This window comes from Manis javanica, chromosome 2, assembly GCF_040802235.1.
Source record: "Manis javanica isolate MJ-LG chromosome 2, MJ_LKY, whole genome shotgun sequence".
NCBI lineage: Eukaryota > Metazoa > Chordata > Mammalia > Pholidota > Manidae > Manis > Manis javanica.
This window is the reverse complement of record NC_133157.1, coordinates 111,886,808-112,421,868: the sequence shown is the minus strand read 5'-3', so window position 1 is coordinate 112,421,868 and position 535,061 is coordinate 111,886,808. Positions and strand designations below refer to the sequence as shown.

The window sequence follows — 535,061 nt, the reverse complement described above, 5'->3', positions numbered from 1 at the left end:
AATGAAAGTTTGCTCATGCATGAAGTCCTAGGATTAGCTATTAAGACTTTTTTTTTTACCTTATAGTAGACTTTCTGGGCTTACTGGTCTTTGAGTAAATATAGTGATATTTTAACAACTTTGTCTAAAGTACCCAATGCTGATGGCTTCCCAGAATGGTAGCCTTCGAATTGGTATTTACCCAATTTGCTCTTGAAAGTATCATGAAATTGTGTATGAGCAGCACCAGAGTAGCTCTAGTCACAGTGGAATGGGTAGTTTTCTAGTAATAAACATCTCTGAAAAGAATGTTTCCTTCTATTTTGCATCACTAAGGCAAAAGTTTGCTGAAAGCTTATTCTGAATAATAATATGTCCAGACAGTCCTAGTTTATCCTGTTTCATTCCCAGAAGTGTCCAGTGTGAACGATAATGTTTGGTTACCCAGCTTCTTTGAAAAAACAGGATTCAGTGAGGATGTACCATCTAACTTAGCCAAAAGTTTAATGTTCAAGCTTTTAAAACTCTTAGCCAGAAATATAATATTTCCACCTCACTGAGATTCAAGAGGATTATGGTATCATCGAAGTGTGAAGTTCATGAGAATTAATTGGATTTCAAATACTTCTTGTTTCCACAGTGAATGGATTTTGTTTTCTGAGTGTGCAGCTCTCTGGAAAAGGCACATAATTAAAAGGCTGTGTGGGCAGGTCTAGTACTCCCTTAGTCAGTTGTAAAACCAGCTTTCTTTTGGGGCTCTGGATATGTTTCATCTCCTCCTTTTCCTATGCTAAGAAATGTGGATAGAGGTACCTGCCCCACAGAATATCTTCACAGATTAATATGTTCAGCGTTTTAAAGGCGGAAGCAACCTATTATCTTCACTGTGTTATTTAACTATTGTCAGCTTGTCAAAATATTTCTAAGTAGAATTAAATTAATACATTGAAGTTGTTAGAGTAATTATAGTTCTCATGAGAATCAGAAAAATAATCCAGTGTGAAAAACAATTACAATTCTGGTATCCACTTACCCAAGAGGAGATGTTGATGCTTAGTTTTTTCTGTTGGTAAAATATTTCTTCCATCACCATGACATAGTGATAATGGTAAATGGCTTGTCTATAAATGCCAAGCACAGTTATTAACATTTTGACCCCATCTAGGAAGGCTTAAGGAAATATTTATTGGCTTTTGTCTGTCTTTTTGGTTTAAGAAAGTGCTAATAATTCCACAGTTTCAAATTTTAAACTCTGATAAATTCCAAATCCATTCAGTTTCATGTGAGAAATACCTTTTGATGTACAGCTGACCCTTGACTAACACTGGGGTTAGAGGTACCCACCCCATCCCACAAGTAGTCAAAAATCCACATACAACTTTTGACTGCCCACAACTTAACTACTAATAGCCTGCTGACCAGAAACCTTTCTGATAACATAAAGTCAATTAATACTTATTTTGTATGTTATATGTGTTATATACTGTATTCTTTCAATAAAGTAAGCTTGAGAAAAGAAAATGTTTTTTCAAATTGTTGCAAATTTTCAAAAATTTTTCCAGTATATTTTAAAAAATCCCATATGAGTGGGTCTGCAGAGTTCAAAGTGGTATTGTACAAGGGCCAACTAGATAGTTGTTCTACAGTTAAACAGAACACTTCTGTAGTAGCCTGCTTTACTATATTTGCATTTATAAAAATTGAGTATCACTGAGCACTGATGGTCATTTAGTAATACAATATAAGCGTATTTTATTATGATGATAGCAGCTATCATGTAGATACTAAGCTACCTGTAACTGGCTAAAACCAAAATGTATAATCAAGCACAAGTAGAAAATAATTTTTTAAGATTTGTGTTAAACCAGTACTAACTTTTTTTGAGTTACTGATTATCCATGTAATTCTCTGTTGTTGTCACCACTTTTATTCCCATTTTATAGATGAGAACATGGAGGTTTCAAAACAGCAAGTTACTGAAACTAAATTATACACCAGAGAAGTGGGAGACTGGAGAAACTGCAGGCTTTGTGTAAACTTTTTATTTTTAAATATTTCAAATTTAAAGAAAATTAAGAATAGTGTTTTAAGTACCTCACATACACCTACATGTGGAATCAACTACTGATTTAAGGGTAAAGTGAAGATATCATGATCCTTTACCCTAATCGGCATGTTTTTTCTGAAAACAAGGTCATTCTCTTACATATTTATGATGGATATATTACATTGACATAATTAATAATGGATTTCAGGAAATAAGTTTCCTTCTTCACCAATACACTAAATTGTCTCCCCGGTCTAGATGAAGAACAAGACTGCTACTTATGTAGATAACCCCCCAAGTGAGTGCACTGATTTTGTTGCTGAGAATAGTTTTCTTGTTTTTGCTGTGCTTTGGCATTTTCGTAGTCAACCAGCAAGTGCTCTTTCGAGTTTTTGGTAAATGCAGCCTGAAAACTGTTCCCAAATTCTTCACATTATAACTCATCTTGAGACAGCTTTCTAACAGCCTATAGCCTCTGGACACAAATTAGGAAACTGAGTAAGAGTTGGGGTTCAACAGGTTTCTTCTTCCACAATATCATTCAGTGAAGTTACTGCAGTGCATCACACCAAACAGAATCCTTGGGCCTTCAAAAGTCTCTGGCTTCTGTATGCATTAACATTAAAGTAGTTCATTTTAATCACAGGCTTTCCTGAGGTTTATGACTAAAGACCAGAGGTTTTATGCCGCCCCCCCCCATCTTAAGACAGAATGGTGAGTTTATTTAAAATATTTCCTTCATGAGGGAATTCTAAAGGCTCCTATGGCATGTACTCTAAGGCGGTTTTCTTTAACTCTCTACAGTGTGTTGGAACCAATGAATTCTGACCTTCATGAGCTCACAGCTCCTGAAGGAGCCACATGCCTAGTAGCATTTGTGGTCTCTCAACATTGGCACCATTGCAAGGCAAGGCAGAAAATAAAACCAAACCCCTGTGTGATTCCATCACAAGTGACACATGGGACTTCTAATTCAAGTTCCTCAGGAGATACAGGGTAAAAGTGTATGTATAATATTAGACTCTTGGAGCTATGACTTGGTGCTGTTGTCTTTCTCTGAGACATGGGATGACAAATCACCTCTACTTAATAAAGAACAGTGTGAAATGGCATCTGCCACTAAACAACATATATTGCCTCAGACACATCATGTAAGGGAGATTCCTTAGGAGACAGTAATATTCTAATTTTATTTTTCATATATCTAAGGTCTCAAAGCTTGGTGTTGTCATAGTCTTTAAGTTTCCAATGTTTCCACTCTGTGTCAGATCCACTGGATATTTAGGTGTGACCCCCTTTCCCTGCTTAACAATCAGGCAGGTCTCCAACGAGGTTGTAGGGATGCATGCTCTTGAAAGTTTATTGTCCTCATCTCTCAAGTTCTTTACTTTATTCCAAAAAATCGACAGACCAGTGGAGACTATTTTGTTCAAGATAAGAACAAACAAACATCAAAAGGATATTTTAGAAACAAAAGAGCACTTGAAGTAATTTTAGTATAGCTAGTTGTTTCTTCTTCAAGTCACCTTTAAAACTTGTGCAAGTAGTTGGCTCTGAAATGTAAATAAATTTTTTCCTTCAATGTTAAATAAGATAAGAGCTCAGCTTAGCCCCACCTTGAGGAAATGAACAACTGTAATAAGAGAACACATTGTAATATCTTGGTATAGTAATGCAATAACTACACTGTTGCGGCAGGCATCTAGTAGTGTATTTAAGCAAGTTACTATATGCTGTATGTCTGAAACCAATATAATACTGTATATCAACTTTATACCAATAAAAAGTGAATAGAAAAGCAGAGCAGTTTTTTCCTGTTAAATTTTTTTTAATGTGATATGGTTTTTTTTGGCAACTACACATAGTTCAATTCCTGGGATTTCATGATAAGGAAATTCTCTTAGAAAGCTGCCTTTGATTGTCAAATAACATTTTCCTCCACTTCCTTGCAGTTTGATTTCTGAAATGCGTTGAGGTTTTGGTTCTCAAATACAAGATAGAAAACCAGTTTTAAGATCTAGCCTTCAGTTTTATATGAAAACTAATGCCATTTTTTACCTCCAAAAAGGAATAGAATATTTATTATGTGCTAGTTTCTAGGGGTTAAAAATATGGGACTGTTTGCCCTTAAGGAACTCAGATGGCAGCGAGAGGCTGAGCATGTTAAAAAATTACAGTGCAATGCAGCAATGTTATCGAAGAAATGCCTGTGAGCTGTAGGGATGCATAAGAGGCGCCCTGACTATGCCTGGTTGCTGATTGGTAGATGGAGATTAAGGTTTTCCATCCATTTAAAGACAGATGCTCAGGAATATGCTTGGCTTATAGACTTTTGCTAAGCTGAATTTAATTTCTTTAATACTTACTAGCAGCATTGGTGCTACTGGTCTTTTCATAATAATTTAATTTTAATCCTACTCCTCAAGAGAGCCGCTGGTATAGGTTTTGCTTTCTTTAACGTTTTTTGTCTCTTCTCTCTTTATGACCCTCCGTTTTCCCATTTCTAAGGTGAGAATAATAAAAATCAGGACTGCCATGTATGGTTTTGGAGGCTGTGCACTGCACATCTCCATAGACACCATTTACATAGACCCGTATGAGTGGCACCCCCTGAGTTTCACAGCTGTTATGCGCAGTTCCTCCCTGTAGGGCTGTGAGGAGTGAATTATTCATGTAAAGTGGTAAGTTCAGTGGTAAGTACCTAAGAATTCAATACACACAGCCATTGCTGTTACGATTAGAATTACGATAATTATCTCCATTTCTTTTTGTATCTTTTAAAAATGTGGATCAGAGATGTGTCAGGGAGAAAACTCTGAAAGCTACTGATATGCAAATGTAATTTCTAAGGAAATAAAGTCAACATTATGTATTTAAAGAGACTTCTCTGCAATTATACTTACATTATGATTAAGACAACACTGTGAAATGTCTTATACTTTTTTCTTTTGTGGTATGTAAATGATTCTCTTCTTTTTTATTTCCAAGCAGAGGAACTTGGTAGTACCCTGTGTTTCTCCTACATTATTTTTGTTACAGTGTAGTAGACTCTGTAATAGCAGCTTCACATAGGTTTTAGAAATCTATACTTGAATTAAGTTATTTTTCAAAATAAATGAATAACTGGCTTCAATGAATATTAGAATGGTTGGGCTTTTTAAATGTTACTGTTTGAAAGAGGCAAAATAATGCATTAGTGCTTGCTTTTGAAGTATAAATCTAGTATCATAAAGACATTTCAGTAACTATGCTTTGTGCTAAAATTTCTGAAGAGGCTATAAAGATACATTTATTTTACTATCATTTCCTTAGAACCCTTTACCTATTATTGATATTTTAGCATTTATGTTTCATAATAATAAAGATGTACTGAACTTATTCTTATGTTTTTTCATTGATGTAAATTCTAAAGCAGAGCTTTTGTCTAATTTCAGGCATTTAGTTTCATAGACTCTTGCTAGGTAGGATATACTTATTCTCTTGCCATTTGCATTTCAGGAAATTGCTGAAATGCAGCAAGATCATGTTTATCAGAAAATTGTATAAAAAAGTTAAATGAATTGGAAATAGCAAATGAGTGACTTAGGGCGAGTCTAACAAACAACTAACAAACAAGCCTCAAGCTGTGTAATGAGTCAGACACTATTGATGTGCATTTCTAATTTTTGTGTGTCAGTAATAGGTGTTCCTGACTAGTAGACAGCTTACCTCCAAGCAGTCATGCTAAGAGTCTGACTGCATTTTGTTCTTCAGTCTCCCACATGTGACTTCTGAACTTGTCCCTCCTCATCTACCCAACGGAAGGAGAATAAACATGAAGGGGCACGTATTTGACTGCTTTTTTGGACCAGATCTGAATATGGGGCCCAGCATTCCTTCTTCTCATGTCTCTGGCAGCACCACATGGCCAAAGCTGCTGCCCATAAAGGTAAGCAGTGTCATCTCTGTGTACAGGGAGGAAGGGAAACAGGTTTGGGTGAGCAGCTGGGAATCTCTAGAAATCTCTGCACACTTGTCCACATACAGAACTTTCTCCCCTTTTGAGAGGACAACCCCAAATCGCATCCAGTTACCGAACAGACTTAGAGATCAGAGTCTCTGGGTGATAAGCAATCTTCTCCATAAGGCCCAGATAAGGCTATTGCCATTTTGAGGATTTAGGAATTAAAGGGCAAGTTATCTGTACCCCCTGCTCTCAGGGTCAGGAGAACTGTGATAAAATCTATGGAAGAAAAGAAAAGAATGGGACACACAAAGCAGTCACTGTCCCACAGTGATGGTGAGATCCTACTGGGATTGGGTAGAGTATGGTTCTCTTCTTTAAAAGACCTAAGTTTTTCCTCATCTAATTTTCTACCACAATAATATAAATAGATAAAACAAATATATACAATATTATATACATAGTATTGAGGAATCCCTCTGTGGGGAATATATTGTGTGTATAGTCCACTTCCTACTGGTGTAAATCTGGTAGTCTGAGGAATGTTTTAAGGAGTGAGTAAGTGTTCTTTTATTCCGGCCTCGAAACTTCTCGGGCAGTGTGATTCCTTCAGAAATGTAAGACGCCTCTGATTTTTTACTTCCAGTTATTTCTTTGTGTTGGTGACCAAGCCCAAGTTCTTTCCTAGATATAGTCATCAAGATAGTTTTTTTGTCTTCCTCTGCTGCCTTTTCCTCTCAGCTTATTTTTGGTTATCTTGAGGCTATGTGAAGCAGACAGCAGGCTGTCCGGCTGGAAAGGCTCGTTAGGCTGAACCAAACATTTGCAACGTGGACGCTCAAGCGGCTTGGAAAGCGGACTCAGTGCCTACTGACACTCTGGCTCTAAGGCAAGAATTTGGGAGGGTGTGGTAGTTATCACTTATAGTTAGCAAAGTATTACAAGGGAGAGAGAAGCTCAGGCAAGAACTGGCTGATTTGAGACAAGACGGAAGGGAACAGAGTGAGGCCGTAAGTTTGGTGACTTGAATGGGAAAGCCCCTGCTTTTGCACCCTATGCAGTAAGAGATAAGACCAAAAAAAATCCATATTTTTCTAAGACTGCCACTGGCCAAACATCATGATTTGGAAGTTTTCAATACTGCTGCTATTTAGTTTTAGTTGAAACTTTTAGCATTTGTAAATACAACATGTAATTCCCAGTTTATTTAGTGATTGTATAAATAGAATAGGCATATAATGACATCCAGTGTAATCTTCATTAATTGATACTCAACTGCCCTTATTACTATAATAATCTGAATACAGTAAGTGATGAAAATTGTATTAATAACTGGTGAAGTGTATTACCTTCATCTACAACATGCACATATGTGTAGAGCATGTGCAAATCCACAGTCCCTACACACACACGCATACACACATACACACACACACATGCGTACACACATGTACACCCAAATGAGAACTGGATGGCCCATTAGCAGTGCCACTGAGAAAGACAAGAGTACAGAAGACTTCCTATCTGGATTACTAGGAAGGTCTGTTAATATAAATTAGAGCAATTATGTTTTCTTCCAATTTACTGTTTTCCTCTGTTAACATACTTGAAAATCTTTCTCTAATGTTTGTCTTGACTACAAATGTACGCTCATTTTACTCATAGGAGAAGTGACACAGTAACAATAGAATAGCTACCATTTATTGAATGTAGTTGAGCTAGCTATTTTACTGGAATCATTTAACATTCTCAATTGCCCTGATATATAAGTATTATTATTTCTATAGTGGGATGGTTATTTTTATTTCTACTTGCAGGAAATTCACTTTAAAGTAAAACAGAAAAAGGAAATTAACTAAAATTGACTGTCTCACTTGAGAGCAATTTGGCTTCGTGTGTGAATTAAGCCGAGGAATGGAAAGCCATCAGAGACCAAGACAGCCACTTCCTCAATCATTTCTCCCTGTTTCTGAACCACACTGACTTTTATTTCCACATTCAGCTCCTGCTTGCCTTTGTCTTTGCTGCCTTTCTCCGCTTCCCCTGTCACATGCTGCCCCACCACTGTCCGGTCCAGCCACAGCAGAGAGGCAGGACTGCCACCCCATCTCTGTGATAACTTGTGGAGGTCCTGGTTTGGGCCCAGCATCCACCCTAGGCAACAGCCTAAAGCGTGGCCACCAGTGCAGAAAGAGGACTGCTCAGGGATAGGGTGCTGTCGTGCCCTCAAGCAGACACCCTAACAGACATGTACTACAGCTGCCATTCCAAAAATGAGGAACAGGCATTGAGAGGGTAAATAATTTATCCAAAGCTGCTATTAAGAGGAGAAGCTAGCAGATTTCAGATTGGGTCTGTGCAAATGCAAAGCCCATATTGTCAACTTTTGCTATTCAGCTTGCTCTGCAGAGGATTCATCAGCCATTCTTCAAATGAGCATCTTCGGCTTTTACTCTCTGGGTTCGAGTGTGTATAAATCTTAAATGAATAGGTAACCCATTCTTGTCATAACTATTGTTATTAGAGATTTTAATTTTCAGTGAACTGGATTTCTCCTTTAGGATTTCTCCAACACTAAAACACACTAGAGAAATAAGATTTAAAGGACTTTCTATTAACGTATCTTCCCACTAAGTCCATTTGGATTTCCCAGAAATTAAACTAAAAAAAAATGTTTCAGACATCGACAGAAATGTGAGACCCATTGAGTAGACCATAGGGTTTCCCATGAGATGACACCTTAATTCTGGAGACCAGTTATTGGGTGGTGGTGGAGCCCTGCAATTCTGCTTTAAAGCCACAATGGAAGAACGTGCTTTGAACCAGCTGGTTTCCTAGTTATACTTCTTTTCTACAAGGAGAACTGAAGGTTGAATGGAAAGTGAAATGTTTGCTGTCATCAGAAAACAAAGATTTTATGATTCTGGGAAAGCAAAAGTAACAAGGGGAATACCAGATGAAAGATTCTGTTAAAAAATGGCTCCACTTTTAATCTCACAAGGAGGAGAGAAGTGATTCCCTTCTGTGGTGCTTGAACCTGTCTAAATGGAAACAGGCTGTCCCATAAAATAAACACGGATTCACACATGCAGTGGCTTTTTGACATGAATTTGCTCTCCCTCAGGGCCCTCCAGGAACTGCACCATGGTCCCCAAAGCTCATTTCAATCAGACCCGAGAACCAGAGGTGAAATGATAACGTTTCAGGCCAACGCAGGGCTTCAGTTCAATTTTGCCCGCAAGAAATTTTCCTCAGTATGTTATTTGGCTTCATTCACTAGGTGCAGAATAAATATTTGAGAGATGAACCCAGGGAGCACAGTCCTGTTTTCTTAAAGGATTACTGTGTTTTAGCTGAGAGCAGCTCTCGGGACAGAAGGGCCATAATCACTATTATCTCCTAATAACTTGCACTGTGGCTAAATCAGGTTTGCTCTTCTACTGAAATGAAGGATTAGTGGGATTGCAGGTGCTGAAGTGGCAGTTGGATGTAAGCTGCTATCTTGGGCAGTGTAGGAAGGGTGAGAGGAGGTGGTACTCTCAGGAACACAGAGGTGTCCCCGAGAATGCAGAATGCAGAAAGCCAGGTGGAAATGGACCTGCTCTTATAGACGATTCTTTTTTGTACACAGAATGCTACTGACATTTATAAACTCTGCATAGTCTGAAGACTGGCACCGCTGCTGCTTAGATCGCCATAATGAATCTCAGTAGGAATTAAACCAGACTCTCCAGATTGCTAAATGGTGACCTGGGGTCATAGGAATCTGCTGATTCTGACTTCGAAAGGCTTCTGAGGTTACTTTGTATTGCTGGGGCTCAATTCTCCTTTTTTTGTTTCATAGAAAAATGAAATTGTCACCTCCTCAATGTGGGGACAGTTTTATACCCTTTATGCATCCTTAAGTGCAGTTAAGGAGATTCTTTGCTCTGGCTTTGGCTCGTAAGCCTCCAATGTTGATAAATCTCAGCTCATGGGATCTTTATTGTAGCCACTTAAAAAAATTTGAGCCTAGATCCCTTTGATGTACTGGGTATTCTGCCTTATAAATGATTTAGTGAGAGCTAAAAAATATTTATTGATTCATGATTTCATAACATGGTGCATGTAACTGGGGAGAACAAAAGAATAAGTGTTTCTTTTTAAAGAAAACAGCTCTAAGTAAAAGTCCTCCTTCTCTCCTCTCAGCCTAGACATTAATCCGGTGATGCTCCAGTCATTCTGAACTAGAGTAGTTCAAAGGAGCTATTTCTCTCTTTCTATGCACATATGTATGTTTGAATGTCTGTCTGTAAGCCACCTTCTGTGTGTTTACTGATTCTGATAATGGCAAAACAGTAATAGGAGCACTACAAGAGCCATTTGACCAGAGTAGGTAACATTGACACCAGATTATGAAAAATAATTATGACTTCTGACCTTTCATTTTTTTCCTTGAAGTGTTTGGGTTGGCAGCTCCTAATCAGTAGTTAAAGGAACAATGTTTAATTTTGATTTAAAAGGAAAAAACTAAACATACATTCCAACCATACTGACCCAGTATTTTTCTTAAAAAAGGGTTGTTGAGATGGAAGAACACTTGGACTTGTCCTAGTGTGCATAGTGGTAGTCTATTTCTGCCTGTTTGCATTATTCACCTTCTGCGTAAGAAGGAAAAACTGAATTTTGTTTATTCAAACTAGAAATATTTTGTCAAGTGCCTCCTATAGGCTATGCCAGCTGTACATCTAACTTGAGCCCTTACCAGGGGCATGGTAAGATTTTGGTGAATGTCAGTGTTAGACATGCATCATGTCAGTTCACGTGTTGCACTGAGTGGGCTGGAAAATGTGGTGCAGATGAACTACACACTGCTACACGATTTGGGACCAATTTAACTTCATGCCAAGGTCAAAGGAGGAAGAATATTTGGGAAGCAGGTGAAAACTTTTAACTCGCCGGTAAATAATGAAGTGCTGTCAGGACAGTAACCGCTATACCAAATGGTACAAGGGCAGCCAACTCAGTAAGTACAGTAGCTGAGGGGATGCTGACTTCACACCAGGGGGCATCATGTGTTAAGAGAAATGATTGTCACTGCAGAAATAATTACTGATGATTTGTTATGAGTCTCTAGGCCCTTGGCAAGTATGTTGAGGCTTTTTGTATATTTCCAAGAAAAAGTCAGATATGGATCTTATGTTCAAAAGCCTAACAAGCTCTTTAGGGAAGACACATATAACATAATTCTAACAAAGACTGGAAGTGAGACACAGCATGTGCGACAGAAAATGTGCACGATGGTCGCGCAGGACTTTCCTTCTGGAAGGCACCTGTGGTGGGGGAGTGGAGTTAGCCACCAGGCTCTAGCTGCCACACCTTCAGGACCTCTGCGGCCGTCCTCCCTGGCCTGAGACCGCCCACAGGGGGAGGGACTGGAGCCCAGCCACTCCTGCCCAATCCGGATGCTAACAATCTCTGCTCCAGGGCCCCCAGCAGCTTGGCCACTTTCTCAGAGCTAAACAGGAAGATCAGGTTCTCTGCTCAACCTTCCTTCCCCTCCACACCCTCCCGTGCTTGCACAGACACCAGAAGCACATCAAGGTCTCAAGTCTCTGCTGCCACCTCTGTACCTTTCACAGGTGACACTCGTAATGAGGCAGGGGTGGTGGATGTAGTCAAGAGTAGGGTGAGGGACTCCAGAGGGGGCAGGGCGGGATATTTGCAGTCAGAGCAAAGTAACCACATGCAAGGAAAACCCCTACTAAAACTCTATGTTAAACATTAAGCTCTAGAATCATTCTACAGTGAGTTCAGTTAATGTTCTCCAGATAAAGAAGAGTAGCATGTTTTATTATGCCAATCATTTGTAACCATGTGTAAGATTCACTTTAGCATACTAAAAGGCCAAGGCTATGTGCTGTCTTTCCTCCTTCAGATCTGACGAGGTGATTTTGCAAACTGAGCAACTAACTTAACATGCAGACCCAGCTGTATACGACATGGTAAAAGGCAGGAAGAATTCCATCTTAAAATATTGCATTTTAACACCCAGGAACTTCAAGAGGCAGGATTCTTTAGCAAATAGACAATACCTCAGCCCACCTTGGGGGCTGGGCAGGCAGCCTTTTGATGTGCTCCTGGACCAAGGCGCCCGTGTCCCAGAAAGGAGAAAAGGCAGAAAATTCTTTATGTTAGGTTAATTTTTAATATTCAGGGATGTCAGTCTGGGGAAAGGAAATCTGGGGCAAAATACTTCTAAAAAACTAAAATCAGTCAAAGGGAGAAATAAAGTTTAAAACCTGTTTATTTCTCACAAACTGCAGTCCCAGTCCATCTTCCTTCTCTGTTTCCGCAGCAACCACACAGGCCCTCCCCCTCACCTCTCAGGTACAGATAAGCCCTCTGTTGTCCAGGTAATCACCCATTGATATGGAGATGAATTTCTCCACCCCTGAGGAAAGAGGCAAATGCACTAAAGCCATACTTCTTTCCACCTCTGAACACCTATTGATATGCAGATGTACTAAAGCCAGGCGTGAAATTCTGGAAATGCTACAATTTTACCCACAAACCACCCTTCCAGAAATCTCGCCTTACAATCTACTCGATTCCCCTCTTGCTACCAATCTAGTAACATACAATAACAGCAATAAAATCTTGATAATCCTCAAACCAGAGGATTCAGCCTATGCAGATTAAGTAAATGTACTTAACAGCACAATCTCTAAGCACAAAATATGTTTCTACACTTGTTTATTCATTCCTAACAATCATGCTAGATTGCTCACAAAACTTTTACCAAACATTAGACAAAGTCAAGCCTCTCTTTAAACATTATTTTCTTAACAACAGCAACACAATCATAATTCTCAAGCCAGAGGATTCAGCTAGGTTCAAAGTCCCATGCAGATTAAGTCCAAAATTCATCCATTCCAGCTATCACGTGGCAGCTGCAGCCAGGGGGCACATCCAGGCACAAAGACCGTAGAAGCAAATAACCGTGAATATACAGAAGGCCAGTTTCCAGGCCTTTTCTCCAAGGTGCCAGAAGAGCCAGCCATCATTGGTCCATGTGTTGAAATGTCCAGGGCCACATCCATTTTACTCCCAATTGCTGCACCTATCCTTGCAACACATGTCCAATAAAATGGGTACCTTGATCACTCTCAGTAACTGGCGACCGACCATAGGCTGCAGAGAGACGCTCTAGGCCCCCCTTGGTGGTTTGCTGATCTGCACAATGTGCAGGGCACTCCTTCCGGGCTCGGCTGACTTCTTCAAAGGTGAAAGGCAAGCCCCACCGATGGGCTCGCATTGTCTTTTGCCCCATGTGCAATAAACACTGATGTAGCCATTGGGCCACATCAGAGTCAGGCTTTCCTTCTATCCAGCGCATCTGGACCAATGTGTCTGCTTCATCATTCCCTGGGGATGCCAAAGGCAAGTGGCCAGTCACATAATATACTGTAGGTGTCTGTGCCACACCACTCCATGGCCTTTGGGTCCAGTCTCGCCCCCACCCCACGATGGGATAGGTGGTTATTACCTTGGTCGGAGCTGTTCCGGCGATGGGCTCTGTAGCCAGCAAGGCGTGGTACACAGCAGCCAGTTGCCTCTCAAGGTGACCCGGACCTCTGCTCCTTTCCATGGTTGTGGCCAGGCTCTGGCCGGCAGCAAAAGCAGCAGCAGTGGCAGAAGCAGTAGCCTTAGGCTCAGGCCACAGGCCGGGGTCAGCGTGGCCAGCAGCGGTGGTGGCGACTCCACAACCACACGAGTGTAGACACATGTCCCTCGGCACAAGCGCCGCTTCTCCCCATCATTTCTAGGAGCGGCCCTCCCAAAGGTCGCACGCACCCATTATGACAGATTTTGGGTTCGCGGGAATCCTGCCAATACTACGCCAATTCTAAGTCTGGGGAAAGGAAATCCCAGGGCAAAATACCTCTAAAAACCAAAATCAGTCAAAGGGAAAAATAAAGTTTAAAAACCTGTTTATTTCTCACAAACTGCAGTCCCACTCCATTTTTCTTCTCTGCTCCAGCAGCAACCACACCGGCCCTCCCTCACCTCCCAGGTACAGATAAGCCCTCTGTTGCCCAGGTAAATATGGAGATGAACTCCTCCACCCCTGAGGAAAGATGCAAATGCACTAAAGCTTCTTTCCACCTGAACGCCTATTGATATGCAGATGTACTAAAGCCAGGCGAGATATTCCCGAAATGCTACAATTTTACCCACAGTGAACAAGAACTCCAGCATCACTAATAAATCTCTTACATTTCTAATTTTGTCCTGACAGCCTTTCCTGGAAGGCCTGAACTGATATTGAAAGTACTTTGAAGATTCAAAAAGAGATCAATCCCTGCATTTGTAGGGATTAGGAAAAACTACAGAGATAAATAAATGACTGGACCTGTGATGGCTGAGATGAATTCCAGAATTGGGATTGCTAAAACAAATTATATATACACAGATTGTATATATGCACAAATTTTATGTATATATATGTGTGTGTGTAAATTTTAATGGATATTATCAGGTTGCTTTCAAAAGATCGTAACAATTCACATTGTTCCTTACCAAGTATAAGAACCTTTTATACTTGGTGTCTATTATTCCTCCTTATAATTGCCAGTATGATTGACTATATTGATTTCTGTTCTTTTAATGTGCATTTTGCTGTCTACCAAGGTAAGGGACCATATTTTTGTGTTCAGTCTTTGCAGCAGATAATATTAGTGTCCTGCCTCTCTCCTGACTCTTAACCTTTTCTGAGAATGCCAGCTGGACTTCCAGCTGCCAGCAGCTGCATTTGTTTGTGAGAGGGCTCTCTCTGGCCGCTCGATGCGCTCTGCCCATTCACATGACTGGCCAAAATGCTGGGGAATGAAGACTTACTGGGTGCAGTCCTCCACCAATGATTGAGGGGCCGGCGCTGCCATCCCTTGAGTGAGATAACTGAAGCACAGGCCTGCAGTGCTCCCAGAGCTCCCCGCAACATGAAGCTCTGGTTCCTAATAATGGTGATTTATCCAATTATGCACTTTTTAATGACTCCTTCCCTGTCTTCCTTTCCCACTCTCAAATAAATCTTTTGCACTTGAATCCTTGTCTCAGAGACTGTGTCTTGGGGAACCTAGCCTAAAAGGTAGTCATTTGTATTGCCTGCTAGGAACTGTCTATTGATATATTTTCAACATCAAAGCTTGATTCCTCAGAAGTCTTGTCATGGAGGAGCCGAAACTATCATAAAGGTGAAAAGACAAAGTTGCTGCCAGGGCTGCGAGCTGAGGCCCAGAAATACCTTGTCTTTTCCTATCCTGATATCCAGATATCCTCCATAGCCTGCTGCTGCCTGGAACCCAGCCAGACCACTTGTGAAGGGAGACAGGGAAATGCAGCCTGTAGGGCTCAGCCACTGATATTCAGAGCACAGTAGCAAAGGGACCAGGAATGAATCTGAAACCAAACAGACCCAGAACTGACACATGGCCAAAATTGTAGATACCCAGGTATGTCAGCACCATTTATTAAATCAATCATTTTTTCTCTCCAGTGAATTGAGTGTTATATTAAACTCTCATATATGCTACTTAAAAAAAAATATATACCTAGAGAATCTATTCTGTTTCACTAATACATTTGTCTAATTAAATGCAAGTAACATACTATTTGATTACAGTGATTAAAATACCTGGTAAGTCAAGTTTCCTTCCACTCTTCTTTTCTATAATCTCTTGTCTCAAACACTTGTTCTTTCATATAAACTTAAACTAATATAGAAAAAACTATATTCACATGACAATTGCAATTATAAATTGTTGGAAAAGTTACATTTTTATATCTTCCAATAATGCATCTTCAGTTCTGTTTTAGCTTTATGCTGTTCAGCAGAACTTTATAGTTTTTATTATAGGTCCTTTGTCAGGATAAGTTTATTCTGTGTATTTTCAATTTTTGATACAGTTGTGAACATAATTTTCCCTACCTCCATTTCTAGCTGTTACTATGCTATTGAGACAATTACTGCTATAGAAATTTTTGTGCATTTTCTTATGTCTGTACACCTCTCTGGTTGACAACACTTTGCATGTATTGCCACACATCATTGCTGGCAGAATTAAGTATATCTTTGTGACTCTACTGGGAGAGGATACCTGAAAGCTTGCACCTGGTTTCTCCTGGACTACATCGATTCACCTTTTCCTTTTGCTGATTTTAATCTTTTCCTGCAGTAAACCATAATTGTGAGTATAATAGCCTTTGTAAGTCCTGTGAGTCCTTCTAGTGAACCATCAAGCCTGAGGGTGGTCTTGGGGACCCCTGGCACATCATGCAAGGTTACAATCTTCCACTGAGTATGGTTTTCACTGTATTCCAGAGATTTTTAGAATATAGTAGCCTTCCTTTCATTGCTTTTTCTGTGTAGTTGATTATTTCATTTTGATTATTCTCTTCAGCCAAGATATATTCAGAAATAAATTTATTTTCTGAGTAATAGAGGTGTATTTTTTATCCAGTTTTATTGGATTATCAGAACATCGACTTTAAAAATCTAAGCTTTTAAAAATTTGCTTGCTTTTTTCATTTTGAACAAGTACATTGATAGTCAAACATCATTTCTTTACTATTTTGTGAAAATAAGATACTATTCTTTTATACTTCAGATACTCTCTCCACTGCTTTCCTCCATGCAGTCCGAAAGAAAATTAATTTAAAATACTTGTAATTTTACTTTTAACCTTCTCCTATTCCCTCAGCTCCTAGGTTCTGCTGAATCTATAACTTTTTGTGCAAGAATATCATTAGCATTTCACTCACAGCATGGGGAAAAACTTTGTGTTGTATATGGATCAGATCAGAGGCAGCTTGAATTACTTCTATAGCTGTTGGTTAAAAAAAGAAAAAGCTTTCTGAAAAACAGAACACACAGTTAGGTGGATTCATTATCACAAGGCCAGGAAGTTCATATCCTGAATGGTAGGTCATTTATCACAGGTCTGATGAGTTAATTTACAGCTGAAGTGAACAAAATCAATTTCGTATAACTGTTTTCAAGCTTTGTGATTAAACTTATATTTGCAAGTCTGATTGTCAAATACTGAGATTTCTCAAGAAATCTTGTGTGTGTGTGTTTCTCATAACTGTTAGTAAATTTAAGGGCAGCATCACTGAGTTAGTTTAATCTCAAAGAGCATGGACCCTTCTGGGTGGTTTCCAGCACTGCTTTTTTATTTGTTTTTGTTTAACTTAGTGATCTCCAGGATGTAAATATTTTTCATTGTTCTTTTTCTTGTCTTGCCAAGAAAAGCAATATCAGCACAACCCTTGGAGGTTTATGTCATCAAGCCTTGTTTCCTCTCAAGGTTTCCCATCAATTAAAATTGCAAATTCTACTTATATAACTAAGGTCAATGAAATCTTTGATTTCTCATATTCATATTCTACCTTTCTTCATTTATACTTAATGGTTTATAAATTTCAAGGTTCATTACTGATTTCTATTTTCATCTTTATCTTCTGATCTGTTTTTAATATTTTGTTGTTTGGCTTAAAGTTTTTTCTTAAATATTGTCCTTGGATGAGGTTCATGGAATATGTTGTTGAAATCCTTGCACATTCGTAAAGACTTTTATCTTTGTTTTCCTCACTGGGTGAATGACATCCTAGATGGATACGTTTTCTTGGCTTTCAGGGATATTATTTCTCCCAATAGTCTGCAGATGTCCATCATGCCTGTGTTCATTCTACAGATAAACTTAATGCCAGTCTGATGTGTGTGTGTGTGTGTGTGTGTGTGTGTGTGTGCATGAGATTGTGTGTGAATTACCTTATTTTCTGTCTAAAATCTTGTAAAAATTTATTTTTCATTTTAGAATTCAGGGATTTGGACAAGATATATATAGGGATGCTTCCAGAACTCTCCATTGTTGAATTCTATACTCAGTTCACGTGGTAAACAGAATAATGGCCCCTCAAAGATGTCTTAATCATCAGAAATTGTGAATATGTTACGTTATATCACAAGGGGGAAGTAAGGTTGTGCATGGAATTAAGGTTACTAATCAGCTGACCTGGAGATGGAGAGATTATCCTGGGTAGGCCTAGTATAATCACAAGGGTTCTCATATGTGAATCAGAGAGACAAGAAGGTCCGAGTCAAATAAAGACTGACAGTGCTACTGTGATGTCTTGAAGGTACAGGAAGGGGCCATGAGCCAAGAAAGGCTGGTGGTCTCTAGAAGCACAGAAATGCACAGTAACAGATTCTCCCCAAAGGCCACCCAAAGGAATTCAGCCCTCCAACCCCTGATGGTAGCCCAGGGAGACCTATTTTGGACTTCTGACTTCCAAACCTGTAAGATAATAAATTCATGCTGCTACTAAATGTGTGATAGTTCATTACAGCAGAAACAGGATACTGAGTTTATGGTAACTGGTATAGCAGCAATTGGAAGTTAGTACAGTTTGATCTGGCCTCAAAAAGAAAAAGTCCTGCTTAAGCCTCCTCCTACTGGCCTGTTTAGAGGCTTTGCTCACATCCCCAAGGTTTGAGCATGGCTCACAGGTGCCAGGCTGTGGAGAAAGAGCTGGAAACTAGAGTCAAGAGGGGAGGGTAGCAAGAAAGCCCTCAAGGTGCTATCTTGCTAAAATCCTCACCACTTACCTTTTCCACCTTGTACCTGCCATTCTGTAGCACAACACCTTCACCTGGCCTCTGGGCTTTATCTCTCTAAAAAAACTGGAGGACTTTTTATTCTTTTGTGGCACTTTTGAATTTTAATGTTCTATTAGGTTAGAAATGTTGAGGTTGCAGACAAAAGAGAGAGGGAAAACACGAACTCAACAAACAAAGCTATAGTCGGGTATTGCTTTTGTTTTCTGGGAGGTAAAACTAGTAGAACTATGAGTCAGAGAGATGTTGACATTCCCTGAAGCCTAGAGGTTAAGAGATCCTCTACCTGAGATAAACAAATTTGTGGGAATAATTAACATGACCTAGAGTACAACCAAGATTAGGCCAACAGATGGGGATAAAGCTAAGCTTGAGACTCCCAGTGGGGGGATTAAAAAGCAACACATCTAATTAAGTAGTGCAGCATACCATTTAGAATTTGGAATTTGCTTGTTAATTGGAAGCCTTGCTTTATTTGGCAATAATTACCACTGGGTGTGAAATTTATAAATGTGGTGAAACTTTTTTTAATGGAGGAAATGCACTTCACTTAATGAAGGAAATGCACTTTTCTATCAAAACCATGTATTACTGTTGTCAGGCAGCTGCATCTGGGGAGGTCCCTCCCGCACACTAGGTGAAACCTCAACGTGCGTGGGGGAGGATTCTGGACTCTGATAGAGAAAGAATTCTCAATCACATCTGACAAGTGTAGGTAAGGAAGGAATTCATTAAAGCGAGAGTAGTATTGAATGGCAGCAGCCACGCAGGCTGCAGAGAGCCAGGAAGAGCAGAGGGAGGTGGAAAGAGAAGCTCACTAAACTCCTGCTTGGTGTAAGGCAAATCCCTTGCCAGTTCCTAAAGCCAGGTCACCTGGCATCCAGTGTCCATTTGAATCTGCACAGCAAGGGAGCTAAGTCCCCACCACCCCAGGATTTGGGGGAGCCACAGAGCACTAGGTAGAGTGAGATTAAGTTCTGAGAACTTCCACTTTCCTAATGGTCTGAAAATAAAACAAGGAGAGAGAAAAGGATTTTGTTAAGACTAGGAAGCTGAATGAAATAGCAAAGTGACAGACATTTACTACCAGCGGTGGAGGTTGGAGAGTTCTTGGCTTTATCATGGAGAAGAGTTCAGAGACAAGTGCAATTGTTGGTTTAAGCAACAATAAAGTTTATTTGCTTTAAGACAGTATATACAGACAGGAGTACAGGCGACCTCAGAGAGGAGGTGTGCTTAAGGGTATAGAGTTTGGGGTTTTATAGGGCCTTTTGGGTAGGGGTCAGCGTAAGGCATGATGTATACAGGTGATTCATAATTCCTTTTAAGTTTTTTCTTAAAAGTAGGGTTATTTAGGTGTCTGTTGGTCTGCATCTCGGCATTCTTCATCCACATAGGTTCATTTACACTTGAAAGGTCTGTCTCCCCTCCTGGTTCACAAAACTACTTAGTGGATTAAGGGGCTGCAAGAGGAAGAACAGCATATAGATTAAGTTAAAGAATAAGCTGGGCCTTTTTTGCAGGCTAAGTAGATTTCACAGTAACATGACCCTGGTCCCATGTCCCTGCCCCACCTCATCACCACAGGCAGAAGCATATATCTCATATTATCAGCTATTTAGGAAATGTAAGTAAACTTACATCAAATGTTCAGGAAAGAGTAAACTGTGTGCTAGGGAGATTTGGTTTACAGGGGAGGGTGTAGTGTGTTGACAAAAGGAGAAAAGGCCCCCAGAAAAGGGGCTACTACTAGCAGAGCCAGCAAGGGGTCCTGTCTGAATCTGAGGAAAGGGGCAAGAACCCATTGGAACAGGGTCAGCACACACTATGGTCTGAGGGTTCAGTCTGTCTGTTCGTCCTGGTAAACAAAGTCTTGCTTGAACAGAACAGGCGCACTCATTTAGGTGTCATCTATGGGTGCTTTTTGTGGAAGAGTTGGACAATTGCCAGAAAGACCATATGGCCCAAAAAGGTGGCAGTATTTATTATCTGGTTCTTCACAGAAGTTTGCTGACCCTTCGGTTAGAGGAGGGTCTCTGGTTGTACATCTCAATGGAAATATCCAGATTAGCCATGAGGTACATTATAAGTTGAAATTAATAACAGTTAAGTTGCCCAAGTTCTCATATGATTGACTTAAAAAAAAGATAAAATAGAGTTGATTCAGAGTTATTCCCATGAACAGCTCTGGTGTGCTTTCTTTGGGGAGGAAAGAGATAGTTACAGCCAACAATCAGAACTTCACGTTTCCTGGGTCACCCTGACAATGAGTTGTGTGATGGACGGGCCTTGCATCTGTCACAAATATCAGCTGAAAAGGAAAAATTGAAAACTATTTACCTAGAGGAGCCCATTTAAGGGTTTGGGGAATTGTTTTGGATAATGTTTTAAAGGTGTCAGGGCTGAAGAGACCAGAACGTCTTTTAGCAACACCAGCTGGCTTTCAGGTCTCCTGGGGGACATCCGGAGATTGCCTGTCTGACTCTCGTTTCCCCTGATGGTCCATCAAAACTTCAACATCAGGTTTTCCTTTAGACCACTTGAAAAAGCCTAATGAGATTTCAGTAGTCCCCTGGATCCTCCAAATTTTCTACCTTTTTTTTGAAAGTTTGTTTGGGGAGGGTAGAAGAGAACTGAGGGGTGGGGAAGACCCAGGAGAAGAGATTTAAAAAAATGCAATGTTGAAATTGAGCAAACATTTAAGAGTAAATTGCTTTTAGTCAGAGACTCCACCTGACTTTATGCTGGAACCTTCCCAACCTGTGTAGTAGAGAGGGAACAAAAAGGACAGTGGCATAGTGGGTGTCTGGCAAGTAGAACACCAGGAGTTTTCCCAAGGTTGAAATGGGGAGGGACCGAGGGCCAGAGGGCATCCATGGGGGAGTTTTGGAGCCAATTTTATGAAGTACTGACCTGTTTATCTTCAGTTGGATGAGGACAAACAGAAGCTGCAAGTGAAAATGTCATTCATCTATAGTGAGTTAGTTGTAGTTAATCACAGGAGCCTTATCAATGATCGTTTAACCAGAGTAAGTAATGGTGGTCCAGGTGGTTAACAGAGAGAGAAAAGATTTCATTCCTGGAGAGAGGGAAGGTTAGTACTTCATTTATGAGAACTGGAATATTTTTTGATGTCCAACTCCATAACCCTACTGTCCCAAGTTTTCCCTTAAACTTATAAGCTAAGAAAGGGAAAAGTAAGTATTTAATTTTTAATTTGTTTAGTTCATGTAGCAATATTTTAAGTGGCGATAGACGGCAGTGCCATTGTTTTGTTCACTGTGTGTCCCTGGCACACAGTAGGGACTAGTTTTTAAGTTTTATTCATGGATTTTTTTCTTGTGATTTTCTTGGTATAGCTTTAGTATTTTGAGTCAAATACTTTGAATTTTGAATGTCTTCCTGAAACTACAGAGAACTCCTTGCTGGATTTTAATATGTACATCAACTTTCAGGTGCTAATAAAACAAGAATGGAGAAATAAACTCTCTCTATGATTTCTCAATAAAGCTTTCATTTACTTCCCTTGCTTTAGTATGTTTCATCTTATTTTATTCATTTTGCTTTATCCATTGAAAGATATCATTTCCAGTGCTTATTCTCACAGGAGAGCCCATGTGGTTTGGGTAGCTATTATTGCTTATTTACAGAAACAAATGGCAACAACAATCTAAAAGATATTCTTTAATTTACAGAGCAGGGATCCAGTATGAGGAGAGAGTATGCGATATAACCAGGCGAGTTGATGTAAGTCTTGGTGATGAGGTCCTACAAAGTAATTTCCTTAGGCTTCCAGAGAATCTTCACTATGCCTTTTCTTTTTCTCTAACAGAAAATAAATGTATAAAAGTGGAATCTATAATGAGGTTAGTATTTTAGAAGCCTTGTAATCCTGTCTGGTAAGAGAGAAATAGGACAACCTTTCATATTTTTGAAGTTCTTTTGAAGAGATTTGAAGTAAGTGCACGAATGTAAGTGGACTCCACAACTTTGATCTATGACAGTAATCGCTATTTTGGGGTTTTAGGAGGAAGGATGTGTACCATGGCTGAGCATGCAGAAGCAAAATTTTTTCACAATCATATGCAGGGTTAGTTTACCTCCATATTTGAGATAACCATCAACCTGAGATTTTTATGTATTTATAGTTCAAGATAGCTGGAAGGAAAAAGAATCAACAAAAGATGGAAATAAGTATGGGATGATTTTTAGATCAATGAGCGGGTATGACCTCAAGTTTGAAAGTAAACAAAAATAAGAATGATATGGCTTTACCATTAAATTGGAGACCTTGGGATAAATTTTAAAGAACAGAATAAAAATTTTCATTTCCTTTAAGAAAAAAGTTTACAAAGTGTTTATATTTCTAAGTAGAAAAGGTTGCTTTGTTATCTTACTTTGAGTTTCTCCGATCCTCTCCAACACAGCTCTTGTTGGAGTATCAAAATAAAGTGGGAATTTGAGTCCTATCAAGATACTGGACTTCCTCCACCTGGAAAATGAAGGGTTCAAAGGAATTGTAAAGACCATCTGGCTCAAACTTTGAAATTCATTTCATGGAAACTTTAAATTAAAAAATCACTGTAAATCAAATGGAGCTCAAGGTTATGGAAGCAATTAGGGGGTTTGGAGGAAAGGCAGGAAATAGCTATTTTGACTGAGATTGTTTCTTGCTGAATAATGCTGTAATTTGGATTTAATCTTCTGGCAACATGCTTATTATGCAGTATGCTGTAAGGCTTTCTCAAAATATTGAATATTTTAGTGGAGTTCTTGGTATGCTAACTGTAGATTATATTGGTAACTGTTTTTATTTCTCAGATTAAAATGAAATATTTTATTCTTGAAGAAAGGAAAAAATCCATCATATTGATCATTCTTTACTGTGCACCATCACAGTAAAACATGCTTCATTTTTTTATGTTAGGAGTCTTTTGATATAAAATGCCTTTCAATTATCCAGCTAATAGAGCAGCAGTGTGTTTTGATTGGGAATGAGGCTGCCCAGGTTTGTCATGTGCATTTGATAGGAAATAATTGCCGTCCCTGCACGTCACCTCAGCTAAATGGATTTTATCTCATTTCTGGGGTGCTTTATGTACCATGGTCACATGGAACTTGAAAGGGACATTAAAGTTCACCTGCATTGGCAAACCTCTCCATCCTTGATCATTTAAACCTCTATTTCTGATTAGATCACTCTTTAGTGGATCATAAATCAGAGACTATTCGTTCCAATGTATTAGTCACCAGTAATAATGAGACATTGTTAGGTGGGTGCAACATTGTTGTGTTCATAAGTGATTTTGCACATATCACCCATTGGGGTGCTCTTCTTTATTTTGATGAGGGGAAGCTTTGTCTTGGTGAGGTTCAGTGATACATGTAAAATCTGTTTCATTCGACATGTTGAGTTTTTAAGATATCCACTTCACAATGCCAGCAACAGTAATCTATGTTGGTCACTGTAGATGTTGGACTGAAGCTTCAACCTCCTAGAAGCATTTCTTCTTCCGAGGTCTCTGTTTCATCCTTCCATGTAATCCAGGAACTAGAGGTCTGCACACTAGAGATTCTCCAGAAGATCATCAATTCCTTAAGTAGCAGAAAAGCTCTCCTGAGGAGAGCCAGTGAGTCACCTGAGAGAGGAATTTGATGTAGAAGAATACAGGTGCAATCTGCTCACTTTTGAACCACCAGCTAGCGAGGTGGGCGTGAAGTTCATGATGCCTGCAGCACCGTGGTGTGTCCCTGGGACTGGAGCCCTCCATTCTTCTCTTGTGTCCATTCTTCTGCCTCAGGAGTCTGCATTTCTCCCAGGGCAGAGTTGGACCATTTCTTCTCTGGAAATGTGGCCAGCTAGTGAGGTGCCTTTTGTGCTTGATAGTTCCATGAAAGGGACTCCTTGTCTCCTGCCACTGACCTCTTATCTTAATACCTTGATTATTGTGACACATGCACTCCTTGCCTTTGTTGAACTGTGCATTTTTCAAAAAGATGTATCACCACTGTAAAATTCCCCACCCTGCCTAGTTGTTCTTCACATGTCTTATGTGTAATAAATACTGTCTGACTAGTGATTAATCTAAGACTGCAGATTCTGTGGCAAGCACCAATTCAAAAAAAGTTTCAGAGGCTTAGAAGGATGACTCAGAAATCAACTCTGCAGCCTGCAAAAGTGAGGTCAAGAGAAGCTAGTTCAAATTGCTTTCTTCTTCCAGAAGTATTATTCGTTTACCTTACCCATGAATGTTCTCACTAAGCATGTGTCCATTGGAGATGACTCCCATTTATATTTTTAACTTCTGAAAGCACGTCTAAGAATTAATGTCTTGCTATTGATTTCTAGGAAATACTAGTTCTGAAGCTGATAACACTCCAAATTCCACAGAACAAAAGAAAAACAAAAATAAAGGAGGCAATGGATGAAAGAGTTTCTTGAAATAATCCATGTCATAAACCATCATACAAAGAACCAACTAAACTTCTTTGAGGCCTGAAAGCTCTGAAGGTAACCTCTTGCTAGTTATTTATTTATGTTCCCTAGAGTCCTAAATTAAAGCAGAAAGGATAGAGAAGAAATCAATTGAAGAACACTTTTCTAGTTTGCCAGAAATAGAAAACCATTATTTTTTATCTTTTTATACTTTCTGAAGATCTTGAGCAGAATTTTTGCTCAGAATGATCATTCCCTCTGACAAAACCCATTTCCAGGAACCACAGTATAAGATATATCAAGTCCATAGAAAGATGAGTTTTTTTTTAACCCCCAGGTTAGTCATAGAATCTACTATGCCTGTTAAGTGGAAGGAGAGGGGTAAGGAATCCCGTCTAGTAAGCCCTCACTTGAGGCTGGCCCTGTGCTCAATGCCTTCATACACATTTGTCTTTCCAGTGAAGAAGGAGGCTTAAAGGGGGGAGAACAAGGGAAGATGGCTTGGGATACTCAGAGTGCAAAATGCCTGCTTGCATTTACAGCTTTATTGCAAGGGAAAGGATATAATCTTAAACTAGAGAGCAGTCCTTCATATTCTTCCTGTCTCTAAAATACAGTTTTTATTTAGACAACTAACAGTCCTTAAAATGCCTCTTCAAGGAAGCTGCAGAACATTTTTTTTAATGTAGAGTTGTTCTTCCTTCCTTTTTTCCAGGTAATAAACCCTTGACATTTAGGAAATGCAGTTCTAAATTTACAAAGCACACAGATCTTTTCAACTGTGCTCATGAAATGGTAAGATGCCAGTCATGTACATAATATATCTTATGGAACAGATTTTCATCTGTTAGTGTGGTGGTACATTTTTAGAAAGGGCCATTAATGCCTGATTCACAGAAAGCGAAGTGACATATGAATTAAAATTTTTAAAGGTGGATAATGACGTTTTAATTCCTTCCCTTGCCTCCTTTAGAGCCTCGTGGGCATTGCACACTATGAACTGTGGTTTGAATTGTGTTCACTCAGCTCATCACAAGAATGTTGGTGGTAGTTTAGCAAAGAAAAAAGTATAAAGGGAATGCTAGTCTCTCAAGCAGTTGGTCCTGGTCTTGGTGGCAAGTAACAGAACCCAACTCTGCCTAAGAAAACATAAAGAGAATTCATTGGAATGAGAGGGGAGCTTGAGGAGCAGGCTTGGGAACCAGCCAAGAAGCACATCAGTGTGGTAAACCAGACAGTAGGAACTGCACAAGAGGCCACACTGTAGTCTAGTCTGCTGTCATCAAAGATGAGGCCATGGCTGTGGACTGTGGCCATCCCTCTACTCTGCCATCACTCACAGAGGACCTGAAGTCCAAGGAGAGGCTTGGTTCCCTGATTGCTTTGTACTAGAGTGAGGAAAGATCTGGTAGAAAGATTTGCATAGTCTATAAAGTTCCTAATCCCTTGAAGAGACAATCCCTTGATGGTCTATGTCCCCAACATTCAAGGACAAGCTTTTCTAAAATGTAGAATATATGTGTACATTTCATCTTGCCACTTTTCCTCTGGTTATGACTACCACCAATTAAAAAGAAAAGAAAAACATTCAATATTATCTAGTTCAAAGTCTTCCTTTCACAGTTAAAGTGAGGCTCTGAGAGAGTGTGGCTCTACCAGCAGTGCCCAGGGAAGGTAGTGGTGCCAGACGTTAACCCGCGAACAGGACCTTTATCAGTGGGCCCTGCCAACACTCAACAATCATCCACAGCTTTTGGGTGCAATTTTAGGGGTGAAAACATGGAGCATTTTCATTAGCTCACTTAAATAGGACCTTCTGCTCCACAGGTCTCTATTATATTCTCCGAGAGAGTAAGGACAGCTGAGTTTTTTTTTCCAACTCCTTGTTCTTAAACAAATTATTTGTTTCTGTAGCTCTGGGCAGAGGGGTTCCCAGCCCCAGGGAAATTCACTATAGATTTGGTGAGACTGAATAACAGTGGACGTTGGGGATAAAAAGGGGCTTACATCAAGCTTTATTCTCACTGTGGTCACCCAGCTGTCTACAAACAGCAAGCCTGTCTCTGTCTCTGTCCCCGGCTCAAGTGCTGCCTCTGCTCAAGGCTCCTCAGTGTCTGCTCTCTTCTCTAGGCCCCACTCTCCTGCTTCCCTCTGCCCCTAGACCCAAGCAGAACTCTTCTGATCAATACTGGCAAGAATCGTTTATTGCCAATGGGTATACAAATATGAGTCTGTGCATTAGGCTAAGTATTATCTCATTGCATGCATACAGTGTGCGAGATTAGGATCAGGTGAGAATCCAGCCTATGGAATTTCCGTTTTCCCCACACTCCACCCCTCCAGAATTCTTGCTTCACAACTTATGTGCCCTCAGTCTTCTGCAATGGTCCCTGTGCAAGAAAGCTGGAATTGTAACCAGGTCCTACAACAACAAAGGCTATGAAAACATACAAATAACAATAGAAATATACAGATAACAACAAAAGTATGATAATAGTCATCCTCAAGCCTAAGGAGATCAATTGCCATCAAGTGGTCAGTGGTCATTCCTGCCATATTCAAACCAGTCCTACTCAGTTGAATTCATGATTGCACCTTCTGTGGGAAGCCAGTAGCAGAACCGGTAAGGAGCTCCATGCACACCCAGCAGGCAGCAGGTTTTGCTGGGTGTGCGTGGAGCTCCTTACCGGTTCTGCTACTGCCTACCCACAGAAGGTGCAATCATGGAGCTCCAATCCATGAAGACTTTAGAAAAGATTAACATTCAAGGCAATAAGACAAGGGTTTTAATGACACAAACATAGGCAAATCTTGTCCATCAGGTAGACTGATGTAAGAAAGTGGTCCTCTGAAAGGACTGTGGCAGGAAGGGAGTCCTGTTTGTGTCTAGACACAATACCTTTACCCCTCTCCCTGTGGGGGTTACCGAGGGTGTCTGTGTATAGTGCTACTGGAGGTACATGCAAAACTCCAGTAAGATGGTCTTACCTTCCAGCCATTTAGGGTATACTACTGTGATCTTTGGGGGCCACTCTGCCATTACTCCAGGAATACACAGGAGGCAAGCCTCCAGGCCTTGTCCCCAAGGTGACAGAAGGACCAGCCATCACTGGCTTATGTGTCAAAACATCCAAGGCTGTATCCACTGAACAGAGTCTCCAGGGTTTATTTCAGTCAGTGCTGCCAGCAAGATATTCTGGTAGCTAAACCCTGTCTTAAACAATTCCTCCTTGGTCTGTACTTGCAGTTGTATAAGGGAGGCAACAATGTGTGGTAGCATGTTTGTGGGGCTCAATTCCTCCTTCCAGGGTTTCTCATTCAAACTCTGAAGCACTGTCCATAAGTGTATTAACCATCCCCATAGACTTGGTGTCTGACTTCAGGCCAGATTTTAACAAACCGTTATACCTGTCTATCATGCTTGCCTTGGTAGGATTATATGGTACACGAAACATCCATTTTCTCTCTAATTGTTGCACCCATTCTGGTAGTGTATGTCCAGTAAAGTGGCTGCCTTGATCACTCTCAATCACTGGTGGTTGGCCATAGGTGGCAAAGAGATGCTCTAGGCCTCTTTTGTTCTTTGCTGGTCTGCACAACATGCAAGAAAAGCAACCAGAAGGCCAGCAGCTGTGTTCACACCAGTCATGACATATTGAGATACCCTTCTGACATGGGCAGAGGCCCAATATAGTCTATCTACCACCTGACAAAGGATATTAGACCCTGAGCTATCATCCCAGGTTGCTGCGGAACTTGGTGAAAGTCCCCTTTGGAGCACACAGTGCACTCCTGCCAGGCTCTGTTGACTTCTTCAGAGGTTAAAGGCAGGTCCCGCTGATGGGCTACAGCCCACATTGTCTTCTGCCCTACATACAACAAAGGTTGATGTAACCATTAGGCCACTTCAGAGGCAAGTTTTCCTTCTAGCCAACATACCTAGGCCAATGTGTCTGCTTCATCATTTCCTGGGGATGCCAAAGGCCAATGGCCTGTCACATGATATACAGTAACTGTTTTAGATGACCAGAGGCCCATGAGTCTTGGCACAATTCTTGCCCCCAAAGGGGTCAGTGACCAGCCAGCCAGTTGGCATGGTACCATGTCAGAAGCCTCAGAGTGAAGCCCTGATTGATGGCCCAGCTGTCAGTGCAGACAGCTATTCTGGAGGGCTCCTGGGTGATCACTAGCCATATTGCCTGAAACTCTGCCCTTTGCTCATCCCCTCACCATCTTCCATACATATTGGGTCAGTCTTAGGATGGAAAACTACAACCCTCCACTTTGGGGGCTGCCCCTGGCTGGCACCATCTGTGTACCATGCGTCTCTGGGTATAGGGGCTCTTCCCTCCCAATAAGGGCTGTCTGCTACTAAGGGCTCTAAAGCAAATTCTTCCCGCCTTTCACTGGTATAGGACACTGGCCCCCAAAAGCACTGAAGTTCTCCACTCAAGGGGCCAGCAGAGGGCGCTGCACTGCAGTTGGTGTGTGCCCCATTTGGCCAGTGTAGGCATCTGTGCCACACCACTCCTTGGCCTTTGGGTCCAGTCTCATGCCCACCCCATGATGGGATAGGTACTTACTACCTTTGTCAAGGCTGTTACAATGATGGGCTTTGTAGCCAGCAAGGGGTAGTACACAGCAGCCAATTGTTTCTCAAGTGTACCGGACCTTTGCTCCTTTCCAGATTTGCAGCCAGAATCCAATAGGTTGGTGAGTTCCAGCCATAACCATCTTTGGTTATATGAGCATCCAGCTCAAGGACCTTGATGGGTCTATCATACTCAAGATCTACATGACCTTGACTACCTGCTTTGCAGCAGCAAAGGCAATTGCACATATCTCATCCCAGTCCCACCTGATGCCCTTTCATACCAAATGGTATAAGGACTTCAGAATTGTACCAAATGCAGGATAAACACTCTCCAGTAGCCTAAAAGACCCCAAAACTTGTAATAATGCCACAGTTGTAGGGGTAAGGAAGGTCTGGACCTTATCTATGATTGCCTCTTGGATAACTTTAGTCTAACCCGACCAGAAAACTCCCAGGAACTTGACTGAAAAACTGAACCTTGATGCTATTTACAACCCATCCTGTAAATGTTGTAATAGTCTACACCTTTCAGATCTGGAAGAGAATCAGACATGAGCATGATATTGTTGGGTCCGTGTAATCGACCTCCAAATAACCGGGAGACATGTGGATGCAAAAGCAAGAGCATTTATTGGGTAGCCAGCATGCTGGGGTCTCGCATGCGCAGGTGGAGACCCCAAAGTACAAGTTTATTCTTTTTTTATACTAGAGCAGGCTGTGTGCAGAGCGAGCTGTGTGCAAAGCGGGCCGTGCGCAGACATGGGCCGTGCACAGAGCGGGCCATGCGCAGAGTGGGCCGTGCACAGAGCGTGCATGACCTGTTTCTCACAAAACAAAGTCATTAAAAAAAATGGGGTAGCTTATGCCCAGGTTCTTTAGTCAAGACTCTTCAGATATCAGTAGAATGGTATAGCTGCACTGGTGGTGGTTTCTCCCATGGTGCTAGGTCCTGGACTACAAGTCCTTGACAGATGTTGGGACTGTAGAGGCATCTCTGTAGAAGGACAGTGAGAGGCCATTGCCATCCTTCCCATGTGAAGGCAAACTGTTCCTGACTTGTGCTGTGTCAGTGAAAAAGAAGGCATTAGCAAGATCCACAACATAATGATATGTCCCTCGTTCATGACAGGGTATCCAGAAGGGTTGCTATAGAAGGTGAAAGGAAAGGAGCGACACGTAGCAGCAATTCACCGGAGAGTTCCGCTTTATTAGGGAAAGGTGCTGGGTTATATAGGAAGGGGCATGAATTGATTGAGGTGTCACTTCTATGGGGCTGTTGGCTGTTGGCTAGGTGCTGGGATTGGGAGGGGGGCGAGAGGTGATTGGGCTTCAGGTGGCGCCGGCGGGAACTGAGGACCCCGAAGAGAAGCCGGAAGTTTGCCATCTTACTGGTGGGGACCCTTCATTCCCCCCTTTCTCCTCTATGGGTTTGTGGACGTTGCTTTCTCTCTGGCTGCTTCCTGCTGAACAGGGGCGGAGAAGGGAGTGAGGGCTTGGGGATTGGGAGGAAAGGGTTGATAGGACTCCCCGCAGTAAGGATGAGTAGATGTGGACTTCTTCAGGTTTGGGAATCAATGAAGGTTCCCTGTAACCATAGGTTGAGGACCTGTTGATTCCAATGGTGCCAAGAGGATATGGGTGTCAGGAGCCAGGCGTCTGCGGCCATTGTTTCCAAGAACAGTTTCCAGTGGAGAGAGGGGTCCATCTCAGCGTGTGGTGAGGAGGTCACCTGAGGGTGAGGGATCTTCTGTGGCCAGAGCTGGTAGTTCCTGAGTAAAAGCTGGTTGAAAGCTTGATTAGAGATTTTTCTGACTTGGGATTTGATGAACTTTATTATACAGGGTAAGAAGAGACAGGCGAGAAGAATGATTATTATGGGGCCTGCAATGGGCCAGAGGTAGGTGAGGAGGGGGTTTGTTAGTATTGAAGAGAATGGGTTGGAATTGGAAGCAGAGTGGAGGCTGGAGGCAATGTCGGTGAGTTTGGTAATGTTAGTTTCTACAATGCCGGAATAGCAGCACTCTTCCCGGAGGAAGACGCAGGTGCCGCCTTCTCAGCTGTAAGCAGATCTAGGGCCCGCCGGTTTTGAAGGGTGACTTTAGCTAGCGAAGTGACCTGTCTTTGGAGAGAGGCTAGGGAATCGGCAGTGGATGTCAGGGCTCCTTCAAGTTTCGCATTGAGATCTCTAACTGCCTATAGAGAGTGACCCAAGGCTTCTCCCGAAAACCCTGCCCCAATGACTGAGGTGATCAAAGAGCTACTGACCATGATGGGAAGGAAAGCAGCTCTTTTTGTGCGTGAGGGCAAGGGAGGTTGGAGCTCAAGAAATTCTGCCATGCTGTAAAGTGTTAACTGTGGGATTAGGGTGACGAGAATGCAGGGTGTATCGGAGTTGAGAGGCAGTGAGTTGAAAAGACTGCCATTACACCAAAAGAAGTGTCCCAGTTGCATAAAAGTCTTAGAGCCGGAGGTAGGGGTATAGATAGAGAGGCAGTGAAGTGCACTGGAGGGGGGTGGAGTTGGGCCTACACAGTGGTGGATGGTGAGAGTATCTGCGTATTCTGGTTCCCATAGGGGTATGCCTGCCAGAGGGCAGAGGGGTTGTCTTTCTGCATGGAAGGAGTATTGGAAATATTAAGGGGCACGGCAGCCAGCAGTGGGCACTGTAGTGATGCACACAAGAAACAATTGGCAGTGTTAAGGGTGTGGTTGAGAAAGATGGTGGTGTCCTGAATGAGCTGTAATGAAGAGTAGGAGAAATGAGAAGAGGGGCGGGGAGAAGAAGATGAAGAGGCGCCGTCAAGAGTTTGGATAATGACTTTTTCGGAATGTCTGCTATCTTATGCAACTTGAGAGATCTGGGAATGAGAGGGAACATACTTTTGAGAGATATGAAGGGTACCGTGGGGGGTTGAGGACCCCCCATAGTAAACTGAGGCTGTGACTCTGGCGGCCCATCGAGAGTCCCAGGGATCTGGGATTGATAAGGAGAATGAGCTGTTGGGATATTTCATGAAACGGTTGGAGGAGTAATACTGTGGGTACTGGAAGTTACTCATGTAGTGAATGGCGCAAGACCAGTAGGGACATCTCCTGTAGGTGTCTGGCTATCACCCGCAATAGGCTTGTTTTTGGTCATAGAGGAAGCAGAGGTAGGGAGAATAAGGGTAGCTGCTAGTGAACATTTCAGTGGAGGGAGGAAAGTGGAGGTATAAAAAGGCTCAGAGCAGCTTTTCAGAGGGCAGTCTGGTGTGGCAATGAGGGCAGTAACTTTTGTTTGATGCTGTGTGTAAGTCTGTCTGACTTTGAATCGCCATACAAAGGAGGCTGGGGTGGCGGGGAAGACAATAGGAATGAGGAAAAAAGCAAGAGAGCAGTAAAGGAGGAAAAAGTCATGATTCGGGTATGGATGGCAAAGGGGGTGAACGGGATTTTGGAGGAAAGAGGACAGTAAGGTCAGGAGTCTGGAGGGAGGGAGAGTTTGTAAACTTTTGTAGGTTAAGAGATCTTTTAGGTGATGTGGGGACAGAATGGTAAGGGGCGCCCTGAATGTCAGTTTATGAGCTGCCTTCTGCAAGAGCTGTCTAGCGGCTAATGCTCGTAGGAAGGGGGCCTATCCCCGAACTGTGGGGTCTAATTGCTTGGAGAGAGAAGCTACTGGGGCAAAGGATGGGCCATAATATTGGCCTAGGACTCCTAGAGCTTGACTGGATCTCTCATGAATGTATAATGAGAAGGGCTTGAACAAATCAGGAAGATGGAGAGCTGGGGCTTCTACAAGGGCTTGACAGAGCTTAATGAAGGAGTGTCGGGGTGAGGAGGATAATGGTTTTTTAGGGGGGGGGGCTCTTGCTGAGGTCGTATAGGGGTCTTGCCAACAGGGAGCAGGGAGAGGTTAGGGATCTACGTTCTAAAATATCTAGCTAGGCTTAGAAAGGAAAGGATTTCTGTTTTGGTTTTGGGAATGGGCAGGTCAGAGAGGAGCTATTTTGTCTAAGGTAATGGACTTTCTTTGTTGAGATAGAAGGAATCTGAGGTAAGTAACAGAAGGGGAAGAGATTTGGGCTTTGACGGGGGATACTCGGTAACTTCTGGAAGCTAGAAGGTTAAGTAGGGAGGCAGTGTCAAGTTGAGACTGTTCCCAGGAGAGACTGCAGAGTAGAAGATTGTCTATGTATTATAAGGTGGACTTGGAGTGATCATGATGAAACTGTTTGAGGTCCTGAGCTAGGACCTGTCTAAAAATATGGGGACTATCTCGGAAGCTTTGTGGCAAAACTGTCCAAGTGAGTTGTTTAGAATGTCTTGTGTATGGGTCCGTCCAGGTGAAGATGAAAAAATCATGGGAGCAGGGGTCTAGAGGGATAGAAAAATGGGTCTTTGAGATCTAGGACTGAGAAGTGGGATGCTGAGGCAGGGATCTGCGATAAAAGGCTGTATGGATTTGGAACTAAGGGATGGATAGGGACAACGGCCATGTTGATGAGGTGAAGGTATTGGACAAGGCGGAAAGATCCGTTGGTTTTTTTAACAGCTAATATGGGGGTATTAAATGGGGAGTGAGTGGGTCTGAGGTAATTTATGTTTAAGAGATCTTGAATGATGGGTTGGAGGCCTATGAGGGCTGAAGTGGTTAGGGGGTATTGGGCCTGACAGATATACTGAGAGGGGTCACGTAATTTGATAGAGGCAGGGGGACATAGGGCCACGGAGGGGCTTGTAATGTCCCAAACTTTGGGATTTACAGGGTGTATGAGGGTGGAACCGGAGCTTTCATTGGGTAGAGGGGGGTTGTCAGCTATGAGGGCCATCAGAAAGGGAGTACTGGGGGCTGTGGGAGTGGATATAGTTATGGAAACGTGGAGGAGGGAAAGGTTGTCTCGTCCTAGTAAAGGGATGGGACACTGGGGCATAACTAGGAAGGAGTGGGAGAAAGGTATGGGACTGTCTAGGATTGTGCATAAAAGGGGTGGGGGTTTAATGGGAAAATCTGTTTACCTCTTACCCTGACTATAGGAGTAATGGCAGGCATGGTAGGGCTCCGGTATTCTCGCAAGACTGCGAAGGTGGCTCCTGTATCTAGGAGGAAGGAGATGGGGCGACTGTCTACTGTTAAAGTAACCCTGGGATCCTGTTTGGTGATGGAAATGGTCGGGCGAGAAGCCCCCGGGCCCCATCAATCTTCTTCTGCCAGCCCTACTACGGCGGGCTTAGGATGGGGGTTGTTTGTCCAGCCTCCCCTTCGGGTGGTTGGGCAATCAGACCCCCAATGGCCCTTTTTGTGGCATCTGGGGCATGGGGTGGTAGGAGATCTGGGGGAGGGGCATGCCCTTGACCAATGTCCCTCTTTTCCGCACTTGAAACAAGCTCTTGGGGGGGCTTGTTTGTAGAGGGGCGCCCAGGTTGTGGTTTTATCAGCTGGGCCAACATCTGGAAATTGGCCTGATCAGCCTTTTGTTTACGGCGTTCTTTCTCCTCCTCCCGGTTATGGAAGACTTTAAAGGCCACTGTTAGGATCTCAATCTGTGGGGTAGTGGGGCCCTGTTCTAACTTTTTGAGTTTAGCTTTAATGTCGGGGTAGCTTTGAGCTAGGAAGTATGTCATAAGGACATGTCTTCCTTCAGGTGTTTCTGGGTCTAGGCTGGTATACTGTAATAGGGCTTGAGTGAGTCTGTCTAAGACCTCAGAGGGCGTTTCATCTCTCTTTTGAATTATGTCTTGGAGCCTTTGAAAATTCACTACTTTACGAGCTGCCTTTTTCAGACCTGCTATTAAGCAGGAGGCAAAAATATCTCGAGAGCGGAGACCTACGGCGGTGTTATAATTCCAGTGTGGGTCTTGTTCGGGGACAGCAGTGGGGCCAGGGGGATAGGTGGGGTCAGTCCTGTGGGTTTCGGTAGCATGCATTTGGGCGAAGTCCCAAACTCATCTACGCTCTTCAGGGAGGAGAGTATTGGCCAGGAGCATGAAAATGTCATTATGTGTGAGGCTGTAAGACCGGAGGGTCCATTGAAACTCCCTGATATATGTCGTGGGATCAGTGGAAAAGGAACTTAGGCATTCTTCTAGTTGGGCTAAATCTCCTAAATGCCTTTGGATCCTGCTACCTCCAGGAGGGGGGTGATAATTTTGGCAGGCTCTCGGGACCAAGTCTGAGGGGGACTGAAGGGTTCTGGCTCAGTCTGTGGGGGAGTGACATGGTCTAGCTGCGCCTATTCAATCAGGTCCTGAAGTGCGAAAGGGGGGCAAAGAAAATAAAGAAAGATAGAATCAGACCCACGTGTAACTTCCAAGGACTGCACTGGTTGTTCTCTAGCTTGTGCTTTCCCATGCTGCGTTCAGACATGGGGGAAGGTGCTTTCCCATTCTCCCTACAAACATGTGAGAAGACAAAGGCGGTCCCTAACAGGGGAGAAATAGGTGATGAGGGCAAAGATGGAGGAGGCCCCCGGGACCTAGTTAAAGGGGGGGTTGAAAGGCTCAGGCTTAATCTGCGGGGGACAAAGGCAGAGGAGGTGAGATGGGGGAGGAGATGGTGGGGAAGGAAGGGAGAAGGGCTGTTGTAGGAGAAGGGGAAGGGAGTGAACGGGAGGCTTCTGCGGGGTCGGCGGCTTGCAGGCTAGGAGAACTTGGGAGGGGGCGGGGAGAGGAGGAGGTGGAAAGCTTCCATACAGGGAATCTCCCATTTTTCAGGCGCTGGCAGTAGTTAAAAAGATCGCGAGTGATGTTAGGATCAAGAGTTCCCCCTGCGGGCCATTGGTTGTTATTGTCTAGGGGGTATGTTGGCCAATCTTGGGAGCAATATTTACGGAGAAGTTTTGGTTTTATATCAGGCGTCAGGGAGAGGGTAGCCAGATGCTTAAGCAGGCATTCAAGAGGTGAACTTTCAGGGAGGGATGAGGAGGCTCCCATGGCTAAAGGACAGAGAAGGAGACAAACAGGGGAAGACGAACAGAGATCCTCGGACTGGAAGCAGACCGCAAGGAGACAAAGGGCATCCCTGATGATCCTTGGTGGTCTGCGGAAACTCGTATATGAGTTGGAATTTCTTAGGAAGTGTGGGTCGTCACCCAGACTTCCCTAAGAAGGCAGAGTGCCGGAGTCACGAGGTACCTAGCGCTAGGTGTTTTCGGCGGACGGAGCAGAAGGAGGAGGGGGGGTAAAGGGAGCGTTCCCATCCACAAAGGAGTCACCTCGTTTATGGCTGTTGGAGGGGGGTGCCTGAGAGTCGGCCGCAGCCGTGAAGGCCTGAGGCGGGGAATTATGACTGTCGGAGGAGGGGCCTGAGGGTCCGCTGCAGCCGTGAAGGCCTGAGGCCAGGAGCGTTCCCTCCTCATCCCCGAGTGTCAGGGCCTTGCCGGATGATCACGGTCAATGGCACTGCGATAGCTCGGAGAAGAGTGGCCCACTCCTGGGGGAAAACTTACCTAAAGGCCAGAGAGGAGTGGTGAGTGTGATGAGCCAGCGCCGGAAAAAGAGGACGAGGGCAAGCTGCTGCTGGTGTCAGGGGGAAGACGGGGCCCAGTTGGGGTGTCCCGTCTCCCGGGTTTCGGCACCAATGAAAGGAAAGGAGCGACACATAGCAGCAATTCACCGGAGAGTTCCGCTTTATTAGGGAAAGGTGCTGGGTTATATAGGAAGGGGCATGAATTGATTGAGGTGTCACTTCTACGGGGCTGGTGGCTGTTGGCTAGGTGCTGGGATTGGGAGGGGGGCGAGAGGTGATTGGGCTTCAGGTGGCGCCGGCGGGAACTGAGGACCCCGAAGAGAAGCCGGAAGTTTGCCATCTTACTGGTGGGGACCCTTCAGAAGGGACAGCAGCATGCAGTGGGGTATGACTTAATTCAGTCCTCTGTAATCCATAGCCATATGTCAGCAGCCATCCAGCTTTTTTACTGGCTGCACAGGGAGAATGAAAGTGCTGTGAGTGGGCTTTATAATAGCCACCTTCTCCAGTTCCTGAAGGGTTTCTCCAGTTTATTTATGCTTTCCAGGCAATTTGTATTTCTTGGTATTTGCTACCCAGTGAGACACAGGCAAAGCTACAGGTGGGTGCTTAGCAAGTCCTCCCAGAACTGTCTTCACCACACATTTACTCAGTCTAAACTCTTCTGCAGTGGTCTGTAGCCATATAGGTCCTGCAGGATATCCTATGGGATATTTGGGGATGGGAGAGATATACACAGTATACTCCTTTGAGAGTAGATGCCCTATTCCCAGTGGGATTCAGGCTTGTTTCACTCTAATATTCATCTATAACAGCAGTGGGGGATGGGGTCCTGGGAAACCATTCAAGGTTGCCATAAATAAGCATTCAGCTCCTGTGTCTACCAGAGCCAGAGCACATTATAATCTCACTGGGGAGCAATGAATTGATATTTCAACATGTGGCCTCCAGTCCCCTCCTGGTCCCTCGGGGCAGGTACCTCAGCCTTCCCCTTAGTCAAACTGTATCACCTAATCATCTTCCTGTGAGCTTACTCTCCAGCAGGAAGTCCTACAGGCACCTGGGCCAGTTGCCGCAACTCCAGTAAGATTCTATTTGACTTTCCATCCAATTTCTCTTTATCTGCTTTTAACTCTGGGGGAAATCCCAGGGCAAAAAACCGTTGAAACTGAAATCAGTCAGAGAAACTGGGAGAAACCCATTCATTGCTTACAAGCAGTCCACTTATGCTCTCCTGTGTTGCTTGCCACCAGGCTGCAGAAAAAAGGGTTCCACCCAACTCTCTGGTTCAGATACCCTCACTTGCCCTTGTAATTACGTATTGATATGGAGATGGCTACCTCTCTCCACCCCTAGGAAACACCTGTTGATATGGAGATGTAGTAGGGCAGGCAAGAGATTCTGGAAATACTACAATTTTATCCACAGGCCACCCCTCCAGAAATCTTGCCTCACAATCTCTTGTCCCCCATCTTCTGCAATGGTCCCTGTGTGAGAAAATGATCATTATAACCAGACTAATAACATACAATAACAACAGCAATAAAATCATGATATTCCTCAAACCAGAGGGTTCAGCTAGGTTCAAAGTCCTATGCAGATTAAGTCCATAGCTCACCCATTCCACGGGCAGGCAGTAGCTAAAGAGGTAGGGAGTTCAGAGCAACCATCACACAGCAGCTGCAGCTGGTGGGTGGGTCCAGGCCACAGGGACTAGAAGAAAATAACCTTAAAGGTGATCAGATACATGTTTTAATGACACCAGCATAGGCGAATTTTGTCCATCAGGTAGGATGCATAGTGGTCCTGTGATGGGACAGTGGCAGGAATGGGATCTCATCCTGGTCTAGAATAGCAGACTTTCACCCCACTCCCAGTGGGAGTTACAGACGGTTCAGTATATAGGGCTATGGGAGGAACATGCACTGGCCATAAAGATAAAATAAAACTTCCCTGTAAGATTCTCTTACCTCCCGGATGTTTTGGGTACACTACTGTGATCTTTGGGGGCCATTCTGCTGTTACTCCAGGTGCACAAGAGGCCAGCTTCCAGGCCTTTTCCCTAAGGTGCCAGAAGAGCCAGCCACCACTGGTCCATGTGTTGAAATGTCCAGGACTATGTCCACTCAACAGAGTGCTTTCCCTGCACATCATGCAAATCAACAAACCACCAAAAGGGGCCTGGAGCATCTCTTTGCAGCCTATGGCCAGCTGCAGGTGATTGAGAGCAATCAAGGCACCCACTTTACTGGACATGTGTTACAAGGATGGGTGCAGCAATTAGGAATAGAGTGGAAGTTTCATGTACCATATAACCCTACATGGGGCAGGCATGATAGAGAGGTACAATGGTTTCTTGAAATCTGACCTTAAGTCAGACACCGATAGTCTATAGCACTGGTCAGTTCCCTTATGAACAGTGCTATGGCTTTTGAATGAGAAACTCTGAAAAGGAGCCTTAAGCCCTGTGTATATGCTAATACACATTGCCTCCTCTTCTATACAACTGTATGTGCAAACCAAAGAGGAGTTACTGAAGCCAGGATATGGCCAGCAGAGCAACATCCTGCTGCCAGCCCCAACTGCATTAAACCCTGGACTCTGTGGTTAGTCACATGATATACAGTAACTGTCTTAGTCTGACCAGAGGCCCAAAGGTCCTGCCATAACTCTTGCCTCCAAAGGGGCCAGTGACAAACCATCCAGTTGGCATGGTACTGTGTTGGTAGCCACAGGGTCAAGACCCCATAGACAGCCCAGCTGTCAGTGCAAACAACTACAGGGGAGGGCTCCTGGGTGATCACAAACCACACTGCCTGCAACTCAGCCTACTGGCTGCTTTTCCCCTCTCCAACCTGCATCCATATTGTCTCAGTCTGAAGATGGAAAGCCACAGCCCTCCACTTCAGGAGCTGCCCATGACTGGAGCTGTCTGTATACCAAGCATCTTCAGGTATAGAGGGTTTTCCTTCCTGATGAGGACTTTCTCAGACCAGTGACTCAAAAGCAAGTTATTTCTGCTTTCTACTGGTATATGTCACTGGCCCCACTAAGTGTTGGAGTTTTCCACTTAAGGAGCTAGTAGAGAGGGCACTTTGCTGCTGTAAATATGCTGTAAATATATATTTGGCCAATGTAGGCATCTGTGCCACACCACTCCATGGCCTTTGGATCCAATCTTGCACCCACCCTGTGATGGGATAGGTGGTTATTACTTTGGTTGGAGCTGTTCCAGTGATTGGCTCTGTAGCCAGCAAGGCGTGGTACACAGCAGTCAGTTGCTTCTCTTGAGCATGGAGTGCTCCACAACCTGGGGAGGGGGTGGCTCCCCCTTGCTGAGGAGCCCGCAATTGTTGCATTTTTATTTTTTTAATTACAACTGGGCAGGCCTTTAATATGGGAGAGGCAGGTGCCTCTGGCAGTGGTCTCGGCCACAGATCAGCCCTTGACCACACCCCCTCATCCTCTCCCAACATCTCCGCTACCATCTCTGGGTCTAAAGGCACTGCTCTTTCCTCCCTCTCCCACGGCCTCCTGCAGCATGGATTCTCCTGCTGCCTCTTCCCTCACTGCTAACATATCTTCCCGGAGCATGACCCATCTTCTCAATAACTGTCTCTTTTTTAAGGGCATCCCATAGGTCTTTCATTGCCCAGCTCCTCCAAACGATGATGAAGTGTGTCTCTCTCCTGCTGAAGTCTCTCTCTCTCCTTGATAACCCATTCTCCTCAATAACACTCAAGAAAAAGACATGCCACAATCCTAGCTGCTATATAGCCACTCAGGGCCTCTAAGCAGTCTTCTATCTCACGGAAAGCTAATTCCACAGCTTCTGGTGTCTCCACCCTTCCCTAGTTCTGGGGAAGGCCCCACCCATCTAGGAGGTGCTTTACCCTAGACCAATTCCCCACTTGGAAGCCCCACAGATAGAGGGCTCCTGAGTGAAGCTCTGCTCTCTACCACTGCAGCCACTGGGGCCTCACCACCATCCACAGGGGGGTTACGGGCATCTCCCCACCATCTCTAGGGGCAGCCCGCCTAAGGGTCACACCCATATAGACAGATTTCGGGTTCGGAGATCCTGCCAACTACCAGCCAGATGTAACTCTGGGGGAAAATCCTGGGGCAAAATACCTTTGAAACTGAAATCAGTCAAAGGGAGAAATAAAGTGGGAGAAATCCATTTATTTCTTACAAGCAATTGTCAACTTCTCTCCCATGTCTCTTGCGAGCTGGCTGCAGAAAAAAGGGCCCCACCCAACCTCTCCAGTCCAGATATGCCCTTGCTTGCCCTTGTAATTACCTATTGATATGGAGATGTATGAAGGCCAGGCAAGAAATTCTGGAAATATTGCAATTTTATCGATGCTGCTCTTGCCTTTATAAAATCTGCCCCCATCTGGGTCCTTATGATCCTCATGGGGCCCTTTAAGCTCTTCCTCTTGAGTAGTGGACCTCACACCCTTCTACATTGCCTCTGTCTTTCCCAAATCTTCTGTAGTACGGGTAACTTTATTTATGGGTGAGGGGCAAAAATGGCCTCTAGGGACCCAAAGAGGGATGTGGGATTCATTTAAAGCACTATATCCTTCATCGCCATTGTAAACAACCCCTCATCATCGGGGTTATAAACATTTTCATGCTCCACTCCCATACTGTTGGAGCTCAGCATACGTCTGCCATCTGGTGGGGAAATATGGTAAAGCACCCTGAGTGCCACAGCGCAAAGTGCATCCACTAACCAACCAATTGAGAAGCAAGCGGCTCCTTGGGGTCTGTTAGGCATTTTGTAATCACTGCTAAAGGGCAGAATAAGTCATCTGGGAATGAATGATTTATAAGGGAAGCCAACTTTCCCATTTCTTACCTGGACAGAATATTCCCATCACCTCCTACATCTCAAAGACATAGGAGCCAGGTTGCCATGAACTACCAAAACCAGGAACCCAAATCCACCATCTCTGCCTGAGTAGAGGGGTGGAGCATAGAGTGTTCCATGACCTTGAGACAGGGCTGCACCTCTTCCTGAGGAACCTGCAGTTATTGCATCTTTTTTTTCTTAACTACAACCAGGTGGGATTTCAGTAGAGGAGGGGTTGGTGCCTCTAGCACCACCCCCACTCTCTTGTCCTCGTCTGACCTATCTTCTACCATTTCTGGAGCCGATGGCACCACTACATCCTTCACCTCCCACATAGCACCTCACAGTCTGCGTTCTTGTGCTTCTTCTTCATGTTATTATAACATCCTTCACCTTCTCTACAGTGGCTCTCAATGATGCTATCTGTTTTTAACAACTTTCTTTCCTCCCCTGCAGCATCCCACAGATCATGTTCTCATGCTGCTACCTCCCGTGCCTCTCACAAAAGCACATCCCTCTCATTGGTAGCCTCTTTAAATACTGTGAGAAACATCCAACCCACAGTTCCCACTGCATCACAGGAACTCTGTTCCTTTAAGGAATTCCCTATTTTGCAGAGGGCCTCCTCTACTGCCTCAGGCATCACTTCCACCTTCCCCTAGTCCTGAGGAGGGGCCCACTCTAGGAGGCAAGAATCCTCAGACCATATGCCCATTAGGGGATACCTGGGTGTCTCCCCATCCATAGGGGCAGCTCACTGAAGTACCCCTCCCATGAGGGCAGCTTTGTTCTGGTTGGTTTGTTTTTTGGTCTCAGTGAATCCTGCCGACTATGCCAAAATGTAGCTTCAGACAGGAGTTCCCAGCTCCAGGCAAGTTCACTATAGATTCAATAAGACTGAATAACAACAGTGGAACTTTGGGGGTAAAAAGGGGCTCATACCAAGCTTTATTTTCACAGAAGTCACCTAGCAAGCCCATCTGTTTCTGCCCCCAGCTCCAGCCTTTGCTTGGGCACTGCCTCTGCTCCAGGCTCCCCAGTCTCTGCTCTCTTTTCTAGGCTCCACTCTCCTGCTTCCCTCTGATCTTAGCACTGGGCAGAACTATTCTTATATCAATACTAATAGCGATGGCTTATTGCCAATGGGTATATAAATATGCACCTGTGCAGTAGACTAACTATTACCTCATCACACATATACAATGGGTGAGTTGAGAATCAGGTGAGAATCCTGGCCATGATATTTCCATTTTCCCTCATCTCTTTGAACTCTGCTCTATTAGCTGTAAAAAATGCAAATATACCCATTCTTCCTACCTTAAGACATTTTTTTCCCACAGAAGAGCTTTTATTATCTGAAAGAGAAAATGGCGGCCCCCAGAGAGAGGGAGCAGCAGCTCATGAGTGAGGAAGCATGTTTTAAGGAGTAGGGGTAGAGTGTGTTCTGCATTAGTGATTGGATCTTAAGGGGTGGGCAACCATCTGGTCAGTGGTGATTGGATCTTAAGGGGTGGGGGTCTTAGTGCACCAGAATTTGCCTTCATTCCCATCTTTTTCTTTTCTTAATTGGGTGTCTGGGGAACTGGGCATAGAATCTCATTCTCTAGCTACTTCCTGCTGGAAGGGGATGTAGATTCTAGGGTTAGCAAGGCCATTGCTATAGAGTTGGGGAAGGGCGGGCATCCTGAGATGATTCGTGATGTCATCTATCTGGTTTCATTATTCTTCGTGAGAAGGCCTTGATGGCCCTGGGGGAGTAACTGTTGACAGTATGGTTAGAAATTTTCATAATCAGATTTTGAATGAATTTTTGGAATAGGTTAATGAAGCAGGGAAGGAAAAGGAGAATAATAATAAAGGTAATAGGGGCTAGGAGGGGCAGGAGCCAATTGAAGGGGTGAGGGAATGGATTGTTAGGGGAATTTTCTAGGAGTTTGGAGGCTTGTTCACAGAGGTGTTTTGTGCCATCCCGGACAAGACTGGATTTGTTGGTGTAGAAGCAGCATTGTTCTTGGAGTAGGGCACATATGCCATCTTATGCAGCTGTAAGGAGGTCCTGTTTCAGTTGTAGAGTAGATGACTGGAGGATTTGTAGTCTGTGGAGTTGAAGGTGTAAGTGGTCCCATTGGGATGGAGGAGAATCATGAAGAATGCATTTTTTAGGTCAAGGACAGACAAGTAAGTAGCAGAGGTGGGGATAGTGGATAATAAAGTATAGGGGTTAGGGACTACTGGATGGATTGGAATAACAGCTGCACTGATAATTCTTAAATCTTGAACTAACCTGTAAGAGCCATTAGATTTTTTGATAGCCAGTATCAGGGTGTTGTGAGGGGAACTGGCTGGTTATAGTAGCCGTTTGTATAAAAATTCCTGGATAATTGGCTGCAGGCCCAGTAAACTCTTGAGGGGCAGCGGGTACTGAGGTTGAGAGGGAAAAGAGGCAGAGCCTTTAAGTCTGATAATTACTGGGGGGCAGGTGGTGATAGAGGGGGTGAAGGTGTCCCAGACTACAGGGTTGACCAGATGGGGTGGCAGAGGAAAAGGAGAGGGTGGTGGGTTTGCAGTGGGTTGGAGGGCAAGTAAAAGTGGGATTGAAGGCGAGTTGGGGTTGAGGCGCGGTCCAGGAGTGAAAGTAATGGAAGCTCCAACCTTGTGTAATAGGTCTCTTCCCATAAGGGGGATGGGACACTGGGGAATCACCAAAAAGGAGTGAGAGAGGGCAATGCCTCTAAAGATGCAGTGAAGCATGGGAGTTTGTAAAGGTGGATGAGGTGTGCCCTCTACCCCCACTATAGAGGACTGTGAGAGGGAGGTAGGTCCCCAAAACTCCTTCAGGACCGAGTAGGTGGTTCCAGTGTCCAAAAGGAAAGAGATGGGCCTCCCCACTACCACAATGGTTACCCTGGGCGCCTGTACAGTGATGGTAGTGGTCGGGTGGAGGAGTCCCGGGCCCCCTCAATCATCAGTTGCCAGACCCAGAAGGTCTATGTGTGGAGTGTTAGAGCTGGATGGCCTGGCACCTCTTGATGTGTGAGGACAGCCAACAGCCCAGTGTCCCTCCTGATGGCACTTAGGGCATGGATTGGGGGGGGGGGCTTCCGGGGATTTGGCCAGGCTCTAGCCCTATGACCCATTTGATCACATTTGAAGCATGGACCAGGAGGTCCTCCTGGTGCTTCTTAGGAAGTGAGGATACCCGAGCACCAGTGGTTGGGGTAGGTTGAAAGGCCTTAGCCAGCATTTGATAATTTTGTTTATGGGGCCTTTTCATCTCTTCCATTATATACTTTGAAGGCCACTGCCAGGACTTTTGCCTGAGGAGTTAAGGGTCCCTTCTCCAGATGTTTAAGTTTAGCCTTAATGTCGGGGGAAACTCTGAATGAAGAAGTAGGTCATTAATAATTGCTCCCATCTGGGGTCTCAGGGTCTAGGTTTGTATATTGTGAAAGAGCTTTGGTGAGGCGGTCTAGGAACACAGAGGGATTCTCATTTTTATCCTGAATAACCTCTTGGGTTTTTTCCTAGTTAATGGCTTTATTGGCTGACTTCCTGAAACCCGCCATGAGGCAGGTGATGAATTAATCTCAACTGGTGACTCCCCCTGCCGTATTATAGTCCCAGTTAGGGTCTCGGTCAGGAAATGCCTCAGCACCAATTGGATGAGCTGGAGTAGTTTGGTGAACGTCATTGGCATGAGTTCTAGCCTGTTCTGAGACTCACCTACGCTCCTTGCGCAAAAGTATGTTGGATAGGATTATGTGAATATCATGAAAGGTAAGATCATATGACTGAGTTAGGTACTGGAACTCTTTTATGTAAGTAGCTGGGTTGGAGGTGAAAGAGCCTAATCTTTTCTCAATTTGAGATAGGTCGGAGAGAGAGAAAGTGACATGCACCCGGACGATGCCCACTCTACCACTACTTCCTGTAGTGGGGCTAGGGTCTGGGTTCGAGAGCAAGTGACTGGAGGGCTTGGTATGGGACTGGGTGGGGAAGGGGAACTGGTTGTGGAGGAGGAGGAGGTGCTGCGGCTCCTGCAATGGCACTAGGGGAGCTGGGAGGGTTGGGATTTTGATCTTGCAGAGAAGGAGGTTGGGGTGGGAGAGGAACTGGTGGTTGAGGGGGAGCTGTAGGGGTTTGAGATCGGTAGGGAGGAGGTTCATCAGCAGGGTCAAAGTCAGAGGATGTGGTGGGAATTGGTGGGTGGTGGGATAAAGTTTTTTAGAGCGAGGAGCAGATGTTTAGGATTGCAAGGGAGACAGAGAGTGGGCTTGGTTTGGAGGTAGGAGAAAGCCTGGATATATGGGATCTCTTTCCCTGTGCCCACATGCTCACAGAAGTTGTATAAGTCATGGAGAATTTTAGAATCTAAAGAGCCATTGGGAGGCCATTTAGACTGATTGTCCAAGGAATATTGTGGCCAGATCTCATTACAGTAACGAATAAGCTTAAAAGGTTTGAGGTCTGGAGTGAGGTGGAGGGGCTTTAGATTATTGAGTAAGCACCCTAGCGGTTAATCTGTGGGAACGGAGGGGCCAGATCCCATGGTGAGAATGAGACCGTTCACAAGTTGCTGAGACGTCCCTGAGAGATTGAGAAGGTTGCGGAGAAGACCAGACACAGTTAGGGGGTCGTCACCACCTCTAATGGAGTGGTCAAGGCGAAATGCTGAGGAGCCTCGGTACCTGGTACCAGGAGTTTACGAGTAGATATAGGGAGACCGCACCTCAGTGAATGAGGATTCTCACCATGGGGAGGCAGAGAAGGGTTGACTATGGGGATCAACCGTGACTCTGAAAGTCGTGGTTGGGGGTGCTCCCGGAGGAGCCCTTGGGGGTGCCGGACACTCAACAGTCACTTCCCAGGTTCCAAAAAGACATTTAAGTCGACCATGACGGGGAGACTTACCAAATTGAAGGCGTGTGTTGGGCGAGAAGACGAGCGACTGGGGAAGTGGACGATGAGCCCGTGGAGGAGGATCGGGCGGGCAGTGAGGGTTCCCAGAGCAGCTCAGGTTCCTGGAGGAAGAGCAAAGTCAATGGGAGAGCCTCATCCAAATTCACGGCACCAATGAAAGGGTATCTCGCCCCAACCCTCCTTACCCAGAACGATTCAGGAGACACGGGCCCATGGAAGAGATTTTATTATCTGAAAGAGAAAATGGTTACCTCCAGAGAGAGGGAGCAGCCCCTTAATACATTTTTGTACAAAATAATTGTTACAATATATAAGGAAAACGATCAGTATACTTTAAAAAAGTGAACATGAGCAAAAATACTTTGCAATACAATTTAACTGGTTTCATTGATTAACTGGTTATAGTAACAATTGTTTAAGACCTGATTCATGTACCTACCCTATGATCAATATGTAAGGCCACAGTTCCTATCTCTTTGTGGTTTGCTAGTCTAAGGATATTAACTGATTAACCTGAAATGTTGTGTATCTACAGATTTTCCTTGACTTTTGATGGGGTTATAAGCCTATCATTAACTGAAATATCATAAGTTGAAAATGCATTCAGTACTCCTGACTTACCAAACATCATAGCTTAGCTTAGCTTAGCCTAGCCTGCCTTAAATGTGCTCAGAACACTTACATTAGCCTACGTGTGGGCAAAATCATCTAACACAAAGCCTATTTGATAACAAGTGTTGAATATCTCATGTAATTTATTGACTACTGCACTGAAAGTGAATAACAATGATTGTGAGGGTCCAGCATGGCTGTAGTATATAGGGTGTTGACGCTTATGATGGCACAGCTGCCTGGTAACTGTGTTCACTGCCCAACCCAGTATCAGGAGAGAGGATCAACCTCATATCTTTATCCCAGGAAAAGATCCAAATTCATAATTTGAAATGAGGTTTCTACAGAGGGTCATTTTTACCCCATTGTAAAGGCAAAAAATTGTTAAGTCAGGGACCATCCTAGAGAGGTCAGAGGAATAAAGAACTCTGGTACCCAACTCTCTGATTCAGAATAATGTTTTCCTTGTTGATGTTAATACAGCAAATGATTTTAAGGGCTTATGTATCCACTCAACTAGCATTTCTAATCCTAACACCATGGAAGTAAGTTATAATTTCTCTGTTGGTCCCAGAGGTACAGAGATATTATATCTTTGCCTAAAGTTATCTTGACTGGTGGTTGACCTGGGATTTAAACCTGCATCTTACTTCCTCCAAAACCTCCTTTGATGTCCTACTGCCTGATCTAACATACTCCTCCCCAGAGGGGCAACACTGTATTTTAAAAATGGTGGAAATGACAGGTGTGTCATTTTGCCTTGAAAATAATTTCTTTGATCAGGATATGTGCTAAGGCCTTATCTGTATTATCTTGTTTGACTTTCATAATATGCTCTGAGAAATCTGAGGCCCAGACAAGTTAAGGAACTGCTGAGATCTTGAAATTGGCAGGTTGTGCAAAGCCAGTAGGCAAACTTGCTTGTGACTCCAAAGCCCACAATCTTGACTGCTCACTATTGCAGAGTCTGCTTAAAGCCTAGAACTATACAGAGCAAATTAAGTGTTGGGCTGTAATTCACCAATACCCTCTGTCTTGCCTGAGGTTTTCAGCAAGAATACAACAGAATGTTGGGGGTAAAAAGAGGCTCATACCAAGCTTTATTCTCACAGTGACAAGTCAGGCACTAGAATCACATCCACCTCTGCATGCAGAAGGTCATCTCTGTCTCTGCCTCAGCTCCAGCCTCTGCCCCAGGCACTGCCTCCATTCCAGGCTCTGCCTGCTCCCAGTCTCTGCTCTCTTCTCTAGGCTCTACTCTTAGCACTGGGGGAGCTCTTTTATAGCAATACTGGCAGTAATGACTTATTTCCAATAGGTATGCAAGCATGTGCCTGCACAGTTGGGTAAGTATTACATCGTCGCAAGTACACAATAGGTATCAGGTGAGGATCCTGGCCATGGAACTTCCATTTTCCCTACACCCTCCTAGGGGGGTAATTTTGATTCAGAACCCGAACACCTTGTCTCTTTTATGAGACGTGTAATCCATAAATTGGAAAGGCATGAGGATATTTTCAATTTTTCTACATCAGTCATATTCATCTTTACCCAAAGGTTTCTTATGCACTCCCCATCTATGTATTGGAATGACTGAAGTTTTCAGAGCTATTTGCCCTCATTTCAAAATTTTTCTCAGAGAGTAAGGTAATCAATAGAGGCCATCTCTTACTCCTCACCACCAGAAGGCATCAGATCTCTTAGATCCCTATTCAGTAGTCCAGACCTGGAGACTAGAACTACCTGGAGACTGCTAGAAACTGGGTATCTCAAGCCCCACCCCAGACTGACTGAATCAGAATCTTCATTTTCACAAGATTCCCTGGTATTTCCTGTGCAAATTAAAGTCTGAGAGCATCCTTCTAAGTCATAGCTTGATCAGTCAAGATCCAAAGGGTCCCAGAATGTTTCCTGTCCTTTAATAAAATATGATAATTTCATTGTTGAGTACCTAATGTGAGCAAGGCTTTTGTGTTAATTGCCTCTAATTGTCATTCAAGACAGGTATTCTTAATCCTTTTGTTTTCATCTGACAGGACCAGAGAAATTAAGTAATTTGGTAGAAATGACAAAACCCAAAGGCGGTTTCTGAATTTGAGCACAGGTATGTCTTCTGGTTTAAGTAATCCTACTTTCCATTGGTGTTGCTGCTTTTTGAATCGGCATGTTTTGGGATCATAGAAAGTTGGAAGGGAATTTGGTTCATTTTACTCTTACCTAGATGGCTTCTCAGCAGCCAAATGTTTCTGTTGTAGAGATTTAGTCAATGATTATCTATCTGGTAGATGAAAGGACTATAATAGAATAATAGAAAAATTCAGAAGTAGCCTTTATGGTCATAATAAACTCATTTGTTATTTAGAATAGTTCTGAGTTGTGTCCATTGGATTTTAATCCTTTCAATTCCATACACCTAAATGTGGCCCTTGGAAAAGTCCTGGGACTTTCTAGATCTACCAATAGATGTCACTGTTACTCTGGACATTACAGTGGCCCCTATGGCTTTTGCCTTACCACTCTGTCATGCCATCAATTGTCTTTGAAGAATGGACATTTTCTACATTTTCATTTGGTTGGAGCAATCTTTTTGGATATCTTTAAAGGTGTTAATGACCCTCAAGCAATTTTTCTCTCTCTCTTTCACACACACACACACACACTCATTTTTATTGGGAAGATTCAAATAAAGGATTTTCTCCCAAGGAGATACTTCTGCGCAAAGGATGGGAAAGAAACATCGGAGGATACTAATGTGAGATTTTGTCAAGCCCTCTGGCTGGTAAATCAAGCTGACCCCACTCTCCAGGAACTAAGCAGGCACCTGCTAACTACCAATCTAAAGAGAATTGCCTTGAAGAAGTGACTCAGAAATCCCAGGACAGCTGACTTTGAGTACTTTCGTCAGTTAGCTTGAGTGAGACCATAGCCTCCTACCAAGACTTTATTTATTTCTCATCATATTTTACATGCAAATTTCTCCTGGGACCTATTTAAGAGCTTTATTAAATGTGTAAGAAGGCTGAATAATTTAAGTTGATGTGCGTTGGTTTTAGATGCTTTTGTTTGATTTGTGTGGCTTTTTCATGCTCCTGCCAGCCTTGGATGTGCTAATAACAATTAGACTCTCCCCAGCTGAGTGCTTTTTCTTGTGTGCTTTCCAGAATGATTCTGCTGCCTTTTTTTTTAACTGTTACTTTAGATTAACCACATAAAATCACTTGACAGGTATCTGAACAAACTAACTCTCCTGACAGGGGAAGTTATTAGTAGCTTTTAGGTGAAGAAAAATCCTGACAGGGTTTAAGTAAGAGGAATGCTTTCTGAGTCATTAGGTGCTAGACAGGTTAAAATACCAGAAAAATACTCTGTAGTGTTCAATTTGGCACTAGGTAATGACTTAATGGTTCTCTAGATTTCTGACGGAACATTTAGGTCCTTCTCTGGCCTGGTTAGCAGTTTTACTTCACTTTGCAAAAGAGAAAGTAATCCTTTGTTGGCTGGAAAATTTAGAAATACTTTCGGGTTATTCACAGTGCCTGGTTTGTAATTGAGCAGGTATGAAGACTGATGGTGAGAAGTTCAGAAATGGAGCTGGCATAGTGTTTCTCAGAACTCATCTACTTACAAGCTTGGTTTTTGGGTTTTATTGTTGTTATTGTTGCTGGTAATACTCTATTGTGGTTGAGAGCATATGCTGTGGACTTGGGTTCAAATCCCACCTTTATAATTTACTAGCTGGACGGCTCTGTGAATATGACTTAACTGTAAACCTCAGTTTACTCATCTGCAAAATGCGTATGATGATGCTTGGTTTATGGGATTATGGTGAAGTACCCATAGCCTAACTGGAAAATCATCTTTTCTCAAGTCCATTCTTGCCCAGGGACTGGCTTTTTATATGGATGGGGGAGAGTGACCTGCCTAAGATCTGAGGCACTCAGTCCGTAATCATTACTAAGCACGTAATGTATGTCAGGCATGTGTGTGTGGAATAGTGAGGGTATGGCAGTGAATAAGACAAAGGCGGTCCCCCTGTCACAGAATTTATATTCTAATGGGAGACACAGAAAAATGATCAAGTAAATAAATACACAAATATATAATAACATTATAGACACTAATAAGTGTATTGGAGAAAAATAAGGTAGAATAAAGGAAAAGAAGGTGAAGAAATAAGTTAAAGAAATTCTCTTTGAGGAGGTGATATTAAAGGAAAATGTTCATTTTGAAACTTTAGCAGGGCCTTCATGTAGCTAAAGAGAGGTCTTCAAGAGATAGACGGGTAAGTAATAGACTTCTTTTCTCAAATCCAGAACCAGAACATAGTCTATAAAACAAGAGAAAGCAAACAGTGCAGACACTGCTCTGAACAATAATGCAGTATTTATCCTACTTGGAGGGTCAGAGGAATCTTTGTAGATTATGCTGCAACTAAGGAAACATTCTTTTTTAACAAGAATTGCTGTGTGGTCCTTCAAGAGAACCTGCTATGGAACGCAGCCGAGCGACACTCTCAAACTGTCACACCTTGGGACCCACTTGTGTTTCATTCTCAACCAATGCTACCACTAGGCTATTCTCAGTCTAATCCTGTCTAGCTTCTAACTCTTGGAAGACCTGAATAGACACAGCTGGGAGCAGGCATGGCCAGAAAAAACAGGTGGTAAGATGAAGTCTGCAGGCAGGGGTGGTGTTCAGTGAGAGACACAGAGCTTGTTTTTTTTTTTTACCAGGCCTCAGGGTGGAGCCATGTGGCATCCCTTAGCCTTCAGAAGCCAAGGAACCACAACTACCATATGAATGACAAGGATGGAAGGGCAGAAAAGGGGCTTGACCCACAGGAGGTGGTGGAGATGGTTAATAGACCCTGGCTTTCTGCCAGGCAAAACAGTCAGCCACCAAGAGTACTTCTTAATTTTTACACCCCAAGGAAGGCAGGAGTGGAGGAATGAAGGGCTGATGGCAATCAGCCAATAAGGAGTTTTGATCCCTTGCTCAGTTCTCAAACTTGAACCAATGTTTCAAGAACATTGGCTCTAGAGGCCAAGATCAACAGCATGACTAGCTGGTCAAGGGCCTGGGAAGGGAAGGTCTAGGCTGTTAGACACGAGGAAGACTGGAGTAGAGGTATGGGTGGGCACGTGGGAGATGCACAAAATGTGAAGACTTCTGTATCACATATTCATGCCTACAGAAAGCATCCCACCATGAAGAGAAACTGAACAACCAAGTGGACAAAATGATTCAGTGAATCAATATTAGCTGGCCATCGTTGTTAACTACCCAAGACCTGGAACAATGGCATATGAATGGAGTGGCCATAGTGGCAGGTGTAGAGGCTACACATGGGTCCAATGGTATGAACACCTTTCCCAATGGCAGTCTAGCTACAGCTGACTCTGGAACATTCAAGAAACCCTGTGCACCACAGGGTCATGGTGTAGCTTTGAGAGTCCTCTGCCCTTCAAATGCATGTGTCTCTCCTCTGGGCAGCTGGTTGAATGCTATACTTCATCTTCTCAAGCCTGGGTGTAAAGAATAGGACTCCATCCTTGGCAGGAACATGTTTTTAGAGCACATAGAAAAAACAGTATTTGAAGTTCAATTTGTTTCTTTCTGGTGGGTTCAAATTTTATGAAGTCAAACTTTATCTACAGAGATTGATTATAAAGAAGGTACATTAGCCAAATTCTGTGAATACAGAGTTGCTTTGAAATAGCCACCTTGTAGTTTTTGATCCACCATTTTAGACGGTTGTTCCCGTGACAAAATCTCTTGTTGATTTTAGCGGAAACCATAAAATCTCATCAACACAGTATTGTCAAGGCGACTTTATGGTCAAGCCAAAAAATGCATTACCCTGTGGTACCAAGAGCCAGGCTTCAGTCTGAGTATATCAAATTCTTGCATAGGGCAGGCTAGAGCTTCAGAGCAGAGCTTTAGCTTCTGCCACTTTGAAGCAAAAGAGCTCAAATTGTAGCTTGTGGGCTTGAAAGGTGACTTCTCAGAACAGCCAGAATGATTTTCTGAAGCACATGGCAATTAAAACAAAAATTGCCTGTTGTTGTCAAACCCCATCAGGCGAAACACTTTGAAGTGTATTCTGCCTGGAGCTGGTTGCATTGTTTCATGGACAGTTCATCAAACCAACCACCTGGAGATTGCTTCAACCAACCCACTTTTTCTTCCTACAATACACCAATTTATGATCAGTGAATCACAGAGGGGAAGAGAGTTTATCTGGAGGTGGTGAAAACATTCAGTTACCTAACTATACCCAGAAGCCAGCACATATTCAATTATATAAGGCAGTTTATATCATTCACATTTAATTGGAACTGAAAGCTGGGGTTTGTTGTCATGGGGCAATGAAATAGGCAATGACTAGAAGAGAAAGGCTCTTGAGATTCTCCAACATAATGTAGGCTTCCTAGAGTTAACTTTAGACTGTATGTTTATATAAAATTAATTTTGATCATACATGGTGAATATTGAGGGATGAAATTTGTACATTATCAAATAAACCTTTAGCAAGACATAAAGGAACATTAAAGCTATCAAGTTGTAAGTCCGGGGAAAGGAAATCCCAGGGCAAAATACCTCTAAAAACTGAAATCAGTTAAAGGGAGAAAATAAAGTTTAAAACCCGTTTATTGCTTACAAACTGCATTCTGAGCCGTCTCTCTTTCCTGCTCCAGCAGCAGCAACACCAGCCCTCCGCTCACCTCTCAGGTACAGATAAGCCTTCCTTGCCCAGGTAATTTACCCACTGATATGGAGATGAACTTCTCTCCACCCCTGAGGAATGATGCAAATGCTCTAAAGCCATACTTCTTTCCACCTCTGAACGCCTATTGATATGCAGATGTACTAAAGCCAGGCGAGATATTCTGGAAATGTCAGTTTTACCCACAGCAGTCATCATCACTTTTCCTCAGAGAGGCATGCATGTCTTCAAGTTCAGCAAGACAGGGGGCAGAGAGAGAATATTCCGTGTCATAAAAAGCCTTCAGAAAAGCTTTGGCTATACTGTGGTGGCATCCCATCTTTGTTGGTTTGCAACCTCCTTGAGACCTTCCTGGTTGAAATGTGAAGCTGGCCCCCCCACAGTTGTCTTGGGTGGCCACAAAATGAGATCTCTACAAATACGCCCCATCCTCCCCCCACCCCCATCATGGAAACCCCCCCCCCCCAAATCTTAGAAGTTTATATAGAGACCTTAATTAGGTTCGGTCACATTACTGTCCAGATGGTCTCCACACCACATCACTATCTCTAGGCTATGTGCTTGGGGAAGCTCCTGGAAGTGGGCAGCCTAGTGGGCCCACAGGGAGAGGGAGGTGAGGAGGCTCTGAGCATCAGGATCCAGCTCACAGTTCCACTGGCGGTCACATCTTCTTGAAGACCTTCCCCAACACCTTAAAGGGTCTTTCTCAAAATTTCCAGTTCATACATCTTAGAACAATGCTAAGCCTATCATAAAACAGATTCTGTGTATTTGGTGTTATGGACTGAATGTCTGAGTCTCCTCAAAATTAACATGTTGAAAACTCTCAACCCAATGTAATGGTGTTGGGAGAGGCCTTTGGAGGTAAATAGGGTTAAAGGAGCTCATGAGGGTAAAATCCATATAATGGGATTAGTGCCTTTACAAGGAGAGACCAGAGAGCTATCTTGCTTGCTCTCTCTGCCACGGGAGGAGGACGCAGTAAGAAGGTGGCCCTCCAGAAACCAGGAAGCAGACTCTCAGCATACACCAAACCTGCCAGCTCCTTACTCTTGGACCTCCAGCCTCCAGAAGGGTGAGAGATGTTTGTTGTTTAAGCCCGCCGTTTATGGTCCTTTATTATAGCAGCCCAGCCTGACTAAGATGCAATGCATGGGTTTATTTCTGGGTACTGTATGATATTCTCTTAGTGTCAATCTCTGCACCAGTTGCACACTATTCTGCTTTATAATGACACTGTTTGGTATTTTCCTATCTCCCTACTGTGATACTCACCTTACCTCACGTCATCTCATCTAACAGAGCATCTTGTCTCTTCTTGGGTCTTTGCTTTTATTTGTACTTAATTTATCTGTACACAGTTCTGGGTTTTCCTAATAAGCAACAATGTCATCTGCAATAAAGTGTCAAGGCAAAGTCTTATGCCTTTTCATTATTTTATCTTGTAGTACAATATTGGGTAGGAGTGGGGATAGTAGGTATCCTTGTTCTTGATTTTAAAGTGAATTGTTACATAATCTCATCATTGTTTTTTATGTTTACTCTTGTTTTCTTACAGCAACTCATCAATTTTTTAAAAGTCCTTTATATTCCTATTTTTCTAAAATGCTTCTTAATGATTAGATGTTGAATTTTACAGGTTTTTTTCTATTTAGCTGATCATATAGTTTTCTCCTTTAATATGTTAAATTATGTTAGTTTTTAATTTTTAAATAAACTTGCATTCCTGAGCTATAACCAACATTTATTATTTTTGGTATGTTTACAATACATATATATATATTTTTAATATATTGCTAGATTTGCACAGTACAAGGCAAATGCATCACTTACATCTCCTGTTTTGAGCAGCATACTTGGCTGATAGACCCGTTGCCACTCCTGTGGATTTACCACCACATTTGAGTCAAGGACACACTTGCCTGGGCTGCTCCCAAACCAGTGACTGAAGATGATGAAGATAATAGTGTGACTCATTCCTGTGGGACATGGGGCTCCTCTGACCAATGACTGACTTGAGGACCCACCCAGGGGCTTTGCCAAATGTTTCTTGAATCTGCAGTGCAGTCTGAGACTGCTCCTGTTATCCCGCCCTTCCCCTGCTCTTTCGCTGCTGTCAGACCTGACGGCTCACCTGTCAACTCCTGTCTTCCATTTACCCTTCACAATGAGTCTCTTGTACATCAAATTCTCTTTGCCTTTTCAAAGAATCTTAGCCAACACAAATTAAAGGAAAATACCTTTAAATAAATATAACAAAATAATAATGTAATTACAATTAATAGGATCAAGAAAATAAAGAAGATAGGAAAATTCTGGGGATGGGCTCACACTGAGTTATGACCTAGAACCCACAGTCTGAGCTCCAAGCACCAACCTTGGCACTTGTCCACATTGCTCGGGCTGAGGAATGAATTGAATGGAAGTGACCTCTACAGCTGCTTTGCAGTATTTGTGAAATACAGTGCATCCAACTCCCTCTTAGCTTTAGTGCAGGCGGTATAACAATACTATATCTTGGGTGATTTAAACAACAGAAGTTTGTTTCACACAGTTTTGGAGGGTGGGAAGTCCAAGATAAGGCGCCAGCAGATCTGGTGTCTGGTGAGGCTCCACTTCCCGGCTCATAGATGGCTATCTTCTTGTGTCTCTTCACATAGCAGAAAGCAGGGCAGAGGGAAAGCAAGGTCTCTTGTGTCATTGTAGAAGGGCACTAAAACCATTCATGAGGGCTCCAACTCATGAATTACCTCCCCAAATTAACTAATCACCTCCCAAAGGCCCCACCCCCTAATACCACCATATTGGGGCTTAGGATTTCATATATGAATCTGGGGGGACACCAACATCTATTCCATAACATGTTTCTTCCCTACTTGACTTTGATTATGAACTCAGTAAAGTTGCTCACTTTGTAGTTTTGTTACCGAGCTGAGTTTATTTTCCTCGTCATGAAGAGCTGAAAGGCAGAGACACAAGAGCATAGCAAAGCGAAAGTTGTAGTTGAATACACTCCCAAGGGAGGAGCAGGCCAGAATCAAGGTAGACAAAGGCCCCAATTCCTTAGGCAGGAGGCCTTTATATTACATTCTGTCTGGGAGGGGAGACACCTCTTTTACTGACAAGGTGCAGTCATTTGATTGGCAGGTGCACCCATACAGCCACCCCTCTCGGCGAACGTGTCCTTACCCACGATGAGGTGTGGTTTGGGCAGTCCTTAGTTTTGTTCAATTGCACCCACCTTGGGACCAGGCTGGGACTGGTTTGGCTTGGTCCTGATAGGTAAGGAGGTTATCTCCCTGCAAAGCCTTTGTCTCTTCACATGGGACCCCCTACCTGGGTGGAATTTGGGCAGTTTTTCTGGAACCTTGTCTTCCCCTTTCCTGGCTGCTCATGTCTATCCACTTACCTAACATTCCTAACAGTTGTACAGCCAGCACTCAGCGCAGTGCCTGATACATAGAGAAAACTTTAACTTCCTAAGAGAGTGTGTAGCTTGGTACTGGCCTTGGCCTGTGGAAAATCATCATCCGAAGGCAGCTTGTTCAGTTCTGTCGACTCTTCCAGGGCCTTTGGCACTGATCGCCCACTATAGTTCCCAGGAGAAGCATTTGCCTTCCATAGTAGCTGTTGAAAGGAAGTCTCCACAGGATTTACCTCCAGCTGCTTTCATCCTAGAGAGGGGGTTTTAAAAGAGAGGTTGGATGGTCACAGATGGCCACAAATCTTCAAATGGCGTGTGTCAGTGACTTTGCAAACTTATGGCCTTTTGAAAAACTCCACCACAGACCTATTTCAATTACAGACAAAGGAGGGTGTAATTGAATATCTCCAAATGTTTAACTGTGACCCTGTTATGGGCTGAGTGATGCCCCCTCCCTCATTGGCCCACAGTACTGTGTGGAAGCCCTGACCCCCAGTACCTAGACTGTGACAGCACTCAGAGGTAGTCTTTAGAGAGGTCATTCCGGTACACTGAGGTCACACGGGTGACTTGTGTGACTTGTTTCCTTGTAAGAGATCCACTAAGAGAGGCCTTAGAAGAAATCAGCCCTGCCAACACCTTGACCTCCAGAACTGTGAGAAAACACATTTCTGTTGTTCAAGCCCCCAGTCTGATATTGTGTTATGGCAACCCTAGCAGATCAGTACAGGCCTTGGGTTTAGCTTAAGTGTGACGGTTGGAGAGAAAAGCTTCTAGCAGACATAGTGTCTGCTTCATCCTTGCTTTCTGCGGGAAAACAGGAGTGAGAGCTGGTGTGCCCCCGCCCCAGCCCCCTGCCCCATCCCTGCACAAACGGGCACTCTGTGCTCGCCCAGTCTCCCAGCCTGGCAAGAGGGATTTCGTTTCCTTCGTTCCTTTGTCAGGCGTTAGTCATGGGAAGGTGGGTCCTCTGTGAGGCATGCTGCCGCTAAATCACCCGTTCGTTTCACTCACTGGATGTGTTACGACTATGAGGAAACCTAGCAGTACTTAATTTTCACATGATTTCTGTGGAGTTTGCTGTGCCCCTGGTAACTTTTTTCAGACTCAGTCTGTCATCGTTTCCTTCTCCCTATCCCCTACTTTTTGAAAAATTTTCTTTAATATTGGATTAATGTTAAATATAAAAGAATCAAGCATTAGTCTGCTTCACCATAGGTGGTGAGAACATAGTTTCTTTTTATTAGCTTTTCAAAGTGGGAGATAAGTAAAATGCTAACGGTGTGATTAAACATAAAAATAAAAAAAGACTTGTGTAGATTTGAATTCCTATGAGCTGGATCCCCATGAGGCTTTTCCTTAAGGGCTAATTTCTGACAGTCACAGATAAGGAAGGTTAGCTCATCTTTTCCATTTCAGGGACTGTTATGAAAGAGTATAAAACCTAAATGTGATTTATTCCCACTAGGATGTTTAAACATTTTAACAGTAAGGTATTAACAAAGGGCCACATGGTGGAAGCTGCGCAGGCTGAGAGTGGGGGTGGGGGAATTGATAAGGGCCTGGCTATACCTGTTTGAGTTTTTTTTTAACCTACCAATAAGAATAAGACAAATGTAAAGGAAAGATATAACGGGCTTAGGCGACGTCTGGGGAAGACTGTGAACCCTCTAGTACTCAGCCAATGAGGAACCAGGTGAGGGACTCGCGCACTAGGAGATAAATTATTGGCGCCAAACTCCTCAGGTGTGCCTGCCCACCAGACACCCGATCTTGCAAGACCGTCATTAAAGCCTCGCTCCGCTGTTCTCTTTGTCTCCGTGTCCACTTACTGAATTTGGACCAGTGAGTGTGTTTCTCACAAGGGAGGTGATTTTAGAAAGCGCTCTAAGGGATTTCTCTGTCTCCAAGTATGTGGACAGAACTCCTTGTCATCCCAGTTGCTTTCATCTTGGGAAAAAAACTATAGCTTGATTTTTTTTTTAAATAACAAAGGGTCATATGCTTGAAGAAAACCAACGTGGGGCTGGTGTCTTCCCTGCATGATCCTCCTAAGCCAGTGTGGAGTAGAAATGGAAAAGAAGATGGGAAAACGGGGAGAGGAGGCTGAGGAAACATAGTAGGGATGCTAAAAGCAGAAACCAAAACCAAATGGAAGAGAAAGTTTAAGGGCCCAAGAGACCCGGATGTTTACTCTGGTAACGCTGAGCATGTCATTTATTCAAATATGGTGGGTGGGCAGCAGGCACACTCAGGGAATCTCAGGCTGAATACCCTTTCCTGTAAGATTGTACTAAGGGAGGACCACTAGACATAACCTATTGTCCACATGGGTACAGCTATGAGTTGAAAGAGGGCACTTTAATAAGTAAGCAGAAACCAAGACTGTCCCAGGCAACACAGGACATAGAGCTAGGTCACTTCACAGCAATACTTTCTCTGCTCAGGCAGCATCCTTAACAAAAACAGTGAAAATCGCAGCTGTTACTTAACATATCACCAGCGCTAAGGAGGGCTTTGTATGAACTTACTTTTTCCTTCATCAACTGTAGAAAGGTGGTTGTATACACCTGAAAATTACAAATGCTTGCCACATCATTCCTGGAGAAGAGGGGGCAATATAAGAAAGTGAGACTTATATAGGCAATACAGGAATTTACTGGAGTGTCCCTCCCACACACACTACCAATCTTGGAACTCTGCTGCCTCCAGGCCACACCACCTTCCATTTACCTAAGCTCGTCCTCCAAAGGCCTGCTCACACCACAGCACCTTCACTCTCATAGCTCCAGGTTTTAAAAGCTTTTAAAACAGCATCACTTCATCATATGATTCACTTGTATTAATCTCCCAAAGAAAAAAAGATATTTGTGTCTAGTATCATTCCTTGAACACAAAGGTCTTTAAAAGTGTTTGTGGAATCTTGCAAGCACGCATACACAGAAATGCATGACAGGTCCCTATGTTGGAACTTAACTTGTCCCCTTTGATAATGAAAAATGCAGCCCCAATAACCTGGCCAGTGCCCTGTGCTTTCATTCTGAGTTGAGCTTGTGCTCTTCATAGGCTGCACACTCAAAAAGTTTTCATTTAGCCAGTATTTCATTTTAAGCAGTCTATTTGTTAGAATTGAAATCACACTGGATAGACTGGGTGAGTTCATTTTATGAAAAAGACCATTGTTGGACATGTTTTTATTACATATCTATATGTAAATTTAAAAAATAACAAAAGTGAAATCTACCTAAAAAGACCAAATTAAGAACTATAGCTCAACCATAAGTAAGTCAAATTTATCAAGTTAGCCTAAACTCAATTTCTGTGGCCCAAAACATTTAACTACACTCATCTTCACCCCAAATTTATAGTGTTCAGGTATCAAGTAAGTGACACACCAAGAGTTTTCAAAGATTTATTGAAGCAGAAACAAGTTGGTCAGATACTTGTTGGAAAAAAGCAGTTTTAATGGTATTCAAAAATACTTTTAAAAAAGTATTCTAGCACAAGACTTCTTCGTAAACTAGATTATGTTGTAAACTTCTTTCTAAATCTTTTAGAAGTATTGATACTTAACAACTAGAGCTTATTCCTATTCCAAATCTATCTTGCGCTCCTGAAAAACTGCAGAAAGGCACTTGAAAGCTGTTTCTGTAGATACGGATTTTTTTTTTGTTCTTGCTGGTAATATACTGTTGCACCATGTGTGTGCAATTTTCACTCAAGATCATCATGGTGCTGAGATGTTTCATTTATAACCTGTTAAAAAAACAAAATACAAGTCAAATACACTACTACATGCTAAATGTTAAATTATCCCATTAAGCATGACAAAAAAAAATCTTACTAATTATATGTAATTTATTGTGAAAGCTGGAAAGTTATGTTGGTTCTGCATGTCAATGATTTTGGCTAGAAGGATGGATACATACATAAGATGCCCTTCAACTATAGGCAAAGGAAGTATCCTATCCATTGGACTACATGATTTAAAAGTTTTTTTTTTAAAAACTGTGTTTATGATGGTTGCTGTAATAACCCTCTGCAGCAAAATTTAAAAGCCATGAAGACATATTAACAGGTAAGGAAAGTACATTTTAAGTTTATGTGCAAAGGAAGATTACATGAAGATTATAATAAATTTCGATCATTTCTTTCCTGGCATAGAGAGGTAATGAGCCACTAACTGATCGTATGGCATGACCCTGTAGAAGTTTAGTCGATGGTCAGCAGGGAAGGCCACATGTCCAGGATCAAACCGATCCTAATAGTAGTTTAATGCAGTGGTTCATGAAGCTAGTCTAGGAAGTAACCTTAAGGAAGCTGTACTCCCATTTTAAATTAAGGACCATAGAAAATCACTTATTTAGAAAATTGCTATCCCACCTTTACATCTAGGAGCCAAATAATTAATTGGCTATGCGTAGTGCTGGAAGAAAAAGCCTATTCTCTTTTTAGTCATTATGAGTGAAACTGAAACCTCGTAAATTAGCTAAGTGTATGAGATACAGATGTACTTATTTAAAAGGATTATCAGTGCCTGCCTGGGATTACTCCAGTTTTGATGTAATGATACCAACCTGTCCATCTCTAGTTTCAACCGTCTTAATCAGAAGTGTCCTTTTAGAGTGAGTGTCAACCAGAGGGAGTGAATCCAGATTGGTTTCTGAATAAACAGAGGCCCAAAATGAGTAAAAATGAAATTTTAAAGAGACAACTATTTTGTCCAAAGAATTATGTTTTTTTTCACAACTTTTTTAAAGTTCTACTACAAAATAATCCTACAGACTGTTACCTGTTTTGAAACCCAGTGCCCAACATCACTGCAGCATCAGGTAAAATGGACTATTTTGTGTTTACTCCAAAGGAAGCAGTCAAATGGAATTTAAGTTTACTGGGAGCATAGGCTGCAAAATAATACTTGGGCCTGAAAATTATGGATGTTTTACAGATTTTTCTCCCATGTGACATCTTTCAAGTCTCATTTCAAAAATCAGCACTTTATCATAAATAAAACAGTTACAAGCTGATGCAATTTTTCATGAATGGCATTAAAGTGCTTACCCCTCAGGTTCAGGGAAGAAAAATTTGGAAGAGGCAGAGAAATCCTAGAAAAGAATGAAGAAAAACAGTAAAACTTTTGGAAAACAAACAAGTAATGGTTTATTCACCTGTTTACATCAACTAAGAAAATTTACTCTTGTAATTCATAAGTGACGGGTTTGCTTCAGAAGCATTTACCTATGATCTGTCATACTAGTACATTTAAAATATTTTACTTCAAGCATTTCTCCACAAGGGTGTGAACTGGAAGCCTTAGGGAGTGGGAAGAAGGTTGGTTTTCAGAAGGTTGTGGGTTCAAATTTCAGATCTGCTACTGATGAACTCTGATTAAGGCAAGTTAGGACATCTCTCTGAACCTAGTGTTCCTAGTTTATAAAAAGCTGCATGTAGCCACCTTGAAGAAATGTCCTAAAGATGAAATGAAATAATGTATGTAAACTGAGTGGCATCAGACCCTAGCAAATGGCAGCTATTAATTCACAGACAGAAGCCTTTGCTCCACACCTGCTCTCCTCGCCTTCTAGCAGCTTCCTGTAGGTGGCAATCTCGATGTCAAGAGCCATTTTAACATTCAGCAGGTCCTGGTATTCCCGAAGGTGACGAGCCATTTCTTCCTTCATGTTCTGAATCTCATCCTGCAGGCGGCCAATAGTGTCTTGGTAGTTAGCAGCTTCGACAGCAAAGTTCTCTTCCATTTCACGCATCTGGCGTTCCAGAGACTCATTCTGCAAGATAAGAAAAGAAAGGCTTCCGCTGTGATTTCCCAGAAAAACCCAGCTAGTCCCACAACAGACCATTTGCAATCTTTTCCTTCAGTGACAAGTATCAACACTCCAATTTCAGGTGGAAAATATAAGTACCAAGGCCCTTCTTATCAGAAGCAGTAACTTATGAAAGCTAAAACCTCCAGGTCTCAACATCCATTGGGAATCTGTCTGGACAACTCCTTTCTTTGGATTAATTTAAAACAATGTTTCTTCATCTGAAGTTTTGTTCAGGTATCACCATCAGTGTGGCCAGCTGCAGGGATCCACACTAGCTCTTTCCCCTTTGGCTACGGCCTCATACTCACAGTTCCTTTCAGCGCGTCCACCTCACAGGTCAGAGATTGCACCTGTCTCCGGTACTCATTTGACTCCTGCTTCGCCTGGCGCAGGGCGTCGTTGTTGCGGTTAGCAGCCTCAGAGAGGTCAGCAAACTGTCAGGAGATCAGAAAGGCAGGTCACCCAAAATTCCCCTAAGATTCTACCTGACCTGGACAGATGAGAAAGCTTAAAGATAAGGGCAAACAAATGAACAAATAAATAGGGCATGATGCAAACCAACTTTATGTTTTAAGTTCAAATCTCAATGTCTTTCAGAATGTCTCAATTTCTGTTTCGAAAACCAGAGAAAGAACAGTGGAATTCTGACAACTGATATCTGCAAGGGGAAACTGGCTCTGTTAGAAAGGGGAGAGGTCTTCAAGGGCATGGTGCTACAATTTATTTGGAAGCAGCGTGAAGTATGGTGGAAAAGGAGCCTGCTATTGTAAAGGATGGGTGTGAGTAATGGGGGTCTGTACGTTGGAACACACAGAAATTAGACAAGAAGTCGAAGCCAGCTCTTAGCCTGGAGCGAAAGGCTATTTAGGAATAACCCACATAAAATGCTTTTCTTTTGTTTAAGCCCCACAGACTTGTTTCATACCTTGGACTTGTACCATTCCTCAGCCTCCTGAAGGTTCTTGGCAGCCACACTTTCGTATTGCTGACGGACGTCACGCAGGGCGGCCGTGAGGTCAGGCTTGGAAACATCCACATCGATTTGGACATGCTGTTCCTGAATCTGGGCCTGAAGCTCCTGAATTTCCTAAACAAAGAACAGACAGAAGGTCAGCCACGCTAAGCAGGGAATAGTTTCACTTACATTCATGAAAAGGCACTCCGTTTACCTCCTCATGTAGTTTCTTCAAAAAGGCAATCTCTTCTTGCAAGGATTCCACTTTACGCTCAAGGTCAAGACGTGCCAAAGAAGCATTGTCAACATCCTGTTTTGAAAAGAGAAAAGACTGGACATGGAGAGGATGCTGAAGTCTGTGGCTTCTCTCATTTATTCCTTTTAAACGAACCATATGAGAGTCATTTCTTTACTATAAAAAGGGTGTTGACAATTTTAGGACCTTTGATTAAGCTTGTAATCTCCCCAGTGCTACATATACCATGCTGCTCCTCTTTGTTAAAAAACTTGAATTGTGACCCACTGTATTATATACTCCAGGGGGCTGATATGATTGAAAAATAAATAAGTGTACACAAATACAGCAAACTGGACTCAATTACTACTGAATCTACATTATACCAGTGTAATTATTGTTTTTAAGTCTTGAAAACCAATGTCACAGCATTTTCTGGATTTTTTTTGATGATGTCATAGAAAAACATGATGATAGGATTTGACCAGGTTTCGTAACTTCATGTACACAGAAGTCCATGTGCGACAAAAATTCATGCTTCAAAAGCTGCAGTATGTACCTAAACTCTTTTTTTCTCTACTCAAATCTTTGGGAACTTACCCTTAGGATCCAAAGCAAGTATGTTATCATCTAGCATTCAGGATTCTAAGGCTAGATTTATACTGCAGTTCAGCATGTGCACTGTCCACTATGCAGTTCAGGCAAATAAGGAAAAAAAGTTAACTTTGAACTGTATTTGCTTTTCTTCCTCTGGTAGGTTTTTCTTCTGAAACCCCCTCATCTCATCCTGTAAGGTTGTGTCTATCCTTTTCACTTAGCACTGTCAATTTAGTTACTTAGCTTATTTCAAAAATGACTGGTAAAAACATACAATGAAACTCTGTGTAGGGTTCTTGTTGCTCTGGCTGTCCTGTGTTTCTACCATCTGTCACCTGCTACATCCCGAAGACATTATTTCCCCTCAAGGAAATGTCATGAAGATTTCTATACCTCTCATCTTGTAAACAATTTGGAGTATTTGGAGTATAGTTTATAGCATTTACAATCTTAAAATGTTGCACACACTTCTATCGCCTTCCTGGAAAAGTAAATGAGTAAATGGGGAAAGGGTGATAATAAAAAGATCAGGCTTGAGAAAGAATTCACTTTTAATTACTGTTAAGCCCTAAAAAAGACATGAAAGATAATTTCCTGACCTCTATAAAAAAAGTTAAATGTGACATTCTAGTTCAATATAAAGAATATGAGGGATTTTACCTAATCCCCACACAGTTAACTCACTACTGCACACAAAACATTATAGATATGATGATCATAAATGCTCAGCCACTAAAATGAACCATACATTGCTGTGTTTAATTTGGTAAATGTACTTCTGCTTTTAAGTGTTATTCTAGATTATTCATTCCTCTCAAAGTCCTTTTATAGCCAACCCCAGGAAGTATTCAGGAGAATAAAACTCAGAATGTCTCCTGCTTATCAATTCCAATTTCAAGTTAAAAATCCTTTAAGTCCATCTAACTTCGGAGCAAAATGCCCTTTACTAAAACTCCATCCTTCACCTTTAAGGTTTATTTTTTATTTGTGGAGAGAGTGCCGAAGAATATAAAAACCCAATAAAGGAGGCCTTGCAAAATATGAGGTATGACTGTAGCATTAAGAACTCTTCATATCACATACTTAACAAGTCTGGGCCAGATATTAGATAACGGATGGTAGCAAATACTTGGGTCCATTTAGAACTGTACTTACATCATTACATATTCAATAAGAACGTGGCCTGTTGCAAAGTTTCTCTGGGAACACAAAGACTCCTATTATTTCTGCCCAGAGCCACCACATTTGCCAGAATGTCTTATCTACATTCCATAGTGAAGCCCATAGAAACCATTAATACCCTTCAGCCGACGGGACAGATGGCTCCTTTTCAATTTTATTAGATCATAAAATAGCTTTGCATAGTGATAGTTCCATTAACTTAACGCCACAATAGTTTGCAGAGAAGACAAGAAACTTGCTGGCTTAAGGCCAATTAAACGAAGTTTCTTATCCAACAGGATTTACATTTTAAACTTCAGGGCATAACTGCTTTTTGTGGTCTTGTACAAGTTAGCGAACTTGATTTGAGCAAGCTATAATCTACATCACACTGTAACTGCTCGGGATCAGAATGTCAGTGTGTTGCAAAAAAACTGAAAAAAAAATTCCTTTGGAAAAGACCTTGAAACAAAGTAAAAAAAGACTTTCTTGTCCTACCCTGAGAAGCTGCAGTCTGTAGTCTTACTGCCACTAGGGGGCTTTGCGTGCAGACGTGAAGTTTTGCGCGCTTTTGACTTGAGTTTAAGTAACTTTTAGAATTGCTGGTGGGTTGATTGGGTGGGGTCCGGTGGCTGCGAGTGGGTCCATATCTACAAACCTGTCTGAAAGACTGCAGGGTGCTTTCGGCTTCCTCTCTCTGAAGCATCTCCTCCTGCAACCTGAAAGAGCAGCGCATTAGCCGAAAGGGAACTGGGAAACCGCCAGGGGCGGGGCGGCCACACCCAAACCACCACGTAGCTACGCCGCGAGGCAGAGGTTGCTGCGCCACTGCGGGCAGCCAGCGCCTGTGGCTTTTAGAATTGCGCCCCTTGGCAAGTTTTCGCGGGACCCTGGTGCAGCGTGGGGAAGCAATCACGGTCTCCACCCTAACCTGCAAGGCGAACGCTGTCGCCCACCGCTGAGGAGACTGCAATCCCTTTGTCTCCTCTGCTCCATTCTTTCCTCCCTCCTCCCGCTCCAAGGCTGGGAGCTCACCAGAAAGGGTCAGCAAACTTTCTTAAAAGTTTGGGGGAAAGCGCGCTCTAAAAAGTTTAGTTTCAAGAGGCTTTCGACTGCAAAGTGGTGGTTACAAGAATCTGTAACTTGAAACTAAGCGTTCTTGGGCAATGAGTGAGGTAGAGGGGAAATGTTAACTGCTAGGTCTGCGCTCAGGGCGGGGCTGCGTCACCGCAGCCACCGTCCCGCTCCCCCGCTGTCCGCCGGGCAGCCGCAACCCTGGCCACATTTCCTAGGGCGTGGCAGCTCTGCGTGGGGCCCATTCCCCTCCCCACCTCGCGCAGCCCCTCGTGGGCGCCGCCTTACTTCTCCCGGAGACGCATTATGTCCTCGGCCAGGTTGTCGCGCTCCACCTCGACGCGGGCCTTGTCGTTGGTGAGCTGGTCCACCTGCCGGCGAAGCTCCCGCATCTCCTCCTCGTAGAGGTCCCCCAGGCGCGACTTGCCCTGGCCCTTGAGCTGCTCAAGCTCGGCCAGCAGAATCTTGTTCTGCTGCTCCAGGAAGCGCACCTTGTCGATGTAGTTGGCGAAGCGGTCGTTCAGCTCCTGCAGCTCCACCTTCTCATTGGTGCGGGTGTTCTTGAACTCGGTGTTGATGGCGTCGGCCAGCGAGAAGTCCACCGAGTCCTGTAGCAGCCGCACGCCAGGCACACTGCTCCGCAGGCGCACAGCCGAAGAGCGCGTGGCGTACATGCCGCCTGGGGACGAAGCGTAGACGCTGCGGCTGGTGCTGGGGCGCAGCGCGCTGCCCAGGCTGTAGGTGCGGGTGGACGTGGTCACGTAGCTCCGGCTGGAGCTCGGCCGGCTTGCTGTGCCGGGGCCGCCGAACATCCTGCGGTAGGAGGACGAGGACACGGACCTGGTGGACATGGCTGCAGAAGGTGGCGGTGGGCTAGGTGGCTGCGGCGGCGCGGACTGGCTCGGGGAGGACGGGCGAGCGAGGGCACGGTGGGTGTGGGCTGTGTGAGCTCTGCTGCGTCTCTAACACGGGGACCCCGGAGCAAGAGTGGCAGAGGACGGGACCCTGCCGAGGGCGCAGTTTTTATAACCCAGTTAGGAAAGAGGGTCCCCTCCCACTGCTATCCCAGCCGCAAAGCGCGCCAGCCAATGGGGACCCGGCGAGGATCGGGAAGAGTGGGCGGGGGTTGGGGCGGAGGCGCCCTCGAACCTTCCTCCTCCCAGCTCCTCGACTGCCCGGGGCTGCGCACCGTCTCGTTACTTCTGTGCTGGGCTGGGACTTTCGGGGTTTCTTGATGATGGCCTGAGCTCTGCTCACCCCTGGGTGCTGAAAAGGCTGTTTGCGCGGTGGTAGTGGAGCCTGCCTAGTACCGGCCCGGAGGGGTCCCGGGCGCGGAGCCAAAGGGCAGGGAGGAGACGCACGGGGGGAGGGGCGCGCTGCGGCGGGGCTGCAGGAGCCGGCGGGTGGGTGGGGAGACCCGCGGGTGGAGGAGCAGGAAGGGGGGGGAGGAAGGGATCCAGTCGAGCGGAGGGCCCAGAAAGGAACAAAGAGCGCCTGAGATTCGAGCGCGAAGTGGGGGCGGGCACAGCCCAGGACGCAGAGCTCAGGCCCCGAGCAGGTTCGCACACAGCCCTCTTCGAAAGGGGGACCGCTCCGGCCCGCGGCTCTTTTCGTCTTGTCTTGGGGGATCCTGCTCAGGGACCTAATGGGCTCCGTCCGACTTTGGACGGCGCGAGCTTCAAGGCGCGGCCGAAGAAAGCCCAGGGGAGTGGGGAGGGGTCGCTGAGTCACTGGCAGTGAGTCACTGCGCCCTGCTGCCCGCCGAAGTTGAGGGCTCCTAGCGGTTCATGGAAACCGTTAGACGAGATTGACTCGAGGCTGCCGGGGCCCGGCGCTCACTGTTATAAGTTTTACCCAACTTTGAGCCGCGCCTCTTCTTTCTCGTGTGTGGCTCGGCTGTCGGGAGACTGGAGCGCCCCTAAGTTCTTAAGAAGTCACCAAAGCCTGATTTTGCTCCAGAAGGCGAACTGCGAGTTAGCTAGAACTTCTGCAGATCCTCGATAGCCGCCCAACCCGGGTCTCCGGCGTCGCGAACACACTAGGGAAGGTTTTTCTTGCAAAATTCCCTCCCTCGCGTCTCCTCTTAGCCTCTCCCTCCCCCCATGAAACCACACCCGTCTTTGAATTCGATCTGAAAGTTCTGGGTGAAAGAGGAAACTCAAGCGTCTGTAGTTTCAAAATCAAATGAGTGATCACTGGGTTTTATGCTATAGTGGAAGTCATTAAAGGATATTATCTGCGCCAATTAGAGTATCAATTAGGTGTTGCTTAAAAACCCCAATTTGATTAATGAAAGGCAATTATATAATGCAATTGACGGAATGTTTGGAGGGAAATAGATTTCCGTGGTCGTTTCAGTTAAGTGATGCACACTGCAGGATTCTTGTCCAGGAATGTCACAGGCCCTGTTGGCCTGTTTTCCAGAAGAATTCATGCACTAGTTTTGGAGTGGGAAAGATAAAATTGTCCACAGAGCAAACAGCAAAAAAACTTACGGACCAGGGCACTTACGGGTGTGTTCGGATTTCACCACCGAAACTTTTTTTAGGTAAAACCACTCAAGGGCTATTGTTACAGTCTTAATAAATGCAGGACAGAGTGGTTACGCTCTAAAGGGAGATGGAGGGGGAAGAAAGGCAAGTTAGTCTGCTTGTGATTAAGTAGCACTTTAAAAATCGCAGGGTTTGTTTGGTTTTATTTTGTTCTTTAGTATTTAGAAGTCTTATGGAGTACTGAAAGGATTAACTTCAAAATCACTAAAAATAGAAGCATCTGCATTCTATAGTGAAGAGGTAAGGGGAAACGTTAAAATCCTTCCCTCTGTTTTTTTTTCTGGGGGGAGCTACTGAAGGTTACCTGGCATTTAAGAAAAATAGTTTAGAACCAAATGAAGGATTTATCCTAGCTTCTTTGTACAAGCCTCGTTTAGGTAATGTTTTGTTTATCTGATTTCAGATAGTTTTGGCAAATGGCACTGCCAAGGTCCAGCCTGGGGACCTTTTGCTGTGCAGCTCCCCGACTGTGGGTTTCCTTTATTCTCCTGCCCTGGGAGGCTGCTGGTCACTCCCAGGGAGCATTCCTGGGGCTCGGTGCCCTGGCAGACTAGCTCCACGTTGCCATCTTGCACTCTGAGAGCCCTTTATTCAAGCCACTGCTCAGCAAATGTCACCATTGTAAGTCTGCCTGGGACTCTGGGATAAGTAAAAGCCATCTCCCTGTTGGGAGAAGGGAGGGTGGACCCTCCTCCTGACTAAAATGTTGATCGCAGGGCAATGCAGTGTTCTCTCAGGGGCATCTTGCTGACTGACTCACGGTGGAAAATGAAGGCAAGGCTGTGGTGTGGGGTGGCAGTGTGCCCTGCTGGTGAGCACAGCAGATTCCTCCTGGCCATTGTGACTTCCTCCGGTATGGGCTCTGGCTTGCCCCATCCTCCCAGGGGTGTCCCTGCTCCTTTCTGATCTGTCCCCAATCTGTTTCCTTAGAGCTGTGATATGCTCATTTGTCTTTGTCAGCTTGGGGTGCTGTAACAGAACACCATAGTCCAGGGGCTTAAACTACAAACACTAATTTCAGACACTTCTGGAGGCAGGAGATCTAAGATCAAGGTGCTGGCAGATTCAGTGCCTGATGAGAGCCTGCTTCCTGGTTGGCAGGCATCCACCTTCTTGCTGTGCCCTCACATGGTGGGAGAGCAGTCTGGCCTCTTCCTTTTCTATATGGACACTAATCCCATAATCGGGACTCCACCATCAACACCTCATCTACACCTAATTACCTCCCAAGGTCTCCGCCCTAAATATTACCGTCGCAGTGGAGATTAGGGCTCACACATATGAGTTTGGAGTTGGGGGAGCACAGGCATTCAGTCCGTAGCACTTGCCATACGGCACATGGGTATGCAACCGTGCACATACACACAGATAGAAAGATATACGGTATCTGGTGTATCCTTCCTATTAGAAATTGCCACAGCTTAAGGTGAGCTGTAGAGTATAGAAAAGTGAGGGATACAAAAACTCTTTGACTTATTCGTGTGGAATGCATGAGACCTTAGAAAGAAGTAGTTCTGTTCTAGATAACTTGTACAGTGCCTGCCTAGCACAGTGCCTCAGCCGGTGGCTGATAGTCATCACTGAAGGAAATCAGTATCTCTGAACTGGCTCCTAATCCTGCTGTAAGCGCCCCATGTTCTTAGCTACCATTTTGGAAGTAAGCAATATGTAGACACAGCTTTCTCAGTTTTCATATTTGTTTTTTGATTGCTGTATTTTTAAATGCTGGCCTATGAAGTGAATTCAACACTGCATGATGAAACTTGTTTATAAATAAGGACACAGTAGTACAATCTGTAGGCCAGACATAAACATTACCAAATCTGAAGTACTAGCAGTGGTTTGAATTTTGCAAGCTGTGGTGATGTCTGTGGAACTGGGCAATTGGAGTTGACAGGCCAGCCGTGCAGAGAAGAGCTTAGTGGCCAGTGGGGGCTTTAGGGAAGCTAGCCGGCAGGAGGCCATGCCAGGATGATAGCTTCTAGCAGGATGCCTGGATGGAATGCTGGAAATGTGGAGAAAGTGAGATGGCAAAAAACATGGTGAAACCTGAAAGGTCTGGTAATAAAGGTAGTAGTAATCAATAACACAGTAAATGCTTTAATTTTTGTGCCTACTGGATGGCAGGAACTTCGTATGCATTTAATTAAACTTAATGCTCCCATAGCAACCTGCTAGATGGATTTGATCATGCATTTTACACATAAGTCTAAGACACAGGTTACCAATTTGCTCAGGGTCTTATAATTCATAGAGGAGGGAGGAAGGAGCAAGAATTTGAATTGAGGTCTTTCTGACTCCAAATGCACGTTTCTTTTCTATTTGCCTTGATGATGAGATTTTGATTACTCATTTGATTACTCATGAGATTTTGATCAACCAATTCAATTAATTCAGTTCACAACTGTTATTTATGGCCTTGCTGTGTTCCAGGAGCTGAGGAGACAGGGTACTTATCAGATTATGTTGTGAAGAAGCAGACTTTCAGTGGAATGTGACAGATATTTAGAATATCATGTTTTGTTATTCAGATAATGTAATAATCATTTGTAGTAGGCAAGAAGGGAATTTGGTTTTCACTGTACTCTAAATCTTACATTTTCACCTAGATCCAATCTGTCTCTTCAGAGGCATCTTATTCAAAATTGCCGGGAGCTCATCTCACACCCTAAAATTCACCACCCACAGCAACTTCCCCTCCTAACTTCCCTGTCTACACAGGGCAACACAGCAAACTGACAAGATTGGAGACTTTCATGATCCTTGCCACCTCCTTAGTCTTGGATCACACAGATCCAGTGGGTGTCCTGTGCCACTGCGTCCTGTATCCGCAGCTCTGCTGTGTTGCTGTCACTTGCCCAAACCATTTTATATCTCATACCTCAGTACCGGAATTGGCTTCCATTCCTCCAGGCTCTCCATACTCCCACCAGTGTGTCTTGCTTCCAGCCACAGCCCCTTTTCCTTACTAACTGCATTCTTAAGGCTCCCTGAAGCTTCCCTGTGACTCGCTCCCTCCCTCTGTAGGAGGTCAGCTCCATGAGGGTAGGAAGTTGCCTCTCTCTTCTTCACCATCCTATCTCTAGGGCTTGGAGAGAAGCCTGGCCCATGTGCTGTTTGTATGAATTAATGGGTAAGCAGTTCATAGATGGAAGAACAGAAGGAAGAACAGGACGCAAGCTAATAGTTACTAGTGCTTATATATCCAAGCATTGTACTAGTCACTTTACACAGGACTGACTGAATTTCATCTTTACAGGGTATTATGATCCACAATTTCATTTCCTTACTCAGAACATGTTCATTGATATTTGTCATGTGGCAGGCACTTTGCTAGACAGAGGAAAAATGATGAAGACCGGTCTAACACATGCACTCTTGGAGTGTAGAGTTGAGTCCGCATGTGTGAATGTGTGATACAGTGACAATATTCAACTATGAAGTAATTACAATTTGTAATAAAGATGGATAAAGAAACAGAATTTTTGCTGCAGAGAAGATTGTGCCTCGCAGCACACCTGTGGCCTTTAAAAGCCACACTGCTTATGCCCACCCACCCTTCATTCCCTGCTCCCCTCCAGTGCGGCCCTGAGCTTCTCCCTCTTCCATGAACACCCCACATTCTTCCCTTGCCCAAATCTTTCCTCATCTTCCCTTCAACACAGAGGTGTGCCTGTTTTCTGACTGCCTACAGTGCTTCTTAGTCTATTCAGGTAAATAAGAAACTTTTCGTGCCTCTAGGGAGCTCCTAGTCTTGTCAAAGGATTAGGAACCACATGAAGAGCTGTAATACACTGTGGAATGTGGTGAGTGGGGCCTTGGATGGAGATAGGAATGGAATACTAAAGGGTTTAAGTGGAGAAATGATCATAGCCATTGGGGGAGATTGGAAGATTTGTTTAGGCAAGGTGGTATTTGAGGAATGGGTGTCATTCTTAAAGCTTATCATAGAGAAACGATGCTCAAGGCTGATGAAAAACTGTAAGCAGAAATTTTGTAGATGACAGTCCTGAGCCATTTAGGGAATAGCAAGAATCTCAGCGTGGTTGAATTGTGGAGCAGGGGTAGCGGAGAAAGAGAATTGAAAGCTAATATGGACCCATTAGTTAGAGAAGGACATGTCAGGGAGAGGAGTTTACAGTGTATGTGGTGGGCAGTGGGAACTCACTGCGGTTTGTGATTTGATTTGGGGAAAGACAAGCTTGTAGCTAGGCTTCAGGGAGATTATTCAGGCACGTTGTGGAGAGTAAAGTTGGCTGAGTGAGGCTGCCATAAGAAAACAAGTAGATATTTTTGCTCATAATGTTTTTTTTTTTAAAGTTTTCCATTCTGCTTTTTTATTTAACACTGAAGATAAGATATTTTTTTGGTATCATTAATCTACAATTACATGAGGAACATTATGTTTACTATGCTCCCCCCTTCACCAAGTCCTCCCCACAAACCCATTACAGTCACTGTCCATCAGCATAGTAAGATGCTGTAGAATCACTACTTGTCTTCTCTGTGTTGCACAGCCCTCCCCATTCCTCCCTCCCACATTATACATGCTAATTGTAAGGCCCCCTTTCTTTCCCCGCCTTATCCCTCCCTTCCCACCCATCCTTCCCAGTCCCTTTCCCTTTGTTAGTCCATTCTTGGGTTCTGTGATTCTGCTCCTGTTTTGTTCCTTCAGTTTTTTCTTTGTTCTTATACTCCACATATAAGTGAAATCATTTGGTACTTGTCTTTCTCCACCTGGCTTATTTCACTGAGCATAATACCCTCTAGCTCCATCCATGTTGTTGCAAATGGCAGCATATGTTTTTTTCTTAAGGCTGAATAATATTCCATTGTGTATATGTACCACATCTTCTTTATCCATTCATCTACTGATGGACACTTAGGTTGCTTCCATTTCTTGGCTATTGTAAATAGTGCTCTATAAACATAGGGGTGCATCTGTCTTTTTCAAACTGGGCTGCTGTATTCTTAGGGTAAATTCCTAGAAGTAGAATTCCTGGGTCAAATGGCATTTCTATTTTGAGCTTTTTGAGGAACCTTCATATTGCTTTCCACAATGGTTGAACTAATTTACATTCCCACCAGCAGTGCAGGAGGGTTCCCCTTTCTCCATAACCTCACCAACATTTGTTGTTGTTTGTCTTTTGGATGGTAGCGATCCTTACTGGTGTGAGGTAATATCTCATTGTGGTTTTAATTTGCATTTCTCTGATGACTAGTGATGTGGAGCATCTTTTCATATGACTGTTGGCCATGTGAATTTCTTCCTTGGAGAACTGTTCAGCTCCTCTGCTCATTTTATAATTGGATTATTTGCTTTTTGTTTGTTGAGGTGCATGAGCTCTTTATGTATTTTGGATGTCAACCCTTTTTCAGATCTGTCATTTATGAATATATTCTCCAATACTGTAGGGTGCCTTTTTGTTCTATTGATGGTGTCCTTTGCTGTACAGAAGCTTTTCAGCTTTATATAGTCCCATTTGTTCATTTTTGCTTTTGTTTCCCTTCTCTGGGGAGATATGTTGATGAAGAAGTCGCTCATGTTTATGTCCAAGAGATTTTGGCCCATGTTTTTTTCTAAGAGTTTTATGGTTTCATCACTTACATTCAGGTTTTTAATCCATTTCGAGTTTACTTTTGTGTATGGGGTTAGACAATGATCCAGTTTCATTCTCTTACATGTAGCTGTCCAGTTTTGCCAACACCAACTGTTGAAGAGGCTGTCATTTCCCCATTGTATGTCCATCACTCCTTCATCATATATTATTTGACCATTCATGTTTGGGTTAATGTCTGGAGTCTCTATTCTGTTCCACTGGTCTGTGGGTCTGTTCTTGTGTCAGTGCCAAATTGTCTTGATTACTGTGGCTTTGTAGTAGAGTTTGAAGTTGGGGAGTGAGATCCCCCCTCACTTTATTCTTCCTCCTCAGGATTGCTTTGGCTATTCGGGATCTTTTGTGGTTCCATATGAATTTTAGAAGTATTTGTTCCAGTTTGTTGAAGAATGCTTTTGGTAATTTGGTAGGGATTGCATCGAATCTGTATATTGCTTTGGGCAGGATGGCCATTTTGACAATATTAATTCTTCCTAGCCAAGAGCATGGCATGAGTTCCATTTGTTAGTGTCCTCTTTAATTTCTCTTAAGAGTATCTTGTAGTTTTCAGGGTATAGGTCTTTCACTTCCTTGGTTAGGTTTATTCCTAGGTATTTTATTCTTTTTGATGCAATTGTGAATGGAATTGTTTTCCTGCTTTCTCTTTCTATTAGTTCATTGTTAGCATATAGGAAAGCCACAGATTTCTGTTTATTAATTTTGTATCCTGCAACTTTGCTGAAATACATCGTAATGTTTTACCATTTTTCAGGATAGGGAAGTTCACGCTACTGCCAGATAACACTTTGGCATCCTGGGAATTTACTGTGTCTACTTTGGAAGGAGTCCTCTAGTTCCCAAGTAGGGAATGTTTTTTCAAGGAGATATTTACGTAATAGGCCAAATGATAACTGTTTAACAGCGCAATTTTCTTTTAAAAACTGAAGAAATTGAAAAAAATAATTTCTGATTTGTCTTTGTGGTAACCTGAGAAGTTAGAAAGGAAAACTTGATAATCTGTGTAGCCATAATCTTTCCCCTATATATTTGGGAGAAATAAAGGATTTCTATCACACTTTTCTCAAAACTGATTAATGAGTTGGCCAATCTTTCAGAAAATTTGGAGGTGTTTTAGTTTTGGTGTATTGCATTCATTTAGCCAGTGAAATGATTTCCTTCAGAATCTTGAATATTAAATTTACTTTTGAATATATATATCTGATAAACTCAGAGTTTAAAATATACCTCATCTGGAGAATATATTTGTAAATGACATATCCGACAAGGGGTTAACCTCCAAAATATATGAAGAACTTACACTCCTCAACACCGAAAAAGCAAATAACCTGATTAACAAATGGGCAGAGGATATGAAGAGACAGTTCTCCAAAGAAGAAATTCAGATGGCCAACAGACACATGAAAAGATGCTCCACATCACTAATCATCAGGGAAATGCAAATTAAAACCACAATGAGATATCATCTCACACCAGTAAGGATGGCCAGCATCGAAAAAACTAAGAACAACAAATGCTGGTGAGGATGCAGAGAAATGGGAACCCTCCTGCACTGCTGGTGGGAATGCAAACTAGTTCAACCATTGTGGAAAGCAATAGGGAGCTTCCTCAAAAAACTAAAAATAGAAATACCATTTGACCCTGGAATCCCACTCCTTGGAATTTACCCAAAGAATACAACTTCTCAGATTGAAAAAGACATATGCACCCCTATGTTTATCACAGCACTTTTTACAATAGTCAAGATATGAAAGGAACCTAAGTGTCCATCAGTAGATGAATGGATAAAGAAGAGGTGGTACATATACACAATGAAATACTAAGCGGCCATAAGAAAGAAACAAATCCCACCATTTGTAACATCGATGGAGCTGGAGGACATTATGCTCAGTGAAATAAGCCAGGTGGAGAAAGACAAATGCCAAATGATTTCCCTAATTTGTGGAGTATAACTATGAAGCAAAACTGAAGGAACAAAATGGCAGCAGACCTAGAGACTCCAAGAAGGGACTAGTGGTTACCAAAGGGGAGGGGTGTGGGAAGGTGGGTAGGGAGGGGTGTGGGAAGGTGGGTAGGGAGGGAGGGAGAAGAGGATTGAGGGTATTATGTTTAATACACATGGTATGGGGGATCACGGGGAAAACAGTGTACCACCGAGAAGGCACATAGTGAATCTGTGGCATGTTGCTGCACTGATGGACAGTGACTGCATTGGGGTATGGGTGGGGACTTGATAATACGGGTGAATGTAGTAACCATATAGTTTTTTCATGTGAAACCTTCATAAGAGTGTATATCAATCATACCGTAACAAATAATAAAAAATAAATAAAATAAAATATACCTCATCAAACTTTGGTCTCTATGGTGCTGACAAAGATTATGATGAATTGTGGAGGTTAGGAGTGAAAATCAGAAGAAAAGCATTTGAAATACTATAAACACATAAAGTGACCCTTCGTGAAGTCACAAGGCAAAATGGAAGTGACTATGAGATGGTGTAATGATAAAGCTAGGCAAGGCAAAAGATTAAGAAAATGCATTAAAGTTACAAGAAATAAAGAAAGAAAACCCATCCCGAGTTAACTGTAGCAGAATAAACAGCTTGGCAGCTCTCTCCATAATTCTACTGTAGGGGTTTCTAAAATATTGAGTAAGGTTTTGCATTTCTAATTAGCTAAGTGCTAGAAATATGCCTTCTAATGTAACTCTTCTGGGTATGTGGAATAACTACAAAAATATTATGTATTATGGAACTTGAGCTTAATATACATTGAATACATTTTCTTCATATCACAAATTATGACACATTGCCCTGATACAATATCCTAATTTATTGTCTGTCATCTGTAGAACTTTAGGAGGTTAGATGTGTGAACAGATTACAGTGCAGAGATAATTGCATGTCTAGGTCAGGGTTTTTGTTTTGCTGACCCTGAGTTTTCAGAGCCCTTACAGTAACCAGTGGTCATGATAACCAGGTATACTGATACTATTCCTAGAACTGGAATCTGGCCCAGATAGGAAAGCTAATGGTATTCCTAGTGATAGCTTGCATATACTGAGTGCCTGCATGCCAGGTGTTAACTTATTTGCCATGTGCTGACTTATTTAATCCTCACCACAGACATATTTGACATATAAAGAAACTGAGGCACAGAGAAGGTAGGTAAGTTACTCAAGCTTACACAGCCATTAAGTGGCAGACCTGGGATTTGAACCCAGGGCTTGCAGGCTCTAGGCTCCATACTCTAAGCTTCACTGTACTATGGCATTTCACATGCTGTGGCACTTTTGCGCTGCTGTCAGTGACATCTCCATCTCTTTGGCATTCTTATCATGATATCCACTGATCTCTTTGGATTTTTTTTCCCTCCTGTTCTGATGCAGCAACAGGATCCATTTTGACTCAGAGAATATGGTGCCTTTAATGAATCATCAGGGCATCTTTGGACATTTTTAGGGGTTTTCTGCAGAGATCTCATTTCTTAATTCTGACTCAAACCACTGGAATGATTTGGTAGTTATGACATATGACTTCTGCATAAATGAATAAAAATCCTTAACCACATTTCCTAGTGGAAAAGAAACTGACTGCATTTTTGGAGTACATCATTACTTCTACAAGTAAGAACAACTTCTACTCACTCTCTGTTAGTCTCAATTTTAGAGATATTTATTAACATTTAGAGTACTAACTTTGCACAGTCCAGAAGTAATGGGAGAGTTACATGAAATGCGAGGAGATTCAGTGAATTCCATGACAATCAAAAATTCTCAAGGCCAAATGAAACAACATTACTGGTAATACGCATGATCTTCCACCCAGTGTAAAAAGTTTCTCATGCAATACTAATCTCATTGCTTTTGCATATCAGATTTTTCCAAGTAGTGCTCAACACCTTTATTTGAAATAGAGCATCCTTAAAGTACCTCACATGTGTACATGTGCATGTATAGGACAAGAGCCATAGTATCACAGTCCCACTGTAGATTTAGGGGGAAAAGAAGGCATGAAAGGGTCAGAAAGTCTCGTGGAATCATAGTGGCACAGTATAGATAGGATTATTCATGAGGGTGCCAGTGACCCTCTTCAATGAATTTGGAGTCTTGTTGGGTGCCAGGCTCTGTGCTGTGTGCTGGGGACAGAGAAATGAAGAAAGTACCTTCCCTGCATGCAGAGGGCACTTCATCTACTTCTCTCTTCTCTGTTAAATCATTTTATCTCTATGTCTTGCATAATCATACAGCCCTGCTAAAGTTCAAGTACCCTGGTGGAAAATCGACTTTAACTCTAAAATCCATGGAAATGTGAAGCTTAATGTTTTACTTTCCTTGATAAAATATAGCTTAACAGCTGGTTGCTGGGTTACTACCTAAAACACAGGCCCCAAACTACAGTCGGGAAGAGCAGTTAGCAATTAAGTAACGGAAATGGCTTTGAAACTCAACACACTGCCCATGTACTTAGCATAGCAAGGCATCTACGTTGCTTAGGCAACATTTATCACTAAGGAAGTAGTTTTGGTGATTCATGCTCATACAGAATGACTTCTTTCAAAATCTGTATATTCAGTAACCATACCATTATGCTTCTGTTTTCCTTTTTCTTTGGACTGGGACAGAAAAACTGCATTTGGGTGGGATGTTATTCACTGGCTTGTCCATATTTTGAAAGGTAATGGACTCATGGTGATTTAAGGTTGGTAGTTTCTGCAATATATTGCTATATTTAAGGTAGAACTAAAAGCTTATTTTGGTAGACTAATAGCTTATTTTTTAAGCAGAAATGTATCTTATAATAACATTTCTTCTCAGTTATTTGTATCTAATGTAACAGTGCTATTTTAAATACTAATCACACTTTTAATAAATAAGCTAGAATACTGAAGTACTTTATACCGTAATGTGAAATGCCTTAGTTCTTCCCAAAGAGGTGAAAAAGTGGAATCAAGATCTCCACTGAGAGTTGTCTAGAGATGATCATTGCAAAAATAAAGGAGCTGGAAGGAAACTAACTCCCTTGCCAGCCAGTTTCTCTCTTCAGATTTTCTGTCTAACTGCTTGATAACCCAACAATATTTGTTTATTGACAATTGATATGTTTTTTTTTTCTGTGTCAAAAAATAGAGAACCTGCAGAAGAAGTTAATTCGAAGACTTCTAGGTCAATAATGTGTTTGGAGAGCTATATGGAAGAACTTGCTATTGAAAAGAATACTGGAGCTCCAGGGCTTGCTGGTGGCCTTGGTGGGGGGTCTGCTTTTCGTGTGTAGCAGAGAGCTCACCTGAATCATTACAGTATCTTTTGTTCTCACTCTAGAAATCGTGCCCTAAGTCTCAAACTTTAAACAGTGTTACTTTAGCTGATTTCATTTTGTTTTCTGTTTAGTCCTTTTCTTTTTTTTATTTTGTGGCTAGAAAAACTTGAAACAACTAGTCATGCCAACCATTTCTTTTTCCTCAAGACAGAAGCCTTCAATGTCAGTCCGAAGCACTAAGCACCATTTATGAGATTCATGAGCCTTAGCAGCTGACTGCTTTTCTATGGAAAAAATACTAGGCCAGTGGTTTGCAAAGTGTGGTACCCAGACCAGCATATAAGCATCACCTGCGAGTTTGTTAGGAATGCTACCAGTCCCCATCCCAGATCCACTGAATCAGAAAATCTGGGCGTGGGCCCCAGCAATCTGTTTCTTAATAAAACTTCCAGATGATTCTGATGAATGCTAAACTCTGAGAACCACTGTGCTAGTGAATTGTTAGTATTTGTGGCCATGGAAAATATGAAAAATATAGTGGTTGGGGAGTGTGAACGTTTATGAGCCTTTGCTTATGAGGGAATGAAGAACAGAGAGAAAAGAATGTTTTAACTTTTGGAATGCAAAAAAAAATAAAGATCATAGAATTTAATTAGCAGGACTAGTTGCTTGCATGAACCTTTGCTTTCTCAGAGAAGGGTGATTCAGATGACTAGGTTACTGTGAAATATATTGGCATTGTTTTGTAATTCTAGAATAATCTCTCCAGTGAGAAAAGGCAGGCTTTTCCATATTAGGACATAAATCCAACTCAGATTTGAAAGTCCTATAAGATTCATGCATTCCATTGACTTGGCCAATTCGTTTGTCTTTTGAGGCCCTATTTCTGCATCTGAAAACCATATGCATTGTTTCTTGCCATGAATTATCTCATTGGAATGACGTGAGGGATTCACTATATAAAAGAGCATTTGTGAGGGATTTTGATTACTGAAAAATAAGGATCAAAAATAATTAAACATGGTAAAGAGGGGTTTAGAAGTTGATACAAAAATGGGTTGTTATCTCAACTTCCTTTTAATATATGCCCCCTTTAGGTCTGGCTCTGTCATGTGTCATTTTTGGTGCTAAATAAATCGTAATTTTTAAAAGCTTTTAATCTTCATTTTCTCATCAAAAGCATAGTATTAATGACATACACAGAGGATTGTTATGGGAATGAAAATTTAGCTATTTTAAGACTCAACATTACAAATTTGAGATACTGTTGTGATTTTTTTTGTCATCTTACATCTGGATTGAAGGAGGTTTGTGATTGTTGACATAATGACATCATTTTGGATGTTTGGAATAAGTGTGTACGTCAGCAGATTTTATGATTACAAAAAACAGCTATGTTTACTTTCTACTAATTCTCCTTCAGTGGAATGTTTCCATTTTCTCATGAAATGTGGGAGATCCACGTATGTTTTATTAAAGAAAGCAAGCCTGGTATTTTTTTATCCTTTGAATGAGAAACTACACTTCACTCATTCTTTTGGGGAAAAAAATGACAGACTGTGGCAGGCTATCTAGGTAAGTTCCCAGATCCTGTGCTTACAATTGGTGCAACCATGGTTCAGCCTCAGTTTCCTCATATGTAAAATAGGGGCGATAATGATACAGAGTTGTATGAAAACAAAATGAGACATTCATATAACATACATTGCAGAGCACCTGGCACAGGGTAAGTACTCAGTAATGTGGGTTGTTGTTATTGTGATTAAACTAGACTATGAAGAGGAGGTAAAAGCAGGTGTCTGAGAGTCAAGGGCAGGAGAGAATAAGAAGACAAGGGGGCAGCTTATAAAATGGTCTGATCTTTTGCAAATGAAAATTCAAGCAGTTCCCATGACTTTTTTGGTCACTGTTGTTAAACAATTATCTGGTTGCTTCTAACTGAGAAAATTAATCATGATGACTTATAATCTGCATGTGCATATCATAATCCAAATTTTGATCTTGCTTTAAAGTGATCTGTCTTCCTTCTCCCAGCTGCAGTGTGCTAGAGGCTAGGGGTGGTAGGAAATGAGAGGGCTGGATTTCTCTCTCTGAGTGATTTTCCTCCTCTTCTCCAGGGTTAGAGCTCATAGAGAAGAGGTGAGGGAGATAAGAAAGTTCTTTCTTGCCAGGTACTGTTGATGGCCTAGGTTTATACCTCTCCATGGGGCATGTGTTAAAAACTGGCCCTTTTGCTAGCAAGTGCTCCTTTGGGGACTTCTTGTCATTGGAACCTATCTCCTGAAGTTCCCTGGACATGCAGATGAGCATTTGCATGTGGATGACCACAGCCCCTAGTCATTCAGAAGTACATCTCTTCTTTCTTGTTGCTATGGTGGCTTTTTCTGGCTGGTGAGCCTTGAGCAGGTCTGAGACAGCTAGCTCTCATTTGCATGGCTCAGGTATGGTCCGAGGGAAATACTTCACCCTCTGAAACTCAGAGGGAAATGAGTATACAGTGTTAAACTCCTGGGGTATCCTTTGAAGCTCTTTTGCCTTAGGCTTGAGCTGAGCCCCATAGATCTTCTGGGGAGAAAGGTCAGTCAGTCCACATAGCATGCTGGCAACTTTCTCCCAAAACCTTTATCTTCAGTAATCTCCAACTCTATAACTCTGTTATGCCATCAATATCAATGAATGGTTCTAAGTTATCTACCTCCTTCTGGAACACTTCCTCTGAAAACTTCACAGTATATTTTTGTATTTCAGTTGGGAATGTGGTTTCCAGTGTTTGGTATTTTAGTCAAAATTTGCAATTTAACTCCTATTAAAGGTAAAAGGGGAGAGGATCGTTTTGAGATCATCACCCCAAAGCTCAAGCGCTGACAAGGAAAAGATGGTTTATATGTGCAGGTGTAATTGTGACTCTCAGGAATGCCTATCCTAATCACAACGTCAACCTTGAAATGTGAGTAAGAGGTTTTTCAGATGTTCACATTAAATCTTTTCCTTATAGGCAGCCTTTTTTTTTTTTAAGGCAACTGACATATTATTCCTGATTTATCAGTCTTTGGACTTCTGTTATTGTTTTGGGAGCTAAAGTGTATATAAAAATATTATGTGTTGTGGGGAAGGCTGTACAGCACAGAGAAGACAAGTAGAGACTCTGTGGCATCTTCCCACACTGATGGACAGTGACTGCAATGGGGTGTAGGGAGGACTTGATAATATGGGTGAATGTAGTAACTGTAATGTTGCTCATGTGAAATCTTCATAAGATTGTATATCAATAATACCTTAATAATAATTAAAAAAATTTTACGTGTTGTGTTCTGGGTTTATGTATTGTGTTTAAATTACAGTTTTGCATCTAAGGAATAAATTTTTTCTTAATGTGAAAACTCTTTGAGTTCAGGCCAAAAATGTCTGTGACATTTTGTAGTTTTCGAGGTGGATATCTAAGTATAATCCAAGTATTTACTTGTTATGTCAAGTCAGCCTTCTTTTTTTGGTGTGTTTTTTACAGTTTCAGGTACTATTGTGAAAATTATATAGACCTACCAAAACTTGCTGGGAATTTGACACTTTGGTACATTAGGTACATCACTCTAATAATTCTTGTTATCAATTTGGTTATTTTTTCAAATATGCTTGATTGGCATAGCAGAATTAAGCTAAAACCCTGAGATAATGAATAAATGTCTATCTGTGCACCCATCCACACAAGGGGCTTCTGAAATACTAGAATTTGGTATGAAAATTGACCATAATAAAAAATAAGTAATAATGGTAAAATATTGGAGCTCATTTGAATTAGTAAATAAAGCTAGGTCTGTATTTTGGTTCCTAAACATGAAAAATGAGAGAAAGATTATATTTTTAAATCTTAAAATACTTTGTATTTTGTTACTTTTTAAAAATATGTACAGGGGGACAATATTAATGAACTTGATACCTTTATGCTCTTTTATTCCTCTCCTCTCATTTTGTCTTCCTACCTTTCCTCTCCTCTTTCCTTTTCTTTCCAGATAGCTGGTGATGTGTCTCAGCAGAGATGAGAGTACCTGGAAAGATTATCTGGGTCTGTCAACTTGGGGCCAATTTGAGATTATTTGGGAAAAAGCCAAAAAGGACCCCAAATATGGACTCTTCTAAATTTTGTGCAACACTAAACAGGAATTAGTGTGGGAACACATTGCATGGTGTGTCCAGGTTGGTGAAGAGATGGTGGGCCAGTAAGTCTGAAAAGATGAGAAATGTGAAATAAGTATAATATTAGGTAAAGCCAGGCTTAGCAAAGATTTTATTAAATTGGAAGCATCAAAGTGTACTCAGTCTTTAAAAAGCTCCCCTCTAGAGCTGAGACACAGTCCCTGGTATCTCAGTCCCCAGAGCTACAAGTTTGTAGGAAAATCTGATGTGTTCCCCTGGTACCTGGGTTCAGAGCTCTTCAACTTTCCTCCACCAAAAGGGACATGGAGGGTAGGTGGTGCCAATCTTGGGAAAATATCAAAATGAGCTGAGAGCTGGGAGGTAGCCAAGAAACGTTTGCAAAAGAGGGATTGTGGGGCTTCATACTAGGTGTGAAAATGTGTTATCAAGTTTCAGTAATTCCAAGTGTGGTTTGCCAGTGGAAACAGCAGACATACTCAAACAATGGACAGCCCCCACGTAGATCATACTAAATTAGAATGCAGTGTGTCAAAAAGAAAACACAACAAACCAATGTGGAAGGGAAACCATTTTATTATTTATTTGATATTTATTCAAAAGTTGGATTAAAAACCTCACCTTGCATAGTATATAAACATAAATTTAAAAAATGAAACATAAGGAAGAAAAGAACAAACAGGTGGATTTAGCTTATTTTTTCTACATAAAAGACCTATGTTTAAGAAGGCAGGATAAGTCACAAAGGAAAAACGTGTAAATGTGACTATATAAAATGAAACACTTCTCTGTCATAAAATATTATTAACCAAATTAAATGGAGAATGATAAACTGGGAAGTGTTTTTATAACACAATAGCAGGTAGCTTTAAAACAAACAGCAATGATAAAATTGTTTTAACTCAGTAATACAAACATGTTATCCCAATGGAAAAGGACACATATCACAAATATTTTACAAAAGAAAAATTTACAGATGAGTAACAAACATGATAATTTATCCTCGATGTTAATTAAAAAAAAAGAGAAAATAAAAATGACACTACAGAAGAAGGAAGGAAAGATACTCAGTGAACTGTTAAAAGTGGCTGTTTGTAGGCATAAGGCTGGAATCGAGTCTTTTCAGAAAAATATATTCTTTTTTTTTTACTTTTATAATTTGCTATACCTTTCTAAAATTCAGAACAAATAAAAATAACATTCAAAAAATTGTATATTTCTTTGATACATTTAATGAAATGCAGAACTAGTAATGATAAAATGTTGGGTGAAAAAAATCAGGGTATAAAATATACATGCAATAAGATTATGATTTTTGAATTAGAAAACATAATTGGTGCAAAAACTAGAGAGCAAAATATCAAAATGCTAGCTATAGTTATCTCTTGTGGCTTTCTAAATTTTTTTAAATGTATTTCCATATTTTCCAGATTATGTACAGTGGGTATTTTTATTAGTAGTAAAAAGAGAAAGAAAGGTCAGAAGAGAAGCTCTGACAGGTGGGGCTTTCATTACTCTGGGCATTTCTGATGTATGTTTTTTTGGTCTCTTTCATTTTGGGTGATCATCAGAAATTTGTTTTCCAAATAATAATGCCTCATCCCTATAGGGAACCAGTCATAGGATGAAACTGCAATCTGAAACTTGCAGATTTTCAAACTCTGACTCTACAAGTATACATAAGTATTGCTCTTTGTTGCATTCTTTCCCCTCTATTCTAGGATTTAGTCCTTAAAGGAAAGGAGTAAAAAAAAATACAAGGCAGATTCCTTACGTTCTTTGCTAACTGCAATGATTTTTAACTCCTAATGTGATGGTTTTCCTCAAAATATATACTAACTTTCTTTTTTCATTTATTGTTTGATGCCTTCCAGAGTTTTTGTTTGTTTTTTAAACTGGTGCTATGTTCTAGTTTCTCTTTTTTTTAAAAATGTGATTTGTAAATAAGTCTGTTAACCTGGAGAGTATTGATTTATCAGACATTGAGCAAATCCCATGGAGTTTTCTGCTTTTTATTCTTTGTAAAAAATTGAATATTAACAAAGAAAAGCCAATAGGTCTAAAATGGATTAATAAGTGTTTTAAACATTCATGAAGTTCTTTGAAATTTAAAGGCCTATGTTATCATTTATTATTGATATTATCCTATTATTAAAACATGCTTTTGCCATCTACTGAAATAGAGTCTATTTTAGTCATTCCATGTTCTCTGAATGACCAAACATAGAACAAATCCCTTTGGGACTTGTACTATATTTTAGCTTAGCAGTGATTACCTTAGATGGAAATGAAACACCCAAAAGTCTTGATCTGCAGAAATAAGTTTAACTCTGTAATATAAGGGTTAATGGCCTCGGGTACATTCCAAGTGTAAAGAGGAAGTGTGGAGGATAAGTTGTGCTTGTGTTGTATAATGTTTGCATAAATGAGTTTGAAAGCTGATGAGGCAATTTTAACAATTTTAAATAAATAAAAAATTGTATTTTGCTATATAGTGAATAGATATAGTAGTAACGTTACTGCATTTCAGTTATGTTTCTTCCTACTGGATCACATGAGAATGATCTTAAGTGATAGTGTTGTGTATCTAAACTATACCTAATTAGCAAAGGGAAAGAAAAAACTCCTTGTATTATATGATTTTTCTCTGGATTTTAGTTTGTCAGTCCTGACAACCATAGCAAAAAAAAAAAAAAAGGCTATGAAGAAGACTAAGGGCTTATATGGGGCATGTGTGTGGGGTGTGTGTGTGTGTTTCCTTTTCCTGGACTTGCTGGATCTGGTTTGTAGGATGTGGTTTCCTCACAGTTCTGAATGGTTTTGTGAATTACTAAGAAAAAGCAGCAAAGTAGTAACAGTTCTCAAAGGCGGCACATTTTTATCTCCTCTATTCCCATGGTGGGTCTAGTTTTCCACTTTAAAAGAATGAAGTCATTAGGAGCAAACAATAAGGAAAGACATCTTGTTAGATAATATGCAAATTAGTCTCTTGGTAGTACACCCTGTTTGAAAACATACTAGGAAAGTAATTCCCTGTAACTCTTAGAAAAGAATGGACTATATCTTACATTATGACAAAGTTGTTCACAAAGTGGAGAGAAACCAGCATTTACTGTTCTAGGCACATTACTGAGTCTGTATCTCTCTGTCTCTCTGTCTCTTTCTTTCTATATATAAAATAGCAATCAGTAATTAACTGAATGCAAACAGTTACTTTGCTAGCAAATATTACCTCTTTCATAGATGAAGAAAGTATCAAAGGCAAGAGTCACATTACCCCATTTCTCCTAAGGGCCATGTGCCTCATCAACATGTATCAAGGTGTCTTTGCAGAAGTGCTGGGCAGAGAATCTATTCTAAATGTTGGTAATGAGAGTCTTTGAGATTGTCCCTCTCTTGTGAAGCGAATTAACCTTTTTGTCTGACCTTGACAACGTGCATTTGCCATATCAGTTCCCGTTGCTTTCATTGATCCCCAAAGTTGCCTTCATTCCTCAGGCCAACCTGTTTTCGGGAAGCGTTGTATCCTGGCGACAAGGCTGCTTTAGTTCCACCCTTGGCTTTACTTCTGGTGTAGAGGCTGGGCAGGCAGGGGCAGCTGAGCCTACTAAGTATCTTTTGTACTAAGTTACAGTGTAGCCAGCCCCAGAAAGACCTGTGGAGGGAAATGAGTTGTAACCCCCGGTTCCCCACCTGCTGTGGGCCTGGGCAAGTTACCGCAACGTTCTGGATTTTGATGTCTTCATCTCTGAAATTGAGGGTGAATGAAATCAGTGGTTTACCATCTATGTCCTATGGAGTCACTGAGAGGCAGCTATAGGAGCCAAGGGGGAACAGAGAAGGTGATCCGGTGGTCTGGGCCCTACTATCCATGCTTCAACACAGAACCACTGTGTGTGTGTGCATGTGTGATACCTCTCCCTCTCCCTCTGCTCCAGATTCTAGATGAGATTTTGTTTGAATAAAACCGTACTATATCTAAAGATAGTTGGAAAAACACTGGGAATATTTCCTTAAGGTTGCTTTCAGCTCTAACTTCCCATGAGCATATCAGAGCACTGGTAAAGATAAGAGAGACTCACTATCTTTAAGTAAAATTTGATCTTTAACATTTACTGCCATTTTTAAATTAGAAATTTCAGAAATAACCACAAAAAGAAAAATCAGTGTCAAAATCTATGACGACTTTGAAATGGCAAGCTATGGCAAATGGCATGGATTCTGTGCTTTTCAGCAGAAAGTCTACAAATTTTCTTGTGATTCCAATTTTAAAAAGACACTACTTCTTCTTAGGTAAGTGTAAGATAGTGTTCATAATTAGAAGTCACTAGAACCTACTTCACAACATGAAAGTACCATTCCTTCAAGATACCATGGAGTTCTCATTTTCTACCTGTTCTTTTTCTCCTGGATGTTTACCATGTCATTGATAGAACATATCTGCTGTCTCGGGCTGCTTTTCCTTTGTGACGGCCTATGAATAAAGTGAGAAAAAAGATGAATGTTTGGCTACACAATTTGCTTTTATTTGAGGTCCTTTGAGTCCATATTTTGGGGGCACTTATTTTAGATCAGTATGCAGTAATTAAGCAATTGCTGCACATTTCAACATTATTCATTTATTGGTAGGCTACCCATAAAGGTTGTAACTTTGAGAGACTGTCACTCTCGAGCAGCTCTGTCCAGTAGAACTTTCTGTGATGATGGAAATGCTGCCTATCTGCTGAGCAATACTGTAGCCACCAGCCACATGTGGCTACTGAACACTTGAAATGTGCCTAGTGTCACTGATGAACTAAATTTTTAATGTTAATTAAGCTAATTTAAACTTAACTCACCAGATGTGGCTACTGCCTACCTTATTGGACAGTGCAGCTCTAGAAAATCAGTGAAACTGCCAAAATAGCCCTATGCTTAGGAAATAGAAGGTATTAAATTGTTTTTTTGTGATTGGCACTTTTATGGCCAGAAATAGATTATAGATTTTTATACTTTAAAAACAAATTAAATATTTCTTCAGTGGCACATAAAAGAATCATTAAGTGATTGGATGGTGTTCATAGATTTCCACTTACCTCCAGCCCAGGTCTCATCAATGCATGCATCTTGGATAAGGTCAACTGAAAAATTCTCCATATGATTGTCAGACCTATAGACTCACATAGATATGTGGTCTTTGTGGGAGTTAAGAGCTGGGGGTGTCTCTCATACTATGTGTGCTGCTGTCTGTCTGCTGACCTCCTCTGCTTCTAAGGCTCAGTCAGCATCCCTTCCATCATGCTTATGGTTCACAGACTTCTAGCCTTTCCTTGGTACTGCACCAAGCCCAGGCTACGCCTGGATACCTCCCATAAGCTCTCCAGGGTCCTTGGATATCTATAGCCATCTGGGCCACTATGTTGTGTACTGATCTGACCATGTTTAGGGCCCACTGTTTAGTTGTGGCTCCTAATGGCACCAAGCTGGAACACAATTGATGTCATAATCATGACATTTGATGCAGTTGAAGGGACTGTGGATGCATCGCTTAGAGAATATCATTTATAATAGACACTTTATTAAGCATACACTCAGATTGTGCTAGGTGCTGGACCAAGTGCTTTAAATGCTCATTGAATCCTCAGAGCAACCATATGTCCTGTTTTTGCACATTTTAGACATGCAGTTAGGCTCAGAGAGGGTAAGTACTTTTCCCAAAGTCACATGGCTAGGAAGTGGCAGATCTGTGACTCCTAATTATACTCTTTGGCTCTCAAGCTTGCAGTTTTAACCACAATGATATTCATTATTGAAAAGGAAGAGTTCTTCAAAATCAGTGCAAAGGGCAGATCCAGAAGGAACTAGATAAAGAAGGGCTTTTTGCTAATTCAAGCTCTCACCATCAAACACCTCACTTTGGAAAGTATGCTGTGCCCCTCACGAGTGGCTCACAAGCCAAGGCCTAATAGTGAGGATCAGGAACATCATGAAAGGCATCCTTGGGTAAGTGGGAGCTCACGAGTGGTAGGTAAACTTTCTGGGCCTTTCTAATTCAAGTTTATTTTGAATATAATTTTGTCTTGAGGACATTCATTGCCATTTTATTCCCTATGACTATTTTATTTTCCATGCAATTTGTAAAGACCATTGTTTTTCGGTGTAAAACCAGAACAAGCAGGGTGTTCTCTCCCTGTAGGTAAGCCTGTCCAGGAATCCATATCAAGTTTCACTGGGGAATAAGGAATGGCCTGGTTTGTGGCAACTCAAAGATGGTTGACAAATGTATTTTAAGCATTTGGCAGTCTGTTTAATTTTGTTAGATGTTAAGGATCACTGAAATGACAGGCAGGAAAGGAAGAAAAAAATATTAGAATTCATGTCACATAATGAGCCCTCAAATAATTGAGAGTATGCTGTTATTATTTTAATATACCCCTGATATTGTGCCCCTAAATTATTTCTGATATGCTTCATATATGCCATGTGTTAACCAGCGTTTTGGGTTTTTTTACAAGTGTGTTTTCTCCATTTTGAGGGAAAATGCAATGATATCCTGAAGTTCAAGTTTCATTATTTGTATTTTTAAAAAGTGTATTGAGTTTCTCTCACTAGAATATAAGCTCTATTGGACATACCATTGATGATAACTTTATGGAAAACTATAGGAGTAGAAAGCTTTTTTTTTGTCCTGTAAGAACACTGGGGATTTGCTTTGGGAAAGAGTAATCAATATAGATTTTTTTTTCCTTATCTGCCTATCTTCCATTTCTTCCTCAAACAGGCCTAATTGTGGCACCCCAACTCACACAGCTTGTGCCAGGGTTTGGAAGAGAATGCTTACACAGTCCTAGGGGGCTTAACATCTACCAATGCTTTCAGGTAGATTATGGAGATTATGATTATGAAGTTTTCATTATTGAAATGATTGTCACACGTGGTGCCTGAAGAGAGGAAATACTAGGTAAAGAGAAGATGTGGTGTCTAAGGGGAAAAGTCGGCTAGTAGGAACAGAAAAGACTTAGTGATAGGAACAGGTGGGCTCTGTATGTCAGTGACCGGAAGTGGGGGAATTGAAACAATCCAGGATTTTTAGCCTGGGAGTCTAGAAGGAAGGTTCCACTTGAAGTATGTGTCTTGAAGAAGGCTAGGATTTCTAGGCACGATAAAGAACATAAGCAAGAAACATTAGCAGGGAAACAGAAGTAAAGGATGTTTGGTGAATGCTGACTGCTCCAGTTTGCAGCAGATTCACTAAGGGGAGAGAGCAAAGTGCCTGAAGAAAACTTAGTCTGGAGCTATATTGTGAAGACCCTTATGTTTCAGAGTGGACACCTCTCTTAAGGTTGATTTTTCATGAACCCTTCATGAATTTATGTCATCTCTCTCCTTCATTAAATGCTAAACAGATTCTAGATTTCTTTAATATATTGGTTGTTGACTGTATATAATTCACTGCAACTATATAGTTCCCTTTATTTGTTCCAATATATATATTTGTGGTACTAAAAATATATTAATAAAAGTAATAAATACTAGAGAAGCTTGTTTCATGCATTATATACATGTTAGTGTGTATATGATTTTTATAAGTTGAGTTGGTTTAGGAGTACATCAGCTTAAAGCAGATTCTAAAAACATTGTCTTTCTGGATAAAATTTCAGTAGATAGTTAATATGTGGCCGCATCAGGACTCGTTCCAACATTCACTGAGCCACAGAAGCTGATTGCTGCATGGCCCTCAGCAATCCATTCCCTGCCTGCCTTCTGCTTTATTTTACACAGGAGGAAACCAAGCTCGGCCAGACACATGCCAGAGGTAACACAGTTCTCTCATCTTTCTGCCACACCACCTTCCTATTGGAAATAAGTCCCCAATAGAAACAAAACCTTTAAAGACCAATATACCTTTAACATTTTTAAATTTGATGGGAAACATCAAAATGGATCAGTTACTTCCGTAATTCAGGTAACATAATTCAGTAATCACACTTTTGTTAATAGCATTACATTACCATACGTGCAGTTTCTAACAAATCAATTACCTTACTACAAGTGGAACTCCCTAGATTTTCTTAACAAAAGTTAATGTGTGGTAGTAATTGGAACAATAAAAGGACGCTTCACCGTAAGAACATTTTTTTCCTCTCATACATCTAACCTGCTTTGTAATCCAGCTTCTAACAGTTTGATCCCTGGACCATCTTGGAGAAGGCAGAGACCATAGCACTTGAAGGGCCACAAATTATCTACATTATATTAACAGCAGATCCTATGTTGCTGTACTTTCCAACCTAAAATGTAATTAATTTTACTAACAACTACAGCAAGCACCCCCTGTATTAGCATGCACCCAGTGCTGCCGCACCTGCGCTGGTTCCTATATTTGTTAGTCTGGAGGGAATAGGCTGATTTATCTCCAAAGACCCAGGCACAGACCCAAGCACTTGGTACGTGCTCAAGGTTACTGGAGGGAAGATCTGGACACATCAGGCTTCCAAGGGAGGGAAAAGCGGCACTCCTAAAAAACGTTCCTCTGGAATCTAGCCTGTGTCAATTCGCTGTGAGGGGAAAGCAGATTTTGCCCCTCTACTTATCTCTTAAGTCTTATTCCCTCCTAGGCCCCTTAATATACTTTGGAAGATGGCGCATAAATCAGGCCCAAGGGCGGCTCCTATTTACTTGGGAGGCCTTATTGCTTTCTGACCTTTGGCCCCTGACGACCCCTGCTAGCGCTGCTCTGTGAGGCCCGAGCGAGAGGGCGGGAGAGGGCAGAACTGAAAAGCCGCGGAACGGAGGCAAAGGAGCAGCGCGGGCGGAGGGAGGAGGATAAGGAGGGACCGGCAGGCCTAGCTCCGAGGCGACGGCGGCGGCGTGGGGATGGAGACCCTGCGGGTCCTGGAGCTGTACAGCGGCATTGGGGGAATGCACCAGGCGCTGAGAGGTAGGAGGTCTCCCAGGGCCTCTTTCTTCGCGCGTACGCGCGGGCCGGAGCTCGGAAGCCGGAGAGGGCGGAACGGCGCGACGCTAGGGGCGGAGACGAAAGAGGGGCGCTCGGTTGTCCTGGAAACTGCCCGGGCGCACCGCCCCGCGCGCCGCTCAGGCGGAGCCTGCGTTCCTCACGCCTCCAGCCGCGTGCGGAGGGCGAATGGGGCCCTTTCAGGGACTCGGTTTTTGAGTCCGGACTGCAAAAGCTGGGCTCTAAAGTCTCAGTAAAAAGTACAGACGGAGGGGGCGGGGCGAGCCCCTGCCAGCGCCAATCCGCAATTCTAAGTGTGGCTGCCACCTAGAGGCGTGGACACTCGGTCCTTTGCAGTCAAGGAAGTAACCGCGGGAAGGAGGTCGCTGGGCAGGGCTTAGCCCGTTAGGGATGCATCTTCAGGGGGATAACTACAGTTCAAGGTAGAAGTTAGTGAATCCTAAGTAAACTGTAGGGGAAGCATGGGGCAAAAACCTACTCAATTCTGATCTTTGAAACATGTCTTTTACACGCTTGAAGAACTGAGTTTAAACTTGGTTGTAGTTTAACCTTGGGCTAGTTCTTTAACATTTTTAAGCTTGTTCCTGGTTTTAAAACGTAAAGAGTAATTCAGAGAAGGATTTTTATGAAGATTAAAGATAAGGAGTATACAGTGTTTAATAGTGCCTGGTACATTGTAGCCACTCAGGATATTAAACACCTTTAATTACTATTACTTTTAAGTAGTACCTTTTCCATTTTGAGGTTTTACATTTCTTTGGTGATAAGTTGGAATGGAAAGGTTTATTTTCGGTGATACTCAAAAATATTTATTGAGCTCCTGTTCTGTGCAACCTACTATGCCAGGCACTGGAGAATTAAGAGTAACAGACAGACTTTGTGCATGTTTATGCTGAAATTACTAAGGCAACCACAAAACTGAAACTTCCCTGCTTCCTTTTTTACTACCAAGGACAATGAAAAAGTAATACTGTAAGAAACAGACCATATGTAACGCGTTAATCATAAAATTTTTCTGAGCATACCTGTTGACTTTTGATTCTGGACGAGGTTAGTATTAACTTTTTCTTACCAATTATTTGCTGGCTCTCTGTGTTCAGTTCTATCATAAAAACAAAATAAAACGAGCACTATTTGGTCTCTTAATTTTGTACAGTTGATAATGTCAGCATTTTCCCTTGTAGCTTGAAACCTCTTAACAAACATGATTTTAAAGGTTGCTTAGTACTTTATCATAAGTTATGATTCAGCCATTCCTTGTGTTGAGCTGTGGATGAAGAGAAGGTTCCTGTGGCCAGGATTCTCACCTGGCCCTGGCTGGCTACCTCACTACACAACTGTGGGCACTATGTCGTTAATGACTCTATATAAAGAGCCCTGCCCAGTGCTCGGCGCTACATGGTGGCATGGCTGCAAGGCTGCAGGAGAGCAGAGATGAGTCTGGAGTGGTGGTAGCGCTGAGGACCGAGACTGAGATGGATGGGTGGGCAGAAAGGCTCAGAGGCAGAGACCAGCTTGCTGCATGCAGACTCACTCTGAGTGGATGGGATTCTAGTGATTGACCTGCCACCGTGTAAATAAAGTTGGGTATAACCCTTTCACCCCAAGAACGTTCTACTGTCATTTCTTTGGTCACATTGAATCCTTAGTGAACTTGCCTGGAACTGAAACCCACTGGCAAGACATGAGCATTAGATTATTCCTCAATGTTTTCCAAGTTTAAATGTGCTATAATTTTATACATCCTTGAGTATAAATCCTGATTTTCTTTTTAAACATGTTTTCTAAAAAGTCACAATTCATTCAGCAATAAAACACTAATTATGTGCTAGTTGCTAAGTCAAAAATTATTAGAAATTTTTAAGGTTTGATAGATACTATATCAGATTGCTTTGCAGAGGTTTATGAGTGTCTCCCAACTACATATTCATCAGGATTTGAATTATCCATTTTTAACCTTTGCTAATTTGATAGGGGAAATTGTATAAATTTAGTTTGTGTTTTTTGGGTTACTGAAACAGTTAAATATTTTCTCTCCTATTAGCCAATGCAACCTGAATTTGTACACATATTTCTATTACCACTGCTCCCATCCTGAATCTAAACTATATATAGCATCTCTTACTTAAATTATTAATATAGTTTTCCAACTGCCCCCTGCTTCCACTCTGCTTTCTTGCTACATCCTTTCTCTACATAGCAAGCAGAATAATTTTTGCTGAGTAAACTGGATCATGTCACTTCTCTGCTCAAACGGCTTTCCTTTGAAGTTCGAATCACAGTCCCATCTTACTGGGCCTGTGAGATCTGGCTACTGTCTGCTCTTCTCCCTATCTGCCACTCTCCCCTGGTTCTCTTTGCCAGGCCCATATTTTTCTTTTTCTATGTTCTTCCAACCTACCATGTCCCTGCTACATTCTGGCCTTTGCTTGCTATTGTCCCCACCCAGAGTGCCCTAACGCTGGACTTTTCCACTGCAGCTGCATTTCATCTCTTACGTCCTAATTCATTTATTGTCTCTTCAGAGTAGCCATCCTTGGCTGACCCTGTGACCTCAAGTAGCTCTTCTGCTGCCTACCTTCATGCTATTTCATCTTTTGGATTTAGGTCTATGTATTAGGGATATTGACTCTTAATCATATCTGATGCAGATATTTCTCCCACACCTTTGTGTTTCAGTGGTCACTTATTTGATGTATCAAAGTTTTACAATTTTCTGTAATAAAATGCATTGCTATTTTCTATGTGGTTTTTATATAATAATAATAAAGAATAATAATAATGGCAGCTAACTGCAGCATTTATTAAGGACTTTTTACATGTTAAGCTCTTTTTAAAATATGTAAAATGCTAGTTAATGGTAAAGTTAGTATTGTAACCTGGGTCTCTCCTCCTGACTTCTTAACTATTCTATGATGCCATTTTTCTGGTTAGATCTACTACCTGAATCTACACTTTAAATAATTGTTAGCAGCACAACAGGAATAATATTAAACTTAAATTTTGACAGATTTCTAGGTTTATGATTCATATTTTTTTAATTGTGGTGAAAGATCCATAACTTAAAATGTTTCATTTTAAACCTGTTTAAGTGCATGATTCTGTGGTATCAAGTTCATTCACAGTGTGTGCAGACACCACCACTGTCCTATCCATTTCCAGTACTTTTTCATCACATCAAACAGAAACTCTGTACCCATGACACAGTAACTCCCATCTCTCCTTCCTCTAGCTATTATTCTACTTTGTCTCTACTAATTTGCCTATTCTAGGTATCCCATATAAGTGGAATTATAAAATATTTGTCCTATTGTGTCTGGGTTATTTCTTAGCATAATATTTTCAAGGTTCATCCATATTGTAGCATGTGTCAGTCCTCCATTCTGTTTTATGGCTGAATAATATTCCATGATATGCATATATCACATTTTATTTAACCATTCATCTGTTTATGGACTTGAGTTACTTCCACCTGTTGGCTATTGTGACTACTGCTGTGAATATCAGAATATACGAATCTATTTGAGTCCCTGATTTCAGTTCTTTTGACTGTATACCTAGGAGTGGAATTGCTGGATCAGATGGTAATTCTGTTTAACTTTCTGAGGGACCACCGCACTGTTACACAGTGGCTGAACCATTTTACATTCCCACCAGCAATGTGTGAGGACCCCATTTTCTCCATCTCTACATCCTTGTCTTGTTATTACTTTTTTTGAGTAATAATTATCTTACTGGGTGTGAAATATTCAATCATGGTTTGGATTTGTATTCCCCCAATAATGAGAAATCAAGCATCTTTCCTTGTGTGTATCTCCTTTGGAGAAATGTCTGTTTAAGTACTTTTCGTATTTTGGAATTGAGTTTTTTTTAAATTGTTCTGTTGTTGGAGTTCTTTGTATATTCTAGATAGTAGTTCCTTATGAGTCATATGATTTGCAAATATTTTCTTCCCCATAACTGAATTTTAATAGTTATAAAATATAAATTTAATTTCATAAGCAGCATGATAGATTTGCCCCAAAACCAATGGACGTTTTAACACCTCAATACAATTTTTCACCTGTAGCAGTATATGCAATATGCTATTGTATAATTGAAATCACTACATAGATGCTTCTATATCTTCTAAGTTTCATTTGACTTTATTTTCATCTGCATGTTCATGTATTTGCATAGTTCACATCCTGTGGTATTCCCTTTTGTTACTGTACAATCTCTAGCACAGTATCACACTGGTAACAGATTGTCGGTAGATGACTGTGGAGTTTATTATTGAGTCAGTATCATTCTACCATTATGTTGAGAAAACCATAGCTTGCTTAGACAAAATGTTTGTATGATACAAAATTCTTAGTTACAAACCACAGAGTCTACTCTCTAGCTAACGTAAGCAGACAAAAACATATCAAAGGACATTTGGAAGCTCACCAAATCTGTAACACACCCCACAGCAGGTTAGGTAAACAGGAGCACTGCTCAGACCACACTCTGGGCACCGCTCTTGCAGAGCTTCATGCTGACATTACAGCTTTCACTAATTATGCTGGGGCCACGGGTGAGAAGTACCATTACAGTTTTCCCCTGAAAGTTGGATGCTCCCACCACCTTTCTCACCAAAAACATGAAATTCCTTATTTGCTTCCACATATTGCTTATTTTTAAGTTGAAGTTGTGTAATGTGAAGTGCATATGGATGCAATTGATTAGTGAATATTAGGTCCCACTGCTGGACTAAGAAAGCTGGGAGAGTGAGTTCTGGCTTTTGATTTAGGAAGAAAGGACTCATAATGTGGCAAAATTTTCAAACATAGGAAACATAGGCAAAGATTCTAGATGGCCATAAGCATAACAGATGTCTGTTACATTATTTAATACATGTTATTCTTATACAGGCACCGCCTATGAATGCTTTGATTTATTTATGCCTCCGTAGTCTATGAAGTTTTGGCTAATGAGAGTCTTCCAAGTGAAAAGATCTCCTTTCAGAAAGCCCTGGAAAATGTAGTGTCATGAGTTATGTATTGGTGGAGTCTGCCAGGCAGGGCACATACAAACAGAAATGTTTAGCAAATAAGATTCTGTTTTTCTCATAAAATACTGGGGAAAGAATAAAATGTGGGTTAAGGTGGTGAATTAAGAAAAGCTCTAGCTGATTACTACTGTATATATAGTTAACTATTGAGACAGCCTTAAAAGCAAAAAGGCTTGTCCTATGAAATAATTTCTAAAGGTCATTCAAGGTGTTGGTTTAGAGTTTTACCCACATAATACTTAATCATATTCAGTAAGAGTTACTCAGTCTTAATGTATTTTTTGTTAAAAAAATTAAGCTTCTCATTTGTCACTCACTAGTTATTCATTTTTTGAATCTTTTTGTCTTTATTTTTCCATGACTTATGTGCTAACTTAAGACCCTACTAAAACACTTTGTAATTAGGTGTGCTTATAACTGAACCAGGCATGTATATTATAATGAAATGTAGATATGAAGGTCACCAAAAGATATTTTTAGAATATCAATTGTAAGGGCCTAGAATTTGACCTGTGTCCTTTTTTTCTTTTGTTATTTGTCTTTGGGATTGTAAAAATGTCCTCTGTCTGCTTATTTTCCCATAGTTATATGACTTGTTGCCAGATTTAAAGTGAAGGTAATAATTTGTCCCATTGGAAAATATGTATCATTTGTGCCATGTTATCTGTGGAAGTTATTAGATAATTTTTTCCAAACTTGAAATCCAAAGAAGAAATACATAGAAAGAATTCTGTGTTTCAATAAAGCAGAAAATCCTAACTTTCCATTGGATTGTAGAATTACCCTTCATGTGATGAAAAATGGGTTTTTACTTCACTGCAGAGTATTCTTTATACTCTACAGATCAAATTAGTTTCCCTGTGCTAATGAATAGGTGACCAGTTTAATGTGTGTTTGGACCTGTCTTTTAGGGCTTTTAGGGGGCTCAATAAACAAAACTGAACTGGTTCTCCTTACCTCTCCAAAACTGCCTGCTGTTCAGCTCTCCTCATCCCAGTCACAGGTGTCTCTGTTCCAGGGCCCATTCATCTTTGTTTCTCCTCCTTCACTCATATCAGCAAATTCCATGGGCTCTACCTTTAAATTATATGTATGATTCTGTCATTTCTCCCCATCTTCACTTTTATCACCTTGTCTATGATCTCTCTCCTGTTTAATCAAACTTAGTTCACATGCTACCCAGATTCACTTGGCCCCGTCTGCCTCCTGGGCCCTGAGCTTATTGTCCATGTAGCCTCCCGACTCTGCTGCTCTTGCCTCAGCCCGTAATACTGCCAGGGGGTGGGGCCTTAGCTCCAGTCCTCAGACATCAGCCTACCCTGGTGTCTGGACTCAGATGACGCTCCAGGCTATGGGCATGGGATGTAGCTGCTCCGGCAGCTCTCTGGAGGGGTTGGATAGCATAACCCTAGGCGGAGTGCTGGGGGAAAGCCATGCCTGTGAAATAATAGAAAATGTGTATTTTGTCTCTACCCCTAATTCCTGGTGAACAGCTTCTAAAACCCTTGCAATTTACTAAGTGGTAAGAGCAGTAAGAGCATATTTTGTGCTTATATTTGATCTTTGACCCTGGTTCCTTACACTGAGGTCCTAAATCCCTTGTAATTTCCTTGGTGATAGGAGAGTCTTGTTCAGAGGTGACTCTGGGTGGGCTCCTGGATGGCCTCAGGATGGGGGCTGGTCAGCAGAAAGACCAAGTCAGAATTAGAAGGTTGGAACTTTTTGCCCTACCCCCATCCTCTGGGAGGGGGAGAGGGGCTGGAGAGTGAAGTTAATGATTGGTCATGCCTAGTGTTCACCTGTAACCTTTATAATATCCTTTCTTGTATAATAAACTGGTACATGTCTGTGTTTTCACAGTTCTGTGAGCTGTTCTAGCCAATGATAAAAACTAAGGAAGAGGTTGTGGGAACCTCCAATTTGTGGGCAGGTTGGAGAGAAATTATAGGTAAACTGGGATGTACTACTTGAAGTTGACATCTGAAGTGGGGGCAGTCTTGTGGGTCTGAGCCTTTAACCTGTGAGGTCTGCTAACTCTTGTTAGTGTCAGAACTGAATTGAATTGTGGGCATCCAGCTGATGTGTCAGAGAATTGCTTAGCATGGGGAAAACCCCTTCCCGCTTTGGTCAGACGTGTTGTGAGTATTGTAGTAGTGTGTGAGTAAAGGAGAACCTGGGACTATTTTTCCGGTACATGCCCCCTGGGGTAACTTTTGACCAGTAAGAGCCAGGATGAGGGAGGAGTTACGGTTACCCCCTCCCCCCTGCGGCCACACACACACACACATACACACACACCAGTGTTCCTTGTTCAAATACATATGCGAACATGGGAAGCTTTAGATCAAGTAGTGTCATTTCTGCAGGGCTTCTGTCACCTTCAATATATCCCTGCCCCTGACAGTGGGGAGGAGTGGTGGTCCCATATCCTCTACCTTTCTGAGACCTTCATGACAGAGCAATTGGGTAGCTTTCCTGTGAAGCTGGGACCAGTTTAGTAATGTCCTGCCTTTGGTTTGCTTCCCTCCTTCCCAGTCTCACTGCATTCACTCTTGCTGCTTTGGGGTTTTACCTCCCAGAAAAAGCATTTGTAGCTAAGCTTTGCTTGGGTTCTTTTTTAGGACAGAGGATTAGTGTAATCACCTTTTTAGTGGTTTCCTTGCTTCTGCTCTGTCACCTCAGGTTTTTTTCAGCACAGTGGTCAACATGATCCTTTAGAAATATGTCAGGCAAATCACTCCTCTGATTAAAGCTAATGAGAAGTTTTGATATCAATCAATAAAAACCAGAGTCCTCAACAAGACCCATGGGCTTACTTAGTCCAGAGTCTCTCTGACAACATCTCCCTTGCTTACTCCATTCCAAGCTTGCTGCTGTCATGGTCAGTTTGAGCTTCTGTAGCAGTACTATAGACTGGGTGGCTTATAAACAACAGACATTTATATCTCACAGTTCTGGAGCTGGGAAGCTTGAGGTCAGGGTGGCAGCACGGTTAGGTTCAGATGAGAGCCTTCTTGCACACTGCAGTGTTGCCTTGCTGTAGAGCAGAGAGAGGAAGTTAGCTCCCTCCTGACTCTTATATAAGGGTACTAATCCTATTCATGAGGGCTCTACCCTCAGTGAGCTCTTCTGATCCTCAGCTTGATCACCTCCCAAAGGTCCTGTTTCCTAATACCATCACATTGAGAGGTAGAGTTTCAACATAGGAATTTGGGGGGACACAAACATCAATCCATAATAGCAGTGTCCTTGCTGTTCCTGCTACAGAACATGCATGCTCCTATCTTTGGGCCTTTGCAGTATCTCTTCCCTCTGTTCTAAAAAGTTCTGCCAGGCTTGTTCCTTCATTTCCTTCATTAGGTTTTTGCTAATGAGGCATTTTCTAACTAACCTATATAAAAATTCAGCCAGGCAGTCCCTTCTACCACACTGTCTGGTATCTCTGCTTTGTTTTGTTCCCATAGTGCTTTTTATTGGTAGGTATATTATATACTTATTTATTGTTTGTTCACCACCCCACCCCCACTACACAACTAGACAGTAAGTTCTATAATAAGATAGGTTTTGTCTAGAGCATTGCTTTACATATTTGTTAAATGAATGAGCAAATGAGTAAGTGAACTCTCATCATGATTGTTATGAAATATATATAATATACTTCAAGTATAAGTTGAAGTAGATACCAATAAACTGTGATAAGTTTAGATTTAGATATTAAGTCTGAATCATGAGGTTCATTCTTTTCTCCTTTTTTGGATGAGCTAAGTCAGCATTTCTCAAAGTGTGGTCCTTGAGGGTTGTTAATAGGTGTTGTGCAGAAAGACAAAACAGTGTGTGCGTGTGTGTGTGTGTATTGGAGAGTGGCCAAATAAGTAAAATCATGGAGGGATTTTGTATGCATGGTTATATGTGAAATTTTTTTATTATTCATTTTGTTATCATTAATCTACAATTACATGAAGAACATTATGTTTACTAGACTCCCCCCTTCACCAAGTCCCCCCCACAAACCCCATTATAGTCACTGTCCATCAGCATAGTAAGATGCTGTAGAATCACTACTTGTCTTTTCTGTGTTGCACAGCCCTCCCCGTGCCTCCCCCACATTATACATGCTAATTGTAAGGTCTGCTTTCTTTTTCCCCACCCTTATCCCTCCCTTCCCACCCATCCTCCCCAGTCCCTTTCCCTTTGGTAACTGTTAGTCCATTCTTGGGTTCTGTGAGTCTGCTGCTGGTTTGATATGTGAAATTTTAATAGACATTTTTCTCTGTACCACATGATGAAAGACTTGAATATTTCTCAAAGTAATCAAGTCTATGGAAAATAAGTTGGTTTTAATTCAATGTAGAATTTTAATTGTTATGTTAATAATAAGCTACTGTGAAAATAATGAGGTTCAAATGTTTTTTATTCTTTTATTCCTGTCAAGAAATGTTATCCCTTTGTGTGTCATGTTGAAAAGAAGAGGTTGATAATAAGAGCAAATCTGTAAATAAAAAGTAGAATTATTATCATGAGGATATATGAGATTAAGTTTATAGGTTGAGTTTGGTATTAGTATCTACAGGCTTCTTAGAATTTCTGTTAGCCTTTTGCTTTGTCCATGGAAGATTACCAGGGATAGTCCTAAAAAGTGCTCTTTGGAAAGAGTGTCAGTCAGCCCTCATATTGCCTGAAAGCAAATAATTGCATCTCATTTTTGGTAAATAGGTAAAATGTATTTTGGGACTTCAAAAAAATAATATAAATACCATTACTTTACCTGGACCAGCAGTTGCTTTTAATTTTATCCAGTAATTCTTTTCATTCTGGAAGTTTAAATCACCACAAACCTAGCAAAAAGTAAAACACTCCATTAAAGAGTTAATCATAATAAGTCTTCAACATCCACTCATGATTTTTGTTCAAATTCAGTAGTGCATTAAATAACCCCTTAGTACTTATGTCACGTTTAAGAAACACATGCCAGAGCCTTTTAGAACATATACAATCCTCATAGGTTTTGGCAAGATCCTTAAATATAGGTGAATTTTGGTCCAAAAAGAACCCATAATTGGAAGAATTTATAGTGTACAATTCTATCAAGAATTACCTTAAACTTAAAAGATGAGAGATATTAAATAAGTAGTTTTGCTTTGCTTAAATTTTTTTCTAAAACCCTGAGATTTAAATGATAAAAAAGTACCAGAATAATTTCTCTGCTTCTTCAGAAGGCATTTTATTTTTGTGGCCTCAGTTTACTTTTGTGATTATAGTTTGCTGAGTCAGTTGTTTAAATTATATTGTTTAACTATTTAAACTTAATGTCAGTCTTTATTGATTTTGACTTAATACTGATCATTTATCTCTATCTTGCTCTCCATCTAGTGAAATTTCTTCCAGCTGATTTTGAAATGTCAGAATGTTGGTGATCATGACTTCAGGGAAAATATGTATATTTATCATTTTTCTGGATTGTTTTATGGGTTGGCATTTCAGCATTTGGCAGGGGAAACATACTTAAAATCCATGGGTCTGTTTCTATGAAGAGATTGTCTTTTGCCTTTCTCCTGCAGTTGTAAAAATCAAAGGGCTTGTGATTCCATTTAGAACAAAAACAAAAACAGAACCCAAGTATGCATAGACATGCCTTTACAGACATATCATCATAAGTTTTTCAATACTATATACTCATTTACCTCCCCAAAATTATACTTCAAAAAGAGGGTATGGCCTGATATTTTAGTCCTCATGAAGGATCTTCATAATTCCATAATTACTGTACTTTGAACAGCAAAGTAAATTGTTGGTTGGGTAAGTTATATTAGCTTGAAAAAAAGTAATACCAGTGTTGATATAGATTGAGATCACTTGATGGAATTGATGAAAAATCATATAGGTGAATTTAAAGATAGATAATTTTTAGGGAGATGACCTTATAGTTACAGGTGTTAGATACCTTGTAAACCTACTAGAAATTACTTTACAAAGCAATACAGCAGGGGGTTACTTTGTGGAGATCACAAATAGCTAATGGATGTTTGTGGTTGGCATACAATTTTCAGTGACAACATTATGTGTGAATTTAAAATGTGCTAGATCTCAAGTAACTTTGACTGAAGGGAAGTTGATACGCTCTTGAATACTCTTAGATGACTTAAAATGTGACTTGATTATGAAGATCCTGATTTCAAAGATGTAGATGAGAAAGTAGAATAAAATTGTTTCATAAAATTTGAGTGGAAAATAACTATTACTAGATGAACATAATCTGAGTGTTATTTAAAATATGTTTGTATAGCTAAATTAATAGATTACATAACAAGAAGTCATTTGAATATTTCAGCTATATCCTTTCATTATCTATCTAATGAAAATGGCCACAGTTGTAACACTGGATATTCTCATGCAGAAAATGGGGATTCACTTTTATTCTGGTTGTCTTGTATTTGGGCACATACACACACCATGTGTATAATGTATGACGTTTGGACATAGAAAAAGGTCAGAACAGATGCATATTGTCCTGTTAGCAATTTAGCTTCTGGGAGTGGCATAGGGTTACTGCTTTCTTTACTATCCTTAAACACACCAAGAACATTCCTGCTTCAGGGCCATTGCATTTGCTGTTTCCTCTGGCTAGAATGCAGTCCCCCAGTTAGCCACATGACTGGTCCTTTGCCTGGACTCTAATGTCATCTTTTCAGGGCCTCCCTGGCCACTATCAAAAATTGCATCCTCTGTTCTGTTTCCCTATTCCCCTTTCTGTTTTGTTTTTTGTTGTAGCACTTATTACTGCCCATCATACCTAAATTTCACTTGTTTTTATTTTTAATTGACTGACTCCCCTTCTAAAATGTAAGCTTGATGAGAGTGGGGATTTTAAAAAAAGTTTTATTCTATTTTATTCATTGTTGTATTATCCTTGGCATCCAGACTAGTGCTTGTTGCATGGCAGATGCTCAATAATTATTTGTTGAATAAGTGAATAAGTTATAGAGCATGAATATTTTAAAGACTGATGATATTGTCAAGTTACTCTTTAAAAAGGATATGCCAGTTTATACCCAATAGTGTTTGCGGGACCATAAATATGCCAATATAATATTTAAAACTATTTAATTTACTTGGTGAAATTGTTATTTTAATTTTTTACTACTAGTGATGTTGATTATTTTAAAGTATCATTTTTACATTTATTGCTCTTTATATTTCTAACTACATAATGTATTTGTTTAAGAATTAAGAAATATTGAAAACATATTTATTCACCCAGGCATAATTTTTGAGTGGTTTCTGTGTCAGTCTTTATGCGGTGTGCTGGAAATGCATTAACAAGAAACAGCCATATTCTTTTCCTTAAGAGATTATGGTTTATTGGAAAATACTGATGCTACACAAATGAAGAAGAAAATTAAAAAATAAAAATCCTACATGATGCTCATGCAGGGATAAATGCAGTTGAGGATTTAGATTTTATCTTTTCAATCTGTATTCTACATGTGTTCACAAACATTGAAATATAGCTTACTTTTTTTCAGTTAGAATATCTCAATTTTTTCCTTACTATTAAGTATATTTGTAAACTTGGTTTTTAATGGTTGCTGATGTATTCCATTTCATGGAAGTTGTACTTGTCCAAAGCAATTACCTATTTTTGGATGTTTAGGTTGCTTATAATTTTTAACTATTATAAATAAAAGGGCATTTATCCTTTATATAAATCTTTTCTCCACATCTCTATTATTGCTTTAGTATTAGTTTCCTGATGCTGCTGAAATAAATTACCACAAACTTAATGGCTTAAAATAATACAAAGTGATTATCTTATAGTTCTGGAGGTCAGAAGTCTTAAAACCAGTGTTGCCAGGACTGGGTTCCTTGTGGAGCCTCTAGGAGGTATTTGTTTCCTTGACTTTTCTAGCTTCTGGAGGTCACCTTGCTCATGACCCCTTCCTTCATTTTCAAAGCCCGAAGTGCAGCATCTTTGATTCATTCTGTCTGACCTCTGCCTCCCTCCTAACATCTTTTCTGACTCTAACCCTCCTCCATCGTTCTTGCTTTTACACTGGGTCTGTCTGCATAATCCAGGATAATCTCTTCTTTTTAAGACCCCCTAATCATATCTACCAAATCCTTATTTCCATGTATGGTAACATTTTCACAGGTTTCAGGAAATAGGATGGGGACATCTTTAGGGAGGGGTTTATTATTCTGCATTAGGATATGTACTTAAATAAAAAATTGGTAAATCCAAAACATTTTTACAGCTTTAGATATGCACTGCCAAACTACTCTCTAAAACATTGATTCTTTAATTGATGCTCACATCTGCTGTGAGTTTCTGTAACACCTGGTCCTTTCTATCATTTGATATTCTTATTTTAAAAGTAAAAACAGCATTGAGTGTTTACTATATGGCTAGCAAAAATGTAATCACTTTATAGGTATTAGCTAATTTAATCCTCAAAAACCCTATGATGTAGGTACCTTATATAATCTCCATTTTCTCTGTTTTACAGATAAACACACTGAGGCATAATGAGGTCAAGTAACTTGCTTAAGTCTCACTGTTGGAAATGGTTGAACTAAAATTCAAACACATGTGGAGAAAGAGCTAGATAGCTAGATATCCATATCCTAAATTTCTGAGGACCTATGAATACACACACACACACACATACTCTGAATAAAAGATCTCTATAGGGTGTGGATATGTCAGCCTTGATTAAAAAAATGATAGCTAATATCTGTTGAATACCATGTGGCTTAATGGTAAAAGCTTTGTAGAAAAATATATAGTCAGAAGGAGAAGTTCAAGAAGAAAATGAGGAAGGAAGTAACTGAGGTACATTTTCCTCTGAGGTCTTATACTTTCTGGCTCAGTACAAAATTGTAAAAGCTTAATTCTTCTTTTAAAGGCATCTAGTAGGAACTTAGGATAGGGTTGAAAACATATAAAGTTAATAATGATGAAAAGCATAAGCTTTTAAGGAGAGTTTACTATAAAGCAAAGAGGAGCTCAGAGTGGCAGGACAAATTTAGAGAGGAGTGTTTAAATTTAATCTGTGAGATCTTTATGATTGGTCACAGAATTACATTTTTATTACAAATCGTTTTTCATTCATAGTTAACTAGATATAAAATGCTAATGCTTATATTACTTCTTCACTGACTTCCATAAATATATCAGAAATTATCTTTAAAATTATGAGAAAACATCAATAAAGAACATTTTATGGCGAGGAAACATTCATGGATGTTTATTTATTCAACAGATTTACTTAAAAGTTGTTTAAACTTGTAATAAGCTGGATCATATGTGTTTATGTTGCTTATTAACTATTTAAATGTGTTTTTAAACATAGTAGTGCCTTTAGGAGCTTAAGAGAACATCTTAAAATTCATGAGGAAAATTGAGACGACAGATTTATATACTTTGAATTCTATAAGTATGGACATAGATTGCTTTCAACTCATTACATTGTTGGCCATTTGCTAGTTACTTGTTGATCTTTAAAAAAACATGTTAACATAGTTTAATTCTTACTGTTTTTTATTCACTTTGCTGTTTTGAGTTTATAGAACAAAATAATAGATTGAGTTAACAATAGTTTACTGGTGTGTGTGTGTTTATGATGTCAGAGTCCAATGGGCATGTTTTGAGAATGTATCCAAAACTTCTTGTCTGTCCTTGATTCTTACTTCCTTTTGTGATTTCTCAGGGTCACAACATAAGAGAAGTATTGAATTCTTTTGTTCCAAGATTACACTAGTTTTGTTTGTGCTTTACTGTTTATAAAAGCACCACATTCTTATTGTTAAAAAAAAAAAAGGAAGACCAAATAATCCAAAAAAGTTTAAAGGAAGAAGTATTACCCCCAAATTCCACCTTTACCACCAACAGATAGCCCTGTTGGCTTTTGCTGTTGTTGTTTTTTCTCTTAATGTGTATACATATACATATACATACACTTTACAAAAACTTGGATCATTACTCATGGGATATTTAGTGCCTTGCTCTTTTACTTAAAAATATGTATATATAATATTTTTATGATATACAGTCAGTATATATGGGTGTCAGTTTTAACATGGCTATTCTCATACGTGTATGTAGTCTTACACTTATGTCTTCACTTACTTGTCCAAATATTTCCTTAGCATAAATTGCCAGCAGTGGAATGGCTAGATCTAGTAATAGAAGGGTTGAATCAGTGTATACTACAGCCAACATGATGAAGGGCACAATTTCTCAAATACCTGCTAGCAATAGACAGTCTTCATCTTACACAATCTTTGCCAGTCTGATACATAAAACTGATTAATGTGGATTTCTGTCTTTATTGGTGAGGTTCAGCATCCTTTTACATGTTAACTGATCATTTAGAAGTATTTTTGAATTGCTTGTAATTGATATTTCTATTCTAACTTTTAGAACTTGAATTTTGTAAGAATTGATGAGACTGCTCAACTGAAAATATTATTTGGTCCTTAAAAGACATTGGAGATGTAATTTACAAGTGGTTCTTTCTATATTTATTGTACTTAGAATACATATATAGTGTTAGATAATTGGGGACCCCATAATGAAGTCTGTGCTTCCAAAATTGCCTCAATTTAGGATGCTTGGGGATTGTTTGCTCAGAAGAAATGTTTCTATTTTGTAGATATGTAATTATTTAATTACTCATTCACAAGGCTTTTTGACATGCACGTTGCTTTGACCAGGCTTGGTTTAGGGTAAAGCTTGAAGAAGAGGCTCAAATCATGTCCCCAGGAACCAGTTTCTTCCTCTGTGTATCTTAGCGTTATTCCTTCCAGTAGCTTCATTTTTATATACACTCTCCCCTGACTGTATCAAGATGGTTGTAATAGCCTCTGAACTTGTATCTTTCCATGGTTAAACTCAGTGAGAAAGAAAAAATGTCTCTTCCTAATTACTCTAGAAAAAACCAGATGTTCCCTCTTACTGGCTTATTTTGAGTTGTGTGCCCATCCTGAGACCACTCTGGCCAGTCTTATTGGCTCAGGCATTTGATACATTTTCACAGAAACTAGGGGTGGGATGTTTGAGGCCATCTGAACCACTTTGACAGAGAGTGAGTGAGGGAAGATCCACAAAAGAAAATCTGGGACTTTTACCAGAAAAAGGGAACTTGATGCTGGCAAAGCAGAACACAAATATCCCCTAATCTTGTATTCTCAGTACCTTGCAGAGTACCCAGTACTTGACAGGTACTCTAATAAATATTTACAAACTACCTGACAGGAGCACTTTTGGCACTATATTTAAGATATTTGTAAGGTAAGCATAATTTTGTAGCCATTCTGGGACTTTATTGTGTTTCCAAGGTAAAAATTTGACCTAAATATCAATCTACTTAAAAATGATCTTTGAGATAGAAATTGGTAAACACCTAAGTACAGGATTATTAAGGACTGCTCAAGCTAGTCCTGTTCTTAGAAAGAAGACAGTGAAGAGGGTGGTCAAAAATAATGAGTTGGTCTTGGGAATCAAATAATTCATTCTGATGCATCTACTCAGTCAAGAGACATTTACTGAGGGCCTGTTGGGTCCCAGTTACGGTAGTGTCTGGATGCTGCAAGTATCCTGATGTACAAGACATGGCCCAGGCTCTGTCGACCATGTGGTCTAATTAGAGAGAGATGTTGTCCTGGGATAGATGTGATGATAATGTGACCCACTGAGTGCAATGAGAGTATGAGGGACTGGCCCTTGTTTCAGATCAGCAGGCTTACTGAAAGCCTTCTGGAATCATGCCTGAGCTGGGTGAGTCCTGAGGGCCCAAAAAGAATAATCTAGGACAAGAGAGATGGTGTCAGAGGTTGGGCAGGGTGGACAGGTCTTTTAACTGTGTACACTGGTACTAGGATTGAAAAATTATGGCCCATTTGGGGCATGATAAATAGTTTGGTGATACCTGAGTTAAGAGCATGGGTATGAGTATGGTGAGTGTGAGTGAGCAGAGAGACTTGGTGTTGAGAGGAGGCTGGACAGGTACCCAGGGTCCAGATCATGCTCAGAAATCTGGATTTTATCAGGAAGATGGCGGTGGATTACCTGAAGACTTGTAAGCAATAGAATGATTTTGATTTCATTAGAACTAGGAAGAACTCTGGGGGCCCCATAAACGAAAATTTACTGATGTGAGCTCAGGAAAAAAACATTAGATGCTATCATTTAAACTAAAATTGACATTAAGTGCTATGTATGTATATTGATATGTGTAGTATAAATAAACATGTCCATTGAACACTGACCATTTCTCTTCATGAGGTTTCTAAAATACAGGTTTTAAAAGAAAATGAAGGTTTATTTTTTCCTTTAAACAAAATATAATTTAAAAATAACAGTCTAATGTCCTTTTCAAATCTTAAGTTATCAAAACTCTACAAAAGGAGGAATTTCTTAATTTTAGGACAATAAATTATTTTAAAACAACAAACACCTTTTGTAAAAAGGGCTTGTGAACACTTAGTAATCATTAGAAGACTCGTTGAATGAAAGTCTGAGAAATTAAAGAAATGAAGGTTTATATTCTTTCTTTAGTAATCACCAATATTTGTAGTTTGACCTTTGTTTTATGTCAAGGACCATAGAGGCTATTGGTAACAAAGAAGCCATCATTCCAAAGCGAAAACAGAGGTTCCTTAGTGATAGCTGTTGTGTCTCTAATAATCAATATTGGGATAAATCATCTGAGGAAGTCTTGCCATGCAAAACTATTTAGCAAGAGATTATTGATCTTAGAAAATATGTGAGGCTGATTATTACTGTGACAGTTTCAGCAGTTTTTCTCTTGAGATTTTGAATACAGCATTATACTGTTTTTGATATGGGTATTGTTAATACTGTTCATGTAGACCTTGAGTTGTTTATTTAATATAAGATTTTGGTGAGTTTTCTAAATTCCTTATATTTTCTTAAGTCAAGGTTGAAAGTTTTTCTCTCAGGAGAACACAGATGCAGCTTTTCAAAAATAATGAAGAAAAGTATTTGCTTGGTAGAAATTCACTTCATAAGGAAAATTTGAGAGGAAATTGACTTTTATATTAAGGGAAGTATTCTTGTTCTTCAGGGGAAAAGAATGCTGTTTTAATTTAAAAATTCCCCTGACCTCCGTGAATAGAAACTTCATATATCTATCCCTGTAGGGTTTAGTAAAATGTTTTTGCACGTGATAGTCAATAAATGTTGAATAAAATTGATCTGGTCTAGATAGGAAATGAACCGGAAAGCCTCCTCCCATTACCTGTGCTCTCCCTTGTGCTCTCTCTGACACTCACACCCACACACCCACACACAATCTAAACAACGGAGGTATCTTTTAGGATTAGCTTTGACTACCAGTCATAATCCAAAATAATACTGACTAAAAGAGGGTAGAGGTTTGTTTCTTTCTCACATACAATAAGTCTAGATGTGGTAATGCAGGGCTGCTATGGTAATTATGAAATCCTTTCAGTTCTTTGCTTTGCCAGCCTTATAAAGTGAGTCTTCTCTTCATGGACTAACATGGTGATTAGAGCTCAGCCATTACATATTATTTTCCAGACCAGTAGTGGAAAGGCCAGAAAGCACAAACAACTGTCACCCTCTTTTTCGGAGACTTCCTGAGTGTGATAATACTTCTACTTACATCGCATTGGTCAAAACTTATCCCCATGACCACAGCTAGCTGCAGAGGGAGAGGGATATAGTCCTTTTATATAGATCCATTGCCACAGTGAACAAATTTGTTTGGTTATTGAAGAGAAGGGGAAAATAAATGTTGGGATAGGCCAATAATTTCTGCAGGGATTGTATGACTAGAAATCACATTTTTGACTCATTAATATTAGTAGTAAAATTTACTTCAGAGAGGCTGGGGATTAATGAGAAATTGAGAAGTTCTTTAAATTCTGTAATATAATATAAAGAAGGGGATGTTTACTACTTCCATAGTTTTTTCAGGTACTCATTTGTTTAGTGTTGAGTATGGCTAATTGGTGAGTATTTTTTAGGTAGTTTAAGGTAGGAAGAAGGACAAGGAAATTGAAGATTGATACCATCAAAAAAGGTGCACCATTCTTTTCATTGAAGGTCTAGCTTTATCTGAAATGATATCAGTTTCTTTCCTAATAATTAGAATTAGAAGAAAAAAATCATTTATTCAGTATTGCAATTTGATACCTACAAGTCACTTTTTCTCTGCATCATCATTGAATATGGAAACAAACATTATATTGTTTGTTATAATGTAATTATAGATGTAGTATTTCTTTTTGTCTGTTTTTATTTTGGAATCATTAATCTACAATTACATGAGGAACGTTATGTTTACTAGGTTCCCCCCTTCAGCAAGTCCCCGCCACTTCACAGAAGTCCAACCCCCATTGCAGTCATGTCCATCAGCGTTATAAGATGCTGTAGAATCATTACTTGTCTTCTCTCTGTTGCACAGCCCTCCCGGTGCCTCCCCCCATATTATACATGCTAATCATAAGGCCCCCTTTCTTTTTCCTCCCCCTTATCAATCCCTTCCCACCATCCTTCCCAGTCTCTTTCCCTTTGGTAACTGTTAGTCCATTCTTGGGATCTGTGAGTCTGCTGCTGTTTCGTTCCTTCGGTTTTTCTTTGTTCTCATACTCCACAGATGAGTGAAATCATTTGGTACTTGTCTTTCTCCGCCTGGCTTATTTCACTGAGCATAATACCCTCAGCTCCATCCATGTTGTTGCAAATGATAGGATTTGTTTTCTTCTTATGGCTGAATAATATTCCATTGTGTACATGTACCACATCTTTATCCATTCATCTACTGATGGACACTTAGGTTGCTTCCATTTCTTGGCTATTGTAAATAGCGCTGCGATAAACATAGGGGTGCACCTGTCTTTTTCAAACTGGAATGCTGTATTCTTAGGGTAAATTCCTAGAAGTGGAATTCCTGGGTCAAATGGTATTTCTATTTTGAGCTTTTTGAGGAACCTCTATACTGCTTTCCACAATGGTTGAACTGATTTACATTCCCCCCAGCAGTGTGGGAGGGTTCTCCTTTCTCCACAACCTCGCCAACATTTGTTGTTTGTCTTTTGGATGGTGGCGATCCTTACTGGTGTGAGGTGATATCTCATTGTGGTTTTAATTTGCATTTCTCTGATGACTAGCAATGTGGAGCATCTTTTCATGTGTCTGTTGGCCATCTGAATTTCTTTGGAGAACTGTCTGTTCAGCTCCTCTGCCCATTTTTTAATTGGATTATTTGCTTTTTGTTTGTTGAGGTGCATGAGCTCTTTATATATTTTGGATGTCAATCCTTTATCGGATTTGTCATTTATGAATATATTCTCCCATACTGTAGGATGCCTTTTTGTTCTATTGATGGTGTCCTTTGCTGTACAGAAGCTTTCAGCTTCATATAGTCCCACTTGTTCATTTTTGCTTTTGTTTCCCTTGCCTGGGGAGATATGTTCATGAAGAAGTTGCTGATGTTTATGTCCAAGAGATTTTTGCCTATGTTCTTTTCTAAGAGATTTATGGTTTCATGACTTACATTCAGATCTTTGATTCATTTTGAGTTTACTTTTGTGTATGGGGTTAGACAATGATCCAGTTTCATTCTCTTAAATGTAGCTGTCAAGTTTTGCCAACACCATCTGTTGAAGAGGCTGTCATTTCCCCATTGTATGTCCATGGCTCCTTTATCATATATTAATTGACCATATATGTTTGGGTTAATGTCTGGAATCTCTATTCTGTTACACTGGTCTATGGGTCTGTTCTTGTGCCAGTGCCAAATTGTCTTGATTACTGTGGCTTTGTAGTAGAGTTTGAAGTTGGGGAGCGAGATCCCTCCCACTTTATTCTTCCTTCTCAGGATTGCTTTGGCTATTTGGGGTCTTGTTCTATATGAATTTTAGAAGTATTTGTTCCTGTTTGTTGAAGAATGCTGTTGGTAATTTGATAGGGATTGCATTGAATCTGCGGATTGCTTTGGGCAGGATGGCCATTTTGACGATATTAATTCTTCCTAGCTAAGAGCATGGGATGAGTTTCCATTTGTTAGTGTCCTGTTTAATTTGTGTTAAGAGTGTCTTGTAGTTTTTAGGGCATAGGTCTTTCACTTCCTTGGTTAGGTTTATTCCTAGGTATTTTATTCTTTTTGATGCAATTGTGAAAGGAATTGTTTTCCTGCTTTCTTTATCTATTAGTTCATTGTTAGTGTATAGGAAAGCCACAGATTTCTGTGTATTAATTTTGTATCCTGCAAGTTTGCTAAATTCCAATATTAGAGCTAGTAGTTTTGGAGTGGAGTCTTTAGGGATTTTTATGTACAATATCATGTCATCTGCAAATAGTGACAGTTTGACTTCTTCTTTACCAATCTGAATTCCTTGTATTTCTTTGTTTTGTCTAATTGCCATGGCTAGGACCTCCAGTACTATGTTGAATAACAGTGGGGAGAGTGGGCATCCCTGTCTTGTTCCTGATCTTAGAGGAAAAACTTTCAGCTTCTCGCTGTTCAGTATGATGTTGGCTGTGGGCTTATCATATATGGCCTTTATTATGTTGAGGTACTTGCCCTCTATACCCATTTTGTTGAGAGTTTTTATCATGTATGGATGTTGAATTTTGTTGAATGCTTTTTCAGCATCATTGTAAATGATCATGTGATTTTTGTCCTCTTTGTTGATGTGGTGGATGATGTTGATGGATTTTGAAATGTTGTACCATCCTTACATCCCTGAGATGAATCCCACTTGGTCATGGTGTATGATCCTCTGGATGTATTTTTTAATTCGGTTTGGTAACATTTTGTTGAGTATTTTTGCATCTATGTTCATCAGAGATATTGGTCTGTAATTTTCTTTTTTTGTGGGGTCTTTTCCTGGTTTTGGTATTAGGGTGATCATGGCTTCATAGAATGAGTTTGGGAGTATTCCCTCCTCTTCTATTTTTTGGAAAACTTTAAGGAGAATGGGTATTATATATTCTCTGTATGTCTGATGAAATTCCACAGAAAATCCATCTGACCTGGGGGCTTTGGTCTTGGGTAGTTTTTTGATTACCGCTTCAATTTCGTTGCTGGTAATTGGTCTGTTTAGATTTTCTGTTTCTTCCTTGGTCAGTCTTGGAAGGTTATATTTTTCTAGGAAGTTGTCCATTCCTCCTAGGTTTTCCAGCTTGTTAGCATATAAGTTTTCATAGTGTTCTCTAATAATTATTTGTATTTCTGTGGGGTCCGTCATGATTTTTCCTTTCTTGTTTCTGATTCTCTTGATGTATGTTGATTCTCTTTTTCTCTTAGTAAGTCTGGCTAGAGGCTTATCTATTTTGTTTATTTTTTCAAGGAAACACCTCTTGGTTTCATTGATTTTTTTCTATTGTTTTATTCTTCTCAATTTTACTTATTTCTTCTCTGATCTTTTTTATGTCCCTCTTTCTGCTGACTTTAGGCCTCATTTCTTCTTCTTTTTTCCAATTTTGATAATTCTGACTTTAGACTATTCATTTGGGATTGTCCTTCCTTCTTTAAATATGCCCGGATTGCTATATACTTTCCTTTTAGAACTGCTTTTGCTGCATCCCACAGAAGTTGGGGCTTTGTGTTGTTGTTGTCATTTGTTTCCATGTATTGCTTGATCTCTATTTTAATTTGGTCATTCATCCATTGATTATTTAGGATCAGGTTATTAAGGCTCCATGTGTTTGTGAGCCTTTTTGCTTTCTTTGTGCAATTTATTTCTAGTTTTATACCTTTGTGGTCTGAGAAGTTGGTTGGTAGAATTTCAATCATTTTGAATTTACTGAGGCTCTTTTTGTGGCCTAGTATGGTCTATTCTGGAGAATGTTCCATGTGCACTTGAGAAGAATGTGTATCCTGCTGCTTTTGGGTGTAGAGTTCTATAGATGTCTATTAGGTCCATCTGTTTCAGTGTGTCATTCAGTGCCTCTGTGTCCTTACTTATTTTCCGTCTGGTGGATCTGTCCTTTGGAGTGAGTGGTGTGTTGAAGTCTCCTAAAATGAATGCATTGCATTCTATTTCCTCCTTTAATTCAGTTAGTATTTGTTTCACACATGTTGGTGCTCCTGTATTGGGTGCATATATATTTATAATGGTTATATCCTCTTGTTGGACTGACCCCTTTATCATTATGTAATGTCCTTCTTTATCTCTTTTTACTTTCTTTGTTTTGAAGTCTATTTTGTCTGGTACTAGTACTGCAACACCTGCTTTTTTCTCCTGGTTGTTTGCATGAAATATCTTTTTTCATCCCTTGACTTTTCGTCTGTGCATGTCTTTGGGTTTGGGGTGAGTCTCTTGTAAGCAGCATACAGATGGGTCTTGCTTTTTTATCCATTCTATTGCTCTTTGTCTTGTGATTGGTGAGTTCAGTCCATTTACATTTAGGGTGATTATTGAAAGATATGTACTTATTGCCATTGTAGGCTTTAGATTAGTGGTTACCAAAGGTTGAAGGGTAGCTTCTTTACTATGTAAGTGTCTAACTTAACTTACTAATTGAGCTATTATAAACACAGTCTGCTGATTCTTTATTTCTCTCCCTTCGTATTCTTCCTCCTCCATTCTTTATATGTTAGGTGTTTTATTCTGTACTCTTTTCTGTTTTCTTTGACTGCTTTTGTGCGTAGTTGATTTTATTTTTTGCCTTCAGTTAGTACTTGGTTGGTCTGCTTTCTTTGCTGTGATTTTATTTTCTATGGTGACATCTATTTAGCCTTAGGAGTGCTTCCATCTAGAGCAGTCCCTCTGAAATACCCTGTGGAGGCGGTTTGTGGGAGGCAAATTCCCTCAACTTTTTGCTTGTCTTGGAATTGTTTTTTTTTTTTTTTGAAGAGGGCATCTCTCATATTTATTGGTCAAATGGTTGTTAACAACAATAAAATTCTGCATAGGGGAGTCAATGCACAATCATTAATCAACCCCAAGCCTAATTCTCAACAGTCTCCAATCTTCTGGAGCATAATGAACAAGTTCTTACATGGTGAACAAATTCTTACATAGTGAATAAGTTCTTACATGGTGAACAGTACAAGGGCAGTCATCACAGAAACTTTCGGTTTTGATCACGCATTATGAACTATAAACAATCAGGTCAAATATGAATATTTGTTTGATTTTTATACTTGATTTATATGTGGATCCCACATTTCTCCCTTTGTTATTATTATTTTTATTTTTAATAAAATGCTGAAGTGGTAGGTAGATGCAAGATAAAGGTAGAAAACATAGTTTAGTGTTGTAAGAGAGCAAATGTAGATGTTCAAGTGTGTGCCTGTAGACTATGTGTTAATCCAAGCTAGACAAGGGCATTAAAACATCCACGGATGCAGAAGATTTCTCTCAAAACATGGGGGGTGAGGTTCTAAGCTTCATCACTGTTGATCCCCAATTTCTCACCTGATGGCCCCCCTGCGACTGTGCCTGTCTTAGGTTGTTCCTCCCTTGAGGAATCTTACCCGTCTCTGGCTAACCAGTCATCTTCTGGGGCCATACAGGGAGATGTAAAGTTGGTAAGTGAGAGAGAAGCCATATTGTTTGAAAAGGTTAGCTTTTTACTTCTTTGCAGATTTATGCCCTGTGGCTTCTATGCCCAGCATTTGTCTTGAGGTATCTTTACCACTTGTAAGAATTATGATACTTGGTAATTTCGATATGAGGAACGAATTCTACTTACGGGTTGTAATTGGGAAGGAAGAAGAAAAGCTATAGAAGTAGCTGATGGAAGAAAACATGGGAAGATTGATTATTTCTTTGACATATCTTCTTGTAGAGTAACATAAGAATGTATAGGTTTTAAACTACTAATTAAATTGCATACACACATTATCATAATAGGAATACAGCTACGTAACCAAAGCATTGTCTTGGAATTGTTTAATCCTTCCTTCATATTTAAATTATAATTGTGCTGAATACAGCATTCTTGGTTCAAGGCCCTTCTGTTTCATTTCATCAAATATGTCATGCCATTCTCTTCTGTCCTGTAAGGTTTCTGTTGAGAAGTCTGATGATAGCCTGATGGGTTTTCCTTTGTAGGTGACCTTTTTTCTCTCTCTGGTTGCCTTTAATATTCTGTCCTTGTCCTTGATCTTTTCCATTTTAATTATTATGTGTCTTGGTGTTGTCCTCCTTGGGTCCCTTCTGTTGGGAGTTCTGTGGGCTTCCATGGTCTGATCGACTATTTTCTCCCCCTGTTTGGGGAAGTTTTGAGCAATTATTTCTTCAAAGACACTCTCTATCCCTTTTTCTCTTCTTCTTCTGGTACCACTATAATGTGGATATTGTTCTGTTTGGATTGGTCACACAGTTCTCTTAATATTCTTTCATTCCTGAAGATTCTTTCTTTTATCTCTCTCTGTGTCAGCTTCTCTGCGTTCCTGTTCTCTGATTTCCATTCCATTAATGGCCTCTTGCATCTCATCCATTCTGCTTTTAATTCCTTCCAGATATTGTTTTATTTCTGTATTCTCCCTTTCAACTTTATCTGTTAGCTCTTGCATTTTTCTCTGTAGCTCCATCAGCATTGTTATGACCTTTACTTTGAATTCTTTTTCAGGAAGATTGGTTAAGTCTATCTCCCCAGGCTCCTTCTCAGGGGTTGTCTCTGTGATTTTGGTCTGAATCAAATTCTTCTGCCTTTTCATGTTGACAGAGGTAGTCGTGGGCAGTTGGCACGTGTATCAGCTGGGAGAACAAAGTCCGTTCCTGCTTGCAGGTTGCCTTCTTTGCCTGTGAGAATGGCAACCCCTAACTGCTTGTTCTGGGCAGCTGCACACTGATGGGGTCTCTGAGTCTGGCCCAGCCTGCTGCAGAGAAGGCTCTGTGCAACTGCTGTGGGCGTGGCCAGTCTCAGGCTGCTCCTCCGCTATGGCGAGGCCACATCGGAGGGGGAATGGGTGGGAGGCTGTTTATTGACATGAGGACCCTCACAGCTGCACTCCCATTCAGGGGGTTAGGGTGCCCGGAGATCCCCAGGATTCACAGCTGCTGGGCTGTGTGTGCTGGGATGCTTCTGTCCAGCTTTGATGCCTCTGTCTCTTTAAGACTTTCAAAAAGCACTCGCTTTTCTTTTGTCCCAGGGGTGCCAGCTGTGGGAACCCGCTCCCAGGTTTTACTCTTCCATTTCCCTAGTATCCACACCATGCAGTGTGTGTCTGTGCTCTCGGTGCGGATGACTAGGGCTGGGTGTTTAGCAGTCCTGGGCTCCCACTCCCTCCCCACTCTTACTCCTCTCCCCCGGTTGGGGAGCTGGGCTACCGCTTGTATCTTACCCCCTTCATGAGGTGCTGGGTTCTTGCAGGTGTAGATGTATTCTGGCTGTTGTACTGTATCTTCCAGTCTCTCTTTTAGGAATAGTTGTATTTGTTGTATTTTCAAAAATATATATGGTTTTGGGAGGTGATTTCTGCTGCCCTACTCATGCCATCATCTTGGCTCCTAGATGTAGTGTTTTTATCTCTTAAAAATTTTATAAATACAGTTGCTGAAAAAGGTAAATCAGTAGATAGACTTAACCATAGAAGAGCATTTCTCTGGTGCCATTTCTCTGGTTTCTAATCAGTTCATTAGGAAGAAAAGACGATGACCAATGTCAAATAATGGTAAGTAGTGAAAGACAGGCTGAAGACATATTCTTTTCCTGTGTACTCATAGAGTATTAAGGATAGAAAGGATCTTTAGAAGTTGATTTAGTCAGATTGTCTTCCTCCATATTAGAGAAAACAAGAAATAAACATCATGGAGAGAAAAGATTCTACCAATTTGAAAAATGTTTCCCTCCATTACCTATTTCTATCTCTCAAGCTAGGGTTTGATAGCAAGGTGAGAAAGGTTTTATCATTGCTAATCTCTTGGAATTTACTTTTGTCCATTTTCTCTTAATTTTTTCATAGTAGAGATGGGTATTATCTAGTTATTCTAATTTGTGAAGCTCCCTTCTTATGTCACTCTAAAATCTTTTGAAAATAATACTATAATTTGTCTCCTAGATAAACATTTACACCTCTTAAACTTTTCTCACTGGTACAATTTCCTAACAATATAATAATAATTTCTAGCTTTAATAATAACAAAATGATCATCATCATCATCATTTTGCTATTTAATCTATAATACTCCAGATAGATGTCAGGCAAAGAATAGGAATTTTAATAATGATTGAATATATATATATATATATACCAGGTGTTTTATAAACTGTTTCATTACTTTTTATAGCATCCCTTTATGTAAACTAGTATTGTGTCCATTTCATTTATTAGAAAATTGAGGCTTAGAGAGATAGTAAGTTTTCCAAGGCTACATAACTAATAAGCATTAGAATCAAGAACTGAGCATGAATTTTTCTGATTCCAGTCTGTGCTTTTTGCAGTGTACATACTGCTTCCCATCCAGGACTTCTGCTGATGGCAATCCCAGTGATTGTAGAGCTGTGCTGCACAGTTTGGTAGCACTAGCCAGATGTAGCTATTTAAATTTATTAAAATTAAAATCCAGTTCCTCAGTTGCAATAGCCACATTTTAAGCACTTGATAACCATATGTGGCTAGTGATTACCATATTGGACAGCATGAATAGAGAACAGTTCCATCATCACAGAAAGTTCTGTTGAACTATGCTGTTTTAGAGTTTCAAGTTACCTCTAATTTTAAGTACCTACGTTTAGACATAAACTTTCTCTTTACAGATCAGCTGATGTCCCTGGAAATTGAGGTACCCTGCGTCCAAGGGCTATAAGGGTAATGCAAGGCTGTACAGGGTTCTGTGGCCTCTGCCGAAAGTCGCTAGTTGAATTGCTTTCTCTCTTGCTTTTCTTCTGCTGAGGAAAACTTCAGGTATGGAGAGGGAGGGGAAGGGTAGGAGAAGAAGAGGAAGAGTGAAGTTCAGTGGGGGATGGGGAAGAGAAAGGTGGAGTGAAAGGTTGAGAGATAAAACGTAGCTGTATTAGCTACCTCATCATGTCAACACCACTTTAAAGTGACTTTATAGTCCTAGAGACTTTTTGGAAAGATTTCTTTCATTTTCTTTAATTTCCTTTTTCAGTCTTCCTCAAAATTTGTTTCCTCCTTTCTTCCAAGTTGCACTTACTATCTGACAAAGCATCTTTATTTTCCTTTCATGTAAACTCAGTGTTTAGATATTAATTTGGCACCTTCTTTCCTATCCTTTTACACCTCTAGACTGTACACAGCTCTGAAGCAGTTCCTATCCACTTTCTGGTTGATGGACTCTTGTATTTGTTCAGATGTTGGTAACGATGACCTAGAGTATGTCGACCTAAAGTAAAAAAATTTTAGTTGACTATTAGCTAAACTTCTAAGGAGTTATTCTAAAGAAATTGAATGGATTTAAAAAATATTTTCAACTTATTTTTAACTTTATTTAATTCATAGAAATAATTTATTCATGATTTTGTAATTTTGAAATGTATGAATCTTTAAAAAGAAACAAGAATCTCAGTGAAATAAGCCAGGCAGAGAAAGATAAGTACCAAATGATTTTACTCATCTCTGGAATATAAGAACAAAAGAAAAACTGAAGGAACAAAACAGCAGCAGACTCACAGAACCCAAGAATGGACTAACAGTTACCAAAGGGAAAGGGACTGGGGAGGATGGATGGGAAGGGAGGGAGAAGTGGGGGGGAAGAAGAAAGGGGGCCTTACGATTAGCATGTATAATGTGGGGAGGCACGGGGAGGGCTGTGCAACACAGAGAAGACAAGTAGTGATTTTACAGCATCTTACTACACTGATGGACAGTGACTAATGGGGTATGTGGGGGGGACTTGGTGAACGGGGGAGTCTAAACATAATGTTCCTCATGTAATTGTAGATTAATGATACCAAAAAAAAAAAAAAAGAAACAAGAAGTATACTTTGCTAATAGTAATAAAACATTTGGCCATCATTTAAAATTCAGAATCCTTGCACGTCTGTTTTTACTTAGTACTTATATTCTTAGCTACCACTTTGAATGAAAAGAAATAGACATTGGGTCTATTCAACTGACATTTCATTTCACAACTAGATGTCAGTGTTAACATACCTGATTAGATGTCTCAGGTGTGATTATAATGAGTCATTCAACTAGTCAGCTCTATGAGGTAAGATCAGAAAATAGATAGTAAACATGGAAAAGAAGAAAGAAAAACAAATTATTTTCCTTATTTCAAGGTGGACTAGTTGATTTTACATTTACACTTTTAAATATTGATTTTTCCCCCACCTTAGTAACTACGCATGAAGAATTAAACTTTTTGACTATCTGGTTAGGAATGTCAGGTAGAGTGATGAACTTGAACCTTTTCACTGCTGTGAACCAGTTCTTCCAAGAACTTTTTCATAAAACAAAGGAAAATCATTGCTATCCGAATGGGTGGTGTGTGTGTGTGTGTGTGTATGTGATTTTTGCCTACTTAAATAAGAGACATATTTAAGAGCAGGAATTATGAACATATTGTCAGTGACATTTCTAACATCTCACCTAGAAGTCTCTCTTGATATAACTAAATCTGCCTTTATCAATTTCAGTCTCCTTAACCTTTCCTTGTAGATACAATCTGACCAAGTTTTATCATCATTTATATTGCATTTCTCTAACTAGAGTGTCATTTTTTATACCCATACTTCCTGTTGATAAATATGCAATGCAGAGTAATAACTGAGATATCATGAATAAAATCCAGGTAGACCAATAGATCAAAGTACTGAAAACCCATCTCTTCTTCTACTTCCATGCAAAGATCCTTATGGGTCTCCATTTCCAGTTCTCTTTCCTCTTTGAGAATTACTACTTCTGTATAATTTAAGTGATAGAGCTCCCTTAGGCAAAATTATGTTGAATTATTTACTTTGATATTTTTAGTTAAACATTTTCAAAGTGTGTTATGCAGTTTAACAAAGATTTTTGGAGGCTATAGGTTTAAAGTATACAGTAGAAAATATGAAAACTTGTCTTTGGAGCTCAATTTAAGATTTTTGACAGATTTGACAGGTTTGCTTTTTAAAATTGTTATTTATAAGTTTAACTTTTTCCTTAGAAACGCATCTATACCCCCCAAAAATTCTGTTTTGAAAAGGCAAGTCAAATTGATATAATATCTTAGAATGATGAACTGACTTTTTAGGTCAGTGGACCCTAATTTTATAATAATTTAAAATAATATGCAAACAGTGCATTTGTTTATTGACTTAACTGTTTCCTGAGAATTTTGGTTCCTCAGTTCTTGGATAGCCACAGGAAACATTGTTTTGGCAGTTGGCTTTTGTATGTCTTTCACACACATAGTACAAGATATAAAATTAATTATTGATCATGGTACAGATTTGACATATCACTGTGGATTTTCAATTAGACTGAAAAAAGGGTAGAGTCATATAAACCAACTGCAGTCAATTCCAATTTGCTGCATATACAGTGGAATTGCAAGCAGTCTACATTATACTAAGTATAAGATATCTTATTTAGCAAAACAATAAAATAGTTCAGTGAAGTTTATTTCATTCTGAGTTCTTTTACAATGATTAGTAGTAACTTAGTTCTTCATCTGAATTAAAACAGGTTTGTGATTTTGCAAATTGTTCCTTACTAGTTTTTTTTATTAAAGTATTATTAATGTACACTCTTATGAAGGTTTCACATGAAAAACAATGTGGTTACTATATTCACCCATATTATGGAGATCCCCCCAATACCCCATTGCAGTCACTGTCCATCAGCTTACACACTAATTTTTTTGTTTGCCTTCTTGATATATGTTTCAATAGCATTCTGATGCCTTTGACAAAGATATAACTTATAACTTTATTTTATACTAAGGCAAGTAGCTAGTTACTGAACTTAAACTTTGTTGCAGGCAGCTATCTATGATATTACTAATTAGACCAAGTTCTCAGTGACCTATGTACAAAGCAGCAGGGTGCCTAGGAGATTGTTGGTTCTACCAGAGTGTCCTGAGCCTAGTAGACACTTAGTAAATATTTACTTAGAGATATTTATGCTCTTGTTTTCTGTCTGGCGTCATTTCTACTTAAGACTCAGTATGTGTTTGTGATTGTCTTCTGAGTGCTTGTGAGCCTTCTTCGTAACCCCATCTTCTGTGATTCGGGTTTTACTTCCAGGTGCCTGTTGCATGAGTTCTAGCTCCTCACATCCAATTTTTTTTTCTTTCAATTTTTGATATGTGGGCTACTTAAGCAAACTATTAACAGCAAATGATTGTTAAAGAAATAGCTAATTGGAGCTACTATGTAATTTTGTAATATTTTCTCTGATGGTTTTCCTAATAAGTCTCTACTTTTATTTGTAAAACATCACATTTTCTCCTGCTTTGGAACAGGGAATATACATAATTGGCTTTGTATGTGTTTTGGGGAAGAAGTGCAAAAAGGGTGGTAATTGCAAAATATAGCAGCAACTGTGCTTCCACAGTTCAGATTTTGCTGCCATTTAAAGACTATGGCAAATTTCTCTGAATCTGCAACCATTTTGAAAATGCTTTTCTTTAGCAACAAACCAGAAGGGCAGTAAAGCAAGGCCTTGTAATCATTTCCCTTACTCTTCACATTCTCTCCTGATCTGTCAAGATTTATAATTTTTGGTCTGTGAGAGTTTTACATTTGGACACCAAATGTTCATGTCATTTGAAAATTTATCTAAAATCTTATATGGGTACATTTTATGGCATGTGAGTTATGTCTCAAGAAAGCTGTTTTTAAAAAATCTAAAAACTTACCTAAAACCATTTTTATTGGTACTGGGAAGCTTTATATTAATGTTAGAAGGTGAGGAACAAATAGTAGTTAATTTATTTATATGAAATTCTAAGGGATGTGACTTTTAAGAATATACTTCACTTTCCTATTTTTGGTTTGTTTTAACTTAATAAAAACTTTCCATTTAACTCATGTGTATATCTTAATGGAAGGAGGAAAGTAAATAGATAATAACTAAAACATTTAAATCTTACTTATAGTCTCAGAGTTCTATTTAGAGATGAACCAGAAGTAAGTAAATATTCCACTTCATGCGTAATGCCCCGTTCTGGCTGTCCATTGGCAATCTGAGATCTGGCTGTGTAATTGAGGAATTAAGGAAATGTACTACAAAATTCTTTTGTTTTGACTTCTCCATATAATGAACAAGTTCATGTTAAGGACTTCACATTTAAAAATATTCCATTTATCATTACAGAAAGCTGTATATCTGCACAAGTGGTGGCTGCCATTGATGTAAACACTGTCGCTAATGAAGTGTACAAGTATAATTTTCCTCACACGCAGTTACTGGCCAAGACAATTGAAGTGAGTATTGATTATTACTGTTTTAATAAGTATATAGCAAGGAAAATGTGATTGAAGAACACTGCAAGATACTGGTTTCCAGTGTCTTAATTGGAGGATAAATTATATATAAATGAAAAAGTTTAGGGGAAGGGAATTAACATGGTATATTCTATCAGAAGATGGTATGGTATTTTTTGTCTTTATTTATTGATTTATTTTTAAATTTCCAGCTTTATAAAGAGAGCTAGATCAACATTTTGGCCTCTGAGAGAAAGGATTGAAATGTAACAATATGCTTAACTTCTAAATGCTTGGTTCTGTAAATTAAACTTTGTTTAATTCTTTACTTTCAGGCAATGTACAGTATGTATATAGCAGGAGTGAAAATAAAAGAGGCAGTCATTAGCTATTACTTACCGAATGCTTCTTAGTTTAGCAAGCCTGTTAAAGTTAAAGGTACTGTTTCACGAGTAAACTCAGCAGAAGTACTTAATACTTATGTTCATTAAGTTATTTTAAAAATAATATGAAATTGTGCTTTTTCTCCCAATTTCTTGTCTTGAAGAATTTTACATGCAAATTTCTCATGAAGCCTTAAGTTACATATACTAAACTACTCTAAGCTTAAGGGAGTTTTGACTAATGTATACAACTATGTAACCACTGCCACCACAATCAAGACTTAGAATACCCACTCCTCTAAAGTGTTCCTTAGTGTGCCGTTTTAATCAGTGTCAGACCCGGTCCTAGGCAACCACTAATCTGCTTTCTGTCATTACAGATAAAATTGTCCACTTCTAGTATATCATAAATAAAATCATGAGTGTAAATTTTTTTGCATGTAACTCCTTTTGTTTAGCATAATATTTTTTAAATTCACCCATATCATTGTCTGTCTTTTTTATTATTGATGAGTAATATTCTATATACTGTAATATATATATTCATTCACATAATGTTAGACATTTAGGTTGTTTCCAGATTTTGACTATTACAAAAAGTTGTTATGAACATTCATATACATGTTTTTGTGTGGACCCTTGTTTTCATTTCTTGTGGATAAATAACTAGGAGTGAAGTTGCTGGGTCATATGGTAAGTTTCTTCAGTTTCATAAGAAAATACTGTTTTCCATAGTGTATGTACTATTTTACATTCTCCCAGTCAATATTTAAGTGTTTCAGTTGTTTCACATCTTATCAATACTTGCTCCTGTCAGTCCTTTAAACTGTAGCCATGCTAATGAGAATATAGTGATATTGTTATTTTTTGTGTAGTATTTTGATTTTAATGTGCATTTTCCTGATAACTGATAATGTTGGTATCTTTTCATGTGCTTATTGGTCATTTCTCCTTTTAAATTTTTATTTATTTTTAAAATTGAAATATAGGTGATATAAAATATTACATTGGTTTCAGGTGTATAACATAATGATTTGACAATTATATACATTGCCAATACTCACCACAGTAAGTCTAGTTACCATCTGTCACCATATAAAAATATTGCAATACTATTGACTATATTCCATATGCTGTACTTTCCTCCCTGTGACTAATTTACTTTATAGGTGGAATTTCTTCCTCTTTTTCCCTTCCCTTTATCCCCTATCCCCCTTAATTTCACACATCCCTGACCCCACTCCCCTATGGCAACCACAGTCTATTCTCTTGTGTTCATGAGTCTGGTTCTGTTCTGTTTATTCATTTGTTTTTTAGATTCTATACATAACTGAAATTATATAGTATTTATCATCTCTGTCTGACTTATTTCACTTAGTATAATACCCTCTGTGTTCATCTGTGTTGTCACAAATGGCAAGATTTCATTCTTTTTTATGGCTAAGTAATATTCCATCGTATATATGTGCCACATCTTTATCCATTCATCTATCAGTGAACATTTAGGTTGCTATAAATAATGCTACAATAAACATAGGAATACTTATATTTTTGAATTAGTGACTTTGTTTTCTTTGGGTAAATTCCCAGAGGTAGAATTACTGGGTCATATGATATTTCTATTTTTAGTGTTTTGAGAAACCTTTATTCGCGTTTCATAGTGGCTGCACCAATTTACATTCCCACCAGCAGTGTATGAGGGTTCTCTCTTTTCCACATCCACCAATACTTGTCATTTCTTGTCTTTTGGATAGTAGTCAATTCTGAGCATTTGAGGTGATATCTCATTGTGGTTTTGATTGCATATTCTTCATGATTAGTGATGTTGAACATCTTTTCATGTGTCTTTTGGCCATCTGTATATCTTTGGAAAAATGTCTATTCAATTCCTTTGCCCATTTTTTAAATTGGATTTTGTGTGTGTGTGTATGTTGAGTTGTATGAGTTCTTTAAATATTTTGGATATTAACCCCTTATCAGATATGTGATTTGCAAATATGTTCACCCATTCAGTAGGTTGTCATTTTATTTTGTTGATGGTTTCCTTTGCTGTGTGTACATTATTTAATGTTATTGTAAGGAGCTCGGCTGAGCTGTCAGGGGTCAGAGTAGCTGATTAAAGCAACAAGGCAAACATGAAAGAGTGAAGCCTTAATCTCTGACTGTTGTGTTTTAAGCAAGTCTCGAAAAAGAAGAGGAAATGCTGATGCCCTCTGTTCCATTTCCCCATGGGATGGTACACTGGTGTGGGGGTTCAGGGGGTCAGCCCAGATGTGGGGTCAGCTCCCTTTTGAGGGCACCCTCATGTTGGAGGAATAGTGAGTGGGAGAAAGCCAGGAATGGGGTGTGCTAGATAGTAGTAGGAGTCGGGAGCACTATCTTCAAGGTTTCCCCCTCCTCTTCCTGTAAGGAGGCCTTGGCAGAGGTGCTAAAGAGGAACCTCTGCCCAAGGCCTCAGATAAAGAGACCTAGGAGTGCAAATATGTGAAGAATGTGACTGAACAGGGGGCCTGAGACCTTGACTGCAACTGCCCTCAGAGAACTGCCATACACTGGCTCTGGCACCAAGTCTGGAGTCGGGTGGGCAGCTTCCTCCATGAGGCCTGTCCAGTAAAGCCTTTGTATTTGTCTAGAGTCAGGCCTGAACAACCACAGAGATGTTTTTAACTAAGACTAGGACTCCTCATTTGTAAAAAGAACTAGTAATAAAACTAAAATCTTGGTAGAGAATGGGAAATTACTAGTCACTGCTACATAAACTTCATGTGGGCAGAAACTGTCTGGTTTGTTCTTTGATGTAATCCCAGACCTAGCACAATGCCTGCCACAGAGTAGATATTCTGAAATATTGGTATATTAATTTATGAATATTATTTAATCAACAGTTTATTATTCCTAAAAAATGGACATATAGCAGGGAAGTAGTAACAAAGGATAACAGAGGTTTCAGAATTAATGTTAGATAAGATGGATTTTAAGACAAAAAGCATTTAAGAGTCATAGAAAGTTACTTTACAGTGATGATTAATACAATCCTCAAGAAAGATCTGATTTGTCATGAGTATTCATGTACAAAATAACATCAGAGTTCATAGGGCAAGAAATGGTAGGAAATAACCACTAAGTAAGGTTTTTTTTTTGAATATCTGCTATATACCACAGAACAGGAAAATCTTTTTCTGTGAATATAAACTCAGTAATTCTAAGTAAAATATGACCAAATAGATCTGAAGTACACTAAAAGAATAATGTAGCATAACCAAAATGGATTGTCTTTTGGGAATGCAGAAGTAGTTTAGTATTTAAGAATTCTATTAATGTTATTCAACATGTTAATAATTAGAAAGATAAAAAGTGTATGTTAGAAAGCATTTGACAAAATGTTACGTCTTCTGATTGTTTTTAATATTTCGTAATAAAATTAAGTCAAATGAATAGCTCCACAAAATAGATATGTTACTTACTGACTAAATGTGCGTGTATGTGTTTATATTTTATATTAAAATATATTAATTATTCTTATAATTCTTTAATATATTAAATATATTTATATTAAACATATACATCCATATATACATATTTCCAAATCTACTAACATGCTAATGGTAAAACTTTAAAAGCATTGTCATTAAAATAATGAATAGGACAAGGGTGTCCACCATAGGCACCATTATTTAATATTGTTTTGGATATTAGCTAATATACTCACGTAAGAGAAATAGTATATAAATATTAAAGAGGATTCTAAAGAATAATTAGATAGCTTGGAAAACATAAAACATTGTGCTAAAAATAGTATGAGGAAAAATTAGTGCATTTAATAAGGAGGTTGGTTAAAAAAACATGATAACCAGTAGTTTACAATATATAAACAAAAACATTTTAGGAAATAAAATAGAAAGTTTCTATTTGTAGTAACAACACAAAAATTATAAACACCCAGAAATCAATTTAACAAGAAATTTGTGTGACCCACATGGGAGTAAAAGAGTTTTGAAAATGTGAAATATATTTTGGTATTAGAAAGGATGACTGAATATTGTACAAATTTTAGTTCCCTTTAAATTAACTATAAGTTCACTAAAGTAGTCAAAAGTTGTTGTTTTCTAATCTACCAAATTGTTCCTAAAGTTTAATTGAGAATTAAGTATAACTGGGAAACTTTCTGAAACGGAATAAGGCAAGTAGGCGGACAGATAACACTGCTCATCGACATGTGATAAACAGTATTACCACACTGAGTTGGTGTAATGTTCTCTGATAGCAGAGATGTTTTTATTAACTTGTGTGGCTAGGTTATGGAAAAAGAATAGATTTCCATTATCTTTAAAATATCAAATTATTAACGATAATTTGCTTACTTGAATCACAACACATTCATTGACCTAGAATGCCAGGTTAAATCAAGTTGTGAATGGATTGAGTGATTATTTTTTGTATAACTGAGCTTTCATTTGGACTGTGCTGTAAAAAAAGTCACTGTTTTCAAGAGTCCTTTAAAATTGTAATTTTTAATGTCTAGCTGTATTGGAGGAAGTAATTGTTTACTTCCTTTAGCTTCTAGACATAGGATGATCATGATGTAAAACATTTTAGTTTAGTTTTAGGAATTTAGCTTTAAATCCACTTTTAGTTATGAAACCAGTAGGTTGCCTATCACAATGGCCCTGTGTTGATGGGGCTTTTAGCTTGAGCATGATGTGCTGTCTGATTGGGCTGCTCTGCCCCATGCTTTCTGACAGACTGTTCAGTGTATGATTTCCAAATCGTTTTCTTTAACCCGGGTTCCAGAGGTGCTGTAAGAACTTCTCAGCATTTAATTTTGATTTCATTTTACATGTATACATGAAACTATTTAACAGCCTGTGATTTAAAAATGATAGACACATTCATTCAAACTTGTAGTACGAGACGACTGATGTGTTCTCCAGGTTAACTCATTCTCAACTGAACTCAAAGTAAAGCTTTTCTTGTGTTATTTGTATACTGGAACTTCTTAGAAGTGTGTTATAATTAGGAAGATTGTGATTCTGAGCTTGTGGCTTAGTATTTTCAGCTAAGAATGTACAGTAAGAGTGCTTGATGAAAATTGGCAAACCCATGACTTGTGTTTCTCTATACAGTACAATTCTTCCCTTATCTGCTGGGGATGTGTGTCAGAACCCCCTATGGATGCCTGAAACCATGGACAATACCAAATCCTAAATATGCTATGTTTTTCTTAGACATTAATTCATAGCATTGGGATACTATTGACCTTCTGACCATAAATCAGAAGGAGGAGCATCTGCTTCCCTTGAGGTTGACTGCTGGTAACTGAAACTGTGCGAAGTGAAGCCATGGATAAGGGGTGAGGGGCTACTGTATTCCTCTTCTGATACATAAAATAGGATCAAAATAGCACATTTTTCAACTATTTAGCCCATAGGAGCTATTTTATCTACAATCTTTTGAAGTTTTTTGACTACATGTAACTGTAAAACAATATGATAAATGTGGATATATGAAATCATGACCTTTTTCCATTTAGTGTTATATTAACAGAGTCATACATGAAAGGAATGGTAACTAGTCAGTACCTCACATTTCCAAAATGAAAAATATAACTGATAGAGAGGTATTAAAAAATTTCCTAGAAATCATGAATTCTAAAACAAAGTTCTCTCTGTTTGACTCTAGAAAACACAGCAGTGTTGAGCTTGAGGTATCACAGAAGCACAAATACTTAAGATTCAGGAAACTAACATTCCAACTCTGCCCTGGCTGACTGTGGGACTCAGGGGTAGTCACTTAATTTTTCATAACTTTGGTTTACTGCTCCATGCCCTTAGATTGCCTTAGAAGGTTACTTTAACTTCAGTTGATTTGAAAAGTATTAGTGTTATATAAACTTTAAGTGTTATAAATAGAAGTAGAAACTATTGTTTTAATTTCTGATTATTGTTATAATTAGTTAGCATTTTTCCTTCTTTCCCATGTTTTGATATTCTTCCTTTTCCCCAAATGTTCATTCCATAGGGCATTACGCTAGAAGAGTTTGACAGATTATCTTTCAATATGATTTTAATGAGCCCTCCATGTCAGCCATTCACAAGGTATGTATAATGATTTCTCTCTGTTGAGGAAGATTACTTTTGAAGGACTCACTAAAATGCCAGTTTCGAGCATGGACACTTTGAAGTCCAGCAGCTGCATTTTCATTTTCATTGAAATTTTTCATCAATAATTCCTTTTACCTTCTCATATTTATAATTCAGCATTAATCATAAAGGAAATAGCAAATTACTGCCAAAGTAATTTGGTCAGTAGTAGATATGCTGAGACTATATGGGGCTTCTTTTATACCTACTGAAGAGACAATATTTCTGATCCAAATTACCTTAAATTATTTAAACTAATAAGCATTCAAGGAATATCTTTGTAACACTGATTAGTCAAAGTAAATTCTCATAATAAATATTCAAGTCTAAATTACTTAACTGTAAAATCTAAAAGCTAGTCAAGAATATTTTTGTGAACTTTACATTTCTCAAAATTTATGTGTGATTTTAATAATTCTGACTTTTTGTAGCTGCGTTGCAAGTCATTTTCTTATTATATAATGTTTATTTGGCTGTGTTTCAGGAATTATGTTTTAGTTGAAATCAAGACTAATCCATTTTCATTTAGATATCTTTAAGTATTTTAAATGATAATTTAATAATAATTCTCTAAGTGTCTTACATAGAGTATGTCATTTAATTTAACAAGTGTATGGTATAGCCATTACTATTATCATTTTTCAGGTGAGAAACTGAGGCTTAGGGAAATTAAGGCCATACAATTAGAAAATGTCAGAGCCAGATTGATCAATTATTTTATATATTCTTATTTAAGTATATATTATGATTTTAAGTGGGATATCATGTGTAATAAATATACTAATTTAAGTGAATATTCTAATGTTTAGTTTCCATCTATGTTTTGATTTATTTAAACAGCTCTCTGGGAAATTCCTCAAGGATTTATTGCACACCTATATGGCAGGCATTACTTTTGATGCTGTAGTTCCCACCCTTAAGGAGCTCATAGTTTAAGGGGAATGACTGACAAAGAATTACCTTATAAAGTGATATAAGCTGTACAATAAGTGAATACTGGAAGTGTCATGAGACTACAGAGGAGAAAATGACTTACTGCATACCAGGAGAGGATCATTCTTTTAGGGGTAATACCTGAACTGTGTCTGAAAATAGATTGGAGATTTATCAGAAAAGGCAGAGGATATTTCATGTAAAGATGGCTTCAAGCATATGCAACCCTGTGGACTGTTGACTACAGGAAGTAGAAGGTACAGAACAGAATGTAGTCCCAGCCCTGTGAAGCCTCATATATTACTGCAAACAGGCCCTCTTTATCTTCCCTACTGCTATTCCCAATGTATATTTGCTCAGTTCCAGCTGCTCTTGGCAGAGGCAACTGATTTTGTAGTACCATCTTCATTTGAAAGGCTGAGAGGAAAGGGACAGTGTAGGAAGAGCCCAAGATTTCTAATGAATCTGTTATAGTTGCTCTAATGTTCCATCTGAGCTTAAGATCCATGATTTTGACCTTCTTGTCAGGTATGAGAAAACTGACAAGTGAGGTGTCTTTCCTGAGGATTTCAGCCTCAGACAATTCACTTAATGAATTCCATGAGACGGAAAAAATGACAAGCTTTATTCTCATGGTGGCAGGTAAAGCACTAGAATCATGTCTGCCTCTGCCCCAGCAAGCCCATCTCAGTCTCTGCTCCCTAGTCTCTGCTCTCTTCTCTAGGCTCTGCTCTCCTGCTTCCTAAGCCCTTAACACCTGGCAGAGCTCTTATAGCAGTACAGGCAATAATCACTTATTGCCAGTGGGTATGCAAACATGCGCCTGCGCAGTGGGCTAAGTTAACCTCATCTCTTGTACACAATGAGTATCAGCTGAGGATCCTGGCCATGGAACTTCCATTTTCTCTGCATGAGATCAAGTAATTTATTTGACCAGGAAGCTATTAAGTAGGTCTAAATCATGGTCCTCTGTTTCTACTAATCAGGCCCAATCCACATCTTCCTTTCTGCTTAATTCTTGATCATATTGAATCTTACTTGTAAGATAATTGCTACTCCAAATACTGTTTGTTGACATGACCTGTTTTGACCTAGTTTAACCAAGTTGCAACTTACGCTTGTAGAATCAACTCTTCAGCTTAAGTCTCTCCTATTTACATTGAACAAGATTGTCTTAGTCTTACCTACTACTTTGTTCTGCTCAGATGGTGATTAGTTATCAGAGCCATGGACTGTATGGTGCCACCCTCCCTGACCAGCTTGTATTTGAACTTTTTTTGTCTTATCTGGGCAGAACAAAGTGTGTTATCAACAAGTGTGTGTGTGTGTGTGTGTGTGTGTGTGTGTGTGTGTGTGTGTATGAGTCATTCTTAAAGTGATTTTAAGAAGGTAATTGATTTTATTCTTTCTTGACTTCTTGTTCTTCTTTGCTTCATGTAAGTTATTTGGCATATTGTTTTGTAATAAGTGTATTTATTAGGCAAGGATTTTTTTTCTTTTTAATTGCATAAATGCACTTTGTTCTCTGTAGCAACAAGGATAGTTATATTTTTTTGTGAGAACCAACTAATTTTAATTCTTTCAGATATGACTTTTTAAAGGTGATTTGATATCTTTATGTAAGATTCCTGATGAATTTTATTTGTACTTTCTTTATCCCTTTAGAATTGGCCTGCAAGGTGATGTGTCTGATCCAAGGACCAATAGTTTCTTATATATTCTAGACATTCTCCCAAGGTAAAAACTTAGATTCCAGTGCAAGCTTACCTTAAATTTAAAACTTTGTATTTGGAACAATATGATGTTTGTCATTTTAGAGATTTAGAGATTATACATGCTGCCTTCAGATACTTGTGCATGTCATGTATCTTCTGTGATGGCTGATAAGGAGACTGTACATGTTTGCCAATTCTGTGGTTGCTACTGCAGTGAGTGACAGGGAATTATAGCTTAATAGCCATGTTCTTTGCCTCTGCTCACAGAATTAATACAAAAGATTCTAATGTTAGTGAGTGGTGTTACTAATGGCCTAGAATCTTGTGCTAACCCAAGAAACTTCCTTTCTGTGTAAATGGCAGCCCTTTGAATTTTGCAGTTCAGAGGCTTTGTGTGAACCAATGTTGTGAGATAAACTTCAGTGGAAATCAAGATTTCAAATGTTAAATTTTTCAGGTGTGCCATGTTTATGGGGAAAAATGAATAAAATATGAGTTGTCTCCATCCCTTATAAAATTCTTTTATAAAAAGAGTTCAGAACATTACTTACCTCATATTTCCCACAAACAAGGATTTTCCTTACTTCTTACTTTTTAGTAATGAGCTGTTTGACATTCCATTTGTTTTTGTTTCTTTTTAGATTACAAAAATTACCAAAGTATATTCTTTTAGAAAATGTTAAAGGTTTTGAAGTATCTTCTGCAAGGTAAAAACTGTATTTGTCTTGTGTTTATCTTAGGGCATATATAATAGCAGGAGTTGTTGTGAAATAAAGATCTTAAAAATAAGCACATTTATTTTGACATTTAAATATGTTATATATTTTATTCACTAATATTAAGTTTGACTAATTAATAATGTACATATCACAGAATTAGGTTCAGCTGATTCTCTTCCATTTTGATATGTTTGAATTTTTCCAGAATAAGTGCTCATTTTAATGAGGATGATGTCTCAATTTTAGCTGCTTATATTGGTACCTATTTCTTCAGAAGTAGGAATATTTTCAATAAGAATTGGTCCTGTTGATAGGCATTTTCTGTCCTACGTTTAGATGGAAGAAGCAAGTCCTGTGTCAGGGCCCTGTCAGATGGTAGCCCAGCTGGGGAGAACACATCCAAGCCCTTGACTCGCTGCTGCTGTAACAGTGCTCTCCCATCTGATTTTCTACAGATATAGCTCCATTCATTCCCACAGCAAATTTATCATCAGTAGATTAGTGGTTCTAACTCCCACCAGTTTGGATAAATAATCTGGCAGCTTTCTTTACTTGTAATAGAAATAATCTCCATCTTTTTTTGAGAAATGTATTCTCAAGAATTGGACTTAATAAAGATATAGGATCATTCACTTTCTAAGTAACTTGAGTGGAGGTACAGTTTTCACTTAAAATGAAGTTTTATGTGTAGTATTTTATACAAGAATCCTATTTCTAACTATAGAGTGAAAACTTCTCTTTTTTCTTTCCTTATTGTTTTTTCAGAGAGCTGTTAATACAAACAATAGAAAATTGCGGTTTTCAGTATCAAGAATTTCTATTATCTCCAACCTCTGTAGGTACCATAATTTCAAACTCTTACATAGATTTTCCCAAAGGGGCTTTGATTCAGTAAAAACAGTGGATCTATTTTGGCTATTATTAAGGTAAATCTTGAAATTCAGACATGGGTCTTACTTTCTAAAGAATATCATATATGGGCATATAGATTCATTTATACATATTTTATGAGAAATATATATTATATAGCTTGAAACTCATAGGAAATATATATTTTTTATGCACAGAAAATAAAGGGCAGTGTGTTTTGAAAATATGTTACATTTGCTATTTTCAAACTAAATGTACTGCAGTTTAATAATGTTTCATAATAACCCAAAATAAAACCAAAATGAACATGTGATAATTTTCTAATTACTTTTCTGGGACATACCATTAAAAAGCAACATTGCTTCTATTTCATGGTCAGAAATTGAAGTAATTGGTTCTAATAAGATATTTGGTAGATCTTTGATATTACATATATCACTGTCTATTATATCTTTTGTCATTGTGTTTGCTAGTGTGTCGTCTTTAGATTATTATATAGTTCTTTGCCCTGAAATTAAAAGCAAACCCACTTAAAAAATTAAAGGTGCATGTGCTGTGGAAGTTGGCAGTATGTCTGATCTCTTCAAGATAAACTTCATAACTTTGTATTTACTGCCTTTTAATTTTTACAATTTAGTGAATTCTCCCTTTTTAATAAAAGGAGGTAATAAGTAGCCAAGAATAGCTATACTTGAATTTTATGTTTTTATGAGTACTGTATTATCAATAATGAATGTAAAAATGTCTGTATAACTTCTTACCTGGAAAATATAAAATGAAAGTGATTTATATGATTCATCAGATTCAGTCTTTATTTTATTCAAATGAAACTACAGCAGTTGAAAAGGATTAAGAATTTGCTACAAAGAAGTCTTCCAGAAATCAGTAATAAAATTTGTTTTGGCAGAAGCTAAATGTATACCTATATGAGTCTTTTTACTAGGTGCTAACTGTATATACCGCTTGTAACTTCCTGTAGTAAGGAACTGCTCTGCTTTACTTGCAGTTTGGCATTCCAAATTCAAGGCTACGGTATTTCCTTATTGCAAAGCTTCAGTCAGAGCCATTACCTTTTCAAGCTCCTGGTCAGGTATTATTATCATTGTTATAGTTATTTATCTATTGTGAATATATCTGTCTGATGATTTATTTCCATAGCTGCTTTGTTGAGGTATGTGTGTGTCCTATTGAGCCTGTGATATAGACCATGCCCCAGGTCTTTCTCCTTGGCCTTTTTCCTCTCCTGATGCCACTTATATTGTTTCACTAAACAGAAACTAGTAACTTGCATTATTAGAAAAAATACAAGTTAAACATTAAAAAAAATACCATTAGTGCTGTTATCCTCCTTTTCTCCTTATAATTTCCCTTTGTTTATTATTTTGCATCTATCATTTTTTCCCCTCAATGGAAGCCATTGACTGCTTTAGATAAAATTCACTTATGCTGCTTTAAAAATAGCTTAAGAGTATGTTAACATATTGGTTGCATTTTATTTGAAGTCAATGTTATTTAACCTTAATTGATTAAAATATAGTAATGATTAGTACATACAGTGATTAGTACAAGCTAGTGCTTAATTCCTATATATAGGACTCTAATTATGGAAGTAATTATACATGCTTCTGTCAAAAATTAGTGTGGATATAGAGTTTCAGTGGTTCAGTGAATCTCTCCTAAACCACCACAGATAAGAACTCAAAAGTCATGTCCTACTAATAGGAGGTCACTAGAGTCATATGATTCCCCTGTACTACAATACCAATACATCTCCCTTTCCATAGTGGACAATTCCAAAAACAATGTATAAAGTATATTAACAAAGACTTCATCATTAAAAATTCTGGAACTATTTTTCTTTTACAAAATAGGGCTTTGTACATGGTAACATGGCTTTCAGGGACAGGATTTTTTTTTAATGGGGCCCAGGAATAGAAATGACCTTTCAGGGTAAAAAGTGCTTTCTATTTTTAATTACTAATTTTCTTTTGGATCATGGGTATGTCCCAGTTTTTCTTTTTTAATGAAGGGATATGACAAACTGATACAAAGGACATATTCTGGAAATACTAATGTTCCTTTCTAACTTCTTTTCTAAATACAATGCTGTATCTGTTTTTATTATACTTCCTATTGCTTTGTTGAATGCTTTTGTTAATAAATACAGAAAGCAATAACTCCATGAAATATATCACCTGTAGCCTGATGACACTATAGCTATATTGATGAAAAACTTGTAATAATTTGTATAAATGTAAGTAAACCACACTTTCTTTTTAATGTTAACTCTATAAAAGGTAAAGAGATTTCTTACATAATGCTGACTCGATGTTATTAATTTGTCTTTTATTTTTAATAAAGCTTTTCACAGGTTGGGTATTTTTACTTAATGCCAGGTACTAATGGAGTTCCCTCAAATTGAATCTGAACATCCGCAGAAACATGCAATAGATGTGGATAATAAAATCGAAAGGAAGAAAATTGAACCAAATATTTACTTTGATAGCAGCAGACAGTGTTCTGGAAAAGGGGCCATTCTTTTTAAGCTTGAAACTGCAGAAGAAATTGACCGGAAACATCAACAGGACAGTGATTTATCTGTGCAAATGCTAAAAGATTTTCTTGAAGATGACATTGACATGAACCAGTACTTCTTACCACCAAAGTCACTGCTGCGATATGCTCTGGTGTTAGACATTGTTAAGCCCACTTGCAGAAGATCCATGTGCTTTACAAAAGGGTAGGTTTTAAAGAGACTCTTTTCATGCTATATCCAAAATAACCAGGTTTTTATTACTGTTGTTTCTTTTAGTTCTTTGCAAAACAAGGAGCATTTTATAAAATGTTTCTGCTAGAATAATTTTTTTTTTGTCCTTGATTGCCTGCTTTCATGTTCCAATAGAATGCATGAGTGAAAATTCTTTCTGGCAGAACATTATGTGCACAACCCACAAAAGTGCTCATGAAAGACAATGCCATTTGTTGGGTGACCTTCACAGGAACTTAATTACCCATGGTGGAAACATGGTTTCTATAGATGGTGAATTACTAACTTTTTAGAATCTTTCTTTTTATGGTACATCAGACCTCAAAAATGTATGTGTACTCTTATGATGAATGTATAAGAAGAAATTAAATTTTAATATCAAATAGTTGAGTCATCTAGTGCATGTTAGAGCATATTTAAATTTTATTTTGAGTTTTAAAATTAAGTAATATATTCTCATCTTTCAAAATTCAAAAGGTTCACTAAGAATATGAGACTCCCTCTCACTTCTGTTTCTTGGCCATCTAGCATCCCTCCCTTCATGCAACCAATGATTTCAGTTTACTATCTAATCTTCCAGAGGTATTATGTGTGAAGGTATATTTAAACATATGTGTATATTCTTTACCCTTCTTGTAAGTAAATAGTAGCATACTCTATCCATATTTTCCCTTTCTTTTCATTGCACAGATAAATTGTGTATTAGTCCATACAAATTTTTCTATTCTCATGATATAGGTATATTTCTTTTATGGCTTACCTTTGAGTTATTTCTTGAATAGTAACATATTTTTCATCAATTTTTTAAAACCTAGAAAGGGGAAAACTAAGCCTTTCCAGAAAATTTTGTAAAAGATCCTTATCTCTGTTTTGTTAATGCCACTTAGCCTCATTTGATAAGTAGTTGTATGATTTGAAACTTCAAGCCTTCCCTTTTTACCTACTAGATAGCTGTCTTGCATGAGACACTATGTCCCTGATTCAGTCATACCAGACTCATTTTCATTTTATCATACTCTGTCCTTGTACTTCCAGGGGAATGGGTTTATTGTTTTCTATTACCTTAAAATACTTTGCTCAGCTGTTGTCTCTTTCCAAGTCCAATAGATTCTGTTCAGGACTCTCATAAAACAAGACTTATCAATTTTGTGATAAGGCTTATCAAAAAATAACCTTGAAATTCTTTTGTAAGTAGAAATGTGATGTAAAAGAAACCTTACTACAAAAGTCTAGTATACATAATATAAACATACGTGTGTGTGTGTGTGTGTGTGTGTGTATGTGTGTCTGTGTGTGATAGATAAAACAGTTGGCAAAAACTTTTTCTGGTTTGACTTTCTTTAATTTATATTTTTAATTGATCTATAGGAAAAAAGATGATGATAGTAATGCTGAGTAATGAGCTTGGCAATAATCACAGGGGAAGAAATACTACTAAGACCTTGCATTTCTGTAGTGTTTTATACTTTCAATACAATTTTTTATACAGTGGTCTCCTATAAAAAAGAATAAAAACCTACTGCACTACAGTAAGAGGCAGACTCACATTCAGTGGGCCCACGTTTGTCATGGTTCTGGAGGGTAGGGCTGTCAGTTTATGAGGAGAAATGATGGTTCTGGCATTATAAAAAATAGCAATTTATTTTCACTTACATAGCAGTTTAATGTGGCAGGAATGCCAATATTAAATAGCATTTGGATACAAAGTCATAAAAATGTATACTTTCTAGTGATGAACATTAAAAAATGATAATTAATACAAAGAAATGACAGTAATACATAGTTCAAAATGTATTTACACAACTCAAAAAATGATGTCAAGTTTAGTGTTGGAGAAGCTGAAACAGATCTTTCTATGTCTTTTACCCAGTAATTTTTCAATTAAAAAACATATTTATATGATATCACTCAGAATGTTTCAGAAGTATGTAACTATATAATTTATTCCAGAAATACTTAAGAAATTTATTGTTAACAAATATATTAGATGTTGCTTAATATTTGTGTTAATTTTCAGTTATGGAAGCTACATAGAAGGTACAGGATCCGTGTTACAGACTACAGAGGATGTGCAGGTAAAATACATATTTTAGAACTAAAGTATTTGAAAACTATTTTTAGTAAAATTATGTTTGTTATTTAAAATTTGAGAATGTTAAAATAACATGTTCAACTGGGAATGAGTACATATATTACTCATTCATACATATATTTTTATATGTAATACTTCATTATAAATTATAGAATAAATATTTTCTTTTTCTTGTTGCTAGATAGGTGTTTATATTCAAAATATGTTTTATATATTTGCTTTCTTATTCTAAGCTTTTGTATTTCTTTTTATTCTGTGGTAATGCACTGGAAATTGAAATGTAGCATACAGTAGTTAATGTTCTCTAAAATTATGCACAAATATTTTAATATTGGAGTCTTTCTTTGGATCACATACCAAAAAATTGCCTTTTAGGGAAAACAGTCTACACCTAGTAAGGTTCTTTATTAATAGTTAAGTTGGAAACTCGTGGTTAAGTACAAGCTTGATATATTTCAAGTTTTATTCCTTTAAATAATTTTGAAATGAAACCACATTATCTTCTTTTATACTGATTTAAACCATTACTGTAAGTAAAATTTACCATGGTAAAAATCCTATCAGAGGCAAATGAATGTCTGGATTTGAGAAATCATATTTACTAAATATATTTTATCATTTTAAGGAAACAGTTTAATATGACAAATTGATTATAAACAGAAAACATTTTAATGATCTGCTTTTTAGCAACATTAAGTTGACTTCATTGGCTGATCAAGTTTCTTTTTTGTATCTTTCACTGTATTTCTTTTATGTTATATTGTCCTTTATTGTTTATATTCTTATGATTTATTTTTAAGGGATCAAAAATGACACATACAATGAAAGTATCCTTACCTGTTTAACATTAAGTCTTTCATTTTAAAACATTTCATTTTCAAAGTTTATATTGCTGTTGATGAGCCAATTCTGTAGTTTACTGTAAAGACATTTTACCCTGTGCCTTTAGACTATATGTCCATTGTTTTAAACTGTCTCACAATAGATAATCTTCTCTTAGTAAATCTCATTGCATTCTTCTTTATCTGTTGTATTGAATTTTTTCTTACAGATGGAGAATATCTATAAATCCCTTACTAATTTGTCACAAGAAGAAAAAATAACAAAATTGTTAATGCTTAAACTTCGATATTTTACTCCTAAGGAAATAGCAAATCTCCTTGGATTTCCCCCAGAGTTTGGTATGTGGCATCCATGAGATCCCAGCTTTCATTTACTAAAATCCCCAAAATTCATTAGGGACCCGTGTGACTCATATATGCTTCTCATATGAAGAAACACTTGCCCGGGCAGATAGATGTAAGCAACATTCCTTTCCTGATCATACCATTTTTGACTTTCCCTTCCCTCTTCTTTCCACTTTGGTTCATAATAACCTGTTTCAGTCCATTGCCTTCAGACTCAATTCTCCCTCTCCCCTTACTGCAGTAATGGTCCTGAGTGGTTTTCAGGGACAGAGGGGCCGAATCAGCAATTCCTGCAATTCCTCACCTCTCCCACGGATGGTGGTTAATGGCATCTCTTTCTTCAGCTTATTTTCTTGCTTCCAGAGAGCCTGTTCTAATAACTCCACACTAGATCTTGTGGAAGAATGCCTAGGATTGTCATTTTTTTTAAAGAAGTTAAAAGGCAGTTGAGGAATTTTTTTCTTTTGTTGGTGGGGGATGTATTTGTATTTATTCTCTTCAAACATACATTCTTGTCTATTGTGTTCCTTTGTCCTTCCCTTCAAGGTTTAAGTGGGGAGAAGAGAAGGTAGAGAGTGTTCTAGGAGGGAGCTTTCCTAGTGGAAGGAAAAGGGGACTCAGGAGCATTTATGCCAGAACTGACAAAAGATTAGGGGATCTGAAGTTGGGAATCTCAAGAACAAAAATGAAGATTCAGTTGTAGAGTGAGAGGGACAAAGTATGAATTCCTTTTGCAGCCCAAGAAATCCAGGGATTGTTTGTATTAAGAGATTGGACACACTGTCTTTGCTTCTTTAGCCCCAGGCCCTCCCTGATCCCACTGTCTTGGCGCCAGTGCTTTCCGCTATACGGGGCCATGAGTTTGTTAGGCTGGGGCATGTGTGTTCGCAGTACCTGGCTCATAGGAAGAGGGGAGGACAGATCTCCCTAACATGTTCCCAGGACTATACAAGGAGGGAATGTGTTTTTGATAACTGTGGGTGTTTGAATGCAGAAAGGCCAAACTGCTAAATTTAATGTTGTTGTTATATTAATACAGTACTAATCTTGAAACACACAGTGGATTAAATAGATCATGTTTTAAATTTTAAATAATGGATTTACAGGTGAGGTTTTGGAGTACATGCTTTTGTACACTGGGGACAAACTGACAATATGATTTTACTACCCTCTTGGTAATTGATTTTCTGAGCGGAATCAGAGCAACCAGGTTTATTTTGTACTCTGCCTTTTTCTTGGTGATCTCATTCAGTCACAAATATCATGGGGTGTGTTATTTTAAGAAAAACACAGACTTTCTTTGTCTTATGTTTCTGTCACAAAGTGAGTGAGAACATCACAAAACAAATAAATAGCTGAGGATTGGACTCAAGAATTTAATTCTCAGTCTGCTTTCCTGGTTACTATTTTTTTTCTTTTTTGGGATGAGCAGTCAAAGGCACTCTTTGGTACTTTCCATAGTACCAAAGAGAGAAAAGAGATATACTGTCTAATAACAACTAATTCGTAAGTTTTATTTGAGTGCTTGTTTTTTCAAGTAGTAGTACTGAATACTGCAACTTAGCATGGACCCCAGAGTCAGACTGATTAAGTTTAAATCCCAAATCCACCTTAAGCACTCTCTGCTTTAGTTTACACATCTGTAAAATGGGGATGATTGCAGCACCAACTTCATAGGGGTGTTGTGATATTTAAGTGAGTTAACATATGTCAAATGTTTACACCATATCTGTCCCAAAATATAAAAATATTTAAGTGTCAGCTTTTTTTCAGTGATAAGCATTTATTTGCTTTTATAGCCTTTACTTCATAAATAATTTTTCTCATTTTAAAGATTTAGATGGGCAAAATAGGAGTTTTCAAAGCTCTTTGAAAATATATGTGTAATATATACAAGAAAGCTTTTTAAATTGTTTTATATTTAAAATGTGTGGTATTTATAATCAGGATTGCCCTGATGTCTCCATTGAGCAGCACTGTGACAGAACTGTTCTTCACATGTGCTTGTAACATTATTGATACTGGGTCCAAAATGGGCATTGTTTGAGCTGGGTGTCCCCTGGCAATGATGGATTTGCATCGATTCTTCTGCCCATTGTGTCCTGGCACTCTTTGTGACTAGTGGCCATGCATTTGTGGGATGGCAGGCTTTGGAAGAGAGGGACACTAATCTATACTTACTGAATGAAAGGTGCTATTTTGACCTCATTAGTTCTATGTTTCTTTGTTTTTGAAGATGATCATTATTTTTAAATTAAGTTTTTTAAATACTCACCTCTAACTTAAAATATTATATAATATTTTCCCATAAGCTAGTTAGGTTTTTATATCTATATCTTTATATAAGATACACATACACACATACATAGTTTTTGCAAATCTGACTTGTTTCTTTTCAAACCTTTCTTTCCCTCTGATGTAATCTTCATGTTACCAAACGCCAACCCTGGCTTATTCTAAAAATCTGTTTGTAGATTTATTTGTACCTTTGGTTACTTAGAACTAAATAATTTTTGAGATGACTAATGTGCTTGCCTAAGACTATTATCTTTATAATAGCAATTTTATGATCATGCTCAATTGCAAATACAGTTTTATTATGATAATCACTATTATTTTATTGCAGTAAATGTCAAGTGTTGATGAAGCAACTTTATCATAATCAACACTACCTTCTAGTCCTCACAAGTATATGAAATTTTGCTATTCCTCATGCTCTTTATTTCCTTCATTTTTTATCTAATTTGTTTTTCCTTTATTTAATTGCTATGCCAAAGATTACTGAATATAAAATTCTGGCATTGTAACTAACATTATCCTGTAAGCTTCTTTTGCATAGACAATCTTTTATGTTGATATTTGCAAGGTTTTGTTCTAGCAAATGTAGTATCTGTAGGCCATTTTCTTTTGAAAAAGAATGTAGCAAATAGAAGTCTTAACACAAGAAAGTCAATTCATGGAAGTAGAATATGAAAAAACAACTGTAGGGGGCTTGTATCTGGGATTTATAAAGGACTCTTCCAACTCAGCAATTAAAAGAAAAATAATCTAATTTAGAAATGGGCAAAGGATTTGAAGATATTTTTCTGAAGAAGATGGACAGGTGGCCAAAAAGCACATGAAAAGATATTATGTCCACCATTGTTAGTTATTAAGAAGCTGTAAATCAAAACCACAATAAGATACCACATTACAAAAAGACAAACAACAGTGTAGACAAAGATGTGGAGGAATCGAATCCCTTATATACTGCTGGTAGGAGCATAAAATTGTGTGCATGCTTTGGTAAACAGTCTTACAGTTCCTCAAGCATTAGACATAGAGTTACTGTGTATCAATACAATAATTTATACATAATGTTCTTATCAGGATTATTCATTCATAATAATAATAATAAAATAGAAATAACCCAATGTCTATCAATGGATGAAAGGTTAAATAAAATGTGGTATACCCATAAAATAGAATATTACTTGGCCATAAGAGGAATGAAGTATTGGTATATGCTGTAACATGAATGAACCTTGAAAACATTACACTAAGTGAAAGAATGCAGAAAAAGGACAGCATATTATGTAGTTATATTTATATGCAAAGTTCAGAATAGGTAAATCTGTAGAAACAGAAAGTAGATTAGTGGTTGACAGGCAGGGAGGGGAGTGACTGCTAATGGGTACTGGCTTTGCTTTTTTTATTTTTAACTGATGTATAATTACTATAACATTGTATTAATTTCAGGTATACAGCATAATGATTCAATATTTGTGTATGTTGTGAAATTATCACCATAATAATAAGCCTAGTTAATGTCCACCACCATACATAGTTACAAAATGTTTTTCTTTTTTTCTTTGTGGTGAGGACTTTTTAATCTCTTTTCTTGGAAACTTTCAAATATTCAATAGAGTAATTCAGTATTAACTGAATATCATAGTCACCATGCTGTACATTATATCCCCATGACTTATTTATTATATAGCTGGAAGCTTGTGCCTTTGAATGCCTTTACCCATTTTGCCCCCAACCCCTTGCTCTGCAACCACCAATCTGTTCTCTGTATGTATGACCTTGTTTTGTTTGTTTTTAAAATTTGTTCATTGGCTTTGTTTTTTAGATTCTACATATGAGAGAGATCACATGGTATTTGTCTTTTTTGCTGTCTGACTTACTTCACTTAGCATAGTGCCCTCAGGGTCTATCCATGTTGTCCCAAATGGCAGGATTTCATTTTTTTCTTGGCTGAATAGTATTCCATTGTGTGTGTGTGTGTGTGTGTGTGTGTGTGTGTGTGTGTGTGTATACATATATACATACCATATCTTCTTTTTCTATTCACCTATCAGTTGACACTTAGGTTGTGTCCACATCTTGATCATCATAAAATAATGCTGCAATGAACATGGAGTACAAATATGTTTTCAGATTAGTGTTTTTTTTCATCAAACACCTAGAAGCAGAATTGCTAGATTATGTGATAGTCCTATTTTTAATTTTTGGAGGAACCTCCGTACTGTTTCCATAGTACCTGCTCTAATATTCATTTCCACCAACAATGCACAAGAGTTTCCTTTTCACCACATCTTTGCCAACACTTGCTATTTCTTATTTTTTGATAATAGTCATTCTAACAGGTATGAGATGATGTCTTTGGCAGCTTTGATTTGCATTTTATAGGTGATTAGTGATGTTGAACTTCTTTTCATATGCCTGTTGGCCTTCTGTATGTCTCTTTTGGAAAAACGTCTGCTCAGGTCCTCTGCCCACTTTTTGTGTTATTGAGTTATGTATTAGTTCTTTATATAATTTGGATACTAACTCCTTATCACGTATGTAATTTGAAAATATTTTCTCCCATTCAGTAGGCTGCCTTTTATTTTGTAATGATTTCCTCTGCTTTGGTGTGCAGAAGCTTTTTAGTTTGATGTAGTCCCACTTGTTGATTTTTGCTTTTTTCACATTTTTTTTGGAGTTACATCCAAAAAATGTTAAGGAGCCTACTGCGTGTGTTTTCTTCTAGGAGTTTTATGGTATCAGGTCTTATGTTCAAATATCTAATCCATTTTGAGTTAATTGTTGTATATGGGATAAGATGGTAGACAAGTTTCATTCATTTGCTTATGTATGTTCAGTTTTCCTACCACCATTACTGAAGAAATTATCCTTTACTCCCTGTGTATTTTTGGCTCCTTTATCATAAATTAGTTGACCATATATGCATAGGTTTATTTCTGGGCTCTCTATTCTATTCCATTGATATTTGAGTCTGTTTTTATGCCAGTGCTATGCTGTTTTGATTACTATAGTTTCATAATATAGTTTGAAAGCAGGGATTCTGATGCCTTCACCTTTGTTTTTTTTCTCAAGTTTGTGTGGCTATTCAGGGTCTTGTGGTTCCATGAAAATTTTAGGAATGTACATTTTATTTCTGTGAAAAATGCCTTTGAAATTTTGATAGGGATTGCATTAAATCTGTACATTGCTTTGGGTAGTATGGACATTTTAGCAATATTAATTCTTCCAGTCCCTGAGCATGGACTGTATTTCCTCGCATGGACTGTATTTCCATTTATTTGTGTCTTTAATTTATTTCATCAATGTCTTAACGTTCAGTGTAAGTGTAAGTCTCTTACCTCCTTCTTTAAATGTATCCTTGGTATTTTATTCTTTTTGATGCAGTTGTAGAGGGGATTTCTTTCTTAATTTTTCTTTTTGATAGTTTGTTGTAAATGTATAGCAATAGCAGATTTTTGTATATTGATTTTGTATCCTACAACTTCACTGAATTTATTTGTTGTAACAGCTTTTTGGTGGAGCCATCAGGGCTTTCTGTACATAATATCATGTCAACTGTAAATAGTGATAGTTTTATTTCTTCCTTTCCAGTTTGGATGCCTTCTATTTCTTTTTCTTGCCTGATTGCTCTGACTGGGACTTTCAATGCTATATTGAATAAGGGTGGCAAGAGTGGGCATCCTTTTCTTGTTTCTGATCTAAGAGGAAAATTTACAGCTTTTCACTGTTAAGTATGATGTAGATTGGCTTTCTTTTTGAGATGATGAAAGTTCTGGAATTAAGTAATGGAGATGTATGCAAAACTCTGTGACTGTACTAAAAACCACTGAACTGTACCCTTTTAAAGGGAGAATTTTATAGAATATGAATTGTATCTCCATAAAGCATATTAAATAAAACTGAAATATGGTATCCTCTGCTTTTCTGAAAATGCATGAATATACAGATTTCTGAGTGCTGTGAATGTTATGCATGTACATATGTGTATGCTGAGCATAATATGATAGGTACTGTGTTATGACAGTATCATATTGTATAGTTGATATAATGTCAAATATTTTTGACTCCAAATTCTCATTTGTTAATTGAATTCATAGAGATTTTAGAGACTTACTTACATAAATGACCACTGTGCTCTTACTAAGGATACATCCTTTTATCTCTGAAAGTTAGTATTACAAATGATTATATTAAAAATTGTTCTGTCTCTTTTCTAGGATTTCCTGAGAAGATAACAGTGAAGCAACGTTATCGTCTACTTGGAAATAGTCTCAATGTTCATGTAGTAGCTAAACTAATCAAAGTACTGTTTGAATAATTTAAAAATTATTCTGAAAGATCACAATATTCTCTCATATTCAGATATGGATGATATGGATTCTGAAATTCGTTTTTGAACTGATACAATTCAACTAGATTATCTTAATCTTGCTTTAATAAAAAATTTGGATTTACCACAGAAACACCAATTTGTTTCCTTAAATCTATATTACTGGGTTTTGTAAAGTGCAGATTATTATTATGCTTTAAGAGAATATATTTTCATCTAAAATTGTAAAATATGAATGTAAAATATTTTCTTTCTAATATGGTATAGATAAATTTAAGAACATTAGAATTTTAATGTCTACATGAATATTTTATAAAATGCCATAACATGCATATTATAATGAACTGAGAAATTTTGTTTTGTATGTTAAAGAAATTGCTTGTGAATCCTTTTTATTTTTATTAGATCATTATTCCTGATTCTAAAATGATGATTCTAATAGTAGCTAGTTTCAAATATTGAATATTTTACTTAATTCCAATGCTTTAAACATTCTTTTATTTTATCTAAACAAATGCATATAATATTTTAAACCAAATTATCATCACTCACCTTATACAGCAGTGAAAAAAAATGTCAGAAAAAATAATCCTAAATTCTATTCCCTTTGGATCAGAAAGCCACAGAAAACATAGATGGACATTCTCTAACTGTATTTAATTCTCCACTGGAGACGTAAAACTCATTCTCTTCATTTTTACTACATCCCTTTGGTTTGCTTCTATCAGAGCTTTTCCTTCTCAGCTTCTTGTAAGTTGAATTTGCCATTCTAAGTAATATAGCATAGCCTTAAGATTTAGGGAGGAATGTCTGTCCTCTGAAACCTTTCCATATGACTATTCTCTACAGTAACTTTCATAACTTTTAACTTGTCTCTCCCTCTCAGGTAGACTTCTAGAAATGAGAATTTCTAATCAGACTAAGTATTGCATCATAAATTCTGTGGTTTTGACTTCAGTGATAAAAGCAAGTGACAGAAAATAAATGAAAAGAAGTAAGACCAGAAATTATATCACAAAATTTTAATTCATATTTTTATTCTTAAAAATCAATTATTCTGATGTGGAGAAATTGGAAAGTTATGCATTGCTGGTAGGAATATAAAGTGTTGCAGCCACTGTAGAAAGTAGATGATGATTCCTTTTAAAAAGTTAAAATTACCATGTGATCCAGCAATTCCACTTTAGGTATATACCCAAAAGATTTGAAAGTAGGGATTCAAATAGTTAATTGTGCACCAGTGTTCATAGCAGCATTTGGGAATAGCCAAAAAGTGGAAACAAACAAAGTGTCCATCGGTAGATGAATAAACAAAATATGGTGTATTTATGCAGTGCAATATTATTCAGCCATAAAAAGGAAGGAAATTCTGACACATCCTATAATGTGGATGAGCCCTGAAGATACTATGCTCAGTGAAATAAGCCAGATGCAAGAGGACACATTTTTTGTAATTCCACTTGAGTGAGGTATGTAAAAGAATCAAGTTCATAGAGACAAAGCAGACGAAGTTATCGGGGTTTAGGGGGCCTGGGGAATGGGAGTTTAATGGGAGTTTTGTAGTGGTAACAAAGTTCTGGGGATGGAGGGATGGTAGTGATGGTTGCACAACAATGTGAATGTACTTAGTGCCACTGAGCTGTATACTTAAAAATGTTCAAAGTGGCAAATATTATGTACATTTTACCACAATTAAGAAAGGCGCATTCCTCACTGTTTTTTCAGAAGAATTATAAATATGGACATAGGAAGCTGTAGGCGAATGCATATATTTATCAACCATCACTACCTACATTTTTGTACATATGTTTAAGACAAACCTCATTTCAAGTCTCATAAATTTTAGTATATGGCAATCTAAAATTACTTTGGCATACTTTCACTAGGTTCTCCCCACTGCTGAAAGATTCTTACCAGTGAAAAGGTTCCAAGTTTTACTGTGATTATGCTGTAATTTTAGTGTCCTATGCCCCACTGAGCAGTATTACACAAAGTAAGTGTTGAGTTACAGTGCATCAACTATAAACACAAGGAAGCTGATAGAGACACTTGGTTCCTAACTGAAGGACAAACTGTTGCTTTGTAAAATTTTTTAGTACTGAAATGTATTCATGGGCAGATAGGGATTCTTGCTGTTATTTCATAACTGAAAATATACAGTAGCAAGCATAAAACTCACACCTTAATGGAGATATATTTTCTAGAGTATCATATAATTAACATGTATATACATGCATAATTAATTTAGAAAATGTCATTTTATTGAACGCCCACCATATGTTATTGGTAATAAATAAGCATAAAATTTGCCCTGGAAATTCTGTTTTTTGATATCTGGACTTACTGTAAATTTATTTAATACTTTGCAGAGTATAGCCTTTCCTTTAAAAAAGAACTATATGCAATGTAGTCTCTGCCATATCTAATGGTAAACTAGTTTTTCATTCTTTTTGTGTTACTTGTGCTCTTTTAAGTGGTTTGCCAAATGTTTATTACCCTACCTCATATTTTTAGCACATTTTCTGGACCCAAAAATGATAAGAGATAATCAAGTGAATAAATGCAAACAAAGTGGATCATATTGGAAAATGATTTTGAAGAGGATATGGGTAGTTATTAGAGGAGAAGGAACCAGAGTTTGATAATCAATCCTTAGTGGCAGGCAACAGAGCCAAATGACAGAAGGTGGGGTGTGAGTCACCCCATTACTGAGGGAATGGCTGACCCTTTTTAGAGGACCCTGATCATTGTGTTCTGGCTATTAAATCAGACCTTCAGAGTGGGCACTACCCTGTGCCTTAAAAAGTGAGAAAATACCTCTGACTACCAGCCAACATGCTTCTCCTTACAAGACAGAGCCTTTTGAGAAGACAAAACAGTGGTTAAAATTGTGAAAGTTGAGAAACTACCCAGCACTGTTTAAAAAAACTTGAGGGTAGAGGGTAAAAGTCATTAACAAAAATCACAGTCTGTCCTTTGCTCAAATCTCAACTCAGCCTAGTTAGGGTCATAAGTTATTAAATTGGAGGCTTTTGAGGATAGTAAAATGAAGCTAAAGACAAATGAAATTGGTTTTTAATTCTAGCCATAACAGTACCGAGTAAAGCAGCAGCTGTTGGGGCAGCCAAGCTCCAGCACATACCACAGTATGCATGCTGCAGGCCTGCTGTTGTGTCCACATCCAAACCAAAGTAGCTCTGGTTGCTCTTTTTGTTTTGATAACTGTACAATTTAAAATAAAAAGTTAGAATCAGGTGGTTCCAAAATTAGCCAAAGTCAAGTTTATTTTCCCGAGTTGATTATGATACTGAAAAAAAGGTTTACTTTTCATAATTTGGTCTGTAACTTGGAACTCTTGACTGTTAACAGCACACTAGTTATAAACTGACTTACTATTAGTAAGCTTTGGACTTTGAAACTGAGTAAGGGTCATATGATCTCAGCACTCTCTCATAGCCTGTGATCAAACTCATTGTATAATTTTTAGTGACAGCCTTTGTACCTCTCTGTACTTGAACTCCCTTCCTTTCAAATTCTACTGTCAAAATGCCCTGCATATAGCTGTCATATCAACTTCTTAACATGAACCTTTCCAGATCCACCACCAATCCAGCCTCTTCTTTGACAATTCATCATATTCACCAAGATGTCTAGTTATGCCTAACATATTTCATTTGGGGATGTCCCTTTGCATATTTTGTTAAAAGGCATCCTATACATGTGCCTCAACCTCAGTTTATACCAGTCAACCTGCAACACCATTTTTCCTCTCCTGTCACTCCTTCACTTTGCTACTAAAATTTTTAAAAGTCAGTTTAAAAAAATCCATTTTATAGCTTTTCTGTCTTCATTTCTTTCTTTAGGACTTCCAAGAACATTTTACACTTAGATACTGAAGTTCTTCAAAATCTTATGCAAGCATGACCCAAACTACATTACTATTTTTATCTTAATATGTAAGTTTTTCCTTTTAAATTGATTTTTTCAGTAAGTATGAGCATGTGCAAGAACTTTTTTGGCTTTATTCCCCAAGTTCTCAAATAGACATGTTATAATTACCATAGGTTCTGAATCTTATTTTCAGCTACATCCAACACTTACAATTCTCCATCAAGTATACCATACTTGATTCCTAAAGCTTCCAAAATCTTTTTTTTCTGACCAATATGCATTTCAATGAAAAATTTCAAAAATACTAGAAGATAGGAAGTTAATTTTCTCATAGAACCTTTAAGTACTAGGATGTTCTCATTTCTTGTACATACTATGAGCTCATTGTTTAAGGATTTGCACTGTATTTTATTTTATTTACATCTTTATGTCTATGCACATCAGGGCAGATTTAAATTATAAGAGTTTAAATAGGCAACATGTTTATTTAGCCAAGCTGGCTGCATAATCAGATGAAATCACCTAAAGAGTACAAAGAGACAGACAGAAGAGCCGAGGTTTGGAGCTGAATTCTTATCTGTTCTGAAGATTCAAGCCTTAGGTTTCCCTGCCCCTCACTGTCCAAGTCGTTTTTCTCAGAGATCTCACCTTTTCCTACAACTTCTTCTTTTTTGCCCATGACAGCCAGATATCTCCATATCTGATATTTTCCTAAGTCCTGTTCTAGAATTCCATGCTGGACATTTTTAACCTGAATTATCTTCCTGTCACATCAAACTTGGTATATTTGAAAACTAATTAACCATCCTCCATTCTAAAATCAGTCCCACTCGTGACTAATTTCAATGCTTCTCTTTATGGTACTGCTTGTCTCCCAGTCTCCCAAGTTCAAACTCCATCAGCCAAAATCATCTTTCCCTCTTTTTTACTCTATTTCAATTGATCAACTTCTGTCAATAAAGTAGGCTTCTCAAGAATGCTTTCCCTGAGCCTTCATTTTAGGAAAACTGAGAAAAACACATGCATATTTGTAGCCATATTTGTATGCTTGGCTGAACATGAGGACATCTAATAGATTTTAGCTTTCTGAGTTTAATGTAGAATGAATATATTTTTACTAAAATAGTTGTTATTTTGTCCACTTAGCTAGTTCCTTATGCAAGTACACACAAAGGATTGAGAATACCTAATAGAATATGATACTTCTTATGTGGCAGATATAAGTCAAGTTTGCTATTTGACAGTTCATCCTGTGGATGAATAGACAATAAGCTGGATATTTGCTATGGTTTGAATTGGTTTTAAATGAAAAAATATTCCATGTTTTAGAGAATGGAAACTTTCAGGAGGGCTTGTTACTTTTCCAGGGTTTTTAATTTCTTTTTTCACTGCTACCTTCACAGCAAGCAAAACTACCTGGCACATAGTAAGCAGTTAATAAATATTTGTTAAATGAGTGAATATTGGATTGATATAGAAGCTGCATAAAGGTTGTCATACCATGGAGTTTAAACATTGTCTTTAAGTCATTCTCCTGAGAACTGTTTAATTTGTGTTACTGCCACTTCCTCCATACATAGAGGAATGGCCAAATTTACTCAAATTTGGAACATGTGATTTAAAAAATAATTATAGTATAGGGTTATTTGAGCTTTTGGCTCTTGAGAAAGTTGTGCAAATGTAAATTTTAAAAAATACTGTATTCTGACTTCTTGCCTGGATAAGAGAGTAGACTCATTTTTCCTTGCTCTTCCTCGATAAGTACAGTGATCAATTTTGGATAAGTATAATTATAAAATAATGTAAAAGTAATGTGAAAAATAACTCTGAAAGGTGAAAAGAAGAAAACAAACTTAGGTTCTCCCAAGATTGGAGTTGCAGGACATCTTTAAACCTCTCACCCAATAGAAGATGACTCAGACTTGGGTTTCCTGACCTCCAACCTAGCAACATCAGGGAGTCTGGGATGACTCATTCCTAAATCAGATGGAACTGGAGTTCTGCTGACACCACCAGGCATGTCTAATACTACCAGATAGGGCAATAAATAGGGACCCTCACTGATAAGTATCCAGAGAAATCATCTACTTTCCTGCCATGTCTGAGACTCCTCTTGCTGAAAGATACTGGGCAGCCAAAGAGCACCAGCAAGCGGGGATCCCAAAACACAGTACCTGACCCAGGAAGCCTTTTCATCACCATGGGCAAGAAATCCCCTCGCCCCAACCTGTAGGCACCCAACTTGACCTAGCCTGGGGAAAACTTCTTTCCCTTCAAGTAGCACCATCAAAGACCTTTGGAAACTTATGCACCAGATAAGCCAAGCAGACTAAAATAACTGCAAAGTCTCTGAAAATTACCTGTCAGTGGAAACACAGACCAAAAGGTAGACCAGGACTTGCATGCTAAACATAAACATAATGCCTCTGAAACTAAAAGGTTAAAATAGGACTCAGAGTCTCCTAACATAACTGACAAAATATCCAGGATACAATCTAAAATCACCTATCATACCGAGAACCAAGAAAAATTAGAACTTAAATAAAAAAGAGAGTCAACTCATGATACCACCAAGCTAAATCAAATGTTGGAATTATCTGACAAGGATTCTAAAGCAGCCAGCACAAAAATGCTTCCAAAAGTAATTACAAATTCTCTTGAAACAAAAAAAGGGTCATCAAAGAGTTAACAAAAAGAGGGTTTTTTTAAAAGTTAAAGAAAGAACCACAATGGTACATGTATTATATCCCAATTTCTTAAAAAAAAAGAAATAATGGCAATTATATAACTGAAAAACAGAACAAGCAAAATAAAAAACTCATTAGATGGGTCCAGTAGTAGAGTGGAAATGACAGAAGATAGAATCAGTGAAATTGAAAATAGGTTTATGCAATCTGAATAACAGAAGAAAGAGAGATAAAAAGAAACCTTAGTGACCTGTGGGATAGTAACTAAGGACTCAAAATTCATGTATTTGCAGTCCTAGAAGTAGAGGAGAAAAAGTAGCTGAAAGAATGGGCAAAGAAATAATGGGTGAAAACATCTTAAGTTTAGCAAAGGATATAAATGTGCAGGTTCAAGAAGCTGAATCCTGAACAGGATAGACTGAAAGCAATCTATGCTAAGATATATCCTCATGTGAAAACTAAAAACAAACAAAAAAATACAGCCAGAGAGAAGTGACACATTACTATAGGGAGAATGCAATTTGAATGACAGCATGTTTTTCATCAGGAACTATGGGGGCCAGAAGGATGTGGCACAACATTTTTTCAAGTGCTGAAAGAAAAGAATTGTTAGCTTCAGAAGTGAAGGGGAACTAATGATATTCTCAAATTAAACAAAACTAAAAGTATTTGTTGCTAGCAAACTTAACCATGAAGAATGGCTAATGGATGTTCTTAAAACCAAAATGAAACAATAATAGAGGACATCTTGGAGTATCAGAAGGGAAGATAGAAGAATGGGAAGCAGAAATATGGATACATACAGTAAGCTATGCTTCTCATGAACTTTATAAATCACATTTGATGATTATAATGCCACTTGATGCTCAAGTCGATGATATTTAGAAATGGGGAAGGTTAAGGGATTCAAATGGACATGAAGCTTCATTTCACTTACAGGAGTAAAATGCTGATAATAGTTGGCTGTGGTAAGTCATGTATGTATACTGTAATACCCAGAGCAACCACTGCAAAAACTATACAAAGAAATGTACTCAAAACCACTATAAATAAATCAAGATGGAAATCATAAAAAATGTTCAGTCAATCTATGAGAATGCAAGAAGAAGAAAGCTGAGGAATAAAAAGCAGAGGAAACGAAATAAATAATTAAATGGAATACAAGCTCTATCTTCAAAAATTATCTTTTATATAGTTGGTCAAAATACACTAATTGAAATACAGGGATCGGCAGAGTGCATAAAAATGATTTAATTATATGCTATTTACAAGAAACTTCAAATTAAACGACCTAGGTAGGTTGAAAGTAAAACGATGGTAAAAACAAGACCTGCAAAAGGAATCTTCCTTAATGATATAATTCAAGAAACAAAAGTTTATAAAAAATGAGATATTAAACATAGCAAAACTAGAAGCAGATTAAATGTCCTACAACAAGACAATGGTACAATAAGTAATTGTGAAACCAACCAATAAAACATTATGCAATGATGCAGCCACTTTGAAACAGTTTAGCAGTTCCTTAAAAAGTTGAGTTACCATATGACCCAACAGTTCTATCCCTAGGTATATACGGAAGAGAAATGAAACAATATATCCACACAAAAAGTCATACACGAATGTTCATAGCATCATTATTCACAATGGCCAAAAAGTAGAAACAAATACTATGTTTATCAATTGATGAATGGGTAAGTGAAATGTGTATATCCATTCACTAGATTCAGCCATAAAAAGGAATGAAATACTGATACATGCTACAACATGGATGGATCTTAGAAACATTATGGTAAGTGAAAGAAACCAGATACAAAGGGGCACATATTACATAATTTCATTTTATATGAAATGCCCAGAATAGACAAGGTAGATTAGTAATTTCCAAAGGAAGGGGAAAGAATGGAATTGAGAGGTACAGGATTTCTTTCAGGGTGATGAAAATGTTCTGGAATTATACACTGGTGATGGTGGTAGAACTTTGTCAATAGGCTAAAATCTATTGTTCACTTAGGATGAACATGTGTGAATTGTATGTCTGTTTCTGTATGTCTCTGTGTGTCTCTTTCCTTATATAGAAAACTTTATGTAGTTTTTTTACAGTTATGGTTGTGACTGTGTAAGTGGTAAGTGACACTGAATTAGACTCCTGTGTCTAAAGCAAAAAGGAAGAGACACAATTTTATACATGTATATCCTTTGATAATAGCTATGTGAAATTATTCATCTGAAGTAGATTGGAATAAAATAATGAATGTTAAAGTAATTGAATTCTAATTTTTCTTGTTTATACTTAGCAAATGGAAGGTAGTATAGTAGTAGTTATATTATTATAATTAAAAATATCCTCTCATTTAAAACTAATACAATATTCCAAGTTCCCACCATAGAATCTTATTATTGTAAACTAGCTTGCAACTCACTACTTTATTTGCATTCAGATGGCATGTAATACAGTCTCCTTCCCAGGGTTTTTCCTCCAGGACAGAGATTGTATTTTACCCTATATTATCTCCTCAGTACTTTTTTAGATGCAGATAATAGAGGGTACCTAATAAAAATTGTCCAATTAACCTGACTTGAATATGAGATGCTGAATGTTGTAGCAGAATCATTATGGTTTTTCTTGACTTCGGGAATTTTGGGGATAATTCCGTCAGTCAATGCAAACAGGCAGAGCACATTAGATATTACAGAAAAAGTATTTAATGCCAGAATTGCATATAAGTCCAAGAAGATTGGTTATGCTCTCAACATAACCTAGAAATTGTTTACAAATCCTGATTTACCAGTACTTTTGTTATAAATATAGCCCAGGCCACTATTAAAAAATGCATGGACAACGCTTTGGTTTTTACAGATTTTAGAAAATGGCACTGAAAAAGGCTGAGAGTTGAGGTCATCTCATCCTTCTTTCTGCTGTCAATGGCAGCACCTTATATCTTCCCATAAAGATCTGTGTAACACTTCAATGAATGAATCCCCTGGGAATGATGGCTCTTTGTAAGGCATCTGCCTTGTTAAAATATTACTCCCATCATAAATCACATCAATGAAGCAAAGCCTCCCATTACCAGATAGATTTCTCTGTGTACTGCTTCTATTTGTCTCTTTCCAATTAAAAGTAAAAGAGGCAGAGTTCTGCATGTCAAGTATCCAAAAATTCTTTCCCCTACTCAGTGGTGACATGCTCACCTCACTTGCTCTCTTCCTCTCATCAAACACAAAATATTACACAAATGCATCCCCCCCTTTTGAAAAGATAGGATCCAATACAAGTTACAACTGTTTACACCTACATTTCCATAGTCACTCATACTGAAGTGGTGTTGCAGTCTGGCCTTTTGATGGTGTCTAAACCTTTCACTTCATTGTTTTTTCAGGGAATTTTAGGAGTCACCACGTACAAAACATTTTGTTCTTTTTAGGTTACCTTGGAAAGGGATGTCAGGAAGGTTTACTGATGGTCATCAAAGTTATCCTCCACTTCACTGCTTCACACCTTCATGGAGATCAAGCTTGGATTAATCCAACAGGTGTCAAGAGCTGCTGGAGGTAGAGAAAGATGTGTTGTGTTTCCTCATTGACTTTTGGAGCCATTAATCCTAGCAATTTATGTTTCCTCTGCCATGTGTCCTTTCCTTAACTAGTCCTGTCTCACAGCGACACAAGATCCCCCACTACATATTTTGTTTTCAAGCATGGGACGTTAGCTTGGGTGATCATGTGTGTGTGTACAAGTGCCATTAGAACCCCTATGCTCATCTAAAGCCCTATTCCTCTGTTACTTTCTACCTCTAGAAATGAATTTTTTTGATTATATTCTCTTGTTTTAAGTTTCTGATTATATTCTCTTTGTAGGGAATATTATACTTTAAAACAAATCTGAACCCTTCTCACCCCAGCAAAAAAACAAAACAAAAACAGAAAAGTCTTTCAAACTCCCAATAATGTCTAACTACCTTCTCAGAAGAAATCTCTGCCAAACCTGAATTATTCAAATAGTAATGATTAACTCATGATCTTTTTCATTCTACTCAAGGGTAATTGCAGTCATGTAGTAATGAGTTTGGAAAACAAATGCCTGGATTATGTTCCTGAGTCAAAACTACACTGCATTCAAAAAGATTAGCTCTCTGCTGTAGTGGTTTGGTAATTTTCTAGGAGGTAATGCACTTCACATGAAATGAGCAAATGAATAGTTTTAAACTTACATCAATTTCTATAATTATCTTATGTAATCCTTCATGGAAAATGAATGGATAATTGGAGCAATATTGTGTTGCCCATAAATTTGGTAGGAAATCACAAAACTAGCATATGTAAATGTACCTTTAAGCAATGTTCTGTCACTGAAAAAGAGAATGAGTTGAATGTCATAAAGGTTAAAATAGATCATTATAGTCAAAGATGTTTCCATTAATGACTAAAAACAGATTAATTCTGCAGGGTTCTCTTTTAAACTGATATGAAAATGAAAAGGGACTGAAGAAAGCATCAAAGCCAGACTGGATTATAAAATGAGATGGGCGCTTGAATACAGGGCATGAGAGTCATGCCATTCTTCCTCCAAAGCACCTCTCCTTTTCGATCCTCTTTCCTCATTCTCATGACTCCCACACTGATTCAGCCTCCAGAAAAGTTCAGCTGGTCTACCAGAAATATCACAGAAGGATTATTTCACTCAAGATGCAAGAGCAGCTCTCTATTCAGTCAAAAAGCTTAAATGAAGATTCTTCAACCTGCCACTTAACCTTAATGAGAGCCTCACCTTTATCCAACCACCTTTCTCCAAAATGACCCTTCTGGACATACAGAGGTACTCTGTGTAAAGTCTTCCCAGAATAAGTTTGGGACTCAGTTGGTTTGGTACATGCTGTTTTCCTAATAGCATATTGGTATATATTTGTCCATGTACCCAAGATTTTAAAGTCAACTATGGATTCTATAATTTCTTGCTTTTAGTCATCCAAACCCAAGTGGTAGAAGGAGAGATATTATTTTATTTATTTATGTGATAATAACAGTGTATATTTAGTGAACACTTCTTATGTACCAGAGACCAAATGTGCTAAACATTTTATACACCTTCAGTGCTGTTATTATTATCTTTCTGCTGATAAAGAAGCAGGGTCACATGGTCAGGAAGTAATGGAGCTGGATTTTGAACCCATATGAATAAGCTTCAGAGCCCACATTCTTAACCCTTCAACTATATGGTCTTCTTTAGACGTGACGTTGAAGAAAAATCTGCAATGTATTCTACTTTGTATTCTTACCATTTTGTAGTATGGCTAATACAGGATGTATACAGAATATTTGTGGAATGCATTCTGGATTAGAGAGGAAATAAAAGCTTTGCTGGTCAATTGAAGACAAGATTTCAGGTCTGTAGAATGTTTACCTTGGAGGAGGCAAGAGGGAAGGTTATTCACCTTCTGAGTCTGAAGGACATAGATTCTAAAACTATTTTAATTCGTCTTTGTTGAAGAGATTTTGAACAAGAAAAGCAAAGAGAATGAGTGATGATGCTTCCACTGAGTCATCATATACAGTCTGACTAGTCTAATGGTCCCAGCTAGAAGTGAGTAGGTGAGCTGGATGTAAAATTCCCTAACTCATCATCAAGAATTGGTCAGAACTTGGAAGAATATTTCTTTCTTTGCTTTCTAATAGGAAGGACAATTAGGAATTGCATGCTTAGATTGGGAATAGAGAAATTATCTTTAATTTGTTTAATAATAAATACATTAATGAAACAGGAAAATCCTGTAAAGAGTAAGTTCTTACTAAGGTCATACTGGAGACCTTCTCTATTGCACTAAAAGATTTGCAGAGTACTGTGATTGTTAGGAAAATATAATCATGAAATAGTTATGTTCAAAGCTCAGAGAGGTAGAATTGTCCTTTGTGTTGGAAGGTTCTAACCCACCCTATTTTATCCTGTTCTGACATTGACAAGCATTTAACAGTGTCAAACTTTTCCTCCACCCACACCCCAAGTTGTTAATCTTTTAACCCTTGGACTAATGTAACTTTAAAAAAAAAGGGTTTTAACTGGAAATATCATTTATTGTCTTTATACAACAAACAATATATATTGTATTAACATATCATCATTATGTAGTAATATATATAGGATATATATTGAAATAGGTATTGTAATTTATGTTTTGTTATCATTAATCTACAATTACATGAGCAACATTATGGTTACTAGACTCCTCCCATCACCAAGTCCCCCCCACATACCCCATTACAGTCACTGTCCATCAGTGTAGTAAGATGCTGTAGAATCACTACTTGTCTTCTCTGTGTTGTACAGCCCTCCCCATGCTCCCCCCTACATTATGTCTGCTAATTGTAATGCCCCTTTCCCCCCTTCTCCCTCCCTTCCAACCCGTCCTCCTCAGTCCCTTTCCCTTTGGTAAGTGTTAGTCCATTCTTGGGTTCTGTGAGTCTGCTGCTGTTTTGTTCATTCAGTGTTTTTCTTTGTTCTTATACTCCACAGATGAGTGAAATCATTTGATACTTGTCTTTTTCCGCCTGGCTTATTTCACTGAGCATAATACCCTCTAGCTCCATCCATGTTGTTGCAAATGGTAGGATTTGTTTTCTTCTTATGGCTGAATAACATTCCACTGTGTATATGTACCACATCTTCTTTATCCATTCATCTACTGCTGGACACTTAGGTTGCTTCCATTTCTTGGCTATTGTAAGTAGTGCTGTGATAAACATAGGGGTGCATATGTCTTTTTCAAAACTGGGCTCCTGCATTCTTAGGGTAAATTCCTAGAAGTGGAATTCCTGGGTCAAATGGTATTTCTGTTTTTAGTTTTTTGAGGAACCTCCATACTGCTTTCCACAATGGTTGAATTAATTTACATTCCCCCTAGCAGTGTAGGAGTGTTTCCATTTCTCCACATCCTTGCCAACATTTGTTGTTGTTTAGCTTTTGGATGTGGCCATCCTGACTGGTGTGAGGTGATATCTCATTGTGGTTTTAATTTGCATTTCTCTGATAATTAGTGATGTGGAGCATCTTTTCATGTGCCTGTTGGCCATCTGAATTTCTTCTTTGGAGAACTGTCTGTTCAGATACTATGCCCATTTTTAAATTGGATTATTTGCTTTTTGTTTGTTGAAGTGCATGAGTTCTTTATATATTTTGAATGTCAACCCTTTATCGGATCTGTCATTTATAAATATATTCTCCCATACTGTAGGATGTCTGTTTGTTCTATTGATGGTATCCTTTGCTGTAAAGAAGCTTTTCAGCTTGATGTAGTACCACTTGTTAATTTTTGCTTTTGTTTCCCTTGCCCGGGGAGATATGTTCATGAAGAAGTTTCTCATGTTTATGTCCAAGAGATTTTTGCCTATGTTTTTTTCTAAGAGTTTTATGGTTTCATGACTTACATTCAGGTCTTTGATCCATTTTGAATTTACTGTTGTGTATGGGGTTAGACAGTGATCCAGTTTCATTCTCTTACATGTAGCTGTCCAGTTTTGCCAACACCAACTGTTGAAGAGGCTGTTATTTCCCCATTATATATCCATGGCTCCTTTATCATATATTAATTGACCATATATGTTTGGGTTAATATATGGACTCTCTATTCTGTTCCACTGGTCTATGGGTCTGTTCTTATGCCAGTACCAAACTGTACTGATTACGGTGGCTTTGTAGTGGAGCTTGAAGTTGGGAAACTAGATTGCCCCCCACTTTATTCTTCCTTCTGAAGATTGCTTTGGCTATTCGGGATCTTTTGTGGTTCCATATGAATTTTAGAAGTATTTGTTCCTGTTTGTTGAAGAATACTGTTGGTATTTTGATAGGGATTGCATTGAATCTGTAGATTGCTTTAGGCAGGATGGCCATTTTGACAATATTAATTCTTCCTATCCATGAGCATGGGGTGTATTTCCATTTATTGGTGTCTTCTTTAATTTCTCTCATGAGTGTCTTGTAGTTTTCAGGGTATAGGTCTTTCACCTCCTTGGTTAGGATTATTCCTAGGTATTTTGTTCTTTTTGATACAATTGTGAATGCAATTGTTTCCATGATTTCTCTTTATGCTAGTTCATCGTTAGTGCATAGGAAAGCAACAGATTTCTGTGTATTAATTTTGTATCTTACAACTTTGCTGAATTCAGATATTAGTTCTAGTAGTTTTGGAGTAGAGACTTTAGGGTTTTTTATGTACAATATAATGTCATCTGCAAATAGTGACCATTTGACTTCTTCTTTACCAAAATGTATGCCCTGTATTTCTTTGTTTGTCTAATTGCCATGGCTAGGACCTCCAGTACTATGTTGAGTAACAGTGGAGAGAGTGGGCATCCCTGTCTTGTTCCTGATCTTAGGTGAAAAGCTTTCAGCTTCTCACTGTTAAGTATGATGTTGGCTGTGGGTTTGTGATATATAGCCTTTATTATGTTGACGTACTTGCCCTCTATATGCATTTCATTGAGAGTTTTCATCATGAAAGGATGTTGAATTTTGTCAAATGCTTTTTCAACATCTATGGAGATGATCATGTGGTTTTTGTCCTTCTTTCTGTTTATGTGGTAGATGATTTTGATGGATTTTCGAATGTTGTACCATCCTTGCATCCCTGAGGTGAATCCCACTTGGTCATGGTGTATGATCCTCTTGATGTATTTTTGAATTGAGTTTGCTAATATTTTGTTGAGTATTTTTGCATCTATGTTCATCAAGGATATTGGTCTGTAATTTCCTTTTTTGGTGGTATCTTTGCCTGGTTTTGGTATTAGAGTGATGCTGGCTTCATAGAGTGAGTTTGGAAGTATTCCCTCCTCTTTTATTTTTTGGAAAAGTTTAAGGAGAATGGGTATTACATCTTCTCTAAATGTCTGATAAAATTCAGCAATGAATCCATCTTGCCTGGGGGTTTTGTTCTTGGGTATTTTTTTGATTACTGATTCAATTTCCTTACTGGTAATTGGTCTGTTTAGACTTTCTGTTGCTTCCTTGGTCAGCCTTGGAAGGTTGTATTTTTCTAGGAAGTTGTCCATTTCTTCTAGGTTTTCCAACTTGTTAGCATATAGGTTTTCATAGTATTCTCTAATAATAATTTGTATTTCTATGGGGTCCTTCATGATTTTTCCTTTCTCATTTCTGATTCTGTTTATGTGTGTAGATTCTCGTTTTCTCTTAACAAGTCTGGCTAGGGGTTTATCTATTTTGTTTATCTTTTTCTTAGTTTCATCGATTTTTTCTATTGTTTTATTCTTCTCAATTTTATTTATTTCTTCTCTCTTTTCCTCTTAATAAGTCTGGCTAGAGGCTTATCTATTTTGTTTATTTTCTCAAAGAACCAGCTCTTGGCTTCATTGAATTTTGCTATTGTTTTATTCTTCTCAATTTTGTTTATTTCTTCTCTGATCTTTATTATGTCCCTTCTTCTGCTGACTTTGGGCCTCATTTGTTCTTCTTTTTCCAGTTTCAATAATTGTGACTTTAGACTATTCATTTGGGATTGTTCTTCCTTCTTTAAAATAGGCCTGTATTGCTGTATACTTTCCTCTTAGAATGGCCTTTACTGTGTCCCACAGAAGTTGGGGCATTATGCTGTTGTTGTAATTTTTCTCCATATATTGCTTGATCTCTGTTTTAATTTGGTCATTGATCCATTGATTATTTAGGGGCATGTTGTTAAGTATGCATATGTTTGTGAGCCTTTTTGTTTTCTTTGTACAGTTTATTTCTAGTTTTATACCTTTGTTATCTGAGAAGTTGGTTTGTACAATTTCAATCTTTTTGAATTTACTGAGGTTCTTCTTGTGCCCTAGTATGTGGTCTATTCTGGAAATTGTTCCATGTGCACTTGAGAAGAATGTGTATTCTGCTGCTTTTGGGTGTAGAGTTCTGTAGATGTGTGTTAGGTCCGTCTGTTCTAGTATGTTGTTCAGTGCCTCTGTGTCCTTACTTATTTTTTGTTCAATTGATCAGTCCTTTGGAGTGAGTGGTGTGTTGAGGTTTCCTAAAATGAATGTATAGCATTCTATTTCCTCCTTTAATTCTGTTAGTATTTGTTTCACATTTGTCGGTGCTCCTGTGTTGGGTGCATATATATTTAGAATGGTTATATCCTCTTGTTGGACTGAGCCCTTTATTATTATGAAATGCCCTTCTTTATCTCTTGTTATTTTCTTTGTTTTGGAGTCTATTTTTTCTGATATAAGTACTGCAACACCTGCTTTTTTCTCCTTATTGTTTGCATGGAATATCTTTTTCCATCACTTCACTTTTAGTCTGTGTATATCTTTGGGTTTGAGGTGAGTCTCTTGTAAGCAGCATATAGACAGGTCTTGCTTTTTTATTCATTCTGTTACTCTGTGTCTTTTGATTGGTACATTCAGTCCATTTACATTTAGGGTGATTGTACTTATTGCCATTGCAGACTTCAGATTTGTGGTTACCAAAGGTTCAAGGGTAGCTTCTTTACTATCTAACCATCTAGCTTAGCTCTCTTATTAAGCTATTATAAACACAGTCTGATAATTCTTTATTTCTTTCCCTTCTTATTATTCCTCCTCCATTCTTTATGTTTGGTGTTTTATTCTGTACTCTTTTGGGTTTCCTTTAACTGCTTTTGTGGATAGTTGATTTTATTTTTTGCCTTTAGTTAGTATTTGGTTTGTCTGCTTTCTTTGCTGTGATTTTATTTTCACTGGTGGTATCTATTTAGCCTTCGGAGTGCTTCCATCTAGAGCAGTCCCTTTTAAATACCCTTTAGAGGTGGTTTTTGGGAGGCAAATTCCTTCAACTTTTGCTCTTCTGGAAATTGTTTAATCCCTCCTTCAAATTTAAATGATAATCATGCTGGATACAGTATTCTTGATTCAAGGCCCTTTTGTTTCATTGCATTAAATATATCATGCCATTCTCTTCTGGCCTGTAAGGTTTCTGTTGAGAAGTCTGATGATAGCCTGACGGATTTTCCTTTTTGGGTGATCTTTTTTTTCTCTCTGGGTACCTTTAATACTCTGTCCTTGTCTTTGATCTTAGTCATTTTAACTATTATGGTGTTTTTGTCCTTGGGTCCCTTGTGTTGGGGAGTCTGTGAGCTTCCATGGCCTGATAGACTATTTCCTTCCCCACTTTGGGGAAGTTTTCCGCAATTATTTCTTCAAAGACACTTTCTATTCCTTTTTCTCTGTCTTCTTCTTCTGGTACTCCTATAATGTGAATATTGTTCCATTTGGATTGATGACACAGTTCTCTTAATATTGCTTCATTTTTAGAGATCCTTTTATCTCTCTCTGCCTTGCTTCTCTGTATTCCTGTTCTCTGACTTGTATTCCATTAACAGTCATTTGCCCCTCGTTCAGTCTGCTCTTAAGACCTTCTGTTGATTGTTTTATTTCTGTTATCTCCCTCTGGATTTCATCCCTTAGCTCTTGCATATTTCTCTGCAGGTTCACCAGCATGGTTAGGACTTTCATTTTGAATTCTTTTTCAGGACGATTGGTTATATCTATCTCCCCAGGCCCTCTCTCTCTGGGGTTGTCTGAGTGATTTTTGACTGGACCAGATTCTCCTGCCTTTTCATGGTGACAGAAGCGGACACAGGCAGGTGGCGTGTGTGTCACTTGGGAGAACAAAGTCCCTTCCTGCTTGCTGGTTGCCTTGCCCTTCTCCACTGCCTGTGCCATCTACCTGCATACTGGGAATAGTCTGTGGGCTAATCTACTGAGCTGCTGTGGGTGGGTTGGTCCTTGGGCTAGCCAGAGTAGTGTGTTGGGGGTCACAGCTGTGCCCAGTGTGTTCTCCTGTGAGAATGGTGCCCCTTCGTGCCTTCCGGACCTTGGTCTGGCTTCCTCAGTCTGTTCTGGTTGGCTGTGTGCTGGGAGGAGACTCTGGTGGTTGCTGTGGGTGGCGCTGTTCTCTTGCTGCTCCGCAGCTGTGGCCAGTCAGCCAGTCTGCTTGCAGTGCTGGCTGGGGGGAAGGAATGTCAGCTTGCTTATTGCCGTGAGGGGCTTCAGGACTGCTTTACCTCCAGGGGGTAAGGGGGCCTGAAGATCCTCAAGATTCTCAGCCTGCTGGGCCGAGTGTGCCAGGATGATTTTGTTCACCTGTTAAACCCTTGTCTCTTTAAGACTTTTAAAGAACCTGCTTTTCTTTTGTCCCAGGGCAGCTATCTGTGGGGACCTGTTTGCAGTTTTAGTCTGGGATTTTACTTTTCCATTTCTCTTATATCCAGTACACCACACAATGTGTGTCTGTGCTCCTGCTGCAGATTATTAGGGCTGGTTATTTAGCAGTCCTGTGCTTCCACTCCCTCCTCACTCTGGTTGTTTTCCTCCTGCCAGTGAGCTGGTGTGGGGGAAATTCTCGGGTCCCTCCTGGTCATGGATTTGTATCTTACCCTTTTTGTGAGATGCTGAGTTCTCGCAGATGTAGATGTAGTCTGGCTGTTGTACTGTATCTTCTGGTCTCTCTGTTAGGAATAGTTGTACTTGTTGTATTTTTCTAAAATATATATGGTTTTGGGGAGATTTCTACTGCCCTACTCACGCTGCCATCGTGAGACCCCTCCTTGTAATTTTTGAAACCATTGAGTCTATATGCAAAAGCATCCTTTTATTTCTCAAGATGGTTTCTATAGTAATCAATTCCCATCCCATCTTCCTAACTCTGATTTCAAATTTTTTAAATTGAAAAGTATACATAACATAAAACTTACCATTTTAATCATTTTTAAGTTCAGTGGCATTGCATACATTCTTCACATTGCTGTGCAGTCATTACCACTATCCATCTCCAGAACTTTTTTCATTTTTTCCCAAGTGAAATGCTGTACCCATTAAACATTAAGTCCCCATTCTCCCTTCCCCCAGCACTGGAAACCCCAGGTCTATGTCCTGCTACTATGAATTTGACTGCTTCAGGTTCTTCATATAAGTGGAATTATACAGTATTTGTCCTTTGCTGTCTAGCTTATTTATTTAGCATGATGTCTTTGAGGTTCATCCATGTGGCATGTGGCAGAATTTCTTCCCTTTTTAAGGCTGAATTATATTCCACTGTGTATGTGTGTGTGTGATGCATTTTGTTTATCCATTCATATTTGTCAGATACTTGGGTTGCTTCCACCTCTTGGCTGTTGTGAATATGCTGTTGTGAACGTGGTTGTACAAGTATCTCTTTGAGGCCCTGTTTTCAGTTATATTGGGTGTATACCCTAGAAGTAGAATTGCTGGATATGAAAATCCTATGTAACCATAAAACTCTTAGAAGACAACATAGGCAAACATCTCCTAAATATAAGCATGAGCACCTTCTTCCTGAACCCATCTTCTCGAGAAAGGGAAACAAAAGCAAAAGTGAACTCATGGGACTACATCAAACTAAAAAGTTTTTGCATGGTAAAGGACATCATCAACAAAACAAAAAGGCATCCTACAGTATGGGAGAATATATTTGTAAATGACATATCTGACAAGGGATTAACATCCAAAATATATAAAGAACTTACACACCTCAACACCCAAAAAGCAAATAACATGATTAACAAATGGGCAGAGGATATGAACAGACAGTTCTTCAAAGAAGAAATTCAGATGACCAACAGACACATGCTCATCATCACTAATCTTCAGGGAAATGCAAATTAAAACCACAATGAGATATCATCTCACACCAGTAAGGATGGCCAGCATCGAAAAGACTAAGAACAACAAATGCTGGCAAGGATGCGGAGAAAGGGGAACCCTCCTACACTGCTGGTGGGAATGTAGCTAGTTCAACCATTGTGGAAAGCAATAGGGAGCTTCCTCAAAAAACTAAAAATAGAAACACCATTAGACCCCAGAATCCCACTCCTTGGAATATACCCAAAAAGTACAACTTCTCAGATTCAAAAAGACATATGCACCCCTATGTTTATCACAGCACTTTTTACAATAGCCAAGATATGGAAGCAATGTAAGTGTCCATCAGTAGAAGATTGGATAAAGAAGATGTGGTACATATATACAATGGAATACTATTCAGCCATAAAAAGAAAGAAATCCTACCATTTGCAACAACATGGATGGAGCTGGAGGATATTATGCTCAGTGAAATAAGCCAGGTGGAGAAAGACAAATGCCAAATGATTTCCCTTATTTGTGGAGTATAACGATGAAGCAAAACTGAAGGAACAAAATAGCAGCAGACTCAGAGACTCCAAGAATGAACTAGTAGTCATCAAAGGGGAGGGGTGTGGCAGGGTAGGTGGGGAGGTGAGGGAGGGAGAATGGGATTGAGGGGTATTATGTTTAGTATACATGGTGTGGGGGATCACAGGGAGAACAGTGTATCACAGAGAAGGGACATAGTGGATCTCTGGCAACTTGCTGCACTGATGGACAGTGACTGCATTGGGGTATGGGTGGGGACTTGATAATATGGGTAAATGTATTAACCACATTGTTTCTTCATGTGATACCTTCAAAGGAGTGTATATCAATCATACTTTAATAAAAAAAAAAGAAAATCCTATCTTTAAGTTTTTGAGGAACCACATACTCTTTTATAGTGTCTGCACCATTTTGTAGTCTCACCAATAGTGCACAAGAGTCTGCTTTCTCACATCTTCACCAACACTTGTTATTTTCTGGTTTTTATTTGTTTTTTTGATAATAGCCATCCTAATGCGTGTGAAGTGGTGCCTCACTGTCGTTTTGATTTGCATTTCCTTAATGGTTAGTGATGCTGAGCATCTTTTCATATGTATTCTTTTCTTTTTGCCATTTGTACATCTTTGTTGAAATATTTGTTTCTTTTGCCAATTTCTTATTTCAGTCATTTATATTTTGTTGTTGAGTTGTGGGAGTTCTTTATATATTCTGAATATTAACCTCTTATATGTATGATTTGCACATTTTTCCCCATTCCATAAGTTGCATTTTTAGTCTGTTGATAGTGTCTTTTGTTACACAAACATTTTTCTTTTTGAAATAGTCAATGTATCTATTTTTTTCTTTTGTTGCTTGTGCTTTGGTTGTCATATCCAAGAAATTATCTACAAATCCAATGTCATGAAGCTTTCCCCTGTTTTCTTGTAAGAGTGTCATAGTTTTAGCTCTTATACTTAGGTACTTGATTCATGTTGAGGTAATTTTTGTATATGGTATAAAGTGCAGATCCAACTTCATTCTTTTGCATCTGGATATTCAGTTTTTCCAGTAGCATTTGTTGAGGGGTGGCTAGTTCTTAAGCAAGGATTGTTTCAGTGGATGTTTCCGAAACAGTTTGTTACTATTCCAAAGGTCAAACAGATAATGATTAAGTTGTGTACTACTTAGAGGTAGATTTTGACCTCTCACAAGTTGAAGAGTACTGAAGATCTGAGATCATTTACATCCCAAAGGAAGAAAAAAATAACATAGCCTTCTCAGGCAAAGAAGAAAGAACTGAAAAGGTACGGGATATTTCACAGGTCAAGGTACATCTGCCTGGTTTGCTTTCTCCAAACACCCACACTTGGTTGGAGAGGCCTCCCTCTTACCTGACTATCTAATAGGGTTGGTGAGGAACATGTCCTCACCTTTTCTTTGGAGTTTGGTTGTTTTGTTAACATTTTCTGAATCTGATGGTGAAGCTGGAGAACTTGAACTGCAGAGACAAAAAAGAAATGCTGACCTCCAACAGTAAGTAGACACATAATTATTTCTGCTGATGGGCTAGGGCAGTTCCTCAGTCTGTTTTCACCAACAGCCAGATAAGCAGGTGTGATTTTTCTTGAAAAAAACAATGTTAAAAATCAGTAGGGGACAATGTTTGGACTGATGTATGGAATTATCTTTCTATACACAAATTATTCACTTATCATTTTGAAAATAAGGCAGGCATGCAATTATTAGGAGATATCTCTAGGGAATTTTCAAAGAAAAGAAAAGCAGCCAAACAGGAAGAATTTGATGTGTTGACCACAAAGTGAAGATATATGCAGTCTGTAGTTTTTCAGTGAGAAACTTTATTCTTCAGATTTAAATATGATGTGTGCTAATTACTGATGCATTCTCTGGTTTGATTTATACAGGCCTCGAATTACTACAGAAAGGGGAAATTTAGTGTTTCTTACCGTGTCTGCTCGAAACATTGAATTTAGAACTGGATCCCTGGGAAAAATTAAATTAAACGATGAAGACCTTGGTGAATGTTTACGTCAGGTATACATTGAAGTAATTTTGTATATTCATAAGTGGTCACTTAATTAAACAGATCTATATTAATCTGGATCTAGAATCTTTAGCACAGGGAGGCAAGTCCTTGGTGGTGAGGCAAGTCCTTGTAAAGAGCAATGCCCTAGGGTTAATGATGCATAAGGGTATAATGCTAGCAAAAAATGGCTTATGGTGTAGGCTTATGTTCTTTAGTCCAGGGAAGATACAGAGAGTGGTTTGGGGACTCCTCCATAAAGGGAACAGGAAGGAAAGGACATTAGAAATGTATAGATGTGATTAGTTTACTTGTGTTGCAAAGAAGTGGCCAATTATGCTTCTGCCCTATTGAGCATTTTTGGTGCTCCTCATGACTATGTCACCCTTGTAGATCAGTGATAATTTTCAAAGCCAGCATTATTCCCAGCTTACTATGGGGTGTCCACTGTGCCTAGACTTTATATGTATTGTTTCGTCTAACCCTCACAGCTACCCACTGAGCTTGGTTTTATTATTACCCATTTGTGAGGGAGATACATGGAAGCCTACAGCCTGAGGGCACACAATAAATGGCTGAGCCAAGATTTAAAACCCAGTCTGACTCCAAGCCAGACCTCTCAACAAGCACTCTAAACTGTTATTATGAGAAAAAATACAAATGAAAAATATCTTCATATGTTGTTAGTAAAAAAGGTAAATGGAATTATGTGTGGCTATTTTATTCTAATGTTTGTTTTACATGGAATTGTTTTGGTTTTTATAATAATGGAAAAGATTTTAGTGCTTACAATAGAATACTACTCAATGTTTAAAATTTTATTCCTGTAACATATACATTAGTTTTTTCACTAGCATTTCCTTTCTCCTCCTCCTTTTTCTTTTTAAAATTAGATCCAGAAAAATAAAGACGATATTACTGATCTAAAAAAGACTACAACTGATCTACCTCAAAGTATTGCTAGTCAAATTCATCAGCTTAATTCCAAGGTAATTCTCACATCCACATCTCTAGAGCAAATGGGTTTTCCTTGATTCAACTTGGTGTGGCCTCTTTAGAAGTATAGCACTGAAGTATGGCTTTTAGTTAAATGGTGCAGGTCTGGTAGAGGGTGTAGGTGGTGGTGGGCAGGAAGCTAGAAGCACCGTGGCATGAGCTTTTGCATAAGCAGGCCTTGTTCATGTTCTATAGCAACCTTCTTCTTGGCAAAGTGGATGGATCACTGTCATTTATGAAAAGTCCCCAAGTTACTGTGTATAGAAAAGCAATGAATCAGCTTATCAATGGGTTTTACTTAAAAAAAAAAAATCTACTCTGTGGAAAAGGGCAGGATGGAAGCTTGGAAGGGAGAAAAATGAGGATAGAAAAGGCAGGAAAAAAGGAACAGGTAAAGTGAGCCCTTAGCAGGGGTATTAGGGAAATATGTCAATGGATGGCATCATATGTGAAATGCCTTTGAGCCAACTAACTGGTGCCTTTTCCTCCCCACTGCTAGCTGGCCGATCTTGAGAGAAAATTTGAAAGCTTACAGCAGGTAAGTCCCGTCATTATTAGATATCTAACATCTTTCGCTGAAAATAGACAAAAATACTAATACAAGGATGATAGGTATTCTCATATTAAGATGAGTATATGATCAATATCAAGGACTTTGCTCTTTTCCTAAGTAAATTCTCATCAGATGAAGAATGTGTCTCAGACATAAGTGACCAGCCCCTGATGAGTGGGCATGTGAGGCATGTGGGCACGTGCATTCTTCTGACTTGGAATTCAGACATCTGAGTGCCTTCCTCTTACACTGTCACTCTTTGACTATGTGATGGTAGGCTATGTGTGCTAAACTTGTCAGCTAGTGGCCACCCAACTTGCTGATTCTGGCATCAAGGACTGAGTTTTGAAAGGTCAACCATTCCCTCTAACATTAAACTCAGAAGTCTGGGGTGGGGTGTATCATAAAACAATCTAAATTTCCTTAAAAGTACATTTGCTAATAATTTAATTGGAGCAATTTCTTAGAGCAAACTTCCATAACTTTACATGCTTGGCAAACTAGTCCTTACAATTTTTGACTTCTTACCCAATTTATAGATAAGCTGGTGTTTTTAACACTTTCATGAAAACCATCACCTTCTATTCAGAGAAATTCATAGAATGTCCCCATATTTAAAATTTTGAATAAAAATAAGAGGATTCCTGGTTAAGAATCCCTGCTCTGTTATTCTTGATATGTTTTGATTATGCTTCAAGTGTCCTCTACTTTGGTGTTTTAAATTTGGTGAACATGTTCATGTATTCCTTTTCCCGACTTTGATAATAAATTGCCCCCTCAGCCTTTATCTTATTAGGAAGTAGCTGATGAATGAAAATGAGCAGGAAGCATACCTGTGGAGCAAGATACAGTGCTAGAGTTTCCAGGCTCCTGGAGGGCTTCACCATTCCTATCAAAGGCCAGGAAAGGGAGGCCACGTCAGATTTGCCCAGACTGTCCTCCCAGTTCCCATCCCCCAGGAAGAGGTTTTAATGAATGTGAATGTGAGTGCCTTTATGCCTTTGCACAGGGCAAGTGCTTTTGGGCACTGCAGTCCCCATCATTCTCCGTTTTCTTCCTTCTACTGCTTACTGATTCCATTTCCTGCTGACGCCCATAGGCCTTTGAGGTTTTAATCCCCAGACAGTGTTGCTTTTGTATGCCACAAAAATGTCTAATGAATTTGTGGTTAACTTTCTTAATGATGTCCTTTGGTGGATAGGGCCAATTGTGGTACTGGGTCAGAGATAGAATAATGGAAGAAAAGAGTCTAGAAAGACACTTCCACATGTATGACCACCTGACTTAAGGCAAAGGTGGAGAGAATGGCCTTTGTTTGCAGTAAGTGTGCTGAGTCAGGTGGCTATGTATTGGCCCTGCTTCATCTGTAAAATTAAGGGAACAGACTTGATTTTCTCTGTCACTGAATATAAAAAATGTAATGAATAATTTACCTTTATTTTAATTTTTAAAATAGAGCATGAGACTATGATTAGGCAAAATTAATAGAATAGCTTTCCTTTCTTAATCTGTCCACTCTAAAGAAAATTTCTCTGCCTGTCAGATGGTAAGTTTTCCCAGGTTGGGTAGAAAAGGCAGGTCTGTTGTGACTGGACTGAAAGTAGTCATGTGAGCACAAGAGTGGAAGGTGTATTTAAGCCAGCCGCTTTTCAAACACAGGGACTTGGAATGAAAGGAGTTCAGTCATTTTAACCCATTGGATAAGGGATGGCAGCAGTAGATGATCAAATTTCAGATGCTTATCTGGTGGAGGTGCCAAAGATAAGAATAACAGCAAGAGAACCGGAATTTCCATTTTATTGTCTTCATTAAGTAGGAATGTCCACTATTATTCCCACACCTGGAATCTTTACTTTTGTCCACCAATGTGTATTTCTCAGGTAAACCATGCTTTTCCAAAGAATAGACTGAAAATCTTCTTCCCTCATGCTTCATCCCATCCATGGTCAAATGCATGAAAATGATGAAGGAGTATGAATAGGACTGATAATTTGAAACACTTTTTGTTTTTTTGCAAGAGAGTAGATTTGAAGAAGAACTTAAGTGATGGATTTAAAGTCTGGAGGAAGACTTGATTAACTAGTTGTAAAGTACAGTTTTATGTACAGACATACCCTGAATTTGCCTCCATTGCTGCTACGGAAAGTGTGCTTCTCTTGCTGACAGTCCTGTCTCTGTTTCAGACAGTTGGCAAGAAGGTCTGTGGCAGCAATCCCTGCCAGAATGGTGGAACCTGCCTCAATCTTCACGATTCCTTTTTTTGTGTCTGTCCTTCACAATGGAAGGTGAGTCACTTGGTCTTTGGTTAAAACTGATGGTGAATCAGCATCAGTGGTTTCCTTGGAATCATTCAGACATATTTCATTCTCCATCCAAAGTTTCTAGGAGTCTGTGGTCTCCCGAATCAGAAAGAATTATACCACATATTCCAAAATCCAAACAATGGCGAGCATGATAAACAGCCTACAAATACTAAGCCATCTTAAGGAAGGGTCCACTCGATTGGCTAACTACTAGGAAGGGCATGGTATTTCAGCAAGCTTTAGTTTAAGCTGTCCAGCACTGAAAGCACTAAATGGACCTTGACAGAACCCTGTGAAATTTCTTGCATTTTCTATTAATGGTGGAAATGTTCCTGGCATTCCCCTTAAAAACCTTTTTAAGTGACTATTCCTAGGTATAGCTTCGTTGTGAAATGAGGATTAGTTTGTATAAGGATTCTTCTCATGTGACTGCTGTGATCTTACAAAGAGCTCTTTGGCTCTATTAGGCCAAATCCTACTTCCAGAGGAAGGATAACCAGAAATTACTATGAGTAGTAGAGTAGTGGTATTGTATTTAGCTTGGCTGAGAATTTCTTAATTGTCTCTGTATAAATACTTAAGCATATGTGAATATTGGCCCCAGGGGCCTCTGTGACTGGTGGCACCTGACTTTGTTCTGTACATGACTGCAGGGTCCTCTGTGCTCAGTTGATGTTAATGAATGTGAGATTTACTCAGGAACACCCTTGGGCTGCCAGAATGGAGCCACGTGTATAAATACAGCTGGGAGTTACAGGTAACTTTCTTCTCTTCTTTTCTTTTTCAAACAACAAACATTTATTTTTCATACTCCTGGGTGTTCAGATTGGCCACTGTGGCTCTTCCTCAGTTTAGGTTTTGTCTGCAGTGTCTCATTCCTAGGCCTGGGCTGGAGGAGCAGCAGCCACTTGAAGAAAGTCTGTTTCATGGCTGAGCTCAAAGGCCCCACAGGGTTGAGCAGAAACGTGTAATGTTGCTTTTAAAGCTTTGGCTCAAAACTGACTGTCACTTTTGACTATTAAAAATACTTATATATTAGGGTATGTTTTTGAAGGACTAACACATCTAAAGTTAGGAACATCCAAGATTAACTATATATTACAGCAAAATTAGGTACTTCAGAGGAAAAACATGTGGCTCTTGTGTGGTGACACAAAGCTTATTCACTTAGGTGAAGAAAAGCATGTGTGTCCCTTACTCTCACTCCGTGAAGGAATTGTTTCTCTACAGTCCCTGAGAAACTGGAGGAAGGCCTCTGTGGCCGGCATAGAGTAAGGACAGCGTGGTGCAAGGTGAGGAGGAATAGTTAGCAAAAGTCAGAGCCTTGCGGGGGCAGCCACTGAGAGCAGTGGGTAAAGAGGGCCCCCCCCGCCACCCACTGCCCTAGCAGCCTGCAGCTGTTCTCATTCCACAGACTAGTGGGCAAAGGTTTAGTAAGGACAGCTTCCTTCAGTGCTCTGTGAAACATTGACCATACAAGATCAGAGATTGAACTGTGGTTTTCTTCGAATAGTGAACTCTCCATTGCCTTCCTTCAGTTACAAGCATAGGTCTCTTACCACAGTCACCATGCAACTCCTATCCTCTCTTTTGATGTACTGTCAGATGGCTCGTCCACAGCACTCCTGCTCAGCTCAGGCATTGCCTCTCAATGAAAACTTCCCTTCCCTTACTAAGCTGTGCTGGGCATCAAAATGCCTCCATGTTCCCACCAACCTCTACAAATACTAATCATTCAAGCTCTTCTGGCTGAAACATCTTTTTAAGTAATCAAATCCAAAAATTTGTGGCAGATCTTTTGTATAGTCAATCTTTTGTATAGTTCCTTACAGACACTTAAAAAAAAGTCTCTGACATCATCTTTCCACATGTTTTGGTTGGTCTGTATTGTGTGCTCATTAAAAGATACAGAAATAGCATGAGCAAATTCTTTCAATACTCTAGGTTGTAATCTCACTGGAGTAAAAAACAATTATTTGCTCTCTGACTAGCATCTCTGCTATTGTGTTCTTCAGTTGCCTTTTTATAACCATTCTGTCCTTTCCAGCAAAAATCAGTGCAGCGATTTTGATTTTTCCTTGTCATCTAATACATTGTTTTCTCAAAAAAGCCATAATCCTTTCCTTTTTCATTTAAGTGATGTTCTTTTGTTCTTTTGATCTGATCTTAATCATTTTTTGCTGATTCTAAGTTGAAAACTTAACTCACTCAAACTTCTGGTAGATGTGTCTGTGAGTTTAATCATTGTGCAAAACCAAAATTAACCACCTCTGACTAAAGTACAGCTGACCCTTGACAAATGCAGGGCTTGGGGTGCTGACTCATGCACAGTCAGGAATCCATGTATAATTTTGGATACCCTAAACTACTAATAGCCTACTGTTGACCGGAAGACTTACAGGTAACATAAACAGTCAAATACATATTTTGTATGTTATATGTATTATATACTATATTCTTACAATAAAGCTAGAGAAAAAATGTTTTTTCAAATGTCACAGATCTCCAAAAAAATTGTCAGTATATTTATTGGGAAAAAATACACATATAAGTGGACCTGTGCTGTTCAAAACTGTGTTATTCAAGGTTATTCATAACTGTATTATGTTATTAAAGAGCCTTTTGCTTTCAATACTTTGTTTCTCATTTAAATGAACCCCCTGACCCCTGCGGTTATAAACATTCAGGTTTGGGTTAGATCCAGAACACAGGTTTAATCTTTCATTTCCTTGAAAGCATTGTCTGCTGATTTCTGTTTATGAGCATTTATCAATGAGAATTGCTGTTTGGTGATATCAGTGGCAAATGATTCCTAGCATTAATACTTTCCCACCTTCCTGATCTCGAGGAGTGTTACGGAGATTAGATACCACTCCCGGTCTTTCTTCATCATCACTGTCTTCCGGCGTCTTGCAAGCCCAGGAATAATAGACATGTGGTGGGTGGGTGAGACCTATAGGCCAAGCCAAAACTGGGTTTCCTCTGCAGCATGTTATATTTACCCCTCAAAGTAGAAAAGAAAAAAAATTAATACAACTATTTGCTGGATGTCAGGGGTTAGAGTTCTTTGTCCAGATACAAACATGTTTGTGAGTGTGTTGAAGAGAGAGAAATTAAGAAAAAGCAAAAGAGCTATTTTATTTGTTGAGAATTGCCTAAATGGCAGATTCAGCTTTATGAGAGCAATACTGAATTCTCTCTTGCACCTTTCCTGGAAAAGGAAGCCTAAGGGACTCACTGTGCTGACCCTGGAAATAGTTTCAGTTTCTAGTCTCTGCCCTTCATAGATGTGCTGGAAGACATCACAGAGCAGACCATTAAAATCTGGTTTCTTCCTCCTGATATGGGATTGTTTATGAAGCCTCATGAATTCCAGTTGATTATCTATAACCTAAATATGTGATTCAGGCATATGATGGAGACATTTTGAAAGCATAAAAGAAATAGAAACATTTTCATGAGGGTTAAGGATTAAATGCTTGCTTTGTGGAATCTGTGTGTAATGAAATAAAGAACACTTAGATACTTTCTTGAGTTCTATTAATTATATGAGGTTAAATTTTTGTTAATCAGTAGCTTTCTTGAGGCTATAAGTCCCTTTGGGAAACTTTGACATGCATTTGCAAACCAGCACTTGAGCTACTGTTGAATAATCCAGCCTGAGGAAATGTGGTTGAGGCAGAATTCACCCTGGATTGGGGTCTCCTTCAGTCTCTAACTCTTGGAGCCCATTTACTTGGGGAGAAAAGGACTCTTAATTCAAAGAGGTTAATAATTCCTAATTGTAAAGGCCTTGAGAGATAAAGCACTATGCAAGTACTAACTCATTGGAAGCCCTATTTCTTAGGAAAATTTCTGATGAAAATTCTTTCTAGAGTAATGAAAATGGAGTCAGGAAACCCGTTGTCTGTTTCCACTGACTCTTGTATTCCTGTGCTCAAGGTCTTGCCTCAACTACCTCAGAGAACCAACAGATGACATTTGTCACTTCTCAATGCTGTTATCACCTCTTTGTTCAGAAGAACTGATTCTTCTTGTTTCTCCTGCTTAGTTGAGATTTAAGACAGCCCTTGGAATGCAGATTTGCTGTACACAGATGGTATATGTGATATACTTCAGGTTCAGATCTAGAAGCCTTTCTAGAAAAAAAGAAAGTTGAGTTTGTTATTTGTTTTTTTCTCTAGGAATACACATTGTTTGGCTTATATGCACATACATATATTTCCATTCTTATTACTGGTGGGTTTTAAAACATGCAGAGTTTAAACAATGAGGATAATCTAGTTTTAGCTCCAATGGGAGTTAGGTATTAAACTTATTACCTCTTTCAGTTATATTCATATTGAACCATGGACTCCAATGCAAGTTAAACTAAGACTATGAAAGTTGCCTAATGTGCTTGCAGTGTTTTTTAAGACAGAAAAGCCCAGTTTTGTTCTGCTGGAATCAAATCAGCAATAGGTCATTACAAAAGTGACTTCTGCATGGAGGGGTATAGTTCATTACTCTTTTTCTTTAAGGGGCATATCCAGACACTTTGAAAATACATTTTGCCTGACAACACTGTTATGTTAAAAAGACATAAAAATGAAAAGTCTGCATAACTAAACTACTTTTAAGAACATGGGAATGTGGCATGGAAAAATAATGGTACAGGCATAACAAAGACATATGTTTTAATTAATCTTCTGCCAGTTACTAATTCTGTGGCCTTGGGCAGTGTGAGCCTGGCCAGTAAAATGGGAATAATAATACGTGACTTTGAGGATCCTAGCAAGGAGACTGATAGTGTACTTCCTCCCTCCTTCCTTCTTCTCACATTATCTAAGTATACTTTGCATACTTTGTAAACTCTGTAGAGAAGAGTGTGGGATTAAAATTTACTCATTTTCTGAAAGACAAGAACAAGGGAGAAGGACTAGAGGTAAAGAGAGGGGCTTTAACTGCAGGTCCTCTAACTAGAGTCTCCTCTCAAATCTTAAGTCACTTACCAATAGTAAAGCATTAGTGATGCGATACACACAATTTTCTGAGCACTTCCTATAGGAAAATGTCTTTAGACCCCAAGGTGAAAATAGTGCTTGTAGATTGGCACTATTATTTTATAAGAAACTGGAGACAGAAGGAATTATTTCATTGTCTAAGGTTAACAGTTAATAGGTGTAGTCAGGGTCTAATCTTGGGCAGTTCCATCCAATAGGGTCCTTAATCTGGACCTCTTGTACAATATAGACTCAGAAAGTTAATAAGAGTTGTCTAAAAGGTTTTTAAAAAATTTGCAGATGGACGTGGTAGTAAAATAAACTTACCTGGATCAAATGCTCAAACATGTATACAAAATCTCCAATAGTCTAATTACATTCTCTGAAAGAATATTCTGGGAAAGGACGGGAGAGAGAAAAGGAAAGGGAAGGGGATGTGAGAGGCAGAGTACGGGAAGGAAGAGATGAGAGGAAGGTAAATAGCTTGGGTAGGGAGTGAATAATTGAGTTTCTCTGTAACTATTTATTGCCATTAATCTATGACCTTGTCTTAATGAGAAAGGCCACCTTGGAATGCTCAGAATCATGATTTTTAATGGAACAGATTTTTCACAATTATATATTGATGTGTGAATCACATGGAGTATACTTATATCCAAAAACTATTTACTTATCTGAAATTCATAACTGGGCATCCTTTGTGTTTATTTGCTAGATCTGTGAACCCAACATGTGAGTCCCTGAACTGTACCATATTCTTTCTCTCTGACTCTGGCCATATTCACTAATCTTTTCTTCCTTAGAACCCACTCAAAGATCCCACCCTAGCCCTAGCATTGTTCCTGAGGCCCTACATGGGTACCAAGCTCTATGCCCAGAGTGTGGTTCTAGATGCTTCTGAAACAGCTAGATTCTCATTTCTCACTCTGTCAGTCACACATTTGTTTTAATCTTTGGACATCAGCTGAGCAGCTTGTGCCTCAACATTTATTGTTAAAATAGTTTCTTTACCTTGTAGAATGTCCCGTTTTCCAGAACACTCAGAAACTAGTTCGTAGTTCTTGGCCATGCAGGTCCTTCACATTCCTTGTCTCTGACCCTTGGCTTTTGTGGTCCCTTTCCTCCATGAGGACCAACGTTGCTCAGGTTAGACAAGTGGTGACCTGTGGGCCTGGCTCTGTGCTCCATCAGATGTGCTCAGATGTGTAAATAAGCCTGGGCTCTGTCACCCCTCTACCCGAGCTTCTTCCAGCTGCCATTCTCATACCTTCCATATTCCCTCTGAAGCTGCACTTCAGATACCAAGTGAGTTAGATACCACGCTAACTCAGAAATGTTGAGAATTATAACAGTTTAAAGCACCTTTGCTTATTTGATCATTATTGGACTGAAATCTTCACATAGCAAAACATCCACCACTAGGTATTATCTAATAATTATTTTTTTGTGAGTTAAAATGTGACTATGAAAAGAAATGTTACTATGTTAATTACATCTCTTATGGATAGAAGAAGTAGTACTCTTTGTAATATAAATAGACTCTGGATGTATTATTGCCTTATACAATCCCAGGGAACATTTGAGAATATAACAGTCAATCAAGGTCACCTGTGCTTACTGGTGGGTCTACCTGGATGGATGATGTATGAACCTGCTGCTCCCTCCCTTTACCATCCTGAAGGAACTCCATCCCCATGGTTTATAGATTTCTGACCTTTGAATGTGCTGTTTGATAACCTGATACCAGAAGAATTTATAGCAGTAGTGTTGCTCTGATAGTAAGTCCTGGCCCTTCTCTCACTGTATTTGAGAAGATAACACATTTACTCAGTCCACCACTTGAAAAAGAGCAGGGTGATTTTTGTCCAAGACACCAGGCAGTAAATCTGGTTTGCTGGTTTATGATTCCATATAAACATCACTAACCTGCAATTGGAATTTTTTTTTAAATTGATGCTAAGAAACACATGCCCTGAAGCACAAGCTCTGACATTGTGCTCTTATGTGACAGTTGTCTCTGCTCACCTGAGACACATGGCCCTCAGTGTGCATCCAGATATAATGACTGCGACGGGGGCTCCAAGGCTCGCTGCGTCCATGGCATCTGTGAGGACCTAGTCCGAGAGCGGGCTGGAGAGGTGGGTGCCTGCCCGAAGGTGGCTCCCTGGAGGGAGTCATGGCTGCTAGTCCCTCGTCCTCCATGACTGTATGAGCATTCCCCTGGAGGACTGGGGAGGAAGCCACTTTCTGCCTTTAAGCTGAGCACAGGCAAGGAAGGAGATGAGGGTTGTTTATAACTAAGCAGAAGTTGATTTCATTATGTAAATTACTAACATTTTTATTATTTCTTTATGAATCTCTCTGTGAGACATGATTTTCTCTTGGCCCTGTGAGTTTTACCAGTGACAAGATATAGAGACACCGAAGGCCCACTTCTCCTTGTTGGCAGCATGCACTTCTAAGGAGTCTGGATTTTTTCTGGCCCCTGAGCCCCTAAGCATGCTGCAGTCTCTGTGAACCCACCTCCCTGAGTGGCCCCTGTGCTCTGGGTCCTGAAAACCTTGACTTCTGACCCTTGACATACTGCCCAGCCCCACTCTGCTTGTCCTTGCAAGAGACCTTCAGGTCTTTATTTTTAGTTCTGTTTCTTTTTTCTACCCACGTGATGGAAAACGGTTCCCTTCCAATAATGGTAGGAGGGTGGGGTGTGGGTGGGAGGGGAAGGAGAGACTTTCAAAAAGGAAAAAAACAGAATTGATTTTCCATTGTCTGTGCCTAAATGGGTGTTTTTCCCCTCTAAAAACATAGAAGGCTGAGTGGATTGACTTTAATTATATTGACTTACAGTTCTTGATTGTTGTTGCTCTTTCCCTGGCATCTTTGGGGCAAATTACAGGTTTCCTTTACTCTGACATAAAGATGTTTTTCTTTTTGCATGGTCTGGTCTAAATGCTTAATCATAGGGAAATAAAAAGAGAAGCCACTCAATTGGCCTTATGGTAATGAATGTTAGAGGATAAACAGTTGGGAGCTTGGTGACATTTTCAAAGCCTTTTCTTGTTCATTTTCTTGATTGTCTTTATTCCTGCCCTTGTCATCCTGCCAGCCCAAGTACAGCTGCATCTGTGATGCTGGGTGGACGTCCCCACCGAACAGCCCGGCCTGCACGCTGGACAGGGATGAGTGCAGCCTCCTGCCAGCACCTTGCTCAGCGCTTGCGGAGTGTTTCAACACTCTGGGCTCTTTCTATTGTGGGGCTTGCCCGACAGGTACGCAGGCATGTCTGTGCCCAGCCCAAGGCGGCTCAGCTTTGACGTCAGCCAGCCAAGGTGCCAGAACCAATTGGATTCTGCTGCAGGATAAGACCATGGTTAGAGGTGTCCCAACCCACCTGCGTGTCCTTTTTCACTAACTCCAGACTATCTTCCTGCTGTAAGAACTCAGCAACAGAGATGGGAGGGTTAGAGTCAAACACTGGGGGCAGGGCTAGCCGTGGAGGTGGTGAGGCCAAACATTTTATTGGCTGACTAGACTTGAGACCAAAAAGGCACAGGCTCTTGTCCCACCTTTCATACTGGCCAGATGTTTGTAACCTTGGGCAGATTATTTGACCTCTTAGTGTCTCAACCAGGGTCCAGTAGTCCTCACCTGGGTGTGTCAGGAGAACACCCTGTGGCTTTGCTGTAAATAGGGCTGTCCAGCTCTATTACAGACCCACAGAGAATTCATTGCCAGGGAAGGTCACAGGGAAGGTAGTCTCTGACTGCCTGGGTTTGAGTCCAAGCTCCATTTCTTACTGTATGAGATCATCATCATCCTTTCAATATCCATTTGTAAAGCACCTAGTACAAGTAAAGCACTGTGCTGAGTGCACTGATAGGCAATTAATCAGACCTCAAAGAGTTTACAAGGTCGCCTGCATTCCCTGGGGGTTCTTAGAAGGTAGAGTACAAAGAGCATAGTAATAGCAGCTGTTCTTTTATGAAAACATAATTAAGGCACTGTGCTAGGCAATTTTTAATTCTTGCAGCTACAACCCAAACAAGAAATTCCTAATAGTATTATTTCCATTTTAAAATATAAGAACTTGAGACTTAGAGAAGGTAAATAAATGATTTACCTGAGATCACATATGCAGCAGGATTCAAACCCAGGTCTGCTGACTCTGGATCTGAGCTGAGCTGCTGAATACTCCATTATTCTGTCTCACCAAGGAACCCTGCACATCTATTGCTTCATTTAGTAGCTTTTTTCATGTTATGCATTTACATCTGTACAACTAGAAAGAAATTGAAAAAAACATGTAGATGCTTCCCTCTTAGTTCTCACATATAAATAATCACATTCTGAAGGCAGTTTTCCAGAAACAGTTTTTAAAAACTAGAAATCAGAAATACAAATTATTTAAATTAATAGGATAAGCAATGTGTTCTTACATTTTTTTTATTGTTGGAAAAAAAAAAGAAAAACAGAAGCTTTTTGTTTTCCTGTTAATCATCTTGTTTTTCCTGAATGTCAAAGAAATACATGCTGCTTATAAAATATAAAGAACTATAAAAATATTTAAAACAAAACAAAACAAAACAGTGTCCACAACCTTCTCACTCAGACAGACCACCATTGACATTTGGTCATGTTTCCTTCCCATTTTCTTTGCACACTCAATTCTTCACCTACAAATATGATCATTTTCTTAGGTAGATTTTTAGAAGAGGACTCTACTTAGATAAAAGAGAATAAATATTTTAAAGGACTTAACATTTAAAAAATATTGTTAAAATCTTAATCATTTGAATTATAAGAGTAATAAAATTCACTGTAACTATTGAATAAGACAAAACCATCTAAAGCAAAATGGTATACTCTTTCTTCACCTTCAATCTCATTCTCCTCTAAGACCACTGGTAGCAATTTGTTTTCTGCCCTCTTTTACCTTTTCTTTCACTTGTACAAATACATAGACACATATGCAGGGTTTTAAAAAATTATTTCTCTAAATTGGGATCATAATCTGCCCATTATCCTAAAATTTGGTATTTCCAATTAAAAGTGATATGGGAAGATTCTTTCAAAATATGTGTGGGCATGTTATTAAAAATAACTTTTAGTATTCAGTGGTATAGATTTATCAAATTATATTCAGCTATGCCTCTATGGACCACGTAGAGGTTTTTTTCCCCATTAAACACCGTTGTAAGACATTTGCTTACCAACAACTGTATGTATACTAGCAGTTTTAAGACTGTAGAGTGAGTTTAAGGAGTGGAATTATTAGGCAAAATTTATGTATTTAAAAATTTTTAATGAATTCTGTAGATCTCTTTCCAAATAGATTTACCTTTTTTATTTAACTTTCTGAACAACAGCATATAGGAGTAACCCCACTTGCCCACTTTGCCAGAATTTGATTCTAAGAATTTAAAACAGTTTTTTGCCAGTCTGATAAGCAGAGTATATCTCGTCTTAACTTATAGTTCTGTACAGTTAAGCAGGTTTTTATATGCTTTTGATTATTTGCATTCCTCTTTGTTAACAGTTGCATATAGAGCTAACTTCCAAATTTTATTTTTCTAGGCTGGAAAGGAAATGGATACAATTGCCAGGATATCAACGAATGTGAGATAAATAATGGTGGTTGTTCTGTGGCTCCACATGTTGAATGTGTGAATACACTTGGATCTTACCATTGTCAGTCCTGTCCACCAGGTGCTATGCCACATTTCCTGATACAATTACCGGGAAAGCATACATTTGAAAACAGACTCTTGTGCTCCATTTTTAATATGATTGCTATCTAAGGGCATGTAGCGAATTGTGCAGAAAATTTTACTTAACTTATGGATTCAGGGTATATTAATACAGCTATATGATAAGAAAGAAATAAACAGTATTTTGAATATCAATGGAAAACAAGCCTTTATGAACTATGAAATAACCTATTGAGATAATGTAGAATTTGAAAAATTTTCTCTGTGGATCACAGACCTACAGCTCCATTGTTTCCATAAACAATTATTAATATAACACATTCATGAGATGTTTTACATATAAAATTTACTAAATAACAGGCGTAATAGTTGGCATATAGTACCTGATAGTTTTCCTTCTCTTCATTATTGCTATTCTCTAAATTGAGTTACTACCCAAGAAAGTCAGGGAGTTATAAGGGATAAACTGAAGCCCTACATTTTATTAACATGAAAGAACTGTTCTTTGGACTTCTACAGTAATTTAGCTCTAAGATCATCAAAGTCATTGTAATTACAAAACTTTCAACTTCCTCAGTGTTAGCACTTTCTAAGTCTACCAGTAATTTGGTACATCTTTTTGTTTTTAGTTTTAATATTGCAATTAGAAACAACCCTGAATGTTGTTTCTGAAATGAGATTTCTAACTCTTGTTGTCCTTTATAATTATGGAATTTTGTTTATGACAGTTTGTTTTTTGTTTTGTTGATAGAGGATGTTTGGTTGGTCTGGTTCATGGTAATTGATTCTCCAGTTGGTATTTTTTCCTGCATATTCTTAACATTGTCGTGTCCCTGCTTTTGCTGTGATCAGGGTACCAGGGTGATGGAAGAGTGTGCACACTCATAAACATCTGCTCAGTCAGTAACGGAGGCTGCCACCCGCACGCGTCGTGCTCCTCAGTTCTAGGTAATGACTCATCTTTCTCGGGTTTAGGGTATTTTAGTATGACTTTCTAAAACAAATCAACTTTAAAACCAAATCTTTTTTTTATCTTTAAACCGAAAAAAAGCCATGTTATAAAACTATACATTTGGATTTTTTAAATGCAATAAACTATGGTATTTTATGATCTGCTCTTACTTAGCAATTATTTCCCAAGATAATTAAGGAGACCAATTAATTTATGACTGTACTGCAGCAAGCAGGAAGGAGAAAGAAAGGAAGAGGATGTGTCAGTTTTCTTTAAGGACTTCCATTTCCATGTCATTGACCAGGACTGAGCCTTGGGGCTACCCTGCCTGCCAAGGAGACTAGAAAATGTAGTCTTTATTTAAGGCTGCCATGTCCCCAGTTAAAATAAAGAGTTCAGTACTAAGGAAGGGAAAAATGAATGTAGGATTATAACTGACAATCCACAATGCTGCATAAAAATAATTCTCTCTTATAACTTTAAAAATAAATATTGCCAAATTTTCTCCCAGAAATGTATCTATTTATATACTCACCAACAGTATATGAAAATATGCATTTACCCCATCCTTGACAATAATGGATACTACCATTATTTTTCATTTTGGTCAATTTTGTAGCTCAAAATTACCATCCCATTATTTTAATTTTGACTAATTCAAAATTAGCTTTTTGATTACTAACTAATAATTGATACTTTTTACATATTTACTGGCCATTTTTTTCAAATTTTTATGTCCTTCTTTCATTTGCTTTCTCATTGATGTGTGAAATTTCTTTATGAACTAAAGATATTATCTCATTATCTGCCTTATGTTTTACATGTATTTTTCCTGGAATGTTGTTTTTATTTTAATTTTGTGCTGGTATTTTCTATTTAGAAGTTTAAAATTTTTAGGTAGTCAAAAATATAAATCTTTTAGTATTTCTCCCCTTAGAAATAGGCCTTCTCTATTGAACTCTAAAAATAGTCAAGTACATGTTCTTTTATACTTTCATTTATTTTTAACATTAAGATCTTTCATCTTTTTAGGATTTCTTTTTATATGTAGCATCTAATAGAGGTCTAGCTTGATATTTTTGTACAAATGGGGGACCTCCACTCCATTTATTGAACAATATATCAAATGCTATTTTGAAATACCACTTTCATTTTTACTAACTTGTCATATATATGCACATATATAAAAGAACATGTATGTGTGTATGCATGTGTGTGTGTGTGTGTGTAAATATATATGTACTTGTGCTATTTAAATGCTTACTAAATGATTAACAGCATAGTGAAATGGTTAGGCATATGGGTTCTAGAAAAGATGGCTTGGATTTTGATTTTTTCCCCTTGGCTCCACTATACTTGAGCTCTGTATCCTTGGTCAAGGCATTTAATCTCTCTGTGCTTTGTCTTCATCTATATATTAGGATTATAATAGTACTATTTCTAGGGCTCTTGAGAGGATTAAGTTAGTCAGTATATGTACAGTGCTTGCAACAGACAGCATCATCACAAGGATACCCTTGTCTGCTGTTGACCTCTCCATGATGAGAAACTTGACTTTCCCTTAGCATACCTCACATTTGTACATGACTCAGGACCATGACATATGGACTGACAGCACCAGTGTCAATCTGCATATAAAGTATTGGAAACATGTAATACCTTTCTTATTTTTAAGATAAAAGAATAGAGAAAAGATTCTAATATTTTCTCCTCATGCCTTGTATTGTCTGCCCCTAAGGATATGCAGACTTCATTTTGGTGATTTCTGATGTAGACAGCATAGCATGAGGTTCATTACTGGGTCAGAATAGAGGAATCCTGTCTTTACAATTTCATTTTTATTTCTGAACAGGTTCCTTACCTCTCTGCACTTGTCTCCCAGGATATACTGGAAATGGTTATGGGCCAAATGGATGTGTTCAACTCAGTAATGTTTGCCTGAGTCACCCCTGTTTAAATGGACAATGCATCGTGAGTGCTTTGTTCTTCCTGTAAACATAGAATACTTAACAAGTAGTTTAGTTTCACTTCTATGAAATATGTTTTCTTTGATTCATGAATGTTAAGGTTAATGACTAAAGCTTAAGATAAAGAACTGTCAGTACCTTTCAGATAAAAGGCTAGGTAGTAACTTTAGTTCCCAGTAAAAGCCAATAAGTTAGATTTTTTCTCCCAATAATTTACAAAGTAGTAAAGCAAAGCCTACACTTTGATCGAAATAAATCTAACTTCTTACACTTAGCCATCACCATTTAAATGAATTAACTAATACAAGTTAGGCTACTGGAAGGTGTTTGTGGCTTAACATCCTGTGCATTCATCACATAACACTGCTTTTCTTTTTTATTATTTGGGTTGATCAAGTTTATTGTCGGTTTGTTTTATGGCATTATGTTTTTTCTTGTCTTAGGATACAGTCTCTGGTTATCTTTGTAAGTGTGAATCAGGTTGGGCTGGTATCAACTGCACAGAAAACATCAATGAGTGTCTAAGTAACCCCTGTTTGAATGGGGGGACTTGTGTTGATGGCATTAGTGCTTTCAGTTGTGAATGCACACGCTTCTGGACTGGATTTCTCTGTCAGATTCCCCAGCAAGGTATGCTCAACATTTCTTATAGCACAGATGCACAGTTTAGAACTATTTTTAATGAGTCCTGCTATACTCTTCTGTTGAACCCATTTCTCATCCAGTTGCCCAAATGCTTAGAATGCTTTCCTTGAAGAAATGGTATAAAATTCACAAGGTAAATATATTTCTCAATTTCAGCTGGAAGAAACTTTTTCACAAAGGAAAATGAGATTAGTATGTACCATTTTCATGATATCCATTCTGAGAACAAAATATGCTGAGTTATTGTGATTTTCTGAGGGACAGTTTTCTCTATAGAAGCCATTTAATATCCCTAGAATATTATACTTAATTGTGTCATTCTCCTGGTATAGAATATATAGTGGCTCCCCATTACCTCTTAAATAAAGATTTGGACTGTTTTTCAATTATCCTCTATAACCAGACCTCACCCTGTCCATCTCGACTTATTTGTCATTAGGTGCCTAAAAAATACTCCCTTTCAAGCCAGACATCTTTCTTTATCACTTGAACCTATGTGCCACCATGAATATTTCTGCTGTATTCCTTTATTTGGGATATTTCTCCTCCTCAACCTCTCTAAATTCCTTCTTTGCTTCCTATCCAAATGTATTTGTTCCTCAGGAGTACTTTACATTCAGTCTCCCTCATAACAACTCCACCCTCATTTATTCCTTCCGATTCTGAATCAGAGCATTACTGCATCGTTACTTTATATCTAGGACTACAGTAGACTCTGTGGAGACATAAAGAAGCATGAATTATCATCTCTACATATTGACTGCTTATCTTCCAATTGTGGAGATAAGACTAATACAGAATGATAGAGAGGAAACAAGAACTGAAGAACTAAATTGTGTGGGGCCAAGCCAAGTATTGCAGGTAGAAGGAATGGGAGAGGAATGGGAGAAGGAATTCATGGCAGAGATCAGCAGACATCAACTGGACTTTGAATAGGGGGTGGGCTATGGGTGGTGTCAAAGGAGAAAGAGGACAGGGAGAAGAGAGGATGGCAGGGTTCTTGCCTCCTACGTGGTTACTCAGGCTTCTCCAGGTGCTGCAGTGGCAGGGCTAGAGCTGCAAAGCCTCCTGCTCTTTGGAACTTCTGAAGAGAATGCTCATCACCCTTTCCTTGGCAGTCTGTGGAGGGTCCCTCTCAGGGGTGAATGGAAGCTTCAACTATAGGAGCCCTGATGTTGGTCCTGTGCGTGACGTTACCTGCTTCTGGGTCATCCGGACTGAGGAGGGAAAGGTAAATGTGGGCTCTTCTGTCCAAATCTACATTAATCTAAATGAACATGTAATTTGTGTAGGTATGACACAAAATACATATAATGGTAATTCAGCTATCATATTGAGATATTACAAAGTCTCAAGCTTTGGGATAGATATTTTATGTGCGTTTCTCTAACCTTACACTAACGCTTTGAAATAAATAATAGTGTCCTCATTTTATAATGAGAAAATGGAAACTAAGTCAAGTGATTTTTTTTAACACTTCTTAGCTAGTAATTGGACTGGCTTGGTTTCAGCACTGGCCGACTACAAGCCAGTAATTTGTAAAGTCATGTTGTTACTGAGACAGTAGAGTTTGAAGATGACCACTCAGCATTTTGTTGATTATTAGGTGAAAATGGGGACTGCCACTGAGATGGTTTTCTTATCAATGCCTTCTTATCAATGCAATTGCATGTACCACTGTGCTGTGCTAATTGCTTCACTTACATTATTCCATTGTGTTTTAACTCTCATAACCCTGAAAGAGAATTTTTATCCTCGTTTTACATATGAGGAAATGGAGACCACAGCAACTGAGAAATTTGTCCAGGTGCGCATGATTTGAAGTCGCATGTGGTGACTTGAACCCAGCCCTTTTGACTCCAGGGACTCTGAGCACTGCATGAACATTCTTCAGATTAAGATCTGAGCCTGAGAGTTTTAGTGCTTTCACCACCAACACTAATTACTCAGACTTAACCAAATATTTATTTCTGAGTCAATTCCTGGGCTCATTAAAATAAAGTTATATATCTGAATAAATAAGGTTTTCCCTTGAAATCCTGTTAAATTTTTCCAGCAAACTAAAGTTACAGAGGTCATTGTCTAAGGGTTAGAAAACACTTTTTCTTTCCCTTCAGGAGGGAGGGCTCTTTGGGGCCTGGTAACCCCACAATAGAATGAACTCCAAAATCAGTTTTCCAGTGGGTATGTTATGTGAATTTCCTTCCTTCCATTTAGTTTTCATGAATTCTATTTCCTGACATTGAAAACATTTTTCTTTCAAGAAAAAGTCATTTTGTAAAAAAATTTTAATAGTTTTATTATCAAATTGTAAAAAAAGTCATGTTGTTTTTCTTGATCATTGTGATTTTTATATCTTCTTATCCCCATCACAATTTATGTAATATAGTAGAAATTATATAGAGATCAAGGTAGTTCAATTCATGAACATTGACTTGATTTTTACTGAAATTGTTTCAAGGACAAAAATGATGTAATATTGGGTAACAGGTCCTAAAAATACTCCAGCATAGAATTTCAAAAATATCCTGATATCCTTTTTCATTAGCTGAATGCTGTTGTAGTTTTAGGTCATAATGAAAATTAAATTCAACAGCCTCCTTTTGGTAGTTTGACTATTTTAAATGAGGCTATTGGTACAAAATCTCTTATATTTTATTAATTATATTACTATATTTAATTCTGCACATTCTAACAGTTTAACTTGGAGATGCATTTTTGTGTTTGTTTTTCTACTTGTATGCTCAGAACTCTTCATATTACCTTTCCCCTGTTCTCTGCTCTTGGTATAACTGATCTCTAAATCATATCCAACCACCGAAGACTTGCAGGCCTCACACCTGCCTACACCTTGCCTCCTTAGTCTCCATCTAGGTTGTCAGTCTGGGCTGAGCATCAGTATCTTGTTGAGAGTTGGAGACCCTGAGGAATCAGCATCTTTAGGGGTCAGTGATGCTACAGGTTATTCAGGTTATCAGGGCATAAATTCTGGTGAAGGGTAATATTAGTCAGTTAAATTTAATTCAAGGTAGATTTCTTAAATGCCCTAAGTATATTTTACTGCTTTGAAAGCATTGTCAGCTATACATTGAGGAGCCTTTGTTTGATGGACTTGACAGTTTAATGACATCTAGGTAAATCTATTTCATTAACCCCTGAATAACAACTCAATGGATATAAAGTTTCAGTTATGTTAGATGAGTAAGCTCTAGAGATCTGCTGTGCAGCATAGTGCCTGTAGTTAATAATACCATATTTTACACTTCAATATTTGTTAAGAGGGTAATCTCATGATTTGTTCTTACTACACACACACACACACACACACACATATACACAAAGACAGACACACACAGGAAACTCTGAAGGTGTTGGGTATATCTATTACATTGATTGTGGCAATGATCTCACAGATGTTTGAAATGTCCAAACACATCAAACTGTACACATGAAATATGTGTAGTTCTTTGTATATCAATCACACCTTATTAAAGCTGCTAAAAACTACTTGATTAACATTGATTTTTGATAGATTTTAATGTTAGCTGAAGTTAGTTCTAAGCACTTTTTTTTTTTTGAAAGGGCATCTCTCATTTTTATTGATCAAATGGTTGTTGACAACAATAAAATTCTGTATAGGGGATGCTCAATGCTCAATGCACAATCATTAATCCATCTCAAGCCTAATTCTCGTCAGTCTCCAATCTTCTGGAGCATAACGAACAAGTTCTTACATGGTGAACAAATTCTTACATAGTGAATAAGTTCTTACATGGTGAACAGTACAAGGGCAGTCATCACAGAAACTTTCGGTTTTGATCACGCATTATGAACTATAAACAATCAGGTCAAATATGAATATTCGTTTGATTTTTATACTTGATTTATATGTGGATCCCACATTTCTCCCTTTGTTATTATTATTTTTATTTTTAATAAAATGCTGAAGTGGTAGGTAGATGCAAGATAAAGGTAGAAAACATAGTTTAGTGTTGTAAGAGAGCAAATGTAGATGTTCAGGTGTGTGCCTGTAGACTATGTGTTAATCCAAGCTAGACAAGGGCATTAAAACATCCACGGATGCAGAAGATTTCTCTCAAAACATGGGGGGTGAGGTTCTAAGCCTCATCACTGTTGATCCCCAATTTCTCACCTGATGGCCCCCCTGCGACTGTGCCTGTCTTAGGTTGTTCCTCCCTTGAGGAATCTTACCCGTCTCTGGCTAACCAGTCATCTTCTGGGGCCATACAGGGAGATGTAAAGTTGGTAAGTGAGAGAGAAGCCATATTGTTTGAAAAGGTTAGCTTTTTACTTCTTTGCAGATTTATGCCCTGTGGCTTCTATGCCCAGCATTTGTCTTGAGGTATCTTTACCACTTGGAGGAATTATGATACACGGTAAATTCGATATGAAGCACGAGTTCTATTTAAGGGTTGTAATTAGGGAGGAAGAAGAAAAACTATAGAGGTAGCAGATGGAAGAAAACATGGGAGGATTGATTATTTCTTTGACATATCTTCTTGTAGAGTAAATTAAGCATGTATAGGTTTTAAACTACTAATTAAATGGTGCACACACATTAACATAATAGGAATACAGTTACATAACCAAAGCAGATCTATAATTACCAGCCATCTCCAGTGAAGCCAAGAAAACCAGTTAGGCACCCTAGGCATTTGTGAAAATTTGTCTATGATTGATGGATATTGTCCAACTGTACTTGAACAGTCTGAGAGAAATCAGACAAATTAAAACAACACATTCCTGGGAACTGTTCACATCCCATATGATCTTTTAACAGTAGATAGTCTGTAGTTGTAAGATTTTGGAGTGCTACAACTTGCACTTCTCCTAATTCTTGGTTGAGTTCCAACAGTATAGATCCAGTCAACTTTGTTGTTTTACTGAAAGCACAGGCCTGCTTAGATATCTCCTTCTTCATTCCAATGGCAAGTCCAGGAACTGGTGGGATGGATGCAGCTACAACTGCAGCATCTCCTGGATCTTTGTTGAGGTTTTTTGATGATCATCTTCTGGTATGACTCTTCCAGAGAGTGCTGATGTTGGAAGTTCTTCTTCATGTCGTATCTTAGTTAATTTTCTGGGTAGCCAAATTAGGCTTTGATCCTCTGTATAAACACAAATAGACCATTTGCCCACACTTTGATGTGCCCTTTATACCATTGTGTAGAACTCATTGGAGGTCACCACACAGGAACTGCTGTTAGTCCATTTTTGGGTTCTGTAATTCTGCTGCTGTTTTGTTCCTTCAGTTTTTCCTTTGTTCTTATACTCCACAGATGAGTGAAATCATTTGGTATTTGTCTTTCTCCACTTGGCTTATTTCACTGAGCATAATACCCTCCAGCTCCATCCATGTTTCTGCAAATGGTAGGATTTGCCCTCTTCTTATGGCTGAGTAGTATTCCATTGTGTATATGTACCACATCTTCTTTATCCATTCATCTACCGATGGACATTTAGGTTGCTTCCAATTCTTGGCTATTGTAAATAGTGCTGTGATAAACATAGGGGTGCATCTGTCTTTCTCAAACTTGATTGCTGCGTTCTTAAGGTAAATTCCTAGGAGTGGAATTCCTGGGTCAAATGGTAGGTCTGTTTTGAGCATTTTGATGAACCTCCATACTGCTTTCCAATTTCTAAGCACTTTTTAACACCAATCATTTATATGTTGAATTATCATACATATTTGTAGATAATTAGGAAATTATAGATATATCATTAGAAGTAGACTCAGTGTGAATGCTTCCTAATTAGTAGGAAAAATATTTTAGAACTAACATGGAAGTAAAAAATAATACATTGTGACCTTTATGTTTTTAGGTACTGCGTATCACTTTTACTTTTTTCCAATTAGAATCAGTGAATAATTGTCCACATGAGTTTCTTCAGATTCATGATGGAGATTCCTCTGCAGCATTTCAACTTGGAAGATTCTGTGGTTCTAGACTCCCTCATGAACTCCTTAGTAGTGATAATGCTCTCTATTTTCACTTCTATTCTGAATATCTAAGAAATGAAAGAGGCTTTACAATAAGATGGGAAACACAGCAACCAGGTAAGTATAAACATGGAGGAAAATAAAGCAGAATCTTTGAAGTTATGTAGTTTTCTTGATCAGTATTAGACCTTTGGATACATTAGATATTTTGAGATCCAGTGCTATATAATATTTTATGATTATTTTAAAAATTGTTTTTAAAAATTGCTTAAAAATTTTATTTTTATTATTCAGAAATAATAAAATATGGGTGAAATGGAAGGATTAAAAAACATGAGTCTTAATGGGTCCCTTACTGAACAGCGTGTTTATAAGCCCTATTAGTAAATTACTATAGGGATTTTGTTGAGGTCGTTGTCCACTCATTCACTTAGTGTTCCTTATCTTAATGACCCACTACTTCATTATTTATTTATTCTTTTACTTTTGGTGCCCCATTTTTTCCTAACTTTTTACAATGAAAATTTTAAACTTCGAAAAAAGTAGAGAGTACAATATACCAAACCTCCAGTTCATTCATCAGTAAATCTGAATCTATTTCTGGAGTTTCTCCTTTTTTCTATTGGTCTGTTTGTTTATTCTTGTGCCACATTGGCTTAACTACTAAAGCCTGAAGTCTGGTCACATAAGTCCTTTAACTTTGTTCTCTTAAAATATACTAGATCCTTTATATTTCCATATAAATTTTAGAATTACCTTGTAGATTTCCCCTAACAATCTTTTGGGATTTTGTTGTCATCGTGTTGAATGTATAATCAACTTGGGAAGAAATGACTTCTTAAAAATCTTGACTTTGCTGAGCCATGAACATGGACTATTTCTGTATTTATTTAACTCCCTCTTAATTTATTTTAGCAAAATTTATAGGTTTATGTACCAATGTACCTTTGAGAAAGATTTCTAAAAGTCAAAAAGCAAATACCTATGTTTTTGCTGGATATTTCTATAGTCTCTTCTGTAAAAGTTATACATTGCATCCTCTTCAGCAATGTATGGGGGTGTCTATTTCCCCAAAGCCCCACCAATAATTTGTTTTCAAAATTCTGGATTTTTATCATTCTCAGAGGCAAGAAATAGTATGTCGGTGAAGTTTCTATTTGCATCTCCCTATTGAGTGAGGTTGAACAGCAAAGGACATTTGAATTTTTTTCAGTTAACTCTTTGTATCTCCATTCTTTTTTTCTAACCCTAATATCTTTATTCTTTTTAGAAGCTCTTCATATATTAGAGATAATAACTTTGTATTATATATTGCATTTTTCCCCAGGTTGTCATTAGCATTTTACTTTGTTTCTGGCGTTTTGAGTTTTTACCTATAAAATAATTTTTTAAATACTAAATTTTAGAAAACTTATCTTCCTCTGAGCAACTGAGATATTTTCCAGTTAGAACAGTGAGAATCATGTAACTAATTTCTTTTATGTTTTGCCTTGACAGCAAAACTTTTTCCTGACTAACCTGCATAACTACATAAATCTCTTTCCTTGCAAATCTGAAATGTCACCTTGTTTTATCTTATTTTTCTATTTATACTTATTTAGGTCTATATTCTTGTTTAGTATTTCAGTTTTTCAACTTTATGGCAGCATTTCCTATAAGCCATGACAGATTATTTGTTAAATAAATGTGGGTGTCACTAAAGAAAAGATTCTTCCAGTCACTTGTATGCAACTTTAGGGGGCTGGTGGGAGTATAATGGAGGTGGTAGTGGAATGAATAGGTATCTGAAAGCCTGGCGCCATCCTTCCTTTGCCCCATTCCTGGGTAAGTGGCTCAGACACCCATAAACATTTGAATTTCTTCATTTATAAAATGAATGGTTTAACTATGTCACAGTGTTAAGAAACTTTCTCAAGTGAAAATTATGTACTGCTTAACTATCCTAATATATAAGATGATCTGGTTTGTTGTAAAATACAGGAGCTGTCATAAGTTCCAGAACTTTATAAGAGTCAATATACAGAAATTAATCTCCTTCAAAGTGAATAAAAAGAAATCTATCATCCCATTATTCATCCCTCAGACAGATGAGGACTGTATTTTAAATCCTATCATTGTATGATGGCTAATAAGTGCAGAGCTAAAACCATGGATGATTCACTTATGTATCAGTTGGTGCTTCCAGATTTATAACTTTATCAAACTGGAAAAACAAAACTCTTGTTCAATTTATGAGGGTCTTCCAAAACTGCACATAGTTATTTAAGCAAAGTTTATCTTACAATAAAGGCTATGACAATTCATTGTGAGGTACAGCATATATACAAATGTAAAGTTATTTTTCCCTCTAATTTTAGAGTGTGGAGGTACACTGACTGGTACTTACGGTTCAATTAAGTCTCCAGGATACCCTGGAAATTACCCCCCAGGAAGAGATTGTGTTTGGAGCATTATAACCAATCCTGGCCTCCTGATAACATTTACTTTTGGGACCTTGCGTCTGGAGCACCATGATGATTGCAGCAAAGATTATCTTGAGGTAAGCAATTGTATTTAGATAGAACTTATGATATGATTAGACTTCAGAGACGTATGGTTTTGGTGATGCCCCTGGATGACCAAAATTTATTAGCACTAGTTGGATCTATTCCACAGTAGGTAGCCAATGTCTAATTCTTGCTAACTCCCTATTCTTAATTGTGACAGCTTGTTGCCTCTTCTGGGTTCCATTTAAATCTGGGAAACACGTTGCCTTGTCTTCCATGATTTCCTGGAAGCCCAGTCTCCTAACATGAGAATAGCAGAACTCAGTAATGGCTATCTTCTCCAATGCAGATACAAATCTCAGTTGTCTGTGGTAAACTGACAAGTGTTTCACAAGTTGACTATAGTGTTCTATGAAGAAAACTAACTTAATAGCTATTGTGTTGAAATGGATTGCTAAAGGGTGAGCCTTACTGGAAAGTATTGATAACTGTTATTGGACAGACAGAAGTCAACTAGTGCTCTTCCTGCTTAAATTAAATCAAATTATGGAAGAGGATAAAAGCTGTTAACATGAAAATGTCATAAGCAGATAGGTATATGAAAAATGTTACTCTCTATTTGTAGTAAGATCATTGAGAAGATTGAATTATGTTGTTCCTTTCTTGTTTACACCATAAATTTCAGTGACTCTTGTACTAGTGATCAAAGACAATATGCTTTTCCAAGTCCATTAGAGAAGAATGGAGTGCTGTGGAATTATTCATACAGGATAGAAAGGTGTGGCTGTCATGTTGATCTTCACAAGTTAAAGTCATTAGTAATATAGCAGTTGTAATGGATTTGAAATCTTTGGGAATAACTGGAAGATCTACCTCTCCCTGGAAAATTTCAGCAAAATAATCCTTCAAATGTTAACATTAAAGTGAATTTTCTTGAAATTAATTTCAATAAATCTGATCAAATTGAAATTCTAATTTTTTCATTCCTATATATTAATTCCTGAATTTCCATATACCATAGAATGTATCAATTCTGATAATACTGAAAGCCTTTAATTTCTCAACAATATTTCAAAGAACTAGTTAAATATAGGAATAAAGTAATGCTGGCCTATAACTTGGCTGCCAATAGAAAAAGCAATTTGAGTGGACAAAATTGGCCATAATATTATGTTATTTTGTTTATTGATGCCTTGGTATTTTATGTGGTACAGGATTTACAGTTATAACAGAATCATAGAGAGGTTGACATGATTAAGAAATTAAAAACCAACTATTAAAAAGGGTGCCTAACGTCATAACATCCATACTGCAGTACTTAATTCCTGTTAAAGTTGCACTTTTTACATTTGTTAAACTGTCTTTATGTTGCATCTAATCTGACTTCACTTGCTTCTCCACCTCATCCTCCTGAATAGCTTGATCAAGTTGTGATTCAGTTGACTTTGCTGTCTTTACTTTTTCTGTTTTTCTTTGCACATATTCATTTTCTTTCTTCTAGATCACTAGGAATTTATCATTTCAAAACAAACACCTTGGGGGGAGAATGTAGGAAGGAAAACATGGAGAAAAATTCATGAGAAAAAAGAAAGAGAAATATCTAGTCTTGGAATTAAAATTTAGACAGCAGATGAGGCATTGGAGATGAGGGGAGAATAAGACTGGCCCTCATGGACTGAGCCACGTGTTAGTATACATGTGGTTACACTAACTTCAGGTTAGTCTGGCTCCTAAGCCATTACTTTCAAATGACCGTTAATGTACAAAATGACTGGGTTTGTTATTGAGCTTACTGATTCATTCTTTTGTTTTAGATTCGAGATGGTCCTTTGCATCAGGACCCTGTTCTTGGGAAATTCTGTACCACTCTTTCTGTCCCACCACTCCCGACTACAGGCCCCTTTGCCAGAGTTCATTTCCATTCTGACAATCAGATTAACGACCAAGGTTTCTATATCACCTACTTAACTTCACCTTGTAAGTAACCTGATAATTGGGAGCTTAATATGAATGTGAAGGACAGTGCTACGTATAGCTGTTTTATATTTAAGTGTGAGGCTGCACATTAACTGTAATGGCTGACTTACTTTGACTAATAACATGTTTTTATAAATATTTCTGTCATAGCTCCAGGTTTTTTCTTTATCTTTCCAATGTTCTATTATTAATACTGCAGTACCCCTCTATCTGTAAATTATGGGATCTACATTGTGTTAGATATGTGCGAGGCACTTAAATAATTCAAACATCAGTTCCCTAGCTGTTATTTGATATTTTGTTGTGGAGTTGCTATTCATGAGAGAAATGTAGTCTGTCTTGAGCTATGTCAGATTTTATAGCTGTTATGCCTTTAACTTGCATTGATACCTTCAAACAAACCAGCACATCAACCAAAAACAATGAAATGCTCTGATTTTTGTTGTACGCTGTTGAGGATTTTGCTTTTAACATACCTCATTATGCCCCGATGAAAATTCACAGGAAATACACCTTTTAAGTCTCAAAATCAGGAAAAATAACATGAAAATCTTTTCATTGGTCCCTTTTTCCCTTTACTTTGGCTTCAGGCTGAATCTGCCACTGGCCTTCTGTGGTATGTGTAGTCCATATCTGTTTTCTGTTCATATCAAATTTCCTCTGACCACATTCTGCTCTTCTGTCCTCATTATTCCTTTAATGTGTTTCATTTTTATAGTTGTATATTTTATTTTGCTATATGTATTTTATAGACTGCCTCAAATCTTTTTGCAATGAAGGAGAGCATAAATGTATTTAAAAAGCAATTTATAGAAGAGAATGTTTGCTTAAAAGTTAGGTTAGATCGCTCATCTTTACATCTAGTTCTTTAGGTGCTACTTGAAAGTTCTACAAACACATATCAAACTGAAAATATTGTAATTAGAGGCATAAGCCTTTACAGGTTAAATTAAAGTGGGTATGCGATTGCATGTGTATGTGTATAAAAATTGTATCTCATGTCAGCTAGAAAACTGGCCATCCATATGACCATTTCCTTCTCTTCCCTGTTCTGTTAGCGGATCTGTATTGTGGAGGGACCTATACAGACCCAGAAGGTCTTCTTTCTCCTGACTTGTCTGGACCTTTCACTCACAACAGACAATGCATCTATATTATAGAGCAGCCCCTGGGAGAACAAATACACGTCAATTTCACCCACGTGGAGCTGGAAGGCCAGAGTGGCTGTTCTCAGAGTTACATTGAGGTAACTTTCACTATTCATGGGCCTTAGGTGATGGTTAACAGCATTTTTGTATTATGTAGAACAGTGCTCTTCAAACGGCGGTTGGCCCAGCAGCATTCAGATCCCCTGGATGATCTGGATGTTAGCAGTGCAGTGCTGTGCCATATTCTAAGCCTATTAACTGGAACCTGCAAAGGCAGGCGCAACAATCTGTGTTTTAACAGTCCTCCTTGGCTGATTCTGATGAAGGCTGGCATCTTAGAACAACTGTTCTAGAGAATGTGAAAGATTTACTAAAAATGTATCTATAGATGATGAAACAGGAGATTGGTAATGGAATAGCAAAGCACAAAAACGGAAGCTGAGACTAGAAATACATAATAATGCAAATGTACAAGCTATTAAACTGAGCCCTAAAAACTGAGGTGAATGCAAATACCTGTGATGAATAGGATTCACCACTTGGATCCAGATTTCAGAGACTGTCCCAGACAATTGTATGTATGAGGGAACTCAACTCAGAGATGTAAACGATTTGCTCAGGTGAGCTAGCTAGTCAGTGACAGAATGTTAAGTTAAAGCATTGCATTGCTCTTGTTTTAGAGTTTAGGGTTTTTTCCCCTTCACTAGTTCTGCTTGCTCTCCTCCAGAAAATTCCAACTCTGATTTAAGTATGTGTAATGGTTGCGATAAGAAGAATAATTAAAACAAAAAGTCAGTTTTTACTTGCCTGGCCTGTTATATATTTTGCTTCATTATTGGTCAATCCACAAATTGAAGTGTTGAGGATGAGAAACAAAACACTTTCTGTTGGGCACAGCCATTTTATATAAACTCAGAGAAGTGTTGTCAATTCTGTTTGCTCATGTAAGTTAGAATGATTTTTTTCCGGAAAGGACCTATGTAACCTCTTATTCGCTTCCCTATTTCATATGTAGAGACAGGAAACAGAATTTAGCTTAAGATCTGGATGTGTCTGAAGACTGAAGGACATTGAATATGACACTACAGCAGTATTTTTTTATTAAAGTATAATTGAAATACAACATTATATCAGTTTCAGTATACAACATAATGATTCAACATTTGATCAACATTGTGAAATGATCACATTAAGTCTGCCATCTGTCACCGTACAAAGTTACATATTTTTTTCTTGTGTTGAAAACTTCTTAGATTTATTTTCTTAGCAAGTTTTGGATTTACATTAAAATATTATTGACTATTATTCCCAATCTGCACGTTATTACATTTCCATGACTTTTTTATAGCAGCAAGTTTGTACCTGTTAATCCTGTTTACCCACTTTGACCCTCCCCTCTGGCATTACCAATCTGTTCTCTGTATTTATGCAGTTAGTTTTGTGTTATTTATTAATTTGTTTTGTTTTTTAGATTCCAGATTAAGTGAATCATATGGTTATTTGTCTTTTTCTGACTAATTTCAATTAGCATAATACTTTTGAGATCCATCCATTTGTCACAAATGGCAAAATTTCATTCTTTTTCTATAGCTAAGTTGTAGTCCATTGTATGTGCATAGATATAGATGCCATCTGGTGTGTGTGTGTGTGTGCGTATATATATAATTATATGTATCTTCTTTACCCATTTTCTTCTTTATGTGTCATCCATCAGTGGATACTTAGATTGCTTCTGTATCTTAGCTATTTTAAATAATGCTAAAGTGAAAGTAGGGGTGCTTATATGTTTTCAAATTAGTGTTTTTATTTTCTTTGGATAAATACCCAGAAGTGGAACTCCTGGATCTCCAGTGTTTCTGTTTTTACTTTTTTGAGGAACCTCCATACTATTTTCCAAAGTGGCTTTACCAATTTACACTCTCACGAACACTGCCTGAAAGTGCGCTTGTGTCCACACCCTTGGGAACCCTTGTTGTTTTTGATCTTTTTGATACTAGCCATTCTGCCTGCCTCCCTCCAGCAGGTTGGAGCAAGAGCAGAAATGGCAGCCTGGAGCCTGTGCTAGGATGCCGCAAAGGGTGCCTCTGCATCTCTGCCTCAGAGAGGGTCCACCTGGCTCCTGCCCTTGAGCAGATGCCTTTAAGATTAGCAGTAAACTTTCTTCACATGTGGTCTAGGTGCTTTTCGCCCTGCCGCCTTGCCAGTGTCGGGCCCCGCGGTGGGTGAATCTGCCGGAGCCCTGCTAGAGCGGAGCCTCCATTCCCTGCAGCCCTGGGTCTCCGGGGCCCACCGGGTGGTTCTCAGACACATGTGTTTCAGGGGCTTATCTTCCCCATGCAGGTTCTAATGGCTGGGGCACCTGAGATGGGCAAAACCCCTTGCTCTCCCTTGTTCTGTTTCTGAGCCTCCTCCCAACTGTGGTTGCTGCACTAGAGGTGGGCTTTAGGGGGACCCGTGTCTCTGCCTCTCCTACTGTTTCCATTTGGCCCTTTTTTCCTTCACTGTGGAGGAGCTTGTACAGGTAGTTTGCAGGCCTTTTTCAGAGAGAATTTTTCCATAGGGAGTTGTAAATTTGTCGTGTCAGTGGTGAGTTCAGGATCTTCCTACCTCACTATCTCTGGATCCAGCAGTATTTTTTTAATCCAGAGATTTTTTTTAATCTCATGTGGTGAAGTAAATGTGCGTGTTCATTCAGTTTATGTTTTCTAAAGTATCAGATAAAATACTTTAAAATTTTACACTATGGGGCAATTCTAGATATTTTTATGTAAATAATTAAATTTCCAACTTTTTTTTACTTTGAGAATGAAAATATCTCACACTTAATGCTTACTTTGCACTAGGTGCTATTCTAAGACCTTCAAATATTGTAATAAATTAAGTAGGCAATGCTTACTATCTTCTCACTGCCTGTTGGTTATGGTACCTGCTTTATATGAGTTAATTAATTGAATCTTCACAATAAGCAATATTATTCCTATTTTGATATTAGGAAACTGAGGCCTAGGGAAGTTGTTACTTGCCATGGTTACCTGACTGGGGAGTGGTAGAGCTGGGACTTGAATTTAGTATTTACAGTTGTACTCTGATAAGAACAGAACTGCAATAGTGTAGCTATGCCTACAAAAGGTGGTTCACTTTCCCTAGGGAGGAAGCTTTCATGAACATCCCTATTTATACCTGGCTCCATGGTCACTGGACTATAATGTGGAACCAAGCACAATGCTTTTTCAGGCAAAAATGTAACTCTAATTTTCAGGGAAATTTCAAATGCTTTTCTATTAGGTTCTTTATTATTGGCCCTAATGGCTCTAAGGAGACATCTAAGCATCTGGAATGGAGTATCTTCTTTGGCTTTGCAATACACTCTAACTGAATTTCAATAAGGAGTTACATGAACTTCTCTGAATTGTTCTCGAAAGTTATCAGGAAAAAGAATCATAAAACTAGCATTGAGAGATTTAACATTGTAAAACATAATGGCAGAATGCTTTGTAGCCAGAATGGGATTGGAGTTAACTCATATAAATTCTTATTTTAGTCATTTGATGACTGTGTAACTTTGGGCAATTTTTTATCTGGATGCTTTGGTTCCTTCTTCCATAAGATGTTCTACCTATTCGTCCAAACTTTGTGAGGATAAATCAAGGCAATGCATAATAAAAGAAGTTTGGAAAATGAAACATGATACAAATGCAAGTTTTTCCCAGGCCAGATTTCCATCTCCTGCCTTAAACTTACTTTGGAGACAGTTCATGAGACACTTTCATGGCTGGCCATAAAAGTATCAATAATCTGATGTGCATGCACACCCATGTAGTCTTGACCAAGTTTCTCTCAAGGATTGTTGATGGAAAAAATAAAATAACTCTTTTTGTAGAAGGATAGGTCATGTCTAATGATTGGAAGAGTTAAATAGAGTTTTATATACCTCTCTCAACTAAATTTTACTTCTACAAACCCACATTGCCCATGGGTGATGTGATGTGGCTGGTAATGAATATTCCAATGAATATGGAAAGAACAGATCAACTGTTAATCTATTTTTTTATTAAGGTATCATTGATATATACTCTTATGAAGGTTTCACAAGGAAAACAATGTGGTTATTACATTCACCCTTATTATCGAAATCCCCCATACTCCATTGCAGTCATTGTCCATCAATGTAGTAAGATGCCACAGAGTCCCTGTTTGTCTTCTCTGAGCTACACTGTCTTCCCCATGACCCCCCACACACCGTAATACCCCACAATCCCCTTCTCCCTCCCTCCCCACCCCTCCCCTTTGGTAACCACTAGTCCCTTCTTGGAGTCTGTGAGTCTGCTGCTGTTTTGTTCCTTCAGTTTTGCTTTGTTGTTATACTCCACAAATGAGGGAAATCATTTGATACTTGTCTTTCTCTGCCTGGCTTATTTCACTGAGCATAATACCTTCTAGCTCCATCCATGTTGTTGCAAATGGTAGGATTTGTTTCTTTCTTATGGCTGAATAGTATTCCATTGTATATATGTATCACATCTTCTTTATCCATTCATCTACTGTTGGACACTTAGGTTGTTTCCATATCTTGGTTATTGTAAATAGTGCTGCAATAAACATAGGGGTGCATCTGTCTTTTTGAATCTGAGAAGTTGTTTTTTTTTTTGGGTAAATTCCTAGGAGTGGAATTTCTGGGTCAAATGGTCTTTCTATTTTTAGTTTTTTGAGAAACCTCCATATTGCTTTCCACAGTGGTTGAACTAGCTTACATTCCCACCAGCAGTGTAGGAGGGTTCCCCTTTCTCCACATCCTCACCAGCTTTTGGTGTTCCTAGTCCTTTCTATGTTGGCTGTTCTAACTGGTGTGAGGTGATATCTTGTTGTGGTTTTAATTCACATTTCCCTGATAATTAGTGATGTGGAGCATCTTTTCATGTGCCTGTTGGCCCTCTGAATTTCTTCTTTGGAGAAGTGTCTGTTCAGATCCTCTGCCCATTTTTTAATAGGGTCGTTTGCTTTTTGTGTGTTTAGGCATGTGAGTTTTTATATATTTTGGATGTTAACCCCCTGTTGGATATGTCCTTTACAAATATATTCTCTCATACTGTAGGATGCCTTTTTGTTCTGTTGATAGTGTCTTTTGCTGTACAGAAGCTTTTTAATTTGATGTAGTCCCATTCATTCATTTTTTATTTTATTTCCCTTGCCCAAGGAGATGCATTCAGGAAAATGTTGCTCATGTTTATATTCAAGAGATTTTTTGCCTATGTTTTCTTCTAAGAGTTTTATGGTTTCATGACTTACATTCAGGTCTTTGATCCATTTTGAATTTACTTTTGTGTAATGGGTTAGACAATAATCCAGTTTCATTCTCTTACATGTAGCTGTCCAGTTTTGCCAATACCAGCTGTTGAAGAGGCTGTCATTTCCCCATTGTACATCCATGGCTCCTTTATTGTATATTAATTAACCACATATGCTTGGGTTTATATCTGGGCTCTCTAGTCTGTTCCATTGGTCTATAGGTCTGTTCTTGTGCCAGTACCAAATTGTCTTGATTACTGTGGCTTTGTAGTAGAACTTGAAGTCAGGGAGCATAATCCCCCCAGCTTTATTCTTCCTTCTCAGGATTGCTTTGGCTATTTGGGTTTTTTTGTGGTTCCATATGAATTTTAGAACTATTTACTCTAGTTTGTTGAAGAATACTGTTGGTATTTTCATAGCGATTGCATCGAATCTGTAGATTCCTTTAGGCAGGATAGCCATTTTGATGATGTTAATTCTTCCTAACCAAGAGCATGGGATGAGTTTCCATTTGTTAATGCCTCTTTAATTTCTTTCATGAGTGTCTTGTAGTTTTCAGGGTATAGGTCTTTCACTTCACTGGTTAGGTTTGTTCCTAGGTATTTTATTCTTTTTTATGCAATTGTGAAAGGAATTGTTTTCCTGATTTCTCTTTCTGCTAGTTCATTGGTAGTATATGGGAATGCAACAGATTTCTGTGTATTAATTTTGTATCCTGCAACTTTGCTGAATTCAGATATTAGATCTAGAAGTTTTGGAGTGAATTCTTTAGAGTGTTTTATTACAATATCATGTCATTAGTTCATCTGTTTTTTGTCCAAGAGAGTTTTAAATTATATAAAACATTTCAATGAATGTGACAGAGCATATTTCCAGAATGAAAAGCAGTACCTCTCATTAAGATTTCACAAGTGTTTTAAGCCATCAGAACGCTGGGTGAAGGACACATAAGGTATAATCAAAGTTTAATTTTTAATCTCAGAGAATGAAAGTAGTAGGCTGAGTAATAATTTCAGAAGCCAGTATGATGATCCTAAGGCCAGGGTTTCAAATGCAAGGTGAACCAAATAAGTAGACTTGTTCAACCCATCAACTCCTTGTCCAATCCCAAATCATGTGTCCCTCTCCTGGGCAAGACTTTGGGTAAGTAGAACAGGAACACTACCAGAGAGACTGATGAGGGAAGGGGAAGGAGGAAGCAGGAAGCTTCTGAGGAAGTTGTTCCTTCTTAGGAGTGGAAAACAAACAAAAATAAATGGCATAGGATAGCTAAAAGCTATAATTAATAAACTAGAAAGAAGTAAATTGTACTAAATTTGGTTTCTGAAATCTAGGGAGTGTGTGCCTGTGCAACACGTATCCCTGAATGATAAATTAATTATATTTTAGACCTCTTACCAATAAATTCACAAAGCAGAAATTGCACATGTATCTCTGTATAATGCAGTGCAACTAGAAGTTACTGAGAAAAAAATTGTAAAATGTCCAATTTCTTGGAAATATATAAACCCTCTCCTAAGTACTTGGTTAAGGAAGGAAATAGAAAATGAAATGAAGACAAAGTAGAAAATAACATAGAGAAAATGTTGTATATCAAAACATGTGAGACATGATGAAACAACTTCCAGGGAAAATCTTTAAGAATTTGAAAAAAGAACATAGAAATTGGGAAAGTAGGAGAGTAAAACAAACTGGAACACTGAGTATCTATTTTCCCTCTGAACCTTTCATCACCTCCTTGCTTTCTCTTCCCTCTACTCCCCTCACCACCATGCCCAGCTGGCCCTTCATAGAATTTCTGCATCTCCACAGTCTGTAGATGAATTCAATTTCACAAAGTACTTTCTTTTGTCTTTGTGAAGCTTTGAAGCTATTCTGTGCCAGCCTTGGGACTGGTTGAGGGATAGCTAGGACTGTTGGTCTGCCTGAGCATACCTGCTACCCTCAAGGGGGCATCTGGTCAGAGTTTCATAGCTGTGATTCACAGCATCATTTCTGAGGGTATAAATCTAAACAGCAGAGAAAGAATACTACCTATAACGACTGAAGCTGGTGAGTAACTATAGCAAGCGAACACACCAGAGTAGGCTGGGGAGTGTTGTTTTCCAGTTAAATACATGTTAAAATTAATTTTGGTTCAGAGAAATATCTTTTTAGAGATGACAGAATAAAAGGGAAATGGGAAATGTTCAATGTGATGAATATGAAAATCAGAACCTATCTGGGCTGGTCGGAGGTAGCATCACTAAGGATGCCACATTTTGGGTCCTAAGATGAGGAGTTAGCAATGTGAAGAGCCAGGAGGAAGAAGATTCCAATATAGCCTTAGGAACTGAGTTGAGAAAAATACTTGACAAACTCAGAATTGAAAATTGGAATCATTATGGAGAGGAAGAGAAAATAAGAGTTAGGCAGGAGCTAGACTTTGTAGGGTTTTGCAGATGGAGGAAAAGAACTTAGCTTTGCTAAATAAAAAGGAAACAATTAGGATGTTCTTAACGGTAGTGCCTGTCACACCAGGGAATGTTACTAAAATTTAACATGATAATCTGTTGATCACAGGGAGGAGAGTGGGAAGAAGAAAGTGACATATTGGAATTTCAGTCATGTAGGACACACTTATAGGTAAAACTAGACAGGTATTCCTGCTTTTAGAAAAACTTGTTAAAAAATCAAATAAAGAGTAAGTTTACTCTATAGGTAGAGATATTAGAAGGTGGCATTGTTTCATGAGGCATAAAAAGCTTTAGATTTTTAACTGTGAAATAATGAAAAATAATAAATACCGAAGGGTAATAAACCAAGAAAATAATTTTTAGTCCCTATCTGGCTTCTTTCAACTCTTATCCCTTACTCTTTATTCTCTCATTTGGCTTGGGGCTACACCCCCATCCTGTGCACCCACATTACTTCAAGGCTAGTCTCCAGGTCAAGTCTTTATTTAGCTAAGGAAGGGGCATATCAACCTGAAGCTCACTTCCCAAGAAGTCACATGTTAAATAAACACTACTGTACAGTAGTGTTCTGTTTTCAGGTCTTTGTTGGACCAAGCCTAAGTGGCAGCATATTTGGTTTGCTTTGAATTAAAATTTAATACTGAAATAGGTTTTTGAAATTGTTATGAAAAAGCAAAGCTGGATACATAGCCGATACAAATCAATAAGCACATGCATTAAGATGTGGCTTTAGAACTTGATCTGTTCCAGATGTGAAAGCTTACTACTGACTAGGCTCTAGGTCTCACACTTAAAATTTCATATGAACTGTGGTTTTTGGCCCAGTTAATTTCAGCTCTCTCTACAGGAAATAGCTCCTTTATCAGAATTCTATCCTTTTTTTTTTTTTACCTCCCGAGGATAGTTTCTCTTCAGAAACTAGTTCAGTGTGATGAATATAAAAATCAGAAGCTATGTAGGCTATTCCAAGAGCTAAAAATCATTGGTCACAGCTTATATATTGGGTCTCTCGCCTAAAACAGTAAATGTTTGCTGGTTAAGTAAGGCAGTCAATGACAAATCTGGGCCTGGTCTGCAGAACAATAGAATTTTGAACTGATTCTTGTAATTTCTTTGCAAGTTTGATCCGCTGTAAAGAATGAATCTGCAAGTGACCCTGACATAGCTTTACCTGACTTCTAAGGAAAAACTGTTTGTTAATACAAACCAGATTCAAACAGTCACCTTTCCCTAGGTTATGCTGCAGTAACAGTCAATAACAATGAAACAAGTCAAAAACAACAACAAAGGATAAAACACCTGTGGTTTACAGCAATGCTTATTCTCTGTTCATGCTAACATGCTGGTTTTGGGTCAGTAGCTCAGCTGTTCTTTCCCTGTGCCATCTGTCCCTGAGACCCAGGCTCTTGGTCTCATGAGAGAGGAAAGTAAAAGATGGTTGCATCACGCAACGAATCCCAAAGCTTCTCCTTGGAAATTGGTGTATCATGTTTTGTTGGGCAAAGCAAGCCCCATGGCCAAGCCTACAGTCAGTAGGAGGGATGTGTTAACTTTCTATGAGGGGTGGGGGGGGGTGCTGAAGTTACATGACATTGAGCAGAGATGTTCAGTCCTCTTACAGAGAGAGATGTGAATAATTAGGGAAAATAATATGGTCTATCACAGTGCACAAGCACAAAGGAAAGTGGCCTTCTTGGGTGGGTTGTCGGTTGCAAATTCACAAGTCCTAGATTACTGACTATGCTGCAGTAGTATTTGGGGTCACTTTAAAGCATTTGATGAGCATGATTTGTCTCTTTCAAAGGTTGTGGTTAAGATATTGCTATGTCTGGGATCCAGAGAAAGTATAGGCTTTCAGAATTAATAAGGTTTCATTTCCACAGAGAGAGAAATCCAGCCAAAATCAATCGTACCTTCTAGGTTTAGGGCCCGTGAATCCTGTAAGTTCCTGTTAAAACATTTGGACTGCAGCTGCCTTTCTCCTTGCTAAAATCCTTGAATTTCATTAGTGAGGCCCAGGGGAATGGCCCATTTTAGCTTGCTCTGATGCTATTTGGCTGTTTGCTCCCTTCTTGTCATCTTCTAATGGGCAAAATAGAAAAAAAGACAGTAATCTTTGCAGAAGCAAATGGAGCCCTGGAGGATTCAAAAGCAGGAAGATATCTTCCTCTGTGTTTCATGCTGTTTTCCAAGAACTATAGTATTGTCTGCATCTCTTAACAAAAATGGAAGCATCATACCACATCTTAAAATTAATGAAACAGCAAACACTTGTCAAAGACCTATTTGCAAAGTTCTATGGTATATGCTGAAGGTGATGCAGATATTTTCTCTCCCCACAGAGATTTGCTGTTTGTTTAGAGAGATATCTGGCATAATTGTAGGACAGTATGCAACATTTGTGTTACAGCTCATAGAAACGAACTGGATTGTTATAAGTCAGTGGAGAGGCATGTGATATTTAATGTCTGTGTAAGACTGTCATATGGCTATACCGTCATTTATTTAATCACCCTCCTATTATTAGACATTTGGAATATTTTCAATTCTTAATACAGAGCATATGTTGATGTGGATCCTTGTGTGTCTTTGCCTATATTTCAAATAGTTGCCTTCTGATACAGTGTTAAAAGTGGAGTTACTAGGTCCAAAACTATGAACATTTTGAGAACTCCTGATACATCTTATCAAATTATTTCCAGTCCAGAAATTTATACTTCCACCAGTTACAATTGGGAGACATTGTTTTACCACATCCTCACCAGCTTTGAGTGTCATTCTTTAAAAATCTCTTCTTCAGTGCCCTTTCCCCTTAGACCACATATCCTTTGTCTCCACTTAAAGGTTATTTCAGCTGAGAAATATTCCATAATCCCCTGTATGAGTTCAGAGTTTTTGGTTAAGTCATTAGTTCTCTGTACACTATAAAAAGTATCTCATCCTTTCACTATTCTGAAATGAAATTAGATGATATGACCTCATTATATATACATTGTATATAAAATATAAAATTATAAGATTTAGGAGAAATAAAGTAAAAAAAACCATATATATGTATTTATTTATTTCAGTATGTTAAAAGCCTGGCAGACTACACCTGAAGACAAAATGAAGTAGTAAGTTGTTTTCTCCCTGAATCCCTGTGAGTGCCACAGTACAAACACAGGCTAACATGGTCATGTAGGTTGGTGATGAATTCCTGAAATGGTGACCAACTCTTGGCAGATTTCTAGGAAGGAAAAAAAATTCTCTTGATTTACATTCTATTTGTAATCCTGGAAAATACAAGGTATATTAATACTGAACAAAAATATTTCGTGTTTAATATGTAAAATCAGGATAGATTTTAAACTTAGTAACAGAACTGTGATTTACATGAATATCACACAGGACATAAGAGAATTCTTGTCATGTGTGACTATGTCTCACATTTCAGGGTATTTGGTATCTTTGGTTCCCAGCCACTAAATGCCAAAAGTGCCCCACCACTGTTGCGGAATTAATTAGAACAGAAACAAAAAATGCCTTTACAGACTTCCAAAATGCCTAATTGTGGTATCTATTGAGAACCAGTGTATTAACTAGTAATACAGCACGCTCCACTTCACCAAATATGACACTCATGCTTTTAAAAAAATGTGCTTGTGAGCAGTGACTGTTTTTCACAGAGCTGTTACAGGACAGCCTGGCATTTACTGATGACTGCGTAAGTTAGTTGAGGGAAAGAATTAATATTTAGATTGCTAAATCTTTCAAAATAATTGTATATAACAAGAGACTATAGTTTATATTTCTATGGAATAATTCTTAATTTGGGTGAGAAATCTCTAGTGTTTGACCTTGTAAACATGTCAAGAATAACAATAACCATTCTGTGTTGTACAGCAGATCTCTAGAATTTACTTATCCAGCATAACTGAAACTTTGTACCCATTGAATTGTTACTCATGGGTCAATGAAATAGATTTACCGAGATTTCATTAAACTGTCAAGTCAGTTTTCTATTTTGAGGCCTTTTGCTACGGAATTCACACTGTTGTGTCATAGCTTTGCTTCAACAACCCCATAATCCAGGCTTAGATTTAAAGTTATTAAGAGAGGAGGTTTGTAAGTGGCAGAGGTGGGAATTGAAGCCAGATTTATATGACTCAGACTGTGCTTATGGCCTCTACCCTGTAATATATTCACTATTGATTTAAAACAGGTGGTCTTTATCATAGCACGGAAACTTTCTTGTGCTCCTAACTTTATGAGAGTTTTGCTTCTAAGAAGTAGGAATGATAACAAACTTTTTGACATCTGTGGAAATACATGATTTATCTTATTGAATCTGTTGATGAGCTTAATATAATTTGTAATTTCAGACAATCCTTGCATGTCTCTTACTCTCATATTTGATTAGGTATATAAGCTCAACAATGGAGTGAATTCATTTTTCTAAAACACAGTATTAGATTCTAGTATCTATATTAATAAATAAGATCAATCCATAGTTTTCATTTGTATTATCTATGTTGGGATTTAGTGATGGTTCTGAGAAAAATTAATTGGTAATTGTTCCATGTTTGAGGGTGCCTATAATAGATTATACTGGTTAATTGTCTGTTCTTTAAAAGTTTAGTAAACTTACTGGGTAGAGCATCTTCTGGGAGTTTTTTTGGGGGAAGTAAGTATTTGATAATATTTTCAATTTTATCTATGGCATATTGTCTATTCAGATTTTATGTTCCTTCTCCTTGAGAGAGTTTAGTATTTTATACTTTTATGGGTTTTTTTTTTTTTTGGAAATAACCATTTCCAATACTCAACTCGTGTAGCAGAGTCGTACATAGAATTATATTAAGCAAATTCCTCAGTATCTGTATATTTGTACCATTTCTGTCATTCTTAATTTTGTGTATTTGTGCTTATTTTCTTTATTTCAAAAGATGTTTTTTATATCCCATCGTTATTGCCAAAGATGTCTTTTATATCCCCATTTCCCAAACATCCTCTAAAAATAGTTCTTAAATGTCTTCAGCAATTCTTCCCTTTGTATTTTACTTACAATGGTTTGCTTTTATTTTTACTTGATTATTCCTTATTTTCATACTTGCTTCTAATTTTTTAACTTGATTCCTTAGATTCTGCCTGTCGTTCATCTACTTTTTTGTCTTTCAATAAGGAGAACATTTAGTCTATGGCTTCCTTTCGTTACAGATTTGGTTGAAACTTGCATATTGTGATATGTTGTGTTCTCATATTTTTTTGTTTTCTAAATAGTCCAAAATTGTAAAGTTATTGCCTCTTTGACATTGTGGAAATTATTAGGAGAACATTTAAAAAATTATTGTGCCTTTGGATTTTTTTGTTTAAGATTTTGTTATCAATATTTAATGTTATTGCATTATCCTAAAAAATGAGCCACTTCAAATTTCAAATGTAATATAAATATTTAATTAATATTAGATTATAACTCACTTTGAATATGTCATTTTCTCATCTCCAAATAATGCCACCATTACAAATGTAATTTTATTAATTAGGATTTATTTTATTTTATTTGTCTGATCTATTTTATTTTTCTGTTTAGATTCTAGATGAGCAAACTTTACTTGGAAAAGTCTGTAGCAATGAGATCCACTCTCATGTTAAATCCATTACTAATAGACTCTGGATCAGGCTTATAATGGATTCTTCTGTTGTAAGAGCTAGTTTCAGAGCTATTTATCAAGTTGGTAAGAAAGCTTATACCTTAATTTTTAAATGTCTGATTTGTCTGACTATTCTGTTTAAATTTCTTGAAATAATTTAGTAATTTTATGTCTTCTAGGGGCAAGGAAAAAAAATTCTAATAATAATGTCACATTCCATTATATCCTTATGCAGAATTAGACTTTGCAATAAAATTGAGGGCAAGAATCATTTATCTCTGAACAAACATTACTATCATTTTCATATTTACAGCTTGTGGAGGTGAATTAACTGGAGAAGGGGTCATTCGCTCACCCTTCTATCCCAACGTGTATCCAGGAGAAAGGATTTGTAGGTGGACCATCTACCAGCCCCAAAGCCAAGTAGTCATTCTCAACTTCACTAGCTTTGAAATTGGAAGTTCTGCCCACTGTGGTACAGATTATATTGAGGTAAGAGTAAAACACCTTTGAATATTTGTATTTGGTTATATATTATTAAAAATACTATGTAATGTAACCCTCAAATTAGTTAACTGAAAGAAAACTATACAGACCAATATCTCTTATGAATATATATATAAAAATCCTCAACAAAATACTAGTTAGCTGAATCCAGCAGTGTATAAAGAGGATTATACACCATGATCAAGTGAGATTTATTCCAAGAATGCAAAGTTGGTATACATCCAAAAATCTGTTAATGTATAATAAAATAAAGGAAAAAACCCCACATGATCACTCTAATACATGCAGGAAAAGCATTTGACAAAATTCAACACCTTTTCATAAGTAAAAACTCTCAACAAACAAGGAATAGAAGGGAACTTCCTTAATTTGATAAAGGGCATCAATGAAAAACCCACAGCTAACATCATATTTAATGATGAAACATTAAGTGCTTTGTTCCTATGGTCAGTAAAAAGACAAAGATGTCTGTTCTTACCACTTCAAAGTTATAGTAGAAATTCTAGCTAGGGCAATTAAGCAAGGACAGGAAATAAAATGCATCCAGAAGGAAAAGAAGGAGTAAAACTATCTTGTATATAGACAACCATAAGGAACACACACACACACACACACACACACAATTAAAACTAGAAGACTATTGGACTACAAGCCTACAAGACTAAATATTGTTAAGATGGCAATATTCCCCTAATTAAAGATTTAGTTCAATCCCTATCAAAATCCCAACTAGCACTTTTACAGAAATTCACATGCTGATTGTAACTTCATATGGAAATGCAAGGGAACCAGAATAATCAAAGCATTCCTGAAAAATAAGAACAAAGCTGGAGGGCCCAAACTTAACTAGTTTCCAAACTTAGAACAAAGCTATAGTAATCAAGACAGTGTGTTGTTCAAATAAGGATAAAAATATGTAACAGTGGCACAGAAATGAAAATACAGAAATAAATCTATACGTTTATGGCAAATTGATTTTTCAAAAGGATACCAAGACATTTCAACAGGGAAAATACACTTTTTCAACAAATGGTGCTGAATATCCACTTACAAATTATGAATCCATACCTCTTCCCTACACTATACACAAAAATTAGCTCAACCTAGGTCATAGACCTAAATGTGGGAGCTAAAATCATGAAACTCTAAGACTAAAACATAAGAGTAAGTATTTGTGACCTTGGGTTAGACAAGCCTTCTTAGGTATGACACAAAAGAGCACAAACAACAAATGAAAAAAATAGAAAAATTGAACTTCATCAGAATTAAAAACAACCTAATTTAAAAATGGGTGAAGAATATGAATATATATTTCTTCAAAAAAGACGTACAAATAGCCAATATTCACATGAAAAGATGCTTAACATCACTAAATATCAGGAAATACAAATCAAACTACAATGATACTGCTTCATATGCACTGGGATGGCTATACATAATCAAGAAGTCAGATAATAACAAGTATTGATAAGGATATGGAGAAATTGGAACCCTTTTACACTTCTACACTGCTGGTGAGCATATAAAATGGTACAGACACTTTGGAAAATATCTGACAGTTCTTCAAAAAGTTAAACGTAGTTAGCATTTGATATAATTCCACTCTTAGGTATATACCCAAGGGAAAAAAAATATGGTCTACACAGAAATTTGTGCATGAATGACTACAATCACTGTTCATAGTAGCCAAAAAGTAGGAACAACCTACATGTCCATCAACTGATGAATTGATGAATAAAATGTGGTATATTCATATAATGGAATATTATTTGGCAATAAAAAGGAATGAAGTGATGACACATGCTACACCATGGATGAGCTTTGAGAACATTATGCTAAATGAAAGAAGCCAGTCACAAAAGACCACATATTGTATTATTTCATTTATTAAAAATGTCCAGAGTAGACAATCTCTAGAGATAGAAGATTAATGGCTGCCAGAGGATGGGATTTGAGGGGAATGGAGAGTGACTGCTAATGGGTATGGAGTTTCTTTCGGGTCACTGAAATATTCTAAAATGGATTTTTACTGTATGAATAAAAACATTGCAGAAATAATTATTCTTGAAGCAGTGTTCCAAAATAATATCTAATAAAATAAATTTGAATATATCTTTTTTACTTAGATTGGTAGCAGTTCCATTATGGGTTCTTCTGAAAATAAAAAATATTGTGGGACAGATATCCCTTCATTTATAACATCTGTGTATAACTTTCTTCATGTCATATTCGTGAAAAGTTCTTCTACGGAAAATCATGGTTTCATGGCTAAATTCAGTACTGCAGATTTGGGTAAGAGAACAACTCTTCTGCTTTACGGGCTTTCTATCAGAATAATTGAACAATGGAAATAAATTTTTGCAGAAAAATTCACCTGTACTGTAGATGTGTGGTCATTTACACTGTAAAAATTTTAAAGTTTACTCAAAAGCAAAGAAAATATATAGTTTTTAATCAGCACATATCAATATTTAATTATTAATAAGAGAAAAACTAGGTTATCTTAATGGCGTATAAGGGAATTTTTTTGAGCTTTTAAGAGGTCATGATCAAATTATTTTGTTTTGAATTTCAGGTAGTTTGTTCGTCACTTGTTTTGATAACTCTTATTTTTATTTCAACAGCATGTGGAAAAATTCTTACTGAGTCAACAGGAATCATTCAAAGTCCTGGCCATCCAAATATCTACCCCCATGGTGTCAACTGTACCTGGCATATATTTGTCCAACCTGGCAACCTAATTCATTTGACATTCAGGAGATTTCACCTGGAGTTTCATTACAATTGTACAAATGACTACTTGGAAGTTTATGACACTGGTTCTGGGACATCTCTTGGGAGGTGAAATTATTTTGGTTTTGGTTTTTATAACACAAAAACTTGCTTTCTTGCTTTCCTGCTTCAGTAAAGATGTTAAATCTACCAGGTTGTGCTAAAAAACCAGGTGAGATCAACAGGCATCTCAATGACCACTTCTATATCACTACTCACTACTCTGTAACCTTGGCCTTCAGAAATTAAGTTTTGGTATATGTATATATCCAGGAAGGCATCACCAAGATCAAGATAATGCACATATCATTACCCCCAAAGTCTTCCTGCTGTTACAATTCCTCACTTTTGCCATTCATTCCCATCCCCAGGAAACCACTAACCTGCTTCCTATCACTGTAAATAGCTCACATGTTCTGGAGTTGTATAAAAATGGAATCATACTGTGTATTCTTTTTTTGTCTGGCTTTTCTCACTTAGCATAATTCTTATGTTGAGCTTCTTGACTCAGATGATTTATAGTTTTATTGAATTTGAAACATGTTTGGCCGTTAGTTCTTTAAATACTTTTTGTGTCTCCTGTTCCCTTTGGGAACTCTAGTTACATGTATCTTAGGCCATTTGATATTGTCCCATAACTCACTGATACTCTTTTCATTTGATTTTGAATCTTTGCTCTCTTGTGTGTTTCATCTTGGAAGTTTTTATTGCTAAGTATTCAAGTACACTAATGTTTTCTTTTGCAATGTCTATTCTGCTATTAATCTTACCAAGTGTATTTGTCATCTTAGATACTGTAGTTTCCATTTGTTCAATTTGGGCCATCATTAATTTCTTCCATGTCTTAATTTTTTTCCTCTAGCTTCTTTAATCTGTGGGATACTATTTTAATGTTTTTGTCTGCTAATTCAGTCATCTGTGTCATTCTTTGCTATGCTTTTATCAATTTTTCTTTCCATTATGGGTTATACTTTCTTCCTTCTTTTCATGCCTGATAGTATTTGTAGGATGCCAGACATTTTCAATTCTGTTCCTGTGCACTGAACATTATTGTATTCCTGTAAGTATTCTTGAGCTTTGTTTTGGGATGCAGTTAAATTACTTGGAAACAATTTGGTTATTTCCAGTTGTGCTATTAAACTCACTAGTTTCCTGTCTCTGAAGAGACATTGTCCTTCATTGCTTGATATCCAGTATCTTGAGAGCCATTGTTTTATATATTTTTGTCCAGATTTTTAGTTGTGTCAGGTACAAAGTCACAACCAGCTCCTGTTATTACTTCTTTGTTGGAAATGGAAATCTTCTGATTTCTTTTGTATTCCTTCTTCTTGCATTTCATTTTTTTCTCATCCATTTTTTAAACATTTTCCCTGTAATCATTATTTTCTTAAACTTATTTTTCTCCTATGTTTTATTCTTCCTCTTCAGTTTTTGTCTTTACTTTCTTAATCTTTTATTTTTGAAACTTTCTTCTTTTTCTTACCTTATGGTGCTTGACTCATAATCACTACAAAATACATTAATTTTTGCCAAATGGCATGAACTGTAATAATCCTGCCCAAATTTCACAGACATGGGCCTATACAGAGACATGTAAAATATTAATTCACCTACCTTTATTTTGATCAATATATTAAATCTTTTAACACTGCAACAGTATTATACACCAATTTTTTTCTTTATCTCCATCATAAATTAACTCATCCATTCCCGGTGTTCAACATTTCATCTTATTTTGGTTTCTATACTTTTTTTTTTACTGTCATTTCATTGGGTTAATTTTACCAAGTGTACTTTATTTGAGATTTCTGTTTTCTAGTCTTCTAGACTAGACACGTCTTACAAATGTTTCCCTAGAAAAAAGCTCTTGGCAAAGTGACTTGTATTACAACTCTACTTTTAGCATTACTAGAATAGTGTTTCTGAGTGAAATTACTTTTATTCAGAAAAAACTTTATATGGGTTGGTAATCAAACTTACCTCTGTATATACCAGCTGTTTAAAAATAATAGATTTCACCTATACAGGGCTTTATATTTCAGGCTTTCCTAAGTTCTTTATATACAGTATATTAACTCATGTAATTTTCAAGGCAACTCTATGAAGTAGGTACTATCATCATCCCATTTTAGAGACAGGAAAACTGAGGCATAGAGATTGTGTGATCTGCTCAAAGTCATAATGCCTCTAAGTGGTAGAGCTGATGCTAGAATCTGTGCTCTATGGGCTTATAATATTTAGCTTCTCTTTGTTGTAAAAGCTTATTACATTTCTATTAATAGGTTCATTAATTTGCTGTATGGTGACCTAATATAGCTCATAACTTCTAACTTAATTAAATTTCTTCTACAAGTCACACACATAAAACCATTTCAGGGAAGTAATCATGAGCAGGGTGATCTTTAACAACTTTGTAAATGTTTTGTGTTATTTTTTAAGTTAATAAGGGTTATTATTAGTAGCAGTACAAGTATTATTTTACATGTCCTAATTTTTGGTCCATCACTTCGGGTGTACTAAAAGTTTTAAACGTGTGCTCTTTCTTGGTTTCAAATAGATACTGTGGAAAATCAGTCCCACCTTCTCTTACCAGCAGTGCCAACTCATTAGTGCTTATATTTGTGGCTGACTCTGACCTTGCTTATGAAGGCTTTTTAATAAACTATGAAGAAACTGACACATCAGCAGGTAACAAAACAGCATTGTATACTTGGTTTCATTTACTCCATTACAAAATGGTTGTATGAGAGCACTTCATCCCCAAATCCGTGGTACACAATGAAAGAAAGTTATGGGAAAATAGTGCAGTTACTTCAGTGCCTTCCTTATTAAAAATAGAGTAAGAATTAGACAACAGTATTGTCTAAATGTTGAATTTTTCTAATTTTGATAATTGTACAGTTGTTTTATAAAGGAATATTTTTTCTATACACTGATCTTTTCAAGGGTAAAGATACTCACTTTGCCAAATTACTCCTAACTGGTTCAAATAGTAAGCAAGTAAGCAAGTCAGAGAGAGAGAAAGAGAGAGAGTCCGACAGAGAGATAGGGAGATGAAACTTTGGGAGAAACATACAAATATGTAGAAAATCTGGGTAAAAGGGATTGGGGAGCTATTTCTTTTTTTACTGAGGTATCATTGATATAAAATCTTACATTGGTTGCAAGTATACAACACAGTGTTTCAATAGTTACCCATATCATTAAATCCTCACCCTTACTAGTACAGTTATTATTTGTCAGCATAGGAAGATGTTACAGAATCATTGACTATTTTTCATGCTGTACTGCCATCCCAGTGGCCACCTTATGTTATGATTAAGAATTTTTGTGCCTCTTTATCCTCATTACCCTTCCCACACATTCACCCCAACCCCTCCCCCACAGTAACCACCAGTTTCTTCTCAGTGTCTATGAGTCTACTGCTATTTTGTTTTATATTCCACAAATAAATGAAATCATATGGTATTTGTTTGGCTTATTTCACTTGGCATAATACCTTCTAGCTCTATCTATGTTGTCACAATGGCAGGATTTCTTTGTTATGGCTGAATAATATTCCATTATGTATGTTTACACATCTTCTTTATCCATTCATCTATTGATGAATACTGAGGTTGCTTCTATAACTTGGCTATTATAAATAATTATCTGTGAACATAGAGGTGGATATATCTTTTTGAATCAGGGATTTTGTTTTCCTTGGGGGAATTCTTAGAAGTAGAATTACTGGGTTGTTTGTTATTTCTGTTTCTAGTGTTTCGAGGAACCTCAATACTGCTTTCCGCAGTGGCTGCACCAATTTATATTCCCACCAACAGTGTGGGAGTTTTCCCATTTCTTCACATCCTTGCCAACTTTTGTAATTTCCTGTCTTTTGAATAGTGACCATTTTCAGTTGTGTAAGGGGATATCTTATTGTGGTTTTGAGTTGCATTCCCCTGATGATTACTGATATGGAGCATCTTTTGATGTGCCCATTGGCCATCTGTATTTCTTCTTTGGAGAAATGTCTGTTCAGATCCTTTGTCCATTTTTCAATCAGGCTATTTGTTTTTTGGGTGTTGAGGTGTATGAATTCTTTATGTGTTTTAGATATTAACCACTTATTGGATAAATCATTTATGAATATATTCTCTTCAGTAACTGGTGTTGGGAAAACTGGACAGCTACATGAAAGAGAATGTAACTAGTTTACTGTCTAACTCCACACACAAAAGTAAACTTGACATGGATCAAAGAAATGTAAGACATGAAACCATAAAACTCTTAGGAGAAAGCAAAGACAAAAATCTCTTGAACATAAGCATGAGCAATTTTTTCCTGGACACATCTCCTCAGGCAAGGGAAACAAAATAAAAAGTGAATAAGTGGGACTACATGAAACTAAAAAGCTTCTGTTCAGAAAAGGACACCATAAGCAGGACAAAAAGGCAACCTACAGTAAGGGAAGCTATTTCTTACAACTTTTCCATAAGCTTAAAATTCTACCAAAATAAAAAGATCCCAAAGAAACTCAATACTTAATTTAAGAAGTTAGAGAAAAGACAGTGTCAGATAAATATAAGAGACTACTAGGTGGAATTCTATTTTAGGAGATGGAAGGTTTTTTGGAAAAATACACATTTCTAAATTTGACTTGATGATATTGAAACTTTTAGCATTTATTCCTTTTATTGTATTTTTCCTATTAATAATTCTCATCATTACTCTTTAAAAATACAGCATAGAAAACAAGTACCTTTTGCAAGCCGGGTCTTTGAGGTAATTTGTAAGCCAGAGAAGACCCCAGCCCCAAAAGCCTATGGAATTGATGAGGTTGTCATGGTTCATTAGGCTCATGTTTCTACTTGGGATGTGACATTTTAGAGAGTCTGGGTTTTCCTTTTGCATCATATATAAAAAGATATTTAATGGACCAAACTACTACCAGTCTAGCTCTATATAGGCATATAGTGATGGAGCCTCCCTGGCATTCCTCAGTCTCTGGATCACCCCAGAGCGTGGTGATTCACGGATGCTCCCTTCAGAAAGCACTGGGAGCTTTTCCTGTGTCAGGATGGGCTCCCACTGGCATAGCCTAGCATCCAGAGATTCCCTAGGTGCTCATCTTTTAAAGCCCTCCCCAGAATAAATGAGTGAGCAAGTGAACAAACAAACAATACATAAAGTTTAAGAAAACCCTCCCACTCAGATCCCTACTCAATGTCTGATTTATTTCTTCTCAGAGTGGTTGGCCACTACTCTTCATTTCATGTGAAACTGCTGTTCTCTGCAGTAGTTCAAGTTCTGTGTTTTGGTATCATGGCTTTAGATTTTTCCAGAATCTTGAGTGTGAGAATCATACATCTTTCTGTCCTGTAGGACCCTCTCTAGGAGACTGCATTATCCAGCTCAAGCACATGGGAAATTGAAGCCCCAGCAATTACAATAGGTTATGTATACAGATGACATATTCACTGGACTTTGTTCAAGTGTTTAACATCCAATGGCCAAAATTGGCTTTTCAAGCAATTATAGTATACACACAATTTTCCGTACTTCTGTAGTTTTATCTGTCTCATATATTTGGTCCAAACCATACTGAATATTGGATTAGGATTTTGAGTAAGTCACTTGAACTCTCTGGGCCACCGTTTTGTCAACTGTAAAATTAAGGGATTGGATTTGATGATCTTTAAGATGTCTTCTGACTCCAATCAACAATGAACACAAGTTCAATTTGCTTCATGAGTAAACTAATTGTATCTTAGGTAACGTATGATGCAAGCTGGACCTCCTGAAAATATTATGAAATCTTTGTAACAATATGCAAAGTAAGATACATTCCTGTAATGAGTGAAATAGCTCCTGTAAATTTCACAGTATCTTGTAAGGCAGAATCTAGTACAGTAAGAACCAAGAACATTGATATAATCTGGCAGGGAGGATATTAAAGTTAAATTTTAATAAAGAAAACAGTTTTCAGAAAGATAAGATATAGGTAAAATAAAAGTAAGTTGAGAAAAAGAGAAGAAGCAAGCTGGACAGAAAAGGAAACTGATAAAGAGAATACAAGAAAGGCACGTGGTGAAAGAGAAAGGGATCCTGAGGTAGCAAATGCCACAGACCTTTCAATCTGCTGCCTGTGTGATAGCCATCACTTTGGCCTGTATGTGGGCCAGACAGGGCTGAAATCACAAGCATGTTTACTTTCCATCCCGCACGGAGCCTAGCTGTTCACTGTGAACCTGCCTTTTGCTGGACGAACTCATGGGTCAGACTAATAAATATTCTAAATAGCAGTCAGGTGACTGGATCCAGGAAGCCATGTGGCACCTTCAGCTTATCCTTTCAGAGCCTGTCTCAGTTTCCCATTGATTTGTCATATACAGCTTTTATTATGTGGAGGTATATACCCTCTATACCCATTTTGTTAAGAGTTTTTGTCATGAATGGATGTTGAATTTTGTCAATTGCTTTTCTAGCATCTATTGAGATGATCACGTGATTTTTATCCTTCTTTTTGTTGATGTGATGTATGATATTGATTGATTTATAAATATTATACCGTCCTTGCATCCCTGGAATAATTTCCACTTGGTCATAATGGATGATCTTTTTGATGTATTTTTGAATTCGGTTTGCTAATATTTTGTTGAAGATTTTTGCATGTAATGTTCATTAGGGATATTGGTCTGTAATTTTCTTTTTTTTTGTGGTGTCTTTGCTTGGTTTGGTATTAGAGTGATGCTGGCCTCATAATATGAGTTTGGAAGTATTCCCTCCTCTTCTACTCTTTGGAATACTTTAAGAAAGTATTTGATCTTTAAATATATGGTAAAATCCAGCCATGAAGCTGAATATCTGGGCCAGGGTTTTGTTTTTAGGTAGTTTTTTGACTACCAATTTGACTTCATTGCTAGTAATTGGTCTGTTCAGATTTTTGTTTCCTCCTGGGTCAGTCTGGGAAGATTGTATTTTTCTAGAAAGTTGTCCATTTCTTCTAGGTTGTCCAATTTATTGGCATATAATTTTGCATAGTATTCTCTAGTAATTCTTTGTATTTCAGTGGTGTCCATTGAGATTATTCCTTTTTCATTTCAGATTTGTTTATGTGTGGACACTTTTTTTTTTTTTCTTGATAAGTCTGCCTAGGGGTTTATCTATTTTGTTTATTTTCTCAAGGAACCATCTCCTGGGTCCACTGATTCTTTCTGTTGTTTTATCTTTCTAAATTTTATTTATTTCTGCTGTGATCTTTATTATTTCCCTCCTTGTACTGACTTTGGGCTTCATTTATTGTTATTTTCTAGTTTCTTTAATTGTGTGTTTAGACTGTTCTTTTGGGATTGTTCCTGTTTCTTGAGGCACACCTGTATTGCTATGTAGTTTCCTCTTAGAACTGCCTTCACTGCATCCCACAGGTTTTTTTGGGCTATTGAGTTGTTTTCATTTGTCTCTATGTATTGCTTGATCTCTTTTTTAATTTGGTCATCAACCCACTGATTGATGTTTAGAAGAACGTTGTTTAGCCTCCATGTGTTTCTAGGATTTTTTGTTTTCACTGTGTAATTATTTTTAGTTTCATACCCTTGTGGTCTGAGAAGCTGCTTGATACAATTTCAATCTTTTTGAATTTATTGAGGCTCTTTTTGTGGCCTAGTATGTGATCTATTCTGGAAAATGTTCCATGTACACTCAAGAAGAATGTGTATGCTCTTGTATTTGGGTGGAATCTTCTGTAGTACATCTGATCTAATGTATTGTTCAGTGCCTCTGACTCCTTACTTATTTTCTGTCTGGTTGATCTGTCCTTTGGTGTAAGTGGTGTGTTGAAGTCTCCTAAAGTGAATGTGTTGCAGTGTATTTCTCCCTTTAATTCCGTACTGTAAGTATTTGTTTTACGTATTTAGGTGCTCTGTATTGGGTACATAGATATTTATAATGGTTATATCCCCTTGGTGGACTGATCACTTTATCATTATGTAATATCCTTCTTTGTCTCTTGTTACTTTCTTTGTTTTGAAATCTGTTTTGTCTAATATAAGTAGTCCTACTCCTGCTTTTCTATTATTTCCATGGAGTATCTCTTTCCATCTTTTCACTTTTAGTCTATGTATGTTTTTGTATCTAAAATGGGTCTCTTGTGGGCAGCATATAGATAGGTCTTGTTTATTTTATCCATTCTGCCAGTCTACATCTTTTTTTCCTATTTTTCTTTTGGTAACATTAATCTACAATTACATAAGGAACATGGTATTTACTAGACACCCCCCATCACAAAGTCCCCCCCACATACCCCATTACAGTATCTGTCCATCAGTGTAGTAAGATGCTATAGAGTCACTACTTATCTTCTCTGTATTGTGCAGCCCTCCCTGTGCTCCCCCCTCATTATACATGCTAACCATAATGCCCCCTTTCTTTCCCCCCACCCATCCTCCCGAGTCCCTTTCTCTTTGGTAACTGTTAGTCCATTCTTGGGTTCTGTGAGTCTGCTGCTGTTTTGTTCCTTCAGTGTTTTTCTTTGTTCTTATACTCCACAGATGAGTGAAGTCATTTGATACTTGTCTTTTTCTGCCTGGCTTATTTCACTGAGCATAATACACTCTAGCTCCATCCATGTTGTTGCAAATGGTAGGATTTGTTTTCTTCTTATGGCTGAATAATATTCCATTGTGTATATGTACCACATCTTCTTTATCCATTCATCTACTGATGGACACTTAGGTTGCTTCCATTTCTTGGCTATTGTAAGTAGTGCTGTGATAAACATAGGGGTGCATATGTCTTTTTCAAACTGGGCTCCTGCATTCTTAGGGTAAATTCCTAAGAGTGGAATTCCTGGGTCAAATGGTATTTGTATTTTGAGCTTTTTGAGGAACCTCCATACTGCTTTCCACAATGGTTGAACTAATTTACATTCCCTCCAGCAGTGTAGGAGGGTTCCCCTTTCTCTACATCCTTGCCAACATTTGTTGTTGTTTGTCTTTTGGATGTTGGCGATCCTTACTGGTGTGAGGTGATATCTCATTGTGGTTTTAATTTGCATTTCTCTGATGACTAGTGATGTGGAGCATCTTTTCATGTGCCTGTTGGCCCTCTGAATTTCTTCTTTGGAGAACTGTCTGTTCAGCTCCTCTGACCATTTTTTAAATTGGATTATTTGCTTTTTGTTTGTTGAGGTACATGAGCTCTTTATATATTTTGGATGTCAACCCTTTATCGGATCTGTTATTTATGAATATATTCTCCCATATTGTAGGATGCCTTTTTGTTCTATTGGTGGCATCATTTGCTGTACAGAAGCTTTTCAGCTTGATATAGTCCCACTTGCTTGTTTTTGCTTTTGTTTCCCTTGCCCGGGGAGATATGTTCATGAAGAAGTCACTTATGTTTATGTCCAAGATATTTTTGCCTATGTTTTTTTCTAAGAGTTTTATGGTTTCATGACTTACATTCAGATCTTTGATTCATTTCAAATTTACTTTGTGTATGGGGTTAGACAATGATCCAGTTTCATTCTCTTACATGTAGCTGTCCAGTTTTGCCAACACCAACTGTTGAAGATGCTGTCATTTCCTCATTGTATGTCCATGGCTCCTTTATTGTATATTAATTGACCATATATATTTGGGTTAATGTCTGGAGTCTCTATGCTGTTCCACTGGTCCGTGGGTCTGTTCTTGTGCCAGTACCAAATTGTCTTGATTACTGTGGCTTTGTAGTGGAGTTTGAAGTTGGGAAGCAAGATCCCCTTTGCTTTATTCATCCTTCTCAGGATTGCTTTGGCTCTTCGGGGTCTTTTGTGATTCCATATGAATTCTAAAACTATTTGTTCCAGTTCATTGAAGAATGCTGTTGGTATTTTGATAGGGATTGCATTGAATCTGTAGATTGCTTTAGGCAGGATGGCCATTTTGACAATATTAATTCTTCCTACCCAAGAGCATTGGATGAATTTCCGTTTATTAGTGTCCTCTTTAGTTTTTCTTAAGAGTGTCTTGTAGTTTTCAGGGTATAGGTCTTTCACTTCCTTGGTTAGGTTTATTCCTAGGTATTTTATTCTTTTTGATGCAACTGTGAATGAAATTGTTTTCCTGATTTCCCTTTCTGCTAATTCATCATTAGTGTATAGGAAAGCAACAGATATCTCTGTATTAATTTTGTATCCTGCAACTTTGCTGAATTCAGATATTTGTTCTAGTAGTTTTGGAGTGGAGTCTTCAGAGTTTTTGATGTACATATCATGTCATCTGCAAATAGTGACAGTTTGGCTTCTTCTTTACCAATCTGGATGCCTTGTATTTCTTTCTTTTGTCTGATTGCCATGGCTAGGACCTCCAGCACTATGATGAATAACAGTGGGGAGAGTCGGCATCCCCGTCTTGTTCCCAATCTCAGAGGAAAAGCTTTCAGCTTTTTGCTGTTAAGTATGATGTTGGCTGTGGGTTTGTCATATATGGCCTTTATTATGTTGAAGTACTTGCCCTCTATACCCATTTTGTTGAGAGTTTTATTATGAATGGATGTTGAATTTTGTCAAATGCTTTTTCAGCATCTATGGAGATGATCATGTGGTTTTTGTCCTACTTTTTGTTGATGTGGTGGATGATGTTGGTGGTTTTTAGAATGTTGTACCATCTTTGCATTCCTGAGATGAATCCCACTTGATCATGGTGTGTGATCCTCTTGATGTATTTTTGAATTCGGTTTGCTAATATTTTGTTGAGTATTTTTGCATGTATGTTCATCAGGGATATTGGTCTGTAATTTTCTTTTTCTGTGGTGTCTTTGCCTGGTTTTGGTATTAGAGTGATGCTGGCTTCATAGAATGAGTTTGGAAGTATTCCCTCCTGTTCTATTTTTTGGAAAACTTTAAGGAGAATGGGTATTATGTCTTCTGTATAAGTCTGATAATATTCTGTGGTAAATCCATCTGGCCCAGGGGTTTTGTTCTTGGGTAGTTTTTTGATTACTGATTCAATTTCTTTGCTGGTAATTGGTCTGTTTAGATTTTCTGTTTCTTCCTTGGTCAGTCTTGGAAGGTTGTATTTTTCTAAAGTTGTCCATTTCTTCCAGGTTTTCCAGTTTGTTAGCATATAGATGCTCATAGTATTCTCTAATAATTATTTGTATTTCTGTGAGGTCCATCATGATTTTTCCTTTCTCATTACTGATTCTGTTCATGTGTGTACATTTTCCTTTTCTCTTAATAATTCTTGCTAGGGTCCTACTATTTTGTTTATTTTCTCAAAGAACCAGCTCTTGGTTTCATTGATTTTTTCTATTGTTTTATTCTTCTCAATTTTATTTATTTCTTCTCTGATTTTTATTATGTCCCTCATTATGCTAACTGTGGGCCTCATTTGTTCTTCTTTTTCAAATCTCAATAATTGTTACTTTAGACTATTCATTTGTGTTTGTTTTTCCTTCTTTAAATAGGCCTGGATTGCTATATACTTTCCTCTTAGAACTGCCTTCGCTGCGTCCCACAGAAGTTGGGGCTTTGTGCTGTTGTTGTCATTTGTCTCCATATATTGCTTGATCTCTATTTTAATTTGGTCATTGATCCATTGATTATTTAGGAGCATGTTGTTAAGCGTCCGTGTGTTTATGAGCCTTTTTGTTTTCTTTGTACCATTTATTTCTAGTTTTATACCTTTGTGGTCTGTGAAGTTGGTTGGTAGAATTTATGTCTTTTTGAATTTACTGAGGTTCTTTTTGTGGCCTAGTATGTGGTCTATTCTGGAGAATGTTCCATGTGCACTTGAGAAGAATGTGTATCCTATTGCTTTTGGGTGTAGAGTTATGTAGATGTCTATTAGGTCCATCTGTTCTAGTGTGTTGTTCAATGCATCTATGTCCTTATTTATTTTCTGTCTGGTGGATCTGTCCTTTGAAGTGAGTGGTGTGTTGAAGTCTCCTCATTCTATGTCTTTTGATTGTTGCATTCAGTCCATTTACATTTAAGATGATTATGGATAAATATGTATTTAATTGTTCCTTTTATTTGTTTTCTGGTTTTTATAACTCCTCTCTGTTCTTTTTTCCTCTCTTATACTCTTCTTTTATTATTTGATGGATTTCTTTAGTGTTATGATTAGATTTTATTTCTTTCTTTCTTTCGTTTGTGTGTGTGTGTCTATTATAGACTTTTGATTTGTGGTTACCAAAGGTTCAAGGGTAGCTTCCCTACTATCTAACAGTCTATCTTAAATTGCTGATTACTCTATTTTGAACACAATCTGGAGGTACTTCCCCCCACTTCTTTTTCCTCCTCAACACTTTATATATTAGGTGTTATATTCTGTACTTTCAGTGTATCCCTTGACTGATTTTGTGTAGTTGATTTAATTTTGTACTTGGTTGGTAATTAATTGGTCTACTACCTTTGCTGTGGGTTTATTTTCACTGGTGAAAGCTATTTAGCCTTAGGAAAATTTCCATCTACAGCAGTCCCTTTAACATATCCTGTGGGACTGGCTTAGCGAGGGTGCATTACTTCAATTTTTGTTTATCTGAGAATTGCTTAATGCCTACTTCAAATTTAAATGACAGTCTTACTGGGTAGAGTGTTCTTGGTTGGAGGTCCTTCTGTTTCATTACATTAAATATATCATGCCACTCCCTTTTAGCCTGTAAAGTTTCTGCTGAGAAGTCTGCTGAGAGCCTGATGGGGTTTCCTTTATGTAATCATTTTTTTTCTCTCTCTGGCTGCTTTCAATACTGTTTCCTTGTCCTTGATCTTTACCATGTTAATTATTATATGTCGTGATGTTGCCTTCCTAGGGTTCCTTTTGTTAGGGGTTCTCTGTTCTTCCCTGACCTGAGTGTCTATTTCCTTCCCGAGATTGGGAAGTTTTCAACTGTTATTTCGTCTAAGAGACTTTCTATCCTTTTGTCTCCCTTTTCTCCTTCTGGTATCCCTAATGTGCAAATATTGTTCCATTTGGATTGGTCACAGAGCTCTCTTATTATTATTTCATTCCTAGACATCCTTTTTTCTCTCTGTTTTTCAGCTGCATTGTTTTCTCACTCCCTAATTTCTGAGTCTTTTGCAACTTCTTCAATCTGTGAAAACCTGCTGTTAAATCCCTTCTTTGTATGCTTCACTTCAGGCAGTGTGTTATTCAGCTCTGGGTGACTCTTTTGCAGATTGTCTTTTTGTTGAAGTCCTCCCTGAGATCTTGAATATTTTTCTGTAGATCCTTGAGCAGGTTTATGACTTTTACTTTGAAGTCTTTATCAAGAAGATTAGAGATTTCAGTTTCACTCAGCCCTCTTTCTGGTGTTTTGTCTTGTAGTTTTGTGTGGAATAAATTCCTCTGCCTCTTGATTTTTTCAGTGTTTCCTATGGAGTAATAGTTTTATGGAGAAGGTGCCCTCTAGTGCACGAAAGCTCGTTACACTTTACTTTCCAGTGTGGTAGCCCCAGGTGTTGACATGCAGTGAGCAGGGTACATTTTTGTCTGGCTTGTCATGATCTGATTTCAGGCAGGCTGTGTGGGCTGCCAGCTGGTTATGTACATGGAGAAAACGGGCAGCATCGCTGGAGTTGCTGTGGGCAGAGCCACCCTTTGTCCAGCCTGCAGCAATGGCTGGGGCTGCAGGAAAGCAGGTATCATGATCTTGATTGCATATTGTCCAGTGCCTCACATATTTTGTCCAGCTCCTGCCAGGAGGAAGGAGCTCCTGGGTCTGGCTCCTGCAGTACTTTCCTGGATGGGCCGAAACAGGGCTGAAAAAGCTGGAAATTTCCTTTAGGGAACTCAACCTGTCTTTGGAGAGAACTTTCAAACTGTTAATATAACAGATTTTTATTTTCTAATATAAAATAAATTCTGTAGTTTTAACAAATGTGTATACCCAAGTAATCACCACTCTAATCAATATGTAGAACCATTTTTATCATCTCAGAAAGTATCTGAGTTTCTCTTTGATCAATTCTTCCACCTACTCTGTTATAACTGCAGACCTGATTCTTATCACTATAGATTGGTTTTGTCTGTTCAAAAGTCAAGTAGGAGTGGGAACACACAATATGTATTCTTTCACGTCTGGCTTCTTTCATTTAGCATTATGCTTCTGAAATTTGTTCATGTTGTTCTATTTATAAGTAGTTCTTTTATTTTTATTGCCAAATAGCCTTCCATTGTGTGGATATGTTGTAATTTTATTATTCATTCACCTGTTTTTGGACAGTTGGATTATGTCCAATTTTTAGCTGTTACAGAAAAAACTGCTATGAACATTGATGTACACATATTTTGTAGACTTAGGTTATCAGTTCTCTTGGGTAAGTACCCGAGTAGACTTTCTGTGTCATATGGTAATGCTGTTTACTTTTATGAAAAAGTGGCAGTCTTTTTTTCTAAAGTGGTTATACTGTTTTATATTTCCACCTGCAGTGAGTTAGAATTCCATGTTCTCCACATCTCTGTCCTTAGTCATTCTTTTTATTTTTAGCCTCTAATAGTGTGTATTAGTGCCTCATTATTGTTTTAACTTACATGTTTCTGGTGCTTAATAGTGCTGAGTTCCTTTTCAAATGCTTATTGACTATTTATATATCTTCTTTTGTGAGGTATCCACTAAAATCATTTTGTTCATTTTTGTGTTGTCCTATAATTGTCAGATGTTATTGTGGATCCACATATGTCCTTTGTTATATACACATATTGTAAATGTTTTCTCCCAGTGTGTGTAACCTTTTCTTTTACTTAATGGAATTGTTTGAAGAGCAGAAGGCTAGTATGTTCCTCTCTCCTTTCATGGTTGGTGTTTTTCGTATTTTATGTAAGAATTCTGTTCTCAAACCAACCCTAAATTTGTGAGAATTTTCTCCTGTGAGTCTTCTACAAGTTTTATAGTTTGAGGTTTGACATTTATGTTTATGATCCATTTGGGGTTAATTTTTCTATATCATATGAGTTATGTATCCAAGTTTGCTTAGCAAATGGCACTTAATTGTTCGAGCACTGTTTGTTGAAAAGATTCTCCTTTTTTTCACAGAATTGCCTTTGCCCCTGTTGTTAAAGATCAGTTGCCCATTTATGCTTGGGTCTGTTTCTGGAAACTCTGGTGTATCCCATATATGGATATATATCCCTATAACAATAAGATAATACATTACTTAATATTATGTAATTTTATAGTGTATCTTAAAATCAAGAAGTGTTAAGTCCTCCAAATTTTTTCAAAACTGTTTTGACTGTCCTTGATCTTTTACATTTCTACATCCTTTTTAGAATCAGTTTTAAAATTTTTGCTTGAAAAAAAACTCTTGTGGAAATTTGAGATTGTTTTGAATTTGTAGATCAATTTGGGGACAAAAAGTCATATTAAATTTAGTCTATAAGCATATTTTACTTCTCCATTTATTCAGATCTTCTTTAATTTTAGCAATTTTAAAAAGTTTTTACTGCAGGGTTTTTGCATATTTTCATTAAATTTATTAAGTTCTTTATGTTTTTTATATTATTATAAATTTATGTTATAAATTTAATTTTCCAGTTGTTTAGCTGATATTTGCAAATTAAACTGATTTTTGTATACTTATCTTTTATCCTGTAACCATGTTAAGCTCAGTATTAATTTTAGCAACTTTGTAGGTGATTGTTTAGTATGTTCTACATAGATGATCATATCTGTGAATAAGAACAGTGCTGCTTTTTCCTTTTCAGCATCTCTCTGTATCTTTCTTTGCCTTATTGCAATGGCTAGGACCTTCTGTACAGTGTGGAAATGAATGGATGAGATTGGAAATATTAGCTTTGTTTTTAATCTTGACAGGAAAGCACTCAGTCCTTTACTACTTAAATATGTTAGTTTTGGATTTTTCATAGATGCACTTCTTCTGTTGCTACCTTTCTGTCTTCTTGGTTTACAAAATATTTTTAGTATTCCATTCTCTTTCTTTCATTAGTTTTTTAGTGATACCTCTTGAATTCTTTAACTTATCAGTAAGTCTGCTTAGAGTTAATATGCCATTGCTTCACATTTTACTTCATATGTGACACTTCATATTTCACATACTGCTTTTCCTATTTCACAAATGTAATAACCTCATACTAGTATAATTCTGTCCATCTTCCCTCTTCTTTATGTTATTTTAGTTATATCTTTTAATTTTATTTATATTATAAACTCTATCTTACCATTATTTTTGCTTTAAATTATTAATTCTCTTTTAATAGAAGATGAAGTAGTTTTAAAATTTATCCAATTATTTACCTTTTCAATTGTTCTCCATTTCTTCTTGATGAAATGTTTCCATTTGACATGTTGGACATTGTTAATTTTTGGACTAATGTAGTATAGGTCTTGTAGTGGTGAATTCTCTTAGCTCCTGTTTGTCTAACAATGTCTTTTTGTACTCTCAGTTTGAAATATTTTGTTCTGGATATTTAAATCTCTTATTTTCCTAGTCAACACTTAGGGATGTGGGCCATTTTTTCCTTGCCTTCACTGTTTCTCCTATGAATCTAGCTTTCACTCATATCATGGTTTCTTTTGATGGAGTATGTCCTCTTTCTCTAGCTTCCTGAATTTCCTTGTATTTACTTTTCTACATTTTGATGTGTCCTTGTATGGTTTTATTTTATTCATACTGCTTGGGACTGACTAAATCTTGCAGCTAATTGATGTTTTTCATCAAATTTGGGAGAATTTTAGCCACTATTTGTTGTTCTTTTCCTTTTCCTATTCTCATTCTCTTGTCTTTCTGGGTCTTCACTTATATATGTGGTAGACTATGTGTTATTTTTTCCCTAGGTTATTGACAATCTCTTAATTTTTCTGCAATTTTTTTCTTTGTTCTTCAGTTTATACTATTGATACATCTTCAAGTTCACTGACCCTTTTTTTACCTCTAAATTTGTGTTGTATATTCATGAATTTTTAAAAATCTTAGTATATTTTAAGTTATAGAATTTCCATATCATTCTTTTTAAGTTTCCTTTTATTGCTAAGATTCCCTGTCTATTTTCTTATTGAGACATAAAAAAAGTGTTTTAAATATTTCTAGTAGCTGTTTAAAATCTGTCTGCCAATCTAACATCTGAGCCATCTTCAAATCATAAGATCACATCTTTTTCATGACTGTGACCACAGTTTTTCTTTACTATTGTATTGACCATCTTTTTTTCCTTGACTATGATTCATATTCCTCCATTTGTTTATATTAGTAGTAACTTTTGAAATTTATACAGGATGAGGTGAATGATAGGTTATTGAGACTGGATTCTTTTATCTTCCTCTGAAGCTTGTGGGCAGTTCAGTGTCTCCCTGATTACCTTGTACTCATTTAGGTTTTGTATTTTTTTATTTATTAAGGCATATTTGTGAAATCTCTAGGTACTTCCTAAGTCCTTCTAACTTGATAGGTCTCAAACTCTAAGTTTTGTCACCCCTGAAGATCTTGTCAGAACTTATGTATTTAGTAGGGAAGCTCTAGAAAAGGCCTATTCACTCCTAAGATGTGGTCTTTCGGTGTCTCAGATAGATGCCTGGGGTCTTAATGAGGTATCTCCATTCTAACTAGGGGGGAACTCCAAAGTCTCCCAGAATTGCTTTGGCCTTAAGTATCTTGTTTCTGCTTCTAATCTAATAGCAGCGCTGTCTGGTATGTGTTCTGAAGTCTTACCTCGTGTATGCCTAGCCCAGACTCAGGTAAGGATTCATAGACAACTTTACACAGATGTCTGATTCCCTTCTCTGTACATGTCTTCCTCACTGGAGTATTTCTCTGAAGTTTCAACCTCTTTGGCAGTTCTAAACTCCGATCCCTTCTTTCTTAGTTCATCAGGATTGTCATTCACTACTTGGGCTTCAGCAAAGCTCCTGTTGTTAGAAAATTCTGCCTACATAAAGAGCCAAGGAAATCAAGAGTCCCATCTCATACATTTTCTTTCTGTCAGGTATCATGATCTTGATTGCATGTTGTCCAGTGCCTCACATATTTTGTCCAGTTCTATAGTTGTTATGGATAATGGCTAGTCTAATACCAGTTACTTGTCATAGCTGCAAGCAGAGACTCCTGTAATTTAGATTTAATAAGTATTATGAAATATTAAGGAATCTCAGCCTGTGCAGGAGAGAGGATAGGCAGGAGACTGGAGGGAAAATGATGTGAGAAGAGTGGAGAGGGTAATAGGGAGGCATAGAGAGAGTGGGAGGAAATTAGGTACTTGTCTCACCCCTCTCAGTTTTCAATACATTATGTAATATAATTTTAACAAATATAAATAGATATGATTTAAGCCAGATATGATGGTGACAGTTAATAATGGTTAATACTGTCCTATTTATATTTCAAGGCCTATTTGAGGAAAGATACTCACATAAAAATAATTACAATAAGATGTATAGGGCTCAAACTGATATTTGCGTGAAGTTTTATTGAGCACAGGAAAATTCATTCTGCTTGATTGAGAAAGATTTCATGGAGGAAGTGATATTTGAATTTGACCTTAAATGATAGGTAAGACTTTATTTGTTAAAGGGTGTGTTGGGAAAGGAGGGAGGTTGTTAAATAAAACATTTCAAAGTGAAATGTGTTAAACACAAAGTGAACAGTGTTAAAATCATTTGCCTGTTTCAGGGATTGTTTACCTTTGTTCCAGCAACAGAAAATAAGTTTAATGCATATATCAAAATTCCAATAGGTGTTAACAACTACCAATTGTGCTACAATAATCACTTGCATATGGAAAAGGTACCGGGAAATTACTCATCATTAGTTTTCAAAAATCTCATTTAATTAGGTTCCTTTATGTGGGAACCTCATTATACATACCATTCTCCTACAGACTAATTGCAAATTGCATTAGAAATATTCAATAAAATTATACTTATTTCATATATAAAATAAATATATAGTACTGTAAGCAAAGAATATTACCTCTTTAAGAGCAACTGACATGAACAGATAACTTGTTCTCAATGTTTGATTTACTGGCTAAAGCTATCTGAATGTGAGGATAGCCAGTCACTTATTGAAAGTGGGTCATATCCTTCATATAATGTCTATTTGATCCTTGAATTTTTATCTCAGTAATACTCATTACTGGTCCTGAAATACTTAGTATACCACTTCTACCCCCTTTTCTTTCTCTCTGCCCCTCTTGCTCTCTCCTCTGACTTCTCTCTGCCTCCTTCCTTCCCTCTTCCCTTCTTTCCCTCCTTTCTTCATCCTGAAGAAATACCTGGGTACACAATAGAAAAATATAGAAAAATATGTGACATTCATCTTTGAAGCTAAATATCACTGTTGATTCCTTCAGTAAAGTAGCCTTGATTGATTGCTTTTTAAAATAGAATGATCCAAACACCTGGTGAGTTCCTGTTCCTCTGACGGCTGCACATATGTGGTGGGACCTGCAGTACTGTGTATGCATCTCAGTACTCTCAATACCGTCAGCTCCTCTCTTCTTTTCTGAGTATGATTTTACAGCAGCAGCTGGGAAAATAGCACACAAAATAGCACCATTTTTTTTTCACTCATAACAAAGTATAATAGTTTATTCTCCCCCCAAAACCTTTCAGACAGAGACCTGTTTCTGTTCTGGTTCCTAGATTTATGTTAATCCTGGATACAATAGAATATACATTAAAAATGCATTGAAACCAGATTTTCTTGGAAAATATCTCATATTTGGAGGGCATAGGAAAAAGAGTGGATTGTTTAGTAAATATAGAGTCTGAAGGACTAAGTTAAAATTCTTAAAGTAGGACAGTTAATATTTATTTAGGACATAAAAAATTGTCTAAGTACTATCTAAATGTTTTATATGAATGATCTAATTTATTCCTTATAATTTATGCTATGCGTTTCTTACACTTTTTTGTTAAATTTTGAAACATTAATGAAGATTACTACCGTTTATTGAGCACATGCTGTGTGTCCAACCCTTTAATTGTATTATCTCTAACCCTTACATATATACTCAAAGATAGTTACCATCTCCACTTTAGAGATGAGGCTCAGAGAGGTGAAGCCCGAGATTGCACAGTTTTACTGTGGTGTGAGCTGGATGGTGATCTGTGGTCACTCTGATACCCGAGTCTCAGCTCTTGTTCACTAGCTGAGGTAGCTGCTTCTCATTTCCCATTAATGTTTGCTTTGGTGAAAACTACTTTAAAGGAAGGTTATGAAAAGGAGAACAGAAGTGAATTATTTCTTGGCACCCTCAATGACTTCTGTAGTTGAGCCTAATTTTAAGGATTTATGCTCCTTTGCATGGATTAGAAATATTATCATACTTCAAATACTGAAATTTATGATGTTAATTCTTCCACTACATAGCTTAGGTTTACTATTAGTAATTGTTCTTTCCTTGGAGGTTTCAAAAATTTTGTTTCAAAAGGAAATCTTCCCTTGAAGTTTCCAGAATGGTCTATTGAAAGTCAAGTACACTGACACAAATCAATGAAGTGCATATTGCTGAATGTTTTATAAATGTAGTATGGTATTTTCTATTTTCTCTCATGTAATAGTACAGTGTATAATATTTTCTATTTTCTCTCTTCTCTCTTCACAGCATGCTTGGAAGCCTACACAGAGGAGTCTGGGACATTCACTTCTCCCAACTTCCCTAAAAATTACCCTAACAACTGGAAATGCATTTACAGGATCACAGTGGAAACCAGCCACCAGATTGCATTGCACTTCACAGATTTCTCCTTGGAGGAGGCTATTGGTGCAGAATGTGTAGCAGATTTTGTGGAAATCAAGTAAGCACCTTTACTTCATCATCATATTTTTCATTGTTTATATTCATTTATAGTTTTTCCTGGAAAGATTAAGGAAAAAAATATGGAAATTCTCGGTTAAGCTCCCTGTTGTGCTCTTTCTTGCCAGATATAAAGTTTGCCATTTGAAGCATGATTTAACAAAAGAAAAACAGCAAATTGTGTAGGATTCAATGGTTACTTTGAAGTGGTTATTTTATTAGGACTATTTGAAAATAAACTCGAGATTTTATTTGGGGAGAATAAACAGATGCATTACCGCTCTGAAATTAGATACTTGTAATTGTTGAATACCTACTTTATATAAAGTCAATTTAAATTTTAGGCTGTTCGTTGTTCATTTAGTCTAATTTTTCCCCAAAATTATGGTAAGATAGCAACCTTATCTTAAAGTTTTCACAAAGTCTTTTGTGTTTAAATAATAAAAGTCTAGGCTTGTGAATTTCAGTGAAAGGCATTTTTTCTTTTAAGTCTCTGGTTCTTTAAAAGAATGAGTTTAAAAAGTTTTATTTGCAATAAAGGTAAGTTAATTTATATGTTAAGATCTCCCTAGACTGAGTTAAATTAGGCTAATCAATTTGGTGTACATCTGTCTCAAATCTTTTATCTGGCATTTCAAAAGCCTAGAACCATTTTTTTTAGAATAAATATTATTCTCTGATATAAAGTAAGGTACTGAAATAAATCATAGTTATGCCATATCATGCTGAAATAACACAATTTTCTTAACTTAAAGCAGTCAAGCATTGAACTTCAGTGTTGAGTGAATCCTTTTTTCTTTTTTCTTTTTTTTTAGGCCTGGAAAAGCTACAGATTATAAACTAGATTTAAGACTTCCAAAGTTCTTAGAGAAAGATATATTTTCAAAATTTTGCTAAATATGTCAATTTTGATATATTACATTTTAAAAATGTTCAAATTAGAAGGAAAAATTTAAGTTTTCTCTGTAAAATTAAGCAACATTTGTTTATACTGTTAATAATTATGGTTTCTTTGTCCTGTGTTTTCTGACACATTTGCCAGATGCTTTGAAGATTAAATACTTTCTTTTAGTTTGCAACTGGTTATATAAAATATCATGCCAATTATAAATGATGATTGTTCTTTATTAATTTATTCAAATGCTATTTAATAAGGTGAAAAGTTGAAAACTTGAAATTGTGTTTTTTAGAGTGTTTTTTAGAGAGGTTGACTGATGTAAACTGATTCAATCCTAAAGTGCAAATACTGTTAAATGTTTATATATTAATATTATCAATAACCTAATAAATGATCACATCTGTGTTTTGTCTCAGAGATGGAGGCTATGAAACTTCACCACCCTTGGGAAAATACTGTGGCTCAGAGCTACCTCCAAGAATCATCTCTCACAGTAACAAACTCTGGTTAAAATTTAAAAGTGACTTCTTTGACTCACGGTCTGGATTCTCAGCTTACTGGGATGGATCATCAACAGGTAAGCAGGAAAGAGCTGTCTTTTATTGGCAAATCCAGTCTGACTGGTTCTTTGATTCTTAGATTGCCATGCTCTTATCCATTTTTTTTTCCATCAGTATTTTGTCATTACTATTTGTAATAAACATCAACATTGCAAATATTTCCATATTAACAACAGCCATTTTGTTTTTGTTTTTTAAGGTCAAAATAAAGGAAAACATTCTGTTTCTCTGGTACATTTCATCAGTCTGGTTAGGGAAAAAAAGTACATTGATATGAATTAGGGTCATAGGCTAGCTGTTCTTCGGTGATGCAGTTTTGTTTTGCAACTTGGTTTACAGGAGAATAACCATAGCACCAGTTTGATATAGACAAGCAGATTCAACTTTACCAGGAAGAAAAGCATATGCATCATTCCATCTCTCTCTCCTGTAGGTTGTGGGGGCAACCTCACCACGCCCACTGGCACGTTCACATCTCCCAACTACCCGATGCCCTACTACCACAGCTCTGAATGCTACTGGTTGTTGAAAGCCAGCCACGGCAGCCCATTTGAACTGGAATTTGAAGACTTTCACTTGGAGCATCATCCCAACTGCACTTTAGACTATCTGGCTGTATGTATCAAGCTTCAGTTGAACCACTCCCATCTCAGCCAACATGCAAAAATATACTTATTTTTACTTTTGAGATTCAGGTGAAGGAAACATTTAAACAAAGCATCCACAAGAAAAAATTTAAACAAAATAAAAAATTAAAGGAAAATTTAATGAAAACAACAGCCTTCTAAGGACAGCATGTACTACTGAATGGCTTGACACACTAAGTATTTAAAATATAGTGAATATAGACTATTAGGACATGGTAAAAATCTCCTGAAAGGGATTATGAGATCTATCATAATAATTATATATGTAATTTCTATACCTGCATTGAAAAATAACAATTTAGAGGACTATATTGGTGAGTTAGAGAAGATAGTTTAAATCATCCAAGTAGACCTTTTTACTGTAACAGGAGTTCACCCTTGTGCATTTAAAAAAGTCTAAATAAAAATGTATTGAAGTGTCATAAATTATAAACTATTAACTCAGAAAGCAAGGTGGACAACTGATAACAGCTATGGTGTCAAAAATATGTATTAGTCCTTCATTTTCAGTCATCAGATTTCAACCTGGGTTCACATGCTTACTATTATACACAGCCATGGCTGAATGGCCCTAGTTCATGGCCCAAGTTTATAGACATTTAAATATAATTTTAAAGATATTTAGTTTAGGGCTATTCTCTTGTTGTGTCATATATGTATTTCTCCCCTGCTTCTTAAAGATTACAAAGTCCTTTAGATAATGTTTATAGCCATGATCATCTGAAATTCACAATGTTTTATTAAAGGTATATGATGGCCCAAGTACAAGATCTCATTTGCGAAGTCAGCTTTGTGGGAGTGAGAAACCGCCTCTTATCCGTTCTAGTGGAGACAGCATGACTTTAAAACTGAGGACAGATGAAGATCAACAAGCAGGTGGCTTCCTGGCTAAGTATAGGCAGAGTAAGTATGAATACTGGCTGTTGCAAACCTTTAGCAAATCTTCAATACCTTGATGAATGAAACAAATGGAAATAAGTATAGCCCATTGGTTTGAGCAACTGAAGTAATCTTAGCTCTTCATGAGAAAAACTGATCTCTATTTGAGGGAGAAATGCTTGTGCATTAAATTTAATGTCATATACTAAAGCATGTGATAAACTATAGAAATATAGGGAGTACTTAATAAGCTGAGATAGTTGTAGTTCAGCTAAAGATCAGTGTGCCAGGTTATCAGCAAATGAGCTTTCATTTGTATCAGACATGTCAGTCTTCTAATTAGACATTATTCTGTGTGCATAGTATCTCTCACACTATTTTTTGTTTGGTTTGTACCTCAAAAGGTACCTTTATTTAATCACATGGTTCTCATGAGTCATACATAAAGTAGGCACATTCTTTACTGTGTAAAAATCTGGTCTTTGTAGAGATACCATTTTAAAATCTGCTTTCCTATGAGGTAACATGGCAGATTATTGGAATACTGAACAAAAAGTCAAGGGGCTTAGGGGTTTATCCTGCCCCCTAACTCCTGAGAGGATTGTTTTTCTTCTCTGGGGCTCCATGATTTCCTCTTAAAAAAGGAGATTAAATAAGTTATTGAGAAAGCTCCCTTTTAGCTCTAGAATTAAATACTTTCTAAAGTTGGTTTCAAAGTGGACATCTAAGAAAACAAAGTTTCCTTGAATTTATGTTATTAAATAAACACTTGTGTTTTTGAAAATATACTTCTGTGCCCACTAAATTTAAATTTATCCATAATTTTAACACAATTATCTAAAAATGGAATTGAAAGTCACAAGATCATGATCTGAATACACAATATCCCTTTGGATTAGTTGAAACAATAGATGTTTAATGTTGGTGAATTTGAAGATTAACTTTCACTTCATCTGCGAGTTAGGGTGAATTCTCTACATAGTTTTGAATACTGAGTTTTAATGATATATAGTTTTGTTCTTCAGAAATATATCATTAGTATATGAAAAGCTCTCCTAAATTCTATCAGGGACATATCTGGTTGGTTGAGCACATAAAAATTTTTGTAATTTTATTATTGCATGCTAACTTGTTTCTTGGCTATACTCAGATTACTTATTAAAGGTCCCTTTCTTTTTCTTTATTCCTGTGATACTTAATTTTTCTCTCATAATTTCAGAACACTAAAGGAGTGACTTATGCACATGGGACATAGGTGCCTAAAGGTAAAATCAGAGCTAGCCAATGAGACTTTCTGTAAAATTTGCCATTTGAAATGGGAATTTGCAGATAGTGTAATTTCTGAGCACTGAGAGGAGCCCATATGGTTTAATGGAGTGTATTTTCCTCTGCCCTGTTTTGTAGGCACATTGTACCATTTGCCTAATAGGTGTAACTTCTCATAGGCATCCAAGACAGCACAATTATTCTTTACAAACCCTCCGTGGACAAAACTGTGATCTAAACATTTTCAAAAATAAAGTTTGAGTATTCCCCTGCCCTAGCTGTGGAAGATTTTGTGGAGCCACAAGTGTATACTTTCCTATACCAAAGTTTATAAACCGTGTTCTAGCCACCTGTCAGGAAGCAATAGAAATGCATCTATGAACCACTCTTTTCAGAGATGATTTTTTCAGTAAAATGTTTATTTTCCCACTTCTTTTATCACACATCATACAGACAATATGAAAAAGACTTGCAAAAGTCATGCATATGCCTTGTTGAAGTCATTAGGTTTGCCTGAATTTGGCACTGATTCCAGGACTAGCCATACTACCAATAGGACCCATTGTAGTTTTGTTGAATATTCAGCTGAGGAAAATGCACCATTGGATTAATAAGTTTCTTCAAAATTTAAGACTTTCATTTCTTTTTCAAACCCTTTACATTCCTTTATTCATTTGGTACTTCCTGATGACTGACTACAGGAATAATGGAGCCTTTATTGTGAATTTCATGCTGACTTTTGAATTTTCAACAAAATCATGTTGTGATTCATTTTTAGCATTCACATAGGACTTCTCGTTTTTAAACTGTTGGATTTAAAGGTCAGGATTTCTGTCCCTTATAAATGTTGAAGTTAGAAAAAACAGAAGTGTAGAATGTTTAATATACTTCTCTTAATAAACAAATTAGGCTGATCCCCATGTAGTGCTAAGCTATTCTGCCTTCTACCAAGATCACAGGAATATGTTGCCTATTTTAACATAGGCAATTTTCATGACACTTTAAAGTTTATGAATTCAGTTAAGTATTAGTTCACATTTGTTCTCAATGGAGACCCTTTCACCAGAAAAATACTGTATCAAATATATCTAACACATGTGCATGTATGCACATATGCATATATACATTAATCTAAGGGTTTACTTAGAGGAAAATCTCACACACACATCTTGGAGCAATTATGATATATATGGTAATGGTTCTTATCAACCATGGTTATTTTTTCCAGCATGTGACAACGTGGTGATTATGAATCGAACCTATGGCATCTTGGAGAGTATACATTATCCAAATCCTTATTCTGATAATCAGCGTTGCAACTGGACCATTCAAGCAACGGCTGGCAACACTGTGAATTACACATTTTTAGCATTTGAATTGGAAAGTCATGCAAACTGCTCCACAGATTATTTAGAGGTATGTTTTTTAAAGCTAAAGAAGTCACTGTATTTTGAGATCAAGGTAGCCAAGCTAGAAGTCATCAGGCTTTGTAGAACTGAATCTCTAAACCTGCCCTACACAATACACCAACTACACATGGCATTTGAACAGGCGTATTTCATTGCTCTTTCACTGTATCATCTTAATATAAGATATTTAATCTACTAAATTATAGACAAAGAACTGTGTTTTTAGGTTTCAGTGTAACTTCTGGACCAATTGACCTCATATTATCTAAATAATGTGGTAGTAGAAGAATAACTTCTTTTTTGTTGTTGGTTGTTTTTAAAGTTTATTCTCTATAAACAAGAGATGAGAAGATGTTTGGCTATCATGGCTTTAATACCTAATTTGCCTCATGCTAGCAATAATTTTGATTCTTGTTTTTATTTTTAATTTTAATTTAATTTTAGTTAATTTTTATAAAATAAAAGTTTTTATTTGTTATAATAATAACCACCAGTAACATTTATTCAACTCTCCATACCGTGCTATGTAATAAAAGTTGCTTGAAAATGAGGCAACCCAAAATATGAGGCAATCTGCTATTTTTACTAAGATATTTTATTTATAAAAGCTTTTTTGTTAACTACCCTATACAACTTTTTAGGAGCATAGACTGAAAAGTTAGGCAGCTATTTATTTTACTTTTTAATGTAATTATGTATTCATATAAAAATTATATAGTTTATAAACTTACATTAATTTACTAATGTTGGTTTACACTTTCACACTTCATAAAATAATTTTATTCAAACTATTTACATCTAATTTGACATCCAGTTTTCATCACTAATAAAATAACTTTTGGGTAATCTAACACGCCATCTTTATATCCATCTGCATTGTTAATATATAATGTTTCAGATCCACAGATGATGTTTCCACTACAATCTTTTCTGAGGTGACAAGTGCCCACTCTGGTAACATTAGCACATTTCCTCCCATCCCACCCATAACACAATGATTCGGTGTTTCTTTTTAAGGAGATCAGTGATTTCTAGAAGTCTAGTTCACAAAATCTTCCAAAACCCAGCCTTATAATTTCTAGGACATATTTACATGAAAAAATATCCTTGTACAATTTTCTCAACCCTGTTTTTACCAACATTTAAAAAGAATCTAGCACCAATTGAGGTTGAGGTTAATATATATTTTCCAAATAGCACTTTTTTTTTTCAAAACAAAGAGAACATTTCCTATATTTTGAGAGACTCTGTGAGGTCCTGAATATATGAATTTCTTTGTTTCTGAAGGATAACTTTTTGGGTAAAAAAAAAATTCTTGTTTTGTATTTAGAAAAGTTCAATATTATAGAAATAGTAGCCATAGTGTTCATCCATTAGGAGGTTATATTTATTAGTATTCAAAAAAGTATGACACAACATAAAGCAGACTTAGAAGCATGAGCTTGACAATGGTTTTAATCCACGTTCCTTGATTTAGTGTTCAGATGGTCTTCACAAGCTTAGTAATCCATGCATGTCTCATTCCAATCACCTGGAGCCATCCTTTTATTTTCTTCACATGGTGAGGTTTTGTTCATGCTTTAGAAAATATGGAAAAATTGGTTTCCCAGCCCCTTATTCAACCACAAACACAGCAACTTACTATATTATATTTGTGCCAATTGTGATTGTATCCACATGTCATAGTGGACTATGTGCTTTTTGAAGGTTTAAACTGTTTCCTACTAACTTTGTAACCCAAGCACTGATTATATAGTTGGGACCTTAGCAGAGTTCAATAAGGTCAGGTTAAATTGATTATCACAGCCATATTTAGCATCAGCCTAGTGATAGCTATTAATTAATGAGAAAGAACTGAATTTCAAACTGACTTTCTTGTATAATTCCTATACATTCACTGCAATTCTGCCACTATGAGCACAGACCAAAGAGGCTCCTGGCCTCGCAGAGCTGTGCATGTATAACAGTGTGCTGGGCACCATGGCAGTGATTTGAGAGAGTATGATGCAGAAAGCTGCAGAGAGGAGGCAGCTCCTGAACTGGACTTACAAGAAGGCTTTGGCAGAAGACGGGGGAGGAAATGAGATGAAATCTTTCCAGGGTCTGGACTCTCTGTCTTGGGCCTTGAAGATGGAATGGTAACAAAAAGCTGGATCTGATAATTTTTGGAGGTGTTTGAAAATTGTCAAATAAAAAATACTTGTTCCAACAACTGCAGAGCAGCTAATTAGAGGCCCTTCATAGAGCGAGAACCAAACGTTCAGCCCAGCCTTCCAAAGAGTAACACCGTTGCCAGAGGGAGGAGATTTTTTCCACTTCTAGAAGCCAAGGTCTAAGACCAGAGCAATTGCTACAATGGCTCATCTAGGTGGAAATTTCAAAAACACAAATAACCGTTTAAGGAGAGAAAAGCCACAAACACAAAATCTAGTTTCTATTATTTTAATAACTTGTAGTTAAAGGGTTTTTTTCAAAGGACTTAGCCAAGTCCCAACTGAGTGACTATTACTGCAGCCAGAATTGCATTATTTTGAATTAATAAAACTGGAACTCTGAAAGGACTTGATTAGGTGCTGGTCAGACATTGTGCCCAACACAGCTGAGAGGTATGGGTTGGTAAAGATCCCATTGGGAAGCTAATACCCCCTTTATTACTTTGTCCTCTGGGCAAAAGCAATGATTCAGATTTAGAAGTAAAATATCCAGTGGGAGGAAGGATCATTTCCTTAAGGAAAGAAGACCCTATGGCCCATGTAATTGTAGGAAGTCTTTCAATTTCCTTTCAACTTTCAAATTAGGGATTCTTTCAACTTGATTTCACTTTTTCTTTTTAATTTTGAGTATGACTCTCCACATGGAAGAAGAGATTTCTAATAGGTGGTTGAGTATACAAATGCAAGTCATGGGTTTGGGAGAAACTGGCACAGAGATGTACAGGAAAGCCAGAGTGTGCAGGAGGTCTGCAGGGAGCATGTGTGTGGTGAGGAGAGGAAGGAGGCTATTGTGTCATGAAAGCTGGAGGAAGAGAAGGGGACTGGTCAAAGGGAGATGCACTCAAGGTGTCACAAAAGATCTGGGCTGCAACGTATCCCCTGGAGATCAGTGTGACTGGGCAGAGCAGTGTTTGAGGGTAGTGGTAGCAGGAGCGAGACGTGGTGTTAACCACAAAGGGGAGAGAGTGAGTGCAAAATGAAGTCCAAGTCCATGAACTCAGCGTCCCTATTCTCCCGAGGAAGTCAGCATAGTTGTGGCCTCTTTTCTCTCATCCTCATCTACTATTTCCCTGACTAGTCCTCAAGTGCCTAGTGCTCACAGAATACCCTCTGCTGCATGTTCTCTTATATGTCAGAGTCTTAAAATGTGGCCCAGGAGTGGACACCAGGGCCAAGTATCCTGGGGCTGTGTCATCTGGTTCCTATACTTCTGTCATTGTAGGCTGAGGTTAAATGGGTTTATTGTTGGTCAGGTCCTAATGTGGGATCATATGAACAACCCCAGTCTCCAGGGCACTTCGGCATGAATTGTAATGGTTGCATAGCCATACACAGGATACTATTCTGAGTAAGTTATATTTGACTGTTCTGCCTGATAACTCTCTCACATCATAAATATGGATTCTCTGGTCTGTACAGCATTATTCATTTGCATGTGGCCCCATTGGCCATTGGTTTACCACTTCTTCAAAACTGATAAAAATGTCAAACAAGATGATGCCTATTTTAAATGCTCCAAAATTATAGGTTTCTTTGGATAAAATAATCTATTACTGAACACTTTTGGCATAGCACAATCACTTGGTAATAATAATAATAGGTGATCTTTATTAAGCACTTATTATTTTCTGGGTAGTTATCACAGCAGCCTTGTAATGTAGGAAATATTATTATCCTCACTTGATTGGTGAGGTGACGAAGGCAAATTCAGGCTGTCCACAGTCACAGTGATTATAGGCGGAAAAGCCAGGCTTCCTATGGACACTGGCTCCAGGGTGATGCTCTTAGGCATGACACCACACGTCCTCTATCACACTCTCAAAATTTTCTGTCACCTTCAGAGGTGATATTAGGGAGTATCCATGGAACCCTCTGATCTACTACTCTAGTGACACTGTCACGAAGAGAAATTTACTTAGCATGACTTCTTCTCAGGCACACAGTGGTCATTTATTATAATCACTTCTTTCTTTGCTACTGGCTATTTTTAGTGTCCAATTTAGAATTTTTCCAAAAATTTCTGTCAATCTTACTCATTTGTGAGATTCTGGAATACCTATTGTTCACATTTTGAAAGCTGAAACATCTCCCCTTGAGACCTCTGGCAGTCCTCCTGTTTTTCCTTGTTCTGTTTTATACTCTTGGTTTCAGGCGTCCACTCAAACTAGGCCCTGTAGAAGAGAGCAGTGTTGGCGAAAGGCCAATTATTCTGAGGAAAGTAGGAAGCCTCATGACACGGGAAAAGCTGGAACAGCTGGGAAAGGGCAGGAACAAAGGCAGCTTAGTGGGGTCCCCCTCTTTCTTACCTTTGTTGCTTCTCCCTGCATATGTGTACTCCTTTCTCTCCCCAAAAGCTTCCTCTGAGTTTCTGCAACCTCACAATTTTAGCTTCGATATGGCTGCCCAGTCTTGACTTCACATGACCGTTACCTTGAGCACTTATGACCAACTAGACTTGCCCTTGGTGACAGGTTAGCAGCACAGGTGGCTCATCTTTTTGAGCCTGACACCCAAAGCATGGATCTGGCCTACTTATGAACGGGGACCCCTCTGGGAGCACCACCTGCTTTGGCCGGGAACAGGGAGAACCAGCCCTCGGGCCAGCACTGCTCACAGGTGGGTGGGTAGAGGGAGAATCTCTGAGCAGGGGCGTGGGTCTGCTGGCATGCCAAAATATTTCTCAAACGCCATAAACTCAGCAAGATTACAAAATAAGGTCGGTGGTGAGTGTACCTTCCAGTACTGCAGAATGCAATTCACTTCAGCCTGAAAACATTCATCTAAAGAATTAACTGTTTTTCTTTGTAAATTGGATTTCAGTGTCTCTTCTTCCAATTTCAAAACTGTATCAGGCATGTTTCTACTTCCCCTTCATCATGTTATGCTATTTGGTACAAGTTTTGGTCTGACTCAAATTTTTATCTTGTTTTTGTCCTAATCCTGGCTTTAAAAAAATGGACATTTTTTCTGTGTATTTCCCAAAGTCTATCTAATTTGTATGTGTGCTCATAAAATGGTCAGGAAGCTCCTGTACAGCCCCAAGTCTTCTTCTTTGATTTCTTCAGAGGTTTTCTTTCATTGCCCCAAGGGTTATTCTTGATTTTGTGAACAGAATTTAAGTTTTTTTTTTTGAATTTGACATTTTTCTTGGATTTTCTTTCCTTTTTCTATTGCTTCTCTTTTTTCTTTCATTTTAAAATTTTTGGTCCATTGACTCATATTTCCTTTTGAAATCTAATTCTCTAAAACCTTAGGTCCATGACGGATGTGTGCAGTCATCACAGACTCTCAGGAAATAGATCCATCTCTCATTATGATTTGCTCACTTCTGTATCAATAGCCACTTCTTTGCTGGCCAGAAGTTGTCCAGTGTAGCATTTCTCTTCACTGTTTACTTTCTGAGAGAGGAGAACATACAAAGAACTCACCAAATGCCATGCCTTTTCCAGAAAAATGCATCTGAGTGGTGTCCTGATCATTGGAGTTATCTCCTCAGTGCCACCTTTGTGTACCTCTTTTTGCTGCACCAGTGCTGACATAGTTCCTTTTTGAAAAACTGTAGTCTCTATTGAGGAAGATGCTGACGTAATCTAAATCTAGAATTACCTGGGGATCTTATTAGAAAAACATATTCCTAGACATCACCCTGGACCTACTCAGTCAAAACCTCTGGGGATTCCAGCAGGGTGAGGCCCCACAAGCCCTTTGTCCTGTACTTGTGACCCCCGCCTACAGTCCGTTTCTACCATGGCAGTACCTTTTATCCTCCCTCTCCTGATAAGTTATATTTTATAGGTATCTTCTTAACAAACTTCTGAGTGCTATTAAATATTTCTTTTTCAGTAGGTCTTACTTTGACATTGCTATAGCTGAATTACAGGCTTTGTCTTACCAAGGCCTGGTAATAGCATTATTATATTACTCTCATTATATAAAAATGTCAGACTTGGCAATTTCTGGGCCCTGTTTCTAAACCTTCTCCCTCTTTCCTTATTTGGCACCTTTACCACTGCTGTCTTCCCTTATACCCTTACCCTACATTTCTGTATGTTCTCCTGTTCCACATAAGTCAGTTTCAAATCCTCTTGATTCTGTCAGTGACTTCTGTCAAACGCATTTCCCTCTGCTCTTTATAAGATTTATTTCATCTCTTGCCAAATCCTCTTTCTGATGGCATCCTGTTCACCAGATGTTTATATCATTGTTTATTGCTCTTCCATGTCTTCCTCCAACTGCAAAATCATGCATTTCCAGTGAAAGAATGGATGAAAGCACAGTCCCTGCATCCTTCAATCCTATACTCATGTTTTCTAAGTCTGCAGCCTGAACAAAGTTTTCCACATGATGACAGTGAAACATCAGGTCCCTGTGATATGTAATGAGTTAAGGTAATACCAGCTGTGATTATTTTATATATATATATATATAATACAGACCTTGTAAATTCTCAGATCATTAATATAATGATTATTTCTCAGTCACATCAGAGTCCAGTACAGGTGTTGCTTGCTTTCCACATGGTGATTCAGAAACCCAAAGGGCAGGTTGATTTGGAGAAACCACCTAGCTCCCTCTGCCAGAAATGTTGATAGATGTTTCACAAATAAAGGGAACTAAGTTCTAATAAATTTGGGAAATTCCCAATTAAACACAATTAAATAGGGTTAGTTGTTCTTAGTATGGTATATCCTCAAGCTGTTACTACCCTAATATGCATTGTTCATTCATTTTTTCATTCTTTCAGATAGATTTTAAACATGTAGGCTGTGGAAATAGAACTGTTTTAGCATGAGTTTTCCTCGTGTTCATGAAACAGATAGATGTTTAGTCAGTTTACGCCATGATACAGATTTAATTATAAGCTGTGTAAGCACTATCAGGGAATGTTATTCCTAGGTGTGCCAGACACATGGAATGGGAGGACCGAGCTCATCTGTGGATCAGGGAAGGCATCCCTGAGGAAGAATAACTGACCAGGGTTACAGGAAACTGGGGGTTTCACTAAGGGAAGTAGTGTTTGAGTAAACTGTTCAAGATAAACAAACCTGGACACTGAAGTGGTCAGGACAGATTTTAATCAGTCACATACTACTGCAATAGGGAAGTGAGTTCAGCATGAATTGAACTTGAATTTGTAGAGATGACAGGATGTTTTAAAGAGAGGGAGTCCGGAGAAGACTGTTGGGGCTTGGGCAGAGTCAGGGAAGTGAACAGTCCAAGCGTCATTAGACCAGCTGTGTCTGTTAGCTGGCAATGATGAAGTTAGATTCTACCCTCCCACAGAGACTGCGCGGGACAGTGCCTGTCCTTCCTGATGATTACATTTCAAAGGAATGGTGTTCAGGTCCTCAAGAAAGACACTCCTGAGTTGTAGGAGCTATATAAACATCTCAAAGGGACAGGGGAAGGATTCACAATTGTAAGCCCTTTTTAGAAAATGCTTTTAGAAAGGAAGGTCAGGGGCCTATCCTCAGGTGTTGGCTGGAGCAAACAGTAAATTCTTCTGGCAGCCTTGAGCTTTCTCAGGCAGGCCCTTTAAGAGGAGCTGGGGTCATCCCAGGGATGTGACCTTGAGCTATGAGAAACTATGGTAGTGGTTAAGTCTTTTAATTTGTGAGCAGGTAAGTGGATGAAATCATTTTGCTGAGAGTCTGCATTTATTATAGGCCAGGACTGAGGCCTAGTTAAGAAGTTCAGAGGAGCCTGGCTACAGGGGGTCAGACCTACAAGATGACTGGCATGGCAGAAGCCAAGTGTGAGGCCCTTGAACAGGCAGGGACCTGCAAGTGTGCAGCACTGTGGCCATCCCAGAGTCAGTGAGCACCTTAACAGTGGCGAGGGATCATTTGAAAGTATGAGCAGGGAAATAGCATGCTCAGATTGACACTTTAAAAAATGTCAGGGGTGGCACCAGCTCTCCACATTCCCATGGAGAGAGAATGACATAGAAAGATTGAAGGAGGCAAAATGGACAGAATTGGATGAACAATTGGATGAGGTCGGGGTGGGGTTAACACAGTGAAGAAAAATAAGACAGGAGGATATAGCCTGATAGAATTGCATACAAGGGCAGCAGCCAGGAGAGGCGGGGCCACTGGGGGACCCCAGGCAACATTCCAGATAGATTTGTCTTTGTCAGCATTCTCACTAATTAACATCTATTCCACAGGACAGTCTTAGGGAAACATTATTCTAGAATGTTTGCCAAGCTTATTCCACTTTTATTCTTAAATCAACAAAACTTTTATGTTCATGAGATATTAGAAAATTCACAGATGTGTTTCACATCTCCAGTGTTAATTTTGAGAATTACAAAAATAAGTGTCCATTATGTGCTCAGCACTGTTACAGACACTTTGGTAGATACTATTGCTTAGCCCCACAATGGTCTAGTGATTGTGTATTTTTATACTCATTAAATAGGGGAAGGGGACTCAGGTAAGTAACAGTGCTCAATATCACACAGCCAGGAAGCGATGGAACCTGGGTTTGTGCTTAGGTCTGTCTAACCAGAGTGTGGGTTACGGAGCCCACCTCAGTTCAAAGCTTGGCTCCTCCTCACTAAGCTGTGACCTTGGCATAGATTTTAACTCTTGCTGCCTTGGTTTTCTCATGGAAAATGGAGAGAATAATTATACACTTATGAAATTGGTGTAAGATTAAATAAAATAATCCATACACCTGGCAAATATTGAGTATTCACGAAACGCTTATTATTATTATCATCACTGTGTACTCCTTCCACAGAGAGCGTAACTCCCAAGTGGCCATTCAGCTTCTTTCTCCTACCTTAGGACATCATTTCTCACCCTTCTTATAGCCTCCATCTCTTGGAAATGCCACCTCCAGTCCTCGTGACCTGTCAGTTATGAGTGGCCGCTCCTTCCTCATGAGGTGTGACCTCCTGTCTTTGGCAGAGCCTTGGTCTGTTTAGCAGCACTGACAGTTCAGAATTTGTTCTCTTTCTCTTCCAAGTTCCTGTAATCCATGCATACAGCTCTGAATAGGACTTTGATTTCTTTTATCCTCTTAGCAACGTTTGATTTCTTTTATCCTCTTAGCATCCTCTCTAATAAGCAAAGTGCACAGATGTTTGTGTTTGCAGTACACATCACTGCTGGTCACATTAAGACTTTACAGATTCTATACAGGTCTCAAACAGTTACTTCAGTTTCCAAATTTTTTAGTTTAAAGATGGGAACATCTCCAGACACTACTCTTTCTGTTGCTCATGGGGAACTCACTGAAATTAAAATGGCTTTCTCTCCCATCTGCTGACAACAGTGGAATGTTAACAGTGAGCAGAGATATAGTAACTTATCTCTTGCTCACTCACAGGAGGACATTCTTACAGGCACCCAGGCTCTGTATCAGATTGTACAGTCTTGCTCAGCAGTCTAGTGTTTGTTGAGTCTAGCACAGTGCTTCAGAATGAAGACTGTAGCCAGACAGCCTGGGTTTAAACCTAGTCTCCACTACTTAATAACTGGTTATGCTGAGCAAGTTACATAGCTTCTAGGTGCTACACTTTCCCCATCTGTAACATAGGGTTTTCAGTATAAATGAGTTCATATATATAATCATCAGAATAAAGCCTAGCACATAGTAAACACTTAATATACATTCACTGTCATTATTTGTACTAGTCTTTATTTAAAAGAATTACCTCTGTTAGGTATAGAGAAATTCACAAAGAACATTCAATTCTTTAGGCTAACTTACAAAATAATGGTTCATTCTCAAGAGACTTAATTTTCCTCTTGCTTCCTGTCTGCAGCCTGCTTCATCAACGCATTTTGACACTTCTCAAAAAGGATGAGTGAAAGTGATAAAGCCAACACTTTTGTACCCTTATTTCTCTCAGAGCTCTATAAAGAAGCATAATGAATGATTCTGTTTAGTAACAGGAGTTTTGGGGATTATTATCACTGTAACTTAAAAATTGATTTTGTTATTCTCTATTATTACAGAGAATAAAGGCTTCATTGCATCCTTGAATTTAACAATTCTTATCTTTAAAAAGTAATTCCAATAAGGAAACAGTGAAGAAATTCTTCTTGAGGTGTTGATGCCTTTCAACATGTTGAATTCCTAAACTTGTACATACCCCAGTTTCTAAAACTCTGAAATAGGGGTAACTGCTACCAACCTTATAGAGCCACTAGGAATTGTAATCAGGAAATGAGTATGAAGGGCTTAGAATAATGCTCAGCTAATAAATATTATTTATTAAGTGCCAACAAATATTACTTATAATTATTCCAACATAAACACCATTTTATGGATGAATTTTTGCTTTCTAAAACATTTTGCAGTAAATGAAAAGCTGTGGTTTCTACAACAGCTTTCCCAGTTGTGATTACTGTAGATTGGTTCTCTGTGTTGAAAGCAGGGCTTCTGTCCCCTGGCCTCTGTGTTCCTACAAAAGCCATGGGGATTCTACTTGTGAATTGAAGAAGTGTGGTGGTTAAAATCCCGTTTTCCAGTTGGGGAAATGCAGAAAAGTAGATGAGATTTTGTGTTTTAGCAGCAGCAGGTCTGTGCTGACTTTCCTCATCACGGCGCCTCCTTGCACACTTCCTGGGCAGATTGAGTCATGCTTCCTGGAACTCTGTCAGAGGAAGTTTGTTTCTAGGACGCCAGGCATTTTGCTTAGAATTTAGAGATAAACTGTTTCAATTCTGAGGACAGCTGCTGCTCAAAAACAGGCATAAAAGTGACAACAGTATACTAAACAATTCAACTTCTGTCTTTATACAAGATATGAGTCTAGCATTGTACTAAGCATTATCTGGATTCAAAAGGAGTTTAGAATGAAGTGTGTCTATTGGTTGAAACAGCCAATACTTTGTAGTTAGGCAAAACAAAAAGCATTGTATAAAAAATTTAAGGCTCCAGAGTTACCTGAGTAAAATGTGGTTTTTAAAAAATTATAAAAAATTAAAAGGAGAGATGTTTATCTTAGGGTGATCAAAATCCCTTTCCTTGAAAGGAAATGCTGATGTTTCCCAGCCATCTCTCACAATGAAGAATTTTCATGCAGTTGCATTAATCTGCTGCAGTTAATGAGGCAAACACATCAGCCTTCAGAAGGAAGCTTTGCTTTCGGATTCAGAGAACTCTGTTTCCCTTCTCAATATGCCATCAGACGTGAAGGAAAGAATCAGGATGAATAATAGGCAGATTTAAAGATAATTTCCACACTACCTTGCAGCCAGTAAAAATTCCAGTGGATGTTCAACACTTGAAGTTGCTCCATCTACACTTCCTTTCCTGCTGGTCCTCATCTAGCTCTGCCCTCAGATCGGCCTCTGGAAACAAGTGCATGGAAAGTCTCCACCATCAAACATGTATGTGGCATGAATAAGAATGCATAGATCAGAATGCTCAATTTTAAAATTAGGAATTGTTGCTGTAAATTTCAGTTGATTATATTGGTTGTCACTTTTTAAACTAGGAAAGATGTCCAATTGCAACATTTCATAAGTTTTTTCTACAAAAATGACATCTTTACCCGTCATTCTTAGGTTTACTATTTATTTAATAGGCTTACTTTTCCCCATCTCCTTGAATTGGGGAAGTTTATATGCCAGTGCTCTAGATCCTTCTAGCTCGAGGTTCTGTGATTTCCCATTGTTCTGTGAATCAGATTCCTCCCTGTTTCTGAGTCCATCTGTAATAGATGGTGAGGCTTTTAGAAAGCAGAATAATTGTTAAAATATGTTTAGTGTTTCCCTGTAGCAGTATAGTTGGCAAAGAGAGAGCTGCAGCCCTTGGAATTAAATGTTCATGTGCACAGGGGAGCACACACTTGGCTTTCAAAGCATTTCACATGCCATGAGGGAGAGAGTTAGGCATTTATTGCTCCATCAGTGTCCATTAAAACTTATGTTTGTAAGTAGTCTTCAGTCCCTGAACATTCTTTTTTAATAAAGAATTTGCCTAATTAATAATAAAAGCCTAGTCACAATAAAAAAGAAAGCATTAGGGACAAAATATGGTTTTCAATTAATGCTGGAGGAGATTACCTTATATAATAACATTTTAATGGACTAATTTTCATGCATAATCTTGAGATACACATAAAAGACCACAAAAGTAGAGAATATAACATTTTTAGCAGACCAGCTGGGTATCTGTGAACTTAAAAGGGTATGAAATTCTGAGATTGGAAGAACATTAGTAATCCATATCTACATTGCTATGTCAATAGGTCCCCGAAGATAATGCTTTAAAAATAAACTTAACTGGCTACACAGGACTATAAAGCAGGAAATCCACAAATTATTGAAAAAAACTAAATAAAAACAGGCTAAATTACATCACTAATAATAATATTTGGTGGTATTTACTTCCTGTAGTCTCTCCCTATATACTTTATTTTCATATTCAAAGAGGATCATTCTTTACATACTATCCTATAATGACCCTTCCCATGTAGCAATAGCCTGTAAATGTTTCTCTGTGTTATTTATTATACCTCATCATTGACAACATTGCATATTCTGTTGTCACAATACAGCCACCAGTCCTTGTTGTGGAACATATAGAATCTTTTCAAATTTCCACTCTTATAACCAATGCTGAGATAAACATGTTTGTAGTCAAATCTTTGCACACATTTATGATTAGACAGTGATTTAAAAAAGTTAAAAAGAACACCCCAAAATCAGCTTTGTTGCTTCTAAAATGAGTAATTTGTAAAAAGCAGAAATAAGAACTAGCCGTCATCTGGAAAGCAGAGCTCTAGTTCAGAGTGACACAAAATAACTCCGAATGCAATCTTTCGATGGGTTTCTTGCTCTCATGCAAACCCAGCATTATGAGTAATTGTTTAATTTTAGATGGGGATTTCATATTTCCTGCTCCACCCTGTCAGTGCATGGCAGCATGGCTTTTCCTGTACCTTGGGGAAGATGTGTGCCTGTGTGCCAGTGTGCACTGTGCATGGCCACGTGCCTAATGGAGGATTCACCTCCTGGAGCTACCACTGGAACCATCTAGAGTCTACTATGCTCTGCTTATTAGCTTTCATCTTCAACATTTGCCAAATAATCCTCCACAATTTTATTATGTTTTTACCTCCCTAAGCTTTTCTCATCCACAATACTCACCCTATCCTGTGAGTCTCGTTTGGCGTTTTTTACTGTTATTAGAGGAACATTTCAAAACCCTTCAGATTTTAAGTAAGCTCTGAAAGTTCCAGATTTATTCAGGAGATTTGTCTGTAAACTTGGGCAACAACTTTCTTAATAACTACTCTAATGAGGCAGCTCCCCTAGATCCTGTTATAGGTGCTCTTTGGGTGGGAAAAACATGAAGAGGTGTTCCAAGAAATCTCTAGTACCTACCCCTTTGGAGCTCCAGTGGCTAAGTGCTTAGAGCTGCCGGCTGAATGGACAGGAAATGGAGAGGAGGCTACTCCAGGAAAACACCAGGAGAGCCACCTTCCTTACCATTCCTCTCTCATCTCCCTCTCATGTACCAAGGGCAGCCTTGACAGATTTCCTAATGCTCTCCTCAGCACTATGCCCTGAGCTGCCCCACCATCTCCCTCTGCCTGACACACACACCGTGCTTACGTTCTTCCATCAGAATGACTTGTACTGGGCTGTATACCCAACACACGGGGAATGGCCTCAGTCTCCACACATAACCAGGTTGCCATAGCAACAGGCGGCAAGTAAATGCCGTCCTTCTCACAAGTGATTCATTCATTCATTCGTTGCTTCCCTGTCTGGTCTGCCAGGGATGATTTCTGTGACCTGTTTTACATCAGTCAGCTCAAGTTCTCTATACCCATCATATTCTTCCTCTCAAAGCTATTTCTGGAATGGTTTCTTTGGAAAAAAACGTGAGTTCCGTTTGTCTCTGACCAAGATTTAGAATAACATTTTGAGTGCATTTGACCTGCCAGGCCTCACACTCAACCTAATATGTGGTTTGTTTCATTTGCTATTTACAAAAACCTTGTAAGATAAGGACCATTATGATGTTAAATTTCCAAAGAAATTTTCACTTAGGGAGGTTAAGAAATTTTCACAAGATTATATTCTAAGCAGATTTTAGAGCTGGACTGGACTAGAATTTAGAGCCTGACACTGACCACAGTGAATGTACTCTAGGATGTTCCTACAATAGAATTATTGTCCTGCTTCTAGCAGAAGTATAATCTTTTGTTAGTGACATTGACTTCCAAAGGCTACTCTATAAACTCATGGGGTGTACTTCTCAGAAATTTAACCATCTTCTTTATATTGACTAGAATTCTTGCTCTTTACAAATATTAGGTATTTCTCTACTATACCTAGAATTCCTCTCTCATGGCAGATCAGTTATTTTAATTACATATTAAACTTTGAGGGATATTTCAATTACATATTAAACTCTAAAGGATATAAAATTTTTTTTGGAGTTTTTAAAGATTTGTAATAGGAAATTAACCAAAAATTTTCTCCCAGAAGTTTTTCCATATTTAATGATATTATCCCAAAGAAAGTCTTGACTTAATTTCTCTATGTGGACTGTATCTAATTGATTCTTAAAATTAATTCTTCACCATAAAAAAGATTTTTTTCCAGAAACATTTCAATAACAAAAACAATATTTAATAATTATGACTTAGATCCCAATATAAAACAGAAAGGGCTAAGCTTAGGTGTTACTGTGATTCTAGAATGGGTTGAGGAAGTCAGTCCTTCCATCTCATGCTTATACATGTGGGACAATTATAATTTCATTCATTACAGTCATAAATTTTTTTAATTGTGAAAACAATTTGACAACAAAGAGGCACTTGAAAAATACATTTCTGTTCTGAGAGTTCTTGTAGTTCATAAAGTTGATTTCCACTGAGGGAACAGTTTGAGGTATACATAGCTGATTCTAGTTTCCTTGAGACGTGAGCTTCAGTGACTCTGGAAGTATCTACAAAACCCTGACTCTTACAAAAATTGGACTATCTCTGTCAGTGATGTGTCTTCGGTTTTATATCTTTCACCTGCATGTATGGGTCCTTCATATATAGAAGGAGCCCACAGATCATTTCGCGGAACAACTGGAGTTTGAAGTCACTAATGGTCTAATAAACTATGCATGTGCCCACTTATCAAACCCATGCAAAAAGTAGATGGAAATTGGTTAAGTGTGGCTCAGGCAATAGATTTCCTTCCTCTCTGAGTGTCCTAAGGGTGGTTGAGATATTTTAAGGTGGGGTGCAAGGACCTAAACCACAAATAACCTAAATGAATAGTCTCCTTAAGAGAATAACTGAAAAGATTCTACACAGAAGCTTTTGTATAGCTGCATAGCCATGCTTGAAAATACAATTAATGACCAACTTGCAAATGTAAGCAGCATTTCAAGTATTTTTAAAAAAAACTTCTATACACATTTATACAAATTAGAACTGCATATTCAGAGTGAGAATCTCAATCTGTCTCTTCTTAATTTCGACTAATTTCCTTTATATGGACTTATTTAAACCTCAAATATTGTTCGGACTGAGTAGATCTTTAGGCTTTCTGAAAACAGGGAAATCGTACTCTTAGCAGGACAGAGACAGCATTCTTGCCAATAGTCCCAGTGAGTCACAGCTGAAATGTCCTGTAGTTAACATTCTGCTCTGGAAACAGAATCAAGAACAGCAGGCACCAACTGGTTTCCATGGTAACTGGTATTTGTGTACTTTGAAAAATGACTCTTCCTTTTTGTGTGGTAAATTTACGCGGGAATGAATTGTAGAGGTGATGTTAGCCATTTGTGTGAACATAAACAAAAAATTGATTTAATTAACTGTCAACTTCAGAAGGACACAAATTGGGGTTATGGGATTTTTTGTGTGTTAGAAGTATTGTTCTGCACTAATTAATCCATTAATTTATTTCACATTATATTTAAGCATTTTTATCAGTGTCTTTGAAGTTTATTTCAATGCATCTTTCTCTTCCCTTCTAAGGAAGAAGAAACTAATTGTCATTCATCACTGTTTCCCCTGCAAACCCACTCCTTGGCCCCCATCCCCCATCCCCCATCCCATTCACAATGTGTTATTTAAGAAGGACTGGGATTCAGGGGCTCTCCTTTAATGAAGTAACCTCATCTGGAAGGAAGAAAAAAAATCCCTTCTAAGTCATGTGAAAATGTCAGGTTTCTTAACCTTGCTGAGCTGGGAGGCAAAAATACTACTGTGACCTGATATTGAATCGACATACAGAATCAATATTATGGTTCATCAGAATGTTGCTACCTAGTAGTTTAGAAGACTCATCAAGCTTAGAACAATTATGATTATTGAGAAACTGTACCTTATGTTTTGGTGGATAAAGGTGAAGTAATTAAAGTTTTGGTCACTGAACTATAATCCAATATTAAGAATAAATCTTCTGGGGTGGAAATAGTGTTTTCTTGCTTATTATGCTTCTGCTTGGGAATGGCATGTTTATTTTTGTATTGATTACTTTTGAAATGAAATTCATATACTAGATTTAATAAAAACTCTGAGTTTGGAATAAATGCTCCACAGTGCAGCAGTAATTTAGGAGTAAACAGATTGCAATGAGGATCTCCTGGGCCTCCACCTCCTGCCTTAGATGGTGGGACCTGAGGTCTGGGGGGAAGGTTTCTGTCCTTGATCTCCTCTTTGTGTTGCTTTATTCTTTCACTCAGTTTTGCTCCCTCACTATGGTTTTTGTCAACTATCTAGAACATTAGAAACTTGGTAACAAATATACATATTCAAAGCAGCAGTATTGGAAAAAAATAAAAAGGAAGCTGAAGAGATAAGACTGAAAAATAAACCTTTATTCATTTATTTAAAATTCTCAGGTTTAGTACTTAAGGGTCAGTGATATAATGGACTTCTGAGTTTCTCTTTTTAAACCTTCAAATGTCACAAGCGTATATGTCTGATGAGCAGCCAGTTTTGAAAACTCCAAGAGAGAGGCAAAGATTTAGAAATCTAGGATTTCTTGTGTCCTTGAACAAAGCCCTTCCAGGCCCTCCCTTCCACAGGGTAGCCACAAAGGCTCCAGACCCTTTGTTACCCAAGAGCACATTGAAATTTAGGACTGTAACACCCTAATATGTATCTAATATGCAAAATTAAATTAATAGTGAATATTAAGTCCCATTAAAATAATATAGTTGTAGGGGAAACCATTGTGTTCATTCATTGAAGATGTATTGAGAGTCTGCTCTCAACAAAGCCCTGCGTTAGGTAGTGAGTCTACCTACATATACTGTCTAGTGACAAGAAAACAGGGGACCACAATTAAATGTGTACTCCAAATTTATACACACACATATATACCTGGACACATACGTATATGAACATATACAAGCAAATGAAAAAATGTTGGCAGGAGGAACTTCCATTATAAATAAAGTATTAATAGTGGTTATACTTAGTAAGATTAATCTTTACATTTTCCTTTCTCATGGCTTTCTAAAATGTCTATTTTTTATAGTTAGTATTTATTTTAAAAATGCATGTCTATTATGTTCCTACTCATTGAGATCTCATATTTATATATCATTAATATGTGAACACATCTCATTTGGCCCACCAGTCACTTATTCTGTGCCTGGATTATATTTTGGAGGGGTCTTGCTAGGCTGACATAAAACTAAATTATATTTAGATTTCCAAATTTATTGGGCATAGGAATCATCCCTGAAATTCTTTCTATATAATTATTTTTGGTTCTTGTGTTAAGCCTCCTGAACTCTATCCACCTTAGCAGATTTACCCTTAACTTTTGAACCAAGGAACAGCTTTTGCTACATGAGTAGGCTTTAATTTTTTCCTCTGACAAACCTTGTGAAGTTTTTTTAACATTGGTCAGTTTCTCTTTGATTTCAGCTCTATGATGGCCCACAGCGAATGGGGCGCTTCTGTGGAGTAGAAATGCCATCCCCAGGGAGCACCGCAGGCTCCAAGCTTCATGTGCTGTTCCACACCGATGGGGTCGGTCACCACGAGAGAGGATTCCATATGCAGTGGTTCACTCATGGTAAGCCCTGCGCCAATCTCAGTTGTATTTAGTAGCTGACATTGAAAGCCAACAATTGTTTCCTTTCCAATTCTATTGGAAGCATTACCATCAACAAAAAATGTAAACTAGCTTTAATCTGGTGCTAGGTCTTAGAAAGTTTACTCTGACATTAGTGGCTCTCAGAGAGTTAAATCCTGGTGGGGTTAAGAGAGGACAGGATTTGATAACTGCTTACACAGGTGAGAGACAAATTGCCAGAGAGAAAGGAGGGAGCAGAATACAGCTGTGGAGAAGAGATGTGGCAGCACCCAGCTACGAATCAGTGGTTCAGAGAGCAGGCAGGGCTAGTCATTCCTCTGAAGATCACAATTCATTTTTAATAAGAGTTCTGAAACCTCTAGAATGACCTCACCTGGTCCAGTCTAAAGAGAGAGGGCCCCAGAGCAGTGGTTCTCAAAATGTGGGCCCCCAAAAGCAGCATCAGCATCAGTGGGACTTGTTAAAAACACAAACTCTTGGGAGAATATATTGATAAATGACAGATCCAATAAAGGGTTGACATCCAAAATATATAAAGAGCTCATGCACCTCAACAAACAAAAACCAAATAAGCCAATTAAAAATTGGGCAGAAGAGCTGAACAGACAATTCTCCAAAGAAGAAATTCAGATGGCCAAAGACACATGAAAAGATGCTCCACATTGCTAGTCATCAGAGAAATCCAAATTAAAACCACAATGAGATATCACCTCACACCAGTAAGGATCACCAACATCCAAAAGACAAATAACAACAAGTGTTGGTGAGGATGTGGAGAAAGGGGAACCCTCCTACACTGCTGGGGCGAATGTAAATTAGTTCAAAAATTGTGGAAAGCAGTATGGAGGTTCCTCATAAATCTCAAAATAGAAAAACCATTTGACCCAGGAATTTCACTCCTAGGAATTTACCCTAAGAATGCAGCAGTCCAGTTTGAAAAGACATATGCACCTTTATGTTTATCGCAGCACTATTTACAATAGCCAAGAAATGAAAGCAACCTAAGTGTCCATCAGTAGATGAATGGATAAAGAAGATGTGGTACATATACACAATGGAATATTATTCAGCCATAAGAAGAAAACAAATCCTACCATTTGCAACAACATGGATGGAGCTAGAGGGTATTATGCTCAGTGAAATAAGCCAGGCCGAGAAAGACAAGTAGCAAATGATTTCACTCGTATGTGGAGTATAAGAACAAAGAAAATCTGAAGGAACAAAACAGCATCAGACTCCCAGAACCCAAAAATGGACTTTCCAGTTACCAAAGGGAAAGGGACTGGGGAGGATGGGTGGGAAGGGAGGGATGGTGGGGGGAAGAAAGGGGGCATTACAATTAGCATGTATAATGTTGGGGGGGATATGGGGAGGGCTGTGCAACACAGAGCAGATAAGTAGTGATTCTATAGCATCTTACTACACTGATGAGCAGTGACTATAATGGGGTTTGTGGGGGGGACTTGGTGATGGGGGGAGTCTAGTAAACATAATGTTCCTCATGTAATTGTAGATTAATGATACCAAAAAAAAAATACAAACCCTTGGGCCCTATACCAGATTCACAGAATCACATACCCTTAAGGGAGGCCCAATAATCTGTATCTTAACTAGTCTCCCTGGTGACTGAATTTGGAGAACCCTCCCAGAGCGATCCAGACCTGGAAACAATAGTCCTTGTGAGTATTAAGATAGCAGTTCTCAGCCAAGGTTTTTAGGGCTCACAGGTATGTTTCCATCATTTTGAAAGAGAAGTGGAGTTGCAGTACTATACCAGGAATCACATACAGACATCTAAGCTGCGGTCCTACTCTCAAAAGCAGGGTGAGCTCCTGTGAGCACACATGACTGCATGCTGGGATTGACCCTCAAGGGTTGCTATCCCCAGAGAGCCTTTACTGTATGAATCTCAGTGCGTACATAACCCAGTAGCCCTGCTATATATTTAAGAGTATTGGATGTTCTGTTATGATAAACTGGGGACTGAGTGTATTTCTGTTAAAATACAGGTTTGGGGTTTTCAGTATTTAAAATTGTTCAGTGTTAACCCACAGAGCTCCTTGCAGCTTGGAATACAGATTATGAAATCTCAAAGTAAATGAGCTGTGTTAATTAGGCTTGTGGAAGTTCTGGACTGTCCTCTTCATCAATTAGGTGGATTTGACCTTTGAATGACAATTTATTGTTTTACTGAATGAAAGGACTGGATTGATTCATCTCTGCAACACAGTCAATCTATAGTCTTCTGTGATTCAGAAATAGTGTGATTCGAAGGAAACTGGAGACTATGCGAAAATACCCAGAAGAAAGAGGAAAATCTTGGGAAATGACCCAGATTTTCAAGGGCCAGGGGTATTTTCCAGAGCAGTTGTTTCTCAGACTCTCATGTGCGTATGAGTCACTGGGGATCTTCTTAAAATGCAGATCTGGTAGAGGTGGGCTGAGGTAAGGCCCATGAACCTGCATTTGGAAAAACTACCAGGTAATGCTGATGGTATTACTCTGTAGACTGAACTTTGAGGAGCAGGTGAGAGCAGATGTTAAGGCTGGAGAAATAAAGTGGTGGAAGACAGCATCCCTAGACATTGGACAAAACTGCTAGGGTGCTCCAAGGGCTCAGTGTACCAACAGCAGAATAGTATCTTCAATCTTGCAGTGTCTGTAGGATGAGAGCTGGGGCCCTGTAAGGAGAACCATACTGCTTCAGAGACCCCAGGGGAGAAATCCTGTACATGAGACAGAGGGTGGAAGGTAAGAAATACCAACCAGGAGACAGAGGCTCAGGCCAAGGGGAGCAGTCCTCAGCCCTAGATACACATTGGGAGTGCCTGGGAGTATGGAAGAGTACCCACACGGGGTTCCATCCTCCAGAGTTAGGATTCAGTTGGTCCACAGTGGGACCTTGACTATTGCTGATTTTAAAAAGCTCTCTAAGTAATTCTGCATGTGGCTAGATTGGAGGGTTTTAGAAGGAGTGATTTTGCTGGTTACATATTTCTATTTAGTGGACTGGCTTACTCTCTGCTGCAGACAGTTCTGGCCATACTAGTCCAAGGTCGTGCTAAGGAGTGTGATTGAATGGTTGTTATTGGCTCCACTGGATTACTGTAGCACTGGGTTCTTCCAGCCCTGCATGCTAGACATGGCCGAATCCTCTGCTGAAAGTTCTGAGTTTTTGTTGGGATTTTTTTTTCTTACCAGCTGTGCTTGGAATCTGTCTTCATTTAGGAAAGTCAAAGACACCCTCTGTCTATTCTCCTTTCCTGCTTACTATTTCAGAAGTTTCTCCCAATTGCTGAAAACTTCCTAAGGTGGAAATGCAGAATTGTGCAACAAAATTTTGCTAGCTAGGATAACAACTGAACATTTTTATTTTGGAACTCTTTGCTTGCCATTATATATAAATTAGGAAACAGCTCTGGAAAAAAGTTCTGAAACAGGATTGTTAGTGGTCTAGATCTGTGCACAATTAACTGATTTTCATATACTGTAGTTCTGTAGTGCCTCAAGTATGAAGAGTTTATACTCTGCATCTGAACTAGGTCTTTGATTTGAGATAGCCTTATAAGAGGGGCCAACAGAAAAGGTGAGGTTCAGGGAAGAGGTCTTTAATGGGAGAGGTTTCCCCACTTCTTACTCATTGAAGGTGAACTGAAGATGTAAGTCTGATTTCTGTCATCCATGTGTTCATTCCATAGATATTAAGGAACTGTTTGGGTCCATTTACGGTGCTCGGGTTGGGGACAGTGTGTGACTCCTGCCACAGGCCTGATTCCTGGTCTCATAGAGCTTACAGGTGATTGGGAGAAGTAGCTACCAAGCAGATAAGCACACAAATAAATATAAACTCAAAACTATGGTGAGTGCCACAGGAGAACACAAAAGGGGGATTTGACCTAGACAGGAGGTCAAAGAAATCCTGCACAAGAATAGGACCTTTGAACTAAAATCTAAGAATAAGCAAACAGAAAAGAAAAAGATTTCCCAGCAGAAGAAAGACCTCACGGTAAAAGGACAGGGGGGGGATGTGGCACCCAAATGTCCAGGGTGGCTGAGGTCCACGTCAGATAGAGCACGGAAGCAACATGGTGTGTTGTGGGGTTCAAAATCCAAAATCCAATACAAATAAATGAATACAAAAGAAACAAATAAAATCCAAAATACATTTAAAAATTAGTCTCATTTTTAAGCATAGTAGAAATATTCTTGAATGTGTTTGCTGTGTACACATATGTTTTTATATGTATGTACTTCACACAGATTATCTCTGCACAGCTTCCCTGGCTCTTGATCTCAGACTTAAGATCAAGTGTGGGTCTGGGCCTGGCCCCGGCCCTGAGGTTGCTCTTCCTTACCTGATCAGAGAAGTCCCTGTAGTGTCCTCACCTCTTTTCATTTGAGTCAGATCTCATCTCAGGCCCTTTCCCCTCCTACTCTTTTCCAAACTATGCAATAAGAACTCCACAAAACTCTTTTCTGAGATTTCCGTATCTACAGTGGCATGATTTCCTGAGCATTGCTGCTGAGGAGGACTCCCCACACACTTGATTCATTTTGCTAATTAATAAATAAACCCATTTACAAAATGTGCTTCTTTGTCCACCACACAAATCTTCTATTTGCTTTGAGAAAATGGATCTACAATCAGGCTTTATTTGTGGGCCCATTTTTAAAGAGATGAGAGATGTGAGATTAAACCACACTGCCTTGTCTTTATGCAAACCATCTAAGAGAATCCCACTCTAGAAAGAAAAAAATAGCCACAGTTGCCCTGTCTGGCTAAACGGTTCACAGCGTTCAGCATTGACAGCATTGTCCAGGGGCTGAATTCGGCCTCGGCAGCCTCCGTCTCCGTTGCCCAAGGGAATACAGAACTTTCTGCAGGCTGTGTGAATGGGGCCTCCCAGCCAGCTGCACACACCCCTCACCTCCTGGTCTCCCTCTCAGAGGCCCTGTTTCACTGGCAGTGGAATCCAGCATACAAACAAGGTCAAGGAGCTTTGTGAGTGAAAGTGACATTTGTAAAGACAGAGAACCCCTCAGCTGGGACTAGCAGGGGAAGGGCTAAGTGGCATGTGATCAGGAGGTGATGTCACCCAGAATTTTCACAAAGGAAGTGTGGCCTTTTCTTTGGGGAGATAGATGACATAATCCTCTCCAGTGGGGACTGGTTCCATTTTACCTTCTATTTAACTATTAATGAGATTTCTCCAGCCTTGAGGGTGTTCAGAAATTATTAGCCTGGGGAGAACACTTAAAAACCTTTCCCAAAATCCTCATGGCTGGCTCAGTTTGAACATGAGCCTGTGCCTTCTGGACTACTGAAGACATGCAGCACTATCTCCAGGGCTTTTAGAAAACATTTTTAGAGCCCTGCAAAGAACCTCTGAGATCAACAATGTTTTTCTTAAATCCCAGTGTGTGTGCTGGGGTTTCTGGGTGGTTCACACTTTAAGGACAAAGGTTTATCTTCTGTAATTCCATTCTCCATTTGCCTTAATGCGAATGCTGGGTAATCACCCTCGGGTAAGCGGGTGACTGAATGGGCCCTATGGGGAGACTTGCTGGCTGTGCTTCATGTTATGGTGATTCCAATGGCCTCTGTAAACCACTATGTATTGAGAACATATTTTTCATTCAACCAACCAATCAGTTTTTTATTTATTCACTCCCAGGTTCTAGGCTTTGTGTTGAGAATATTGAGAGTGTATTAGTTTGCTCAGTGGTCATAACAAAATACCATGGACTGGGGGCCTAAATAGCAAAAATCCTCACAGTTCTGGAGGCTGGAAGTCCAAGATCCAGGTGTCAGCAGGTTTGGTTTCTCCTGAGGCCTCTCCTTGGCTTGCAAATGTGTCCTCGCATGGCCTTTTCTCTGTGAGCATGCTTCCTGGTGTCTTTGCTGTGTCCAGATTTCCTCTTTATACAAGAACACCAGTCAGATTGGGCTAGTGCCCACAACAGGGGTCTCATTTTGACCTAATCTCCTCAATAATGCCCTATGTCCACATACAGCAACCTTCTGAGGTACTGGTGGCTAGGGTTTCAGTATGAATTTTGGTGGAGACAAAATTAAGCTCATTACAGAGAAAAAAGAGATAGCCCCTACTTGACTTCAGAGGGTTAGTCATCTAGGAGGGAGGCAGACAATCTGGGTGTCGCTATCCGCCCATAAATCCATGAGGCTGTGTGTGCGGAGGGGATCCAGGATAGCCTGAGGGAGCTGGAGGGGCCCTCCAGGCAGCTTGGATACTTGGGCTGAGTTTTAAAGAATGAAGAAGAGCATATGAGTCATGCATCTGGGAAAGAAAGATCTTTCTAAATAAAAGCAGGGGGGCTTGGGATAGTGCTGAAAGTTTGGCGATGGCAAATATTTCAGCTCAGGGTCAGCCCCAGGAACTGAAGACTGGTTCTTGGTGGGGGCAGGGGGGTATAAAAAAAAGCGCAGATACTGAAAATACATAATGATATAGTATATATCTGTGATCTTAAAATTTCATGGGGGGAACTTGTAGAAAAGAGTCTAAAGGGATCCTTAGAAGAGCAGTAATGAACACTGAGGAGCCCTAAGCTGAAGGGAGAGACAGAAGTTGAGGCAGGACAGGTTGTCAGAGGCCAACTGAAGAGCCACTGCAAGGACTTGGATTTTATTCCTGTCGTCTGTCCTGGGCCTTGCTTCTGCACAGCCCAGAAATTCACAACAATCTGGAGGTGTGATGTTCGTAATGAAAGTGATTTTATGAATTGTGGTCAGCAGGATTCCAGGCCACGCTCACAGGGCCGGGATGTGGATCACTCCATCTGGTATTAATCTCAGGCAGACTTTCTCTCTGCAGATGACGTATTGTTCTCATGGTATCACTTCCTGCTAGGTGGTGATAGATCTAATGTCACAGGCAGAGAAGTGGCAAAACACCTCCCAGTCTGCCTCTAAAGTAACCTCATTTATGATTGAGAATGCGTCCTTTGTTCAGTTAAGTCCAGAAGCAATTGTCTTGGTAAAGAAATGGGTAACAATGCAGGCTCCTGATTGTTTTATTAGATCGTGTGATACGAGATTAAAAAAAAATCCTGTTCAGTTTAGGTAGAAATTGAAGCAAAATAGATACTTTTAAGAAATATTCATTCCATTTAAAAGTTACTTCCCCAAATGCTGACTAGACTTTCTTTCACATTTATACAAACTGTATTCTGCCCTACTTATTCTGTCCACTTCATCCTATTTGGTATTTTGAACTTTTGTCTTTGCAATGTTCTCAGAAGGTTTTTAAGCATAGGGACCGAAAATGCCTAGTGTAGAACCAAAGTGCAGGTTTCTGCATTATGATACTGGGTCTGATTTCTATTCATGGCAAATTCTCATTTATGTCTTTTTTGCAAAGAAGTTATAAATGGCTGATGCTAATTTTAAAAAATCTGCTTATAAATTAATTCACCTTTGTAAAATTGGGATACTCATTTACTAAAAAAGCCATGCAGCTCCTTTTCATTTTGCCTTGGCTTCAGAACTTTTCCAGAAAGGTCCAGTAATCAGACACAGCATTCAACATATGTGACATTTCAGAATGAGTAGAAAAGCTAAAGCCTGACATTATTTGACTCCTTGACAACAGCAGCAAATACACATACACACAGTTGACCTTCATTTAATGTTGGCTCTGTGTCTTTTAACCAGTGAGAGCCTTTTCAGATTCTTGCATCCCAATTCCCATGTCGCTACTGTTTGAAAAAGCTCGAGTTCTATTTCCACTGCTTCTCTTTGAAACAGTTATAAAAAGAAGAAAAATAACCCTCAAATAACCATGACCTTCCCAAATCATATATTGCACAATGTGTCATCATCCTTGAGATTTGGGCCAAAGAAGGGCTTTCTTGAATCTTCTGTTTGTACTCTGATTGCCTAGCAACACCATCCCTGATAGATGTTGTACATAGTTGCCAGGGGATTCCACACTTTTTCATACAACATGAAAAGAGAAACCACACATTTTTTTTAACAGTTTCAAATTTTGTATCAGCCAAAAATGACAAAACCAACATAGAACAAACATGATGTTCAGTATAGAGCATTGATTTTTGCCCCCAGAGGTTTCTCTTTTTGAACATTTACTTAAATATTGCTGTATTTGTCCCTGACATTACATATCCAAGGACATTTTATGTTTTCACCACTGTGTACTCACAGAGACTAATGCCCAGCCTCTAGTGGCACTGACTCACAAAGCAAAGACAGAATCTCTGGTGTAGGATAGTAACTGCATTCTAGAAGATTTAATAGAATTTATATTCTCTATATAAATAATGACATTAATATATATTGTCCCTGGTATTTTTCTCTTTCTAGTTATACTTACAGACTACTCACAGGCTAAATAATATAAATTTTACTACCTAAATGTAATTTTAAATTTATTTAAGACATTAATTATGATAAAAATAAACACGTTGCCACATAAAGAGTGAATGAAAATATTGATTTAAATGCTTAGTGCATTAATTTGACTGATATTTTATTTATTATTACTGGTCCATGTACTTATTTACAAAATGTTGATATTATCATTTTTTAAATGTTGATGTTAGCATTTAAAAATGACACTTGATGTTACCATTTGAAAAATGATACCATGTGCTGGGCCCTCTGGATAGTGCTTGAAAAATATTGTCTCATGTTTCCCCCCAATAACTGTCTGAGATCATCATCCTCATATATGGACAAGAAAACTGAGGGAAGGAGAAAGAGTCTTAGAGAAGTTAAGTAATTTCCCCAAACTTACAAATCAAATAAGTGATGGAATCAGGACACAAAACCGAGTGTATGGTGTTGAACAATCTTATGGTGTGTCATAAGAAACTGCATTCTGCTTAAAAGCAAATAGTTTTTACCTGCAATTTTTCATTGCAGAAAAGAAGAAATGATATTGCAATGTAAGGAAGATCAGAGCATACAGTGGCAATTTTGTAACCAAATTCCCACTGAGGTTAATGAATGTTTTTAGATGAGTGTATGTAGTTTTTCCCAAGTAAATAACAGTTCTAAGCTCTCTGCACTAAATTATACAATCCAGTCTTCAGGTTCAAGTAGCAATAATGGGGGAAGCACATTACTTAGCAAATGACTACTTCAAAATAACTGATGTCGTTTGTCCTTCAACCCAGTGTCTGCTTTATTACTCAAAAAAGTGCTCTCCTTTTGCAGTTGCTATGCATGGGTGACAGCACAGAAATCATCTAATCTGTTAGCACAGTATATTTAGACAAAGTAGTTTACAAGAGGAGTTCTGTTAAAAAGTTGAAAGGATCGTCCCCAAAACAGATTGGTTTGACTAGAGGTAAGCAGTGGCGGCTGGAGTGGAGCACTTGAGGGTTTGGCTAATTTAGGAGCCTGGCCAGAGAGAGGTTTGCTTTCCCAAGCTAAAGACCTCAGTAGGCTGGATTCCTGCTGCCCTCGCCCTGTGAAGGATGTGTGTTGCCTGGTATCATAATCACAGAAAACAATTTTGTGGCTCAGGCTTGGACAGAGCTTTAGGGTCAGAGGACAGCATGCCCATTGGCATGGTACTGCCCGCATCTGTCCATTTGTCCATGTGGAGCAGTCTTGCTGTAGTGGAAAAGTTGTGGGTTGGGGAGCGTGAGAGAAGGAATTTGTAGGGAGGCTCATGAGATTTTCCCTGCAAGCATGACTGGTAGCAAAATAATTAACTTGAAAGAAAGCAGATTTAGAATGAATCCCTCTTGAGTATGAGTGTTGAACTTGGAAGTCACAAAAAGAGACACGTTTCTTCTGTTTTTGTCTGTTGGGGGGATTTCATAAAGTAGCTAGTGGTGGCCTGAAGCACAGCTACTCACCGTAGAGGAAGTCAGTCCAGCTGCCTTGGTTTCATTTCATGGCCTTGAAAGATAGTTTCATGCTATTTTTAAATGTTATGTTCAGAAATCTTCAATAATTTTAAAAATGTTTAAAAGAAAGAGAGATTGGTTAATTTCTCCTGAATTGTAGGCAAAGAATTTCTACTGAAAACTACTTTTTAATTTGATTGGAATGAGTAGATAAGAAGGAAAAAGATAGTTAATCAAAATGAAAGGATGACAAGATTGGCTAAATTTATCTGCATCAAAATGAAAGATTTTTATCCTTTCATATATAGGAAATTAAATTTTATATGATATGAAAAGTCCTAAAATATGGCTAGATTTTTCTCGAATGGTGTACTAAGCCAAAATACTTCAATATTCAAATCCAGTACATCTCAGAGAGTCAGATAGCTATGATAATCTTAATTTTGAATATTTATGTGACATCTCATGTAGTGATTTAAACATCACTTTATAACTACGGACAGCACTGATTTTTGAGCTCTTTGTATCTGTTTTCCAGTTCATTAACTTCATGTTATGACCTTATTCTATTACTCTTTTTTTTTGTCCCTACCATTGAAAACAGATAACTCTACTCCGTATTGATTGCTGTATGGAAATCAAACAAAAAGATTATCACAAAATCTGGGGCTAGGATGAAGTCTTTATAGAAGATGAAACTTTCTGAACTCTTACTGACCCCTCAATGCTAAAAATCATTCTCCTTAGATCTTGAATTTGCTTGTTTCCTCCTGATATGATGCCTAGCCCTAAGTTTGTCTGTTGTTTTCTCAGCAATAGACTGCTGAATCTGAACATTTCTGTTCCCTCAAAATTCATGTGCTGACATCTACCGCTAAGGTGGTGGTGTTAGGAGGTGGGCCTTTAGGAGGCGATTAGTTCATGAGGCTGGAGCTCTCATGACTGGGAGTAGAGCCCTGATAAAAAGGGCTCCCGAGAGCTCCGCCTGCTGAATGACTCTGTGGCCTGGAAGACAGCCCTCCCCTGACCATGCTGGTACCTTAATCACAGACTTCCAGTCTCCAGAACTGTGAGAACTAAATCTCTATTGTTTGTCAGCTACTTAGTTTGTGATATTTTGTTATAGCAGCCTGAATAGACTAAAACAGACTTTTTCTGTTATAAGCTTATCCTTGAACAAATATCATCTAAACCTCAGTATGATAAAGAGGAAGTAATAATACAAGAGGAGTAAATTGAGTTTACAAACCCACACTCCTTCAGGTGTTACACTCATAGTTATTATCATTTCGTCCTGCTTCAGGTTTGGCCACCTTGTTTATCAGGAAAAGAATAGGAGTGTGTTAGATTCCTAGGGCTGCTGTTACAAAATATCACAAACTGGGTGGCTTAAAATAGAAATGTATTCTCTCACAGTTCTCTAAACTGGAAGTCCAAAGTCAAGATGTCAACAGGGCCAGCCCCCTGAAGGCTTTAGGGAAGAGTCCTTCCTTCCCTCTTCTAGCTTCTGTCAGTTGCTGGCAATCTGAATTTCCCTGGTTTGTAGATGTGTAATTCCAATCTCTGTCTCCATCTTCACAAGAAGGCCTTCTTTCTTCTGTGTATCTGTGTCCAAATTTCCCTCTTCTTATAAAGACACCAATTATATTGGATTTCAGTCCCACTCTATCTCTTCTTAACTTCATAACATATGCAAAAATCCTATTTCCAAATAAGGTCACATTCATAGCTCTCAGGTGGACATGATTCAACCCAGTAGAGGAGGTTCTGCAGCTTTTGACGACCTTCTCCTCTCCTGGAGCAGCATGCTGTCTTCTTTTTCCTTTTTCCTCAGGAAAATTTCCCATTCTGTGGTCTTTTAGCACCCAATTTCCCTCTCTGATTTTATCCCATGATTGCTCCAGTTTGTGTGTCTGTCCTACAGAATAAATGCTAACCCACAAAATCCCTGAGACTATTAATCTGGAAATCCTTCAGATCATCAAATACTTAAGATCAGGTGAATTTTGGGGTCTTCACCCTTGACCGTGTCTCCAGAGATAACTAGTGATCAGATTTTTGTCTTCTCCCTTTGTGGCATAAATACCTGTCCTTTGCCTCTCTCCTGTATCCCAGGAGAGTGGCATAAGCTTTTAGACTGTTGGGTATTAACTGGTAAAATCAAACCAAGAAGTGCTGAGTTTTCATGGCCCTTCCAACATTCCACACTCACCTTGGGACACTCTGCACCTCTTAGGGAGTTCTCGTTCCTTTCTACCTCTGCTCCCCACTCCCAGCCTGAAAGTTTCTGTTCAAAATTGTTTTAATTACAATAGTGGCATATCTTAAAGATGTCTGAGAAGATGTCTCCAGAAAACAGCTGAAACTTGCCTTGGGTTGACCTTCCCCAAATTCTTAGCAATTAGTTATCATTTCACATCACGCCTGCGCCAACAAAAGAGTCTTTATTGGCCACTTCTCCCTGCGACCCCACTCCCTCCACATGCTGCCCTTTTGCATGTCAGAGGGAAGTGGGCTAACAAGTTGCACACCTCTCAAGGTATTGCAGAAGAGGAAGTTTTTATTTTTTTAATTATAGAAAAATGATTAAAATATAAATCAATCATTTTAATGAAGTGATGTGAGAATCAACAGGTTTTGTGTTTAAAATGTATTCCTTTACTATACTTTGGCTTTTCAGTTTCTCTTTAACGTTATCCACTTTCTCTGGCATTTCCCTCAGAAATTAGGGATTAATATGCAAAGATGTCCTCTTTGGGTCTGTTTTCTGTTCTTTTTCTTCCAGCTTCTGTGGGCTTTGGCCATGTCAGTTCCAACCTGGAGTCCTGTCCAGGTTCTCAGTTTACAGAACATAGTTTCAGGAAAATGCCAAGTGTACAAAGGTGGCTGCATTTGAGCAATCTGAAGGAAATACAGAATGTACTTTTAAAACTTTGTGCCTTTGATTCCATTTAGCTGTTTCACTGCTGATTTGCTCTTATTAAAACTCCTTTATTTAAAAATAGCAACCCCAAACCTTGAAGATAGAACATACTATATTATGCTTAATTTTTTTTTTCTGGAATTTTGTAACTCATTGCTTGTTTTAGGCACCTGCTGACACTATGCCTCCCCACCCAAAAAACAAAAAACAAAAAACCAGTGTTAGCAAAGACCTTTTATGAAAAAGATTGAAATAATCATCACAAGTAAGCAGGTTTAGCAACAGCTTTTAACTCTTCCTTGTTGTGAGTTCAGTAGATCCATATGCTTCCTGCTGATAAGGTAAGCACTTCCTTTCCTCTGATGACTGGGAGTTTGGGAAAAAATGGAATCAAATAGATTATCAGTCACCAGCACTTAAAGTTTTGTAAAGATAAACTAATTAAAACTGAAACCATACATTCCCTTCATGACATGATTTTATTCCTGTTCAGTTGGTGTCTGATGATGTTAATATGTTAGATTTTTGTCATATTTGCCTCAAATTAAATGAAAAAGATTTTTGCTTTATTGAGTTTTTTCAGGTTGCTCTGGTGGTTTTTTCCTCAGTAGACGGACAGAACAGCAGTGAGGCAGGGCTCCACACAGCCATTAGTGCCTTAAGGCTGAATTGTCTAAGAAGGCACAGGAGAGAGAACACAGACCTGGGAGGAGGGAGTTTGGGGGGCGGGTGAGAGCGAGGGGCTGGCCCCAGATCTGCCATTCACTATGTGAGCTGTACAAACAGCAGCCTTCTTGAGCCTCACTTTGCTCATCTCTAAAATAGGCGATAATATGGGCCTGATATGATCATTCTTCCCTACCTCATAGAGTTGTTATGAATTCAAATAAGATAATGTGCTTATTAAAAGCACTCTGAAAACTGGAGTGCCATACAAATATGAACTATCTTTATTGTAGCTTAAAGAACAATTGATTTCTTACCTCTCATCAGCTATTCATGATGGCTCTTTAGCTGGTACAGTAATTCCTCTTTTAATCCCAAAGTCGTCTTCTAATTTCATCATCTTTCTGGATAAGCTCTTGCTAAATTATAATACACAGCATGGGTGGAGTGATTATCATACGTAAGATACTTAGCTAAAAACCCTACTTTGTTTATTTCATTTAATCTATGTAATAACCCTATTAGGTTAAGTACTAATACTGCTACAGATGAAGAAATTGAGAAGTAGAAAGGTTAAATTAATTATCCAAGGAGTAATGCAGCCAGGATTGGAACCCATTTTGTCTTATGTCATACATTATTTTCTAGTTTGTATGTTACCATATTTTCAAAAGTTTGGCAACTTAACATGCAAACTAGGCAACTCTGAAATCATGTATGTCTCCTGTATGAAAATCTCTTACTAATTGGATGCAAAGACTACTCTTTCTAACTCTATTCTAACTACATATCTCTCAAAATGTCTTGATTCATCACTGCATTTTCTACATCTTGGTTAGTATTTTCATCATTTGATAATTTTCTTTATGAAGACCCCTGAAATGCTTTCCTAAATCACTATCCTGTATTTTAGATTACTGAAAGAAACCCAGCTATAGAAAAACATTTCTATTTCTTTTATATTTTATTATTCATTCAACCAGACAGGTTACATGATCATGAAGAGGATAAAAGTCTAAACATCGCTTCCTCTGGTGTGTCCTGATAGCTATCAGTTGACCTAACTCCTTTCATCTCCAGCTTGTTTATCCTCCGTCTCTCTTTGCTATCCTTTCGTCTGCCCACTGCCACCCATACAAAGTCACAGGCATGACTGACAATAATATGATTTTTTAAAATAATGCATAGTCTGCTAAACTGTGTGTTTTCTCAGCAGTTTCATTTGTTTTGATATTTGCAGATACATCTGTACCATTATTTCTAATTTAAAATGAAATGGAGACATCTGAGATTTCCCAGAATCCTTGTTGTTTCCATCTTCAAAATGGGTGGTGGATTTAGAAGCAGATTTTCATCTGTGACTCACTCAGGAAAAACTATTTTGACAAAAGATTGTCAAGTCCTAAACCCCACACAAAGGGCAACGGAACAGTGAATAAAACATCTTTTCCCCTTCGTGGCCCAAAATAAATTTAAATTTAATAAGAAAGCAAAATTAAGATACTTGTTGTATAGCAACTTTTCAGTATTAGGCATCAGCAACATTGATAACAAACACATAGATAAAGCAGTTTACCAAATAAATATATTTTTGAATTCCACAATAAGTTAAAATTAAAACAAAAAAACAAACCTAGTCTCTAACACAGAAAGTGCAGAAATGGTAAATCAAATAAAATCAATGGCTTTACTACCCAATATGAACAAGTGTTGAGGAGGTAGAATCAAATCATTTGGCTGTTGATTCATTTAAGCATAGAAGCATGTTTTCTCTCTTTAGAATTACACACAATAGGATGTTTGGATTGTCTGGGTATTTCTTTTGACTGACAATGGGATGGATAGTAGATGTTGATACGGGTTCTAAATCACATTTCCTATATAGTAACTGACTCCCTTTTCCACAACTAATTAAGTAGAAAATGATGCCTAAATACAATTCGAAGACTCACATTATACATCCTTTCAAAAACTCAACTATTTGTTGTGAATTATAATTGTGTGTGCTTTCTTTTATAACTTATCTATTGGTATGAATTTGTAATTTTTCATTTTTATCCATAATTTTACAATTCCAAATTCATGTTCTAATGTTTTACTGTTAGCCTAATGACAGCTTGAATTGTGAAGCAAATTATCAAATAAATTCACTATATATTTAATAATTTTGTTCAATAGAAATTTTCTTAATTTTGTTGTGAATACAGTTTCCCTCATCTCTGAAACAGAACAGAGTAAAAACAGACATCATTCATATTTTTCAGGACAAAGTATATAATGTTAAAAATGGCTTTAAAGAATTTTCAGACTTTGACAGTTTCTTTTTCTCCTCACAACCATACAATGTTTTTCCCCAATAATGTACTACTTTCAATAATATGGAAATTTCTCTCCAGAAGACACACACAGAAGTGCTACTGGTGAGAAGAGAGCATAATAGACCTAATGATTCAATTTTGCTTTGTTTTTTTAAGCCTTGTTTGTGTTTGTTTTAAATCTCAGGAAAAAGAACTGTAAGTAGGTAAATAAAATAAGTACTATAATTTTTCAAAGCATCACTGAATGGTAAGAATTTGATATTATCATTCCAGTTTACAGTTTACTAGTTTAAGGGTATTAGTATCCTGTTATTTGCAAAGGGATTTACTAGGAAAACTAAAACAATTGGAAAAACAATGGAAAACTGTCACAGATTTTTAGATGAATCAACTATAATGAAAGAAATTGAATTAGATTGTCCGATGAACTGAAACTAAATTAGGATGCAGAGAAGAGATACCTTATCTTCCACTTCCTTGTTCTCTTTTATTTTAGCTGGCCCCCCCAAAACATCTTTTCATTGGATTATTTATTTGATACAACTGATATCAAGAACTATAGGAGCTGAAAATACAGGTTAAAAAAAATTGGGGAGGCAGAATGGCTTTGCTTACCTATAGTGTATTTTAGTAAAAGGCACTCCATCTTACGGCAATTTATCTGGGCCATTGTGCTGCACATCCTTGGATGGAATAACTGTTGGTGCCCCCAGGGTTGTGCAGTGGCTAACCACTGAGGATGGCTAACCATCTGTGCTGCTTTGGGCTTCAGGAATATTTTCTGTGTGTTATCATAGTAGGAAAAGTATTTTCTAATCTTTCATGGCAGTTATGTTTTTTTAACATTCACTGCAGTCTATAAACCACGTCAGTATGTCTAATTTTAAGCAGCTTTTTTTTGCAGAGCTTTAACCAGAAATAAAAGCAGAAACTTTGCAGGCCATAGGACAGATACTACCCTGTACAACAAATTTAAAGTCTGAAAACATAGAGGTTTTCAAATGGAAGCAGGAAACCAGCAACTCACGAAGATGGTAGCATGATGAGCTGGAATCAGACTTTTTTATCAAATTGAGATTCTTCTTACAATTCCCCTTAGCAATTTTTAGTTAAGTGGAGATTCTGTGTGGAGAATATTTCTTTTGAACTCTTCAAAAACTTGTTTTTCTTTCTCACTGTACAGGATGAATTTTCATAGTCAGCTTCATTGCCTTACAGTTCAATTTCATTCTTGGGAAAATGCACAAGTATTCATAATGGAGTGAGAGGCACTATCATTTTTATACATGAACAGCATTGTTGCAGAATAAGAGAAGGTACTTTAAAGAATTTGCCAATCAAAAAAGAATTCTGAAAAAATAGAAAAGGGGTCTAGATATGTTAACAGAACAAATATTTTTTATCACCAAAAATTGCTAACAGAAAACAAGATAATCTTTATTTCTAGTTTATCTTTAATTTTTTTCTAGTTTTATATTTAAAATTTATTTCTTCTAAAATTTTTTCTCTCCCTCTCCATTTTGAAATCTCTGTCTGAATTCCTACAAATGGTGTGAGTCTATAGAATATAGTAATTAAGTACTCTGGCACTATCAAATTGCTTGATTGTGTGTCCTGGCTGCACCACTTACAAGCCAGGTAACCTAGGGCAAGCCATTTGACCTCTCTTTGCATTGGTTTGCTCATTTAGAAATGCCGATATTAGTGCCTGCTTCATCCAGTTATTAAAAAAAGAAGTACCTGTAAAGCACACAGCACTCTGTGGTGACCTTTTTAACTGTTACCTCATGTTGCAACATTTGATTTTTTGTTGTAGTCATTTGCCTTGATTTCTTTCTAAGGCATGGTATATAAACATTTATGAAATATTTGCTGCACTCTTTGCAATCTTTTCCTGTGCTTGGGTGTCAAGTTTTTTTGTTTGGTTGGTTGATTTTTAGATGTAAGTTCCCTGGATCAGGATGTATATCATTTACTTTTCTCTCATTTTTAATAGACTTTGTTTTTTCGAGGAGTTTTGGGTTCTCAACAAAATCAAGTAGAGGGTAGGTTCCCAATATATACCCACCCATACATGCACAGCCTTTCCCATCATCAGTGTCCCCCACCAGAGGGGATATTTGTTACTACTGATGAACCTACACAGACACATCATTTATCACCCCAAGGACATTGTTTACATTAGGGTGCAGTCTTGCTGTTGTACATTCTATGGGTTTGGACAAGGATAATGGCATGTATTACTCATTATCATATTACACAGAACAGTATCATGTCATACTGTCTTAAAAACTCTGGGTGCTCCGCCTATTCACCCCTCCCTCTCTAGCCCCCAGCAACCACTGATCCTATTACTGTCTCCATTGTTTTGCCTTTTCCAGAATGTCATATAATTGGAATCATGCAGATTTTTAGACAGGTGTCTTTCACTTATGAATATGCATATACATTTCCTCCATGTCTTTTTGTGTCTTGATAGCTCATTTGTTGTTAGTATTGAGTAGTACTCCCTTGTCTGTATGTGGAACAGATTACTTATCCATTCAGCTACTGAAGGACATCTTGGATATTTCCAAGTTCTGGCAATTATGAATAAAGCTGCTGTAAACATCCATGTGCATCAGAGGGGAAAAGATGGTGGCATGAGAAGTGAGGCAGAAACCTCTTCCCAAAACCACATATAACATGAAAATATAGCAAATACAAGTAATCCTGAAAGTGCAACCTGAAGACTGCAGAACAGACTGCCTACATCTGGGGAAAAGAGAAGACCTTATAGAAAAGAGTAAAGTAATAAGGCCACGATCCAGCAGGACTCAAGCTCTCCTCCAACCCAAGCTCACAGGTAGGAGGAAGAGAAACGTACCAGGGAAGGAGTAGAAGCCCAGTACTGCTAAACACTCACCCCTGGAGAGGTGATACACAGCCTGTCACTCCTTCCTCCTAGCTGGCATTGGACTGCACACCTGGTGCCCCACCATAGTGTGTGCAGCAGCTTCAGGGTGTAACATAGAGGCTCCTCCCTGCATGCATGGCCCACAGGACCTATCAGTGGAGGTAGCACTATAACTGGGAAGCAGGAAAGAGCTCTTTCCTCCTGGCAGGAGCTGGTGCTGCACTCCTGTGACCCCTGCCATTGCTCCAGGTGCTGGACAGTTCCAGAGAGTAGTTTCTGGGCACTAGAGGACATCACCCACACAAAGTTATTAGTCCATAGGAATCATTAGAAATATGAAATGGCAAAAAAACTTGGTACAAACAGGAATGCAACAGTCATGAGAAAGAGGGCTAAGTGAAACTGAAATCACCAATCTTCCTGATAAAGATTTCAAAAAAAAATCATAAACATGCTCATGGAGCTACAAAAAGATAGTCAAGATCTCAGGGAGGACTTCAAGAAAGAGATAGAAACTTTGAAAAATACACTATGTGAAATGAAACATATAATTGAGAGATTTAAAAGAAGATTAGATAGGTAAAGGAGACAGTAAATGGAATAGAAATTAGAGAACAGGAATACAAAGAAGCTGAGGCACAGAGATAAAAAGGATCCCTAGGAATGAAAGAATAATAAGATAACTCTGTGACCAATCAAAACCGAAGAATATTCACATTATAGGGGTACCAGAAAAAGAAGAGAAAGAAAAAGGGATAGAAAATTTCTTTGAGGAAATAATTGCTGAAAACTTCCCCAATGTGTGGAATGAAATAGTCTCTCAGGTCATGGAAGTACAGAGATCTCCCAACACAAGGGAAACAAGGAAGACAACACCAAGATATATAATAATTAAAATGGAAAAGATCAAGGACAAGGACAGGGTATTAAAAATAGCCAGAGAGAGAAAAAAGATCACATACAAAGGAAAACCTATCAGGCTATCATCAGACTTCTCAACAGAAACCTTACAGGACAAAAGGGAGTGACATGATCTATTTAATGCAATGAAGCACAAGGGCTTGAACCAAGAATATTCTATCTGGTAAGATTATCATTTAAATTTGAAGGAGGGATTAAACAGTTTCCAGATAAGTAAAAGTCGAGAACATTTACTTCCTACAAACCATCTCTATAGTGTACTTTGGAGGGACTGCTATAGATGGAAGTGTTTCCAAGGCTAAATAGCTGTCACTAGAGAGAATAAAACCACAGTAAAGAAAGTAGACCAATTAGTTACTAATCAAATGCAAAGTTAAATCAACTACCCACAAATTCAGTCAATGGATTAAGAGTACAGAATATGATACCTAATATATAAAGAATGGAGGGGGAAGAAAAAGGAGGAAAAATAAAGAAACTTAAGTTGTTTTTGTAATAGTGTACTGAGTTAAGTTAGGCTGTTAGATAGTAAAGAAATTACCCTTGAACCTTTGGTAACCATGAATCTAAAGCCCCCAATGGCAATAAGTACATATCTATTGATATTCACACTAAATATAAGTGGTCTGAATGCACCAATCAAAAGACATAGAGTCACCGAATGGATAAAAAAACAAGACCTGTCTATATGCTGCCTACAAGAGACTCACTTCAAACCCAAAGAAATACACAGACTAAAAGTCAAGGGATGAAAAAAGATATTGCATGCAAACAATAGGGAGAAAAAAGCATGTGTTGCAGTAATTGTATCAGATAAAATAGACTTCAAAACAAAGAAGTAGCAAGAGACAAAGAAGGACATTACATAAATGATAAAGGGGTCAGTCCAACAAGAGGATATTACCATTATAAATATCCATGCACCCAACACAGGAGCACCTACATACATGAAACAAATACTAACAGAATTAAAGGGGGAAATAGACTGCAATGCATTCATTTTAGGAGACTTCAGCACACCACTCACTCCAAAGGACAGATCAACCAGACAGAAATAAGGTGACAGAGGCACTGAACAACACACTAGAACAGATGAACCTAATGGACATCTAGAGAACACTCCACCAAAAAACAGCAGGATACACATTCTTCTCAAGTGCACATGGAAAATTTTCAAGAATAGATCACATACTAGGCCACAAAAAGAGCCTCAGTAAGTTCAGAAGGATTGAAATTGTGCCATCCAGCTTCTCAGACCACAAAGGTATGAAACTGGAAATAAATTATGCAAAGAAAACAAAAAGGCCCACAAACTCATGGAGGCTTAACAACATGCTCCTAAATAATCAGTGGATCAGTGACCAAATAAAACCAGAGATCAAGCATATATGGAGAAAATGAAAACAATAGCTCAACACTGCAAAATCTATGGGATGCAACGAAGGCAGTTTTAAGAGGAGAGTATATTGCAATACAGGCTTACCTCAACAAAGAACAATCCCAGTGAACAGTCTAAGCTCACAACTAATGAAACTAGTAAAAGAAGAAGAAATGGTGACCAAAGTCAGAAGAAGGAGGGACATAATAAAGATCAGAGCAGAAATAAATGAAATTGAGGGAAAAAAAAAACCAATAGAAAAAAAATCAGTGAAACCAGGAACTGGCTTTTCAAGAAAATAAACAAAATAGATAAACCCCTAGCCAGACTTATCAAGAAAAAAAGAGATTATACATACATAAACAGAATCAGAAATGAGAAAGGAAAAATCACTATGGACACCAAAGAAATTCAAAGAATTATTAGAGAATACTATGAAAAATTATATGCTAACAAATTGGATAACCTAGAAGGAATGGACAACTTTCTAGAAAAATGCAACCTTCCAAGACTGACATGAAAAAACAGAAAATCTGAACAGACCAATTACCAGCAATGAAATTGAATTGGTAATCAAAAAAAGACTTAAGAACAAAACTGCTAAACCAGATGGCTTCAGTGCTGAATTTTATCAAACATTTAGAGAAGACATAATATCCGTCCTCCTTAAAGTTTTCCAAAAAGTAGAAGAGGAGGGAATACTTCCAAACTCATTCTATGAGGACAGCAGCACTCAATACCAAAACCAGGCAAAGACACCATAAAAAAAGAAAATTACAGACCAATATCCCTGATGAACATAGATGCAAAAATACTCAACAAAATATTAGCAAACTGAATTCAAAAATACATCAAAAACATCATCCAACATGATCAAGTAGGATTTATTCCAGGGATGCAAGGATATTACATTATTTGAAAATCCATCAACATCATCCAGCACATCAACAAACAGAAGGACAGAAGTCACATGATCATTTCAATAGATACTGAAAAAGCATTCAACAAAATTCAACATCCATTCATGATAAAAACTCTCAACAAAATGGGTATAGAGGGCAAGTACCTCAACATAATAAAGGCTGTATATGACAAACCCATAGACAACATCATACTTAACAGCAAGAAGCTGAAAGCTTTTCCTTTAAGATTGAGAACAAGAAAAGGATGCCCACTCTCCCCATTTTCATTCAATATAGTACTGGAGGTCCTTGCCTGGCAATCAGACAACACAAAGACATAAAGGCATCCAGATGGGTAAGGAAGAAGTTAAACTGTTACTATTTGTAGATGCTATGGTATTGTACATAAAAAAACCCCTAAAGAATCCACTCCAAAACTACTAGAACTAATAACTGAATTCAGCAAAGTTGCAGGATAGAAAATTAGTACACAGAAATCTGTTGCATTTCTATATACTCATGATGAACTGCCAGAAGGAGAAATTGGGAAAACAACTCCATTTACAATTGCATCAAAAAGAATAAAATACCTAAGAATAAACCTAATCAAGGAGGTGAAAGACCTATACCCTGAAAACTACAAGACACTCATAAGAGAAATTAAAGAGGACACTAACAAATGGAAATACATCCTGAGTTCATGGATAGGAAGCATTAATATTGTCAAAATGGCCATCCTGCCTAAAGCAATCTACAGATTCAATGCAATCCCCATCAAAATACCATGGCATTCTTCAATGAACCAGAATAAATAGTTCTAAAATTCATATGGAATCACAAAAGATGTCAAATAGCCAAAGTCATCCTGAGAAGGAAGAACAAACCTAGGAGGGATAATACTCCCCAAATTCAAGCTCTACTACAAAGCCACAGTAATCAAACCAATTTGGTACTGGCACAAGAACAGACCCATAGATCAATGGAACAGAATAGAAAGCCCAGATATAAACCCACACATATATTCCCAGTTAATATATGATAAGGGAGCCATGGACATAAAATGGGGAAATGACAGCCTCTTTAACAACTGGTATTGGCAGAACTGGACAGCTACATGTAAGAGAATGAAACTGGATTATTGTCTAACTCCATACAGAAAAGTAAAATCAAAATGGATCAAAGACCTGAATTTAAGTCATGAAAGGATAAAATTCATAGAAGAAAACATAGGCAAAAATGTCTTGTATGTAAACATGAGCAACTTTTTCCTGAATACATCTCCTAAGGAAAAGGAAACAAAATAAAAAATGAATAAGTGGGACTACATCAAACTAACTTCTGTACAGCAAAGGACACCATCAGTAGAACAAAAAGGCATCCTACAGTATTGGAGAATATTCTCATAAACAACATATCCAATAAAGGGTTAACATCCAAAATGTATAAAGAGCTGACATGCCTCAACACCCACAAAGGAAATAACCTGATTAAAAAATGGATGGAGGATCTGAACAGACACTTCTCCAAAGAAGATATTCAGATGGCCAAAAGGCACATAAAAAGGTGCTCCACATCACTAATTATCAAGAAATGCAAATTAAAATCACAATGAGATATTACCTCACACCAGTTAGGATGGCCAACATCGAAAAGACAAGGAACAACAAATGCTGGCAAGGATGTGGAGAAACTACACTGTTGGTGGGAATCTCAGTTAGTTCAACCATTGTGGAAAGCAATATGGATGTTCCTCAAAAAACTAAAAATAGAAATACAATTGGACCCAGGAATTCCACTCTTAGGAATTTACCTGAAGAAAACAAGATCCCAGATTAAAAAAGACACATGCACCCCTGTTTATCACAGCATTTACAATAGCCACAATATGGAAGCAACCTAAGTGTCCATCAGTAGATGAATGGATAAAGAAGATGTAGTATATATACACAATGGAATATTATTCAGCCTTAAGAAAAAAACAAACCCTATCATTTGCAACAACATAGGTGGAGCTAGAGGGTATTATGTTCAGTGAAATGAGCCAAGCAGAGAAAAACAAGTACCAAATCATTTCACTAATTTGTGGAGTATAACAACAAAGCAAAACTGAAGGAACAATACAGCAGCAGACTCACAGACTCCAAGAAGGGTCTAGCGGTTACCAAAGGGAAGGGGTTGGGGAGGGTAGGAGAAGTTTATTAAGGGCATAATAATTAGCACTTACAATATAGGTAGGTCACAGGGAAGGCAGTGTAGCACGGAGAAGACAAGTAGTGACTCTATAGCATCTTACTTCACTGATGGATAGTGAGTGCAATGGAGTATCAGTGGGGGGACTTGATAATATGGGTGCATGTTGAAACCACAATGTTGCTCATGTGATACCTTCATAAGATTGTATATCAATGATACCTTATTTAAAAAAATCCATGTGCAGATTTTTATTTCGATATATCTTTTTTCCCCCCTGCAGCCTCTTGTACAAAGGTAAGGATTTTCAGCACTTAATAATTCTGCATCTTAGGTCTGGTAAGGACTTAGAAATAATGTTTTAGATACAAGAAAACTGAAGACTGAGAGACATGGTGTTCACTGTGTAAAACTGCTTACCTAGTCTGCCATGAAATTCTTACCTGAATGTAATAAAGAAAATATAAAAATTAAAATGGCATAAGGATTGAGAATGATTGTACCAAATGATCAAATCAATTTTTAAAATAATAAATTCAATAAGTTGTAGCACGATATTTTCTTCATTGTTTTATAACTACTGAATTATAACCTTATAACTTTATGATTTTTCTCCTAAAATAAGTGTTGTGCATTTTCAGTGACATTTTGCATTTTTCCCAGGGGCTAATGCCCTCCTTGAACTGACTGAGCCTTGCTGTTTTCACAGGTTGTGGTGGGGAGTTGTCTGGGGCCACAGGCTCCTTCAGCAGCCCTAGGTACCCTAACACATACCCCCCCAACAAGGAATGTATCTGGTATATTAATGCTGCCCCCGGGAGTAGCGTGCAGCTCACCATCCATGACTTTGATGTGGAGTATCATGCAAGTTGCAAATTTGACGTTCTGGAGGTAGGAATTTAGATTGCTTTTCAGCACATTCCAAATTTGGGGTAAGACTGGAAATCTCTGCAAAAATCCCTAAATTCTTTACCGTGGCCAGTAGTGTTCTATACTTAAGACGTTTTAATGAGTATCAGGTGTTTGTGAATGTTTGCAGGGAAATGGGCTTAACATCTCAATTTGGATTTCCCTGAAAGGTGTACCTTAAGGACTGGGTGGTGGGCAGTGTAGCTAGGAGGGAATGCCAGGAAGCAGGAGCGAGGGACAGAAAGGGGGAGCCACAAGGATTAAAGTTGGGAATATCCCTGTGGGGATGTTGGGCTTAACCATCCCAGACCCTCAGAGGTGCTGTGAGGACTGCTCCTCACACTTACCCTTTTAAGGACACATGGCTGAGCGACTGGTCCCCCAACTCCCACCCCCATTGATGGCGCTTGGGATTGTTAGCACCCGCACCTCGAACTGTCTGGGAAAGCTCCCAAAGGCAGCTGGCAGGCGGAGGGTAGAGAAGAGGCGGTGCTTGGGTGGGACTCAGCAGTAAGCAGAGGAATTGCCCCCCATTGTTGCAGCTGCAGTCTGGCGGGGTCAGCACAGTGCAGGGCGCAAAATGCATCTGTTGCAGAAGGCTCTTAAATAGTGGTCACTGGGATCGGATGAGGCATTTGAAGATAAGAGCTTCCAACACTACTGCAAAGCGTTTATCTCAGATAATTAAGATAGCCTTTTAAAAACTATTACAAACAGCTCTTTATTGCAGGGATCTAGTCATTAGGGTATATATATAATCTATTTTCTGAACTTCGACCTGTCTGTGAAATGTAGTGGCTTCCAAGTGTACACAAAACTCCTGTGGTATCAGCTACGGGGACTGTTCTAGTACATCATGACAACAGTCTATATCTGGTAGACCTTGAACCCCATGAGGGCTGGGTATTTGTATTTGTTTGGTTTTGTTTTATTGCTATACCCTTTGGGGCACAGAGCACTTGGCAAATAGTAAGGTATTGAAATATATTTGTGGAATGAATGAAAGCACTCAAACCTCACTGACACAGCTCAGTATGCACACTGGTGGTGGCTTGCAAGGGGATTTGACATCCATTTTCCCATCTGAATATTCAACAATCCTTTGAGGTCAGAGGGGAATTTTGTCCCCATTTCATCATTGTCAAAACAGAGGCTCGAAAAGATTGATGAGGTTTTCCATGACTGCAGGTATGGTGAGTGGAAGACCTGAGAGCTGAACTCATCCCCTGCTCAGCCCCCCATGTAAGCCAGGGTACAAAGGTAGAGGTGGGCAGCATGCAAGAGGTTGAAATGAGCAGCATGTACTTTATAGGAAACTTTAATACTTAAAGACTTTATTTAATTGCAAAACAAGTTCTTTTCTTGGAAAGGAATGGGGTTCTCAAATCAAGCCCTCACTGAGTAATACAGAATCACCAGGAATTGCATTGAGCAGCCCCTGTCTCTCTAAATGAGGATAAAGCTGAGGTAAGTGACATCAGAGGCTGAGCTGTAGGTCCTTGGGTTAAAACCCATACCCTGGTCTTCATGTAAATACTGTTGCCAAGACATGACTCCATCTCAGAAGAGGAACGGTTTTTAGGAGGCTGGAACAAGGTGGCTCCAGACATTCACACTCACAATCTGAAGTAAGAATAAGCACTCTCACGTGGAATGGACTTTTTTACTAGCAAGGATAATTCTCAGTTGCAGAAAACCCCTTAGCACTAATGAAGAGCTGGCAGTGCTTCTCCACAGTAATGTGAAATGTCCCAACCCTTCATTTTCCTGTTCCAAGATCCATGTGACTGTTGTCCACTTGGAAAAATGTAAATGGGCTCATTGTGCTCTGGATTTTGTCATACCCATTACATGAGAAAGCAGAGACTGGGGCTGTTCCCTGCAAGCAGCCTTGGGAACAAGGGACAAAGCAGGGTCCCCAGGCAGCAGCATTCAAGCAGGGTCCTGTGCCTGCACAGAAAGAACTGAAGAGTCTGCAGCTTGGGGCTTTTTTCTTTTAGAATAAAGTGGTCTTCCATGTTCCATCAAAATCAGGGTATATTGGGGGAATATTTTGAAGTCCTTAAATATTTTAGAAAAGATTTTTCTTAAGGCTGAAATGAGTAACCCATTTACTTTTTGTTCAGAAACGTTGACATCTCTGTAAATGCTCAAGTCAGGCAGGAAGTGCTGTAATAAATTAGGGATAATAATGATAAAATGATTTTTTCCATCCCTCATACCATAGATGCTGATTACATGCTAGCAATAGGTTTCAAAAGTTGTTACCCCTGGTGGGTGTGTGGCTCAGAAACATTGCAGGCTTTCTTGGCCCATCTATTCCTAGCCTGCACATTATCCTTTCCTGCTCTGCTGTGCACAGCCATGTAGGGTTCTGCTATCACCAGGTATTGAGCTTACCTGGGTTTGCCAAATTTAACCAAGAGCCAATGTGTTCTTCCCTCACAGACTGTGCAGAAAGTGGCCAGTTGCACTGAGCAACAGCCGTGTGGTTACTCATAACCCTGGAATGCTGACTTGATTGTAACAATAAATGGAACTAACAGAGCAGAAAGAAATGTTCAAATCAGATTAAAACCATAGGCTTTGAAATGTTCTATATCCTGAGCATTTGCTAAAAGCACATTTTTTAACTCTCTGATCATCAGACCAGTCTTTTTTCCCCTAAAGTTTAGTCATATGCTGCTGTCAAATGAACCACACCCTGAAATTCTTTCCATCATTTTCCTCTTTTGAAGAATCATGTGCTAACTATTGGTTTTATCTGTGGGAGCCAAAAGTACCCTTCTATTGTTTTGGTCATGAAAACTCTCACTGATTTTACTTCAGTCCCGGATCAAGGAGCCTGAACCAACATAAAGCAGAAAAGGAAACCCACTCCTTGGTGCAATTAAACCCACACAACTGCTCGGAGTGGGCACTTAGCTCCTTCTCGTCTCTGCAATGGTCTTTTGTGAAGCCAGCCCAGTAAGAGGGGAAGCAAAGAACGTCAAAAGTAACCGTGTTTATTCTTCTGGAAGTTTCTAGGCGCAGCCGACTCACACCCGTTATGTTTGTGATCCCAAGGGGACTCAGCAGGGAAAACAAAAAATATTTTGCCGACGTGCAAGTTTTCTTTGTTAGAACTAAACCCCTGTGCTCAGTGTTCTCTCCAAATATGTGCTGTTTATTGGGCCAAGATGATTAGGAGCACATGCTTTCAGTTCCATGCTCTGTGGGCTGCGCCCAGGGCAGAGGCATGGGGAAGTCTCAGCAGTGGGAAAGGACTCTAAGCCTGAAGCGGCTGTGTTTCTCCTGTTTTCACCTGTGTACGTATAAAGGGCCACACGTTGCTCTTCCTAAAGTCCTGCTTTTGGTGGAACTTAGGGGGCCACACAAACACAGCTCCTCCAAATGAAAATAAGCATGGAGCAGTCAGCCTGCTTTATTCCTCTGCAGTTACAGCGCTTGTGCTCAGCCCTCTGTGGAACAGCAGTTTCATTTATTTGGCCTTTCCCGCGTAGCTGGGGGGAATTAATCAAACAAAGAAGTCATTATGGATTCAAATCACGTACTCCTCACCACAAGTAGGTTTCTTGTTCTCAGCCTCTCTCCCAAGAGAACTCTTGAGTGATTCCCCCATCAGTCAACAGCTGCCCCAGAGTGAGTAAGGCCCAGGGGCTGAGGAATGGGGGAGAGAGCACTGGGGTAGGAGAGCAGCAGCACAGATGGTAGAGGGTCGGCACACAAACCTCCCAATTCAGTTCCTACCATATAAAGAATTATGTGTGTACAGGTGTGTGCATAAACACACGGAGGGGAGGACCAGCCACCAGTACATGAAAAACTGCCCCCAGCAGGGTTTTTCTTCTCCAAATCATGTTTGGCAAGACCTGCACAGGGTTTGATTCTTATCTTTTCTTCAGGGCCCCCCTCCTCAACCATGTGCACTTACACATAACACTGGATACCTGGGAAGAATGTGTCACTGGGGTATCAGAGCACAATCAGATTGATAGTTGGAAATTGGACAAACCTAGGAAGGAGATCTTAGGACCAGTGAGGCTGATCCAGAGGGAGCCACATGGCTCCTGGGGCAGAGTCAAGGACAATTCCTGGGTGGAAGTTGGATGCTCTTGGCCATCTTCCCACAAGAGGGCATGCTGGGAGCAGGTACAGAGAGTACTGTAGGATTCCCTTCTTGAGGATACCACAGAACACGCTGAGAGAGGTTACAATTTCACTTCCTCTGAAGAAGAAAAATAGTCTATTAAATGCCTAATTTTATAAAATATTCAGATTGCCAAGTGGGAAATCCTAAAAACGTAGTGGGAAGATCAATAGCCTTCAGTGAACTCAACTTTCACCAACAAAATGGCTTTATGCTTGGAAATTCATCCCATGCTCTTGGGTAGGAAGAATTAATATTGTCAAAATGGCCATCCTGCCTAAAGCAATCTACAGATTCAATGCAATCCCTATCAAAATACCATCAGCATTCTTCAACCAACTGGAACAAATAGTTCAAAAATTCGTATGGAACTGCAAAAGACCCCAAATAGCCAAAGCAATTCTGAGAAGGAAGAATAAAGCAGGGGGAATCTTGCTTCCCAACTTCGAGCTCTACTACAAAGCCACAGTAATCAAAACAATTTGGTACTGGCACAAGAACAGACCCATAAACCAGTGTAACAGAATAGAGAGTCCAGATATTAACCCAAGCATATATGGTCAATTAATAAACAATAAAGGAGCCATGGATATACAATGGGGAAATGACAGGCTCTTCAACAGCTGGTGTTGGCAAAACTGGACAGCTACATGTAAGAGACTGAAACTGGATTACCGTCTAACTCATTACACAAAAATAAACTCAAAATGGATCAAAGACCTGAATGTAAGTCATGAAGCCATAAAACTCTTAGAAGAAAACATAGGCAAAACTCTCTTAAATATAAACATGAGCGAATTCTTCCTGAACATATCTCCCTGGGCAAGGGAAACAAAAGCAAAATGAACAAGTGGGACTGTATCAAACTACAAACCTTCTGTACAGCAAAGGACACTATCAGTAGAACAAAAAGGCATCCTATAGTATGGGATAATATATTCATAAATGACATATCCGATAAGGGGTTGACATCCAAAATATATAAAGTGCTCACACACCTCAACAAACAAAAAGCAAATAAGCCAATTAAAAAATGGGCAAAAGACCTGAACACACACTTCTCCAAAAGAGAAATTCAGATGACCAACAGGCACATGAAAAGATGCTCCACATTGCTAGTCATCAGAGAAATCCAAATTAAAACCACAATGAGGTATCACCTCACACCAGTTACAGTGGCCAACATCCAAAAGACAAACAGCAACAAATGTTAGCAAGGATGTGGAGAAAGGGGAACCTTCCTACACTGCTGGTGGGAATGTAAATTAGTTCAACCATTGTGGAAAGCAGTATGGAGATTCCTCAAAAAACTAAAAATAGAAATACCATTTGACCCAGGAATTCCACTCCTAGGAATTTACCCTAAGAATGCAGGAACCCAGTTTCAAAAAGACAGATGCACCCCTATGTTTATCGCAGCACTATTTACAATAGCCAAGAAATGGAAGCAACCTAAGTGTCCATCAGTAGATGAATGGATAAAGAAGATGTGGTACATATACACAATGGAATATTATTCAGCCATAAGAAGAAAACAAATCCTACCATTTGCAACAACATGGATGGAGCTAGAGGGTATTATGCTCAGTAAGCCAGACAGAGAAAGACAAGTACCAAATAAATTCACTCATCTGTGGAGTATAAGAACAAAGCAAAAATTGAAGGAATAAAACAGCAGCAGACTCACAGAACCCAAGAATGGACCAACAGTTACCAAAGGGAAAGGGACTGGGGAGGATGGGTGGAAAGGGAGGGATAAGGGGAATAAAGGGCATTATGATTAGCACACATAATGTAGGGGGTGGGCCTGGGGAAGGGAGTATAACACAGAGAAGACAAGTAGTGACTCTATAGCATCTTACTATGCTGATGGACAGTGACTGTAATGGGGTATGTGGTGGTGACTTGATAATGGGGGGCATCTAGTAACCACATTGCTCATGTAATTGTATATTAATGATACCAAAATTAAAAAATGACTTTATGCTGAGACTATTCCTATGTGTCTAGAAGAGTTGGAAATTAGACTTGATACTGTATTATCTACAATACCTCTGCCAAAGAAAGCAAGGAATCCTATGAACACATGAAAAAGAGGAAGAGGGGAGGTAAGGAAGATTCTGGAATAATCTATTCAGTTCAGCTCTATCAATCCTGCTGATGGAACAAGCAGGCATTTCATGAATGTTTGAACCTGTGTCTCCTAGGGCAGAGGGAGTGCCTTTGACAATCCAGCTCAAGTTTATAGTTCTTCCCCACCCAGGAAGGCTGAAATTCCAGTCTCTTATTATAATAGAATGCAAAAGCTGGTGGTTAAAGGGAGTCAGGGAAGGGCTGAAATTGCTTAAATCCATCTGTTCATTTAAGTCTTTTTTTCTACATCCCCATCTTAGGTCTATGGAGGCCCTGATTTCCACTCTCCCAGAATAGCCCAGTTGTGTGCCCAAACATCTCTTGAGAGTCCCTTACAGGTCTCCAGCACTGGAAATGAGCTAGCAATCCGATTTAAGACCGACAGTTCCATAAATGGGAGAGGCTTCAATGCCTCATGGCAATCAGTCCCTGGAGGTGAGTGAACCAAGGAGGTATCTTAAAATATTTAAGTTGAGCCCTTGTTAAATTTCATGAAATGACTGGAGAGAAGTATGAAGGGTACATCCTGACAACTTTGTGTCTTCCTAAATGGCAAATACTTTCCAAATGGCAAATACGCTTTGGGATATAAGCCTCCCTAAAAAATGTAAAAGAGTTTAACTTGTGAAGGGTCACCTTGTATGTGAACACCAGTCCATGCAAGTATGCAAGTCCATGGTGAAGCAAAAGAAGGGTGACTAGTTGGACTCACTTATTCTCTAAGGTACTTGTGTGTGTTTTCCAGTCTCAGATTTGGGCATCAGCAAAGCAGTACATCATTTCATGCCTTGGGGTAGACCTTTGGATGCTTGGCAAAGGCCAAAACTGTAAATATTAGATTTGTGAATCCCAAGGAATTACCATCTCAAATAGTGATTTTCTGCCCAAGATCTTAGACAGTCTAAATAAATCACCTGTTGTAGATTTATAAATAAAAAATTAATGCACAAAATATTTTAGGAAATGTTAACCTATACAACTACTAAAAATAGCCATGTTTATTGCATACCTACTGTGAATGCTCACTGTGCTATTCTAACTATTCTACAAGGACTCTCTTATTTAATCCTCACAACCATCCTATGAGGGAAGTTTATTTCATATCCTCACCTTACTAATCAGGAAATTGAAGCTTAGAGAAGTCTGTGACTTGTCCAATGTCACACAGCTAGAAAATGCCGAAGCAGAGATGTAACCCCAGGCTACCTTATGGCCTCAATTCTGCAACCCCAAAATAATGTAGTGAGCATATTAGATTTCTCCTAAAGTTAATTATGTCTGAATTGAATGAGAATTATATATATATATATATGTACATACTGTTTAGATTACCCTCCTTTGTTTTGTTGGGGTGAATGAATTAATTATGTTTATTCAGTTCTTCAGAATTTTTAGCATCAACTATGTAAAACTGGTGGTCAAACAAAATAGCATATTGTTTTATGTTATCAGGAATATGACGTAAAGTTTTATGCATTGGGGTTTCCTCTCATTATTGAATTGGGTTTTCTACATACAGGTTGTGGTGGGATTTTCCAGACTCCAAGTGGAGATATTCATTCTCCAAACTACCCTAGTCCTTATAGGAGTGACTCTGACTGTTCCTGGGTCATTCAGGTGCAAAGAAATCATCGTGTTCTCTTGAACTTCACTGACTTTGATCTTGAACCTCAGGACTCTTGTATTACAGTAAGTGATGCAAATTTCAAGTATCATCTTCTGTCAAACCTGGGTCAAAGCATTGCCATATGAGAATATTTAGTAAATGTAACAATTATAGGTGTTTCCAACATCAAATCATAAGAAACCTAACTATTGGCAACTTAAAATATAAGGACATTTATTTTTTATCTTAATACAAATGAGGAAGTAGATAATCTCAGGGTTTGTTTAGCAACTCAGTTTCTGCTCTACAATTGTTAGTGTGTTGGCTTTTCATTTTGTATTTGTTACCTTATGGTCAAAAACTGGCTGCAGCATCCTGAGTACAAATCTGAAGAAAGAAAGAAGGAATAGTGTCAGTTGTTTCTATTTTTTATATGTATTTTAATCAAAGAAGCAAAATGTTCACAGAAGTTCCCTTACATATCCTTGAGCAGAATTGGCTGCAAAAGAAATTAGGAAAGTTATAGTATATAACTTCTTTACATCAGTTATTATTATGCCTCTGCGGGTTTTCACAGGATTCTACTTTTTCTTGAAATGAGGATATCTCAATCTGCTATTTGAACACATCAGTGTCTGATAGGACAGAATAGATTAAGAGATGGGGTAGAAGAGAAGGAATGTGGCTAATATTAAGTTCAATGACAAAAAGTTTCTGTTTCTGCCAACAACTTTAATACATTCTCACCTGAAACTAATGCTGTATGCTTAATGTAGGAGTGAAGAGGTTTAATTTAGAGATTTTCTTTTTGTTTTTAATTTAATATTTTTTGTTACTTGATTTTTTTAAACAAAAGTTTTTCCATCTTTCAGTTGTAGGTACATTTCATTCAAATATAAACCAGATTCTCTCAGCTAACGGATCTTTCTGTTTAGTTTCCTGACAATTTCCTGCATAAACTCCAACTGGCTAGCTTTCAAATTTAACTCAAGAAAATTCAAAAGTTGTTGCACATTTTTCAAAATAGTCCAGTCCAGTTTAACAGTATGATTTCAAGTATTATTTTACAAGACTAAATCATTAATCTACTTAAAAGATCAGTTGATTTATGACTATGTATTAACCTTCTCAATGAGTCTTCAGAGTCTCAGCTGGCAAAGCTTATACAGACTTAAGGTCAGAGCATCCGCTTTCCATAATGGTAACTCAGACCAACTCTCCTGACAAAGACAATTGCAAATTTTAGAATGATATTTAAAAACGTCTTCCTAAGTGCAGCAAAGAATTTACAAAGTACTATGAAATTTCTGAGTTACTATCTGAAAGAGTTATGAGCCTAGTATTTGGGATTGCTTTTGCTTGTAGGGATAAGGCATGTGCTGATCCAGAAAGGGTTAGTAGCATGTCTGAGAGCCTCTCAGGGAAAAAGGAGAAAAGTTTGAGTCCAGGGCCTGAATAGAGTGGAAGTCCTGGTAAACTTTCTGATATCCTAAGTAAAATGAAAGTAAAACAGCCTTCACAGACTTTGCATCCCAGCTTCAATTCACCTGAGTGGTCCAAAAATCTCAAGCCATGGAATAAGGAGAAGGAACCCTGTGTTGCTAATACACATATGCATTAGACATCCAGCCAAAGCAATTTAAGATCTTGAAAGGGAGATAAAATCATCCTAGACCTCATTTCTGCCAATAATCTTTCATATGCAATAGCCAGCAAATTAAGATATTCATGTATGTGAGGAGGTAGTATAACATAAGTGAGATACAACATGAATAACAAAAAAGGGAAACAAAGGCACTAATATGCCTGACTGGTAAGTAGCTGTGATTGCCAAGCTCATGGAGATAAAAGTCAAACTTAAAACACTCAGCAAAGAACTGAAAACTATAAAAGTGATATAGCAAATATGAAAACCAACTAAGAACTTTAGAATTGGATAAATACAGTTGAAATTAATATCTCAGTGGAAGTATTTTCTGACATATTAGAATTGACAGAGATCAAGAGAGAAATAGTGAACTGGAAGATAAATCAGAAGAATCTATCTGTGAAAAAGTATGGGTAAACAGAAGGATGAAAAATACAGAAAAGAGGTCAAAACACATAGGGAACAACTACAAAAGTTATCACATACATTTAATTATAATCCCAGAAGGAAAAGTGAGAGATAAATGGAGCAGAAGCAATATTTGAAGAGCAAATGACTAAGATTTTTCTAAAACCGATGAAAGGCATCAATTTACAAGAACAAGAATCCAAAGGAACCCAAACAGCCAAGAAATAGAAATAGAAATGGAAATGGAAATAGAAATAAATAGTAAGACATACTTATCTAAAAAGCTAAAGGAAAATGTTACAATCAATCAGGTGAGTGGGTGGGTGGGGGAATAGATTGCCTTTTAGGAAGTGGCAGATTGAATGCTGACTTTTCAGCAGTGATAACGAGAAGCAAAAAGGACCATAGAACAGTATCTTCAGTTTGAAAAAAGAAAATAACTATCAAGCAGGAACACTATACTCTCCTCAGATAGCCTTTAAAAATAAAGGTGAAATGAAGCATTGAAGCAGAAGAGGTACCTTCAAGAGAAGTTAGAAAGGGTCAAGGAAAAATTGTCTAACTCATAGTTTTGCCTATGTTGGGCATTTCTCCACAACTTGCTTCCTCTCCCAGTCTGTATAGTGCCAGATAGAATTTCTTCTCTTTGGTAAAGTGTACAGTCCATAGAATTCGACATATAAAATATGTGGAAAAAAAAAAGAAAGCGTAGGTCAAAGGCACACCCAGCATGGCTGCATTTTTTTCCCTGCTGAGGTCATGAGTAGGGTTTTCCACCTACATGAGATATAAATATACAGACAGGGTTTTCTATTAACCACTGCCATATTGCAGCATGCAGCCTGAGCTTGACGTAACAAACTGTAGCAGGAAGCAAAAGATAGGAGGAAGTGAAACTTCAAAATGATCAGGCATGGGAATGGAGACAGGAAAATAATCCCAAAGACAGGTGCTGGGAGGGGTCCAGTCTGGCAGATAAGGTAAAGTACAAAATGTAATAGTCCAAACAAATTGTCAGAATCAGGGAATTCTGTATCAAGTACCTACCAGAGGGTAGGTGGGCTGTTCAGAAGCAGATACCACTAAGCGCTTGAGCAAGGCATTGATATAAAAAGTGAACCAAACCAAGAGCATGAATCAGCATGGTGCCAGAGCTAAGAAATTTAGCTGTGCGGTGGGATGGGCCTAGAGCTAAGCCTGGGTTTTGCAATTTTCTGACCATGTTGCCTTAGAGAAAGTCAGTCTTTCAGCTTCAGTTTCCTTATCTGTGAAATGGGGATGATAAAGGTACCTGTATCAGATTTGCTGTTGGGATGTTTGAGATGATATAAGTGACCTGCTTGTTGTATAGAAAGTTCTCAGTTTGTGCTAGCCATCATAATGCTGCTGTTGATGGCAAATTCTCTCAGAGAGGCATGTTCAGGGAGCACTGGAAGGAGGAGGCAGTATGGAGAATTAGAAGGAGCCGTGGCCTTAGGAGTTAGGGCTTCCCATCTGTGGTCCTGGACCTCAGAGTATTCAGTAAAAGAATAACCTACTTATGACCATTCTCATAGCACAATGCCTAGCAGTTAGTGTATCAAAGACTCAATAAACTATAATAGTAATCATGAGAAAGCAGAAGGAGTGAATCATTTGAGTCTGGAATCAGGGACAGTTTCACACTGGAGATGACATTCAAGTAGCAGGATTTCACTAGTAGAAATGTGGCCGTGAGGCCAGGAGAAGAGGCTGTGGGGATAGAATGAGGGAAATTGTGCACAGAGTAATGAACATGTATGATCTTTTGGGATAGGAAAATAGGGCATTGTGCCTGGTGTGTAGTTGTGTTGGGGGAGCGTGTGTAGACCAAGCATCTGTGGAAGACATTGAATTGGACAAACTCTTTTAGGTTCCATGAAACATAAAAGAAATTATCCTATAGATAGTATGAGATGGATGAAAGTTTTCTGTAAAACAGTAATAATATACTTAAAACTGTATTTTGTAATCATAATACGGCAAGGCAGCCGTGTGAATACTGGATTGAGAGAGAGAGAAAGATGGTACAAAGGCTGTTTGTAAAGTTATGGAAAAAACTTAGGCAGTGGCTTTGGGAGTGTAAGGAAAGAGACATATTGGAGAAGGTCATACAGTCACCAGAATTAGAGGGAATTTTGCCCACATGGTGGAGGGAAAAGTGGGTGATGGAGTGGGGGAGCTGACTGCTCCCTTGAAAATGAATGAAAAGTGATGCCATTAAGTGAATCAAAGGGGTAGACTGCAGTGAGTTTAACTGGAAGCTTTGGAGTGTAAATAAAGGTCTCTGCTGTGTTCTTTCTTGAATTTGACTTAAGAGTTTAGAGCTCAGGATCAGGTCTGAGCTAGACATACACATTTGAGGATAATTTCTCTATATTTGGGTGGTTGTTAAAGCCACAGAAGTAGGTGTGGTTACTTAAAGGAGTATTTTGTAAAGAGAAAAGGGCCATATAAACTCTCTGGGAAACATCACCATTTAAGGGGCAAATGGAAGAACAAAGGAAAAGAGACTGAGAAAGGGTCCCCCTGAGAGATAGGTAGAGAACCAGAAGAGAGTGTCACCTGAAAGCCAAGAGTGAAGCTGATTTAAAAAGAGTGAGGGATCAAAAGTGTCAAATCCAGAAGAGGTCAGCTAGGATGACAGTTAAAAGAAAGCCACTGGATCTGGTCTTTAATGACCCTATCAGAGCAGGATTGGTATAGATAGTATTAAAAGACTCCAAATCACAATGGGTTAGGGGTGCGGGAGTTTCTGAGCTTTTCCCCAAAATCATGGTGGTGACTGGTATGGGAGGTTAAAGGCCATAAATTATGGATAAGGTAAGATTGAAGGAAAGTTGTTATATTTTTAACAGTGGAGAAGCTTTGAGAAGGCAAGGTGGTGGTGGAAAAAAGCTGCTGAATATGAGAGATAAATGGAATAATTGATCAATTGTGTTATCAGGGCAGAGACCTGAAGAAAAGACAGATTGGTCTTATAAATTTCATATTTTCAGAATGAGAAATTGGAACACATGGCCAACAGTAAGACTTTTTTTCTGATTTGCAAATTTATTTATACTGAAAATTACATAAACCATGCGCAAGCTAAGCCATTTTTATTTGTACAATTTATAAATCACCTTTACAAAAAAGTAAATGTGAATAAGGGCTATTCAGGTAAATCGGGGTAGAGATCTGCTGAGTCTGGTTGTCAAGAGGATGAGATTATGGGAACGAGAGGTCTGCAGAGGTTTGGAAGCAGGCAACCATGTCCCGGAGAGCCTGGGAGCTTGGCTGCAAGTTACAGTTAGCTGCCCAGGGCTCAGGAAGGCAAGCATCCAGGCACCAGCCATCCATCCTTTATAGCTAGATGGACACTGGATGTGAAACGCACCCTAAAGTCCAATATGTTACATAATCTGTCTGCAGTTTAAGTTCATGCAAAGCCAATCATTCATTCTGGAGACATTCAAGTCGATTTCTTGGTCCTGTTGCTTAGACAAAGTCCTTAACAAAGAGAAAAATACGTAGTTGCTGCTGATGCTGCCAGATAATAGTTGTGTTCATAGATTTTTAATAGAGCTCAAGTGCCCTATTCAAAACCAAGGTAAATGATGCTTGGATGGGCCAGCCATCATGTTTTTTTTTTTCATGTTTGTTTTTTTAAATGCTTGTAACAGTTTTGATTATCAGAAGTGGAAATACTGATTTTAACAGTCATTATGGTTAATAGTCATAAACACATGAATACATAGAATGTTAAGCTTGGATGAAGAGAGATTACAGATATTTGCTGGTATCTGCTTATTTTAAAAATAAGAAAATTACTGTTCAAATAGGTCAGGATCAAGACCAGGTAGAAATTAAGTGCAGGACCAGCCATTAAAACACAAGCAAGCCTAAAGAATAAGTATTTTGGTAAAATATAAGAATTTCAGTCTACATATGGGGAACTGAATTGCAGAATAAAGGATGACTAGAAAACTAGGGGGAGAAATGAAACTAGGATTACTCAAGAACCATTTTAATTCCCTTTCAGATGAACTGAGACCTCACATATACTATAAGGGAAAATGTTAGGATTTCAGATATGAAATGGAAAATGTCTTTGTTTGTAAGTTAGGTCATCTGGTTTCATTCATGCAATCGATTTCTTGTGTCAACTACATGCCAAATCCTGTTCGGCACTAGTTCCTAGGCATGGCACCACACTGCTCTCTCTCTCCATGGCCTGGGATATTTGTTTGGTCATTTATAAAATCGAGTGCCTGAGGAACTCAAGCAGAGAGAGGGGAACAGAGAAGAGGACCCAGGTAGTAGCTGTGTTTGTGGGCAGGAAGAGGTGGACAGGTGGGAGTTGAAGAAACAGACCTGAAGGGTGAGGCGATGTCATGGACAGGTTCATTCTGGAGACCATCGTCAGATAGCACAACACTGAGCTCCAGCTCACCCTCTGGGCACAAGTACCTCAGTGTTGGGTAGGAGGTCATCTCCAACTCCATCTCCTCTGCGGAAGGGAGCTCTTCCTGTAGTAGGCCTGGTCCCCAGTCATCCCAAGTGGAGGCAGGTAAGCCCACAACACAAGCCATCACTCTTGGCTTCTTGGAACTAAAGGCAAAATTCAGCAAGTGGAAGAAATGAATGAAAATGTTAAAAATGGAGCAGAAATACCAAGCCTCCATGTCCTTCACAGAACCCACAATGGTAGTCTTGGATCCAAAGGCAGTGATCTGTTTGATGTGTGAATTACTAATAGGTGCATGACTGAATAAATGCATAAATGAGTTTTTGTAGTCTTTGCTGCAACGATCAGTGAATGCTTCAGTGGAAAATTGCAGATGGCCTTTTGGGAATGTGTTGTGGTGAGTTCACTCCTTGGCACAATTATTGATATATAATCTCACAATTTTGAACCACATGAGAACTTAGATAACATCGCATAACATTTCTAGAATTTCATGCTGCTATAATGAAAAAAAGAGAAATGAAATTTTTTGACTTCTTTTAAAATGGTGATGGCATCCTTGGGAGCTAATCAGAAAGCTCCGCTTGCACTCAGGTTTCAACTGATTCGGTGCTGTGTTTGCACCTTCTGCTCAGTCCCTTTGAGTGCATAGTGTAATAACATCAGGCTCTCCTGAATGATACACTGTAAGTATTTCTTGCTCAGGCAGCAGTGGGACTCACTGATTGGTCATGACTCTGTAAGATCAGCACCAAAAAGGCTTCATTGTTTCCTTTCATGAACGCTGAGTATTAAAGTGACCTCTGGCTGACAGTTTAATTGTTTGATTAGAGTCTCTCTTCTCAGCCTTAAATTCATGGAGTTTAGTAAGCTCTTACTGATCTCTGAGAAATGCTGGTTGCAGTTCAGTGTGAAAGCTGGAGAGAGAAGTCAGTTCAGCAGCACCAAGTGGCCGCTGGAGACCCACGACCTCTGATTTCAGCATCCTTTTTGCTCAGCACAATGGAATGTCTGCCTTGTGAGAATCAGAAAGAAACAGATAAAAGCCAGCAGACCACAGTCCAGATCCTGCCTCTTTTTTTGAGAAAATATACACTAAGGCTAACAAGCCTAATATAACAGAAGGACACATGATGAGTAACTGTTTTCTTTCTGGAGCTTTCTGTGCTGATATAGGAAAGAAAGCTAAGTGTCTGATTTGAATAGAAGAAAACCAGATCTCCACCCCCACCCCAAACTGCAGTGTCTGCTGCCTGTCACACTGTCTGTCGGTGGGGCACAGGGTGGGACAGAGGAAGCATGGAGTGCGCTATCCGTAGTTTGTTTTATTTTTTTAAGACATTATCCATGATGTGTTTCCTTTTAAAACATTGACCATTTCCAAAACAGAGCAAATAGAAGAATAACAGAACTCAGTTCTTCTAAGAGACCATGGAACAATTCTTCTTTAAATATTTATTGTTTTACAAACAAATCCATGACAAATCAATCTCTCTCTCTTGCTCTCTCATTTTTTCACTCTCCTTTACTTCTCACCACACAAAGCTTTAGTTTCCATCTGTTATGTGTTCTCTGAAGATCTCTTTAAAATGTTTTATCTTGTGACTTGCTTCTGATAACTTGCTTAGCCGTTTTGCCTTCCAGTGCCAAACACAGTCACCAACACATCGTATCCCCAAAGCAAAGAGTAATTTAATCAAAGCCACAGTTCTCAGTCTGTGCACACAGACTTTGTTTTGTTTTGTTTATATTTCAACTCAGAATTTCCTTAAATTGTTGTTTATTTGTGAAAATAAAATAAGCTTCTTGGCTTTCTTTTTATATCAACTTTTCTGGCATTACTGCTTGTAACAGCTGAAAATTATTAGAGTTTATAGTCTCCTGTAATATTTGAAGTGAGTGTGGTAATGTAGCATAACGGGATAGGAGTGACAAAGTCCTGTCATGAGATCTGTGGCTGTGAATTTAACCTGGTGTTCAGGGTGTTCAGTTTCAGAGGACCGTAGCTAGGGAGTACCACCGACTGGGGAAACCGGTGTTTCCTCCCTCTCCGCCCTCCCAACGAGCTGCCACAGGGAATAATACCTTCATATCCTTCCTCACATACACTTATGACTTTAACAGCTTGGATCACTTCCTGAGAGATTCCTCTCCTTCTCATTTACTATTTCCTCCATCTTGGTGTGGTTCCCATTCCAAAACGGGAACCCATTAACAGCTACACTACCATATGTAACATGGGATATATTGCATAGATCTCATCCTCACAATTGACTTTGTACCCTGATGTGAGTGATCTCTTCTGTACCCTAAATATCTTATCTTTCAGCACATTTTTTTCACGCCGATAAGCTTTAAAACAATCCAGAGCAGTAGATGTGTGCTGGGAGAAGGAGCTAAAAATAAGTATGGGGTAAAAAGTGGGTTGAAAGCCAAACTGGTCCAGGGAAAAGGGAGAAAAGAAGCCTTGCTAGACCAGACAGGTTGTGGTTAGACCAGAAAAGAATGAGGAGTGAATTTATATCTGAATCTAAGAATGAAACCGAGTTTAGGAATCAGGGACAGACATTTAAGGTTTTATTTGATGGTCCTGGGCACTTTGCCTTTTGTTTGGGCTGCTAAATTAGCCATGCTGGGAATCTCATGTATGTTTGGTGGGTTGGAATGCATGACAGGTGCCAACCACTCTGAAATCTACAAGGCCCCAAATAAGACTTTCTACCATGCCACTACAGATACTGTATTGCAATTCTAGATAAGTGATAGGAGCTATCCATTCTATTTCAAGAGGTCCCAAGATTATCTTTCTAGGGGATCATGGCATTTAACTTAGCTTCATAAATCCTGGCCTCTCAATATTATATTCTCAGTGAATAAAATTTGAAAGTATCTATTCCTTTGGTTTGATTTATCACAGTGTCTGTACAGGTAAATGTTACCTGCTACTCCTAATTTTTCTATTAATAGTACTATAGCTTCTATTACTATTAATACTATGTTAAAGGTCTTATTAAAAATTGTGAACCTTAGGTACATAGACCTTGTTCCATAATCCTCGGTTCATTGCTATCATTAGTTCATGAAAAGACTCATATTAAAATACTTTTTAAATCTTAAAATATATATTGTACATTTTTTCACACATTCTTCAATATATCATTTCAATGAATTTTATCATTAATAAGTATGTTATTTTGATACCTTCTAGAAGATTCACAAATGAGTTAAGAAGGAAAAAAGTAGTAGTACAGAAAATGAAAATAAAAGTGTGTTCTTACACATTCATAATTCGTTTGCATGGGAAGCTCAACTCTGAAGCTAAGGTGAAGCTTTGTCATACTTTGGGGACTGCAAAACATGCTGTACGTTTTGCTTTTGAATTAAAATAGTTTCTTTTTACTCCAGTTTATAACAACTCACCCACACATTTAGTTGGTTGATTTTCTCCCTGAGAAAAATGAAACTTAGTCAAACAAGAAGATAGGAAATACAGTAGAAATATTTTTTGAGCTCTTACTCCCTAACAATCTGAGGAAATATATTCCAGTTTCTAGAAGTGAAAACATAGATGTTAGTAAGGAAGCTGATGTTCATTCTCCCCTCAGTCATGTACTTTGGGCTGGGAGTGCTGACTCTCAGTAAGGTGATCATGAGTCACTGCATCAGCCAGGGGTGGGGCTGCTGGGGGCTGAAGTTCGGATGCACTGCATTCCATCAGGCACTTGCTCTTTGGTTCTTAAGCAAAGCATCAGTGATTGCTGGTCTTTATTTAGTGCAATTTAAAAGTATGGGGATACTCAGCTTTCCTTTTGTATCAGATTTTATGTTTTAGGAAGAACATTCTACACAGTGGCAGTTGCCAGGAGACTGAATTAAAGGGGGCACAGATTTAGGCAGGGAAAACTTCAGGCTGTTATGTTAACTTAGGCAAGAACATGAAGAGGTCCCACACCAAGACACCACGAGGAGGCCCTGCACAGGAGGTGGTAGGAATGGACCCTAGGGATTCATCAGAGAGAACTGACAGAACATAAGGATCCATTGGATATAGGACATAAGGGAGAGATCTAAAAGAGCTTGGTGGTTGGGTACCTGCTTCTGGCATTTATGAGGCAAGTGATGAAGGTGAAGGAGGATTAGGGAAAGGATGAGGTGATTTTAGTTTGAGATGGTGACTTTCAAGGTTTATGGGACTATCGAAGCAATGATGTCTGGAAAGCCATTAGTTATGTGAGCCTAAAGCTTGGAGAAAGCTCTGGGGTCCACTTGTATACATAGGCCAACTAACAAATGACTTAGAGATCTTAAAACAGAAGCCATACCATTTAACTTGATACATTCCTGTCTGGCAGCAAAAGGCTAGATTAAGTGACATTCATATCCATCTGGCTCAGATACTGTAGCACTATTATATGAATAGCATATTTTCATGTCTCTGTATTTGACCATTACTTAAACATTTTAAATATACACGTTATTAAAAAATTTTACATGCTCCTCATATTAAATTTCTGAAATACAGAAAAGAAAAAAAAAGAAATTAACATCATCCCTAATATTGCAATACAGAGGCAAACTTAAAATTTTGGCTTGTTTCCTACATAAACATGCACATATAAACTCACACATGCACACATACACATATAAACATAGATAGTTAGGATAATACCACATACTATTTTGTATCCTGCCTTTTTTATTTAGCACTATTTAACACAATTCTTCTTAAAAATAGATTCTTTGGCCATATAATCAATTATATGGATGTACTAGAATTCAGTTAACCATGAGCTTATTATTGACCAGATTTCTTTGTTTTCGTTCTTATAACAATGGTATGAAGACCAAACTTATATGTGAGTTAAAATGTGATATTAGACATCTTTGTCCTTAAAAATACATATTCATTCCTTCCTCAGTCCCTCATTTCACACCTGTATTCGTTATCTATTGCTGCATAACAAATTATCCCAAAACTTAATGGCTTAAAACAACAGCCTTTGTAGTTTCGGTGAGTCAGGAATCCAGGTACACCTTACCTGGGTCCTTCCTAGCTCACTCACATGGTTGTTGGCAGGATCCAGCTCCTTGCAGACTGCGGGCTAGCGGCTTCCCTCAGCTCCTTGCTGTGCCGGCCTCCCCACGGAGTATTTTACAACACAGCTACTGGCTTCATCAGAGCCAGCAATATAAAGTGCAAGAGAGAGTGCCAATAAAAGAGAGAGTGCTACAAGATGGAAGAGTCCATCTTTTCATGATGTAATCATGGAATTGACGCCCCATCACTTTTTCCGTATTCTGTTTATTAGAAGCAAGTCATTAGGTTCATATTGCCCAATGGCATGAATCACTGGGAGCCAGATCAGAAGTTGCCTGCCACTCCCTGTCCCCACAATCCCAGTTGGGTAATTTTCATGGACTGTGTCTCCTGACTCAACCATACAGCTGGACAAACCCCTGCTCTGTACCTCTTTTTGTTTTTGCCTCTGTAGCTTTCTTGTTCTCCCCTTCAAAGTTTAATTCATTTCTTAAACAGCAATTTATTTATCTCTAGGTCTCATTTTAATAGTAGAGGCTGATATCTGTTAAGTACTCACTGTGTGCCAGTAACTCTCCTAAGTACTTTACATATTTAACTCATTCAATTCTGGTGAACAATGCGAGCTATAGACTCAGATCAGTACAAATACAGATTAGGAAGGATAGAAAGGAGAGAAATTTGTCTGCAATAACATAAAATAACATCTCTCCTACTGCAGTCATTCTCTAAGCATCTGTGAAGGTATTTTGCTAAATAAGAACAGTTTTTCTCTCTAAAAGGAATTGTGCCATCATCCTTTAAATAATGTATACCGTTCAGTAATACATGTTTCTATCATCAGTGAGTCAATAGGAAGGTAAAACATTCCCTTTGCTCAGCTCCTTTCTTTTCTTGGATTACTGGTCCATAGGACGGTGACCATAGGCCTGGTAAATATCATCAGAAAAGAATGCTAGTCTCCCACCTAAATTGTTTCTTCCCCATGTCACTTTATGTTGGAGTTGACATGTGTGAACTTTGGAAAAGGGTTGCATTTATCCAAATCTCTTTAGGATAAGTATTAAAATTCAGAAAGGTCTGGCTCAGTTCTAATTTCTGGCTAGACCTAAGGGTATGGAGGGTTCCCAGTAGCACCACAACATGTCATTTGTTTTGACTACCCTGGGCCTTGGAGATGGGTGTGATGCCGCAGCCCACCTCCCACCTTCCCTGTTCTCTCACAGAGCTAGCAACTGGCCCCTGAGAGCTGTGTGTGTGGTATGGCTCTTGCCCGGGGGTTAAACCCTCCCCTATTGCCCTTTGGGGACAGAATGAAGAAAGCCTGATGAAAAGCAGCTCGAGGTGGCCTCTTTTCTTCCTGTGGAGCCTCTCGCACACCCTCCTGCCCACTATGCCTTCATGTATTCCAGCCTCTGAGGGTGAGGACAGTGTTTTCTTCTTTCTCGGTTTTCCTTAGTCCTCTGTTCTTAGAGGCCGTGTATTCTAACATCTGTGATGCTTTACTCATCTGTACCTCAAACATTTATTGCCTGTTATATGCCAGGTTCTATCTAGTCTTTTAAAAAGTCCATTTTCATATGGTAAAGGTAAATTTTGGTATTTTGAAGGGTGTGTTGGCATCTGGAAATGTGATAAAACTCTAGAGAATTTGTAAAGAGACTGATGAACTTTCCTGTGGAAATTAGATTTTAGAGCCCCTGTTGGAACTCTCAGGGATGGTGACTACTTTTCTTCTGTAGATTCAACTTCCAAAATTTATTTTACTCATGACATGTAGAAATGAGTTAGTTGAGATGTATAATTTTCTTGTTTTGTATATTTCTCTGAGTTTTACCATGTAAGCAACAGATCAAAAACGCAATTCCCAGACCTACACACTCATGGCAGTAGACTTAAATAAGAATTATATACCTATAACTTACATGAATATATGTGTAGCCAATAGTAATATAATTTGCTAATTTGGCCTTGGGAACTAAATGGAAGTAAGGGAAAATACATTTTGATAATTTTCATGGTTCTAGAATTCTAAATAATTGGGAACAAATTTTCTCATACTTTCTTCCTTGCAGTTTTTTCTTATAATTTTTTATCTTAAACTAACTAATTTGACATTACAAGTGTTAAGAAAATTCTCAAATAAAAGAATTGCTGCTCTAAACTGTTCAAAAAATCAAGTACCTCCTTGATAACCCGAGGTCTTCTACTTTCATAAAATGACAATTAGGTACATGTAACTTAATAATTATCACAAGCATTTTAAAGAGAAGTAACATGATATAATAGAGATTTTGGGGTTAAGTTTCCAACTTTGCGGCTCAGTAGCTTTATGATTTTAGATAAGTCACTAGCTTATATCTGATGAGACAATATTTTAATAGCTAGCATACTTGTTAAGTCTGTTTATCCATTAAAAAAATCACATGGTGTTGAGGACGAGGTTAGGATGTTTGTGATGGTGCTTATAAAATCACAAACTGCTAATCATGTTTAGGGTGCCTTTGATATATAGTTCTGGTCCAGGAACATTTGAAAACCTTCTTCAGATCCATTCCTTCCAAAGCCATGTCCCAGCCATATGAATTTCAGCCAAGGTCCTGTAGTCCCAGGATTTTTCTGGTGAGGGGCTGGGAAACATGGAAACCCCTGAAATGTACACCCTTTCAAAGGATCCCTAGGGAAGTGGTTCATTCATGTGATTTTGGAAGTTTCTGGCTAAAATTTCTACCTCACTTATTTTTCTTTGAGAGGATTATAATCATTGAGAGAGAAAAGAGACAACTTAGAAAGGGAAAGAGCAGTACCTCCTTACTCACTAGACCTCTGAATCTGGGGAGAAATAACAGAGACTAGATGAGTCTTGCCTTCATGAGCTCATTACCTTGTAAAAAGCTTGTGATTGTGTTGGTGGTGTTTGTATTTTGGTGGGGGAATCTCTAAAACTCATAGAACCCTAATGTTTCACTAAAGTTTAAGCTATGTGTTCTAAACAAACAAATGACCTTATGAGAAGCAAGAGGTCTCATTGCAAGTAGCATTAATCAAGAGTCAACTTGTATATTCCCTAGACCTTGTAACCTCAAATGTCCTGAAGGATATTCTTAAAGAAGATGGTATTAATATAACATTACTGAAATCTTAGGAAAATATAAAACTGGTTATAGATACAATGACGTCTTGGATTAAATCAATGGTAGTATTATTTGAGAGTAGGTTGAAGTATAAATATAGTAAGAGGTTTTGTAATGATGGTTTGTACTAGTTTTTACTTTGTTTTGGCTACTATTTAAGGTGTTCAATGTGTTCAAAAGAAACAGTTGTACTGGATTGGAACTATAGTTTGAATTGGTTAAGAAAATCATACTGCACTGAAGAGAACACTGATTATAATCACCACTAGATATTTTAAAGTCATTTATGTGTACCTTCCTTGTATTAAAACCCGGAACTTTCTTTTCTCCCCCCAAGACTTTCTTATGAAATAGAATGATAATTTATTTTGAATAAAACAGCCATATTTTAACTTCATGTTTTAATCCCACTTTAGTGCTTGGCGGTTAATGCATCTATCCTGCATAACTGATAAACTCAGTAGACAAAATGAGCTTCAGTTTGGGACTCTGGAATCTGGCTGTCTGATACAATATGACCTGCTCCCTCTTAGGAACTGTGTCACCTGGACACATGACCTGGGGTCTCCATGTAGCAATTGTCTTTTTTCTTAAAAATGGGGGAAGGTTTGGGAGGAGAAAATGGGATTGTGTATTTGGAGGGCTGAATGTGGTTCCTGGCATATAGTAGGCACTTAGTGCATGATTGCTACTATTATTATTATCCAAAGAAAGGGTACTCATTTCCCCTGTTTACATGTAAGAGCATTAAAATATTCACACCAGACACAGAGTTCCAAGGAAATGAGCAAGCTTCAATTTCACAAACTAATACAGTGATTTTGAGTACATGTTAAGTCAACTCTTCCATTGGTACCTCTGGAGGGTCAGCTAAGTCCCAGCATAGCAGTGGGCAGATACAGAGCCCAGTGTATTTTTTTAATTCATGAGATAATTTTCTAAATTGGGCTTATATCACTATATTGTTTGAAAGAATTCTGCTATTTCTCTTCCTTCTTGACTAGGACACTATGAAGAGCAAAACATTCTAGCAAATATTGTGTTTCAGAAAATCAGTGGCTCCTCATCATTATTGCTCACCGATTTGCTCCTATGTTCATTCTTGCATCTAACATTCCGGCACACTTTGTGGGTATGGCCCTCAAGGACTGCACTGGGATCAGGGGAGGGAGGGGGGCAGTGCAAATAATGGCACTTATGAAGATACCTGGAGATACTGTTGTGGTTCTTGCAGCGAAACTCCTACTGAAATCCACAGAGTTCCCTAGAAACAACAAAAGACTCAGATATTCCGTGGAACTGTGTGATGAGACAGTGAAATGGAATTCTAGATCCAGTAAATATGTTTTCTGCTAGCTCACCACCGATGTGCACACAGCCCATGGAACGTGGGCCTCTGAGATGTCACTGAATTCCTAACCATATTCCCTCTTGTCTTTCTTTGTAGGTATATGATGGCTTAAGCTCCACGACTGCCCGCCTTTCCAGAGTGTGTGGAGGGCAGCCACTGACTAACCCCATCACCTCTTCAGGAAATAGCCTCTTTGTGCGATTTCAGTCGGGCCCTTCCAGACAGAGCAGGGGCTTCCGAGCCCACTTCAGGGAAGGCAAGTACTTCGTGGGCCTCCCTAAGGCACAGGCCACCTGTTCTTACATGCCCCTCCTGGTGCTGCAGTAAAAGGAGATCAGTCTGAGGAAATTGCTCCCAGCTTTCTACTCACCAGGCAACAATTGAGATAGAACAAAGGAACTATGGTTTGCAATTATTCTGACTGTTGATCCTTTAAATTTACCATTGTCTAGCATAGATGGTGCTAACTTCCTTTGGATCTGTGTTATCTCTCAAGTTTACAGAGTAATAGTTAAAAGTCCCTTTAATACTAGAGACATTATAAAGAAGTGTTTATTCAAATTCCTTCATTTATAGATAAATTATCTAGCTTTCAGACTAGCGGGAGATAATGCAAATTGCAAGACTTACTAGTAACGTAGTCAGATTCTAACGGCTCAAGGTAGTGGTCATCCTCCTTTCTGAATCCTGCCATTGTCCACCTAAAGAATCTGTGTTGTTTTTCTTGTTCTTAAATGACTACTTCTCAGTTCTTCCTGCTATACCTTTTCATCCATGGCCCTTTATCTGGTCACTTTTAGAAAGAGCCCACTTTATCCCACTGTTAGAGATGGAATACAGGACAGAGGCATTGCTGGATGGCTCCAACAGGCCTCTGATTTTCACTCAGATGACCCTTCAGATAAGTGTAGTCTGCTTGGTCACAAGTCTGTTTCTGTGGACCTGCTTGTCTTCCCTAGTAAGAGTGCTGGTGAGGGGTAGCTTCTGGATTGAAGACTCAAACACATACTGTACACTTTGAAGCAGGATAGACAGCATAAATCACTCAGTCTCCATGCTTTCAAAGAAAAAAAGTTTCTTAACGTGTTCTTTTTTTCATTTGATCACTTACATTTCGCTTCATAGTAAAAAACAGTTGGACTATTGTAACAGCTCCTCAAACATGCCCACTCTTTTCCCATCTTCTGCCAAAGTCACCTCAGAAAAGCCCTGCACTGATCTTTCCCTGAGTGGCCTAGCATCTGCCCTGGCTCAGCACTGCCGAAGTGATGGAGCCCGGGCTCCTCCAGATGTTACTCAGGGGCCTCAGAACCTGTCCCGATCCTTGACCAGCGTCACCTCTGACACCCCTCAAGATGCACAGCCAGGTCTTTGTAGATGTCCCTTCACTGTGTCTTGCTCAGACTGACCTCTCCCTGGACTCCCTTCCTCACCCCCCAGGTCCTCCTTCAGCCACTGTCTCCTCTGTGAGGTGCTTCTTCCACTCTCCAGCTGGCAGCAAACGCTCCCTCTGCTGCATTTCCACAGAGCTTTGCATTTCTCTGAAAATAAACAGCTATCTCCAGGAAGTCTTATTCAATTGGGCGTTTATTTTCCTAAAAAAAAAAAAATTCATGCATGAAGAGATTATCCTTCTACCTATAATTTATGAGGGCAGAGTAAGTGTATTAATGCCAGAGTTTTGTTGGAATGATTGTGGTAATTGAAAAATATTATTATCAATGGACAGTGCGTTCCCATTTTCTCATGGTTTTATGTGTGGCTTCCTTGACATGCATTTCAGAAATAGAGAAAAATCATTTATGTTTTCATCCATCCAATAATTGCTTTGTACAGTCAGCAGAAATCAAGAGTGTGTGATGTGTATGTTTGTGTGCTCCTCAGCTTGTGGAGGCTACATCCTCACCAGCTCCTTTGATACTATATCCTCTCCATTGTTCCCTGCCAAGTACCCAAACAATCAGAACTGCAGCTGGGTGATTCAAGCTCAACCTCCATGTAAGTAACACAAATAACAAAGAAAAAGAATCCAGGAAAGATGGTGTCTGTGGGAAAGTCCACCTATGACTAATGTAGTAATCGATGGCTTCCCCCACTTTTTTTTTTGGAAGTCCCAATTCCTGATGTGCATGAGAACAAACATTTCCTAATCTGATAGGGAAGTAATTTTTACTATCTATTTTTAATGTAAAGAAAAATTTATGTTCCAAGGCCCAGCAAAGGATAAAAAGCCCATAACCTTGCTGTATTGACAGCCATGTGAGATAGGAGGTAAGCAAAAATAATTGATAAATATATAGTTTTTGACATGTGTATCTTGAGTACAGTAGATGTGCAAGACAGTTACTAAATAGTAAGAACTGTAGAGTGGAAATTAATAACTCACAGTTTGGGAACGCAGTGCCATGAGGTATTGATCTTCAGTCAAAGTGGAAGCTAATTTTAAAGCGTGGTCTCTCCAGCAATGCATATATTAAAAAATCCCAGTACAGGTCTGGGGGAAGCATTTAATCAGTGCATACTTTATTTTCTTTTTAGAATCCTAGAACCCTATTTTCTGCACTGGTAACAATTTGATGGTGAGGATTACTGTCCACATTTTATAGACAGAGAAAATGAGAAGACCCCTCAGGGCTCAGCAAAATGATTACAAAGGGGCTGGTCCCTGGGGCCATTTTGAATCCTGTTTCAGATGAGCTCTGCTCTGCCTTGAGGTTTTCAGAAAAAATCTGTGATTTCAGACATTATGTGGGAAAGGCATTAAGTTCTCAGCTCTGCTCTGTAATTAATGACTTGTGTGATAACAGGCAAGTCACTTAAGCTAATGAAGCCCCATTAGCTACACTAAAAAATGAAAACTTTGGTTTAAATATTCTCTACCACTTTTCCTAGGGATGTTTAGAGTTAACAAAAGGATATCTTTACTGACATGCACATGATCTGGGCATTGGTGATGTATTCCTTAGCCAAAGAAAATTGCCAGCCAGCCAGAAACTGAGCCTTAGATAAATATGCCAGTTGGCTTGAGTCAGCAATTTTGCATGTAAGGATACTTTCTAATGAGTTGTAAAGCATTTAAATGAAAGATCTCACTGGTTCAAAGACAGCAATTAGAAAGATCCTATTCTGAAGACTAGGTGCCCTGGAAGAACAAGGAAAGGAAAACGTACCTAGGTACTTGCTGTTCTGCAAGGAATTCAAGGCTGGCTTTATAAATGACTCTGAACCCCTAGAGCCCTGGTTTTGGCCTTAAAGTCAAACTGAGAGTGCCAGGCTCTGTGTGCTAGGGAGAAAAGAGTATCTTATTTACAGTACAAGTAAAGAATTAGAATTTAAGGAAACTATTCTATTGAGAAAAATGCTTCTGAGAGAAACACAGCAATGGCTGATAGAAAAAGTGTAAAGACCATATATTCTAACAAGACACTCCCCACAGTCTGGGGCATGAAACCACCACCATTTTAGATTCTATAGGCATTTTCAACAACATGGATTCTGTTTCTTGTAAAATAAAACCTTTTAGCAAAACAGTTGTTACTTTCCCCCTTCGCCCACTCAGCCCCTATGCAAATCTTCCAAATTCCTTGCTTCCCCCGGAGAGCCCATATAGGAGATTGTCAGAGGTAAAATGTCTCTGCCCCTATGTTTGTTTGCCAGTACTTTATTAAACAGTCTTCTCTTTATCTCTTACAGTCAGTCATATCACCCTCTCCTTTAGCCACTTTGGACTTGAAAGCAGTACAACATGTACACGAGACTTTGTAGAAATTTTGGATGGCAATTATGATGACGCGCCCCTCCGAGGTACTGTGGTGCTCACTCATTTACACCTGTGGCCCCGGCTCTCTTTTGTTTGTGTACTTCCACATGTGTATGCTGCCATTCAAGGTTAGAATGTTTCCAATAAATATGAATAGCAGCATAAACCAAGTAAAGATAATTTAAGGGTAAGAAAGCAAGGTTTATTGTGGAGCTCAAGAAATTCAGCTTGTTCATATTCAAGGACCTAAATAGTTTATGTATTTCTTTTTTTTAATTAAAGGTTACAACTGTTTTAGATAGCAGAGAAACACAGTCCATCACAGCATTAGCAAGCATTGTGAGAAATTTCTTGTTAATATTTGACCACAGTTCTTCTATTCAACTTGAGCATATTTCTTCTGGTTTTGTCCTCAGTGGAAGCAAAAAAATAATAAATAAATAACCGGGAACTCTGTTTGTAAGGTATCCTACTAAAATTAAAGATTGCTGCTATCTAGTTTCTGAAATGTCCTCAAGCAAGGAACTTTGATTCTCTCATTGCTTTATCCCCAGGACTTAGAACAGTGGCTGAGATATTACTGGAAAATCAGTGAATACTGTTTTGTGTGCACTCTGATCATATTGCTAGTGATTTTTATCTCTCTCTCTCTCTCTCTCTCTCTTTGTATATATATAAGCATTTGGTATATATATAAGCATTTGGAGGACATATTATTTAGCACTCTCCTAAGAACTTTGTAAGTAGTAACTCAGTTAATCCTCATACCATATATCTATGATATAAGTTTCATTATTATCAATATTCTCATTTCTCAAGTGAGAAAACTGAAGCGCAGAGAAATTTAGTAACTTGTCTTAGGTCATGTAGCTAGTAAATAGCAGAGCGGGGAGTTAAATCCAGTTCTTTTGGCTTCAGCATCCAGACTTTCTCGGCTATAATATGTTGTATTTAGATATTGGTGCCTTTATTTGTGCAGATCTCTCTATGCCAAAGATGCTAACATTGGTGACATTTGGAGCCAGGTCATCACGTTTTTTATCTCCCCCTAATGATCTTTATCACTTATCATTATCTTTTCATTATTAGATTATCATAGCATTTATTTATGAATCATCTCTCCTATGTTTATTTTTAACTCTTGGGTATGGTCTTAAACACCAACCTTGATTTAAATGGTTCTCCAAATGGTGATTCCGTCTCTGCCTTGGTCGCTGTGATTCCCGTGAGTGCACGTTTACCAGGGGCAAGGGCCTCTGCCCGGCCGTCACTCATCCTCCTTGTTTCACCGTCGTTACACAGGCCGCTACTGTGGCACCTCCCTGCCCCACCCGATCACATCCTTCAGCACTGCTCTGACGCTGAGGTTCTTCGCTGACACTAGTGTTACTTCTGACGGCTTCCATGCTGTATATGCCGCATCATCATCAGGTAAGACATGATAGCCGGTGGTGTTACTAGGTACAGTGGTAGAAATCCTGGGTTTGTTATTTTGGACTCCTTCTGCCTTTAGAGTTGGAAGCCAGTTTCCTGAAATCACCTTGATGGCTAACTGACCTTCTTCCAAATTAGTTACCATACCAGCTGTAGGTTCTAACAGTAGTAGCTCTGTGCCACAGCTCTATGCATCCATCTGCTGACAGACAGTTTGGGTGTTTCTATCCCTTGGCTATTTTTAAGTAATGCTGTTACAGTGAACTCTGGAAGTGGGAGCACTGGTTGGAATGATCTTAGATGACTTACTTGTCCCTGTGATGGTGTTCTTCTTGAACAGAACAAAAGAGGCATGTTTGTTAGGGCCGCCCCTGACAGTGTGCGATTGCACCTCTTACGGACGGATGGACAGGCAGCTACTGCCCTCCAGTCTCCCTGGCATCACAGCTGGGCTCAGGCCGGTCCGGGGTCGTCAGTCCAGCCGGACATGTGGCGGCATGTGAGGAGGGGGAGGAGGGCCCCCTAGGACTGGGTGTCTTAGCCAGGACAGTGCTGTTCGTTAGTTGTCAGCCTCCTTGCTCTCTGCCGTGAAAAGCCCAAGGACACCTAGATTTGTGTGTGTGTTTCAGTGTTCTCTTGGGGGAGAAGCTAGAATACTGCTTTCTATTCTAGGCCTGTGTTGAAAATTATCCTGGTCAGAAATACTGAGTGCTAAATCCTAAAATATTAGAACAAGTCTTTTATTATGGAAAGTTGTAGTTCACAGTTCACTGGGGGAAAAGGCAAAAGAAAAGAGATTCCTTCTGATCTACCACAGGTAGGACGCTGCTCACAGCTCCCTGGTGGTCCTTCTCCTTTCCTTCTGGTGCCTGCATTCCATCACTGCTCTGACGCTCACTTTGTCTCTCTTTTCTTCCAGCTTGTGGTGGAACCTTCCACATGGCGGAAGGCATCTTCAACAGCCCCGGCTACCCAGAAGTTTATCCCTCTAATGTGGAATGTGTCTGGAATATTGTCAGTTCCCCTGGCAACCAGCTCCAGCTGTCTTTTATGTAAATCTCTTTTGTGGTGTATTGTTTCAGTGCGAATGAACCTGCAGGAAGGAAGCCCTGTTAGACTAACAGGATGGGCAGCGAACAGCATGTGTGTCCCAGCAACTGTTAGAGAATTCACTGGGGACTTTAGGAAATCTGTTTCCAGATTTCCTGTTTTAGTCATCATTTGGGTTATAAATAGCATTAAAACTGTCTTTTGAGAATGGTTCTAGAGTCCTGCCTAACATTATCAGAAATACGAATGAGTTCTTGGTGCATTAATTTGTGGAGTGTTCATTTTCATAAAACAGTAATTTTGCCATTTTTGGAATTAGGAACATTTAGATTCTTCCAGAGAACCACTAACATTCTTTCTTCCTGCAGTAATGCACACTCAAGTAAGCCTTATTTACTCATATACCTACTGCATGCTAGGCAGACAGTTGGCATGTATTACTCCCACCCCAATCCACATCACCTTCTACTCAGAAGAATGATTTTAGAAGCTTTCTGGAACTTAGTGACTGGTTTGTAAAATTTTTCCCATGCTTCTCATTGAACTGTTTAAGACTTCCTGAATATGGACTATGGATATGGAATTAACTGTAAGATCCCACCATGTTCTGAGTGGTGTTAGATTAAATTAAACATCAATAATGTATTTTCTAGAACTAGATAGTGAAAAGCACATGATAAGTGAAATGAGACTTTAAATCCATCAGTCAAGAGGTATCTGTGACATGCCACACTGGTAACAGATGCTTAACAAATGTTAAACAATAGTACTTTACTATTTAAATTGCCATTTGAATGAAAAGTGTTTATTATACTACATGACATATTATTGGACTTTGGCTGGGATTGCTAATTCTGTTTTTAAAGAGAATATAGTAAGTAACTCACTGTTGGGAGAAGAAGATTGTTTTGAGGACACTGCCTGTTTATTTTAAAAAGTCTGCTCCTTCCCCTAGACAAGCCATTCTGTGTACCAAGAACAGATTTTTAAAAATGAGAGAACAGTCCTATTTGTGGACCACATTCAGACATCTCAGGTTTCTTTCTTTCAGTCCATCAACCAGGCAAAGCCTCTTCAGGGTACAAGGGTATCGTATTAAAACGAATTCACCCTCTGCGTGCGTGGAAGGCATTGCAAGTTTAAGGGAAAAACATTTTTGTTTGCTTTGCTTTTACTAAAAGCTCAAAGTTCTGTATGGGAAAGAATCTCTCTATCATTTTTAGTTGGCACATGTTAATCCCATGCTAAATGCTTTATATATAATGATGAATAGAACATGAACATTGCCCTTATGATAAAATCTTAAGTCCTTCACATGGTTTAGTAGGCCTCATAAGTGCAAAATGAAAGGTCTTCTTTTTTGGTTTTTTCCCTCTTGATTTGACACAGTTGACCAATCTGATGTTCAGTGGTGCCAGGAACTGAGTGAGTTACTGAGAATTAGAAGACAGACAAAATCCCATTTTCTGATGAATTATTAATAATGCCAAGAAGTTATTTAAAACCTAAAGGGATTCATTTCCTCTGTAAAGTATAATAATATACATATGGGGCCACCATTGGGGGGGTCAAAGATGTCACATTGAAAATATATGCCAGTGCTGCTGCCTAGCAGAGGTTCAGTGGATGTTAAAGTCGCATTCTGCCAGTTCTAAAGTATCATGTATGGTAGTTCACAGTGAAATCCAAATGGATGGACACTGGGCTGTTCTTCTAGTAGATGGAAGATAAACACAAAAAGCAAGTTTCATCCATTTTACTTCTTAATGGACACTAAATCCTAATTATTATATAGACAAATCTTAATAACTCAGCTTTTTCTTTCTTGTCCATAAGAAGTTAATTTTGGTTATTTTGTGTTTCTTGTTTGAGTTTTATTTTTAAAATAAATTTCATAGAACGCAAGATGTTCCTCTTTGTGTAGATGATAATAAGGGCTTTATGGCAAGGCCTGTAAGTTATTTCTGCCCTGGCCTAAACTGTTTCCAGATGGGGGCTTGGAAAACTTCCCCTGGGGTGTGTGAGAAGCATGTGGAATGCAGCAAGTTCTAAAACATGGGGTTCAGACTGTAGACACTGTAGTGAAATTGAGTAGGGAGGAAAACTGGAGAAATAGTTGAATCTGCAACAAAAAGGAGGGGAGAAACGAAAACTAAAAAGGATTTTTTTGTAAAACATATTTAAAGGGATTAACAGAAAATATATTTTATGTTCACAGAGTGCTTTTATAAAGTGATTGATCTTGGTTTAAAAATCAAAATAAAAGAATGAGAAACAGGGATTTTGCTATTTTTGTTCCACCTCATATTTTTACTTAGCCAGAGTATTTGGAAAGAGGGTGGGTTTCTTATAAAATGTACTGGCGTAAAACAAAGACTTCCAAGAAAAATAAGCTTTTTAAAAAGTTCAGTTCAATTGCTTTGGTGTCATCCTGCCATTTCTAATAAAATGCTTTTTCTGCCATTTGGCACTGGGTTATGTCAGTCTGCTACCAAAACAGCAAAGACCAGCACTTCATAATCTTCTGGACCATTGGACTAAACTTTAGTGTGCATACTGATCACTTGGGATCTTGCTAAAATCCACATTCTGATTCAGTTGGTTGGAGGGCCCTGATTCTTAATTTCAAATAAGCTCTTGAGTGATACTGGTATCATGTATTTCATGTTGTTGGTAATATTGCAGATGATAAAACAGCCTGAATTTAAGTGCCAAACTTGGCAGCTACCCTAAAAATGGGTTCAGAACAATTCTTTGCCAAAAATTATTGCAGATACAAATTTTTGTTATGAAGAGTTAATTTGTCAATGAAGACATGGGGGTGACAAATGGGTGGTTTACTTAGCCTGATGCGGATTTTTCCTGATTTCTTCTTCTACTCAGTTATTGACCATAGCTTGCTGCTAAAACTATGCCTAGGATCTAGATCCAGATGATCTATATTTTAGTAACTCAGCTTGAGGGATTTGAGAGCCATGGACTCACTGTTGGTCTGGCTAGAGACCTACCAGTGCTGATACATAGCTTGAGAAGCCAGTGGTAGAGCAGATCTGACCTGTTTGCTCCAGTGCTCTGGCTGGCAGTGATGGGGCAGAGGTGCGCCTGACACATTGGTCCTTACTGGCGCTCAAGGTGCCCAGAGCCTCCAGGCTGCTTGTCTCTCTACCTTAAGCATTCTCATCCAGTTGCTGAGACAGAGCCCCAGGGAGCTCTTATCACCATCATGTGAAATCTTGCAACAGATAGTATTGAACATTGACTGACAGATACACAGAACAGAGAAGTGAATTTTCAATTCTCAGGACATTTTTTTTCCTTCCTGACAGTTTCTTCTCTGTAGTCTTACTAGATTTTTCTTTTTTCTTCTCTTTATCCTTCCTCTCTTCAACAAAAATACCCTCCAACTACTTCTGAAAGAAGAATAGTTTGCACATAATTCCTCTACTTTTCTTTTAACTATTAAATTACTTTTTTCTTTAAAAATTAATTTTAAATAAATAAAATGTTATGGGGCAGCAAAAGTCTCCCTTACTCTCTCATCACAGAGGTAACCTGTATTTTGAATTGTATGTGTTTCACTTCCATACATATTTTTATACTATACACATACATACATATGTGTGTGTGTGTATGTACACTGCTTTCTCTTACATTTTACATAAAAGGAATCACACTTACTGTTTGGACTGGAATCACATTGAATTTATACATTAATTTTAGAAGAATCTTTATTGACTCTTTATATTCTTGAACTTGGAATATTTCTGCATTTATTTCAATCTTTTATGTCAGCTAAAATTTCATATTTCTTTCCATAAAGGAATACTTATATCTAGGTATTTTTGTTATAATTGCTATTGAAAGTGTCATACACTTAAAAAATTGCAGATGTAATCTGGCCACCTTACCTAAAATAACATCTCCTTAATTTATGTTTCTCTCCTAGAATTGATCATCACCTCATTATATGCTACTTATTTTTTTATTATCCACCTCTCCTTCGTGAGCATCAGCTCACTAAAGGAAGGAACATTGTCTATTTCACCCATCCCTAATCCACATGACAGTGTCTAGGAATACAGCAGAGAGTAAAAAATATTTGTTGAATCAATGTTGATTAAGATACAGTTCCTAAATTTTTGTTTCTGGCATAAGGAAACCTTATTGATTTTTTGTATAATAGCTAACAACTATTGTATTCTCTAGAATGACAAAAAATTTTGTCTCTCTTGGCTACTGTTGTGTCTATAGAAGACTACAAGACACGCTAAGGCACCCAGTGAATATTCATCAGTGAGCAAGCACTCCTCGGTATTGATTCTTACAACCTTTTCTCCCTTTTCCTTGTCTTATTGCCCTAGAAATCCCTTCAGTATAATGTGGAGCAAAGTGTTGAGAGCAGGCTTCTTTGTGTTGCTTCTGATTCAAAGGGAATGCTGTAAAGTTTTTACCTCTCAGTATATTTGGTATAGGTTTTTGGTAGACATTTCTTATTCAACTAAGAAAATATCCTTCTAGTCCTAATTTTCTAAGGGTTTTTATAATGAAAGGGAGTTTCATAAAATACTGTTCTGCAATTGTTATTGATTCTCCCTTAATATATTTTGCATTTATTTTTCTCTTTCAGTCTGTGTGTTTGTGTGTGTGTGTGTGCTGAATTTTCTACTAGATCTTCTCCAACTTCATTAGATTTACATATTTTTACAAATTGAGGGATTCATTTTGCTAATATTTTATGTAGGATTTTTCATCATATTGTTAAGTGGGATTGACCTAAGTTTTTTCTTTCTTTGACTTCCCTTGATTCGCTTTAAGTAAGTTGGAGACTGTCCCCTTTTTTCTTTTTTTTCTTACGGTTTCCACAAGATGGGGGTGCAGAGCTAATTTATTGGAGCTTTGGTTAAGTTTCCCTATAAAATCATCTGGCCTCAGATTTTTGTTTTGCTTTGTCTGTGGGCAATTTTTAATACTGATTTGTATTTATTTAATGGTCCTTTTAGGGTTTTCATATTTTCTTCAACTAGTTGTGATACTGTATTTTTATAGAAAACTAAGAGTTTAAATTTATTGGCATAGGGTTGTTAATAAATTTCATTGTAATTAAACATTTTTAATATATCTTTAATTATGTCTTTTCTTATTACCGGCTCGTTTAAGCTTTTCTTTTATTATTAATCAGTCTTCTTGAAGGTTTACACTTTATCAGTATTGACAAAGAAGTAGCTTTTTATTTTTTTATTTTTTATAGAACTCTCTACATTTCTGTTTCATTAATTTCTTATGTTGTGTTCTTGTTTCTTCCACTTTGTGTGTTTTTTTCCTATGTGTTTTTTAACTTCTAGAATCAGACATCTAGTTCATTTATCTTAATATTTGTTCTTTTCTACTATAAGCACTTAAGGATATAAATTTCCCTCTAAGTATTGCTTTGACTACATTCCATAAGTTTTAGTACATAATGTTTTCACTCTCATTCAGTACTAAACATAGTCTAAACAACTAAGTAGCATATAATGAGCTGATGATCAATTCTAGGATCTATCAGATTCTAATTTCATTCTATAATGGTCAGAAAACAGGGCTTTTAATAGTTTTAATATTTCCTGAAGCTTAATTTGTATCCAACTATATTGATACATTTTACACATGTTAATGGGCACATGAAAAGAATAACTGTAGAGAATTTGTAAATTCGAATTGTTGGATATTATAGAATGACTGTTATTGTTTTGTTATTGTAATTCACTGTCTTGTGGAAATCACAAACATCATCTAATTTACTCCTTAGTATGTTTGAGAAAGGATTCTATAGCAGACTCTCTTAAACTACTTCTTTGAAAGTTACTAACTTATTTTTAGTAACAAATCCTATAGCCTGTTCCTAGTCCTGGATATTTGAATCATTTATCATTGCTCATCACTTTCATCATGCTGCCCTTCATTTTTTCTTCCCTTCTGTGACATGCCATTGAACTTATTTTTATCCTGTCTTTAGACTACTCCTGTGTTTATGATTTCCTCTCTTTCACAATACTCTGCCCACCCCAACCTCTGTGCAGTCTGACTTGCCTATTCATTTTCTTATTCATGTCTCTAATGATAAATTTTTATTTTTGATGAAGTTGAAGTTATTACTTTTTTAATCTTATGGAAATGCCTTTTGCATTCTATCAAAGAAATATTTGCCTATCCTAAGGTTGTAAAAATATTCTTTCTTCTAGGAGCTTTATGGCTCCAGCTTTTATGTATACATATATGAGGAATCTTAAATTAGTTTTTGTGTATGGAGGCAGCAATTGAAGTGGTTTTTATCTTTCTTTTTTTCCCCCCCTTCACAAGGATATCCAGTAATTGCAGTACCACTTGTTAAAATGACTTTATTTTCCCCATCAAATATGTGGGCACTGTGGATTGGGTTGTGTGGGCTGTATATTTGTGGATCCTTTTCTAGGCTTTCTCTTCCATTCCATTCATCTGTCTACCCTTGCACCAGTACCATAGTATCTTGATATATCCAAGTTTTTTAAGGATTAATGCCAAGCTTTAAATGCATCCATTTAGCACCTCTGTATTCCAGACTCTTTATATATGTTACTAATGACAATCATGAGGTAGATATAATTTTCTATCTTTCATTTTCCCCTTGTCATCATAATTGCAGAATATAATATAAGTTGAATAGGCCACATTTCCAAACACTAGCTGTATTATTACCAATCCCATATGTTTCCTACCTTTCCAGAAATTAAGTATAGATGCCTTTGATTGGCATATAAGCTCTGCCAAAGTTAGCCCATCATAGTGCTCCAGCTATGTCTCCTAATATTTTTTTAAAGATACTCAATGTTCTAACCATACTAGAGATCTCACAGATTTCTAAATATATTCCACCATTTAATGCATATGTGCTTTTATTGACATGCAACTCCCTGCCCACCATTTCTGTACCTTAAATCCAGCTGTTTACATTTACATCTCAAAAAAATCTCTCCATTAAGCTATTGCTAAACCTCACAATCAGATGTGATACCTCTGCCCCAAAATTTGATACCACTTTATAGCTCTGATAGCACTTATGATATCCTGACTTATAATGTATTTTTTTCTGTATTTTTGTCTAATTTCTCCCCCTAGAAATAAACCTCCTTGAAGGTAGTGTATTAATTGTCTTTGTAGCTCTTGAAAAAGCATTTCACCAAATTTAAGTGAAGGAGTTAGCTAAAGATAATTGTGATTAAATTTAAAGAAAGTTTTTAAAAAGTGAACAGGTTAACCTAGTATGTGATTCAGGAAAATATATGAAAGTTTATTCTACCAATCTAATCACCTAAACTTTTTTTCTCAAATCAGAACTTTCCAGTTGGAGGATTCTCAGGACTGTAGTGGAGATTTTGTGGAGATCCGGGAAGGAAATGCTACTGGTCACTTGGTGGGACGATACTGTGGAAATGTCCTCCCCCTCAATTATTCATCCATTGTTGGGCATGTCCTGTGGATCCAATTTGTCTCAGATGGCTCAGGCAGTAGTACAGGCTTCCAGGCCATATTTACTAACAGTGAGTTGCTTCTATTCTAAGGATGTCTTCCAAAATGTGTCCTAGAAAGTAGAAAGGATAATGATTTTTCACTGATGCATTGAGCAAGAGTAATCCTGAATTCCACATTATTATCCTGTATTTATTGTCTTTGTGGAATTACTTGATTATGAAATGTATTAGAAAATCTAAATTATATATGAATGGTTCATTAAGAACCAGGGAGAGCATTCTCAATTCCTCTAATATTCTTCTTAAGCTCTAGTTTCTACCTAATGTTAAATTAAACATTTTTTTGTGATATTTTGCTAAGGAGTCTTCTAATGTATTATAGTTCAGGCTTGACATATTTATGTCAAATGTGTTTCATTTGATCACATAAACTCCACATTCTTTAAATTTAAAACATTCAGTTTTACTTGAGGATTGACTTAAATACTCAGTATGACAATAGAATATTCTTCTAAAAGGATAAAATGTGAAATATTATCACATTTATTATCAAACTCAACTTTTCCATAATTAGCAATTCTATATGTGGTTCCAGAATGTGAGTTTGTCTTATAAAAAAATGTTCCATCCTTTTGTAAAACAAAGTAAAATAGGTAAACCCAAATTAGAGAATGGGCCTGGTAATCTCCCTTTCCATGTCTCTACTTCGCCTGGGGTCTGGGAACCCCTTTTCACATGGGAAGTTATCTGCCTCTTTTCACACCATGCAATCTTCTAAGGAGATGGAATTCCATTCACAAAATCACCCTTTCCCAAGGAATTAATAGACAATACAGAAATCAAAAGGGAAGCAGTATTTCTTTCAGTGTTCAGAATGAAATTGCAGTCAATTAAAAGTCCATCCTTTTCAACATGCCTTGCCTTTTGTTTCTTTCATTTGACTAAAGAGCTGTTCTAAGTAGGTCTGATTTACTACTCTGTTTTCCCTCCTAGTATTTGGCAATGATAATATTGTAGGAACTCATGGGAAAGTTGCCTCTCCCTTATGGCCTAGTAATTACCCCCACAACTCCAATTACCAGTGGATAGTAAATGTGAACGAGTCTCAAGTTATCCATGGTAGAATCTTGGAGATGGACATTGAAGCAACACATAACTGCTATTATGACAAGTTAAGGGTGAGTTTCTAAATGCAGTCAATGTTATGTATTTTAGTGAATTGCTCTTTGCAAAAATAAACCCAAGTTCATTTATCTTCAAGCATTTGCAAATCATATGGGATGGCCTGCCATAAATCATGATTACCCCTTCTGGATTACCTATAAAAATGTAATTCCAGTATTATATTTATTATCTTCAATTATGCATCTAAGCGCTTTTTTTTTTGACATTATTGTAATTTGCCTGTTGGGCTTTGTGTAAGCATGTATGTAGATACTAAGTATGTATTCCAAGTTATGTCCCATTTTCCTGTTTATTCTTATCTTTGAGTGTTAAAAAGTTGAAGGATCATTTAGAAATAACTAAATATAAAAATTATGGAGATCATTGTTATCCAGATATTAGTTACTGTATCAATTCCAGAAACACTTTTTTTCCCAATTTTATTGAGGTATATTTGACAAATAAATACTGTAGATACTTAAGATATATTTTGATATATGTATAAATTGTGAAATAATCACCAAATCAAGCTAATTAACATATCCATCACCTAACATGGTTATCATTTCAGATTTGGAGGTTTGTTAGGGTTTTTTTTGTTATTGTTTTTTTTTTTTGGTGTGGTTAGAATACTTAAGATATACCCTCTTAGCAAATATAAAGTGTATTATACAGACCAAATTGTTAACTATAGTCACATTTCTGTACATTTGAGCTACAGAATTATTCATTGTAGATAACTGAAACTTTTTACATTTAACCAAGATCTCCCCATTTCCTTCTTCTTCCACCTCCTGGCAACCATCCTTCTACACTGTTGCTATGAATTGAATTTGACTATTTTACTTCAGATTCTTGAAGACACGATTTCATCTTACTCATCTTAGGTTCACAATGACTCGTGTAGAACTCAGTACATGATAGATGTATGGAAATAATTATTACATAATTTGAAAAGCTGAGCTTATGTAGTATAACTAGAGAAATTTATAATAACAATTACAATGAATTTGTTCCAAATTGTTTACGAGAAAATGGAGCGATGGATAGGAAATGTGGTTGAAAAGCATCTGCCCATATGTACAGAAAAAAAATGTGCTCCCACTGTGTGTTTGGAAACTATCACAAAATATGTCTCTAAATAGGTAATTGAACATTGTAAACCAAATGAAAAACATTTACGGAGTGCTCTGAATGTGTGCTGAGCCTTTGCAAGCTGTGATTCTTTTGTTGTCATTCATGCTGCTGCTTTACCTCTGTGGAGGTATGAATTCCTCCTGGATACCTGTCTGCTTCTCTCATTAAACTTTTCCTCTTTCTTGGTGTTTTAATCCCTGTCTTCCAAATTCCTCTCTTTGAGATTCCAAAACACATTCAACAAGAGCTGGTGAGCAACTAACTGTCCTTATTCTTCCTTTCCATCCACAAATTTTACTGTAAATCATATAATGAGCTTTTTTACATACAGCATGTTTATCAGTATAATTCTGCAGCAAAGATGTAAATACTTTTAAAATACCTTATATTATTTGCAATCATATTTTGTTTAATGATACTCTATCTTTTAAAATGGTATATAATATTCACTCATTTATGGTTTTTATCCATTATGATAAAAATATAAGGCATTGGTTTAGTTTTCTTTGTTATGAAGAAAAATGGAGATAATTGCCTGAAGTTAATGCTCTGTTATCTTTTTCTTACATACAGATTTATGATGGGCCTGGTATTCATTCCCTCTTAATTGGAACTTACTGTGGCACCGAGACCAAATCCTTTAGCTCCACTAGAAATTCTTTGACATTGCAGTTTTCTTCTGACTCCTCAGTCTCAGGAAAAGGATTCCTTCTGGAGTGGTTTGTAATGAATGTCTCTGTTGGACCTTTACCTACTATTGCTACAGGTGTGTTTGGTAATAAGTGAAATTCTTTTTAGAGGTGATACGGGTAGACCAATATTTCAAAGAGTCCTGCCATAAAAGGAGCCAAATACACAAATGAGTAGGAAAAATAAGAACAGCAACAAATTCTTCCACCCTATATTCAGGTGTTCTTTTCATTTCATAAATAGCACATTTTATAAAAATTGTACATTCGTTTCTAAAAAGATGCTGGTTTCCCATTATATTTTTCACATTAATTAGGGGTTTGATATTCATGAGATAGTCTACCTAAAATTTCTAGAGACTGCTTTAGAGGTGTCTGAAAATCTTGATGATTTGTGAATACCGTGTGCATGCATACACACACTCTTTAAAGATCAACTAGTAGACATAAGGAGCTGTTTTTTCTATTTCATTTTAAATGTGCCTTCAGAAAGCTTCATTTTCTCCTTAGCTGGTTGTACACCTTCATGTTCAAGTTAAAATCGGCCTAATTTTTAAACTTTTATTTTACTATTTTTAAAGACATCCTCATTAATTCCCTCAACAAGCAGTGTTTTAAGAAACTGTATTTTTCCTTGAAAATTTGTTTAAACAACTTTTAATGGCTCCTATGAATTGCAGAATTGACATAGAAGAGATTTGGCAGACATTTCTTAGAGGATATTTTTAGCTCTTGGAATACTTGATTAAGATACATTATCATATGATCCCAGTGAAGAATATTCAATATTCAAACTTCTGAAAGGACAAAACAAAACAGACCCTAAAAGACTGACATCTATTTGCTTAATTTATTGGGAATTTGTGTTGACAGAGATAACTGATAAAGGTGTAATTCATACTTATTTTTTTAATGCCCCTTAGTATTCTGTTCTGAGATGTTGTTTTTACCTTCCTTATGGAAGAGGGTTTCATAATATTAAATATGAATCCTTTCCTTAAAATTTTAATCTATTACCTAAGAGCAGAGAACCATCAGAAGACTGCCAAATGTAATTTAGAACTATCCATTTAATTCTGGATTCTTGTAAGTAAACTTGAGTTAAGCTTTTTATTATGTCTACAAATGTCAAGTTAGAGAAAGAATCACTTATGAGTGCAAAACATTTTATCAACAACTATAATTTAGTACTCAAAAAAATACAAATTCCCTTCTTATATGTTTGTTGTATAATTATATGATTTAAAAGTATGAGTCAATATAATATCATAAATCTCAATTTTCTTAAGAAAGAAAGGGGAAAACAAGGAGGTAAAGGAATTTTTACAATTTACTACTTATCGAGATGGCATGATGACATCACATTTTGAAAATTTCATGAAGTTTAAAAAAGCTTAACATTTTAAAATATGTTAATATATTGAGCATTATATGGTCAGCACTTCTTACAAATACATATATTTAATTTAATTCAACAAATATTTATTGAAGATTTGTTACAGATATATTGAGGAGACTAAGAAAAGAAACCAAGATATAATCTCTATTTTCCAGGAGCTTAAAAGTAGCTGGGAAAGATAAAGCATTCATATGTCAGTTGAATAACAATATAGTACCTAAATTATTAAATAACAAAGCAGGTGGTGCAGGAAGATAAAAAACAAGCAAAGGAAACTGAGCTCCATATACACTAGGGTCATCTGAAGGAAATCAAACATGTCAAGTATGAAAACTTTAGTTGATATTTCAGTCAGAACATGAGGAGTTATGCTGCAGGAACAAAAATTCCAAACTGTGAGTGGCTGAAAAAAGCAAGTTTTCTTTCTGGTTAGTGCTACATATCTCTTTTATTTTAATTAGGTACTTTGTCATCATTATCGCTCTATAACCCAAGCTGTTGTAACTGACACTGTCTAGGACATTACATGGGACCATGGCAGGAAGAAAGAGGACCTCAGTCTAAAAGTGCTCAGCTTAAAAGTGACACATTTTGTTCATAATTCATTGGCCAAAAGTAGTCCAATGGCTTTACTCAACCACAGAGTATCAGGAAATACAATTTTCCTGTGTGTTTGGAAATAAGAAAAATTGGAATATTTGACAAATAACATTCATGGTTGATAGACAGTGTGGCAATTGCATTTTATAAAACTAGGGTAAATATTTCACATAGAGGAAAATCTTAACATATGAAGACAGTAATATTAAGATCTTCCACTTGAAAAATGTGTTTACTTGTCTTTATTTTTGTTCTTCTATAGTCTATGTAGTAATGGAGTAAGTCCTATGACATTTTACATTCACTTCCTAGTGGCCCTGTTAAGATTCAAACATGTACTGGTATGAGTCATAAACTTCCATAGTAATGGAGTAAGGAAGGACCTCTGAAAATCCATTGCTGCAAAAAAAAACAATGAGACCATCGGCAAAAAAAAATGGTCAAAATCAACTTTTAAAAACTACAGAAATTAAAGCAACAGTCTAAACAGTGTTTATCCAAGGATGTGGACTGCATCTCAGTAAAAACACTAAATGTTTTGACATCTTAATTTTCCCTATTCCCGTCTCTCCCTCTGCTCCAGCTTTGAAATAGCCTTGCAATAGCAGTAGTTTTGAAAACATGGTAGTTGTGAAAACAAGCAGCCTAGCAGCCATTAGAAGGAGTTGAACAGATTTGGAGCTACAGAAAATATCCTGTTCCTAAAGAATTGTCATTATTTTACCCATCTAGAAGTTTCCTAAAAAAGCTCCATTCTCGGCACTTGTCTTCACTTGACTTGACTCAGAACTTTCTCTGTGCCAATAACCCTATCTCGTATTCATGAAAACCAAAAGAGGCAATTGTTTAACATCTCAATTGTATGTGCAGTGATACCAGTCACAGCTAACAAGGGGCTGACCAAAACTGTAAAAGGAAAAACTAGGGAATGAGATATCCATAGGGGGCTTTGAAAACATCTGGCATATTTCTGGGAATCTAGACAGCCACACACATGTGCAAGGCTGTGCACATGCCCAAGAAAAAAACAAGAAGGTCCTAATCTCTCATGTCTATATGATCTTGAGGATCTGTGCAAGTAGGAAATGAAGATTAAGGCAGAGTTGTTAACTGCTACTATGGCCTCGTAGGCTTATCCAATGTGTGCTCACACACACACACACATATACATGTCCTTGGGAAGACTGAGACACTTTATGACTCAAGGAATATCTGTCTAATCATTAGTTTATCATTCACTCAACTGAACACAGCTTTCAATGACTATGTAACAATGAATATAGACATTACAGAACTAGTGCTCAAAGCCATTAAACACCAATAGCAGCAAACCTTGAGGGAGAGGTTGATTTCCAGAGTTGCCACACCATATTACTTAGAATATCTAGTTCTCAACAAAAAGCTATGAAACATACAGAGAAATAGGAAAGTATGGCCTATGCAAAGGAAAAGAAGCAATCAATAGAATCTGTCTTGGAGGAAGCCAAGCTGTTGAACTTACTTCATAAAGACTTTAAATTAGCTATTATAAATATGAGAAAGAACTAAAAGAAATCATGTCTAAAGAATTCAAGGAAAGTATGGGAATGATGTCTTATCACATAGAGAATATCAGTAAAAGTGATAGGAAGAGTATTAAAAGAAAAAACCAACCAACTAGAAATTCTAGAGTTGAAAAATATAATAACTGAAATGAAATTTACTGGAGGAGCTCCATGGCTGATATGAGCAGGCAGAAGAAAGAATCTGAATTTGAAGACAGGCCAATTGAGTTTATCCTGAGGGGAAAGGAAGAAAAGGAACTGGTAGAGTAGAGAATAGGGAATCAATGGTAATTCGTTTCTTTTGGGGGATTAAATGTTCTAAAATTTAGATGGCAGTGGAGGCTGCAGAACTTTATGAATACACTAAAAACTACTGAACCGTACACTTTAAAACAGTAAGTTTCATTTTACATAAATATAACTAATTTTGAAAAAATGGAATAAAAAGTAGAGAAAAGCTATTGTTAATATAAACTTATGTGCTTTTCTGAGTGTCTCATTTTACCAAATTGAAACTTATTTCAAAATTGTCTAGATAAGAATTGCATGGTGAATAGCTTTGTTAAAAACATGACAATTAAAGTATATAGGAAACAGAGTTCTGCCTTGATAATAATAATAATAACAGGGTCTTCTACATGAACTTACTTCATGCTTGACAAATAATAGGCACTCATTAACATATGGTTGTGTGGCAAAATTATGGTGAAAGTAGAATACGGTGTGTTTTTCTTATACAGAAAGTAAATTATGGAAATCACAGCTATCTGTGGACTTAACAAAATATTTATAGGTTTCTTTAAGAACATTGTTTAATCGGTTGTTTCATTTCAGCATAGAATTATAAAGTGAATGTGCAAGTTTCTTTTCTACTGGAGGTATTTCAGTTGTTGCTCTTCATTCTACAGGTGCTTGTGGTGGGTTCCTGAGGACTGGAGATGTGCCAGTCTTCCTTTTCTCCCCAGGCTGGCCTGAAAACTACAATAACAGGGAAGACTGTATGTGGCTTATTCAGGCTCCAGACTCTACTGTAGAACTCAACATCCTTTCTCTGGACATAGAATCTCATAGAACATGTGACTATGACAGACTTGTGATAAGAGATGGTGAGAAGCATTTAAATAAAATAAAAAACTACCAAGTGTCAATCCTGACATAAATTTAGTTACATTCAATTATTATCATACTTGCTTTCTACCCTCATCTGTTTGGGGTGTAATTTCACAGATACTATGGTCAATGAAGGCATCAAATTCCAGATTTGGCTGCAATTTCTGAAGAATATAAGGAAAGTACTAAAATGCCTATAACAAAATAATCCACATCCTATGTCAGGAATAGCATTACATTTCTGCAGGAAAGTACTACCTTTGGCTTACGTAGGAAATAGTGGTCTCAGTTCCCCCATTGTGCTGCTTTCTTTTTGAAAGGCCTTGGAGATAGATCTTTTAAACTATACCAATGGTTTTAAGAACCAAGTGTGAACAAGTAAATTGGCCCTCAGTCCCAGTGTAGGCACTGCTGCGGCCTTCCCAGCAGAGCTGAGCCACTTTCCACCTGCTTGTTCATTTCACAGGGTTGTCGTGGTTCAAATCTGAATCAATTGTTTCCAGACTCTGCACTGACAAATTTTGCATCCCAAAGATTCCTCCAAAAAGAGGTTCCATGAAACTGCACTGTGCCTAGGAAAAGGTGAAAAAATAAAAATAAATAAAAGAAAGCAGAAAAGAAAAATCATTACATCAAAAATCAGTAATCCTTTTATCTCTTCCTACATCTGGAATGTAATTTCTTTACTATCTTAGAGAAGTCATTTAGTAGCATGGCTTTAGGCCTACACCCTTGTTGACTTCTTACTTTATGTCCCATGGCAAGTTATACATCCTCTCCAAGACTGTTTCCTATCTACAAAATGGGGATTATGGTAATTCCTACATAATAGTGTTATTGTGAAGATAAAATCAGGTATTATATGTAAAGCACTGGAAGTGGTAATAGCAGTTGCTCAGTAAATGCCAGCTACAAGTAGTCTTGGGGCCTGGGGTTCCACATCTCCAAATTGTGGAGTTTAGATTAGAGAGAGAATCATCCAACTACCTGCTAGCCCCGACTTTTAACTGTCTTTGGACTGCCCCTCACTTTAAAGATTGGGCTCATCCCTGCTACCATCCACATGTTGATTTTGTGGAAGGCTCTAGAAATACCTCAGTATTTATTATGGATACTGGGGTGGGGGCGACAAACCATCTTGTGGTTATTGGGTTATCTACTGACTAATCAGTTAGTTGATCAATAAGTATTTAGGATAACTGTTTTTTTCATCAGTCTGAGGTGAAGTTTAGAAAAGAAATAAAAATCAATAGACCCTACCCAGTTTCACTGAGAGATGAAATAAATGTGCAGAAAATAAAGAGCAACATATAATAAACTTCAAATGTTTGTGATACAGATAGAGAATAAGTCAACAAAACCAATTTGGGGTGAAATGTGTAGCAAAGTAGCATAACAATAAGAAGACAAGTGCAAAAGGAGTTTAAGAGGGGAACTTTGGAATTGTAAAACATACGGAAGTTTCCAGAGGTCAGAAACCCTCCAAAGAATACATTTTGAAGCAGCTTGTTTTATAGTTATGCTATTGCATTTGTAATTACAGAAAAATAACTTGTTTTCTAAAGTAGTTAACAATGAGTACTTTTTAATAATGAAAGGCCAACATCAAAAGGATTCATTTTGCTGATTGTGTTAAAAGGACAAATTTCCTCCTGTCTCATATACTATTTTTATTTTTATAAGCTTAAAATGTATTAATTCTCTGCCTCAGGGAAAAAACAACATATTTCTCAGCCAAGGAATCCAAATCTGTACAGTCCCCTTTGGTCCATCCTAGCTTTGACCCAAGCAGTTGCTTTGATGAAAACTTATATCCGAGAGAAAGAAAAGGAAAAAGGGGCCCGAGGTGACCCAGCGCTCCTTTGCATTCCCCTTGGAAGCCCACACTGGCTGAAACTCTCCTTTTTCATTGTCCACGCGTAGACATGTGTTCTTTTAATAGCAAAATGAATAAGCAACAACATGTATTTCACTTATTTTAGTGAAAAGTAAGGAAAAAAATATAACCAAAACCCCTCTGGAGCTGAGGGGAAGGTCATAAGAAAGTTGCACACCTCTTTACAAATGAACTTTTTTTTTAACATTGGTATAGGATCTGAAGCTGAAGAATCAATCTTTGTTCTCTTTTGGATACTTAACCTTCAGCAATCAGAGCAGCTTAGAAGGGTCTCTAACAATGTTGGCACTGGTGGTCCATCACTTCCCAGCCCCACATGCTCTGATTTTGAGTTGTGCCAGGAAGAGCTGTTGGCCAGTTTTTAGAAATACAGTGGGAACTAGCAAACAAGTGTTTATCAAAAAGGATAAAGAAGCAGGCAGGCAGCACCATTCCAAGCTGCAGCCAGAATTAATTCAGCCCTGAAGTGACCTTATATTTGGGGATCCCATTATCTCCTGGGAATGGTGATCCCATTATCTCCTGCAAATGTGTGAGTTGCTTTGGCTGGATCTCAAGTAATGCTGGAGCAGGTTCTTAAGACATCGTATTTTGACACTGCTCTTTCCTTCCTTGTCACAGGAGACAATAGCATGGCCCCGCAGCTAGCAGTTCTGTGCGGCAGAGAGGTCCCTGGGCCCATCCGGTCCAGTGGAGAGTACATGCTGATGCAGTTCACCTCAGACTTCAGTGTAACCAGAGCGGGCTTCAACGCATCCTTTCACAGGAGTAATACGTTCATGCGTTTTTATGAATATCATCTCATCTTATCTCATCTGACCTCATCATCTCTTTCTCTCTTCCTGATATGCTCTGCCCATTTTTCCGTGCTAGGACACAGGGTGTAAGTCAGACACATGAGCCTCTGCCCAGTCTCTGGGTGGCTATCTTTAAGTCAGGTACTGAGTCCCGATCCAAAACAACTGGTCAAGTTGTACGAAAGGATCACTGTCTCCAGGTCTCTGGGTGAGGCATCTCCCCGCAAGGAGACGTGTTCATAGAAGGCACAAGAGTGAAATCTTTAAAACGAGTTTTCAGCCTAGTTAAGGGTAGGAACTAGAAGACAGCTCACATCTATACACACTTCAAAGGAGAAATAAGTCAGATTGTCTTCAACCTAGGAAATAACATAGTAATAAAAGGTAATATAGTAAAAAAAAGTAATAAAAAAAAAGAGTAATATAGAAAGTATTTCCAGAAATCCCTCAGCTGAAATCACCCATTTGAAGGTTGTTAGGAAGAGTCTGTGGCTTTTGAAATATGAATCTGATTAGCTAGAGAATGTGCACAATATATGGTAAGCTGTCACATGTAGTGTGTTGCGACCCAAAACCTGACAAAATGTGAAGTCCAATGATAACTTAAGTCCAAACTAGATTAAAGTTAAAGAAATAGGCTATGCAATATTGAATACTGAAAAACACTCAGGTTTTTAACCAAAAAACATGATTTTTAAAGTAGATTCTGAATATAGACATTAAAAATTAATCCAACATTTCCTCCACTAGTGTATTTGCCTTTTGTTGAGTAGGGAGCAACTAAAGGTAAATTATCTTCCTGAAACTCAAGGGAGTCGAGCTGCAGGGTAATTTAAAGGAAAGGGCTTTGGGATTAGACCTAAAATAAATACCACCTCTGTGATTTAAGTAGTATGAACTGTCTGCACTCACTCATTGGTGAGCTGTTCAGTTCCTGAAACTGGCAGATTAGTACCTGCCCCATTCATTTTCTTTTCTCAGTTCCCAACCCCTCACTCTGTCAGCTATGTATGTATGACAGATATATACACACACACATGTATGTGGGGGATGCATATGTAAAAAACTCAATGTCATTTCAAGCTTCATGTGAAAACTGAACTCTTGATTCACACTCTTTTCTACCCTTCAAACCTGCTTATTCCACTCTTCAAAATCTTAGTAAATGGAAAACACATTCTTTCAGTTATTTAAGTAAAAAATCCTGTAGTCATTCTAGATTCTTCTCTTTTTATCATGCCCTACATCCAAACCATAAACAAATCACAGTGGTTCTACCCTCAGAGTCCTTCTGGCTTTCAACCACTTGTCCCCATTTCCTGCTGCCATCCTATTTCAGCCATCTACCATCTCTCCTGGGACTCAGACAATCACCTCCTTGTTGAACAGCCTGCTTCTGCTTTTCCCTCTCTCTCCTTGTAGTCTAGGTATTGCAGACAGAGTGATCCTTTTAAAATTTAAGTCAGGTCATATCATTCTGATTCCCAAAACCCATCAATGTATTCCTCTCTTATTCAGAATAAGATCTTTCCATTTCCAGCATGACCTAGCCTTGCTACCTTTTGGATCTCTCATTCTGCCGTCCATGATGTACCACAAACACATCACACCTTTACACCACTGTATTCTGAACTGGAATGCTCTTCTCTCACAAAGCCATATGGCTTCATTCCTCATTTCATTCAGGTCTCTGCTTGGATGTTACCCCCACAACAGGACTTTTCTAACTTCCCCAGACAATATTGTGCCATTCTCCTGACCCCCCATTCATTTTTCTTTGTAGAACTATCATCATTCCACAGGTTAATGTGTGTTTATGGTATGTCTTAGTTATCTATAAAGTAAGCTTCATGAAAATAAGTAATTTGTCTCTGTTGCTTACTGTAATATCTTAATCTTGGCAAAAACTCACCAAAATGAATACCCAATAGAGTGTGCTAGATAGATGCTTGCTGTGTTCATCGTTTATTTTACTTTGGTCCCAGCTAGTCTCAAACCACACTTCTACTGCCTATACTTTGAAAATTCTCAAGAAAATCAGGAAAGCATAAAGATCCTGTTGTAAATGTCATTTAAATAAATGAATTTTGTTTTGTCCTGGGAAGCTTGTGGTGGATATCTGCATGCAGACAGAGGGATTATCACATCCCCTAAGTATCCTGAGGCCTACACTCCCAGCCTCAACTGCTCCTGGCACGTCCTGGTACAGAGTGGGCTGACCATCGCTGTCCATTTTGAACAGCCCTTCCAGATTCCAAACAGAGATGCTTCTTGCAGCCAAGGGGATTACATGGTGGTAGGTCATGCTTGCTACCTTTTCTAATTACTTTCCTTGCAGACTTCTTTCAAAAGCAAAATGATGATTTTTTCTCCCCAGGACATATATCTACAGGACTCTTTCTTTCTCAGTATGAAGGAATTTATGCAAATCTAATTTGTCTTCCCAGCTGAAAAATGGGCCTGATGTCTATTCTCCACCCTTGGGACTCCATGGCGGGAATGGCCGCTTTTGTGGCAGCCATCCTTCATCCACTCTGTTCACCTCAGATAATCAAATGTTTGTTCAGTTTATTTCTGATAATAGTAATGAAGGACAAGGATTTAAGATCAGATATGAGGCAAAGAGTTTAGGTAAGTATATTCACTGAGATTATTGTCTACTTTTCCTACACTAGCTTGGTCTTCTTTGTTTAAATAGATTTGAGAAAAGATGTGCAGAGTTTGCTTTTCTGAACTAAGATTAATAATGTTAATAAGAATAACCACCTGTTATCAAGTACTCACTATATTTCTCATCATGGCTACTTTCTAAGGAAGGTGCCATCATCCCCATTGTACAGGCAAGTAAAGTGAGGCTCAGATCTTTCCAAGGCTGCTTATCAAGAGAGTGAACAAAATGAAATACTCCATGAGTGGAACTGATCTTAGAGATACCCTGAAATTCCTTAGTCCTTTCTGTATAAACTGCCTAATTGTAAGTTACATTCAGTTATAGAAACATTATAAGAATGATAATTGCATTGTTTTGTAAGCATTTGTAAGCTTCCTTTTAAATGAACACATAATCCTCTGATTCTATGATTACTCATCTAATTATATATTTCAGTAGTGATTTTTTTTTTTACAGGGATGATATCAGTTTTATTTACCTCTGGATAGCCAATTTCTAGCATAGCACATAGAAGGCACTTTTTCTTTTTTTGAGAGGGCATCTCATATTTATTGATCAAATGGTTGTTAACAACAATAAAATTCTGTATACGGGACTCAATGCTCAATGTACAATCATTAATCCACCCCAAGCCTAATTCTCATCAGTCTCCAATCTTCTGAAGCATAACGAACAAGTTCTTACATAGTGAATAAGTTCTTACATGGTGAACAGTACAAGGGCAGTCATCACAGAAACTTTCAGTTTTGATCACATATTATGAACTATAAACAATCAGATCAAATATGAATATTCGTTTGATTTTTATACTTGATTTATATGTGAATCCCACATTTCTCCCTTATTATTATTATTATTATTATTATTATTATTATTATTATTTTAAATAAAATGCTGAAGTGGTAGGTAGATGCAAGATAAAGGTAGAAAACATAGTTAAGTGCTGTAAGAGGGCAAATGTAGATGATCAGTTGTGTGCCTGTAGACTAAGTGTTAATCCAAGCTAGACAAGGGCAATAACACATCCACGGATGCAGAAGATTTCTCTCAAAACAGTGGGGGTGAGGTTCTAAGCCTCACCTCTGTTGATCCCCTATTTCTCACCTGATGGCCCCCCTGCGACTATGCCTGTCATAGGTTGTTCCTCCCTTGAGGAATCTTACCCGTCTCTGGCTAACCAGTCACCTTCCGGGGCCATACAGGGAAATATAAAGTTGGTAAGTGAGAGAGAGGCAATATTGTTTGAAAAGGTTAGCTTTTTACTTCTTTGCAGATTTATGCCCTGTGGCTTTTATGCCCACTATTTGTCTTGAGGTATCTTTACCACTTGGAAGAATTATGATACTCGGTATATTTGATATGAGGCACGAATTCTATTTAAGGGTTGTAATTAGGAAGGAAGAAGAAAAGCTATAGGAGTAGCAGACGCAAGATAACATGGGAAGATTGATTATTTATTTGACATATCTTCTTGTAGAGTAACTTAAGCATGAATAGGTTTTAAACTACTAATTAAATTGCATACACACATTAACATAATAGGAATACAGTTGCATAAACAAAGCAGACCTATAATTACCAGCCATCTCCAGTGAAACCAAGAAAACCAGTTAGGCACCCTAGGCATTTATGAAGACGTATCTATGATATGGTGGATATTGTCCAACTGAACTTGAACAGTCTGAGAGAAATCAGACAAATTAAAACAACCCATTCCTGGGGACTGTTCACATCCCATATGTTCTTTTAACAGTAGATAGTCTGTAGTTGTAAGATTTTGGAGCGCTACAACTTGCACTTCTCCTAATTCTTGGTTGAGTTCCAACAGTATAGATCCAGTCAAATTTGTTGTATGCACAGGCCAGCTTAGATATACCTTCTTCATTCCAATGGCAAGTCCAGGAACTGGTGGGATGAATGCAGCTACAACTGCAGCATCGCATGGATATTTGTTGAGGTTTTTTGATGATCATCTTCTGGTATGACTCTTCCAGAGAGTGCTGATGTTGGAAGTTCTTCTCCATATCATATCTTAGTTGGTTTTCTGGGTAGCCAAATTAGGCTTTGATCCTCTGTATAAACACAAACAGACCCTTTGCCCACACTTTGCTATGCCCTTTATACCATTGTGTAGAACTCATTGGAGGTCACCACACAGGAACTGCTTTTTTTTTTTTTAAGAGAAAGGAATATTATCAGAAAAATGTACCTCCATAGCCAATCATCTGATACCCTTTAAGTGATCAAAATTAAGGATATTTAAAGCATGAATTAATCATTGATTTACAGTTATTTTTATCCTATCAGGGAGTAATCCCCCTTTTCTTTCTTTCTTTCTTTTTTTTTTTGTTATCATTAATCTACACTTACATGAAGAATATTATGTTTACTAGGTTCTCCCCTATACCAGGTCCCCCCTATAAACCACTTTACAGTCACTGTCCATCAGCATAGCAAAATGTTGTAGAATCACTACTTGTCTTCTCTGTGTTGTACAGCCCTCCCCTTTCTCCATCCCACCCCATGCATGCTAATCTTAATACCCCCTTCTTCTTCCCCCCCATATCACTCCCGACCCACCTATCCTCCCCAGTACCTTTCCCTTTGGTTCCTGTTAGTCCATTCTTGGGTTCTGTGATTCCGCTGCTGTTTTGTTTCTTCAGTTTTTCCTTTGTTCTTATACTCCACAGATGAGTGAAATCATTTGGTATTTCTCTTTCTCTGCTTGGCTTATTTCACTGAGCATAATACCGTCCAGCTCCATCCATGTTCCTTCAAATGGTAGGATTTGCCCTCTTCTTATGGCTGAGTAGTATTCCATTGTGTATATGTACCACATCTTCTTTATCCATTCATCTACCGATGGACATTTAGGTTGCTTCCAATTCTTGGCTATTGTAAATAGTGCTGCGATAAACATAGCAGTGCATCTGTCTTTTTCAAACTTGATTGCTGCGTTCTTAGGTTAAATTCCTAGAAGTGGAATTCCTGGGTCAAATGGTAATTCTGTATTGAACATTTTGAGGAACCTCCATACTGCTTTCCACAATGGTTGAACTAATTTATATTCCCACCAGCAGTGTAGGAGTGTTCCCCTTTCTCCACAGCCTTGCCAACATTTGTTGTTGTTTGTCTTTTGGATGGCAGCCATCCTTACTGGTATGAGGTGAGATCTCATTGTAGTTTTAATTTGCATTTCTCTGATAATTAGCAATGTGGAGCATTCTTTTCATGTGTCTGTTGGCCATCTGTATTTCTTTTTTGGAGAACTGTCTGTTCAGTTCCTCTGCCCATTTTTTAATTGGATTATTTGTTTTTTGTTTGTTGAGGCATGTGAGCTCTTTATATATTTTGGACGTCAAGCCTTTATTGTGTCTGTCATTTACAAATATATTCTCCCATACTGTAGGGTTCCTTTCCTTTTTGTTCTATTGATGGTGTCTTTTGCTGTACAGAAGCTTTTCAGCTTAATATAGTCCCACTTGTTCATTTTTGCTGTTGTTTTCCTTGCCCAGGGAGATATGTTCAAGAAGAGGTCACTCATGTTTATGGCTGAAAGGTTTTTGCCTATGTTTTTTTCTCAGAGTTTTATGGTTTCATGACTTACATTCAGGTCTTTGATCCATTTTGAATTTAATTTTGTGTATGGGGTTAGACAATGGTCCAGCTTCATTCTCCTACATGTAGCTGTCCAGTTTTGCCAGCACCATCTGTTGAAGATACTCTCATTTCGCCATTATATGTCCATGGTTCCTTTATGAAATATTAATTGACCATATATGTTTGGGTTAATGTCTGGAGTGTCTAATCTGTTCCGCTGGTCTGTGGCTCTGTTCTTGTGCCAGTACCAAATTGTCTTGATTATTATGGCTTTGTAGTAGAATTTGAAGTTGGGGAGTGAGATCCCCCCTACTTTGTTCTTCTTTCTCAGGATTGCTTTGGCTATTCGGGGTCTTTGGTGTTTCCATATGAATTTTTGAATTATTTGTTCCAGTTCATTGAAGAATGTTGCTGGTAATTTGATAGGGATTGCATCAAATCTGTATATTGCTTTGGGCAGGATGGCCATTTTGACCATATTAATTCTTCCTAGCCATGAGCATGGGATGAGTTTCCATTTGTTAGTGTCCCCTTTAATTTCTCTTAAGAGTGCCTTGTAGTTTTTAGGGTATAGGTCTTTCACTTCTTTGGTCAGGTTTATTCCTAGGTATTTTATTCTTTTTGATGCAATGGTGAATGGAATTGTTTTCCTGATTTCTCTTTCTATTGATTCATTGTTAGTGTATAGGAAAGCTACAGATTTCTGTGTGTTAATTTTGTATCCTGCAACTTTGCTGTATTCTGATATCAGTTCTAGTAGTTTTGGAGTGGAGTCTTTAGGGTTTTTTATGTACAGTGTCATATCATTTGCAAATAGTGACAGTTTAACTTCTTTACCAATCTGGGTTCCTTGTGTTTCTTTGTTCTGTCTGATTGCCGTGGCTAGGACCTCCAGTACTATGTTAAATAACAGTGGAGAGAGTGGGCATCCCTGTCTGGTTCCCTATCTCAGAGGAAATGCTTTCAGCTTCTTGCTGTTCAGTATAATGCTGGCTGTGGGTTTATCATATACGGCCTTTATTATGTAGAGGTACTTGCCCTCTATTCCCATTTTGCTGAGAGTTTTTATCATGAATGGATGTTGAATTTTGTCAAATACTTTTTCAGCATCTATGGAGATGATCATGTGGTTTTTGTCTTTCTTTTTGTTGATGTGGTGGATGATGTTGATGGATTTTTGAATGTTGTACCATCCTCGCATCCCTGGGATGAATCCCACTTGGTCATGGTGTATGATTCTTTTGATATGCTGCTGAATTCTATTTGCTAATATTTTATTGAGTATTTTTGCATCTACATTCATCAGGGATATTGGTCTGTAATTTTCTTTTTTGGTGGGGTCTTTGCCTGGTTTTGGTATTAGGGTGATGTTAGCTTCATAGAATGAGTTTGGGAGTATTCCCTCCTCTTCTATTTTTTGGAAAACCTTAAGGAGAATGGGTATTATGTCTTCTCTGTGTGTCTGATAAAATTCTGAGGTAAATCTGTCCGGCCTAGGGGATTTTGTTCTTTGGTAGTTTTTTGATTACCGTTTCAATTTCTTTGCTCGTAATTGGTTTGTTTAACTTTTGTGTTTCTTCCTTGGTCAGTCTTGGGAAGTTGTATTTTTCTAGGAAGTTGTCCATTTCTTCTAGGTTTTCTAGCTTGTTGGCATATAGGTTTTCATAGTAGTCTTTAATAATTCTTTGTATTTCTGTGGAGTCTGTCATGATTTTTCTGTTCTTATTTCTGATTCTGTTGATTTGTGTTGATTCTGTTTTTCTCTTAATAAGTTTGGCTAGAGGCTTATCTATTTTGTTTATTTTCTCAAAGAACCAGCTCTTGGTTTCATTGATTTTTTCTATTGTTTTATTGTTCTCAATTTTATTTATTTCTTCTCTGATCTTTATTATGTCCCTCCTTCTGCTGACTTTAGGCCTCATTTGTTCTTCTTTTTCCAGTTTTGATAATTGTGATGTTAGACTATTCATTTGGGATTGTTCTTCCTTCTTCATGTGTGCCTGGATTGCTATATACTTTACTCTTAAGACTGCTTTTGCTGCGTCCCACAGAAGTTGGGGCTTTGTGTTGTTTTTGTCATTTGTTTCTATATATTCCTTGATCTCTATTTTGATTTATTCATTGATCCATTGATTATTTAGAAGCATGTTGTTAAGCCTCCATGTGTTTGTGAGCCTTTTTGTTTTCTTTGTAGAATTTGTTTCTACTTTTATACCTTTGTGGTCTGAAAAATTGGTTGGTAGAATTTCAATATTTTGGAATTTACTGAGGCTCTTTTTGTGGGCTAGTATGTGGTCTATTCTGGAAAATGTTCCTTGTGCACTTGAGAAGAATGTATATCCTGTTGCCTTTGGATGTAGAGTTCTATAGATGTCTATTAGGTCCATATGTTCTAGTGTGTTGTTCAGTGCCTGTGTGTCCTTACTTATTTTCTGCCCGGTGGATCTATCCTTTGGGGTGAGTGGTGTGTTGAAGTCTCCTACAATGAATGCATTGCAGTCTATTTCCCCCTTTAGTTCTGTTAGTATTTGTTTCACATATGCTGGTGCTCCTGTGTTGGGTGCATATATATTTAGAATGGTTATATCCTCTTGTTGGACTGAGCCCTTTATCATTATGTAGTGTCCTTCTTTATCTCTTGTTACTTTCTTTTTTTTGAAGTCTATTTTGTCTGATATTAGTACTGCAACCCCTGCTTTCTTCTTGCTGTTGTTTGCCTGAAATGTTTTTTCATTCCTTGACTTTTAGTCTGTGCATGTCTTTGGGTTTTAGGTGAGTTTCTTGTAAGCAGCATATAGATGGGTCTTGCTTTTTTATCCATTCTATTACTCTGTGTCTTTTGATTGGTGCATTAAGTCCATTTACATTTAGGGTGACTATTGAGAGATATGTACTTATTGCCATTGCAGGCTTTAAATTTGTGCTTACCAAAGGTTCAAGGTTAGCCTCTTTAGTACCTTACTACCTAACTTAGCTCACTTTTGAGCTGTTATATACACTGTCTGGAGATTCTTTACTTCTCTCCCTTCTTATTCCTCCTGCTCCTTTCTTCATATGTTGGTTGCTTTGTTCTCTGCTCTTTTTAGGGGTGCTCCCATCTAGAGCAGTCCCTGTAAGATGCCCTGTAGAGGTGGTTTGTGGGAAGCAATTTCCCTCAGCTTTTGCTTGTCTGGGAATTGTTTAATTCCGCCATCATATTTAAATGATAGTCGTGCTGGATACAGTATCCTTGGTTCAAGGCCCTTCTGTTTCATTGTATTAAATATATCATGCCATTCTCTTCTGGCCTGTAGAGTTTCTGTTGAGAAGTCTGATGATAGCCTGATGGGTTTTCCTTTATAGGTGACGTTTTTCTCTCTAGCTGCCTTTAAAACTCTTTCCTTGTCTTTGATCCTTGACATTTTAATTATTTGTCTTGGTGTTGTCTTCGTTGGATCCTTTCTGTTGGGGGTTCTGTGTATTTCTGTGGTCTGTTCGATTATTTCCTCCCCCAATTTGGGGAAGTTTTCAGCAATTATTTCTTCAAAGACACTTTCTATCCCTTTTCCTCTCTCTTCTTCTTCTGGTACCCCTATAATACGGATATTGTTACTTTTGGATTGGTCACACAGTTCTCTTAGTATTGTTTCGTTCCTGGAGATCCTTTTATCTCTCTCTATGTCAGCTTCTATACGTTCCTGTTCTCTGGTTTCTATTCCTTCAATGGCCTCTTGCATCTTATCCATTCTGCTTATAAATCCTTCCAGGGTTTGTTTCACTTCTGTAGTCTCCTTCCTGGCATCTGTGATCTCCCTACAGACTTCATCCCATTGCTCTTGCATTTTTCTCTGCATCTCCGTCAGCATGTTCATGATTTTTATTTTGAATTCTTTTTCAGGAAGACTGGCTAGGTCTGTCTCCTTCTCAGGTGTTGACTCTGTGATCTTTGTCTGCCTGTAGTTTTGCCTTTTCATGGTGATAGAGATAGTTTGCAGAGCTGGTACGAGTGACGGCTGGAAGAGCTTTCCTTCTTGTTGGTTTGTGGTCTTCCTCTCCTGGGAGAACAGCGACCTTTAGTGGCTTGTACTGGGCTGCTGCACGCAGAGAGGGTTTCTGCTTCCTGCCCGGCTGCTATGGAGGTTATCTCTGCTGTCGCTTTTGGGGTGACCTGGCTCGGGCTGCTGCTCCAAAATGGTGGAGCCCTGTTGGAGGGGGAGCGGCCGGGAGGCTATTTATCTCCTTAAGGGGCCTCCGTGCTCCCTGCTGCACAGGGGGTTAGAGTGCCCAGAGATCCCCGGATTCCCTGCCTCTGGATTAAGTGTCCTGCCCTGCCCCTTTAAGACTTCCAAAAAGCACTTGCCAAACCAAAACAACAACAACAATTAAAAAAAAAAAAAAGAAAGATGCACGAGTTTCTTTGTCTTCAGGTGCTGGCCTCAGGCATCCACTTACCGGTCTTGCTGCCCTGTTTCCCAAGTATTGGGGTCCCTGTCCCTTTAAGACTTCCAAAAAGCACCTGCCAAAAAAAAAGAGGAAAAAAAAATGGCCACTCCCATTTCTTTGTTCTCTGGCGTTGGCCTCAGGCAGCCGCTCACCGGTCCTGCTGCTCTGTTTCCCTAGTATCCAGGACCCCACGCATGTACTGTGTCTGCGCTCTGGTCTGGATGGCTGGGGCTGGGTGTTCAGCAGTCTTAGGCTCCCTCTTCCTCCCGCTCTGACTCCTCTCATCCCGCTGGGAGCTGGGGGGAGAGGCGCTCGGGTCCCACCGGGCTGGGGCTTGTATCTTACCCCCTTCGCGAGGCGCTGGGTTCTCGCAGGTGTGGATGTGGTCTGGATGTTGTCCTGTGTCCTCTGGTCTCTATTTTAGGAAGAGTTGTCGTTGTTATATTTTCATAGATATATGTGGCTTTGGGAGGAGATTTCCACTGCTGTACTCACACCTCCATCTTCTACTTAATCCCAGTAGTGATCTTTAATTACTTTTACTTAATTGTACTTGATTATAATTATATCTACGGTAATGACTTAATTTTTGTGACTTTCATTTTTATATAATGTTCAATTGAAAAAATAAGTGTAAATAGCATAGTATTAAAAAAGAGTAATGTCAGTAGAGATTAAGTAAATCTTTGCTTGTCCTCCAAAATTAGATAATATGGATTTCACAAAAATCCTTTGACCGCAATCCCAGATTCCTGAATATATTTCAAAAGACATATTAATCTAAATAAGCCATACATTCTGCAAAATGTCAGCATAATTTTTTCACTTTGAGAAAGGAGAAGAAATAGTCTCCAACTGACACAGGAAATCATCTAATAGCTTGATTCCAGGGAAGGTACTTCTTTTGCTTCCCAGTACACACAGCTCTGACACTTGGGGAGCCTTTAAAAACAGCCCTGTGAACACCAGCACCATCACTCTTTAGTGCTGTACAGGGAGTTTCTGATCCCTCCCTTTCTCCACATTGAGCTTTGCTGCTGAGCTGTGAATGTGCAGGACTTTACCTGCTACTGAGGCTTTGTAGAGCAAGAGGGCCTTGAGTCCAGGGAGTAGACTTCAGCCCACTCCACAGAACTCTGCTTAACCCATTAGATGACTCTGTCTTGAATTACATTTTTAAAGTCAACATTTAGTGATGATTCAGATACACTTAGAGTTGATTTACAAACACTGACTCTTTTGTTCTTTGTGGATTCTCTATTCATGTAAGGATGTGACTTCTCCCCATCTTTCTGCCTTTAATATTAGACCTAAAGGTCTGTGGACTTCAAAACTTCTTGCTCAGTAAACAGCATAACCATTGTTGTTTCTCCCAACTCTCTCTTTCATCCTTTCCCTAACAACTGTCAGCCTTCTACTTTCTCTGTCTTCCCAGTGACCTACTTCTATGCCACTCCTGTTTATCAGCCTTTAATGTACGCTATTCTGTGGACAACTACTGACTGCAAATTCACCTAGCTCTGTACATCTTTCTTTCTCCAGAGACACTCCTTCAGTATGGTGGATGGAGATTTTTTATAACTCTGTACTTGATGCTTTTTATTCTCACCTGATGAACTGGCTTATTAATTAATGTATGAAATATTTACTAAATGCTTCACCCCATGCACACTACCATATTCTATCAAGGACTTCACAGTGCAGAGGACAGAAAAAGATGCTGTAAGAACAGGTGTTAAGTGTGATAAGTGCCCAGGGACCTTGCCCACCTGGAGATAGGGGAGGCCAGTGTCCAGGGCAAGTATAAAGACAGACACACAAATTACTTTATTAAGGATTGTGACAATAAGGGGTAATGCACTGAGGGAGTGCCATCTGATTTTCATTCTAAAGGGGAGCTGAGATTGTAGAGGGAGTGGGGAGGAGAAGACTCACAGTGCAAAGCCAGGTTCACAGAGCTTTTGGTGTTTGTATGAAAAAGTGGGGAGGGATTGCTTGGTGTGTTGAGAGTGGAGAACGTGCATTTGTAATTGGTTTTCATGAATAGTTTGAATTAGATATAATCACAGAATTGCATTTTTTCAAGGAGAGTCTGAATGAAAGACCAACAGAAAGAGTTCAAAGACAGTCAAAGGAATTTGCAGTGCAGGGTTTCACAGATGAAGAAGTAATTCTGGGTAATGACAAAATTTAGGATATGACCCTAATGGCTGAATGACAGTGGAAATAAATGTCACTAGAGTTTAGCAGATCTGGTATCTGTGAGGCTATCTTACTAGGTTCATCTCTTTGTCATTGCAAGTACCCAATTTACTCTGGCCTGGTTTGTTTGCTGAGAGTGCTCAAAATGTTTATTGATAAAAGGAAAGTATTTTTACATAATACTATAGTCTGGTAGAAAAGAAGTATATAAGAAGCTCATTTATCTTCTTGCAAAAACTGGCTAATGAATTCTATCATGCATTCATCTCTTGCTCTTCAAATGCATCTGAATCCTGAATAAATATAATGAATGAATGCCCAGAAAGCTGTAAAAAATGTATCTACTTAGTCTTTCATGTATAGGCTTATCTAAGGGGTGGATGTGTATTAATGCCTCCATGATTTTCTACTGCATGTTACTGTGCAATAATCATTTTGTTGGCTTTAAGGAAGAGTGACGTTTCTGATGAAAATTTATGGTTCAGTAAATTAAAAAGTGACACACATGGTAGCTCCCTCAATATCAAATTCAAGATTTATTTGCTTAAAAAGGAAATGATAATTCCACATGAAACAAAATCAAGATTAGAAGTTCAGATAAAGAGACATTAAAAATGATACTGGCAGTTGACTGTATCCTCTTTCTGAAGACTGTAGATTGATTTAACTGTGTTTTCTGACAGCCTGTGGGGGCAATATCTATATCCATGGTGCTGATTCTGCTGGATATGTGACCTCCCCCAACCACCCTAACAATTATCCCCAGCATGCTGATTGCATTTGGCTCATAGCTGCTCCTCCTGGAAAGCTAATAAGGCTACAGTTTGAAGATCAATTCAATATTGAAGTAACACCCAAGTAAGTCACCTCCATTTAACATTTCTTCTACCCAGAGTTAGTATTCTTTAGCTGTCATGTCTCAGAACATTTTCCTTCTTTTCTCAGCAGCATACACTGCGTAGAAAATCTAGGGATGGAGAAGGAAATGCTTAACACCTCAAGCCTGAAAACATTGCCTGCCAGCCACTCTCACGTTGGCTGAGCAGATGATGAACAAATATTTTGTCCCTCGTGACCTGTGCACATCCTCCAGGAGACTGTGACAGTGGCTGTTTCAGATTTATGTTACTCATTTTTCTTGCCACCGGAAAAATATAGTGTCTCTGGTCAAGGAGTATTTATTTTCCCAGTCTCATACTCATGTCATAAATTATAAAATATCCATTTAACAAATGGAAATTTTGTTATACAACACCAGGAGTCACCAGTGTCAGAGAAAGGATGAAAGCCAGTACAGTACACTTTCCACTTTCCCAATCTTTAATAAGAATTCTTACAGGATTGTACACCAGAGAGTAAGTCTTACTATATTGAACAAAAAGGAAATAACTGCATAGATTGAAAAAAATCTGTTTTATTCTCTTCATTTCACAAAAGTGTGTGTACATTTACCTGAATATACGTATGGTACGAAACTTCAGTACAAGAGCTTCTGCTTTCCGTTTCTGGTCTCCTCACATACTTCCATTCTCCCATTCAGGGAGCGTTAATTGGATGATTGACTTTCTCACACAGTAATGGGTAAATTTTGGCCCCACTTTTGTAGACAGAAAATTACAGCTGAGACCCTATCAGCCTGGGTCAAAGAGCTGTCAAGAGAGTTCATGTTTGTCATGTAAAATGTGTCATATCATCTTATGAAACAAAATACTTGGTTTTTAAATTCCTCGGGATTCATTTGCAAATGCCTTTTATATTTGTGAAACTAATACAGAACATAGAAGACAAGTAAATGTTCTTCAGTGTGGTTCGTGTAAACCCTGTCTGTTTGAGCTACTAACTAAAGAACATATTATGATTAGGAAAATATTATGCAGCGTTCCAGCTTAAACAGACTCTGTCATAGTGACTTCTGATACAGAAATGACAATTTAATAATGCTTGTGGAGAAAGTTAGTTAAGTCTTTATTATCAAAATATGTCAAAGCAATTGACTTTACATATTACACAGAATTTTCTTTCCTCCTTAGCTGTACATCAAATTACCTCGAGTTGCGAGATGGAGCTGATTCAAATGCACCGGTACTTTCCAAGCTTTGTGGGACATTTTTGCCCAGCAGTCACTTGTCCTCAGGAGAGATGATATATTTGAGATTCCGGTCTGACAACAGCCCCACGCATGTGGGATTCAAGGCCAAATATTCCATAGGTAACAGTATTTTTTACACATTACACATGTAATTAAGTATTTAATTACATTAAAACTTTAAAAAAACATACTGTTTTTTAAAAAGTCTTTCTGCCTAATTTTAATAATCATTTTAATTATAGAAATAAAGAACATAAATGTTCAAGACTACAAAGTCATTTATTGATTTTCATTTTAACTTTGTTTCCCTTTTAAAAGATTCTCTTTAGTGAAGTTGAATATTTTATATTTTTTCTCCTAACTTGCTTGTGAAAAACATTCAGTTAAATCAAATTCTTGCTAACTCCTCTTAACATGAAATATTATAGTATTACTTTAAATAGAAAAGTTCTTTTGTAATCAAACAACTGTATTTAGAACAGTAACTTTGAACTCCTCATCATTACTAGATAATTGAGATGTTTTTCCTCTTACTATCTAATGGCAGATCGGTCAGTACACAAAAAGCAAAAAATGTCTCCTTAGGTTCTGATTTCCTTAATTAAAAAAGGAGCAATAAATTGCATGCTGAGAACTCACTATAATATGGTCACAACTACATAGAATTTAATTTCTGGTGGGCCCAAACACTACCCAAACATTTAATACAGCCAAAATTCAGAAAGCCTAGTTGTAGCAGTGTTTAACCTACACTACAGGCCAATTTGTGGCCTGAGGCAAGTTGTATACAATTCAATCAAACTACCACATCCAGCTGAGAAGAAATAATTGAAGAGTAATTTTCAAGGCCCTGACATACCAGTTACTGAGTAGAACGTTTATTTGATAAACTAGGAATGACCGGCATTACTCATCAACCACAGCTCCCCTGCCACCTAAGCTGGAACTTGGTCTTCAGAATCACCAACACAGGGTACATGGCAGGCCCTATCAAGATGTCAGTTGGTTCTTGAAATGAAACCTAATTGCTACTTATAGCTCTTACATAGGGTTGCAAGAGAACTAAAGAGATGCTGCAGAATATGCCATTCAATAGCTTGTCCATCCTCCATTTCCCATGATTGGATTGAACTTGTGGTGTCATTTATCTTTACAGCAATAGTAGATTTTAAGCAATAAGGCAAACACTAATCATTTTCAGAATTTTTAGAATTTCAATTCATATTTACTTGGCACCTTAAAGTTTTTAGATGTGCTTTTTTAAAAAAAATAATAAACCACTATAATAGAATATTCCTCCTTTTTTGTAGCCCAGTGTGGGGGAACAGTGACAGGGCAGAGTGGTATCATTGAAAGCACTGGATATCCAACACTTCCATATAGAGACAATTCATTCTGTGAGTGGCATCTCCAGGGTCCCTCAGGACACTACCTCACCATCCATTTTGAAGACTTTAACCTTCAGAATTCCTCTGGCTGTGAAAAAGACTTTGTGGAGATCTGGGAAAATCATACCTCTGGTCAGTGAAATATGTCTGCTGTCTTTCGGGGGTGTTTCTTTTCACAAGTACTCATTCAGCCTCTGAAGTTTACTCACTTCCAAGAAAGGCAAAGCAGTGTCTGTTCTTTACAGAGAAGCATGGGTCATTCAGGTCTGGGACTGCCAGCTTTTCTCTCCCTCAGCTCCTACCCATAAATAGTGGCTATCCAAAGCCCTGGATGTCACTGTAAGCTTGTCCTGGAGGCCACACTGAGAGAGCCCTGTACTGAGAAGGCAGCCTGTCCCTGCCGACACCTCCCGATGCCACATGCAGTTGAGGGGCAATTTACAGGGTAAGGAGAGGAACTGCATCCTGGAGGTGACATTAGATGGATGCTTGTCACTCTGTTGCTCAGAACTACTTCTTAAAACAAATGAGCTAGACTTCCTAATTGTGCTGAGAAGATGCCCTAATTGGTTGCATTTTTTGTTAGACTTATATATTTGAATCTGCTGATGTTTATTCATGTCTGTCCTGCTTCTCCTGATAGAGGTTACCATTTCTTCATGGGCAGGGTTTTGTCTTTCATTATTTTTTTTCTACTTGCAGAACACCTCAAGTAGAGGTAAAATGAAATTAATGTATACATACTTAGTTATTTGACTCTCACAGGAGATCTATTGGGCAGATACTGTGGAAACACCATTCCCAACAGCATAGACACTTCTAGCAATGTTGCTGTGGTCAGGTTTGGCACAGATGACTCTGTTACTGCCTCAGGATTCAGGCTACAGTTTGAATCCAGCATGGAAGGTAAGTGCTTTATTCATTAACGAACTACACTTAACCATGGTGAGCATTTAGTAATGCATGTGATTGTTGAATCACCAGCTGTGCACCTGAAACCAAGAGAATATTAAAACATGTATATATACATATATATGTACATGCATATTTATATAAATTGAGCACCTACACTGGATAGGCACTCTGCTAGGCACCGGAGTTAACAGTAGTTGGGAAAAAAAGTGTCCTGACTTCTTGGACCTTGCAGTTTAGTGGCGAGGCAGACAGTAATCAGTCACATCAGTGTGTGCAGACCACAGGGTGACCCATGCTGTTAAGGAAAGGAACTAACACTGCATGAGGTGGAAGGGCGGAGAGTCGTACATACATACAGCTCATCTTAAGAAAGCCAGTTGATTAGTCTGCCAGTTAATCAGAATTTGCATTTGAAATTCCTTGACAGACTAAAATGAAATAAAGATCCTGTCTGAAAAAAGTTACATAATTACTGTAGCCATCTGATTGTCCTGATTCTTAAGAGCACTGTATTTATTGGTCTTTTATATTTCTTAGACCATGTGAATAAAATGCTGCCAGTGAACTCTCATCCATGGAAACAAACATTAAATATTAAATATTAGAGATAGGAAGTGAATATAAATGTTCTCTTTGAGTGTTGCATCCGTGTAGTGACAAAAAAGAGCAATGCTTTTGTCTAGTGGGATAAAAAGACCAAAAATGATTTTGAGAACATTCCTTATAGGAGGGGTCATCTTGATCTGATTGGAAGTTTTCTTGTGTTTTTCCCCTGTCAGGATGTGGTGGGGATCTATGGGGCCCTACTGGAACATTTACTTCTCCCAACTACCCGAACCCAAACTTCCATGGCCGGATCTGTGAATGGAGGATCACCGTGCAGGAAGGAAGACAGATCACCCTGACTTTTAACAACCTGAGGCTGGAGGCTCATCCATCCTGCAGCAGTGAGAGTGTGACAGTAAGTGTCCTGTGTAGTCAGGGATATTATATTCCATTGTCAAAGGAGCTTATTGACCCATAAATCATAAAGCACTGGGTCAGGAATATTCCTATCCATGCAACTGTACCTCAGATAAATTCTGAGTATTTTAGATGGAATAAAATCACAGTAAACTGTCATAATATTTGTTGGTTGGTAGAATTTCAATCTTTTGGAATTTACTGAGGCTCTTTTTGTGGCCTAGTATGTGGTCTATTCTGGTGAATGTTCCATGTGCACTTGAGAAGAATGTGTATCCTGTTGCTTTTGGGTGTAGAGTTCTATAGATGTCTATTAGGTCCATCTGTTCTAGTGTGTTGTTCAGTGCCTCCGTGTCCTTACTTGTTTTCTGTTTGGTGGATCTGTCCTTTGGAGTGAGTGGTGTGTTGAAGTCTCCCAAAATGAATGCATTGCATTCTATTTCCTTCTTTAATTCTGTTAGTATTTGTTTCACGTATGTTGGTGCTCCTGTATTGGGTGCACATATATTTATAATGGTTATATCCTCTTGTTGGACTGAGCCCTTTATCATTATGTAATGTCCTTCTTTATCTCTTGTTACTTTCTTTGTTTTGAAGTCTATTTTGTCTGATATTAGTACTGCAACACCTGCTTTTTTATCCCTGTTGTTTGCATGAAATATGTTTTTCCATCCCTTGACTTTTAGTCTGTGCATGTCTTTGAGTTTGAGATGAGTCTCTTATAAGTAGCATATAGATGGGTCTTGCTTTTTTATCCATTCTATTACTCTGTGTCTTTTGATTGGTGCATTCAGTACATTTACATTTAGGGTGATTATCGAAAGATATGTACTTATTGCCATTGCAGGCTTTAGATTTGTGGTTACCAAAGGTTCAAGGTTAGCTTCTTTACTATCTTACCATCTAACTTAACTCGCTTATTGAGCTATTATAAACACAGTCTGATAATTCTTTATTTCTCTCCCTTCTTATTCCTCCTCCTCCATTCTTTATATGTTAGGTGTTTTATTCTGTGCTCTTTTGTGTTTCCTTTGACTGCTTTTGTGAGTAGTTGATTTTATTTTTTGCCTTTAGTTAGTATTTGGTTGGTCTGCTTTCTTTGCTGTGATTTTATTTTCTCTGGTGACATCTATTTAGCCTTAGGAGTGCTTTCATCTAGAGCAGTCCCTCTAAAATACTCTGTAGAGGTGGTTTGTGGGAGGCAAATTCCCTCAACTTTTGCTTGTCTGGGAATTGTTTAATCCCTCCTCCATATTTAAATGATCATCGTGCTGGATACAGTATTCTTGGTTCAAGGCCCTTCTGTTTCATTGCATTAAATATATCATGCCATTCTCTTCTGGCCTGTAAGGTTTCTGTTGAGAAGTCTGATGATAGCCTGATGGGTTTTCCTTTGTAGGTGACCTTTTTTCTCTCTCTGGCTGCCTTTAATATTCTGTCCTTGTCCTTGATCTTTGTCATTTTAATTATTATGTGTCTTGGTTTTGTCCTCCTTGGGTCCCTTCTGTTGGGAGTTCTGTGTGCTTCTGTGGTCTGATCGACTATTTCCTCCCCCAGTTTGGGGAAGTTTTCAGCAATTATTTCTTCAAAGACACTTTCTACCCCTTTTTCTCTCTCTTCTTCTTTTGGTACCCCTATAATGTGGATATTGTTCCGTTTGGATTGGTCACACAGTTCTTTTAATATTCTTTCATTCCCGGATACCCTTTTATCTCTCTCTGAATCAGCTTCTATGCGTTCCTGTTTTCTGATTTCTATTCCATTAACGGCCTCGTGCATCTCATCCATTCTGCTTTTAAGTCCTTCCAGAGATTGTTTCATTTCTGTGTTCTCCCTCCCAACTTTATCTGTTAGCTCTTGCATTTTTCTCTGCACCTCCATTAGCATGGTTATGACCTTTATTTTGAATTATTTTTCAGGAAGATTGGTTAAGTCTATCTCCCCAGGCTCCTTCTCAGGGGTTGTCTCTGTGATTTTGGTCTGGATCAAATTCTTCTGCCTTTTCATGGCAATAGAGGTAGTTGTGGGCAGTTGGCACGCGTGTCAGCTGGGAAAATAAAGTCCGTTCCTGCTTGCTGGTCGCCTTCTTCTCCTGTGAAAACAGTGACCCCTAGCAGCTTGTGCTGGGCAGCTGTGTGCTGATGGGTCCTCTAAGTCTGGCCTGGGTGGCTGTGGAGGAGGCCCTGCGCAGCTGCTGTGGGCATGGCTGGTCTCAGGCTGTTGCTCCGCTATGGCGGGGCTGCACCGGAGGGGGAATGGGCGGGAGGCTGTCTATGGCCATGAGGGGCCTCAGAGCTGCGCTGCCACCCAGGGGGTTAGGACGCCCAGAGTTTCCCGGGATTCCCAGCTGCTGGGCTGAGTGTTCTGGGACACCTCTGTCCAGCTGTGAGGCTCCTGTCCCTTTAAGACTTTCAAAAAGCACTTGCTTTTATTTTGTCCTGGGGGAGCTGGCTGCAGGGACCCGCTCACAGATTTTACTCTTCTATTTCCCTAGTATCCAGCACTCCATGCAGTGTGTGTCTGTGCTCCCAGTGCAGATGACTAGGGCTGGGTATTTAGCAGTCCTGGGTTCCCTCACCCTCCCCATTCTGACTCCTCTCCTCCCGCCGGGGATCTGGGGTGAGGGGTGCGCTTCGGTCCCACTGGGCCACAGCTCGTATCTTACCCCCTTCATGAGGTGCTGGGTTCTCGCAGGTGTAGATGTAGCCTGGCTGTTGTACTGTATCATCTGGTCTCTCTTTTAGGAATAGTTGTATTTGTTGTATTTTCAAAGATATATATGGTTTTGGGAGGAGATTTCCGCTGCCCTACTCATGCCGCCATCTTGCCGAGCATCTCCTCATCATAATATTTGTGAAAGCTGTTTTTAAGAGCCTATTAGTTTCACAACATACATTGGGACCATAGGTTAGATTAATGTTAAGGGCAAATGATCTTTACACATGACAAAAATGGCTATAGAGAAAAACTAAGCCTATGGGAAGCACAAAGTTGAATGGGATTAGAGTCTCAGAGCTACCACCCAAAGTTTTAAGCAGACGAGTGGTCGGCATGCTGTTCTCTGCCAGAGGTGCCACTGTGAGTCCCTGCAGGCCCCGGGGGCCCGCCCTCCAAGCTCAGATACTGGAGATACTCTTAGCTCCCCTTTGTGAAAGAAAGCAAATGAAACCCCTGAGTGTGAAAGAAGATTGTTAACTGTGAAATGACAGACACAGATGCATAGATACTGTATTAATTGTAGATTAATATTAGTGTATTTCCTCACCTGACGCACCCGTCCTTCAGCCCTTGTTGCTCAGTCAGTGACAGTTGCAAACTTCTGGTTGCTTGGGTCAAATACTTTTGTTTTCCTTTACAATTGTTTTTGTAGTTGAGATCATACTGAATGCAGTGATTATTAGCAATCTTAAGAGCAGAATAATCCCATGCTTCACAGGAAAGATCATAGGAAGGGTCCTAGTTTCAGGACTCAAAGCATAAAATAAAACTTAGAGCAACAACTGTGAATTCTGATTCTGTCATACTTGCCATTTCCCTGTCTCTGAATGATAGATGCTAAAGGGATCCACTTTCAACTCTTTTTTATGGTATTTATGTGGCTATTTTAAAAAAATAATCCTGTTCTGCTACTACTTTATTTTTTGGCCTTAGACATTCTCTCTCCAGATCTGACTATGGAAGACAAGGATTTAGCTGTCTTCACAAAACATCCCCCACCAGCAGAGCAAATGTACCCAGGATTACACATAGTTCACATATTCCCCCAACTTCCTCCCAAAATACTGAGGCACAGGTTTTGCTTAAATTGCTATTTAATATTTTCATTACTGTGATTAGGTAAATATCCTTGCCAACTAAGCCAAGTAGTATACTGTAGTAGAATTTGTTTTTCCAAGTAATAATAATTGTGTCCTTTTTACGTTTTCTTTGTTTTCTATGCATCACTGATTCTTGTACACACCTTGCTAGGCCACTGTGCACCCCCACCTTATTTAATAGAGCACACATCAGTTGCACTCATTTTCCTTAGCAATAGCCTTTGTCCATCAGCTGCAACCCTTAAGCCAGCTGTCATATTGGGATTTCCATTTACTATCAAATTTGTAAGTCCCTTCATTCCTCTCCAGGGCTGGATACCTGGTTTTATGATATGTGCATTTACCTTTCTTGGTTAATTTCCTCTTTTTAGTGAGGCATATGCTCCCTAAGGAAGTGATTGTGGGTGGTAAAATTTTTGAGAATGTGTATGTAGAACTGTCCTGATTTTATGTAGTTCTTTTAATATATCACATATATTAAAATATAATTTATATTCAATATATTCACATACATATATGAATATATTAATCATACTTTTGAAGTTTTATGTTGCTTCATTTGGAGTCAGTTTCCTTCAAGTTCCTGTGTCCTATTTATATATAGTGGTCTCTGCCTTTTGCATTAGATATTTCCCTAGATGTCTGATGACCCTTGGCTATTCATTCATATTTAAGAATGAAGCACTCACAGGCTGACTGGAAGCTCTGTGTGAATGACTGCAGCTGTCAACTTGTGGGCCTTATGGGAGCTGATGGGGGTGATTTAATTAGGAAAAAGTACAAATGTCATTATCTATAGGTCTTCTCTCCTAGGTGATTAAAACCTCAACAAAGAATCACTTTCAGAATTAATTCCTTTTCTGAATCCTTAATACAGAATCCACATTTTCTTTGAAATACATTTTTATGGGTTTGATTTTTTGTTTTGTTTCCTCTTCACTTTGCTTCAAACAAGGGAATATGGCTTGCTTTTTGCCCATCATTCATTTACCTGAGAACTTGCCAAGGAAGGGAGGGAGGGAAGGAAGGAGGGAGAGAGAGAGAGAAGGAAAAGAAAGGAAAAGAAAAAAGAAAAAGAAAACGAAAGAGGGGTGGAAGTGAGAGAGGGAGGGAGGGAGAGAGGACGACTTCCTAGTATCTACAGGTTGAGCAAAGGCAGCTAGCTTTAAGCGCACTGCTTATCCAGCAGGCCTGAGCCTACTGTTCTTCCAAATCCAGCAGCCTATCTGACTCTCAAGATGGAGAAGGGACATGCACCTTTTATTCCTACTTATAGCAAATTTCAGAGCTTGTCTTCCATCTCCTATGCCAAATCCCTAATGCATTGTTTTCTGGGAGTTGTAGTTTCTGAGTTCAAAAGGTATGGAGAAGGAAAGTGGAAACAGCATTCTGTCTGGTTACCTCTACAAGTGGCAGTTCACCTGATAAAAGGATGCCTGCACAATTCTTCATCATTGTGATTCTAAGCTCAGAGCAGGCAGACACTGGGGTGAGGGAAAAGGGCCACTGATCATGGTTTCCAACATGTTCCATTAGCCTATAGTTGCTAGCAATGCCTTTTGATTCTGGCAACATGTTTGTGCATTCATGTTTTCAGTATTATTGAAATATTTGTCATCTTCTGTTTCCTTATATATTACTTCATGGTGTGGAATTAGAGGGATGATCTGAATCCCAGTTTCATTATTAGCAATTAGCAATTAGCAATTTTAACATCAGCAAATTGTATAATCTTTCTGAATGTTAGTGTCTTAGTCTAAAAAACAGGGGTAATATCATATGAGTGAGAGGATATTGTGCTAATTAGATAAAGTAGTCCAAGTGGGTTATTAGCAGAGTCTGGCATTTTGTCCTGGCTCAGTAGACAATAGGAAATGCCGTGTTTGGTCCTGTGAACCTAAAGACACTTTAAACCAGATGTTCCCACAGAGCTCAGTTTAGCGATCAATTATGGTGAGTTGAAAGTGCACATCTTTTGCTGTGGAGTACATTGTGCTTCTCCATAGCTCTTAGTGTCATATTCTAAATCATTATTTCTCATTATACATGATTCAAATCCTTTTTAAAAACAGAAATATCAATCACTTAATCAGTCAATTATTATTTAGTTACTTCTGGATCTTTCTTGATTGTAAAAACCAAGTGTGCTAAAATATTTCCTTGGTTTGTACAGAAGTGGAATAATACTTTGTCAATTATTATAACTGTGTACAACTAGAGTCAATGTTTAATATTTTGAAGCCAACAATACTCTAACCCATTTTTAAAAATTCAAATTGGTAAGAAAATTGAAGCCTTGACTCCATAGTACTTAGGAAAGAATTATATTGAGATTGAGATTGATTTTTAAAATTACTTTATAAGAAATTTTTTAAAATTTGAGTTATTATGTACAGAGACTGACATTTAAACCTTCATTCCAAATAACGAAGGTCCTGAAGCACTGTTAAGAAAACCTGCATCAGTGAACTCTGTGAACTACAATATAAGCATGTTGGCATATCAACATTATATTTAGAGCACAGTTACCAGTTGCAAAGAGTATAGCAGTTTTTCATGTCACCACATGGCAGGACATGGCAGAAGGTTTAGTGAAATGACCCTGAGGCCACAAAATGTGCCCCAGGTAACAGTGGCTTGTGGTGCTGGGCTAGGAGCCTATATTGTTAAGTAGTTCATTTTAGCACAGGATTTCCTTAGAAGAAGTATATCTGGGCTGAGAATATAACCTCCTAGGAAATATTCAGTAAGATGGACCATGTGTGTAAAGGTTAAACTGCTTTTCCAACAGGTATTCAATGGCATTAGAAGTAACTCACCCCAGCTAGAGACACTGTGTAGTAGTGTGAATGCAAGCAATGAGATCAAATCTTCTGGAAATACAATGAAAGTCATGTTCTTCACTGATGGATCCAGGCCATATGGAGGCTTCGCTGCTTCCTACACATCCAGGGAAGAAGCAGGTAATATAAGATATTAAAAATACACCTGTTTTAATCGTGTGCACTGCAGATGCCCCATTGCTGCTGCCAGTAGCAGCAGGGCCTCGTGAGATATCAAAGTTACACGTAGGTTGTAGGTAAAACAAACATACAGAACCAGGTAGAACATCCATGCCAGACAGAAGGAACTTTCTGGTTTCATAAAGAAAACTGCTGTTGTGAATTACGAACTTCAGAAAAATGCTGTTAGAAGAGCTGTGAGCTCAGTTCTGTGCAATGTCGCCACAACAGTTGGTTGTCAGTTCCATGGCCCTCCATCAATTCTTTGTGCAGAGAGATACCTTTTACCTCTTAGAAGATAATTTACTACCAGAAAGTAACAAATTTAACTGAAGAGAGATAGATTTTATTGTTCCTTAGTCATTCATCCTTATACATATTTTCAGTGTAAATGATGATGGGCTCACATTTGATAAAGAATATTTAAAAACTAAGCCAAATATGGCCTTTCTATTCTAAATATCCTCCTACTTTCTGGGTTAGTGCTATTATCTTAGAGTTTTAAAATTTAGGAGGAGTGGAACTGAATGTAAAAAAAAAACTTTAGGTTGTTTCATCAATACAAGGAGAATTTATTCCCTTACTAAAAAGGGCAAATTCATGGGCACTACAATATTATAGTATATGTTTGATCTAATTAAATTATTGGGTCAAGTAGAGAATTGTTCATCAGAAGCCACTGGAACCACTGTTAAATTTAGATAATCCTTTAAATTAAATATTAATGAACAATAGGAACATCCAAATTAGGAGATACTGAGGCACAGCCAAGCCCCACCCACCAAATCTACCCTACAGGAAAATTAAGAAGCTGTTTATTTTTGCATCTCTTTCGTTTCTAAACTCACAGAAATTTCTTTCATAGTTTGCATGAATGAGCCAGCCCTTTACCCACAATCTTGACTTCATCTAGGAAAACAAAACACAGCAATAAAATGTTGCAGTTGTTTTACTTATTGTTATTGTATTGTTTGTATCTTCTGTTATGAAATAAATCCCCCTGCTTTCTTTGTTGCCTTTTATTTTCTTAGTATGTGGCGGGTCCCTTGCAAATTCCCCCGAAGGAAACTTTACTTCCCCTGGCTATGACGGAGTCAATAATTACTCAAGAAACTTAAACTGTGAATGGACTCTCAGCAATCCAAATCAGGAAAATTCATCCATTTACATTCATTTTGAAGATTTTTACTTGGAAAGTCACCAGGACTGTCAATTTGATGCCCTTGAGTTCCAAGTGGGTGAGTCCAGTTGAGGAAAAAGTTCTCCCATTAAGCTATAATATTCTTGTGCTTGGACACAACCAAGGAAGAAGGGAGTCAAATGGCTGTAACATGTATACAAAAGATCTAGGTTGGTCAGACAAAGCTATAATTCTACCTGTGCCCAGCTGAGGGAATATGCTCTGTGAACAGTGTGTGAGATGGATCTGTGTTGACAACTAGGCCCTGTTTTTCAGTTGATGTGAGACTCACCCAGGGGAGATTCTGGTTTGTCTGTGTTCTGTTGAGTTCAGGTGGTCCCTTCAACTGTCATCTACTTTTTAGAGCTCCTATCCTTGGAGACTGGAACTTAGCATGGTCAGAATGTGTTGGCAGTGTCCTGAATTTATAGGAATTATACTTAGAAATCAAAAGACATTTTACAATGGTCCAGATGGAGAAGCACATGGAAAGCTATTTGGGAAATTATTCCCAAGCTTTTCTTTGTTTTTATGATAGGAATGAATTGAGATATGCTTGGTAAACCATAATTCTCTTAAGAATTTGAAAATATCTGCATTCATAGAAGATAAATCCATTTTAGTTCTTTCCTAAAGTCAAAGCATAGGTTAACCAACACACTGCCTCTACTGTCACATTGACACTCTTTTCCTGGTTAAAATAAGAAAAGACAGGGAAGAAAGTTTACATTGTAGATCGTCTATGCTGTTCAGTGTTCCATGTTTAAGGTTCCACATTTTAAAGGGAAGGAGGTTGAAAGCAGTGGAAGCTGGTACAGTCAGCTGGTGGCATGTTCTCAGTCAACTATAGAAATCGGTACTGACTTTGAAAACATGGAGGACAGAATTTTCAAGGAGATAAAGTCTGTGGTCACAGACCAACCGTCTCAGAGGGAGAATGGTCTGGGTTCTTTGAGGTAGATGAATCCAGAGGCTACTAGGGAAATGGAAGTTGTTTGAGAATGCACCCCATGTGATCCTGTTTAACCCTTGCCACCACTACCTGGTTCAAAGCCTCTGGCTGCTAGGGGCAAGCAGAGCAGCCACCTGCTACATGGCAGTCAGGTAAGTGCAGCCTTTTCTCTACTCCCTCATTTTAGAGATGGTTAGAACATATTTTGTTGGCTTATAGAATCAGTGGTGCAGGTCTGACAGAATAAATAGAGAGCAGATTGTGAACTCTGTAGGCGCTCTGTAAGTGGTGAATAAATTGCTGTGAAAAGTAATCTTCATAAAAACACCCAGCTCCGAGTCTGAAGTTCTTGGCCTGAGTACTAAAAATCCTGTTCACTTTAGCTGATTAAATAAAGAGAAGAAATCACTGAAGTTTTAGGTGACTATCACTTTTGGCTTGATGATGTTGGTATTATATTTCTCACTCCATGACAAAAGGCATATCCAAAGGTTTTTCTTTTAATTGAATCTCCATTTAGATGTGCTAAAGTAATTATGAAAATGCAAATTGGAACAAAATAGCCCTTACAGTAAAAAGGTTTACACCTAAAAGCATGTTTGTTTTTTTTACCCTGTTGGAGGGATTCTTTCTTTGGTTGTTGTCAGAGATAGAAAGGAACTTCATGAAATATTCCTTTATGAAATGTTTTTATTACTTATTATTATGAAATGAACTTTATGAAATGTCCACTACTAAATCAGAGTTTAAATGTGTCCATGAATACCTTGAAGTATTTTTTATTATTCATTCCTACCAAATTCATTGAATATAATTCTCAGAAGCTATATAAATAATGGCACTTGGCATGATATTTTGCTCAGGTGATGCTGATGGGCCTCTGTTATGGAGACTTTGTGGGCCTTCGAAACCTACGGTGCCATTGGTTATACCTTATCCTCAGGTATGGATACACTTTGTCACCAATGAACGTGTAGAACATGTTGGATTCCATGCAGAGTATTCCTTTACAGGTAAGATTCATTAAGCTCTCAAACTCTAGCAATAAAATAATAGATAATAGTCTTTTTCATAAAGAGCTTGCAAATATTTTTAGATTTATGTCTAGGTAGCTATTAGTTTGGTTGCTAATATCAATGAGATGTTCTAAATTATATCTTCTGATTGGTTGTTGCCAATACCTAGGAATTTAAAAATTTTTACACATTGATCTTTAGCCCAGAGATCTTACTATACTCATTAGTTTTAGTATTTTGTCTGTGGGTAATCTCTGGTTTTCCTGTGTAAACAATCATGGCTTCTGCAAAAGGCAATATTTTTTTCTTTCATTCCCAATACTTCATTTCTTTTTCTTGCCTTATTTCATTAGCTAAGGCCACCATTACAATGTTGAGTGGGAAGGATGATAGCATCTTGTTTTTGACCTTAATATGAATACCTGTGACATTTCATTGTTAACTATGTTTGTTGCTCTTAGGTTTTCAATAAATATTCCTTATCAGATTAAAGAAAGTCCCTTCAATTCTTAAGGTACAATGCTTTTTTTTTTCCTGTGAATGGGTAAAATATTTTAGCAAATGATTTTTTGCATCTACTGAGATGTTCCTATTTTTTCCTCCTTTAACATGTTAATGTGATAAATTATATTGAAAAATTTCTTTGTTAAACCACCCATTCATTTCCAGGATAAACCCTACTTGATCATGATGTGTGTGTTGACCATATTACTGGATATTATTCGCTAATATTTTGTGTTGGATTTGCATCTGTGACATTTAGTTTGTACCTGAAAAATCATCAAAAGACAGGCAGCACTATTCCGTACTGCTTCTCTAAACCACTGGAGTTTTTCTGGTCTCATTTACTAGCATGGCAGTCCTTTTAAATCCCCAATGTTATGTAAGAGTCTTAATTCCAACCCTTCCTCTTGTGAGGGTCCAAGGCCATGTGTTTTCTTCTGACTGGTCATCAAAACCTCAGACCCCAGACCATGGGACCCACATCTTAGTTCTATATCCTCGCAGACTGACACACTTCTAGTCTGAGATTACCCCTTGGATTTTTGAATACACTTACTCAGTTTTGGTCTTGGGGATCCCTTTTCGTTCCTTTAAGTTTGGCTATGAACCAAAATATGTTTTGGCTATAGTTCATCTAACATTTCTTTGTGTTTTATCAAATGGTTGATTGGGGGAAGGAGAGAGATTGATAATCTACTCAATCCATCATCTTGCCAACTGATTTTTCTTTATCACATTGAAAGAAAAGAGTCGGGCTTTAGGAAGCACTATTATTTGTGTGGAATGTCCGACCACACTATGCTTTAGAAATGTATCTGTTTTTTTACTAGCTATGTTACTATATAATTTGACTATATATTATATATGTATACCTGGCTACACACATGTGCTTGTTATCAAACTGACAAATTCTTCAGTTATGGTACTGATCATATTTTTCAAACTTATAATTATTTTCACTGGCCTAGCTTTTTCAAGAAAGGCAATGTTATTTGCTTTGTCCATTGTGCATTTACTGTTAGTTATAAATACAACTAATTATTCTCCCTTCTCCTTCACACTATACTTGAGACTGTTTTAACTATATAACTCTTTATATGGGATTCTGTTTATTTTTGTCTCCCAGTAAGTTTTACTCACTTTTATCCAACTTCATCTATTTATTCACTTACTGTTTTTTTTTTAAGTCATCCAGCACGATGGCTCTAAGTACCACTTCCTTAGGCTTTGCAGCAGTTTGTTTGCTTTCTCCTGTCTTATTTAGAAGGTTAAAAATCTAATTTCAGACTGTGGTGGAATACAGACAGGTGAAAGTGGAGTGATCGCCAGCCCCAACTATCCAGCTTCTTATGACAGTCTGACGCACTGTTCTTGGCTATTGGAAGCCCCACAAGGCCATACCATCACTGTGAGTTCTGATGACTGGGGAAAATACTTCTGAAACTATAGAACAAAAATACCAGGGAGTGTGTGCAAATAGAATTCTCTTAATAAGCAAGTGATTAGAACAGGCTTTATCCTGAGATCAGATCATTTTCTTCTTAAAATTCTCTCATTAGAGTACATATATTGGTATTTACAAGTTTACAATTAATGATGAATGAAATCCCTTTTCAAGCACAGGAGAAGCCATGTAGAAAAGACAATTCCCCATCTAAGAGATGTGTGAGCATGTTCTTGATGTGAGTTGCCATCCTAGCCCAGGAGACTGAGGAGGTGCCCCTAATGACTGTCAAAATTTCCAAGAGAACCCTTCATAAGGAAATTGAGGAGGGCAGTGGAGAGCTAAATAAGAGACAATAAACACAAAAGTATATGAATTAAAATAAAAGAAAAGAATTATCTAATTCTAGGTAGATAAGTTTACTGGCAATTCAGAGTGCCTCATGATTTCTTTTTTCTCCTGCAGCTCACATTCAGTGACTTTGATATTGAAGCCCATGTCACCTGTGCTTGGGACTCTATCACTGTCAGGAATGGTGGTTCTCCCGGGTCGCCAATAATAGCACAGTACTGTGGAAGTTCAAACCCCAGGACAATCCAATCTGGTTCCAACCAGCTGGTGGTGATTTTTAACTCAGACCATTCAGTGCAAAATGGTGGATTTTATGCTACATGGAGCACACAAACTTTGGGTAAATCACACAGTCTTTCTATTTACTGCCTTTTTTAATGGATGTATTTTTAAAATTGATTAATGAATTCAACAACTGTACATTTTATAACATTCTCTGGGAGACTAAATTCTAGATGTTTACACATATATCATGTAACAAACCCTGTAAGGAACACACAATATCAATACATATTTTCTTCATTTTGCATGGATGAAATTCAAGCATAAATGGGTTGATAGTTTCCCAGGTCATATAGCTAATAATTGGTAAGGTCAGGATTTGAGTAGACAGTATTTCCCAGAAACTTTGATCTTAGCACTTCACTATGTGGCTTCCATAGGCAAAAGGGCATAGTACAACCAGAGAATCAAATATAATAGAAAAGTAGTATGGAATCCCAAGTATTTAAAAATATTTGGAGTTTGGAAACAAAATGCTGAGTAGTGGCTGAGAGAGCCACTGAAGTTTTGAGTAGCAAAGTGGTAAGATCTCTGACGTAGAATACATGCTCGGTATGTGGCAAACTATCATAGACTGGATTTTGAAAAAGTAGCTTTTATGCATGTAAAGTGTGAACTTCATGGAAATTCCCAGAAAATAGAAGAACTTGCATTGGATACTTTATTCAAGGTTTCCTTAAAGCCTTGCAGGATCACACAGGGCAGCTCCTTCTCGGAGAGTCAGAGTTACTATGAAGGTATTTGTAGAATGAGTCAGACTCTCCCTCATTAAACCACTGGTTGCTATTGAAGTCAGAAAGGTGTTTAAGATGAACCATTGGTTTCCCAAGAGTTTAAAAGCAAAAGATACAAGGAAGAGTCTTCAACTTCATTGTGTTTGGAGTTCATCTCTTTTTCTTTTGTCAACTTTTAAGTACATATTTTAATGGTATAAAATAATCCTAGGCTGTCTTGCCAATGGGTTTCAGCCCTGGGCAAGTTCACTATGGATTCAGTGTGACAACAGGAATGACAGTAGAACGTTCTTGGGGTGACAAGTTTTATTACCTGGCTTGTTCTCCTGGTGGTAGGTCGACTACTAGCATCTCTGCCTCCTCCCAGAGCACTGGGCTGAGCTCATCATCACGTGATTAAAGTTCAGTGAGGATCCTGGCCATAGGAACCCCAACTTCCCCATACAGACTTTCTGTCTTTCATTCCATGCCACTTATTTTCATCCATCAGTATTTCAATATGAATCAACCAGATGGCTTAATGGAGGAAATTTCCCTTCCTCAAAATCTTTTTCTCTAGGCCTGTGTTAGAGTAAAATTAGACTTAAGTATGGACTTGTATGCTCATGGGTTAGTGGTAATAAAATACAGAATTTGGGATTGTTGGCTCACAAACTCTGGGTATCTGGATAGAAGCCTATCCTCTTTTATGACAAGGGTTAGTGTTCTCAGGTGAGTTCAATATAATGTAACAAAACTGTCATGGTTGAAGCTTCCTCCAGAGGCAGTGTACCTTGGAGTAGAGAGGTCTTGTCGACCTGCCCTGAGGGCCAGTGACTCATATGGAAGGAAAGATGAACTGAAAGCCCACATTTAGAAATATATCTTCTCTGAAACTTAGGTTACCAAAATTGTTATTTTCCTCACTAATTAATGACTTCCCATGCCAATTTTTCCAGGTTGTGGGGGAATATTTCATTCAGATAATGGTACAATCAGATCCCCTCACTGGCCTCAGAGTTTTCCTGAGAACATCAGATGTTCCTGGACAGTCATTACTCACGAAAGCAAACACTTGGAGATCAGCTTTGACAGCAACTTCCTAATCCCCAGTGGTGATGGACAGTGTCAGAACAGCTTTGTGAAGGTGAGCGCACTTGTTTATTTCATTGGAGCTGAGCTGGTTTCATGGACATAAACATTTAGACTAGAAATGACTTATTGCCTCTCAAAGTAAGAAAAGGACAATTTCTCTGCTTAGATTTCTTGAATGAAAAAAATGAAAGAAAAAAAACCCTCCCTAACAATTAGGAGTTAAAATTTGAACCACAACACACAAATTGTACTGTGACTTTTCATTTGCTTGTCTACAGGCAAAGTAACTTAATTAAGGATACTGTTTTCTGGCCTTATTGAACTCTTCTGAGTACTAACGGTTCTACTTTTCTGCGGAAACTAAGAAAGAATGCCAGATTTCTTTGTTTTTTTCTTGTTTTCTTTTTTTTTTCCTGATAGATCCTCAAGGGTAAAATGAGTAAGGCATTATTGCAGACAACATTTAAAGTATGCTAAAAAAATTCCAGGAAGCTAGAGATGTGGCTAGTGTAAGCTGTCAGCATGGGCTTAAGAGCTAGGGGCTGAAAGGACAGTGAGAGGCCTGTGTAAAATGATGTCAGGGTGGCAGAGTCTCTCTTTCTCTAAAGTCACAAAAGCTGCTCATGTGGCACTGACCTTGCTTTTTATTGACTTACGACCATGATGGCTGCATTATAAATCCGTTCCATCTGTGCTGTTTTGCATCTTCTTTGTTGTATCTCTAAGAAGCTATGCCTTTTAATGGAAAGAACACTGGTCTTATTCATATTAGCCTAGACTCCATTCATCTCTTACATTTACCACCTGCATGTTCCCCTATGAGCTAACTAAACATTTGGACTTTAACCATACTCAACCATAAAATAAGAACAATTCATGCTTCAGTAGGACTGTTTTAAGCATTAGAGGTAATATGGCATGATAACATAAATAGTGCTGTATACTTGGAATATAAAACTACCTAATGAATAGGAGTGGCTTTTATTGTCAATGTTATTATTATTTTATATCATCTCTCAAGTTATTTTTTAAATCTAATTGATCCATGCTTACTGTTTGAATAAACACCCTATACTTATGTAAGATGTGTGTGTTATAAAATACATTTATTATACACTTTTCCTGCTTTTTTCATGCAACAAACAAACTCTCTCTCTCATGGACAAAGTCAACATCAAATGTATAAAAGTTAGCAAAGCCTTGCAAGTTCTTCAGTTGTAAAAATGGGGTCTGATAAGTTATTTAGGCCTATTTCTCTTGTGGTTAAATGGGAGTCCCTCTGGCATTAGGCAAGGTCAACACCACTGGCAAGTGGGATTAATTTGGAGCCCTGCCAAATCTAAGTGGCCTGGGGAAGCAGTCTTTTTCCTGCTGGACTTGAGACTCCTGTTTCTGCCAAGAGATACTGAAGTATGTGGGCAGAGCCAGCCAGAGGGGCCCTGGCAAACAACCTGGCAAACAACCTAAACCTCACATCTTATGTAAAAATGAACTCAAAATAGACCAGAAACTAAAATGTAACATCTACAGCTATAAATTTATAGGCAAAAAATAATAGCCAGTATCTTTGGGACCTAGAGATAGATGAAAAGTTCTTGGACAAAACATTGAAAGAATGATCCATAAAATAAATTGATAAATTTTACCTCATCAAAATAAAAAATCTTTCATTCTTTGAAAGCCTCTGTGAAGAGGCTGCAAAGATAAGCCGCAGACTGAGAGAAAATATGTACAAACCACATATCTGACAACAGACTGAATCTAGAATATATATGGAACTCTCAAACTCAACAGTGAAACCAAGAATCCAGTTAGAATATGTGCAAAAGATATGAACAGATATTTCACTGCAGAGGATTTATGGAATGTAAATGAACATATGAAAAGCTGTTCAACATTGCTAGCTGTTAGGAAAATGAGAATTAAAACCACAGTGAGATATCAGCACTACACACCCATCAGAAGGTCTAAACAAAAAAGTGACATTAAACCCTGCAAGGATGCAGAGAAGCTGTATCACTTGTCCATTGCCAGTGGTAACGCAAAAGTTACAGCCACTATGAAAAGTAGTTTGGGGGTTTCTTACCAAATTAAACAGGCACTTACCATAAGATCCAGCAGTTGCACTCTGGGGCATTTGTCAGTGTAATGAAAGCTATGTGCACATGACAACCTGTATACAAATGTTCATAGGAGCTTTATTTCTAATAGCCAAAAACTGGAATCTGTGAACATGTACTTCAACAGGTGAATACTAACACTAACTCTGGCACGTACATAACAGGAGATCCAACTCTTCAGTATAAACGATCGGCAGATTTAACAATTTGGACAAATCACCAGGAGTTACACCAAGTGAAAAAAAGCCAGTTCCAAAAGGTTTACATAATTTGTTGTTCCACTTATAAAATTTTTGAAATGACAATATTTAGAAATGGATGACAAACAGCTAGAGACGGATGTGAGAGCGAAGTGCATGTGATTATAAAAGGGCAACTAGAGGTGTCCTTGTGGTGTTGGAAGGGCTCAGCCTCTTGGTTGTGGTGGCGTACAACTGAACACACACAGGAACACAAGAAAAACTGGGAAACTGAGTAAGATGGGCAGGCTGTATCAACATCCTGATGATGATATATACTATAATTTTGCAAGATGCCAATATTGGGGGATACTGGGAAATGTGTACAAGGGATTTATCTAAATTGTATCTTAGAACTGCATGTACATCTGCAGTTATCTTCAATTAATAAACATTAATTTAAAAAAATACTTGAATGGTAAAATGTCATATGCAGCCAGGCTCAATTATAGAAATCCTGAAGGGAAGTCCAGAAGCTTTTGACTTAATGACCATTTCATAACATTTTGCAGATCCAGTGTAGTTTCAGTGAATCCTGAGTCACACAGCAAATGAAATAAGTTCTTGACTGACAAGGCAATGACTATTTAATAACTCTTTCCCGTTATTATCATTGCAACACTTAGGTTCTTGGGTCAAAATCCATTATGAATGACTTCAGGAGAGAGTAAGCCCTTGAGCATACCTCAAGTTCTTTTAAAGCAGTTGAAATTCTTTATTAAAAGTTTTAGCTCTTATCACTTTGCCTTTTTATTAATGTTTATAGAACTGGTATCTGCAGATTATCTGTCTCTCAGTAAATCCTGTTTATACTTTTACAAAATGTGGATAGAAAACTTCTGTATACTGTTTCCCTGGAGAGTTGGAGGCAGAGGTGTTTGAGGAGGTTAACAAGGATGTTGGCAGTGTGCATTTCTTTTCTGACACTTTTTTTTATCTTAGCTATTCAGTAGAATGTCTGTGCTTTTGTTCTTAGTAGCCCCAAGTGCCAGGTGCCTCCCATGTCTAAATAAACAGAAAGTATAATTTGACTTCCATATGATGACTAACAGCTGGATCTCCTGTGCTTGAAAATCAGTTGAAATGATATGGCTTTAAAGTACAGAGAAATACTAAATCAGCCCTATGAATCAGTGCTGTTTCACATCTCTTCCTATGGACTCATTTGCCAAGAAAAGTGTTTTTAATGGTTTGATGATTTATTGCTTCGTTTGAGGAATATCAAATGTGTAATTTCAATGCGTATGTTCAAATGCGTAATTTGTTTAATTTGATGTGAAGGAAATGTTGAATAGTCAAGTGAAAGTAATCCAAACCCAATTACCTTCTTGGGCTAGATAATTCTTAGTTACGGGGGGAGGGCAGGGGCAGACTCGGGGGCAAGGGGAGAGCTGTTCTGTGCATTATCTGGATTTTAGTAGCATCCCTGGCCCTTACCCACCACATGCCACCCCCCACACCAAATGTGACAGTCAGAAATGCCCCCAGACATTGCCAAATGTCCCTGGGGAACAACATTGCTCCTGGATGATTCACTCAACTCAGGGGATCTTCCTTGGTTAAACATACTTAATGGGCTTTCCCCCCAATAATGTGTATTCATTACTTAATAGCAGTATTTTCCTTGAGTTACTCAGCATTATGGATACCTTGACCTCTTGCGTAACGACAGCAAAACTTCCCTGGCTGATCTCCCGACATCTTCTCTTTTCCTCTATTCTCCACATCATGTTTTCCAAAAACAAGGCATCAATGAGCCTTCAACTTTCCAGTGGCTCCTTGCCATTTTAGGACAGTGCCCCAGGTCTCTAACATCTCCGAAGGCCTGCAGGGACTCTGCAGCCTGGCCTCACACCTTACTCAGTTTTCACTCTGTTCTTTGAAGTAGCCATGTCCCTTACAGCTGTGGGACTCTGTAGGCAGGCGCATCTCTCCCCAGATTAGGTACATCCCCTTATCACATACTCTGCACAGCTCCATTATGGCTACTTTCATGGCTAGAATTTTGCATTTAAATTTGTGATTCTGTGATTAACATCCTTCCCTAGGCTGGTGAGGATTGGCTTGTTTGGAAATTTGATGCTTGTAATTTATTCCTCAGGGACTATTTTTCAAATGAGTATATCAGTTTCTTCTTTTAAAGTGGCCAGACCAATTAAATAACAGCCTAGGTGTACTTGAGAATTGCCAACCAGTCTAGTAAATAGCACACAGTGACTGAATTTCATCCTTTACATTGAACCTTAAAATTCAACACTGCCAGACAGCAGGGCTTATACCTGCTGATTACATGTATACTTGGAATTCAGGTCTGCTTTCTTCACGCACTACAAATATATTAATTTCCATAGGCTTCTTGCTTGGTAAATGTTCTTTCTTGCAACCCACAACTTGACCTACCCAGCACAAATAGTAAGCCCACAGTAGCACATTGCTGTTCTGTCTCCCTTGGCACCTAGCAAGCTCAGCTCGATCAGGTCCTCCAGGAGAAGGTAAGAGGGAACCGGGTAGTGATGGTTTTTTTTTTGAATGCACTGCCTCACCATGCCAAAATGAACATAATTTCCTTGGGAGAATCAAGAACGGGATATGCTATAAAAAAGCAGCTTAAAAAATACTCTCAAAAGAAAACTGCAGATTTGCATGTGTTTCATTTATGATTATGTTTAGGTTGGGAATAAATACCTGAATTCCGTTTTTTTCCAGCCTAAGCACATTAAAATACTGACAGGGGCAAACCTCAAGCATTAAGTTGTGTTTATGGCTCTGCTAGGTCTGGGCAGGAACTGAGGAGGCCGACAAAACTCTGCTAGCCACAAGCTGTGGGAACGTGGCTCCTGGATCCATCGTCACACCGAGAAACATGTTCACTGCCACGTTCCAATCTCAGGACACCCCAGCTCAGGGTTTCTCTGCGTCGTTTGTAAGCCGTAAGTAGCACTAAATACCAAACCAGGAGACCCTTAAAAGGGTGTAGCTGCCAAAGGCAGACTTGGAAAAGAGTGGGTGGGGGGTGAGAGTACACCAGGATTTGCTGGAACTGGGGATCCAAGGAGAAGACTGGGGGTGGGCCCCCTAATCCTGAGAGTGCACCCTTCCTTCAAAATCAGTGAGAGTGGAACTGAACTCAACGTGGGTCAATCAAGAAATGACATAAAAGACCCGAGTGCCGCTTGCTGATATCTAAAAGTAACCCAAAAATCCAGAGAGGGGTGGGAACTGGGCAGAATTCCAGGTGACTGGTAATTATCAGACAAGGGTGTGCCTGGCATGGAACACATTGACTACCTTCATGACTACCTGAGGGCTTTAAACACATGCTGATTCTTGGGCTTCGCCCGACCTGCCTGAATTCAGAGTTTGCATGGAGGGGAACTGCCTCTGCCTGCTCTCACCCAGATGATTCTTACGCTCGGTACCCTGGGAGGTTCTTCATTCAGGATCTTCCCTTCCTCCTCTGATCACTGCCCACAAACTAGGTTAGTGCGAAATGTAGCCTCAAGTCTGGGAACCAATGGTTGCATTAAATTGAGTAGCCAGTGATTGCAAATCCCTGTTTAGGGAAAATGTTTGAGGAAAAAAATTAGAGGAAATGACAATGCCATGATCAGGGCTTTCAGACATGAATACCCTGGAGGTGGTGTAAAGGAAGCAAGGAGAGAAAAGCCCAGGCCTGACCTGGGGTCTTCACTGGGGCCTTGTGCATGCATATGTCTGTGGCTGATTTTAATATCAGTTTAAAAGGATACTGATATTTTTATATGTGATAAATCAGGGAGTAATGGATTAATTAGTGGTTATATGAAAACAAATGTTATTTTAGTGGTAAAATACAGATAGTTCTCTGTTATTTCTGATGCCAGGGATTCATGTGAGAATTTGATTAAGTTGGGATTAGCAAATTCAACCATTTTTTTAAAGCAGGTATTGTTTTGATGGTCATAGTATGATGATAATGAAAATAACATTTTTCTAATAATATAATAAGACATTTTAAAACCATCAAGTGTACTGCTCAGGCACAAATCACTTTTCATCATTTTAGTTTTTTGCCTACATGAACATTAAATCTTTGGTAAGTAATCCTTTATTTAATATATTAAATTAAGTCATTTGCAATAGATATGTGTTAAAATTTCTACGGCTAAGCACAAAACTCTGCAGCATTTTCTGAAACATATAATCTCAATTTGCATGTCTATTTATTTTTAAATCAGAGCTCCATACTGGTAGTTAATGTTTCCCCATTTGGAGTATCTCAGGGATTATGTCTCCAGAGAATTTAGGGAATTTGAATCTTTCACTCACTGAGAAAGATACTACAGTGAGAACAAATGTTCTGAGGATGCCTTTTGCCTCCCACACAGGATGCGGAAGTAATTACACTAACCCTTCAGGTTACATTGTTTCTCCAAACTACCCAAAGCAGTACGACAACAACATGAATTGCACCTACATCATAGAAGCTGATCCTCTGTCCCTCGTTATCTTGACCTTTGTGTCATTCCATCTGGAACGTAAGTTTATTCTTATTAAATTACAGTTGATTCTTAATAAATGATCAAGTGATAAGTAGAGGCAAAAACAGACTAAAATCACCATTTGATGAAAATATTTAAAATGTTACAATGTATATTTGAAGTAAATTTTGACTAAAATTCCATCCCGTATTTTAAGAATACCTGTACTATTCTGTATATTTCATCCAAAAGTGAAAAAAATAATTCAAGAGCTTTAAGAACACATCATGTAAGTTGCTTAAAGAAAGTAAGTTTGAAATGTGATATGCATTAGTAATAGTTTTTAATTTATTCATTTGCTTTTATTCTATACACATACATACATACATACATACATACATGCACCTGCCTGCATGCATATACCAAAGCTAGCAAGAGAAACTGTCCTGCTGAGTCAAAAGTGGATGCTTAATCAATACTGAGTGATTATTAATTATTAAATCAGTTAATAATGTCAATAAATATCTGTGCTCTACTTGTATTAAACATTATCACAGGACCCCTTTCATCTCCTTTCTCTTCCTCATCTTCATCACTTGCACAGGGACTGTGAAATCCCTACCACAGCAGCCCTTGGGGTTCATGCCTCAGCTCTAGTGAATGGGCTGTCGAGGAGCTGCTGGCTCCATTGGGCTCTGACAACATAGGCACAACCTGATGATCAATGGGCCCTGGTACCTATTGATCCCTTCAAGTACCTGGGTGTCTTCAGCCACTCAGTCATATTAGTATTTTTCACAAATTAACTTTCCATTGCTAAATTGCAATTAATCTATAAATTTTCCAGCACCCTCTACATAATCAAAATTTCTTTCTGTTTGGGGTAGTCTCCCATGGCAGTGAAAAGTTACACTTAGCAAAAGGTCATGATATATAAAGCATTAAGGGAAAAGAAACAGTTTATATGAAATAATCTGATTTTCTATTATCAAAAGCATATGTGTGAATAAATCTGTAAGACTATTATGCAGTACTTTAAGAGTTGTTACCACTGTGCCATAGATTTATAAGTGATACTTATTTTTGTCTTCATACCTTTTCTATTAATTTTGTAATCAGAAAAAAAGTTGTTTTAAGTACAGGGGGAAACATGTGGCTTGGATTGTGTATTTTATGCACATTTGTTCTCATCACATAAACACAAGAATGTCATATGCCAGTATCATTTAGGCTATAAAAGGAGGTGCTGGTAAATATACTACATAACATTGCCACAGAAGCACTGCTAATACCAATGGCATATATATTATTACAAGGCTGCCTGTACTGACTACAAACAGTAGCTTCCTGAGTTTGGCTGGTGGGATAGGTGGTCAGGGTGCTGTGGAACGGTCTTGGGGTTTGACGGGTCTCATTTTAGGGTGGGTCTCCAGACCAGGTCAGCCACTTATTAGTCACATGACTGTGCAAATTACTTAATCTTCCTTTCTGATATCCACTTTAATTCTTAAAAAATATAAACTAGTAGTTATGAAAGTCAGATGATGCCTGTAGAAACATATTTTGTGAAATATAATTCATCAGCATGGACATTGTTTCTTTAATTTTCTGCCAGCAGCAAGGATCCCCAGACATGCCCTTATACAGATCATCTGAGAACTGATCCTTGGTTTTGACTGATGGAGTGATTTCTAATCTAATGGATTTGCTAATCCCCACCCAGGTGAAGAGACTGATATTTTTATAAGATGGTATCTTATGATGTCTTGTGACAGTTCCAGTGTTACAAGCACTCAGCATTTCAAGCTGTTAAGTGAGTCATTTCTGGCTATAGATTAATTGAATTATGATGATTCTCAAAAGAGGACAACATTAATCAAATTTATTCTATAATTAAATTCTTATCATTAATCATATCAGTGCTGAGGTTCATTGAATACCATCAACAAGCTAGAGATTCATTAGCCACAGTAAAAATAACTAACCTTTCACCCCTTCTAAAGTGAGCCCGAGGAATTCATCTGCAGTATATTCAGATAAAACCAAAACTTGTTCCCAAGAAGAATCAGCTTTTTTGCAGAAGCATTGGTCTTTGTGGCTACCATAGGCCGTAAGAGCTGTTTCTGAGAGGTTCTGTCCAAATGACTGGGCATTTCTGAGCTCAGCATCCCAGCAGGGCCAGCGCTGACAGAGGCCAAGTTGACAGTTCTTGATCGGCTTGCTCTTTTGGCAGGCCACTAGCACAAAAGGTGGATCTGGCAAGAAAAGGAGGGACCTATGCCAGGCTACAAAACCCACTTGCGCATATGTTGTGTCTACTAAACACTGACAACTGTTAGGAAAGGGCTTACCATTTGGGCCAGTGTACTGATGCTCACCTCCATGCTGGTGCTTCCTGCAGGCAGGTTACCAAGGTTCAGTGACCTACGACTGAAGTAAGTTGCTCTAAAAATATGTTGTATTTTACATTGGCTTAATCCTCTATAACTTTCTCAATATTACTACATTTCTAATATTAATCATTCTGTGAACTACAAACTTCTTATCTTTTCTATACAATCATTACTGAAGTATAAAAATCAGTGAAATCGATGAAAAGTCATGGAAGAAATGTCCATTTGAGTACTTATAAAGCAACTTTTTGTTCTCCTGAATTTCTTTCTAAGACCAAAATGACTCTTTGTATTCTTAACTGCATCTTTAAAAGTTGTAAAATAAATCAGAGAATTGATAAATTCAAAATGTTTCTTTTGGTCAAAAATGAAATACCAGAAACAAACAAAAGCTAACATCAAAGCTTGAGAGAAAAATTGTCACTGTTTGTATTTATTTAATAAATAAGTTTAATTAATTTAATTACTATAAAATTATTATAAGATATAAATAAATTTAAATAAAGTTATTAAATAAATACTTATTGTATTATCCCCAATACTGAACAGTCTAAAACTATGTTTTTGTGTTTTCATTATTCATGTGCCCAAGTAGATGCCTCCACATTGCTGAGAAGGTTATAGGTCCTTTTTGCTTTTTACTTTCATAGATAAAGCACTTAGCAGATGAGGTGACCTAAGGCAAACAAATGCCTTTGTACCTTGATTTTTCTATCATTAAAATTGGATAGTAATATGGATTCACCTTGGTGATAATGAAGGGTTTAAAATTCTTAATTGAAAAAATCTATATCTAGGCATATTCTAAAGTCAGTTTTTCTCAGACCCAGAGTTTCTTCTGATAAGAATTGGGGAGTGGAGTAGCATCTTAGCACAGAAAGTGGAGAGAACCAGGAGGGCAAATGCTTTTGCTCAGTCCTCTAGGGATGGCTTCAAAAGAACAGGTTGCAGTGCTGAATTTCCAGAGCAGCCAGAGGGCAAAGGTCTGTGTAGTATCTGCCTGAATTCTCTTTTATTAACTTAGAAGTTCTGGTTTATAGGCTACATCTAATACAAAACTTAAAGGAAAAGGAAAAGAAAATTTACTTCTAAATTTATCCTTTTTCCCTCTTTTTTTCTAACGAGAAGCACAGTTGGTTTTGTTAGCTGTTTTGGTTCACAATTTCCCACCCATTTAATCTAAGTTAAAAAAAAAAGAATGGCATTACTCAACTCCTTACCATTTCTTCTCTTTGCTTTCTCAATCATTTCTAACGAAATCAAAATGTAGGCACATTTCACAATTATTATTTTAGAAAACATTGAGCAAAGGTTCTTTGAAATAGTGCCTATTGATATTTTATTCAAATTGGCCAGGCACTAGAGGAGACCGTTTAATTATGTGAGGCTCCTTGTTTGCCTGTGTTACAAAACTTGGGCCTTTGCCCTCTGTAGGGAGCTCTGTAGGGCATGAGCACATGCTCTTCCTCTGGCCGAATCATTCCTCCATGGAGGAATCCAGTCCCCAAGCTACTTGGAGCAAGTTGGACACTGCTGCCCCCAAATTCACATACCTCTCCCTAAAACCCTTTGCTACTTGATTGAAAAACTTTATCTTTTCTACAATATTAACTATCCCAACCAAAGGTATTTCCCCGTATGTCTGGCCCTCTTTGGCATCTCTCCCTCTCTATGACTGAAGAAGAATTGCAGTCTGAATCTAAATTCCACAAGTTTATACTATTTGCTGAATTACTTATCCTTGATTTCCTTCAATTCTCTCCAAGTTCGTGGAGTCATCATGAAATCCAGAATTGAACATTGCTCTTTAATAAAGCCCAGGAGAATATGATAAAAATTATATTTCAGTAGCATGGATAGAACCTTACCCATTTCAAACAGTAAATGTGTTTTAAAGTTTTTCAGAAGGATGGAAAACAGTCATAAAAAGAAATCATGGAGGATTGTTTACATCTCAGATATTTCAGTAGTAATTATACATCAAATCATTTATTGAAGATAGAAATAAGAATGACCATGGCTCCTTATCTCAAGACATGGGCTCTAGTCCAAGGAGGAAGTATCGTTCAATTTCAGGGTACTTTTCCTGACAAACGTTCATATGTCTGATGGGCAGTAAACTCAATTTTGATATCCATCTTGTCCCTTGAAGAACTGTTTCCACACTTGACTAAGTTCCTTCTCTCCCTAAAAGGTAACCATTCTAGTTGCATTAACTGTGTTCTACTTTAGGGTTTTGTGTATATTTTGATTATATATTCAATTGGTTCCTCCAGTAATTATGGGGTAAAGTATTTAATGATTATTTTCTGATGCCTGTGGTCTTTGTTCTCAAGTGCCTTCTCATTAAAGAATTATGCTGGTATCTTTGTTGCAGTAGTGATGTGATATTTAGAGATGGAGAGAAAGATGTGTATGTGTTAATTACTTGATGCCTATTTACGTATTTATATCTCATTTTCTTGTGCATTACCTTGTTTATGCTAACCCTTGGTATATTCTAAGACTTTAGGTGACTTTATAAGTTCTGATATTATGAAGTGTTTGATTTCTTATGGATAAGATTTGGAGGACATACTACCTTAAAGAAATGACTGCTGGAAGGGATACAAAAATGTTTTGATCCATCAAGCAATTTTCCAAATATAAGTTTCACAATTTATTGATTCAGCCTTAAGAGTGAGGAGATTATCTTGAATGTTTGGTTTAGTTATCTGATATTCTATCACCATCTGCAAAAAAATTAAAACCCCTTACTCTGCCTCTCCTCTGCCCATCTTCCTTTATTATTGAATACAGACATTTTATAAACAGTTAGTGAACTTTGGTTATGCCTCAGTATAGATACACCATTGCTATTTCATGAATGAATGTTCTATAATTTAACTAGTTCCTTTAGTTAATTTTTTGGGAACACAATCAAATATATGACATACTTTGCCTTATACTTCCCAACTTTTTCATAATTTTCTAAGATGGCCACCACTGTGATAGTGTGTATCTTTAGGCCAACAACTTGGAAACTAACTCTTTAATGCTTAAAGGAGAGCTGCATTGCTGAGCATGGTGGAATAGAGACTTTAATCAGGCATCAGCAATATTTCCTTTCATTCTGTGGTTTTTGCTTTTACAGCTTTGTATGTTATTACTGGCTAAAGATACTTTTACAACAAATGCACAGTATTTTTTGATTTTCACACTCACCTGCTCTGAATTTTTAAAATTCCAGTGGAGCTTTGGTGTCTGGAAGACAAATCCTGAGGTTATAATTAAGGTACTTAACTTGGCAGTATGCAAACCATGAATCTAAGTTTAATATATTTCTTTTTTTTCCTATTTTTCCAACATCTTATTACTTCTAATTATATGGTAAGGTCATTGAAGTTAAGTCTTTCATATTTTTAACTTGTAGGTTTATGCCCAGTTAAAGGCATTTCTATTCCAGGATTTTTGAAATGAAGGAATTCTTTGAGGTTAATTTAATAAATATATCTTGAATTGATACCTCAAGATTTCTTCCAACTGGAATATAAACTTAGCTAAGGAGCCAAAGTGTATTTCTGAAATGACTTAAGATTTAAATTGCATAGCTGTTTCCTGGTAAAAATACCAATTTTCTCTAAGATAATACACCTAAAAAGGTGAGGGGAGTGTTTAATTTACAGATATGTAAAAAAAATGCATGCATCACGATTCTTTCAGTTAAATGATGATCTTCAAGTTAGCTTAGATATAAAGTGGAGTTTATAGGAGGGATACTGGGTTACTTCATCTCACCAAAGGCAGGGTTAAAAGTAAGAAAGTAGGTAGTGGGCTTTCATAACAAGTGGAAGCAGGAACGAGAATCTTTTGGAATGCTTCGTCTTTTCCCCTCCCTTGTTGCTGCTTTCTGCATGACAACTTAATTTTCCAGTACTAACTTGAGCCCAGTTTTTTTCACATGTCAGGACAAAGCTGCTGTTGTTTTCCTAGTTGAACATCTTTGGCTGCTACTGTTCACTCCCTCTTGCCCAGTTACAGCTTGAACACATCTGACTGGCCTAGATTGGGTCTGACATCCTACCTTGGAGTAGTCAATCAATCAGCAGTGCTCAGATTGGTGGGGTTCTATAAAAAGTAACAGTGATTATGCTAATCCATTCTATATTGATTAGGAATTTTTATGGCACAAGTAACAGGAAACAATTCAACCAGGGTTAAACATAAATGTGCAAATTATTTGCTTTATATTCTGGAAGACCTCAAAGTTGGGTGCACCTCAAATCTTCTGTTTAATCTACTATTTTAATCATGTCATCACATATTCTACCTTTTCTATTATCACTCTGTGCTTCTGCAGTGTGAGCCTCACCCTAATACTGGCTCCCCTCCTGGCTGTAGGGTAGCTGCCCTCACAATGGCATTGTGGGCTTCTCATGCACATCCATGCAGAGAAAGAGCATCGATCCAATGGCATGCTGGAGTTGGCTTGGACCAACTGCAAGAGTCAGTCATGTTCCTCCATTCCTCATGTTAGCATCTTGAAACTGGATATGGTGGGTATATTTATACCACAGAAATTGGCAAATGCTGCAAATCAGGACTTTTTTCTTTTCTTCAGAAAGTTGGTTGTCATATTTACAAGCATACTACTGTCTATTCCCGATTCAAAATAAGTATCTTGAAACTTAGCTTAATTGGATTGGCTTAGGTCACATGACCACCCTTCAACAAAGATCTATGGCCAGGGGTCTTGACATTATAAAATGAATGTATATCTTAACTTCTTTAATTCATAAGAGTGTTCTAACAACAGTCAGGAAGTCTGATTCTAGAGCTATGTCATATTGTGAACTCTTACTATAATGTAGTTTTGGTCAGTTCCAGTGGAAAGTTTTTAAGTAGGTACAGTTTGTGTCTAGGGTCGGGAGAGGGAGGTATGTTCAAGTTAGTATCTTTTTGAAATAAGTGTTTTTTGTAAGTAAGAACATGAAAAGTATTCCACATCAGAGCTATATAAATTAAATATCACAATGAGCTACCATTTAATTCGTATCAGAATGGCTAAAATTAAGAAGAGTGACAATAACAAATGTTGACAAGTATGCAGAGCCACTGGAGGCTTCATACATTTCCTAATGAAAATGTATACTGATATAACCACTTGGAAGAATTGATTGTATTTTATAGAATTAATTACACAGCTAATTTATAGAACAACTACACAGCTTATTATAGCATTAAATACACAGCTAATTTATAACCTACCAAGTCCACTCCTAGGTATTTACTCAAGAGAAATAAAAACTTATGACCATGCTAGTATCCAAAGTCTTACATGTCAACAATGAAAGATGTATAACCCAATTAAAAATGGCAAAGGATCTGAATAGATATTTCTTTAAAGAAGATATATTAATGGGCAATAAACACATGAAAAGATGCTCAGCATCACCAATCACTGGGAAATGCAAATCAAAACCACAATGACATATCACTTCATACCCACTAGGATGGCTAAATAAAAAAGAGACAATAACAAGAGTTAGTGAGAATGTGAAAATTGAAACCTCACTCATAGCTAAATGGGTTGGTAAAATGGTACAGCCTCTTTGGAAAACAGTTTGATAGGTCCTCAAATGTTAAACATAGAAGCTACCATGAGTCAGCATTCTATTCCTACTTATACACCCAATATAATACAGTTCAAAGAGAACTGTAAACATATATCAACACAAAACATTATACATGGATATTTGTAGAAACATTTATAACAGCTGAAAGGTAGAAACAAACCAGATGCCTGTCAACTGCTGAATGGATAAACAAATGTGATTTCTCCACACAGTGGAATACTATTCGGCCTTGGAAGGATGGAAGTACTGACACATGCTACAACATAGATGAACCTCAAAAACATTACCTTAAGTAAAAGCAGCCAGTCACAAAAGGCTGCATATTATACAATTCTGTTTATGTGAAATGTACAGATAGACAAATCATAGATACTGAAAGTAGGTTAGTGTTTGCTTATGGCTAGGAGAGCAGTCAAGAGGGAGAGGGAAATGGGGAGCGATTAGTAATGGGTACAAAGTTTCTCTACAGGGTGGTGAAAATACAGAATTGTGAAAAATATCAGATGCTAAAAGTGCTGTGAGACTGTGAACTAGTAATAGTTGGACATTCCAAAAGGCCATTTGGGAAGCCTGAAAAAGTACCAGTAACTCAACTTCTGAAAATGTATTCTACTGAAATAATAAGAAACTTCTGCAAATATTATATATAAGAATGGTTGTTTCAATAGTATTTTTAATCACAGAAAGGTGGAAAAGATAGAATTATCAAGCAATAGGTGAATAGTCAAACACAGTAAGGCATATCTATACATTAGAATTTGATAATATGCATTAAGTTGAATGTTGAAAGAATAATCACATAAAATGCATTGTTATTAAAAATTAGGTTATGAAATATCATGCTCAGTATGATCCCAATTAATGTTTTAACAGTATAATTAACCTATAAAAATGACTGGGTAAGTTGTAGTAATAAAAGCCTTTTTAATTTCTTGGTCATTCTGTTTGATATTTCTCTTTGGAATGGGTTGGGGTGTGTATTTGTATATATATCTTGTACCAAGTTATATATATATATGGTTAGAAAAGGAAACTGATTTTAAAATCACTAAACTCTTAAGCTAATATTGTTTCTGTGAACATTTATAATGGTTGATCAATAAACATGAAGGAATTTCTAGTTACCTTTCTATGGCTGGAGACCCTTATCAGTGTGTAAACTTGAAGTTAAAGCAGGATTTCTCAGCAGCAGCACTGTTGACATCCGGGCGAGGTAATTTTTGTGGTGGTGGGAGGGCAGAGGGTTCAGGCTGCCCTGAGCATCGTGGCGCGTTGAACAGCATCCCTGGCTGCTAACCACTCCGTGCCGGTGGCACACCCCAGCCTTCCAGAAAATAATGTCTTAATATGCTGCCCAACATCCCTGGGAGGAAAAATTGTCCTCAGTTTATAATCACTGAATTAAAGAGCCATTTAATAGAGGAAGAAAATTCTGGACTGTTTCAAAGTGGGATTATCTGTGGTGAAGTTATACCTGTTTCTCACCTGTACTTGTTTTATAACTGGGGTACATATTGTTTCACCAGGAAACTAAGTTAAATAACAACTTACCAAAATAGCTCTTGATTCTCCTTTTATTTCCTATGTAAATTGCACGAATCTTTACTACATTTTTGTTTGAATACTTACAACATTAAGTGTGTATATTGCTTCTTATTCTAATGCTGGTTATTCCATGCTTTGTACAGCTCGCTCAGCCATAACTGGAAGCTGTGTCAATGATGGGATACACATTATCAGGGGTTACAGCCTATCTTCCACGCCTTTTGCAACCCTGTGTGGTGAAGAGGTCCCATCTCCTGTCACCATCTCTGGTCCCATGCTGATTAACTTCTATTCCAATGCACACAACACGGACTATGGTTTCAAGTTCTCCTATAGGATAACCTGTAAGTAGTCATAATGGTGTAGTTTGGAATTTTCTTTTTTTCCTGAGCAATTTCCCTAGGGAATTTTAATTGTGATTAATACATCACCAACTTGAACATTCATAGATGTAAGGGGAAAAATTATCAAATAGGTACAGGTCTATAAATACTTAGCTATTCTTCTTAAAAAAAATAGGACGTTTTTCATGAACTTTGACTAGAACTGCTCTTTGAAAGTTACATGGAAGATTGAGACTTATTTTGACTAAAATGAACATTCCTGCTATATTTATTTGTTCATACATTACATAACAGTGTCTTTTTGGCCTGGGCTATCCAGATGTCTGTTTTATTTCTCTAAGCCACTTTGCTAATGTGAAAAACATATTTTGTAAGTTAGAAAAAATGTAAGAGAATATCTTTATGATCACCCAGCAGGAAAGGATTTTTTTTTAACAATCTGCAAAAAACACAATGTCTAAATGAAAAGAAAACATTAATGTATTCAACTATGTTGTAATTTGTAACTTCTCTTTATCAAAGGCAAAGTGAGAAGACAAGTCATGGATTGGGCAAAGTCTTTTGTAGTTACTAGGATTTTTTCATTCTTTATAGATAATTTAATTGTTTTTTAAAAAAATCATAAAGTTATTTTTCCCTGTTTTGAAAAGAAAGCAGTCTTTTCTTCTCCTGCAATAAACTTGCTTGGATAGTTTGCTGGCAGTATTTCACCCGTGTCATCCTAATGTCAATGAAATGGGAACACAAATATGACACATCTTTTTTATTTTGTCTTTATTTGATGAAATGCATTGCTAAAAGTAGAAAGTTAAATCATTTTCTTTCAAATAAATTACTGTTCCCATCCACAGAGAAGCCTGAAAAGGTTCATTAACCCAAGAAAAGGACCTTCACAGCTTCACATCAGCTGTCCCCTGAGTCCTGAACTCATTTTTAAAGAATGGTTGTGCATGGCTCTGTGTATCTGTTGGCACAAACAGACAGAGCCAAGCAATGAACATTCCTTCCCCAAGTTGTCAGTTGAGCAAAGAGAAGGATTAACTTGTGTTTTTTTGGTACAACTTGTGTTTTGGAGAGTCACACCCCTGCTTTACATTCTTCTACTCTTTAATCCTTCATTTTCCTAAAATGCTGTAAACAGATTCACCATATCTACCAGGAGAGTCTCCTTTAAAGAATGTTGTTGATAAGGTTTCATATCCTGGCCCGTGTACAAATCTGGGAGTTACTTAAGCATTGATAAACTTTCAGAGACCACACAATTGTATATAAAATGAAACAGAATAATGGCTACAAAATCCAGCATTTACTTCACTACAGATGTACCCAAGGGTCTGAGCACATGAATACTTTTTGGCATATGGAGACTAGCTTTCCCCCCAATGTAGGCTCAGCTGAAGCAAAATAAATAAATAAACAAATAAATAATGACTTAATTAACTTTAAATGGCCACCACAATTTGTGTGTCATTTTTAAGAAATGTAAGTGGAATATTCCATTGGTCCAATTATGTCCAATATAAATCATAGAAATATCAAAATATTCTAGCCTCATAATTTTAGGATCATGAAATAAAATGAATGTAAGCCTTCCTCACTGCAGTAAGAATAGGGCACTTTCCATCACTGGGTGGCACAATCTGATTCTCCTCATATGTAAACCCAAGTAAAAATAATAATAATTTTATGGTTTTTAAAATGGGGTTTTATTCTGTTTTTATGGACGTTGTCTTAATTGTGACTAGCCATTAATTTGACTTAGTTATCCCACTCCACGATGTGCCTTAAATTATTCTTCCCTGCTTCTCCTTACTTTCTCTTCCCGGGACCTCAGTGGAAAAGTCAGTTATTTGTAAATACAACGAAAGGAGGTTGAAGTTGCTTTAAGACAAATAAGTGTTATCTTTATCAGGGGAAGAGCTACAGTAATAATAAATATCTCAGAATTATTTTTCCTGCTATGAATAACTAGTCTCTGCGTATTCCTCTGTGCTCTGTCGCAGCCTGCGGCGGTGCCTTTAACTCCTCCACTGGAATCATCAAGAGCCCTGCCTACTCCTACTCAGACTACCCCAACAGCATGCACTGCTGGTACAACATCACCGGTAGAGCTGACAGGGTGATCCAGCTCAAGTAAGACGAGTTTGCCTTCTTTAGAAAATTGCTTCAGCTGTATTTATAGAAAAGATACTCCTTTACAATGGAGAACACTGATTCTCATTGGAGGTGTATAAGGGAATCTGGAAAGGAGAGTGAGGTTCTGGGGTGATAGTCTAAGCCTGGAAAATGGGTTTCCTACCTCCGCACAAGCCAATAATGATTAAGAAACATAGGCACACTATCAGTTAGAAGAGTGTTAAAATTTTCCAACAAAAGAGTTTCATATAATGGGTTGTAAATTTATAAGCCTATCTTAAAATCAAAGGGTGTGGGGAGGGCAAGAGAAAGTAATTTCCATTTGTTGGGCACTTATTAATTCACACTCTCCAAATTCTCTTATTTAATTCTTAAAACAGTCATATGCAGAATGTATTATTAGTCTCATTTCACTGATGAGAAAACTGAGCTCAAAAGAGTCAGATAACTTTCTCTCATAGGGTAATATTGTCTAACTACTTAAGAACTTTATTTATAGTCATGTATCAGAATACCTCTAAAGAGGTACTATACAAGATATCTTACATCACCAGTAAAATTCTTCCCTAATCCTACTTACCCCCAGCAAGACTGATTAAGGGAACACACATCCAGTTGTCCAGAGTAATGAAGTTCAAAATTAATTTTATATAAGATGACATATTCCTAACTGTTGTGTTTCAGTGATAAACAGTATGTGGTGGAAAATTCTGAAAGTTGGTGTAGTTTGTAGCAATGTAGAATTTTTTAAAGAAGCTGGATGGCGAGGACCACTCCTACCTACCTCCCCCAATATACCTGTGACCACTTTCTGCCCTAAAAATCGTACACTCCTTGCAGTTTACCTCTAGGAGCCTCATAAATCAAACGGGTCTGTCTGTAGGCTGTAAAACAAGTTTCAGTGAGCCTCATTTGATTCCTGTATCAGATAGTAAGTGGTCTTTAGACAGCTCTGCCCAGGACAAAAAGCCCTTTAAGTCCCAGGAACAAAAGGATAAACAAAAGCTGTCAGATGGCCAGGAGCAGAAGGCCTTTGACTGGATCACCTGCCCAGAATGGAATCACAGAATTATAAGGCCTGATTCTTGGCATTTGCTGCTGTGGCACAGGATTTGCTTTTTACATACACACACATACTATTCTGTTGATATATATATATATAAAATCATCATTATATATACTATTATATATGTAATGCATATTATAGACATTATATATATATAGACACATACACACATGAATATATATACATACTGTTCCAAGTATTATCTGTGCTTTTCTGGGAAATTACACAAAATAAAAAGCCAAAACAGTTTCAAGTTCTCTTGGAAACTCAAATCTTTATCTTTCTTTGTTAATGGATTCATGCCATGGAAGATAGATGTATTAGAGAATAAAAAATGAATGCAGTAATTGTGGAAATTATGTAGCTTTTGCTCTGCCCTCATCTTCTTTTAAAAGAACATTAAATGGTACATGTGGTTAAAAGAAAATACAGCACTTTTTCACCCTGTTCTTCATTATCAGTTTGAAAAAATTCAACCAATCAAAACATTTTAGAAAAAAGTGAAAAGATCCTTTTTTTCTTAAGGCTCTTAAAAAGAAGTATTTTAATCATTAGATACTTTCAAATTATTTCATATTAGAAGTTTTTGTCATAGCTGCTGGCAAAAAAAAAAACAAAACTGAGAAGGCAAAAGAACCTACAGAAATGACAACAGTATATCAAATAATTTGAACAGGTTTTCTTTAAAAAGTAAGCTATAATACACCCACCACAAGTCTTAAAAAAAACCATGTAGGAAGTCTTGGTTGTTTGGGAATTCTGGGAGTAATTACTTGAAATGACAGAGCAGGAGGCCTAGATTAAAACACTGTGTTAGTCCATAAAAGAAAAATTAGGGATGTATCTGTTAGGGTAAATTACAAGTGATAACAAACAACCCCAAGGCACTTTAGCTTAACTCAAGGAGTTTATTTTTCACTCGTTTGAGTTCCTCTAATATGGCTGGTTGCTCAGCCACCCAGGCTGATGATAGGCTTCATTTCTATACCTGAGTCCATGATCATCGCTTCAGTGGGAAGGCAGTGTGGCACATTGAGAAGTCAGTTTTAAAACTTCTTCCAAAAATAATACATATCACTCCTGCTTACATTTTCATGGCCAAAGCAAGTCTTAGGGGCACGTCAGACCTCAAAGTGTGCACAGTAGGGCAATCCTACCAGATGTTGGGAAGGCAGAGAGCTAGAGATGTGCAGTGAGGGCCCCATAGTTACCACAGTGATCTTAAATGTGAATTTCTGGTTGTAGCAATCAAATGGACTCAAGAGAATATAATTTCTTCTTTTCTAGCATTGGTTTTATATTTTTATTTCCTTAATGAGGAGTATTTTATTTCATATTCCTGGTTTACAAAGCATCATTATAATGCTCACCTTTTTAAAAATTTTTTGAGGATCCACTATATGCCAGACACCATGGTCTGGTTTTTATAGCATTTCTTCTACTCTATTATATATATTACATACTTGTTCTTCCCATAAGTAAAGACCAGGATAATAATACCACTTGATCCCACAAAATAACAAGAGAACAGAGTAAATACCATGTTTTTAATAAGACTGAAAAACCAAAGTATTGCTGAAATGATAAATATGCTCAGCTCCTCAAAAGTTAAACTCATATAGACTTAATATGTCCTAGACTGTAAACTCCAGTAAGTCCAGAACTGTATCTTACTCACCTTTATATCCCCAGCATTTATCCTACTTTTTGACATATTGTAGTCACTCAGAAAATTTTGGCTAAACTTTTGAACTGATTAGTAAAATAGTATCTTGTTTCTAATATTTTCTATCAAGTAAAGCTTAGATATTCTGCTCTTAGCCTTTATCTTCTCTACTTTTTTTTTTTTTACAAGAACTAAAGATAAAATTTAATGGAGACCCAAGTGGAGAACATCAGTATTAACAAGGTTCATTTCACAGGTTCAGTGATTTTGATGTGGTTCCCTCTGCCTTCTGCTCCCAAGACTACCTGGCAATTTATGACGGGTCTGACATCAGTGATCCCCTTCTTGGCAAATTCTGTGGTTCTAAGGTCCCACCAAATGTTAAGAGCAGCAATAATAGTTTGCTCCTGGTGTTCAAGACAGATTCATTTCAAACAGCAAGAGGTTGGAAGATATCTTTCCAGCAGACGTTAGGTAAGAATTTTGGATTACGAATCTATTTTTCATGACTGTTAGTTTTCTGCTTTATTTAATATTTTTTTTCACCAGGCTAAAGTTGCTGTTCATATAAGTTTAGAGGAATATGTCAAATAAAGTTTTGCTTTTAAAAATTATATATATTTTGATTTTTAAAAAAATCACTCAACAAGCATACCTCTCTATTATGCAAAGATGAAGTCTGTTTACACATCCATCTCGAATTAGACCTGAGCCTCATTTTATCATCAATAGAAATGATGAAAAGAGAATTAAATGGTGAGGGTCTGAAGGCAGGCAAGAGTCAGATTAAGAAAGAAGGTCTCACAGCCTGTGTTGACTTTTTCTTTAAAAGGGTGAAGAGATTTGGAGAATTTTAAATAAAGATGGCCTGGCCAGACTTGACTTCTGGCAAAATCATAAAGTAGCAAAGTGGAGGAAGGTTCAGGGGACCATATGACCTGAGAAGTAAGAGGCTTGTCACAGCATTCCTGATGGGAAATGTTGAAGGCTCAGACTTACTCAGTAGGGATGGAAAGAGAAAGAAGGGTAGAAATCTCAGAGATATTAGAAGGAAGAATACATCAGAAATACAGTGTTTGGAACTTGATGATTTGAGGATGACTTCTGAGTAACTTGTTGGGTAGTGGTGCCTTAGGACACTGGGATTTAGGGGAGAAATATTACTCTTCGTGTGGAGCTTTTGGATTGGAGGGCCTGTGAGATATCTAAATAAATATAGGAGGCAGCTGATGTTTGAGAAGCAATTTGGGCTGGAAATAATGATCTGGGAGTCACCTAGTGAGAAAAGAAAAGCTAGGTATGAGGATAAACTGAAAATAGCACCCCAGTTTATCCCCACTGCGTGTGAGAAAGAGTTATATAACTTTGAGTCATTTAAAATGTAAGGTAGTTAATTCGTTCTCTCTTTCTCTGTGCACAAAGCATGAGTGGCACGGTCTAAGAAAAATCTATATTTGACTCTGGAGAGTATTTTGATTCTTCCATTCGAATATAGATGTGATTAATGTTCTGAAAATGAACAGCTCACAAATGATTCACATACTCTGTGAAGACTCAGAAAGACTGGGAATTTTCTACAGGAAGAATCCTGACGCACTGATCAAATTCTTTCCTACTCTTTTCCCCATGCTGTGGATAACTTTCATACATCTGACACAAAGCAGAGCTTACATTAAACTTCTTTGCATTTGGTATGTTATTTTTTTCATGTATCTTTTGATGGAATCAATTAGACATTTGTGTTTTGAAGTCATCCCACTAAAATGCAGGCTTCATGCAAGTTATATCAGGAAATCACTTTGCCACCGACCTTCCTTGCTTTCAGGCATCACCTTGAAAGCAAGTCTCATGAGCATGCAGAGTATTGCCTTAATAGAATTGCCTTAGTGAAGTGGCATACCAAACACACAGGCTTTTTTTTTTTTATACAGGTTATTTTGAAAGAAAAATTAATTTTCCTTTGGAGAGCTCTTGCACAAAAAACTCATATATTCTTGCCTTTGGCACAGACTACAATCAAATGACATATATTTGCATTTGATCTTGCTACCTGCTCTAAAGTTGTTTTCCTGTTTCCTAATATATTCTCACATGACCATTGAAATAATTGCAAATTGCCCCACACTGCTGTCATCTGCAAGAAGCTTCCCAAGTTAGCCAATATTCCTTGCCTCATTAATTACTATGTTTTTCTGAGCTAGATAAAAGACTTTTTGGACTTACTGTGATTTTCATAAAGTAACACAGAAGGAAAAATCTTACACTGTCAGAGGCACTGTTTGTGAGTACTGGGCACTTCCAGTCAGTTATGTTTTCTTCTGCTCACAGTTAGACAAAGGGTTTAAAGGCAGAGAGCAGAAATGGAATTTCATTAGCTACTAAATTTGTGCTACTACTGCGTTTCATGGTGATGCCTTGTACCTCTTTTCCATCTGTAAAATACCGTGGGCCACTTGGAAATATTCAAGAAGTCATTTAATGGTCTTTAGTGGTATTTTTTTACTGAAAACCTAAGGGTTATAATTTTGGATTGTTTTGGTCTCACAAAGCTTTCAAGACCATGCATGTAAGTTCACTGATCATTCTGCAATTTTGTTGTTTGTGGTGAGGAGAAAAGGGAAGGAACAGTAAGAGTAGGTTAAATTCTAGGGTTTATAGAATCTTTTAGGTAGAAATCTGGATGAAAAACTTAGACATGGCTAATAGCATGCATGCACCTTTCACATCCATCTCAACCCACTTAAGAGAAGGAAAGCAACTTTCTGAACAGGACAGTGAATCTGTGCCTCCAAAACTGTCAGTTTAGCCTGGAAAATATTATCTTCACAGAGTAAATAACTGCTGTGAAGAGGGGACCATTTTAGTTTGTACCTCAGGTTAGTTTATCTTGACTAAAACACCAGGGTTTTGCTAACTTGCTATTCAGATTGTACTCTTGATGATAATTTATATACATCTACTTTAATTTTTCAGAGGTCAGTAAAGAGCCTCACTCACATAATTATGTGGCTCTCAGGTAAACTTTTCCCCATGAATTTGTCACATTTATATTGCTAATGGGTCAGAACAAACTTGGGGAAATATCCCCTAGTTTGTTGCTAATTCTGAATACATGGTGCAACTGAGCCTGCCCCCGTCATGGCCATCTGGTGCTACAGGCCTCAGGCGAGGGGCCTGCGAGGGGGAAGCAGAGCCAAGGCTGTGCAGGAGCTGCTCCCTGGCTGTGAGGTCAGCCGCCTTCCCGCCTCCTGCCCCCCACACTCCAGCAGCGCATGAGTGATTGGCCCCAGATGACTGAGAACCAGCAGTGTGATCATTCTGGGCTTCAGGGATCTGTGCAGCTCTGAATTACCTGCAAATCTCGGTGTTTTCCTTGAGAATACTTAGCTGTCATCCAATTGTCAGTGGTGTCTATGATCCCATAAGCTTAAGAAGCCATCAGTCCTGTGGATTTGCCTGAACTGGGCTTGCTCTGTAGCACAGAACTGACCTTTGTAAGTACCCTGTATTCTGTGAACTTCTGCTAGTTGAGTTTCTGCCCCTCCTTTACCGCCAAGTTCTCCTTCATCCGTGCTGTGCTTCCATGTATCACTCACGAAGCGTTTCAGCCTTGCAAACATGATTTTAAAATCATCAAAGCCCCCCTTTCTTCTTGGTATACTGGCCTCATGTCAAAGTGGTGTTCATTTGCTCAATTCATTACCATGCTCATCATATTCGACACCAAACTTCTGTATATAGGATTAGATATTACTGTGCATGCCATAGTCATTTCTTTTTTCAAAAGTAATGTATTCTATAACACTGGCTAAATGGCAGGGTCAAAACTGAACCTGGCCCGATTAGGTGTGAGGTTGGTAGGCAATGGGAATCAGTGAGTTGCCAAGGAGAAAGTGAGGTGTGACCCCCTAGCATGCCATGTCACCTTGGAGAAGGTGGCAGTGTCACGGACAAGGGGCCGTCAGTGACTACAGGTTCTCCTCACCTAAGGCTCTGAACACTGGACACGTGACCAAAGCTCCCAGCTCCCTGTTGCCCACAGCCCACGTGCTGAGGACGAGGACCACTACCTGTCTTCCTCACCCTGAGGTGCCGGCATTATAGAATAAGCCAGGCAGCCTTCAGGTCTGACTCACAGACCTTGTTACGAGACAAAGGCAAAAACACCAGAGCATGTGTGTAACAAGGACAGAGTGAACCACAGTCCACAAAGGTGGAAGCATGCCCAGATGGGAAGAACTGTAGACCAGCAGATGGCCCCCACCCAGCTGCTGCAACACGTCATTGCCCAGCAGGATGCTTGAGGAAAGTCCCACAACACTCAATTTTTATCCACTAGGAAAGATCAGTTTGAAATATTACCACTTTTGCTCTTTTAAGAATGTGATAGAAATGAAGTAGCTAATTCCTGTAAGGTGCCTTAGACGTCAAAGAGAAAGGCTTATGTACCAGGAAGTAATACTGAAGTCCTGGATTTCTGTAAGGCCCTATGACCTGCCCACCCTCTCTAAGGTGGGGGCTGGGAGTGTATGTGTGGCAGGGGTCATTAGCATCCAGAGGACCAGTCCATGGCACAATGATTTCTTGTTCTTTCTTATACACTTTGCACTGAAATCTAACCAGCAAATCCTGAAGTATGTTTTATAACTTAGATCTGAAATCAAAGGCTAAATTTCAATTAAATTCTAAGGTCTTGCAGTGTCCTAGCATGTAACTTTTTCTCCATCGATATTGGCTGTTTGAATGAATTAAAGAATACATGGATAAATCCTAATGACTTCATAATTATATCATATATAAGAAGTATGATATACATTGTTATTATAGATTCACCTCTTTCTCAAAATTGAATCTTTGTTCATATAATTTAGCTGTTATTTAAAGTAATTAATTGGATCACTTTCATCCTCAGAGAACTTGGGAACACTGGTCAGACTAAACATTTGGGTCATATATGTATAGTCTCTAGATTTTTACCTGCTACCTTAACATCAGGGAAATGTCTGTCAAACATGCTAAAGGAAGATGGTGGGAGTGGTGGGAGGAAGTTGAGGGAGTTGAACAAGGTTTTATTTGTAAGTGGGGTAGCAAAAGAAGGAACAGGTGACAAGAAAGCTGGCGGGACTCCAGGGCCCCAAAGATGGAAAATATGGTCACAACAAATGGAGAAAAATATAAGATGTCCAAGTCAGATTCTGGTCTCTAGTTATTTTTAAGTTTCGCTGTTTTGGTGTTAAGTTTGGAGTTTGAGAGGCATCCTAAACCTCTGTTTAAACAATAAGGAATAAACTTAAAAACATTCAGTGTTACCAAATATCAATGTGTATGTATCTCCAAGTGCTTCTTAGCAGCCTGATAGAAGCTGCCAACCATATTACGCACTGCTCAAAAAACCCTCAGTTTAACAATAGCAGGGCTATTACTCAAAAGCAATTGTTGTCTGTTCTCCTCATGTCCTTTGCTCCCTCTGATGAAGTCTGAGAAAGAGATGAGTGGAAATTGCAAACCCATTTGCAGAAAACTAAACTAAGCTGATTTCCATCCTTCTTAACTCTTAACTTTCACTGGCGATTGGACTTATTTTGGGAGACGATGTCAAAGACAAGGTTATCTGCAATTTACTTTTTGTGGGTTTTATTGAAAAGCGTTTTTACTGAGCTGAGAATGTGAGAATACAATAAACCAACATATGCTTTGTTCACCACAATCTTATAAAAATAAGTAGACAGGACTAAAGCTCCAGATCAGCAAAAAGAAAGTAAGTTTTTATTAAAATATATTCCAGCATCAGAGTTTGCGCCCCAGCCCCCTGGAATGACCAGATTGCTGCCGCTGGTCTTGAAGCACAGAGCTGTCACTGGGAAAATAAAACCATGCAGCATTGTGGAGACCAAGCTAAGTGATAAAGTTGCATCAGTGGTGAATCATAAACAACACTTTGTAAAACGTTCAAGTGAACAAGAGCTAGGAAGCAATTCTGCAAAACCTAAGCCACACCAGCCCTCCTCAAAATGCAACCCAGTTTTGTCTCAGATCACTGGATGTTTGGGTTAAATTATTTATAGCCAGAGAGTCCCTATAATACTTGCTCTCCTTATTCGACCACCTAGCCTGAGGGAGGGAGTGTTCCCAGGAACATGAAAGTAAACTATTTATTTGGTCAGCAATTAGTATTTTAAAAATTCTTTGGTTGCAAATCAATTGTTTAGAAAGAAAACATTAGGGCTATGGAACTGCGTTCTTCTCTGTGTTCTGATACATGAAAAATCTGTGAATTTTGTGTGGTAGCTTTATGGTCTGCTCACTCCCAAGGGAAGTGTCACAAATTCCCAGTGCATAAGGATAATGGCCACCTGTCACTAACCATCGACTATGTGCCAGATATAGCAGAGGACTTTACACTGATGATCTCATCTAATCCTCAAAACCACTGTGAGACAAAGATGATCCTGCTTTATAAAGGAGGAAATAAATTAAGTAATTTGCAGTGAGTCAAAGTGTTTGTTAAGAGGTAAAGCGAAGCTTTTAACCACTATGACTGTCTCCTAAATTCATCAGTTTCCTAATCGGCCCACATCGCTTCTGTAGCTATCAGTAAGTATACCCAGGGACAAAGAGCAATTATGGGGTGAGTTTTCTGAAAGGCAAGCCATTTCTTTTTATATTCTTTGGGGAGACAGAGCTACTTTTCTCCTCTTTCATCTTCTCATTTGATACTGCCTACTCTCTAGGAGCAGCTTTCCAGTTTGCACCTAGGCCCGAACAGTAATGTACTGCTACTGCATCAGTATTGCATAGACTTCAGCAGTCATTGTTTCCTCCTCTCCGTAATTGATTTTTAAATAAAATGCACTATTTATAAATAACATAATATGATATAGTAATATATTTATAGTATATAGTATATTTATATTCATATTATAATTGCATATTATAAAAGTTATGTTTCTATTATATTTATGTGTTATATAATACATATACATTTATATGAACATTTAGTATATATTACAAAATTTATAATACTGATAATATATTTTGCAAATGCTATTATATATGTATACATAATATCCATATATATGTATAACCATATTATAATTATGATTTTATATATATTATTATACACAATATATATGCAGTGAAAGCCCATTATATTTCTGTTGTTGACAAATATCACATCTATCTTACCAGCTTTGTGTGGCATATTGATAAAGAAAAAGCACAGTAATTGTATTGCAAATAAGGGTAATGCATTTGTTATTTACCAAGGGTTAAAAAACCTCTAGCCCTAAATGATGACCTCCAATTTAGTAAAATTCCTTACCACAGGATCTTAACAAAATGAAGGAGTTTGGACATTTATTTCTATGGTAGCAACCCTCACTGGTAATTTTACACAGTTTAGTTTTCAAATTGAGGAGCTAAGTCACAAAGAAATTAAGTGACTTACCAAGGTCACTTCATAAGTTATGAGAAGAAATGGGCAAGTTAATCCCCATCTCCACTGAATAATACTACCACCCGAGCAATAAAATTTAAAGTATCAATAACACAATGCACAATCTAATATACCAACAAGAACAATAAAACAACCCCATGTCCTTGTTTAAATCTTTATTAAAAAGCTACTGGATACTTGGTCAGGTTTTATGAATTTCACCTATTTTATGACCACTAAAAAGCATATTGCTACTAATCCTACTCTCAACAGAACTTCTAAAAGTTTTTGATAACTTCTGATTTTGTAATTGTCAATGTTGAGTAAATAAAGTCATACTTTTTTCAAATAGTGTAGCTGCACATTAATGTATTCTGAATTTATAATCATTTTGTTTGTTCTACCTGCTGAAATTGAATACTCAGAGACTAAATTTTCTTAAGTTAAGAAGTCTAACATCATTTATCATTGCAAATTTTTAGCTAAAAGAACATTTTCCTACCAAAAACTAACCCCTAGGCAGTGTCATAAATTGTTTGGTGATATTTTTATTATTATTCTGCTAATTGTTTCTTTACAATCAAATATGCCACAAAAATCAACTAAATTACCCTTAAGAACAGGGTAATACATAAGACCAAAAAGTAATTTTGTTAAAAAATGCACATATATGTGTATGTGCACATATATACTATGTGCTTATAATGTAGTAACAACTTTATAAATCAAGAAATATATTTAATTGCAAAACATTCCCCTGGTAAGTTTAATTTAGACTAGAAGCAAAAATCCCTCTCATAAGAACTATTTATATTTTCTATTCATTCCTTCATTGTTTATTCAACTATATTCACCAGCTACCTTCCATTCAGGCAATGAGCTTTTCTTTAGGAATAAAAAGATGAATTTAACAAGGTCTCTATTCTTGAGAAGTTCACTCAAGTAAGAGTCAGCAAGTAACTATAAACTTAGAATGATAAATTTTTTTTGACAGAAATATGCGCCAAGGATAGTGGAGGCATAAAAGAAGAGATCTGTGCTACTTTGGCATGGAGTAGAGAGGGCACTGCATTGTTAGAGAAAGCATCATGGAGAATGTGAACCCTGAATTATAATGTAGTGGTAAGCGTAAGCCCTGGAGCTAGGTGTCAGGTTCAAAACCAGCTCTTTGTTTGACCTTGGACAATTTACTTATCCTATGTCTTAATTTTCTCATCTGTACAATGGGAACACTAATAGTAACTACCCCATTGGGTTGTTGTGAAGATTACATGAAAACTCCCCCCAGCACTCATTTAGAAGGTAGTTGTTTTGAGCTATATATCCTTAGAGGATGAGAAGGCATTGTTGGGAAAACAGTACTTCTATGGGGAAGAAAAGGCATGTACAAAGTTGCAGGTACTTCCCATTTCAGAGGCTAGACTGACCTGCTCATTGTTTGGTAATGCTTTTTGGGGCATAAGGTGGAGAACAAGTTGCTGAGACAGCAGAGCTAGGCAGGGACTCTGACCCCAGGGCTTTGTATCACATGCAAAGAGGAACCATTCATGATTTTGAGCTTGGAAGTACTATGACCTAACTAGAGTTGTTTTTAGGAGGCACATTCTAGTGTCCTGAGGATGAGGTTTTGAAGTAGGAGCAGCGTTTTAGGCAGGGAAAAATTAGGAATAAAGCATGTTAATAGTTTTAGTTAAGGGATGATGGAAGCAGTGACAATGTGAAAATAAAGAAGGGGCTGAAAGGAGAAATACAATGTAGAATCAGTATGACACAGTAGTGCAGTAGAGGATCAGGTTTCTTAGGAGAAAATAATGATTTTTGGTTTAGGTATGGAGAACTTGGTGCCGTTAAGGCATCCAGTTAATGTCCTATAGGTATTCAGATAAGAAAACAGAAGTTCAGCAGAAGGGTCTGGACTAGAGTTTTGCTTTTTTACTTTGAGGCAATGGATTGTGGCACATACAGAGATAAAATTTTCTCTCTCTGGTGAATTGACTTGTATCATTATGCAATGTCTTTTTTAATGCTTCTTGCTTTAATGTCAACATTTTCTGAGTTAATACAGCTTCTTCTTTCAGGCATGCATGGTGTATTTTCAACTTCACCACTTTCAACCTTTCTCTATACTGAAGAATACATTAGGGTTTTGTTTCAGTTTCTATATTACAGAATCAAATGTGTTTACACCTAATAAAATTACTAACAGTACTAGAATTAAATCAACCATTGTATCATTTAGTGTCTGTTTGGTCCACCTATTCTTAGGTTCCTTTAGCCTTTCCTGACTTTCTGAATTCATCAGTTTCTATAACTCTCCTTTTTAATATCATTATTTATACATTCTGTTATTCTTTAAGTAGTTACCATAGAGATCAGAACATTCAGCCTTGACTCCTTAGAATCTAATTTAAATTTAATTTTAATTTTAATCTGATAAGTCAAAGAATCTTAGAACATTTTAAATCCATTTACTCATTTCTTTTGTGCTATTAATGGCAATTATTTTAATTCTACATGTATTTTAAACACATAAAACATTTTTATTCCTTTATGCAATTAGTAATTATGTATATTTACCATTGCTGTTGTTCTTTTCTTTGTGAATTTCTGAGCTTCCACTGATTTCTTCTGATTTCCAGAAAAACTGGGATCAGTTTTTTTCTTTTTGAAGAGCTCTTTTTTATTTGTTGCAAATATGGTAAAAAAAACCCAAAACTTTTCTTTTGGTTTTGTTCTGAAAATGACTTTATTTGTGTTAAATTTCATGGGATATTTTCTCTAAGTATCAAAGTTTAGTTTGACACTTATTTTCACACAGCACTTTAAGATGATAATCCATTGTCATCTGGCTTCTATCATTTTGGCTAGAAAGTCTGTGAGTTACTTTCTGTGCTGCCCTTATTGCCCACCCCATCATGCAATCACAGGCTGCTGTACTGTATAGTGAACTATCTGTGTGTGTGTGTGTGTGTGTGTGTGTGTGCATTTGAACCATTCTGATAGGTGTATATTGATATCTCACTGTGGTTTAAATTTGCATTTCCCTAATGGTGAATACTTTTCATGTGCGTTTTTGTCACATGTATATCTTCTTTGGTGAAATGTATGTTCATGCCTTTTCACAATTTTCTAATTGGATTGTTTTTCTACTACTCTCTACTTTGAGAGTCTTTTATATATATATATATATATATATATATATATTTTTAGAGGGCATCTCTCATATTTATTGATCAAATAGTTGTTAACAACAATAAAATTCAGTATAGGGGGGTCAGTGCTCAATGTACAATCATTAATCCATCTCAAGTCTAATTCTCGTCAGTCTCCAATCTTCTGAAGCATAACGAACAAGTTCTTACATGGTGAATGAATTCTTACACAGTGAATAAATTCTTACATGGTGAACAGTACAAGGGCATTCATCACAGAAACTTTTGGTTTTGATCGCGCATTATGACCTATAAACAATCAGGTCAAATATGAATATTCGTTTGATTTTTGTACTTGATTTATATGTTGATCCCACATTTCTCCCTTTATTATTATTATTATTTTTATTTTTAATAAAATGCTGAAGTGGTAGGTAGATGCAAGATAAAGGTAGAAAACATAGTTTAGTGCTGTAAGAGGGCAAATGTAGATGATCAGATGATCAGGTGTGTGCCTATGGACTAAGTATTAATCCAGGCTAGACAAGGGCATCAAGACATCCACGGATGCAGAAGATTTCTCTCAAAGCAGTGGGGGTGAGGTTCTGAGCCTCACCTCTGTTGATCCCCAAATTCTCACCTGATGGCCCCCCTGCGACTGTGCCTGTCTTAGGTTGTTCCTCCCTTGAGGAATCTTACCCGTCTCTGGCTAACCAGTCATCTTCCGGGGCCATACAGGGAAATGTAAAGTTGGTAAGTGAGAGAGAAGCCATATTGTTTGCAAAGGTTAGCTTTTTACTTCTTTGCACATTTACGCCCTGTGGCCTCTATGCCCAGCACTAGTCTCGAGGTATCTTTACCACCTGGAGGAATTATGATACTCAGTAAATTCGATATGAGGCACGAATTCTATTTAAGGGTTGTAATTAGGAAGAAAGAAGAAAAGCTACAGATGTAGCATATGGAAGGAAACATGGGAGGATTGATTATTTCTTTGACATATTTTCTTGTAGAGTACCTTAAGTATGTATAGGTTTTAAACTACTAACTAATTTGCACACACATATTAACATAATAGGAATACGGTGACATAAACAAAGCAAATCTATAATTACCAGCCATCTCCAGTGAAGCCAAGAAAACCATTTAGGCACCCTGGGCATTTGTGAAAATTTGTCTATGATATGATGGATATTGTCCAACTGTACGTGAACAGGCTGAGAAAAATCAGACAGATTAAAGCCACCCATTTCTGGGATCTGTTCACATCCCATATGTTCTTTTAACTGTAGATAGTCTATAGTCATAAGATTTTGGAGTGCTACAACTTGCACCCCTCCCAACTCCTGGTTGAGTTCCAACAGTACAGATCCGGTCAAATTCGTTGTCTCACTGTATGCACATGCCAGCCTAGACATCTCCCTCCTCATTCCAATGGCAAGTCCAGGAAACAGTGGGGTGGACGCAGCCACAACCGCAGCATCACCCAGATCCCTGTGGAGGCTTTTTGATGCTCATCCCCCGGCACGAGTCCTCCAGAGAGTGCTGATGCCAGAAGCTCCTCCTCATATCGTATCTTAGTTCATTTTCTGGGTATCCAAGCTAGGCCTTGATCTTCTGCATAGAAACAAACAGACCCTTTGCCCACACTTTGACATGTCCTCTATACAACTGTGCAGAACTCACTGGAGGTCAGCACACAGTAACTGCTTTTTTTTTTTTTTTTCATTAAGAGAAAGGAATATTATCAGAAAAGAGTACCTCCATGGCTGATCATCTGACACTCTTTAAGTGATCAACATTAAGGATATTTAAAGCATGCATTGATCTTTGATTTACCAATAGTTTTATCCTATCAAGGAGTAATCCCCCTTTTCTTTCTTTCTTTCTTTCTTTTTTCTTTTTTTTTTTTTTATCTTTAATCTACACTTACATGAAGAATACTATGTTTACTATGCGCTCCCCTATATCAGGTCCCCCCTAACAACCACATTACGGTTACTGTCCATCAGCTTAGCAAAATGTTGTAGAATCACTACTTGTCCTCTCTGTGTTGTGCAGCCCACCCTCCCCTTTCTCCCTCCCCCCCATGCATGCTAATCTTAATACCACCCTTGTTCTCCCCCCCGCTTATCCCTCCCTGCCCACCCATCCTCCCCAGTTCCTTTCCCTTTGGTACCTGTTAGTCCATTTTTGGGTTCTGTAATTCCGCTGCTGTTTTGTTCCTTCAGTTTTTCCTTTGTTCCTATACTCCTCAGATGAGTGAAATCATTTTGTATTTCTCTTTCTCCGCTTGGCTTATTTCACTGAGCATATTACTCTCCAGCTCCATCCATGTTGCTGCAAATGGTTGGATTTTTCCACTTCTTATGGCTGAGTAGTATTCCATTGTGTATATGTACCACATCTTCTTTATCCATTCATCTACCGATGGACATTTAGGTTGCTTCCAATTCTTGGCTATTGTAAATAGTGCTGCGATAAACATAGGGGTGCATCTGTCTTTCTCAAACCTGACTGCTGCGTTCTTAGGGTAAATTCCTAGGAGTGGAATTCCTGGGTCAAATGGTAGGTCTGTTTTGAGCATTTTGATGAACCTCCATACTGCTTTCCACAATGGTTGAACTAATGTACATTCCCACCAGCAGTGTAGGAGGGTTCCCCTTTCTCCTCGCCAACATTTGTTGTTGTTTGTCTTTTGGATGGCAGCTATCCTTACTGGTGTGAGGTGATACCTCATTGTAGTTTTAATTTGCATTTCTCTGATAATTAGCGATGTGGAGCATCTTTTCATGTGTCTGTTGGCCATCTGTATTTCTTTTTTAGAGAACTGTCGGTTCAGTTCCTCTGCCCATTTTTTAATTGGGTTATTTGTTTTTTGTTTGTTGAGGCGTGTGAGCTCTTTATATATTCTGGACGTCAAGCCTTTATCGGATCTGTCATTTTCAAATATATTCTCCCATACTGTAGGGTTCCTTTTTTTTCTATTGATGGTGTCTTTCATTGTACAGAAACTTTTCAGTTTAATGTAGTCCCACTTGCTCATTTGTGCTGTTGTTTTCCTTGCCCAGGGAGATATGTTCAAGAAAAGGTCACTCATGTTTATGTCTAAGAGGTTTTTGCCTATGTTTTTTTCCAAGAGTTTAATGGTTTCATGACTTACATTCAGGTCTTTGATCCATTTTGAGTTTACCTTTGTATATGGGGTTAGACAATGGTCCAGTTTCATTCTCCTACATGTAGCTGTCCAGTTTTGCCAGCACCATCTGTTAAAGAGACTGTCATTTTGCCATTGTATGTCCATGGCTCCTTTATCAAATATTAATTGGCCATATATGTTTGGGTTAATGTCTGGAGTCTCTAATCTGTTCCACTGGTCTGTGGCTCTGTTCTTGTGCCAGTACCAAATTGTGTTGATTACTATGGCTTTGTAGTAGAGCTTGAAGTTGGGGAGTGAGATCCCCCCTACTTTATTCTTCTTTTTCAGGATTGCTTTGGCTATTCGGGGTCTTTGGTGTTTCCATATGAATTTTTGAATTATTTGTTCCAATTCATTGAAGAATGTTGCTGGTAATTTGAGAGGGATTGCATCAAATTTGTATATTGCTTTCGGCAGGATGGCCATTTTGACAATATTAATTCTTCCTAGCCATGAGCATGGGATGAGTTTCCATTTATTAGTGTCCCCTTTAATTTCTCTTAAGAGTGACTTGTAGTTTTCAGAGTATAAGTCTTTCACTTCCTTGGTTAGGTTTATTCCTAGGTATTTTATTCTTTTTGATGCAATGGTGAATGGAATTGTTTTCCTGATTTCTCTTTCTATTGATTCGTTGTTAGTGTATAGGAAAGCTACAGATTTCTGTGTGTTGATTTTGTATCCTGCAACTTTGCTGTATTCCGATATCAGTTCTAGTAGTTTTGGAGTGGAGTCTTTAGGGTTTTTTATGTACAGTATCATATCATCTGCAAATAGTGACAGTTTAACTTCTTCTTTACCAATCTGGATTCCTTGTATTTCTTTGTTTTGTCTGATTGCCGTGGCTAGGACCTCCAGTACTATGTTAAATAACAGTGGGGAGAGTGGGCATCCCTGTCTGGTTCCCGATCTCAGTGGAAATGCTTTCAGCTTCTCGCTGTTCAGTATAATGCTGGCTGTGGGTTTATCATATATGGCCTTTATTATGTTGAGGTACTTGCCCTCTATTCCCATTTTGCTGAGAGTTTTTATCATGAATGGATGTTGAATTTTTTCAAATGCTTTTTCAGCATCTATGGAGATGATCATGTGGTTTTTGTCTTTCTTTTTGTTGATGTGGTGGATGATGTTGATGGATTTTCGAATGTTGTACCATCCTTGCATCCCTGGGATGAACCCCACTTGGTCATGGTGTATGATCCTTTTGATATACTGTTGAATTCTGTTTGCTAATATTTTATTGAGTATTTTTGCATCTACATTCATCAGGGATATTGGTCTGTAATTTTCTTTTTTGGTGGGGTCTTTTCCTGGTTTTGGTATTAGGGTGATGTTGGCTTCATAGAATGAGTTTGGGAGTATTCCCTCTTCTTCTATTTTGTGGAACACTTTAAGGAGAATGGGTATTATGTCTTCTCTGTGTGTCTGATAAAATTCCGAGGTAAATCCGTCTGGCCCCGGGGTTTTGTTCTTGGGTAGTTTTTTGATTACTGTTTCAATTTCTTTGCTTGTAATTGGTTTGTTTAACTTTTGTGTTTCTTCCTTGGTCAGTCTTGGGAGGTTGTATTTTTCTAGGAAGTTGTCCATTTCTTCTAGGTTTTCCAGCTTGTTAGCATATAGGTTTTCATAGTAGTCTTTAATAATTCTTTGTATTTCTGTGGAGTCTGTCGTGATTTTTCCATTCTCATTTCTGATTATGTTGATTTGTGTTGACTCTCTTTTTCTCTTAATAAGTTGGGCTAGAGGCTTATCTATTTTGTTTATTTTCTCAAAGAACCAGCTCTTGGTTTCGTTGATTTTTGCTATTGTTTTATTGTTCTCAATTTTATTTATTTCTTCTCTGATCTTTATTATGTCCCTCCTTCTGCTGACTTTAGGCCTCATTTGTTCTTCTTTTTCCAGTTTTAATAATTGTGATGTTAGACTATTCATTTGGGATTGTTCTTCCTTCTTCAAGTGTGCCTGGATTGCTATATACTTTCCTCTTAAGACTGCTTTCGCTGCATCCCACAGAAGTTGGGGCTTAGTGTTGTTGTTGTCATTTGTTTCTATATATTCCTTGATCTCTATTTTGATTTGTTCATTGATCCATTGATTATTTAGTAGCATGTTGTTAAGCCTCCATGTGTTTGTGAGCCTTTTTGTTTTCTTTGTAGAATTTATTTCTACTTTCATACCTTTGTGGTCTGAAAAATTGGTTGGTAGAATTTCAATATTGTGGAATTTACTGAGGCTCTTTTTGTGAGCTAGTATGTGGTCTATTCTGGAGAATGTTCCATGTGCACTTGAGAAGAATGTATATCCTGTTGCTTTTGGATGTAGAGTTCTATAGATGTCTATTAGGTCCATCTGTTCTAGTGTGTTGTTCAGTGCCTGTGTGTCTTTACTTATTTTCTGCCCGGTGGATCTATCCTTTGGGGTGAGTGGTGTGTTGAAGTCTCCTACAATGAATGCATTGCAGTCTATTTCCCTCTTTAGTTCTGTTAGTATTTGCTTCACATATGCTGGTGTTCCTGTATTGGGTGCATATATATTTAGAATGGTTATATCCTCTTGTTGGACTGAGCCCTTTATCATTATGTAGTGGCCTTCTTTATCTCTTGTTACTTTCTTTGTTGTGAAGTCTATTTTGTCTGATATTAGTACTGCAACCCCTGCTTTCTTCTCACTGTTGTTTGCCTGAAATATGTTTTTCCATCCCTTGACTTTTAGTCTATGCTTATCTTTGGGTTTAAGGTGAGTTTCTTGTAAGCAGCATATAGATGGGTCTTGCTTTTTTATCCATTCTATTACTCTATGTCTTTTGATTGGTGCATTAAGTCCATTTACATTTAGGGTGACTATTGAAAGATATGTACTTATTGCCATTGCAGGCTTTAGATTCGTGGTTACCAAAGGTTCAAGGTTAGCTTCTTTAGTATCTTACTGCCTAACTTAGCTCGCTTATTGAGCTGTTATATACACTGTCTGGAGATTGTTTTCTTCTCTCCCTTCTTATTCCTCCTCCTCCATTCTTCATATGTTGTGTGTTTTGTTCTGTGCTCTTTTTAGGGGTGCTCCCATTTAGAGCAGTCCCTGTAGGATGCCCTGTAGAGGTGGCTTGTGGGAAGCAATTTCCCTCAGCTTTTGCTTGTCTGGGAATTGTTTAATCCCGCCATCATATTTAAATGATAGTCGTGCTGGATACAGTATCCTTGGTTCAAGGCCCTTCTGTTTCATTGCATTAAGTATATCATGCCATTCTCTTCTGGCCTGTAGGGTTTCTGTCGAGGAGTCTGATGTTAGCCTGATGGGTTTTCCTTTATAGGTGACTTTTTTCTCTCTAGCTGCCTTTAAAACTCTTTCCTTGTCTTTGATCCTTGCCATTTTAATTACTATGTGTCTTGGTGTTGTCCTCCTTGGATCCTTTCTGTTGGGGGGTTCTGTGTAATTCCATTGTCTGTTCAATTATTTCCTCCCCCAGTTTGGGGAAGTTTTCAGCAATTATTTCTTCAAAGAAACTTTCTATCCCTTTTCCTCTTTCTTCTTCTTCTGGTATCCCTATAATACGAATATTATTCCTTTTGGCTTGGTCACATAGTTCTCTTAGTGTTGTTTCATTCCTGGAGATCCTTTTATCTCTCTCTATGTCAGCTTCTATACGTTCCTGTTCTCTGGCTTCTATTCCTTCAATGGCCTCTTGCATCTTATCCATTCTGCTTATAAATCCTTCCAGGGATTGTTTCACTTCTGTGATCTCCTTCCTGACATCTGTGATCTCCCTCCAGACTTCATTCCACTGTTCTTGCATTTTTCTCTGCATCTCATCCCATTGCTCTTGCATTTTTCTCTGCATCTCTGTCAGCATGTTCATGATTTTTATTTTGAATTCTTTTTCAGGAGGACTGGTTAGGTCTGTCTCCTTCTCAGGTGTTGTCTCTGTGATCTTTGTCTGCCTGTAGTTTTGTCTTTTCATGGTGATAGAGATAGTTTGCAGAGCTGGTACAAGTGACCGCTGGAAGAGCTTCCCTTCTTGTTGGTTTGTGGCCTTCCTCTCCTGGGAGAATAGCGACCTCTAGTGGCTTGTGCTGGGCAGCTGTGCGCAGACAGGGCTTCTGCTTCCTGCCTAGTTGCTATGGGGTTTATCTCCGCTGTTGCTGTGGGCGTGGCCTGGCTGGGGCTGCTCCTCCAAAGTGGTGGAGCCCCGTTGGAGGGGGAGCGACCGGGAGGCTATTTATCTCCATAAGGGGCCTCTGTGCTCCCTGCTGCCCAGGGGGTTAGAGTGTCTAGTGATCCCCAGATTCCCTGCCTCTGGTCTAAGTGACCTGTCCTGCCCCTTTGAGACTTCTAAAAAGCACTCTCCAAACGAAAACAACAACAGCAACAATGAGAGAGGCAACAGAAAAAAAAGAAAAAAAAAAGGAAAATACACGCGATTTTTTTTGTCCTCAGGCGCCAGTCCCAGGCACCCGCTCACTGGTCCTGTTCCCCTGCCTCCCTAGCACCACGTTCCCTGTCCCTTCGAGGCTTCCAAAAAGCACCCGCCCACTGGTCCCGCAGGGAAAAACATGCGATATTCTTTGTCCTCAGGCTCCGGTCCCAGGCACCCTCTCACCAGTCCCGCCACCCTGCCTCCCTAGCACCGGGGTCCCTGTCCCTTTAAGGCTTCCAAAAAGCACTCACCAGAAAGAGAAAAAAAAAGGGAAAAACGCGCAATTTCCTCCGTCCTCAGGTGCCGGTCTCAGGCACCCGCCCACCGGTCCCGCAGGGAAAAATGCGCGATATTCTTTGTCGTCAGGTGCCGGTCCCAGGCACCCGCTCACCGGTCCTGCTGCTCTGCCTCCCTAGCACCGGGGTCCCTGTCCCTTTAAGGCTTCCAAAAAGCACTCGCCAAAAAGAGAAAAAAAAAAGGGGAAAAACGCGCGATTTCCTCCGTCCTCAAGTGCCGGTCTCAGGCACCTGCCCACCGGCCCCGCAGGGAAAAACGCGGGATATTCTTTGTCCTCAGGCGCCAGTCCCAGGCACCCGCTCACCGGTCCCGCCACCCTGCCTCCCTAGCAACGGGGTCCCTGTCCCTTTAAGGCTTCCAAAAAGCACTCGCCAAAAAAAAAAAAAACTGCTCTGGTTTCTTTCCACTCGCCGGGAGCCAGGGGCAGGGGCGCTCGGGTCCCGCCTGGCCGGGGCTTGTATCTTACCCCCTTCGCAAGGCACTGGGTTCTTGCAGGTGTGGATGTGGTCTGGATGTTGTCCTGTGTCCTGTGGTCTCTATTTTAGGAAGATTTTTCTTTGTTATATTTTCATAGCTCTATGTGTTTTTGGGAGGAGATTTCCACTGCTCTACTCACGCCGCCATCTTGGCTCCGCCTCTCGAGAGTCTTTTATATTTTATATATCTTCAGTAGTAGTCCTTTCTCAGACATGTGGTTTGCAAATTTCTCCCAGTCTATAGCTTGCCTTTTGATCCTCATAACAGGGCCTTTCTTAGAATAACATTTTTAGTTTTTATAAAGTCCAGTTCATCAGTTTTTCCTTTTATAGATCATACTTTTGCAATTAAGGCTAAGAATTCTTTGCCTGTCCTGAAGTCCCAAAGATATTCTGCTATTTCTTCTAAAAGTTTTATGGTTTACGTTTTTCATTTATGTCTATGATCCAGTTTGAGCTAATTTTTGTTAAGGTCTGAGGTTTAGGTTGAAGTTAGCTTTTTTTCCTCTGGAAGCTAATTGCTTTAGCACCATTTGCTGAAATGACTTTCCTTTGTCCATTGAACTTCATTTGCACTTTGTAAAAAAATCAGTTAAGCTTGTTTGTGTGAGTCTATTTCTGGGTCCTCTATCTATTCCATTGATCTACATGTCTAACTACAAAATCACACTGTCTTGCTTACTATAGTATAGGGAAAGGCTTAATATCAGATGGAATGGTTCCTCCAACTTGATTCTTCTTTTAAAAGTAAGCTTTCTTAATGTAAACAGAAAAGTCTTGTGGGAGTTTTGATAGGAATTGTGTTAAACCTATGTATCAATTTAGGAATAAATGACATCTTTACTATGTTGAGTCTTCCAGTCCATCAACATATATTTCTATTCATTTAGTTAGGTAGTCTTTCTTTCATCATTTTGTAATTTTCAGTACACAGATCCTGTATATGTTTCATTGAGTGTTTACTTAAGTACTTCATTTTCTTTTTAGCAATTGTGTTTGAAAGGGATAGATTAAAGAAAAAGAGGAGATAATGAAAGAAGAGGGGATGTGAACTCAACAGTCCAAGCAGGTTTACTGCTGAACCTGAGAGGGCCCCCTCTGTCCTGGCCAGCAGAACAAATGAAAGAGAGTCTCTAACAGGTCAAGAGGCTTTTTATGGCCAAGGTTTTTGGCAGGCTCTTTGAGGGGAGGCTCAGGGGAAAGGGGGGCTTGTGGCTTGCTGACATGTCTTCTGGAGAATGCTTGTAGCCTAGGTAAGATGACACCTAGATCTCTCTGAGATGGTGGGTGGCTTATTCAAAAGGTGGTACTCAGGTCCAGATTCTATCAGCATTTTTAATTGTGGTTTCCACATGTTCATTGTTAGTATATAGAAATGTGATTGATTTTTGTATATTTTTCTTATACCCTGATTTACTGCTAAACTCACTTATCCTAAGAATTTTTTATATAGTTTCCTTAGGATTTTCTACATCTGTAAATAGTGACAATTTTATTTCTTCCTATCCAGTCTGTATATTTTTCTTGCCTATTAACTGGCAAGAATTCCAATATTATGCTGGATCAGAGTCCTGAGAAAAAATATCCTTGTCTTGTTTTTAATCCTAGGAGGAAAACATTTAATTTTTCACCATTAAGTATCATGTTAGCTGTATGATTTTTGTAGATGTATTATGGAAAAACCTAAGAAACCTGGACTGGATTGCTGACGGAAGAACCGAGTGGCACTTGGAGGTCTTGGAGTGTTGAGGTTTTATTTTTACACCGGCGGGCTCAGGGGGGAGTAATCTCCCAAGGTCTGAGCCCTGAACAAAGAGGCAAGGGGAGCAATATATATCTTTCTGCTTCAGTATCTGCAACATTTCTACGTGCACAGCAAATGAGCAAGCAAGGGGGAGTGAGATTAGGGAGTGAGTGCCTGGCAGAGTGGGAAGGTAAGGGAGTTTCTTTTGTCTTTGCTAAGAAGAGAAGCAGAAGGGAGCCACCTAGACTAGATTGCTGTCCTTGTAAATTTTTCCCTATTAGATGCTCTTTATCAAATTGAGAGGATTCCCTTCTATTCAAAGTTTGCTGAGAGATTTTATCATGAATGTGTGTTGAATTTTGTCAAATCCTTTTCCTGCATCATTTGATGTGATCATTTCACTTTGCTAAGTTTTCTTTAAAATTTTAAAATCAGTGAGAATGCTTCTCATGAAGTACCCTGGGACTAATGATGCATACATAAGGTGTTTTCTGTAATGCCTGATGTAAGTCCAGGGAGAGGAAATCCCAGGGCAAAATACCTTCAAAAACCAAAATCAGTCAAAGGAAGAAATAAAGTTTAAAATTCATTTAGTGCTTACAAACTGTAGTCTGGGCCCTTCTCTCTTTCCTGCTCCAGCAGAAGCAAAACTGGCCCTCCCCTCACCTCTCAGGTACAGATAAGCCCTCCTTGCCCAGGTAATTACCCATTGAAATGGAGACGAACTGCTCTCCACGCCTGAGGAATGATGCAAATATACTAAAGAGATACTTCTCTCCATCCTTGAGCACCTGTTGATATGCAGATGTACTAAAGCTAGGTGAGATATTCTGGAAATGTTACAATTTTACCCACACCTTAATAATGCAAAGTAAAATATAATGATAAAAATTCTCCTTATCCTTAGTTCTTTATGTATACCTCTTTTTCTAGTGACTAGAACTACTGATTAGCTGCTGAAATTACCTTTTAGTATGTTAGTCTTTTGCTTCCCAAATGTTACCAGACAAAATACACATTCTAAGGTAAATCAGACTGGGATATCTAAAATGAGTCAAATTAAGTGAAGTTACTAAAAAGGAATAAAAAAACGCAATGCCTGTTAGGAAAACCATTAAGATTTTTTTCTTGCATTAGGAAAATTGTTATATTCTTAGCATAAATATAATACCTAAAAGACTGTATGTTTTTGAGGTTAGAGAGGAAAATAATAAATCTAGTTTATTTTTAGAAGATAAAACAAAACATGTTCATCTGGAAACCAGTTGAATTTTTAAAAATGAATTCATTGCTTTAGGGCAATTATATGCTGCAGCCTTGAAAATTACAGGAAGATTTATCCAAAGAAAGTATTATGTAGCTGTAGCCCTATGTCCTTTGTGGTTGAAAGGAAGCTATCTTGGTGAGCTCCCATTTCCCCAAGGCACCAGCTTCAAATGAGTTTATGTTCTGCTTCCTGAGCTTCACTGTGCTTCCTGCCACTGTAGCCTAAGGCCGCAGCTGGCTCACTGGGGAACAGGACAATGCCTGAAGTCAAGCCAATCTTTATCTGTAAGTGTGCTAGCCATCTCCCCTCTATCCAAGTGGTGCTTGTTCAGGGGCTGATAGAGATCCCATCCAGAAGTCCTCTGTAAAATGTCAGCCATAAAAGTGTCAAATCTCAAGGTAATTATTTAGAAATGTATCTGACTCTAAACCTTCAACATGTTTTCTCTTAGACAATATAACTATTTCTTACTCTATCAGATTTATTCTGGTTTAAGCTTCCCTCTGCTGGAGAAAAATAATGAAAGATTCAGTTATTGATTTTTAATTAAGTAGATCTCAACCTAGATCTCACTGCTTATTACGGGTTTATATTTCCAATAATTCTTTAGCCAAACATTTTCTTTCTCTAAAGAAACAGCTCTTTTGTAGAAAGTGTTTCCAATTTGGGGAAGAGGGTTAGAAGGACATCTGTCCTCAGACTTGAGGAGTCTCATTACCAAGTATTTCTGAAACAACTTGACTGATGAAGTAGGTGTTGATGGATGGGAGCCACTCAAAGGCAGAAAAATTTGTAGTAACAACGAAGATGATAGATTTATGATGCTAAACCACATGTCAAGGTTAAGGTCGTATACTGGTAAAAAAGGGGAATTTAAAAATATCCGTATGGTGAACAAATATTCTTTTCTTATGTATGAAATGATTTCATAGTCAGAGTTCTGCTTGTTCTTCCCATGTATCCTGCTATTATGGGAATATAGAAATAGTAATATGTCAAATGTCAATAGCACTGGAATCCTTCTTTTGTTAATATTCATCTCTGTATTTCCCCAAAGACAAACATTTACATTTACATTTTGCCACAGAAGGAGTGGAAGCACAGAGCAGGTGTACTATATGGAATTGGGGAGAATTAGAGCAATTTTAACCATTTCTTGCTCTACACAAATAGCAAAATTGTATTTGCTCATAAAATATTATGCTTACTTTAATTATTCAACTATTCATTCATATATTAACTCTTATTATTTATACGCAATGTGAATTATCTAATTCACTCACATAATGTTATGTTTACTTCATTTATTTAAGCATTTGGCCAAGACTATCTGATAATGTCAGTTCTCCCTTTTCATTATTCTGTGTGTAAATTCTATGAATTAAGCAATGCACTCTATTACAGTTTGATAACTCAAGCAAGCTATTTACGTATTAGTCAGCTATTACCACAGTAATGCTGCATAACAAACCATTTAAAATTCAGTAGCTTATACTTACGGTATTTAGTTTGATCACTTATTTGTCTCTAGACTGGTTTGCCCATCTCTGCCAGGATGCAGGTTGACTATGCTCGTTTCTGTAGTTCAGGCTGGATTCAGGTCAGCTCAAGATGAACCACTTTCTCTTTCACTGGCAGTTACTCAGGGCGAGAGCTCTTGGTGAATCACAGGAGCACAAAGGCCAAGTCAGAAAAACACAAGCCCGTTTAAGACCTCTTCCTACTTCATGACCATTAATATTCCAGTGTTTAAAGCAATTCCTATGGCCAAACCTAACATTAAGTGGATAGAAAAATATACTCTGTCCATTCTAGTACACTGCAAAGAGGCAGTAGGACACAAGGAGTGGAGAATTAAGAATCATCCAATCTAGTACTCAACCTATGCCAGGACACACCAATGATTTACAGATTCTTGCTCTGGGGTTCCCTATAGGGAGGGTGTGTCTGCGCTTTTAGTAGCAGTAGTAGTATTGAATAGTAAACGTGTATTACGGCAGTCACTGTGCTCAAGTACATTGGTCATTTTACCCTTATTAATTAGTAAAAATAAACAAGTAGTGATGAAATATATAGGTTGAAGCTTTAAAATTAACATTTAGGTTTTGAAGCTGATACCAATAGCATAAAGCCCAGTAGCACCATTTTCCTTTGTACAAACCTCCATGCTTCATGGCCTCTTGCTGCCTCCAGCCCAGACGGCGGCACTGCACTCTCACCTGCCCTCCCTTCGGTCCCATTCATATGCAGGCAATGTGACTACCAGATACATTTTCAGATGAAAGTGCATTCTGACCGTGACACTCCTCTGATCAAAAAACCTCTCAAGTGCATCCCCATTGTTCACAGAATTAAGTCTCAAGGTCAAATTCTATGATCTGACATTTGAGAGCCTCAATAGAACAGCCTATCCTGTTTCTCAATTTTCTCATTATTCTCCTTCACGTACTCTATTGTTTTTACAAACAGAATTATGCTTTCTTATGCATACCATGTAAATTATTGTCCACTTAATCTTCGGTTTATAAGGTTCTTTCAGCCTGAAATTGTCAGTACCAATCCCATTTTACATGGTCTGGTCCTATTTATCCTTCAAGACCCAAATCAAATGTCATCTCTTCCTTGAACATTCTAGATCCTCATAGCTTGAAATAATCTCTCCTTTCTTGCAAAACTCACACAACTTTGCTGCCTCCTCTATGACATTTATCATTTTATAAATTGCATCATCATTATTATTTATATCTTATCACTGGTACTGGACCACCATTCATCTCTTCCCACCTCAATGCCAAAAATGTTTCCTTGAATCTTAAAACAATATTTAATAAAAAAATTAATTTATCAATTCATTAATACCCTAAGTAAAATTGTTCTTCCCTGTTCTGCATGTCAGTAAGCTTAAATGGTTTCCATACATAACTATCAATCTACATTAGAGTAACAGCCATTAAATTCCAGTTTTCTTTAATTTGCAGGCCTATTTCATGTGAGCAAGATTACCAGATGTAGTACAGCCCTGTACATTGCTTTAGTTTCAGAAATTTTTGTCCTACTATGGATCTATCAGGCATTGGGCCTTTGGAACCATTTCAGCCCTGGGAAACAGTTTTGCCTGACTTACCAGCAATGGAGAGAGCACGTTCAGTACCCTTTGCATTTAAGAAGGGCTGCTATTGTTAAGTTTTCCTGCCAAGCTCCAAATCCAAAATCTTAGCACTCCCTAATGTTGAAAGCAGTCCTTTCTCTGTCAACAGTTACATGGAATGAAACAAATGGATGGAAGGCCAATGTCAGTGACATTGACCTTTGGAACTAGTAATGGTCTATATTTGTGTACAGTGTAAGCTGTATGAACATTACTTTGAGTAGTTATTTAACATCTATTCCTACAATGGTTGTTCTGAGCTTAGTTCATCTTCACTGTTTCTTTCAAAATTGTCAACAAGTTTTTCTCCCTTTTATGCTCTCCTTACATCATTTCTGAGGTATTGGCCTAGACTATAGAGTAAACAAAGCCAAATCCTATATTCTGATGATTTTGTTCCATATTTTTTCAAAGTACTTCATTGAGTCATCTTGAGATTTTTCTTTATCTCTCTTTTGTATTTTTATTCTGAATTTCAAAGTACACTTTTTCTCCAATGCAGTTTATCTTCTTTAGCTTCCTTTTCTTTTGGAAAAGAAAAAAATCAATATAGAGTGTGGTTTAATATAAATGGGACTGTAGTGTTAAATGCCTCTTGACTTCTTTCTAATAAATTATTTAAATAAAAAGTTTGTTCAGAGCCAGTTTTCTTGGCATGCTGGGTAAAGTCTTCATACATTCAGTTTTCAATCTGACAGTGTTCATAAAAGCAGAACATAAACATACAACATATCCACAGTTTCCACCAGTTTTATTGTGCAAAATTATTTTCTATAAAATTGGATTTTTCAGGGATAGAAAATGCCTCAATAAAATCACAGCTTCAGTTCTAAGAATGCACATAGAACCAAATATGGTCCCGCAGTTTTCTAGGCAACTAGCAGAGCACTGAAGGGTGGTGACAGGAGCAAAGAGGACATGAGTGATGAGGAGGCCAACGCAAGAGCAGCAGCACGTGCGTCAGCCACGGGAGCCCCACAAACACCTGGTGATGTTCATGAAAGCATCACGGAAGATGGAACGATGAGGGTCCAAAAACGCTTCCTGTTAAACTGAAGATCACTTCTCTCCAGGCTGCGTAGTGATGTGTCTTTGTTTTAATGCAGGGCCTCGGCAAGGATGCGGGGGTTACCTGACAGGCTCAAATCACACCTTTGCCTCTCCCGATTCTGATTCGAATGGAAGATACGACAAGAACTTAAACTGCCTCTGGCTTATAACCGCACCTTCAAACAAGCAGATTAAACTCATCTTCAATACATTTGCTCTGGAGGCAGCAAGTTCTTTTCAAAGATGCACTTATGATTATGTAAAGGTAAGGCTGTTACACTTCTTAACAGAGTCTTCTGATCCAGACTTGTATATGTTTTACTCCGGTTTATACCATACAGGAAGTCCGAAAAAATTTGAGTACTACTGATTTTTAAAATAACCTGTTCTTCAATGATATAATGTATACCACAGTTGCTCTATCTTCATATGCAATTATCTTTAATATGGATGACTCAATAATTTTACATGGCTTCTAAAATTAGCTCTAAGACTCCCTGTCCATCCATGTCTTGTCAAATGATGATCTATGGGAAGATAAGTTGTGTGAAAAAATTTAGCAAATCCTAAAATAAAGTTTTACACTTCCTTTCCATATTACCTTTAGATGTTGAAAAAATCTTGGTATTGTCAGGCTATATGTATTCAGATTAAAAATTCTAAGTAGTATCAGTCAATATATACTACTACACTTGGGGCAGAAACAACAAGAAGGTTAGGATTTCTGCCCCTGAGGAGCACACATCTGACTGCAGAGCTAACAGAGGACACAGGCAAGCCAACAGCAAGCAGTTCGGGATAGTCAATATTTAAGTGCCAGCTGATGCATCGGACACAGGCTTGCAGCAGTGTGCAAGTTTAAAGGGAGGAAAGTTCATGATAATCTGGTGTGAATAAGAAAGACTTCATAGAGTGAGGGAATGCTTATTCAAGCCAGGAGAGAAGGCATTCTGCACCAGATAAAAAAAAGGCACAGAAGCTGGAATATGCATGTCTTAGAAGGGTTAAGAGCCTTGCTTCATAACAGCACTGCTGAACAGCAGCAAGAAATACGTTCGCCTAAGGGCAGAAATATCCAGATTGGAAAGGATCTTGAAAAGTCAGACTCTTGAATTTAGATATTATGCCACTGAAAATGAGGGACCGAAGGCTTTCCAATGAGTGATATGATGAGCTCAGTGTCTCAGGAATACTAATCTGGAGTCAGCATTTGGGCAGACTGGAAGGGAGGGAGTCTGGAGTTCAGGCTTTAAGGGGAGGTTTCTGTTGGATAAGAAGGATGCAGAGATGGTGGAGCTGACAAGCCTTGTGGAAGAGAAACTTGTAAGTTTAAAAATTGTCTTAAAATTTTAAGAACCAGTATTTTTTTTTTAAAGGAAGGAAAAGTCATGAGTGGACTATACATCTGAGCACTTAATTATAGACTGTCTTATATTTTCACTGTGATAAGCTCCAAGCTTAGGGGGCCAGGAGCAGTGCCATTAGGAGGAGACCATGTATTTGGACAGTCCTGGTTCAGTTTGGGTGACAGCAGGACAGACTGCTAGGCTGTCCCGTGGGCAGAGGATGGAATGGAGCTCCAGCAAGAAGACAGCAGGACAAGAGGGAGGTGGCAGAAGGTGTCTGAAATCAGGAGAAACAATACTTCCTGTGAGGGAGACCACATGGAGTTAGGAAGCCCAGCTCCCACTGAGCTTTCCTGGGGAATGCACACCGTGTGGCAGTCAGGACCGGAGAGGCTGGCTGGCAAACAGACAAGTCACGGGGAAAAAAAGGTAAGACTCAGGAACAGTGGAGTATCACTAAAATAAAGCAAGCTTTGCCAATGATGTACTCTTGAATTGTAAATTAGAGGCCAGAGAAGTGAAGAGGAACAAAAAAACTCATTAGACTGGATGAGAACAATTTAACTGAAATGGCACAGCAGCCAGATCAGGTGGAGTTCATGAAAATTAGAGATATCAGGGGATGTCTGTTCAGATTGAATTATTTTCTAAAATGAGGCCGAAATGGCCAGAGCAGCAGTAAAGCTGATCTTCAGGGTTGTTCAAGAGCTACCCTGGTTCTACAGAAAGGTGAAGCTTCCAGGCAGATAGAATGGACTCAAACCCAGTTTTGCCACCAAATGCCCTCATCTCTCTGATTCTTCATCACTTCATCTATTAAAAAACAAGCAAAAATCACATAAGTGTATCTACCTTGCAAGGTTCTTTCAAGGATAAAGATAATAGTGGTCAGCATTGTGTTTGAAATATAATGTATAAGCAAATTTACTTCTTTTTCCTCCTCTTTGTGTAACTCCATATAGGCATGAAGTCCATAGAAACTCCTTTTCTTAAAAAATTAAAAATAATTGACTTGCATGCAGATTCTTAGAAATATAAATTCATGCTGGATATTTGGGGTGTGGTCTTGCCAGGAGAAGGGTTGATATTGGATTTATTCTCAAGATCCATTTCTGAACATGATTTGATAATATCATTAAAAGAACTAGTAATTTTCTGAATTTCTTCAAGTCATTTGGGACAGAAATAGCAATGCTCAGAAACAGGGAGTTACTATCTAGCTTCAGTATAACAGGACTTCTTTTTTAAAGAAAATCTGTTCTGACCTACTTATTTTCCATCTTAGGAAAGCAGTTTCCCTCAACTGGCAAATTTTCCAGCTTATACCAAACTGGAAGATCAAAGAACAGTCCTTGGAATGAGAAGCAAGTGTCTTTATTAAAGAGATTCTCTATGATAAATGGGACAATTGATTCCTCTTAGATTATTGCCTAGATAAAATCAAGTCAATTTTTAGAAGAGTTATTTGAATTCAATTCTGTAGGTGGATACACAAGTGAAAACATGCCACTTCCATCATTTATTTGTAATTCTATCACTGTCAGTTTTGAAAGGGTTGACTTGAAAAGTCATGAAGACAGCTGCAGTAACAGTGAGCTGTGTATTCCAATGATCAGTTGCTGTTGAAATTAATATCACATGCACTCCATAAAGAGTTGTGTGGCATGATGCTGTGCCAGGCGTTGTACCCTCTCTGGGGATATGGAGAGCTAGAGATATAGTTCCTCCAGGAGCTGTCAGTGACGTGGAGAAGACTGACCTGTAAGCATATAAATTATTATCATTGTGACAGAAATGATAAATGTGAACAACAAAGAGAAGTATGGCAGAAGAAAATCTCATTGATGTCACTTTGGGGTTTGGGAAAGGCTTCCTTCCTGGGCTGGCTGAGCTGGGTTTGGAGGGACATCACAAAGGCACACTTCCTGTGGGGCTGGTTACCGAGTGGGAGCAGGTCAGGGTGGACCATGAGCTATATGGTGTGTCCCTAGCTCCTTGGCAGACCCACCTGCCAAAGCAGTTAAGTCCCAGCTGCTGTGGTGAGGAGTGAAGGTAGTGTCAGAGAGGGCCCAAGACGGTGAGCCTAACTGACATTCCTTTGCCAGGAAATGTGGAGCTAGCAGAAGGGAGAGGGCTCCTTCCTAACATTTTTCAGTTCCTTCTCAACTCAGTCTGTGCCTATTCTAATTGATGGTATTTTACAATGTTTTCTTGACCATATGAAATGAAAGTCATCTTATATGCAAGCTAAAGTCTACCCATGTACAGAATTTCAAAATATTAATATGTATGTGGGTAAAATTGCAATATTTCCAGAATCTCTTGCCTGGTCTCAGTGCATCTCCATATCCATAGGTGCTTCCAAGGGGTGGAGAGAAGTAGTCCATCTCCAGATCAATAGGTGATTACAAGGGGGAGCGAGGGCATATCTGAGCTGAGAGGTTAGATGGGGCACCTTTTTTCTGCAGCTGGGTGGTGAGAGACATGGGTGAGCGAAGTGGATGATGGCTTGTAGGCAATAAAACGGGTTACTCCCACTTTATTTCTCCCTTTGACTGATTTCAGTTTCAAAGGTATTTTGCCTCAGGATTTTCTCCCAGAGTCACAATGTACTAAATGTAATGAAAAGAAGAAATAAAAGGAAAATATATAAAGTAGTGCAGATTTCAATATGTAAGTGCTCTGACAAAACTACATTAAGTCACTTGATAAAGTAGTCAGATTCTTCTTATATGGGGAATCATGGCAAATGTAAAAGTGTAAATTTAAACTAATATGGGCTAAACTTATATGCCAAAAACAGCATCGCCATCTGCAATATGAGTTTCCAAAATGGTAGAAAAACTAAAAAATAAATAGTTCTAAGCAAAATAAAATACACTCTTCTTCCAACTTACATAGTAGTTAATATTCTTGGAAATTTGGTGCATATTACAACTGTGTAAAATAAAATATTTTTGTGTTTATATATAGAATGAATTTAGGTTCTGGGATCAAATAATTTTGAACACTTCTGTTACACAATGTCTGGCAGGACATTCAGAAATTATGTGGGACAGAATAAATCTTCACTTAGCAGAACTGTCCTATGATTTGCAGGATGGGACTCTGCAATGTGGCTTCTAACCACTAAGTGGCAGTTACAGCTCCAAATTATTGCAAAGGCCCCAAACCACCACACTTTTGCAAAAAGACTCCCTGGGGGATGGTCCCCTGTGAGAACCTCCCTCTGCACTCCGTGGTCTTACCTTTGGTTCAGTCTGTGCTCAGCCACTGGGAGGAGGAGATATCCATCTTTGTGAAGGAGTCTGCAGTCTATCAAGGCATTGGGTTCCTATCTTTTTGAGGCAGCACCAGTTGTTCATTCATCCATTCATTCCACAAATGTTCTTTGAGCATTTGCTATACTGCAGATACTGCTCCAAGCCCTGAGAAGAACATTGCGATGTAGTAATAATAATAACAACAGCAACATAAAAATTCCTGCACTTATGGAGCTGATTCTAATCATTGCATCTAGTGGCTCTTCCCAATACCACCGGAACCATATAATTATTTTTTTCCCAGAAGGTTCTGAAATGGATCAGAATTCAACTCCAAACCTGAAAAAGAACTCTCTCTTCTCTTTCCCATCCCAAATTATGCTGAGGCGTGTTGTCCAGCAGACTCTTAATGGAAGTTCCTCAGTAAAATAAAAAAAATTCATGACTATAAGATACAACTAGAGATGCTCCAAATAAGAAATAAAAATCCTCCTGTTATCAAATCACCAAAGAAATTGTAAAAGATAAAGTCCTAAGGAAATTAATGTCTAAAATTAAGTTAAATCTGAAAAGAATTAAAGCCCAATGTCAAAATCTATTGCCCTTTTGCACTAAACTTTCATAGAAATTAAAATTCCCAAATTTCCTTCCTACTTTTTTCTACTGCTCAGATTAATGGCTTTATAAAGTACAGCATCTTGTGGTAGTTGTAGTCAGAGAGACTGTCTTCCATCAAATTATTTGTGCAATTTCTTCAAGATCTGAAGTAGAGTCTAATATACTCCATTATCAAAGAGTTTTAAAAGCTGAGAAACAGAAAATTCTTCTCAGCTCTAATTCACATCTACAAGACTTCAAACATAATTCAAGCTCCAGGTAGAAAGCAGTTATGCCGGAAACATATGACCCCAGAATGCAAAATGTAGCAGCTCCCAATTATGCAGATCCTAAGGGCATTCTTCTAAGGGCACACTTATTTCTTAGTCCCAGTGTCCCCCCATCTCCAGCCTTGTATGGTACCATCTGCTACCCACTCTCTGGAGCTACCCTGTGGAAATCTGGGAATGGGCAAGCAGGTGGAGAAAAATTTGGCTTTAGCTACCAGGAGTCCTGGAGCCAATGTCAGTTGTCCAGAGGCAATAACCTGTGTATTGCAGCCCAATTAAGAGAAATCTTGTTGCGGTGAATGAACTAATGCAAACTCCAGCTAGAGACCAGGCATGATGTAATTCCCTCCCATCACAGTTACCAGTTATCTGTTCAAACCCAAATCAGGTCTTAGAACTCCCATAGGACAAGATGCCATTCACTGGCAGGAAACTCACGGGACTGCTGCCCCTCCCCTCTTCTCTCACCCTGCCCGCCCCCCAGGTGCAGCTCAGTGGGCGTGCCAGGCTTTCAGCTTCAGGGCCTTCCACACTCTGTTCACTCTGGTTGGATGCCCTTCCTCTTCTGTAGGCCTGGAAGGTCTCGACTCACTTTTAATACCAGCTCAAATATCTGTGTGAGGTTTTCCCTGACTCCAGTTATCAGGGTTCCTCCCCCACCGATTACATTTAACTCTTTCATTGCAGCACTTATTTTTCTTTATTGTATATATATATATATAATTGACATATACACATAAATATATATTTATATTTAATTAATGGACCTATCACAAATTTGTGAGTGTTCAATTGGTGTCTTGAGTGTATGAAAAGTGCCTTATACAGCCTTGTATATATAGGACCTAGCACAGCAGCCTGGTACACAGCACATAGAATAAAAATGCTTGCTAAATGAATGTGATGATAAAGGCAGCATAATTATAGTAAAAATGTAACTTGCTTACCAGAAGAAGTACAGTACCTAAAACCTGGTAAATCTACTATTCTATAAAGCGAGTTTAGATTAGCCAACTTGAGTCTCTTCTGTTAGAAAGTTACTAAAACCAGGTCTGGCAGGAGAGAGACAGTGCCATCTAGTGGTAATTTATTTTTCTGTTTATTTTGAAGTGACCATTTCTATTTTATATATTCTTAGCATTGTAGAATACTGTCAGTGGTCATGGCTGTTCTGAGGTTTATAGCAGACCATAGTTATAAATTCAGTATTGGATCTACACACACATACTTGTTTTCAAAATACCCTGAAGTGTACTTAGCTGGACAAAACTTCATTTTCTAGTAATGTTTTTGGGAGAAACCTAAATACCCACTATTTGAACATGCATTTATTAAAGGCAAATTTGTGGCAATTATTTTGGGTGCTAGTGACAAAAGGAAATGGTCTTCCCACCTGTGGAACTTACATTCTTGTTTGGGAAAAACAGAAAAAATAAATAAGCATATGTTTTGATTATAATAATAAAAAAGAATAGGAGGACGTTGGGGGAAGGCAACATTAGATAGATTTGGGCTCTCTGAGGAGGTGACTTTTGAGCTGAGAGTCCATGACAAAGAGGAGCGGTCTGTCCAAACCGCTGAGGACAGTGCTCCCGGCAGGAGGGGCGGCAGGTTCAGAGGTGTGGGCTGATATTCTGGCCAGAGGAATTACAGGAACAGGGCTGGGTTGGGGGTAGCTTTGAGCAGGCACAGGTCAGACTAGCTAAGGGCTTGCAGACTGCCATAGAACTTGGGTTTCACTTTAGGTGCATTGGGAATCCCCTGGGCTGTTCTAGGCTGAGCAGGAGCATAGTCTGATGTAAGTTTGCAGACACTCAGGCAGCTTGGTGGAGAATACTGTGGCTTCACTGTGGCTTCACTGTGGAAACAGAGCTATTAGGAGATGTTATAAGAACAAAGGTGAAGGACAAAGGTGGTGGCAATGGAGATGGAACCTCTGGGGTAGAATTTGAAAGTAGCCACAGAATAGATGTGGGGGAGGGGAAGAGAGGGAGAGGAATCAAGACTGACTGCAGTTTAGGCTTGAACCGTTTCCAGATTTAATGAAGATGTGGAGAGAACAAGTTTGGGAGGGGTGGGTAGTGGGAGAGGGGAATCAAAGCATTTTATTATTTATTAGATGTTTATGGAGTGCCTTTTAGGTGCCAGGCACTTCTGAAACCTGAGGACATAGCAGTGAACAGAACAGACAGCAGTCTGTGCGTTCACAGAATGTACTTCCCTTCATAGCAGGAGACAGACAGTAACATAAGCAGTATACCAAATTGCAAAGATAATGTGTGCTCTCAAGAACGAATACGGCGGGAATATCAAAAGGGAATGATGGGAGAGGTTACACGTTGAATAAGCTGGTCAGGGGGCTTACTGGGTGGGTGATACTTGAGTAAAGTCCTGAAGGAATGGAGGGGAACAAACCACTGGATGTGCCGGGAAGGGAGGTCCAGGCCATCAGAACAACACATGCAGCAGCCACGGAGGAGAAGACTGTCCAGTTTTCCAGAGAAGCAGGGAGAACACAGTGGTGACCATAAGATCAGGGTGGAAAGGTGAGGGGTGCGAGCCACAGCGGGTCCTATCAGGCTTGTCTGGCTGCAGTAATGGCTATGCCTTTTACACTGAGTGCATGCATGGCAAGCAGTTAGGGGAGATCTAGCAGAGCAGCGAACTGGTGCGACTTATATTTTCACTGTATCATCTGGCTGATGAGTGGAGGCCAGGCTACCGAGGGACACAGCAGAAGCAGGGTCTGCACAGGAGGCTGCAGTGAGAGTCAGCGAGCGGTCACAGCGGGTGGGTGCTGGGTGGGCTGGCGAGGGGAGAGCGGGCTGGGGTGAATGATGCCACGGGTTTGCTGATTCTAATGACACGTTATTTATAAAATCATATATTACTTCTGCAATGAGAAAAAATTTTTAGGCATCATACTAGGTTTTTACCAAAAATCATTGTAAGTCTATTCAATAGCAATTCTCTTCCTCAAATAAAACTAGCTCTAAGAACATAAGTGTAAGATTCTTAATCATGACCTGTTGCAACTTCAACATTCATTTCAGTATAAAATATGCAACTTCTCTGTGAATAATGGAGAGCGAGTGAACTATTTTTCTTCTCAGTTATATGATGGAGACAGTGAGAATGCCGACTTGGTTGGAACATTTTGTGGCTCTACTGTACCTGCTCCCTTTACCTCTTCTGGTAACTTCCTTACCGTTCAATTTGTCAGTGACATCACTGTAGAAAGGGAAGGATTTAATGCTACATATACCACCGTGGACAGTGAGTAAATTGAGACATTTTATATATTATGAAACACGTGTTTATGAACTAAAAATAATGCCATGCTTAGAGTTAAACTCAATGTTAATTCCTGTATAAGCTCAATGCCAATAAATAAATACCATGTTAATTATTCTGTGTTTAATATATGATACAAATTAGGTATAATTCATAGTCAAGTATATATACCCTAAATCCTTCATAGAATGATGTAAACATGGCTCCTTTGTGGTGGAAGGGTAGGGAAGGCAGAATTTTAAATAATGTGTGTGGGATGAAACATGAGTGAACTTGTATCATAAGTTGTTCTTTTCTCCCATCTCAGTGCTTTGCGGTGGAACATATAATGCGACTTGGATCCCACAAAGTATTTCATCCCCCAACTCTTCAAGCTTAGACTCCCCGTTTTCCATCTGTGCCTGGGTCATTGAAGCTCCTCCGCCTCATCAGGTCAAGGTAACAGTGTGGGCGTTCCAGCCTCACTCAGCGGACTGCAGCCAGAATTACCTAGAGTTCCAAGCCTCACCGCAGGTAATAATAGGATGAATGGCAGCCCATCTAGTGACCTTTAACCAGTATTTGCACAACACTTGAAGTAATGAGGGAATAATTAATTAAGTTCTCAACACTCTAAGTTGAGATGTGTTCTTTGTAGGTGTTAAGAAACTTGAATTTGGTCCTGTAGATCAGGAGCTCCCAACTACCAGGTGCATTAAGAAACGTGGGCATCTTAATAAATGCGCATGCCACTGGGTGGAATCTATGTATAGGGTGAAGTGAAGGGGTCAATGCAGAATGCAGGGAAATAAGTTAAGAGGCCATTTGGCAGCAAGCCAGTGGGACAATGTTCATGGAAACATAAGAGATAAAGGGAAAAAAAGAGTAAGTTGCCCATGGGATGCACTGTTGAGAAGACAGTTGGACACAGAAGTGTGATACTGACAGAAGGCTTGAATATTTGGGTGTCATCATCGTATGAGTGGGCAGCTGAGATAATGGCAGTAATGAGACTCCAGGAAACATATGTAGGGAGGAAGTCATGAACTGAGGATGGATACCTAGGGATGACCCAGGAATACCGAGCTTGACTCTCAGCAGTTGGAGGAGCAACTAATCTACCCCAGGTTCATTTCAAGACTGTCATATTTAAGCCCCTAGATGCTGACAACAATAGAGAATCTAGTCTATCACTTTCCAAGTTTTCAAGGTCCTCCTCATAAATTGGGGTCTCCTGGTTTGCACATGTATCTTGGTGGGGGTAGAAAAATCCAGTTTGGCTGACTCCAGTGTGGAGAGGTCTGGAAGTCCTGGCTGCTGAGTGGACACCGGGTGTGTTGAATTTTTACAGTGCGTTGACACCATACACTGAGATACATCCTGGGCCCCGCAGTGGCCACAGTGCACGGTCATCAGGATTGCCTCAGGAGCGGTTTTCAGAATGAGACCCTTTTCCCCAGCAGCACCCTTCCTGAAGGACTTAGAGCCAAGTTGAGCAAGGCCTTTGGGTTAAAGCTCTTTCAGGTTCCCACTGCTTCATGAAGCTGAGATGGTGGGGACAAGGCAGCCCTCCATTGGGGTGCAGGACCATGCTTACAGGGCACAGGGCAGCCCTGCAGTGTGACCACAGCCAGACCGGCCTCAGTAAGACCCTGTATTTGTCTTCAATGAGCACTTCCTTTTGGCCAAATAAATAAAGGAAAGAACAAAGGCTTTCAGCCTGGGTAGGTAGGGAAGAAATGTAAGAAATTGACTGCTAACTGGGAGAAACTGAAACTCCCAAGGTGTCCAAGAATAGACAGAGCAGACAGCTGAAAGGTCACGCAAGAATCCTGCCAATGATGGAAAGGTCTGTGCGGGCAGCTGGCAGTGGGTGAGCCCCTGTGGACAGTGGAGAGGAAAGCCGCTGGTGTGCAGGAATGCAAACCAGTGTTTAATGGATCGCGTAAACTGCCTGAAACCTGAAGGGCTGAGAAAGGACATGGGCTGCATAAGATGACTGTGAGGTAGGATGGCACACTTTTCTGAAGAGAAGTAACCCAAAGGGAGGTGAGTGAGAATGACGAGAAGGGTCAGCTGGAGAGCACCTCAGAGGAGACGGAGCTTTGGTGCAAGGTAGGTGCTGCAGTGAGCGGCCTGGCGAACCCCACCCCCTCCGTGCCTACTCGGTGAACTGCGGGGTGTGGGGAAAGACTGGTCTTCAGCAGCCAGCTTCAGTCAAGGCCACAAAGTGGAGAGGTCGGGGGCGTGGACAGGGGCTGGCTGACAGCGCTATTAAAGTTCAGAGGTCCAGCAGGCAAGGTCAGGAAAGGAGTAATGGCCCAAGACAGGTGGGGCGGAAGCCAGGTCAGTATCGGGAGCTGGCAGGCCGCAGGGGGAAGCAGGCCTCTCAGTGGACGTCCAGGAACACAGGGACTAGAGGCACACCTGCAGGTGAGAGGCAGCAAGTGAACTAACCTGGGGTGGGCTGTTTTTATGCGAGGACTGATAGGCGTTAGACCATCTATCCTGCTGTCTTGAGGGCTCACAAAGCCTGCGCAGGACTCACAGAGGGAAGCAGGGACCTCTAAGCAGGCATGAGGGCTGGGAGCAGTGTCAGGAGTCGGGCGGGGGTGAGGGCGGGGCTAGGAAGAAGCCCAGCAGGTCCTGCGGTGAGCCCACAGCCTCGGCAGGCCTGGATTCAGCAGGCGTGGCTGTGGCCTGGCGTGGCAGGCTAGGCTTTTTCCGTGGGCCAGCATCTGTCCCCTGGTATCAGCAGAAACTTGGCCCCGCTCTGTCCGCACCCCAGGGAATGTGCGACTTGTGTGAGTCTTGTAGCAGGTGCTTTAAACACTGTAACTAGTTTCCATCTGAATAGCTAAGCCATACTTTTATATGCAGTTTATTTTCAGCTATGCCCTATTCTCTTTTGAAACTCAATCTAATGTGATTTGGCTTCCATTTCATTTCAGAGTAGTGGCATCCCAGGAATTCGGTTCTGTGGCAGAAATGCTTCAGCTGCACCGTTTTATTCTGCCATGAATACTGCAATCGTCACTTTCAAATCCCAAGTGTTTAACAGCACCTCTAGAGTGGTTTTTTCCTATCAGATTGCAGGTGAGCCCCGGGACTTCATCTTTCACTCGTTCAGAAAAGTTGCCATATTTACAATTACTGCTAGAATTGACTCCTGTGAGTCCATCAGGGTTTGTTAACATAAACCACACCTCTATGAGGTAAGAATTTCAGGCCCAATTTAGCAAATTACTAATGCTGATTTCTGAAGAGATTAAGTATAATACTAATTGAAGTGTTCAGAATGCCACCATATTCTTTATAATTCATATAGCTAATTTAAAAATATACCAGTTATTATATTAATTATTCCACTGGACCACATATAGAAATCACTATATGTCAGGAAGTTATTTTGTAAAAACCAAGAAGCCTTGAAAGGGTTATTTGATTACTTAAACTAAGTTTATTTCTAGAGAATACTTCATCTAATGTTCATTTCAAGATTGATTAAAACAAACAAAGATACTTTGGATGTTTTTACCAGAAATGGCAAAGAACAACAATTTGCCAGTTCTATCAGAACAAATTAATTCATCGAAGGATTTAAATAGAATCTTCATACAAAACTCCGTGTTGGATGAAGTCTTTATGCCTAAAAAAAGAGCCTAAGTGTCAGCCAGTTCCCCCTATGTGATCAGAAAAGGGCAGAGAATGGCAGACTGTTCATTTGCAAAGGGGAACATTCATATCTCACTGCATGTGGGGGTGTGTTATGTTTTCAAGACACTGCTGAATTCGCTCCATTTGCCATTCACCTCTCCTCTGGGATCTCAGTTATCACACAGGGAAAGGAGAGGCTGGTTTAACTTTTCTCTAAAGTTTGTTTAAATTCAATAAGCTTTTTGTATTATTCTTTTCAGGTCAAAAGAGCACTCAATATTAGGATGCATACATTCATTATGAATTTTCTTTTCTCTAAGATTGCAACCGAGAATATAAAAAGGCATTTGGCAATCTGAAGAGTCCTGGCTGGCCAGACAATTACAACAATGGCATGGACTGCACTATTATTCTCACGGCCCCACACAACCACACCATTTCCCTCTTCTTTCATTCGTTTGACATCGAAGACTCCAGTGAATGCAGACACGATTTCTTGGAGGTAACATACTTCAGTATCATGTAAACGAATTTTTCAAAAGATAATGGATCCCTTAAGGCTTTTCACCTTTTTCTCTACTACTGCCTATCATACATCCCTTATTCAATTCACTAATTTATTCAGTATCCTTTCATTCTGTAAATATTTATGAAACATCTTCCAGATCCAGACACTAGGAATCTGGTAGGGAGCAAGACACTTAGAATTCCCTGGAGGCTCACAAGTACAATGGGTCAGACTGGAATCAGTCAGTCCCCACACAATGTGGAAGGGACTGAGTCAGCTCTGTTAGGAGCACAAGTTCAGTTCGGGGACAGAGAAGGCATCTTGAAGGAGGTGGTGTGTGAGTTCAGACTGGCCAGAGCAGAAGGATGCTGTTTTGTCAATGGGTTTCAGCCCCAGCAACTTCACTATGGATTCAGTGAGACCGAGGAATGACAATGGAACTTTCTTGGGGTGAAAGGGTTTATTACCTGGCTTGTTTTCCCAGCGAGAGGTCAAGCACTAGAATTACATCTGTATCCAACAGTCAGCAGGTCTACCGAGTGTGGAAGCAGTAGCCTAGCAGCAGGCCAGTTACATCACCAAGTAGTTTAGGTTCAGGTGAGGATCCTTGCCAGAGGAACCTTCAGTTTACCTACAGATGCCCAAGAACAAAGTGCTCATTCTGGGAGGACCATGGCACTGACGTGAAGAAGTGTGCTTTGTGTGGATATCAAAATAAAATGAAATGACACTGAAGGATTAGTCTTCTTTCCCTGATGACTGCAAGAGTTTGGGCATCTTCAGTGTTCTCGAGAGAGAGTGTTGTCTGACCAGGTGCTCGGCAGTGGCCAGGAGAATGCTGTTTCTGTCTCCCTACCACTGGGAAGCTCTAATTTGGACAAACGTGACTTTGCAGCTGCCCTTCCTCCGCCCACCCATTTCCCACTCCCTCCCCAAAACCGAGATCGTCCTCCCATGCCTGGAGCAAACAAAGCCGCACTCCCGAGCACTCACATTTGTGACTGTCCAGTGCCACCAGAAAGGTTCCCTGTGTCCTTTCTGCCCCACGCGCCCAGCGTCACTCCGAGGAGCACCACTGTGTTGCTGTCTATAGGAAAGTGTCCTGTATGAGCCCCTCACTGATGCAGATAGTGTATGGAGCTCCATGCCTGCACTTTGCCATGAAAACCCCAGGGTTTATGTGGGTGTTCTTTGCAACTTCTGTTGGAGATGTATTCATTCTTAGGAAATAAACTGCAGTACACCATAAAGATGCTCTCTTCCTCTGAGAGTTGAATTTGAATTTAAATGGTATCTGAAGCTCTCTTAATGGGCTGTTTCATGCACATGAGAATCTTCAGTAATTTTTTCAAAATGTTTGCTTGCTCCTCTGCTCTACTCCTGCTATAGAGCTTTATTATCCTGGAAAGCTGTCCCTGTAGAATGACCCTAAGTCCTTTGTTAATGACTATTTCTAACCTGCAGCATAAGAAGTGTTTGGAGGAAGCTCATGCCCTCTCCATAGGGAACACTTGCCACTAGGGAGCAGGAGCAGATGGATGTAGCAGGATGAAATGAGGGGAGAAATATGTATTACTTGTGCTGATCAGGTATTAAACTCAGACCACATACCTCACCCACCATGGAGTGTAAACATTTACATGAAGTGTAAAATAGAAACAAGGGGAGGAGGGGGGCACAGAGAAATGGCGGGTAACCCCGCCAGTTCAGAATCACAGAGTGACTGCGCTTGGTTCACGTCAAGCCTGAGCTGACAGTGGCTGATGGAGCGAACATGTCCGCTCTGCCCCTGGGTCTGGGCATGCAGGCTGGCTCCCCAGCATGGGAGGGCGAGAACCCTCCTCCTGGCTGCCCTCCTTACTCCACAGAAATGGGGCTGAAACTTCCTGTCCAATGAGCAAGGACAGGAAACTGCAGCCTCAGCCTGTAAGGTCTGGGTTTTGGTGGCAAGGCTGGCATGGCTCCCTGTCAGTCATCCCAGGGCACCTCGGCCTCCCATTGGTGTTGGCGGTAGCGGGGACAGAGCCTTCTTACTGGCCATATCACCACCCTGCGAGGCCCCACTTTGGGCTGAGTTTGGAACCTGCATTTGGGTTCAGTGCCTCCTCCGCCCCTTTCAGGGCCCTCTTTATAAAGACCCAGGGGTGACTACTGCTCTCATTGTCCCATTCCTCCAGTGAAGAGAAGAACAAGCAGGAAGTAATTAGCATGCTCACGGGAACTGCCGTCCTGTCCTTCCTCTCAGAGCATCAGCTTTCTAGAAAGGGACATGGACAAAAGAATCCAAAGCTGAGAAGAGAGGCGGCAGGCTGCGCCCTCGAGCACTGGAGACCACCGCAGCCTGCTCTGCCTTCTGGGATAGTGGCTCCTCTGTCCATAGCAAGGCCACTTTCTTTAAACAGTTTGCAGAATAATCCAAAAAGCACCAGAAAGGCACTCTTCTCTCCCACTGGCTACTACATAAACCTAAAAGTGATCTCTCCAGATCAGCACCACCCTTGTGCCTCTGAAGAAACTCGAAGACTTAAGACAACCAGCAGTTAAGTAAATGTTAAACTATGAAATGGTAAAGGGAATGGAGGAACTTCTGAGATTTTGAAAACATATTTCAATAAAATTTGCATTCACATGTGTTGAGCTGCTCACAAGTCCACACTGCCTGGATAACATTTCCTAAAATGCCCTAAGAGTCCTCCTCGGAGTAGGGCTGGTTATGAATGTGCTGGAGGTGCACTGAGGACACAGTGTGGTTACCCACACTCACACTGACTCATTTCCTGTTTTTATATATGTCTACTCCAGAGAGTGAATTAAAAAAAAATCAATTCAGTCTCAGAATATGTGTTTTTAAAATATATGTAATTGTCAGAAATTTTATAGATTTATTGTATTGTGTCCTTTTCCCATACAGAAATTCTTTTTGTTTTGAACTTTATTATAATTTGTATATTGATTTTTTTCATTGCTCCTTTATAGGCAAGCCATTTTCAATGGAGAAACCATGCACACAGTACAATAAATGACGTGTAACAGAATTCCCCAGCAGCAGAGCAGGCAATATCTGCCCCCCCGCCGTCTCCCCACCGGCATCTTTTTTAAAATTCACAGATGGGTTTTGCTCTCCAAATTGAATGTGTCCCTCTTTTGCAAGTGAATGTGACTTCTGGGTCTATCTTCAAAAAGTTCTTTATTCTTAAATACATAAAACAACAAAGCTTTTCCCAAAAAGTTGTCAAATTGTCTCATGTGTTCATGTATAGCCATAATAAATCAGAGAAGAAAGTATAATATGCTTAAGTGTAATCAATAATGACTCATTTTTAAAGGTGAGAAATGGAAGTGAAAGCAGTTCACCCTTGCTTGGCAAATATTGTGGAACTCTGCTGCCAGATCCTATCTTCTCTCAAAATAATGAACTATTCCTACACTTTGAGACTGATAGTACCACATCCAGTCATGGATATGAAATAATCTGGACCTCATCACCCTCTGGTAAGACATTTGTGTTTCATGGAACAAGTAATGTGAGTGAGAAAAACGTACGGGGTCTAATGGAAGACAGACAACTGGAAGTGAACTTATTCTTTTTATCCATCTGTACACCTGATTATTTTCTGATAAAAACAGGAATTTTTAACAATGAAAATATATAGAATCTCTTCAATCCTACTTTTTCTGATTATTTCTCTATATTACAACATATTAAAGAATACATGTTCACATAAAAGTATAGATAAGGTATGAAGATTTAAAAATTCCTTTATAAATTTTGAGCATATATATATATTATATGTATTATATCTATGTATGTATAATATTTATTTTTATATACATATGTATAAAAGAGGCTGTGCTCCTCGCAGTCCCTGTCAGTTGCTGGCAGTCCTGGAGGCTAATTGCTTTTTCAGGGAACTAAGTACCTTCCTGATTCTTGGTTGGTTGGTTAGGAAATTAGAGTCATGTAGGTATATTTTACTCAGAAGAGGAGGAATAGCTTTATAACACATAATTATACCAAAATCTTTAAAAAATAGAATAATAAAAATGACTCATTTAAAATATATCCTGCAGGACTAGAAAAGGGTTCTTCTATCAAGGCAATCATAAATAGTGAAATCTTGGCAGCTAAAGATGCTTAAAGATGATCTCCAATGCCCTAATTTTATAGATGAGAAAATAAAACACAAGTTTAATGACTTTTTCCAAATGCACAGGTAGACTGTGGCAGAGGCAGGATTAGACTTCCAGTGGGCAGCCACCAGCCCAGCACTTTTAAATTATGCCATGCAGTCTTCCTCCATAGTTCGTATGATACTGGGGTCCCCAGGGCTGTCTGTTCTAAATAACGGTAGCTTTCTTGTGCGAGTTAGCACACTGAGCAAATTCACACCAATATTTCAAGAGCTTTGGCTTTGAGCACGTCAGTTTTGGGACTATCGTTTAGAAGCCTGGTAAAGTCATTTTTATAATAAAGTAGTTACTGCCGAAACCTGCTATAACACCCTCTTTCAACTCAGCCCTGGAACTTCACTGTTAATGTTACATCACCCCTGTCATTATAATCGACTCGCTGTGTAGGAGAGCTTGACACCATCCCACCCAAGAGTACACAGCTGTGTCCTCAACCTGCGCTTTCCAAAGGCCAGTCCTGGAGAGGCTCGTCCCTGAATCAGGATGTGCAGGGAAAGAGTATGAGGTGGAGGGAGGAGGAGGCAGGCAGGGGGTGGGAGGGATGCGTGGGATGCGGCCCAAAGAAGGCGCAGAAGAAAGGTTTTGGCTTCAGCGACTCTTGCAGAGGGTCTCTGCACCTCAGGAAAATAACTGTTTTCTTGCCGGGCGAGTGGGCGGTTTCTGCTTTGCTGAACCAAATTTCCTGCACGTGTTTCCTTGCAGGCTGTGGGGGAACTCTTGAGGGAGACAGCGGCTCCTTCACCAGCCCCGGCTATCCCGGCACGTACCCAAACAACACCCACTGTGAATGGACCATCATTGCTCCTGCCGAAAGACTTGTCACCATCAGCTTTTACTTGATCAGCATCGACGACCCCGGAGACTGTGTTCACAATTACCTCATTCTCTACGATGGACCGGATGCTAATTCTCCATCGTCTGGACCATATTGTGGAGCAGTGAGTAAACAACCATTTTAAATTCCCATTTATCATTTTAGAATAATAACTCAGTATACACTTTTAAAGGCAGACACATGGAAAGTACAAAGCACAAGCCTTTTACAAATTCGGTAGTTTTCTGACCTGCGTTTTTATCTGGGGAGCGCGAGTGCCACCTAGTGGGCATTGCGTTAACCGAATAGCGATTGTTACCTACCTGGCCTGCGCGGAATCACAGGTATTTAGCGTTCGGAACTTCCATCCCCTCACACACCTACTGATTCAGAATTTCTGGGGCAGGAACCCTTGCTTTTAAAAGTTCCATATGTAATTTCAGTGCAGCGCCCAGGGCTGGCTACCCATGTTTCTTTCTTCATGACTAAAGCTATAGAAAATTAGGACACCTCGCCCCTGATTTCATCTACTTCTTGCTGAAAATGGCAGGAATTCTTGGAAGAAAATAATATTAAAGGCAGGTCTGGTGACTAATAGTGTGATTGCTTTTGTGAAGTTGTGGTGTAACAGATCTTCCCTAAACATAAGGTTAGAACTGTGATGCCGACTTGGCATTGCCGGCATCCACCCTCACTGCTCTCCGTCCCTGTGACAGCAGATACACAGCGTTCCGGTGAGCGGCATGTGCTTGCTGCTGGGACGATCTGTCTCTCGCGGTTCTCCTCTTGACTCAGTTGGATGTTCTAATTAAACTGGACAGGGAATTACATCAGCTAGAAATCTAGACTTTGATTTTTCTTAATTGAGGCATAATTGACATGTACCATTATATTAATTTCAGGTGCTCAGCATGCATTTTACTTTCTTGTGATGAGAACTTTACTGATCTACTTTCCCAGCAGTAATCTTCTAATTATGCAGTCCAGTATTAGAACTGCAGTCAGCACGCTGCACATCACCCCAGGACTTGCTTACTGTGGCGCTGCAGGCTTGCACCTTGAGCACCTTCCCCCATTTCCCTTGCCCCACCTGACGCCTGTGGCCACCACCACTGTGCTCTGTATCATGAGCTTGGTTTTGTTTTGTTTAGATTCCACATAAGTGAATAATACAGTGGGGAAACTCACACAGTATTAGTCTTTCTCTGACATTTCACTTAGCATAATGCCCTCAAGGTCCTTTCCCTGCTGTCACAAATGGCAGGATTTCCCATTAACAGTCCATGTATATTTATGTCTATCTAGCTACCTATAGCACATTTTTTTTAATGCGTTCTTCCCTTGATGGGCATGTAGGCTGTTACCATGCCATGGTTATTGTCAGTAATGCTGCGGTGAACATGGGGATGCACATATCTTGTCCAGTTACTGTTTTTATTTCTTTTGGATACATTCCCAGAAGTGGAATTGCTGGATTATATAGTAATTCCGTTTTTAATTTTTTGAGGAATCTCTGTACTATTTTCCATAAGGGCTGCACCAGTGTGCATTCCCACCCACAGTGCATGAGCCTTCCTTTTTCTCCACATTCTTGCTAATCCTTGTTATTTCTTGTCTTTTTGACAAGGTGGATAATCTGGGCTTTGCAGATAAAAGAAAACTGAGGCACCAAGAGGAGAGCTTCCTTCCATTTAAACCAGTGTTGCAATGACATTAATGTACACAACTAAATCTGTCAGGTTTTTTAAATTGTGGTGTTTACAATATTTCTCCAGTTTTGCATTATATTTCATTAATGTGGACATGGTTTCAAGTGTAGTTGTTCACTTTTTTAAATTAAAGATACAGTCAATTTCTTTAGCATGTCAAGTCCAGTAAAGTAAGTTTACTTCCAGAGTGATGGTGTTAAGTCGCTCCTTAGATAGCTAATCATGTGATGGTTTGAAAATGTTTTCTTTTATGATAAAATAAATGTAATTGTTCATTGGGAGATACCACACTCCTCTCAGTTCCAGTGTCTGACATCTGGAAACATGAAAGAATAACAGGAGAAGTTAGGAGAGTTTAAAACTTCAGTTAACTGTCCATACTAGTTTGTCATGTGGAAATTTGGGAGCAGGTTAAAATGGAAAGAAAAAGTACACAAAAGTTTCATTGAGATATGACTCACATGCCATAGAGTTCATTCACTGACAGTGTACAGTCACCAGTGTGTAGTAGAACACAGAGTTGTGTAGCTCAGGGCTTAAGCACATTCCATTTTAGAACATTTCCACCACGCCAGAGAGAAGACGCCCCTGTGACCATTAGCAACTACTTCCCTTTTTCCTCAGCCCCCCCACCTCTAGCACTATTCTGTTGTAATGTGTCTATATTAATTCTTAGAAGATTACTTCTAGACATATATGCAGGTTTACTGTAAATTCTCTAACACTTCTTTATGCAGTACTTTTTTACTAGGCTTTTTTACATTTCCAGAAAATAAATGTTCAAATTTGTGAAAATTATAATTTACTTCTTTGTCTTCAATTTTAGGACACTAACATAGCTCCCTTTGTGGCCTCCTCAAATCAAGTCTTCATAAAATTTCACGCGGAGTATGCAGGGCGCCCGTCAGCAATCCGACTGGCCTGGGCCAGCTCACTGTGACACCCCGTGCTCCTCAGCACTTCGGCTCCACCGCCTGGGCCATCAGACTTGGCACTGGCTGGGATTCTGCCATCCTCATACGTGACCTCCTGTCTGTGCCACTGAGAATAACTTGACTTTAATGTTTCTCACCAAAATACATGTGGAATCAATATTTACACATTTTGTTTTGAATGTGGAATTTGGCTTCTTTAGTCTTGGCTGCCCATGTCATCCTGAGTTCTAATATTTGGAGCTGAAATTTTTTAAGATCCTTTAAAAATCTGGAAATCATATGGCATATGTGCTGTACATTTTCAAAAGCTGATGATAAAACAGAGGTACAGTTTTCACTGTGAATATCAAATTAGGGGTAATAAACATTACTGAAGTGTACACAGTGATGCAGCATCTACTTTTAACTCTTTAAAATGTAGTCGTTTTCACTATGAATGTAAATAACTGTTCAAGCTGAATTTTAAATTTCGACTAAGCACACGACGCTTTCAGAATAGGACCTTGGGAGCCAAGCTGCCTGCATTTGAAGTTTAGCCCTACTAGCAAAGTGCTTGCTTCACATCTCTGTGCCTGTTTCCATGAGTACCGCCATGTCTATTCCAGTGTAACAACACAAGATGTGAAGTTATACAGAGTTTAAGGAATGCTTTCATAAAGTGTTATGCTGTCTTTAACAAAGAGACTTTATTTTAAATGTTTGAAGTTAAGTCTCATTAAGAACATGGGAGCAAGTGAATGGAAGAAGCTGTAGAATGTGTTACTCATCTTACTCTAATGCCCATGTGCCAGAGTAGTAACTTCTGCACAGAGTACTGAGCCACATAAATAAAATACTTTCACCATAATTGCTGCTTCCTTTAACTCTGGATTTCAATAGGTGCAACTTTATAGGTGACTTGCTATTGGAAAGAATGGTGAATGTGATAAACACCTTCAAACCCAAAGGGCCTCGACAAGCTGGAGCAATGGACTGGGGCCCTCACGGTGCAGTTTGTTGGAGGCAGATATAACATCTTGCTCTTTGATCTAAAAATGAATCACAAAGGTACAGGATATGGAGAAAGTGTAGAAAGAACTTCTGAAGTAGTATGGGAATTTTATCTGAAAGCAAAATTAAGATATGCAGCTGTCAAACAGTAAAGAAGATTTGATCTTAGACTGTGTCAGGAGAGTATGGTATCTACACGAGTCATTTTCAGTCAGAGACATACTTTCCTAGGAAGCATGTTAGAACCTCCTGACACTTCAGGACTTTTTATTTCCAATGTGCAGGGGTTGGATGGGGCCGATGACAGTGCGGGGTACGAGATGCACAGGATGGGGGTTCTATTTGTCATGACTTCCTAGTAAATTTCAACTCCATTTAATGGGGAAACTGTTAAAACTATGTCACACACTCAGCATTGTAGTACTAACATCATTAATTTTATTGAGAACTTATCTCTGTATAACATTTATTCTATGCCAGGCATCATTCTCATGTCACTCATTGAAACGGAATCCTAAGAACCATCACCCCTATTTTACAGTTGAGAAAAACAAGGTATGGAAAGTTTTATCAAATGCGAGTGACAGCCCAGAGATTCTGCCCTCAGCCACCACCCAAGCTTGAGCCTCCCTCCAGTTGGAAGGATTAGGTGTGAACTTTTAAATATGATAGTCAAACTATTTTCATGGATCTTTTGGAATTGTTAAAAAAAGATTGGCACAGTTACATGACACAGAAATAATGTTAATGCAATTGCTATTAGTTTAGTACAAACAGAGATTACACAGCATCAAAGGTCATGTTCATGAAACGAAATTTTTTACTTACTCAGACCACAAGTCATCTGTGCTATCAATTTAATGGGAAAGTTATTGAGAGAAAAATGATGTGATAATTGCTGGATATTTGATGATTCAAATTTGGTTTTCCCAATTTTAATCTAACTTTATATGTCATGTAGTAAGGAGTTTATTATAAATACAGTTTAGAGAATAAAAAAAGCTTTTTTAAAATTAATGATTTCTGCAAAAATTTATGTGAATTTACCAGTTGTCATAATCTAGTGTGCCTCATGTGGACCAGAAATCTCCCATCCTCTATCTTTGATTGGCCTACTCTGTGGGGCCACAGGGTAGGGGTAGTAGTACATCTCTCCTCGTGGGAACTATTTAAGCATATACTGTATGTAAGAATAGAGCACTGGGCAGTGATGCCGCAGAAGCAAATTAAGCTCTGATAGATACTGACTTTTCTATACAGGACTGCCTACATAATTTGCAGATCCCAATGCAAAAGGAAAATGCAGGGCTCCTTGTTCAAAAATTAGTGAATATTTCAAGATGGTGACAGCGGAACATAAAACCAAGCATAAGGCCCATCTAAGCATGGAGCTTTGTGTACCTTCACAAACTACATACCCAGGTAGCTAGCCCTGGTTTCATGTTATAAAAATATGGAACTTAGGGACACATTTCATTAAGAGCAGCACTACTAAAAGTGAAGAGAATCAGAGAACAATTATAAAGAAGTGAAAATAAATTTCTGGAAAACAGGACATGAATGAAAGCATGCTGACAAATGAAGCAGACAGAAACTGCAGGCCAAAATAATTCTGCAGCAGAACTGGGAATTGATTTTCTGGATGTGGGGCTGGCAGGTGCAGTGTGAGAAGGTGAGATGGTAAATCACAACTGAATTAGTTGGCACCTCCAAATCACCATTTCCCTCTACCAGGGAAGGCACCCTTGTGATTGATTACATGCAGGCATACAACTGGGTTCTCCACTTCTAAAGAAATTTAACAAACAGCCCAGGGAAAATTAATGCGGACCTAGGAGGGAAACAAATGCACATCAACAGCAGAAGAGGAAAGAAAGCACACTAGCTCTCTAGAAAAATCAGCTCCGACCTTCATGGCTGAATATGAAAGGATGACCAAGAAGCGCCACACAGAGGACGATTTTCAGCATGAGTAGGAAAAGGCTAGCTAAACTAACAGGAAAGGGACACAAGGAAACACAATTTAGTGAACAGAAGAGAGGTTTAAAACTTGTTATTCTCAGAGATAGTTGAGAGAGAGGTAAGGGCATTTGTGAAACAGAAGCAGGGTGCTATTAAACAAGAAAGAGGTCTTAGAGGGTATTTTTGGTTAATAGCTAACGTAATTTTTGAAAATTTAATAGATTTGGTAGATAAAAATGAGATAATTTCCCAGAATATTAAGTTAAAAAGATGAAGAAATATACAAGAAAAAAAAGATAACTATAGGAAATTGGTCTTGGAGGCTGCCATATTAACTAATAAGATTTCCAGAAAGACTGGTAAATCTGAGAAAAAGGTAGGAAAGAAATTTCAAAGAAATTACAAAAATTTTTTTCAGAGAGGAAGAGAGCAATGAATCTTGAGATGAAAAGGACCAAATGAGTGCCAAACAGGTAAAATGAAGAAGATCTCCAATCAGAGATATTACGGGGAAATTTCATAACATGAAGAATATAAAGTAATCTACAAATGCTTTCCAAGAGAAAACAATAGTTCCCTGCAAGGACTTGAGAAGGAGACCACAGACCACCACGGAGTTCTTGTCTTGGAGGAGCTTATAATACAGCGGGAGACACAATTGTGAGGGAGAGATTAATGACAAGCAGAGCCACAATTACAGAAGCAGGACGCTGAGAGGAAATCTACTTCTACCCTCGCTAGGTGCCAATGTCAGCTACAACGCCCCTCCGCAGACACCTCCGAAACTGCCCCGCTTCCGCCCACAATACTCTGCGCTTCGACCTACAAACTGAGCTTGCGCCAAGATTAGTGCGCACGCGCCAACCCCAGCCCGATCGGAATTTCAAGTCAGAGGATTCCAGGGGGCGGCCTAACCTAGGGGTGGGGCGGAGGCTCGCCCTAAAGCCACGTCCAGTGAACTGTTCTCCTAATTTGGGAAGGGTCCGGGGTGGGCGGGGCGTGGAGCGGCGAGCGGCGCCGAGTGCACCGGCATCGAGCCCCGGGACAGGGCGTGTGCTCGTGCTGAGGCGCGCTGGGCTCTGTCCCGCTGCATCTCTGGCACCTGAGTTGCGCCCTGGCAGAGCCCGTGCTTCCCGCGCCCCACCTGTCAGGAGCTGCCTTCCGCGGTATGTGTGGCTGGCGCGTGGGTTCGCATCTCTCCGAAAAGCTGTGGCAACCCCCTCCCCACGCCGCCCCATCCCCCCTACCCGGACCCTGTCCGCCGATGCCGGCTTTCCAAGGAAAACGGGAGCGCCAGCCCGGGGCTCTCGCCTTTCTGTCCCTGCACCGTCCCGCCGTCGCTCACGTGCTTTGTTATTTGGTGCAGATAATGTCCAAGTCTCTGAAAAAGCTGGTGGAGGGGAGCCGAGAGAAGAACCAGCCGGAAGTGGACATGAGTGACCGGGCATTTTCAGCATGCTGGATGTCGGCGCTGCTGGGGCAGCGCCTTCCCTGGAAGGAGTGGGAAAGGTTTATACGTTTTCCCTGCCCATCGTGGTGTGCGAGGTTATAATGGTTTACAGCCCACCCCCTGCTTGTAAACATCACTTGTCAAGAGCTTAGCTCAGAAAGTTTGCAGTCCGACCCGAATGGAAAATGGACGAGAGTCTAGGGTAAGAATCACAGTTACTGCTGTACCTCAACTCTTTGTGCTCATTTAGGGCATTTGAGTAGACTTTCCACAGTCTACTTACTAGCCTCTTTGTTTCTTGATTGAAAAAATTTTTTGAATCATTCATTGTTTCTTCTAATACAGGCTTTTGCTCCTCAAAAAGTTACACCATAAGTATTCTTGTGCCTAGAGTATATTAAACATTTCCTGACTCATTACCTTTTCCTGGATCTTTAGTTTCTTAGTTTAGGCTCTTCTTATCTCATTTTTGTGCTTTGTAGTATCTTCCTAACTTTCCCTCTGCCTCACTTTTGCTGCCCTGTGGTTTAGTCTGTATTGCTTAGAGTGTTATTTTCTCATAATACGCACCTTATTTTGTAACTTTCTCCTTTAAACCAGGCACGGCAAACTCAAATGTTGGGGCCAGGGGAGGGTGTTCATGAACTCCATAACGGTATCATATCTGAAGGGACAGCTCCGTCCAGTATTTGAAAAATACTTCATAGGTGAAACAGAACTTGTTCAGGCGAAAGATGGCTTCAGTTTGGACCCTCTCCCTTAAACACTCTTCCTACTTGTTCATTACCAACAGTAATGTTCCGAGTTCCTTGGCATGACATGCAGGCCTTTCTGCATCTGGCTACAATCTTCTTGAGCTCCTGGTCCTTTTATGCATATGTCCTCCCCACCAAGCCGAACTGATTGCCCTTCCTGACCCAGGGCACACTCCTGGCTTTGTGCCTTTGGAAGTCTTGTTTATACTCTCTCCACTCCTCTTCACCCCAGATCCTTTTACTTATCTGCCAGGAGCCAGCTCAGATGCCACAGCCTGTGTGAAGCTTCTCTGTCTGTAGCAAGCTGACAGTGGATGTGTTCTTCATCTAGATGTCTCTCTTCCCCACTTAGAGACGGGGGGACCTGCATCCCCATTTACCTTATTTTGCCTGTGTCCACATTTACCTTATTATCTTGCCTGGAACACAGTAGGTGCTCAGAAATGTTTGCTGGATGAAGCAAAGGATGATGGATTTGGCCCATGAATTTATATGATCCAGACCAGAATGTGACACTGGAGAAGAAGGGGAGATGTCCAGGAGACTGTAAAAGATGACAGGTTGCTTCTTAGGCCTGAGCCAAATGTACCATGAATCCTTGGTTTGGCCTGGCACAGATTGCGGTCGGTGCTGTTGAAACATGTCCACGAAAGGAAGGAGGATGAAAAGTTGTAGAGGATTTGCATTTGGTAACCTGAAGGAAGACCCTACCATTTAGCTTAGCTTCCCCACTGCCTAGCGTCTCTGCCTCTGGGATGCGTTGGCCCCACCCAGTGTGAAGGCTCCTTGGTGGCAGCCACAGAGCAGTTGTCTCTGGTACTCGGAATTGGCAGCTGCAGCGTAGGTGTGTCCCTCGCTGCCCTCTGGCTCTGTCATGGTCATGGTGCTGGTTGGCCGCACTGCTCCAGAGGAAGATGGTGAATGGCAGGCGGAAGGCCTGGCTTGTCTGCACTTTTGGCCCTGGGGCTTTCCACTTCTCAGCAGTCTTTTTCTCATGGGGTTGAAGAAAGAGATTGCTTTCAGCAGAGGAACTTTATACTCTTTAGCTTTGAAAAGGATTCTTTATGTTGTATTTATAAATATTGGAGAGTTTATAATTTATAAAGGGACAGTAGTGTAGCTATTTCAGTTCAGTTGCACTATCTCTTTGAAGCCTTGGATTTTATTGAAGAAGAAGAGATAGCCACTTGCATCCTGAAAAAGATGTTTCTGGTGTAATATTCAGTGGTGAAAAGCAAGGTCATTCTTAAATTTTCCCAAAGAAGTAGTTTGAGGAAGTTGTTTGAAGAACAGCAGCAGGGCTTCTTGGGGGCTTTAAGAGAAGGTTGGAGATTCCACCTCCTTTGGCCTCTGTCGTGTGTGTAGACCTGAGAAGTGGCTGCTTTCTGCTAGAACTCCCTGCCTTCTGGAGCCTGAAAGGCCCCAGGATGCCTTCAGATATCAGAGCCTATATCGCTTACTGTGTCTATTTCAATATTTTTATATATTAAAATATTTGACATGGTTACATTAAATGTGGTATAAGAATTCCTGTGTCCCTTTATTTATAAAATTTTAACTATAATCATGACATTTTATGTATCAATATCAAAATTAAACACAGGTGGCGATTCGTTTGCATGGGAAGAGAATGGTTATTGCATCTCCAGCTGTTGGCAGCCACGCTCAGAAAATAGTGCCCAATGCAGGGCAGCCGGAAGGCCCCGAACTTCCTAATGACAAATCATCCCACACCACTAAACTACATGCTAATTGCGCCTTGGCATAAGGACCAATGAGACCCACCAAATGGTTATGCTAATAAGGCATATGGAGCCGCACCAACCAGGTCAGAGCATGAGAACTATATAAGCAAGCCTCTCCTTCCCCTCTGGGTCCTGCCCAACTCATTTGTTTCACAAAGAGCTGAAGAATAAAGCTTTCTGCAGAAGAATCCTGCTGTTGTTGCATGCTGTTCTTGCCGGCGAGGACAGGGCACGCGACAAGTGGTGCCGAAACCCGGGAACCAGAACATCACCGGCACAGGGAGGACCCTTCAGACATCTGGAGAGGATTCAGAACTGCAGGTCAGAAGAAAGCCCGGAGGGGTAAGTTCCGAGAGGCCCCTGCTTTTTAGGATGATGGTTGATGGTTCTCTGTAAATAAGGAGGCACCATGGGGAATGCACTGTCATTAGTCACGGCGCTGCAGACAGCTCTCAAAGAGCGAAACTTGAAGGTCTCCAGCAAAGTCTTAGGATCTTTTGTGAAGGAGATAGACCGTGTGGCCCCCTGGTTCATTTGTTCAGGGTCCCTCTCAATCCCGAGCTGGGACAAACTGGGGAAAGATCTTGATAGAGAGGAGGAGGAGGGTAGCCTGAGGGGAGGCACCAGGCCCCTCTGGAAACTGATTAGAGCTTGTCTGCAAGATGAGAGATGTGAAAAGGTAATAAAAGAAGGTCAGAGAGCACTGACAGATATCCAAGAGAGCATGTCAGAAACGGAACGGGAAACAGAGAGCGCGCGCGGCCGAAAAAAGGCCACAAAAACGAAGGTAAAGAAACCTCAGAGTGAGGGAGAAAGCCCGCCTAGGGCAAAAGCGAAAGAGCCCCGAGAAGCGAGTGACGATCGCCTCGGAGAAAATAGTAAATACCCCTGGAAAGAGTTGAGGGACCTCCAACTCTCCAACAGGGAATCTGAGGAGGAATTAGCATCCGCAGAGGAAGGGGAAGGAAATAGAACCGCAGAGTGTAGAAGTAAGGGAACCAGCAAAGTTGAAAAGCGGACCAAGGAAAAAATGAAAGCAGGGTGTCCCCCGACGCCCGTTGCCCCGCCACCTTACGTGAGTGGCGCACTCTCCTTTTGCCACCCAGATACTCTTCAGGCAATTAGACAAATGTTTCCTGTATTTGAGGATAATGGCGTACGCTCTCACCAGCCCCTGAGCCATAAACAAGTTAAGGAGTTAGCAGAATCCGTTCGGGCTTATGGAGTCAGTGCTAACTATACCATAGCACAAGTTGAGAGATTAACAGAGACAGCCATGACACCCGCAGACTGGCAATATGTAACTAAGGCATGCCTTTCTAGTATGGGGCAATACATAGAATGGAAGGCATTGTGGCATGATATCAGCATGACCCAGGCACGCGCAAACGCGGCCGAAGGACAGCCTGCGTGGTCATATGATATGCTGACGGGCCAAGGACAGTGGGTAGCTGACCAGACCGCCTTCCCCTTACAGGTATACGCACAAATAAACACGTGCGCCGCCAAGGCATGGAAAGCCCTCACCAACAAAGGAGAAGTATCAGGCAATTTGACAAAAATTATTCAGGGGCTGAGCGAGCCATTTTCTGACTTTGTCGCTCGTATGATGGAGGCCGCAGGCAGAATATTTGGAGATCAGGAACAAGCAATGCCCCTAGTGGAGCAATTAGTATTTGAACAATGTACCAAGGAATGCAGACAGGCGATAACACCCTGGAAACAAAAAGGGATACATGCCTGGTTGAAAGCCTGTAGAGAAATAGGAGGGCCACTCACCAATACGGGCCTAGCCGCGGCCATATTACAGAGCCACAAACAAGCCAGGATCACTAACAGAAGTATCAAATGCTTTCAATGCGGGAAATTAGGACATATAAAGAGAGAGTGTAGGAGCCCAGCTTCAGATCAAACAACCCAAAAGACCCCTGAGTTGTGCCCTAAGTGTAAGAAAGGCAGGCATTGGGCTAATGAGTGCCGGTCTATTAAAGATATAGAAGGGAAACCCTTAGAGTTGCCAAAAAACGCCCAGAGGGGCCCCCGTCACCAGGGCCCGCAAATATATGGGGCAACCAGCACGCAAGTGTCATTCGGGAACAACCAGGCCCCCCAAGGAGAGCCACTTCAGGTTCCGCGGGATTGGACATCCGTGCCACCACCAGAATAGTGTTGACTCCACAGATGGGAGTTCAGCCTATCCCTTCAGACTTTAAAGGCCCCCTACCACCAAATACCATTGGGTTACTCCTAGGGCGCTCTTCTGCTGCATTGAAAGGCCTGGTAGTTCATCCCGGAGTCATAGATCAAGATTATGAAGGACAGGTAAAAATCATGTGTTCGGCTCCCAGAGGAATCTATCCTATATCCCCGGGAGACCGCATAGCCCAGCTCTTAGTTTTACCTAGTCTCCACGCCAATTATCCTGCTACCAACACGGAGAGGGGAGAAAGGGGCTTCGGCTCCTCTGACTGGGATTCAGCCTTCATAGTATTAGATTTAGCAGACAGACCAAAATTAACTCTTCAAATAGAGGGAAAGAGCTTTGAGGGAATCCTAGACACTGGAGCAGATAAAAGTATTATCTCTGCAACCTGGTGGCCCTCCAAGTGGCCTGTGACCCAATCCTCACATTCATTACAAGGTTTAGGATATGAGTCAAGCCCTTCAATTAGTGCCAAACCATTGAAATGGCGAGCCCCTGAAGGACAAGAGGGTACAGTCACCCCTTATGTACTCCCTCTACCGGTCAATTTATGGGGGAGGGATGTCATGAGAGACTTAGGCCTCAAACTCATTAATGAATACTCCACCCCCGCCCAAGGCATGATGATGGACATGGGATACATCCCTGGCAAGGGGCTGGGGAAACACCAACAGGGACACATAGAGCCCATCCTGCCCAAAGTAAAGAATGACCGTCACGGCCTGGGTTTTTCATAGGGGCCATTGAAGATGCCATGCCCATACCTTGGCTCACAGAGGAGGCCGTATGGGTTCCTCAGTGGCCCCTATCCTCTGAAAAATTAGAAGCAGCTCATTGCTTAGTGCAAGAGCAGCTCCAAGTGGGACACCTAGAACCCTCTGTGTCCCCATGGAACACACCCATATTTGTAATCAGGAAAAAGTCAGGATCATGGAGGTTGCTTCATGATCTGAGAGCAGTAAATGCTCAAATGAGAATGCTTGGACCCGTACAATGGGGACTGCCACTCCTCTCTGCCTTACCCAAAGAATGGAAAGTGCTCATAATAGATATTAAAGATTGTTTCTTTTCTATACCTCTAAGCTCCAAGGACAGGGAAAGATTTGCTTTTACTTTGCCAGCTATTAACCATGAACAACCCGATGCCAGATTTCAGTGGAAGGTCCTCCCTCAAGGAATGGCAAATAGCCCCACCATATGTCAACTGTACGTTCAGCGAGCGCTAGACCCAATTCGTAAGACCTATCCCACGCTAAAGATCATCCATTACATGGATGACATCCTTCTTTGCTCCCCACAACCAGCGGAAATAGAAGAAGCATATATAGATCTCACTAGATCCCTAGAAAATTGGAGACTGAATATAGCAAGCGAGAAGGTCCAAAAATCTAGTGTTAGCAAATTCCTAGGAGCAACCATTTACACAGATGTAATTTGCCCCCAAAAGCTTGAGATAAGACATAATCAATTGCGAAATTTGAATGACTTCCAAAAACTCCTAGGGGATATTAATTGGTTGCGCCCATACCTAAAGATACCCACCACTGAATTGACTCCACTATTTAAAACCCTAGAAGGAGACCCACAACTAACGTCACCGCGCTCCCTCACACCTGAGGCATTACAAGCCATTCGCAAAGTAGAACAGGCTTTGATGACAGCACAATTAAATAGAGTGCAATCGAATGAACCCTTTGAGTTGTGTGTGCTTCCCACCCCGGAGCTGCCAACAGCAGTTTTATGGCAGCACGGCCCACTGATCTGGATCCATCCCCAAGCCTCTCAGGCTAGGACAATAGAGTACTATCCGGCAGCCGTGGCCAAACTTGCTTTGAGAGGAGTAAAAACCTCCATGACACATTTCGGAGAGGCTCCAGCTAACATTATAACCCCTTACAGCGTAGAACAGATACAAGTATTATGTGCTATGAACGATGATTGGGCCATACTTGCTTACAGTTTCTCAGGAACCTTTGATAATCATTTCCCTAAACATCCCCTCATCAACTTCGCCAAAAATCATCTCCTAGTATTTCCTCGGGTCACTAGCCTAACCCCGCTGCCTCATGGAAAAACAGTTTACACGGACGGGTCTAAGACAGGCACAGGTGCCTATGTCCATGATGGCAAAGTTGTGACAAAAGGCTACACGCCTGACACTCCACAAATAGTGGAATGTCGCATAGTCTTAGAGGTCCTACAAGTCTTTCCTGAACCTTTAAATATTGTGTCTGACTCCTGTTATGTAGTTAATGCAGTCAAATCTCTAGAAGTGGCCGGGCTAATTAAAGCGTCCAGCCCAGTAGCCACTTTGTTCAAACAGATACAATCAGCACTACTTCATAGGCAATCTCCTTTGTATATAACTCATATCAGAGCACATTCAGGCCTTCCCGGGCCTATGACCCAAGGCAACCACCTGGCAGACCTCGCAACCAGAAGCATAGCCTTTCCCCTGCTAGACCCTGTCACCACAGCTTCAAAATTCCACACACAGTTTCATGTCACTGCCGAAACGCTGCGCAGGCGGTTTAGCATAACCAGGGCCGAAGCTAGGAACATTGTCCTTAGCTGCCAACACTGCTGCAGCTTCCTTCCCGCACCTCATGTTGGGATCAACCCCAGAGGTATTAGGCCTTTACAAGTTTGGCAAATGGATGTGACGCATATTTCGTCTTTTGGGAAACTGAAATATGTACATGTATCCGTGGATACTTGTTCAGGAGTCATCTTTGCCTCCCCATTGTCAGGAGAGAAAGCTTCCCATGTCATCCAGCACTGCCTTGAGGCTTGGAGCGCATGGGGGTTACCACAGATTCTGAAAACAGACAATGGCCCAGCCTATACCTCTACAAAATTTGCTCAATTTTGTCATCACATGGGGATAAAACATATCACTGGCCTTCCCTACAACCCACAGGGTCAAGGGATTGTGGAACGCGCGAACCGCACGCTCAAATCCTATTTACTTAAACAAAAAGGGGGAATTGAAGATATACCCCCCACACCAAAAACTGCCATAGCCCTAGCACTTTTCACTATAAATTTTTTGAATCTGGATGCTCAAGGCCATACAGCAGCGGATTGCCATAATCAGTGGCCAAAAGACCCACAAGAACTAGTAAAATGGAAGGACGTGTTATCTAACCAATGGAAGGGCCCGGATCCAATCATAATCAGATCCAGGGGAGCTGTGTGTGTTTTCCCCCAGGGTGAAGAAAATCCCTTCTGGATCCCGGAGCGCCTAACGAGGAAAGTCCTAAACAAAGGAGATGACTTCGCTATACCTCCTGACCCTGCTCCTGACACTGGAGACCCCGACTCAGGGAGTATTGAGATGGGGAATCCTGTCTGCCTTTCCTAAGCCTATGCCTGTCCGTTTCAATGCAGCCGTTTTTCCGCGCTTTTTCACTACCAATGCTAGTATGAACTTGCCCTACTTAGTTAAAGACACCCTAGTAGCTCCCCTGGGAGAAAACCGTTCCTTCGTAACTAATGGGTCATTATGCTTCACCACTCAGAATCTAGCTGGCTGTATCTCCCTGAAACGGAGGAAATACGGATGGTTCAGTGACATAATTCTAGAGGCCAGTAGCCTCCCCGTTATGTCAGCTAAATTTGAAGGGCCTAATAAGGAAGGGAGCCCGCCCTATAAGAACATGACTATCCACCAGATGGTTCTCTGGATCAATGGCACATTTGTACACTCTCCCAGGAACAATTCCACCGACAGGCCTCGTCAACCCAAATATGCCTCCCATTGTGTGGGCGACTATGAGGGAGAGCTGTGGCCCTGGACTGACTGTCAGTCAACTGCAGTAACGTGGGCAACTGAGAGGCAGGAGTTTACCATCTCCCCAGATATGGAGGGACGGCCAGCCAATGAGGCTTGGTGGCCAGTAAAGGTGCTCGAAGGCGAGTTTCATCAGCAGCTGAGCATGAACCCCTTCCATAAATGGATGCTGTGTGGAGTCAATGGCTCGTGTACCGACCTCTCCCCCTTTTCCACCCTCCAGGGTGGGGGAATCGGTGTAAAAAATATCACCTTTTGGTGCGAGAATAACCACATGCGCGCACACTGGAACATGATCATGACCCATAACAACGAGAACTACATGTGTTCAGCAAAATCAGGTCCAGAGTCACCTAATTCCCTTTTTCCACCTTCTCCAGTATGCGTATACCCCCCATTTCTGTTTATCTTATCCAATAGTAGCTTTGACTCCTGCTCCAATGAAACCTGCTTTCTGTCTCAGTGTTGGGATGCGCGTAACTTTACCAATGCTTTGGTAGTCCGCATCCCCCGTTGGGTCCCTGTTCCCGTAGACGCCCCTAACACCATGACTCTGTTTCGAGAAAGGCGCGATTTCGGTGTTACAGCCGCCATAGTGCTCCTGATCTCCGCGACCGCGGTCGCAGCCACCGCCGCTGGTATAGCTTTAGACACCTCCATCAAATCGGCTACAGAGCTCAATAACCTTGCAGCCTCAGTAGCTTCTGCCCTGGACCAACAGTCCACACTTGATGGCAAACTGAAAGGAGGAATAATGATCCTCAATCAACGCATAGATCTCGTGGAGGAACAAATAGAGGTGCTCTGGCAAATGGCCCAATTGGGACGTGAGCGGAAATATCGTGCCCTCTGCATCACTAGCATTCAATATAAAAATTTTACACGGGCAGCTAATCTGTCACGAGACCTGTCCCAGTATCTTTCAGGAAACTGGTCCCAAGACTTCGATGGGACACTAGAGGAGCTGCGGCGAGAAATTATCCACATCAACTCCACCCGTCTAGATATCTCCGTAGCGGAAGGACTCTCTTCCTGGTTCCTCAGAGCTCTCTCCCACGTCAAGGAGTGGGCGGGCATGGCTGGGATGGGCGTGTTCCTGCTTGGAGGTCTCATGCTCTTACTCTGGTTGTTATGCAGACTCCGCAACCAACATAAGCAGGACAAGGTGATCCTTGCTCAAGCCCTAATGGCGATAGACGTTGGCGCCTCTCCCCAAGTGTGGCTCAACATGCTTAAGAAGGAAGCTCGGCTTTAGCTTGAGGTAGCTCTTGCACCCTGAGCCCATGTGGCACTGCACCAAGCCCGAGTACCTCAATGCTTAATCACAGCTTTCTTTAAGAAGCTCATGGTGCAAGAGGGTTGAGAAAAAGGGTCCAAACCCTTTGTACCAAGCGGTCCCAACGCCAGCCAGAGGATGCGAGGCAAAGCACTGCAAGAGGTCTTGGACCCCTCTGAGAGGCATGCCTGACTGCATAGGGGTAGATGCCCAGAACCCCTCTCCAAAAAGGGGGCATCAGGAAGTATGATGGAGGTCAGGCCTCTGTCTCCACCTCTGCTGGCAAGTTCCGCCTTGAGCTTCTGTTAGACAAAAAAGGGGGAGATGTTGGCAGCCGCGCTCAGAAAATAGCGCCCAATGCAGGGCAGCCGGAAGGCCCCGAACTTCCTAATGACAAATCATCCCACGCCACTAAACTACATGCTAATTGCGCCTTGGCATAAGGACCAATGAGACCCACCAAATGGTTATGCTAATAAGGCATATGGAGCCGCACCAACCAGGTCAGAGCATGAGAACTATATAAGCAAGCCTCTCCTTCCCCTCTGGGTCCTGCCCAACTCATTTGTTTCACAAAGAGCTGAAGAATAAAGCTTTCTGCAGAAGAATCCTGCTGTTGTTGCATGCTGTTCTTGCCGGCGAGGACAGGGCACGCGACATCCAGCTTTTCCTTCCTCATTCTTAATTTCCTTAAAGGTAAGCAGAAATTAAATTTTGAACTGAAGAAAGGGGTTTTTTAGTACTTATAAGCATGTGAAATCTCTGCTTCTGCTTGGGAGAGCTGTGTCTTAGAAATGCAGCCCTTCCTCTGAGGTAGTAAATTGCCTTTGCACCAGCTTTCCAGGCATTTAAGTACCAAAAGCTTTCTGATGGGGAACACTTCACAGGCTGGAGGCTAACATCAGACAGGCTCTACCCTTTTCTGTCAGTCCAGCCAGATTTCAGATGTGCACAGATCCTAGTCTGGGAGGCAGAGCCTACATGTGGGGTTTTTGGAGTTGAATGGATGGAGTCAGATTGTCTATTTTCTGTTTAGTACTGTGCAACTGGAGAGAACCTTTCTGAGCCTCAGCTTCCTAGAGTCAGAGGGAAATGTCAGCACTCACTTGCAAGGAGTGCGCTAGCACTGAGTGTGCTGGTGTGTGTCAGGCATTTAGCGCCGTGCTTGGTCCTGAGTTAGTGCTCAGTATGTGTTAATTGCTAATGTGAACGCCACATAGTCTGTAAGACTCAGATGTGACCATTGCCAGCCTAGTCAATGGCCTGAGCCCAGAACAGCATGATTAATTAGACTGGGGAGGGCTTTTATATGTCATATGTTGAGGTTTTCTGTGTGACTTAGTAAAACCTGCAGTACTTGGTTCCTTCTGTGTAGGGTTCTTAGAAATACAGATAGCTATTTCTCTGAAATCACCCATCATTTTATTTCCTTTCCTTCATTTTTTTCCTACACTGCACATAATCTGCATGCACATTCTTCTTAAAGCTTCCAAGAGTATTGACACCAATTTTGTTCTTTTTATTGAAGAAATTTGTTGTAGAAGCCTCTCCCGCCACAGCCGCTGGCTCCACCTGAATGGTAAAGTTGCTTCCGAAGCACCACCCTGTGATGAGCTTCCAGAGGAGCAGAGATCCCATCGGTGGCCAGGGAGACTTTTGTCCATTTCTTTAAATCTTTTGTGATTTTTTAATCTCCAAGTTTACTATTCTCTGGGTGGTCTAACGTTTGTCGGTTTGTTTTTCTTTTCAGAGTAGAATAAAATATCTCTCAGATAAGTCTGTCTCCCTCTGAGGGACTGGCCTCTCTAATGGACCATGCAAAATAATCAAAAAACATAATCATGTTATCTGGAAGAGCTGCTCCAAAACCCTGGTAAATCTGGATGTTGTCTTCCCTGTTGGGAATTTTTATCAGCATAGCCTGTCTTTGGGGGAAAGAGAGAGGAGCTGTGAAGACTGTCCTTTTAGCTATAATATTTATTAAGACCTGTTATTGTTTTACTCTGAGTTGCAAGTACATGCCCAGCTTTGTGTTTGCAAACAGATAGTGTCTTGGCCGGGGAAGCCCTTTTCTCTTTACTGCCTCCAGCTAACTGCCCACCCCCCCACTTGTCACTCACAGCTTGTTGAAAGAAGGAATGCCTTCTCTGTCCTCAGGACTACATTCTTGTGGTGCTTCCTCTGAGAAGCTCCCCTGGTGCTAAATTTTAACCCATCATCCCAGCTAGCCTGGAATGTGTCTCCTCTGGGCCTGGTGTGCATACGTCTGCTATCTCTTTGCTTGGGAAGAGTTTATCGAAGAAGGATGCAGTTTCTTTTAGTGAAGAATTCTGGTGAGCTGCAGTAGGAAGCATAGCCGGTGAGGGGGACCATATCCGACCCCTTCCCACTTCCCAGAGGGAAAGCAGTTCACAGCTATCAGGTATGTGATTGAACTGTTCAGCGTTCTATTTTGGTTTTTGAACAAGGTAAACATTGAAAATATTTCATCCAGACAGGAAATAAAAATAAAAATGGTGACCCCTTTCATGTAACTGAACTAATTACCTTTTACTCTTTTTCAGTCATTTTGACATTTCTGCTCTAGTGACTTGGCCTCTCTTTTGTGTCTAGGTTTTGCGTTGCTAGCTGTGTAACCTGGGGCAAGTCAGTTAACCTCTGAGCCTCAGGTGTCTCATCTGTAAAATGGGAATAAGAAGAGTAGCTACCTCATAGAATTGCTGTAAGTCATTAGCTGTGAAGTGCCTGGTATACTATCTGGCACATCTGAGTCCAGTCAGGCTGCTGTAATAGGGCACCATCAACTGGGGGCCTTATAAACAGCATCTGGTTCTCATAGTTCTGGAGGCTGGAAGTCCAGGATTGAGACACGGGCAGATTCAGGGTCTGGTGAAGAACCCACTTTCTGGTTCACAGACTTCTTGCTGTGTCCTCACATGGCTGAGAGGTCATCTCTCTCCAGTCTCTTATAAGGGCACTAATACCATTCATGAGACTCCACCTTCATGATCTAATCACCTCCCAAAGCTCCACTTCTCAAGAAACCATCCCAAATGGGGGTTAGGTTTCAATATAGGAATTTTGGGTGTGGGGGCACTTTCAGTCTATAGCATGGCACATACCAGCCTTAATATTCACTATTAGTATTTTTAAATTGTTTTGTCTATGATTGTGAACAAATGCAAAATATTATCTCTAGTTTTTAGAATACTCACGAATGGATTTCTCCAGCGGCTTTGCCTGCTTGTCTCACTCTTTGATCATGTCTGGGCACCTGATGCCTCCCTCCTCACCATACTGAGGATTCAAGTTAGATGAACATGCCCAGTGTGACAAAGTCAGGAAGAAAACAGTGGCTTTACATGGCAAGTTCAGAGCCATGAACAGTGTGTGAGGTGCCTAGGGGGAAAGCAGGGCATTTGACAATATTTTAATTGTGATGTGCTTATGTTTGTTGAGAAGGTCAGACAGGCATTAAAAACTGTTGACAGTTTTTCAACTGATTAAAATACTGTATGTCATCCAATAATTCATTGAATGCATGTTTTTCATGATGGGCACTTTCTAAGCTGAGTCTTTTTGGGACTTGCCTCCATATTGAATCTTTAAATTATCTAGTGATCAATTAGTATTATGTTGAGAAAACTTTAAACTTTTTCGTGGATCTGAAATCAATTTTCATCATAAGAAACCATAACACCCACTGCTTTGCCATTATAGCCAGCTCTTAATTATGGTACTATCTGCTAGAATTGATTGGATATTAATTGAAAACCAGATCCTGTTATCTTCTTTCCATAAAATTACATAAACCTAGTTTAAAGAGATTTGATCTAGATGATTTATTTACCTCACATAAAGGTCTGTTGTTTGTTTCTTTGAATCATATATTTGCACAGGTTGTTTTATTTTTCATTTTTTAAAGCAAAAGAGCATAAAAATGTGGCCCAGACAGTCCATGTAGATTGAATACATGGCCAGCAGGGGTCAGTGTTGAGCCTCTGCATTTTGCTCAGGGCCCTTGAAGGGACCCACAGACCCAAATCCTGCTCCCTGTCCACTGCTGTCTGGGCAGTTGCTTGCCACCTCTCTCAGATATCTTCCTTAGGGTAAAACGATATCCCCTTTTATTTAGTGTATGAAGCTCACAGTCAGGGACATCTCTCCTTTGTTACAGTCTATCTGATCCAAAGCATGTTTCATAACTGCCTGGTAGGCCTCAAGCCTCTGCTGGAGGCCTTGGGGGCCCCTGAATGGAGAGGTGCTGATCAGTTGGCATGATTAGTCATCTTTCCAAAGACAGATGGTGGTGAAATGGAGTTGCAGGGTACCAGTTGGGCTGTTTTCATCCATGTGTGATGCTTAACAATGGAAAACAGTATTTTGGATTTAGGTGTTGGCGAAGCCAAAAAGACAAATGATAGTATAACATTATCTACTAGTCTGCTGGCTGCCAAGTAAAATACCACAGACTGGGCAGCGTAAACAACAGACATTTATTTCTCATGCTTCTGGAGGCTGGAAGTCCAAGATCAAGGTGTGGGTAGGGTTGTTTTCTCCTAAGGCCTCTCTCCTTGGCTTGTAGATGCTGCCTTCTCACAGTGGCCTCCCATGCTGTCTCCTCCATGTGCACATCCCTGATGGCTTTATGTGTCCTATTTGTTCTTCTCAGAAGAATACCAGTCGGCTTGGATTACGACCCACCTCGATGGCCTCATTTGAACTTCATCACCTCTTTAAAGGTCCTGTCTCCACATTCAGTCACATCCTGAAATACTAGGGGTTAGGGCTTCAGCAGATGAATTTCAAGTGGCCACACTTGAGCCCATAGCAGCTCCGTTAGAGGTTCTGAACAGTATAGGCATGAGTGTGTACGCTGCTCCATGTGCTGCTTACACTTACTGTACCGCCCTTTGCTGTAGATGACAAGTCATCAGCGTTATATAGATGCGGAAGTGCAAGGTTATCTGGAGTCCCAGACTTCCTTAAGTGTGTCTGACACTTTTGTTCTATAATATGGGGCTCTGTTTTGCACCCCACAGGTGTGCAGAAGGGCCGGGCTCAGAGTGGTGATGTCTGGGGCTAATGGGGGCCAGCAGGTCTGACCTCACAGCATTTGATTTCAGAATTCTTTAAAATAAAATGTATCATTCAGCCAGCATGTCAGCTTGGAAACTTAGGTTTATTATATTGTTGCAGAGTGTTAACTGTGGAGGAAAACACTAGTAGCAGCTTACTCTCCTATCTGGTCAATGTTAACTGTGAACCTTCCCCCCTTCCCTATGGTTTTCTTAAAAACTATTAATCTTAACTGAATTTAATGATCAGATGAGAGATCTTTTTATGTTGTGTATTCATTGTTTCTACCATATTGGAGCAGCAGACTGAAGATGGCCATGCCCATAGCAACTGCAGAGCTTAACTCCACAGCAAACACGGAGCTTAATTTCACAGCGGCCAGGCAAGAATCAGAGGTCCCGTCTGCGCGCAGCTGCCCAGCACAAGCTGCTAAAGGTTGCTGTTCTCCCAGGAGAGGAAGGCCACAAAGCAGCAAGAAGGGATGTTCTCCCAGGTGACACACAACGCCAGCCCCGCACAACTACCTCTATCTCCATGAAAAGGCAAAAGAATTTGATACAGACCAAAATCACAGTCAACCCCTGAGAAAGAGATAGACCTAACCAGTCTTCCTGAAAAAGAATTCAAAATAAAGGTCATAACCATGCTGATGGAGCTGCAGAGAAATATACAAGAGCTAAGGGATGACATCTGGAGGGAAATTACAGAAATGAAACAATCTCTGGAAGGATTTATAAGCAGAATAGGTAATATGCAAGAGGCCATTGGTGGAACAGAAACCAGAGACCAGGAATGCATAGAAGCTGGTGCAGAGAGAGGTAAAAGGATCTCAAGGAATGAAACAATATTAAAAGAACTGTGCGACCAATCCAAAAGGAACAATATCCGAATTATAGGGGTACCAGAAGAAGAAGAGAGAGAAAAAGGGATAGAAAGTGTCTTTGAAGAAATAATGGCTGAAAACTTCCCCAAACTGGGGGAGGAAATAAACGATCAGACCACGGAAGTACACAGAACTCCCAACAGAAGGGACCCAAAGAGGACAACACCAAGACACATAATAATTAAAATGGCAAAAATCAAGGACAAGGACAGAGTTTTAAAGGCAGCTGGAGAGAGGAAAAAGGTCACCTACAAAGGAAAACCCATCAGGCTATCATCAGACTTCTCAACAGAAACCTTAAAGGCCAGAAGAGAATGGCATGATATATTTAATGCAATGAAACAGAAGGGCCTTGAACCAAGAATACTGTATCCAGCACGATTATCATTTAAATATGAAGGAGGGATTAAACAATTCCCAGACAAGCAAAAGTTGAGGGAATTTGCCTCCCACAAACCACCTCTACAGGGTATTTTAGAGGGACTGCTCTAGATGGGAGCACTCAAAAGGCTAAATAGATGTCACCAGAGAAAATAAAATCACAGCAAAGGAAGCAGACCAACCAAATACTAACTAAAGGCAAAAAATAAAACTGACCACCCACAAAAGTAGTTAAAGGAAACACAAAAGAGCACAGAATAAAACAACCAACATATAAAGAATGGAGGAGGAGGAATAAGAAGGGAAAGAAAGAATCACCAGACAGTGTTTATAACAGCTCAATAAGCGAGTTCAGTTAGACAGTAAGATACTAAAGAAGCTACCCTTGACCTTTGGTAAGCAAGAATCTAAACCCTGCAATGGCAGTAAGTACATATCTTTCAGTAATCACCCTAAATGTAAATGGACTGAATGCACCAATCAAAAGACACAGAGTAATAGAATGGATAAAAAAGCAAGACCCATCTATATGCTGCTTACAAGAAACACACCTCAAACCCAAAGACATGCACAGACTAAAAGTCAAGGGATGGAAAAAGATATGTCATGCAAACAACAGGGAGAAAAAAGCAGGTGTTGCAGTACTAGTATCAGACAAAATAGACTTCAAAACAAAGAAAGTAACAAGAGATAAAGAAGGACATTAAAAGGGCTCAGTCCAGCAAGAGGATATAACTATTATAAATATATAGACACCCAACACAGGAGCACCAGCATATGAGAAATAAATACTAACAGAACTAAAGGACGAAATAGAATGCAATGCATTCATTTTAGGAGACTTCAACACTCCACTCACTCCAAAGGATAGATCCACCAGACAGAAAATAAGTAAGGACACGGAGGCACTGAACAACACACTAGAACAGATGGACCTAATAGACATCTATAGAACTCTACATCCAAAAGCAAAAGGATATACATTCTTCTCAAATGCACATGGAACATTCTCTAGAATAGACCACATACTAGGCCACAAAGAGAGCCTCAGTAAATTCAAAAAGACTGAAATTCTACCAACCAACTTTTCAGACCACAAAGGCATAAAACTAGAAATAAATTGTACAAAGAAAACAAACAGGCTCACAAACACATGGAGGCTTAACTACATGCTCCTAAAAAAATCAATGGATCAATGAACAAATTAAAATAGAGATAAATGAATATATGGAAACAAATGACAACAACAACACAAAGTCCCAACTTCTGTGGGATGGAGCAAAAGCAGTCTTAAGAGGAAAGTATACAGCAATCCAGGCATACTTAAAGAAGGAAGAACAATCCCAAATGAATAGTCTAATGTCACAATTATCAAAATTGGAAAAAGAAGAACAAATAAGACCTAAAGTCAGCAGAAGTAGGGACATAATAAAGATCAGAGAAGAAATAAACAAAATTGAGAAGAAGAAAACAACAGAAAAAAAATCAATGAAACTGGTTCTTTGAGAAAATAAACAAAATAGATAAGCCTCTAGCCAAACTTATTAAGAGAAAAAGAGAATCAACACACATCAACATAATCAGAAATGAGAAAGGAAAAATCATGACAGACTCCTCAGAAATACAAAGAATTATTAGAGACTACTATGAAAACCTATATGCTAACAAGCTGGAAAACCTAGAAGAAATGGACAACTTCCTAGAAAAATACAACATTCCAAGACTGACCAAGGAAGAAATACAAAATCTAAACAAACCAATTACCAGCAAAGAAATTGAAGTGGTAATCAAAAAACTACCCAAGAACAAAACCCTCAGGCCAGATGGATTTACCTCAGAATTTTATCATACATACAGAGAAGACAAAATACCCATTCTTCTTAAAGTTTTCCAAAATATAGAAGAGAGGGAATACTCCCAAACTCTTTCTATAAAGCCAACATCATCCTAATACCAAAACCAGGCAAAGACCCCACCAAAAAAGAAAATTACAGACTAATATCCCTGATAAACATAGAAGCAAAAATACTCAACAAAATATTAGCAAACCAAAATAAAAAATGTATCAAAAGGATCATACACAATGACCAAGTGGGATTCATCCCAGGGATGCAAGGATGGTACAACATTTGAAAATCCATCAACATCATCCACCACATCAACAAAAAGAAGGACAAAAACCACATGATCATCTCCATAGATGCTGAAAAAGCATTCGACAAAATTCAGCATCCATTCATGATAGAAACTCTCAGCAAAATGGGCACAGAGGGCAAGTACCTCAACATAATAAAGGCCATATATGTTAAACCCAGAGCCAACATTATACTGAACAGCAAGAAGCTAAAAGGTTTTCCTCTGAGATCGGGAACAAGACAGGGATGCCCACTCTCCCCACTGTTATTTAACATAGTACTGGAGGTCCTAGCCATGGCAATTAGACAAAACAAAGAAATACAAGGAATCCAGATGGGTAAAGAAGAAGTTAAACTGGCACTATTTGCAGACAACATGATATTGTATATAAAAAACCCTAAAGACTCCATTCCAAAACTACTAGAACTGATATCGGAATACAGCAAAGTTGCAGGATACAAAATTAACACACAGAAATCTGTGGCTTTCCTATACACTAACAATGAACCAATAGAAAGAGAAATCAGGAAAACAATTCCATTCACAATTGAATCAAAAAGAATAAAATACCTAGGAATAAACCTAACCAAAGAAGTGAAAGACCTATACTCTGAAAACTATAAGACACTCTTAAGAGAATAAGAGGACACTAACAAATGGAAACTCATCCCATGCTCTTGGCTAGGAAGAATTAATATCGTCAAAATGGCCATCCTGCCCAAAGCAATATACAGATTTGATGCAATCCCTATCAAATTACTAGCAACATTCTTCAACGAACTGGAATAAATAGTTCAAAAATTCATATGGAAACACCAAAGACGCTGAATAGCCAAAGCAATCCTGAAAAGGAAGAATAAGGTGGGGGAGATCTCACTCCCCAACTTCAAGCTCTACTACAAAGCCATAGTAATCAAGACAATTTGTACTGGCACAAGAACAGAGCCACAGACCAGTGGAACAGATTAGAGACTCCAGACATTAACCCAAACATATATGGTCAATTAATATACGATAAAGGAGCCATGGATATACAATGGGGAAATGATAGTCTCTTCAACAGATGGTGCTAGCAAAACTGGTCAGCCATGTAAGAGAATGAAACTGGATCACTGTCTAACTCCACGCACAAGAGTAAATTTGAAATGGATCAAAGACCTGAATGTAAGTCATGAAGCCATAAAACTCTTAGAAAAAAACATAGGCAAAAATCTCTTGGACATAAACATGAGCGACTTCTTCATGAACATATCTCCCCAGGCAAGGAAAACAAAAGCAAAAATGAACAAGTGGGATTACATCAAGCTGAAAAGCTTCCGTACAGCAAAGGATACCATCAATAGAACTAAAAGGCACCCTAGAGAATGGGAGAATATATTCATAAATGACAGATCCAATAAATGCTTGATATCCAAAGTATATAAAGAGCTCATGCACCTCAACAAACAAAAAGCAAATAATCCAATTAAAAAATGGGCTGAGGAGATGAGCAGACAGTTCTCCAAAGAAGAAATTCAGATGGCCAATAGACACATGAAAAGATGCTCCACATCGCTAGTTATCAGCGAAATGCAAATTAAAACCACAATGAGATATCACCTCACACCAGTAAGGATGGCTACCATCCAAAAGACAAACAACAACAAATGTTGGCGAGATTATGGAGAAAGGGAACCCTCCTACACTGCTGGTGGGAATGTAAATTAGTTCAACCATTGTGGAAAGCAGTATGGAGGTTCTTCAAAATGCTCAAAATAGACATACCATTTGACCCAGGAATTCCAGTTCTAGGAATTTACCCTAAGAATGCAGCAGCCCAGTTTGAAAAAGACAAGTGCACTCCTATGTTTGTCACAGCACTATTTACAATAGCCAAGAAATGGAAGCAACCTAAGTGTCCATCAGTAGATGAATGGATAAAGAAGATATGGTACATATACACAATGGAATATTATTCAGCCATAAGAAGAAAACAAATCCTACAATTTGCAACAACTTGGATGGAGCTAGAGGGTGTTATGCTTAGTGAAATAAGCCAAGCAGAGAAAGACAAATACCAAACAATTTCACTCATATGTGGAGTATACGAACAAAGAAAAACTAAAGGAACAAAACAGCAGCAGACCCACAGAACCCAAGAATAGACTAACAGTTACCAAAGGGAAAGGGACTGGGGAGAATGGTAGGGAAGGAAGGGATAAGGGCGGGGAAGAAGAAAGGGGGTATTACGATTAGCATGTACAATGTGAGGGGGAGGAATGGGGTGGGCTGTGCAACACAGAGAAGACAAGTAGTGATTCTACAACATCTTACTATGCTGATGGACAGTGACTGTAATGCGGTTTGTGGGGAGGACTTGGTGAAGGGGGGACCCTAGTAAACATGTTCTTCATGTAATTATAGATTAATGATAACAAAATAAAAAAAATGTTATTGAAGTATTCATATGGATAAATGCTTACATGATAGTACAGTATGACACACTTTCAAGCCAAGAAACAGAATGTGACCAGCACCCTGGAAGCCCCTTTACCTCAGTCGCTGTCACTCAGGGATAAACGCTGTCCTGGCTGAGAGCAGAGGTTAGTTTTGCCTGTGTTCGTACATCTTTAAATAACAGAGGGTTACTTGTGTGTACTCTTTAGTGTCAGAGTGTCTTGCTCAGTATATTGTTGGTGAGATTCATTTCTACTGTGCAGTTGCTTATAGATCCAGCATGTGGCTCTGTGGTGGTTTGTGCACCCATTCTGCTATTGGTGGACATCTGGGTCATTCCCAGGTGGGGCAGGTTCATAATTTTGCCGTGAACTTCTGAACATGTGTCTTGGTGTAGTGTGAACATAATTCATTCTGTTGGTTATAGACCTAGGAGTGGAATTGTGGGGTTGTGGAGTGTACTCTTCTTCCATTTTTAAAAATGGAAGGCAAGGATCACCAACATGGGAAAAATATTTGAAACTTGTATGGCAGGCAAAGGGTTAGCATTCTTAATGCATAAAGAGCTCTCTTGCACTGTTCTGGCCAGACCAGGCCAGGCCAGGTGCATGCTCTGTACCTTGCTCTCTTCTGAGAAAGCTTATTCACACCTCACATCCTTCTCTGAGAACTATGTTGCTTGCAGAGCAATATCATCTGTACTAGTAGCTCACAAAGTAGGCTGCAAATTAGACTCCGGGAACTTTCAGATATTCTAATGCTCAGGCTGCACCCCGAACTAATGAAATTAGAGGTTTCAAATATGGAAACAGGTATTCAAATTTTTTATTTTTACCACAAAGGCTTGCCCCGTTGGACACCACAGCCTTGCAGTCATTGTCCTTGTTCAAACTCAGACTGTCCAGTTTGGGCTCTGGAAGCCTCTTCTCGCTGGCTGCCCTGTCCAGCCGACGTACCTCCTGTCTGTGATCACTGTCTCCTATCTGCCAACAAGCTCCTCCCAATGTGTCTGTAGATTCCTATCCCAGACCTAGAATCAGCTAGTCTTCTAAGAAACCCTATTTTTGTTTATTTTTTTCTCTTGGTGGGAAACATTTCAGGCTCTGTGGGGAAGTTGGGGTTCCCATGGCCAGGATCCTCACTGAACTTAAACCACCTGATGATGTAACTGGCCTGTTGCTAGGCTACCGCTTCCATACCTTTAGGCAATAAGCTATTACTGCACTATATAGAGAGCTCGGCCCAGTGCTGTGGGCCGAGGCAGAGATGTTAGTGCTCCACCTACCGCAGGGAGAACAAGCCGGGTAATAAACCCTTTCACCCCAAAGAACGTTTGCTGTCGATTTCTTTGGTCTCACTGAATCCATAGCGAACTTGCCCGGGGCTGAATCCCATTGGCAAGACAGGCCCAAACTAGGCCCCAGGGGTGCTTATTACTGCTGCATTGTTCATATTTTTTAGGCCTTTTTTGTGGTCAGAGATAAGAAACAAAAGTATTTTTAAAAGTAAAGTATCTGATGAGCTCATGTGGGTAGATGCAGTTAGAATATGGGGCTGCTAGGCTTTTGGTCTTCACGCTACCTCTCTACCTCCTCCCACACAGTCCTGATTCTCAGGGAAACAAACCATGATAGAATTAGAACTTTTCACAGCTACTAATTTAGTACATGACACACAATTATCAGTACTAATATTGCCACCACCAATATTGCTGCAAACAATTGTGCACATGCTGACACCATTCTCCCCTAATTAATATTTCATTAAGCTTTAATTTTTAAAAAGGCTTTCCCTATTAAGACTCCCACCATTTCCCTTATTATTAACATCTAGCATAAGTGGTATATTTGTTAGAATTGATGGACCAGTACTGATAACATTATTATTAACTATAATTAGCAGTTTACATTACTCTTCACTGTGTTGCAACATTCTATGGGTTTTAACACATGCGTAATGTGAAACTAGTTTCACTGCCTTAAATATCCTCTGTGCTCTACTTACTTTTCCCTCTCTCCCTTTTCTCCCCCAAGCCCTAGGCATCCACTGAAATTATTTTATGTCTCTTAGTTTTGTTTTTTTCAGAATATCATATAGTTGAAATCATGTAGTATACAACCTTTACAGAAAGGTTTCTTTCACTTAGCAATATGCATTTAAGGTTCTTTTGTGTGTTTTCCTGGCTTGGCAATCATATCTCTTTATTATTAACTAACACTAATTGGTTATTTCAATAAATAACACTAATTGCCATATTATCCACTCACAGGTAATCCACTAACCTATTATTGCAGGGCATCTTGGTTGCTTCCAAGTTTTGGCAATTATGACTAAGATTGCTATAAATGTGCACTTGGGTGCAGATTTTTGTGTTGGGCATAGTTTTTGTACCCCCCTTTGGGTAAAATAAAAAGGAGCACAATTGCTGGATCATGTGGTAAGAGTATCTTTGGTTTAGTAAAAAACTTGGATACTGTCTTGCAAAGTGGCTGTACCATTTGTGTTACCTCCGCAGTGTCTGGGAGTTCCTGTTGCTCCACATCCTTGCCAAAACTTGGCGTCAGTTTCTGAGTGGGTCATCTAATAGGTGTGTAGTGGTATCTTGTAATCTGCAAATCTTTCCATATGCTTATTTGCCATCTATACATCTTCTTTGATGAAGTGTTTATTAAGGTCTCTGTCCCATTTTTTCATTGGGTTGTTTGTTTTCTAATCATTATGTTTTAAATGCCCGTTGTATGTTTTGGATATTATTCCTGTATTAGATACCTATTTTGCAAAACTTTTGTCACAGACTGTGGCTTTTAAAAAAAAATTCTCTTAGCAGTATCTTTCACAAAGGAGATGTTTTACATTTACATTAAAATTTATCATTTATCACCTTTTTGTTTTTGTGGACAGTGTATTTGGTGTTGCATCTTTTAAGTCATTAGCAAATTCAGGGCCAACTAGACTTTCTCCTATGTTGTATTCTAGGATTTTTACGGTTTTGTGTTTTACATTTAGGTCTACAGGCCATTTTGAATTAATTTTTGTAAAGATGTAAGTTATTTGTCTAGTTTCATGTTTTTTTTTTCCTGTGGATTTCATTGTTCCAGCACCATTTATTGAAAAGATAATCCTTTTTCTGTTGAATTTCCTTTGCTCCTTTGTCCTCTGTCAAAGATTAGTTGACTGCATTTGTGTGGGTCTGTGGATAAAATGAAAGTTCCTGTGGCCAGGATTCTCACCTGGCCCTGGTTGGCTAGCTCACTGCCTAGGTGTGGGCAATATATGTCATTACAGACTCTATATAAAGAACCCTGCCCAGTGCTCTGGGTGACATGGTGGCAGGGCTGCAATGCTGCAGGAGAGCAGAGCAGAGACTGGAGTGGTGGCAGCGCTGAGGACAGAGGCCCAGAGGATGTCTGTGTGGGCAGAGAGGCCCAGAGAATTGCTGTGTGGATAGAGAGGCCCAGAGGCAGAGACCAGCTTGCTGCATGCAGACTCCTTCTGAGTGAATGAGATTTTAGTGACTGACCTGCCACCGTGAAAATAAAGTTGGGCATTACCCTTTCACCCCAAGAATGTTCTACTGTCATTTATTTGGTCACATTGAATCCATAGTGAACTTGCCCAGGGCTGAAACCCATTGTCAAGACAGGGTCTATTTCTGGGCAGTCTTTATTCTCTTGATCTGTTTATCTGTTCCACCAATATCACACTGTCTTGATTATTGTGGCTTTATAATAAATTTTGAAGTTGGGTAGTGTTAATTTTCTGAGTTTGTTTTTCCTATTCAGTATTTTAATGGCAATTCTGCCTCTTTTGCCTTCCCATATAAACTTTAGAATCAGTTTTTCAACACCTACAAAATAAACTTGCGGTGATTTTAACAGGAACTGCATTGTCTATAGATCAAGTTGGGAAGAATTGACATCTTAACAATATTGAGTCTTCCTGTCCACGAATATAGAGTTTCTCTCCATTTATGTGGATCTTTGATTTTGTTCCTACTTTTTTTTTCATATAGATCTTGTACACATTTTTTTAGATTTATACTTAAGCATTTAATTTTTTTGTGCTAATGTAAGTGCTGTTGTTTTTAATTTTAAACTCCATTGGTTCATTGCTGTTATATAGGAGAGTGGTAACTTTTTTTTTTCCTATTTTATATTTTTATTTTTTATATTTTTTGAGAGGGCATCTCTCATATTTATTGATCAAATGGTTGTTAACAACAATAAAATTCTGTATAGGGGACTCAGTGCACAGTCATTAATCAACCCCAAGCCTATATCTCAATAGTCTCCAATCTTCTGAAGCATAACAAACAAGTTCTTACATGGTGAACAAGGTCTTACATAGTGAATAAGTTCTTACATGGTGAATAGTGCAAGAGCAGTCATACCTCAGAAACTTTCAGTTTTGATCATACATCATGAACTATAAACAATCAAGTCAGATATGATTATTTGTTTGATTTTTATATTTGATTTATATGTGAATCCCACATTTCTCTCATTATTATTATTATTATTATTATTATTATTATTATTATTTTTTAATAAAATGCTGAAGTGGTAGGTAGATGCAAGATAAAGGTAGAAAACATAATTTAGTGCTGTAAGAGGGCAAATGTAGATGATCAGGTGTGTGCCTATAGACTAAGTATTAATCCAAGCTAGACAAGGGCAACAAAACATCCACTGATGCAGAAGATTTCTCTCAAAACAGGGCGGGTGAGGTTCTAAGCCTCCCCTCTGTTGGTCCCCAATTTCTCTCCTGATGGCCCCCCTGCGACTGTGCCTGTATTAGGTTGTTCCTCCCTTGAGGAATCTTACCTGTCTCTGGCTAACCAGTCATCTTCCGGGGCCATACAGGGAAATGTAAAGTTGGTAAGTGACAGAGAAGCAATATTGTTTGAAAAGGTTAGCTTTTTACTTCTTTGCAGATTTATGCCCTGTGGCTTCTATGCCCAGCATTTGTCTTGAGGTATCTTTACCACTTGGAAGAATTATGATACTTGGTAATTTTCTATATGAGGCACTAATTCTACTAAAGGGTTGTAATCAGGAAGGAAAAAGAAAAGCTATAGAAGTAGCAGATGGAGGAAAACATGGGAAGATTGATTATTTCTCTGACATATCTTCTTGTAGAGTAACATAAGCATGTATAGGTTTTAAACTACTAATTAAATTGCACACATACATTAACATAATAGGAATACAGCTGCATAACAAAAGTAGACCTACAATTACCAGCCATATCCAGTGAAACCGAGAAAACCAGTTAGGTACCCTAGGCATTTGTGAAAACTTATCAATGATATGATGGAGATTGTCTAACTGAATTTGAATAGTTTGAGAAAAATCAGACAAATTAAAACAACTCATTCCTGGGAACTGTTCACATCCCATGTGTTCTTTTAACAGTAGATAGTCTATAGTCGCACGATTTTGGAGCACTGCAACTTGCACTTCTCCTAATTCTTGGTTGAGTTCCGACAGTATAGATCCAGTCAAATTTGTTGTTTTACTGTATGCACAGGCCAGCTTAGATATCTCCTTCTTCATTCCAATGGCAAGTCCAGGAACTGGTGGGATCACTGCAGCTACAACAGCAGCAGCGCCAGGATCTTTGTCAAAGTTTTTTGATGTTCATCTTCTTGAATGACTCTTCCAGAGGATGGTGATGTTGGAAGTTCTTCTTCATATCGTATCTTAATTCGTTTTCTGTGTAGCCAAATTAGGCTTTGATCCTCTATATAAATACAAACAAACCCTGTTAGTCCATTCTTGGGTTCTGTGATTCTGCTGCTGTTTTGTTCCTTCAGTTTTTCCTTTGTTCTTATACTCCACAGATGAGTGAAATTGTTTGGTATTTCTCTTTCTCTGCTTGGCTTATTTCACTGAGCATAATACCCTCTAGCTCCATCCATGTTGTTGCAAATGGTAGGATTTGTTTTCTTCTTATGGCTGCGTAATATTCCACTGTGTATATGTACCACCTCTTCTTTATCCATTCATCTACTGATGGACACTTAGGTTGCTTCCAATTCTTGGCTATTGTAAATAGTGCTGCGATAAACATAGGGGTGCATCTGTCTTTTTCAAACTGGAGTGCTGCATTCTTAGGGTAAATTGCTAGGAGTGGAATTCCTGGGTCAAATGGTAAGCCTATTTTGAGCATTTTGAGGAACCTCCATACTGCTTTCCACAATGGTTGAACTAATTTACATTCCCACCAGCAGTGTAGGAGGGTTCCCCTTTCTCCACAACCTCGCCAACATTTATTGTTGTTTGTCTTTTGGATGGTAGCCATCCTTACTGGTGTGAGGTGATAGTTCATTGTGGTTTTAATTTGCATTTCTCTGAGAATTAGTGATGTGGAGCATCTTTTCATGTGTCTGTTGGCCATCTGAGTTTCTTTTTTGGAGAACTGTCTGTTCAGTTCCTCTGCCCATTTTTTAATTGGACTATTTGCTTTTTGTTTGTTGAGGTGCATGAGCTCTTTATATATTTTGGATGTCAAGCCTTTATCGGATCTGTCACTTACAAATATATTCTCCCATACTGTAGGGTACCTTTTTGTTCTATTGATGGTGTCTTTTGCTGTGCAGAAGCTTTTCAGCTTAATATAGTCCCACTTGTTCATTTTTGCTTTTGTTTTCCTTGCCCGGGGAGATATGTTCAAGAAGAGGTCACTCATGTTTATGTCTAAGAGATTTTTGCCGATGTTTTTTTCTAAGAGTTTTATGGTTTCATGACTTACATTCAGGTCTTTGATCCATTTCAAATTTACTTTTGTGTATGGGGTTAGACAGTGGTCCAGTTTCATTCTCTTACATGTAGCTGTCCAGTTTTGCCAGCACCATCTGTTGAAGAGACTGTCATTTCCCCACTGTATGTCCATGGCTCCTTTATCAAATATTAATTGACCATATATGTTTGGGTTAATGTCTGGAGTCTCTAATCTGTTCCACTGGTCTGTGGCTCTGTTCTTGTGCCAGTACCAAATTATCTTGATTACTATGGCTTTGTAGTAGAGCTTGAAGTTGGGGAGTGAGATCCCCCCCACTTTATTCTTCCTTCTCAGGATTGCTTTGGCTATTAGGAGTCTTTGGTGTTTCCATATGAATTTTTGGACTATTTGTTCCAGTTCGTTGAACAATGTTGCTGGTAATTTGATAGGGTTTGCATCAAATCTGTATATTGCTTTGGGCAGGATGGCCATTTTGACAATATTAATTCTTCCTAGCCAAGAGCATGGAATGAGTTTCCATTTGTTAGTGTCCTCTTTAATTTCTCTTAATGTCTTGTAGTTTTCAGTGTATAGGTCTTTCACTTCTTTGGTTAGGTTTATTCCAGGAGAGTGGTAACTTCTGAATACCAACCTTGTATCTTTCATCCTTGCTATAATTGCTTAGTTCCAACTTTCTCTTTTTTTGGTCATTTTTTTAGGTTTTCTGAATAGATACTATGTCATTTGCGGACAAAGGACATTTTATCTCTCCCTTTCAAATCTGTGTACCTTTTCTTTCCTTTTCTTAACTGCATTGGGTAGTACTTCCAATATGATGGTTAAAAGAAGTGGTGAGAGGGAACATCATTTATTCCTCTTTTAATATTCTTCATTTCTTTATATAGTTAAGTTTCTTAATTATGTAATTTTCCTTCTCTCTCAAGTACTCTTCTAATTTTTTGTAAGGCAGGTCCATTGGCAACAGTTTCCCTTAATTTTTCTTAATCTGAGAATGTATTTCTCCTTCATATTTAAAGGGTAATTTTGCTGAATACAGATTTCTAGGTTGGTGGGTTTTTTCCTTTAACACTTTAATATTTTATGCATTCTTGTGTCCCTTGCATGGTTTCTGAAGAGAAGCCCAATGTAACTCTTATTTTTGTTCATCTGTATGGAGTGTTCCCCCAACCCTCTCTGCATTCTTTAAATATTTTCTCTTTGTGGTTTTCTTCAGTTTGAATATGATATGCGTGGGTGTAGACTTTTTGGTAATTATCCTTCTAGGTAATTATCCTACCCTTACCTTTTGCTAAATATTCAAGGAGGGTATGCGTGTTTTGGTGTCTGTCATTAATTTTGGAAAACTCTCAGCCATTATTACTTCAGATATTGGCTCTGTTCCTGTCTCTCTTTCCCTCTTGGTGTTCCCATTGCATGTGTGCCACAGCTTTCATAATTGTCCCATAACTCTTGGATACTCTATTCCATTTTTTCATTTTTTTTCTCTTTACTTTTCAGTTTGGCACATTTCTGTTGATTTATTTTCAAGCTAATTAATTATTTCCTCAATTGTGTTCAATGTGCCCACCAAAGTTATTCTTCACTTCTGTTACAGTGTTTTTGATTTCTGACATTTCTTTTTTATTCCTAATTAGAGTTTCCATCTTTTCTCTTCCATTGCCCATGTGTTCTTTCTTGCATGTTGTCCATTTTTTCCAGTGGAGCTTTAGCATATCAATCAGAGTTATATTCCTGTTCCGATAACTCCAAAAGCTCTGTCATGTCTGAGTCTGGTTCTGTTGTTTGCCTCTTCTCTTTACACTGTACTTTTTGCCCCTTAGCTTGCCTTGTACTTGTGTTGAAAGTCAGACATGATGTATCTGGGGAAAGGACCTGGGGTAAAAAGGCCTTTAGTGTGAGCTGCAGCTGTAGGTGTCATAGGCTGGAGTTTCCTCTAGTGTCCTTTGCTTTTGTCTTTGGGTTTCTTTAGAGACTCCTTCTTAAGTAGTGTCTGCGCATTGTAGCTTTTTATCTGTCATCCCCTATTAGAACCCTACTGAGGTATGGAGAGAGGGGAAGTGTCCTAAAATCCTATTAGGTCTATCTTTTGGTGAGCTTGGGCTTCTGGGTTGTGACCTCCCAAGCTGCTTTTCAGTTTTTTTCCCCCTCAGGTGAGAAAAGAGGATAAGAAGTGGTGAGGTTTCTTTCTCCTATGTCAGTTGGCCTGTTTCTCCTTTGTAAGGAGAAGAGATGCTTTAGTTTTATTCAGAATTATTACTTGCCCATTCCTCTCCAAGAAGCAACAGGGGTTTTCACTCTGATTTTTTACCCTGAACACCTGGTGGGGCTCCTGGAGGCTGGGACCCCACAAGTTTTGCTCTCTTAAGCTAATCAGTGGCTCATCCTCCAGAAAGTCATCAGTTGCATTTTAAGCGTCTCTACTGGTTGCTGGCTCCAGCAGTGACTTATGCTTCTGCGTAAGCTGTGATTCCCTCTCCACCTGGCTCTCCAATTCTAGAATGGCCATTTGCCCTGTGTGACTTCAGTACTTTAATGGACCTAAGAAGAGTTGTTTATTTTCTGTTCAACTTTTTTCTTGATGTGCAGATATGATGACTTCTGGGCTCTTCTTTGCTGGACTGGAATCCAGATACAGCTCTAAGCCATTTCTAATTCCTATAATCTGGCTTCCCATTTTTTAGTACATGACCCATACCTAAATTTCTAGTGCATATAGCCATTATTAAACTCTCTCCCTTTTTAATGTCATCCACTCTTGGTTCTACAGAGACCCATACATTTTATGCTCATGATCAGTCCTTAGGTCATTATGTTGACTGACTGAACCTCAGGTTCTGGTAGGTTTCTTGGGAAGGGCCAAATGAATGCTGTGTCCAGAGTGTTTGTATATTCATGATATATAATTGTTAGTACCTTTTTAATTTAAATATCAGTTTTATTGGGTATAGAATAATAGTTTGTTTCTTGAAACACCTTAAATCTGTCCTGTTTTCTTTTGGCTTAAAGCATTTCTGTCTGAAAATCTGATGATAATCTCATTTTATTTCCTGTACAAACAATAGCTCATTTTTCCTAGATGCTGAAAAGATGTCTTTTCTTAAAGTCCAGACATTTTACTTGACCATGTCTTGATTCAGGTCTTTATGCATTGATTACTTCCCAGGTATGTAGTACGCTCTTTATGTTTACAGTTTAAAAGATTTATATATTTTTTTAATTTAAGGGATTTTTTTTCAGTTATGGTTTTTAATGTATATTTCTTCCCTTGATTAATATTTCCTTTTTCAGGCTTTTTGGTGTGTATGTTGATCTTGTTGCCTGTCTTTAATATTTACCATTTTCTCTCAAATTCCATTATCTCCTATTTTTAAAAGAAATTTCCACTTTCTATTTCCTGTAAGACATTATCTGATGTGTACCTTTGAATTTTGTCATTAGTTCTGAAATAATTTTTACTTTTCTCTTTCAATTCTTGTTTGAGGTCTAATCTTTCATTTGTGAGTTTTCCTAATTATAGTTTGTGCTGTTTCATGTCTTGTGTCATTTTCTTAATGTGTTTTAACTTGTTTGGACATAGTAGGTTATAATTTTCATTTGTTTTCCATAACTTTCTAGTTGGTGGGCTTTCATTACCAATAAAGATGTTATTTTTCACCTTATTTTCTTTTTTCCTCATAACCACTCCATGGGATTTGCTTTTGGTGCTGTTATGTTGCTCATTTTTATAGGAGAATGTCTTCCTGATCTTTCAGAGGGAGACATGGTTCTGGATAGATTTTCTCACTTTGCGGAGCTCCTGTTTTCATGTGGTGGTAAAAACACAATGGCTTGCTGTTGGAGACAGCCTGACCAGTTCCTCGCCCCACTTTTATCTGGACCTTCTCTGCCAGGGGTATTGATTCTGATGCCAGTTTCACTTCTGATCACCAGCTATGATTCTGCACCATTATGAGGTATGTGGGGTTTTCCCACACTATCAAGCAGCTCTCAGACACCAGCAGGGTGTCCTACGATTCAGTTCTGTTCTCACACTGTCTACCTGGAGACAGTCTGAGGTCCTGAGGGTAAGGGCGCAGTCCTACAAGACTGATGCCCCTCCCACTGAAGATGCTATTTCAAAGTCCAGGCTGTCCCCAGGGCTTCTGACTGGCTGGCTGTTGATCAGAGGTTCCCAAGACCCCCTCCTCAGCTTCAATTAATTTGCTGGCACAGCTCAAAGAACTCAGATGTCTACATAGTAACTGGTGCAGAGTAGACTAGTTATCTGGGTGTCTATCCAGGATAGTAGTTATGGGGAATTAGAGAAGGGGTTACTTGGAGGTCAGGATGAGGGGTGATTGTTGAGTATCTACAGGGATACCTGGAAGTCGAGAGCACACTGTATTATCTGAAACTGAAAGCATGTGTATTCAGTAGTGCTCATGTCTTCAATTTGGCAAAAAATGAACCTGTGGACTGACTCCTTTTTATTTTTGGGACATCTTAATATGGCATACAGTTGGCCATTTGTGGATAGTTGTTGGCTTTATTTGTTGGGCCAGGAAAAAACAGCATTAATCTGCTTCTTGTTATTAAACAGCTTTTAAAGGTGGGCTTTAAAAGAACTGTAATTTTTCTTTGTCTTTTTCTTGAGGGAGAGACTGTGAAGTGATGTGTTGGAACAGAACAGCTCTTCTTACAGCTCTGAGACCACAGGCAGGTTACTAAGCCTCTCTCTGCCTCATTTCTCTCATCTAAAACTGGGAGGGAGGTGGTTAATAATAGTACCACTAGACAGGCTTATTGCAAGGAATAGATGAAGTAATAAAGCTCTTAGAACTATGCCAGCCACTCTTCATCAACTGGTAAACATAGCTATTGTTATTACCTTTTTTTTTTTTAACATTTTTGCTTCTAATGAGTGGCTGTCAAGTGCCCAGAATAGCATATTGATGTAGTAGACATTATAGAAATACTAGTTCTTGTTTTGTCTCTTTTATTTGTCTCACAGGATCAAATAACATAATTCAGCCTTTCATTTTCAAATTCTAGAGGAATTTGTGCTCCAGAAAAATGCAGTGATTTTATCAGGACCTCATCAGAGTATTGTCTGGGTCATACACTGCTTGAAACTGCATATTCTTTGCTTTGAGCCATGTTATGTAGTTGTCATATTTTATAGCTATTGAATAGATAGAAAGGAATTTTTCCATTCAGGTTTATACTTTTTATTATGATAGGAATTGCCATCATCTTGAAAAGAATACTGCATCCAGGTATGAATATTACTGTCCCATTTTGGCAAGAAGAGCTCAAGATCAGGACTGTGAAACCTTGGTTGTAGTCCCAGTTCAGATTCTGGTGGTCTGTGGGACAGACAGCCATCCGCCCTGGTGGGTACAAATCCCCTAGTCGGTGACCAGCCCTTGAGAGATTTGCTTTACCTCCCTGGGCCACAGTTTCCATATCTGTAAAATGAGGAGCTTAGATTTTTGATTTCCAGGTTTTTATAATTGATTTCTGAACATACACTGATTTTATGTTACACAAATAAAATATTTTATGCTAGAAAAATTAGTCAATACAGACAGGCAAAAAAACGCAGGGGTGAATGGGGGAAGATAGGGAGGTAGGAGAATAAGTTGGACTCTGGACTTTGAAGACTCTGGACTAATCCTGAAGAACTTGTCAAGCATTTCTCTTAATGAAAGTTTTGAATCTGCATACCTCCTTCGTGGCACTTAGATTTTACATGTCATAGTGTTTTACTGCCTCGTGTTTATCTTTACAGAGTAAGCTCATTGAGGGTAGTAACTATGTCTGTCCATCTGTCACACCAAGTAAGTACAGCCTTGCAAAACAGTAGTAATTTGCCAAGCATTTGTTAATACTCTCCTATTTATACTTCAAGAGAAACTGACCTTAGGTGACTTACTGTATTTTTCTCCATAATTCTCCCAGCCATTTTCAGAACTGTAATTTTTCTTTGTCTTTTTCTTGAGGGAGAGACTGTGAAGTGATGTGTTTGAACAGAAATGATATGGTGCCACATTTTTAATAAAAGTGACTTGGGTCTAGAATCCGTCCTGGTGGTCACAAAGCCCCTAGTCAATGACCAGCCCTTGGGGGAGTCACAACACGTGTGAATTCTCTGCTCTTATTTATCAAAAAGGGTATGACATTTTTTTCAGTGGTCACACATGATAAATGCTTTCTCTTGAATGAAAAAGCAGGTAATTATGGTTGGTAGAAACTTTATCTGCAAATAATAGAATTCAGTCAAGTAATCAAATTTGAAAACTTGCTACTAAAGAGTTTCCAGTTCACCACAATCATTAGTTGTGAAATAAGGAAAACATTCATACCATTATGATTATTTTTGCAGTTTTAAATTATAAATGAAATTCAAAAGAAATGTTTTTATGATTCTGGGTGTGTTGATGAATCTGATATTTATATTATATCTTGGTATCAAACATTTCACTGTCTGCCTTCACCTTAAGCTACATATTTAAGAAGATCTGAATCTGTACTGTATGACCAAGAATGAAACAATTATTAATGATACCAAAAAACAAAGAATGAAACAATTTCAGCCATGTGACATGGGCAGGCATTTTAATCATGAGTCGTGGAGCCACAAAACCCAGACTGGTCAGCATAGCTTCCTGGTGCTGACATCTGCTGGCTCCCACATCTTCATAGAGTCTCTGAATCAACGTTGTTTAGGGCTGTTGCTGTTTGTACCCTACTGGGGACCCAGAACGGAAATGCCATTTGGGCCATCCTGAATTTTAAGTTCAAGTTAAATATTCTTTTTGGTTTACAACTTGGGGAGGAACTGAATTAAAGGATACTATTTGTGATGGCACCTGTAGAGTTGCACAGAGCTTGAATGGTGCCACCTTGAGCTGTCAAACAAGGTGGCTGTTTGAATATCCCAGGAGGTACAACTGCTCTTCTAACGTGGCAATACTTGCTACCACAAGAGCTGTCAAAAAGGGCTAAAAAAAAAAAATGGCATTTGCCTTTTGGTGATGGCATTGCTTTTCTGATTGCATCCATTTGGAATGCAGTCTGTGAAATGAACTGGTGGGTGCAGCCCAGTTTTTATGACCAGCTTTGTAAAACCCTTCATTTGGATCCCAAAGATGGCCAGTTTTGACCTGCCACAAGATTGCAGAAACTTTCAAGCCTATTTTTGTCTTTTCCAGTTTTCTTCCCCATTTCTGCCTGGCTGTGGTGGTGGTGGTGTTATTTTGCTGGATTTAAATGTCATTGTTTGAAGCTAGAACTTTTTACTTTCTTTCAAGTGTCACCAAAGGAATAATTTGTTTCCTAATTTGCCAAACAAAACTTCACACTGATATGTTGGATTATTTTGAAAAAAGTCTATATATAATGTCATCTTATGGTTCTGTAGGTCTTATTATGCTTCTCTTATCTTCTTTTACTGCCTACTTCATACTGAAAGAGGAGGAAAAAACTGAACCTCTTTTAAAATAATATCTGCTTCCATGTGTTACCTAGAAATTAGGATTCCTTTTCTAGGAATGTTTACTTTGTCCTTTGATTTTTCTGATTTTTTGTCATTAAAATGCTGGTTGTCCTTTCCAGTCCTGTACCTTCCCTGTATATTCCATCTGTTTGCTCAGATAAGCCTGGGATTGCTTTAGTCTCCGGTTCCCGTATGTTCTCCATGTCCAGCTTCTGTGTATGGTGTACCCTGTGCCCTAAAGTGTTTTTTGTATGTCATTCCATAGTAAGGAATATCTCCTTCTGAACTGCCAGTAGCCTTTCAGATAGATTTCTCTTGATTCCATGATCCTTTTTGTACCTTGTATTTTTGGATCTGGGGTATATATTCTGTGTTCCCTAAACTGAACGACTATGTAGTTTATCATCTAACCAGAACATTTTGAGAGGACAGCAGGCATAATCCAAGACTGTCCAGGCTAACCAGGATGCACAGCAACATTATTTCTAAGAGAATCTCCAAGGTAGTAACTGTGGGCACTCTGAACATGGTCAGTAAATACCTAGTTAGTGGGTGCCCGCATGAGTCCTTAGGTGTGTTTCTTGTGAAGTAATTGAACCAACCAGTTCCTTTTGAGCACTTCCCTGTTGGCTCCCTCCTTGGCCAGGGAACAATCACAGGTCATATATGGACCATCAGCAACCTTACCCTGGCCCCACTTACCCCACAAAGACTGCTTTCTTAACAACTTTGTTTCTCGCTGTTCATTTTGGCCTGCTACAATGTTCACCCAAATACTTTTCTAAAGGCTGGTGGCAGAATGATAGCCAAGGCATTGTGACATTTAAATGTGTATGTCAACATCTAACTTTGTCAACACACTTCTTAGTTGTTTGGTTGATTTTTTAAACATGTTCTACATTGGGAATGCCCAGGCAAAGCCTACTTTAACTTTGCTTTAGGAACTTTTGACAATAGCGCTCTCTTTTCTGGCACTGCTCATTGACAGTTTATGGCTAACAGGACCGTTAAAGTATGTTACTCACACGGTGGGAGACCTCCCACTGTGTGATTAAGGTTCACAAGGTGGGTCAGTCCGTACAGCCTGCTTCCATTCTTCCAACATGTTGGTGGACTAGGGCAGCTTTTGTACTTTTGAATGATCCATTCTATTTTGGTAGACCTTTTTTCCCTTCTTTTTTAGCAGTGCAGTTTCCCTACAAGGTTCACAGTGAACTCACCATTGCCAAGTGGAGGCAGGTAGTGGGTTGTATGGACACGTCTGTTGCTCCTAGGTCTCTGCCTCTACCAGGCTTTGTGATTGATTCTGAGATTTTGATTCTGTCCAACTTAACTGCCCTCCCTGCAGACCCAAACCTAAGTTGAGTCCTTTGTTGCCCTAAATACTTTCTCAAAGATCTTTTATCAACCTTTTCTTTTATGCCTTAATTTTTTTCCCTCTTACATACTCTAGCATGTAGCCCTGTAACAATGTGAGAAAGAAAAATACATTCTCACGGCATGATAAGGTGAAGCAACAACTGAATTTCTCTTCTCTATTAAAACAAAAAAAAGAGCTTTCAAACTTTGTCATTTCCTTTCCTGCTAAATACTTGTTGACACAAAGAAATGATTGCAAAGAATCAGAGTTTTCTCTGGTGAAATCTTTCATTGAGCATGGAAACTGGGAGAAGAGCAAAATTTTTTCTTTCTAATTAATTAGCTGTTATATTTTAAGAAAATTCATGTAAGAAGAGATGAGAGGATTATCCGTTTTCTTTTTTAACTAGAATTGATTTCTGTGATGCTCAAATGGAGTGGTCTGCTAGTGTGAGAAGCTGCTGTCATCTGCCAGTTTCAGTTTGCTCCATCGATTTTGGTAATAAAATCTCTAATTTTTAGATGGTACTTGGTCACCTGCAATACAGACTACATTTCCCCAGCTTCCTTACAGCTAGGCATCACTGTATTACAAATCTTAATTGCTTTCATGTGGAAGTGCCATGTGCAATTTCTTTGAAAGTATCCTCAGGAGGAAGCCTCCTTTTTCCTTTCTATCTACCTGAGGGGATTGCAGACATGATGGCTAAGCTCAGGCAGCCATCCTGGACCCTGAGGTGGGAGCCATGCACTGGGGACAGTTGAGGAAAAAGACACCAGGAATCTCTGTATTGCCTGTTTGTAAGTGGGAGAGAAACTTCTTGTTTTGTGAAACTTGTGGCTTTTGCTGTCACATGAAGGTGACCATAGTCTTAACTCATACATCATTAGTATGTTTCCTCTGGTTCAGTCCTAGGGCAGCTCTTTGAGATGCTTTTTTTTTCATGTCAGACTGTATACCTCAGAGAGGAATGTTTTATTTGGTGGACAAGAAATCTTAAGTCTTACAAATAAAAATGTGTGAGATGTTTGGCGATCTCTAAAAATCTTAAAATCATGTGAGACACCACCTTCATGATTCTTTTAAAAAATATAAAAATGCTCTTTTGCTGCCCCATTGCTTTCTCTTCCCCTTTTCCTTAACTGTTCAGTCCTAAAGCAAGTAAGTGGGAAAGAAAAAGAGAGAGGTGTTCCTCTGTTGGATAATTGAAAGGTCTCAGAGTCACGGAGCCAACTCACATGAGGAGCTAACAGCAGAGGACAGAGTTCAGCAGGAGTCAGAAAGCACAGGTGTGCACTGGGGCCCAGGAAGCTTACTGGCACAGCTCCCAGGAGTATTTCTTAGTTGCTCAGGACATACTTAGTCTCCACATTATGAAGTGTCAAGAAATGTGAGGCAAAAGAGCCTGGGAAAAAATGTCCAAAAAGTGTCTTTCATGCATGCTGCAGCCAGGGATAGGCTGGCAGTCTGCACATGCCTAAACAGGTAAGCAAGCTGGCCCAGGGGGCCTCCGAGGCCTCTTCAGTGTTAAACTGAACACCACACATCTTTAGCTAGCTTACTCCTCCTCTTGACCACGAGCCAGTACCAGACTTAAGGACATCCCTGCGCACAGCATTGAGCTGCCCCAATCTGGCTGGAAGATAACTGTTTTATAGTGTAACATACAGGGGTATTGATTACATAAGAAAGTAGGTTAAAGATAATGGAAGGCAGACTTTTCACTGTGGGAGAAGGGGGTTCCAAATGAAGAAAAGGAGAAAGCTAGAGTGAACTGTCACATTGTACTGGAATTGTTATATTGGTGTGAACTCATGGTTTTCTATATTATAAGTAGTGGAATCAATACAGGTGTGGCAGTGGAAAGCAGTATGGAGGTTTGTCAAAAAAACTAAAAATAGAAATACCATTTGACCCAGTAATTCCACTGCTAGGAATTTACCCAAAGAAAATAATCCCTGATTCGATAAGATATATGCACCCCTGTGTTTATCACTGCACTGTTTGCAATAGCCAAGATATGGAAGCAACCCAAGTCTCCATTAGTAGATGAATGGATAAAGAAGAGGTGGTACATGTACACAATGGAATATTATTCAGCCATAAAAAGAAAAGAAATCCTCCTATTTGCAGCAAAAAGGACAGAACTAGAGGGTATTATGCTCAGTGAAATAAGCTAGGCAGAGACAGACAAGTACCAAATGATTTCACTCACCTGTGGAGAATAAAAACAAAACAAAACAGAAGGAACAAAATAACAGTAGACTCAGACACTGAGAAGGGACTACTGGTTACCAAATGGGACACATTGGGGAGGGTGTGGGAGGGAGAAGGGGATTGAGGGGCACAATGATTCACAATCACAATGTAGGTTGGTCACAGGGATAGTAGTACAGCATGGAGAATACAGTTAATGGCTGTATAACATTTTACTACGTTGATGGACAGTGACCACACTGGAGGGGTGGAGGTACTTGATAATATGGGTGAATGTTGAACCGTGTTGTACATTTGGCAATTAAAGAGTATTGGCAGGTGTGTGTGTGTGTGAGAGAGAGAGAGAGAGAGAGAGAGAGAGAGAGAGAGAGAGAGAGAGAATATGGCTTATCTGCTGTCTCCCTCTGAATGTTAATGATCAAGGACTGTGTGTTTGTGTTTGTGTGTGTATGTGTGTGTATGTGTGTGTGTGTGTGTGTGTAATATTATGACTTGTATGAGCCAGGGAGCTCTTGGTGAGGCACTGAGCTTGCTTTCTGCATTGATTGGTTGAGGCTTTTTCACATTTTCCTTTTCCTTCTCGCATTTGGTGGTGTTTCAGAATGTCTTCAGCATCTTCCCCGAGGGGCCTCTGTCTTTTGCTTGCCCTTGAGTAGATGGCACTTCCCCCCAGGCCACTGAATGCCTTTGCCTTTCCTCTTAGCGCCCAGCTCCCAAATTAAAGCTGTTTATCCCTGCCCTGCCTTGCAAGCAGTGTGGTCCTCAGCCCGAGGGCAGTGTGTCCAAGACATGTTCCCAGAAGAATCAGGGTGGGGAAGTCCTGAAGATTGCGTGGACATTCCTTGGTTCTCTCTGGGAGGCTAATACAACTTTCAGATTTTACCTAAATTCTGCATCCTCACAGGAGCAGGAATCCATGCTTATCAGCTTTTTTGATTTGTTTGGCTGTGTGTGCATACTTTTTGTAGCCCAGGGACATATATTTTTGCATGTTTGACTTTATATTATGAAATTTGCCTTACTGCTCGCTTATAACTTTTTCCCCTAATTTTTGTATAATTGATTATCCTCATTGTTGTTGAAAGAGTAGGACCATTCTTTTTGCCATGAATTAAATCAGGGATTTTTTTTGGTTGGTAAAATTACTTAAGCTGTAGAATCTTAAGGGTGGTTCGTGGCAGGATACAGTAAGCATGTACCTCTAGCTGTGGGTGTCTGTTTTCATTTATAAAGCTAATATTTGGGGGATGTTGGCCTTCACTGAGTGTGAATTTAGAAATTTTAGTATTTTATTTTTACCAGGAGGAACATGTAAATCCTTTTAAATGAGAATTTGCTTTGCTGTTTCATAAACTCTGTTTTTAAGTAACCCATAACTACTCTAATTCACTGTTTTAATTGCTGCTTTTGGGGAAATCTCATAAAATCTGTAAAGTTAGTTATCATTAGTATACGTTTGAACTTCAAATTCTTGTGCTAAAGTATAATTAATTTATTATCCACCATGTGTTTTTGGCCAACAAAATAAAAGTCATTAATCACTATAAGTACAGATGACCTTTTTTGGTGTGTATAAAGTTCTGAAGAACATAACATTTGTATGCAAGAGTGAAGAGATTCTTCTTTACATGTAACCATTAACATGGCATTCCTAATTTGCTGAAAGAATTGGCGCCTGTGTAATTAGTCTAGTCATTGACTCTGTGGTATGAATAGATTCATGTCATCTAGTTATCGTGGCTAAGGATTAAAGGGACCATCCTTTTACTCTGGCCAGAAAAGTCCAAAATCATACTTCTATCATTTTTATTCATTTGGCTCCTTCCCACCTTGGCTCATTCAGGGCAGAGGGGAATGATTGCTACCCAGTATCATAGTCATCAAATAATGGGGTAAAGAAATGTTTGCTTCACGATTTCCTCTTAGGTGGTCTTTCTCCCCACATTGTATATATAATGAGTAATTTACAGTCGTTTCATTTTCATGTACTCTCATGGTCTTTTGTCATTTTTGTAGTAACTGTGTTGTAGCAGTGTAACTGAGGAATCTAAAAAACTGGCTTCATTTGGAAATCTTCATTTGGATATCCTTCACCATTCCTTTCTCCTTATCTGTTAGAGAAATTTTACAAAGCAGCAGAAGCTTTTAATAATATGACCAGACATTTTCATTTGTTATGGCAATAGACAAATACCTCTTACTTTAATATAAATACATCATATTTTGGGAAGCAGTGCTCTTTCATTTATTTTGCTTTACCTCATCCTGCTTGGTGGGATCTCTGTGCATCCTTTGGTCTGTGGGTCCTTGGAAAGTTGGCACGAGACATTAGTGATTCATCCATGGCAGGGAGAGGGGCATGCCCACCACTGGGCCAAGTACCAGGCTGAGCCCTAGCCCTTGTCCTGGAAGGTTGGTTCCCAGAAAGTACATGTCTGTGTCTCCGTCTTCTAACATGGGTGGTGGTTTGCAATTCATCGATGGTTTCCTGTGAAGGAGGCAATGGCTGAACCATGAATTCAGTTTTCAAAGGGGCGTGCAGGCAGGGTCCGCTGGCCTTCATGTCCTAGCCCAGTGCTTCTCCTTTGAAGGAATCTCCAGAGCTAAAAACATGTGGGCACTTGAAAAAAATAGTTGGGCAGAGTGTAGCTCTAACCACTCAGAAGTTTGCTAGAGGGTGAGGGGGTAGAGTTTACCTCTGATGTCATGCCCATGCTTATGACGAGAACCTATATGCGTGCTGAGCAGCTTCTGGCCTCCCAGTAGCTGTGGGGGGCAGCATGGTGCCTGGTGTGTGACTACCCTTTTGTAGCTGAAGAGGACCTGGCCATCGGTGTGAACCATATGGCTCTAAAACCAGTGCACACCAGTCACTAGACCTTCTGGAGGCTGCACGCAGGCGAGCTCCTGTCCTTGTGGTGGGGTGGGTGTGGGGGGTGCCTGCTGCCACCAGAGCCTGTCAGTTTTTGCAATTTTTTTTCTTGGCTGCTGGGGCCATGTGATGCTTTTGCTAGAAAAGCAAAAAGCCCCCCAATTGGCTTTACCCCAGCTGGTTGGTCTGTGCTGTCGCTACTGTGAGCATCTCTAGCTAGGCCTCATTGTTTTGAAGGCCAGAAGTTTCACAAGTGACATATCTTGATCTGACCACACTTGGCCATAATGAAGTTGCTGCTAAGTGACTTAACTTGGTGAACTCAGGAATCCAGTACTTACCCCCTTGAATGCTGTTGGTAATGCCCCAATGCTGATTTCCTCATAAAGATCTGTGGGGGAAAGCAGAGTTGACTGGAAATGGTTTGATTACAGCCCAGGGTTGGGTGGATTAGCACTCTTAAGTGTCTTTTGTGTATTTCCTACCCCCCCACTTTTTATCAACATCAACTCCCCAGGCTCTGTAGTTCCTGCAGGTGACAGGCCATCTTAATTTGAACCAGACAGATTATTATAATCTTACTTGGCATGATTCTTGATATCACCAATGAATTAAAAGTTTTCTAAACCAAAATATGGCCCAGGACCAGCAGCACCAACACAACCCCTGGGAACTTGTAGGAAATGCAGATTTTCGGTCCCCACCCCACACCGACTGAGTCATGAACTCTGAGGTTCCCCCACCCAGCCAACCTGGATTTAATCATCCCTCCGGGAACTCTGGTGTCCTGAAGTTGTGAGACACCCTGCTCCAAGACAGCATATCCACAATGTCCTGCGGTGATGGGAATTCTGTGTCCGTGTCTGGGCTGTCCAGTGTGTCAGCTGCTGGGCACACGGGGCTGTCAGAGCCTTGAAATGTGTGACCTAGTAATGGATTATGAATTTTACTTAATTTCAACTTCTCTAGACTTAAATTTTTCTTTGTTTTTTCTATTTTAATACCTTCATCTAATTGCTGTCCTTCACACTCTGGTAACCAGAAATCTGATCTCTTTTTCTATCGGTTTGGGTTTGCTTTGTTTTTTTGTTTTCACATATAAATGAGATCATACAGTATTTGTCTTTCTCTGCCAGACTCATTTCACTTAGCATAATGCACTCAAGGTCCATCCATGTTGTCTCAAATGGCAGGGTCTCATTCTTTTCTAAGGCTGAATAGTGTGTGTGTGTGTGTGTGTGTGTGTGTGTGTGTCTCATTCTTTTCTAAGGCTGAATAGTGTGTGTGTGTGTGTGTGTGTGTGTGTGTGTGTGTGTTCTTTATCCATTCTTCTTTTGATGGACATTTAGGTTATTCCCATATGTTGGCTTTTGTAAATAATGCTGTAATGAACACGGGAGGGCAGATATCTCTTGGAGATAGTGATTGAGTTTCCTTTGATAAATATCTGCAAGTAGAATTACTGGATCATTTTCTATTTTTAATTTTTGAGGAGTCTCTCCATACTGTTTTCCATAGTGGCTGAACTAATTTACATTCACAACTTGATTTAAATTTAAATAGCCACGTATAACTACTGACTACACATTTGTTATGCCCTACTATTTGTTATTGTGCAGATAAACTCCTGAAAAGCTTTAAAAAATGTGTGATTGGTCGTAGAATTGTTAATTTTATATCGCAGAACAAAATGCTCCCGGAGTGAAGCATGAATTGCTTCAATAGTTGATTTAGGCCCTTGTATTGGGGCAGGTGCTTAGATGTAGCTAGCAAGCAGGGGAAGCATATTCTGGAGCATAACATTGATTTTATGAATATACCTCAGCTATGCAGTGCCCAGTAACTGGGCCTCTTATAAATATGACTGATGCAGACACATATGTGTCCTTTTCAGAGAAGTCGAGCTGGTACTTAGGAATAGAATAGGGTCAACTGTTTCTTACAGTTGGAGCCCTGGTCTATTCCTTGTGTCTTTGAGTGCTCTCTGGGGTTTCCTGACTGAGGGAGCTTTTTAAAGAGAGGTTAATGCAAGAGATTCGGTGAGTCCCCTTCCTGGTCCCCACCTCTGAGCCCCCCAGAGACTTTGGGCTACTTGTGAAATTGTCCAGAAACTATGCAGGCTGATTCCTGAGTCTGGGCTGGCACACAGCTCTCAGACAAAACTCCAAGAATAACAGTCAGATTCTTAGATTTAGGAGGACTTGAAGGAAAAGAGGGCCCAGCTGGGCTTGTTAGGCTGAATTGTTACAAATGCTGTACTCTGTATAGTGCCTGCTGTGGAATCACATCTTTTTCACCTTTTCCAAAACTCAGCAGAAGCTCTGGGCTGAAAGCATCCCTAGTGGTCATTCAATCCTGTGACTAAAGCAGAACGTGACATTTAGGAGCCAAGAAACACCTGAGACTGGTTAGTTAAGGACCTTTCTCCCCAGTCTAGCAACTGTAGTCTTGAAGTTCAAGCAGCTGTCATTGACAGAAAGTGATACTAAATTATCTGTCATATGCAAAATTCTACATGACTTAAGCCTCCTAATTGAGGGCCTCGTTTGTTGCATTATTTAAATCCATAATTGATTTTCATAATCCAGCTCTTAGAATGTTAAAGTCAGGAGGAAGAGAACTTAGAATCCAGCCTTCTCATTTACACTCCAGGAAATGGAGACCCAGAGAGGTTGGTGAGTTGAGTAAGAACACACAGCAAGTTTAGGGCTGAGTCAAGGGAATCAGAGCCAGCCAGAGATGACAGGCCAGCATGCCTGTCTGTATTGGTATATCACACTGTCCCTTTGTTTCCTATGTGTGCCCAGCTCCTTGTCTGTAGGCTGTGTGTGTGTGTGTGTGTGTGTGTAGACAGCTGGGGTAAACAGGACAGACTGATGAAAAGGAATGTTTCAAAGGCATAATAAAGAAATCTACTGATGCTCTTTGTTTAGCTGTATTTTAAAATGTTCTTGCTGATGTGTCATTTAGTTACCTTGAGAAATTCCACCAGAATAATCTGACTGGTGACATATTATTGCTACCTTTTCATAATAGCTGACCTTGTTCATGCCATGTATGTGTATAATTTAGTTATGGTACAACTCATATTATTAACTGGTTATTTTTTATGGACAGTTTTGTTGGGATTAGTTTGTTCCAAGCACTATGCCTGTTCACATTTATCAACTCCCATACCCCTTCTTTTGTAACTTGCTTCCTTTAAATAGCATGCCTCTCTTAATTGATCCCTAAGGTGTTAAAATGCGAGGTGCTGAGTGTGATGCTGTGAACATATGTGTTCTCTAAATATTGGTTGAAAGAGTGACTGTTACCCCACCCCCAAGATAGGTCGGAATGTTCACTTCTTTTGGTTTTTAGTATAGCCAGGGGGGGAAATTAGCTGTGTAATTTTTTCCCCCTCTAGCTTGAATGGAGTTTTAAGCAAAAAAACTCACATGCACACCAAAAAACTGGAAGAGGATTAGTAAATTGAATGTGGAGTTATTGTTTGTGTCCACAAAACAAAACCCTAAATCACATTTAGCATAATTTATGGTTTTAAATTGGACTGATTGAGCAAGGAAGGTGAAATGATCTCTCATCTTGTCAAAAAGGCGATACCTTCAGACCAGCATTTAGTTGCGTTGATGAAGTAACTTTGGGAAGGCAGTGGTAATTCTGGCTACATTATTGTTGGTTTGTGGCTAAATTGAGATCATTTTCTCCTGGTTGCACTAACTTTATTGCTCTTCAGATGATCAGATGAACACAGTAAGAGAGGCTTAGTGGTAGCTGCAGGGTGGGCAGGGGAGGGTGACCTCCGGGGCACAGCTGTAGTTGTCTGTATGGCTCTTTCTGTACATCATATTCCAAGGAGAGAACCAGTAAGCTCCCGACGCCTAGAGACTCAGCCTGATGAATTTCTTCATGATCTTTTACACAAAGTGAATGCCGTTCACCCGCACAAAAGTGTGTTGTTAACTACGCACTTACACATGTGCTTTCACAGCCCAATTGTACAGGTAGGGCTCACAGGCATTCATGTAGGTATCCAGTGCAGGTTCTGGTGGAGCCTCTAGCTGCCTTGATTGTCCCATAATCTCCATCCCCACAACCAGCCACTTCAGTGACTAATCCAGGCCTTGCTCATTTCCCATTTGGACCACTTCCTAGGTGTCTTAGTCCAGACTGATTCATAGTCTTCACAGTCCCTTCTGCCAATGAATGCATGTCTTTTACCTTTTATGAAGGCTTCTTCCTTCCAAAAGAACTGAGGTCATGGATGCCTAAGATATTTTACAACGCTGACTATGACATTCAAAACTGTTCTGAACAGTGTGCTTTCCTTTTTGCTTTTGTTCCCCAGCAACCTATACCCTTGAGTTCCTGGAATGGCTGTCTCTTTCAATGCGTTCAGTGTCTGTCTGTAATTTTACACCTACTTTTGCAGTGGTGCCAAGCAAAGGTGCTTGCAGGTTTTCCCATTCTTCTGGAACACCCCTGGAGGGAGCTGTTGGGATGGGAGCTGAAAGTACTGACATAGAACCATGGGCTAGCTCGTGGTCAGTAACATGCTTGTGGAAAGACTGAATCAGCAACTGGGCCGGAGGAAGTACAGTCTGCTCAGAGTCTTTCTGCTACCAATTAAGAGATAGTAATTTTGAAGAAAAGATTCCTTTTGCTTTTCAATTGGCATTTACTATAGGGAAGGACCTTTCAGGCTCCCAGTGGTTTATTTTAACCTTTGATCTGCATACTAGTATTCATATCATGCTACTGAATGGGTTTGTCATATTTCTGTATAACAACACTACATTGATGTGTTGCAAATCTGAGGTACTGCGTGTTGTGTGTATGTGTGTGTGTGTGTGTGTGTTGACTAAGATGCCAACATCCAGAGGCCAAGATCAGAAAGTAGGTGGTTGAGTATTTCATCATTTAAGGTTGGACTTATATTGTCGTGATTTAAAGAGAGTGGCTCTTTAGAAATCAGATCATTGAAACAGCTTGATGAATATGTCATTACTCAGGAGGGGACTTGGAGTTTGCCATCTTCCTTCTGGTGGAGATGGGAGGAAACCAAGAGGAAGAAAATAGTTGCTCACTGTTTAGCCGTATTTTAAAATGCTTCATTTTAGACATTGCGTGATAATTGTGAAAGAATATATGCTTTCTAATACTTAGAGGCTGTTTATGGCATGGAAATTCTCTTTTGCCCTTTGAGGAACATTTCCATTTCTCCTTGACAGTGAGTTACAACTGAGAAAGACCTTAAGAAATAAGATGAATGTTTGAATTTGACGGTCATATTGGCATTTATCCCTCTTGCATGTGAAAGAAAATCAAACTGTGTTGCCAGCCTTCCTTTCGAGGAGTGAGGTTCCTGTATTCACACTCAGCATGTTTGTTTCTATAGTTGTGCCACCCAACACAGCGGAACTGAAGAATCTGGAAGTGCTTAACTTTTTTAATAACTAGATCGAGGAGCTGCCTACACAGATCAGCAGCCTTCAAAAACTCAAACACCTGAAACTGGGGTGAGTGTTCTGGAAGAGAAGGTAAATGTGAGGAAGAGAATGAGTTGGACGTGCTGCGGGCAAGCAGGGATAACTGTGAGTCAGCATAGGAGCTGCTGGTTTCTAATTTCAATTTTATGTTGCAGGTTTTAAAAAAAGTTTTATTGTTTTAATACATCCTTTCAAGGCCTGCATTACTCCATATCTATTTGAGAGCTAATTGTAAAGCTAATTGTTGGCACAATCAGGGAGTTTTTTACTGTATTTTGTTTCCAATAAAATTTTATTTCAGTTATGTTGACCAGGAGGGGATTCACTTGTGTAGGGTGAACTGTTCAGACCAGTTGTGCTATGGTTGATTTTTCTCTCTGTATTTAGAAGTCGTTGACACAGCTCCTTCCCTTTATAGCAGGAAGGACCTTTCCTAACGCTGCTTCATGATTCTTGTACTTTTTTATCGGATGGAGAGGTTACAATCCTATGTCTTTACCAACTTGAAGAGGGGAATGTGCATTCAGCTGAGGCAGCAAGCCAGGCAGCATAAAACACAGTTATGCCATGGATTGTTTTGCAGTTTTCAAAGTCCTCATACCAGTATTTGACTCGCAACCACAGTGTTTCTGTGACTTTTCTGTTTTATTATTTTTATTAAGGTATCATTGATATACAATCACATGAGCAACATTGTGGTTATTACATTACCCCCATTATTAAGTCCCCACCACATACCCCATTACAGTCACTGTCTATCAGCATAGTAAGATGCTATAGAGTCACTACTTGTCTTCTCTGTGCTATGCTTCCTTCCCCGTAACCCCCCTACATTATATGTGCTAATAATAATATCCCTTAATCCCCTTTTCCCTTCCTTCCCACCCACCCTTTCCTATTCCTTCCTTTTGGTAACTGCTAGTCCCTTCTTGGAGTTAGTGAGTCTGCTGCTCTTTGTTCCGTCGGTTTTGCTTTGCTGTTATACTCTACAAATGAGTGAAATAATTTGGTACTTGCCTTTCTCCACCTGGCTTATTTCACTGAACATAATACCCTCTTAACTTCATCCGTGTTGGTGCAAATGGTAGAATTTGTTTTTTCTTATGGATGAATAATATTCCGTTGTGTATATGTACCACATCTTCTTTATCCATCCATCTACTGATGGACACTTAGGTTGCTTCCATATCTTGGCTATTGTAAAAAGTGCTGTGATACACACAGGGGTACATATGTCTTTTTGAATCAGAGAAGTTGTACTCTTTGGGTAAATTCCAAGGAGTGGGATTCCAGGGTCAAATGGTATTTATATTTTTAGTTTTTTGAGGAACCACCATATTGCTTTCCACAATGGTTGAACTAGTTTACATTCCCACCAGCAGTGTAGGAGGGAAAGGGAAAGGCTCAATCCTTTCTCCACATCCTCGCCAGCATTTGTTCCTTGTCTTCTGGATGATGGCCATCCTAACTGATGTGAGGTGGTATCTCATTGTGTTTTTAATTTGCATTTCCCTGATGGGTAGTGATGTGGAGCATCTTTTCATGTGTCTGTTGGCCATCTGAATTTCTTCTTTAGAGAAGCCCATTTTTTAGATGGGCTTCAGATACTCAGCCCATTTTTTAATAAGGTTATTTGCTTTTTAGGTGTGGAGGCATGTGAGTTCTTCATATATTTTGGATGTTACCCCCTTGTTGGATATGTCATTTACAAATATATTCTCCCATGCTGTAGGATGCCATTTTGTTCTACTGATGGTGTCCTTTTCTGTACAGAAGCTTTTTAGTTTGATGTAGTCCCATTTGTTCATTTTTGCTTTTGTTTTCCATGCCTGAGATGTGTCCAGGAAAAAGTTGCTCATGTTTATATTCAAGAGATTTATGCCTGTTTTCTTCTAAGAGTTTTATGGTTTTAGGACTTACATTCAGGTCTTTGATCCATTTCCAGTTTACTTTTGTGTGTGGAGTTAGACAGTAATCCAGTTCCATTCTCCTACATGTAGCTGTCCAGTTTTGCCAACACCAATTGTTGAAGAACTGTCATTTCCCCATTGTATATACATGGTCCTTTATCGTATATTAATTGGCCATAGATGTGTGTGCTTATATCTGGACTCTCTATTCCGTTCCACTGATCTATGGGTCTGTTCTTATGCCAATACCAAACTGTTTTGATTACTGTGGCTTTGTAGAAGAGCTTGAGATAGGAAGCTTAATCTGCCCCAGCTTTGTTCTTCCTTCTCAGGATTGCTTTGGCTATTCGGGGTCTTTTCATATGGTTCCATATGAATTTTAGAACTATTTGTTCTAGTTCATTGAAGAATGTTGGTAATTTAATAGGGATTTCATTGTATCTGTAGATTGCTTTAGGCAGGATGGCCATTTTGATAATATTAATTCTTCCTATCTATGAACACAGGATGTATTTCCATTTAGTGGTGTCTTCTTTAATTTCTCTCATGAGTGCCTTGTCCTTTCAGAGTATAGGTCTTTCACTTCCTTTGTTAGGTTTATTCCTAGGTATTTTTCTTCTTGATGCAACTGTAAATGGGGTTGTTTCATCAATTCTCTTTCTGCTAATTCACTGTTAGTATATAGGAATGCAACAGATTTCTGTGAATTGATTTTGTATGCTGTAACTTCTCTGAAATCAGTTATTTATTCTAAAATGTTACAAGCACTTTAGAGGCCAGTTTGGTAGTTTCTTACAAAGTTACACCTACACTTAAAACTATGTATCACCCAGCAATTCTACTCCTGGGTATTTACCCAAAAGAAATGTCAGGCATACATCCATACAGAAATTTGTATGTGAATGTTTGTAGCAGCTTTACTCTATAGCAAAACCAGAAACAACTCAAATAGTAAATCCATTGTAGGTGAATGGGTAAACAAATTGTGGTATATTCATGCAATGGGATACTAGTCACTTAGCCTATAAATACTACACTCACCAGTGTAAAAGCAGTGAACTATTGATACATGGATTAAATCTCAAAACATTATGCTGAGCAAAAGCAGGTAGATAAAAGAGTACATACATGTGATTGTTTATGTGAACCTCTAGAAACAGTAAACCTAATCTCCAGTAATCAAAACAGATCACTGGTTGCCTGAGCCAGAGGTAGGGAGGGTTGACTGAGATGATTTACAAGGGAACTTTCAGTGATGATGGAAAGGCTGGATAGCTTAATTGTGGTAGTAGTTACACAGATATGTAAGTATGTCAAAAATCAAAATGTACATGTGTAATGATGTATGTGAATTACATACCTCAATAAACTTTCTTAAAACGTACACAAAATGGTATCATTTCAAGTTTTGTCTTAGGATTTGCCTTGATCTATATACCACAAGAATGCACTCTGTCTGAAGAAAATATACGACCATCTTCTTATATATATTCCAAACTAAATGGATGAAAGGGTATGAAATGCTGTGGACCTCACACTCCTTAGGCTATTCAAATGTAGAATATTAAGTTTAGCCTCCTTAGCTTGGATTCTTTGTTTTATGCAATAGAGTAACACTGGGGCATTATCCTTGAAATCAACATCAATATTATATATGAAAAAGTAGTACGGCAAGGTGTCTCTCAATATAATGCCCCTTTAAAAGAGTCCAAGAGAGCATTCCTCAAGCAGAAATCCATATCAAAAATATTATTAAGATATAATTCTACTACTGATTGAAAAAACAGCCTTGTCTTTAAAGCCAGAGCTAAGCACTGTTTAAGCTCAAAGATACAGAAACCATGAACAAATTTTATAACAACATCCTTTTAGATAGCAGTTATACAGTTAATATCTAACAAGAGGATATGAAATTAAGTATTAGTTGATGCAACATGGATGGAGTTAGAGGGTATTATGCTCAGTAAAGTAAGTCAGGCAGAGAAAGACAAATACCAAATGATTTCCCTCATTTGTGGAGTATAACAACGAAGCAAAACTGAAGGAACAAAACAGTAGCAGACTCACAGAACCCAAGAATAGACTAACAGTTACCAAAGGACTCGGGAGAGTGGGTGGGGAAGGAGGGACAGAGGGAGAAGAGGATTAAGGGGCATTATCATTAGCATGCATAATATAGGAGGGGCACAGGGAAGGCAGTATAGCACAGAAAAGACAAGTAGTGACTCTATAGCATCTTACTATGCTGATGGACAGTGATTGTAATGGGGTATGTGGTGGGGACTTGATAATGGGGGAAATGTAGTAACCACAATGTTGCTCATGTGATTATATATCAATGATACCTTAATAAAAATAAAAAAATGGAAAAGAAGTCACAGAAACACTGCAGTTGTGAATACAGAGGCCTTCTTAGCTGAAAGTAAATAAATATATTATACTTTCATCTTAGGCCACACACCAAAATTGGTAACAAAATATTAGATGAAGCAACCAGACTGGGTATGTTAGTTCCTTTCCATAGATTTTCTGTAGGTTTGCATCTGCATTTGCTGTTTGTAAACAAAATTTTTCATACACTACACTCAGCCTAGATAACCTTACTGGAAAAAAAAAATGTGCACACACCACACACTCCCAAATCTATGGACTGAAAATATTATTTCCTTGCAAGCATCAACTATTTTAAGCCTTTTTCCTCCTCAGCAAATGACTGGGGTGCAAGCAGTCATGTTTTCTTGTAAAGCAGATAACCCAAATGCTGGGGAAAGTGACTGGTTTAGGGTCTCTCAGTCTCAGTACTACTGACATTTGGGGCTAGATAATTTGTTGTTGAGGGGGCTGTCCTGGGTATTGTAAGGTGGTCAGCAACATCCCAGGTCTCTACCCACTAAATGACAGTCATACTCCCTGCCCCTAATCATGATAATCAAAAGCTTCTTGAAACTTTTGTCCTCAGGGACAAAATCACCTCTGGTTGAAAACAACTCATTTAGGTTAAAGTAGAATGTGTCCTTTGGCAATGAGATTTCAGGAGACCCAACAGTGTTTCAAAGTGTTTCTAGTCATGACACTTTATGGAACATATTTCTTGTATAGCCTTCTGGAAGAAATAAATAAAGCTGCCCTAGAGCTGAGAGGTGTCTATTTGGCACACTGATAACCCACTTATTGGAGGCACAAAGGTGGGGAAGCGCTGCCCTGTGGGACCCATACCCCCAACGCCCCCACCCCACTCTCCACACACTGTCCAAGCACTTTGCAGCCCCCAGTTCAACCCTCTATTCTCCTCGGTTCCCAAGTTTGGCAGCACACTCCAGGCAAATTACAGAATCCACCGAGTGGCCGCTATTTGTAGAACAGGCTAATGGACTACTGAGCCAAATAAGTCCTGAAGCAGTAAAAGATGAGGTCCAGCCACTCTGATCCCCGGCAACAGCAGAGCCTGGAGAGCAGACACTTCTCTCATGAAACCTCTGAGGAGTTCTTCAACCAGGACCCAAGAAGACGGCCCTGAAAGTGTAAATCCATCCAGATGAGCTAGTACCCATGACACAGAAACCCAACCCTCACTATAAACCAGAGGTAATGACAACATTCTGGTGGAAGAAACTCAAAGACAGAATTGGAACTCGTCCCACAAAGGGGGGTGGGGGGAAACAGTAATAACAGAAGCAACAAGCAGCAAGAGGGACAGGAACAACCCCACCCTAGAGTCCACTCGCAGCCCCTTCCTTCTACCCTGTGAGGACACAGTGACAAAACTGCTGTCTTGTGACCAAGGAAATGGGCCCTCACCAGATACACACAAAAAAAATAGGGAAATAAATACTTCTAACAGCTGATCTAGTTAAATACTTTCTCCATATATTAATATATGGAGTTATATTAACATAATTATGCAAACATAAATCAAAAAGCATAACTAAATACAGTAAGTCTTGTACAATTATTTATATGTGAAAGTTATAATACCGATCTAAATGGTTTGAAAAGTGAGAATTCTTTGAATGCAAGCATACAATAAATATCAAACTACAGACTTTTACTCTGCATTTAAAATCCCAAAACAAACTTATGTTTCTTAAGTTATCATTGATAAATTTAAAATGTATATAGTAGAAGGGGAAGGAAAAGATAAAATCCAAGAATCACTAATATCTCAGTGACTCCTTGTTAAGCAGTTGTCTGCCAACCTGCATGAAAGTCTACACAAGTTATGGGAAAGTAATACACAATGCTATCAATCAATCACTTGCAATTTTTCTTAACATATTTAACCTTTTAATGTCTAAAAATACATTGTCACGGATCTTACTATGAATAACAAGGTTAAAAAGTACGGTAAATATGCAAACAACAACAACAGGCCAATCATTATTCTTCTCCAAACCTAACAACATAAAATTTTTTTTTTTGCTTTTTACAGCAGTAATACATCCAGTCTAAAGCATGACTAAACTGATAGTGATCTCAATTTCAGGATATAAAAGCTCAAATTTATAAAAATGTCCAAGCTAAAACATTCCTATTTCTTTCCAGTCTTAGTATACTGCCTAGAAAATGTATATGCCTAATTTACCCAGGGCTAGTTTTACATAACAGTAAGACTCAGAATTACACCAAAGGTCCCTAGCCATGTGGATGTTCCAATCAACAGGAGATAGGGACTTCTGGTAGTACTAGACCAATAATCACTTTTGTTTTAGCATTCTCTACTGGTGATTTCCAAAGACAGCAAGTAGAAATGGTGCAAATAACAGAAAAATATGTACCTGCTGTTTCATCTAAAGTAATCAGATTGTGGTCAGTAGTAGCTAGAATACGTTTATCGAAAAAAAAAAAGTAAGAAAACCACACACAGAGTACAAGTGGAAAATGAGAAGACAGATTTTTAAAATACAACAAAGTATTACATTATAAATGGTAAATATCGACTTAAGCAATTTGAATACCACTCCTTTGTAGATGACTAGCATCATTACCATAAAGTTACTACATAGGGTTTAATGCTTTCCCAAACCATGCTCAGTTGGTTTATCCCTGTCAAGTTACGTTACTTGATTCTCCCATTGATTTCCCACACTGCAGATAGTCAAGAAAAGAAATTAAGATGTCTTACTGGAGGTTTAGTAGTAAAATCTGCATACCTTATTTTAAAATGAACAAAAAATGATTTACATATAAACAACAGCATAAAGTATTTCTACGACCATCACTGTATACATCATTTACCCTGTCATTAAAAAGCCTTAAGAGCTAACATTTTTCCCAAGCACTATTCTCTTCAATCTTCAATAAACCACTGCAACTTTAATACAATTGCGTCACTAAGAAATATTAACCAGCACCTATCCTAAGGTTTCCTAACGCAATGGCATAAAACCACTTTTAATTTGCAGATTATGAGGCTTAATCTCAAATAGCATGGATGTAATCATCAGCACTGGATGAAATGCATTTGAGAACAAAAAGCAAAACAAGCACAGAGCCAAAAGTGATGAAAATGGAAGGTACCCCTAGTAGTACACTGCTATCTTAAACACTTTGTTTTCCGAAGAGAAATACATACTGCACACAAGGCATTTTGTGCTGAACAGCCCCAAATCTGTTTTTCTAATATTAAACACAAAGGAAAAACACTGACAGCAAGCGTGGTAAATCAATCTCTCCCTGGAGAATGAAAGCAGCAGACAGGAGGGGGCTGACAGACGAACATGAGAAAACTCAACACCATCTTTTTTCTACCTGCACAAAGTGCCATTTCCTGCAGCGATCAAGAGAACCTCTTCTTCCTGTTGATTTCAAGTACCTTTCAGGATAGCTTTTTTTCCTTTAAGTCACCTGTTGATATGCTTTATGGGTGTAATGCTCATATCACAGGATCTTTAGAAGAAAAAAACCACTCTTTCCTGTTCAGGTAAACATATTTACAGCAGCTGCACAGACGCTGGGTGCTTCAGACTCACCTGTCACACACGTGTCGTCAGCAACAAGAAAAGCCCCTTTCTCTGGCGACGAACATTTTCAGTAAGTTAAAGAGCAAACAGCTCTCGCCAAACCACCTTCCCTTTCATAAAGCCACATCAGCATCAGCGTGCAGCTCAATATAAAAACACAGAATTTGACGATGAAACAGGAAATTAAATTGTGATGGCCTGTGCGCCGCTCCTTGCTCTTAGGAGTCATCTTTCCACAATGACGATACCAAATATTAGTTATCAGGCATAACAGACATCTTCAAAAAGCGAATGTTTACTTGAATAACTAAAAATCATTAGTGAAAGCCGTGATTTCGGTGTCAGCCCAATGTATTATAAATGTTTACGATTGGAAGGAAACATTATGAACCAGTTAAAATCTTGGTATCTGCTTCTAGACAAGGAATCCCACACAAAATCTAAAACTGCCAGGAAAGGTTACAGAACCTCGCGTTTCGCATCCAGGAGGGGAGGAAGAAAGGGAGCCAGGGAGCCGGGGGGCGGGTAGCGGCAGAGAGCTGGCACTCACTCACACACACATTTCCTTATTTTACTGGAAGGTACAGCCATCCCACCATAGGCACCTTTATTGCCCTAGTCCTAAAAACTCGTTTTAAAAAATAACGCAGGAGCCAAAAGGAGCCACTTGGTCCGAAACCTACAAGAAATTCTTTACATAGCCTGGGCTGCAGCCAACCACAGGGTCGTTGCCGCCCATTACTATACACACAGATCCCCGGTCCCCGGCCGGGGAACCTCGCCAGTGCCCGCTGCCCCCGGGCGGACAACTCTCCCTCTCGCCACAGGACCTGTCCAGATAATTGCAATCAGCAGACATTTCACTGCTGACTGAACAAGGGGTAGAGAACAGCCCAGAACCGCCCCCGAGATAAGCAGACAAGCAAGCAACTCACTCAAGTCAATAAACACTGCAACTGCGACGCCCGCAGCGGACCCGCGCGACCCTCGGGCCGTCCGCCCCCTCCCCCACCAGCCTGCCACCCCAGACCAGCGTGCCATCCAAGCTCCATTACCCGGGTGCAGCGCTCCGCGACTCCGGCCCGGCTAACAACTTCCCCCACAAAAAAACAAAAGACAAGCGTCCACACAGATCCCATCCCAGGGCGGAAAAGCAGCACTCCCGGGAGAGGGGATCTGTCTGTGGTGCTTCCCCGTCCCTGAGATCAGGTAACAACTCCACAAAGGCACCTGCCGCCCAGCTCGCCGCCAGCTCCAGGTCTCCCGCGGCGGCAAGCAGTGGCCCGCTCGTGGCTGGGGCCGGGGCCGCGGCCGCGGCGCGCGGAAGTCACCTTGCCTGGTCAACGCCGGGTACAAGTTAGTAACCCAGCTCCCGGGACCTCCGCGCTGAGGGAGGATAACACGGAGGGGGTGGAGAGGGGACGGCGCCGAGGAGCAAAAGAATCGGGAAAAGTGCGTTAAGAAGCAACAGCCGCTCCACCGAGACCAGAAAAGTGGCCGGCCACGTCCCGGACGCCCGCCCAGCGCCGGGGATGCGGCGGCGGCGAACGGTCCCGGGGGACGGCAGCGGCGGCAGGAGCGGCCAGCCGGAGAGAGACCGGGGAAGAGGCTCCACAGCGCAGGGAGAGCGGAGCGGCTGCGGCGCGGGTCCGGCAGCTGCGGCAGCGGAGGCGGGCAGAGAGCGCTCCTTTCCACTTGGCCGTCCCTGCTCCGGCCGCCCCGGCTGCCCGGCTCCCCCTGACTCGGCCGCTTCCCGGTCCCCTCTGCTACTCACCGTTACTGCACCTCCGGCGCATCGGCTTTCCGCACCCACACCTGGTGCAGTCCAGCTGCTCCTCCTGCGGCCGTCAGAATGTTCGAGCCACGTCCTGCGCCTCTCGGCACCGCACTTGGTTTACGACACCCGCGGCTTTACGACATCACGTTCCTTAGACCTAGAGCCTCTCGCTGTACGGCGGGAACCTTGTTGCTAGGGAGAAGACGCTGCATCCAGCGGCGAGCGAAACGTTTCCCTCAGGGGTAGGGGATGGGGAGGAGACTGCTGGGAGACTTACGTGAAAACAATAAAATTTACTGAGAAAGGGTGGGTGGGGAGTGAGGGGGAAGGAGATTAAAGGGCATTATGATTAGCACACATAATGTAGGGGGGGGTCACGGGAGGGCAGTACAGCACAGTGAAGACAAATAGTGACTCTACAGCATTTTACTACACTGATGGAAGGGACTGCAATGGGGGGTGGGGGGACTTGGTAATATGGGTGAATCTAGTAACCACCATGGTGCTCATGTGAATCCTTCATAATATTGAATATCAATGACAACTTAATAAAAAATACAAAAAAAATTACTGAGAAAAATTAAAGAAGACGAATAAATGAGAGGTGACGCTTTCACAGATTCGAAGATTAAGTTGACTGTGCTTCCTAGATTGTCTGTAGATTGAACATAATCCCCATCATAATCCCACAGGCTTTTATTTTTTTGAATTGACAAGCTGATCTTAAAGTTGTGGATTTATTTAATATGTTACAGAAATAACCAAATTTCCTTGTCAGTTGTTTTATGATGAACTCCCATCAGATCTTTAACCACTGCCATTTCCAAGTCTTGTTATTTATAGTTACTGGTTTACTCTGTAACTAGTAAAGAACTAGATTGAAGCATAGCAAGAATTAATTATGTAAGACTGAGTAAACTGAAAAAGATGATTTTAAGTTTTATGACTTTTTGTTTCAAATGTTGCTTATCTTAAAAGTGTTTCAACCTTTTTCTCTTGAACTGACAGTAGTAATTACACTTTATAAGCAGAACTGAAACATTCATCTCTCTCTCTACCTGATTCCTCCAGAATTTAGAAACTCCCAGTAGTTTTATATTTTATGGCAATATTTTTATTTGCATAAAATCAGTAAGAATCTGTTCTCCTTGTAACAGGACCAATTAAAAAACACTGGTTATATTACCTAGACTTTGGCTGGAATGTCATATTTGAGAGACATGTGCATAAATTCAGATATGACAGCAGCTTTAAGGAACTAAGGTTGACTTTATGAAGCCAATAAAGCCCCTTGGAAGAATTGATGTGGTACCTTGCTTACAAGGTTCCCAGCAGCATTACCAGATGAGTAAGGAAGGTTGCTTCCTGGCAGGGGCAGGAACCTCAGAATATCTTGGGGGACCTCAAGAAGAGAGGAATTCACCCAGACCTACAGGTACTGTAGGCGAAACCAGATAGCAAGTCTGGCTTGGCTTTCCTGGCTTCAAGAAGCCTTTAAAAGTTCGATCTGAGAATCCTTATGAGAAGTTTAAGCAAAGCACATTTAAAAGAGCCTGTGTGATCATTTGCTGTTCCTGTTGCATTTAGGTAAATAATCCAAGTGTTTTGAAGTCAAACTTATTTTAAAAATTAGTCTTAATATGGTTGCCTCTAGTAAAAATGAGGGTGAATTGAGAGAGAAAAGAATTATATTTCAATAGTACAGATAATTATTTTACAAGCACATAACCCTCTCCTTTTGACCCTGGGGCCATGGGATCCCTCTATTCTAGCCAACTATAGTAGCCTCCCGACCTCACACAAATATGCTTGGCTACAAGGATGGTCCGCTGGAGCCATGCTGGCTGGGACTGGACTATTCTTCCTTTGTGGAACAAATGTGTACTTGACCCTGCTGAGGGGAAGAAGAGGGCGGTGCACAGTAATTGCAGCTGTATCTGATGTATTGACTTTCAGCGGTACCTCCAACCCGACCTTTGGGCAGCTGCCTAATGTAGGCTCCTTCCTAGGTGCGTCACTGTGGCACTGGCCTAAAAGAAGCCTAGTGCCCCAGACCCCTGATTTCAGCAGGTTAGCCACAGACAACATGATATTAGAATCAAATGGCCTAGGATACTCAATATTCCTCTTTTGGTTTATAGGGATTCCTGACCTCAAAAGGAGCATTAGAAACATCTCCCTACTACTGCAGGGAACTTGGAAAGGGACAGTAGCAGCCATAGAAGCCCAGCAAAAAGCCTTGGCCTCCTTAGCTTAAGTGGTCCTTCAGAACAGGACAGCCTTGGGGGTGCTCACTGCCAAGGCAGGTGGCACCTGCACCATGCTCAATGATACCTGCTGCTTTTTTGCTTTTGTGATATTGTTAATGTACAATTACTTGAACAACATTATGGTTACTAGACTCCCCCTATTATCAAGTCCCCCCCCCACATACCCCATTACAGTCACTGTACATCAGCGTAGTAAGATGCTATAGAATCATTACTTGTCTTCTCTGTATATATTGCCTTTCCAGTGTCCCTCCCATCCCCCGCACCCCCCCTACATGATGTGTGCTAATCATGATGCCCCTTTTTCCCACTTATCCCTCTCTTCCCACCCATCCTCCCAAGTCCTGAGACCTGCTGCTTTTATGTTAACCCCTCAGGACTAGTAGAAAAGCATTTAGGGAGGATCAAACAGCATTCCATCTCTTTAAGGAGCTTAGGGAAAGGGAAGCACAGAACTCCTGGCTAGGCCAGATTTTCAAATCACTCATGGGATGGGTGTGGCCCTGGTTGGCACCCTTCATTCCCCTCCTTGGAGTAATAATATTTGCTCTCATATTCATACCATGCTTGCTTAATCTAATCTAATCTAATCTAATCTGTTTCTTCTTGCTTAGAATAATCAAGCTCCTGACAGTGATGCAGATGGAACCCCCATGACAGTCCCTCACTTTTACCGTGGGCCACCAGATAGGCCTCTCAGAGAGTGAACCCAGATTGCTGTTCCCCAGCCATCACCCTTTGCCAGCAGGAAGTTCTTTGAGCAATCTTCACCCATCTCCCTAAGGCAGTTAGCGTCACCTCTGTTGAGGGGGGATGGAGGCAGGATTAGTGGGACAGGCAGCCTTAGAATTCATGGCTCTCATAAAGGGAAGCCAGGAGGGGACTAGAGTCAAGGCTTCGCAGGAAAGAAGGAGCTACATCCTGGGCATCTAGACAATTCAGTGTGAGAAACAAGGGGCTACATCCTGAACATCTGGAGAATTCAGCCTGAAAGACAAAATGATCTTCCTAGCAACAAGCCCCTGCCAATCCTGTAAATTTCCTTCTTTTTGGCTTAAAAGCTCTAGACACTGTGGCCCTAAAGGCCTCTACTCTTGGAGTCCCCTTCATTTAGAGGGAGTCTCTTTTTTTCCCTTTTTCTTCTTATTAAAAACTTTGTTGTTTACTCTGCACACTTATTTGTTGGCTTCATTCTTCATCACCTCCAAGACACAAACCTGGGAAAAACAGCATCTCAACTAGTAACATAGGATCTTAACATGTCAGTTCATATAAATTTATCTTATTCTTTTGAACTGATTGATAGTTTTCCAATATATGGGTGAAACATAAATTAGCCGTAACCCTATTGGCAGATCTGTGAGTTGTTTAGAGTATTTTGCAGTTATAAACAGTGCCAAGTGATTGAATGTCTTTTATTCAGGGCACAAGAACTGTATCTGTGAGATAATATTTTAGAAATAGATTTACTGGGCCAAAAGATAGCCCCTTTCAAATTTCTAGAGCTCTCATAGAATTAATATCCATAGTATGAAGTCAGCAATTTACATCTTTGTAAGCAGTGTGTGAGGTTCTGTTTTGCCACACCTGTCCCAGGATGTCAGTAAAGTGTTTGATTTGTGCCATTGGCATCTTATTTTGGTTTTATTTTTCATTCATTAGTTAGTCATCCTGTTCCATCCTTGGGTGAACTATCATCTTCTATCCTCTCCTGGTTTTCCTTTTGGACTGTTGGGATTTTCTTAATTTATAGGAAACAATTATACAGAAATGATCCCTTTGTCCTGTTTTGAGTCACATATCCTCCTCCCTCCCTGTTTGCTGGTTGGCATGGCTTTTGTTTGTAGTGAATTAAGTAATGCTTTGCCTTTATGAGTTTTTTATCTTGTCATAACAGACTGACTTTTCTGTTTCTGTGATTAAAATTATCTGCTTTCATAAAGCATTAAAGTATTGCTCCATATAGATTTTATTTTAGCATGATGTAATCAATGACACTGAGCACTTGCTGTCAGCCAACAATTGTGCCTCCTTTCTGTCATGTGGACTTGGAATTGAAATGTGGCTTCCCCACCAAGGACTGCATTTTCTAGTCCTTTGACTGACACTTGTGGACCTGTGACTAGTAGTTGACTATAGAATACAAATGAAAGTGATGTGTGTCACCTACAGGCCAAGACCTCTAAGGAATTCTTTGACCTGTCGTGTTTACAAATGAAGCCTGTTTTGCTTAGTCTAGGTCATCATCAGGTCTCCTCTGTGGTTGTTAACTCTGTCTCCAGCAGCCAAAGACACAGGCAACAGAGGAGGCCATTTGAATTATGGCACCAGAAGTTGGCAGGAACCTGGATCCCTGAATCACCATAGGTAAGATAACTACTGACTGACTAGGAACATCTACAGTGACTGTTACATGAGTGAGAAATACAGTTCCTTGTGATGAGCCACTGAAATGCTGGGGCTTATTTGTTCAAGTGTGACTAGTGTGGCTTTACTAACAAAGAGTGCAATGAAGAGATGGCTGTCCCTAAATGCTCACATCTGGGCACACTTCGTTTTATTCCATGAGCAGTCTGCCTATTGCCAATGAAAGGGAAGTGTTAGTTACACAGCATTTGTAAAGGCTCTCGAAGGGAAGTGGTTTATCAGTGGGTGACTTTCAGAGTTAATCTCATGTTAAAGTGAGAATTCTGTTCAGTGCTTGTGTCATTCACACTACTAGATCAGACCAGGGCAGAATCTGAATGTAAGCACGGGGAGGAATATCAAACCAATCCAGCCTTATTTTAATTCAACTATTAATAATACTTCATTTAAAGTAAGACACCCAAGACAACAGTAGGAAACCAGTTTGGCTGCTGGAGACAGAGTTAACAACCACAGAGGAGACCTGATGATGACCTAGACTAAGCAAAACAGGCTTCATTTGTAAATACGAATGGATAATCAAAGATCACATCTGAGAAATACATGAAAAAGGAGCCTGTGAGCTAATAAAATACCACAGTAAGCAAACAACAAATACTTGGTGCCTAAGCTGAGGCTGAATTAAAAAATACTCAAGTATAACAGTATGCCCTTTTCCCACTTAGCTGTCCAACATCAACCAGATTTTACAAATGCTTGATTCTTTAAGGAACTACTTTGACAATCAATCTAGTGCCCTACAATGTTATTGAACTAGTTTGTCAATGAGTCCTTTATTCATTTATGTTGCAGTTTGTTCAAAATCAGTTGTGAATCTTTAAAGTGTTCAATGAAGGGAACACCAAAGAAGCTTAAAGTTTTGATGTCTTTAGCAAATTGGAATTATTGAAAACAAAGTGTGTTAAAAGGAAGCCATTCAATTTGTCACTACAAAAGTGAGGAGGGAAATGAATAAATCAAATAAGGAGAAATCAGTGTACATGATTTAATTATAATATTTTATAATTGTGCTTTGTAATTTCATAATTTATGAGAAGAATTTTTTGATGAGCTTCCATTGGGATAGAATTACACACATTCTGTAACAAAAGGAATGAAACCGAAAAGGCCTTATTGCTACATATCCATTTAGTTTGGCAAAACATTCGAGATACAACTTATTGGATGAATTTTTGTTCTAAAATATCTGCATAAGAATGACAATCTCAGATAAAAAAGGACAGTAACAATGAAAGTATTTGGACTGAAATATTTAAATATTTCCATACAAAAAAGCATAATGAATAACCTCACACAGCAGAATTTTCCTGAGCTCACCAGGAATCTCATCATATATAGAAAGAGTATTTTTTCAATGAAATATGGGCTACAGAGAAAGTCTCTTGACAGTGTCAATGAATACAAATTTATTAATGATAAAATGCAAACTCAGAGCACATTACAATTTTATAAACTAAAAATAACAAGAACATAATTTGTAACTGAAGTTCTAGGAAAGGGGAGAGACAATGTAGCAGAAAAACATTTGAAGAAATAAAAGCTAAAATATTTTCAAATATGGAAAATATCAAGCCACCAGTGCTAATAACTCAAAGATACCCAAGCAGGTTAAATATGAAAAACACCATATACAACCACATCAAATTGTTAAAGCCAATAATAAAGAAAATGTTGCAAAAGTAGCTAGAGAAAAAAAGGCATATTCCATAGAGAACAAAAATATAAAAATGGAGAGTGAATTCTAATCAAAGCATTACCTTGAGAAGACAGTGCAATGACATTTTTAAAAGTGATGAAAGAGGAAAACCCTCTCAATCCAGAATTCTATATCCAATTAAAGAATTCTTTAAAAAATGAACAGAATATAAAGTCATTTCATAAATGGTCAAAGAAATCACATGGGAGACAGGCACTTATTTTGAAATGAATGGTAGTGAACACACATCATTTGAAAAGGTGTGGATAAAGTTAAGACAGTAAGTAGAGGGAAATTTATAGCATTAAAATCTTTCTCAGAAGAAAAAGGTTGAAAATCAAGGACTTAACCTACCACCTTAAAAAGCTAGAAAATGAAGAGAAAATTAAAAGTAGAACACAATAAAGAATAATGAGTAGAGATCAATGAATTAGCAAATACAGAAATAATACAGCAAATCAATAAAGCCAAAAGTTGATTCTTGGAAAATTTCTTTCCCACATTTTACTGGATGTTTTAAGCCGCTGCAATAAGGCAAATAAAAGATAAGGATGATACAGAAAGAAATAAGGTGGCCTTTATGTGACATTTACATAATTCCATAGATAAAAACTACTAAAGACACTACAAAAAACTATAAGAACTAATAAGTGAATCTAGCAAGGTCACTTAATATAAGGTAGGTATACCAAAATTAATTGTATTTTTATGTACTAGTAAAAAATAAGGGAAAAGGAATTTAAAATTAATATTATTTACAAAACCTTAGAAGTAAACCTACCTAAATCTGTAAATAAATATGCTTAGAAGTAAACCTACCTAAATCTGTAAGATATTAAAGGAGACATAAGTAAATGGAGAGATAAACCATGTTCACAGATTGGAAGATTCTGTATTCCTAACATACTTCTTTTCCCCAGATTGATCTGTAGATTTGCTGTAACGCAGTCATGATCCCAGAAGTCTTTTTTGATAAATTGACAAAGTGATTCTAAAATGTATATCATTGGAAAGAACTCAGAATAGCCAAAACAATTTGGAAAAGAAGAAAAAATGTTGGAGAACTTACACAACCCAATTTCAAGAATTAAAATATGGTTCAGTAATCAAGGCAGTGTGGTACTGACTTTAGTGTAGACAAACAGATCAATCACACGATAATTCACACATAAATTGCCAATTGATTCTTTGACAGAGGTGTCAAGTTAATCCTATGCTGAACATACAGTCTTTTCACTAACGATGCTGGGGCATGTGGATAACTATTATAGGAAGAAAATGAACATCCATCCATACTTCCCAACAACACAGGACTATGGATCATAGACAAAAATGTAAAACTAAAACTGTTAACTTTGAGGAGAAAACAGATGAATTTTTTTGTAATCTTAGAATAGGCAGAGATTTCTTGGAGAGGGACCAGAAAGCAAAACGCATAAAGAAAATGATGAATTTGGGCACTAGAGGGCGCCAATTCAAATAGGCACAGGAAGAATTGCCTTTCCTGAGTAATTACATTATCTAATCACCCAAAGGGACTATTAGATCTCCCTGAGTGTGTTTGCTGTCTCTCTAGCATAATTTCACATGGGAACAATACTTAGAATTATTATGCCTACCTAAGAAAAAATGTACTTCTGATTTCCAAGCAATAGTACATTCTATTTTACAACTGATACATAGTAAGCACATCCAATCCCTCTAAGCTGAAGTGTGTTTGACCACATCCCAAAAAAAGGGTAGCCTGAAGGGGGCAGGGGCTCTGGATGAAACCCCTATGTGTGGGCTTGGCTCATGGCTTTCTCCTACCACCACTATTGGGGTACAAGGGGATTCCTAAGACCTAACCTGAATAAGGGAAAACTTCCTCTGAATCCTCTGGTCTCACGGCCTCTGCATGAGTGGACTGCTAAATAAAAAGAAAAATTAGCAGGGACAATGAAGTGAAATTTCAAAGAAGAATCAAGTCAGCCCTCCGTGCAGCCTCTGATAGGAATTTAGCAACAACGAAGCAGTGCTCTTTCACGCTCTCCTATTCTCACTCTGGGATATCCAGACTTTGAAGTGCTGCAGAAATACTCAGAATATACTTTTTTGTGTCATGGCCTCTTTTTTTGTGTGTTATTATTAAGGTATCATTGATATACAATCTTATGAATGTTTCACATGAGCAACATTGTGGTTACTACATTCACCCATATTACCAAGTGGCGGGAGCCATGCTGCTCAAGCTGTGTAGTGAAGCTCAGGCTGGAGGAAGATCTCCACAAAGCAGGGGCCTTCGCAGCTGGCTCCCCCTATTACCCACTTTGATTTTGTTTTTCTCCATTATACTATTGGCTTTGCTTTTGCTTGCATTTTTGCCAAGGGTTAACTAACCTTTGATAAGCAGCACGGAAAGGTGGAGAACATAAGCTTCCCAGAAGCTTTTCAGGACAGCGCTCCTGAAGAATAGAACACGCAGGGGCCAGATGGTGATCTTGGCATAGAATACCGAAACCTGCAGTCAGTTAGTCAAACATTGACTACCCCCATCTCCACTTAAGTGGGAATGCCCCCCTTTTAGTGAAATTAGTGATGAAGAGTTTTATAGGAAAATTAGAGAAATAGAGTTATAGGGGAATACTGAATAGAATAACCCTGTCTGATACTTAATCAATCTTCTCATGTTTTCTTCCATCTGCTACTGCTATAGCTTTTCTTCTTCCTTCATAATTACAGCCCTTTACTAGAACCTGTGCCTCATATTTGGAATTACCAAGTATCATAATTCTTCCAAATAGTAAAGATACCTCAAGACAAGTGCTGGGCCTGGAAGTCACAGAACATAAATCTGCAAGGAAGTGAAAAGCTAACCTTTTCAAAGAATATTGCTTCTCTCTCACTTACCAGCTTTACATCTCCCTGTATGGTCCCGGAAGATGGCTGGTTAGCCAGAGACGGGTAAGATTCCTCAAGGGAGGAACAACCTAAGACAGGCACAGTCGCAGGGGGGCTATCAAGTGAGAAATTGGGGGCCAATAAAGGGGAGGCTTAGAACCTCAACCCCCCCCCCAGTTTTGAGAGAAATCTTCTGCACCCGTAGATGTTTTGTTGCCCTTGTCTAACTTGGATTAATACCTAGTCTATAGGTACAGACCTAATAATCTACACTTGCCTTCTTATAGCACTAAATCATGCTTTCTATCTTTATCTTGCATCTACCTATGATGGAATAAATATTATGAGGGGATAAAATATAAATAAAAATTGCATTAAAAATATAGATGATGAAACCTGCCTAGCTAACTGTAGCAGTAGGTGACCTGTATTTCACCCTGAGCCAATAGACTCCATAGTCACTGCTACATGCTGCACGTTTCTGTGGTCATATGTATTACTTAGAAACCACTTTGCATAGAAACAAGAAACACAATAGAGTACATGTTGCTAAGAAAAGTTTAGGTCAAGGAACAGAAAAAAAATCACCTGTCTAACACTTGGCTAACCATGTATAGATTAGAAGGAACCAGAAAGAAAAAAGCTTGCCTATGCTTGTTAATCAAAAGAACAAATAAAACATAATCATATCCTTGTGCAAAATGGTATAAATAAAGCTGTCATTGGCACTTTGTCCAGAGACCACCTCCATCTGACTCTGTGTCCTGTCTCTCTATGTACGGACTCTGTCTCATCCTTTTGGGCAACACACCCTGCGTGGGAGCTGGACTCTGGCAATCAAGTCCTAACCATACCCCATTACAGCCACTGTCCATCAGCGTAGTAAGATGCTATAGAGTCACTACTTGTCTTCTCTGCTATACTGCTTCCTCTGTGACCCTACCATATTATATGTGCAAATTATAATACCCATTAATCCCCTTTAACCACTCTTCCCGGCCACACCCTCACCCCTTTTTCCTTTGGTAACCCTTAGTCCATTCTTGGGTGCTGTCTGTTGCTGTTTTGTTCTTTCAGTTTTTGCTTTGCTGTTATACTTCACTGATAAGTGAATTCATTTGGTACTTGTCTTTCTCCGCCTGGCTTATTTCACTGAGCATAATACCCTCTAGCTCGATCAATGTTGTTGCAAATGGTAGGATTTATTTTCTTCTTATGGCTGAATTGTATTCCACTTTTTTTTATCCATTCATCTACTGATGGACACTGAGGTTGCTTCCACATTAGGTACAGACCTAATCATCTACACTTGCCTTCTTACAGCACTAAATCATGCTTTCTATCTTTATCTTGCATCTACCTATGATGGAATAAATATTATGAGGGGATAAAATATAAATAAAAATTGCATTAAAAATATAGATGATGAAACCTGCAATAAACATAGGGGTGCCTATGTCTTTTTGAATCTGTGGTCTTGTTTTCTTCAGGTAAATTCCTAGGAGTAGAATTCCTGGGTCAAATTGTATTTCTATTTTTAGTTTTTTGAGGAACCTCCATACTGCTTTCCACAGTGCTTGAACTAATTTACATCCCCACCAACAGTGTAGGAGGGTCTCCCTTTTTCCACACCCTAGCCAGCATTTTTTTCTTGACTTTTGGCTGTTCATCATCCTAACTGTTGTGAGGTGACATCTCATTGTGGTTTTAATTTGCATTTCCCTGATATAAAATGTTGCAAATACTTTCTTAAAATTAAGGTATCACTGATATACAATCTTATAAAGGTTTCACATGAACCTTGTGGTCTCAACATTCACCCATATTAGCGATGTGGAGGAACATTTTATGAGAGATGTGGAAGCTGTACGCAGCACCAGATTTCTCATTCCTATGTTAAATCCTCATCAGGGCCATGGAGGTACATATTATAGATGATATTTTTCATACCCAATTCCCACAAGACCTGTTGGAGCTCTATATACATTTTCAAATACTGGGTAAATATGGCAAATCACCCTGATTAGGCCAAACTACCCTGATGGCAGCTGTCAGCCATTCCAGAAATGTCTGATTCCCTGAGATGTGATGGGCACTTTGCAAACGCTGCTGGAGGGAAGTCTGAGTCATCAGGGAAGCCAGTCTACCCATTTTAGAACCCAACCTGCTTTCTACCCCGATATCCCAGAGACGCAAAAACCGTGCAGGCAGAGGTTCCAAACGCTTCTGCCAAAACCGGACACTCATGTCCACCAGCTCATCCTCGGTAGAGGTGGAGCATGGAGTGCTCCACAATGTGGGGTTGAGGCGGCTCCTCCCTGAGGAACCCGCAGTTGTTGCGATTTTATTAAAAATATCCCATAGGTCATCACCCAGCTCCTCCAAGCGATGCTGAAGTGTGTCCCTCTCCTGCCAAAGTCTTTCTCTCTCCTCAGTAACTCTTTCCACTACCTCGAGTAACAGACATCCCACAATCCTGGCTGCTGCACGGCCACTCAGGGCCTCTAGGCAGTCTTCTGCCTCACAGAGGGCTAATTCCACAGCTTCCAGTGTTTCCACCCTTCCCCAATTCTGGGGAAGGGCCCACCCCTCTGGCAGGTGCTTTACCCTAGACCAGTTCCCCACTAGGGGCTCCCCAACTGGAAGCTCAGCATATTCAGGGTTCATCATCATCAGAGAAATGAAAACCAAATCCACAATGAGACATCAGCTGACACCTGTCAGAATGGCCATTATCAAGAAGAAGTAACATGCTGATGAGAAGGTGGAAGAAAGAGAACCTTTGTGTACTGTCAGTGGGAATGTAAATTGGTTGCAACCACCATGGAAAATAGTATAATGGTTCCTCAAAACTTAAAAGTGTAATTACCATATGATCCAGCAATTCCACTCCAAAGAAAATGAAAACACTAATTCAAAAAGATATATGCCCCCCATGTTTACTGCAGCAGTATTCATAGTAGCAAGATATGGAAATGACCTACGTGTCTATCAAAGGATAAATGGATAAAGATGTGGTATATATATACTATGTAATACTTTTCAGCCACAAAAATTAATGAATCCCTTACCACTTACAAGAAAACACAGATGAATGTTGAGGGCATTATGCTATGTGAAACAAGCCAAAGAGGGAATGACAGATATCTTAGGATCTCACTTACATGTGCCATCTAAAAAAAAGAAAAAATTATAAACCATATGGCATGCTATCCATCCGTCCATCTATCCATCCATCCATCTGTCCAGTCTGCCCCACTAGAATGTTATGGAGGTTCTCTGTTTCTTGCTGTATTTCCATGAAATAAACATGAAGGAGGGGCTCCAAAACACTCCCTGAATAAATGAACAAACTTTTTTGGAAAAGTAAGTTCTTTGGAGTCAAGACTTGGCCTAAAGTATGAATTTAATAAATGTCTGAATGAATGAAAAATGACTGAATGACAAACCCAAATTATCTTATTTTCTATAGGCAAGTGGGCTGACATCAAATCACATGCTTTACTCTTCAGCAACAAACATTATGGTTAAAGTAACTTATTCAAGGAGTCACAACAAAAAGAAAGTGGTACAATTACACAGTAAAAATCCCATCCAAGCCCTGACTTTATTTTGCTGCATCCCTGCATGTTCTTAGATCTGACAGGTCATCTGGGTTCCCCTGCTTAGTTCAAATACTCTTACCAACAAGGTTTCAAGTTGTTAAACCCTTAAACTGGTTTCTCAAGGAAAATTTACGAAGTCTCAAATGAATCCACCTTGCTTATTCAGATGGAAGAGGTTTGTGCTGTATAAAGAGAAAAAGTTTTGAGTTTATAACTCTACTTGAGAGTTGTAAAATCCAGATTGAAAATGCATTAAAGACTAATCACTTACTTATCTGGAAATTAATAAAGGAAATTAAAAACTGGTTGAGGGTGTGCATGTCTCATTAGTCCAGGTAAAACTTCAGTTTTATGTTTTAAAGTGGATTCTTAAGGAAAAGGAAGAAGAAAACCTTGGTACACGAGTGGGAGAAGGTCCAAGTGTAAAAACAACTTGATAAAAAGATAATTTAGTTAGCAGATAATTTAGTTCTGTCTCCTTCTCTTTCAGGAGCCGTGCACTATACAGTCACTTCTTTCCAAAGTAGTTTTTAAGTCCTGTCTAATTTTTCTGTTATGTGGTAGATATTCTGAAACTTCCTTTGAACACAAAAAGCCCTCCAGATATCTCCTTTTTTAGATTTAAATCTATATATAATTTAGTTTACACATGAATATGTAAAACACTTTTTTTTAAGAAAACTTATACTTTAAGTTCATATTGTCTTGTCCAGATTAGTATTTCAGTTTTCTTCCCAAACGCAAGTCCAAGTGACTAAGTTCTGCTGTGCTACCTGTTTCCCCATCTCCTCCATTCTTTGACAAGAGAGCTCCGTAGAGAACATCATAGTAGATTGCCTTACTGAAGGCAGGTGGCCTTGACATCACAGTTCTTTTTCTTTCTATATTTTAACAATCCATTAATAAATATCAAGTGAATGATTCTCATTAGAGAGCTAACTGATAATCATTGTTGAAAGCATGTAATTGTAATGTGCATTGTTGTTAAATGTTTGTAGTTTGTTTTCTTATTGTAGAACACAAAGTAATTATAGTGGGACTGGATAATGCAGGGAAAACCACCATTCTCTATCAGTTGTTAAGTATGGGTGTTTATGTAAACAGTTATTGTTATTTTAGATACTGGAACTAATTTTATATAATTAACTGAAGAATGAGATGACTTCATAATATAATGGAAAAACATGGTTATGTATTTTATTATACACAAAATATATCTAAAAAATGAATAAGAGAAACTAATGTATGTTTGCTAAAGTCTTCACAAACACTAATCTCCCTTCTGGCCTTGAAAGAAATAATTAATATTAAATAAAAATAAATAAAGCTTATTTTATAGTGCTAGGGTAAGGTGATGAAGTACATTTCACTTAATTCTTCCACACTGAGGTTCTTGTGAGTAGGTTTTTATTTCTAGGAAGCTATTGCTGCCCTCCTACCTAATAGCTCTGAATTGTAAACATAGCCACACTTATTACACCAAAAGAAATGAAACCATCTCTGAAAATACTGCACTAGTAGCTTGCAACATGAAGAGGTTTGAACTTTCAGAGAAATGCATTAATACTTGAAGGAAATGTTAGCAGCCCATCAATCCACTTGTCAGAGTACCTCTCCATATTCTTGTAGCACCAATGCAGTGATCATTGTTAAGCCGTGGAGGTGGGTCTGCATCCCAGACATTTAACAGACAGTTGTAAATTACAGTGCATCCTCACTGTGTGGCTCTTATCTCTCCCACCTCATCTTAAGTATATCAGCTGACAACTTTGCAGAAATACCTCTCTTAAGCAGTGCTTAATGTATTTTTAGCTACTAGGCTAAAAAGCCGCCGACCTGTGGCTTGTTGCAGAGTTGAATGACTACTCATTCTACTTTAAGATATTTATTGGCCATTATGTATTTTAATATGACTTAGCTAGTCCCTTCCTGGAGTCTGTGAGTCTACTGCTTTTTTGTTCTTTGTTGAGTTTTGCTTTGTTGTTATGCTCCACAAACGAGTGAGATCATTTGGTACTTGTCTTTCTCCGCCTGGCTTATTTCACTGAGCATAATACCCTCTAGCTCCATCCATGTTGTTGCAAATGGTAGGATTTGTTTCCTTCTTATGGCTGAATAATATTCCATTGGTTATATATATAATGTCTTCTTAATCCATTCATCTACTGATGGACACTTAGGCTGCTTCCATATCTTGGCTATTTTAAGTAGTGCTGCGATAAACATAGGGGTGCATGTCTTTTTGAATCAGGGATCTTGTTTTCTTTGGATAAATTCCTAGGAGTGGAATACCTGGGTCAAATGGTATTTCTATTTTTAGTTTTCTGAGGAACCTCCATTTTGTTTCCACAATGGTTGAACTAATTTACATTCCCACCAATAGTGTAGGAGGGTTCCCCTTTCTCCACCTTTTCACCAGCATTTTTGTTCCTTGTCTTTGGATTTTGGCCATCCTAACTGGTGTGAGGTGATATCTCATTGTGGTTTTAATTTGCATTTCCCTGAGATTTAGTGATGTGAAGCATCTTTTCATGTGCCTGTTGGCCATCTGAATTTCTTCTTTGGAGAATTGTCTGTTCATATCCTCTGCCCGTTTTTTAATCAGGTTATTTGCTTTTTGGGTGTTGAGGCATGCGAGCTCTTTATATATTTTGGATGTTAACACCTTATTGGATATGTCATTTACAAATACATTCTCCCATATATATGGGAGATGTAGGTATACTGTAGGATGCCTTTTTATTCTATTGATGGTGTCCTTTGCTGTACAGAAGGTTTTTAGTTTGATGTAGTCCCATTTGTTCATTTTTGATTTTGGTTCCCTTGCCTGAGATGTGTTGAGAAAAAAGTTGCTCATGTTTATACTCAAGATATTTTTGTCTATATTTTCTTCTGTGAGTTTTATGGTTTCATGACTTAACATTCAGGTCTTTGATCCATTTAGAGTTTAGTTTTGTGTATGGAGTTAGACAATAATCCAGAGTCATTTTCCTACATGCAGCTGTCTAGTTTTGACAACATCAGTTGTTGAAGAGGCTGTCATTTCCCCATTGTATATCCATGGCTCCTTTATCATATATTAATTGACTATATATGCTTGGGTTTATATCTGGGCTCTCTTTCTGTTCCATTAGTCTATAGGTTGGTTCTTGTGCCAGTACCAAATAATTCTTGATTACTATAGCTTTGTAGTAGAGCTTGAGGTCAGGGAGCATAATCCCCCAATTTTATTCTTCCTTATCAGATTCCTTTGACTATTAGGGGTCTTTTGTGGTTCCATATGAATTTTGGAATGATTTGCTGTAGTTCATTGAAGAATGCTGTTGATATTTTGAAAGGGATTGCATTGAATCTGTTGATTGCTTTAGGCAGGATGGCCATTTTGACAATATTAATTCTTCCTATCCATCAGCACAGGATGTATTTCCATTTATTAATGTCTTCTTTAATTTCTCTCATGAGTGTCTTGTAGTTTTCAATGTCTTTCACCTCCTTGGTTAGGTTTATTCCTAGATATTTTATTCTCTTTAATTAAATTGTAAATGGAGTTGTTTTCATGACTTCTCTTTCTGCTAGTTCATCATTAGCATTGGGAATGCAACAGATTTCTGTGTATTCATTTTGTAGGCTGTAACTTTGCTGAATTCAGTTATTAGATCTAGTAGTTTTGGGGTGGATTCTTTAGGTTTTTTTCATGTACAATATCATGTCATCTGCAAACAGTGACATTCTACCTTCTTCCTTGCCAGTCTGGATGCCTTTTACTTCTTTGTGTTGTCTGATAGCTGTGGCTAGAAGCTCCAGTACTATGTTGAACAGAAGCGGGGAGATTGGGCATCCTTGTCTTGTTCCCAATCTTAGAGGAAAGGCTTTCAGCTTTTCACTGTTAAGTATGATGTTGATTGTGGGTTTGTTGTACATGGCCTTTATTATGTTGAGGTAATTGCCCTCTATACCCATTTTATTGAGAGTTTTTATCATGAATGGATGTTGAATTTTGTTAAATGCTTTTTCAGCATCTATGGAGATGATCATGTGGTTTTTGTCCTTCTTTTTGTTGATGTGGTGGATGATGTCAATGGATTTTCGAATGTTGTACCATCCTTGCATCCCTGGAATAAATCCCACTTGATCATAATGGATGATCTTTTTGATGTATTTTTTAATTCGGTTTGCTAATATTTTGTTGAGTATTTTTTGCATATATGTTCATCAGGGATATTGGTCTGTAATTTTCTTTCTTTGTGATGTCTTTGTCTGGTTTTGGTATTAGAGTGATGCTGGCCTTATAGAATGAGTTTGGAAGTATTCTCCCCTCTTCTACTTTTTGAAAAATGTTAAGGTGGATGGATATTAGGTCTTCTTTAAATGTTTGATAAAACTTAGTGGTGAAGCCATCTGGCCAGGTGTTTTGTTCTCAGGTAGTTTTTTGATTACCAATTCAATTTCATTGCTGGTAATTGATCTGTTCAGATTTTCTGTTTCTTCCTTGGTCAGTCTTGGAAGGTTGTATTTTTCTAGAAAGTTGTCCATTTCTTTTAGGTTATACAATTTGTTGCCATATAATTTTTCATAGTATTCTCTAATAATTCTTTGTATTTCTGTGGTGTCCATAGTGATTTTTCCTTTCTCATTTATGATTCTGTTTATGTGTGTAGACTCTCTTTTTTCTTGTTATGTCTGGCTAAGGGTTTGTCTCTTTTATTTTCTCGAAAAGCCATTTCATAGCTTCATTGATTCTTTCTAACGTTTTATTCTTCTCATTTTATTTATTTCTGCTCTGATCTTTATTATGTCTCCCCTTCTACTGACTTTGGACCTCATTTGTTCTTCTTTATCTAGTTTTATTAATTGTGAGTTTAGACTGCTCATTTGGGATTGTTATTCTTCCTTGAGGTAAGCCTGAATTGCAATGGACTTTCCTCTTAGAATTGCCTTTACTGCATCCTACAGGTTTTGGGGTGTTGTTTTCATTTGTCCCCATATACTGCTTGATTTCTGTTTTTATTTGGTCATTGATTCAGTGATTACTTAAGGGATGTTAAGACTCCATGTATTTGTGGGCTTTTTTGTTTTCTTTGCCTAATTTATTTCTAGTTTCATATCTTTGTGGTCTGAGAATCTGGTTGGCACAGTTTCTGTCTTACTGAATTTACTTAGGCTCTTTTTGTGGCCTAGTATGTAATCTATGCTGGAAAATGTTCCATGTGCACTTGAGAAGAATGTGTGTCCTGCTGCTTTTGGGTGGAGTGTTCTGTAGATGTCTGTTAGGTCCATTTGTTCTAATGTGTTGTTCAATGCCTCAGTCTCCTTACTTATTTTCTGTCTGGTTGATCTGTCCTTTGGAGTGAGTGGTATGTTGATGTCTCCTAAAATGAATGCATTGCCTTCTATTGCCTCCCTTAATTCTATTAGTATTTATTTCACATATTTAGGTGCTCCTTTATTTTGTTTATAGATATTTATGATGATTATATCCTCCTGTTGGACTGACCCCTTTATCATTATGTAATGTCCTTTGTCTGTTGTTACTTCTTTGTTTTGAAATCTGTTTTGTCTGATACAAGTACTCCTACTCCTGCTTTTTTCTTTTACATGAAATGTCTTTTTCCATCCCTTCACTTTTAGTCTGTGTATGTCTTTGGGTTTGAAGTGAGTGTCTCATATGCAGCCTATAGGTAGGTCCTGTTTTTTTATTCATTCTGTAACTCAACGTATTTTGATTGGTGCATTCAGTACATTTTCATTTAGGGTGATTATTGAATGATATGTATTTATTGCCTTTGCAGGCTTTAGATTCATGGTTATCAAAGGTTCAAGGGCAGCTTCTTTACTATCTAAAAGCTTAACTTAATTCACTTATTACATTATTTCAAACACAATCTAAAGGGTTTTTTTTTCCTCCCTTCTTTTTCTTTCTCCTCCACTCTTTATATGTTATGTGTCTTATTCTGTTCTCTTTATTTATCTCTTGACTGACTTTATGGGTATTTGATTTCATTTTGCATTTGCTTAGTAATTAATTGGTCTACTTCCCTTACTATGGTTTTATTTTCTCTTGTGACAGCTATTTAGCCTTAGAAGCATGTCCATCTAGAGCAGTCCCTTAAAATGTACTGTACACATGGTTTATGGAAGGTAAATTTCCTCAACTTTTACTTATCTGGAAATTGTTTAATCCCTGCTTCAAATTTAGATGATAATCTTGCCTGGTAGAGAATTCTTGTTGGAGGCCCTTCTGTTTCACTGCATTAAATACATCATGCCACTCCCTTCTGGCCTGTAAAGTTTCTGCTGAGAAGTCTGATGATAGCCTGATGGGCTTTCCTTTGTTTGCGATCTTTTTTCCCTCTCTGGTTGCTTTTAATATTCTCTCTTTGTCCTTGAGCTTTGCCATTTTAATTATCATATGTCTTGGTGTTGTCTTCCTAGGGTGTCCTGTGTTGGGAGATCTCTGCACTTCCATGACTTGAGAGTCTATTTCCTTCCCTAGATTGGAGAAGTATTCAGCAATTTCCTGAAAGAGACTTTCTATCCCCTTTTCTCTCTTCTTCTTCTGGTACCCCTATAATGCTAACATTGTTATGTTTGGATTGGTCCCACAATTCACTTATTATTCTTTCATTCCTAGAGATCCTTTTTTCTCTCTGTGCCTCTGCCTCTTTGTTTTCTGGTTCTCTAATTTCTATTTCATTTACTGTCTCCTCTACCTCATCTAACCTACTTTTAAATCCATCCACTGTATATTTCATTTCAGATACTATATTTTCCAAAGTTTTGATCTCTTTGTTGAAGTCCTCCCTGAAAACTTGAATATTTTTTTGTATCTCTGTGAGCATGTTTGTGGTTTTTATTTTGAAATCTTTGTCAAGATTGACTTCATTTCCACTTATCCCTCTTTCTTGTGTCTGTTGTATTCTTTTTTGTACAACATATTTTTTGCCATTTCATGTGTCTAGTGATTCTTATGGACTAAGAGCTGTGTAGGCAGCATCCCCTATTGCCCAGAAGCTATACTCTCTGGAGCTGCAGAGCACTTGGAATGATGACGGGGGTCACAGGTATGTGCCACTGGCACCTGCCAGGAGGAAAGAGTTCTTTCCTACTTACTGGCTGCAGTGCCTACCTCCACTGCCAGGGCCAGTGGGCTGTGCACACAGGAAAGAGCCTCTCTGTTATACCCCTGTAGCTGCCATTGGCAGGAGCAGCAGGTGTGCAGACTGGTGCCTGCCAGGATGAATTAACTGCAGGCTGCATATCACAGTGGGGGGGCCTCAGTGCTGCATTTGCAGCCTGGGGGATAGAGTGTCTGAAGCTCCTGAGAGCGCCCAATCTGCTGGACAGAGTGCACTGGGATGATTTTTTCCACTTGTCCTTCCTCCTGAACAGCATGATCGGTGTAATCTTTGCCCCTTTAGCACCCCTCTCACTTTTGGGAAGTCCTTCAAAGTGCCCGCCTTTCTTTTGTCCCATAGCAGCCAGTTGTGGGTTCCTTTTTTCCACAAGTGGCTGGAATCTCAGTCTCTCTGAGTATTCTGCCTGTCTTTGCTTTCCAACCCCGCTAATCTCCAGAGCACCATGTAGTATGGGTTCATGCTCCCAGAGCAGGTCTCCAGGGCTGCATGTTTAGCAGTCCTAGGCTACTACTCCCTCCCTGCTCCATTTCTCTTCCTCCTGCCGGACTGCAGCTTTGCTACTTTACCCTTTTCTGTGAGGTCTTCTTTTTTCTCCAGATGTAGGTAGTCTGTTTTGCAGTCTTTGCATCGCTCTTTCAGGATTAGTTGTATTTCCTCTATTTTCATGTTATGTTGTCTTGGGAGGAGATTTCTATCTTACTTCTCATGCCATTTTTCCCCTCAACATATTACCATATTTACTCATTATCATATTCTCATATAAGTTAATATGCAAGATTCAGATTTAATTTAGTTTGACCCTTTTGGCCCAACAATAGAAAAATAAATTTTAATTATCTATCTTATGTTAAGTAATCTATCTTTGTTAGGGTGAATTATTAAATTGTGGTTGTTTGAGGTTTTTTTTCAGTAAAATTCTAAAATTAAATATCATTGCCTAATTATTTTAAAGCAGAGGGATTTCATTAGTACTGTCTAGTTGGTCATATTTCACCTTGCTGCTTCATTAGTTTCATTTGAATTTGATATTTCATGTATTAGAAATATTTCATATTGATTGCAGGATTTATGGAAGGCTGCAGTCCTTATCTTTGCAAATAAACAGGATATGAAAGGGTGTATGACAGCAGCTGAAATCTCCAAATACCTCACCCTTAGTTCAATTAAGGATCATCCACGGCCCAGTCAGTCCTGCTGTGCTTTAACAGGAGAAGGGCAAGCGCTAATCAGTAATGAGAGGATGTGTGACTTTGTCCAGATTTCTTTCAACTTTTTAAGCCAACTTGTTTTCTTCTTTGATCTTGTTACAACTAAAGATGGTTTTTACATTGTGCCTCAGGGTTACAAGGTTGAAAGATTTTTGTCAATTGCTATTTTAAAAAAACAATGGGTAACAATTTTTTTTGTACCTTTTACTGTAAACAGAATCTTTTATCAAAAATAGGCAATAACAAACTTTTGGATTAGGTTTTCATAATCTAAATTTTTAGTTCTTGCTTTTATAATTTACTGTCTGGGGAAAAATTTGTAATGTCACCTGAATTAAAAAGAAAGCTTCAGAAAAGTTTATTTTCTGCGAGGGCTTTACCTTTCTCCAAGATTACAATATTATCAGAAGTCCTTTGTGGAAGCATACATATAGACAATATACGTACAGACAAATGTCCTAGAGTTTTCTTCTTTTCCTAAATACTTGACTTTGGATATAGTAGGCCAAGGAGAATCCAGTGTATTATATTTTATTTCCAGGAACTTTTTTATCCTCAAATCAACATAACCACCTTAGTTTTTCTCATAGCTTGTAACATAATAATTTAATGTAGAGTTTTTTGATCTGTACTTTTTAAGACCTGGTCATAAATATTCCATTTTTTTAGAATTTAGGAGAGTAAGGTGAAATGAAGTTGCTATTGTCTTTCCATAATGGTTTTGATTTTAGTTAATTTTAAAAGGGGGGGAAGAGTATTTGCAATCTTGATGGCAAAATCACCAAAGCTGCATCTTCAGGATGAGACTGAAGCTACTTCTGACATTAACTGATTAAGATCACCTTGTTTATGTGAATCTTCTACTTAAAATTCTCTGTACAGTGTTGCATGACTATTGTCACTTAAGTGTGTAAATAAGTATTGTACTACCACCTATTGGATAAGGCTTAAAAATAGAAAGTATGCTTTCGATTATTAAGTACAGTTTTTTTTTTTTCATTTTGAAAATACGTCTGTCTTTTGTTTTAGGTTATGTCAAAGACTAGAGTGGATGACCTCTGGTATCGGTGTGAGATAATTTTTTTGCTTGAAAGAGACTGTTCTGTTTATTCTGTGACATGAACATTTCCTAATACGTTTGGCTGCTAAGGCAGCAGCATGTTTAATTTATAACAACACAAACTTCTATGAGCAACTCTTGAATCAAGTGTAACTGAACTGGAACACAAAAGATTTTTTCTTAACTTTTTTTTAATGCACTAATCTTCAGTTGGATGAACATAATGTATAACTATGTTTTCAGTGAAAGAATTCTTCTGACTGCTCATTCTATTTATTCAATGACTGTCTTGTAAGAAATGCTTGTCATGTTTGTTCTCTGAAGTACTGTAATAACTAAATGACTGATTAATTTATTTCTTGACCATCCCTTTCCCCCACCAGATAATTACTTGTTTGACAAAGTAGTAGCAGAAATGATCAGGTACTGCTTGCAAACTTAACCAGCACTAAATATTTGCTCCCTCTGTAAATCACTTATCTTTCGAACAGAACTTACTATAGAGAAAGAAATGTGCCTAAAACATATATACAAAATCAAATATCATGAGAACTGCTTTAAATGTGCTAATTTCCCTCACATTATTGCAAGTCTTGGAATCATTTTAAATTACTATTAGCATGGAAATTAAGTAGGCTATTTATCTAGAAGAATGAAGTTCACTTTTTTGCCTGCCTGATTTTAATTGGTTAAACTAATCAAGGTGAAATGTTTATATGAAAGCCCAACTTTGATAATAAATATATTAGGTAAAGATATCGGATCTGGTATTTTAAGAATGTCACATTTTTCAATGCATATATAACTATTGGAAGTTACCAGCACTAATACGAAGACAAGACCTTTGGAAAAGATTTTACTCTCAACTTTAACAAACAACTTTATTATCAGAAAGTTCAACTGTTCCATTTGCAAAGGACATCATATCTGCTTTGGGCAATAGCTAAAGCAGAAGTATTAAACAGTTAATTCTATTTTTTAAAAAGTTGAAATTGCTTCTCTAATAGTATTTCTACCATATCACTTAAAAAATAATGGCTTCTCTTAAATCTGTTTGAGGTTGTAGTGTAATAGACTTGAAACAATTGCCATCCTTATAGTTACATCTCATGTTCTCAAGCCTTTAGCTGGATAATAGGAAACTGCTGAATTTCATCTTGGCTTTTAGACGGTAAGTTTGAGACTCATAGTTAATATACTGACAAATTAAAAATTGAAAAATAGAAAAAATATGTCATACTCTATCAAAATTTTATTTATTAAATAGCATTAAGAAGTTTTCAAGGCAGTTGTCTAATATGAATAATAATCTAAATAGTGCCTACCTTAAGAGGGAGGACAAGTATTGTAATTTTGATCCTCTATTTCAAATGTATGATTTTGCTATAATGAAAGGATAAAATGGGTATTTAGAGAGTAATACTTCATTTTACAGTGTTTTGTGCCATTTGGGTCAAAATAGGATTCAGTATTTATAAGAATATCAAAATAACCTGTTTTAAATATAATATTTTTTATTGTAGGCTGCTTTAAATTTTGCTGTTTTCAGGATATATTTTGGTATCATTAATCTACAATTACATGAGCAACATTATGTTTACTAGACTCCCCCATCACCAAGTCCCCCCCACAAACCCCATCACAATCACTGTGCATCAGTGTAGTAAGATGCTGTAGAATCACTACCTGTCTTCTCTGTGTTGTACAGAGCTCCCCTGTTTTCAGGTATATTCGATTTATTTTACTTAGTCCAATTTAGTTGAATATGGTAGCATTTTTTGATTTCCCTTTAGTAGTAGCACACCCAGAACTGAAAAATGGCCAGAGGAAAGTTTGTGAACTTTGGGAACTGGTTACTTATTAACTTCATTTAAAATCTTTTTCTTAGTGATTCTATACCAGTTAGACAATTAGTTTTGTTTTAAATATAACCCATAATCAAACCCATAAACCATAATCATTAAATATAACCCAAAAGCAGACATAATTCAATATGGATGCTTTGTGGTGTGTATGTGGTGGTGGGGGAGGGGGAATTATGAAAATACCATTTACCTAAACCACACTTGCTGGAATTTCTGTCTTGGTTGTATAGTTTAACCATAAATTCTGAGGATAATTCTCTTAACCCCAACGTGGAAAAAAAAGCATATTTAATAGTCCTATGTGTATTCTTATTATGAAATTTATCATCTTGTATCTAGTGAGATTGGCTAGCTCAATTTTCTATCAATTATTTGGTTATTTTTTATATTACCACATCAGCATTATATTGAAAGTGTTTTTAATAGTTGATGGTATTTTGTCAACTGTTAGGATAGAGTCAAGTTTGCTATTTAATTTTTAAAATACAATTCATTTTATTTTATAAGTCCTTTTTAAAAAATATTTTGTTAGCTTTAGATAAAAAATGATTTATGTTAACTGTGTGTTGAAGATTAAATCAGCATCCCATGAGATTTTTGTGTGAGTGATTGAGGAGAGTTCAAACAGTATCTTATAAGTTCTCATTAGATATTTCCTGTTACAGTAAGATGAAAACTGATTATTGTTAGGCTGGAGGAAGGAAAAACAAGGACATGCAAACAGAACAGAGAGATACCATAAAAGGAGAACAGACCAGACCCCAAGGTCCATGCCTTATATGGAAAGGGGACAGCTCTTCCTGAATTCCATCCTTTTGATGTACCAACTAAGACCTGGATGTCAGCCTCCTCCCTCTTGGAAGAAAAAAAAGTTTCTAGTTGTCTATTCTGTCACCTTTAGCCAATCATACCTCTCCACACCCCCTAGGACAGCTTGCCCACTCCTCTCCCTCCTAATCCCTTATAAGCCCCCACCTCCCTGACCAGGTGTGACTTCCCTGGCCTGTGTTTCAGACTGAGGAACATCCCCTGGGAATTGCACTCAGATAAACTGCCTGGCCCTTTGTTGCCTCTCGTCGCCTGCTTATTTTGGTTGGAATTTATCTTAAACTAGAATTTATCTTACAATAATAAATAGGTAAATGCAAGTAAATGTTACTCTGAGTTCTCTGAGCCACTCTAGCAAATTAAACCCAAAGTGGGGATTTGGGGAACCTCCAATCTATAATTAGAAGCACAGATGACAATCTGGGTATTGAATTGGCATCTGAAGTTGGTTGGATTACAGATTGTGAGACTGAACCTTCCTTTAACTTGTGGGATCTAATGCTGTCTCCAAGTAGTTAGTTTAGAACTGAGCCAAATTGTAGGACACCCAGTCAATGTCTGCTGAGAATTGGAGAATTTATCAGTGGTGTTGAAAAATAAAAATTGGAGTGTGTATCCTATTGTGAGATAAAATACAATTAGGCTCTTAACTACATTGTGCTTTGTGTTACTAAAAAAAAAGTTGACCTGCAATCTAATACTGTATAGGATAAAGTTTCATTATATTCATGAATTAGATTCCTTGGCAGTGATTTAACTACCCCTTCTTTCAAAGACTCCTCTGAGAATGTGATGAAAACAATAACTGAAATTTTATACATAAGTGCAAAGTTAGAAAGTTTGTATAGAGGTTAGGAATATCAAATACTTCAATTTAAGAGGTCTGTTGTACTATCAGACTTATGTGCCTGAACATCCTAGTGTCTCTGGGAAACACCCAAACCCAATAAGGTTCATCTTGCCTATTTTATTTTAAACAGCTTTATGAATGCATAATTAACATATTAAACTGTACATGTTAAAAGTATACAATTTGAAAAGTTTTGCTGTGTATACACCAGTGATATCATCACCACAATCCAGATAATGAACATACCCATCAATCAGTCCAATTTGCTGGTGTCCTTTGTACTTCCACCATTCTATTCAATTCTACAACTCTAGATAACCACTGAGTTGCTTTCTGCGGCTGTATTTTACTTTCATAGAATTTTATACTACTACTTGGCACAATTATTTTGAAATTTATTCATTTCACTGTGTAGATCAATGGCTCAGTCCTTTTTGTTGTTAAATATTCCATTGTATGGATGTACTGAAAGGGTGACCCTACTTACCCCAGAACTACTCAGGAGAACCGGGTCCATGCAAGAGATTTTATTATCTGAAAGAGAAAATGGCTGCCCCAGAGAGAGGGAGCAGCAGCTCATGGGTGAGGAAGCGCATTTTTCCCCCCTCTTTTTTTAAATTAAGATATTATTGATATACACTCTTATGAAGGTTTCACATGAAAAAACAATGTGGTTACTACATTCACCCATGTTATCGTGTCCCCCCCACACCCCACTGCAGTCACTGCCCATCAGTGCAGCAAGATGCCACAGAGTCACTGTGTGCCTTCTCTATGCTACACTGTCTTCCCCGTGACCCCCCACACCATGTGTGCCAATCATAATACCCCTCAGTCCCCTTCTCCATCTCTTCACTTACCCTCTCCCACCCCTCCTCTTTGGTAACCAAAGAGGAGAGTCTGTGAGTCTGTTGCTGTTTTGTTCCTTCAGTTTGCTCTACAACTGAGGGAAATCATTTGCTACTTGTCTTTCTCCACCTGGTTTATTTCACTGAGCATAATATCCTCCAGCTCCATCCATGCTGTTGCAAATGGTAGGATTTGTTTTCATCTTATACCTGAATAGTATTCCATTGTGTATATGTACCACATCTTCTTTATCCATTCATCTATTGATGGACACTTAAGTTGCTTCCATTTCTTGGCTATTGTAAATACTGTTGAGATAAACATAGGGGTGCATATGTCTTTTTGAATCTGAGAAATTATATTCTTTGGGTAAATTCCTAGAAGTGGAATTCCCGGGTCAAATGGTATTTCTATTTTGAGCTTTTTGAGGAACCTCCATACTGCTTTCCACAATGGTTGAACTAGCTTACATTCCCACCAGCAGTGTAGGAGGGTTCCCCTTTCTCTGCATCCTTGGCAGCATTTGCTCTTCTTAGTCTTTTTGATACTGGCCATCCTAACTGGTGTGAGGTGATATCTCATTGTGGTTTTTATTTGCATTTTCCTGATAATTAGTGATGTGGAGCATCTTTTCATGTGCCTGTTGGCCATCTGAATTTCTTCTTTGGAGAATTGTCTGTTCATATCCTCCACCCATTTTTTAATTGGGTTATTTGCTTTTTGGGTGTTGAGACTTGGGAGTTCTTTATATATTTTGGATGTTAACCCCTTGTCAGATATGTCATTTACAAATATATTCACCCATACTGTAGGGTGGCTTTTTGTTCTGTTGATGGTGCCCTTTGCTGTACAGAAGCTTTTTAGTATGATGTAGTCTCATGTGTTCGTTTCTGCTTTTGTTTCCCTTGCTCAAGGAGATGCATTCAGAAAAAAGTTGCTCATGCTTATATTCAGGATATTTTTGCCCATGTTGTCTTCTAAGAGTTTTATGGTTTCATGACTTACATTCAGGTCTTTGATTCATTTCGAGTTTACTTTTGTGTATGGAGTTAGACAATCCAGTTTCATTCTCTTGCATGTAGCTGTCCAGTTTTGCCAACACCAGTTGTTGAAGAGGCTGTCATTTCTCCATTGTATATCCATGGCTCCTTTATCATATATTAATTTACCATATTTTCTTGGGTTTATGTTTTGAGCTCTCCGGTCTGTTCAATTGGTCTATGGGTCTGTTCTTGTGCCAGCACCAAATTGTCTTGATTGCTGTGGCTTTGTAGTAGAGCTTGAAGTCGGGGAGGTAATTCCCTCTGTTTTATTCTTCCTTCTCAGAATTGCTTTGGCTATTCGTGGTCTTTTCTGGTTCCATATGAATTTTAGAACTATTTTCTCTAATTAGTTGAAAAATGCTGTTGGTATTTCGATAGGGATTGCATTGAATCTATAGATTGCTTTAGTCAGGACGGCCATTTTGACAATATTAATCCTTCCTATCCATGAGCATGGATGTGTGTTTCCATTTATTGGTGTCTTCTTTTTTTTTTTTTTTTGAGAGGGCATCTCTCATATTTATTGATTAAATGGTTGTTAACAAAAATAAAATTCTGTATAGGGTAGTCAATGCTCAATGCACAATCATTAATCCATCTCAAGCCTAATTCTCATCAGTCTCCAATCTTCTGAAGCATTACGAACAAGTTCTTACATGGTGAACGAATTTCTTACATAGTGAATAAGTTCTTACATGGTGAACAGTACAAGGGCATTCATCACAGAAACTTTCGGTTTTGATCACGCATTATGAACTATAAACAATCAGGTCAAATATGAATATCTGTTTGATTTTTATACTTGATTTATATGTGGATCCCACATTTCTCCCTTTATTATTATTATTATTTTTATTTTTAATAAAATGCTGAAGTGGTAGGTAGATGCAAGATAAAGGTAGAAAACATAGTTTAGTGTTGTAAGAGAGCAATTGTAGATGATCAGGTGTGTGCCTGTAGACTATGTGCTAATCTGAGCAAGACAAGGGCAATAAAACATCCACGGATGCAGAAGATTTCTCTCAAAACAGGGGAGGGTGAGGTTTTAAGCTTCACCACTGTTGTTCCCCAATTTCTCACCTAATGGCCCCCCTGCGACTGTGCCTGTCTTAGGTTGTTCCTCCCTTGAGGAATCTTACCCATCTCTGGCTAACCAGTCATCTTCTGAGGCCATACAGGGAAATGTAAAGTTGGTAAGTGAGAGAGAAGCCATATTGTTTGAAACGGTTAGCTTTTTACTTCTTTGCAGATTTATGCCCTGTGGCTTCTATGCCAAGCACTTGTCTCGAGGTATCTTTACCATCTGGAGGAATTATGATACTCGGTAAATTCGATATGAGGCACGAATTCTATTTAAGGGTTGTAATTAGGAAGGAAGAAGAAAAGCTATAGAGGTAGCATATGGAAGAAAACATGGGAGGATTGATTATTTCTTTGACATATCTTCTTGTAGAGTACCTTAAGCATGTATAGGTTTTAAACTACTAGCTAACTTGCTCACACATATTAACATAATAGGAATACGGTGACATAAACAAAGCAAATCTATAATTACCAGCCATCTCCAGTGAAGCCAAGAAACCCTTCTAGGCACCCTAGGCATTTGTGAAAATTTGTCTATGATATGATGGATATTATCCAACTGTACTTGAACAGTCTGAGAGAAATCAAACAAATTAAAGCAACCCATTTCTGGGATCTGTTCACATCCCATATGTTCTTTTAACCGTAGTTAGTCTATAGTCGTAAGATTTTTGGAGCGCTATAACTTGCACCCCTCCCAACTCCTGGTTGAGTTCCAACAGTACAGATCCGGTCAAATTCATTGTCTCACTGTATGCACATGCCAGCCTAGACATCTCCCTCCTCATTCCAATGGCAAGTCCAGGAAACGGTGGGGTGGACGCAGCCACAACCTCAGCATCGCCAGGATCCCTGTGGAGGCTTTTTGATGCTCATCCCCCGGCACGAGTCCTCCAGAGAGTGCTGATGCCGGAAGCTCCTCCTCATATCGTATCTTAGTTCATTTTCTGGGTATCCAAGCTAGGCCTTGATCTTCTGCATAGAAACAAACAGACCCTTTGCCCACACTTTGACATGCCCTCTATACCACAGTGTAGAACTCATTGGAGGTCAGCACACAGGAACTGCTCTTTTTTTTTTTATTAAGAGAAAGGAATATTATCAGAAAAGAGTACTTCCATAGCGAATCATCTGACACCCTTTAAGTAATCAACATTAAGAATATTTAAAGCATGCATTAATCTTTGATTTGCCAATAGTTTTATCCTATCAAGGAGTAATTCCCCTTTCTTTCTTTCTTTCTTTCTTTCTTTCTTTCTTTCTTTCTTTCTTTCTTTCTTTCTTTCTTTCTTTCTTTCTTTCTTTCTTTCTTTCTTTCTTTCTTCCTTTTCTTCCTTCCTCCTTGCTTTCTCGCTTTCTTCCTTTCCCTCTTTGCTTCCTTCCTTCCCTCCTTCCTTCCTTCCTTCCTTCCTTCCTTCCTTCGTTCCTTCCTTCCTTCCTTCCTTCCTTTCTTTCTTTCTTTCTTTCTTTCTTTCTTTCTTTCTTTCTTTTTTTAAATCTTTAATCTACACTTACATGAACAATACTATGTTTACTATGCTCTCCCCTATATCAGGTCCCCCCTGAAAACCACATTACGGTCACTGTCCATCAGCATAGCAAAATGTTGTAGAATCACTACTTGTCCTCTCTGTGTTGTGCAGCCCACCCTCCCCTTTCTCCCTCCCCTCCATGCATGCTAATATTAATACCCCCCTTCTACTCCCCCTCTCTTATCCCTCCCTGCCCACCCATCCTCCCCAGTTCCTTTCCCTTTGGTACCTGTTAGTCTGTTTTTGGGTTCTGTAATTCTGCTGCTGTTTTGTTCCTTCAGGTTTTCCTTTGTTCTTATACTCCTCAGATGAGTGAAATCATTTGGTATTTCTCTTTCTCCACTTGGCTTATTTCACTGAGCATAATACCCTCCAGCTCCATCCATGTTGCTGCAAATGGTAGGATTTTTCCACTTCTTATGGCTGAGTAGTATTCCATTGTGTATATGTACCACATCTTCTTTATCCATTCATCTACCGACGAACATTTAGGCTGCTTCAAATTCTTGGCTATTGTAAATAGTGCTGCGATAAACATAGGGGTGCATCTGTCTTTCTCAAATTTGATTGCTGTGTTGTAGGGTAAATTGCTAGGAGTGGAATTCCTGGGTCAAATGGTAGGTCTGTTTTGAGCATTTTGATGAACCTCCATACTGCTTTCCACAATGGTTGAACTAATTTACATTCCCACCAGCAGTGTAGGACGGTTCCCCTTTCTCCACAGCCTCGCCAACATTTGTTGTTGTTTGTCTTTTGGATGGCAGCTATCCTTACTGGTGTGAGGTGATACCTCATTGTAGTTTTAATTTGCATTTCTCTGATAATTAGCGATGTGGAGGAGCATCTTTTCATGTGTCTGTTGGCCATCTGTACTTCTTTTTTAGAGAATTGTCTGTTCAGTTCCTTTGCCCATTTTTTAATTAGGTTATTTGTTTTTTGTTTGTTGAGGCATGTGAGCTCTTTATATATTCTGGACGTCAAGCCTTTATCAGATCTGTCATTTTCAAATATATTCTTCCATACTGTAGGGTTCCTTTTTATTCTATTGATGATGTCTTTCGCTGTACAGAAGCTTTTCAACTTAATGTAGTCCCACTTGCTCATTTTTGCTGTTGTTTTCCTTGCCCGGGGAGATATGTTCAAGAAGAGGTCACTCATGTTTATGTCTAAGAGGTTTTTGCCTATGTTTTTTTCCAAGAGTTTAATGGTTTCATGACTTACATTCAGGTCTTTGATCCATTTTGAGTTTACCTTTGTATATGGGGTTAGATAATGGTCCAGTTTCATTCTCCTACATGTAGTTGTCCAGTTTTGCCAGCACCACCTGTTGAAGAGACATTTTGCCATTGTATGTCGATAGCTCCTTTATCAAATATTAATTAACCATATATGTTTGGGTTAATATCTGGAGTCTCTAATCTGTTCCACTGGTCTGTGGCTCTGTTCTTGTGCCAGTACCAAATTGTCTTGATTACTATGGCTTTGTAGTAGAGCTTGACGTTGGGGAGTGAGACCCCCCCTACTTTATTCTTCTTTTTCAGGATTGCTTTGGCTATTCGGGGTCTTTGGTGTTTCCATATGAATTTTTGAATTATTTGTTCCAATTCATTGAAGAATGTTGCTGGTAATTTGATAGGGATTGCATCAAATCTGTATATTGCTCTGGGCAGCATGGCCATTTTGATGTTATTAATTCTTCCTAACCATGAGCATGGGATGAGTTCCCATTTGTTAGAGTCCCCTTTAATTTCTCTTAAGAGTGACTTGTAGTTCTCAGAGTATAAGTCTTTCACTTCTTTGGTTAGGTTTTTTCCTAGGTATTTTATTCTTTTTGATGCAATGGTGAATGGAATTGTTTTCGTGATTTCTCTTTCTATTGGTTCATTGTTAGTGTATAGGAAAGCCACAGATTTCTGTGTGTTAATTTTGTATCCAGCAACTTTGCTGTATTCTGATATCTGTTTTATAGTTTTGGAGTGGAGTCTTTAGGGTTTTTTATGTACAGTGTCATATTATTTGCAAATAGTGACAGTTTAACTTCTTTACCAATCTGGATTCCTTGTGTTTCTTTGTTTTGTCTGATTGCCGTGGCTAGGACCTCCAGTACTATGTTAAATAACAGTGGGGAGAGTGGGCATCCCTGTCTGGTTCCCTATCTCAGAGGAAATGCTTTCAGCTTCTCGCTGTTCAGTATAATGCTGGCTGTGGGTTTATCATATATGGCCTTTGTTATGTTGAGGTACTTGCCCTCTATTCCCATTTTGCTGAGAGTTTTTATCATGAATGGATGTTGAATTTTGTCAAATGCTTTTTCAGCATCTATGGAGATGATCATGTGGTTTTTGTCTTTCTTTTTGTTGATGTGGTGGACGATGTTGATGGATTTTTGAATGTTGTACCATCCTTGCATCCCTGGGATGAATCCCACTTGGTCATGGTGTATGATCCTTTTGATATGCTGCTGAATACTGTTTGCTAATATTTTATTGAGTATTTTTGCATCTACATTCATCAGGGATATTGGTCTGTAATTTTCTTTTTTGGTGGGTTCTTTGCCTGGTTTTGGTATTAGGGTGATGTTGGCTTCATAGAATGAGTTTGAGAGTATTCCCTCCTCTTCTATTTTTTGGAACACTTTAAAGAGAATGGGTATTATGTCTTCTCTGTGTGTCTGATAAAATTCCGAGGTAAATCCGTCCAGCCCCAGGGTTTTATTCTTGGGTAGTTTTTGATTACCGTTTCAATTTCTTTCCTCGTAATTGGTTTGTTTAACTTTTGTGTTTCTTCCTTGGTCAGTCTTGGGAGGTTGTATTTTTCTAGCAAGTTGTCCATTTCTTCTCGGTTTTCCAGCTTGTTGGCATATAGGTTTTTATAGGAATCTTTAATAATTCTTTGTATTTCTGTGGGGTCTGTCGTGATTTTTCCATTCTCATTTCTGATTATGTTGATTTGTGTTGATTCTCTATTTCTCTTAATAAGTTTGGCTAGAGGCTTATCTATTTGTTTATTTTCTCAAAGAACCAGGTCTTGGTTTCGTTGATTTTTGCTATTGTTTTATTCTTCTCAATTTTGTTTATTTCTTCTCTGATCTTTATTATGTCCCTCCTTCTGCTGACTTTAGGCCTCATTTGTTCTTCTTTTTCCAGTTTCTATAGTTGTCATGTTAGACTATTCATTTTCGATTGTTCTTCCTTCTTCAGGTGTGCCTGGATTGCTATATACTTTCCTGTTAAGACTGCTTTCGCTGCATCCCACAGAAGTTGGGGCTCTGTGTTGTTGTTGTCATTTGTTTCTATATATTCCTTGATCTCTATTTTGATTTGTTCATTGATCCATTGATTATTTAGAAGCATGTTGTTAAGCCTCCATGTGTTTGTGAGCCTTTTTGTTTTCTTTGTAGAATTTATTTCTAGTTTTATACCTTTGTGGTTGGTTGAATTTCAATATTTGAGAATTTACTGAGATTCTTTTTGTGAGCTAGTATGTGGTCTATTCTGGAGAATGTTCCATGTGCACTTGAGAAGAATGTATATCCTGTTGCTTTTGGATGTAGAGTTCTATAGATGTCTGTTAGGTCCATCTGTTCTAGTGTGTTGTTCAATGCCTATGTGTCCTTACTTATTTTCTGCCTGGTGGATCTATCCTTTGGATTGAGTGGTGTGCTGAAGTCTCCTAAGATGAATGCATTGCAGTCTATTTCCCTCTTTTGTTTTGTTAGTATTTGTTTCACAAATGCTGGTGCTCCTGTGTTGGGTGCATATATATTTAGAATGGTTATATCCTCTTGTTGGACTGAGCCTTTTATCATTATGTAGTGTCCTTCTTTATCTCTTGTTACTTTCTTTGTTTTGAAGTCTATTTTGTCTGATATTAGTACTGCAACCCCTGCTTTCTTCTCACTGTTGTTTGCCTGAAATATTTTTCTCCATCCCTTGACTTTTATTCTGTGCTTGTCCTTTGGGTTGAGGTGAGTTTCTTGTAAGCAGCATATAGATGGGTCTTGCTTTTTTATCCATTCTATTACTCTGTGTCTTTTGATTGGTGCATTACGTCCATTTACATTTAGGGTGACTATTGAGAGATATGTACTTATTGCCATTGCAGGCTTTAGATTTGTTGTTACCAAAGGTTCAAGGTTAGCTTCTTTAGTATCTTACTGCCCAACTTAGCTCACTTATTGAGCTGTTTTATACACTGTCTGGAGATTTTTTTCTTCTCTCCCTTCTTATTCCTCCTCCTCTATTCTTCATATGTTGTGTGTTTTGTTCTGTTCTCTTTTTAGGAGTGCTCCCATCTAGAGCAGTCCCTGTAGGATGCCCTGTAGAGGTGGTTTGTGGGATGCAAATTCCCTCAGTTTTTGCTTGTCTGGGAATTGTTTAATCCCGCCATCATATTTAAATGATAGTCGTGCTGGATACAGTATCCTTGGTTCAAGGCCCTTCTGTTTCATTGCATTTAATATATCATGCCATTCTCTTCTGGCCTGTAGGGTTTCTGTTGAGAATTCTGATGTTAGCCTGATGGGTTTTCCTTTATAAGTGACCTTTTTCTTTCTAGCTGCCTTTAAAACTCTTTCCTTGTCCTCAATCCTTGCCATTTTACTTATTATGTGTCTTGGTGTTGTCCTCCTTGTATCCTTTCTGTTGGGGGTTCTGTGTATTTCCGGTCTGTTCGATTATTTCCTCCCCCAGTTTGGGGAAGTTTTCAGCAAGTATTTCTTCAAAGAGACTTTCTATCCCTTTTCCTCTTTCTTCTTCTTCTGGTACCCCTATAATACGAGTATTATTCCTTTTGGATTGGTCACATAGTTCTCTTAGTGTTGTTTCATTCCTGGAGATCCTTTTATCTCTCTCTATGTCAGCTTCTATACGTTCCTGTTCTCTGGTTTCTATTCTTTCAATGGCCTCTTGCATCTTATCCATTCTGCTTATAAATCCTTCCCGGGATTGTTTCACTTCTGTGATCTCCTTCCTGACATCTGTGATCTCCCTCTGGACTTCATCCCATTGCTCTTGCATTTTTCTCTGCATCTCATCCCATTGTTCTTGCATTTTTCTGTGCATCTCTGTCAGCATGTTCATGATTTTTATTTTGAATTCTTTTTCAGGAGGACTGGTTAGGTCTGTCTCCTTCTCAGGTGTTGTCTCTGTGATCTTTGTCTGCCTGTAGTTTTGCCTTTTCATGGTGATAGAGATAGTTTGCAGAGCTGGTATGAGTGACAGCTGGAAGAACTTTCCTTCTTGTTGGTTTGTGGCCTTCCTCTCCTGGGAGAATAGCGACCTCTAGTGGCTTATGCTTGGCAGCTGTGTGCAGACAGGGCTTCTGCTACCCCCTTCGCGAGGCGCTGGGTTCTTGCAGGTGTGAATGTGTTCTGGATGTTGTCCTGTGTCCTCTGGTCTCTATTTTAGGAAGAGTTTTCTTTGTTATATTTTCATAGATCTATGTGGTTTTGGGAGGAGACTTCCACTGCTCTACTCATGCCGCCATCCTGGCTCCGGCTCAGGAAGTGCATTTTTAAGGAGTAGAGGTAGGGTATGTTCTGCATTGGTGATTGGATCTTAAGGGGTGGGGGTCTTAGCGTGCCAGAGTTTGCCTTCATTCCCATCCTTGTTTTCCCTTAATTTGGCCTCTGGGGAACTGAGCATAGAATCTTATTCTTTAGCTACTTCCTGCTGGAAGGGGGCACAGATTCTGGGGTTAGTGAGGTCATTGCTGTAGAGTTGGGGAAGGGTGAGCATCTTGGGATGATTCGTGATGTCGTCTCGCTGGTTTCATTATTCTTTGTGAGAAAGCCTTGATAGCCCTGGAGGAGTAACTGATTGAAAGTATGGTTAGAAATTTTCAAAATTTGATTTCGAATGAATTTTTGGAATAGGTTAATGAAGCAGGGTAGGAAAATAATAATAATAATAATGAAGGTAATAGGGGCTAGGAGGTGCAGGAGCCAATTGAAGGTGTAAGTGAACGGATTGTTCGGGGATTTTTCTACGACTTTGGAGGCTTGTTCACGGAGGTGTTTTGTGCCATCCCGGACAAGACCGGATTTGTTGGTGTAGAAGCAGCTTTGTTCTTGGAGTGGGGCACATAAGCCACCTTATGCAGCTGAAAGGAGTTCCTGTTTGGGTTGTAGAGTAGATTACTGGAGGTTTTGTAAGTCTGCCGAGTTGAAAGTGTAAGTGGTCCCATCGGGATGGAGGAGAATCATGAAGAATGCATTTTTGAGGTCAAGGATGGAGAAGTAAGTAGCAGAGGTGGGGATAGTGGATAATAAAGCATAGGGGTTAGCGACTACTGGATGGATAGGAATAACAGCTGCACTGACAATTCTTAAATCTTGAACTAGCCTGTAAGAGTAATTAGGTATTTTGATAGCCAGTATCAGGGTGTTGTGAGGGGAATTGGCTGGTCTCAAAAGGCCCT

General features: G+C 38.8%; 3 protein-coding genes across 7 annotated transcripts; 2 read left to right on the top strand and 1 right to left on the bottom strand.

Annotated features, from left to right (window-relative positions):
- Nucleotides 1–61,046: 61,046 nt before the first annotated feature.
- VIM (vimentin) lies at nt 61,047–68,504 on the bottom strand. The gene is made up of 9 exons (XM_017669269.3): nt 67,784–68,504; nt 67,080–67,140; nt 64,643–64,738; nt 64,399–64,560; nt 63,782–63,907; nt 63,214–63,434; nt 62,710–62,753; nt 62,226–62,311; nt 61,047–61,404 (listed from the first exon to the last, which is right to left on the bottom strand). The coding sequence occupies exons 1-9, from the start codon at nt 68,344–68,346 to the stop codon at nt 61,363–61,365; spliced, it is 1,401 nt and encodes a 466-aa protein (XP_017524758.1). The 5' UTR covers nt 68,347–68,504; the 3' UTR covers nt 61,047–61,362.
- Nucleotides 68,505–93,813: 25,309 nt separating this feature from the next.
- TRDMT1 (tRNA aspartic acid methyltransferase 1) lies at nt 93,814–152,118 on the top strand. Of its 3 annotated transcripts, XM_017674703.3 has the most exons (11): nt 93,816–93,991; nt 126,272–126,381; nt 132,783–132,859; nt 135,503–135,574; nt 136,194–136,259; nt 137,037–137,106; nt 138,148–138,231; nt 139,538–139,881; nt 141,926–141,983; nt 143,052–143,181; nt 149,697–152,118. In XM_017674703.3, the coding sequence occupies exons 1-11, from the start codon at nt 93,928–93,930 to the stop codon at nt 149,795–149,797; spliced, it is 1,176 nt and encodes a 391-aa protein (XP_017530192.3). In that variant the 5' UTR covers nt 93,816–93,927; the 3' UTR covers nt 149,798–152,118. The 3 variants fall into 3 exon arrangements, with proteins under 3 accessions (XP_017530193.2, XP_017530192.3, XP_036857602.2); XM_017674704.3 differs by lacking the exon at nt 143,052–143,181 and having other exon boundaries at nt 93,814–93,991; XM_037001707.2 differs by lacking the exons at nt 93,816–93,991; nt 126,272–126,381 and adding an exon at nt 131,990–132,114.
- A 19,652-nt stretch (nt 152,119–171,770) lies between these two features.
- On the top strand, nt 171,771–439,421 carry CUBN (cubilin). 3 transcript variants are annotated; one of them, XM_037001703.2, is made up of 67 exons: nt 171,790–172,050; nt 172,443–172,572; nt 173,455–173,550; nt 174,057–174,095; nt 176,294–176,395; nt 177,067–177,170; nt 183,407–183,533; nt 184,502–184,664; nt 186,970–187,101; nt 187,956–188,051; nt 189,908–190,026; nt 190,466–190,652; nt 191,786–191,898; nt 196,512–196,746; nt 198,987–199,168; nt 200,930–201,092; nt 202,151–202,338; nt 215,555–215,699; nt 215,929–216,107; nt 218,249–218,414; nt 218,747–218,963; nt 221,452–221,582; nt 239,420–239,612; nt 240,926–241,086; nt 241,503–241,684; nt 242,463–242,619; nt 245,090–245,277; nt 263,346–263,496; nt 288,261–288,442; nt 295,004–295,178; nt 296,263–296,432; nt 312,493–312,652; nt 314,281–314,394; nt 316,090–316,200; nt 317,459–317,587; nt 318,510–318,642; nt 325,991–326,196; nt 327,121–327,305; nt 329,002–329,194; nt 333,569–333,766; nt 336,289–336,435; nt 338,570–338,760; nt 338,912–339,095; nt 350,043–350,217; nt 351,390–351,568; nt 352,759–352,968; nt 353,602–353,742; nt 354,531–354,712; nt 361,324–361,495; nt 362,566–362,772; nt 364,530–364,679; nt 366,473–366,594; nt 367,096–367,321; nt 368,936–369,123; nt 374,204–374,360; nt 375,798–375,947; nt 385,587–385,787; nt 387,791–387,920; nt 390,912–391,129; nt 416,888–417,096; nt 425,441–425,603; nt 425,929–426,134; nt 428,552–428,696; nt 429,578–429,759; nt 433,092–433,257; nt 434,659–434,894; nt 437,306–439,421. In XM_037001703.2, the coding sequence occupies exons 1-67, from the start codon at nt 171,938–171,940 to the stop codon at nt 437,417–437,419; spliced, it is 10,866 nt and encodes a 3,621-aa protein (XP_036857598.2). In that variant the 5' UTR covers nt 171,790–171,937; the 3' UTR covers nt 437,420–439,421. The 3 variants fall into 3 exon arrangements, 2 of the variants coding, with proteins under 2 accessions (XP_073085229.1, XP_036857598.2); XR_012127986.1 differs by lacking the exons at nt 387,791–387,920; nt 390,912–391,129; nt 416,888–417,096; ... (5 more) ...; nt 434,659–434,894; nt 437,306–439,421 and adding an exon at nt 377,509–378,325 and having other exon boundaries at nt 171,771–172,050; nt 385,587–385,725; XM_073229128.1 differs by lacking the exons at nt 385,587–385,787; nt 387,791–387,920; nt 390,912–391,129; ... (6 more) ...; nt 434,659–434,894; nt 437,306–439,421 and adding an exon at nt 382,664–384,195 and having other exon boundaries at nt 171,771–172,050.
- The last annotated feature ends 95,640 nt before the right edge of the window (nt 439,422–535,061 follow it).

Coding starts and splice junctions, on each gene's coding strand:
- TRDMT1 (XM_017674703.3), top strand. CDS start 93,928: ATGGAGACCCTGCGGGTCCTGGAGCTGTACAGCGGCATTGGGGGAATG. Junction 137,107..138,147: donor TTCTATTATCTCCAACCTCT/GTAGGTACCATA, acceptor CTTTACTTGCAG/TTTGGCATTCCAAATTCAAG. Junction 143,182..149,696: donor TGGATTTCCCCCAGAGTTTG/GTATGTGGCATC, acceptor TCTCTTTTCTAG/GATTTCCTGAGAAGATAACA.
- VIM (XM_017669269.3), bottom strand. CDS start 68,346: ATGTCCACCAGGTCCGTGTCCTCGTCCTCCTACCGCAGGATGTTCGGC. Junction 63,435..63,781: donor TGGACGCGCTGAAAGGAACT/GTGAGTATGAGG, acceptor CTTATCTTGCAG/AATGAGTCTCTGGAACGCCA. Junction 62,754..63,213: donor CTAGAAGGCGAGGAGAGCAG/GTGTGGAGCAAA, acceptor ATTCTTTTCTAG/GATTTCTCTGCCTCTTCCAA.
- CUBN (XM_037001703.2), top strand. CDS start 171,938: ATGTCCTCACCTTTTCTTTGGAGTTTGGTTGTTTTGTTAACATTTTCT. Junction 316,201..317,458: donor TGATGACGCGCCCCTCCGAG/GTACTGTGGTGC, acceptor GTCGTTACACAG/GCCGCTACTGTGGCACCTCC. Junction 428,697..429,577: donor TTTTTCCTATCAGATTGCAG/GTGAGCCCCGGG, acceptor CTTTTCTCTAAG/ATTGCAACCGAGAATATAAA.